At 39.5% G+C, this 485,576-nt stretch overlaps 15 protein-coding genes and 2 pseudogenes across 15 annotated transcripts; 9 read left to right on the plus strand and 8 right to left on the minus strand.

Annotated features, from left to right (window-relative positions):
• The first annotated feature begins 5,850 nt into the window (after window positions 1-5,850).
• Window positions 5,851-27,182, plus strand: LOC139711036 (fermitin family homolog 2-like). The gene is made up of 5 exons (XM_071622960.1): window positions 5,851-6,300; window positions 9,478-9,584; window positions 10,552-10,776; window positions 12,772-12,918; window positions 24,653-27,182. The coding sequence occupies exons 3-5, from the start codon at window positions 10,573-10,575 to the stop codon at window positions 24,956-24,958; spliced, it is 657 nt and encodes a 218-aa protein (XP_071479061.1). The 5' UTR covers window positions 5,851-6,300; window positions 9,478-9,584; window positions 10,552-10,572; the 3' UTR covers window positions 24,959-27,182.
• Window positions 27,183-38,476: 11,294 nt separating this feature from the next.
• Window positions 38,477-82,216, minus strand: LOC139711045 (ral GTPase-activating protein subunit beta-like). The gene is made up of 27 exons (XM_071622966.1): window positions 81,872-82,216; window positions 74,800-74,995; window positions 73,624-73,788; window positions 71,624-71,857; window positions 70,340-70,594; window positions 68,748-69,236; window positions 65,389-65,678; window positions 64,898-65,040; window positions 64,198-64,295; window positions 61,977-62,120; window positions 61,264-61,360; window positions 60,388-60,455; window positions 58,745-58,795; window positions 52,794-52,940; window positions 51,905-52,071; window positions 50,574-50,744; window positions 49,200-49,374; window positions 48,351-48,442; window positions 47,694-47,818; window positions 46,049-46,301; window positions 45,325-45,498; window positions 44,333-44,487; window positions 43,067-43,197; window positions 42,179-42,478; window positions 41,377-41,521; window positions 40,335-40,451; window positions 38,477-38,981 (listed from the first exon to the last, which is right to left on the minus strand). The coding sequence occupies exons 1-27, from the start codon at window positions 82,106-82,108 to the stop codon at window positions 38,873-38,875; spliced, it is 4,728 nt and encodes a 1,575-aa protein (XP_071479067.1). The 5' UTR covers window positions 82,109-82,216; the 3' UTR covers window positions 38,477-38,872.
• A 294-nt stretch (window positions 82,217-82,510) lies between these two features.
• Window positions 82,511-89,277, plus strand: LOC139711037 (arpin-like). Its single transcript, XM_071622961.1, has 6 exons — window positions 82,511-82,636; window positions 84,306-84,381; window positions 85,836-85,968; window positions 86,402-86,608; window positions 87,982-88,148; window positions 89,123-89,277. Exons 1-6 carry the CDS (start codon window positions 82,545-82,547, stop codon window positions 89,129-89,131), a joined length of 684 nt encoding a protein of 227 aa, XP_071479062.1. The 5' UTR covers window positions 82,511-82,544; the 3' UTR covers window positions 89,132-89,277.
• Window positions 89,278-93,233: 3,956 nt separating this feature from the next.
• LOC139711043 (V-type proton ATPase subunit D-like) lies at window positions 93,234-105,061 on the minus strand. The gene is made up of 6 exons (XM_071622965.1): window positions 104,758-105,061; window positions 99,639-99,756; window positions 97,622-97,701; window positions 96,903-97,015; window positions 95,206-95,376; window positions 93,234-94,665 (listed from the first exon to the last, which is right to left on the minus strand). The coding sequence occupies exons 1-6, from the start codon at window positions 104,796-104,798 to the stop codon at window positions 94,442-94,444; spliced, it is 747 nt and encodes a 248-aa protein (XP_071479066.1). The 5' UTR covers window positions 104,799-105,061; the 3' UTR covers window positions 93,234-94,441.
• A 384-nt stretch (window positions 105,062-105,445) lies between these two features.
• On the plus strand, window positions 105,446-114,105 carry LOC139711031 (TATA-box-binding protein-like). Its single transcript, XM_071622954.1, has 7 exons — window positions 105,446-105,738; window positions 106,458-106,717; window positions 108,344-108,431; window positions 108,783-108,938; window positions 110,135-110,238; window positions 111,145-111,239; window positions 113,256-114,105. Exons 1-7 carry the CDS (start codon window positions 105,688-105,690, stop codon window positions 113,330-113,332), a joined length of 831 nt encoding a protein of 276 aa, XP_071479055.1. The 5' UTR covers window positions 105,446-105,687; the 3' UTR covers window positions 113,333-114,105.
• A 5,644-nt stretch (window positions 114,106-119,749) lies between these two features.
• On the plus strand, window positions 119,750-132,190 carry LOC139711034 (beclin 1-associated autophagy-related key regulator-like). The gene is made up of 11 exons (XM_071622958.1): window positions 119,750-119,946; window positions 122,207-122,269; window positions 122,835-122,877; window positions 123,340-123,421; window positions 124,656-124,754; window positions 125,922-126,054; window positions 126,838-127,067; window positions 127,579-127,735; window positions 129,017-129,107; window positions 129,923-130,008; window positions 131,162-132,190. Exons 1-11 carry the CDS (start codon window positions 119,750-119,752, stop codon window positions 131,511-131,513), a joined length of 1,533 nt encoding a protein of 510 aa, XP_071479059.1. The 3' UTR covers window positions 131,514-132,190.
• A 7,301-nt stretch (window positions 132,191-139,491) lies between these two features.
• On the minus strand, window positions 139,492-139,871 carry LOC139711044 (late histone H2A.2.1-like; annotated as a pseudogene).
• Window positions 139,872-143,168: 3,297 nt separating this feature from the next.
• On the minus strand, window positions 143,169-143,537 carry LOC139711046 (late histone H2B.2.1). Its single transcript, XM_071622967.1, has one exon. The coding sequence runs from the start codon at window positions 143,535-143,537 to the stop codon at window positions 143,169-143,171; it is 369 nt and encodes a 122-aa protein (XP_071479068.1).
• A 2,170-nt stretch (window positions 143,538-145,707) lies between these two features.
• On the minus strand, window positions 145,708-154,740 carry LOC139711032 (aqualysin-1-like). Its single transcript, XM_071622955.1, has 7 exons — window positions 154,699-154,740; window positions 151,925-152,090; window positions 151,240-151,346; window positions 150,355-150,496; window positions 147,789-147,973; window positions 147,119-147,290; window positions 145,708-145,841 (listed from the first exon to the last, which is right to left on the minus strand). The coding sequence occupies exons 1-7, from the start codon at window positions 154,729-154,731 to the stop codon at window positions 145,708-145,710; spliced, it is 939 nt and encodes a 312-aa protein (XP_071479056.1). The 5' UTR covers window positions 154,732-154,740.
• Window positions 154,741-166,731: 11,991 nt separating this feature from the next.
• Window positions 166,732-302,465, plus strand: LOC139711038 (pecanex-like protein 1). Its single transcript, XM_071622962.1, has 38 exons — window positions 166,732-167,026; window positions 181,961-182,226; window positions 192,064-192,178; window positions 195,753-195,942; window positions 196,657-196,749; window positions 197,433-198,719; window positions 199,387-199,515; window positions 199,787-199,918; window positions 200,568-200,744; window positions 201,644-201,793; window positions 210,087-210,210; window positions 210,812-211,234; window positions 212,024-212,177; window positions 213,264-213,296; window positions 214,059-214,236; window positions 215,300-215,410; window positions 216,164-216,255; window positions 216,893-216,996; window positions 218,926-219,034; window positions 219,928-220,020; window positions 220,943-221,093; window positions 221,564-221,699; window positions 222,193-222,385; window positions 223,491-223,599; window positions 224,831-224,960; window positions 225,627-225,685; window positions 226,423-226,638; window positions 227,551-227,610; window positions 229,454-229,647; window positions 236,420-236,650; window positions 237,162-237,265; window positions 238,198-238,348; window positions 240,896-241,047; window positions 261,321-261,399; window positions 266,481-266,755; window positions 277,067-277,167; window positions 278,071-278,330; window positions 300,870-302,465. Exons 1-38 carry the CDS (start codon window positions 166,874-166,876, stop codon window positions 301,149-301,151), a joined length of 6,996 nt encoding a protein of 2,331 aa, XP_071479063.1. The 5' UTR covers window positions 166,732-166,873; the 3' UTR covers window positions 301,152-302,465.
• Window positions 302,466-322,344: 19,879 nt separating this feature from the next.
• LOC139711033 (transmembrane protein 26-like) lies at window positions 322,345-355,486 on the plus strand. Its single transcript, XM_071622956.1, has 3 exons — window positions 322,345-322,541; window positions 345,580-345,763; window positions 354,392-355,486. The coding sequence occupies exons 1-3, from the start codon at window positions 322,345-322,347 to the stop codon at window positions 355,484-355,486; spliced, it is 1,476 nt and encodes a 491-aa protein (XP_071479057.1).
• A 12,802-nt stretch (window positions 355,487-368,288) lies between these two features.
• LOC139711039 (uncharacterized) lies at window positions 368,289-384,523 on the minus strand (annotated as a pseudogene).
• Window positions 384,524-387,992: 3,469 nt separating this feature from the next.
• On the plus strand, window positions 387,993-395,053 carry LOC139711048 (serine/threonine-protein phosphatase CPPED1-like). Its single transcript, XM_071622969.1, has 6 exons — window positions 387,993-388,393; window positions 389,248-389,454; window positions 390,072-390,216; window positions 391,956-392,092; window positions 393,341-393,481; window positions 394,811-395,053. Exons 1-6 carry the CDS (start codon window positions 388,174-388,176, stop codon window positions 395,008-395,010), a joined length of 1,050 nt encoding a protein of 349 aa, XP_071479070.1. The 5' UTR covers window positions 387,993-388,173; the 3' UTR covers window positions 395,011-395,053.
• A 6,968-nt stretch (window positions 395,054-402,021) lies between these two features.
• On the plus strand, window positions 402,022-408,667 carry LOC139711035 (serine/threonine-protein phosphatase CPPED1-like). The gene is made up of 6 exons (XM_071622959.1): window positions 402,022-402,449; window positions 403,985-404,191; window positions 404,924-405,068; window positions 406,009-406,145; window positions 407,398-407,538; window positions 408,374-408,667. Exons 1-6 carry the CDS (start codon window positions 402,398-402,400, stop codon window positions 408,574-408,576), a joined length of 885 nt encoding a protein of 294 aa, XP_071479060.1. The 5' UTR covers window positions 402,022-402,397; the 3' UTR covers window positions 408,577-408,667.
• Window positions 408,668-420,226: 11,559 nt separating this feature from the next.
• Window positions 420,227-453,684, minus strand: LOC139711047 (voltage-gated delayed rectifier potassium channel KCNH1-like). The gene is given in 11 exon segments (XM_071622968.1): window positions 420,227-421,201; window positions 422,189-422,385; window positions 422,801-423,053; window positions 424,755-424,954; window positions 431,536-431,947; window positions 436,116-436,303; window positions 439,191-439,278; window positions 439,281-439,403; window positions 441,775-441,905; window positions 444,151-444,279; window positions 453,528-453,684. Coding segments are annotated over 11 exon segments (2,853 nt in total).
• A 28,096-nt stretch (window positions 453,685-481,780) lies between these two features.
• Window positions 481,781-483,166, minus strand: LOC139711040 (uncharacterized). Its single transcript, XM_071622963.1, has one exon. The coding sequence runs from the start codon at window positions 483,164-483,166 to the stop codon at window positions 481,781-481,783; it is 1,386 nt and encodes a 461-aa protein (XP_071479064.1).
• A 401-nt stretch (window positions 483,167-483,567) lies between these two features.
• LOC139711042 (uncharacterized) lies at window positions 483,568-484,953 on the plus strand. Its single transcript, XM_071622964.1, has one exon. The coding sequence runs from the start codon at window positions 483,568-483,570 to the stop codon at window positions 484,951-484,953; it is 1,386 nt and encodes a 461-aa protein (XP_071479065.1).
• Window positions 484,954-485,576: the final 623 nt, after the last annotated feature.

Below are 485,576 nucleotides of genomic sequence, written 5' to 3' on the forward strand. Positions count from 1 at the left end.
GGGGGAAGGGTGGAGGAAGTGGAGAATGATAGGGATGGAGTGGAAGAAAGATGTGTCATGGTGGTGGGGGTGGGATGACGAAGGAGGGGAGGTCCAGTGTCTCCGGCATCAGCTGGCGGCTTGTTTGCGTTTCGGAGTGGAGCCAAGGGATACCATGACGGGGGGGGGGGGGGGGGGGGGGGGGGGGGGGGGGGGGCATTGCCCTGATCTCAGGTGTCCTGAGCCCAAGGATGACACCGGAGGTTGTGGTGGAGTCAGGAATCACATCAGTATCCACTGGAGTGTGGCCCAAGTGATCTCTATTCTCTGCATTTGGCAGTCACCCACATCCTATCTATGAGACAATACAAGCGATAGGGTACTTTCATTATCTACATTATTTATGTAAGGTGAACGTTTCTTCCAATGATGTTATAGCATTTCTCCGTGGACTTTCTCCATCTTGATGTCAAGAAAATTGGTCTGATGCTTTTCACAAAAAATGGTAAAGCTTATGAGAAAAATAAGATGCCTCTTTGTGCTTCGACCTGCTCGAAATCGTGATTTGCACGAAAAAGAAAATGGTAAATTCAGGCTTGTATCATGCCCTCAATTTACTGGCTAATAGTCCAGTCCGTGCAACAGATCAATTTCAGACTCAAATTTGATTTCTTATCTATGGAACTCCATCATAGTAGTCTCAATAAGAGCTGCAGCACTTATTCCTTGAGAGTAATCCGAGGATAAGCAAGGTAAAAAATTACCTCAGACCTAGGTAGAAGTACATGTATGGTATGTCGAATAACTTTTTGTAAGTTTGATGTGTTGATTTGCATTTCAGGGGAAATAAAGGTCAGTCCTCTACACCATATGCTAAGTGGAAAATTAGACCATGTCTCCATTACTGTATGTTCAGTTTATTAAAGAAAGAACTATTTGGATGGCATTATTGATACCCTGGATATAATGGAAAAGTTGTGCATTTATATTTGAATGATGTTGTAGAAGGCATTTTCTTCTATGTAAAGAGCCCCCTGAGTGGCCTTTGTTTAAGATGTTATTTATTTGATTTGCTTCACCTGGGTCATCATTAATGCTTTGTACATCCTTGAAGAGTCCATTAGGGAGGCTGCAGTAATGCCATACGTGTGTAATTGTCTGTGAATGTTGTGATGGGTGTGTAAAGGTCAATGCTCACATCTGGGATCAAGACTATGTAGGGGGAGGGAAATATCTCATTTAGAGGGGCAGATGTCCCAGGGAATTTGTTTCACACCGTAGGTCGTTTTGAAGGTTACGGGCATTCCTGTTTAGCCGCAGCTCACGCACAGGTAGCCAGACTTCTTGGAGAATAGCAGGAGCACTCATTTGTGCAATGCATTATGGCAGTCGCAAATGGAAACATACAGGTCGTATTGTTACACTGTTTGTTGATATAAGCCAATTGCTTTCAATGGAGGTTATGATTGCATTGGCAATTGGTGATGATATAAGAATCTTCTCTTTAAGATGAACATTACCGACTGCATTCACAGATGATGAAAAGAAATGTCGAAAATTCTGTTATCACTGTTTAAGATATTATCTTTATAACAATTGACAACTTGAAAGCAAGGGAGTATCATTCAGAGGGGTGAAGGATGAGGTATTAATTTTGTTCATTGACAACTTGCTCATCAGTGTTGTCCTTGTGTGAAATTTAGCTGTGCTGTTAAAGCTTGGTGAAACCTTTTCCCTCGTTATGCTGTGATTCTCATTGGCAACATGGATGCATTCAATGCCAAAGGCACATTGAGATTGTGGAGCTGAGGGGGTTAAACCCTTCAGCCAGGATTGGAGTTTGGGGGGTGGGGAGTTGGGTTAGCTGTAAATTAAGAGGAATCTGTCCCTTTGAGTGAGCCATAAACTAAACATCAATTTCCTTCAGATCGCAAAAGGTGGACAAGTTCTAGGACGGAGCCAGAGAGCCGCGTTCCTTAGAGGATTTCGGTATCGCGCTCACCCGGCAATCCCAGCATCTGCGAGTATGGAATACCTTGCCTGGCATATATATGTGTGTCTCTACCACGAGAGTAACCCGAGCACGCCCGGCTTGTAATAGGATCAGTTCCACATAGTTCGAGATCCTAGAAGGTTGGGATCGGCACCCACTCTGAAATAGATCAGTGGATCACGGTGGGATGGGCTTTCATGTATAAAGTTTCTCATCAGCCTCCCCACCCCCCCCCCCCCCTCCAAAAAAAAAAAAGGGATTTGTAGTGTACACAGAAATTTAGGGCATAAGCAAGAAAAAAAGATCAGTAGAGGAAGTAAAAAGTAACTTCAATTTGATAGTAAGTCTTATTCAATTTTTGAAGAGCCATGGATAAAAAACAAAACTGTGATTTGACTACTAGGTCTGGTGGCTTTAGCATAAGGTTTAAAGGAGTGCTGTTGTGTGTATACATGTAAGCTTGCCTTGTGAGTGAGTGTGTATGTGTGTGTGGAAAGTTATCGCACTTAAAAGTAGGATTGATAATGTGCTCATATTTCTTTAGCCTAAATTATGTAAAGAGTGATCATATTCTACCAGCATGTTATACCTTTTGATGGGCATTCAAATTTTAGGCCTGGTGATAAAGATTGAGAAGGCCTATATATTTTTATTCTTGAAACGATTGGGATCTTTTGAGTGTGTCTTTGCGGTGGGTGTTGTGCTTTTGATATGGGACTTGAAAAAAAAAAAGTGCAGTCAGAGAAGAATTTATTCCCAAAGAAAAATAAATTTGGATGAAAGCATGACAAAAATTTGACAAATGTAAAGAAATGTCAAGTATCACTTGTATGATAGTAAGACCACTAGCCTTATTGTATATAACTGGTCCTATTACATTATTATAATGGAGCTTGCATATATGGTCACTCTTGATGTTATATATGTATGTTTGTATGTGTGTGTATGTGTATGGGACAGTCTGTGTATGTGTATGGGACAGTGATTCTATGTATTTCTCATTTCTTGCTTGTACTCAAGATAGCTCCATCAAGTACTTTTAATGTCAATATATCTTACAAGGTGTGAAGTTCTTAGCAGAGGAAATGAAAAAAAGAGAAAGAAAGCGATGATACATTAACAGCCATCAAAAGAGAAAGGGGATGCCCCGACTTCACAAGGTGAAGCATCTAATTCTTGCCAAGGTGTGACAGCAGATATCCCACTTCAAATCTATACAGACACTCATGGAGATACAGTTTGCTGGATGCAGCATGTTACTCTCGAAAGGTGTGCCTCGACAGAGCTGTCGGCACCAGATAACGAACCGGAAATGGTTTCTAACATTCCATCACCTGCTATGAGTGCTTTGGATTATTTTCTTTGCGATTTCCTGTAGAAGGGCTCCATCCATGCTCAGTTCTTCCTGTTTGTGTAAACTATCACTCTCATTCCAAGTTCGTATTTTTTGCAGGTCGTACATGACATATGAAATATATTGCAGAATAATCTCATGGACTTAAGTCATTTTTAAACTTTCAAAGGTTGCAAAATATGTGCCATGATGAACATTGTTTGGTAATCATAAAGTGCATTGTTCTGGGCACTGTTTCATGAAAAATTGTCGGCCCTGACTAGTTGTCAGTCTCTGACAATCACCATAGTAACAGTCGGTAGCCAGAGCTTCTCAGCCAATCAAAACCAAGGATTTTACTGACATTGTCAGAGACTGACAACTTGTCAGGGCTGACATCTTCCATAAAATGGTGCCCTGGAAATCAGTTGTCTAGATTCAGCATATTTTTATGATGTCCTTAAACTTTGAAAGCTTGGAAAGTTTAGATATTCTTTGATACCGTGATATTTTGTGTAATCTGAGTGTTTCCTTCACGCCTGTATGTGTCTGATGTAGTTTAGATTTATGTGCATTTAATGATGTAAAATGCACATCTGTGAAATTTGTAGTAGAATTGGAGCTGCAAGGAAGGAAGCTTTTAGCTGAAGTTAGAGATGGAAAGTTTCTTATTTGGAGGAAGTTTGAAATTGACGGATGAGGCAGGCAGGTGTTGGTGTTGTTGATGAGGAGATGTTTGGAAAGCTTGAACCCAGCACACACTGGGGACCTCCCAGTTTTGTTAGGAGTTACTGCTAAGTAAAGGGCAAATCCAAAGCCAGGATTGGATGGAAAAAGTCCTCCGGACTCCTAGCTTCAAAGGGTGAGATCAGCGTCAGTTGCAAACTTGAACTCTCGATGCTCTGGTATGCGGGAAATGCGTTCGCATGTGGATGTTTGGGATCCTGGCATAGGAAACTGACAAGCCCAACCGCAAGATTGCTTACTTGTCCTTGACATGTAGCAAGAAAACATATCAAGAACGCATTGTAGTTAGCTTTCTTTTTCCCCTCTTGGCGGTGACTTGTGCGTAGATACAGGTAGCTAGGGTAGAGGGCAGCAGCACATTTCCAACATTTCTGGTACCAGACAGAGATGATCGTCATGCACACTGTACTTTTATAAGTTGCTGATTGGCGGGAGATGACTCAAATGTCAACCCTGCAAAGATGCCGCAAGTGAAATGAGAACGAGGGTTTAACTCCCACTCTCTGATGTCATTTCTTGAGACCAAGCTCATCCAAATTTTTTTCCCCCTTATTGTTGACTGCATATTGTCTAATTGATAAAGATTGGAAAGTTCTTTCTTTTTTATCTTTCTTTTGCAGTCACTGGTTTAACAAGGAAACCCATAGCATCGCTATCTCTAACTCATTCCCAGGAAGAAAATGAAAAGTTTCAGATTATGCTTGCCATTGGCTTATTGCATAGACCTTCTGTACGTGAGGACTAGATTATAAATTTATGTCGCAGCGAGGAGATTATGACTGTAGTGCTGTTCATGTCCTCACTTAGCATGGCATCGCAAGACTGGTGATTCAGAAGTGTCAAAGGAATGTGCGTTATCTTTCCTGTCCTTTACTTCTCTGGAATGTCGATTCACCAGACATGCCGGTTGTTAGTTTTGTTCAATTCTATTTTCTTGAATTGCATGGATTCAAGCGTTGGTGGAGAAGCCTGATGAATATTCCAGACTAAGTAATTTGCCAGACTCGCGAGAGAGCGGGGCTGGAACGTGTGGACGAAATTCCACTCTGATTCAGCGTAAAACTATGGCCGTCGTCGTTATTACAGAATTCCGAATTGGTTCCGTTGACGCGAGACCTCGATAAAGCCCTTGCTCGTTGCCATTTGAGAATATACTGTTTTGGTAGGAATGTATCCAGCAATGATATTTTCACCTTGACATCTCCCTCAAAACACTTGAGGAGTAAAATACTGTGAGCTTTAAATGCTCGTCTGAAGTATTTCTGGACACATTTGTGGGTCTAGCTGTGACTGTGCAGCCATAATTGTGCTCAAAGTCAGACACAAATGTGAGTGTTGTGTTTCATGTTCAGGAATCTTGGACTTCCAAATAGTGTTGTACAATGTAGAAATACATTTGATTCTCATGAACAGTAATTATTATTTATGAAACAATTTATTCATTTTGATGATTGGTATTGGTTTAATTCAGGAGATTGATGAACCTTGAACCGCAAGTTCATGGGTGTACATGTATCATGGCTTAGTAGTATCTTCTGAAGGTAATCTTTATGTGGATTTTTTTGTGTGTGTAAAACTTGAGAGTGAAGACAATAAACAGGAGAAATTAGAGGTTCTTATGCTTTTTAAAGCAGCTTGAAATAGTCTCTGAAAAGCATGTCTTCTTTTCTAGGTAATCAAACTATTAAACCACTTCTACTGTAGGTTTCTCAAGAAGTGATGGTTACATTATCAACAAATTGTCGTCACAAGTCTGAAAATGAGCAATTCTTTACAGTGTTAAAAAGACAGCTCTCTTGGTTATAAGAATGTATCATTTTTCAGCTCTATGCCATAACATGAAGGTGCAGTCACTGCAAGGAAGTAATGTAGTCTGCACTTTATGAATGTGGAGAGCCAAGGGCAACATATATGAAGACATTATTAAGATGCAATGAAAGTGAAGTTATTAATCTCTTGTCTCCAAACTCTTGAAAATAGTGTGAGCATTGAGTGAACACACATCAAACTGATACCGTGTGTGACATTTCAGCGAACTTGTATGAAAATAGGAGAGCTTTGTTGCTCTTTGTAATTTCCAGGATATGATAGCCAATGTACTCTTTTCTTTGATTTTTTCACAGGCCGAAAAAATTCACGCTGAAGGGCTACAAGAAGGCATGGTTCGTCTTCCGTGACCTGCACCTGGCCTACTACAAGAGTGAAGATGAGAGCACCGGTCAACCAATCCAGAGGGTCAACCTCAGAGGTCAGTGCAGAATTACTTTTCATCTCTTGACCCCTTGCAGTTCACCTCCCTGTTTGTTGCTGAAGCACACGTCAAGACATGGAAACAGCCTGTCATTTTGAATTTGCATCAGTTACTACATGTAGGCTACTTATTCCCTAGTTTTATAGTCTTTGGTCACTTTAAAAGACCGACCAGATCTTCACTGAAATTCACACTGGGTGGTCCTATCTGTGGGCCATTGAGTTTCAGATGAGTCCAATTAAATAGAAAAGAAATCAGCTTTAAGTCGTGTGAGAACATGTGTATTTAAACGAAGTTAATTGTGGGCTGCCAGCATAATTGGAAGTGATTAGCAGTAACAATGGGCATGTTCAGGTGATACAGTGCTCTCATAGGTATGTACATGTCAGCAATGATAGAATTTCTCTTGCGTGAGTCCAACGATCTGGAACATTAAAATATGATAAAGATTAACATTTCCATTTATAAATTGCTTTTGCTTCTTAAAAAGAAAAACATGTATGCATTTAAAATACGAAAAATTTGAAGAGCCGGTGGCAAGAATAAAAGAGCAAAGTGTTATTCACGTTGTCTCTAGCAGAGAATATTGACGGCGTACGATAAGAATGTTTACTCCAAAAGGCATTTGATGGTGTACCTAGCATGACCCCCCTGTAATCCCCCCACGAAGGCTGCCGTGGCATACTTCTATTAATAGCCAGTCAGCACCGTCCCACTGATGGGCATGGTGGCGATGCTACCCCATCACTGTCAATTTGCGGAACATATGGCGTCCTGGTAGACTGTTGTATTTTTATTTATTTTTTTTTTTTTTCGAACCGTCCTCCTGTGGACCGAGGCATGGCCTCACTACGGGGAGCCAATCGTGTCGGCATTCCTGGACTCCCGACAACACCTCGGGGTCCGACAACTCTGACTGCTGCTACTCTGCTAACAAGGATGACATATTCTGTTTTCTATTTTTTTTTTGGGGGGGGGGGAGGGGTGAGTGATGTCAGAGAGGTGCTTTGGGGTCAAAGGTGAACGTAAAATATCTGACTGTAGCGCACTCTTAAAGTTGGCAGTCCTCTTTTGCTGCATGTTTGTAAATTTGTATTCTCAGAAATGTCACGGGTAGATGATATAATGTGATTTCCCTCGAATTTTGCGTGGTGTCAACGTAACATTACAGTGGCATGCACCATATTTGGACTCACACCAACCTCCATGTGTAGTACTGAGAGGACTGTCCTACGCGTTTCCTTGTCAAGAGTTCACCACTGCACAGTATAGAGTAACCCAAAAAACTACATTGTATGATTTGATGTGGTGATTGCTGAAAGAGAGGATCGTAAACAACTAACTAGTAGTAGTAGTAGTATTGTAGTAGTAGCAGTAGTAATAGTAGTAGTAGTCGTCATCATAGTAGTAGTAGTGGTAGTAGTAGTAGTGGTAGTAATAATAGTAGTAGTAGTAGTAATAATAGTAGTAGTAGTAGTAATAATAGTAGTAGTAGTAGTAGTAGTAGTAGTAGTAGTAGTAGTAGTAGTAGTAGTAGTAGTAGAGTAGTAGTAGTAGTAGTAGTCGTCGTCATAGTAGTAGTAGTGGTAGTAGTAGTAGTGGTAGTAATAATAGTAGTAGTAGTAGTAGTAGTAGTAGTAGTAGTAGTCGTCATAGTAGTAGTAGTGGTAGTAGTAGTAGTAGTAGTAATAATAGTAGTAGTAGTAGTAGTAGTGGTGGTGGTGGTGGTAGTAGTAGTGGTAGTAGTGGTATGTGTAGTAGCAGTAGTAGTGATAAAAATAATTGTAAATAAGTGATTATAATTGAAAATTGTAGTAGTTTTCATTTGTGGAATGTTAGAAGATGTATGGTATTTCCCTCAAGAGAGGAGAGTGTAAATTACCATGTGAGTGCTACTTTGAAATGAGCATTAGGGAAATATTGACTTTGGCTGGTTGTCTTATTAAAGGTCCCACAGAGTTTCCTCTCTGTAAGACCTGTGTAATCAGTTGTTGTGAGTAATGCCTTTAAAGTGAGTGTATCAGATAGCAAAGTGTCGCAAGATAGCACAGGATACTATTTCCCTTCATGCCACTTAAAGACCCGGTGTCATGGTGAGTGATCGGTGGCCAGATTGTATCAATCTCCATTCACTGCCCATTAGGGCACATTCAAAAACCACAACTAGCACCGTCCTGCTAGAATAGATTTGCCTGTCAGCGAATATGTGCACCTTCAGAGTGTGCGCCGATCATTAACGTTCGACTCCAGTCGAGACTCTTCGGTTGTGTGTGTTCTTTGACATGGCGATCGGTGATGAAGCTGCACACAGTCCGTTACAGGGATACTCAAATGTATTCGAGTTGGGGCTACCTTCTCTCTGCAGGGTATACCCATGCTACTGGTCTTTGAATGTTGTCATGTCTGTAGACTAGATTATGGGGTCTTGACATTCTATATATCTATTCTATTCAGTAGTAGAATTTTTTATCTGTATATTAAGAAATTTGAATTTGGATCCTTGGATGTTAAGTTATGCAAATTATTTATTGTGTTTTATGGGCATGTTTCCTTTCTTTTCCCACAAGTCAGTTGATCTTGCTTTGAAATATTCTGAACATGGACTCCCATCAGTTATGTGCTTCAAAAGTTTTATATTGTCATGAGCTAATATCAAAACCCTTGGGATTTTTTTTTTTAAATTTGTGATGCATAGTTGTATAATATTTGTTGCTTGAGGATTCCATCAAGAATATTATTCTGGTTCAGAAAAAAATTATAGTTGGTATTAGAGGTATTAGATATCGGCAATCCTTGTGCCTCTAGCTTTTTCTGAAGTGATGCTTTGTATATCTTACCCATTAAGTTGATGCAATTGAATTCTTTCCAAGTGATGCTTTAAACTCTACGATTGATCGCCACATCGATATAGCAGTCTACCTACCCACTACTGAACGGGGGAGGACTATTCAGGAATAAATGTCAGATATACAGACTTTCATCATTTTACACTTTTTATCTCAAAATACTCCACAACAACTCGTTATCCTAGCAAACTGCATCAGCCATACAAGTTTCTTAGTAGACCATTCCAGTGTATCGCAAGCAAAGTCCAAATGATGGAAGATGAATTTTGAGCCCATCTGAGATCTATGCTTTACCTTTTACTCTTCTCCCCAACCTGTCTCCTCCCAGGGTGTGAGGCCTCCCCTGACGTCAGCATCGCCGGGGAGAAGTTCTGCATCAAGCTCCTCGCCGTCTCGGCCGAGGGAACGCAGGAGCTCATCTTGAGATGTGATACGGTAAGGACTTCCTCCGCCTCCAGTCTGACTCAGATTGTAACATCTTCCAATACAGCTTATAGATGGAGCAGTCTCTAGAAGAACAAAATTTTCCCATACGATTGCGATTGGATTTAGTAGAAGCACTTACCAGCTGAAGTATCATCCCCCGGGAGAATGGTGCACTTTGCAAAGTGCAGAGTGTTTGCAACTACATCTTCATTGGATGCTTTGATTTAAAGATTCACAACCCCAATTCCATCCCCACTCCTGAAATGAGAGAAGCGTTTCCTAATTCTATTTGATAAAGCCCTAGTATGATGTTGATGAAGCATCAATGGAGCAAGTGTGATCTGAATGGAGTGAAGTGTGTATCTCAATTTGTTAATTGTGTACAGCAAAATGTGATTGCTTAAGACCTGCTCTTTGTTTGATGATCAATGTTATTTGGCTAAAGGTTCCATCCAGTGGAATCAACTCAACTGTGACTTAAGAACACAAACAAACGAGATCAAGATTAGTTCTGTATAAGATTCGAATGTGGGGTTATCAATGAGGATTACTTTTTGTCATCTCAAAAATGCCAGTTACAATATTCTGCATCTTCATTTTCACCCATTAATAAAGTTCTCCAAGCAATAGGTAGTGGGAGGGGCTTGTTGAAATGGTTGGAAAGGTTTCTGTGAACAGTAGAAAGTTGGAGTGTCAGATAGGAATAGTCAGAGATGTTGTGGTTGACAGTGGGAAAAGTATTTTTTTTGTGTGTGTGTGTGTAATTAGAGAGGTTTTGCAGTGGACAAAAAAGTTTTTGTTTTTTGTTTTGTTAGGGCAGTAGGAAGGGTTTCTGTGGTCAGTTTGCTGGCTTGTTTGGGCAGCAGTTACGGTTTGTAAGAAGAGTAGGAAACTTGTGTAAGGGTGGTACTAACTGTGTCCTGAAGTATCCCCTCTAATTCTGTCCACTGTCCCCCAATTCCCGCCCCCACTGTAGGAGGACCAGTATGCCAAGTGGATGGCCGCCTGTCGGCTGGCGTCCAAGGGTAAGACGATGGCCGACAGCTCCTACACGTCTGAGGTGCAGGAGATCCAAGCCTTCCTCAGCATGCAGCACAGCAAGAAGGACGGCAGCGCGGTGGTCATCACCACCGACATGCCCGACCTCCAGCCGGAGAACTTTGTTACGCCGCGGGTGCTCAAGAAGTACAAAGCCAAAGAGGTCAGTCTGTGCCTGTGCAGCATTTGATCACCTGACGGTTTTGAATCACCTGACAGTTTTGAATCACCTGACTGTTTTGACTTGCACTAGTACACTATTCTCATTTTATCAATTGTATATTTGGGAAAATCAAATATTTGTAAGATATTCAAGACAGGGAAATGATTGTAATTGTCCCACACTTGAAGAAATAACCATTTACAAGGGTATGGAGTATGTAGCAATTTGTTTGGTGTAATTTTGCCACTTTCGATTGGCTGTTAAATAAAATGTACTGATAGGTAAGTGAACACTTGCTCCATGGACCCATTATAGAGCTGTTTGAGCAGCAGGTTGCAGTTGAATTCATATCACTCTTTAATATCCAGTTTGCAAGCATTACCATTGCTATGTCAGGTAAGACTGAGGAAAACCCGATGAAGATCAGAGCAACCAATTTTTATAGAGTTATGCAGATAAGTGTATTACTAAACTACTGTCTGTCATGAAAATTTGATTTTAAAAAAATGATTACCGTAAAACAAAACATCATAATTTCATAAATGTCATGCAATAGTTCACAAAGATTCAGAGGGTGATGGTAGTGTTTGTTGTTTTTTTTCATCACACAAGTGGCATTCTTATCAATAGTTGTGGACAAAAAATTTAGCCTGGTGACCTAAGTTGTTAGGCATTTAATGCTGAAAGTTTGGCACAACTTGTTTATATCATGACAGAAAAGGAATTGATCATTTGACAAGGCTGTATATCTCTGTCATGCATATGATACATTCATTGAATCTATGTTTTATGTTGATTTATACTGGTCTTTCTTTCCTCTCCTTATATGCTGGTTGGCTAGTTTCAGTTCATTCTAAGTTCTTTCAAGGTCACTCCATGCATGACATGCGGATAAAATCATCATGCACGGCTGGTTTTTCAGTAACGAGTGATTACAAACTTTGTGCAAGACAAATGCGAGATCATGAGACCACAGAGCCGTAAATAAAAATCCAGAGCAGGGGTCGTAAAATGAAATTATATTGGCATCGTGCTTCCATGCTTCCTGTATTGGCATGAATTCGGCTGGTAGAAAGAAGCTGCAAGTTGGATGAAACATCTAGGATTAGCATCACTCGGTAGTCAAGCAGGGATGGGGCCCCTCAAACAAAACAGATGCTCAAATTAGTCATAAATTGTGTGCCGTCTGCCGAGAAAGTTTGTCAAAACATATCAGTTCATCACAACGCTGAGATAAGATATGAGATGTGTTAATCTCAGAGTGACTGTTTAACTGTGAAGAAAAGTTCATTGAAAACTTCCCCTCTTTCATCCTTTGAACATAGATCAAGTTATGAAATGTACATTAGTCTCCCATCAGTTGTTGTGTCTTTGTACTTTCTGTCAACTTTTGATGTCTTCCAAAAGAGGATGATTTTACTTTCTTCTCCCAGCTGGGGTCAAACAAATATTTTGAAGAAAATGACGTCATTAATCCATCAGTTCATATTTTGTCCCCTGATGATTCAGCATTCTGCTCTAAGTTAGCCACTCCTCTTTGCATTGGACATCAATTTTCATAGGTGGGACTGAGTTGTGCTTGACATCAATTTGACCGTGTGGGACTGAGTAGTTTGTAGGATGATGTCTTTTTACATTTGAGCATCCCAGCTAGAGTGTACTGTAACATGCAAAACATTCTTTACATGGCATTAATACTGATCATGATCAAGGTATTCTAGCATGGAAGTATATTCAAATAAATCTAACATTCTGTGGGTCTACCATTTTTTTTATTTATGTATTTTTATTTTTTTTTGCCATTGCAATCTGGAAGAAATGAACAATATTTGGCTGTTTAATCATTCAATGAATGAAAGAGTCATGCTGTATCTTCAGAGACATTTGCGTACAGGTACCATGGGGTGTACCATCATGCCTTCTCACACTTTGTTCTTGGTCTTTGCACCCCTCTTTGCACCCCTCTTTGCACCCCTCTTCCTATCTCGTGAACAGATTGCCAAGAGAATCCTGGAAGCCCACTCCAGATCATCAGCGCTCTCACTCGTGGATGCCAAGCTGAACTACATCAAGGCGTGGCAGGCACTGCCGGAATACGGCATCACATTCTTCGTGGTGCGCATCCGGGGAAGCAAGAAGGACGTAAGTTCCACTTGAACCATTAACTCCCAGTGTTCCTTCTTACCCGCCTTTTCAGATGATGAAATGAGTGGTAAGAGGAATGGAGAGAGCTACTGGATAGGAAGTCGATGATTGAAAAAACTATGTGAATGAAAATTTTGAAGATGTGTGATGAATTACATCTGTATATGAATGAAACCCAGGGAATATGGAGCAAAAATGAGAACATTTAGAGTGTCATATCCTGTGATGTCAAGTTAAGTGCCTTCGAGTATAGTGGCACTCTAGTCAGATGTAAGTTGTGGGACGTACAGTGTAATACTAAAATTAGATAGTGTAACGATTGTAGATTTGGGCGGGAGTTTCATTAGCAGAATGTCTTAGCATCATGTTACAGTGCCAATGAAAACTACAAATGAAGTTTCAGTCGTGTGCCGCTGATTTTCTCTCATCATGCTTGAGTTTCCCGCCAGTATATGATGAAATACGCCATCTCTCTATTCCCCTAATGCTTTTTATCTCATATCAAGACATTAGGATATGGAGATGGAAGAGAAGGAGGAGGTGGTGTTTTGCTAGGTTCTTGAAGTAACAGGATGCAGGGTATTCATGTCTGTGTACACTTGATCTTGTATCTTGTAACCATGTAGCATAATGGCATTAAAGGACAAGTTCACCTTCATAGACATGTGGGTCTAGTGAATGCAGCAATATTAGTAGAACACATTAGTGAGAGTTTGAGGAAAATCGGACAATCCGTTCAAAAGTTATGAATTTTTGAAATTTCTGCTCAGTCATGACTGGACGAGAAGACTACTATAGCTTGTGATGTCACATGTGTACAACGATATAAAGAAAGAATAAAGAAAATTTAACATATTTCCATTTTTCTCGCACAACGAAAAAACACTTGACTTCTCTCATTCAGAAGGCAGGGGGAATAGTATTACCCTTAAAATACATCAGTGACAAGTCGAAGATAAGCGCACTTTATTCAAAAAGTAAAGTTTTGTGAAATTCTCTTTTTATTTTCCTTATATCATTGTACACATGTGACATCATACACTGTAGTAGTCTTCTCATCCAGCAGTGACTGCACAGATACTTAAAGGACAAGTCCACCTTCATATACATAAGGATTGAGAGAATGCAACAATATTAGAAGAACACATCAGTGAAAGTTTGAGGAAAATCGGACAATGCGTTCAAAAGTTATGAATTTTTAAAGTATCTGTGCAATCACTGCTGGAGGAGAAGACTACTACAGTACATGATGTCACATGCGTACAACAATATAAGGAAAATAAAAAGAGAATTTCACAAAACTTTACTTTTTGAATAAAGTGCACATTTCTTCGACATGTTACTGACTTATGTTAGGGGTAATATTATTTCCCCTGACTTCTGTAAGAGAGAAGTCGAGTGTTCTTCTATTATGTGAGAAAAGTGAGAATATCTTGAATTTTCTTTATACTTTCTTTATATAGTTGTACTCATATGACATCACAAGCTATAGTAGTCTTCTCATCCAGCCGTGACTGAGCAGAAACTTCAAAAATTCATAACTTTTGAACGGATTGTCCGATTTCCCTCAAACTCTCATTGATGTGTTCTACTAATATTGCTGCATTCACTCAACCCACATGTCTATGAAGGTGAACTTGTCCTTTAAAAAATTAATAACTTTTGAACAGATTGTCCGATTTTCCTCAAACTTTCACTGATGTGTTCTACTAATATTGCTGCATTCTCTCAGTCCTTGTGTATATGAAGGTGGACTTGTCCTTTAAAGAGAGCATCTTAGGGGATTTTTGACAGAACTCTCAATCATCCTAGCCGAGGTGGTTATGGTTGTCATTTGAGAAGGGAGAAAGAGGTTGGTTGCTCGTGTTGGCAGCCCTTGTGGGGCTGCTAAAATTAGACTTCTCCGCCTCTTTGAGAACTGAAAGTTGTGTTGGATCCTTCAATGGTAACCTATCAATGTGCTTTGAGACACTCATGCATGCTCATTAGGAGATCTCTGGAGTTCTGCGGTAACCAAAAGCAATTCATATCGCATCTTGTCCTTATTGTGATGTGTGTGTTGGAAGACTTAAAGGGATAGATCTGGTTGTGTCAGCCAGAAAAGAGCATCATTAGCGGATCTCTGGAGATTTTTTGGCAACCAAAAGATATAAGAATCACCTAAGTAGATACATCTTTTTGCAGTGTACAACATATGTGAAGGAGGAATTAAAGGGATAGATCTAGATGTGTTATCCAGAAAAAGGGCATCAGGTATCGTTATTATAGCCTTAGTATATGTGTGATGTATATAGCTAGGTTATATGCACGCAAAAGAAAGTAGACGTTGACTCAGTGGCTGCAATTACCGGACTGACTTTATTTCAGTCTATGTACATCTTTTATACAGTGAGTTCCATGGGAACGGAAAGGGTTGTGGTCAGCAGTGGTCAGTAAGGAATGCATCCAGTCTAACCACTGGCGTCTTACAGCAGATAAGAGAAAGATGATAGATAGTGTGGCATCGGAAGAACAGAGAGTTACTGTTATCAGAGAGGAGAGAAAACAGGGCTGAAAGTAGAGAGGGTGAGAGCAAGAGCGGAAATAATAATACAGTAGTCTCAACCTCAGACTTGCATAAGATCAGTTTATCACACTCCTCCCCCTTAGAATTGTTTTTGGTTTTTCCAAAAATGGTTCTCATCAATTAACACAACATTATTCAACCAAAAAGTGAAATCTTAACTTCTTTTGAATAACACTATCTTATTTGAACATTATCCCAAAACTGTCAAATGTCCAAAATCTCCATCTAATACATTATCTTATTAAATCGGTCTGTTCAACTTATTTTGCAATTTGTTATATTTCTCAAATCACCTTTCTTATATTCTGGGAGGTATAAATGTATGTGTGTACCATGTCAAATGTATCAACACACGAAAACCAAAATTATAATGTCCAACTGAACTGTCCATTGAGTTCAGCTTTGAACCAACAAAGATTTATCCTTAACTTTGAACTTAATTTCGACCTTGAATTGTCCAAAGTGTCCGGCATTTTTACAAGTGTTATTTACAACTGCCTCCTCAATGTGGTATTGGCTCCCCATAGCGTTCAGGGTATTTTCGCTGGCGGTTGGACCTGCGAAGTGCTGGTGCTTCGTCATCATGGTCTTGCTGTGCATTGTTGTTCCCCTCCCCACGTGGATGAGGAAGGAACACATCCGCGGCCACATCGTCGTTGTCATAGCGACGTCGTATGTGCTCGATGTGTCGCCTGCAGATGCGATCATCTGCCAGCCTCAGCGTATATTGGACGCCGTCGATGGAAATAACTTCGCCTGGCATCCACTGTGGACCGCTGGCGAAGTTTTTCACGTACACGTGATCTCCAATACAAAAATCGCGAGCTTTAGCACGCTGATCGTGCTTCTGCTTCTGATCATACTGCTTTCGCTGAACGCGCTCCTCCATGTTTGGTTTCACACAATCAAATCGCGAACGGGGAATGCGATTGAAGAGAAGTTGCGCAGGAGGTGTACCAGTTGTTGGATGAGGTGTGATGCGGTATGCCATCAGAAATCGCGACAACTTCGTTTCGATTGTGCCGTTGGTCATGCGCTTCATTGCAGCTTTGAAGGACTGCACTGCCCTCTCTGCCAGTCCATTTGATGATGGATGAAAAGGTGCAGTGCGAACATGACGGATTCCATTCAGCTGTAGGAATTGCTGAAATTCGTCGCTTGTGAACACGCTTCCATTGTCGGTGACAATAAGCTCTGGCAGGCCATGTATCGCGAAGGTTTCGCGTAGCTTCTCAATTGTGATTGAGCTGGTTGCCTTGTAGACTGGAAAGATATCCATCCATTTCGAATGCGAATCTACCAACACAAGAAACATACGGCCCATGAATGGCCCTGCATAATCCAAGTGGATTCGCGACCATGGCTTTCGTGGCCACTCCCATGGATGAAGTGGTGCTGCTGGCGGCAACTTTCGAGATTGCTGACACTCCTTGCAATTTTTCACTTTGCTCTCCAGGTCACCATCCATCCCAGGCCACCAGAAATAACTGCGAGCGAGCGATTTCATTCGCGAGATCCCCGGGTGAGCTTCATGCAGCTCCTCAGTGAGCTGATTTCTCCCTTGTGGAGGTATCACAACACGTGCTCCCCACATTATGCAGCCATCATACACACACAACTCATCCCGCCTCCTGAAATAAGGCGAAATTTCCTCATCACACTTTGACGGCCATCCACGAAGAACATATTCGCGCACTCGCGACAAAATTGGATCCTTCGCGGTCCACTGCCTGATCGATGTCGGTGTGACGGGTGTCGACTCCAGGTGTTGCATAACTAGCACGTAGTCTGCTGGTTTGGGGATGCGCATGCTCGGTATCGTCACAGGTAGTCGGCTGAGTGCATCTGCGTTGCCATTGCTCTGTCCTGGTTTATAGACAAGCTCGTAGTCGTACGCGCTCAGCGTGAGTGCCCACCGTTGAATACGCGATGACGCCATCGTCGGTATCGCTCGTGTGGCACCAAATAGCCCCAGTAAAGGCTTATGATCCGTCGCAATCACAAATTTCCGTCCATACAGGTACTGGTGAAATTTACGCACCCCAAAAACGATTGCGAGACCCTCTCGGTCGATTTGTGCATAGTTCTTTTCTGCTTGTGTCAGCGAGCGTGATGCATAAGCGATCGGTCTCTCACTGCCATCTGCCAGTTTGTGAGCAAGGACCACGCCCACTCCATATGGGCTCGCATCACAATTTAGGACGAGTGGTTTCTTTGCATCATAGTGGATTAACACCTTGTCAGACGTTAGCAGCGTTTTAGACGACTCGAATGCACGCTGCTGCTCGGCTCCCCAGACCCATTTGGTATTCTTTTGCAGCAATACATGCAGGGGTGCCAGGACGGTCGACAAATTTGGCATGAATTTCCCGTAATAGTTGAGAATGCCAAGATATGACTTCAACTCTGACACGTTCGTAGGTGTAGGCGCCTCTTTGACTGCTGTCACCTTCTCCTCCGTCGGATGGATGCCGGTCTGCGAGATGCGATGGCCCAAGTACGTCACTTCCGGTGCGAAGAACACACATTTCTCGCGTTTCAATCTCAGGCCAGCATCGTTGAGGCGATTGAGAACCTTGTCGAGGTTCTCCAGGTGCTCCTTCTCGGTAGCTCCGGTCACAAGCACGTCATCCAAGAAGGCCACAGTGTGAGGGATGTCGGCCAGCAATCCCTCGATCGTGCGCTGGAATATGGCTGGAGCAGCTGAAACACCAAAGGGCAGGCGTGTATACTGGAACAAGCCCTTGTGCGTGTTGATGGTCACCAGCTCACGTGATCGCCCATCCAGCTCCAGCTGCAGATAAGCATGGCTCAAATCTAGCTTACTGAATGACGTACCACCAGATAGCGATGTGAATAACTCCTCCACTCTTGGCAATGGGTAAATGTCAGTCTTGGAGACGCGATTGACTGTTGTTTTATAGTCCCCACATATGCGCAATGCGCCTGACTCTTTCAAAACCGGCACAATGGGGGCTGCCCATCTCGAGAATCTCACCGGTTGAATCACTCCCTCCTCTTGTAGACGGTCTAGCTCATCTTCAACACGCTTTTTCAACGAAAACGGAACAGGCCGCGCCTTACAAAACTTGGGCTGGGCATCCTCCTGAATGGCAATCTGAATTGTTTGCCCCTTCAGTTTGCCCAGTCCATCATGAAAAAGGTTGTTGTAATTTGCGAGCACACTGTCGAGGGAGTTGGTCTGCTTTACCACTGCGATGGTGTTCCAATCGAGCTTCAGCCGCGCTAACCAGTTCCTCCCCAGCAAATTTGGCCCATCACCTGCAACAACTAGCAAGGGGAGTTCCAGGTCCTGGGCATTATGCCTCACATTCACGTTACATGCGCCCACTACTGGTATCTTATCCCCCGTGTAAGTTCTTAACACCACATCAGACTGTGACAGCTGGGGTTGATGGTTCCATGCACGATAAGTTGCCTCGCTCACTATCGATAGTGTAGCTCCTGTATCGATCTCCATCACAGTGTTATTTTGGGAAATCCCCAACTCGAGCAACATTGGAGCCTCCTTTTTTGGTGATGCCTTGTGCATGAAGTACTCCTCATTGTTGTCCTTGGGAGGGGTCGACTCTTCCGCGCTAGTCTCTGCCATAAACTTTGTGTGGACCTCCTTCCTCTGCCCGGAATTTGTCTTACTCCGGCAGACTTTCGCGAAGTGTCCACGCTTTCCACAATTATGACAAGTGGCGTCGACTGCCTTGCACTTGCCCTTCTCGTGCCCCTGTCCACAGCGGTAGCACGAGTTGCGATGTTGAGCTCCGGTTTTTCTGTGTCCTGCCTGCTGCTTGAACACCTTGTTTGTTGCACCATTTCCATGTGGAGCCTGTGTTGATTGCAGATCACACACATTTCTTTCTGCCATCTCCACACTTGTCGCAATGTCAACGGCCTTGGCGAGATCAAGCTTCTTCTCAGCTAGAAGAATACGTTGGATCCGATCATGTCTGATGCCGCAGACTAATCGATCGCGAATCATCTCCCCTAGAGTAGAACCATAATTGCAGTGCTCTGCCATTGACTTTAGTGCAGCTATGAATTCACTGATTGTTTCTGAGTCTTTTCGGAAACGGCTGTTGAACTTGCACCGTTCAACAATCTCACTTGGTGCTGGGGTGTAATGCTCCGTCATTACCTGGACAAGTTCAGCATACTTCTTGTCCGCTGGCTTGGCTGGAGAAACAAGACTGCGAAGAAGACTGTAAGCTGCTGGCCCGATGACAGTCAGCAATGTAGCTTGCCTCTTCTCCTCTGCTTCCATTCCATTGGCTTTGAAGTACAGGTCCAATCTTTCTATGTATTGGCACCAGTCGATTCCCTCTCGGAATTCTTCTATATTTCCTACCAGACCAGCCATTTTACAGAAGTTTAATCCTCGTCGCCAGTATTATAGCCTTAGTATATGTGTGATGTATATAGCTAGGTTATATGCACGCAAAAGAAAGTAGACGTTGACTCAGTGGCTGCAATTACCGGACTGACTTTATTTCAGTCTATGTACATCTTTTATACAGTGAGTTCCATGGGAACGGAAAGGGTTGTGGTCAGCAGTGGTCAGTAAGGAATGCATCCAGTCTAACCACTGGCGTCTTACAGCAGATAAGAGAAAGATGATAGATAGTGTGGCATCGGAAGAACAGAGAGTTACTGTTATCAGAGAGGAGAGAAAACAGGGCTGAAAGTAGAGAGGGTGAGAGCAAGAGCGGAAATAATAATACAGTAGTCTCAACCTCAGACTTGCATAAGATCAGTTTATCACAATCGTCTTCTGGATTGCCTCTTAACCACCAAGCGCAAAATTGTATTAGATCACTAGTGACAGCATGCTGCACTGCTGATTTGAAAGAATTTCGCTCCATCTAGACAGCGCATCGCAAATTTGTTCGGCACATTATGGCTGTCAACAGATGTTTCACAGTGTCGATGGCGTAACAGCATGAAGACACCTTTCATGCATCAGGCAGTTGTTCAAGACAAATTTGATGCTTTCTGTGATAACAAGGAAGTCAGCTTATGACAGTATCATGGTCGTGTGGGATCTATTTCGAGCAGTCCATAGCAGGGCAGGGTACTTCTAGCTAAGTCTATTTTTACCCGGCTCAGGCCTCCTCTGAGAGGTTTCAGACTGAAAAAAAAAAAATCTTGCGCGTAATTATGTTCCTGAAAGAGATTCCTTATTGTGTCTTAAGTTAACCGACATGTTCAGGCTCTGAACTTAGCCTCCTAGCCAAATGCCGACTGTCAACCGATGTGTAACATATTCCACGACCTGTCCCTCTTAACCGACAACTCTTTATGCTGAGCTGTACAACTTATTACTTCCTCAAAAGTGTTTTAGCGATCTGACTGGTTAAAACATAGATGCAAATCGAAACTATAGCCAAATTTGGTTGGAAAAGAATTGTGGATGGCAAATTGGCCAAATGCATTTTTGTTCTTGGGTCTTACTTGTTGTTGTTGTTGTTGTTGTTGTTGTTGTTGTTGTTGTTGTTGTTGTTGTTGTTGTTGTTGTTGTTGTTGTTGTTGTTGTTGTTGTTGTTGTTGTTGTTGTTGTTGTTGTTGTTGTTGTTGTTGTTGTTGTTGTTGTTGTTGTTGTTGTTGTTGTTGTTGTGAGGACCATGTTAGGGAGAAGATAGGTTTGAGCTTGCTGTCAGACTGGCAATGTTAATGAGCTTGTATAGATGTTAGCAACGAGTTCTTTAGTAAGTCTGAAGCCCCTTATATGTCATCCTTTGCTTGCCTGGATGTGATGAACTATAAGTTGCTGGTGCCCCACTTTTCTGTGAGAGGTTTGGGGCATGACGATTAAAGGGGATCAATTTTCATAATTGCCAACAGGATATCGTAGTCTTACAGGAGTGGGAAGAGAGAATGCAGGTCAGAAAGGATGCTTTGTTTTTATGATACCTTCACAAAATGTCCCCAGAGGCAGTTTTGTTTTTCAAATGCATCGCAAGCTCATCACCCTGTTTGTTCAATCACTTATTTGCTGTTATTTTTCCCCCACCATGATTACTGTAGAATGAGGTCAGAGGTCATGGTACTCAAATCTTGACAATTCACAAAGTTTGCCTGTGTCAATAATGTTTTGGTGAAGCTGAACTAAGTCAAGCGCAATTATTGAATCAATTTCTCTCTTTATGTCAACAAGTGGTAAATGCACAATTCTAATGCTATGCATCATAATTTAAGAGACGGCTTTATGACTGGGACATCAACAAATCATTTTCAACCGTGTTCATAATCGAGGGAGGAGGGGGAATCGATTACTCTTCATACTAGGAGGCATGTCTCCAGAGTTTAACAAAGGAGTTTAAATCATGATCAACTGTGCTTACACCATCATGCTGAAACTGCGTTTTGAATTTTTAATTGGACACTGTAATTTGATGTGACAAAGTTTAAAATGATCCTGTAGAGGTCCCTAGATAAAAATCTGTTAAGTTGTTGTTGTTTTTTGTTGTTGTTTTTTTTGTGTGTGTGTGTGTTTAGAGTTTGATGTTGATGTTGTTTTGTTCATTTTGTTTTTGTTCATAAAGCTTGAGGAGATATGAACAGTGTTGTATTGTGAACCTGTGCCAGGGTTCTTAGTCACCGAGTTTGAAAGCGTATCAGTAAACTGCACCTGCTTCGCATGTGCTGTCAGTAACATTTGAGGGGTTCACCCCCCCCCCCCCCCCCCCCTTCAGAATGCTCTGTAAAGAATGTATTAAAAAAAAAAAAAAGATGATAAGATTATTACAAAAACAAGAGAACCGTTTTTATAAAGTGAGCAGTTCTTTTCTAGTTAAATTGAAAATGTGAAAATTGCTCCCTTTTTGGGGGGGGGGAGGGGGAGGGGGGAATGTGAATGTGCTTAACAAAAATGAGACAAATTGTTGCTTTTCTAGAAAGTAGTCATTCATTGTGAGATAAAAATATCAGTTAAACCTATACTAGCATTGGCCAATCAATGAGTGTGATAATAAATGGACAATTTTAGCCAGTAGCAATTCCAATAAAAAGGGCGACATGAATTGAATATCTCTTGAAACAAAAGTGCCAAATGTCTCAGAAAAAAATAATCGATAAGATATTCAAATTGTTACAGCCGCAATTGGCATGTTGTTTCAGCTGGTAGGCGTAGAGTGAGGCACGTGCCATTTTACAGCAGTGTGTTGCACTCATTGCATACCAGCAAATCTCCCCATGTGAAGACATAGTCAAGTTGTCATGTAGTATTAATATAATATATAAATATATATAAACATATAATCTTTTTTTTTTATGGGGAGGGGATGATGTAAAAATCTGACACGTCAACACGCCAACTGGATAGATATGGTGTTCTCAGCCCCAGATATCATCGGCCTCAAGGATATTTAGAAAATCCCGATAATTGGAACTTCCTCTCGTATGAGTCAGTATTTGGAGTGATTGAATAACCAACATTTGGCTTTATGTGCCTGTTGCCGCTTAAAAGGGCTATCTCTCTCTCTCTCTCTCTATAAATGCAAAGTGGCATGATGTAACAAATATACCTCCAGAAGGTCTGTTCTTTTTTGTTTTGTTTTGCTCTTTGCCTTTTCTTAGAATGGGGAGGTAAATATGCACGTTAATAATCTTTTACAGATGGTGAACAAGAAGGAAGAATTCACACTGATATCTCAAATGGAACTCTCATCTAATCTTTGAAAAAAATATCCTTGTTTTATGTTTTAAAAATGCTATTCATTTTTGCCTTTAATAAATCTGCAGCAAATATATATACCTGAAACATCCAAGTACCCAATATCTTCAAATCTGAAATGTATGTGTCTTAACTTCATTCAGTAATGCTTTCATAATGCAGCATTGTGGAATTTAAACAGATACTGGATGGAAATTTGAAATTGTAAAATCTTATCCATTTAGGCGCGACTATTGGAAAATGTTTTGTTAGTAGCAAGAGCAGAGTGCAGTGAACTAAAGGGCACAGACAAAAACAGACACCCAGCAAAATGGAATGACTAGTGCCATGTGCTACGGTGGTGTGCGCAGATCTTCTTCTCCTCCAAGATAACTTAATGTGTAGTAAAAATCTGATGAACAAAATGTTGGCAGTTTCACCAGGACCAGACATCAAATAAGAAAATTTTGCATCCTCTTACATGATGACACAAGACAGAAATTTGATGTGCAGGATGGATCATGGTGTTGATTTCTTGTCAAAAGAAGGAATTAGTGAAGACTTGCGGGTATGCAATCGCATCAGAGACTCTCTACTTTGGGGCTGGTATCGATCAAAGTTCCACCATTATGTTCATCTGATTTTAGTCTTTTCATTAAAGCCACCTGAAACATAGTGAGGAATCACACTTTGAGCCAAGTTGAGTAAAAATAGATTGGAGCAGTTGCCTTTCTTTTCTTCCTTTTTTTACTTTAAATAAATGTTCACCAGCTGTCACCTTGTGTAGAATATTGGCAGGAACACGTGTAAAATTCTACACAAATAACTTCTTACTTCAGGAGGTTTTTTTTTTTTTTTTTCAGTGAGAATGTAAAGCACAATTTAGCCCAAGGTTGAGGTATTTTTGATGAAAGCAAACAAAACTATAAAAAACTTCCCTAGAACCTGTGCTGCAAACACCAGTCTTTCAAGAAAGCCTTTCAATAAATTATTTGGTGATATAAAAATAAAAGTGTCCGGGTGCTTGAGTGCTGAAATAGTGGTGCGTATGTGATTTTATTCAAAACCAAATGTTTCACACACTTATGTTGTGATTGTCTCATATGGGAACATCTGTAAGACCATGATTTGACTGTGTGGGAAGTACAAAAAAGAATTAAAAAATGAATTCATTGTACAATTTACATATTGTATACTCAATAACTTGTTTTGTTTTCTTTCTGTGTTTTTAGAAATGACCGAATACATAATAATGTTTGTGTTGTTGTATAGTACCCAACTGTGATGTCAACATCAGTGACCTGTTGATACACTGACAAGTCAGTGCCATTGTCAGGTGGTGGTTATAAAGGTGTTAGACCACATTATGTCACAATGTTAAAAGAAAGTTACAGCGTACACATTTTTTGGAATTCCTTAAGTGTGCCATTCATTTATGTCACCTCATTTTGACCGTGATCTTGACCGATATCTTGACCATTGTTTTGACCAATGTCCAGGAGCTGCTGGGCCTGGCCTACAACCGCATGATCAAGATGGACATCAACTCAGGGGACTTGCAGAAGACGTGGCGCTACAACACCATGACGCACTGGAACGTGAACTGGGAGACACGGGAGCTCGTCATCGGAATGGAGGACGAGATGGTGCAGCTCTCCTGCCTGACGTGCGACTGCAAGGTCGTACACGAGTTCATCGGCGGCTCCATCTTCCTCTCGCTGCGCAAGCAGGACAAGAACCAGGTGCTCGACATGGACATGTTCACGAAGCTGACCGGCGGCTCGGAGACGGGCGTGCTCGAGTAGCCGTCCGCTGCCGCCTTTGTCACCGCCATGGGTTGTCACAGCGACGCCGCTTCCGCTAAGGACTGCTGTCACTGCTGATGGAGTGGGGATGGGGCTGGATAAGGAAGGAGGACCTTGTGGAGGGGGAGTGAGGACATCCTTGCCACTTTAAGGTGCCTTGCTCGGTGATCAGCATTTGCCAGTTGGACCTTCAACAAATACAGTCTTCAAGGTGCAATGAGTAGAATTTTTTTCTAAAGAATGCTACTCTAATGTCCGAAATTCTGGTGTTTGCAACCCAAAACTTAAAAAAAAAAAAAGAAGAAAGAAAATAAGGTGTTTCATATGCCACTGCATTGTGTAGCTAGTAACTGAAGGAATTGTGTAAGCAAAGCACAGATGAAAATGATTGAACTCTCTCGACTTGAGGTGATGTCACAGTGGATGCTGGAGCGCAATGAAAATGCCTACGAGAGTGGCAAATGTCACACTCTTTTTCCCCTGTATCCTCTTCTGCTGCCCCCTAATGTGATGAGACCACTCCTCAGAGCTGGGTGCGTTGTTCACCGCCCCACTATGGTACAGCCCCCCTTCTGCATCACCAGTGACGCATCATCGCCTGCCATTTCGCTAGTCGAGGAGTAAGCCATGGGGATGGTCATTCCACCCTGTTTGGCAAAAAAAAAACAAAAAAAGGTTGACCAGCGGTCAAGCGGAGTAGTCAGGTGGTCCCTCGGAGCAGCTGTGGTCAACCAAAAAAATAGCGTGAGGGGAGGACGGACTCTCATGATGACATGGACAACTAAATTTTGGCAGAGTATTGTAGCTTTTATGAAATGACTTGCATTTTATATTTTTTGAGCCAATGTGGGAATGATCAGGACGGCTTGAGCCAAGACTAGGGACACCATGTTCTCAGCCTCTTTGCAATAATGGGAAACGTGCCAAGGAGGACGAAATTTTATCGTGGTGCATCTTGTATTGGATTCGGAATCAAGGAAACTACATTTTGTTTTGTTTTTAAGATAGATATGCACTTTCTGGAAATCAACATTTTGTCTGAAGCATTATGTAGTCTGATATTAGCATTCTTTAGGTTCACTGTGTATTTCAGGAAATGTTGCTCAACTCTTTATTCTTTTTATCCATGCAGCCGAGCGAAGTCAATTGCATTCATATTTTCAAAGCTCAATTTACTCTATTAATAGAATTTGCTGACTTCTCTTGTTGTTAACATCATGCTATTTTAGGGGTCAATTTTCATGTAAATAGACATATATTTGTATATATACTGATCTTTATATCTTTAGACTAGTGTCATCCCCCTATACTTTTTCTTCTTAAGAATATGTGATATGTATTGATTTTTATTTATTCTGCAAAGTCTATCCCAACTCTGTCAAATGCCATGTATGTAGGTTACAAAAATTATTGTATATGTGCATGTTGACTTTCATAGATTTTCAAACAATTCTGTCATTTTTTAAAAAAGATTGATACAATTTTAGTGTCAACCTGTAGACCTGACCCACACCACATGTGAGATCTTCTAGATGGATTGAGATGCGTGTCCCCGAAATAGACCTAGCCAATCATGTGCCCAGTAATATAAATCATACTGTAGTGGATTTGACTGTATATATCTATGTGTACATAATCCAGGTCTTAACATGTATATGTATTATTGTGTACAATCAAATTGTTGGTATAGTCTTATCCACCCGTGTAATTTTTATGCCAGACGAATTTATCGTCACGATGTGGCGGGATGACCACATCCCAGCTACTTCGCCGGGCAGGTATCACGTGTACGAGGAGAAAAACGAGAAAATTCACGGGCATGCCTGCATTGTTCTGCGACATCTATACAGACATATGATATAGACCATGGAGAGATTGACATATATATACTGCATTTTATATGTATCCTTGCGAATATTTATGCCACTCTAGTTATGAGATTTTTTGAAAGAGAAAGGACAGAGAATTGCAGGCATCTATTTTGGAGTCCTACGTGAGAGGGGGAAATGGTATTGGAATAAAGCGACGTATGGAGTCCATGAAGGTGGCAACCCAATGGCGGATCAGTATTGCTCTATGATGCCTGACGCCTTGTTAAGAGACCGTTTGGAAAGACTTCAACCGCCTCTCGCATTCAAACTCGCAGCTTCACTGCCTCTTTTTTTGTACACCATTCCCTGACGTTGCTCTGTGGATTCTCTGTGGATGTTGGAATGTTGCAAAGACGGGAACATCTGCACGCACAGGGTGTGGAAATATGCAAATCAGCCCACAGATGATTTTTCATTGGCCCGTGGACGTGTAGATGCCGGTCATTTGGTCAGTTTGTATCGTATGCTGTGTGGAGTCATCGTTGAAAATGTTGCCCAAAATTGTAAGGTAGTTTGCGGTCCTCATCCAATATTCACCATAGTCCCTCACTTATCAGTGTGCTTTTTTTTCCTCTTGAAAATATTTGTGGTTGATTCCCGTCTACGAGCAAAAATCCAATGTGATATGCATTTATGACTCCAAAATACCCACCACACACTTTTCAGACTCCTTTGCAGTGTTGGCAGAATAGGTTGTTTCTTCCTTATGTTTTCTGTGGAAAAGACAAAACTTGAACCAGATAAAAGACGTTGAGGTGTTAGGCAAGCTGTCAAAAAGCTATGAAGAAAAAAAAGCATGACAAATCAAACTAAAGGTTGAAGTGTGCAACTGCCTAAGTTTGTGGATATGATGATATGAACAGTAATTCAATCCATAATGCACCCTTCCCTCCCTCCAATCCCCTGAATCAGATATTTTTCGAGGATAGATAATCCATGTGTATTGTACCATATGTGCACTGGGCAGCTGTTAGATTTTTACACATTTTGCTTAGTTTCGTCAGTCTTGATCCCGACTTTGTACTGTGTGAATTTGAACTGTGTGTTTACTTCTAAAGCTGTAGTCTAACCATCATTTTTTTTTACTACTATTTTTAGGAAAAAACTGATCCTGCAACATTTGTTGTTAGTACTTCGTATAGTTAGACAGAAATAGTTACCGTATTTTACATGCATGTCATACAAATCATTTGTTCTCTGTAACTGTTATTGATAGTTACTGGTCATTACTGACAAATGCATTATAAGAAAAACTAAATGAAACACACGCAATGATATTTTTTTATTAAGTATTTTGCATAATCATATTAATCCAGGGGTTTTCCTGTTCCTGTACTTGATAATAACCCAACATAGTGTCTTGAAGGTATTAGCAACAAACTCTGTGGACATCTGTATATTGCTTTCAGTTTTTCTTTTATTTTATGTAATACTTCCATTTGCCATAGCTCCTGCTTTGAGGGACTGCTGGATGGCACGTATTTCAACTGTATTGATTATTAATGAGACGAGTGTGTAAGGAAGTATTAAAATACATGTGGAATTGTATGAATTCAAATGACAGTATGCAGGGCATAATATGCAAATCACAAAACACAGTGCTGTGTGAAAATGAAAATCATTAAAGTAAAATAAAAGCAGTTGTCATCACACACCCTTTCGGAAAAGGCTTCATGGAGTTGATTTTATTGTCTGGGTGTTATTTTTTTCTTCATGTTTTTGGTTTCCTTGTTGGCAACGCATATACATGTACCTGAGCATGATATCTAAAATGTTCATCACGAATCCCAAAAAACGTGTACAAATAAATTGGTTTTGTGACAGACAATTTTACTTTATCACTGCTATATCATTACTTGCATTTTTTTCTTTTTTTTTTTCCTGCCTGCATGCTACCTCTGCACATGAAATGACCAACAATGCCAGCCTTTTTCTGATTCCAACATTGACTATTGAATCTTAATGTAGTCCCACAGCTTCTAAATCATGTCCGCTACTGGGAGAAACAACATTCACAACCTAGTGCTAAGCATTTTGTTCCCTGGAGATGTTAGGAGAAAACTAGAGCTTGTCAAATTTTCCTTTCTTTTAAAGTTGTGAGAGGTTGTTTTTTGTTTACAAGTTTCTATGTGAATGAATGGGTCTAAAGTCAATATTTTTGACAATCAAAGTTCTTCACTTACATGTATCCTTAGAAAATGGAAATTGTTCTGTCTGCCATAGGAATACTCGTTTCCATATCGGTGCTTTTTTGCCATTGCTCAATTTACAACAAATTTCCTCGGTTCTGTTTGGCTAGTCCCACATACTTTAAAATATGTCACACTTTGGATAGTGAACCATTCAGATCCATTTTCAGCAAGTTTCACACTGATCTCACATTTACAAAAACTAAACTTTGGAAGGTGTAAAGAATGAATTGGCAAATCCTTAACACAAGTCACCTTGACGGATAACATGAAAATTGTCAGTTTTTATCATGTCAAGAGAAGTGATTTTATGTATCTAATGTAAATTATAGATAATTTTAGTTTTTTATCATGTGTAGGATCACCTTTTTTTCCCCCACGGAAATTTGATTTACATTTTTATGGTAGGTTGATGGCTGTCTTAAACATTTCCTGGCGAAATTGCATAAAGTATTAAAACATAATTGCATAAACCATTAAAGCATGTTTTGTCACCGAAGAATGTAAACACCCATAGGAATTCTGTGATCTCGCTCAGTTTTGGGTAGTCCTTTGTGCTTAGTGCTTTTTGCAAGATTAAAATCATCACTTTCCTGCTTTCATGTGAGAAAAACGCCCTCGCTCATCTTGCAGTAATTGTTATGAAAAAGGAAGGAAGTCTTGTGTAAATTTTTGCAGTTTCAGCCTGCCACGTTTAACAGGTGATTTTCAGACCAGGGAGACTACTCCTGGGTCTTTTTCAAAGACGGTTTTCTCTTGGTTCCGTTGGCCTACTACTGCCTTGCTTTGGCCACGATGTCTGCTTTCAAGAAGGACTGTGTCTTACAGATCTGATATCTATGGCTGCAAATCAAAAGGGAGAAGGAAGAATATGATACATAACGCAAAGAAATGTGGACTGCATCACAGTGTGGAAATTTTCACACAATTCGGCACGTCACTGTCAGTGTGAACCCAGAAGCTAATCTGGCTTCCTCTTTCTCTCGTAGAAATGTGTGGAGAGTGAAAAAAACAAAAACAAACGTGGTCTTGTCACCCAAATTGTGCCAAACCGAACCCTCGCTGGAGATCGTTTCTGCAAAACTTTATAATGATAAATGAGAAAAAATATATATTTGTACAGGATAATCTGCATAATGTAATTTTCACACTATAATGTCATTGATGTTATTGATGGTGATTATGGTATGTCAGTAATGTCATTAATGGCGATGATGGTATCATACAAATGTGTGAAACGCCTTTTATGAGGGAAGCTTTTTGACTGGAGGTAAAGGTGTTTTTTTTTTTGTTTTTTTTGCATGAGAATTACTGAAGGCTGTGCAGTTATGATTTTTAAAATCTTTTTTTTTTTATTCTTTTTATTTGTCTAGCTTTTCATGTGACAACATGTGACGGACACATTTTTACAATTGATGGCCTGTAAAGGGGCACAATAAATGACTCGGCTGTAGCATCTTATTGTCAAAAGACTCGCGTGCATGTCGGGTCTTTTCGTCTGCGGTTCTTCACAGCACTCGGTCTGTGTGCTTGTGCTCGTTGGCGTGTGTGTGTGTGTGTGTGTGTGTGTGAGTGATACAGATGTGTGTATATATATATATATATAATATGTGCATGTGTATGTGGTTTTAATGTGTATATATTACATGTTGCTGGTATGGTTCATCTTGGTGTGTGTGTGTGTGTGTGTGTGTGTGTGTGTGTAGTTGTGTTGAAGGTGTGTGAGTGTAGTTGTTATTGAAGGTGTATGACAGGTCAATTCCAGGGATTAGGTGTCAGGTAGGGTGCGACACTAACTTTCTTGTGTGTCCGGTGGCCCATACTGGCCACTGAAATCTTTAATTCTGAAATTGTGGTGGCCCAAAATAAATTTAAAGCAAAAGCAACAGCTCAGTTTGAATGTCTAAGTTGCCCGATCGGGCTACCAAAAGATAGATTCAGTGGTCCTGCACCATTTGTTAGTGGTCCTGGGCCACTGGGCCACTGCTAATGTGAAGCCCTGTATTAGGTGTATGGCTATGGCTGCAGGGGGGCAGTACATGTACATGTATAACAATTCTACTGTGACTACCAACCACAGGCTCTTGGCCTGGTCTCCCAATACATTACACACCTCTCTCTGGCATTAAATGGAAGAATAAGCAAGGGACCAGCCACTTTGTGAAAATATAAATTAAGAACCAGAAATAAAGACAAATGAAACAGAAAAAAAAAGTAATGGGAGAAGGTTATTGTTGACTAACATTGTAAACTTGACAATTGCCACTCTAGCAAGAGTTGCATATCATATCAACTTTTAATGAAATGGGGCCCTGAACTGACTCAGGAATCGAGTTCTGATTTGCTTTTTGAAGCCACTGAGGAAGCACGAAATGCTTGTATGCAAGCAAGCCATCATTGGGCGGATGCCTTCACATCCCTTCTGAATGAGAAGGAACCTAGTATTCTAAACCTCAGGCGTAGCTATCTGAAGGACTGTACGTTTCTTTCTTCCTTTTAATAGTGCAGCGCGGTTATTTTCCCTTTCACACGTTTGACAGTGAAGTACGTTTGAACAGGGCCACGGCAGTCAACTGGAAAATAAATCACGAGCAACACGACAGTCGGATGAGGAGGGCGTATTGGTCTGGAGGAGTTTGTCGAGGATAGAAACCAAAACTGCAAGTCGATATCGGCCAATTGAATGGAGTAATGACAGCACTCAATGAATGGCCGGCGTAGTTTTGAGGTGTCAATCATTCGAGAGAAGAACAGAATACGGTGATGCTTTGCGTACAAAGGGGGGGGGGGAAATAGACATCATGTAACAGTGGAACCTCGTTGTAAAGAGGTTGGAGATAACTATAATTCTATCGTAAGTATGCGATTTTTTAGTCCCAATTCTTGATATTTGATAATTTCTTTGTTTCTGTACCCTGATATAGTGAGACCTGGACCCTCTTTTTATAAAAATCATAGTCCCAGAAGTCCCGGAAGTCCCGGAAGTCCCGGAAATATGTTGAAGTCCATAAATCAATGATAACTTCTTAATCAATTGTAAGTCCGTTTTATTGAGAGACCCACGATTGAAATCAGTAATAACTTCTTAATCAATTGTAAGTCCGTTTTATTGAGAGACCCACGATTGAAATCAGTAATAACTTCCTCCTGACCCAATTACAACTTCAGATCAATTCTAAATCTTTGTAAAATGGAAACTTATAGTTGATCGAAAGTTATAGTCAATTATAATTGGATCAGAGTTATCATTGATTTCTTGATTAATAACTCTCGCTTGATAAAAAAGGGCCCCGATTTAAGGTAACTGTCATGGATTTAGGTCCTCATTATAGCTGGGTTGCCATGTATCTCAAATGCAAGTATGCATGGTTTAGACAATTATTATTCTCTATACATCGACTTTAATAGTGTCTATCAATTACTGACTTGAACCCTTTCTTCATTACTTTTGGGTGTACTGGTGTCCAATTAAAACTCTCTATGACCTACAACTCAAAATATTGTTGGGCACTTAGGTTACCAATGGCATAAACAGAGTTATAGAAATGAAAAAAAAGATATCCATAGTTCTCTATATTGCTATCAGTTTTCTTTCCTTTGCAAATAGAGTCATTTGCAGTACACAATAATAGACAAGTTGTGCAATTTTGCTTTGAAATATAATTGAATTTTTCAGCATGGTCAGGAATTACGGAATATGTATGTCATCAAATGCAATCATCCATCACAACCATGCTCTATAATTCAGCACTGCAAACAACAGATTTTGTAATACCAAAACTTAACCTGTGCTTCTACCTGTCCATAACTTTCTGTATTGCACAAGTTTTTGTGTTTCTCTTAATGCCTCTGACCCCATTCCCCCATTCCCCCCCCCCCCCCCCAACCCGGATGTTGGAAGCAGTTTGTTTTGGGTTGTGTGCACCACCAAGATCTTATCATTTCAGATTTTGTGCAAAAGGTCAGTCATGACTTCAGCTAGGAATGTCCAGTGGTGATGTAAGTCGATGGATAGCCTATCGAGTAGAAATAGAAGATAGTGGTAGTAGGTCAAAGGTCACTCACAGGCCATAGCACTTTAATGGAAAATGTAATTTTCCATCTGTAACTTTAGTTAAGATAGGAAGGATAGAACTGCATACACGAATAGTTGCCTGAAATATGACAATGGTCAAAGGTCAAAGGTCAAGGTTACAGGTCACCAAAATTTTCTTATACTGTCATTTTCTGGCCATAAATAATGCATGCTGAAAAATGTAGATTAGTTTTAAATTAATGTATTTGCTAATGGCCATATTCAACAGAGGTTGGCAACACTAGAAGCACCCGGCAATATGTTGAATCTGTAATACTAACTCTCCTTGAAAGCCGTCAAAGAAAGTTATGAAAAGTACGTAATGAAAGGCGAGTGCTTTGTATTACATGACACCACCGAAAGTTATTCTTGCCTATTTTAGAATACTCCATGACACACCTATATATTCACTGGTAATTCCAGATTTTGAATGTATTCATTGTACTAGATGAAATCTGATCCCAATTTTAAGTATCCATAAATCTGGAACTTGATACAATGTAGTGGTATGTAATGACCTACATTTTCAGTGAGGCAGTACGACGTAAGTATATGCTCGGAAGATTGAATTACAACCGCTTGACTGCAGTGAGAAAAAAAAATTGGGTACGGAAAGGTATGACTACTTTACTGGTCAATCATGATGTTAAATGACATGTTGAGCACTTGTGTAGGTCAGTTGACCGATTGCCTTGAGCTTGAAGGTGCAATAACCTTAGACCTGCGCATGAAATGCCACCAATTTTTCATTTTCCTGTTTCAATAAAAGACATCTTTCTTCACAACCTTACAGGATGAATCAAAGAAAAAAGTGTGTTAAGTAAGCGGTGTAACCTATGAGAGAGAAAGTTGATTCCTTGATATAAATTTGAGAAAAAATCAAATAAGTGGTCTTTTTGAATTGTAAAACGAACAAGAATTTCTTCACAAGATACATGATGATGATGGTGATGATGGTGATGATGGTGACGATGATGACGTTGATGACGATGATGACGATGATGACGATGATGACGATGATGACGATGATGATGATATTGATGATGATAAGGATGATGATGATAAGGATGATGATGATGATGTTGATGATGATGATGATGGTGATGATGATGATGATGATGACGGTGATGACGATGATGTTGAACAGCATTTATATAGCCCCATTTATCTGTGGAACATTCAAAGGTGCCCCACTCCCACAATACGTCACTTATTATTCACAAAGTTGCTTGAAAAAAATTGGTCTTTAGTTCCAATTTGAAGGTATCTAGGCGGTAACATTTCCAAAGTTGAATTGGTAAGAGAGTTCCACAGAAGAGGAGTAACCAAAGGCTTTATCCCTGTAATTTTTCACAGTAATACCATTACAATGACTCAATTACAATGAATCTGAAGAGTTTCTGCATGTTAAAAGGCCCACAGTCGCTGGGGAGGGGGAAAAAGACTTCCATAACACTGAATGACAACTTGTGTTGAGATGCACTTTTCCAATGCTTCTGGGCTTTTATTGTTTGCAATACAGAGTTGACTTTTTTTCAAGTATAAACGTATGGTATACTCTACAGAAAAAACATGATATGGTTGGTCAGTCAGTCATTCAAATGATACAAACGCAAACAAGTCGGCAAATGAGCACACAGCGCTCACGAACAAAACACGCTTCACAATGCTGCAGCACATTGACAAGTTTCACACATACAAAAGGATTTGTTGTCCAATCACATTTCAAGAGAGAAAAAAAAAATGTGTTCCTAGATATGTCTGTGGTGGCAGAGCATTAACACAAAGGAGCAAGTCTCCTCGATGACTTCTAACTGTATGTAGGCATTCCATACAACAGCCACGTGAAACACACCACAGCCTGGCGACCAAACATATACGTAATGAGTATCTGTCGATACGCTTACACACAAGTGTACACAATAGTTTATCTTTATGGAACTTGAAGTGATTTTAAGGTGAAGTTAAGCCCCATCTCCTTATTTGTATTTCAGAATACAAACCATTAATTACTGTAAAAGTGGAAATTTTCGCGGTTTTGAAATTTTCGCGCATTTCGCGCAACCAGAAGCTAGCGCGAAAATAAAAGCACGCGAATATTTTTGCACGTCATGTGTTCCCGTAGTCAATGTCTTGATTCCGCGGAATTAAAAACACGCGAAACTCTTCTTATCGGGCCAAGCGCGAATAATTAGTCGCGCGAAAATATCCACTTTTACAGTACTGCATCACATCTGATGAACATGAAAAAGGTAACATATTCGGGATAAATGTGACTCAAATTTGCTGCCAAACTTGCAATTAAAAAAAAGTGGGAAAAATTACTCAAAAATTACTCAGTTAGCACAATGGCATACCTCTGAACAGATACAAAATGAGTTCTCTGCGAATCTGACAGGGCTCGTGGATTAACAACCTCAAAGTGGACACAGCTAACAGAAAAGCACACAGAACTTGTCCCTGATATCAAATGCAGGTATGATGGCCGGAATAATCTAATCTGATGAATTCTAATCTGCCTGTAGGTGGGCTTACTAGAAGCAGAATGGCAAGCTGGCAGAGGGGAATGGCTCAAATGTAAGCTTATTGCCAAAAAAAAAGAAAGAGATTTTCTATAATAGATATGGGAAAGCTTTCCTTTAACCTTCTTGGGAGTAGGTCATCTCAAATATTATTACCATTGCATATGAACAATTTGGGAATGGTACTACATGTTGTACAAGAATTAGTATCACAATCTTTGAAGACGAAATCATCACTTGCCAGGTATCGTGATTGCAGGTGAGGTTCATGCAAAAAAATGTAATTAAGACAAAACTCTTCACTCTTTAATAATAATGGACATATATATTCTTGGTAACAGCATAGGATATTGTACATACCACACAAAAAGGTGTCCATCATAATCATAACCATGTTTGTAGGTTTTAGCTCATACTGTCTTTAGGGATTTGTGATATAGCTAAATTTGCATTTATAACCCCAACATGTGGATACTCTCTTTAAATCTGTGTAATTAACTATCAAAAGAATTTCTGTCTGTGGTCATGATGTCATATTAGTCAGTGAAAATGTGTTTGTTGTTATTTTTTTAAATCTTTTTTCTCACAAGAAAAGATGGGAGGGAGGTGCTTGTAAAGCAATCACAAAGTATCATAACACTCTCTTAAGGCTGTGTCACTTTACACTGAACATTTTTTTTTTTTGGGGGGGGGGGGGCAGGGGGCGAATGAAGGGAACACTTCCAGTTTTCTCATGTTAGCTGCACACTTTCCTGATAAAAACTTTTTAAAAATGTGATTTTGACACAAACTAAGATGAAAATCAGGGTCTGCAGAAATAAATGCAACTATTATGTAATGAGGAAGGTACAGTATGTGTTGTACGTAAACACACACTCAATGTTTCCACAAATAAATAAAAGTTACAGAACACAATGAGCAATCCTCATGATGCACAAAGAGCTGGTGAAATTATTATACAATTTAAGTACATATATATCACACTATACCTCTAATGTATACTTTGTATATTATTCACTACAAATTATAACAGAATAAGATTGCACAAATACCACTTGGATACATAAATTCTTGGGGGTGTACAAACCTACCAAGTTTCTAATTCCTCCTGGGTGAAACTAAATGGCATAGAGTCAAGACCTATTGTTGAGATAAAGGCACAAACAATAGCTGTGAAGGGTGATTCCAAGCACACATCGAGTCCAGTGAGAGGTATATTGATGAATACTTCATGTCAACGTGACATACGCCAGCCTGCACAAAAGACCAGCACGTGACATACAAAAGTCTTGGTTTCATGTGTATTAAAGGCTCAAGTGCTACCTCTTGAGTTCCTATACTTCAACAACCGTCTCCTAGCGATAAAAAACAAAGGGAGCTGCTGAACAGCCCTTATCCAGGCACTCGTAGCACAAGCTAGGTATCAATTCGCTCCAATCTGTCGCCACGCCGTTTGCATGAAACTGATCCCCTCTCCACAGTAGAGGGCGACATAGTACAAGCACTGGATACTCACATCTTACAAATCATTTTTCTCCAAACTTCAAAACATATGTTTTGGTCACCGTTCTGGTTGAGCCTAATGATCAAGTGTTTACTTTGGTTTGCATTCAGATGTGTGGACAAGATTTCATTCCTCAATTCCTTCTGTATGAATAAAGAAAAAAAAAAAACATGCCCCATACCATATAAACATAAGATTCTCAGACATAACACACTGCCATTACCTTTGGTCACAAGAGCATGTGCTACCAAATTACATGTTAAAGGGATGGTACAGTATCGGTAGAGATGAGAATTGGGCTTTTAACTTTTTGCGAGATACCAAGAAAACACTTATGATATAGTACAGTGCATACCATTTTAAGAGGAATTCAAAGTTTATTTGATGAAAATCGGGTTTGGAATGACTGAAACATCCAAAAACAAAGTAAAACAAAGCGATCGTAATAAAATGTGGGTCCCACACTTTATTAGAATCGCTCTTTTTTGGATATCTCAGCCATTTCAAAACCAATTTTCATCAAATAAACATTGAATTCCTCATAGAATTACATGCTCTTTCATATTTCATAAGAGGTTTCTCATTATCTCACCAAATAACGTTAGAAACCTGAAATTAGGTCTCAACCAAAACTATACGATCCCTTTAAGAACGAGGAGAATCATTTTAAACACCTGCTGAGTATTTTGAACCTGAATTCACAAACACTGATTGGACATTCAGAGCTAAGTATCATGCCGTGCACGGCTTGAAAAAGGGATCACCATACAATATTAGGAAGTTCAGCTGTTCAGACCGAAGGAATGTGAGAGTACATTGTATGGAGAGAAATTTATACTTGTGAGTCACATGTCATTCCAATGATTAATCCTCCAATATTTCTCCTTTTCCTCAATTATTTCCTTGTTTTGTGATTGTGAAGTGTATTTTGGACTGCATCGGTGTGTAAAATGTAAAGAATTCTCCCAAAGCAAATGCCAAAACTTCTTCATTTAATGAATTCAACACCCCTCATTTCGTCCTGGCATAATTTAAAGACTTCAGCATGTTGGCACTAGAAGGAAAATCCTACCTGCATCCTTGATTATTTTTTAGATATTTATAAGCGGGTCAAATATTGCAAGACTGTGGCCATCCTCTTCTTGCCTTCCACATGGCTCTGTCCAATCACGGTTAAAGTAGGTATATACATCAATTTGATAGAATTAGGAGTTTGGCAGCTACAGGTCAAAGTCTTTCAGAGATCATCAAATTACTGGATTCTCACAAAATTGTGTCCTTATGTATACCTTGTGATGCAATTCACAATCATCAAAAGATTACAAGATGATGGGATTTTCTCAAATTTGAGCCCTTACTTACAGATTGTAGCACAGTTCAACATCTTTTACAGGATTATCAAATTATGGGATTCTTTGAAAATGTAGTCCTTATTTAAAATCTGTAGCACAGTTCACCACCTCTACGAAATTGTAAAATCACTGGCTTGTATGAAAATTGTGTTCTACTGGAGTGGCAATGATTATGCTAAAATCAAGACTAGCCTACATAATGGAAGATTCCACCTTGTAGTTACCATGTCGACTCTTTGTGTTAACACAACTTGAAGGTCTGTGAATACAATTACAAGTGTATGACTGAAGTCCCCCCACCCCAACCCCGAGCCATGTTCTCGCGTGTTCATATCCTACATACGTGTGTGAATACAAATGAATGAGTTTGGCCCCTGCTGGACCCTTTGAATCAGGGACGGTCAAGACATGAAGAGACTGGTGTAGAACTCTGAGACAGTCTGCTTCGTGTGGTACTTCTGGACTAGTTCCTGGATCTTCTGCCGTCTTCTCACGTGAGGAGGTGAATATCTGTGGACCAAACAAATGTGAGCAAGTTTGTTAGAGGAACAATCACACACACTGAAAAACCGTAAATATTTGCGCTCATGAAACTTTTGCAAATTTCACAAGACACGATTCACAAAAGCAAAATGCAAGTGTCAGGTTCTGTTTACACTATCCAGTCCATGTAGTATACGTGTAATTTTTTTCATGGTCCACATTTTGCGAAATTTCATGCCACGAACTTCTCCGGTTGTAAAGTAGTGTGACCGGATGACCACCAACATTTGCTCTACCATCAGCATATGACTTTAGAAAAAAAATACTGGCGACACATTATCCAGTTTTTACTTTCCACCACACTTATTGGCAAAACATCACATGGTAATTCTATTTTTTTCCCTCTCACGTGCCTGAATGAAGGCAAATGGCATGAATTAATCGTCAGTTTACACCCAAGAGAGAGAGAGAGAGAGACCATCTTGACAAATCTAGGGCTGAGGTGTGCCAGAGATTCAGGCAAATTCATCATGAAATGAAAAAGAAACCATGTCACACACATACGCCAAACATCCAAACAAAACATGACAGAGTGTGTTTGTTTGTTGTTGCTTTTTTGTTTCTTTTTTCATCTCTCTCTCTTTCTGTTTGCGCTTGTTTTTTTTCCCTTCTTCAGTTACGTACATTTTCTTTTCCCTCAGGAATTATCTATGTCAACACTTCCTGATACTAAATAAGAAACAGGAAGTCAAAGATGTAATTTCGATAAGAAACTTCAGCCAAATACTAAAAAGAGACAATGACTCCTAATATGGCTCAAACTCGGGACCACTCGGTCATATGACAATTGCTGAAGTTTAAAAAACCTCATGACCTGGAATCAGGAAAACAAAAAACAAAAACAATTCAAGACTGAAATCCCAGATTTTAGCCATTTTGAAGGCCAACATGCTCTATATCCTGACAGTTTTAAGCTTAAGTTCTAAAGCTTTAATAAAGTCCTTTGTTGCCTCAAATCTGCAACGGCAGAAGGCCAAAATAGAGTCGAAGGAGCAATATTGTTTATGATGTCATACACACATCAGCACCTGGGAAAGTTGCAATTCCACTGAGCTGACGCATCGCACATATGCGAACAAGCTTATGAGGCACACTGGACAGAAGGACATGGTCCTATCAGGTTGGTTACTTCCTGTGACACACAGCTCACTGCATCGTCAACCGAAAACTCCCTAAATTAATAGCGAGGGGTATTTTGACAATTGGTTCCCACACTTTAGCACAGGTGCAAATATTCACAAATGAATGACATGCACCTTAGATACTAACTTTAAAAGAACAAAACAGTGAGTGAATAGACAAGACATTAGCCGGACTCACTTTTCGCTCTCCAGCCTCTTCCGGTTGCAAGTGTTGATGACCGTCTGTCTGACCATCGTCCCCAGCGTCCGCCGACTGACCACCATCCCGTCCACCAGGGGTATTGCCATGGTGCAGCTACAGCAGGGCATAATGATTACAATGTTTTATTCAAATTCACGATTCTTGCGTCAAGATGTTTTTATTGTATCTTATTGACAAATTGCCCTTTATTGACATAAATAAACACTGATCATTCAGTGCTTGAGTAATAGCTACATGTATGATAAAAATCATGGGCATACACACTCAGGTGGGAATTTGATTCCAAGACTTCCTGATTACTAGACAGACATCATCATATCTCAGTAGTCACATGGATATGACGTCTGTCTAGCAATTGGGAGGTTGTGGGTTCAAATCCTACCCAAGTGTGATTACAATGTTGTTGAAGTATATACACAAATAAAGGCAATTCAAAAGCCAATCAAAATATCAGTATCAATCCCTTACAAAAAAAAAGTCAGATTTAAAAAAAGAACAAAGTAAGTCTCCTTCATTATGACTCAATGACCCGAATTCATGAAAACCACAGTTTATGCAAATTTCTTCTGCATGAATACGATTGACAGACTGCATACGCCAACAGACGTCCAGTAACAAACGTGCATTGATACGCTCATGTCAAAGGTATGCCTATTTCAGGCTTATTTCAGACCATGGTCTAAATTAAAAACCATCTTCCTGAATTCGGACCTACACTGAAGTGCAAGAGGAGAGGTAATTTCCAATGAGACAGCACAAGGTTGTGAGAGGCAGAAAACATACAAGAAAAGTGCAGGAACATATGATTTTGATCTTAAAGAAAAAATCATGAAAAATGACTGGGAATGGTGTTATTTCAAAATATCCAAACACCTCATTTGATGGCGGCATACTGTCAGTGAAACCCATTATTACACATAATTCTACCAGACTTGATGAAATGTCAGGTTTCAGCTCAAATACTGCACTGGGTGCTCAATGAAAGAGACAAAAAAAAAAATTACTCTCCACTCCTCACCTGCTCTGGATGTGGATGCGGAAGAGTCCACTCTTGAGCAGGTGAATGTAGATGATCATGATGGAGGGGTCGGGCACCTTGCTGAGAGAGTTGCAACTGATGGCGAGGTTCTCTGAACCTGTGCTCGTCTTGGCAAGGAGATCGGCTGCAGAGTTTTACACACACACACACACATACAACAATAAAACCCTGCAATGAAACACTGCATATTCCACCTCATCAATATACCATCAAACCTACTGTAGAAGCCACTTGTTGTATGCAGCCATTGAAAAATCCCCCCATCAGAAAAGTCATGTTAAAGAACCTGTGTATAGCAGCCACAGACCCATACAAAGCTGCAGCCGAGCCGATAATTTGGTGTGTTTTTCTGCTTTGCAGTCATGCTAGTTATTCATTCATTTATGGTCGCCAGTTCAGTGATCGGCACTACTGCATTCATATGCCATTCAGGCATAATGATGAACTTATAAAAAGCTTGCCCGCTGTATGCACGCTATTACTGTGCAATAACTTGATCAATAACAGCAACATCTTCAGTGCAAGAAAAACAATACACATACAAGTACAAGTGAGTACATAGATGTATGCAATGGTAAGACATGTATATAATATGCTGTACAAACAAAATGTGGATAACCTGTCTACAGCAGCCACCTGCCTTTAACAGTCACTCTCTTTGTTCCCCTTGAGTGACCACTAAGGACAGGTTTGACCATAACAGATTTTATGCATACACACTGCACTAATAATCATTGATAGAGTTTGATTAAAAAAAAAAAAAGACATCACTTTTTCTCACCAACTGGGAATGCCTGGTGGTCCTCAAAGTTCTCCAGCCATACTACCATGACCTTGAGCTCAGGGGGCGGGGACGAGCCCCCCTTGGTGGACACCTTACGGGAGGGGCGCTCCAGGGACCCGGCCAGGGAGCCCGCCAGGCTGCTGTTGCTACTGGAACCGCTGGCCTCCAGGTCCACTCCGGGCCGCTGCGCCCCTGGGGCTCCCTGGACCACCGGGGCTCCTGGGGCCACCACAGCGGGCCCCGGAGGGCCAGGTTGGTTTCTGGAGTCCTCCCGAACAGGTGCCAGTGGAGCAGAGTCTATACATAAGATGGCAAAAACAGGAGAAAATCTTTCAATATGAAGACCAGAATACTATTCTTTTTCAGTTGCCATTTTTTTTTTCGTTATGATATCACATCAATATGGAAGAGGAAATATATGCTCTAAACACATGAAAAATACATGAAATAAAATGCTAAGATGACAAACGAAGAAATCAGAAATGACACAGAGAAACTAAGTACAAAATGACAGGATATGGATAAAGATTCTCTCACGGAAACATTTGATTCTTCCATCGTCTGAATACATTATCAAGATTTTAAGTGAGCCCCACTATAACATAACACCATGGATTTTCAGAATGACTTACAAATAATTGCATGTCATTTCCTGATTTAGATACAAAATAAACACTCTCCCTCGTTTGCGTACATTTTTCCCATCTCTAACCATCTAAAGCCAACTGAATCCTCAAAAGAGGAACACATTAAGGAAATTTGAGGGATGTACAGATTAAAGAAAACAGACACAAGAAGCAACAGTGGAAATACTGGCTACAATGAGGGTCTGAACGTGCCACCACAAGAATGAAGTTTAAAATCTGATGCTGAAAATACATGTACCTTCCGTGGAACCGGGCTTGGCCTCCTCCTCTGTGGGTACGACGAAGGCAATCTCCGACGAGAAGTCGGCAAAGTAGAGGACCTGCTTTCTGCCGCTGTACAGACTGCCACCATGGGTCTCTTCTGCCACACTGGCATCTAGAGGATAGCATCATTTTTATTCCAGTTCCATCATTTTGCAAACCTTCTAAGCATAACTTTCTTATACAGAATGTACCATCACAAAATTTCTATTCATTTAACTCACAAATCTTATAGATACCTCCAATCAAACATAAGTGGGGGATTATGCTTTTTCATACATGGGCCCAAAACTTTGGAATAACCTTCCCATATGTTTACAATAAGCATCTTCCATAGATGTTTTCAAATTGAACCTTACAACCTACCTCACTGATTTGCATTGATAGTGTTAGAACTTTGATGTTAGAATCCAAATCTAGAACTCCCTTGATAAATGACTCTACTTGCAATTTAGACAGGAACTAAATTTGGACCTAGCACTAAAAATACTCATCAATGTTGTGTCCACTTCAATGCCAAGTGCTGAAAGTTTAAACAGGAATTACACTTGGACTTAGCACTAATAATACTCATCTATGTTGTGTCCACTTCAACGCAAAGTGTTGAAAGTTTAAACAGGAACTACATTTGGACCTAGCACTAATAATACTCATCGATGTTGTATCCATTTCAGTGGAAAGTGCTGAAAGTTTTCTAACCATATTAAAAAGGCTTCATCCTTTTCACATCCATCAAAATAATTTCTAATGGTCATATGTAGGAACAAGAGAACCCTGTCTTTTTCTGCAAGGCTTAATTTCTTAGGATGAATGTTGAAAGGTGAGTGAAGACTAGTATTTATGAAATGTGTATTAGTTCTGTATTCAGACGGACTCATCATGACAGCTACTGAATTTTTGCCAAATGATTTACATGCAAACAGATATACGTTTCTGCATGACTGTATGTGATAGTGATTATTTCAAGTGATTAATGATGTGCATTGCCTTCCCTGAATTGCCACTCCCTCTTCAGTCGTTACCCAACCGTCTTTAGGTAGTTTTAAAACAGAATTAGAAAGGACCACAAAATTAGCACTGTAAATTGGTGATTGACCGCATACGACACACCTCCAGTTTAAGCACCTATTACGGAGCCTTTTGGAGGACATCTACCAAGTACCAAGTACCAAGTACCAAGTATGTGCATAAGTTTGTTGGAAGTTTTGTCTATTTGTTTGCTTGTTTTCTTGAAGAAAGTCACTCACCAGAGTTTTCAGTTTCCTTGGAGGCAGATGTTGGTATCTTCCAGGAGGTGGACGTGTGACCCGTCCAGCCTGCATGCTGACCAATCACAACAGGCCAGCCCAGGGCCTGTAGGAACTCTAGGAACTGGTATTGCACATTCTCCTGTGATTTCTGTCACATGGAAATCATAGAGAGGACATGAGCATAGAAATAAGGGGCATATACAGAGGTGTGTGATGTTTTGGGGGTGTGTATTCAGTCACGGTGAGTCAGTCACTGAGCTGATGAGAGAACTAGCAACACTTAAGTCTAGCTGATATGCACAAACACACACAGACAAATAGTTGTACCAGGATTGGGACTACCAAAGATAACACTACAAAAAACCAACAACACAATTAAATTCACATGGATCTACACTTGCATTTTTCACTAAAATTTTAGTGGCCAAAATGATTTGGTGGTCAAATAAGAATATGGTGGCCTGAAATATATGGATATATAAAATTCCTTTAGAATTTTAGCTGCCAGATGGGGCCACCAAAAGGCAAGCCTTTTGAAATTTGGTGGCCCAACACATATTTTTACAGTCATGGCTAATGTCAAGCCCTGAAACACATTCTTATTAGTATATACATGAAAGACAGACTGAGATGACTAATTCACTGCAATAACCCTCACTGCGCTTCGTTGATGAGTGGGCATGCCTGGTGCTTTCTTTGCTAACTGGTGCAGATGTCTGGAAAGTAACTGTCACTGAAAGGGGATTACCTAATCCGCCTAATCCCTATTGGCTATTGTGACACCATGGCCTTCCTGTTGGCCTGAGGCATGTTGCTACGCTTGAGTGGGCATGCTACATTTACGACTGGGTCACGCTTGGATGGCTTACAGAATGCTGATGAAAAAGATTAGCAACTAAAAATGCAAAGTAAGTGGGCACGGAAGAGGATTAAGACTGGGATTTTCGCCCGAGTTTAGATCCCGTCGATCACATGGTTCACCTACCACATTCTTGAGGATCTCCTCTGCCTTCTTCTGGCCCGTCTTGACGTAGAAGATGAAGGCGGTGTCGAAGGTCCGGCTGGGGATCTGGTCCAGCTGTAGGAGGTCCCCGGTGAAACCAGCCTGGCTCTCATCCAGCGCCACCAAGGCCGGCGGGAGGTGAGTGTTCTCTGGACCCTGTTCACACGAGAAGAACAATGAATCCACACCAAATGATCACGTCATGAAGCTTTGACTGGACATTAGCAGGTGCATTATGACGATTAAAAGACAGTATTAACTGCGACAGAAATCAGGATGTTGGCTCTGCAAACATGGAGTAGATGTTCTGTACCCAAAGAGACATCGATTAACTCTGGGTTACAGTGCACTCCCATTATAATGAACACAATTATAACAAACTTTCCCTTACAATGAAGTAGAGAGTCAGGTTCCCAAATTATTATCAGGTTCCAAATTATTTAAATGCTGCATGAAAAAACTACCGCTGCTTGCTGCTTCTCTATCTCTATACATAAATGACATTTTGAAGGTGTTATGGTTTTTAGTAAGCTCTTCTGATTTCCTAACCCAAGAAAACATATGGATCACCATCAGTTTTAAAAAGCCTGTACAACTATTCGATCACTGAAAATACACTGACTTGACTGAATGAGAAATAAATCACAGCAGCCAGTCAACCGTCAACCTAATTCTATTGTGGGCTTATGATGAAATGAGTTTTCACCTGCAAACTCTCAATGGAGAGGTATCCGAGGTGGGAGAGGAGAAGCCTGGCCGGGCTGAACTCCCCTGATGGCCTGGGGGGCTTGGTCTCCGTCTGGGGGTTGGGGTAGTCCGCCCGGCCCTTCTCCCGTCTGGCCGTCTCGCTGACTAGGGCCTCGTACTCCATCTGGTCCTGCAGGAGTCGTCCAAGCTTGACGTGGTCCTCCCCGGACTCCTCCGTCTCGATCTCGGACAGGCTCGGGATGCTCTGGTCCCTGGTGGCATACAATGGTGGTAACCGGACAAAGGATGAACAGAGAGGAAAGACTGATTCCAATCAAGCTACACGCAGTTCAGTCTTCTGATTGGAGAAAGCTACTTGCATGGGAAATCAAGGGTATCATCAAAGGGCTATGTACCAATACATGATATTATTTGCCATGAAAAGGCTCAAACTGAAGTAATAGATGAAGTTTATGGACATTTTAACATCAGGAATTTAGCTTACCACTTGTTTTACATTGCTCTAAGGCCGCGTTCATGCGAATTTCGTAGCCAGAATCACAAACATGAATCATGATTCAAAACGGCGTTTCAAATCACGGTCTCAGCGGAAGAGCGTTCATGCGGGCTTTCGCAACGCTGATTGTTCTGGCTCTGCTCATCCTTTGCCACTGCGCAGCGCACTGCGCAGTTTGACCTTGTCTCTGCAACTCGAGCCAGACCTCCTTATGCCAACTGATCAGTTAGTATAGGCCTTTACGTTTTTATTTCGGTGAATACTTTCCAGTAAGCTGTGGCATTCAAGCTCTGCCCACAGATCGAGGAATAATCTTAATTCTTCGTCTCTCCAATTGTTTCCCTTGGTAGACACAGCGCTGCAGCTATTACTATTGTCAACTCAATCGGAGAGTAATTACATGTATTATTATATTAAACAGCTAGATACTAGCATAGAATCGGTGTATGGCGTTGATGTAAACAAACAAGTGCAAGTATGGTACCGAAACACACGATTTATAAGACGTACACAAGCGCGCGAACAGAACAAGAAGCTGTGGGATACCCAATAAGAAACACGCATGCGCACAGCGCACAATGACGTCATAGAATCATGATTGAAATCACGGTTGCGTTCATGCGGTTTCTGCGATCGTGATTCTGGCAGAATCATGATTCAAAACGCCCTTTTTTCCGCGTTTCAGATCGGCGTTTTGAAACGCGTTTAAATGGAAAAATCGCATGAACGCAACGCAACTAAACACGTTTAGCGACTAAACGTGTTTAGAAACGCAATTCTAGTTCCGCATGAACGCAGCCTAATTCACCAAGCTTTTTCAGAGTTCATTTCCTTGTTAGACCATAATTGCTGTCCACAGTGTTACAATGAAGAAAAAAAAGAATTTCCCTACAAGATGGTTGGCCGCTGTGAGAACAGATATAAAGACACCGTGGCTGCCACTGTCGAGATTTGATGGGGCATGCTGATTGGTTGCTTGATTCTTATCACTACCACATCACGACGAGTCTTTGGCAACCTCATCACCAGATCACCATTCTCCAACTCACGTAGCACTGCCATTAATCATCATTAAAAACCTAGTCATGTCATCAGCTGAAATCACATGGCTGCTTGACACATGAGGATGAACATGATAGCTACTTACGCCTTGGTGATGGGAATCTTGTTGATGGAGTCTGGGAAGTATTTGGAGGTGATCTCATGATGGGTTCCCATGCTGTCGTTGGGCTCCGGCCTCCCCGGGTAGATCAGCCGCCTCTGAGCCGCCTCCTTTTGGAAAGGATTTCGAGAAAGGGTTGCCACGACATTCACTTATTAAAATGGCTTCTTATGATACAATACATTCTCATCTAATCATGGCAGTTTCTTCAGTATATTAAACACCTCCCCCCCCCCCCCCCCCAACTGGGCTATGCTGTGTATTACCTAAGCACTGCTAGGTACTCATAATACACCTTGTCCGAGGATGTAGGTGTGAGAGGGACTTGAACCAATAGGGTCCCTTGTGAGAGCCTTTTCCACTTACACGAGTATGTATATACCGTAACGTAGCGCTCCATCCTAACAAACGGCATCAAAATTGCATTTGTACATAGTAGCTGGCTCTGTCAGTGAATGATAGGTTTCGAACCACATTCAATATGAGGAGGTTGGGCATGACAAATTTGAAGAGAGATACATACAGGATATCAATAATCATCTGGCATAGGAGTTATTGCATTGACCTTACACATATACCTATGCTCTCTTTCATAACTCAACTCTCTCAGTCAATCACACACGTAAGTTTGTGGCAATCTACCTGGTCTTTGCGAGACGAGTGCCTGAGCTGGAATGTCCAGACGTGGCGACCAGTCGGGCCCCGGATAATGGTGGTCACTGTTGGCAAGGGTTCTGAAGATCAAACAATTCAAGAACAAGCACTAATGTCTATATTTCCCTTTAATCTCAGGTTTGCAGTTTCATATATTTGACAGCTCTCTAAAACAGTGAAAAAATACAGAAGAAATTCTGCCAGCATCTTTGGGTACAAATAATACTCAAGTCTCCTTGGTTCAACATTTCATGTTTATATTTGATTTATTTCAAACTACATACAAAATAAAGGCAATGATACTCACTTCAAGGTCAAGGAAACTTCAGATCAAACACACAAGTGACAACTGAAATTATAACCACTTGACTCTTAATAAAAGCATTTCACCTAATGTTCTGTGGGCACCTGACAGGAGCCAGGTAGGTCATATGACCTCCATGTCTCTCATATTGTTCTTCTCACTTTGTTTTTGCACAGACAGATCTCCATACCCCCCAAAAAAACAGTTCCATGACACTTGCTCCTGCAACAATTGCTCCCACGAAATATCTGCTGGCCATTAAGCCAAACATAAATTCTACCCGCACACATGACCCTAACCCCTAATCCTAATCCTCACATCAAACTTAACCTAAAAACCCTATCACAACCCTAACCTTACATCCTTGGAGAAAATAAGACTAGAGCAACTGTCACAGGAGGAAATGTCGCATCACCAAACAAATGCCCAGACACAGCAGACAAGGAGGAAATAATCAATCAAGAATAGGTATTTCAGCTGTTTGGATGAATGAAAGGAATGAATGAGATCAAGGCGGATGGTCATCAACTGACCCTTGGCATATTTGAGAGGTTCCTCCAGCATGGCCAGCAGGATGGTGTTGTCCATGACGAAGTACTTGAAGGTCGGCTTGACCTCGGTGTTGGGATGGTCCACGTACTGCAGGAGGGAGGCTTCATCCAGGAGGGACACCACGGTGGCGGGTCCACACGGGGCTGGGAAGGACCCCTGAGTTTGGGGGAGGGAGAGGAGGGAGAGGAGGGTGGCAGGAGAGCAAGAAATCAGATTACAGCAGAAACTTACAGCTGTATAATCACCAATGCACAAGGAAGAAAACAGATACAGAAGCTTCTCACTGAATACCTGAACATGTGTCTCTGGATTAAAGTTTTTCACTGAACAGTGTTTGCGCTTAATACCCAAAACCATGATTGATAAGGGCTGAAAACTAATGGTATCTGCTTTGGTAGTAAATTGCATGTGTCAGTGAAGGAAAGTGCAAACTGAATTGGCATGAGCAGCATCATGGACACAACCTTTGACATTCACGTGTAGCTGCAAGTAAAGAGTTTGAATGGCAGTCTTTGGATAACAGATTGTTGTACATGTGAGGAATTCCCTTTCTTGGAATTCTGACAAATATACTTTTTTTTTTCCATGCAGGGGTTGCACAGAAATTATTGACAATGAATGTAATAGGGATGCATGTTGGATTGGACATTTACTTGATGGGAAAATAAACATCTTTTACCATATAGCACAGAACGAGCGAATTGGGGCTGAGCTCACATGTGACATCACAAAATTGCGGATTTGTGCTTGACTGATCGTAACTTTAAAAAATCATCAATCCCTTGCTTTTGATCAGAATTTGCTCAAACTTTCACTACTGTAAAAGTGGTTTCTTTCGCCGTGGTTTTATTTTCGCGCATGATGTAACATCATGTGAAAATGTTTTGAAAAGTCGCGCGAAATTAACCACGCAAGGAAATGTTTTGAACTCGCCGCTTGTTACAACGCTATTGCGCACATACACACACGAAGATTCCGCGCATTGAGTGTATTGATGGTCAACGCACACACAGCGATACCGCGCAATGTACTCGAGAGATGGGATTTCAGGTAAGCCTGCATCTAATTTCAATTTCTATTTAATAAATAAAAGAATAATTGGATTATAGTTTGGGTTTTCATGTGTAAAATAAAACAGTTTTTGCCGACTGTGAATTCACAGATTCTGCGGACCGCGAATTTAAACACACGCGAAAAAGTCAACGCCAATGGAAACTGCGAAAGTATCTGTACGCGAAAGAAACCACTTTTACAGTATCCTGTTCCTCAAATTTTCTTCTGCATCTATTCTAACAAAATGATTTTCAGGAGTGGACTTCCCCTTTAAGGATGCCAGCAGACTAGTCAGTCCTTACCAGCTGGTTGAGAATACAGGAGAGCACTCCCTGGGCGGCATTCTTGACTCGAGTGGAGGTTGGCTTCAGCTCCTTCTCCTGCTTGAGGACGGCCGGGATGCTGGCCTTGGGCTGTGACTTGGTGCCCGAGATGCCCAGCTCTACCACCTCCAGCACTATCTGCAGTGTCTCCTGGATTTGGGTCAATGAAATGCGACATTTTACAGGGCATTGTTGGTAGTATTGCTCTACTGTAACAATGACTGGTTCCTGAGGAACCATTATACTGCCACCTCTTTACTACTGTTGCGGACCATGCAAGTGAGTGAGTACCACACAAAGTTTGCTTCCATTCCAGTGCACACTATTCAATCCTAAATTACATCTACCACTTTTACTTTCTCTTTAAATTTCTATTCTTTTATTTTTTTTTTTTTTTGGGGGGGGGGGGTTAAGAGAGTGAGAGTGAGAAAATAAAAAAGATATAGTCTGAAGCAAGAAGCCTCTTAGCTGGCAATATTCAGAGCATAACTTCCCAACACAACTCAAGAATGAGCAAGACAACAAATCATGGCTGAATATGAATTGAAAGAAAAAGAGAGAGAGAGAGACAAAAACATATAGAGATGGTAGAAACAAATACAATGTGAAAAGAAAGAGGGAAGCACAGAAAAGGAGGATGAAAACTAGGAAGAATGAAGCCCCATTTTAACAGACCTTACCGCAACAACATTGCAACATGAAGAGAACAAACTTCCAAGCCTCGCGCAGTAAAACCGAAGGAGAGAGAGAGAGAGGACCCATTCTAACAGACACACACCCAAAACCTTCTCCAGGTAGGTTTCTACGAAGGGGGTGTGTCCACTGATGTGACTAGCATGCCTACTGGCCAGCGCTGCCTGTCAGTAAACAAAACGCGGTTACAATAATCGATCTCAACTGTCTAGAGATCAGTGGTTACAATCCATGCATGTGATCAGCGCGAGGTGCGTCAATCATTCTGTCTGCAATGTTGCACATGCGTGTTGAGTGTATCAAAGGAATGTTACCGGAGCTGCGTTCTAACAGAAGGGTTACCCAGGTAATGTCAAGGTAATGTCACAGTAATTTTTTTTACCCGAGCTGGCTAGGGTAGAATTTGGCAAAAGTTATCACGACAATGTCCAAGCAACATTTTGCCGGGACCGTTTCAACAGGCAGGGTAGAAAAATTTACCAGCAAGCTACCCAGACGTTGCGGTAACAAGGCTCTGTTATAACGGGGCTTAAGAAGGTAGGAAAGAGATGAAGAAAGGAAAAGATGAACAAGTCATCTTCACTATCTTCTGGTCATCTTAATCATCTTCAACTCACCCTGTCCTTGAGGAGGTAGCTGTGCTCCACCACCCAGACGGTGAGGCAGTGGAAGGCAGCCACGATGATTGAGTGGAGGTCTCGCGAGTGAAAGACGGACGGCTGGCTGCACTGCTTGGCGATGTGGTCGCAGATCCACTTGACATTTCGCTTGCACTCCAGCGGATCTGCATCATTGCAAGTATATTAAAACAAACATGGCATTCTTTGTGGTGAAGCGACGTAAACACAACACAGCTGTTATGAAAAGATATGCCTGTTGTTACCAAAAAAAAAAAGAAAGAAAAGAAACCAAAGCCATATAAAGGACACCACACACCAAGAGAATCATTTGTTGGCTGTTACCGTGTCAAGAGTCCATCTCACCCACTTAACCTTCCACAACTCATAATGTCAAATGAAAATGTTCACAGCAAGATGTTATAGGTTGATTTGATGTCACGTTTATCAAATCATGATCTTATTGACATTATAGATCACCAAACATTGACCAAATTCATCAAAATTCAACACTCACATAACACATCACTATTTGTATTGGGAAAAAAATACAGACAAACTCAAAGAAGTGCAAAGTACCAAAACTCATCTTGGAAAGCTTTAAATACCAGGGCGTCACAAGTTTTGATTTCTTTTTAAAATCTATTATTACTATTTTTTTTTTCGTTTTTGCTGAGTGTGTTCATTTTAGCTTGTTTGGTTTTCATGTAATCATAATATTCATCAATATGATTACTGTACATACCAATGCACATGGAATTTCGATTAATCAATCTTTACAATATATTGTGGCTGGCTGCCAACAAAATAATCGTTGCTATGGAAACAATGCTGGGGCTTTCAGGTCTACGTTGCATGACAATGGGACATGGTCCACAACTCAACTCACCCTGGACTTTCATTGGTATCCTGGCCACACCCGACAACAGCTCCAGCGCTGCCATGGCAACCCCGCAGTCCTTGATCCAGGTGGACATGAGCTGCTGGAACACCAGGTGGCAGCATCTCACAAAGATGACCCACGCAGAATCAGTGACTAGTATTTGACAAACACAAAAAACATGGTCAAAAGTTGGTCCCAAGACAATATAGGCTAACAGAACAAGACAGTTAGAGAAAACATGACCTCCATGAATAACATATTGTAAAACTGGAAACTTTCAAGGGACTGATTTGTGTGTGTGTGTGTGTGTGTGTGTGTGTGTGTGTGCTCAGCTGGGTAAAATGAATTTCATGTTTTGATTTCACAGACAGTCACAATTGAGCGAGTACTTCTAACAGCTCACCGCTGCCACAGCTGATGTGGGCTTTAGCAGTATATACCGCAATAAAAGGTAGCTGGTCTGCATTATGATGGTAAATTCACTCAAGCTACAGGATTGGCAAATCTTAAGAAAAATACAAATAATGTGGGAATGAAATTGGACTACCCATATACAGTACTTGATACATACGTGCTTCCTTTTGATTTTAATTTTATGTGGTATTCAAACACAATAGATGCTACTAATGTATTGTGTCTCTTGTGAAATTTTGTGAATCTAACATTTCTAACTCTTTATTCATCAAGACGGCTTCAGTTACCTTCAGCCCCTATGAATCTCTCAAAATTTAATTCAGTTTGAAATTCTACTATGACACACACACATACACAATACTATATAGAACTGTGTATATCTCATATCTTCTATTCTTGAAATCACACAGCACAGGAGAATGAATAAAAGAACTATATTTTGCCTTGCATCAACTATATCTTATTGAGTGCAGTATAAATCATATATAACCATACCCTACAAGAAAACCATGCTAACTACTGGTGAATGCTGAAAAATTAAATGCTTTTCATTTATCAGGTGCTTGTCTGCTGAAGTTGGCTGCATCAGAATACTTTTGTGAAAGATGTGATACATAAATTGAAATTGTGGGTGACAAGAATATCTAACACATCATCTGTCAAATGAACTATGGCAACATGAAGATATGTTTTGTTTTGTTTTGTTTTTCTGAAATATGGTCTAGACACAATGCATATGTCAAGTTCACTCAGACAAAACACATTACTACGAAAAGGTACATCATGACACATTCCATTGACAGCAAAAAGAAGAACATGAGATTTCTTTTTTTTTTTGGTGAGAGTCGAGCAAATGCATCTTACATTTTTAAAACATTACATCTTCAAGGAACAGAAAATATCCTGTGAGTGTACAAAAAAAAAAAAAGGTGAAAACTGAGAGTAAGGCCATCAAGATAAGTAAACAGCATGCATGCAATGTTACTAAACAGGTCAAACTTGCATAACATTTGTCAATGTTCATCCACGCTCATTGAGGAATGAAAGAAACTATTCCAAGTCCAATCAAAGGATCCAACAATTTACAATATCTTTTCACAACTTGGCAGGTGTTATTTGTTTTTAAATAAGGAGACTAATCACCCCAAGCAGGCTTAAGACAAAGACATATTGTCACTGGGGCGACAAGACCTCGTATCCTCAAAATGTCAAATGTTCAGGAGAACAAAAAAACATGGCAGCCAAAGCACTGCATCAAATGGGAGAGCCTATCCTTTGACATGCCATGGTGGCTTTATTTTTGGGGTAAGACAGCCAGGATTTGGACAGGACATCACTTAACAGATTATCTGACCATTAATCCAAAAAGTCATTTTCATTAAAATTTCATGTACGAAGTCTTGTTGCCCCAGCAATGATATGTGATTAGGAAAGCTATTGTCAGATCTAGAGACTCATCTCTCATAGAGACAGCAATAGAAGTGATATTATGCTGCGTTCACACCATGTTCCCGGTGGTCACGGCAGTCACGTTTCAGACCACCATGGACAAAACAGGATGGACGTGAGACTACGCGGTGGGATGGAATGGGCAAACGTGACAGGCCGAGATTGCCATGAATGCCGAGTCAGATTTTTAAACTGTCAAAAACTTTGCCATGGCAGTTCAGGTGCTCATGAGAAAGTTTGTATACCACAATAAAACAAGATGAACGTAACAAAACATGACAGAATGTAAGAGGCCGTAACAAAACTTGGAGGTACTCAGTAGTCGGTAATGCGACACAACAGAAAATATTAGTAGTCTAGCCTGACCACGCTCTGTAAAAATGTTGTCGTATGGAGTAAAAAAACATGAGAATATCCCATCTACCAACGGCGCACTATGCTTCAGGCAAACGGGGCTGCCATGGCTGCCAGGAACACGGAGTAAGCGTAGCATAAATTGGGTTAACATAGAGAAACCTTACACCAGGAATAAGATACTGTTTTGATAGATACCTTTTTTTTGCACATCCTGAGCTAAAGCTACAATTAAAAGCAATAAAATAGAGTCAGCTTTATAACAGGTGTATTGATTAGAATAGATATGTCCTCAACAGGCTATATTAGTAATATACATGAATATTCATTTAGGATTTACATATACAACGTATATGATTTACTATGATACATATTTTTATATTTCAGAAGACAAAATGTAAAGAGCACGTTAGTTTGCTGCTTGATATGTAAATTTAGCTAAACTGTATTAATGCACCATAATACCAGTCAGATAGCTAATTGATACTAATACAGTATAATCCAGTTATGACTAATTTCTTTAAGTAACTACTTGGCGGATACATGTACATATTCCAAATAAACACACATTTTTCTCTGTATAATGCTAATTTCAAAACAAATGCATACAATCACAGGGCACTGTAAAGGTGTTAAGAAATAATATCCCCTTCTTCAGTATTACACATCATAGCCTCTGATGGTGAGAAGCATGAGGGTGAATTATACGCTGCTTTGTGACCATGAATTAACTGAATTGCAAGTTATCAACCGTTATCTGGCACCCTATTGTGTGGATGCAAAAATATGATTCCTACTAGTATTTACTGCCTGAATTTTTTTTTTTTAATAATTATTATCATTTCCATTTTTGCTACATCGATTGCAGTGGATGGCAAGGTACAAATGGGCTCTATTATATTAAGACAATGGTAAGTTGTAAGTTGCAATATTTGTAGCCACAACAGATCACATGCTGAAAGCTAATTGGTTGTTGTCAGGATGCTGTCGTGGTAACAACAATTACTGCAAGACACACAGTGCTTCAGGGAATACATCACTGGCGTCTGCAAATTGGCAGTCTACAAAGCTACAAAGTTAGTAGTGGTATCATACGCAACACTGAACACAGATCAATAACCTTACACCGGAAAAAAGGGCTAGGCTCCTGGTAAACAGGGCAAGTGGAGAAAAAAAAATCACAAATGAAAATGGCTGCTGGGTTTATCACATCATGATTGATTAAAAAATACACAAACATAAACACACACACACACACACACACACACACACACACACGCGCGCACACACAATAATCACAAATTTGCAGGTAATAAGTGGGTAACTTTGATATATGAAACTCTGTAGGAGCAATGGTATACTCTCCCCCAGCATTTAGCCACATTCTTGATAGGCATAAATGCACTTCATATTAAATCCTCATAGAATTCATGGCATGAAAGAAATGGTATCAAATGAATGAAATTGAGAAATCTTGCGCTCAAAACATACTGATGGTTAATGCCAAAAGCACAAGTGGAAAGATGAAACTAGAATAGATAGGAAATGAATTGAGTCTCGAGTTTGTCCAATTGCCACGATTTCTCCTTCTCTGATGACATTGTGATAAAATGCAGCGCACAAATGTGACAAATATAAATGTATATGAAAGTGGACAGAGGCAAGTTTTGACACTGAATATCAGGTGTTAAATGGAAACCAGTGAAAAACATCTCTTACAGTTACCAATAACCAGTAATCACTTCTGTCACCTAACACAATAGCTATCCATGCCACAGAATATGAACACATTCACTGTGATAGAAACGACATGCAGAGAACCAGCTCTACTGTTAACCAATTGAACTGCAAACGGTGGTCAGTCTCCAACGACGAGCACTGCATTCCATTCAAAGACTACCGTAGCAAAAATACAGTCAAACCTGTTACCATGGCAACCTCCTCCAGTATGAACCATCTATCTCATGCACTATCTAATTCCCCTCCCATGGGAAACATCAAACTTTGTCCAGTAGTCACAGACTACAGGTATATCCCTTTAGACGCACTGATCAATGAGTTACTCTTCCTTTCTGCCGACATTTCTGACTTTCATGAACAGCTTCCCCCCCCCCCCCCTAACCTGGCAAAGAAGACTTTATAAAAAATAAAGAATGAAACATATATTGGAGGACTCTATCGCATGTATTCCTTACACTAGAAAATTGGTAAGGTTTTCTGACTTTTCACATTAACCCGTTGAGGACGAGTCCTGAGTATACACGGGCAAGTGTCTATGGGAAATATGTCTTGTAGCAAAATCAAACCGTCCTCAACAGGTTAACACATGTATGGCAGACATTGGTGTTAGGCACATTAATTACTTATGATGTGTGTTGCAATCAAAGTGTTTGCAAACCTGTCTTTAGTGGCCACCTATCTATAAGGACCATCCCTTCTTGTTTTCCTAAAAAGCAGATGCTATACATACTAAGGGCAATATTACCTCTGCCAAGGAGGTTATGTTTTTGCCTGTATTGGTTTGTCTGTCTGTTTGTCAGTCTGTTTGCAAAATAACTCAGAATGTTTTTGAGGTGTGCATATGCACACAAAACGTGCTCATGAGGCGCAGCAGGAAGGTTGAGACACTAGAAAGGATTCGTTTTCGTTGGAAAATACAAAAATTTTTTGCAGCATATGTGTATATTATGGGTGGAATTGATCTGTTTGGAGGAGGTTTGCACTCTCTGGGTGCTTTCCTAGTTCCATAGGTTATTTTGAACCAATACCATCAGAAATCTCAACAAAACTCTACTCATTCCTGGTAGTTTTGCAAAGCCATTAAAGTACATTATCCTGGAATCACAGAGAAAAACTGAGTTATTCAGGGTGAGATCACGGAGAGAAAGGTGCTGCAGTTATTCATACCGAGAGATAACATGGAAAAACAAGTAATATAGCAAAGCATATACATATAGAGCATGTGCTGAAATATATACTCATCCTGATTAATAAATCTTGCTCGCCAGAAAAGCAATATCGAAAGGATTTATCTTGCTCGTGTGTGCAATGTAATGTGGATCATGGGGAATTTTAACGTCTATGAAATAGTAATACTAGAGGAAAATAATCCTACTGACCAAGCATTGTTTAAGATATATTATGGATGAGAAAAAAATGACAACAAACAGTCAGCTGTCCATCACCTCATGGTAGGTATTTCATTACAACTTAAATTAAAAAAAAAATCAGTGGACAGAAGTGGGCTTCTAGTCACTTCCATGACAATCTGTGATAATCTATTCTAAGATTAATCTGTGAGAATAAAAGAAATGTCTTTTATTTTGCACAACAAAATGGAAGCTGACACAAATTAATCATAATTGGAGGTGTTTAGGTGTATGTGTGTGTGTGTGTGTGTGGTTTCTTTTTCTTTCTTTTTTTTGAGTGTGTGTATGAGAGCACATGATGAAAAATGTATGGCAATGTGCGTCAAACTTCACGCTGTGAAACCAAGTCATGTGACTCTATCTACATTGTACGAGCAAGACAACTAGGTGTTAGAACAATAGAATACCGAGATGTGAGAGACAGAGCAAGGGGATAGGGGTGGGGTGGAGTCTGTGGTTATGATTCAAGCATCGAAAAAACACGAAAGAGAAAAGCAGACGGTTACACAATGACTGCGTGAATAAATGAATGTTGTTTGTTTGTCGACAAGCTTGTTTCTTTATTTCTGGTGCACTCCCTGTTTCGGTTACCTGGGGCGGCGGGGGACTCTGCACTTTCCTTGAAAGCAGCATCGAATAAAGCTGAAGAGTTGGATGGCAGGAAGGAGGGGAATTAAATCTCAAACAAAAATAACACACAGGCAGAGGTACTAGCCAGCTAAAAGCAATGTTGGGGAACATTTTTAACTCTCCTATCCATGCAATTTTGTAATCACCTTTCAGAAAGATAAGAACTCATCATAAAATGATAACATCACTTCGTCTAATCAGTAAATTATAACTGAATGTTCTCCATGATCTGTTAGTGATGATGATACCATTAAATGTTTTGGGGAAAAGGAAACTTATGCAAAAATGAAAAGCATTTGATCAAATAAACTTGAACAAAACTGGACAAGGAAACAATCAAATAAACTTGGAAAATAAATAAATGGAAAGGTACTGAACCAAAGTCAGGGCTATAGGTAGAAGGAAAATGTCGACTTGGGAACTATGAGATGCTCATTTGATGTGAATGCCTCTCCTCAGCCTCCTCCATTTTACAATTTTACTAGTTTTTTGCTTTTTTTTTTTGTTCATACAATGAATTTGTAAACATAATGCATGTACACACTGCATCCTCTCTCTACATCCACTGGTGAACGAATGCATCACATTTACACTTCTTATCCAATTTGTCAATCTTTTGCATAATCTAAATCTATGCATGGCAAAATGAAGGTCATCACGTAAATTGTTATTTGTGCTTTGTGCTCTGATAGTGACTAAAATGTCCTACTGCTAACAGTATGCATACAGCCATTTGCTCACACAAGAAGTTATAAGGAATGGATTGAGATGCTCTGGTAGACAAAGTTGCATCTTTTCTTTTTTCACTTCCTGTTAATTTGTGAGAAATCAAAGCTCAAAATTAAAAAGTTATCAAGGCCAATCAATGGTCAAAATTTCATAAGATTCCAACTAGAACACATGAATCCCGAGTCATTTTCTGAAAAAAATGCATCTTTAATAAACAGTCTAAAGTAGAGACACCACACTTTCAACATATGCAGTGTCCAGTAAAGAGGTTTAGGTGTAGGCCCTATCATTTATGCACCCTTGAGCGTCCACACGAAATAGTGACTCCATGTTGACACTTTTAGTTGGTTTCATTTCTTTTTAGATTGTGAAATTATTACTTCAGTTCGACTTTAATATCCAACACTCAAACTTGATTTCAGTGTTTACAATCTTTCGCACATCCAATGCAACTCAAATTTGTGTTCATTTTGGGTTTTTTTCAACAATCACTGGATGACTGTGGCAAATTTAAACACAATTGTCCCTTTAAACCCAGCATGGACATGAAAACAGACCTGTTGATCTACCACTATTATTCAATTTCTAGCTGCCTCCCTGCTAAGATGAACAATGATGGAAAACACACATCAAAACATCTATCTCTGAAGAAAGAGAGTAATACTTCAAACATTTGTAGCTACAAAAGAAAAACTACCGGTAATAACATTTTATAAGACAAAGTTCCCAATCATCAATATTCTGCACTTCGCTTGTTACTTAAAGCTGCACAACACCGCATGACATCAATTAAGAAAGGAACGGAACAAAAATCTATGCCGATTGGAAGGTAAGTATGAGCAGAAATGGAGAATGCGCACCAGAGTGTTACCTACCATAGAGACTGCCCGTCAGCGTATTGCTGCTTGACCCACCGTCACCCCCTTCCTCCATACTGATTGAGCTGAGAACAAAAGAATAAAGTCTTTGGATGAGTTTCCTCCACAATAGTCTGTCGTCAGTGTCTCATTACGTTAAAAAGATGTAATGATAGCAATTCTTGCTAGAATGGCAACTTCTTGTACTAGCAGCCAATCAGAAAGCACGATTCTTGTTACCAAGACACTTGCCACTGTAGTGAGAGTTGCTATCATAGCAACTTTTATAAAATGGAGCCCTAGAGTCTAGCCTACAGAGTTTGAAAATATATACTGATATCTGCCATGTTTTCAAAAATGCATAATACTGAAAAGTTCTAATCTCCCTGAAAAATCCTTCTTTCACAACATTTACATGAAATCAGCAGTAAAGTAAAGGCTAAAGCTGCATAATGAGAGAAAAAAGTGTTAATGCCGTATCATTGGCAATATATTTGTACACACGTGCTTGTGGATTTCATTAGAAATGTTCGGGGGGGGGGGGGGGGGGGGAGTTTATTCCACAAGTTTACTTTGAAGCTAATGCATCAGAAGTTACATTCATTTATTTTGCAAGTTCTTGCGAATAAGCTCACCTATAATTCAAGAATGATAAAGGTTAATGGCATGGTCCTGCTAAAAAGTTGCCACTGATCCATGGCAAATATCCCCTCAAACTTAAGCCTAATCCTGCATGGTTTTGACAGACTCACACCAAGGTCGAGTTGATGTTTGACTTGTGGCTAACAACGGCCTTTTACGCATATGTGCATGGATGAAATAATATGATCATTTCTTGTGTTTCCCCATATACGTTGACGGTCTCAGTTTGAAGAATTTTATCCCTCATCTCACCTGGTCGATCCCTTGCTCTTCTTCTTTTCTGTTCGGTTGATTTTCGCCTCCATGGACTCGCACACGGCGGAATCCAGGATACACAAGTACATGGCACCTGACGGAAATAATTGACGCATGCAATATTCAGTGACAACGATTTTCCATTTTAATCCATTTTATGTCCATACATATAGCAGCAACTTCCGAACTTATCTAATTAAACTATAAACCTGTAAACTCATCCGAACATTTGCAAATAATCTCACATAGTTACCAGAAGTGAAAGCATGACTCACATACAACTCTTCGGTAATGCCCAGGGTACAAAATTCATTTTCACATTACCCAATGATATGTGAAGAATACCACACTTGTATCTTATACCTATCTTTTAGTGCCTGAGTGGTATGTAAAAAATTGCACTTTGTGGATATGTCCACGAGTTGTGAACAAGGGATATTCATCGAGGGTTTGCTACCAACAGCTACCAGTGTGTAACCCATGCGTTGCAACAACTGTATAAGCTGTTATTTTCGCACAGGTTTAATTTTCACAAATTTTGCAAATCGCAGTTGGACTGCAAATTTAACAACAAGCAAAAATGTCACCATACGTTACGGTAGTAGTGCACTTATGAAGGCCTCTGTGTCAATTCACGAAAATGTTTGTGACCTCCTCATTTGCAAAAATATCTGTACGCGATAATAATAAACGACGTATACAGTACTCACCGAGAAGCATCTGGGCGTTCTGCGGGTTGCTTTCACACCGGAAGCCGTTGATCATGAGGTGGACCAGCTGCGGCTTGAGACTCAGGAAGCTGATCTCTGGCTCGGACTTTGCCTCCTCCCCTGGACTCTCCTTCTGAATGATACCTGGAGGAATGCAAAGAGAAGTGTGATGTCAAAGCCATTTAATTGCCAGGGAAACTGGTTCTAAACAACCTTACCTGGGCCCTGTTTCATGAAGCTGTTCGTAAATTTACGCATGACTTCACAAACGACTGAAATATGAAGTGCCAATATGTGTGCCCATTTTTTCCCCCTTCATGTTTTAACTACGTACGACTGTACAATGTATGTCAATATTTCATCTACATTTGTTAATATGTAAGAATAATCATTATCTTTTGCAAATTTCAACCCTAGCTATTGAAATGAACAATCATTAGGAAACCCACTTTGCTTGCCATATTCAAGTCCTTTGTAAAGTTGTGCGTAACTTTACGAAGAGCTTTATGAAACAGGGCACTGGCCAGAAATATGAACACTATTGCGGGTAACTGTGCTTGCATCTGGTTCCAACCCAAGCTATAACGAAAAGACTGCAAGATCATCACTGTGTTACTCTTACAAAGTTTGCTTCTGAGGGATTCAAAAAAACTACTGGTAATTCAGGGGTTTGCCACTAGCCGCGTGGCAAATGCTAAGGGGGGAGGGGGACTGTGATGACTTTGTTGCGATGGTAACTTCTAGCTGTCGCTTTTCTCCTTGCAAAACAATTCCATCTCTATACAAAAATTCTGAGCCTGTGAAACAGTCATATCATGAATACCATCGACCTCCTTTGATCTTCAGCACTTTAACAAGTGACAGCTAGGAATTTTTTTTTTCACATCTTCGCATGGTAACATGTGTACAGTCATTTATATGTGCTCCTTGAACTGTTTGCACGTCTGAATCATGAATGCATATACACTGCACTGCATAATCATTATTACTGAATTATTATTCAGTGCTTTGGAGGATGGAGTCACTCATTACACACTCGGCTGTAAGAACAAGACAATCATATGTGTTACCATACTAGTAATACTTTGGGGACCACAGGCTACTACAGAAGTCAAGAGACTTGCACTGCTTGAGACATCAGGTTTCGGTACAAGCCGAGTTCTTTCCCTGCTTATTTAGCTAACATCCTTTTTTTTGGTCAACATCTGCATATTGCTAAATCGGATGACTGATAAATAATTTAATCTACATCCATTACCTTAAAGGTATTGTACAGTATTGGTTGAGACCTAATTTCAGGTTTCTAACATTTCTTGTTGAGATAATGAGAAACCTCTTATGAAATATGAAAGAGCATGTAATTCTATGAGGAATTCAACGTTTATTTGATAAAAATTGGTTTTGAAATGGCTGAAATATCCAAAAAAGAGTGATTCCAATAAAGTGTGGGACCCACACTTTATTACGATTGCTTTGTTTTACTTTGTTTTTGGATGTTTCAGTCATTCCAAACCCGATTTTGATCAAATAAACTTTGAATTCCTTTCAAAATGGTATGCTCTGTACTATTTCATAAGTGTTTTCTTGGTATCTCGCAAAAAGTTAAAAGCCCAATTCTCATCTCCACCAATACTGTACCATCCCTTTAAATACAGTTGTACGGCAAAAACGTCGGCTAATTCTACATCTCACATATCCTAGACACACAAGGAGAGACAAAAATACACAAACATGCACCCACATACAGACACACACATGCAAACACAAACGATAAAGTTATTACTATTACAGTGTTTTTACCATCATGGTATTTAGTACTATTCTTTATAGCATATCCGTTTACGCCAAATATTTCGTGAGGTTTTTATTTTCGCGAATTTCGCGAGTCAGGTGCTATTCGCGAAATTAAAGACACACGAAAATATTGACTCTGATCCCAATGTGAATGTAACATATGCGTATACACTTCTCCGTTCCAGTACAGGACTCCACGATCACAAATTTAATCACTTGCGAAATTGTCGGGAATTCCCGATTCGCAAAATTTTAGACTCGCGAAATATATGGCGTATACAGTACTTCTTTACCTTTTGCTTTTATACTTTGTACCATGTATTGCCTTCTGTTTCATGAAAATAAAGGAAAACGAATTGATTTTAATTGAATTGAATGTTTGAGAGATGTGGTTACCATGGCGACAAGAAGAGGAGAAAAAACTAACTTTGAATGGTGAGGTCCTTGAAGTGGTGAGGCAGACAGAGCATTGACATCAGCAGATGGATGCAGGCTCGCCGGAGCTCGTTCTTGGGCACCAGAGATCTGGCACAATAATGCAACAAATTTGATCAGCATCATCTATACATCATATACCTGTATCTTGCATGGTTCAATGACGTTTGCTCCTGAGACAATTGCTCCCATGAAATATCTACAGGTACATGCTAAGTCAAACATAAATTCTGCCCACAAACTTAACCCTAATCCTAATCCTCACAATAGACTAAGCCTAAAACACTATCACAAACCTAATCCTAACCCTAAGTCCTATGAGAAAATTAGACCAGACTTAGATAACTGTTGCAGGAGCAAATGTTGTGTCACCATCGTGCATACATCTACATCCGGACACATTTCGCAATAACAGCTACAATTCAATAAACTAAGCCCAAGTCACTTTGGGCTGTATTGTCGAAAGTGTAAACAGTCCGACCTCTTATCCAGCCTCCCTTTATCCAGATCTCTCTATTACACCACTATACACCCTATCTACACTTAAGTGTAAACTTCTCATAGATGCTAATACATGTGCACCATAACATTGAAACCTTTATCTACAACAAAAGTGTAAAATTTAATACATGCCACCATATGGACACCATTTTATTGACACCCTAATCTATACCTTAGCTTGAATGACTCACCTGAAGCGAAGCTCAGTGTCTGGAATGACGATTTCCATGGCGGTCAGGAGGTACGGGATGAGCACCTTGACCCCTGCCAGGTCAACCCGTAGAAGGTTGTCGGCATTGTAGAGGACATTGGACAACACAAGACCACTGACTGGCTAATGGGTTAAAAGAAAAAGAAGAAAAACATTATATTCTTTAAAATGTTTACGTACAGTATTAAATCACTGATTGCTTTGTGTACAAAATTTTACTCTGAAATAGTACAGGGATTCTTTGTTTTATATGAGAAGTGGAAAAATTAAACAACTTAAAACTTACAAATTACCAACAACAATTCTGATGATGATGAAGATGATGATGATAACTATAACAATGATGATAAATACAACAGTACAAATAATAACACAAATGTCAATTGTGGAAGTGATAATGATAGTGACAACAACAACAGTGAGAACCAGGTGCATCCAGCCACCAATGAGACCATGAGACATGATACTGACCTGTTTCCCGTTGGTGCAGAGTGCTTGGGTCAGGGTCAGGTAGAAGCGGGACAGGTAGAGAGGGAGGATGCTCTCCTCCGCCTTGCGGCTGGTGAAGATCCTGCACAGCGCCCCACAGGCCTCCGCCCGCCCTCCCTCATAGCTCTCGGGGGCGCCCAGGCGGTCGTTGCCTGGCGGGGACAGGGAGGCGGAGACGCCCGGAGACGAGATGGCCTCCCTCTCGTGGGGCTCACGGGTGTGAGGGACATCCGAGGAGGATGGGGTGGACTGGGCACGCCTCATCATACGGCCTGGACAGACACAGATAGAACTACGAGTTTTGAATGGTGTCGGACATGGTGACAATTTAGGAATATGAACCCATTTCACAAATACCAACTCATACAGATCCGACGGTGACACATCTTAATCAATTTTTCCCATGGGGCACTGGTCATTTTTACCTTCAAAGAAAACCAAAATTTGGTTTTTTTTTGCGAGGGGGGGGGGGGGGGGCTGGGGGTCTTTAAAGGATACCATCATCCACAGAAAACATATCGATATCTAAAAGCTCTGCACAATCATTTAAATCGATCTACACACTATAATAAAGGCACAAAATGTTAGTTTACTGAACCATACAGGAAAAAAGTCTGAGACATATTCCAAAGGGAATGCATTTAGTAAATTGGACAGTAGTATTGCTTTGAAGTTTACAGGTAGCAGACCCTCATCCATAGAGTCCCCACATCGTATATCATTATCAATCCTTGCATTTACATTGGTGTGTTTTGATGTAAAATATAGACAATTATTGCAAGCCGAGGGTCAGCAGTACGTATGATACATTATGTGCCTAGATAAACCGCTATGATAGAGTACCAATTCCAAGAATGTAATAAGAATGTGTTTAAAATGATTTTTGTCAATTAATCTTAGTCTTTTTAAAATACTAAATTTGGTTGACTACCCATTAATGTACATAAAATTACAGAAAAAAAAGGAAAAAAAATATGTAAAGATTCAATGAAATGACATTTGCATATTGAACTACCAATAGTGCATAAAACATGCATATGCACAAAGTAATTTAAAGTTCGAGTACACATTTAGGTAAATCTTTAAAAGTATGCAATTAGACAGAGATTGTTTGGCATGAAAATATACTCGATTGCACACTGTGATCTCTGGCAGCAACACTGTCAATTGTTGAACTTTGTTAAGGAAGTTGTTGATCTACAATTCTGTTAATCTTTTTTTTTTTCAAATCACACTATAACTTTACTTATATATGTATTTTACACAAATACAAAGATTATAAAAAAACAGACAGACAGATCCATGTATAGAGACCCACTCTTTAGTATAGGACATACATGTGAATGGATAAATGAATGGGTGAATGATTATATACAGTCATGAATAAATCAAGGAATGAATAAGTCAAAATGAGTGACTTCCAAGATGTACTGCTGGCATGAAATAGGTTATAGCAATGAGTTTAACATGACCCAATTAGTACATTCTGTAACTCACAGCAATGGTTATTGTGTTTTATCACAAGAACATGAGATGTTACGGTGAATACTTCTGGTTTACTATGTGTAGATAGATGTATACGGAATGCATGCTTCTACTACTTCTTTGCGAAAATCTAGGGATGTTAACACTTATATTTCTACATTTGATAATTATATTTTGTGTAGGTGTGGTTTATTTGAATGGATCTTAGTAACCATTCAAACACCCTGTTGATGTGCGGTGGAAAAAAAGCAAGGCTGAAAAGACAAATTCCTATTTGCTGCAAACTATAGGCGTTGAACAAATCTAATCAAGCGATATTAGTGACACTACAAACATCTCTAGAAGAGGTGCATATTTTTTTTGTGCGAGGTTTGCTTAGACTTACCTCACAGATGACCTAAAGTAACATCTCTATACTCAGGCCTCTCAAAATTTTGTCATATTAGACTTTCATTTGTTTACAGTAAAAAAAGGTGTGTGAAAACAAAACTGGAAAGATATGAACCATTTACCAAAAAACATATACATTAATAGAAAGAGTACACAAAAGAGGCATAGAAATATAAGATAAGATTCATCACCATGACCACAGGAATATGTTTATTCATGCACATTGTTCACTGAGAAGAAATCAAATGGCTGCATTAAAATATAGAGAAAATTTTCCTAATACCAGTGAAGGGCTTGAGTAAGGGTAGTTGATATTGGCTTGCTTGTGTTTCTGATGAAATTACAAAAGCTGTCGGATGGAGCCTTTTGACAAAGCTTTTTACCTTGTGAAAAGTTAACTACGTCTCCAGTTACAAGGAATGGTTCCAGAATGATCACACTTTGTGTACCAGAGAATGTCGTCATCCACTCTTTGTTTCGAACGTGGAGTGGAGATGCAGTTTACAAATTCATGCTGTTATGTAACCATGGAACTAGAGCAGAGGAATGCTATAGTTTGTGTTAGCTACTGGGATACAAAGAAACCTAAAGCTGGGAAGTTAGAGACATCAATGCACGATAGGAAATGGGAGAAATTCTCATAGCGACAGTTCAGCTCATTGATTAGTGAAAGAGGACAGATACCAACTTGAAATTCCTTTTCTGTATTACTAACATGAGGTCATTTCAAGTACATCAATTCATGTGAGATGATTTTCAAAGTATATGATTGCTTTGAAAATTACTTCTTTTTTTTTTTCAAATGTGCTCAGATACATCACATACACACAGACCCACACACATGTCCATACAAATCATGACTGAATAAAATCTATTGATTATGGGTAACATTGAATTCACATAGGACATATTTCCCCCTTTTCTCCATGAAAAATTTCCTCCTTCAGTTACTTATAATGTTCAAATGCCACTGGACTTACCATGGATCACAATTTACATTGCATTGATTACGTGTGCAACTTAAAGTTGATATTATTCCACTTTGACATTCTAGGAGAGCCTTCAAATGGTTTTCTTGGTTATTCCTTCAAGTACAAATTTATATCGCAGGATGAGAGAGATTGCATGCACAGGTTAGTCATAAAGCAAAGGTGATGTGCCCAAATGGCTTAAAATATGGCTGGACTCAGGTCAACTGGTAAATTTTCAGCCAGAGAGACAGAGTTTTTGTATCAATTAGAGAAGGATAAACGCTTTATACCTTATTGATTGCTTCAAGATAATTGTTACAAAAGATCTCAACACATCTTGATTATAAGCAGGCTATCAAATTCATCTTTTATGGTGGGGATGTTATTTAGATGTTCTAGCAACATAGGATGCTCTACCACATGAATGTGTGTTCATGCAACATCAAACGGCACACATACCCACACCATGGGTGCGATGGTAGTTAGTAGCGTTACTGTTAGTAGAAGCGTTTGTGGCGGTGGTGGTGGAAGCAGTGAAGGTGGTGCTGGTGTTGTTGGTAGTGGTGATGGTGGTGGCAGAACTAATCGAAGACGCAGCAGCCGCAGCCGCCACCGCCGCCGCCGCCGATGGGGCGACGAAGACGGAGCCACTCCGCCGCGGGAGGGAAGCGGCGGTCCCTCCGCCGCCGAACTTACATCCCATCAGAGCCGCCTGGAAGAGCCACGCCCCAAATAGATGCAGGATGCTGTTGCACTCCGAGTGGCTCGGCCCCGGGAGCATGCCGCTGTGCAGGATATTGCTCCTTCCCCCGACCCGGATGCCGGCAGCCGGAGGGCCGCTCGATGTCCCCCTGATGGACCCGGTCCCCGACCCGCTCTTGGCCTTCTGCCCCGGAGCCTGGCTGAAGTTGCTCACAGGGATTGTTGGGGAGCGAGAGGGCATGGTCTGAGATGGATCTGTGATGTACCGATCAGTGGGGTAACCTGGATGAAAGGCAAAGGCATCCCTTTGTTGATACATCTACAAGTCTGCTTTTAAAACAGAGTGACACAGGTGGCATAAGACATTGTTGCGGGCAGAGCACTATTTACAGTTTACTAGATCTAGAACTACATAAGATCATCTATGAACTACACACAACACACTTGCAGCATGGTAGTCAGAAGCAAAAAAAAAAGTATTTTTTCCGACAAAAAGTATTATTTTGCATGTTCAAAGACAACATCAATAGTTCAGGGACATCAGTGTGTGAACTTAAAGGTATTGTTTACCATTGGGAGCTATGATTTAAAATTTTTTTTGAGTTATCACATTTGATGCTTATGTGTAGGTCAGTTGTATCACAAAACATCTTACCATTTTGCAATAGAAATACTATTTTGCAATAAAGCCTAATGTATAAGGAGATATCACTATTTTTCTCAATATACCATAACTGTTGACAGTTTATTCTAGAAACATTTTTATTATAACTATTGTTCACTTTTGTATATCGAACAATACTTAACACTGATTAAACTGATTAACATTTTTACATTGGTTGTTTCTATCCCTAACTCACATTTAAGAACTATTTTGAAGCACTAAAGCTGGGTTTTTGTTTCATCTGCAAATGGTAAATAACGCCTTTAAATAATAACATCTACCAAACATCAAGTTCACTCATGCATGGAGTGTCAATGGTAGGATCTTTGTCTCAGTCAACACTTGCAATGATACCCCCCATCAAAACGACAGTTTACTCACGGACAGATTTGGATCATTTATAGAAAAAACAGCTACCTGAGTGAGATTAATGATATAAACATGTAAACAGGTTACATGATGAGAATGCCACATCTACAATGAATGGAACCGAGACTCTTACAGCCATTGGCTAAATGATCTCAAGGTGTAATATATTCCTGTCCTTTTTTTTCTACATCTCAGCACAAGTTTGTTTTTAGGATGTCATTTTCAGATGTAATCTCGCTCTGTTTGTGTTTTGGGTAATTAACTATTTCCTGTATGTATGTTTCCAGATCTTCCATCTTCTCCGCTAACCACTGCCTCTTCGAATGTGGGGACTTTGCTCGAGATGGCTTACCAAGGAATGCATCCACAAGGACCGAGAGTCCCTTCATGGCGCGGAGGAAGATTTCGGGCAGGGCCTGGAGACAGGCAAACTGGTCCGGGAACTTCTTGCCGTCCTTGAGCGAGGCCACAAACATGGGCGTCCTGCCGATGATCTCCGGGTGACACAGGTCCACCGGGTTGCCCAGGACGTGGAGGAAGCGGAACCACGCCTGGGCGAGGCCGTCGTTGTCTAGCTCCGGTGGAATGATCCGCCCTTCATCGTCTCCTGCTTGTGAGTGAATGGACATTTTGGGGGCTTTAAAGGACAAGTTCACCCAAATATATGGGTGGATTGAGTGAATGCAGCAATATTAGTAGAAACACATCAGTAAAAGTTAAAGGAAAATCAGACAATCTGTTTAAACAGATATGAATCTTTTAAGTTTCAGTGCCGCCATTGCTGGATGGGAAGAATACTACAATTTTTGATGTCACATGTGTAGAATGATATAACGAAAATATAAAGAGAATTTTTTAAAAGTTTTTTTTTTCCAATGAAAAGTACACATTCCTTGACTTCTTACTGACATATGATTATGCTATATAAAGGGTAATACTATTCACACTGCTTTCTTAAGGAGACAAGTCCAGTGCTCTTTTATTATGCTAGAAAATGAAAAATATGTGGAAGTTTTACATTTTCTATATACTGTTCTTCATATGTGACATCAAAAACTGAACTAGTATTCTTATCCAGTCATGGCTGTACACAAACTGTAAAAACTCATAACTTTTGAATGGATTGTCTGACTTTCCTCCAGCTTTCACTGATGTACTCTACTAATATTACTGCTTTCACTGAAATCCACACATATATTTGGGTGATTTTGTCCTTCAACAAATATGCATCATAGATACATAGTAAAAATCTAGGGCATGTCATGTTCTGTTTAACCCAAGCACTTAAGCATATAGACAACAAATTATAGTAAAACTCCTTTTCCAATCCAATACTTACCCAGCTATTCAGTAGTTAACCTTGTACTTTCCACTTCAAGCTATGACTTTCATCCTAACTGTTCAAACTCCTGTCCTCCTGATCACAAATTGTCCTTTCACTTCCTAATATTTAAGTTTGACACAGTTTAAAGGGAGAAAACTTGTAATCGTTCCTGCGTCAATATCGAACAGTTGTAGGCAATTTGATTGTGAGTAAAGCGTTTCAGAAGAAGGTATCAAACACAGAAACCCCTCTGCAGCTCATTTTTCCCCCAGCTCTACGGCGAAATATACTGACGAAGGTAGTGGTGCTGACCTATTCTCAGCGACGGGAAGGCCGGTCCGTAGAGCACCTGGATGAGCTGTGCAGTGAGGACCTTGTTGATCCGATTCCACTGGGCCACGGTGGAGGGGTAGTGCCTCCAAGTGCAGCACATCTCCCTGAAGGTCCTCCACAGGGTCGGGGATGGGAAGCAGCGGGCGCACGCCAGCAGCCACACCTCAAAGAGCACACTCAGCAAGCGCTCGCACAGCTGCTCAGCCAGGCTCCCTGTTGGAAGGAGATAGATAGATAGATAGATAGATAGATTTATAGATTTATAGATAGATAGAGAGAGAGATAGATAGATAGATAGATAGATAGATAGATAGATTTATAGATAGATAGATAGATAGATAGATAGATAGATAGATAGATATATAGATAGATAGATAGATAGATAGTTAGATAGATAGATTTATACATAGATAGATAGATAGATAGATAGATAGATAAATAAATTTAGATTGGAGTTAGATATATAAGTCATCTAATGAACCATTTGAGTGGGTACTTCAATTTTTTGCTGTTGTTGTTGTTGCAGAAAGTGTGTTTCCAAATGCCTCTTCTTGTATTGATTATAGACATGAACACACTGTAATTATTTGTTTCCTGTGTATTATTCAAATGCATGTTCAATCATAGTTTCAATCATTACTTTGTAAATTCTGTTGAAAAAAAACAAACATGAAAATAAAGTTTGAACTTTGAAAGTCAACTAATATGCTTTACCCTTTCAAACAACAATTCACGAAGTGCTGATGGTGTCAACAATAACACATTGATTCACACACTTTCACACTATGGACCTCCTGAGAGTGTTAGCTTGCAAATCTCAGTTATTTTTCATAATGGGGGCCAGTAGATGTCATACAAGCTGAGAGATCTGATGGATCCCCCCCCAAAAAAAAGACAACCCATGCATAGTCTTTCATGTTCCACATTGCTAATGAGGTAACCTACACTCAGGTTTGAGATCATGATTTACTTGGTGATGATTTGTGGTTATCATGTCAAATCAATCACCTCTTCTGTTTTCCTCTCCTTGTGAATTTGCATCACTATAAAAAAAAAAAAAAAAAAAAAGATCTGTAGATATGGATACTGAGCCAGAAACTTGTAAACAAATTTGGCTATAATGATGTATTTGATTTGACTCAATGTAAGACAAGAACCTATGAATATATATCATATCCAAAAATATTTGTTTATTTTGTTCATTGAATAAAAAGATCAAATGTGTCCAGCTCAAGCAATAGTTCAATGTAATCATATTCCTTAATACTTTGTGTGCTTTGAGTGACCCTTGGCACAGAGAACCCTACAGCACAGCACACACTGTCCAAAGTCCCTGGAACAGAAAGGATTAAATTGCTCCATTTAAACACTTAGGTTCTACAATAGGCGTTTTCACATCAGCCCGATGTTTCGAAATAGCGCGATATTTTCTGACTTGGGAAATTAACCCGATCACGAAATAGCGCGCTATTTGATAATATGAACACAAATTAGCGCGCTAATTGTATCGCTCTGATCGAGAAAAATTCGGGAAATTTCTGAAATAGCGGGATAACATAGCGAACTAGCGCGCTATTTGATAATGTGAAATCGTCTCAAGAAATTAGCGCAATGAATCCCATCATGCCTAGCGTGTGTGACCCGAAAGCGTGCGCTCTACTGGAATACCCGACACTGTTTGCGCATGCTCAGCTGTCGAATTAGCTCGAAAAAATTTCGGGCTAATTCTCTTCGGGCTGATGTGAATAGGAAATGAAATAGCGCGCTAATTTGCGATCGCGAAAAATATCTCGAGCTTGGATTTTTATCAGCCTGATGTGAAAACGCCTAGTGTGTCTCATAAACCTCCTGATATCTTGGGGCATGCCACATCCTCTATTAACCCACTGGAGACTTGTCCCAGAGTATACTTATGTACAGGTGTCAATGGGAAATGCATGCTATAGCAAAACCAGCTTGTCTTCAACAGGTTAAAGTACCTGTTTCCAGTGGTGGTGAAAGAAGTGTGTTGTTGATTGACAGCAGAAACCTGAGTAGGACCTCCCAAGTGTGTTTCGTCATGACGATGCTCTCCGTGGCAACGGACTGGACAGAGCGCAGCACACGGTGACAAAGCACTGCCTGCTTGTTGGTGTCACTCTTTCCTGATGGGAGGCGACCGAAACAAGAACGTATTTCAGCCCCCAAGATTCAGGGATCATAGAAAGGTCTCCCAGCCAAAATAAATGTAAACAGTTACTGCTTATCATGATGGAAAATATCATTTGTTGAAAAAAATAAAGAACATTCCATCACTCTTTATTGCATGTTTTATTATGCCAAGCATATTCTTCTATATCAGTGTGACTTGAAGCATTTCAACTTGAACAGACAAAATCCAGGACATGGTTCACACTGTATTATCCTTTCAAAAATCTTAAAGCGAAGTGTAATGATTAAATCAAAATAACAAAACAAAACAAAACTGATAGAAGTCCTTCAGGGCAACTACAATTATTCTAAATGCTAGGACACAATAGACAAACATAAAACTGCAGAACATATAAATTGTCATATCATTTTGTATTTTACTTTGCATGCAACAAGAAAGAAAAATCGCAAAATACTGGTGAAGAAATGGGAGTATGGCAAAGTGCAATATCAAATCCGTAAGTAGCAAAACAAGAAAACTGACCTTCATTATTGTTGTTTGCACAACCAATCTTTACAACAGAAACATATTATGTAAGTGCAACAATAACTTGTTCCTTCTCTTCCTGCCTGATATGAATGAACATCATGCTGTGTGAAACAATATTATTGATATCGACCGACTTTTATTTGCAAGGGACAATATCTTCTCCAAGACTCTTAATGCAGTTGTTTTGACTTGTGTCATAAGAATGTTTCTAGCTCAGGCAATATATGAAAAGTGCACAAGAGAAAATGCTTCACTGTGATATTCAATAAAGTATGTACTTTGGTATCTGATTACCTACTTTCCACTCAGCAGTTCTGCACCAGAATTAAAAACAATCAATGTCACCATGGGTCCAATCAAATCAATCAAAATTGCGCTAAAGAATACACCATATAATTTCCTACTCTCTCAAGGACAGCAGCTGCATGACTACAGAATCTTAATGTCATCTACATGGCCAGCAAAGTTCACTGACCTTGATGCCTGGGTTTGAAGAGGTTAACAAGGTGCTGGAAGATCTTCTGGATGTACGGATTGGGGTCCTTAATGAGCGGCATGGGTAATGTTGGTTGGGGGATGGTCAGCGCCTTGAGCCACTCGCAGTACACACTCACACAGTCACGGATGGCCTCATGTTCACTCAGTGGGAGGCCAAGCCCATAGCATATCACCTGAAAAGTAGAACAACATTTTATCATTTAATGAAACAAATGTGACTAACAAGGTTGGGAATTTGGGGCTGTCATCAATTACCTACTATCAGATACAGTAGTATTCCTGCTCCATCCACTGAGTGTGTGTGTGTCAAAATTTGTCTTTTAATATGACCTCGGTTGCCTTTTACTATCAGCTTTAGTTATAGTTTTGACTTATTGATTCATTGTAGACACTAATGCACTTTTGTATTTATGTGGATATCTTGACCTGAATTGAATTTATTTTCTACTTCAAAGATAAAAGAGCAAACATGTACATTAAACATGATACACACAAAAATATACAAATTACGGGAGTGGTTGAGAATAGCTCATAAACAAATGAATGACAGGATGCAAGAGTCTACTCTGACGAAACCACCCAGAAATCAGTGACTGTGTGTAATGCAAGCCGCCCATTAATAGACTACAATGCCGTCCCAAATTCTACCGCCAGCTACGTGTAGAAACCTATGAGCCTTTGCGCACAGTCGAACCTTGGTGCAGGTGCTGTACACAATCAACTGACGCATAAGTTCACTCTTCTTTGCTTACAAACATTATAAAGAAACCAAGTCCAGATCTGCAGTAGGTGACTGTAATTTTCTGGGAAGGATTCTACTCATCATTGACATTATATACAACTTACAAGCTGCGACCAGCCAAAACACAAAGCGTAAAACGGAGTGCCCTGGGGTTACCTAGACATGGGGTACAACCAGCATCTCATATTTATACACATTCATGGTCTAGAAACCTACCAATTTAACATGTTATTTAAACCTCAAGCAATCGCAATCATGTTTAAGTTTCTTTGCATCATACATTATGTAAATCGCCCAGCCCACCAGTTGCAAGTTGGAAAGTAGACAGAAAGATCCGTCTGTCCGGAGGACTCTTTTATATTTTGCCATTAACGCTGTCCTCCGTAGACAGACGGAAGGTTGCAATACCCATTGCTGTGTGGATGTTCTTAACCACTGTCTCTATGGAAAATTGGGTGAGGTACCTCACCCTTCTCGATTGCGTCTAATTCACGGCCCTACGTCGGCAAATTTAAGCTTGTATAGTGGAATCAACTATTCAAGAGTATATTGCACTCACCAGATGAATGAATAATCCAACATTTTGGTCGAATTTTCAACGTAAAACACACATCAACCAGCCCGTCGCGTCGTCACGTTCAAACTGCAGCAACATACAGTACGAATCTATTAGCCAATCACATGCGAGGTAGTTTCTACGTGTTTTTTTTACTGAAACATGTACCTCACATGTGATTGGCTTACAGATTCAAAATGGCGACTTACGGCTAGCGGACGGCGATGTTGCGATATGGATAAAATTTCTGCGTTATAACCGAGTTACTGTGAGTATTTCGATTGCAAAATGTGAGAAATTAACCCCAAATATTGCTGCATAATGTGTCAAACTGTCATGTCATGTCAAACTTATTTGAATGTAAAAAAGCTGCCTGAAATTTGGTTTATCGCAACGTTTGATCTGTGCGCTACTGCCACACAGGAGCTGGCATCATTGACTTCGGTCTGTATACGGAGGGGATCCGTGAAGCCAGACGCAGTCTCCGCGGAACATTCCCCGACGGACTATCAGTAGGGGTGCTGGTCCGAGAATGCGGATCGTCCGCACAAACGAGGGTATCTTCGTAAACGCGGACAAATCGCGTCTGCGAAAATCGGGATCGGTAGCTTTTTCACGGACGATCTTTTTCCTCGGGGCTTTGCGGGCTTAGGGGTACCGAACCGCACGTTCTAGATGCGATAGACGGATTCCTCGTGTACAAATACCCCTAGTTCACCGTCTACTTTTGTGGGTTGTCCGTCTTCCCGTGGATTTATCGCGCGAAATGTGAAAGTCGCTGTGCTGTCAATGGCAATACATGTACACGCATCATGGAGCAACTTAACACACCTACGAAGTCACCAATGCACTTTGCAGTGGAATTACGGCAAATTTGAACGGTATGAATATTTCTTATGAATAAAATATTAATTCTAATTATTGTTAATTAATATTCCGATTTCCGATTGTCTGGTTTGGCGACTGTATGCCGGTACCTACAAATCCCGTTGTGAACACATCGTGACGTTGTGTTGAAAACTACTTGCTGGTAATGTGTTGTATGTCCGACTGCACGTGCGCAGCTACCGACGCTAGTTTCCCATGTATAATGTATGCATGCACATGGGCATTTAAATGATCAAAAACAAAACGGCAAGTGCTTTAATATTCAAGGAACGGTTGAATAAAACTAACAACAAAACTCTATAAACAAAACAAAACAAAAACAAACGAAAAAAAAATAATTGTGAAACAGTGGAAACGAAATTATCAAAGATACTTCTTTCGATCGCATCTAAATGATATTCCCATTTTTAAAATCCTTATGATCAAATGATTTATAAAATAAACTTGAAAATGGCTCCCGTAAGCGAGTACTGCAGCAATTTTAAAGACTGGTCGCACTACAGTTATAGAGTATGCAGTGCTGATAGTTTAACCAAACTGTGTTTGATTTTATGAATCATTGTATCTATGAGGGTGAGCTCTCACCTGTAGGTCCGGCGGTAGCACGCCCGTCATCGTGGAGTCAAGTGAGGGGAGAGGCCAGTGCTATGGTAAGAAAAGTTACCAGAACTTCTCACATGATGGCCCACACGCATGCTTCATTAATTGGTCGGTGAATGATGATATCACATTTGTTTTATTGGTTATTGCATCATAAGCGCATCATAAGCAGAAACAAATTACATGCGTACTTCTTTAGAAGTGTTACACGTGTGCCACATCAATTCTGTTTGAATCTAGATGCAAGTATACTAACCAAACTACATCTGTTAATTTCATAAAGATGACCTCCAAGAACTGATGGATGCTCACATTCAGGAAATGAAGGAGTTGCGTAATGAAGGCCAAAACGAACAAGGTAAGCAACGTTACACATAAAAGTAACATTGATATATTGCCACCAATCTGATTCAGTATTAATATCACACTGCATATTTGTCTTTCTCTCTGTGAAACTGGAACATTTCTTAACAGTTTTTGATATATTTTCTTTCCTTGTCTTATGGCACAGATCCCAACAGCACAATCGAAGCTGAGCAAGGTAAGATCGTACGATGTGTAGGATAATGGCAGCCCTGAAATAGGCCCTCCAATCTTCCCTGAATCATTATTAATGCTCAACAATGATTCTGCATGTTGCGTTGGCAAGAGGAGCTGATATGGTGCACTTGCGTTACCACGAACGACATATTGTTACAACGTCGAAGCACATGCAAAAATTAAGATCTAAAAATAAACGTCATTGAGTCCCTCAAAAGTAAAACATTTATAGCTAAATTTTCGATTTAACGAAGTAATTTCCGGGCGACATTGAAAAAGAAAAATGAACGAAATTTATTCTATAAGGCCCTATAACGAAATGCGGGACGCTTACGATATACAGTATGACTTCAGCATAAGAAAAATTTAGCGAGCGTCTCTTTGTTGAAGAACGCATCACATTTTTGTGGGTTTAAATAGAAATCGCTCTGCGTTTCAGAGAACTTGCATTAGGCCATATTATAAGATAATCCGAAATGAAATAACGATCGTTTTTTCCGAAGGTTCGTAATTCCAAAACACACAAATTCTGTTTGCAGTGTACCTAGATGTTCGTTGCAAATCCGAAATAAACTACTGTCCGTCATTGCGACATAGTTTGTATGGCATATGACGTTACTGCGAAGATTCATTTTTCCTTGCATTCAGTAATCCGAAAATGAAATAAGGTTCGCTATTACGAATGTTCCTTAACCTAAAAATGTTTGGAATCTTTGTGTTTCAAGGTTCGTTAATCGGAAATGAAAATCGTTTGTTAATCCGAAAATGAAGATGTGATTATAGGACTGCTAACAAAAACATACATCATTGTTTTTAGACCAACAAGTCTTCAGATAATGAACCGTTTTCATTTAAGGATGAACGATCTTTTTTATGAACAATGAACCTTATTTCCATTTTATGATAAACGAAATGAAATAACATTTTCTCATTGACGGATGAACAAACCTTCGGAAAAAACGAATGATACCGGTACTTCATTTCGGATTAATGGACTTCCAGCATAGCAAACCTTAAATTTCCTTTTCATATAAAAAGAACCTTTCATTGAAGATGAACAAACCTTCGGAAAAATCGAATGATACTTCATTTCGGATTAATGGACTTTCAGAATAACAAACCATAAATTTCCTTTTCATTTAAAAAAGAACCTTTTGAACAACTGTTACGAACCTTGGGAATAGCGAGCCGTAAAACCGACGACCCGTCGAAACGGCAAACCTTTTATAGTACAACGGACATTAGGAACAACGAACCTTTAGAATAGTACTCGAATCCTCAACTACTTTGATGTGATTTCAAACTATAAGCATGAAGTACAAACAACTTTCTCTATTAAATGTACAATATCGATGAAATTAAAGTGATAGCATTGCATTTAATATTGCTTTTTAGCGTATTATGAGTAGTCGATAATCACATATTTGAGTGTTTGTTTTTTTTTGTGTTGTTGTACACAAAATTTTGATACAACGAAACAAAACTGCCGATCCCAAAGACTTTGTTCTAACGTCAGTACACTGTACTTCGGCAAGATACCTTTTAGTGTGCAGATGTGTTTATTTCATGTATAATTCTGCCCACTACACTCTAAACTGCCGAGTTACTTTTGTTGTACACATTAATTATACTATAGTATTAATTTGTTCTTCTCTTTGATTTAGGGAATGATCTTGGTGGACAGAACACGACAGCAGTTCTAGAAATTGATGTTGAAGGGCACATGTTCATGCAAGTTGGGCTACTCTCAATTCATGTTCGCATGTTCGGCTTGCTCCTCACGAATGTCGGCTTTCCCGGCGGCTCTCAGTACCAGTGTCACGGCGTCATGAAGCATAGCTTGCACTTGTTGTCATGCAATTAACATCCAGAATTACTGCTCAATGACTTTCCTTCAGCTTGTTCTTGATGGGAATGATGCTGTAACCTTTACTTCTCATGAATTAATTCTGTAGAAAAAGAAAATGACATTTTTATTTCGAAACGGGGAAAACTTGTGTGATATCAAAGTAAGATCATAAAGTGTACGCATAATGTTAAAATATTGTGTACTTGACCAACGGTGTTGTTTATAATGTTAAGGGACATTCCTTCCTGATATGTTGCTGTGTATGAACAGCTATGTGCTTAGCATCTGCCCATTCTGTTTGTAACTGAAAAAAAGTCACCAAACTATCTTTTTCCGAGGACAAAAGATAAAAAGTCTTGACATCAGCTCCTATAATAAAGTCATACTTTTGTTTGTGCCCTCCTCGGCAACTCCAAGGCCAAGCTCTGTCTGTGCCAAACCGTTTGGTAACTGTTTAATAACAATTAAAGTGCAATTTCACGTTCAATACTCTAAAATCTTTTACAATTTACTAAGTTTATTATTATGTCTGTTATACTTAAATTGTCACTGATCTATTTGTTTCTCTTTTTTTTTTGCTTTCCAGTACGTTATCTTACTGCTGAATGTTTCATTATTCTAGGCGTACAATGTAATTAGGCTTTTAGTCTTTTTTTTTTGTATTATAATTCTAGTCTATAGCATTATTGTCAGCACAGAAAGGATACATGCATGTATCGTGTACTGTGATACCTGTGCCTATTTTTGTTTAAAAGCTGATTTTTTTTTTTGTCTATAGAATTGGAAATAAAATGTGAAGATTTGTGTGTGTGTGCGTTTGTGATTAATTGGTACCGGTACCTGATTTCTTGGCGCTTGTTTTGTTTGTTTGTTTGTTCTTAATGTATGATAACAATTTCCTGGCATTTGGGTATCTCAAACACCCCCAGTTACACATGCATACCCACACAAGACTTCTAATACATGCAGGTTTCGTCAGCGCTATAACATTGAATGGAAAATACTAAATGTGTGTCGTTTTCAATTAAAAATTGTAGTAATTAAATGATAGACGTAAACTGACGTGAAACTCGTCTGCCTTTCACATACAAGTCAACATGCTACAATAGGCCGCTTGCAAGAATTATTCACAATTTACAGTATATCCTGAAACGTCCATGAATCCAAGCTCATCTAGATCTAGAGATCTTCTAAATTTTACATAGATCTACAATTGTAGGTACAATGTTATGCTTGTAGCTGTATAAACATCACAATGATAGTAGGACATCGATACTCACATTTAGGTTGAAGAGCATTTCACTAATACCATGATCCATATTGGTCCTAGAAACGCAAAATTTGCTCGACTTGATGTCGCAATGCGCAGCATGCAGCGGTACAACGAAGGTACATTTGTACAGTGTATTACATGTATAGAGATAGCCCGATATCATACATGTATTACATGTATGTCAGCTTCAACTTACAACAAAACATATGCATGGGCACACAGAAAACGGTGAAAGCAGTGATCTCTGTTTATTGCACATCGTCCTTATTTACGAGGGTCAAAGCAAGAAGCAGTCAACAGTCGCGCTTTTGCGTCCTTACTTTTGGGGACAATCATAGTTTTCTAAGCTTATATCGGTTTTTAAGGACGCGTCCTCATTTATCGGGACGCCGTTCGCCGAGAAGTCGGCAGCTTGTGACGTCGTCACCGTATACGAAGACGACCCTCATAAATATACAAATACGATCCTCATTCTCGGACCAGCACCCCTACTGACTATACAGACCGATCTTTCGGTCAAGTTGGAAAGGTGAAACAACTTCTTCATTTATTTACTGTACGAACAACAAAATACATTTATCGTTTACGAGTACAATTATACCTCCATCGTCCATTCTACTTGCTTCTCTGACTCCAGGGGGTTGCTTGCTGTTACACCATCTCCTCTCTGCAGTTGCTGCTGTTGATTTGCAGCAAGTGCTGCGGTGTTCGCTGCCAGTTGCTTCACCACAGATACGGCGACATCTTTCCCCACGGCTTCGGGGAATGTATGCAGGACGCTCTGGTTACTTTGGTCAGTCTCTATGGCCTCTTGAAGCGAGGCCCAGCCGGAATACATCTTCAGTCGTTAGACCAATGCAATAGTATTGTACTGTATACCATGACAAACGACAAACGACCGGAAAATATAATTATTTTATGTTTTTCAATCCGGGTGGTTCTCATTCTATGTCTTCCGTGAAGTTAGCTCTGACCTCTACTCTCTAGGCTTAGCTGCGCGATCCTTTATGATTAGACTGCTAATTAAGCGGTCTGCTCTTAAGCACAACAAAAATCGATGCAATAAAGAAAATAGTACAATAATTATATTTAAAATTCATTTAATATACTTTTTAAATTTATCAATAACAGTCAACTCACTGTTGCGGCAAACTAACTCTTTTGAAAATAAAATAATTTTTGAAAACGACTGGGATGTCTTGTTTAGCATTGTTTTTGCAATTTCTGCGGAAAAGTGAAGTCGTCTGAAGTCAGTGAAGACACAAGTAAGAAAAATGTCTCGCATCTACCATAATGAAGCGCTGCTTTCTGTTCCTGTAGAAAACCAGTCTTGGCCAAGCCAGTGGAAACCTGATGATTTTCAAAGGCAAGGAGTACAAAGCAAGAACCGACTTTGGTGGATCTTTTACCCTCTGTCGGATAGGATCTGCCCATTTCCTATACACGGTCCCATACGTTCAGGATGGAGTTGGGAGAGTGTGAAAGGCTGAAGTAAAGGACCGGAGTAACTGCACTGTCTACCACTCTCCTCTCTCTCTGTCTGTCTCTCTTTTGTAATTCAGTATTTTTAGATTCAAGAAAAAACTGCAAATATCGAAGAACCTTTTCTATAGGTACTTTTTAGAATGTTATGCATTCTCTAGATAATATGGTTTACCCAATGGCAATTGTCATCATTGCATTGGTCCAGTGGCAGTACTGCAGTAGTGAGGTTATTTTTTTTTCTAAGTTACAGTAAATTTAAATTTAGAATTAGTGTATCATACTCAATCTTATTTCTTTCTTGTTTTTATCTGTATGCGTTTTGTAGTATTAGTCATAGGTGTGTGTGTGTGTATGTATGTTTGTGTGTGCATCACACCTGATAATGCATGTAATGATTAGCATAGATGCCAAGTTCAAAAATTTTTTTATGAGTGAGATTTTCATGACTCAGCATCTCGGCACGTGCACATGTGCGTGAGTGAGGGAGCGAAGCGACTGAGCGAGGGGAGGGTGTGGGAGGGGGGTGTCCGCCCCGAATCCGGTCAAAACGTCCCCGGGTCAAAACGTCCCCACTGTGTTCCAACCAAAACGTCCCCGGGTCAAGTACTGGTACCAGAACGTCCCCGCTTTTGCATTACAGCTCGCAACTCTGTGAAGTCACCCAGATTTTGTTGTTTTTGCTTTCACTAAATCTTTTTTTTTTTCAAATGGGTATGAATCGTTCTGACCTTACATCACATTCTCCATGATCTAATTATTTATTTTGATATGAACAAAGTGACAATTATTACGCAAAGGGCACAAATTCTACTCACGTTTCGCCATGGTCGAGTTCGGTTTGTTGTTGACAATTCTATCTCGCGTACGTATTCTCATCACAAGACTCTAGAAATATGCTGGCTTGCTGCTCTAAATAACAAAATTCTATTTTCACAGTTACCATTATGAATTGATAAGTGATACTTGTATGAACATAGATTTCATAAAAATTTATGACATAGAACATTTTGACTCGAGGACATTTTGGTGCCAGCTGGGCCCAGGGACGTTTTGGTCGTACCCGAGGACGTTTTGGCTCGGGGACGTTTTGACGTGGGGACGTTATGACCAGTAAGCGTCCGCCCTCCCACGGTAGGGAGCTTTTTCAATTCTTGGCTCTTAATGGTGCAAGCTGGTGCATACTTAAGTGACTATTTTTTGCTTATTTTGAAAGACAAAAGGGAAATATGCCTTCAATTGCAACTCTCACTTTAATCCTTTAAGCTATGCTCCCAATGCGTGAGAAAAATGGGTGTCATGCGTGAGATCGTGAGACAGACTTTAAATGCTTGAGTCTTACTCACAATGCATGAGACTTGGTAGCTCTGGATTAGTCATTTTGATGGTTGCGTCATATCACTTCATTTTAGACTAGAACATGAAGAATGTATGCATGAATTAAATCTATTGTATTTTCTTCATTAACGTCTGTCTGGATGGAAGGACTTATGTTCTCAATTGCAAGTTGTTTTGTTAAGTTTCTGTAATTTTTGTCTTTGTTTTCACTACAGTGGGACTGGTGCACTAATTGAAGGAAAAATAGAAGCAAGATCGAAGCATGTCATTACAGATTCCAAGCAACAAAAGGTATGTCACAGAAAATCCCCTCTCACCTCATATCCATTTGTTGTCCCCGCCGAACGAGTTCGAGCAGGGGACTATGAAACGGGCTCCGTACGTGTGTGTGTCCGTGTGTCCGTCCGTCCATCCGTCCGTCTGTCTGTGCGTCCGTGTGTGATCAAAATGTTCAATTTGCTACTTCTCTGTCATTTATGAGCCAATTTTGATTCTGTTTGCTTTATATGATAGCACTACATGGGAGCTTTGAAATTGCTACACAGAATTTTAGTTGTGACCTTTGACCTTGACCTTTGACCTATATTGTACATTTTGCTTCAAAATGCTACTCCTTGGCCATTTCTAACCCGATTTCGATTCCGTCTGCTTTATATGATGGCACTAGGTGAGGGCTTCAAAGATCCTACACAGAATTTTGACCTTTGACTTCTTTGACCTTTGACCTTGATTTTTGACCTGCATTGTACATTTTGTTACAAAATGCTACTCCTTCGCCATTTCTAACCCAATTTCACTTCGGTTTGCTTTATGTGATGGCACTAGGTGAGGGCTTCAAAACTTCTACACAGAATTTTGACCCTTGACTTCTTTGACCTTTGACCTTGATTTTTGACCTATATTGTACATTGGCTACAAAATGCTACTCCTTCGCCATTTCTAACCCGATTTTGATTCCGTTTTCTTTATGTGATGGCACTAGGTGAGGGCTTCAAAACTTCTACACAGAATTTTGACCTTTGACTTCTTTGACCTTTGACCTTGATTTTTGACCTGCATTGTACATTTTGCTACAAAATGCTACTCCTTCGCCATTTCTAACCCAATTTCACTTCCGTTTGCTTTATGTGATGGCACTAGGTGAGGGCTTCAAAACTTCTTCACAGAATTTTGACCCTTGACTTCTTTGACCTTTGACCTTGATTTTTGACCTATATTGTACATTGGCTACAAAATGCTACTCCTTCGCCATTTCTAGCCCGATTTTGATTCCGTTTTCTTTATGTGATGGCACTAGGTGAGGGCTTCAAAATTTCGACACAGAATTTTGACCTTTGACTTCTTTGACCTTTGACCTTGATTTTTGACCTATATTGTACATTGGCTACAAAATGCTACTCCTTCGCCATTTCTAACCCGATTTCGATTCTGTTTGCTTTTTGTGATGGCACTAGGTGAGGGCTTCAAAACTTCTACACAGAATTTTGACCTTTGACTTCTTTGACCTTTGACCTTGATTTTTTACCGATATTGTACATTTTGCTACTAAATACTACTTCCGGTGGGGACATATTTTACGCACCGCGTAATTTCTACTTTTCCTTGTTTTCAATGTTTTCATATTTTTTTTCACAACTGATGCACACATTTATTAGACACAAACATTTACTCATGAGCAACATAAATATCTGCCAAGTACATGTCAGTACTTTAGAAGAATTCATTCTGCATTTTTACTTTTATAGATACGATACCTCGTCTTGCATGTCAGAGTGAAGGTCGCCCACAGACGAAAGTTCAACAGCAATGGAGAGGAAATCGAACCAAACATGGACAACACACAGAAAGTCAACACTGGTTATCTCATGTCATCCTACAGTAAGATTCCCCCCTCCCCCTTTTTTTTCTGTGATTGTGTGTGTGTGTGTGTGTGTGTTTGGTTTTGTTCCTTTTTTTTCTTGTTTTTCAATGATCAGCTACTTTTCATCATCAGCTCAAAAGTGACTTTATTGTCCCCGCCGAACGAGTGAATTTTTGGTGAATACAGCATGAACTTTGTTGCAGCTTTGTTACTTATCTTTTTATCTTGCCAACACGTGGACTACCTTATAAATATTATATATATATATATATATATATATATATATATATATATATATATATATATATATATATATATATATATATATATATATATATATATATATATATATATATCCTTTAATTCCCCATGACTATCAAGTTTTACCCTTTGTTAGCTTCAGTGGACAGCTGCTGTCACGGCGGATTCACATTTTCTTTTTCCTGACAGAGGTTGAAGCCAAGGGGCTAACTGACCACCTGACCCAAACCCAGCTTCAGTCCATGGTCAGCAAACCTGCCCTGGAGGCCCTCACAAGAAAACACATGCCAGCGGGATGTCTGGCCTTCTGGATGACCGAGCAAGAGCTGGTGGACTTGGAACTTGAGGATGGTGATACCGTCAAACTCAGAACCAAGGGGGATGGACCTTTCTTGGGTATGTCCAACATACACTATATTAATGCCCAGGGAAATGAAAGAGCAAAGCCTTAAGCCTTAAAGCCTTATTTTTTATAATTTAGTTTAAAGGGGCATAGTCCCGGTAGTGTAGAGGGCGCTGTTGATGATACTGCCGATCACCGTTAGCATTGATATGAAGATTACCGAAGTTGAGCTGTCATCAAGAGTATAGTGCGTAGGTGTTGCTAAGTAACGTTGCCTTTGTTGTCTTCTCTGCACATCGCGCAGTCTGTAGTAATGCCAGGGTGCATGCATATGTGCTTCTTATTGTGACATCACAAAAGAAGTTTACTAAAGCTGTCTTCCCCCTCAGCCGAATCATGAACTGAACTGTGATCGGACCACTGACTACAGTTAATCAGACTTCTTCAGACTTGGGGAAGTGGGCCAAAGCGTAAGCGCTAAAGAGGAGTCGAGAGCGTAGGTCTCTATAGGAAACTTGCGCTGTGTGCCCGTGTACGCATTTGACTAAAACACCGGGACCATGCACCTTTAAACACTGTGTCCCCATTTTACAGAGTAAGTGCAGGATCTGTCTCCCCAATTTCATTCAGTCTAAATCAAGCTCATGAGTTTTATATGATGCTGTGTATTTGTTATGTTAATGTAATTGGTATTTGTATTGTTAGAATGTTCATATAATGTATGTTGTTTGATGTAATTTACATGTTTTTTAATGTGATGCATTATAATTTAGCCTTCGGGCTACTACTTTGCATGTTTGTTCTAATAAACCATTATCAAATCAAATCGAAGTATATATTTGATATTGTAATTTGCATCAAAAAGTGTCAAGACAGTTTTCATATTTGGCCTCCCTAAATAATGAAGTAATTTCCCTTTATTACAGTTCACATAGCATTTAGTAGCTTTACTTAGTCAACTACTGAGCAAGTGATATCATCCCTGCTTCAGAAAAATGGAAACCATGAGGCGGCCAGGCTTTGGTTGCCCTATAATTCAAAATGTGCTTATGAAAAATCATCATGCTGCCAGTGCTGCTTGACAAGTTTGACATCAAATAGAGCATATTCCATTTTGTGTCATGCAGAAAGCCTGAAATGGAAATGTAAAAGAATGTGGGCAATGGACACTGCATTCTATTTTCAAGTGTTTTGTAAAAGATGATTAATCTCTAGCATGTCTCAATGCCTTAGCTTTTGCATGAAGCAAACACCCTAACATTCAAACACCAAAGATTACTCGGTGTCAAACGCAATTGAAGTAATAGTTACTGTTGTTCTTATATGCATAAAGACGGAATGTTTATTTTTGCTTTGTTACTAATATATTTGTTTTGTTAAATTGTATACCTACTTCCTCTCCTTGGTTTGCCTTCATTTTGTGCAGACTCAGTGGGCAAACTGGACACTGTCACAAAAGAAATGACCACTATGGCCGGTTCGGGACAAGTCGGTGTGTCCTGGACTGACAAGATCATGACAGTCAAGTCACAAAATCTGCCTGATCCAAAGCCTTTGGAGGAGGAGAATGAAGGAGCCGGGGATGATGAATGGGTGAGACAGTGTCTGCAATATCCACAAGGATTCAAATTTATGAATTCTTGCATCGAGTTGTTTTTATTGCAGTAGATTGACAAATCACCCTACATCAATGTAAATAAGTGGTGATTGAACAGTCTTTTTTAATAGTAGTAGCCAGGACGTAGGGCAGTTTACCAGTCAGTTCCAATAAAAACAACTCAATCCAAGAATTCATTAATTTGAATAATTGCACAGTACCTGCTGCATGCAGTTAGGATAACAACTAGTACTGACTGTCAGGCAGAAGCTTGGTGGTCAAGTAGACATGATACCTCTCTAGTAATCAGGAGATCATTGGTTCGAATCCAGCCCGAGTGTGTATGCCCATGATTTCTTTGTCATTTTTTACTACTAAAACACTGATTAATCTGTGTTTATCAACGTCGATGTACGGCAATATGTCAATCAATTACGATCTTCAAGGATGTTTCCATGATAAGATTGTTGATTATGAATTCAAATCAATTTACCCTTCTAAATATCTAATGAGCAGGCATCGCCACATTGTACAAAGTGCTGTATGGCATGATAACTGGAAAAAAAAAGAGATTTTTTTTTATTTTTTTATTTTTTTCCAATATTAAGTTTTAAAATTATTGCAGATTAACATGTGACCACTCTTGATAAACTCAAACATGGTATTACAAGTAATTGTAATAGGTTATGAGTTTATTAGTGAAATGCATAAGCTACATAATAATGTGCTCAAATATTGTTCTCTCTGTATGCTCAAATGGTTCTAAGCTATACAGGAATTTTAAGTGTCACAGCTTAAGTGTACTAGGAGAGCTTTATCAACTGAAGTGCCAGTAATTTTCTGAAAGCTATCACAAAAAAAAAAATGGATTTATAGGAATGTACCCATATCATGCAGCCATTACCGATTAATTTCTTCACATTTACAGTTGTATCATATACAGAAAATTTTCCTATCCTTGTCATTTCAGGACGACTGATGTCAGCTGTTCTTCTCCATATAATCCCCATGAAGCCCAAGTCAAGGATATAAAGAGAATCAGACAGAATGAGTAATATCAAATAACTGCACTATACTAATATAGTATGTACTATTCAAATTTTGAATATAAAAATCTCAGGTTCTAATTCTGCAGACAGAACTCCTTTTTTGTGACAAGATTTGAGTATTGATCTATTTTACACGTTTGTGCCAAGCTCTGATGTATATACATATAAAACACAGAAAGTACAAAGTAGTGTAATAACCAGTACAATTGACACTTGTCATAACAAGCTCCATATGACCAGTAAAATCGCTCTGTTATATCTTTTTTTTTTTCAGAGTTTGAAAAGCAATAGAATACAAAGAAATTTATTCTGTAACTTTGGGGCAAGATACATGTGTACTAGTATCAGCATTCTCTATAGCTTACAAGTGTACTTACAGCTTGATGACTAAGATCAGAGAACTCAAATGGAAGATATTTCTTGCCATGTGCTGATGTAGAGTATTAAATCTTATTTTGAGACTTGTACTTCACTACCAGTACACATCATTTGTATTGTTCATCCCAGTACTGACCAAATTGTATGAACTGTGCACATGCCTAGATATGATAGATAAGTCAATATTTTGTTAACCCAAAAAAGTACTGAACTTTTCAAGTACAATTCCTATGATTTCATGCATGTTTAAAACAATTTAGAAATGTTTGTGTTTATTGTGTAAGGAGTCCATTCTATTCATTAGTTGTCGTTGTTGGTCTGTCAAATGTGGCGTGTTTTTATCACCATGTTCATAATTTAAAAACTTAAGAACTGTTGCATAAAGTGATGCTGGATTTTAGACTTCTTTGAAAATTTGCTCTGAAAGCATGCATCCATGATTTGAACTGTTTGTATGTCTCTTTTACTGGTATTTACAGTATGTTTGTTTATATTTTGAATATGCCCTTTGCATAGTGAAAACAAAAAGTGATCTGATTGTTTTCGGCAACATTATCAAAAGTGTTCATTATGAATTAGAGTGTTGATTTCAATGGAATGAAAATAGTGCTATCATATGAAGTACAAGAAGGCATTACTGCTTGTAGGACCACTTGGAACTCCTTTGATCATATCATTCAGTAGGTGGTAAAACTCTGAAGTGATATTCTATACATTTTTAGGTGTAGATTTCATGTGATTTTTTTTTCCTGTTGACCTAGGCCCTACTCACTTGACCTATGGAATGCCTTAAATCATGGGGCAATGAAAAACGAAGGTACTGAACTTGTTAACTAATCATTTAAAAGCTATTTTCACAATGAATAGCTACCAAAGTAGTCACATTTGTATTTATAAAGAGTCGCCAGAGCACTTGCCTTCAGTCGCAAGTGTCTACATTCAGGTCTTCCAAAATATCACCTGGGCAGTATTGGCAGAAGTCTGCACAGGTCTCCAACAAAAATTTGTTATGTTCTGTACATAATACATGTACCACTTGTGGTGAAAATGTTGTACAGTGTAGCTTCATTAACTTGTCTAAGTATGACTACCAGCACATCAATTTCATTGCTACATTTAGTGCCTAATTTTGAAGAAATTCTTAGTGTATGAATCAAACAGAGGGTACCCATATTCTTCAACATGAGATGAAAGTAACTTTGTAGGGCATAGTTCTGTTGTTTCCATTTGAATTGTAATTTTCTGCATATTTAGACATTTTACTTGTGAAGGTCATCACTGAAATAGCCACTATATCAAATCTGCTGATTCAAAGAACTGTGTAAAATGTTATAGGGCAAGGGAGTAGTTGCAATATTATGTTTTTGTGTTAATATTTTTCTTTCTACAGAACCAGAGTGACAGTACATAGCTATATCAGACCTTCAAAAATATATTAGCTTGTTGAGAGGATGATTATCACAAGTGCAAAACTTGTCCTTAGCTACATTGTAGTTCACACGAAAGAATACTCGGTACCAACATTTTCTGCCAGTACATTTAAAACACATTTTTATTCAAAAACCAGAAACATGTATCGCTCATAAAGATGAGTGTAGTTTACCATAAAACAGTACACATCTACCATTTTTCTTAAAGCTACTTGTACAACGGTACTATCTAACACCATGAGTAAGACTTTGTCATTATACACATACCATTGCTCATATATATATGTACTACAGTTGGATATAATCTCATGTGTATATATACACAGATATATTGTCATATTCAGAATAAAGTATCTTTTATATCTTTGCAAAGATGAAACAAAAACTTGATCATGTGCAGTGTATGCTGAACGAAATGTTCTGAAAATTGGCCTGGAGGAATGAAAGATGGGTGTGTAAAATGCACTATTGCATAATGCTGAGAGAGTTGGTGTAGATACTCCTTACCAACTGACCGAGTGCATTTTATATTTGAAGGCAACTATCTTTGCTTTGTCTCCCAAGTCAGGGCTGCAGGGAAGGTACATGCATTAAGACAATAGCTATCACAACAGCGTCCGAGTGACCACATTTAAATTTAACGGTTCTACCCAATGTATATTCTCTGTGCTCATGCATGGTTTTGCTGTGTGGCCTCACAAACCGTACGCCTTGCTTGTGTGAATGTTGCTGCATCAGGACAAAGGCCCAATGCTCACAACTGGTCAGTCATGACTTTATATACATGTACCTTTAAAGTCGGTCAACACTTCTTCTTTTTTTTTCTAGGGGTAGGGAATTCCACTTGTAGCCAAGGGAAAAAAAAGAATCACTCGACAATGATAGCAGTTGGTTGGATCAGATCCACAGCAATAGCCTGCATGGCTCATTCCCGATAATAGTGGACGATGAGTTCAAACAACTATAGCTAGTAATGATCAAGAGGTTTCAGATGCTGTTTTTACTGAGATTAAAATTATTACACACATCCAGAAATGAATTTTGCATTGCATTTTAAACTCCAAATGTGCAACATGCACTTGGACATGGCATCTCCTCCAACACTGGTCAACATTTTTAATATGATGTACATGCGGCAGTGTGACAAGTGTGGGAAACTGGGATAAGGAAAAGTCCCAACTAGGCGTTTTGAATGGAATAACTGCCATTACTTTAAAAGCATGTGCTTTAAAAAAAAATAATTGCTGAGCAGTAGCATGTACCTTCATTTTTTTTTTTGAACGAAGACCAATAACAAATCTAAAATCTAATATTAGTCATTTCTGAGGGTGTGAACAAGCATCTGCTGACTAATATCAGGTTATTCTCAGTTAAAGAGAAAATAACAGCTACACCTGCATCTAATGAGATCTTAGTGTGAAATGGTAGCAAGCTTTACACCCAATAAATGCCAGTTTGACTCACATGACATTGTATTTTTAATTGGTTCTCAGAACTGCTCATCTTGGAAATGATAGCCTTAACACAATGACAAAATAACAAAGAAAAAAAAAGGAAAAAATGTAAGAGGAGTCCCAACTTTCTTTGTTTTGGAATAATTTATACATGTATTCACTATCAAAAAACACAAACTATGATGCTTGCACAAGTGATGTCTACAATGACTTTCCAACAGTCACACTGAGATTGAGCATCACAAGAAATAAACCCTTTCCCGTTTGGCTACTTTCTTCACCCTCCACCTTCTTTTTAAACACTTTTACATGCACTGCATAAGTACAAGTACTGACAATATGCACAGTGTGGAATGAGAAGCACTACATTCCATACTGCACTTACAAGCCTGGTTGATATTGAGGAAAAGTACATGCTACATAGTAAATACTGCTGAGAATGTAATCTCACATTCTTTTTTTTCATAATGTAGCTGACCTAACCTCTTCAGCAGCAATATATACTAACACAACTGTAAACAATTTTGGTGAAATCTGTGCTTAAGTATTAATACTATCACAACATAACAAAAAAAAAATTATAACAGGACTATTTGGAGATTGTTGACAGAAGTACTCTAATCTTGGAAATCACATACCCATGAACTTCCTGGGAAATAACCCAGTGCAAAAGTTTGCACATTCACAGCATTCCAGAGGACATTGGAATGCAAATCTTAATTCACACTAGTACAGGGCACATTTCAATAATTAACATTTCATTTCCCTATGCAGTAACGCTACAGCATAGTGAATATGCTGTTGATATGAGTTGCACTGGTTGTAACTTGTGAAATACTGATAAACTAAAACAATTTGATACATATGGGGGATTTATAGAGAACATGAAATAAGCTACTAAATATATCATCTTTTCTTGCATTCCATCAACCAAGAGTCTCTACAATGATAATGATATGCTGCATAACTGCAAAAAAAGACCCATTTTACAGTGAATATGGAGCAATGTTACACTTCTTGGGATACTGTAAAACCAGAAATTTGGGCATGAATGAAGCTTTTGCAAATTTTGCAAGAAGCCAACATTCACACGAGTTCTCACACACACAATGCATTGAATGCCAGTACAATACTGTATACTATCATGGTCGGCCACTTACTAATAATTCACGCTGTGAAAAAGACCATCGGCTCCAATTCAAAACAATTTTATGCCTTTAATGTTTCTGGTTATACAGTATACAGATGACCACACATGACCCATCTTAGTCACAAACATTATACAAATTTGTGTCATGATCTGTCTCTATCGGGCTTATTACAGGCACAACATATGTACCTGCACTATCTGCAGCTCCGCTGGCCACAAACCATCTATCCAAGAGGGTCATTAACAGAGTTGCGCACTGATTGAAAACATGTTGCGATGATTCTGGTCTGCTCCTGTGTGCTCTTTTTGACAACATGACTCTGTTCAGGAACAATGTGGCTTCTTAAAAAAATGGTTCAGCATCCACAGGAATTCACATACTAGTGTGCATGCTCAACATTCCCTGCAAAATCTGTTTGGTAAGAGTATCAACAGCGCAGAACCAGATTGTTTTGTTTGTCTGTTTGTTTGTTTTACATACACAAGGTATAATATGAGCACGGTGTTGTCCAATGTATCATGAAGGAACTTTTCTGACCAGAGCATGAATTTGCGATGTCCTACAACATTTCATGATCTCCCAATGAGAAGGCTATGATAGTCCTTCTGCTCAGATCTCTCTCAAAACATTTCTTATTCTCAATGCATTTCATTACCTACACACTTTTCCATTTCGAAAAACCCATTCACACTGCACCAACAAAATAGTTCAAACTTAATATATTTCAAATGGTACACCATTTCTTGACATCAAAATATACTGTAGCATGATATGTAAATATACATGTACATCTCTACTATTTTTCTCCTAAATCCTATGTCTCAGCACTATGAGTCGAAGAGTAAATCTTCGTCTGCGTCGTCGTCGATGAGGTTCCGGACATCGCCGTCTGCGCCGGCCGCCTGCCTCAGCTTCTTGCGTTCCTCCTCCTTGGCCTTCAAAATCTTCTTCTTCTCCTGGATCTTCTTCAGACGGTAGAACTCCTCCCTCTCCCGCTCGTCCAGTTCCGTGGTGATGTACGAGATAGTGTTCTCGATCTTGGGGATGATTACTGTGGAATACAGAAGGGAGACACGCAAACCCTGCCTGTCAGTATGAAGACACAGTGCGGCAGAACAGACACTGCTTTGATTGGATCTATTACAAATGTACCTTATAATCACTTCATACTTTTGAAGGAAATCTTTACATATAGTCTGTACATACATACATACATACATACATACATTCATATTGTTGCACTCAAACATACAGTGCATACATATAATCACAAGATTTGCAAATTATCTCAAATACATATCAATGAAAGTTAAAAGGGTTGTACAGGGCTGCACTCTCACCCATTTTTTTCTACCAGTGCAAACTTTCTGTTAGGCCAGTAGATACCCAATTTTTCCAGTTTTTACTGGTCCATTCCTGAAAAAGTTACTGGTCCGACAGTGATTTTTACTGGTCAGAGATCGTCGGACTAGTGCCAGGGTGCAGCGTTGGGTTGCCAATGGACAGCTAAAACCAGAAGGGTACACACACAACAATATAATGGTCAAGAGGAAACTTAAATACTGAATAAAACTTGAGAGTAAAAACGCACCATGTTCAATAGCATTGACACGCCTGTTTGTGATCTTAATGACCTCATCGAGGGTGACGAATGACGTCTGTAGCGAGGCCAGCTCGACCAGGAGCTCGATGGCCTTGGCGTAGTTCTTCTTCAGTCGATCCACCTGCTGCCCTCCCCGTGACAGACCAGTCAGCTCATAAGCTTTGAAGGGAAGATAAGGTGGCAAGATATTAATCTCGAGTTGGATCATATCTGTCGATTACCTGTAAGCTGCTCTTCGGCACATAACGTATGTTATAAAATACAATCATCTTACAACAAGAGGAAAAGATCTTCATTTCCATTAGTCAAGACTGTTCTTCAGACCAATCTGGTTTAAAATTTGTTGAAAGCTAGTAGAATTTTGCTTTCTTCCTTTCAAAAACCTTTAAGAAATCTATTCTATCATTTTCTTAAATATAAGACAATAATTACTTAGGAGTTGTTATGTAGTCTGCCTACAGCTTGGTTGTAAGTTGCATAGAGAATGAATTAATGATTATTATGCCCTAAATAAATCACAATTCTTGTTATTGTTATTCCTGAAATAGTCCTGGATAGTCCTATAGTGTCCCTCATCCCTTCATGGGTTTTGAGTGCTGATGGGCACAGAAAACCCCATAGCTTTGTACATACTGTGCAAAGTTCCTGGCACAGAATGGGTTAAACAGCTGCAGTAATCAGTACAGCACAAGGCACAAAATACCCCATGGCATATCTATGCCTCGGGTTGAGACAATATGATAATTGTACGGGAGGAAAGGGAAAATATACCTTCACGTTCCTAAATTGCTGCTGTGTTTCTCTGTACAAATGTCTACATTTGATTAGCCACGCTAATTCAAACAAATGATGCAATAAGGAGATGATGCAAAAATTTAAAGAGATGATACAACAGGGAATAACTTTCAAACTCAAATTTGATTAGCAATTTCAGCTGATGAAAAATATCTCCAATGATATCCTGTACACTTCTATGTAAGAAAACTGCTACACAAAAGTTAGTTTGTGTAGCAGTGGTGTAAAAAAGCATAGCAAATTGCGATGCGATACCAGGAAAATTATTCCCTGCACAATGAAATATAAACATACAATATAGCAAACTCTTCTCTCATGACCAAATCATGAAACAAACTCCATTTGTAATTGGTCTGTTAGGCAAGCCAAGGCTTGACATTGGCAGTTGGCCTGGTGGCCGATGGCCACTAAGAATTGATGTTGGGCCACCAAATTTCCAAAAAGGCTATCATTTGGGGTTTAATGTCATTTGCTCCTGCGACAATTGCCATGGTCTTATTTTCTTGAAGGACTTAGCGTTAGGGTTGTGATGGGGTTTTAAGTCTAGTTTGATTTGAGGATTAGGATTAGGGTAAGGGTTTATGTTTGTGGGTGGAATTTACGGTTGGCTTAGAGCGCAGATATTTCGCAGGAGCAACTGTCGCAGAAGCAAGCGTCATGGAACCATCGTTTGGTGGCCCAATTGGGCACCTACGATTTGAAATGGATTGCTATGTTTCCATTAATTTTGGGCCACCAAAACTTCATATTAAAGGTTTAGATGGTCGAATGGGCCATAAGAGGGGAAAAAATGGCATTGTTGAGTCCTGGTTGACTATATTTTTTTTTTGTTTGAGCTACTGATTAAGCCACATGGGAGAGAACCTGGGTGCCATTATCTTTCCACTCACTGTCTGCTCCATCGGTGTAATGTTCAAAGACTGGCAAGTTGACTCCGGCCACGTTTTCCCTCTTTGACCTGACCTTGGTCTGTGCCTTGGTGACATTCTGCAGGACATTGTGGCTACAAAGGAGTTAAATGACAGTGGAAGGATGAGTAATTGATGCAACAAGTCTTCCAGTGAATTGCTATATATAGCAAAGATATTGTCCATTACAAAGAGAGAGACATTAATCAGTTTATGCATTTCTAATCTCTTTTTCCTTACACAGCTTTCTCCCTTCAACACAGAAAGACTTTTAACGTAATGTACAGTTTCTCTTTTCTTTCTTTTTTCTCAATGTTTCTTTAATTTGCGCTTTTATTATCTACAAAAGTACAACTCTCGTGGATACTAGCATTATTACCACATAGAATAATTTCAGTTCATGAGACTCTGTATGAACAATATGGGTTCCATGCAGCAAAAATTAAACAAAAGTCTTAGCATGCAGATTCAAATAATTTTCTTCTGCTCTAATGAGTAATATCATGACAGAAACTTTTTTTTATACGCCTAGAACTACAGCTGTGTATTGCTACATACAAAATTCAAGACCTGAAAGAAATAATCACAGTAGTGAAAGCTTTACAACATATGATATGTATATACTCGATTAGGAGATTCACTAAAATGCTGAATTTACTATTTAGAAGGATAAAAATGTCATAAAAAATGGTCCAAATTACCTGATGTCCCCCATGGCAAACTTGGCTTCAGCAAGTGACAGTGATGCCAGCTTCATGGCTTCTCCCATTAATGTTTTGTTCTATGCAAAGAGGAAAAGTTAAACAGAAAGATTTCATCAATTCAATAAAGGTATTCTAGACAACAGCTGGATGCATGTCAGACATGTTTGATATAGTTTTTCCCACAAGGTAAGGGTTCTAATATAACAAATACCAATGTACAGGAAACAAGGAAAAGGTTCTTGTTAGACTATCAAATCTTGTTGACAGCTTAAAACACTGTGCTGACTCACAAACTGAGAATGTGGGATTGAAGTTTAGAAGTAAAAATCATTACCCAGCTTCTTTTTTTTCACATTTCAACTTAAAGGCATGTCATTGGATCATGCCATAAGAAGACACTGGGTGTCAAACAGCAAAACATGAGCAAATATAGTGATTACAAAGTTGTACTGTTTTTGTGTCGTTATGCATATTAAAATGTTTTGCTGCATTTTTCTTATATTTTTATTCAAAATGAAATGAAAATGAAAATGAAACTTGGGTACCTGTCATACCTGCTCAAGTTGCTCAGTTATAATATCAATTGTACTTTGGAAATCATACAAAATGTATCTTTGTTTTCCACACATCTTTGATGCAATGTGACCATGACACTACTTTTATCTACAAAATAATTTAAATGTTTTAGATGATACCCTACGTACATCTTTTAACTTCAATTCCAAATTTGCAGCTGGTCATTCACTAAAAGGTCTTCCATACATGCACAAACACAAGAACATATGCATGATTACACACTGCTGTCTACTCACACACACACACACACACACACACACACACACACACACACACACACACACACATACACACACGCTGAGTATTTCCTCTGAATGTTGAATCTCTATTTCCTCCAAAGTCTTGTTCTGATTCAAGTAAACTTCCTGTGTGGTTGTACTCCACACACTTTCGGTGTGTGCATGACAAGCATCTGGGCAGAGTTTCTCATTTCCAAACTACGGATAAGAATCTCTGCTAAGTCTGTTGAGCAGAATGATTTTGTTCTTTTAATCATTGCATGTTGGGGATATGGCAATGGCTTCAGCAAGAGAGCAATGTCGCATAATATGTTGTTTTCAAATATGTTCCTTCCAAAGTACGCCACAAAAAGGCTACCAAAAAAAAAATTGCAGAACTTATATTTTAATTCATAATATGTACATGAAAACACTGACATCTCTTGTTGAGGTGGCCAAATTTTGCAAACACACTCTGAATGTTTAATAAGTACTCTATCCAAAAGTCAAACATTTTATAAAGCTCACTGAAAAAGACCACAAAAAAAATGCAACCATAAAATTAATAATGAACCATCCCAAATATTAATACTAAACATGTGAACCTAGTTTCGATTGCAGTATGACTTGATTTGTGATCTGTGTGCTTAGGCATATGTTCCTGCAATGATCCGTAGTTGAAGGCATTCATTGTGTAGGCATATATGAACATACAGACAGACAAACATAAAAAGCCTAAAGAGCCTGGCAAACATCTTCCAAAATATCTAAGTTGGCATGTCACTTTCAGTTGGAAGTGGCTATCTTTCTTACCCTGTGTAGAAATGTGCACATTACAGCATGTGAACCTAAAATGACCATAATTTGGCAATACCATTGGTCATATCATTATGATAAAATGCATCATATCATTATCTGTGAATGCTGTATACTATGTATGTACAGTACTTCTAACTCTTGCTCCAATCTTAATTTAGACCAGACTTTATAATGCTGAAATTCTGAATGTAAGAGCAAAACTTTATGACACTGACATTTTCATTGTACAAGGTCTCTCCTCAATAAATAGAAACATGTAGAGTATAATGTATAAAGTAAACTTAATGAACTAAGAAGGATAGACAAGATCATGTATGAAGCCATGATACTCAGTACACACACAAAAAAAAGTGAGATATCTATAAATGATAGAAAATAATGCATAGAATTGTTAAACTAACCTCAATGATTTTCCCCAAGATCTGCCTGAACCTCAGGGTGAGAGCATCTGCCTTCTTCTTGAGGAGACTGTGACCCTTCTGGGCCCCCTTGAGACGAACCTTCATGGTCGTCAGAGCCCTAAATCAGAGGTAAACAGGGTAGATGTTGGCAATATGTTAATAGATAATGATAATAAACTGTAAAAGCATGTAGATTAATAGATCTACACTTTAAACAATACTTTTGGTGTCTTCATTGTCAGAGTTATCAATCTGTGCATCTTCTTATTTTTCTAACTTTAAAACGATAGTGTATCCACATGCATTAACAACTGTGTAGCATGGGGATTCATGGCTGGCCCAATACATTCACTGCCCATCGGGGACATTCGAAAACCACAATAACACTGGTCAGGGAATATGTGCATCAAAGCATACGATGCACACTCATTGGTAATAGTCAACTCCAGTTGCCATTCTTCAGCTGCGCGTGTCAAAAAAAAAAAATACAATCAGACGTTCTGCAATGATAAGTAGTGAATCAATCAAAATGCAATTTCAGGGTATGAAACTAGAACTTATCACCTACATCCCACAGAGAGCCCCATTTAATTTGCTTTGAACAGTGGACACAGAGAAATGGGGATTTTTTTTTTAATGCATGTCAGAAGTCCCTTTCTCAGAGTTTTGTGAGGAGATGTGATATCCATTTGCAAATTACAAATACCAACTTCTTCATTGTGTTCCCTGACAAAAATCTCTTTTAAAAGAGTGAGAGCTTAATTTGTTTTTATTGTCAAATAAAGAAATGAAAAGTGAATTGCATAAAAAAGGATTAAAAAGCATTAGCAAGGAGTGAAAATGAATGATTAAAGAAAGATATAAAAGTATTAACTCACTGAAAACTAGATTGTTGTCATCTTCCTTTTTGGCTTTCTGTTTCTGTTTTCTGTTTCTTTTTTCTCTCTTCATTATCAAGGCGACCATGACAGCAATATTTATATATTTACACATCTGTATACTCACAATGATGTAATGTTATGCATGAAATTTCAATTCATGTGTTGGCTGCCATTGTGAGTTGTGAGCAAAATATTTTTATTCATATGGATGCCACGACCATCCAAGTGCTAAACTTGAGAGAAATGGATGGATCCATAACATAAATTACAAAGATCCTCATTTCTCCATGCCCTTTGAAGTTTAAGCCAAACTGAATTGGGTTTTCTGCAAGATGGACATACAAGTTATTGTTTTGAATACCTGGTACCCTGAAATAGCATTTAGATTGTTAAGGTACAGCTGTATTTTGAAAGAACTTTATCCATGCAAGAAGTAAGATTGTATCTTCTTCTTTTTTTCTCTCTCTCTCTTTTTTTTTTTTTTTTTTTTTTTTGGGGGGGGGGGGGGGGGGGGGGAGGCATATAGAAATCAGTGATAAAGCTGTACACAATTCATAACAGGTACTCTCAAATGGATAACCAGCCCAACCTTCCAATCGTATGAATCTCTAATATGCTATTGGGTCTTTTAACTGTGACAAAGAACAAAGGCCATATATGCAAGACTGCACACCACAATGGACAAACACACAAACAAACAAACCCTTGAACAGAAGTTTCCCTGTATCAGTTATCAGTTCTCATCTCATGTTACATGAAAGATGATGTACAAATGACAACTTATACCACGTATACACTACACAGCTTGCTTCAATTTTGTCAACATATTTAACTACCATACCGGTACCTATCATATCACACAACTGTAGTTATGGGTACACTCCGCCTAGCTGGTAAACTTGGCCACTTATAATGCACGCGCTGAGCTTGGGGCTGAGTTTACCCATAACTACGTTACCTTAGGGAGAAAAAAAAGGAATATGTGACCCGCGACAACGGTTTCAGGCAAAAGTCGCAAGAGCAAATTTCCTCCTAGGCAGGGTACAAAGATCTTTACCATTATTTTTGTCGATTTGGGTTTTTTGCAGAAATCAAATCTTTGATAAGTTTTCTACATCTACACTTGATTTCATACCATAAGACTACGTTTTTCCTATCGAAAAAGGAATTTTAAGCACCCTATAGATGTTGGATCGCACTCGTCAGGTTCGAGCTTCTTTCGAACGCCGCGCCAATATCCCCAGCGTTGCTACGGCGCAAGGTCTCGCATGCGATTGGCTGGTGCGTCGCACACATTTACATAATTTGGCTTTCGGAGACACCAGTTGCAGCGTTTGGGGAATGCTTTGTCCACGCATGCATGATTACATGCTCCATTGTTCTTGCTATAGTGGTTTATACGGTGTAGTGTGTGCTCTTCGTTTGGCTTTCTATCCAAACTATTCTACCGTAATGTTCGACAACGGAAGTGAAACAAATATCATTTAGCCCGACATAATCGTGTGAAAAGAAAAAAAAACAATAGTCTACTTGTACGTGTAGTAAAAATTATGACAGCAGACTGACTCAAGGGAAGGTAGATGAGAGGAAAGGAGAGGTCACATGAAACCAGTTATATTCAAATACTACACTTCAAGATCGCACGAAACTAACGAGACGTGTTTGTTTGTTTGTTTTAATATAATTAACACCACCGAACAAGGCAACATATGCACGGCTTGTAAAAGCAAAACAAACAGGAAGCGTGACCTTTGACAGCACTGGCATTTTTCTGCCTACAAAAGGGTCGCCAAAGTCAAATCAACAACAATGAAAACGCGATTTGTAAATGTGTGGATTCGCCACCCGCTCCTGTTACATGCACATGGTCATGGCGTGTGGATGCGTGCGCCCATACACATGTACACTATACGTGCAATTATCGTATCCGCCATCTTGAAAGACGTAATGGTAAAACAAACCCGAGCGAACCGCATTGTTTTTCGGCTCCATACGCTGAGCTCCTAGGAAGGGTGCCCGGGAAATTTGACTCTCTCAGTGAGCCAATTAGAAGGCGATGTGGTTGCTAGAGGCGGAGCTTAACATCGATTGGCACCATCGTACGGATGGGTGATTCTCACCTCGCATCGCCGCTCGGACATTGTCTTTGAGAAAGAGGTGAATCTTCAAAGCCTGTTTTCTCGCAATTTTGTCAGGCTAACAACTTCAAAAGTGCATTTTATTTCGCTTTCCATGCCCACTTATGGTGCCAAAGAATGCAAGTGTTTTATATCAAGCAAAGCTTAGGAAATGGGTAATGTGATTCAGTGAAAAAATGAATTTTCAAAAGGCCCGACTTTTGCCTGAAACAATTGTCGCCGGTCACATATGGTCTACTTTGATATACCATACCATACCACTGATAAGTCAGCAGGTGGCAAATTACACTCTACCAAACTCTGCGCAAGTAGAAATATTGTCAAAAGGATGAGAATTTTAAATCTCAAGTGGTAAATGCGTAATACTTTTTAAACTCCAACCATAAATCCTCTCAGACAAATATACACCCGACATCTGTATCAAGAACCCGTAGCATGGGCAGACATGGATGGATTGTCCGAATGAATTAATCTTCATTTGCTGCCTGTCAGCCACTTGAAAGCAGATAGGAGGTATCGCACACAATGCATCGACGACATTCACACCCAATAGCAACAGTCATCTTTCTCCAGTCAAATTTCTTTGGCTATGCATGTACATGTTTATTACTTACATCTGACATAAAGATCGATAAAGCTGTAAAAGTAGATTCTCGAGCTATATTAAACTAAATTAAATAGACTTTGAGTTGACTCCTATACGGGGATTCTCGAAGAGTCAAATAAATTACATACTATCATCGGTCACTACTGTAAAACATGATATATTCGCGGCATGAAATTCTCGCGATTTGGAGCTGACAGCCTTTTTCATGGCAGGAAATTTTCGCGAAGTGCCACTGGCGTTTAATGCATATAGTGTAAACAAGAACTTTCGCGTGCATTTTAATTTTGCGAATCTTGGCGCTCGCGAAATTCGCGAAATTAAAGTGCACGCGAAAATTCCTCGTTTTACAGTATCTGCTCTACCGGAACCGATTGTTGGTATGGTAGCCCTACTACATATCGACCACCTTCTTTTATACCGACCGCGTATAATTCGCGCACTGAACACTTAGTACGCACTTCTCTGCGCGCAAAGCACATAAAAATGGATTGGCTTTGAATGTAGATGAGGATGGAGTGGGAAAACGCGATAATTCACTGTTCATTAATGGTTTTAATCAAGGACGAAATTTCAAATGAATATTTTCGCCGAATCGTAATGACAGCACAATGTAATGTCTATGGAAGTTTCTAAAACTTTAAAAAGGCTCCTAAAAACCTTCGTACAACACGGTGTTCAATACAACTCGGTTTGCGTGCATTGTCAATGCAAAAACAGCGGTCGATCCTAATATCAATAACGCGATTTACCGCGGGGAGCTGAAACAAGGCCACACAAGTTCGTCGGCGATATTTTTGCACTGAAACTTCGAATCGAAAAGGGAACAACGGCATTTGATAGAGCTGGATTAACTCAATCACATAGGTCAAGTTTTTAACGTGAATTTCAGTGTTAAATATTCTTATCAAGCAAATAAACATTAGGCGGTCGATGAGTAGTAGGTCCAACCCTACTGCGTCTTTAAAGATTGAAGGCTCTACTATCTACCTAGTTAGCTCTTCTCACCTCAGACAGAAAAATCTATGATTTTCAAACTTTTACGGCTCTTCTCAGTATGAGAAGTGGCTTCCGAGGTGAAGCCAGACATACTCGTCGGTTGAGAATGATAAGGGCGTTAAGTGACCACAAAACCCATAGTGTTCGAGAAGACTTAATGCCCTTCTCATTCTCAACAGACGAATTATAGGCTAGGTCTTGTCTCCGCAGAACATACAAATTGTATCCCCAACGACAAGATACAGCATTGACATTGTAAAGACTGATCTTTCTGACCAAGATGCTGACAGGATCTGCTGTTTCTCAACCCTAATTTTTGGACTGTTGAAGTAATTCTCAATCAATTATTAATTTTTTTTTGCATGGCTACAAATAAGGTTTCCCTAGGGTTATCATCATAAGAAAGTCAAAACATCTAAGTAATCTAGGAAGTAGGATCATCATTCATGGACATGGTCAAACAAAAACAAATCTCTTTAGCTCATGACATGACTCACATTCGTGATGGGAAAACAGCAATCCTCTCTTTTCCGGACATAATGCAGCTGCTCTTTCCTCGATGTCTGATCAACCAAAATACGGTAGACCAATGAGAATGAAGATGATGATGGCTACCCTTTCAATTTTTGATGAAAAGCACCTAGAAGTGTTGTATATTTCAGGCAGAGAGATCCCTATTTGGTTTGTGTTGATCAAACTTGTTTGATCCCCCTCTACTACACACACACTATACAGCACACCACAGAAGCTGTAGTTGATGTGCGTATCATCTCACACACCCGGTATACCGTGTACCCTCGCCTCCGAGATCCCGAGCGAGTCACGAGCTGTGTAGATGGCGCTGTTTGCTCTAGCGCGAGAACACCACAGAACTCAGAGTCAGAGTTCTGTGGAGAACACTGCACTCGATTGATGATGAGGCGCTAGGCATCGGTGTGCGCGTGCATGCAGATTGATGTGCAATTCATACAGTGCCCGACCGTACCGCCGCGCGCCGTGCAATTACAATCTTTTCGTGTAATAATATTGTGCATGCGATATATAACGCTATCGCTAGCGTCGCAAGTGACATGGACAGTTGTCATCCAGAACAGAGGCACTGGTACTCCACCTAGAATACTATAGAAAGTAGGTTGTACATTATTCCAAGAAGTGAATGAAATGAGTCCGAGTACCATCCACTACTGTGATTCACTTGGCCAGGAAGATCTGCTCCTCCTCTTTCACTTTTAGAGGGGTTTTTCATCGCATGCATCTGTGCATTGGACCATCCTACCTGTACTGAAACGTGTCGGACTAAGGAAAGGACACACAGAGCGTCACCAGAGGCCAGGCCAGGCCTTTCCGACTGGAGTTCAGTTAGTGTACAGTGCTACTCCTGCTAGGTAGACGCTTCACACATCCGTGCGTGGTTGCAGAACATCATCATGTATAGCCAGCAGAACATCACCCCTGTATCAATTCATAAAGCTGCTGGGGTAGGTCACCCACTGTCATGATGTCATCACACCAGCAGCCTTCGCCCTTGCGGCAAGATTTTTTTTTTTTTTTTTTTTTTTTTGTCGCGTAGTCAGTAGATCTACAACATGACATAAAATCGACTAAATTCATTTAAAGTTAGCAGTTCAACTCGATGTTTAATTGTCTAATTAGCAGAAGCCTGGAGCAGAGATCTCCATTAAATTTACAGCAAATACAGCCCCAGGATTTATGAAATTATGAATATGATTTATGTCAATGTGTAACATTGTCATTGACAACCAAGGTTAATTTAATAGAGTCTAGACCTTTCACAGCATATTTTCATTTGCTGGATTTGAAGTTGATAGACCTGTGGGCCTCATCTACTTGTACAGTGGAGGTGTAAATTACTCTGCACGACCTGTGCTGCAGTCTCCATCTGTTTACTGCTATGTGCACACTCCTGATGTTGGCCAAGGTTGAGTTGTATAAAGTATCTGTTGCTGTAATGTTATAACTTGTTTTTCAATCAATTAAATCCTAAGATATTAAAAGTTCTTACCGTTTTAAATGAGAAATTATCTAAATGGTCTTATATTGCTCTATAAATTGCATGTTCAGGGTTGACAAAAGTTACATTCCTTACATTGATTTGAAAGGACAACGAGCAATACATTAGTTTATATCAAAACAGTCTTTGTACAAAGGCAAGTTTTCCTATTTCTCTTGCTCTTAGGGTTTGCATCAAGGTCATGGATCGCAAGAGAATCAAGATGAAGGTCCGCGAAGTCAGTACCTCCCCGTGGGTTCCAATCAGTCTCAGTCCTACCTGTCGGTTCCTTCCATCGGCACCTCAGCATTTGGTTCCTCCCCCCACACGGTGGGCAGTGCTTCGCCGATGCAGCCTGGTAGCAACTTCCCCGCCTCTCCCATGGCCCCAATGACTCCAGTGGCATCAACCAGCAGTGAATCCTCGGGAATAATCCCCCAGCTCCAGTAAGTTTAGAAGCCTAACAGAGAAATCTCGCCATTGGAAGACCGCTCTCCCATCTGGATAAACACTTCTTCTTCTTCTTCTTCTTCTCCTTCTCCTTCTCTTTGACAAGAATGTCGGTGACACATTCTGTGCAGTAATGTTGAAACCAACAATGGGAACAGTAAAGAAATTGTAATCACTTCAATTATTTTTATGAGAAGATTAATTTGACAATCATCCATAGTGTTTTGACTAGCATCCTCTATAACAAGAAAAAGACAAAACATAGTTTTTGCCGTGCAAAACGAGAATGGATTAAACAAACAGACATGTACCATTGTATGGCAGCAAAAAGTCATAGATATTTCATGCATGGTTTGTAGTCTCACAGCTGTTGGAGATGAATGGAAATGGAAGGTGCCTTTATTTCTTTCTTTTTTTTTGTATTTGAAAATGTTAGCTTTGGATTTATTGCCAGTTAAAGATAATAAAAAGTTTTGGTACCTCAAAAGTTTCCCTGAATTTCCTTGTCTTAGTTTGTGTTTCAGGTTAAAGTACCTTTCATATAACTAACACTGTGAGACTTACTCGCCCCAAAGTGCTCTCATGTCTTAGCAATCATGCAATTAACTGCGACCAGCAGCCCCATACGCATAGCGTAATGGAGCTTCGCATTGTAGCATTCAGGATCATGACAGATTTAGTATTGCGGGTAAATATCAATTTAAAATCCACAAATTTCATCAATTTGAAGACTTACCAATTAAGTTGTAGCATTGAAAACAGGCTTTGGGCAACGTTTGGTTCTGCCAATAGTCCCTTTCTGTTCGCATTGATGACTGAATGTGACTCGGTCGAGAGGACCTTGGGAGAGCTACATACACTGAATACTACAGCCAGTGCATGCGAACACATCACATGCGCACAAATTTCAAATCCATGAACGGATAAGATGTTTGTGTGCGCATGCGCTAGCCGTAGTATTCAGTGTATGTAGCTCTCCCAAGGTCCTCTCGACCGAGTCACATTCAGTCATCAATTCAAACAGAAAGGGACTATTGGCAGAACCAAACGTTGTCCGAAGCCTGTTTTCAATACTTTAACTTAATTGGTAAGTCTTCAAATTGAAGAAATTTTTGGATTTTAAGTTGACATTTACCCGCGATACTAAATCTGTCATGATCCTGTATGCTACAATGCGAAGCCCCATTACGCTATGCGTATGGGGCTGCTGGTCGCAGTTAGCTATGCGTATGGGGCTGCACACTGCTGGTCGCAGTCAGTGGTTTCGTACAATACTACCTCGCCGCCGTGTCGCCGCCGTACGGTGGCGGCTCTGGTACGAAACCATTATTGCATGATTACTAAGACATGAGAGCACTTTGGGGCGAGTAAGTCCCACAGACAACGTTCTTTAACCTGAAACACAAACTAAGACAAGGAAATTCAGGGAAACTTTTGAGGTACCAAACTTTTTATTATCTTTAAGAAGCACACTTGTAACTGGAAAATACCAATTGTTTACATTCAATTTGAATAGGTTATCACTTGCTTTGATTCATGTCATTCTATTCATTTTCATAAAGCATCCACAGTGTCTCCTACTAATTGGTTAGTGTAATGTTATTGCATACTTCTTCTCACAGGAATATTGTGTCCACAGTAAATCTTGGCTGCAAGCTTGATTTGAAGAAAATTGCCCTCCATGCCAGAAACGCAGAGTACAATCCAAAGGTGAGATCTAATTGTTGCTTTCCAACTAACATAGGAAATCATACATTATCATTTTAACATGCTGTTTTTCCTGGTGAATGTATCTTTGTTTTTATCAGTGCTTCTCAGCTCCATATCAAAATGATTAACACATAAATGTTACTTCATTCCCACTCAGTGTCTAGTAGGACGTCTACAATCCAGTCTTACCCACTGAAACTACACATTATGGCAAAGGAAATGAGACCTCTTTACTAAATAAGATAGAAGTACAACTCAAATCCCTTGAATTGTTTTGCATCCATTTTCAGAAAATATAAATGGCAGAAGACTGATGCTCTGGCGCATTTACATAAATGTTTTTTCTTACAGCGGTTTGCGGCTGTCATCATGAGGATACGGGAACCGCGGACAACAGCTCTCATTTTCAGCTCGGGCAAGATGGTGTGCACTGGTGCCAAGAGTGAAGATAATTCAAAATTGGCAGCCAGGAAGTATGCCAGGGTAGTGCAGAAACTGGGCTTTCCGGTGAGTGTTTGTTTTTATTTCCGTACAGTAGTTGTTAATTCTCAGTGCAATTAGATATGGAGTAGAGATGTACACATATGAATATTTCTCTGATGGTCAAGGCAACTTGTCTGTTATCTCTTTTTAATACCTTTGCCGTAAAGTGTTGCTGGAGGCAGTATGTTTTTTGGGGTTTGACCGTAAGGTCAAAGGTCAAATTAGAATATTAAAATTTCACTTTTTTGTCAATTTGTTGGAAATAGCTCAAGGTATCTTCATAAAATGCAGTACATATACATGTATTACCTAACATTGATTCCTTTTAGAAGTTCTGGATCATGAAGTCAAAGGTCAGCTAAAAATGCTAGAATTACCCATACATTACTCGTGTTGAAACTACACTATTTTCTTCATACCTTGGAAGTGACTAAATGTATACACATACAGCATAATTACTGTGCCAGGTTAATTTGGTATAAACATGCATTACCGAACAGTGATTAGGTAAGTATTGAGCTATGAGGTCAATGGTCAAATGAAAATGGTAAAATTTCACCTGTTTTCCATAGTTAAATGCAGCTTGAATTGTAATGGAAATTTATGTGTAATGACAAGATAGTGATTATTTGCTAATCATGTGAAGCTGTTGTCTCGTACTGGCAATATGCACTGTAGACCTATTGGGAGAATAATGTGATATGACGGAGGCATACCAGTTGCTAAAGCGACTTTTCCTGTGAGCAAGTATTGTTTTGTTTAGACAAGTAATCCGCATATAAATCAGAAACAGTTGTTCTGTTTCAATAATAGCGCAAAATTATGTAATACATGTAGATGCCAAGTATTCCTTAACTTCTATATCAGATCACATAGCATTTTCTCAGCGTGAAAGGAATGGCATTTGGACTGTGATAAATCTAGCTTTGAAAGAATATTTTTAGAATTACCAAGTGGCAAGTAGAATAAAAGTGTGTAGGTGTAATTAGAAAATAGTGATGATAATGATGATACGTTTATTTGCAATACTCTATTACACAAATTTTTTTCCAAAGCATTATATATCGATAAATAGCAGGAAAATCAATTAAATTATAAGTATGTTGTAAGGTCAGGAGTCTTTCATAAGTTACAATTTGCGGATGCAGTACTGATGCAATAGGCTGTGTTGTACTTGGTACTTATTAGTCTGCTTCATCTGCATTACTTTCTACACACAGGCCAAGTTTCTCGACTTCAAAATCCAAAATATGGTGGGCAGCTGTGACGTCAAGTTCCCAATCCGTTTGGAGGGTCTTGTGCTTACCCACGTACAGTTCTCCAGGTAATTCATGCTCTTTGCACACTCTCTGCTTTTTACAGTACTTCTGTGGTATTTATGTTGTTTTTTTTAGCATGCGCACTTTGAGTTTCTCAATTTTACTCTTGTATACATTTTGACTCATGCACACTTTCTCATGGTAGCTTACACTCCACACTTGATACTGAATTACTGCGGTATTAGTAAAGGTAATTCTCTAGGTAGTTCATGCTCAGCGTATAGATGTCCATTGAACATAGTATCCCTTATCTAGAACTTAAGGTATAAAAATATACTTTTTGTTTGTTTTGTTTTTATGTTTTTGTGGGGTTTTTTTTTTTTTTTGGGGGGGGTTATTGTATGTGTGTGTGGATGAGTGCATCAGGATCATCATCGTCATCCAGTTTTGCTCCGGGTTTGTCCCCGATAACAGGGGTGACCATATTTAACTTACTCTAACACTGACAGAAACCATAGTCACACCTTTTTGTCAACCTCCTTCCTCAAGCGAACTTTCCCAAGCTCCCCCTCCTCCACCTGTGTCTCTTCCATGTCTTCTTTCAATTGGTTGTCCTCTCTTCTGGAGTTTATTCACTTTAAACATTTTTTGGGTGTATTTTAGCTGTCCAGGTTGCTTCAGAGAGCCCTATTTTCACTTGCTTGTAGCCGGACAGATACATTGTTGGCAGGGGGAGGGGAATGATGCCTTTCAAATTTGTGGAGTCATGTACCTCCAACTCCCTTCCCGTCAATCCTTTGTTTAAAGACTAGTTTGTGGCTCTGTGGAGGGTCAAACAACAAAAATTAGATACATGTATGTACCGAACAAGGCATCAAAATATGCCACTAGTATTTCATTTGTATTGCACAAAGAACATTTCACTTTAAAATATTTTACACTTGCATCTCTGACATTGCTTTTGTCTGTAGTTATGAACCGGAGCTGTTTCCTGGTCTGATTTACCGAATGGTGAAGCCACGCATCGTTCTCCTTATTTTCGTCTCAGGGAAAGTTGTCTTGACAGGTAAGCTATCAGACATTCGCAACACAAGGATGGCAGATCTTTTCTATGACCAAAAGAAAACAGTAATTTATAATGCACTTCAAACTCTCCATCAGTAGAACTCTAGCTCAGTTTCAGAAGTGAGTAGAATAGAAATGGTGTCATTGAATTAGAAATTTTTTTAACCTATATTCAGTATGGTTAGTAATATTAGGACAGTAATATAGTGTATTGATGTGTATGAGAATTGTGCTATGGCACTTACTCAAAATATAGACTTTACCATTTTAGGATAAGTTGAAGTTGCTGAAACAATGATTAGCCATAACAGATCCTCTGTTATTTGTAAGTGTATATCAGGATTATGGATAAAGAGTGTGAATGAGTAACTGCATTTATGTTTGGTTCAAACCCGCCTACTCTTTGTATTAACCCTAAAAGGGCCAGGCTTTTTTGGCTATGCTAAGACCAGAGGGGGGCGGATTCCACCCCTCCAAGATCTTGGCCATCGATGGTGCGATCGTGATGAAATTTTGCATGCGTGAGACCCACGTCATAATCTACAAGATTTTTTGAAACAATCAATTTCTAATTTTGAGTAATAAATTATGCAAATTAACCCTAATCAGGCTGGGCTTTTTTTGGCTATGCTACATCTGGGGGGGGGGGGGGGGGGGGGGGGGGGGGGGGGGGGGGGGATTCCGCCCCCCCCCCCTTTCAGATCTCGCCTATGGAACGCGTGATTGCGCCGAAAATGGGCACACGCGACGCCCGCGACGTATACTATCAAAATGTATGGTTGCTTTCTCCGAAAAATTTTTCTTATATTTTGTATTAATTAATTGTTGTAATTTATGCATAAAATCAGTTTTGGGCTCTAAATCACTTATTAATGCTCTAATTAAGCTAATTTCTTTTTAAAAATGTTTCTTGTATCATTCTCCTGAGACATAGGATAAAAAAAATCTGTATCGAAATTAATTTCTTATGTATTTGATTGTTTTTTGAATTTCTTATGTATTTCCTTGTTTTTCGACATTTTGTTTTTGTTTGTTTTTTGGCCGAGATTTATCACAGACATTTTTCGAAGCTTTATTATGCTAAAATAAATTAATTTCGTCCATTCTAAGTCAAGATATGAATTTTTATGTGAATTAATTGAAAAAAACACAATTTGCATTGGATTTGTACACAAAATCACGTTTTGGAGCAATTTTGGGGTTGACAAATTTTTTTCAAGCGGGTGTCGCGTCAAAACGTTACGCGCGGGCGCAACAATTTTGGTCTCAAAAGTTGCGCGATACTTGAAAGAAAAAAGTCATGAAACATCGCGGTGGGAGCTTATCGCGCTGCAAAGATATTGCGCGAAACATCGAGGGGGGGCGCATTCCGCCCCCCCCCCCCAGCCTGATTAGGGTTAAGCTCAACATCATATTTTAGCTGAATTAAAAGCATTGAGAGTCTATTTTTGGTTTGTAAATCTGTTTTAGCATATTCAACCAATTGTACATCACAAAAACTTCCAAAACTCGTTTCAATTCTTATGTATTTTATTGTTTTCAGAATTTCTTATGTATTTCTTTGTTTTTCAACTTTTGTTTTTTCTTTGTTTTTTATTGGAAATTGTCACTGACCACTTTGCTACCATAATTAGCATAATATTAATCAATGAAAGTGATTGATTGTAAAAATAATCAGGTTTTTATGACTTTCATGACAGAGCACTGTTTTCCATAGGAAATGTACACAAAATCACAAAATTGTGCCCGTTTAGGGGCGACATTCTGTTACAAAAATGGGCGTGGCTTCACAAAAGTATGCGCGTACGTTGCAAATTTGGTCGCAAAAGTTGCGTGAGACTTGAGAACAAAGAAAGTCAAGAAGCCTCGTGACGAGGCCGCCTCGCGTTACAGAATTATAGCGCAAAACGTAGAGGGGGCGGATTCTGCCCCCCTCAGCCCTTTTAGGGTTAAGGTATTTCACAAAGGTTTTATCAATGTTTGTCCATTACTGAAAATGACATTTTTTCCTCTGCAGGTGCAAAGGTAAGACAGGAGATCTACGATGCTTTCAACAACATCTACCCAATTTTGAAGTCTTTCAAGAAGACATAGTAGTAGTGCTAAATGCATGAATCAGACATTTTTGGCTCAGGCCGGCTGTGTGAAGTCAGGAAGGTGGAACAGCAACCAAACGAAAGACTGTAGACATGTTTACTTTGGAACATAGAATGGAAAATTGGTGCTGCTGACAGTGTATCTCACCAGCGGACGATACTAAGTTTTTGCACATGGAGTCCATTGCTGTTTTCTGCGGCCGACCCATCTCACCATGATGATGGTACAGGTGCCAGGAGAAAGCTGTTGGACGAAGGAGAGTTCTTGCACGACTGTGATTGAGCTGGCAGAGACATTGTATGGATGAATGCCATAACGTCAAAGAGGAATGTACCATAATAGTTATTAATGTGTAGATTCAGTGAATGCAGAAATATTAGTAGAATATATCAATGAAATTAGAAGGAAATCGGACAAGCCTCCAATAGTTTACCTTGATTTGATAATTTATATACTGTCATTTGCTGGATAAGAAGGCTATAACAATTTGAAATGTGTATGTAGTTTCACTTATCATTTAAAAGTATACATTCCCCTGGTTTGTTGCGGATAATATTGTTCCCCCTTCTTTTAAATGAGGTAAAGTCAGGTACTGTAAAAGTGGAAATTTTTGCAGTGTTCACATTTTCACATATTTTGTGCAACCAGAAACTAGTGCGAAAATAAGAGCATGTAAATATTTTTTCTTGCCATATGTTCCTGTACTTGGTGTCTATATTCGCGGAATTAAAAACATGCGAAACTCTTCTTACCTGGCCAAGCACAAAGAATTGGTTGCGTGAAAATATCCACTTTTACAGTACTCTACATTCACATTTCTCCACCTTTTTTAACCAGAGGTCCACTTTGGCTTCTATAATTGGAATATGTCATATTCTCTTTTTGCTACAGTGTACTGTGACTTCCCAAATCATGTAGCCTTCTTATGCCACAATGGATTTGACCAAAATTTGAAACATTCATTAGTTTTGAATGTATTGTCTGATTTTTTTTCAAACTTAACTGATATGTTCTACTGATACTCTTACATTGCATTTCTATGTAGATTCATTGAATCCACATGCTCTGAAAGTGGAAATTTGTAAAAGTGGAAATTCTCATGCATTTCGTGTGACCAGAAACAAGTGCAAAAAAAAGAAAGTATCCATACTTTTGGTGTTGTATGTACCACCATGTATGGAATCTTGATTCTGTGGAATCTTGCACTCAAAATTCATCTTAACTCGGCAGAGAAAAAAAATGCAAAAACATCCACTTTTACAGTAGATGTCTAGGGGTAATGTGTCCCTTTAACAGATGACTGTACTGTGAATTATTTAGCTGTCCTGACGTGGACATGTTGCATTCAGGGTTATCTGTTTTTTTTATGTAGCAGTTATTCTGAGTTTCATGTTAGTCAATATTTTGATAGAAAGGTCCATCAGATTTATTGTCTTGATCATGCCAAAAAAAAAAGTTGAAACATGTACAAATCTACGATATCTTCCAATATTGAAAACAAAAAAGATAGCTGTGTTCAAGATTTGTTTTATGTGTTTAACTTCTTAAAAGAATTAAAAATCCAAGATTTTAGATGATTGATGTGAATAAATAAGGTGGTAATAAATCTATATGAAACCACCACCAAATCTTGATGCTAATGACAAGCCAACATCGTTAAAAGAAAGCGATTACATTTGTTTGTATGAATACCTTGTGTAAAAGAAAAAAGAAATCAGATTTTATTTCTGTCTTTTATCATCTGTCAAAGAGGGAATTTAAGCTGAAAAAAAAAACTACCCAGTGACTGAGGTGAAATTGATAGAGTAAAATGATGCAATCTAAGCAGTAGAAGTTTTCATTCTTGCAGTATATTTGTATTTTGTAAAATTTTGTAGCATCTTTCAGCTGCGTGAAATGGAAGGGATTTCCATCTCATGTATTTATAGTATATGATGTATGATTATGAGTCTTCTCTTGTGAATATGATTCTAAGTACTGTAAAAGTGGTTTCTTTTGCGGTGGTTTTATTTTCGCGCTTTGAGGTTGAACTGCGAATTTAACATCACACGAAAACGTTTTGAACTCGTCGCTGTTACAACGCTATCATTACCGACCGCGAATTTAAACACATGCGAAAAAGTCGGCACCGATGGAAACCGCGAAAGTTTCTGTATGCGAAAGAAACTACTTTTACAGTAGTCTTCTGGCAGCTGTGATGAGATCTTGTATGTTGTTAGCCATGTGTATGTACATCGTAAGCTGCCACTCATATTCAAAGGGATCTTTTCACTCATTGAAATGAGGTGTCCGAAGGCAAACTCCCTTTGAGGAGCAGAGATGTAGTATCTGTGTAAGAATTGCAATGAGAATGGATCCACAGGTGGTGATCAACGAGAAAGATAAACTACAAATTGTGTAGAAAGATGTACTAATGTTAACAATGGGTGTGACGTCTAGCAATCAAAGCAGTTTCAGATATGTGTCTTTTTCTGCAAAGATTTGTTTTAGCATCACTCACAAATATTCTCAGCATAATCAGACAGTTTATCTGAGTAACATATGACAACTTTTGTTTGTCTCGCTCTGTAGGCCATGAGCAACACCAATGCAATACTCGGATAGAAGAGTTTCCTAAGTGCTCTCAAAACAGTTACACCATACATCAAAAGCATATGAGTTTAATGTCCTACCCCGTATCGCATTCAGTAATGTATGTATATTAAACGCTGTGTTTTTTATTAGTTAACTGGGCATCCATCAAACATACCAAGAATGGTAATGTGGCACATGCAGCATTACTGTAAGATTAAACAGATTAGATATGAAATGTGTCGCAAGAAATAAGAATTATTGTTTCATTTTTGTTACAGTACCAGTGGGATGCCATCTTCGTGCAGATTGCAGTTAGAACCTATATTTTTTAACCAAAAAGGTGACAAAATACAGATATATTATTTTTCATCATGATTGACTGAAAAAAAAAGAATGACAGCATTAGCATATTTCACCTTGAAATAAAAGTATATGTTTAAAAACACCAAAATCTTTGCTGTTCAGCTATGCATGTTGTAGTATCATTCCATGTGTAGTATTACGATGTCCAATGACCTTAGAAAGGTAGTATGCTTGTCTTCAAACTTTTGTTGCAACTGTAGTTTTTCTTCCCATCTTTAGAGTAAAGAAAAAGTATATAGATATACAATACAGTATGTATCAATGTGTAAAGAAGTGGTTTATGTATACAAAAATTCAACAGAACATATCCTAACCATTCATTCAGCTGAAACAAGCTGCAACTACTGTTTTTGAATGCAGTGCTGGATGAAATATTCTTCTTTTTTTTTCCTAGGAGAATAATCAAGTCATATCTTATTGAGACTGTCAATGATCATATGATGCATAACGCATTACCCCGGGGTACTGTAGTACCCCGGAGTACCACGTTGTATAGTGCCATCTCATGTCCACTCAAGGACAGCCGCAAAGAAATGCATGCACTGTGTGTGTGTACATAGTTATTCCCATGCCACTGCATGTAATACTATGCATGCATGGCATGCTGTGCTAGCAATAGCGTGTGCTTCAGTGCAGTGCAGTGCAGTGGCTAGCATGCGCTAGCTCCAGCACCAACATAATTTCCACTTTTTGGCAACCCAGGGTATAACCTTTTTAAAAAAATAAATAATTCAACAAAATGGCTGATTTTCATTTGGTACCCCGGGATACCATTTATGTCTTCATATTTGTAAGGCTGCATTGTCAGAAAGGGTTGAATACTATTTCTTATGATCATCTTTTCTTTTGTAGTCCTTACCTTTGTAATTTAAAGTTGAATTGGTTTCAAACATTTGTAATTGTGCAGTAGTTGTTTTGAATAAGGATGCCAGGATCACACATGGATGTACTGTATACACCATGTATTTCACGAGACTTGACTTTTTGCAAACTGAGACTTCCTGATAATGTTATTGTGCAGATGTTTAAAATTGCGATCATGGAGCGCAGCAATGAAAGGAGACATGCACACATGCAAGTTGAATTCATGTGAAGGTCTGAGTTAAAGGGATCGTACAGTTTTGGTTGAGACCTAATTTCAGGTTTCTAACATTTTTTGGTGAGATAATGAGAAACCTCTTATGAAAGAGCATGTAATTCCATGAGGAATTCAATGTTTATTTGATGAAAATCGGTTTTGAAATGGCTGAGATATCCAAAACAGAGTGATTCTAATAAAATGTGGGACCCACATTTTATTACGACTGCTTTGTTTTACTTTGTTTTTGGATGTTTCAGTCATTCCAAACCCGATTTTCATCAAATAAACTTTAAATTCCTCGTAAAATGGCATGCTCTGTACTGTTTCATAGATGTTTTCTTGGTATCTCGCAAAAAGTTAAAAGCCCAATTCTCATCTCCACCAATACTGTACCATCCCTTTAATCATTTTGCTTGTTTTTAATTTTCCTGAATAGTGCCCGACTAGCAAAATTTACAAAAATAAAAATGCTCGAGAAATACACAACGTATAAGATACTGTACCATATTTCACCCTTGCTCACAGAGAAAAGCAAATATATCAATGGGTACAGAGTGATAACAAAACATTGCATCCACTTGTTGACAACAGAATTATCATTGAGGCAAGTGGGAATGTACTCTGAGCGTGTTAAAGTGACAATACCTCTCTGTGTTCAAATGTTTTTAATGGGGTATAGTAAATTCAAACAAGTAGAACTACTGAAGTTTCCTTGAGGTAAGGTCAAAAGATTATAAAAATCTTACATCTATCGCATGTTTTGTATGAAAGAGTGTCATCAGTCATAGCCAAATATGCTAATTAGACTAGATAATGATGATGTCCTAACTTCACACAGTTTTGTTAGGCTTTTTAATCAAAAGTTGATGTCAAAATATCTACATATGGGTTGATAAAGCAGCAAATGCAATCCTTCCCCATCAAGCACTATTTCTAAGGCATAACAACTCTATTATGATTCGATGCAGTGAACATGATTTTCATTAGGTGAGTTTTTTTTTAAATAAAATTTAGTGAAGATTTGTGTACAAGGTCATTGGGTGACTTGTTTGCAAAGTCATCATCTCATTCAATGTTGCATTAATGACTGTGACAGATGTGTACTGTTTCCTGGAAACATGAAGCTTCCATAATTCTGTATCTGATTTTAATTGAACAACTTCTACCGTTCTGTTTATTTCATTTTACTTCGCTCGTTGTAGTCAATATGAACATGGAATGGTTTTTAAGTTCTTTCATGACTAGACCTGTTTAAAGTACTGTATACATGTAATTTGTACAAACTGTAGAATATGTTTATATCTTGTGCGATATTTGTGTCATTTTTCTGTACAAAGGCATGTTAATAAATACATGGCAGTTGCCAACATCTGAACATGAAAAATGATTTATTTTTGTTCAGTCTTAACTATGATTACATATATTTAGGTGGAACATGGACATGAGAAATAGATACATGATCGTGAGACTAAATCAGACATACACTGTACTTTACACAGACATATGCATCTTATGTAAACTTTTTTTTCTTTTTAGTCTGCTGTTTTGATGTTGTTTTGGGGGTCCTGATACCTTGGATGATCTTTTGAGAAAAAAAAAAGAGAGAAATATAACAAATAATGTAAACATACAAACCAAAAACTTGAGTCGTTATAATCTTTTCAATTGCTAGGATTGAAATGCAAGTTCTAGTTGATTCATACTTGCCAACATTTTCATTTGAGAAAGCGGGTAGAATCCAGGACGCCTATGCGAGCAGCGCTAGCTTGAATGCTAATGAAATCTTTCAAAAGCGGTAGTCTACCGCCAAATGCGGTAGAGTTGGCAAGTATGGTTGATTCATTAACAATCAAGTGGAGGAAGACAGAGGGAGAGAGCATTGTAGGCACCTAAATACTGAAACCGGCATTTATTTACTACCTCCGAAAATTTGATCTGAACTAAATCCTTTTCATTGTAATTTTATTTTAGAGATCTATTTCATTCTTTTCTTTGTTTTTGTTTTTTGTGAACCATATGAGTCGTACTGCAAATGCTGGACTTTGGAGAGGATACGTTTTGTAATGAAATCCCAGCTGACATTTACAAACAACTATGACGTCATACACCGAGTTCGGGTTATTTTGTCACCCTGTTGTCGACTGCATGAAATGCCACTGCTGCTACGTTTTTGTGGTTACAAAGATACTATTGCCGGTTTGACTACTCCATATTATGCGAACATGATTTGATACCAGATGGAATAGTTTGTTAAATATAAATCTTCTTAAATCATCTGAATAATACATTTCACATTTTGAAATAACATAATAAATGGATTAATTAAGTTTAATATTGAAAAAATATATGTATATCCACATCTTAATCGGTTCATAGAGACAGGGTGGATATCCAAGATGGCAGCTTACAGGGACAGTGAAGAAATTTCTGCAGACGACGACGTAGGACGCTTTGTACCTCCTCTGGCCGGGATGTGCATAGCTTTTGAGAAATGTCCATTGTGTTTTACGACAAGGAGACCGTTTACATGTGCATCTTGCGTAGAAAAGGGCGATTTCTGTCACTCTTCGAGCAAATCTGCAGAGGCTGAAAGGTAAACAAAAGATCGAATACATTCGCATTGCAGTCAATGACAATGGTTCATAGCAGGCAGCGCGCGCCGCTGCTCGCAGCTGCAGCTCCACGGGCCACAGTCGCTGTGTCGCGCAGTGTCCAAAACATTGCAATGCACTTAGCTGAGCCTGAGAGCTCTTTCAATTCAATGCAGTTGCGTTGCTGTTTCCGGAGTTTTGAAGGCAAGCCCAAGGTACGGATTGGCAGGTCTTCAAATAAATGAAGCTCTGGCTCCGAACAGTTTCGCTGATTGCCATCATGTGGTGCAACACGACATTATGCAAAAAACAAAACAAAACAAAACAAAAAAACCAAGAGGGTCAGTAGGTCGGGTTTTTGTTTGTTTGTTGTTGTTTTTTATACCGGGTCTGCATTTTTTCTTTGGGGCAGTGTCCGCTGTTTGGCGGACTACATTGTTAGCACCTCCAGTGCATTTGCGGCATGATTCGTTTCTGGCAATTCTTCAAGTTCGAGTTCAACTTTGAACAAAATATGGCGCAAATTTAATAGTTAATACACTCAACACTGAAGCGATTCATTCAAACTAACAATAACATCTTGCCAGGGCCCAGTACCAGTGGGCGAGGCAGAAACACTAACTGACAAACGGTCTTCTTTGATGAATTTAGCAAACAGCTCAAAAAAAGTACCTTCCAGTGAGATGCTGGCAACCGAACTCCATCCACACAGTTTTGCTGCCATGACAGCTGGTTACGGATACTGCAAAAGTGGCCATCTTGGCAGTCGCGCTGCGCTGCCGTGGTAGCTAGCTATGCGCATGCATGCATCGATTGGATTTCGTACATGTGCATGCATGTGAGCCAAAAAGCTAGCTAGCAGTGTATGCTAAACGTATAGCCTGCGGCCCCACGCGCCATGCGGCTTTAATACGCTTACGTGTACTGTACAACATGATTTACGATGGGTTGATGTGATGAAAAAATATTTTTAGACTTTTCTCATTCTTTTTTCAGTTCAAAATGGAAAATTTTTGGTTTAAAACTGTTTACAATTTTAGACGCTGTAGAAAGATGAAATTCATGGGAAATTTTAAACTCAAAAGAGTAAAAAAAAATAAATAAATAAAAAACCCGACCCGAGATTTCTGTGATTTTCGGTCGGTCGCAAAGAGCAAACAAACCTTTTTTTTTTTTTTTTGCCTTATGTTGCCTACCAATACACAATATTTCTAGAGCCTTTTGTTACTGTATAGAAGAATCCAGTAGATGGTCTATATAGGCCCTACTAAAAAAGCTGATCTGCATACAGCTACAGGTTGTACAAGCTAGCATGGTGCATAGCCATTGCATGGGATCTCAATCATGATGATGTACATCTCTGCACCCAAATTTAATGAATTTCCTACGTGTATATGATAGATGAATACATAACAATAACAAACACGTACAGTGCAGTACAATCCCATCTTACATCAAACACGGGTGTAAATGAGTAAAAAGTCAGTTCCCCAAATTATAAGTATTAAACTAGACCTACTTTGTGGCACAACATTTCCTTACAACAAATGAGGATATATAGTGAAATTCCCATTATAATGAAGTCATTTCTGATTACCATTGATAAAGGAGAACAAAAGAAGTGTGCTCCTTTTTCACAAAATAAAAAAACAGTAGCTGATAGACTCTAATAATTATTCCCACACTTTCTTGAAAAAAAAAAAATGAAGCTATTTTGAATACAGAATTGTATTTGAGCTAGAGCTGTATAAGTATTTGATACCTTATCTGGAAAAAGAAGCAAACGCGAACATAAAGAAAAAGTTACTGCACACCGCATGCTGTGACAGTTGTTTGGTTCTATATGCATTAAAAAAAAATAATGTAGTGACAGTTTATATATGCATAAACAGACAAAGAAAACTATGTAGTGAACATGTCATCATGATCTTGTGACTGTTGTGTCTATGTTGAGGTGGTTGTATGACATTCACATCATTTTTTTTTTTTGTTTCAAGATGTTGAATATGTGTATGTAATGTGTGATTTACTTGAATTTTCATAAAAACATTGTTTTTCAGTCTGAAATATTTTTCTTGATGGGCATTATTCTCCATTATGAAATTCTTGCTTTTGTTAATCTTACAGTTTCCCATTTTTCTCCTCTTTATCCTTCTGTTTTGAGGTTTTGTTTGTTTTTTTAAAACAACAGAATAATTCAAATTGAGCCTTTTGCCTCGTTTGCTTGTTTAAATCATAATACGTGTATGTGTGTTGAAACAGGTATTGTGAAAGGAGAGACAGGCTGATGCGACTCAGGAAAGAAAAAGAACGCCTGTCTGCAAAGTGAGTGATATCACATTTAATTTTTTATTTTTTTGTCTAAGATAAAAAATAAAAAGTGAAAGCTATTCTACAGCACTGATGTACAGTGTATGTAAAGTGTTTGCTACCAGTCATGAATTCTGGAGAACAGGATCAATGCACAGATTCCTTATTCATGGGACCTGAAAAAATAAGTGACATTACTTTGAATATGAATTTAAAGATGTACAGTATATCAGAGTTCACAACTTTTCTGAAAAGTCAGTATATCAGAGTACACAACTTTTCTGAAAAGAGCCTTCAAAAATTATTGTGCAAGCTGTATCTGACACTTGTGAACACAATAACAGGGATAGATTTCTGCCTGATTTCTGCCAATGCAAGAGTTGTTGGTTACACAGTCTAGGCTGGCATTATTGCCCTTCCAATAGGCATCGGACATTCATTATGCAGAGTATTAGTAAATATACCATTTTCTGCCTTTTATGCAGACCTATTTATTTATTTTTTTTTATTCATTCATTATCCATGTAGATGATATCCATATTTATAATGGTTTTTACATTTTCTTTCATTACTCACCAAGGCTTTGTGAAAGACTGAGAAGGAAAAATGCAATAGCAGAAAAGGTATGGACATCACATTGTGTCAAAGTCATCATTACACTATAATGCTACACAATGTTTTCATACATTTCACATGATGTAAAGTTTGAGTTATGGTTTGCATGGAGTGCAAATTTTTTGCTTCTTTTTATATTTTCTTTATAGGTACATGGTACCTATATATATATAGGTACATGTACTGTGTTTTGAAATCAGTTTGTGAAGACAAGAATAAGTGACAGTTTGTTACAAACCAAGAAGGAAAGTACAGGGACATATATCTATAACATGGATTAAGTTTTCATTTTAAAGAGCCCCTGGCACAATTTTTTTTTTAAATGACAATGCCACTTCTTTGTAGAAAATACACAGTTAAGTTACTTTGTCTTTTGCTTGTGACAGTTATACAGTGTACTATGTGTGTAACATACTTGAAAGGATTGATTTCTTCTAGCATTGAGTGTTTGTTACCTTATTCTTATGCAGCACTGGGAAGTTTCATTGATGAAAGGAAGGTTACAGATGACACAGAAGGCCATCGCTGACGAGAAAAGCAACCTAGATAGAGGTGCGAATGAGTTCAGTGGAATATCTGGTATCCCTTGAACAATTGATATACTGTAAAAGTGGATATTTTCGCGCCTGGCCGGGTCAGAAGAGTTTTGCGTGTTTTTAATTCCGCGGAATCAAGTTGTCGAGCACAGGAACATATGGCAAGCAAAAATCTTCGCGGGCTTTTATTTTTGTGCTAGTTTCTTGTTGCGCAAAATGCGCGAAAATTTCAACACCGCGAAAATTTCCACTTTTACAGTATTTCTTTGTTCTTTTTCTTTTCATCCTATTTACGGTGTATATTTGTTTGTGGAACCTTGTTTTTTGCACTAAGTTCAGGAGGAGGAGAAAATGGAAAGGGGCACTCCAGACAATTTATATAATTTGATATCAAGTAGTGCATAAATCGATAGTGTCATGTACAGATTTGTGGAACTTTTGTGGTCTTGAGCAAATAAACCAATACTCTGAAAAACCCCAAACAAATTACACTAAACAAGGATGATGACGTAGGAGACTAACACGTTCCAGTATTATGATAATAATAATAATAATAATTGCATTTATATGGCGCTTCATACTGGCGTTTCTAAGCACACATAGCATTGTAATTCCATTAGAATACCTCTTGCTGAGCAGGTTCACGTGTGTAGAAGTTATGCATGCTTTGTTCCTTTTTCTGCTTCCTTGAACACCCAATCATGCATTCTTATGTAAACCTGATAGGTCATCATCCGTGTTCATTGTTATTTGTTATGAATTTTGAAAACATTCTTATTCTTCATCCCAATCACTCTGAATTTTGAAACTCTCTACCCAGTGTCTCCAATTTATAGATGTTCAGATTCAAAAATCTGATAATCATCAGGAGGTCTCTTTTAAGACAAAAAGGAAAAGCCTTCATGGACATCAGCATGTGGGCATCTTCTGCTGTTGTATAGAAGAGAGTATAAGTATACCAAGTATATGTGACGTTGTTTGTTGACATCTGACAGATCTATTTGTGTGTTTGTTTTTGACTTACGTTTTCATGTTTTTATGAACCACTATCAAGATCAACATGATTTCCTAATACTGTGTCCATATTGGTACTTTTTATTGCTAAAACGTGATCCCTCCTTTTATGTAAAAGTTACATTTGGTATCATTAATGCCACCTTTACTTCTGTACAGTGAATGAAGAGATGATAAGTAAAGATATTGCCACTGTAATTTGACGTGACAATTGTTTATGTTTTTATTTTGTACAGATAAACAGTCACTCCAAAGTGTTGTTGAGAAAAAGAAATTGGAGAAAATTAGAAGGGATGAACACAACAAGAAATTGCAAAAGATTCAAAAGTATATGGGTAAGTGCACCTCTTGTAACGTAAGAAAGTGACGTTAGAGGCCTTGCAGAGAGTTGCTTAAAGGGATCATATAGTTTTGGTTGAGACCTAATTTCAGGTTTCTGACATTTTTTGGTGAGATAATGAGAAACCTCTTATGAAATACGAAAGAGCATGTAATTCCATTTCTTAAAATGGTATGTTCTGTACTATTTCATAAGTGTTTTCTTGGTATTCTCATCTCCACCAATACTGTACCATCCCTTTAAAGTGATGAGTAGATAGTCGTCAAACAACAATTACAGTGATAGAATGCCTGGTACGTAATGACTTTCGATATTAAATGTGGAATTACACATATTTAATAGACATACATGCTTGACAATCATAATCACTTTTATTTTTCCTTATCATATCAGCTCAATATCGTCTGTTGAGAATGAGAAGGATGTTAAGTTGTCTCGAACACTATGGGTTTAGTGGCAACTTAACGCCCTTATCATTCTCAACCGACGATATGATGAGGTTATGTTGTTTTCTCATGTTTGAACCAATTGACGTTTGCATTCATTCCTAACTGTTAACAAATTTCCAATAACTATGGTTACAATGTACATGAGGTTCTTCCACCAATTCAAACTCTTGAAAATATCTGTTGAATACAAATATGTAGTATTCTGAGTATCGAGAGGGAGTTGTAACTCTACACTGTCTCAAGGAGCAAACATGGAGGCATAGCCTCTACATAGTACGATGTGTTAAAGGGAGGTTATATTTTGGTTTAGATGGGGCTTCAGGTTTCCAACTTTTTTGTGACATAATGACAAACCACTCATGAAATATGAAAGGGCATACAATTCCAAGAGGGATTCAAAGTTTATTTGATGAAAATTGGTTTTGAAATGGCTGAGATATCCTTTAAAAAAAAGAAAAAAGAAAGAGGTCCTAATAAAAGGTGGGACCCATCTTTTAGGACCACTCTGTTTTATTTTGTTTTTGGATATCTCGGCCATTTCAAAACCAATTTTCATCAAATAAACTTTGATATCCTCTTAGAATTGTATGCTCTTTCATATTTCATAAGTGATTTCTACTTATCTGGCAAAAAGTTAAAATCTGAATCCCCACCTCAACCCAAACTATGCCATCCCTTTAAGTTTGTGTGGTTGGCACATTAACTTTCCGCAGAGCACATAGGAACAAATATTGAGAGTCGGAAGGAGTCGCTGGAGGAGAAGAGTGAATTGTTGCAAGTCAAGAGGAGAGAGAAAATAACCCAGCTGCTTCATCATATATTCCCCATCACTGAAATAAACCAGAGGTAAGTGACGTCACAAGTACCAATGGCATTTTACCATGATTTCACCATTTGATGACATATATGGTATCCCGGGGTACCAAATAAAAATCAGCCATTTTGTTGAATTTGTATTTCTTTTTTTAAAGGTTGTACCCTGGGTGCCAAAAAGTGGGAAATTATTTTGGTGCAGGAGCTAGAGCGCGCTAGCCACTGCACTGCACTGAAGCACACGCTATTAATATTGCTAGCACAGCATACCATGCATGCATAGTATCACATACTGTGGCATGGGAATGACTGTAGACGCACACACCGTGCATGCATTTCTCTGCGGCTGTCCTCGAGTGGACGTGAGGTGGCGCTACACAATGTGGTACCCCGGGGTAATGCGTGATGCATCATTTTCAGGTGGAGCATCTTCAGTCAAAATTTGTGGTTATGAGCATGTACAAGGGACTTATGATAATGTGCCAGTATCGCTGAATAATTCAAATATTAGTAGTTTATTGATGAGACAAATTTTCTTCACCTGATGACAGTATCGTAAGAGTGCAAATTTACTTTATGAGTGTGTTGCTTGCCAAACGCTCTACCCAAAGTTTCTCTGCCAACAGAGTATCATTCCTTGTGAGAATGTATTGATTTTGTATAAGATTTTATCATGTTGTCATGAAATGATTTGCGTGAAGCAGAAGTACGTGTATCTGCTTGTAGGGCATCAAACTTGCCTTGTCATCTGATCATAGCACCTTGCTCAGCTGCAAACAGGAGTATTGACGAATGTTTTGATCGTACTTGTTTCAGCGTGTCACACGAGGAAGGGTGGCGAGACGAGGTCAGCCTGACAGACAGTAAGGTCGACGAGCAATCAGCAGAAGATGAGTTGGTTGCTGCCCTCGCTGAGGCCAGGATGACTTCCTATGTCAGGGGTCGTTGGGTTGAGACCATCAACAATGGGGAGGCACATTACAGCATAGTTCACCCCCACGTCCAAATACCAGCCAACGGCGACTACTCGGCCTATGTAGCATGTGGTGAGTGAATTTTTTCCCCCTAGTTTGTACTTATCATTTTAAGTAAAGCATCTCATTACACATACCCTGAATTAAATCCACTTATGTCTTTATTCTCAAACTAAATTTCTGTGTAGATACTGGGTCATCCTTCATCATGAATATGCAGAAAGCATCTGATTTCAAGAGGGAGATACCTTCTTCTTTTTTTTTTCTCCTGTGAATTTTGTTGATTAAGATTGTGCATGTATTTATTTGTCCTTTCTAATGTGTCAGTGTGTAATGTACTGCTTGATGAAGTTTCATCCCATGCATTTATGTTAATTTTGTTGTTGTTGATGTTGATGTTGACGTTGTTGTTGAAAAAAGGTTAATTTCTCTTGATGTTGTTGAAAATAGGTTGATTTTTGTTGATGTTTGTGTTTTTGTTACTGTTGTTGTTGCTGCTGCTGCTGCTACTGCTGCTGCTGCTGCTGTTGTTGTTGTTGTTGTTGTTCAAAAAAAAAAAAAATTTCTGTTGTTGTTTTTGCAGTTGTGCCCCAGGAAACAGACATCCCTGACCCGGATGCAGAACTTGACCTGCACAATCCTGGCCACCAGGTGGCAGCAGCTCTAACCTACACTGCGCAGCTCGTAGCTCACATAGCCAACACACTGGACGTGCCACTGGTCCGGAGGGTACATTTCAGGTAACCACCAATAACAATTGTCTTGTCTACATCTCATGATGAATTTACTATATATTTACTTTATTTCATTTTATTAATTTATTCATTTTAGTGCTATGTTTGATTTCATCTATATATGACGAGAAACGTTGTTTCGGCATGTATGGAATGATCTGAAATCTTATGCTAGAGTGTATTGATGTCTTTGTTGAGTAACCCTTTATTTGCCCAGGCACTTAGCTTATTAAACTTGCCAAGCATTTTTCGTCAGCATTCAGTAATCCATCCAAAGTTAAAGGGTGTGTGCACTTCTGGTCGAGGTGAGGATTTAGCTTTTAACGTTTTGCGAGATATTCAAAAACCACTCTATGAGATGTCAAAGAGCATGCAGTTCTAAGGGGTATCAAAAGTTTATTCGATGAAAATCGGTTTTGAAATGGCTGAGATATCCAAAGACAAGGTGAAACAAAGAGATCCTAATAAAGTTGTGGCATGTCGCCTTTTATTATTAACACTTTTTTGGATATCTCAGCCATTTGAAAACCAATTTTCATCAAATAGACGTTGAATCCTTCTTAAAATTACATGCTCTTTCATATTTCATAAGAGGTTTTTCATTATCTCACTTAGGAATGTTCAAAACATGAATGCCTACCTCAACCAGTACTGTACAGTCCCTTTAACCTAGTTGAAGATTAGCAAGGCCATTCAGGTGTAACAATGAGCCTCAGTCCAGCTGGAAGGCCATGGGGACACAATAGAGATTAGGGCAATTGGGTAATCTCTATTCATTGACATCTGTGTCAATTAGGCAAAGAAAGCACTAAAACATGCGTGTTACTGTACGAGCTGAAATTTTCACGGTTTTATTTTCGCGAATTTCGCGAATCGCCTTTGAACCGCGAAAATAACGACGCGTGAATAACTAAGTTCAGTTTGACCCTCGCAGCCGCGAAATTAACAACACGCGAAAATATCCTCCAAGTAGCAATTCGCGAAAATATCTGTAGCGAAGATTTCAGCTCGTACAGTAATTAGCGCCCAAAGCACAGCAAGGGTTAAGCAGAATTTTGTCTCCTCATCAACTCTCTAGCTGTAATATGTGTAGTATACTTGAAAGTTAGCCTTTACATTCATATTTATGTAGCACTAAATCCCAAAATATGCATTAACAATATCATTTGTGAACCTGTAAATGTTGGAATTCTTCATTACAAGTTGAAAACACAATGTAAGAATGTATGTCATAAATGTTTAGAAATCTATTCACGTGCCAAAAACTCATTTGCTCAATCTTTGCAGTCGCTTTTGTAAATCGGAGCTGAGCCGCCGTGAATTCTCATCTGCCGTTGACAAACTGAACAGCAGTGTGCTCTTTCTCTGTTTTAGTCAGGTAAGTGCTAATACACTACACGGTTTGAACTATATATGGAATGTGTAAAAAGTTGTAGTACATTGAGCTGTGAGTTTCACCCATAAAGCAATGCTGGATGGTCAGAAATTCCTGTTTTTATTTGTGAATATTAGAAACACAAAATTTTCCCTTTTCGTTTCACACTAGTGCCATGTATTCGATTAATACAGTACTTCGGTGGTTTGTCGTCTTTTTTTTTTGGGGGGGGGTGATATAGTACATGTGTATGTGTGTGTGTTTCTTTATTTTGGGGGGGTGGCAAAGGGTCTGAGGTGAGTTGAAGTTGTTGTTTGTTGTTAATGAAAAATTCTGAACAAGGACAAAGATGTGATCATGTTCGAGAAATAGAGTGAATTTCCCACCAAATATCTAGTGAATTTCCCACTAAATATCTGTGGGCATTAATCATATATTGGTAATGTTTAAGAGATATGAACCATTTTTCTCTTTTTTTACTTTATTCATTGTTACTGTTGTTAGTTTTATTTTAAATGTATTACCTATTTTGAAGCATGATAGTCCTAATGATCAAGCCATTTCTAAATTATTTGCTGAGTGGCCTTATATGCAGGAGGATCCATATTTTTGTAAACTGACAAATCCCATTCAAAACAGAACAGAACATCTTTCCAACAATGTACCACTTGACATAATTTTTCTGTTCTCCTTTTTCAAGTGCATAAGAACCTTTGCAGAATGTATGATGCACTATATTAGAATGGCCACTTTATGTTAGTTTTACAAATTGTTGATTATCATTCCTTATTTGTTTCTCTTTCTTTCTATTTTGTCAGAGTATATCACCAGAGAAACTGCATCCTCATTACACACTAAGAAACCTCATCACTTTAGTAGCCAGCGACACTCCAAGTTATGGCAGGTACGGATTGCTACAAATTGCAATTTGTTTTGTTTGTTTGTTTGTTTGTTTGTTTTTTGCCGTCTGTATGTTTGTGTGTGTGTGTGTGTTTTGTTTTTGTTATATTTTTTTTGGGGGGGAGGGGGCTTGATGCTGGCAATATGATCATCAGAGTATATGAAACCCCCCCCCCCCCCCCCCAAAAAAAAAAGCATTTTTTTTATACTTTGAGAAATTACATCACATAGGTGGCCAGTGACACTCCCTGCTGTGGTAGGTATTTACTGCTGCGAAACTTCTCTTGTAAACAAAACACCTGTAATCAAATTGCTTTTAAGAGTCATACTCTGAATCCTCTACCCAAGTTGATTCCAACAGATTTTTCTGAGACTCAAGACTGGCAATGCAAGTTAAAGGCGCATAGTCCCGGTAGTGTAGAGGGCGCTGTTAATGATACTGCCGATCACCGTTAGCATTGATACGAAGATTGCCAAAGTTGAGTTGTCATCAAGAGTAAAGCTCGTAGGTGTTGCTAGGTAACGTTGCCTTCGTTGTTTTCTCTGCGCATCACGCAGTCTGTAGTAATGCCAGGGTGCATTCATATGTGCTTCTTAGTATGACATCACAAAAGAAGTTTGCTAAAGCTGTCATCCCCCTCAGCCAGATCATGAGCCAAACTGTGATCAGACCACTGACTACAGTGGATCAGACTTCTTCAGACTCGGGGAAATGGGTCACAGCGTAAGCGCTAAAGAGGAGTAGATAGCGTAGGTCTCTATAGGAAACTTGCGCCGTGCGCCTGCGTACACATTTGACTAAACCACTGGGACCATGTGCCTTTAAAGGTAGAATCAATGTACATGTAGGTCAAGGATTTACACTGAGACCCAAGTGATAAAGCAGTCAATATTTGTTTTATATTGTGAGAGAAGTACAGTATGTGATACAGGAAATATTGAATGATTGAAAGTCAGAGCAAGATGTAAACGTGTTGTTTCAGAGATTCCCAGTTTAAGATGTGTGTCAACTTTTTCAATATGTAAAGAAAAAAAGGTGTTTATTTTATGGTTTTCTTTATCATAATTCTTGTGCTTGCACCTACACTTGTACCAGTATCACCTCGAGGTTTTAAATGCCAGATTTTCATGCCATTTTTTCCTCTTACTCCACACAGGACAGCTGACTTTGAGGTGCACAGTGACCTGCTGCTTGCTGCCCAGACCTCGCCCAACCTAACGAGTATGCTGAGCATGTCGGGCAGTGGAAGTCTGCCGGAATCTCTGGATGAGGAGGAGGACAGCATCGCCTCCGACCAGGAGGAGTGGGAGACCGTGCCCACGAGCCTGCCTCTTCCGGCGGAAGGCATTGGAGAGGACGTCGCAGGTCACAGCCCCTCCCCGCCAGAGGCGAGTCCGTCTGTGATGAGCGTGTCCACTTTGCCGCAGGCAGCGGGGCTCATGTCGTCGGCCGCCGCCTCGGTGGCGTCCCTGTGGAGGGCTGCCACGAGCCAGCGGGAGAAGAGGTGATGATATGAGTCAAGGAGCTTCACAATGTGGCTCCTCGCTGATTTTCACGTATCCAGCAAATACGCTGGGTAGGTTTAAGCAACGATCCCACCGTTTCACACATGAAAGCTGATGGTAAGCCGGCCTTCATGTACAGCTGGTATTTCGGCTTTGTAAAGGGGACTGTTTTTTGGCATCAGATTTCTGGCATCTCAGTCACATACCACTTTGGTCCTAGGTGACAGGCACATTATGGTCTGACCTCATTCAGATTGATTCTTGTTGCTCTTCTCTGTGACAATTCTGTGGTGTTTTCCATTATAGCATAATCATGTGCACCCTTTAGATTGCAGTAACAGGAGGACCCAATTCACACAGGAAGTTTAAATCAAATCCATGATTGAAAGTAATAGTCCAATGATTCCACAAATTAAAATGAATGCACAATAGGCATACCTTGCAAATGGATGTGTCAGCATGTGCAATGTGTAACACGCATAAATGCAGGTGAAAAGTCTGTAATCCATGGACTTGCTGTAAACTACCTTTGTAAATTACGGCCATGATGTGTTAGTGTGTCACAGAATGCTGGCCTGGGTCTGTTCTGGTTCACCTGTGGGTGAGAAGAAAAATTGCTGAATACTAGACTGCCCATCTTAAGAGGTGTAGAGAAAGAATGGTATCACGCAGCCTGTTACACTGTAGTTTGTGTGTGCATGTGTGTGCATTTCTTGTTTTGTGTCTTTGTTTTTAAACAGGGATCAATGTCTATTTTAAAGTGTACCAATAACGCTGTGTATACTGTTTGCTGTATTTGTTAAATATACTTGAGATATGCCCTCTGCAAAATACTATAATTTTTTTTTTGTCCCTCAAATTTTGGTTATTAGAGTTTAAATGTAAATTTTAAAGAGTATACAGAAACAAAAGTGATTTAAAAGAGACTTGTCGATCACGTGATTCTTTCAATTGAACGATCGTGCTGTTGATATTTTTATTTTCCAAATACGACATGAATGATAGTGATATGCAATGTGTGCACGTGATCGGCTAACTGATCGACATGGAATCTCGATACTATTCATAAAGCATACCGTATAGCTAGAACACGCACTCATCAGTACCGGCGCTTACGGAGCACAAGTGCCAAATTGCTATTGAGATATTATCTGATTAATGGAAATATGTATACTTTGAGGGGCTATAACAGGAGAATTATTGCTGTTTTTTGTGTATTTTAGCTGTACACAAATTTGATCTCCAGGGTATTGGTACACTTTAAACCAGCTGTATTTGTGTCAGATTCCATCAATGTGAACACACCAAGGTGTGGATCTTACTGTAATAATTGTTGCGTCAGTAGATGATCATAGACGGTAACTGCGTCATCAATGGGTCTGTACAAGGAAATGACACAGGTTTCCATGGTGCTAGTTAAAGACACAATATTTCTACTTCTCAGCTCGTCATGACTCTTGCAGTCAATTGAATTGTAGGCATTTAATACCAAATTCTCTGTCCCAAGTCAGGGAGTACACTGCATGTGTGATTGGGGGAGACAAAATGAGCTGATTCAGTTCAATGGCCCAGTATGTTTATGCAGAGGGTCGGAAAGTATGCCGTCATAGAATCAGTTCTACCTTAACAGTTGCCTTCTATATCACCTGCACATCATTAAGTGACAAAGAGGTTTCCGTATGTCATTCTGTACTTGTTTGAGCTCTGAGCAATCAATCTAGGGAGAGATACGTGTTGGCTGTGATTATATATCTCTATGTGCCAGTGGAACTTTGTATGAAATTTTCATTTGAGAGGTACTGTATGTGGACATTTTATTAAGAGAGGAAAGATATCCCTACATAGTCCATGTAGTGAAAAAAAAGCAACAATGAATAAATTGTTACAGTTTGGGAGCCACAAGATAACATGTATCAATCATGGCTATTTCTGCAAAGAATTGTTTGTATGTAAAGTGCATAGCAAATGGTCCACTGATGTGAAGGCCTAAAAGGTTTAAGGCATGGCATGGCAGAGTTTGTTAGCTCCATCAGAGAAAATTTCCCCACATGCATTGATTGCGAAAGTATGAAACACAGCAAGGTAATATTCCTTTCATATTTTTTTTTTCGGAATGCAGTGTCACTTGCTTGTTTGCTTTACTTTTTTTTTTTTTCTAATTCTGGAGTTGGGTGTCGAACTAAACTCATAGTTGTGAAATCACACATGATTATCTAATGGGCTAAACTATTTGATCTATGGTTAGTGTTAAACTTGATACATATTTCCTGGCAGTTTGAAAGGTGATTGCCCAAAAGAGAGTGGACATACAATGTAGTGTGTGTGTGTGTGTGTGTGTGTGTGTGTGTGTGGTTGTATACTTTACGTAAATTTGTTGTTTTTGTTTTTGCTTGTTTTATTTGGAATGGTGTGTGTGTGTGTGTGTGGTTCTATACTTTACGTAAATTTGTTGTTTTTGTTTTTGCTTGTTTTATTTGGAATGGTGTGTGTGTGTGTGTGTGTGTGTAAGGTGTCAAAGCAGTTGTTGCCATCAACCTCTGCCTTGTAGGCTCCTAGGGGTTTATATAAAATGTTTTGTCTATTCAATCAGTGATGATGATTTCGGTTTCTGCCATTAGCATTCAATTTATGTGCACTGCCCCCTAGTGACCATATTCAGCAGTCATTGATATGCAAATGTGCCGTGCATCATGTGTTTTGAAGTAGATGGCCTCTCAATACGTGAGCAGCTACCATACTGTATCAGATACCATTGTAAGAGCTGTAAAATTTGACTAATGATCACTGATGCAGATTGACTGATTAATTTCTGCAATGTGTAATAATAGAATGGGATCTAGGTGATTGGAACAAAAACAAAAACAAAATGAAAATGCATCGATGGAATGCGCTCTCATAAAATGATATGTCTTTGAATGAAATTAAGTTGAGAAGTATTATTTCTGATTGTCATGGAAACTGTATGCTCAAACATGTCCTCGGCAACACGAACGTTTATTGGTGCTATATGAGCTTTAGGCATTTGGATGGTAGTGTGTATATGTGAGCAGTTGTCCGGAATTTGCAATTGCAAGTCGGAAGGAGACAGTATACAGGTCGAGACTTTGTGTTGTGTATGATGAGAGAGGAAAAAACAACAAAAAGGCTGTTGTTATCTTGCCAGTTGGATAATAATTGTGCTTGCCAAATAAAAGTGACGGTATAAGAGCTAGCTAGCTGGGACTGTGAAGATAGTACTGTAGTGCACTATGTTGCATTGTGTGTGATTCAGGGATGAATTTTTTACCTTGGCAATGTGTTGAAGGAATGTTATTGGAGACCAGACGAGACCAAGAGATAAAAAGGAGTAGAAGAAAGTATATGTGGTGAATGTAATGTTTTGTGTGTAGCGAACATCTCGCGTAGCTATCAGGTATACAAGCAAGTCAGGAAGTATAGTGCAGAGTGTAACAGTAAGTGACGTTGATGTACCGGTTTATTTCCGCTTGGTCTAATATCAGATGGTCTACTTCCCAATCCATCCAACACCACTACGGCTAAACTCATTTGGTCTACTATCAAGTTTGTCTAATGCCCGTTTGGTCTAATCTTCACTTGGTCTAATGCCCAGTTTGGCTAATCATCATTTTGTCCAATGACCAGATGGTCTAATTGCAATTTTGTCTCCTTGGATTTTTTCCCAGTTTGTCTAATAAACTGTAGGTAGTAGGCAAAATGGGCATAGATTAGCCCACCTTGAAGATTAGCCCACCTGGAAGTAGACCAGCTGGTATGAGGCTAAGTGGCAATTGGACTAAATGGTCATTAGACGAACTGGCTGTAGACGAACGGGATTAGACCATGTGGGTTGAGACTAAATGGCTCTAAGATGTAATGGAAGTAGACCAAGTGATAGATCACCGATGTATCAAAGGACATATCTCACCGGTTATACCTGAACAAGAATTGGTAAATGCCTGGATGAGAGGAGGTTTTTCAGTCTTTGTGAATATACCAATCATCGGTCAGACTTAACTGTGTTGAAATTGATGGGATCATGTAAATGTCAAGTAGATTTCTTTTGTTCGAACCCCACAAAATTGTGCATTTATTGTACTGCTGTTGAATGTTATCTTACTGCAGTTGGGAAGAAAAATATTTGGAGGCTGTCGAGGAGTCTAAAATATTGTATATTTCTCCGACTTATCAGTGAGTACATATGTTAGCAGCACAATCATGATAACATGTTATTTTTTTCTTATGGCATTTGTGTCTAGTAAATACACTAATGTTACACTCACAAAAGAGTGTAGAACAATGTTTTTGTATCATTACATGGCAACAACAACAACAAAATCTCCCATATGAATGGCAACATAATGTCAGGAATATAAAAGTGGCATACATCAATTCAGATGGTGATTCCTTATTAAAGATAAAAAGAAAGTCATTTGTCAGTTTTCATCATGTGTCACTTTCAGTGCTGTTCTGGCAACATTCTTAGATGTGATTCAAGAATCAGTCACCGAAGTCAAGTCACCATGGAAGGAAACAGGTCGAAGTATGTCCAAAGTTCTGCAGTGTTTGGCATATTGATCAACTGCATGACGTGTTTGTCAATGCAATGCATGTTGTGTTTGCTAAATTTTAATGGCAGCATGAATTTTGCCCTTGTGCCAGATGGAGCACTGTCTTTTTTAATTTCTTTTCCCATTTGTTTTGTCATGTCCAGCATAATCTTCAAGCCAAACAGATCAGCTACTGATGTTGTAGCGTATTAAGTCTCATTAAAACAAAACAAAAACAAAAACAAAAACAGTAAAAACAAATAGCAATGTTCAGTCCGAGTAGTTCATGTCTTAATGCATTCGAGAGCATATCATGGTATTACTTTTATTCTTTGTTTGCAGCATCTGTAGCACAGGTCAAACTTATTAAATGAAAATTACTCCTCCTGGTGCATGTACTTTGGTATTTAACAAATAGATCTGAGCCCCAGTGTTACATCTTACTCCCTTTGACTTTCTAAAACGGGTAATTGCTTTCTTTTTATTGCGATTCAGACTTCTTGATCATTCTTGTTATACCTAACACATCTTCCATGTTACTAGCACACTGTTTTTGAGTTAATTACTTTGTGAGTGTGCTATGCGATTGGGCTTATTAAATTCCTGGTCCATTTTCTGAAGGTATGAATGCACTTAGCTTCTCCTGATAACTATCGTACATTCTTTATGTTTGTGTTCACAACTTCCTGTTATTTCAAAACCAAGTCAGTAAGTTGCATTTCTAGAATACATTGCTGCAGATGCTTATGATAGTCTTCAAGAATTTTTTAAAAAGTGACCTTGACAAGAATCATGACCAAATTTGTAAATTTCAGATTTGTTGTGGGGTTTTGTTATTATTATTATTTTGTTGGTCAGCATTAGAATTCAAACCGTGGCATTTATGGGTGAGGGCTGGTTCTTTCTTCATGAACATGCTCAGTCAGTGATGAACAAATATTACTCATCAGTCAAATACTTTATGATAGATTGCAATGTGATCAAAATCATCCATAGGGAATAGTGGATAGAGACATGGGTGCTAATAATGAAATTGTGCACAAGGTCTAACAAGGTACAGTACATTGTTTAAACTGTTGTCATGTGGGTTTTGCATTAAGACACTGGCATTTCCGGCTAACTTCATTTGTTGTATTTTTTAGGGGTATACCTGCTACACTTCTGGCCCTACAGGAAGATAAGATATTTTGAATTATGTACTTTTCAGAGCTAACTTATAGAGAGTGTGTGATGTTTTTAAGTAAAAAATTATTTTCATTATATGTATACTCATTTCATTATGTTACATTGTTTTGTATTCCTTTGGGACTTGCTTGTGCATTGTTTCTAAAAAAAAATAATCTTTTGAATGCAAAAGGGAATCAAGTAGTGTCTCTTAGTGTAGTTGAGTGGTGGAGTTATTGCGTTGTAACAGAACCAATGAAAAGATCAGACTCCTAATCCACTGTCTATAGCTGAAGTGATGTGTACAAGATGAGAGGAAAGGAAACCTGTGCAATAAAGGGAACCATTCCACTAGAAGGACGTATGTGTGTGTGTTTCTTTATTTGCATAAATACCCTTCTGCCATTGGGTTCAGTGGTGTGTGTCCGTGGGATTCTTACTTCCTGGCAAACCACTGTGTCAAAGTATGGCACTTGTGAATGTGTCAATATACTGGTATGCTTATTTTTTTTTTTGGGGGGGGGGGCATTGGTTCCTTCTCTTTTTTATGTTTTATTAGAAATTATACAAAATCACACTATTCACAATAATTTACTTGATTAGAATAACACAATCACTGAACATTGTAGAGTAATTGTTGGAAAAATGTTTCTTCCATTTTTGAGCCAACTCTTTAAAGGACAAGTTCACCTTCATATATGACGTCATGTGGATTGAGTGAATGCATCAATATTAATAGAACACATCGGTGAACATTTGGGAGAAATCTGAAGATCTGTTCAAAAGTTATGAATTTTTAAAGTATCTGCGCATTTACTGCTGGATGAGAAGACTACTACAGTGTATGATGTCACATGCGTACAACGATATAAGGAAAATATAAAGAGAATTTCACAAAATTTTCCTTTTTGAATAAAGTGTACAAATTCTCGACTTGTCACTGACATATGTTGAGGGTAACATTATTCCCCTTGCCTTCTGAAAGAGGGAAGTCAAGTGACCTTTTATGAAGCGAGAAAAGTGAAAATATGTTGAATTTTCCTATATATCTTCTTTATATTGTGGTACACATGTGACATCACAAGCTGTAGTAGTCTTCTCATCCAGCAGTGATTAAGCAGAAACTTCAAAAATTCATAACTTTTGAACAGATTGTCCGATTTTCCTCAAACTCTCAATATGTGTTCTACTACTATTGCTGCATTCTCTCAACCCACATGTCTATGAAGGTGGACTTGTCCTTTAACTATAATAAGTGTCACTTTTCATTGGAATATCATCTATTAGTAGTAAGTAAAATAATGTAGTTTGTTGCCCCTTTGACATAGCACTGGATTGTCAATATCACACTTGATTAGATATAAACAGGCAAAATAATTTGAAAATAGGTATCATTGGCATTTGGTTACTGGTTTGTATATTACAAAATGCTAAATCCACATCAAGTGGTTACATACAATTGTAATATGAAAGACATGCCATAAATTTGTGTTTACTTTATGAAGGCATGGCAGTAAGGGATTGTTTTGCAAAAATAGTAATGTTTGCGTTGTTTGTAGGGCCAATATGTGTTACAAGCAATTTGATGTAGTAACTCTTGATTGGTGCACAAATTCCTTGAACATTCATGGTAATTTGGCATTTCTTCTCACAAAATCGTGTGGCTAAACATTGCTGAGATCACTTTCTAACATACCCAGAACACAGATCTCAAGGTGTGACTTTTCTTCAATTTGTCTCCTTCTTCAAATGAAAATTTTCAGATCGCAACTGCTGATTTATCTTTTTAACAAACATGTCGGAAAAAAGGAACCACGGGACCCGAACCTGTCACTACCATCAGGCTGTCCATGGTTGCCGGTAGTTACACCATGTAAGTGTAAGTTGTACTAAGTTGTACTAAGTTGTAAAGGGAGACAAATTGAAGAAAACTCACCCCTCTACTTAATTTTCTCTTGTTTTAAAGGCAAATCCCGTTTCCTTCTAGAAAGAAAAATCTGTCAGTTCGAAGGAGTTTTGTAAGTAACATATGTTTTACTTTGGCTTTGCAGCCTCTACGGAACATATCCCCGATGAAAAATACAGACTGGTCTTTATAAGTCTCATTTACTTCTACCTTGTTGGCTTTTTTAAACCACCTACTTTGTGGATAAGTAAGCTGTAAAGGAGCAAACTTTATATTTCTTTCTTGATAAATTGGTGGCTCTAAAAAGAGCCGTTTTGTGCTGGTCACAAGTTGGGCGTGACGCAGTCGTGACTGGCGTCACATCTTATGCGGACTTGCCGGTCTTCTTGGGCAGAAGCACAGCCTGGATGTTGGGGAGAACACCACCCTGAGCGATGGTGACTCCGCCGAGCAGCTTGTTCAGCTCAGCTCCTCGTCGTTGCGGACGGCCAGCTGCAGGTGACGGGGGATGATTCTGCTCTTCTTGTTGTCGCGGGCGGCGTTTCCTGCGAGCTCGAGGATCTCAGCGGTCAGGTACTCGAGCACGGCGGCGAGGTACACGGGGGCACCAGCGCCAACACGGCTGCCGTAGTTGCCCTTCTTCAAGAAGCGGTGCACACGGCCGACGGGGAACTGAAGTCCCGCACGGGATGAACGGCTCTTAGCCTTGGCCTTAGCCTTGCCTCCTTTGCCACGTCCAGACATGATGATTTTGTTGTTTGTAGTATTGTCGACACAAATACGAACATAACCCAAAACCGCCCGCGACGAGCCTTTTATACCTTACCGGCAGATCCAAGTGTTCCCTTGGTCAATCAATAGTCTCAGCGAACCAATGGGCGTATAGGTAGCCTGCCGTCCTTATTCTTTCTGCTGGCCGTTCAACACGGCATTTGCATATGCCGCCAATTCTCATTTACTTCGGGTTGGAACGTTGGATTTGCGGTGGCACAGGAATATTACGTAATCCTTATTGTCGCCTGGTACAACTAAAGGTGACGATAAGCGTTAGCTGTCAACTCCGCCCGCCTTTTTCTCACTTGATTCTATCTCTCTCTCCCTCTCTCACTCTATCTGTCTATTCAAGGAGCTTCAATGAGCTCCTTGGTCTATTTATCTATCTATCTATCTTCCCCTCTTCCACTCTTTTTTTTTTCTAGCTGTCTGTCTACTTTTCAAAGAATTGTAACCCGTAATATACTAGTATGTAGGCCTACATGGATATTTCCACTCAACTGTTGTGAGCACTCAAAATAGTTTCATTCATTATTGCAATAAACATATGTTTTCCATTGCTCAGGAAACAGCTTACTTTTATTATCGAAATATTTATTTCCGGATATTTATTTGACCACTTGTTACGTGAGTAATAGCGTATCCAGTGGTATATGTGTCATTTTGTGTGTGTGTGTGTGTGTGTGTGTGTGTGTGTGTGTGTGTGTGTGTGTTAATGTTATATTTGTCACGCTCTTCTAGTAAAAAATGTGTTTTATAGTATGATTAGGCTCTATAATCCCGACAGTTAAGTACTTATTACAGTGTTGCAGATGGTGTACCAATGTTGTCCCAAGTAACTGACACCTAGAATGTGATTTTCCTTGTCAATTATGACACAATAAAATATCGTCTTGAATATGGCCACAATAGTGGCAGCAATTAGAAAAGTGATATTATGCATAAGGCACCAATTACACCTGCAGCGATGAATTATATATTACCTTCTATATAGATTTTCATTTTCTTATTCTCTATCTCTTCTGGCGTAGTCTGATCGCCCCCCCCCCCCCCCCATCTCATACTCCCCATTCACCAACTGCTGATCGCCTCGTACCTCCCTGATGACTCACTTTTCAATGTAGATTGGCATGGCGCCTTTATAGGGGTTCCCGGCAGAAATAGAGTACACTGGAATGTTCAAATTAGCCTATAGGTTTATCTCATTCAGTTTTAAGCCGGCCTTCACTGCTGTCAAGATATATTTGTAGTGCAAGTGTCATTTATTGTGGCTTATAATGTGATGTAAAATAGTCCCCCGATACCAGATTAGCTGCATGAGTCGGACAGATTAGGACTAGTCAAAATTACTCGCGAAAAGTCGCTCATCATTCTCTGACACACCGTGACCCTTTTGCACAGCAACCGATGAGAGTACGCAAACAGCAACTACTTTTAAAGATTCTGTTTGTGATGCAATGAATTTTCATTTCATGACAGTTGATCATTACATTCTCCTGATCATCCAGTGTTATACTGTACAGGGGCGGATCCAAGAATTCCGTAAAGGGAGGGCGTAAGCAATATTTCTGGTGCTACTTCTGGGTTTCATTTCATTTTTTTTTTCTTTTTATTTCTTTTGCTTTAACAACAAAGAAAGGGGGGAGCGCACGCCCGGTGCGCCCCCTCTGGATCCGCCACTGTTGTAGTATACATCAGTTTGTTGATAAAGACAATCAAATCTTGCGAAATTAGTAATAGTCATGACAGAGTTGAACGAGATGTTCTTTTTTTTTTTCTTTCTAATTTATGAATAGATGTAAGTGCGCGTTATAGCATAGAAAAAGTGATTGTCAACTGTTTTGAAAATACACACGGTCAAGAATGAATACGGGATTTTTTTAAACTTATATTTTGATATGTTAGAGCACTATTTCCAGTCACAGGGGAAATAACCTAATAAATGTCATTTGGGGGGATTTAGATTAAAAAAAAACAGTATTTTCTGTTACAGTACAAATACAGTGTATAACTCATTTTACAACATATATATGTATATATATATGATTGGATTGAGTAAATGCAGAAATATGAGTAGAACACATGCATGGAACAGTAAAGTTTGAAGTAAATCGCACAATCCGTTCAGAAATTATGAATCGCTAAGATAAGAAAACTAAATATAGTAGTTCCTGAGATTACAGTCGGATGATATAAAGAGAATTTCAAAAAAGATTTAAAAAATCATTTTTTTTGAAAAGTACTAATTCCTTTCACTTGCTACTCACAAGTGTATTGAGGGTAAAATGTAATTTCCCCATCACCCTTCGGAATGAGATAATCTTTATACTTTTTCATAAGAAAAACAAATGAAAATATCCGATATGTTGAATTCTCTTTCTTACACTGATATTTTGAATTGTTATACTGTAGTCTTCCAGTATACCGAAACTTAAAAGATGTATTACCTTTGAAGGGATTTCCGATTTTCCTCAATCTTCATCGACGGGCTCTTTGCTAGCATTCCTGCATTTACTTAATTCACATGTTTTGGTGTCATTCCCCTTGATTCGAGAAATCAGGTTTATTTCCCCTTTAGAGAGAGAAATATATATATATATATATATATATATATATATATATATGTATATATATATATATATATATATATACATATATATATGTGTGTGTGTGTGTGTGTGTGTGTGTGTGTATGTGTGTGTTTGTGTGTGTGTATATATATATATATATATATATACTTCGTCATCAGGCGTATATTTATGTGTTATGCAGTTGAAAGTGCATTCTTTGGTCTCTCTCTCTCTCTCTCTGTGTGTGGAGTTTTCACCACAAAAATGCCCCCCCCCCAAAAAAAAAAAAATAAATAAATAAATAAATAAATAGATAAAAAAGCGACAGACGCATATAAGGCGAACGCAACAAGTCTATATTCGTCTTGTCATCGCAGGCTGAAATGCAGAAAGATGTACCATTATATACCACACTCTGCAACAGGTGTATCATTCATTTCGTGTTGTTCATTAATGTAAATGGAATCAAAATATTTCGTGTGGTTTAAAAAAGCCGAACTCAGATTACGATGTATGTGTCTTTTTAGATTAGGCCTATTAATAGGGTCCTGCGGTATGACGGGAGTGTTGGATAATGTATTACAATGTCCTTATTTTCATTTCCTGCAGATTATGAGAGAAGAGTATCTTCGTTTCTTTCTTGAATATATGGTGGCTCTGAAAAGAGCCGTTGTAAAGTAAATTCGGATGAACAAATTTACTTGGAGGTGGTGTACTTGGTGACGGCCTTGGTGCCCTCAGACACGGCGTGCTTGGCCAGCTCACCGGGGAGGAGGAGACGGACGGCGGTCTGGACCTCACGGCTGCTGATGGTCGACTTCTTGTTGTAGTGGGCAAGACGGGAAGCCTCACCGGCGATGCGCTCGAAGACATCGTTGACGAAGCTGTTCATGATGGACATGGCCTTGGAGGAGATGCCAGTGTCGGGGTGGACCTGCTTCAGCACCTTGTAGATGTAGATGCCGTAGCTCTCCTTTCGCCTCCTGCGCCTCTTGCTGGCCCCAGATGGGCGAGCCTTGGCCTTACCGGCCTTCTTTGCTCCCTTTCCGCTAGTCTTGGCAGGCATGATGATAGATTTAGTCTGTCGATTGAATCAACTGATAGTTCCAACGGGATGTGAGCGCTATTTATAAGAACTCGACGGGCGCAGCGGCACCCAGTATGCAAATGAAGGATAATCCGCCACGGATATTGGATCGATATACGCAAATGAGGGATCCGAAGAACAAGAAGCTTGTTGACTGTCTTGTGAGCTGACCAATTGGGGCTTTACTGCTCGTTCAAGGGGAACACTGCATTTCTTTTCTGTGGCGGGCGACCTTGCAATGAAACGTCGTCTGTGAAAATTTCAAACAGCTTGGCGGCAAAGGGTAGATAGCAAAACTGTTGACTGCAATGGCGTCAGGCAAACACAGAATAATCTCATATCTTCAAGAGTAAGTGTTGGATATCGGCTGGTAAGATAAATCAAACGTACTCAAAATTCCAATTCGTCGCTTTAAAAGTCATCAGACTTGACAGTGCAGATTCTAATAGCAGGAATGTAAAATCAAAAGGACAGTTATGTACAAAACGCTGTTAGGAAGTGCTCTGTACGAAATAATGACGTATGTCGCGTCAGGAAGGTGTACCTCCCTGTTTTTCTCACACCTCCCTGGTCGCGTTCAGGGTAAAATTGGACGATATACGTGTATATCACGATGTTCGTTTACTCTCTGTGACAAGTCATACCTACCATACCTAATACGTTTGTAGGGAATTCAGTGGAAACCTATCACGAATGTCACGCAAGAAGAAACAAATCTCTCAAAGCGTTCGTGGAATTCATAAGTTCGATGACCGACGCGTACGACGGTGACACGACAATTGCTTCTGTGATAAATGAAGGACTTACAAATAAGGTTAGGGTTGTCATAGGGTTTTAGGTTTACTCAGTAGTTTGATGTGAGGATTTGGATTAGAGTTAGGTTTATGTTTGTTGGTAGAATCTATGTTTGGCTTAGCGTGCAGATATTTCATGGGAGCAATCGTCACAGGAACGAAAGTCATGGAAATGCATATGACATTATAGTGTTAAAGACGACATATTCTCACTTAATATATTACATTTTTTTCTGCTGGAAATATATATATGTATAAGGGTTTCACTATGTTTTGTATTGATACAGTCAACCCAATTTAGAAACTACTTACCTAAAAAGGTCACCGGTCTTTATACCTTGAAAAAAGGCTGGCCACTATGAATCTGTTTCCCTCAGAGCATGTTAATGAACCTGTCTGCAATGATGGTCCGCATAATTTTAGTAAGCCCTTTATCTGTCTCCATTATTTTTATGGTCTAAATTGTAAACTGGTTTCATTGTATCAATCGTCTGTTGTCTTTACTGCAACTCCTGGGATAAGATACTATACAGCAGAACGTATTACAGACATTAACATGAACTCCGCAAGCTCACGTCCAGGAGGAAAAACTCGTAAGACGACGCACTGATTCGTTATGACATTCGCTTTATTTGGTGGATTTCAATTTCGTAATGTATAACAACTGAAGGAAAAGGAGGAGTCTGGGAATGGACAGATGAGTAGAAAGAAGAGTGAGGGAAGACTTGAGGAAAGAGTGTATAGGAAAGAGAGAAAAAGAGAAAAGAGGGGTGCAAGAAAAGAGATGGTAGAATTAAGCTTTACTGAGCTCAGAGCACTAATCTATGTACATAGGAAATATGTCCTATAGAGATCGGTGGCTTTGAATCATAGTCTTAGCGCCTCATCGGCACCAGCAATCTTTTGCAAGTTAGTGAGGGGGTGGTTATTTTCTTATCTGAAGGAATTAATCTGACGATGTCGTTTGCTCTATTATGTGATTATAGTCATTATCAAAGCTAATTTTTGATCATCTTACTTTACTATTATATAATAGATATAATAATAATAATAATAATAATAATAATAATAATAATAATTATATATATATATATATATATATATATATATATATATATATATATATAAATGGGCATATATTTATGCTTTCAAATGAATGTCAAGGGTTGAGAAATGCCTTCCAGACATTTTGGGATGAACGTGTTTTTAATGTGAAAATACTTTTCTGAAATTGAATAGAAATTTGAGGTATGTTAATTCCTCGCAAATGGTAAAAAAGAGGAGCACTCTGTTTTCTATATTCCCTTCCAACAATGACTCGCGAAATCACACCATGGAGTTAGAGGTAAGGATGGCTAGTCGAGGTAAAGTAGTCTATTTGGGGTGTGGTATCCCTTGTGTTGTATGACTCCTTTGGTCGAGAGTTCGCGCAGACGGCGAGCAACCTCATTGTAGGGATAGCCTTTCTCCAACAATATGGCCGCTGCACCTGTACACAGGGAACGTGAAGAGTACAATTTATCCGTTATTGAAAGAGATCTATGACCGGCGTGTAAACCAATAAAGAAGTGTGACAGACAGACAGACGGACAAACAAATACGAAGGGACAACGTTAATGGTAGTCGCAGAAAAAAAAAAGAAAAACTTTTAGATACAAGATAATAAGATTGTCATAATTGTCATAATAAGATAATTGTCAAGATTGTCATAATAAAGATACGATTACAACGGTTTGCTTTGGAAGTGAAAGTGAGCCGCCAAAACACATGTTCACGACAGACTTTTCCCGTATTCTTAATTCGAATTTCGTCCAATGACACACTGCTGAAATCATATTCACATAGAAACAACTGCAACCAAAAAGTTACTCACATCAGCAACACTATAGCAGCTACACACACAAAAAGAAATAAAAATTAAACAAAAGATCATAACACAAACATACAGTCACACAATCACGCATTGAGACTGGACATTGGCGTAATAGTTTTCGATTTTCATCAACACTTAGCAACGGTGAACATTCCCAATGTACTATACGGGCCTGTAAAGAAATAAAAATGAATAAAACGAAATTAATATGTCAAAGACCCTGTCCTTAGCGGCCACCGGTCTATAACGGCCACTTTCATCGTCTCATATATATATATATATATATATATATATATATATACCTATAATCTAGGTACGCGTATCTTTACTTTTGATTACATGTATGTGTGAAAATGCTGCTTCTCATGTTTAAAGAGGAAAAAAATCATTGTGAACTGCTAGTAGTGATAAGAATGACATCGGTGTGCAGTCAAACTTTTCTATAGCGGCCACCTGCCTTTACGCCCACAAAAAAAAAAATCCAGAGAAAAGCTATGTCAAAGACCCTGTCCTTAGCGGCCACCGGTCTATAACGGCCACTTTCATCGTCTCCCTTGTGTGGCCGCTTTAGACAGGTTTGACTGTGTTCAAATATAGGTATGCCCGTAATGTAGCGTATAGAAGCATGACAAAACACTGATTGTCATAACAAACGCCGAAAAGGGGTTGGTTTGGGTTGGCTTACGTTACGTCTGCATTCAAACACATATACAAATTCAAACTCAAATTCCAAAATAAACAAGCAAATGACAGATGCAATGATTATAATGATAACAAAATACTACACAAATAGTAAAATATATAGGCAATTATCATTACACAACAAACTTATACCAAAAAAAATGTAAATAAGATAAGAAATATATAGGGTGGGAAGAGGATGGAGGTTTTACCTGATACGAACGGAGTTGCCATGGATGTACCGCTTAGTGGAATAGTGGCGTCATCACTCTTGTAGTCCAGGCTGAGTATGTGAGAGCCCGGTGCAAAGAGGTCGACGCAGTCGCCGTAATCCGAGAAAGAAGTCCGGAAGTCGTTCCGGTCCGAGGCAGCTACCGTAATAACCTTTGAACGTGATTATAAAGGATTGGTTTGAAATTTTGTACGGGCCCTGGCAATGCTATAGAAGGTAATTTAAAATTATTTTCCATAACATACTCGGAGTTCGTCAAATTTCGTGTGATATTGCCACAACTTGTCTCTTCCTTGGTCGCTATTTGTATTGTTCAACTATTCTTAGTGATATTTCTTTTTCAGGTAAATAGGGTGTTTAGATCTTCGCAAGATTTTACCTTGACCCAAAACTACGTGAGGCCCATAACTCTCATTATTATTATACTGTTATTGATAGCGCGGAAAAGTAACAGCCTGCTGAAATGCTTGAAATTATATTTTCTTTCTTAGTAAAACAACAACAACAAACCAAGCAATTAAATCTTCGTATTATATTGTACCACGTTTTAACCAAAGTACGTGTGTCTTAGAACACATTTATCACTTTGTTAACAATATATAAACAGGAGCGAAATGAACTGAATGTTTGTGCATGCACGATAGGTTTACCTCTGGCATTTGAGCCGGTGAACGGGTGCAAGAGTCCGTGTTGCTGTTGCTAGCCGCGGCGACCAAGACGCAACCGCTGTTGAAAAGCTCCCTAGCGGATCGGTTCAGAGTCTTCGACGCTGTGCCGCTTATCGACATCGACACCACGCACGGTCGCTTCCGGTTCAGTTTCACCCAGTTTAGTCCTTGGAATCAAAATCGGAGCAAAAGATATTTATGATGATCATCAGTGCATGGCCTTCTTTACAAAGTATAACGTCTTCAAGTGAAATGGATTTCCGTATTCAGGTTAACTTTGAAACACTCGTATACAATAAACTGCCGGGTAATTCTTGTCATGTCTCCATGCTTTTTCATCAAAATATCATTATTTTCTTTTAAAAAATAGTTGTTACCATGACAACCGTCATTGCTAGGAGGTAACCATGACATTGGAAACCTGGGATTTTAAATCTATTGAAAGAGATATACTTATGTTGACATATTTTGGCGTTTATAGCATGTTTTTATATGTTTAATGAAGAATATACATATTCAAATTCATGAAATTCTTCCGTCGAGTTCTGTTTATTGCAACTGAATAACAAGTTCCCCTGCATTGACATAAATAAGAATGAATTTGAATAATTACACAGTACCCGCTGCAAATCACAAGGATTAGAACCAGCACTGGCTGTCGGGCGGAAGCTCGGTGGTCTAGTGGATAAGATGCCTGTCCGGAGATCAGGAGGTCGTAGGTTCGAATCCTGCCTGTGTATGTATGCCCATGACTTCTTTTGTCATGGCTGCCGCTAAAATACTTATCAATTCAGTGCTTATTTACGTCGATACAGGACAATTTAAAGAACTCGACAGAAGAATTTCATGAATTTGAATAATTACGCAGTACCCGCTGCAAATTACAAGGATTAGAACCAGCACTAGCAGTCGGGCAGAAGCTCGGTGGTCTCGCGGATAAGATGCCTGTCCGGAGATCAGGAGGTCGTAGGCTCGAATCCTGCCGGAGTAATTCTATGTATGCCCATGATTTCTTTTGTCGTGGCTTATATTACTAAAACACTGATCAATTCAGTGCTTATTTACGTCGATGCAGAGCAACTTGTTAATCAGTTGCAAGAAGCATGCTCTTTTAAAGAAAACAATTCGTTGCCATGGCAGCGGCTCAAGACGTCATTTAGAAAAATGGCAACAGGTGGATTCGTGTTCAGCTGCTATACCTCCAAAATATGGGAAATAGCACCCCCTCCCCCCCCAAAAAAAAAAAAAATCAAACTCTACAGGAAGTTTTAAGAACTTCCCAATATTATGACAACTCGCCGTCTACTGTAAACAAAGTGATTGAAGTTTCTTTGAACTCCGACATGACAATAGACGTGCAATGCATGAAATGTCGCAGTTTTGCATGTTTACATTAAAAAAAAGTGATATCGGTCTCAAACACAATGTTGAATAGATGAGTCACTGATGTCATCTTGGCACAACATCAAAGTATCACTAAATCATCTTTTCCCTATGAACAACAACCCTTTCCTTCTAGTGATTGGAGCTCAAGACAGAAAATAACAATGTATCTCGATTCTCTTTGGGTAGGCAATTATTTCATCGGAGATCTAGGCCTATTTATCATGAGACATAAGAATTGGGTTTAGACATTAATCGATTCAGAATCGCTTCAGAATCGAAACATTTTACAACGGAATGTCTGAAATACAGTATTTAATGACTAAGGAAAACACTCCCGTACTCAGTAACATATTGGTGTTTAGTTGAGGTTGTTTGGGCAGTTCTTGGTGGGTGGACGGCAACAGACAGAACGGTTAAAGTATCATCAAAATTGGACAAATTACAAGAAGTTGTACTGTCATTATCGCAGTCATCATCACAATCATTATCACAAGAATCATGTATAGTTTACCGGTATGTGTTGTACGTGTTTGATGGATCCCATCACGGAAAGACATATTTTATGTCTATTTACCGAATAAAATATCGACACCTCATACCCCTGATCACATGCGAGACCGAGCTTCTTCGGACATATGAATGAAAAAAAAAATTGAGCCACGTGACATTAATAGATCAGTTCGTAATTCCACTTTGCGCATGAGCAGAAAAAGGTCATTTGTATACCAGCAGGCATTTTGGTTTATCCTATCATTCACTATGATAAGCATCTGTGATGTGATGATTATTCATATTATCCTATCTTAATGGTATACTTGCAGAAGACATCCACCAGACAGCAAGCCTGGTATTTGGCAATATCAAAAGGAAGAGGTTGTTATTGCATTCAATGCAAAACAATGAAATGAATGCCTGCTAAAATGTCAACTGACATACTATTCTGGTCACCTGGTCTAAACGCAAGTCCATTCTTTGTTTGATCACGAATTCCACATATTGTTATATCGGACATAACTAATGATTACGCCGCTTGAAAACGAGTGAAGTGCCTAACCAAATGAGAAAAAAGAAAGGTCATTTGTACCAATGCCAATGTGTATACGAGCTAATTACGAACTGCCTTATTGATACCATCTATGCTTGTTAAGTCCAAGTTACGCACCTCTAATCACACCCGACACAGACCCCTTGTGGTGACCCCTTATGATCCGGATGCCATAGACGTTAGCCTTCTTAGCGACACCGTACTCTGTTCCAGCCACGATTCCAGCACAGTGTGTCCCGTGACCGTCGATGTCGAATCCCTGTCGAGTTATAAACATACAATCTTTGTGTTTATCTCCGAAACAGCATTAAAACAATGCAAAGAAGATGTGTATTATAATATCTCGAGTTTCATGACGAACGGGGGGAAAAAATCCTATCAAATTTACATGTATAACCAAAATGGTATAAACGTTTCGGTGCCTGGATAACCTATTTCTTAAAAGAAAAAATAGACAGATGAAGTGGCACTCATGTTTTTCCTCACTCTCGTCATTGCACGGCTGTTCTTTAGCTAATATAAGCTAAATTTATACACGTGAAAATACATTTCGACAAGATTCAGTAATCAAAAACTTCCGCGAGACAATGGCAGTGTCAATCGACGTGTAAAGTAATGAAGAAAATTCCTTGTCATCCAAAGCAACGGAGGATATTATTAACTTTTTATGCCAAAACGCTGTTTGGTTGTTTGTGTTTTTTTATGATAATTCAAAACATACTGACGTAACTGCGCGCTTTTGTGAACTTTCTATCGTGCTGATGCTGTATAATCAAGGTTTATCTTTAATGTGGACATTTGAGGCACAAGTTGAGCTCATCAAGATAACAATAATGATTATTACAAAGCGAAATACAACCATGCCTGTTTGTTAAATTGTTTATGTCTGAATTTCAGTCTGTTTACAGGATTTAAACTAATAATTCAATACCAAGGGAGAGGCACATCCGTTTGATCACTTGCGATCAAACTTGTAGATTGAAGCTAAAATGTTGCACTTACTGAACCACCGTAGGCATCATAGGCGACATGCGCCCGTCCCGCTATGTCTTTGTGAGTTGGTCTCAAACCAGAATCCAGAATGTAAACGTGGACTCCATTCCCACTGCCTGTTGAAATGCGGAAGACAAACGCAAATTAATTAAGAGCTTACCTTACCTTATTATCTCACATCCAAGAAAGAATACTGTACACGGTGTACTGTGAAGCCATTCAACACTGAACGTGTGTGTCTGCCACAATGCAGGAAATCTTCAAAGAATAGACAGAATTTATATCAAACAACATAGACATGCATTATGAGGCATTGAATTAAACACGCCCAGGAGTTCCTTTGTTTGTTGCTCTCTAAGTTGTTGCTTTTTACGTGCAAATTAATCATCTGCCTTGTGCATATTTTCACTTTCAATATTTTCATTTGCATGTGTAAATTATACTTCAATTTCTGCTTCTCATTTTTTTAAAAAAAATTTCCAATAATTTCCTTGCATTGCGTTACTTCTCTATCTTAATTCCTCTGATGTGCATTGTGTATCTCTCTGTTTGTATTATCTTTTTCCTTGTTTATTTTTTTAAAGAAACTTGCGTTTTATCTTTTCTCAAGTCCGCACGGAAACCTCTGGCGGATGATTCTTGTCCAAAGTTTTAGTACTGTGTTTCCCAAGGTCACATTCAGCACCCATCTCACCGTTGATGAAGAATTTGCCATCGAGCCGGTTGCTGCGCTGGTCGATGCGATCCAGTCCCCAGTTGGCGACATCGTTCTCGAAGGTTCGATCCTCAGTGACGAGGACAGCTTCCTGCAATACCACACCATCTTCCTCGACGTACTCCACGCCCTCCATGTTTCTTACCTAGTGTACATATCGTGTTCACATCAATGCACAGTTCAAACGAGCTCACGATAATTACATCCAAAGTTGATTTTACAAAACACTCCTCTACCAAGTAAGTTCAACAAACCGCATAATCATCCGGATTAATGCTGTATGCATTATTTCCATTTTATTTTTTCTACTAATAATTGCCTGTGTTTCATTTTTTTTAAGTGAACTACAAATCGATAACACAAGTAATTGAACCCTTTGGTTTTAGGAAAGGATTTTCTACCGATTATGCTATAATCAAATCTGTTGATAATATTATTGATGCGCGTACTAAAAAGGAGCACATAATTGGAGTTTTTATGGATCTTAGCAAAGCGTTTGACACTATTGATCATGATATTTTACTTGAAAAATTACATAATTATGGTGTGAGAGGCATTACTCTGTCGTGGTTCAGAAGTTATCTAAGTCATCGAAAACAACATGTTGCATTTAAATCCACTCACTCAACATATTCTAACGTGTCATGCGGTGTCCCTCACGGATCTATCCTCGGGCGCCTACTCTTTTTGATTTATATTAATGATATTATCAACTCCTCTCCTCGTTTAAATTTCATCTTATTTGCAGACGACACCAATGTTTTTTATCATCTTACTTGCAGACGACACCAATGTTTTTTATTCCCACAAGGACATTATAACACTGGTTGATACATTAAATACGGAATTAAGCAACATCTCGAAATGGTTTAGAAGTATTAAGCTTTCATTGAATATTGATAAGACATGTTTTATACACTTTCATACGTTGCAATCCCAACCCACCCTTCCTCAAAGTATTTTTATTGATGATATAAACATTGCTGAGAAACATTCAACCAAGTTCCTAGGAGTGATCCTAGATAGCAATCTAACTTGGAATACTCATGTTCAGAATATTACAACAGCAATATCTAAAGTAACTGGTGTTTTAAGAAGAATAAAATATTTGATTAATGATCAAACTTTAATTATGTTATACAACACTTTATTTTTATCATTTTACTGTGATATTGTATGGGGCAACAGTAGCAAAACAAAATTGAACACAATTTTTCTTCTCCAGAAAAAGGCTCTTCGTATATGCACACATTCAAATTTTTTGGCTCACACTGATCCCATATTTTATCGCCTAAAAACCTTGAAGGCCCATGATATACATCTATACCTAACTGCCATATCCATGTATAAACACACTCGAAATCTATTACCATTTTTTCATAATACCTTAGAAGCCAATGACCATATTCACTCATACCCTACCCGTCGTTCCCATGATTTTCATTTAAGTAATCCGAAGCTTTTACTTGCTCAAAAGTCGATTAGACATCAAGGTCCGGATACATGGAACTCTCTTCCTGAGGAGTTGAAACAGTGTGCCTCCTCGTTTTCATTTAAAGCAAATTTAAAGAAGTACATTTTATTACAGTATACTCCAAATACGAACTAAAAACAAATAAATTATACAACTAATGTTGGCCTCCCGATAGCAACAGCGCATATCGTCCCCTCTTTCAGTAAACCAATTTCATTATTCTAAATTCCAGCCTATCTGCCATTGTGCACCCTCAAGCACCTGCACACACATTCACCACCACCACCATCACACACCAGAGTTTATTTTCCCCTGCTACCTTCGCAGCCGAATTTCTATTGTTACGAATCTAGTATACGTCCTTATCTTTTCCTCGGGCCGGCCATCTTTTCAAGCAATGCTTATAATGGCGGCCCTCTGCATAATCGTTTCTTAACTATAAATGTTATTCTTATCACTGCTGCATAGACATGCATACTGTATATTGAATCTCTTTCATATCGTTGTTTATGCATGTCAAAAGACTGTGTTAAATTTATTTTATATATTTCCTACATGTTCATGATTATGTACTTATATGTATCGTGGTTTATGCAAGTCAAACGACTCTGCGTTGAACTTACTTTGTATATTTCCTGCATCTTCATGATTATGTAACTTATGTATATTGATTTGCAGAAAATAAAGTATCTATCAAACAATGAATAAACAAACTTTGTTGCTCATTAACGATTTTGTATAAGTTTTGAGGATTTTCGGAAGCCCCATCAAATTCCTAAATTCATAATATGAACCGATTCATAAAATGGCACGAAATAACTTTGTAAAAATATTAAAGTTCCATTCTCTCCCTCGAAATGACATTCACATTTCTTTCTGATTTAGTGCAGGTTTTATGAATTTAAGCAGTTCCATTTGAAATCAACTACTCAGATGAAATAATATATGCAGATGATTTCAAAGATGCTAATGTAAATAAGATGTGACGGTAATATCTGCAGCAAAATCCAACAGGACTTGACAATGTAAAGTGATGTGAAAGAGAGGCAAGTGAGACGTTATGTGATCGAGAACGCCGTAATCCTGCACCTGAATCCTTATACGAATTCTCTATTTTTCTCATAAATTGAAATATCAATAATTAATCTATGCGGACTCATCATATTGCTTAAAATAAGGGATACATTAAAGAACAAAATGTTGTGGGATGAAATTAGTTTATATCAATTATGACGTATAGGCTTAATTTAAATAAAAGACTTCCAGTCACATTTCTCACTTCAGAAAGAGCTTTGTTGTCAAGTTCCGTCATCAGGACAGTGTTGTCGCCATGGATTCGGTCAATCACTTTCGCTTTTTGCAGATTCAGCTCCTGAACCTTGGACTCGAAGACAGTCATCCATACATCCACATCGTGACCCTTCTGCAAAAGGATTTAAAGAGTATAATAAAGAAAATTATACATACACATTCACACACATTCACGCACACATGTGTGTGCGTGCGTGCGTGCGTATATAGACATCCTTTTATATATATATATATTATATTTATATATTATATATTATATATATATATAATATAATATATTGAATATATATGCATTATATATATAATATGAATATGATATATATATACATATATATATATATATATATATGTATATATATATAATTATACACACATTATGATTATACTCAAATTACATGTGCATAGATATACGAGATTTTAAGAATTGAAATAATCACCTATCGTGCATGATATCCAAGCGAGTAAATTATCGACTTGATTATCAGTGTTGAAATATATAATTTCTCTTTAGGACACACATTATTGTTTCTTTGATCGTTCTTTTCTAATTTCACCTTGATTTTATTTCAAATTTAGTCCCATTGCCAGTTTAATTTACTGTACCTATACGAATGTTGCTTTTTGCTGTTACAATTGATCATTACAACAATTATAAGAAGAGCAAAAGTGGTATATTATATTAAAATAATGTCATAATGATTGAACCATTTGAAAATCAAGCATCAGAAACATAAGCCAATATGATATCATTCCTATCAAATCATCAATCAAAAAACAGAAGGGAGCTGACAATAGACCACAGACTTGAAGTGCTTCCTTTTTCTCTTTCTCTAATAGTATGTGTATCCAATTTCTTTTTGTAATGTTATAAACAGTACTATATACTATATGAATTGCACAGATGATGATAAGAAAATCACTGTATAAACGCACAAACACAACACAGCGCAATCCACACACTTTTTGTTTTATGATATTCTTTATTTGAGTTTCATTCAATATCAAATCCATATTGACAATGAAATTAATATTACCAACAACAACAAAAAAGCAGCTGTATTTTTCTTTCTTGTGCTGCTGAATCATACACACACACACATACGCACACACGCACACACGCACACACGCACACACACACACACATTATGATTATACATGTACTGCAGTTTTCCCCATTTATACGTACAAGCAAAGTAACGAGGTAATGTCCACCAGCATCTCTTTCTTCGGCCAGATGTAGAGGCGCCATTTTGCCTGATGCGGCGTGAAGAACGACCACGCCCAGCAACAGAGAGCCGACGATCTCCAAGATAAATCCCATCTCGAGATGACAGTCCGCTCTGAAGTAAAACAAATATATTCATATGAAAGAATATGATAGGGTCCTATGTGCTTACTGAGTATTTGCCTCGCATCTTAAACATTTTCGAGGTGTAGAAAGTATAAGTGACGATTTCACAGGTCACCATATGGTTTTCGTTGGCATACGTATACTCAGACACACAATATGATATAATACACATAAATACTTTTATGCATATAATATACAACCCCCCACAAATATATAAATATATAATATTTTATATATATATATATATATATATATATATATATATATATATAGGCATTCAAGTCCTTCTTGAGGGAGACGTAACTGCAGCTCATATATGAAATTATGGATTTTACTTGCACTCCATGTATATATTTTGTAAATACACTACTTGTGGAATTTGACTGGTGGAGCACACATACGGCTGCACACTCTCACACACTACAGTGCGTTATGTTCAAGCATGAAGCTGCACTTAACGGAAGAAGAAGAAGAAGAATATATTATATTATTATACATACAGTATATTATTTGACTTGATTGTCTCTGCTCTCCTGTGTTTTGTTTTGTTTTAACAATTTTGACAAAATGTCGTAAGAATGTATTATAAGGACATCAGTTATTACATGATATTTCCCCTACTTTTATTTCCAAATTAGCATCATACCCTTATTGATAATGCCTACACAGATAACGCACAGTGAACAACTTCAAGTCTTTCTTCATTTTCAGTTATAAGCAGAAAATAACATGGTATTATCTTTGGGTTCAGTGTCGAGTCTTCATTTTTTTTCAGTGGGATTGCTTTGAAATTAATTCAATGCATGCACACATCCTCCATGGGTTGTTGTTTTTTGTCTATCTGTTACTAAACTAATAACGTAGGCCTAAAATGATACTATTTCTAAAAAGTATGTAATTTTCCTAGACTTTACCATACCAATTGATTAGATAAAACAAAATAATGAGACGACACCAAGGAAGGATGAAGGATTAAAGCCTAAAATTCAAGTTTGTCTTTTGTTTTCACCACAAGTTAGTAATGAACTTTCAATAATGTTTCAAACATATGGCGACATGAAATCATGGAAAACATACCTTTATTGAATCAAACTACCCGGCACAAACGTCAGCTGGTGAAATGCATCGGTCTCGCAGGTTTTTTCTTCTCCAACCTCTCTATAATGTTCCACAACTTTTCGATGGATGCCAAAGGAATAGCAGGATGACGATAGCGGCTGCGGCCGATGTCCCAGGGGAACAAAATCTCTCTCGTCCAGTTGAGAATGAGTGCATCAAAGCCTGCTCAATGTATGATGTGTTACCGCGGAAAGATTGTGGTCTAATATAGCAAACATCGGCACACAGCCTGGTGCAGAGCAATAGTAAGCCAACTTCGAATGAAAATTTCCAAAATTGCTGGTACGTTTATGTCAAACTTTGATAGATCACGCCGATTCTTATAGTCAATTATTCACTGAAAGTTTGAGGTTGACACTAATGTATCGACAGAGTATAGCCATACGGTCACTGACGGTGTAGAAAATGACCTTACCATCACACTGGAGCATCTGTTAGCGTCAGATAGTGTGTTTTTCTTTGGCTGAATCTTTGAATTGACATTTTTTCAAATATTTCACATAATTCGCAAGGGGGAAAACACACGAAAGCGCCATTTTATACAGACGCGTGAGCATGTCTTAAGTGAATTGCTGGAAGATGGAAAAAATAGTTCTCTTTTAAAAGACTTAAATCAGCCCAACAGAACTGTAGATGTTTCGTTAAAATCAGCCGTAAAACATAATAACCGTAGAATTTAAAACTTCACGTGTTGGCACGAATCGATGATATTGGTCACAACCCAAACCCCAGAGAAAGTGCTGACATAACTGCCTTATAGTTGTTGTTTTTTTTTTTCAAAGTCTTCATTCATTTCATTTTTTCATGCTAAGTCTAAAGAATGTGACTTAAGATTGGGAGCGGATAAGCACAAACACTTAGTTTTCAAACCGTCAAAATCAAAAATGTAAATGGTACTTCCTTCTTCATGGTCACAGTGGTAGATATAAACACAAAAATGTAACCACTTTATCTGGATAACTCAATGATATTATCATAACACCATGTATTGCTCATTTAACAAGCGTAGCTTGTTGACGATGATTTTATACAGCTGTATGTTATTTGTAATGATTTACACAGACAAGACAAAACAGTGGTTATGTGTTGTTTCTTCGTCAAACCGACAGACAAACAACAATATATATTTCAGGCTTAGTGTCATATCTGTATATTTTTATGAAGTAGTTGTGGAATTCATCGTCTAAACTTACGTTTAAGAAAAAATGGGCGCCGTGGATTTTCTTAGTGTTCTACATTTCAATAATAATAATAATAATAATAATAATAATAATAACAATAATAATAATAATAATAATAATAATAATAATAATAATAATAATAATAATAATAATAAAAATATTGGAAAACCTATTACACCTTAAACAAAGTAATTTTCGTTGTGACAGGCTTTTCAGATCTTGGATAATTCGTCGGCGTTTTCACGAACCGACGCTATTTCGATTTTGGTCAAAATTTTCAAAATCGAGATATTGGTACCAAATGAAAGTGCTTTCAAAACTCTACCAAATCCCCAAATTTTAGATCACAAAATTAATTATTCTTAATTTTATCAAAGAAAGAAAAAAACGACGGTACTCGAAATATCGAGAAATTGAGAAAAAGGGGTTTCACGAACCGACGCAGTAAAGATACGCCGGTTCGTGAAACCCGAATTGCTAGGGTGAAGAGCAATGCGGGTTTTACGAACCGTCGCAGTTGCATTATTTTGAGCTTTGTTCAACTTACTGGCCTAGAATTAGGTTTTGGCCCTAATCCAGATCTCAGAGTGAGAACCAAACCATCTGAAAGATGAATGACGACCTAAGCCAGCCCACTGTCCACGAGTGAAGTGAATGGTAAGCTATAATCCTATTAAAATCATGCTCAAACCCAAGTTTCAGTTGGACTACCATAACCATTAATTGCGGTAGAGTGTAGTCCCATGTATTCAATCGCGTGATGCTTATGAAGCCTAGTCTGTAAACGCCATCCAATTTCAAATTAGATCCCAAATCATATTATTTATAGTTTCTTTTCAACTTATGTCGTTACTTCTGAGACTACTGAGTACTGTAGTCGTAACGTCTGTGTGCAAGACATGCAAGATGTCAAAGTCTCGAAGACACTCATGGCTATGCCTTGACTTGAGTTGAAAATGAAATCATGAGATTGACAAAGTAGGCCTACTAAACTAAAAAAAAGTAAAAAGTCTAAAAGTAAAACTCAAAGGAAGAGTAAAGAATAAAGTTAGACATGTTAGACTTTAACTTTCAAGTTTAACTATTAAGTCTAAGTTAAGACTTTACTTGTAATGTCAGTTACTAAAACTAAGATCAGCTGAAGTCTAAGACCAAGTCAAATTAACACAGAGTCTATAGTCTAGCTCTAGATCTACATCTAGACTAGTGGTAATAGTAGGTAGAGTCCACCCATTTTTCCCCCAATTTTTACTTGTCCATTCCTGAAAAAGTTACTGGTCAGTGTCCAACAGTGATTTTTCCTGGTCAGGGACCGTCGGACCAGTGCCAGTGTGCAGCGTTGGTGTAGATGTCATCTATGACAGTATGTGGTCTAGTGATACTACCTAAACACTACGAGTAGTACTCTACAGGTTAGGTGGCTTTCCTGTACAGTGCAGTGTTATAGTATACTTGTGAATTCAGCCCTAGTACCGTACTGTGTGTAGATATGTGACATTATGTCTAACGTTAGTTCGAGTGGAGTACCTTTGAAGCACAGCGGTGGGGCTTTTTTCCCTAAAACTTGTGAATGCGGCCCAACCAAATGGCGTTTACATATTCACGCGTGATTGATAGTGATACAGTAGCGCTGTCGATTTCCACAGCATCCATACATAATCTTTTGTCCTTTCTTCTTTCCTTTTTTCCCTTTGTTCTTTCACCCTTTTTATTCTTGGAATCGAAGGACTTCTAAGAAATGTCCCTCGACTGATTTAACCAGGACTCTTGAGTCCTGGTAAACCTAACCTAACCGAGTAACTGTTAACATTTGTTAGGCCTAACATAACAGTAACACTGACTTAGCCCTGTATTGACTTTGTCTTTGGCCGACTTACTGAGATGGCGAGTCTAACTCTTTAACGTTAGTCTAAATGTAGTCGTTAGATCTGTCAGTGTCAGTGTCACCGGTTATTGTATATGGTGCCATCTCTAACGTACGTTAACAAGTTGATGTTAGTTATCTATGTCAACTTACTGAGTCAGTAATAGTGGTACTGTCATCCTGTTGGATATCGCCGCAATATCATCCGTGACGTGTTAATTTCGTGTCACAAAGACAAAAGTTGCCAAGATCTAATAGTATTAGATGTCTAGATCTAGATGTAGTCTAGATCTATAATATAAATTTTGTGAACCACTGGTAACTTAAAAGTGAAAGGTCTAGACTTCACTTAGTCTATAATTTAGACCAGACATTCATGAGGCAAAGGCTTATTTAGTAGATCTATTCTTATTCTATTTTAACGTCAATTCCTACTAACTCGCCACGTGTTATTCCTAAGGCCAAGGACTTACGGGTTAGTGATTTTTTTTCTCATAAATACCAAACAGCAGACGTGTTTCATTTGCATTCTTGTGCAGACTTCATGAAAATATGTGCAGTATCAAAGAAATATGCACATGACAATGCCAGTGTTTTATAGGTGAATGGTTAATACCTTTAAAAGCTGAATGATGTCTAGGTCTAATTAAGATGTTACAGTCTCTGATAAGAAACAGGTTTGATTGTCATAGACTGTTTCCCAAATGCAGGTACATGTAGTAATATTCAGCTATTTCAATGCAATGCCTTGTTTACAAATACATGTAGATTTATATTCATGTGAATGATAATTCAATTTCTACATGAGACATACCAAGTGCTAAACATAATATCTTGCATCAGTAAAATGTGTAAATGAAGAGACAATTTGAATATGCATCAAATACGAACAGCAGCATTTTTTGACATTCTTTGATCCTGCATAGGCCTACCATTTTGTTTTATGTTTAATATAAATAGAGCAAAATAATTTCAACTTCAGTTTTGTTGGCTGATTTTTTTTTTCTTCTCAAAATTAAAGTTGTATCTTGTGCCATGATGTTTGATTTTAATCAAAAGTTCTTAATTTCTTTCTTTTCTTTCAGATGACTGGTGCCATGTAGTAGCGAAGAACTGGACTGTCTCAGAAAAGAAAAGGAAAAGTACAGGGTCGTGTACATCACCAACGGATGTGAATACAATGGTAATGTAGAGTCTAGGTCTAATTAAGATGTTAAAGTCTCTGATAATAAACAAGTTTGATTGTCGTAGACTCTTTCCCAAATGCAATTAGTAATATTCAGCTTTTTCAAAGCAATGCCTTGTTTACAAGGACATGCAGATTTATTCATGTGAATAATAATTTAAATTCTACATGAGACTTACTAAGTGCTAGACATAAGATCTTGCATCATTAAAATATGTAAAAGGCGAGACAATTTGAATATGCATCAAAAACAGCAGTATTTTTTTGACATTCTTTGATCCTGTATACCGTTTTGTTTCATGTTTAATATAAATAGAGCAAAATAATTTCAACTACAGTTTAGTTGGCTGATTTCTTTTTCTCAAAATGAAAGTTGTATCTTGTATCATGATGTTTGATTTTAATTGAAAGTTCTTAATTTCTGTCTTTTCTTTCAGATGACTGATGCCATGCAGTAGCGAAGAGCTGGACTGTTTCAGAGAAGAAGAAAAAAGTACAGCATCGTGCTGATCATCAAGGAATGTGAATACAATGGCTTAGGAAAGAAGACAATCTACAGATAGGATAGAAGGGAGAAATTGGGATGAAGGGCGACAACATAAGGACGGTATATCTACAGTGAAATGTGATTGTATCACTAGACAGTTCTGTTATAAGATGTTCTTTATCTAACTAAAATTGTAAATTATGATACGTGTATGTTCCCATGCAAACTCACAACAAAATACAGAAATTTGATTTCTTTTAATAATAATTCATTATGTCTCTAAATTTACAATTAAAGAAAGTGATTGCAATAAGGATGTCAAACATCGTATATTAAAATAATAGATTATTCATTTGTCTCCATCCGTAGTAACGCACGCAACTGCAGTGTGCAGTTTGTAGGCTGCTGTGAAAAAAAAAAATCACAGGCAGCCCAAGCAGGATTCGAACCACGACCTCTGGATTACTAGACCAGCGTCATAACCACTAGACCACCGGAGTGCCCTGGCGCTACCTTTACACATGAATAATTAAGTATAGAAGGGCTTGGGGGCGCTTCGAAGTTTACTGCTCTTATTAAATATGTACATGTCATTTGCAACTCAACTAAAGATGATTAAACACACTGAAATTCTTACTTTAAATGATATTCATAATCTGTTTTTTTTTTCTTTAATAGCTTGGGATGTACACTTTATACACTGTATCGGTCTACATTTCGCCTACAATATGGAATTCTTTACTTCGAGACGTTTTTTTTAACAAACAAAAAATTAAGAGTCCTTTAAAGGTGCTGTAAAACAGTGGTGTTTGTTTGTTTGTTTGTTTTTTGGTGGGGGGGGGGGGGGAGGGGAGTCAAATTAGCCTTGGCCCCTCTCCGCCGTCTTTTTTTTTTCCTTTAGCTGCATATTTTTTAGTCATCACATGAAAATTCGTCTGCATCCACCCCGTAGTTTTGCTGATGACCTTTCTTTTTAATTATTTTAGCCACACACAATTTTGGCTGAATTTCCCCAACCCTCTTGTGAATTTGCTAGTACATGTACTAAAACACATTGTCAGAATGTGTTTATAGTACTGGTGGATTAAGGATTCACAGGGAGGGGGGGGGGGGGTCGGCCAAAATTTCTCTTTTCTCATATGTAAGGCGAAAGGCTGATATTATGGGCTTTCTACACACATTTTTAGATGCTAATTATTGGTTAACATGAGCATGATCATTTATGTTGTGATTAATTTGTTTCCTTATATATGTATGACTTCTATTAGAGACTTAATTGGCTTGGCACTCCTTACATCGACCTATTTTAGACACCCATTTCCCTCTCTCTCGTGCTTTTTCTCTACTGTCCTGTGAATAGTGTAACTACATGTACATGCAGTACCTCTTCTCTTTTGTATGATATACATCAAGTTTTTATCTGAGCATATGGGTGTTGCAGCACTCTCAAGCTTCATGCATATGCAGCAACATCTTTGTGTGGTCATATACATACATGTAGTTATGCTTGATATATTAATTTGAGAATGTTATTCTTTCTCTTGTATATGTTCCGTCCGCACTCTATAGATGTAAATGTACGATGTAAGATTTGGTGTGCATGTTCGAACTGTGTTCCTCTTTTTGTGAACACACAAGAACTGATATAATAATGAACTTGAATTACACATATTCTTGAATCTTGATTCCATCTCCATTTGCCATTAGATATGTATTGATTTATGGAGCTCTTCCACAATTGTTATCCTTCCCATTGTCATTACTCATCTCTGAATAATTCAAATTTGATATTCTATTGAGGACCTATGTTTCTTCGATTACATAATGTACCTCTTCAATATATTGCTGCAAAAGGCATAATAAAACATGACCATTATTATATATTTAAAATGAAGCTTGAAATTCTGATAGTGTCGATATTCATGTATTTTTAGGAGTTTATCAGTTTCGAAGAGTGCATGCAGGATGAGTTTATGTTTTTATATGATCAGGTGCGGCTGTCATAGAATCTGTTGAGCAGGAAAGAGAAAGATGGAAAATGAGGAATTATGAGTGAATTCGCATGCGAGCCAAATGACAATAATGACACTGATAAAAATTGTGACAAAGTAAATGTCACAAATATGTGGAATAATAAGAAATAAAGAAATTAATATATTATTTCAGAGAAAGAAATAACAGAGTGCATGCATGAGTATGAAAGATGAGTAAATACAAGTAATTATTATTGACTGGCACATCTTTTTCCCAAGATTTAGCGGTATCCTTCATCTTAGAACAAACATTCATAATTATTATGAAAGAAGTGAACTGAATTTGAATTAAAAATAATGTGAAAAAATGAAAAAGTAAGTTAATTAAGTAAAAAAAAAAAACACAGTAAAAAGTAAAAAATATAAAACACAGTATACCGAATACATGTATTACCAAATGATAGATGTCCAAATGCAAAAGTGTTAAATAATAATATATCCACCAAAAAAAAAGGGGGGGCAAAGAAATCTTTGGAACGATCAACCACAGCTATAATAACAATACATGCGTGTACTAAATGAAGATGAAAACAATGACAACACTCTTTTTAGAACAATTAAGAGAAACTGGCTTGTATTATCATCTTAATTATCACTAAATGTATTGTAATCATCACAACAATCATTACATGACAATTAATTTCAATTAATAAGGTTATTGTTGATAAGCAGGTATAGCCCTAATAGTATTTGTATGTAAACACATACGAAAATGAAATAGCGACGGTTCGTAAATACACGCGTATTGCACGTTACCTATTGTACAGGCCCTACAGCGCGGGTCTCACGAACCGGCGTAATACAACTTACGTCGGTTCGTGAGACCCGCGCTTAAGTACATAACCTATGGTGCGCGCAAGAAACGATGGATTTACGAACCGACGCAGTGAGTTTGAAGACAGAAATATCGTAAATTTTTTGAATTCACACTAAAATTACACTATGGATAGGAAGAACAACTTCCACTCTCATCACCCTGTCAAAATTTTCACACACAAGACAGGAAAAGTCATTGAAAACGTTGTCTAAAACTTGTGAGATCTTTAAACGCGATTTTCTCAGAACTGCATTTTCGCTCAAAAACGAAATAGCGTCGGTTCGTGAAAACGCCGACGAATTTGTCAACACCAGACAATATAATGTTAAGAGTTTGAATACAATTTGATAACAATGCGTAGCATAAAATAGAATGCATAATAAGTCAGTGATGTTGAAATGATGTGATCATCTTATTTCATTCCATTTCATTCCATTCCATTCCATTCCATTCCATGAGAATGTCTTTCACCCTTTACGAACGCCTGAAACATCTCTTCCGTGATACACCAATAAAGTTTCGGCATTTTGTTCTCAACTATATACCTCCCCGTTTTTATGCAGAATGTCTTTCACATTTTGTCTATTTCGTGAGATGTAGTCAGTCTTTTGCTTATCAAGAAAAGGATTATGTCTTCCATGTCGAATTTGTGGAGGAGTCCACATAGCTAGCTACGAATATTGTTAGTGATGTATTACATTTTTTCTCTTTTGTTTTCCAATAGTTTTTGTTGCTTTGTTTAAAGTGTGTGTGGGGGGTGGGGGGTGGGGGTATAGGGATAGGGGTATGCACTTGGTGGTGTGTTTAGAAAAGCGAAAGCTCCAACCCATGCTCCAACATTCCAACAGTGTCCAAACTGCAAAAAAAGGAACGTCAAACGTCGCGAGCACACACTATAGCTCACTCATCAATAGAGGGAGACATTACGAATCTGCTGCAAAGGATCAGTTGATGTCAATGACTGAACGAAAATATGAAGTGCAGTGTCGCGTGTTTTGGGTGTGTAGGTCTTGGGGCCCGTAAAATCCTAAGTTCACCTGGGGGTGTTTCATCAACGTTTGTCAGCGCTGACAATTTCAGAAAAATCCTTGGTTTTGATTTGCTGAGATGCTCTGGTCACTGACTGTTACTATGGTGATTCAAGTTGTCAGCGCTGACAAACGTTGATGAATGATCTTAGAGACAATATTTTGTGCGATCATCAGTCATCAGATGTTAGAGAATATTTCACTAAGCCATTCGGGAACAACATCTTGCGCCCATACCTTGCGACGTTCAACATTTAACAATACCATTGTTCAACAATTATCTTTCATAACTAGATCTGAATCTGCTCCCAAAATATCAGAAGGAGCGTTTGTTTGTTTGTTAGTGTTTTTTTTTTCAGTGTGATTTGTGTGTGCATGTGTGTGTCATGTCACTGCTCTCTATGAGGTGTGTGTTGGTGTGGGGGGGGGGGGGGGTAGGGGTAGGGGTCAAGGGTAAAAGGGTCAATGGTCAATTGTAATAGGACCATTTGTTCTCCTATTAGTATTATCACTTCCCTTTTCGGCAGGGTCCCCTTTTCCCGCAATATGATATGGTTATCTTATTTGGAGTAGGCTAGGTGCCTCCCAAATCTCATGAAACGATGTGTTGATTTGATCTTTGACATTTTGGTAAAATGCGAGGGAGCAGAGTAACTTTGAAGGCCATTTACTATAATAGATAACCTAAAAATATGGTGCAACTTGCTCAAGAACCATGCATGCTATGTAGAACACGCTGACGCGTCGTCAGAAACTGTGCTTAGTAGCACAGAATTATTTTAGCATTTACTTCTAGCACCTTTTTGACACTGGCATGAATGGCGCTCCGTGACCCCATCTAGCATGACGTAGTCTGTGCACGTACGTAGAGTACGTACATGATATCCGGATATTGGCCGTGTGTAAAATTGCTGTGGATATTATAATACAGACACATTAGTCACGATTTCTGAATGAACTGGCCGTGCGGAAGAACGAATTTGCATGCAAGAAATAACTGCTCTGTACGGATAAAGATTCAGGTTTCGAGTTCAAATCCCCGTTGCAACGAGTCAGCATGCGGGGTTATGTGAAAATATGGGTTCACATACTCTAGAAGTGATTCGGCAGGGACTGTGGGGCTCAATAACAGGAGGCTGGTATTTTGATCCTCACCAAGGCATATTCTGCAACACATTGCATCTGTATTTGTGGATAATATTGCTGTGCCTGCCACTCACTTTGTATCTGGTAAGATCATTTATAGCCTAATGATTTTTTTAAATCTTTGTTTCATTTGTTTTCTTTATCATGTATCGTCTGTCCTGTAAATATCTTTGGTCATTCTATTGAGTTAAGAGCATAAGACTGCACAAAACCTCAAAGGTTGCAACGTCCTTGTTAAACACTTGAACATTTTCCTGCTGCTTACCTTAGACACACAGTTGGCAGATGTCCAAAAAAGGCATCTGAGACTGAGTAATATGGTACGAGAAGTAGAATCTGAACAAGGATTTATCTACAATGTCTAATGCTGGTCAGCGATAGTCACATGTGAGATGTAGTTTACAGAGCAGTTCTGAAGAGCTGTCACTTCTACTGATAATGTCGTCATACAAATGGAATATTTTGTTAATACCAGATAGTCCATGATATTTGTGCTCTCCTGACATGAACTCGCCCGACAATAACATTAACAACGACAAATGTTTAAAAGTACATTCAGTGTAAATTTTACGTACCTGCATGCTGCACCTCGCACCATACCAGTGCGCTACTACACCACATGTTGCTTGGTGGCCTGTAATCCATTATTATTGAAAGAAGAAGAAATATTTTGTCGATACGTTTTTGTTAAATCATGAAATATGCAGGATAGAGGACTCTACCCCTCCACAATGTTACTTTTTAGACAAGTAGGTTAGTTGTAGAACCTCTATCTAAGTTATGTCACTCGAAAGTAAAATTGTTCTTGCCCACACAAAAATAGATGATAATTCTGTTTCGATATCCATCATTTAATACTGACCTGTTCATATTTTTCTTTAAAGTTAGATGTAAACACAAACTTGATCAGATTAATCCTAACTAGGAAGTATGATGATACAGTTTACAGATGCTGCTTTTTCAGTAATAGAAAAAAAATCCCTTTGACTTCCTCATTTCTCATCTATAGTTTATTATTAATGCCAAATTATCTGTGAAGTCTAAAAAAGTTGTGATTAGTTGCATAATGAAAATTTCACTCAAGTGAGAGAATTTTTTGCTCATGCAATGTAGATAGAAGCCACAGAGAAATGAATGATTTTGCTTTGCATGCTACTTATTGTATTTCTCTATTTTGGGTTGGACCGGCATGCATCATGGATGACAGAGCATCAGACTAGCAGTTAGAATATGATATGATTTTTAACTGATATTAATTATACATCTATTGAATAGTTTTTCAACATGTGACATTAATGCAGAAGCCACAGAGAAATGAATTATTTTGCTTTGCATGCCACTTATTGTATTTCTCTATTTTGGGTTGGATCAGCGTGCATCATGGATGACAGAGCATCAGACTAGCAGTTAGAATATGATATGATTTTAACTGATATTAATTATACATCTATTGAATAGTTTTTCAACATGTGACATTAATGCAGTTTTGTATTGGAGGGGTAAATCTCAAAAGGGGAATTCTAGGCCAGTAAAAAATTAGTCTGGGAAGATAGAGTAAAATATGACAAACACAGCAGTGAAAAAATTGGTCAAAATTGGATCAAAATTAAGAAAGGAATGAAATTGTAAAGTTTCACTAAATTTTGCTGCGATACAATTCTAGAACAGTCATATGTTCAAATGAGTGAGCTGATGATGCCACCCCCTCACATTTTATCACACAGCTTGTTCAGAAAATGATGAAAATTCATGAATCTTTCTGCTCCAAAAGTGTAAAACAAATTGTTATTCCTGATTGAATAACTTCAATGATTACATGTAAGTCAGATATGTCAGGATTTGAGACTGGGGCATAATTGCATTTGAACAAAAAACTGGAAATATCAAAATTGTATTTTATGTACAAACTACATGGCAAGATGTGAGGGAATGACATTACACTGTACATCAGCTCAGTCATTCAATGTCATTCAAATTCATAATTTAATACAAGTTGGAATAATATTTTGTGCAATGTTGACACAGTTTGGTGTAGCTAAAGTGTAGGTACACAGTAATGCTTGTAGTGCCCAACTTAGTATGTATACACAAAAAGCAAACTTTGTTCCATCTTTACTTGCAGTTAATCTACACATTTTATTTCATTTTAAGCATGATACATATTAAAGTAAAGAATGTTTTGCATTGTACATGCTGACACCTGATACTCCAGTGATGAGTGTCAATAATGTGCATGATTAGTTTCGCATCTCATGTAAGATTAAAACAACAAAACTGATGACTGTTTTAGTTTGTTTTTATCTGAGAATCTGATCAAAGACTGAACTCTGACATATTATTGTGACATTTGACCAATAGAGAACCAGCTGAATATTCTTGGAGAAACATTGTAGTTGTTGCAACTGGATCAGAATCCAGTCTAACCATTCAAAGAGTGAAATAAGGATCAAAACACTTAGTTTCATTTAAACACACACACACACACACACACAAATGGAAAATGAGAAATATAGGCACCAATTGGAATAGTTCCAGATGATAGTACATGTGTGGCTTTCTGATGGTCGTTTAGACAAGAGAGAGACAAACAAGAAAAAAAAAAGTTTGGTAATTGAAAAATACAGTTTATTTCAGGCTGACTGAATGAGTACCAAAAATAAAACAAGCAACTCCCTCAAACAGTACATGTTTCTTGCTTCCCTATGTATGTAAATATTGGTAAGTGAGGACAACGTACAAGTGGTATCAGGAATACGACATCTAGATCTATTTGTTTTATGCTCATGGTACAATTTTCATAAACTGCATACGGTATCTCTCAAAAAATATGGATTTTGCAAATAATTTGTCCATTGCACCTGCCAAATAGTGCTATGTCTTTACAGCTTGTTGAAACTTATCAGCACTGTAAAAGAAAACAAAATATATGTCATGTTTTTTTACCTTGGTGCTTCAGTATACTGTAGTAGTACAAACCTTTGCTACATAAGGTTTGTTTGTGTACATGTGCATTGTATGTCTGCCATGCTGTTGGGCATTTCAACCAAGGCCAGAGGCGCTGTTGTTCCTTTACAATAGGCAAAAATAGGAAAGGGCTCCTTTTTTAGAGCCGGATATCAGTATGACCACTGTAGAGCTCTAGTGAGAAGCCTACCCATTGTCTAGGATTTGGGCCCAACCAAAAAACTACAATATGGAACTAGAGGAGACCCAGAAAATATGATTCGTGTTAGTGTAGGTTGGTGCAATTTAGTAAAAGCACAAAGAGGAGGGGTTTGGCAGGTTTGGCAAGTGAGCAATATCTAGAGTAACCATGAAACATGCAAAACAGTGCATTTCCCCCGAAAACATCACATCTGTAATATCACACACACCTCTCGATACAGTGGCAGCATGGCTGTTGAACTGCAGTGCTGTAGTCACTTGTAGTTCACATTATGATGTTACTGTAACTGTAGCTGTAGTTCAAATACAAATCATACAAATTGCTGTACAAACTCTGTTACATAGTTGCTCTGACATGGCAAACATTGAAGAGTTGTACTTTGCTCTGCTCATAAACCAAAGAGAAATTATAAAGGTTATATACAGAATACTATTAAATGTACTAAACAACAAAAGAAATGAATGAATCAAGCTTATCAATCCATGAAATAACACTGTTAAACCTTTTTCTTATAGAACATCCCTAGAGAAGTGGGGTTACTGTATGTACATTGGGCCTGATATGTAAAATACTTGCATTGCCAGGAAAATAATTCTAAAAAGAAGGCTGCTAACATTTGACCTGAACGTTGACTAATATACTTTAATAGTTGATATGCTGAGAATTACTGTCTATTGTCTAATGTACCCATTTGATTGTTTTAAAAGAAGGTCAATCAAACATCACATGTCTGGATATGTTTCTATACTTATCCAGATTTTCAGTTATGAATGATTTTGTCACTCTTCTGAAATATTTTCTGGTATTGTGTGCCTTTCAGTATACTGGCAGTTTTGTTTTGTTTTTCTCTTTACTTATGATTTTAATTTACAATGATAATACTGATGATTACACTATTACCACTACTACCAATGATAGGATTGTGATGATTATAAACTTACAGTTGCAGCTACAGAATATCACATCAGTACTGCTTTCATTATTGTACTCTCTTCTTTTTACTAGTATTATCTTTTGTTATCATAGTCCATTGATAGCAAAATCAACAATCAGATAATCAGATGAAACAATATCACCTGTGAAGGTTGGATTGGTTTTATATTACATTATGCATTCTTTTTATTCTGCCCTGGGTGATATTTGTTTGTGTCCCCTTTCTGTCTTTTTTTTTTTCTATATGGGAGTTTTTGACAGGTTTGTTCAAAGTAGTCATCATCAGACATGATCACCTTAAAAAGGAGATCTTCAGTTAAAAATGCTTTGCTTCAATGACGGTAGTAAGCGATTGTCCTGTTGTTATTTTTATTTTCAGCTTTGGAGCAAATGAGACACTATACCTTTTGAAGCAAGAGAAACTAAAAACATGTTGTAGATGATTAAGATACATAATGCTGAAACCAAACTTGACAAAAGAAAGGAAGGGCACCTGACATTGAAAATGATATCACATCAACAGAGCCAGTACTGTTTATGCCATATATAAATATCTAAATTTTCGCGAATCAGGACTTCCGGACGATTTCGCAAGTGGTTAAATTGGCAAGCGTGGAGTATTGTATACTGAACGGAGAAGTATCTATGTCTGCATCACATCCATATTTGGATCAGAGTCATTATTTTTGCATGTGTAATTGTTTTTAATTTCATGAATACTGTAGCAACTGACTCGCGAAAGTGTTTCATGAAAATAAAATCTCACAAAATATTCGGCGTATACAGTATTTGGGAGCTTGCTGGCAGTGCATGTTCATATGAAGTCTACACTGTAAATGATTTCAGGATGAGATTTATAATTAATACACTGTAGAACTGTGTCGCGGCAAATGTATTGTGAGGATTGTTCATGCATATAAATTAGAGACCATATTGAATTTTATGTTTGAAGGTATTTTATGTTTTTTTGTGCAGAGAGCAAGCTGACCTTTTCATGAAACTTCAGATCTCAATCACTTTTGAATGACTGAGATTGAAATATCTTTCTTAATGCAATGTTGTTCAAAATAAGAAGGGAGATATTCTGCATGAGACATACAATGTATGCAGCTGATTATCATACTCATAAGAAACAATTCATGATTGTTTTACTGAAGAAGGAATGCTTTCATGTCAGTGCAGATTCAATCATATTTCACTGAATGTGAATAAAATAGCCATTGTAGTGCTACGTGAATAGACTGATTATTGATACGTCATGATTGCCACAATCAGAGCATTGCAACAACAAAGCGAGAAATAAATCTGCCTTTTTGGATTAGTCGAAATGTCAAGGGGGAGGGGGAGTGAGAGATAGTCGAAGCTTAACTCATTCATTGCCGGGCCAAATAGAGATCACTGAGGCAGCCCTTCTGGTTCCTTGACTCATCTGAGAAATGCCAGCAACCACAGTGGCAGCAGCTGAATCTGGGCTAATCACAGGCTTACACCCTCTGCAATACGCCTCACGCTGTACATCCTGTGGAATCCGCTTAGCCCCCACGCCGCTGGCGCTGCGTTAAATCCAGCATGGGGCTTGAATGTGAACCCATGCCGCTGAGTAAGTCTCGGCGCGTTGTAACGTGAGCGCTGCATTGCCGCTGGACCAGTGGGGAATTCCTTCTTGTTCTTTGTTCTGGGGCTTGCTTAAATGGTGTAGTTTTTTGTTGTTGTTGTTGTTGTTATTGTTGTTTTTTTTTTGCTGTGTTTTTCATTCAACATTAGAAATAAATGAATCTATCATTCACACAGGGAAAGAACCTGTTAGAAGAAATATGTACAAAAATCACTTTAATTTTAGATTTGTAAAATCAGAGACATTAGTGAAAAGAATTGTTTCTACACACAGCCTGACACTCCATTGGTTTTGATAGATCTGCAATGCGATCATGAGCCTAGTGCATTTTTCAGAAGGAATATCAGTCCTTTTGATATTGAAGATTTTCTACAGTGTGCATGTTATTTCTGGCAAAACTACTAACCCTACATTATGAGCCACTCAACCCCACCCAACCTCCCCCCCCCCCCAAAAAAAAAAAAATGCTCACACACATGCTCACACACACACACACACACACACACACAACTTCATGGAGCCTGAAAATGGATTATTTCCATATCATACATATCCTTTGATCAGCTTACAGGATTTTTGTCTGCACATGTTCAGCAGTAATTGTAACAATAAGATCTCATTTGCAAGGGTAATGAGGATTACAGGACACTTGTACTAGGTACAGATTAGTGAAAATACCATCAGTTCATGTCTGTAATTTGACATTTTCTGTGAAAATTAAGCTTTCCTGTCTTGGCATAGGGAAGAGTATGGTAGACCCCCAGACAAATATTTAATGAGAGGAAATTTCATATTCATACAAACAGATTGTATGTGTACATGATAAAGGTACAATCATGAGCAAAGAGATCAGCATGTACTACAGTCAATGTTCTTTTCCCAAATGGGATGAAATTCTGAGGCAAAAGGTTGGGTTTATTAGCAACCCAAGTGTGTTCTTAATTTACATTGCAGCATACAATTTAGAGGGTCTCAATCTATTTGTTTGTTTGTTTTGCTGCTCAAGGAATAACATTTTCAGTCTTGTTTGTTGCTACCATCATCTTAAGATTATGGAACTCTAATGCAAATGCAATGCGTCCCTTTTGCAACCCTCAAAATTAGAATTAATTTTACAAGCTGGTATACTCTAGAGGTAGGTAATTCAATTTTTTTTTCTCAGAATAATAAAACTGGAAACTCATTTATGATGAAGGGAGAAAGTTGGTGTACGTATTGATTTCCACTGTTCCATTGAATTTATTTATACCCTGAAATAAATTTGAACTGTTCGGTACTAAAGGGTAGTAAGCTTTTGAGTGATATGAGGTATTGTTAAAAATCTCCGTTGTGTATTACCATAAGATTTTATGTATGATGTTGAGATACATGTACATTATTCTTCAACCATGCAAAATTTTGTGATGTTTGCAAAAAGGATACAACTCTTCAGATTAACCTGATTAGTAATTTGTGTGTTCAGATAAACATAATCAAGGTCTAGTCAGGGTCTACAATGTATACTTGGGTGACCCGCACCTTGTCATAGTTAATGTTTGCACATATTTGAATCACATTTCGCCACTGAAATTCTTTGAAATCCAACTCACATACAGGAAAAATGCTGAAAATTCCAATGGAATCACAAGTTTACAGATCAATATCGAAAATTTGCAGCTATCGTCGTCAAACGCTAACGATGCGGAATAGTTGTGCGCTAAGGAAGGGGCCCGCAACTCGTCACCAGCGCTCCCATAGACTTAGCACATAAAAGACATGTGCGGGTGACCGTGATGTTCCCATAGACAAACTGTACACGTAAAAGATGCATGCGGGTGACTTATGACCCATATTCCTATTAAAATTTCAGATTTTCGCGAAAAACTGTTCTGTTTTCACCACAATTTGCTTGGTTGTGGTAGCCCTGCCAAGTTTCAAGGGTACCAAACACAGTCCTGGGCATAATCTTTTGTTTAGTGCGCTCAAAACAATTTTAAGCGGGGTGACAGTATTCAGGCCCCTGACGAGATGCGGGCACCTCACTATACATTGAGTGTTTGTATTGTTTGTTTTTTTTTAGCCTGTTTAAGATTGATGGCACATATAATCCAAGAATTTCTCACTTTATGTCAACATACTGCACATGTTCTTACAGCAACATTGTGTCTATATGTTTAACAGTAGTGCTTTTTTCTCAAGAATGTCATGAACATGGCACAACTTTTGTAAAATCACTCATCATCATATTCCCTGTGTGTATACATGTACATTATCACAGTAGATCAATGTCAAAGCACTGGTACAGTATGTTTACTGTATGACAATCACTATTGTGCAATATTTGTATTGCTCTGTGGAATGACTGAGCATTTTGGTCCACAACAACAATATTATATGTATTGTCATGTTCAGGTCAATAGTAAAGTGCAGTTTCCAAAAAGAGAAGAAGAGAAAAAATGATGTTCATATCAAAGTCTGGCATGTCAAATTTAGCATGAGAAGTATCATTGTCATACAAGAGAGGCATCCATTCAAGATAATATAAAGTTTTGGTACCTCAAAAGTTTCCCTGAGTTTCCTTGTCTTAGTTTGTGTTTCAGGTTAAAGTACCTTTCATATAACTAACACTGTGAGACTTACTCGCCCCAAAGTGCTCTCATGTCTTAGTAATCATGCAATAATGGTTTTGTACCAGAGCAGAGTGGGCTCTGAAAAATCCGAATGAGCCGTTAGTTTGACTCGACGCAGTACCGCAATAACCAATCATTTACACGTATTGTACGAAACCATTATTGCATGATTACTAAGACATGAGAGCACTTTGGGGAGAGTAAGTCTCACAGTGTTAGTTATATGAAAGGTACTTTAACCTGAAACACAAACTAAGACAAGGAAACTCAGGGAAACTTTTGAGGTACCAAAACTTTATATTATCTTTAAAGTCAGCAGTTCAGAAGGTATTTTCAAAGTGGTAGGCCATAAGAATTTCATGGGTTGCTGCATACAATACACACTGTTGATTTCACAATCAAAACAGTGCAGTGGAAGTAAGTACAATAGAATAGAAACACATCACAACAATCAGAATCACTATCTAAATTGTTAAATGCCATCAAAACAATTTACTTCCTGAAATATTCAGATTTTAGGTGTGAAGTGTACAATGTGCATTACTATTTGATGTCGACAAATTTCTGCCTCTTATAAAGAAATGTTACTTCATAATGATAAGTATTCATTCAAATTCAGAAATTCAAATAAAAAAATCCATTTAAATCAGAAATGAATGAAAACAAACCCAAAACAAGTTCTTCCCCAAACTCCAAAGTATGGAATTCTGTTCTTAGAATTGTTAGCTGTATAAGTCTACCAAATTAAAGTCAAGAGTGGTAGTGTGCCAAAAAGTAATGGGAACATGTGTACAGATTGTACGAGTTAATGATTTGTATACCACGATACTGTAAAAGTCAAAATTTTCATGGTGTGAAAATTTTCATGCGACATGAAACCAACACAAAAATGAAAGTGTGTGAATATTCTAGCTTAGAGTAATGTGTAATGATATTTCATCTATTCAGATCCCACGGAATTAAAAACACGCAAAATCAATACACCCAAATGAGTGTGAAAAATTAATGCAAAGTTTTCTGCTTTTACACTACTGTATTAAAAGTGCCATTTCTTTTGTGAATTAGGACTTAAATCTAAAAGACGAGTTTGTGAATGTAAACCACAGTGATGGAATTAGAAATGATCATTTCTCTTTTCTAGAGAAGTTAGTGATTCCCCATCTTGGAGACAATATGGACAATGCATTTTGCATTACAGGAGTCATCTCAAGCTGCTAATTATGCAAATATCGTCGACTCGCCAAATTTGCATTGTAAAACATGTGACCAAAATATGTACCACTTACATACAATAATTTCAGCACAAAAGCTTTGAATCTGCACTGCCCGGTCATCAATATTCACCTGTTGTACATAGTCTGCAAATTATTCAGTATAAAGGACTACATAAGAAGAGGATGGAAGAAGATGAAAAAGGAGAAGAAAAGGAGGAGGAAGAAGGAAAAAAAAAAAGAAAGAAAGAAGAGGAGAAATATATATTTTTTTTACCATACATGTAACTGTATATTTGCAGATATAGTCTTAATGGAAATAATTTGATGGATGGATGCAGATAATAGAAATACAGTGTAGATCTACTGCATGATAACTCAGCTGTGTGGGTGGTTTACATTTCTGGAGCAAAATCTGAGATGATTGTTGAATGCATCGCTTGATAACCTAGCCACTTTTCTTGCATGGAATGCCAGTTTGAGTGCATAATGCTCATCATAACTAGAGGCTACTCGCAAGGTGCTCCGTGTGGGGAAAGTCACTGCCCTGTGTAAACATTTGAAGTGGTGTGATGGGCAAGCTAATTCGGCATGCGATACACCAAAGTCCGCCCAAAGGCCGTTGTCTGTCTGATCGCACATTCGCTGCAGGGTTATGGCTCTGATGGGACTGTCTGTTCTATAAATAGAAGTCACAATTAACACGTTGGGAAACACCATGGGCCTGCAGCAAGAAAAGCTGGGCAGCTTTGCGCCATGTGCAGAGCCAGTTCTTGGGACATCTCTCGCTGCCCCCACCCCTCTCTGTCCAAGCCTATTGTACATTGTACCCCTCCCCCAGGCCCATTCCAAGTCTATATTGTAGCAGCGTGAATATGGAGAGATTTCTAGAAAATCAAAGGGAAATGTATATATGGCAATGTGCAATTATTAACCTAAATAGCAGAGTTCTGGGCATTTTACCTGCCACCTAGCTTGCTTTCCTTGAGGTACATGTATATGTGACCCGCTACAACAGAAGGATCCGAAAGTCGGGGGAGGTTGATTTTCTGAAAGTGACATGACTTATTTCCTAACTCTTCAGCTTTAATTTCATTTATAGTATGACTCATAAAAGTAGTCGGTTGAGGAAATATTGATGATTTTATAGAGCATGTCGAGTAGTCTAAGAAATCAGCGTTTTGAGAAAACTGCCTTCAAAGTTTTCCTTCCAACGCAATCGTGATCAAGGCGAGGTAAGACAATTTTCACCTTGTGACAGTAGAAGGTATGTTCCTAGCAACCTTTGCGATGTTCATTCAAGCTTGCGCCAGCGGTCTATGCACGACCAATCAGTAAACAGGATGCCACGCATTGACCAATAAGGTCACTCCCTTGTTGTTAGGGGCAGAGTCTATCTGCGGTGCTCAATCCAAATCTTCCGACACATTTTCTGTTCTGTTGAAATTTGGAAAATCATGGCCCTGAAAAGCACTAATTTCTTGCCTTTCCTTTGATCATTTGGCTTCGAAATTTCGGCAGATGATAGACGAAACATTACACTACAAAATCATGCCAAAATCAGAAATTTGATGGTTTTGACCAGTTTTGATGATCTGACTTCAAACTCGATTTTCTTGCCTCAGCCGTCAGCGACTTTCAGATCCTTTTGCCATGGCAGGTCACATGTATCTATATGATTGTATCAAAAGAGAATGAAATCTGTATACTGTAAAACATGATATATTCGCAGCATGAAATTTTCGCGAATTGGAGCCGACAGCCTTTTTCGTGGCATGAAATTTTCGCGAATTGCTACTGGCATTCAATGCATGTAGTGTAGACAAAAGCTTTCGCGTGCATTTTAATTTCGCGAATTTTGGTGCTCGCGAAATTCGCGAAATTAAAATGCACGCGAAAATTTCTCGTTTTACAGTATTAAAAGCCCATCGCGAACTACATGATCAGACCAGTCGCATGATACCGCACACTATACGATCAGATTACACAGCTAGGCTTACAACCGTTCTGGCTTCAGTGCAGCCATACCAAAGAGTATAGAAGCGCACGCATTGTGCACTTCGTGTGCTTGCATTTTACTGTATCTTGATTGGCGGAAAGCCCACGACTGATTGTGAAAATTCGACATGTCAAATCTCTACAACTGACATTAAGACCCAGCCACATGACTAGTATTAAAACTGGCAAGGCTGATGACATGACACTTCTGGGGCCCATTGCATAAAAGTTACAATTATGGTAACTTTGCCATCCAATGGTAACTTCCATGGAATTCTTGATTTTGATTGACTGTTGAGTATTGTTACCATGGTAGTTACCATTGGATGGCAAAGTTACCATACGTGTAGCTTTTATGCAACAGGCCCCTGGTCTTAAGACGTACAACTGGTGAATCATGGCAAAGTTGTGTGGTGTGTGTTGGCCTGAGTTTTAAATGTACTCTCTGCTTAATTGCATTGGGTTGGGGAGAAGAGATTTCACCCAGTTAATCAGAGTACTTGATAAAGAGGTGAAATTTTTTTGTTACATTATCACATGAAAAAGTAGTTATTCAAATCCTATCCCATTTAGCTGGAATACCCCCATTACCTGGTACCTCATTACAGTACATACAGTGGAGACTACTCTCATTTGTTTGTTTGTTTATTTGTTTTTCTTTTTGTTGTACCCCAGCCCACACAAACTGTGTAAGAGGGTATGTAGAAATAACTGGTCGGTCAATCAGGCTGTCGGTTGGTTGCTTTGTTACTTAATCCCAAAATGTTGTCTTTCAAAGTCATAGAAATTGCAATTTTGGAGTGATTGGCTTGAAATATGGCATACATAGAAGTGTTTTATGTGCATCAATGTCAGGCAATGCTTTGCCATGGTAATTACTTTTTTTTTCAGATGAAATTACAAAGAAATGAAACATTTTTTTTTTCTTTTGCAAAACGATCTAACTCTTTCTTGTCAAGTTGAGATACATATAATGTGCATGTATTTTCGATTAAGCTGCAGAAATGAATGAAAATAAATATGGGATAATATCTTTAGTCGTTACCTCAAGAATATTCCTTGTAATGTTACAAGTGAGGTACAGTGTAATACTGGAAAGGAAATTACTCAGTTTTCTATGATACTGCCATTTCATATACAATGATTTACAATGATCAAGTTTTCCCCTGCAATATGGTACTTCTGGTGAAGTTGGGCCTAACAAAAATTCTTACCCATTGACATCAATTTTCAGAGGGAATTTAAACTTGATTATTCCTTTCCACAGTGAGTGCTGTTTGGCTAGGGTACCAATCACATCCAGTAACAGTTCAAGTTGTGAGTGAATTGTCCCAATCAGAGAAAACAGATATATTTTAATTATAATTATTCCGTCTGCCATAATCTGAAACCTGAGCAAATGATAGACTTGGCGCCCTGCTCGAGTAACATGAAGCCAAAATGATCTTAACAATTATGTTGATCTTTTATGAATGGCACTGTCTGTGAAAATTATTAGAGATCTCTCAAAAAAACAGAAAAAAAGAAGAAAGAAATGAAATACCAAGCTTGCGCACATCTAAAAGTTGAATTATTTATCCTGTGACAGAAAGCCACATGGTCGTGACATCATGAAGACTGAAAGAGAATGTCCCAACCAACACTGCTATTTTCCCTAGAACGCACCGATTCACCATACTTCTGTAGAAATGTTGGGGAGGGGAAGGGGTAAAGATGGGTGCCCCTCAATTATTAATTGCTTCCCAGATGCCTCCCCGTGAAATTTCAGGCCCCATATGCCACTCTGCACAAAACAACAAAAACTAAAGGCATTTTGCTTTCAGTTGTATGTCCCTCCCCTCCCCCCCCCCCCCCAGAAAAAAAAAAAGAAAAAAAAAAAGAGAGAAAAAAATCACAACTGCTTGTGTGCATACATCAGAATATACTGTCTCGACATGGTGCAGAGATTGAATATGCACACTGGGTATTAGACGTTTGTAGACACCACTAAATAGCTTGATGCATAAATGCTATAGCAGCCTGCCACATCAAGAGAACACATTAGGTTTATATTCTCACTGCCAGTTACAATTACCAATGAATTATGAGCTGACAGTCGTATTGTGTACACCACATTCCTATCACATATTGTACAATCGTAGATTTGACTAAATTTGTATGTCATCAGAATGCAGACGCATACAGCCATTGACTTCTTTCGGTTTTCCAGCCATTCACAAATATTATCTGAGGGGGTTATGGATCCGTATTGATTGAGCAGGGGCGGGGGCCCACTGGAAATGAGGAAGTGCCTGTTATTAGAAAGTATGGATTTAGCGCTGGGTTCATCTCATTTGCGCTTGACCTTGTGGAGTACGGTTTCATGAAGACTGATTCGTTTATATTTGTGTATGTGTAATGAGAAAAATTAAGAAATTAAATGTATAATGCAGCGTTGCCAGAGTAGCAATTATCATGATGATGATGATAATCATTTTGTTGTCATTGATATTGATCGTGATATTGATAACAGTGATAACTCTGTATTATAGTAATAATGAAAGCAATGATGACAAGACTATTAATGAAATTTATCGCTTAGGCCAAAAAAAAAAAAATTGTTGTATTGGCGTAACCCGCCCGACCCTAAAAATTCCGCCGACCCTATGTTTTTTTATTATTTTTTTGCTATCGATATCAAGTATCTTGTTGACTGCGATCGTGATCGCAAAAAAACCGGAAGTGGAAACGGCTCTGGGGATATCGGATGTACGAAGGAGAGATCTCGCTAGCGCCTCGCATAGCCTCGCTTGATCAGTACGTCATCTGTTTCCAACACGGACGCATACTCTATCAAGATTTATATAGTGTATACTTAGCATTTAGACTGCAATGTATTGTGCACAGTTTTGCCATAGGTTTCTTGTGTGGAGAACTTACACGAATCTGTATATGTGGGACTGTAATAGAGATCGCCGTGTGCGATGAAAAGATCGTACATATGGGTCAATTTGCATCTGATCTTATCTAAGTCAAAATACTAAAATATGAAGTGAAAACATTCAGAATGGGGATTTCAACATCTTTAAATTCTGTGAAGGGGTATAATTTGAGTAATATCGGCCTCATAAATGATTTGTAGAATAGATGAACACCGCACATACGGTGCAGCAGTTGTAACTGTTTACTGAGCACGAGTTTTACACGTAAAATGCAGGTAGCCAAAAAAAAAAAAAAAATCCGCCCGACCGACCCTATTTGAAAATCTCATGTTACGCCAATACAATCTTTTTTTTTTTTTGGCCTTATGTTAGTTGTAGTGTAAATATTAGACACGAATTTGAATTTATGGACTTGAAAGCAGCAATGATATGCAGCTGTGAAAGGAGTATAATTCTAAACTTAACTTGTTTTACTTTAAGGTACAGTTTCTTTATGTTATGAAGTTGGATAAATTTTCTGTTCTGTACCTTAAAATGACTTGTTCATCCCCCCCCCTTTCCCCAGGCTTTCGCCCCAACTCTAGCAGTATGGATTGTCTACGGCATCCTCGTCGCCATCCTCTTCAGCGCGGTCAAGGTCGTCAGCTACCGCATGCACCTCATGTTCGACGTCGGCGAGCCGGAGGGCAGCGGCCAGGACGAGAACGGGAACCAGAAGGGGGCCAAGAAGGGGGAGGGCGAGGAGGCAGAGTCTAGCTCCCAGAGCCGAGACTTGGAGAAGGGGACAAGCAGCACCCTCAGTGCTCAGGGTCACAGCTCCTCCAGAATAGGGTGAGTTCAAAAGTTTTCGGAGGTTGTTTTCTTCTTCTTCTTTATTATGTTGCGAATTTTTACTCCTCGCGAAATTCGCGAAAATTTCTGGTTTCACAGTATGCTATATTTGATTCTGTCCAAGAAGTTAAAAATATCCTGTTTAAAATTCCATTTCTTCAAGAGGAGAATAGTAAAAAGGGGGGATATAACTTCAGAAAATACGTACAGGAAATGATCAGAGATTCTTGTACAGAGATTACATGTATTGTAACTATTACCAGCATGCTTGCCTACAATTGTAGTTCAAGGATCGTTTCAAAGAAACTATTCGAGCTCGCAGTCTGTTTGATCTGTTGGCTAAATCGTTTCCATACATCAACTGGAAGGAAACGATCCACTTTTGTTTTTTTAATGTTGTTCAAATGGCCAGACATTTAAATTGCCACACAGCCAAACCTCTGCCAAAGTATCCTTACAATGTTGTCTGATTACTGGCTGTGACGTAATTTTTCTGACACGTCCAGCATTTGGTTCGATGCCAAGTCTGGACTCCTTCCTTGCCAACTCTGTGATTGACTGATGTCATGTTTTAAGTTGAAGTTGTCCAAAAAATATTCTCAATTTAGAAAAAGAAGCAACAGAGAATTTGGCTTTACTCTTTAATACTCAAGGCAAATCAAGTTATTAGCAGCCTTTTTTCTAAATTGAGCATATCAAATAGTCTGGCATATGGATTGGTAATTAATTTTTACTGGATATGGGAGGATTCTGCGTAAATAGAGTATACATGAGTTCTGGGCCACAGACCAAACCAAGAAACATGTGGAGTTTTCAATAAAGGAATTCATTACATGAAACTGGAATTTTAATTTTGTCACGTGTGTCTAAATCTCATGGAATTACTTGAAGTAGAAAAAATGTTCTGAAAGATGTCATTGTCAGCTTTTCTTTGTATGCCAAATCTGTTTCCTATCTAGATTCTGTAACGGAACAAGCAATTTTTCATAAAACAATTGCAACATTGTGATCAATCCATGCTGAATTGTTATAGAAAGCTACTGTATGAATATTTGTTGTTGAAGCTCCCTAATCCCTATAGTGACTGCCTAGTGTGAGCAATTACTTCACAAAGGGGGACTTTTGTTTTACATGCAGTATACGCACCCAGGTGGTCAACAATTTGAAATTTGTAATTGGATTTTGTATCATCAATTCAAATTTATATATTGATGTGATTAGATTGAGAGTCATAATCATACGGTTACATTAGGTTCGTATCATTCATGATAGGAGATATGGAGGTTGTAAGATTCTCTTTACTTTCTTTCTTCAAAGAGGAAATGAAATTTTATGGAAAATATTACTTCAGAAGGCAAAAATACTGTTAGAGAGTTCCAGCACTGATGGCCCAGAATGGATATGTAGCAGTTGGACTAAGAGAATGCAGCAATATTAGTAGTTCTAACACATCAGTAAAAGTTTGAGGAAAATCAGACAATCTGTTGAAAAGTAAATACATTTTTGAAGTTTCAATGCCGCCATTGCTGGATGAGAAGACTACAACTTGTACTACAGCTTGTGATGTCACATGCATAGGATGGAATAGAATATAAAGAAAATTTAAAATATTTTCACTCTGCTCCCATAATAAAATAGCACTTGACTTGCCTCTTTCAGAAGACGGGGAAGGATATTACCCGTAGCATATATGTCAGTAATGTGTACTTTTTGAAAAAAAACAAGGAATTTTGTGAAATTCATATTTTCCTTATATCGTTTTATGCATGTGACATCATACACTGTAGTAGTCTTCTCATCCAGAAGTGACTTCAAAGAAACTTTAGAAATCCATAACTTTTGAACAGTTTGTCTGATTTTCCTCCAACATTCAGTAATGTGCTCTACTAATATTACTGCATCCTCTCAATCCTCATGTACATGAAAGTGAATCTGTCCTTTATATTTTTGGAGCAGGAGGTATTTTTATTACCCTCTTGATTTTCTGGTTTGCCCTACTAAAAAAAAAATGTTATAGATTTTGATTTGTCCATGGCCCTAGAGAAACTGCGTGCAGTCTGTTGAGTATGCCTGCAAATTGTGATGATATTTTGGAGTCTCTTTGTCGATCACGGGAGGTCAGAAGGAACATGAGGAATGTACCCTCATGTTTTACGCCTTTACATGACTCTTTATGTCTTATATGATTCTTACTTCCTTTTGCAGGGTTGAGTGGGAAAAGGAGATCATGTATTAAAGGGTGTGTACAGTTCTGGTCGAGGTGAGGCTGTACACGTAGCTTTTAACGTATTGCGAGATATTCAGAAACCACTCTACGAGATGTCAAAGAACATGCAATTCTAAGGGGTATCGAAAGTTTATTTGATGAAAATCAGTTTTGAAATGGTTGAGATATCCAAAAACAAGGTGAAACAAAGAGATTCTAATAAAAGGCGTGGCCTGTCGCCTTTTATTATTATCACTTTTTGGGATATCTCAGCCATTTGAAAACCAATTTTCATCAAATAAACATTGAATCCTTCTTAAAATTACATGCTCTTTCATATTTCATATAAGAGGTTTCTCATTATCTCACTTAGGAATGTCCAACACATGAATCCCCACTTCAACCAGTACTGTACAGTCCCTTTAAAGAACTTAAATACATAATACCCTATATGTGTATATTGCACTGATCTGTAGTATCAAGGGTGTATTTTTGAGAAAGGGCACTTTGGAGATTAAAAGTGGATGGGGGAGGGAGGGTAAAAAAGGATTTTGACTGTATGATGTGATATTGAATAATGCTGTAGAAATAGCCCCAATTAGCTTAAACATTTTAATTCAGTTTTTCTTCATGGCTCCAAAGCTGCCAAGGAGATACAGTAATAAACAAAAGGGCATTTTTTATAACAGTTCTGGTTACTGTATTACGTCATTGAAACTGGGAAGAGGCTTGCTTAGCAGTGCCAGCGAGTCTGAGGGTTACTGATATTATCTAACCAATAGTTTGCAAAATGAAAAGCGGTGGAATCATTTGGCAAGTGCAGTTTTCCAAGAATCGCAGTGGGATTCACTTTGTGCTTGACTTTCTGGTCACTAATGATCTGTAGTGTTGGAGCCAGTTGGCTCTTCTAAATTATGTAGGAAGTTATTTCCACTGTGTGGACTGACTGGATCTCATTGCATACGACATGTGTGTAGCAAGCTGCAGACACATGTCTCCATGAAATTCTTGATACTGTGTTCTTGGAATGTGTACATTTACTGGGTACCAGAATTTTGCCCTAGTGTATAGATGTGTGGTCTATGTAACTTGTGTGAAGCATTATACACCGTTGCACTTTTATAGCCGTGTGTTTCTTCATGAATGTCTCTGCCTGTGTGTACACATTGTGTCTTCGTATGTTTGGATGAGTTTTGGATATAAAACTGCTCAAATTGTTTGCTCCACTTGAAACTGCATAGTGTAATAGTTTTACCTCTTCCACAAAAACAATAGCCTGAACATTTTTGTTCTTTGCATGAAAACTAATTAAATGTGAGCTACAAGGTAGCCTTGAATTGATCTTCAAGATTCTTATGTTACTCATGGGTCTGCATAGTATGTTTGTCTCGACATTGTTCTCGTGAAATAAACATTGCATGACACATGTGAGCAGTATTTCACATACAGTATAAATAGCACAATGTCCTTAAACTGTGCCAGTATATATTGCGCAGACATGTCTTTTCAGATCCCAAGTGTGCTCAGTCACTCTAAGAAAATGTAGGCCCCAGTGTAAAACATTGTACATACCTCCGTATATTTTCGTCTGTTATGGAAGTCATTCAATGTTTATTGGGGATTGCCTTTACTGGGCTTGTAGTGTAGGGATCCTAAATGATACTGGGGACCCATAGTCTTGAGTGAGCCAGGTGGATAAATTGGAAAGTGCATCTGTGCTGGGTCCCGCCAATTGAGAGGACAGATGTCTCGAAGAGGTTAATGGATTAAATCTTCTGTCCATCCCCTTTGGAGGAAAGAGACGGGATAGGAAAGAGTGTATCCATACTAACAAATGCCAAACAGTATAGAGAGAATGACAGGATACACACGGTGTACATGCATGTTGTTGTACAAATGTTACAATATATGCCATGCTTGTTTAATACTTGTTGTTTATCAACTTACTTTATTTGCTTCTTATTGCATCTAAATTATTAAATATGTCCACATTTCTGATATAATAAACTGATTATTAAATACTAGCATATTTTTTTTTTTTTCAGTTGTTGGTTGCCAAATATTTGCATAATCAATTAATTTTGTAGGGAAGATACTATTCGAAACAAGATCTGTATAAAATGCAAGGAAGGTGGGAAATTATGGAATTATACTGTCTTTTGCTTGAAATTCATTGTGAGAAGATTATACGATACAATGACTTTATTGCAAGGAAGGAAAATAGCAGCTCACATAATGAAAGAATTCTACACGTCATTGTGTTTGTGATAACATGGATGACTGCATGAACCCATCAATGCCTTCTGCACGTACAATGTGTGTAGTTTGTAATTGGTGAGAAAGTAAGGATGTTTTGTTGAAAAAGAGAATGATGTTGACTTTCAGAGCAATCCGTCATCACTCACGTACACCTGTTACCACCCCGTGCAACGACATCCACGTGTACGACTGCTAAACTTGTAGCCTAATTACGCGCTCGTTAAAAACTGTAAATGGAAGGTCCATGTCGTCGCCAGGCGAGAACAGCCGGCAGGGGTTGCATTGAGTCACTGCGGCTATCAGGCAGTCCAATGATTCATCGGCTGCGATGTACATGTCTCATGGTTGATTGACAGCGAACGGTGATAAAATGCACTTTCATAAACACATATTTCCCAACTGTGTCATGACCAGGCCATGGCTTGTGTACTGTGCATTGTGTCCATAAATGTGCATTTTGGTGGTGGTTAGGGGGTTAAAGAAGAAATGACTGTAGTAGACAATGACAGATGATGTGAAATTCCTGCCGATGGAAACTTATCCATTCCAGAATTGCTGTGCTGTCTTTGGTATACAGTGAAACCATCAATAAAGCTGGAAACAACTGACAGCTAATATATATTCACTTTTGTGTGTGTATGATCAACTTAGATGTGTATATAATGCAATTCATATTCCATTTATTTTGCTAGGACTAGATAAAGTACATCAAGCTGTTAATGTTAGGAGTGGCCAATCTGCATGGCACAGTGTCGTACAGTGGTTGAAGGCTACAACTCTATATGGGTTTTCAAACAAGAAGTCCTTAGTTCAAGTCCTGCGTGATGCTTTACCCCATGTATAGATCCTTGTTCAAGGTTTTTACCCATGATGCCCCTTTTCACACCAGTGTATGACTGGGTACCAGGCAGTGAGCACTGGGGTAATGATAATGGCGGGCCCACTGGAAGAACAGTGTTAACAATGAATAAGCTACTGTATACGCCATATATTTAGCAAGTCTAAATTTTCGCGAATCGGTACTTCCTGATGATTTCGCGAGTGGTTATATTCGCGAGCGTGGAGTACTGTACTGAATGGAGAAATGTGGATACATGTGCGTCACATTCATGTTGGGATCAGAGTCATTATTTTTGTGTCTTTAATTTTGCGAAGAGCACTTGACTTGCGAAATTCACGAAAATAAGAACCTTGTGAAATATTTGGCGTATACAGTACTCATGATTGGAAAATAACATCCAGTATGTCTGCTCATTTATTCAGTACACCCAATCATAAGCAAACTTTCAACAGTTTTCTGTCATCTTGCTCATTTTCCTCATCAGCATTCTGTTTGATTCAGAGGTTTGAATTCTTAGTCTTTTGATGAGAAATTTACGCAGGCCTTTAATCCTAAGTCGTCATTTCATTGTAGTGTAACAATATTTCAAGTTCTATGAATAATCTGAACTGCCAAGGTCTCTGGTACTTTTAAAAAATGAAACTATGAAAAAAAAGCAATTGATCAAAATCAATGAGGGAAAAAATGAAAAAGTGACAAAAGAAATTGGGCATGACCAAATTTACCATATATTCTGCTTTTTTTTTTTCGTGAAGAGTAGTGTTAGAATTAACCATTTTGAAATTATTTTAAATGGAAGAGTGATATTTGTTTGTTGAAATTTTCGCTAATACAAAGTTGTATCTTGTTGATGACAGCACAATTTTCAAGGGTATATTTGTTTTGTTGGTTTTTTTTTGTTCAACGGAATACAAAGTGCATGTCTTCATTTGAATGCTAGTCAAGTATAACATGTAGTTCTGTTTAAGGAAGCTTCATAAATTTTGGAATATTATAGCCAACACAATGTTAAACAATGCCTTTAAATGTGGTTCCATTTTTGTGATTGCAATCTAGTCGGTTTTGAAACAACAGCGTGTTTGTTGGAATCCAGTGGACTTCGGACTTCCCTCTCTCCTTTTCCCTTAGTCCCATCATGGACCTACGTAGGTCCATGGTCCCATGTACTTACAAAATGTATGGTGCCATTTGAAAAGTTCATATCCAGATCAATAGGGCTTGATCGTGCACGGGTATAATTGTAATGTTTAGTACTGTATATTTTATGATACATTTTACTGTGTTTTTATTTTCACAAATTTTGTGAGTCAACTGATTGGGAAATTGACAGATGTGCTGTATATACCAAATTGTTAACCTGAAAATGGAAAACAGACCTTATTTCTTATTCTTTTATCTAGGTTGTTAATCACAAATTAAGTCACTCGCAGAATTGTCATACAAGTTCCATATGCACAAAATATTATACACACATAACATATATGGTCCTTTACAAAATGATTTGTGTGTGTGTGTGTGTGGGGGGGGGGGTATTCAATTCAATTCAGTTCAGTTGTCTATTTATTTCCATCAAGTTAAGAATGCATGATATAAAGTGGTACATGTCAATTTGACTTTCATCCAGTTGGGGAGAGCAGATCATTGAACACAATACAAAATATATGCACGAATGGTAAAGATGGTAAAGATTGGATAAAATTTCTCATAACCTTCCAGCTATCATGTTGTATGCGCGTAAGTGCATAGAAATCTTGATTGAAACATTAGAAGTTTTACAGATTTACACCATGTTTATTGTCCCCCCCCCCCCCATAGTTTTGTGAAAAGCTTCTGGCTTCTGTACAGTAAAGACTGTTTGAGGGTGTGGCCTGCAAGTACCATACAATTGTAGAGTGTACCGCATTTGGCTGCCACAGACTTCTGTGCATTTTAGCATTAAAGGAAGAAACAAAATTAGACTTGTAATAAATAATGTTTACTATAGCGTTTTGTCGTTTCATATTTTATTCGTGAAATGTTGATACATTGTACCACATGTACAATTGTACATCACAGGCCTGCATGTACCGGTACACAGTGGCAACTGCATACCATGTGCAAGTCAGATACATGTATATGTATGTCGTTGCCTCACATGTGTTTCAATCTTCACTCAAATTTCCATTTTCGACAAGACATCAAACAAAAATATCTCTTTTGAATTAAATGTTTGTTGTGTTGCAATAGAGTAGCGACTGCGACTTTGAGAGGGATACAGTAGGTATGTTTAAATACTTGTTTTATCGCTGACTGAAAACATAATTTTTAATGATATTCTTATAGGTGCACAAAGCAATGGGAGAGTTATGAGTTGATGATATCATCACCACAGCTCATTTGCATATGGTTGTGACCAATAGCATCATTTGGTTAAATCTGTGAAACTTTTATTTGCACTCCATACACATACATAGTATACCTTGTACATGTACACTGTAGCAGCTAACTATTTGTAAAAATACAACAATGTACTAACTGTAGTATTCATTAGTCATTCCAACCTGTGAAAACTGTTTTTGATGCATAAAATTCTGCATATTGTAATTCTTGAAATAGTTTGTGCTCCTATGCAAAACAATCCACTATTTCTTTATAGTAATTTTCATCAGAATGATTAGTAAAGTATACACAAAAGACGTGTTGGCAGCTAATGTGTACACAACTGTCTTGATTTAAGTCTGATTTTGCTGAAACTTCTATCATTTTGGTGAACTTTAATAACCTCAATCTAACTTCCTGATGTCTACAATGTGAATGTTGTGTATTTCTAAAGCTGCTCTGTAGCACGCCACTGTGGCAAGAAAGAACTTGTTTCAGCTATTACAAACTCTGCATGTCGTGCACGAATGGGTGATGGTATTCAACCATGAATGGAACCCTCGCTTGCAAATTATAGTGGTTGGGGGGGGGGGGGGAGGACATGACATGAAATCTAACATGGTGACCCAAAAGGTCAACTAATTCTGCTGACGTGCCTTGTATGGAATTTGGTCTGTTGACATTTTGTTTGACTTAAAGTGTGTAATACAAGAAGTACCATTCCGCTATAAAGATACATTACTGCACTTTGCAGTCTGCCTGTGAAGCCATGAAGAACAGACCCAAGCAATGAAATTTTGTCTTTTAGCCATGATGATTATATCAGAACTTATTGAGGATAATGGTGATGGTAGTGATAACAAAAATATTGACAATGGTAAAATTATGATACTGACAGTCAGTGATATTTGAATAAATTATGTATTAAAATATTAGTGCCATTGCTCCTACTTGTACATTGTATGCTTCTACTACTACTACTACTACTGCTACTACTACTACTACTGTTGCTACTACTACAACTACTACTACTACTACTACTACTTCTGCTACTACTACTATTACCACTACTACTTCTACTACTGCTGCTGTTACTACAGTGTAGTACTACTAATGATATCATTACAGGTACCAGTGCTACTAGCAGTCATGATCTCAGTGAAGTAGACACAATCAGTGAGAGTGAGAGGAATTGAGTTTTCAGTTGAAACTGGCTGAATATGATCACCAAATCAAGAGCAGTTTCCTTGAAAACTGTGGATTTTGATGGAAAGGTGCATCCATCTTCTGTTGATAGCTCGATACATTCTACTACTTCAGGAGTGTGAATAGCTATAAATAGCCATGATTGCAGCCACTGTTGTGGATGCATGAATTGTGACTAATGCACATGTATGTACGATACGTCAAAAGCTGCCACCATTTGTGTTTCCTGGTCTTCACATTTACAGTACTGCATAATTTGTATTGTAGGTCTGTACTGAAAATACAGTGTTTAGAGATCTGTTAGCATTATTGTAAGTGGTAATAAATAATGGCTGGATATCATAATGAACAACTGCCATTGCCAGTGCAAAGCCTGTGCAAAGCCTGTGCAATTCCTAGGTAGCCATGTGATTTATATAGCTGGGTATGTGATATGATATCAAATACTGTTTTAATGTGCCCTCTTGAAATGTCACGATCTACTCTGTTGCTGTTAATAGCGTTTAGAGCAACGGTTACATGTCATTATTTGTATCTTGGTTAAACCATGACAAATATTGCAATATATTGGCATGATAAAGTTAACAATAAACCAAGATATGCTTATGGTTGAGGGCATATTACTGGAACTAAGGAAAATGTGCAGTTGAAAGTCAACATGATATACATTATTAGATAAAAATGAATGTTTAAGGGTAATGCTTTTGATTTTTTTTAAAGATTTGTCCACATTATAGAGGAATTTTATTCATTTTCCCCTTTAAATGAAAGCATTGGATCAAAGTGAAGAGTTGTTGTAATGTACAGTTTGTCTTAAACCAGCCAAATATCAAGAATGCTATCAATGTCCATTTCAATTTGGGGAAGTTGGTTGATGGAAACCATGGAAAATAATTCAGCTGCAGTTGCAAGTTTTCAGTTGTTTAGGATTATGATTTTGTTGCAATTTGTTTCCTTTTCTACCCAGGGAGGACAGTGATGCTATTGAGATGGTGGAGCTGAACTCCAATCGCCCAAACTACCAATCCGGCACCGCCTCCTCTAGGAGCAGGACCGCATCATCCAACAAGAGCACCAGAGTGGTAAGGAGGAAAAATGTCCATTCCATTTTTGTCTAGCCCACCGGAGGTGTGGGGAGACTAAGGGATCGCCTGCGGCGTCTGTTCATCCGTCGTCCGTCCGTCCATCGTCTGTCCGTAACGCTACAAAAACTTGAATGACTCTCTACTGAGGATATCAATTTCAATCAAACTTGGAGGGAAGAGTGGTTATACAAAGTTATACATTTTGCCAAATATGAAGGTTACCACAAGGTCAAAGGTCACAGACAGGGGTCAACGAACTTTTAGGGCCCAATGTTAAGTTTTTATGGCGCGTTTTGATTATGGCTCATAACTTTTGATCCCTTTGTCCGTTTGTGACCAAACTTGGACGGTAGATGTCCCTTGGGGAATTAAAGGTCATCACAAGGTCAAAGATCACAGAAAGGGGTCAACAAATTTTTAGGGCCCATTGTTAAGTTTTCATGGCGTGTTTCGATTATGGCTCATAACTTTTGGTCCCTTTGTCCGTTTGTGAATGGGCGAGACACAATTTGGCTTTTGCCTTGTTGTTATTGTAGTGGGTTTTTTTTTTGTGGTTTTTTTTCAAACATCCCACATGTGGTGCAGTGCTGTAGCAGAGATGCCATCTGCTACATTATGCACTATTTTGTACTGTCTTTTATTGAAAATACTACAGATTTTATGGAAAATATTGCTTTCCTAAATTGTGTTACTACGTATGTCTGTTGCAGGGTGGGTAAGATATTTTGTATTCCACCAATGGGGCCTACATTTATATAATCAAGTTTACATAAAAATGTATTTAAGGAAGCCTGATTTGATTGCAGCTTCCATGAATAATCATTGGTATCAATTAGTCATGACCAAATGAAGAAAATAACAGAATAATTAGGAAAGTTGAGGAATAGAATATAAAAGTGCAATAACCATAGTTGATTCACACTGTTTGAGTGGTCACACTTCCAATTTAAGTACACAATCATATTTGTCAATGTACATGCAAGACATGAAAAAAATAAAGAATTGGTCATGATCACAAGGGAAAAAAATAACACAAAATACAAAATCGCAACTGTTTGATGTGCTATAAAATTTTGTTTCATTTTCACTGCTGTGAAACCAGATCCATAGACCAATAGACACTTGAACCATACATACAGTATAAGCATATTACGCCCTACTTTACCAGCAGGTAATATGTGTACACTATTCTTTTGGGGTTAGTGCTAATCTTAGCTCGAAGCTGCTTAGCACCCCCTCCCCCGTAGTCTTATGTGGCTTTATTGCATCAAATACCTTGAAAAAGACAGACATTTGTCTAGGCTGTGTGTAGGGAGACATCCCTTTCCACAGTAACTGGATGAGTCATTCATGAAGGTTATATCAATTGCATTTTGTCTTCTTCTTCTTCCTCATCATTAGTATCACAGGCTTCTGTCCCATGCAATAAGTGTGTTTTTACAGTATAGGTACTGTAGATATAAAGCAGTCTGAATTAATCTGCCTCTGAATTTCCAAAAGAAGCCATGCTTGTTGAAATATAACAAGCATGGCTTCTTTGTAGAGAAGACATTTCATACAAGAGACATGTTTTGTAATTAAGGTTTGCAGACAGTTGTTGTGAAAGGACCAAATTTTGACATCAGCTAACCTGTAGGATGATTCACAAATTTCAGAAAAATACATTCAGAACTACAATGCATGCATCCATAAACATGTTTGTGTATTTGTTGGTAGCTATTGAAGTACTACACATGGTCTTCCATCCAGTTTCAAGGACATTCATGTTACTGCATGATTAAGCAGTCATTCCATAGTTTTGAAAGCTCTCTCTGAATGCACTGACTGGCGCCAATCAAAACTGAAAGAGTTGTGTTTTTTATACAATTTGTGGCATGTGAGGTGATACCAATAAGCTTTGTTCTAATAAAACTGACAGCAGCACACTTGTTACTTGTATCAGTCATACCAAAACAGCATGTTTATGGTGATAAGTACGTCATACATTCACTTTAGCGACAGATGTTTCAATGATGCTCATGGAATTACGATATTCATATTATATCTAAATTAACCTCTCTGACGTGTTTGGAAAGGAGGAAAATAGTGCTCTTCTACTAGAATGTCCACTTAAGGGAAGTAGAAATGACAGCCACTTCAGACAGATGCTACAAATGAGAATAGATGGCTTTTCTTATCACATTGTAGTAGTTGTGAAAGCCACTGCCACATTTAGCCAGTGGCTCCACTAGGTTTTGAGAATAATTATAGAATGGGTTCAAGGGAATCCTGCAATCTCATTGGTGGAGAGCTGTGCATCAATGTTCACTGGCAGCATGTTTGATATTAAGTAATCATTGAGATCACTGGCAATAGCCACTATAGATATGCTATCATGTACTTGTAGCCAAATAGTTTGTGCACTTGGCAAGCGTTTGCGCACTTAGCGAGAGATGACTGGCTATACGTACCATGATAACAAGTAACAAGAGTTCGCGCGCTTACAAATGTAGCAAGCATTTGCGCACTTAGCAAGAGATGGCTAGCAGTAATTACTGGAACATGGTTTGTATCTATGGCAAGCCAAAAGGATTTGCATCCAGTAAATTTGCCAGGCATTGTAATAGTAGGAAAAACAATTCAAACAATCAGGTTTTCTGGCAAAAATTAGTCCACCGTCCTATAATACAAATGATGTAAATGTCTTTTTGTGCATCAATAGGAATAATGTGTATGCGGTAACTCTGGAATCTGGTCTAAACCCACTCGGCTACGCCTTGTGAGTTAAACAATTCCATAGTTACCTTATACACACAATTCCTACTGATGCACTTGGACCTTTGCATCATTTGTATACTGAGGGACTGTGTTTGTGAGGAGGTGTCTTGTAAACTTTACAAAGATATGTCAAACAAGCCTGACTTTTGCCTCGCATGCATAGATCTCCGCAGCAACACAAAGCGAAAGCATGCCGAAAGGAAGTGCAGTTGATTTCCTGAGAAAAGCTCAGTCAAAATCTATAGACGTCAGAATGCGTGTTAAGCAACTTCCACGTTTTCTGCCGAAATGGTATTCCCCAGTGCAATTAATGCTGTCATCAATGCAATTGTGTAATGCACATTTCAAGCCGCACTTTAGCTTGGTTGGCGTTGATTAGTTTTCACTGCAGCCCAAACATGATTCAGGAGATTGAGTGACACAAACAGCATGTTATGTCATGTCCCAATTTCCTGGTGACATCTAAGGAACCACAAATGAGGAACTGGTAGCAATTCATTGTTTTAATGTATATTAAAGGGATAGTATAGTATTGGTTGAGATGAGGATATTCATCTTTTAACTTTTTGAGAGATACTTAAAAGCAAAAACCACTGTATGAAATGTAAGTTAGCATACAATTCTAAGAGGAATTCAAAGTTTATTTGATTAAAATTGTTTTTTTTTAAATAAATGACTGAGATATCCAAAAACAAAGTAAAACAAAGCAATCCTAACAATAGTTTTGGGAGGATTTTTTAGTGGTCATAAGTGACAGGTGGCCATTATAAGGCAGGTTTGACTGTACTTTCCCTCCTTGTCATCATCCACACAGAGCGACGACACCCTTGGCAATGGCAACATCGAAGTCGAGGTCCACCAGAGGAAAGACCTGGCGGCATTGGAGGAGACCCTGCTTCAGGCCCTGAGTGCCATTGACAAGAGTCACCTGGAAAGCAGTCCTACCCAGGAAGACGGTCCCGAGAGTGCAGAGCCTTCCTCCTGCGACGAGACCAAAGTGCAGGGTGAGACACAAAAATCTCCCAAGACCATCTTTGAGGGTAGAAAGTGTCATCTCGTCGAGAGTCCTAACCACAAGGGATTTTCAAGTTGTGATCTTGTTGGGTGATGATCTGTGTCATGGCAGTTGATCAACAACATGTGTAGAGTTTACTTTGTTTTTATAGCTCTTCACTTCCGCATCAAGAAAGCATCTCAAATGTCTCTCCCTTGAGGTCAATGCAAGATGGAAACTTGACAAAAGCTCCCCGCATTTTTTTTTTCCCATGTGTGGGTGGCATAACATTTTGTAAATCTAAACATGTTAAAAAGGAAAGTATTTGTATGCATGAATTGAAACCACAACTTTTGATGAACTCGTATCAAATCTGTTTAAGTATTCAATCCGTGCTTCATACACTTTGTATTTGAACCAGACTGGAAGACGGATGTAAAATGAGCTCTTAGCGGACTGCATCGATTATGAAAATGTTGAGAGCAACAACCTCTAAGAAAGTACAAATAACCACAAATGAGTGTTGATGACTTTAAAAAGTAATGCATAGATTAAATAGTTTACAGCCATTGAAACATGTGAATGAAATCCGCAAAGTTTGTGATTGGAGATAGCAGGCAGATTAGGCAGTGGCTTATGCAAAACTTTTTATTGATGAAGTTTAAGGAATTCCCTTCAACTCATGACAAATATCAGCAACATGCCTTTTCTTCAATCCTTGTAGGTGCAGCTGGAGGTACCAGCGGGTCCCACTCCCCCAAGCCCACCATTAGAATACAAGATGATGAACGAGGACCGTCAGTTGTGTGGTTATGTGGTAAGTGTCACAAGATGACACTCATTAGCTGTTTGATGAGGATCCTAATCTCATTGTGAAGTGATTTTGTTTTCTTTGATTTTGCATGAATTATGATGAATTGAAATATTATGAATTAGTTTTGACGACTGTGCGTGTGTGGTATATCTCACAGTTTGTTTTTCAGGTATATTTTTGCAAATTTCATGAGTTGATGGATACAAGACTTTGTATTTCTGAAATTTACATCTGGCAAAATACTGTATGCGCCAAATATTTTGTGAGATTTATATTTTCACAAATTTCACGAGTCAGATGCTATTTGTGAATTCAAAAACATGCAAAAATATGAACTCTGATCCCTACATGAATGTGACATTCACACATACAATTCTCCATGCAGTACTGTACTGCGTACACCACAATTGTGGATTTAGCCACTCGCAAATTTGTCGGGAAGTCCTGATTCGCAAAGTATTGCCTGTAGTAACACTTAAGTGTTGTTTATCATATATAACTTGAGAACAAGTGCATACAAGTTCCTGACAAAAAAAAAAAGAATGCACGCTTACTCAGCATGTTACCAGAGTTGGTGTTAGAATTCCACTGTTTTGCTCCAACAGGTGCCTGCTATTGACCCTGATGGGAAATATTTTGTTGGAATCAGTCAGATGCGTTTGTCATATTTCTCTCTGCTTATACAGAAGAAGCAGCTCAAGGGACAGATGAGCATCGGGAGGGGAAGAAGCAGAAATCGTCAAAGGGAAAAGCATCGGCCAAAAGTGGGAAACACAGGACTAAAAGCTCAGGCCCGCCAAAGAGCGTGAGTAGTCAGGGTGTGTCCACCTGTGCCCAAGATGAGGACGCTGGAGACGCAGAATCCGCGAAGGCGATCGATCGCAAGCGCGGCGCATCCAGTCGATCGCTGGAGAGCGACCCCTGGGTGTTGAGGGCCGAGGAGTTGGCGTGGGAGGACGAGTTGGCGATTATGGAGCCAGAGCTGTTTGGACCCTTAAAGAATGGCGTTAGCAAAGCCCCTGCCCCGTCGGGAAACGACCTCACAATAAGGATTTTTGGTGACGGGGACAAGGAGAGCGAGCCCAGAGAGACGCCCGTGGCCGCTAAGAAAAGTGATCTGGAGAAGTCTCCCACCGTCGGCACAAAGCGCATTAGGAGGTCACATTCTGAGTCAGACTCTGGAAAGGATGTTCATAGAGTGATTGATTTTAGGACTAGTGGTAAGGGTTGTACGACCTGCAGTGAAATGCAAGGAGTCAAAGATGCTAGTCATAATGCCAAGGAGGTTAGTAAATCCCTAAAGACATCGGATGAGCCGAGATCAAGTACGAGGTCTAGTTCAAAATCGAAACATAGTGACAAGACAGGGAAGAAAGATTACCCAATATCCACCATTCCTGCATCACCGCTAGAAGACACATGGGGGCGCTCTTCGAGAAAAACTCGGCACTCCAGCGGTCCAAGCACATCGGGTGGTAGTGGCGCAAAGCGCGAGAGTAGCAAGGATGGTAAGAGGAAATCCAAAGAGAGCAGCAAGAAGCGTAAGCACCACTCGGGGTCCATATCCACAGCAGACAGACTCAACAACAACACCGAAGTCAGTACGGAGGGGGCGTGTGCAGTAGATGACAGGGAGAAGAAGGCTTCTCGCCACCTGCCGCGCGAGGATTCCGCGGAGCGCTTGGAGTCCATTGCTCTGGAGGACGTCAGCCCAGACTCCAGGAGGCACAGCGGGTCTAGCAACACCCTGACTCCAGAGCACCGCCGGCGGAGCCACTCCTCTTCGTCCAGCGCCAGCTCGGGGTCGGACGACAGCACGGTCATCTCGGAGCGCTCTGCATTCCTTGCCTCCTCGGCCACGCCCAGCACCCGCAGTACCTCCAGCTCCACCGGTCTTCAGTGGTTGTTTGGCCTGGAGGGGGAGACGCCCATCCAACACCTTAGCAGTGGGAGCAGCCCATCCTCATTCAGGCGTAAGTTACTCACTGGTTTTGAAGAACTACTGTTCACAGCTGTAGTTATGAGGTCATTATGGTCATTGAAAAAATTCCTATGACTCTGTTAATGAATATACTGCAGCATGGTAACTTCATGCTACTTCCCTTTGATCACTGGGTTTTAGCTCACCTGAGCTATGCTTTAGAAACCCTTAAAGGAAAAGACTGATGATTGTAAATATAGCATGTGAGAAGGTAGTTACAATTCAGTCAATGACAAGGTGCACCAGAGGGAGGCTGCATCATGGTGACATATCTCTTTAAATTCTATGTCAAGCCCATGAGGCTCTGAACCCTACCTCAGGATTTTCTTTCCCTTTCCTCACTTTAGTCCAGTAATCCCTGAAAATGAATACTCATAGGACAGTTTAATCTTTCATCTCATAGCCATGAGCTCTTGTTTTATGTCCTCACTTGTATCCTTACCCTCATATTTTTTGGCCCACCCCAACCAATTTAGGGTGCAAACCTCCCCAAACTGCTGTGTTACATACTGTGTATGCAGTATATTTTGCTGTTTCATTATTTTTTACCAATTTGGCGAGTCAACTGATATGCGCATAATCAGCAGTTGGCAAAAATTTGCCTCCCATGGTTCAAATTTTGATTTTCATGGCACTTATTTCAAAACTTTGATTTTCAGGGCAACCAGGCCCCAGCGAAGAAGCAGCCAGTACAAGCACCTTCGATGCGCGGAGTAGTGACCGCTCACATGACAGGACGAGAGAGGGCGCCATACCCAAGCGCAGAGCTGTTGTGGAGCGAAGCACAAGTAAGTAGATTTCAGGAAATTACTCTTCCCTGTGAACCGATATTGATATTTTTGTCTGTGGTGCGAATCCTGTTGTTATATGTCTTTTTTTCTGCTGTCCAACAATTTCTTTATCTCCGCATTTTTTTTCTTCATATTAAATTCAAGTTTACAATTTCCTCGTGGAACAAGAGTCTCGGAGAAAAAGCTGTGTTGCTTGTGGCAAAGCCTATGAATGTGACTGTAGAGCTTGGATATCAAGATTACTTTACGTATGGGTTTTCTTTTGCAGGTGAAGATTCGGCCGCTTATGACGAGCGCTACATCGCCCCCGATGGCACGGTGGTTAGCAACCACATCCTGAGCAAGATGATGCGGAAGATGCTGAGGGAGGACTCCTTCCGGTCCCAGCTTGAAGGAGCTGGTAAGACAGTGTGCCATGCTCTCATCTCCTCTCAAATTCTCCCTATCGCATATAACTGTAAAAAAACTCTTAATAGCAGCGGTGCTATTTAATTTACGTAGCAATGTGGCAGCGATGTGCCGACGCACAGTGGAAGCTCTATTTGGTCTAGCTCAAAATACACGGAGTGCTATCTCTTTCCCCAAACTACCATGATTTGGTAGATTTTTTCAGTAGTTGATAGATGTTGGGAAATGAAATGGGAAATTATAAGCTCTGGAGATGCATTTCTATTGTAACGTGACAATGTTTTTGTCATGAAGAAAAGGGAAAAATTAGATGCGATTACCGCCCTACCCTTTTCTTGCTGCGCGGTAAGTCTTCATTACCAGAAGTGCACAAGTCAACACTGAATATTTGACCCTGCATGACCTCTGCATGTTGCCTATGGGTGCGTAGGATCACCTTATTCATTTGCACGTACCTTATAGCCAGCTCGCGGACTCGCCTGCTAGCGACAAAATGTTTACATTTATATGTGATAGGGAGAGTCATGACCAGCCATTGCCTCTGTAGTAATAATGGTACCACATGGTGCCATACGGTGCTACAGTAGTGATTTTGGGCCTTGACTAATCTTTTATTTATCGGTTCTCCTTCTACTTTGCAGTGAACCCAAACTTCCGGAGGCGGCGGCGGTGGCAGGCCCGCTACGTGAGCGCCACCAGTGAGTCCAGACAACGGATGAGGAACAGGACCTACCACGGGTCCCCGTCTGCAGAGGAGAGGAGACAGAGGAGGCCATCTGGGGAGTCCTCTGCCAGGAGGCATCACTCCGATTCAACGAGTACTTCCATCACATTCATTACCATTTCCTTTAGTTAAAATCCAAGGGGGCAATATGTAATCATCGGTGACACGACATTTGCTCCTGCAACAATTGCTCCGGTGTTATTTTCTAAGACTTAAGGTTAGGGTTGTGATTGGGTTTTAGGTTTAGTTTAATGTGAGGATTACAATTAGGGTTAGGATTATGTTTGTGGGTAGAATTTATGTTTGACTTAGCGTGCAGAATAATCATGGGAGCAGTTTTCACAGGAGCAAATGTAATGGAACCGTAATCATCATTGGCATTTTGAATTGGAGTTTCTGAGAGGGTTAACACTGTACATGGTCCATGGAGGTAATGCCCTTTGTGGTGGCAATTGAATATGTATTAACTCTTTGCTTATGGAAATGGTATGAGACATGCATTAAGTTTATTGGGAGTTCCCATGTCTTTGAAACAAGTGGTTTATTGTTGATAACTCCAATAAGTAAGATATCATTGGTGAGAATGGTGAAATTGTTACAGTGGCTATGAAGCATTTTTATTTGGGAAAAACAGGAAAAAACTAGAAGCATTTGGAGGGTGCAAACCTCCAGCAAAGCCATGGGGTCACTGATACCAGAGAACTGGGCACGCTTTCTTTAAAAAACACAACAACAACAAACAGACGTGGATCCAGATTCAGATCACCAATATAAACTGATCACGTGATCCTCATGCCACAGTGGAGCTTAAGTTTCATCAATCTTTGTTCATACATTTTTATACGATATCACTATAGACAAACAAACACTGGCACAAACATAATCTCCTAGGCAGAGGTGATTAGAATAAGATTTACTTACATGATGGAATATTTACGGTATTCATGAAAGAGTGTTCACATCAGTAAAACCTACACACCATCCTCCCTGCAGCTGACACCCCTGGTAGGAGGGGCATCCTGCCGAATACATCCCCCCATGCCGCTGCCCTCACCATGCTGTCCAGAGGGGAGGGGCGCTATATGGCCACCAATCACAACGACACCTCCCCGGGCTCCGTCCACTGCTTCCAGGATGAGTATGGTGAGTGTTGGTGTATCAAACAAAACAAAATATAGTAGACAAATAGTGAACGGTCATGGGTGCAATGGTACAAGAATATGCACAAGATGAAGGATGGGTCGCTCTATTCAGGGAGGGAAAGCCGAGTTGAATATAGCGTGTCAGCTTTCATCTTGATCCATCTTGATCCATTGTACGAATAAAGATCGTACACTATTTGTTTAATACAACACCTCAGATGTCTATGAATGGGGTCCACACTGATTCTACGGAAATGCTACCATTTTTCGCCATGAAAGGCAAATGGTTATATTGTTGCATAGTTGTACGCATAAGTAATCAGTTGAAATTGTTAACAGTGAATGAGCGTGTGCCTGTAACTAATTTGGTGCTCACAGCAGAAGAAGTATGTATATTTGGACATCAGAGCAGTGCAACAGTGCAAAACTATACATTGATTATGAGCCTATTATGGTAGTGAATATAAATGGGAGACATCAGAGTGCATTATCCAAAGTTTGTCGACAAAAATTGCATTCTCAACAGCGAGGGCGTGCAATAGTGCTTTTAACTGGATATCACTTGAAAAGAAGTCGACCAATCAGATAGCTAGAATCTTTTTAGGCGTTGCATAAACACACTCAATGTCTCAAAGGGAGATGCTATTTTGTTTTAATCCCCCTCAATGCTTAATCAGCCTGAGGTAAATATGGTCACTTCATCAGATTGTGGCACTGCTTAATGTTTTCACAAACTGACTTTCTTGGAATGACTTCAGTTGAGAGTTTTGGATTCTAATCAGGAAATTCAATGTGTATCTCTATATCTACATCAGTACATCCGACCACCTATCTGTTATAGTATGTTATACAACACCTCAGAATGATGTCGAATTGTGATTGGCCAAGAACATGTCACATGACATTCAATAGAAAATACCTATCAAACTCATTGAGAGTGACAGCCATACAATAGGCCCCTGGCATGGGCCTATTGCACGGCTCGAAGGTACTATAGCACGGCTTCGTGGGGGGCTACTAATGCATGGCTGCTCACAGAGTTCTGTGGCTCACACCCGTAGCAAAGCGCCAGCAAACTACATTGTACAGTGTACGTGCTGGCCGGCTGCGCTGCGCTGCCGGTAAGTCTCACAGACCAGGCGCGGCGGAGTACTGCAAACGTGTACGCGCAGTTACTTTACCTAGCTAGTTGCATGTATCGCGGCCTGTATACACCTAGTGGTACTGCTGTGTTTTTACTTTTGACTCTGATCTGCTACGTGGACCACAGTGATCCCAACATCAAGACTTCATTTCAAGTTGAGAAACCGTAATTTGATTATTTTTCTGTGTTTTTATACAAAATAATTTTCGGAAATAGACAAAGTCTAGACCTACTACTAGATCTACCGACATCTCAGATCGACCTAACAGTCAGGCCGAACTCGATCTAACGTTAGCGTAGAATGGGTATAGACCCTGGGGAGTTCATGATTCCCGTGACTGTGTGGTCGAATCATGACGAGTGTTTGAAAGCAGTACACAGGGTGGTTTACAATTCTCTGCCTAATTGTTACATTTATTTTTGGGCCTTCCTGAGTTGGCGGTCACTAATTTTGTATTGTGATTGTGGACAAGGTGTTGTATAAAACGAATAAGTTATGATTTTGTTCATGCATTGGGGCACGTAATACCGCACTCGGCGCGAGATTCGCCACTGGTCTATTCAACGCGGCGCTACGCGCCTTGTTGAATAGACCAGTGGCTCATCTCGCGCCTCGTGCGATATTCGTGCCCTATGCACTCACAACTCATAAATTATTCGTATACTATTATATCCCTATAATTGCCCTAACATCGAACAAAAACTTTTACACAGTAAGCCTACCTTACACCGCCCGTGTCCCCCAGGCCGTACGCACGTACGCATGCACGCACGTAACCGGTCACCCGCCATGACTCTTCCTCTTTCCTGTTCGCCCTCCAACACGTTCAGACGTATTTCTCGATCGCTTGTGATAATCCGACCACATCGGCGGAATCCCTCAACAATCAGGCAAAATCTTTCCTTATTTTTACTCCTTGATTGTTGTTTCACATTAGCAGATCATTTTGTCATCATTTGTTACCGAGAAAGGGGTGAAATCGCGATTTTTATTTCGCTCCAAACCTCGGTGGTTTTTGCTTCGCGCTGCCCCATACGTTTGTATGGTGTGTGCACCGCGCCTCGGATCTCGCCACGCACTGGCGGGTTTTTTCCCCCTTTCTCGTCTTAGCCTACCTACAGTTCGGCTTCTTGTCGTTTCTTTTATGTTTTTCCTCCTCCCGTTCAGCATTTTTCGATCCTCACGGAAGTCTTTTGGTGTTTTTCGACCTTTTTGATGTGGTTAGAAACACCGAGGATTCTTCGTAGGCTCTACGCCGCGAGTTAGTATCTCTTTCCCGTAGTTAGCCTATGACTGGCCGTGTGGGGCCGTCGTTAGCCATTTTTAGACTATGGCACGCCATTGGCGTCATTATTACCGATCGTTGACCTATGGCAAGCCCTTTGGCTATATATAGTCAACTTGTAGTCGTATGGCACGCCATTGGGGTCCTTATCATCGTTTGTAGACCTTATGGCATGCCCTTTGGGACTATAATGCTCCTTGTCTTTGGGTTTTCGTCCCCAGACTCGGTTCTTTGCATGTTTCATGTGTGCCGTGCCCCCCTTAGGCCTTTATTGAGGTGATCCTCGCCTATGGCGCGCCTCTGGGGCTTTATTTAATCTTACCCGTTAGGGGTTTTTGGGTGTTTTTCCCCCTTTTCGCACATGTCTCATGTCTCTTTGTTGTCCCACGGGTCTTTTTATGCTGAGCCTTCAACGATAATTTCTGTCGGCCCAGCTCGGCCCTAATTCCCGCCCCTTGTCTTGTACGCTTTTAAGCCTACTTTGACTTGGTTTTTGCGTTTCTTTACGCTCTCTTGTTTTACATACACTCTCTTGTAAAGATACTTGTATGTTTATTCATGTCTAAAAATGTTTATGTTGTTGCTAACTGAGTCCTCTTCTCTTTTATACAGGATGACTCTAAGATGCACATCTTGTCGCCGGGCCATTCCAGATTGGGACGCACATCCGGTTTGCGCTTTGCACCGCACGTGCTCCCGGTCTAGTCCTTGTCCTACGTGCTCCACTTGGTCAGACCCCTTGTGGGCCACGTTGGAGGCTTGGCTGTCCTCCCACCCCCCCCCCCCATACTTAGGGCTCCGGCCCTGGTTCCGTCCGTGGCCGCACGGCCGATGGACTCAGAGCTTTCTGCTCGGAACCCCCTCGTGGAGGGAGACTCTTTACCGGTCACTGAACCGGAGGGGCTTGGATCCGGCTCCGCTGATCCGCCCCTTGAGATTCTCGCTTCTGAGGGAAGTGATTCGGGGGAGGAGGGTGGTCGCCCTTGGCGACCTGACCGGAGCTTGGCTGGCCTCTCTTCCCCCGGCCCTAGCCGGCCTATGGGGTTCGAGAGCGGTGGGGAGCCGCCACGAGCGTCTTCGCTCATGAGAGCCGCCCCCACCCTGCCCGCTCGCAGCCCTGCGGCTAGAGCGGCGTCCAGCCTCGGCCCTGCCCGTTCCCCACCACCCGGCCCTCCCAGGCCGGCGGCGGCGGGGTTCGGGGGTGGTGGTGCGTCAGCTGCGGGTCCGCCCCGGCTGCCCACCACGCGGGCCCCCTCCTCCCTCCGACCCGGCCAGCATACCACGGTGCATGGCCCTAGGTTGGTAACTGCCCGCGCTCTTAGCAAGCCGGCACCTACCACCACCGGGACCCTCCCCGGCCCGCCCACTCGGGCGGCGCTGGTCGAGCCTCCCGCTCGGGACTGGCAACTTTCAGCGGCGTCCTCGACCGGCACCCCACCGGCCGGACAGCCCTTAAGCTCGTCCCTTGGGACTCTGAAGAGGAAGAAGAAGGCTAAGAAAAGGCCTTCCACGTCTCCTTCTGCCTCTCCCTCTTCCAAAAAGTCCAAAACCTCGGGCAAAAAGAAGAAGAAGGCTCCTAAGGCTCAGCCCAGCGAAGCTGAACTCTTTGAGGTGTTCAGCCGCTTTGCAGAGAGCCGAGGCTGGTCGCTCCCCGGCCTTCCGGCCGAATCGACCGCTGCTTCTTCAGTGCCCACGGCCCCGCCACCGCCACGCAGGGAGCTCATAGCCGGTACGAGCCGTGCTCCCGCGGCGTTAGGGGCTCCACCTGGGGAGGAAACCTTCCCGACCCAGGCGGAGAGCCTTCGACTGCACCGCCCGGTCCCGGCCGCTGCCAGTCAGGCTCCGGTGGCTACTACCCCTACCGGTGGTCTACTCTTGCCGCCCCCTCTGCCCCCCCGCCCTGCCTCGGGCCTGGCGGCCCGTACCTTGTTGGGTGATAGCGCACTGCCAGCGGAGACTCTCGCCCCAGCACTGGCGCCTCCCCCTTTCCCGCCCCTCTCTGATCAGCTCGGGGTCCCTGCCTCAGAGTCTGACCCCTCTTCAGAGTGGGAGTCTATGTCCACCTCCTCGGCGGCGCCCTCCCTGATCGGGACTGAGGCCCCGCCTGGTTTGAAACACCTCAGTGAGGAGGCGGAAGCCTTGCTCCTCCGCTACTTGGAGGAGTTTTATACGGTCCGCCCGGACCCTGCGGAGCAACAGCCCCAGGCGTCCCGGCTCTTCCGGGGGGGATCGGGTACTCATCCCGGCATTCCCCTCACAGCTGACTTCAAGGATGAGTACGGGCGCATCGCTCGTGAACCGTCCCCCAGGGGTGGCCCTCCTGGTTTGAGAAGAGCGTTCACTTTTCAACCGGGCGACATGGCCCGTTTTCTGTCCCCGGAGACGCTATCCCCCGAGCTGCTTGCTCTAGGCGATTACGTCGGGAAGGTCAACCCCCTACGCAGGCGCTCCTTCCTTGAAGAAGATAAGAGGTGGACGCATATGTCCATCTTGGCTAGGTCCACTATGCGTCTGGCAGCGTATGCGGGTGCTCTGACCAATTTGGCTGTACAAGCGGACGACCTGCGGGTCTCTCCGGAAGACAGGCAGTTGCTTGATGCACTGCTTATGTCCATCTCGGAGCAACTGTGGAAACAGTCTACCCGTGCAGCCTTGTACACGACTCGTCGTCGCAGGAACCTGGCTCTAGAAGCACTGGGTTTTTCAGCTAGACAGCGGGTTCAGCTGACCGCTGACATGCCCTGCGAGGGCCCTTTGCTGTTCTCAGGTCAGTTTGCCCCTCGGATCAGGGATGAGTTAAGCAAGGTGCCAACAGGCCCGTGAATTGGCCACGCAGCTCAGATCCGTCCAACCACGAGCCCCCCGACCCCGCGGAGCTGCTCGCCCGGCGGCGGCACCCCCCCGCGTAATGGTCACCTTGCTTCCCCCTAAGCCGTCCCGCTGCTCCGGCCGCGGTCGCCGCAGTCACAGGGGTAGAGACAGACAGCGAGGATCAACCCGCCCGGCCGCTAAGGGCCGCGGCGGCTTTTGACTCCTTGCCCCGAGCGCTTCAGGCCCCCCCAGCTGGGGTAGGCGGCCGCCTGCAGGCCTTCCAGCCGGCCTGGGCGGCCATTACGGACGACGCCTTCGTGCTCTCCGTTGTAGGCGGTGGCTTCTCCATCGAGCTCGCCACTCCCTTACCCGGAGGCGTCATCCGTCTCTCCCCCCCTCGCTTGCCTCCCCTCGGACGCCGAGGCATGGCGGCCGAGATCGCCGCCCTGTTAGCGAAGGGGGCAGTGGAACGGATCCGCGACCACCCGCGGCTCTCCCTTTCTCCTACCTTTCTGGTCCCCAAGCGCTCGGGGAGCTTTCGCCTCATTCTCAACCTCAAGAGAATAAACAGGCACATCTGTACAGAGCATTTTCGAATGGAGACATTGGCGTCCATACTTCCTTGTCTCAGACCAGGAGACTGGACAGTGTCCATAGATCTCAAGGATGCTTACCTCCACGTCCCGATAGCACCAGCATCCAGGGACCTGCTGGGCTTCTCCTTCGGGGGGAACGTGATCCGCTTCCGCGCCCTGCCTTTCGGCCTGAAACCCGCATCACGCCTGTTCACCAGGCTCGTCGCGTGTGTAGCAGCCTTTCTCAGGCAACAAGGCCTGAGGGTATTTTGCTACCTCGACGATTGGCTGTTAGCAGCCAGCTCCCAGACCCTGCTCTCTCACCAGTTGTCGTTCCTGCTGAGAACAGTGCAGTCGCTCGGGTTTCTTATAAATTGGGAGAAGTCGGAGCTCGTGCCCACACAACGTCCAACGGAGCTGAATGCTCAGCTACCCAGGTACTGCATGAGAGTGCAGGACCTCGCAGCCTGGCGGCTGGACGCCTTCTCCTTCCGGTGGAAGGGATTCAGAGGCTATGCGTTCCCACCCTTTCCCCTCATTCCCCGCATCCTGCGGAAGATAAGACGGGACCAGGCGACCATCCTCCTCATAGCCCCCTGGTGGCCAAGGAGGTCATGGTTTCTAGAGCTCACGAACCTGCTGGTGGGGAGCCCGAGGCTCCTTCCCGCTCGCCCAGATCTAATAGCGCAGCCGGTGTTGGGAGCTCTGCATCCCCGACCGAGCTCACTCCACCTGATTGCCTGGCCCTTATCAGGGAATCCGGTACTCAGGCGGGCTTGTCAGAACGAGCTGCTTCACTCGTTGCCCGCAGCCGGAGGGAATCCACCCGGGAGGCTTACAATTCCCGTTTGGCTGGATACTATTCCTGGTGCCAATCTCACGGGGTGGATCCCCGTTCAGCCCCTTTGAGAGATGTGGCGGACTTTTTGGTTTCCCTCTTTGACAAAGGTTTAACCATCTCTACCATTCGGGGGTATCGCTCTGCCATCGCGGCAGTGCATACTGGTTTCGAGGATGGGTCCACTATATCTACTGCCCCTTCCCTCTCTGGCTTACTCCGCGCCTTCTTCTTGGAACGCCCCCCGTCGAGGAGATTGCTCCCATCCTGGAGCCTTCCTCGTGTGCTAGAGGCGCTTGCCAGGTCGCCTTTCGAGCCCTTAGCCGAAGCCTCCCTTAGGGATTTAACCATCAAGACGGTTTTTCTCTTGGCTATCGCTTCTGGGCAGCGCCGTAGTGCGCTTCACACCTTGTCTACCCTGCAGGGCCACATACGCTGGGAACGGGCTGGCGTGCGGCTAATCCCTAACCCTTCGTATGTGGCCAAAAATCAGACAGCAACCTCCAGTCCGGTTGAGATCTTCATCCAACCTCTGGCCGCTCATTCCTCTATTGCAGAGGACAAAGTCTGGTGTCCGGTGCGGGCCCTGAAATATTACTGGGCCCGTACCAAGGACCGACGCTCCGGGGATCAACTCTTTGTAGTTACGAAGGAGCCCTTCTCTGCTGCCTCTAAAGACACCATATCGAAGTGGATTGTGGCTGCTATCAAAGCGGCTGGCCCAGAGGCTCTCTCCCCGGGCGTAGCGCCCCGCGCTCATGACACTCGAGGGATCAGTGCTTCCTGGGCCCTATTCGCAGGAGTGTCGGTCGAGGAGATCCAAAAAGCAGCCTATTGGCGTTCTCCCAATTCGTTCATTTCTTTTTATCTTCGGGACGTTCCCGCTGCAGTGCCCTCCTTCTCTAGGGCAGCCCTTTTGTCAGCGGCGAAGTCCCGTTGATTACACCGCCTTACAGCCAAGCCTCCCTTGTTAGTCCGTGTCGGTCTAGCATACTATAACAGATAGGTGGTCGGATGTACTGATGTAGATCATGAGGATCAAGCGTGATCCTCTTGTCTACGAGGTACATCGACCACCTATCTGTGTCCCCCCCTCCTTCCCCTCGCCTCACGGCGCGACTTGACTGTGTGTCCTGGTTGCGGGTGACCTGGTTATGTGGAAATGGAGGAAGAGTCATGGCGGGTGACCGGTTATGTGCGTGCGTGCGTGCGTACGTGCGTACGGCCTGGGGGACACGGGCGGTGTAAGGTAGGCTTACTGTGTAAAAGTTTTTGTTCGATGTTAGGGCAATTTTAGGGATATAATAGCATACTATAACAGATAGGTGGTCGATGTACCTCGTAGATAAGAGGATCACGCTTGATCCTCATGCTCCCATCTCTCCCACCTTCGATATCATTTGGGCAAAGAGTATGAAAAAAAAAAATGAACACTGTACCAATGAAAGGTGTAAAAGAACCCACAGTTAATGACAGGTTTCTGCTAGTTACCTCTGGGATAAAGCTGTGATGTAGTGTAGTTTTATGGAAATATGTCAATGAACCAGCTTTAATGTTTGAATATCAAGTTATCATGCCCTCCAATGTTGGAAGATGCTCATGTGTTTGTGGGTGTGTGTGTTTGCCTTTGTCACAAACAGGTAACTGGATGACATATACATTTGGAGAGAACAGTTCTGGAGTGGCTCAGAGAATCGAACCTGAGCTGAATCAGTCACCTGAGGTGTCGCCGTCCCCTCCTAAAGAGTCCACAAGCAATGAGTGGTGAGTCATTCTTTGCAAGCCCTGAATCTCTGTTCTTTATCTCATAGTCTGTGGTGTTTTTGTCCACCACTTTGTACTGATGGGAGCTGTGGCTCACAGATGTGTAAATGTTTCACCCTTCTTTGGAAAGTACATCCACTGCCAACAGAGTGCTTAACATTGAAATTAGTGTGTGTGTGTGTGTGTGTGTGTGTGTGTGTGTGTGTATTTCAGTGCACTGAAATAAAGGCAGATTTCACTGTCACCCTCGATCCACTTTATAGTTACCCCTTTTCAGACTGGGCAACTTTTCATGGGTGTATGTACGATGTACGTGGGGTGAGCCCATTGACTTTTACTTGTATCAATTCTCTCTGATGAATTAATTGAGATTGAAATTGACTGAAATTGAAATTTGTAGTCAAATTTACTGACTTTGCAGAACCAAAAAGTGAAGTCTTGGCATGCTTTTAAAGTTTTGACAAGAAGCAAGTGCTTGTGCACTTTTTGCAAAGGCTTCCACCCCAGTTACATAGGAGTAAGATATGTTTTGTTTTATTGGACTTTTATTTTGTTTTGTCTGTTTCAAATATCTATCATGTGTTCCCCTTGTGTTTCCCAGGGAGGAGACTTCCAGTTCCCACTCAGACTCCACCGTCATCTCTGTCCCCAAGCCCCGCCCCCCTCCTCGGGCTCTGCGGGCCATCAGCAGCACCTCCGGAGGGGGCAGCACGGGGGCACCCAGTGGCATCGACATGGACCTCCCGACCAACATTCTCGACCGGCTGACCGACCCGCAGCAGTGGGAGACGTACACGGGCTTCTTCGACCACTACCCCAACATCGACTCCAGCAGCACCTACGAGGAGATGCATAGCCTGGGCAGCCGGTCAGCGGCGGCGGCCGGAGGGGGCGGGGCCTCCGATCGCTGGATCCGCCGCGACAACAAGGTCAAGGTGCTGCACAACTACCGCTTCTGGGTCCTGCCCTGGCGGTCAATACGGGTCAGCTTTGACCGACTAGCATTCCTGGCTCTCTTTGACAGGTATGTGCAAATTGCTCTCCCGTTGGTCAAAATTGTTTACCACACAATCAACTTAATTTGTAATGAAGTACATACTTGTTGGAAACTGCAATTAAGACTCCATACTTACTGTAACAGGACTTATTAAATGACTTTAAATGGTATTTGCTATGTTGTTGCTTGCAACTATTCCTGCATACCTTTCCAACATCACCCATGCTTCACTTGGAGTATCCCTTGCCAACTGCAGGTACATAGATTTTCTGATAAATATATATATTTTCTATGGTCCAAAGACTTTTCATGGGCTGTTATGACTGAAATGGCTGTGACTATTTTGACGTCACACAGAAGAAGGTGCCTCAAAGAAGAAAATATTCATGGAATAAACCATGGTCATGTACAGGAGCACAGTCAGTGTATGAATTTACAGTTTACATAATCATCATTGGGTTGCACCTTGTGTAACTGATTGAATGATAATTCATTGTAAAAGTTAGCAAGGGAGGAAAAAGTGTTGTGAGATTTTGTGGTATATTCAGGTTTAACAACCCCAGTGCTGCAAGAGAGGTAATATTATTGTGAAAGATATCTTGAAACCCATGGAACTTTAGAATGTTTTGAGTCCACAATCAGATGTTCTCTTCTTGCCACAATTCACTTGCAGGTACTCTAGAATGGAGATACGATTTTTTGAGATCTTGTGTATTTGATTCAATGTGCTGCAGGTGCAAATGCATTGTGACTTCCAGTGTTGAGTCCCAAAATGATAGCGTGATCTTCTCTTGTTCCCCCACTCCTTCATTCCAGGAATCGGACGAAAGCCGAGAGTCTCTTTGCTGTGTTTCTAGCAGTACTAGTCTCCCTCCTAGGCTTTGCCGTGATGAACCAAGGCTTTCTCTACGACTTCTGGGTCTTCTGGTTCTGCCTCATCATCGCAAGTTGTCAGTACTCCCTCCTCAAGGTGAGTGAGTGTGGCTGAAGAAGATGTTATCATCCAGCGCTCGAATCAACTGATGGAGGAGAGCTTTGACCGAAACAACCGATTCAAGACTGAGACACTCTCATAAAGAAGATGAATGACTTCTCAAGCAATAGATTAAACAATACCAGATCACGTTTGTTTAGCTTATTCGTGCCAACCAACACTTGGCTCTCATTGAAATGATCAAAACAAAGGAGCATACAAAAACTAACAAATAAACACAGCAATGTCACCTGCCGCTGGCTATGCACAAAGAACCACTCTGTTTACCATACAAAGATAAAAATACAAGGTGAATGATAATCATCAGCCGTCAACACACACACACATAGAAAGGAAGTTGAACACCTTTTACCGATCATTATGATCTTATTTCATTCCTAATTGAATCCCATGTTGAGTTTGACAGTATATACATGTCTCCTTTACGACCTTTCATACAATACGTATAATTCTCATGAGACATGTCAGTACTGTAAATTCACACATAAACTCCAGCCTAACCCTTGGCACGAGTTATCTGGAAGTACATAGTAGCTGTGGTCTCGTGGGGATACAAGTAAGTGCCCAGTCTGTGCAGAGCTCAGTCTTCTTTTGCCATGTTTCTTCCCATGTGTTTCCTATTTTCTTTTCTCAGTTTCCAGTACCTTTTCAACATACAGTTGTAGCAGTCATTGCTCTATTGTTTTGTAATCATAATCCCTTCCAAGTGAAGTTTGACAGTGGTAGGAAGTAGGAATCAGCGTGTACTCTGGTGGATGGTGGGCAGTTGGTTGGTGCAAGCTACTTTTCCAGTTTCTAATTTATCACGCATGTTGAGCTCAATGTAAAGTTGTGCTAGACATATTTTTCAAGAGTAGCGGAAAGTAGGCCTGTGTTGCCATGGTATCAACACATTAGTTACTGTTTGTTATTCTAGGCAGTGTACCAGTTCAGTATTATTAGGCAGGGGCATTGATATCACCTTCAGTGATATTTTTATTTTTATTTCAAACTGTTTTTTTAATAGATTTTTTAATGGTTTAATTGGGTAATATATTTCATTATTTTTTTCTCTATCTTCAGAGTGTTCAACCAGATGCTGCCTCTCCAATGCATGTAAGTACAGTTTCTATGATACTAGCAATATCAGACACATATCGGCACATAAACATATTTTTACAAATAAAAATGTATGTTTACACCTCCAAGACATATTGAATTGGGCTGACAGGAGTGCTCAATGAACATATTTTGCCATTAACTTACATGCAGTGGCAGCCACAGATAGAAAGGCTGTCATATTTGAAGTGGATGCAGTGTAATATTCACCATTGCTTGACACCTCAAAATAGAAAAGAAAAGCACATATTTTCCATCACTGGATGAGAAGACTACAATATTTTGTGACTGGACATCACGCATGCACAATGGTATAAACAAAATGTGAAGAGAACTCATCAGCTCTTAATTGACTTACCTCTTTCAGAAAAAAGGGACAATTAACCCTTATGTCAGTATCAAGAGGAAGGAATGTGTACTTTTCATTTAAAAAAAATTGTGAAATTTTTTAAATATTTTGTTTATGTTGTTGTCCATGCCTGACTTCAGAAACTGCTGTAGTCTTCTCATTCATCGATGGCAGCACTTAAACGAAAAATTTACAACTTTTGAAAGGGTTGTCTAATTTTCCTTTAACTCCACTGATGTGTTCTGCTAATATTGCTACATTTACTCAAATTCATATTTTTGGGTTTCATTTTGATTTAACCAAATTGGTAATCGCAATATCTGAGAGACAACAGGTTGGCTGATTTTCTTTTTCCTTCATTTCATCGTCATCTTCTTCGTTGACGTCCATCACCCTCCCTCTCTCTGCAGGGGCACAATCCCGTGATAGCGTACAGCAGACCCCTCTACTTCTGCCTCTGCTGCAGCCTCATCCTCCTCCTAGACTACTGCAGTACCCAGCCCAATCTTTACGACCAGATGTTTGACATCTACGGCTTCCCCTTCACGAGTCAGGCACTCCTCCTCTTTGCAAGGGACCTCCTCATAGGTGGGTCAAAAGTCACAGTTGCAGAGCTGCCAATTTAGTGTGTGAATGCTTTTACAATATTAAGCCTTTTTTCTTCTTCTTCAAAATTAAGAAAGTATGTTTTTTAAATTAAAAAAAAAAAAATGTTTTCTAGAATTTAGTGTGCATGATGCATTCTGTGTTCGTGAATCATTCTGTAGTGTATATGCTGAAGAAAAAGCCTTTTAGTATTCCAGTAATAAAAGTGATGGACAGCCAAGTCTCTTGCTATTAGCGTTCATTAAATCTGTATTCTGTGTGAATGCAAAAAAAAAAAAATATATATGACATCTACAATGACAGGGATTTTGCCTGCTCTGATTTTGATGTAAAAAAACATGTTTTGATGTGTCTTGTAGAAAGAATAAAGTCTCTGTCTTTGGTATCCACTTAATACTTAAAGGGATGGTATAGTTTTGGTTGAGATGGGAATTCAGGGGGGCATTTCATGAAGGAACTTGTTGGATAAAATATCTGACCAGTCAATTATATCCGACAAGTTTTGAGAAATTCTTTAGTCTGATTGGCTGATTTCTCTGAACTTGTCGGATATAATTGACTTGTCGGACATTCTATCCGACAAGTTCCTTCATGAAATGCTCCCCTGGTTTCAACTTTTTACAAGGTAATTACAAACCACTTATATGAAATATTAAAGAGCATACAATTCTAAGAGGAATTCAAAGTTTCTTTGATGAAGATCAGTTTTGAAATGGCCGAGATATCCAAGAACAAAGCAAAGCAAAGTGGTCCTAATAAAAGGTGGGTGCCATCTTTTATTAGCTTTGCTTTGTTTTGGATATCTCGGCCATTTCAAAACAGGCTGTCATCAAATAAACTTTGTATTAGTGTCTATGCTCTTTGATATTTCATACAATGGTTTCTAATTATCTTACAAAAATTTGAAACCTGAATTTAAGTATCATTTCATTTGGAAAAGATGAAGTTTGCCTTAATTCTCCCTCTCTCTCTCTCTCTCTCTCTCTCTCTCTCTCTGTCATCAACTTAATGCTTAACTGTTATTTCCGTTTGTTTGTCTCGGCAGTGTTCGTCCTGTTCTTTCCACTGGTCTTCCTGGTAGGGTTGCTTCCTCAGTGCAATACGTTCGTCATGTATCTGCTGGAGACGATAGACATTCACATATTTGGCGGCAGCGGTAAGTGGCCACGACAGATTACAATCGTCCCTGCCAGGATACTCGTAGATGTTTTTGTACTGTGGATCCAGGATCAGCTATGTGCACATAATATATCAGCACTTCCTGTACAGGTGTCACAATCGTGGAATAGTGTAACACATTTGTATGCAACTGTCTAGAATCATACAACATGATTTGGCATTTGATGTACAATCACATGAAATTTTAATATATGTTATGGCATAAATGCCATTGAAGATTACCAACATTTTAAGTGGTAATGTTATGACATTGATGTACTGTCACATGAAATTTTAGTGATATGCTATGGCATTAATGCGTAAGTGTATGAAATGGCGTGATATATTATGACATTGAGGTGTGTTTTGTGTGCAAACATGTAATACATCAATGCATTCGTTAGCAGTTGTATATAATTTTGTGATAATATGCCCTTGTATTATCAGTCTGGGATGCAGAGTTGTATAGTTGTAGGGACCAAAAGAACATGTACCTCTATAATAACCATCATTAAGCAAATTTTTCATGGAATTTTTTGTGTATGATTTCATTATCTAAGGTGATAACAGTCACAAACTTCGTTGATCAGCAATATTCCCCCTTCAGCGCATCCATAGTGGCAATACACAGTGTATATCTATTTTATGAGCCAAATTTGAGGTCAATATTTTCCTTGTGATGGTTATTTCTTCATATTTCCAGATTCATATGCTCATATTTTTTATTTTGATTTTCTCGTCTCCTTTTCAGGTACCACTGGTCTAGGTGCTGCTGCCTATACAGTGTTGCGTAGTGTAATAGCTGTACTGATTCTATGCGGGTTTGCCTATGGTGGCCTTCAGGTAAAAATATTTCTGAGATTACCAACTATTCTTTTATGCTGTGGGCGATGAACTACATTTCGATTGTATAGAGTGGAGACTGTCAAATTTTGTAATCTCTATGTCCAAAATCTCTGGTGATTGGAATTCATTGGAGTAAGATTGTGAATGAGCAAGGAGGCATGAGAAGAATAGAGGACACTGCACATTGGTCGACAACTTGAAATTTTAGCATGTTAGTTATGTAGAAAGAGAAAAATCTTTATATATATGAATATTCATTTGCTTGAACACATTTATCATGAGCATGTCCCTTGTGGCAAGGGTCCAGTGCCTGCTAAAGGGCCATGAGAAACTACAGAGTTCTCTACATGCTCTCTGATACCATCTCAGCCTAAATTTTGATGATCTGACCACAATGAATATGCTGCAATCCAAGGATTAAAATCTTTACATAGACAATTTTGTAGCGTTAGCCATTTTTTTTTTTAAAACTCATTTGCAAGTTTCATGATAGTGTCTGTGCTGTAATGTTAAGCGATTCTTAGGATTTAGGGCAAAAATCATGCTGCGACTTGTTAAATCCCTCATGGACTACACTGCAGTGTATGAAATGTCACAAGCTGTTCACATACTCATCATTCTCTGACCCCGGCAGGATGCGGCATCGTCCCAGCACGTCTTGTTCTCCGTGTTCTGCGGTCTGGCGGTGGCCCTCAGCTACCATCTCAGCCGAAGTGCCTCCAATCCCGGTGTGGTCTGGTGAGTCAAGCTTTTCCTGTCTTCCCCTGTACTGGTGATCAGTAGAATGCTGTCACAATCCCCTCTTCAGCCAACCTCTTGAACTAAACGACTGCCAGTCTGTGGAGATCACCACATCTGGGCCCCATTTCATAAAAAGTTGATATGATAGCAACTCTTGCTAGAGTGGCAATTGTCATAGTAACGACAAGAATCCAGCTTCCTGATTGGCTGTTGCTATTGGAAGTTGACATTCCAGCAAAGGTTGTTATCCTAACATCTTTTATGAAATGGGGCCCTGATTTCCCTTCAAACAGTTTAATAGCACATAATTGGACCCGTGTGGCAAGCACCTCCTTCCGTGATAGATACTTTCCAGGGGTGGTATTCTGAGGTCGTAATTAAGTCTGTAATTAACTTCGTGATTAAGTCGTGAAGTTAATAGGCCCTTAATCATGGGCAAAATCGGTATTCTGAGGACGTAATTAAGGTATGATTAAGTCCCCTGTAATTATCTTAGGTCCCTCCCATCTAATTGTTATTCCATCCAATCAGACGCGTTGTTAGAAGCCAAAATGATGATTACACGCGCAAATATGCCCTCAATACGCGCTCCTCCACGCCCCCTGTAACTACAACCCAAGAGCTCCGTGCGCACACTCCGGTTACAACCACTCACCTACGCACGCGAAGATCTCAACCTCTTTGCTCACATAAAATGACAAAATTCCTTGAAGATCGGCTATATTTCTTTTTTTCTCTGAATTCTACGGATACCAAGATAACAACATTCAACCGCTCCTCTGTTACCGAAGACGGTAAGCATCGTTGTGGCAGAGAAAACACGATGTATTGCGTGATATCGGAGTAGTTAATGACACTCTTTGGTATCATTAAGTTTTCCATTAACTTTCATACTTAATTACACCCTCAGAATACCGATTCGTAATTAACTCTGTGATTAAGTCCTCTCAGAGGTGCACGCGCATTGATACGCGCAAACGCGTAGGTCCTTCCCGCCAAAACGCTTGTTGCTATGGTAGTTAATATACCCCCTACTTAATCATGCTCTCAGAATACCAATTCGGTAATTAAGTGCTAATCAGACACTTAATAAGCTCTCAGAATACGGCCCCAGTTCTTCTGAGATGCTCTCTGTAGAAAAGACATATTCTGTAAAACCAGAAATTTTTGCATGCTTGAGACTTGCGCAAATTTCACAAGGAGCCAAAATTTGCGAAAGTAAAATGCATGCGGAAGGTTTTGTCTACACAATTCATTGAATACCAGTGGCAATTCAAGAAAGTTTCATGCCATAAAAAAGGCCATCAACTCCAATTTGTGAAAGTGCAATGTCCCTTGTGGCCAGAGTCCAGGATGCTCTTGGTTATAACACCTATCTGGTGCTATCTTAGCCTTATTTGTGAACATATATACATTGTATGATAAAACTAAATTTGGGCATGTGAAAGCTTAATTTTAGCAAGAGGATTGGAAGTTCACCATAAGCAGGAGAAATTCAACTTGGAGCTGGAGAGCAGGAGATGAATAGCCTGAAAGTGGGAGAGTGGGAGTTGGAATCTCTGTTGCTGTTGTTGCAGATGTTATGAATATGCATGTTAAAAAAATATGCAAATATATGATTATATATGGGTTCCCAGAAATTAATGTGGTGAGAAGCTTCTTGAGAAATACACTGTAGACACACACATGGTGCTCGAGGAAAAAGTAAGGTTTTGTTGATTCTTCCTAATTGTTTGATGGCAATATAACTTCATTATTGTTCAGTGTCACAAAAATGATTCACGTGCAGTTGATCATCGCCATCTCCTCCTGAGGTAGTACCACAGGGTAGACTTCAGCATCGACAAAAGGAATATATATGCCTTGAGGTGTGGACGGAGTGTGCAGTCATCCTAAGCTGTAATCGTGTTATATGTCCACCTCCAGGTCCATCATCAAGGAGCATGTGATGCCGGAGGACCAGGGAGGGAGCACCGAGGACGTGGAGGAGGAGTCCATCAGGGACCCTCTTCCGGAGAAGCTCAAGAAGTCTGTGGTGAGTGGTGGCTCCTCCCGCATCCATCTGAAATTCTCCCCCTTTTTCTCTTCCATCTCATTCCACCTTTCGTTGGCTCTTAGATGAAAGAGGGTAGGAGGAGGGATGGATATGAGATGTAACATCGGAAGAGGAGAGCCATGCATACCCTCATCCTCATAACGTCACCAATTCTGCTCCTCTACATGTTTAGGAACCATCTGATACGTTGTACAGTGTTTCCCGCCTCAAGAATTTATACTGTTGCATTCTTCACACATGGCAAAGACATTTTCTGTGTCAGATTGCAGTCAACAGAGTTGTCAATGAGGTTACTATGCAATATATCGTTCTTATGTGAACATACCAGACTTGTAGAGTCACTGTCTTCTCTTTGCTCCTATTGTGCAAAAATGAAGGATAAGGCAGTACGTACACTTTAACATGTTAAAGTCTCAGAAAGCCAGTTCAACAGAAAAGATTTGAAGTCTTGATGAAAATATAGTCTTTCATATTGGGAAATATGTTAGATATCAGTTGGTAAGATGTAATTTCAATTCAAGTTAACTTAGGGTATCAGTGGACTAGCTGCTAAAATTCTTGAATGTAGTTGACTTTGTATATGCGTACAGTTATAACAAGCTGTCACAGTATATCTTGCATTGTTCTATGAGCTTCAGCTACATCAATGTGCATTATTTTGATGCTCCTAGTGACAGGGCTTTAGGAAAGCTCTTTGATCCTTTACCGTCATAAGCATTGTCAATGTCTTCTTACCATGCTACCATTGTGCTCAATTGTGCAACAATTGTGCATCGTACCCATTATGCAATCGTAAATGGATATCGAAAACACAGAAGTATTGTGACTACGCAGTCCCTGGATAACCTTTGGCCTTTGTTCACATTCTGCAGAGCGAGCGTCTGCAGTCAGACCTGATCGTGTGCCTTGTGATGGTAGCGTTTGTCACCGCCCTCCATGTCAGTACTGTCTTCACCGAGCTGCAGGTAATAATAATAGTATTAATAATGATAACGATGATGATGATGATGATGATGACGATGATGATGATGATGATGGTGATGATGATGATGATGATAATGATAATAATGATGATAATGATCATGATCATGATCATAATCATAATCATAATCACAATAACAACAACAACAATAATTCACTAAAACTATTTTTTTACACGTTTCAGACCATTTCCAATCTTTATCACTCCTAGTGATTGCATCTCTATGTGCTTTAAAAGGCAAAAGATGAAAGAGACGGCTAGATGCTATTAAGTGCAAACACACAAAGTAAGAAAAGCTAGGGCTCTTATCCTGTGATGATAGGGTGAGATTATGGTCATGCATTCAATGTCATATATAAGAAGGCGATGTGATGTTGTCATCATCTTCAGGAACTGCGTTGTTCCAACATGTGATTTTTGCAAGAAGCGATAATTAGTTGCTTCATAAATCTACTGTCTTCACGGTTACATATTTTCTCTTCCAAGCAATCTAAGAGAGCTGTTTTGATAGTCATGCCATTTCCCTTTGGGGAAGTCATGAATTCCTCAAACACAGATAATAAACGGTGTATACTCCTGTTGATGAAGGGCAAATTATCAATCAGTTGCTATGTCTGGGGATTCTATGTACTGTTGGAATGCCTACTGTAAACTTTTTTTTCTTTTTTTGGGGGGGGGGGGGAGGGTCAGTGAGAGACAATGGTAGTTTCTTGCGAGCATTCTTACCCAACAGGTGCCATTAACATAAAGACTATTAACTTCTTTACAGTATATTGACATATAATTTTAAAATGTATATGGACATCATTATCATCTTCAGAGATCCTAGATTAATCAAAGCGGTAATGGAACTCATCTAACACCATCTCCCCCCTCCCTACTCCCTACTCCCTGCTCCCCTCCAGCCGGACCTCAGCCACGTGCTGTTCATCATTGCCATCGTAGTAGGCTTCCTCCTCCACTACATCCTGCCCCAGCTCAGGAAGGAGCTCCCCTTTGCCGCGTTCTCCCAGCCACTGCTCAAGAGCCGCGAGTACCACCAGTTTGAAGTCAGGGGTAAGTCAGTATGCAAGTTATGCACAGGTCTGAGTGCGTAAGTAGGAATTGTGTGCATGATGTAACTCTGGGATTGTTTGACCCACAAGGTGCAGCCGAGTGGGTTTAGACTTTACATTGTAATTCTATTATAGTTAGCGCATGCACACTAGTCCTATTGATGCACAAAAAGATATGCATCATCTGTTTTATAAAATGGCAAACAAGTTTTGGCCAAAACTATTTTTTTTAATCATATAGTTAAGTTATAGCTTAATTGTATGTTTGTTGCCAGGTGTTGCTGAAATTGTTTAAAAGCTACTTGTCCATTTATACTAAATAAGGACCTGTCCGACATGTGCCTATAGGATGATAGCAAATAAAACAAGAAAAACTTGATGTCAAACGTGGCCAACCTGACACCTGGCTACAGCTAGACATGGCTGTTTGAGAAACAATTTCCATCATATGCTGGTCTCTCCTCGCCGTAGATGCAGCCAAGATCATGCTCTTTGAGAAGCTGTACGTGTGGCTGTGCTTCGCCGAGCGTCACATTCTCTATCCGCTGGTCTTCATCAGTGGTCTCACGACGTCGGGACCACGCATTGCAGAGGAGTTCACTCCATTGTAAGCTCTTAAGCTATTCTATTACACTACTGTAACATCAACTTTTGCCTGTTATTCTTCTATATACTTGCTCTCATTTTACAAACACGCCACACACAACACCAAAACAAAACAAAAAAGCTTATGTCTGTGTCACTGTGTACAGTATCAAAACAAATGCAAAATATTTGGAAATTTCAAAGCTATCGACATGGAATGTGACATAGTAATGCATTAAAGCAAAAGAATTGGAAGATTGTGAAGAAGTTGTTTATGTATATGGACGCATTTATATATTTATACATTTATTATTTATGTTGATTGCTATATGTTAATCCTGTCATTTGCAAATCAGACTGATCATCATGCTTTGGGGAATAAAGTCACATTACAAAGAACTAATATCACCGCCATGAATTTTGCATTGCTTTATGTGACAGAATCAACCCAGTATTATATCTTGCAATACAGCACCATCATATCAATGCATCTTTTCATTCCATGAACCAAAAAGCGGTGGCGCCGTCCTGATTAGCGTGTGCGGCCTGAAGCTGCTGCGTGGAGCCTTCGCCGACACGGCGCGCCAGTACCCCATCCTTGCCTTCACTGCTCTCTTCTTCAAGTACGACTTCAATTTTGGGTCCACCACCTACCTGACGGATTACTTTGTCATCCATTACTTCATCATGTCCATCCTACTGTCAAAGGTAAATATATTGTTGCTGGGGTGACAAGACCTTGTATCTCAAATTTTGGTGAAACGACTTTTTGGGATTAATTGTCAGATAATCAGTCAAGTGATGTCCTGTCCAAATCCTGACTGTCTTACCCCAAAAATGACGCCACCAAGGCATGTTAAAGGAAAGGCTATCGCATCTGCTATTGTGCTTTGGCTGCCATGTTTTTTGCTCTCCTGAACATTTGACATTTTGTAGATATGAGGTCTTGTCGCCCCAGCAACAATATTGACATACAGGTGTATGTACTGTAAAAGTTGTTATTTTCGCAAATGAAGAGATCACAGACATTTTCGCAAGATGATGTTGTCGCGATTTGACACTGAGGCTACTGTTTACTCCATTATTTTAATGTACAAGGAGATATTTTTGCGTGTTGTTAAATTTGCGACCCAACGGTGATTCGCGAAATTCAAGAAAATTTAACACACGAAAAATAACAGCATTTACAGTACCATCTACATATGATGGCCACGTATGTCTTCTTATTGTTTGATATGGAAATATGACGCTATCTTATGCAAAGAAATGTTATGAAGGGCAACAGTGTCATAAATCAACATCAAAGGGTTGATGTCTATCCCGAGGTAGAATGAGAATGTTCCATCAGTGGAACATGTGGTAATGATTGTTTGGTTTTTCACAGTTTGTTCTGATTTTATCAAGACAAATGAGTGAAATGTTTCCACTTGAAAAGGTAAATTTACCCCGTATCATCTCTGTCATCTTGCCTGAAGAAAACATGCTGTAAACATGATCAAATATGACGTAAATAGTGAAAATAAGATTTCTAGTTATGACAAAATGGCATAGTATGAAGAACCAAAATATCGTCTGTTGAGAATGAGAAGGGCGTTAAGTTGTCTTGAACACTATGGGTTTTGTGGCAACTTAACGCCCTTTTCATTCTCAACCAACGATATGTAAAATAATCTGTATGTACATGGAAGGCATTGTCAGTGAATCACAGCTTCTTGTACATATGTGACTATATGGGATGCATGCCCTCTTTCTAAACCGTAGACAGTGTAGACTTGGTGAATTTAACACAATTTTTTTGTTTCCTTTTCCCCAGATTTACGAGTGGCTGCTGAAGCTGAAGTTTGTGTTCACCTACATCGCCCCCTGGCAGATCACATGGGGATCAGCGTTCCATGCCTTCGCCCAGCCCCTCAGTGCCCCACGTATCCTTTTTACTCTTCTTCTTTCTTTTTATCGTTGTCATCATCTTTGTTAGTGTTGTCATGCAAGAATTTATGTCACATATAGAAAGCAGTTTTAGTGGGGGTTCATATAGATTTTTTTTTTTTTTTCATTTCCAGTAAGAATTGTGAAATTTTGGATCTGCAGTCAGGATGGGTAGATGAGGTTGAAAGTTTGCCTCCTTGGGCTTGATTCAATAGATAGTTTGCAAATTATAGAAGGCACAATGATTGTATGCTGCCATGGCCATGGACTCTTAGCTGATTGGTTGTTTGTCAACAGCTGCCATAGTAAGTGCAGTTATTATGAATTTGCGATTTTTGCATCAAAAGTGCTGTCTGAAATGTGGCCCAGTGCTCTGCAGTATCTGTGTAATCAGTGTCAAACGCTACCAGAAGTGTTGCTTTCATACCAGCGAAGATGAGCAGTGGATTGTTTTTTTCTAGTTGATTTTAGAGCTGAGAGTCCATGGGAAGTCCATTAATTCTCATTCTATGTTTTTGACAGGCCGGAAAAAAAATTAGTAGATATAGTCATGGCTGGCAGAACCGTGGGGGCCGTAGAGGCTTGGGCCCCCACACTTTTTGTGCACCATACAAAGGAATACATAATGTGACATCAATTTGGGCCCCACACTTTTTTTTAACCCGGAAGTACATAAGTGGCACTAAATAGAAATAGATAGAGATCTTGAAATATAGAGCGTGGTATGGTTATGTTTTTTGCACTGAAGACTTTTTTTTTTTTTTTTTTTTCGCTTGTCAGCTGAAAAAACCCGGAAATGGAAGGGGAGAGATGAGCTGAGGACTTTTTTTTTTTGCCTGTTAGCTCATGAAACCTGGAAGTGGGTCCCCACACTTTTGAAAATGCTCCACCGGCTCTGTAGTTTCCCTTCGACTGGTTGATTCATTCTTTGAAGGGAGTTATACTACACAAGTCATAATTTATGGTGACTTTGGCGAGCCTGCTGATTTTTGCAAAAGTAACAATATGCCAAGATATTGCCTCCTGCAACATGAGTGCATTATGTGTTGGCTCCAAGGTCAAGTTGCAATTTGCAAAATATTGTGCTTGCAAAGTGTGTGGTTGTATGCAGTAGTTTCTGTGTGATAATTTCTCAGCTCACATACCTTTCCAAATAGATGCATCACCTCTTGAAGCCAAAATCTGATATGAAGCATGATGATCCTTAATAAGAACATGATCGCCCAGACTCCGCCATGCTGTTTGTGCAGACTGCCATCTCTGCATTCTTCTCCACCCCTCTCAACCCCATCCTAGGCAGTGCAATATTCATCACCTCCTATATCAGACCAATGAAGTTCTGGGAAAGAGACTACAAGTGAGTGACAGCACATTGTTTGTTTGTTTGTATGTTTGTTTGTTTGTTTGTTTGTTTGTTTGTTTGTTTTTATTGTTCCATATTCTACGTTTTAACAAATCAACCATAAACAATACAAGAAATGGAACGAATGAATTGTCAAATACAGCAAAGACAGCACATACAGCAGTGTGCGTGCATTTGCATGTGTGCAGGTTCCAAAAGAATCTAATGTGAGTAAGTCTAAGATATGTTCTTATCCGGAACAAAAAGGAGTAAATTCCTATAACATATATATTTCCCACCCCATCCTTCTTTAAGATCCTTTTGTATGCTCTGCCTTTAAGATCCTTTTGTATGCTCTGCAGTTCTCCGATACTTTTTGCCAACTTTTTTTTTGGGGGGGGGATTGGATGACTGTGGAGAGATTTACTGAATGCTTAATATTATGATTTGTCATATTTTAACAGTTCATTACTGGCATGATAGATCCGTTGTACATTATGAGTCCATTTTTTCCCCAGGTTGAGAACTATGAGTGTATGAATTATGATGGGAGGCTTCTGTGAAGAAGAAAAACACATTACATACTGTGGGTGAAGAACGTAAAAATGTTTGATTCCAATCTGTGCAATCATTAGTTACATGTTTTCGTCCTACATATTTTTTATGCTTCCCTTTGTGCAGTACCAAAAGAGTGGACCATTCCAACACCAAACTCTCCACTCAACTGGAGAAAAACCCAGGTAAGAAACTTTTCCCCTCAGGTTGTAGGTGCTCTTACCACTTTGGTTGAGGTATCTTGGTGGCAAGCCTGTTTTGTTTGTTTCTTCTGTTCCATGTTAAAGTATTGACTTCTTAGATTAGTTGTGAGCCATAGTTTTTATTAGGTGTATGTGTAAATACAGCAAAATCAAACAAAAATTTAGGCAAGTAAAATTATAATGACTTCCTCAGCAGAGCAGATCAATTGGAGAGCAGTGCTTAACTCGACTGAGCAGATGACCATGATGAATTAATTATCATAATAATAATGATAATAAATGGTCTTCTTTATCGAGGGTAGCCTCTTCAGTGTTGACACTGTTGTACCAGGTCAGCCCTGCAATTGTTACAACCCAAGCGTCACTAGGTACCCATTGTAAACATCTGGGCCAAATTAAACCTTGTAATGATTATAAAATTAATATGAATTCTTAGGAACACTAAAATATTGGATAGTTTTATTTGTAATTGGCAAACCTCACACACATGCACATTTCTGATTTTTTTTTTTTTTTTTAAAGAAGTTCAGCCAATTACAAGGTAGTAATCTCTATCATTAGTGAATGTGTTAATTCACAATCAGAGTTTGATTTTACCTTCATGAACTTTTTAAGACCTGTAGAAAACAGGAGGCAAAAGCTCAGGAGGGTAAAATCAAACTTTGATTATGAATTAATCAAATTTACTTCAAATTTGTATCTGATGGTGTGCGACACAGGTGCGGACGACAACAATTTGAACTCCATCTTCTACGAGCACCTGACGCGCTCGCTGCAGGAGAGCCTATGTGGGGACCTGGTGCTGGGCCGCTGGGGGAACGTGATGGCGGGCGACTGCTTCATCCTGGCCTCAGACTACCTCAACGCCCTGGTGCACATCGTAGAGATGGGCCATGGCTTCCTCACATTCCAGCTGCGGGGTCTGGAGTTCAGGGGTCAGGACATGCCATCTCCATTGCGTTTTCTTGTATTTTGTTTTTGTTTTTGTTTTTCGGGGGGTTGTTTGTTTGTTTTTTATCAATTTTTTTTCATCTTATTCTGAAGATATTCAGAATTATGATTTCATACCTCGTGGCTGTTTTGTACATTTTACTGATTTCATGTTGTCTTTTATGAGAGTGAAATTGATCGGAATTGTAAGTGGGAAACTTCAGATATTTAACAGTAAAGCTCAAACAGAATGGGATTGTGCTTTTTTTTTCTGTAAAATTTCATACGTACGATATATCTTTTTTGATCACTTCAATACAGTACTTTTTTGAGTCTGGGTATTTAAATGTTTGTTCAAAGCACTTTCCCCACAGATTTTGCATACCATTACCAAAGTGGAATTAATTGTCTTTCATATTCCTGGGTTGTTTCACAATTCAAGTGAAAGACTGCAAAGAGCTGAGAATGAACAAATTGCTCTTTATAGCTAAAGAGAATGCTTAAAAGAATTTTCATTTGCCTGAGCACAAAAATTGATGTTTCCCTGGGCATTATCTTCAATGGGGGGCACTTTCTGCAATGGCACATGTCAGCCACCCACAATGTAATGTAAATGTAAAGTTAGAATTGTGCGAAAGTCCATTTCTTATGTCTTGTTATCGTCATGTAGTGATAATGATGTATGATTATAGTTTTATTTCCTTCCAACCAGTAATACTATTAAAAAAAAATAGATAAATAAATGAATAAAAGGAAACAATGTGCATAGAGTGCATAGAGTTGCTTGCATTCTGTGAGAAGTGGAATTCATTTCAGAAGTTGACATGACTTTGGAGAAAAAAAATAATCAACCGAGAAATTTCTTGTGGAATACGTTATTATCTAAACATTTCAATCATTTCTCTTGCTTTCTCTAGGAACCTACTGCCAGCAGCGAGAAGTGGAAGCCATCACTGAGGGTGTGGATGAGGATGATGGTGAGTTTTTCCCCCGACATATCACTGTAAAGATTTGAAGAGTTTGTTCGCAAAAACCGATAAGTCCATATTTGCCAAATGGAGATATTTGCGATTAAAGGTCAGGAAAAATAAAGAGAATAATAAGAAAATTTTTGCCTCTTTTGACCATAACTTCAAAAATGTACCTTTATATGTAGTGACCAATGTATCATTTAAAAGGTATTATTTTGTACTATATGACAGAGACCGTACTTCAAAAATGGACTTATCGTTTTTTGCGAACAAACTCTTCATTTAATGATCTCGATTGTAACATTCACTATTTGAGGGCTTCATGCACAGTTTAAATCATTTCATTTCATTTCATTTCATTTCTGTATTTGACCAATTGCTGTTTAAAATCATTACATTGAAAATCTGGCTTTATCACACAGTAAATATCAAAACATTTAGACAACATACAAAACAAAAATACAAATTGCATTACATTTGTGTCATATATCATTAACATTTGTTCAAAAAAAGAAAAGAAAAAGAAAAAATTCAAGTTAAAAAAAAAAAGGGATACACAGACAACCCCCAAAACACAATGCCTCTGTCACCCTTGTGGGTGTAGGCATGAAAATTTGATTAAGTTTAACTTCTCCGGAGCCAGTCAGTGCTTGTGTTTGTAGTTGCATGCACTTGACAATAAAAAGCATCTCGTTGTCATATGAAATTTTGCTGATGATGTGTTCTAGCTTCGGAGAGCCAGAGATTATAAATTGCACCAGACCCCAAGCAAGTCGTACATACTCATAAGTGACCAGAGGTTAGTTTAATCAAGATGTTTTTTAAGTTGTTGAAAGATGTGATAATAACTACATGTACCTCCACAGCAACATCATCAATGCTTACATGTGATTGGCTGTTTCAAACTATCGCCAAGGTAATTGCAGTGATTCCAATCCTGTTGATGTAATGGTCACCAGGACCCTGTTGCATAAAACCCTTACTGCTGGACTTACCGCTCCTTTCTAGCGCTAAGTCTTCAAATTAGCGGTAAATTTTAGAATCCTTGATGCTGATTGGCTGTGATGCCTAATTTTGACGGTAGTTACCATTGAAATTCAACGGTAAGTTTTATGCAACGGGCCCCAGGACTCTTATTGCTGCATCATGACTGCAAAGTGACTTCTGTCTTTAGGTATGATAAAGTTATAATGCAGAGGCTGGTACAGGTGGTGATGGTACCATTTTGCTAGTGTTGTTATTATTTCAATGTTTGACTGTATTAATGACTGACAGCAAAAAGAGTAACACTTGAATGCATAAAAACAGTTTCACATGAACTGTATGCATATTAAACATATCAGATATTCATATTTTGTATCTGTTCAGGTATTTTGTGCCCTGTAAGGTGTATGTGTGTGATGCGTAAATAAATAACTTATGTGAATAAATAAACAAAGACAAATTCAAATTCAAATTTTCAAAAATTCAAATTCAAATTCAAATTCATGAAATTCGAATTCGACATACTGTAAAAGTGGAAATTTTCGCGGTGTTGAAATTTTCGCGCATTTCGCACAACCAGAAACTAGTGCGAAAATAAAAGCACGCAAATATTTTTGCTTGCCATATGATGCTGTTTGGGATGTCTTGATTCCGCGGAATTAAAAACATGCGAAACTCTTCTCACTCAGCCAAGCGCGAAAAATTAGTCGCGCGAAAATATCCACTTTTACAATTGATACATACAAACATATTCGTATGTGTGTACATACAGACATATATGTACATTTATACCAGCGCTCACAAGGCCCATGTAAACAGAGTGATTTAAAAGATCTATTTTAATCGCTGTGTTGTGCGCTTTCAGGGTGTTGCTGCTGTGAGCCCGGCCACCTGCCCCGCATGCTGTCCGCCAACGCAGCCTTCGGTCAGCGCTGGCTGTCCTGGCAAGTGACCGCCAGCAAGTACGTCCTCCTGGGCTACAGCATCTCAGACAACTGTGCATCGTCCATGCTGCAAGTCTTTGACCTACGCAACATCCTCATCTCCTATTATGTAAAGGTGAGCAAGTCGAATCTCTCTCCATTATTGCATGATGTGTTTGTTGTGTGAATACGTGCCTTCAAACATATACTACACCTACCTACGTATAAACCCTCAAGGCCAACCAGAGCATTTACCAACCGAGGGTTCCCTTGGTTTCTGCCTAAGTCAGTGGATTTTTTTTGTTGTTGTCTTAATTGTAGGTCTTCCAAACTGTATGAAATGTGTGAAATAGATATGTTAGGAGAGGTCCATGTCTTTAGTATACTGATTCTGGTAATATTTTGGGGGGATAAGAAAGATTTGGAATGTACAAGATATGGATGTAAGTGTTAGTGTGTTCGAAGAGTAACGGCAAAAAATATTTTGCATGGTTTATGCATCATTGTGGAAGGCATTCTAGTTTGTGTTTTAATTGCATGTGTATATTTGTGTATGAGTGTTTGTGTGTCAGGATATGCGTGTATGTTTGTGCGTATGAGTCCGTGTTTGTGGTTGTGTCTCTGGCTGTCTGCATGTAAGTGTGTGTGTGTCTGTGTGTGTGTGTGTGTGTGTGTGTGTGTGTGTCTTTGTCTGTATGTTTCTCTGTTATTGTGTTGTATGTGTATGTGTGGTTATCCTCCAGAAAGTTGCCTACAGCACTCCACCAGAAGGCAGAGCTCCGAAGAGCTGACACAAAAGTGCCAGGATGTATGCACACTTCAGACTTCACAAAAAGTCTGCGATTTCCTTTGCTGATGACAGCAAAAAAAAACCAAACTGATATTTCTTATTTATTCGCCTACAGTTGTGTCGTAAAATTTAAACAAATATGGATGCTTATTATACAACCCATTATGTCACATACCTCAAATACACTCTCATTTTACACTCCTGTCACATTTACTCTGAAAATGAAACTAACGGAAACACTGTAAACACAAATTGCTTCTCTTCCACGATTACTACTCAGTATCTAAATGATGAAATGTTTTCCCAAATTGGCATATATGCACAAACAAGCAAATCTATGGTTATATGCATTCATTTCTATACTGCATGCAAATGGGGAAGTGGCTAATTATCGTCCACTGAACTTGCCTGTTATGCAATTTTAAGTTCTTTGTAAATTCGTAATCTCACAATCAATAATGAACATCACACTACATCTTTACTCAAGCTGAATTATCATATCAAAAAATCAACAGTGATTATAGGCCTTAAATTCACATCCTTTGCTTAGTCCAACAGGAAGAGTGAAAATAAAGTCAGTGCCTTGTAGAAAAAAAAAAAAAAGATTAAATATGTAATGTGATATTCTCTTTTTTTGTTTGTTTGTTAACCAGTGTGGCATTGTTTCATCTCATAACAACTTATAATGTTCATAATCAATGAGGGGTGTTGAAATAGTGTAGAGTTTCCTAGAAGTCAGGTTGTGTTATTGTAAGCAGTAGACATCTCACTTAAAATGAGAGTATACTCTATTCGAAAGAAAAACAGAAGCAACAGTGAGAGAAAAAAAAAGAATTTAAAGCAAAATCAGAGGAATATTAGAGATCATAGGTCATGTAAGTTTTTGTGTGTCATTTAACAAAGCATTCCTGTGGAAACCAGTTAGGATTTGTCCTTGTCATGTGTGAGTGATGCTGCCTGTGTGGGAGTGTGTGCTATTCCCAAATTTAACAACATGGAAAAATACAATGTATGATCTCTGATCACGACACGAATGTGACATGCATGCATACATTTCTCCGTTCATCACTGGAATCCATGATTGCAAATTTTGCCACTTGTAAAATTGATGCGAAGTCCAGATTCGTAGAAAATTAGTATCACATACATATACACGTACATTTACATTGTCCATTAGCAGAGTTGTTAATGTGATTCATCGTCATACCTTGCTACAAACATAAATGGTATGCAATCCTACTGGACCCCACAAAATTGCTTGTAAATTCGCAGTTTGCCATAACACGTGTGTTGCTATAATTGTAGATGTGAGACTTGATTATCACCAACATAATTATGATGTCATATCAAGTTCCGGCAAATCTGCTTCTGTCCACACAAAGTACAGAGCAGTGTCACGACAATTTGTACACTTCCTATCAACAAACATGGACATCATACATGATGTTTAATTGCTAGATTTTTGGCATGTGAGAGCACAATATGCCCTTTCAAATTTTGCCATCGTTCATCAGAAGGGGGAACACTTTTATATTTACCATTTGATGATGTCACAAAAGTTTCCCGAGCACCTCTTTCCCCACTTTACAGTGCACAGTCATAATACGGCATGGCATCTCCTAGCTACAAACACAGACTGTATACATGTTTAAATGTGACTCTGCACCTCAAAACAAACAAAAAGTCGCCAGACATGAATTTTTAGTTAAGACCATATTCTGAAAGAGCAGACTTTAAGCTTTAAAATGATGTTTAACTCAAATCAAATGGACTCTCCTAACCTATCTAAATATTGGAAAGAAAGCACAAACTCAGGAAAAGTGTGAACTGAGAAAAGAGGCTCTGAAGTACAGTGTCTATTCAAGTGCTTAATCTACAAAACCGTGCTGGCTGTGCGATGAATGGGACAAAAAACAGGAAGTAAACCACCAGAGTAAGAACAATGAAGGGATTATTAGATTAAACTGAAATTTAGCATGTTTCATTAACACACTTTGTCCACAATTAATGCCAACTTTAAAAGCAGTAGCACTATCCTTTCAAAAGTTATTAGAGTTGAAAGTGAAGAGTGTGGACGAGGTTTTTCAGAAATGAAAAAGGGATTCTAAAGACACACCTAATCACACTATTCTACAAAAAATGTACAGATAAACTGCTAAAAAAACACACTTTCCTGCCCGTTTTATGATACAAAATTTTAGCATAATGTAAAAGAAGACCCGCTCTTTCAGAAAATATGAAAAAGTCAAGTTCGGCTAGGTTGACCCATTTCACTTATTTTCAGTCCTCACGCAAAATCAGTGTGTGCGACTTTATGTTCGTTTTGAGGTGCACGGTCACAAATGTAGATCTACATCTCTTGTCTTCTTTCCAAGGTCGTGACCTGTCCTTTCAAATGTGTCATCATATTATGTAGGAAGGCTGGAACTCTGATATATGCCTTTCTATGATGTCACTTCTATGATGTCATATGCGCTTCATTCATAGCTCAGTTTTCCTCCAACATGCCATAGAGCATCAAAATGTGTGCCCCTATCTTTCCTGACAACAACAACAACAATAACAAAAAATATGTCCACGCATGATGTAATGTGTAGCCATTGTGTGCGTCGAAATGACAGCACATCCTTTCAAGATATGCGATCATTCACTCATTGGAAGGAAAGATGATCTTATTCTGTCGTGCTATGATGTCATTCAAGGTCCTAACCCTTTAACACACTCCCCCATATTCCAGCCCTCTATTCCTCGTGTTATCTGTTGTTATGTGTTGGCTCGGATACAGATATTTTTCCACATCAGATATTCTGCGAAATGTCTTTCATCTACAATGTAGTTGGTATATTTAGTGTGTGACATCAAATCTCGTAAACCGACGCGTACCGGGCTAAACTTGCTTAGTCGTGTGACGTTATTCGACAAACGAAACAAAGATGTAAAATTCATGGCTTATACATGTGATACTTATCAATTTATATTCATTTCCTACTTCTGTTGGAGGAGAATGAAGCCCAAATGTCTCGACTGTAAAAAGCAGAAACATTCTTGGCATGAAGCCTGAAAATTAGAGTGAACGCCTTGTTTATGGAATGAAACTTTTGCAGATTGCCACTGGCATTCAATGCATTGTGTAGACAAACACTTTCATGTGCATTCTACTTTCGCAAATCTTGACTCCTCGTGAAATCTGTGAAAGTTTCGCGCACGTGGACATTTCTGGTTTTACAGGATGTGGTCTAAAGGAATGCAACAATACTAGAACATATCAGTGAAGTTTGAGGAAAATCAAGCAATTTGATAAATAGTTCTTTGATACAGCCATTGCTCGCTGAGAAGACTACAACATTTTGTAAGGTCATGCGTGTTTGTAACAATATAAAGAAAATATATAGAAAATTTAACATGTTTTCACTTTTCTAGCATAATGAAAGAGCACTTGACTTTAAAACCTCTTTTAGCTCTTTCAGAAAGCAGGGGGAATGATATTACTGTAAAACCAGAAATTTTCACATGCATTTTAATTTTGCGAATTTCGGAAGAGCCAAGATTTGCAAAATTAGAATGCACATGAAAGTTCTTGCTTACACTGTCTTGATGCATTGAATGCCAGTGGTGATTCACAAATATGTCACGCCGCGGAAAAGGCAGTCAGCTCCAATTCATGAAAATTTCATGCTACTGATATTTCTTGCATTTATACAGTGTCTTAAATATGTCAGTAACAAGTTAAGGGAACATGTACTTTTCACCCCCCAAATTGGGAAATTTTGTGAATACCTGGTGATGCTATCTTTATGGATGAGTGATAGTCATGTGACTTCAGCAATTGTTCATTTTCTCTCAGGATTATCAGATCTTCCTAACCTATCAATGTGCATGGATCATGTGCTTGTGATACTAAGATCAGGATTTTTACTAAAATGCCAAACACACCGATTTGGAGAATGATTGGCGACCTTGTCTCGTAATGTGAAATGTCACGACGATTGTAAGACATCAGATATGCAACATTCCTTTCTTTCTTTGTCTCTTTATTGTAAATGTGTGATTTGAGGAATCACTGACGCATACTACTATGACATCATGTCGGTTACACTTAAAATGTCCCCCGTGTGACCCCTTTGCTCGTCATACCTTGGATGTTTCCATGACGCACCTGAGGAGAGCATGTGATTGGTCAGAAGCTATCTAGTTTTATTTGTGATGTGTGCATCGGATTACCTTTGTTAGTAGTCACATGCAATGTTATGCAACTCTATTTTGAAGAGACAGGAACCTGTTCACTCAAAAGGGCAAACTTACACCGTCTTTTCGTCTGAAAGTTTTTTTCAAGAAGAAAAATATCATGGGATGCAAACCTCTCTAGCAAGCCCATCCAATCTCTGTTCAAGGTGATGTGATGATGGTCAAAAAGATTGTCAAATGAAGATATAAATTTAATCATTTCTCAGTTTTAGTACACTAGACTTTATCATTTTCTTTAGTGCTCTGTACATTTTGAGTTTAGGTCTTAACTTTGCATTTCTGATTACCTATGTGAACATTTAGAGTGAGGTAGCACTTGATATATTTCATTTTATGATACGTGAGGCATCATGTTCTGCTCTGATGAGCATGTTTTAGCTTCAGACCGACAATTCATTGCACATATTTCATGAATGCAACTATGCAGGCACTTCTTCCTAGTAGCAACGCTGTTTATACTCTTCTGTATGGCATATTGTAACGTGATATACATCACAACTTATTCTGGAGGCAAGGTTGTTGACTTTCATCAGTCAGCGAGAATTGCTGTCAAAAGTCAGTTTGATGTGCGCCCACCGAAAGAGGCACTAATTTCCTTGCTCTCTTGTAGGATGTCTTATACTTCCATAGTAATGATTGTTTAAACTGTCGATCAAGATTCGGCAGACCGTATCACCGACCAAGCAGAAGTTTTGTGGCTTTTGTTCCTCTTCTGCAACCCATCTCCAGGGATGGGACTGTAAAATGGTCAATTAAGAAAATATGACTTGTACTTCCTCTTTTGTGGACCAATGCAACCACATGTTGTTTTTTGTGGATACTAACCACACTCTCGTAAATATATTTTTCATTCCTTCCCTGTTTCACCTTGTCAATATGGATGCTTTTGGTACAGGTTTAATCCATATATTCTTGAAAGAATATTTGTTGTTTGTGTGCTTTTTCTTTTATTCCTAAAATGATTTATGTGCTGGGCAAATGTTTTATGATTACTAGCGGTTACACAAATTAGTGATTCATGAATTCCAGAGGAAGAGCCCACTCTTCATTCTTTACATTTAGTGAATGTGGTTCATGCTGAGTTCAACTTTAATATTACATATTATTATGTGAAAATGCATTTACGTCTCTACATTTCATTGAGTTCTGTTTCATTGTAAATATGCTTTTGTACTTAAACTGTTACATTGAATGGTATGCTTAGAACTAACCTCAAGGCAATACACAGTCACATGTCATTTTGTATGCAAGGGGGTGTCAACCATTCTTTTTGTTCAGCTTAATGGATGATACCAAGGAGCGGTCAAACAATGACCTCTCAAAATGTTTTCTAAGCTAGAAGAAGTGTTCTTGCTCTCTGCATTTTCAAGAATGATTCAGACTGTGCTCTTTCTATTGCAGTACAAACTTTGCTGTGTAAATCAATCTGATAAATGGAGTAAAGCATTCAGAGAATTCATGTAAGATGCAATGTTACTGATGCAGTCTTTGGTCTTCTGCTAGAATTACAAAAAAACAATAACAACCTTTTAAGAGTAATTAGAGTGCACTCCTGTTATAATGAACAGGGTAATAGCGAAATTTTTGTTACAACAAAGTAAAAATTCAGGTCTTAACATGATCATCTGTATATCTTTCTCTACTATACTGTTCGGTAATAGCGAAGTTTCAATGTAACAAGAGAAAACTACTGGTCTCAACGACTTAGTTGTAATGGGAATGCACTGTATTTAATTGACACAAACTGAGACAAATATTCAATCTCTTTGACATACATTTATTTCAAAATGAGATGAAAACATGTCCACTCACAAAGATTTTATTCTATTTTACATTTTTCCAACATTTCCAACGTTTTTATCATATGATCCAGAGCATCATTTACTATGTCGTGCGCTGCCCGAAGCTGAGCCAGTGGCTGGAAAACGAATCCCTGTCTGCCGCCCTCGAGCCCTGCACGGGGGCCAACTACGTGGACTGCGACCCGACCTTCAACCCCAAGATAGACGACGACTACGACCAGGTCAAGAAGGGGGTGACGCGGGACAGCTTCTGTGATTGCTACCTGGAGTGGATCCAGCACTGTGCCAGTAGGAGGCAGGAGGTACTCTCTCAACCAATCGGACCATTTAGGACATTAATGTCTTCTTCTTTTTCTGCCTGCACCTTTCGTGCCTTGCCTGCAGAGCAAAGGGACATGTTTGTAGAATTTGACTTGAAATTGCTCTGAGAAGTAGAGAAGAAAAAAAAAATCCTAGCCAATATTTTGAATATTATCTGGAGTGAAGACTAACATCACTTGCAATGAAAATGTAGAAATCATCAGTGTTGTTACTGTTATGTCTTAATACTTCTCTTTGCTAATAGACCGATTTACAATTGAAGTCAAATTTATGAGTGTTACTTTCATAGTTACATGCTTTTCCATTTACCTGTTCGTATAAACTGTAATACTTGGAATCCACCCTGTGTTGTTGCTATGTTGGGAAAGCCTTGGGCAAGCTTTTTTGTTGCCAGGAACAACCTTTGTGCTAAAAAATATGTGGGTAAAATCTGAAAGTGTTAGAAGACCGATTCATTGTTGATATTCTATCATCTCCCTTGTGTACCACCAGCCCGTTGAGAGTTCCAAGGATTCCCAGCTTGTCACCCTGTGCTTTGGTCTCTGTGTGCTGGGGAGGAGGGCTCTCGGCACCGCATCCCACCATCTCTCCACCAGGTGAGTGCCCCCCCCCCCCCCCCCCACATCCCCCTTTGGAACTCTGGCTCCAACTCATACTTCATACTTGGTATATTTTGTTTGTTTGTATTTATGTGTCTGTGTTTGTGTGTGAGTGTGTGTGGGTGAGTGTATGTATATTTTTAATGCTTCTGCAACAGAGTGCTGCCAGAGGCACCTTTGTTGTTTTGGAGTAGGTAGTTAGAGAGACAGATAGATAAATGAATAGATAGATGGATAGATAGATAGATAGATAGATAGATAGATAGATAGATAGATAGGTACAAGTAGGTAGACAGATAGCTTTAAAGGTAAATAAGAAATAGATATATAGATTGAGAGAAAGGAGCAGACACAGGGAGAGAGAGAGAGAGAAAGAGAAGGGAGAGAGGGAGTATGCCCAGTTCTGATGCATTGGTAGTGGGGTGCACTTTTGTTCACTTAGGTCATTGTTAGAAGCCTCTGAATCCATTTTGTGCTCTTGCCTGTCTGATTATGAAGATAAATGCAGGTAATCCCATCGTTAGGTGTCATTTTTTACCATTTTAGCATTTATGCTGTACTTGTTATCATGTTATTTTGCTTGCTGTAAAAAATTAACAATTTTCTCGCGAGTAATTTTTCGCACTCACGCAGCTAAGTTGAATTTCACATGTTATACATGTTTTTGATTCCGCGGAATCTAAGTATTGAATATTATTACATACAACAAGCAAAAAAATGTGTGTTTTTATTTTATGCCTTATTTAAATAATTTGTCCATCCTTGTTGTTGTCCTTGAGACCATCAGAATGTGTCGTCATCTTTGTATGGCCATGTTCACCTGTTACTGCCCTTTGTGCCATGTTATTCCACCGTTATCCTTGGTACCAAAGAATCCCTGTCCTAGTCCTCACAAAACCACGTCATTAACCTGTTGGCTCACTTCGCAGCATCCTGGAGTCATTCCTCTACGGCCTGCACGCTCTCTTCAAGGGGGACTTTCGCATCACCTCGCCCCGCGACGAGTGGGTGTTCCAGGACGTGGAGATGCTACGCAGGTGCGTGGCGCCCGGCGTCAGGATGTCGCTCAAGCTGCATCAGGTAAGGCCCCTGACTCATCTTCCCCCAGTATTAAAAAAACAATTAAAAATCCTTCTCCCCTGCTCCGTCGTCAGATCAGGGACGATGAGGTGTTGATTGGAAGGCAGGTTTGGCGGTTTCTTCCCCAGACTTCTCGTAACTTTTAAGTGCAAAGGTCATAGGTTCAAACCCAGCCGGCAATTGACTGGTTTTAGATAATGTGTTCAAACGTATGGATATTTTTTTTTTCTCCCGAGTACCTTGTAATGGTCTATTCTGTTTGCCTGTGTCTGCTAAGTAAATGTCAGTGTATGGAATCCAGATAATGTCCATTACTCCATGGTCTATCAGGCAGTCTTCTTCCAAGCTCTCTGGTTCTAGGAAATGTCTACTATTGAAAGGTTGACCCTGTTACACCCTTTCATTTTGCAGAACATTTTCTCTATGCCTTTTACTCCCAGCTCTTTTGTATAACATTTCAAATTAGAGTACCGTTTTGTAGATCCTTTCAAATTGTAGAACCCAATTTAACCCTTTCATTCTCAGTACCTCTTTACACCCTTTCATTTTGTAAAGCAGTTTCTAAAATCTTTTCATTCCCAGCTCTTTTGTAGACCCTTTCAAATTGTAGAACCCATTTGATAACCCTTTCATTCTCAGTACCTCTATACACCCTTTCATTTTGTAAAGCAGTTTGTATAACCCTTTCATTCCCAGCTCTTTTGTACACCCATTCAAATGGCAGAACCCATTTTAACCCTTTCATTCTCAGTACCTCTTTACACCCTTTCATTTTATAAAGCAGTTTCTATAACCCTTTCATTCCCAGCTCTTTTGTAGATCCTTTCAAATTGTAGAACCCATCTTAATCCTTCATTCTCAGTACCTCTATACACCCTTTCATTTTGTAAAGCAGTTTCTAAAATCCTTTCACTCCCAGCTCTTTTGATAACCCTTTCAAATTGTAGAACCCATTTTAACCCTTTCATTCTTAGTACCTCTATACACCCTTTCATTTTGTAAAGCAGTTTCTAAAATCCTTTCACTCCCAGCTCTTTTGATAACCCTTTCAAATTGTAGAACCCATTTTAACCCTTTAATTCTTAGTACCTCTATACACCCTTTCATTTTGTAAAGCAGTTTCTATAATCCTTTCATTCCCATCTCTTTTGATAACCCTTTCAAATTGCAGAACCTTTTGATAAACCTTTCATTCTCAGTACCTCTGTACACCCTTTTATTTCATAGAACCCTTTTGATAACCCTTTCATTCTCAATAACATTTTGTATAGCAGTTTCTATAACCCTTTCATTCTCAGTACCTCTTTACACCCTTTCATTTTGTAAAGCAGTTGCTATCACCCTTTCATTCACAGCTCTTTTGTAGACCCTTTCAAATGGTAAAACCCAATTTAACCCTTTCATTCTCAATAACTCTTTACACCCTTTCATTTTATAAAGCAGTTTCTCTAACCCTTTCATTCCCAGCTCTTTTGTAGACCCTTTCAAATTGTAGAACCCATTTGATAACCCTTTCATTCTTAGTACCTCTATACACCCTTTCATTTTATAAAGCAGTTTCTACAACCATTTATTCCCAGCCTTTTTGCAGACCCTTTCAAACTGTAGAAGCCTTTTGATAAGTCTTTCATTCTCAGCACCTTTACACACACCCTTTCATTTTGTAAAGCAGTTTCTATCACCCTTTCATTCCCAGCTCTTTTGTAGACCCTTTCAAATTGTTAAACCCATTTCAACCCTTTCTTTCTCAGTACCTCTTTACACCCTTTCATTTTGTAAAGCAGTTTCTATCACCCTTTCATTCCCAGCTCTTTTGTAGACCCTTTCAAATTGTTAAACCCATTTCAACCCTTTCTTTCTCAGTACCTCTTTACACCCTTTCATTTTATAAAGCAGTTTCTCTAACCCTTTCATTCCCAGCTCTTTTGTAGACCCTTTCAAATTGTTAAACCCATTTCAACCCTTTCATTCTCAGTACCTCTTTACACCATTTCATTTTGTAAAGCAGTTTCTATCACCCTTTCATTCCCAGCTCTTTTGTAGACCCTTTCAAATTGTTAAACCCATTTCAACCCTTTCATTCTCAGTACCTCTTTACACCATTTCATTTTGTAAAGCAGTTTCTATCACCCTTTCATTCCCAGCTCTTTTGTAGACCCTTTCAAATTGTTAAACCCATTTCAACCCTTTCTTTCTCAGTACCTCTTTACACCCTTTCATTTTGTAAAGCAGTTTCTATCACCCTTTCATTCCCAGCTCTTTTGTAGACCCTTTCAAATTGTTAAACCCATTTTCAACCCTTTCATTCTCAGTACCTCTTTACACCATTTCATTCTGCAGAATTAGTAATCCTTTCATTCTTAGCGTTTCAAATTACATAATGAGAAGAAAAAATTTTTCGGGGGTGGGATGAAATAGAGTGGGAAAATTGATGGGAAAATGAGAAAAAAATGAAATGAAATGGCAGGAAAAAACCCCCCCAACCAAACAAGAAACTATGAAATATTAGTTCTTCCGCTATGCATTTTGTTGAACTAACTTTTGCAGGATCACTTCACATCTCCCGAGGAGTACGATGACCACCAGGCTCTCTATGATGCCATCTCCAGTCACGAACAGAATCTAGTGATCGCACACGAGGGAGATCCAGCGTGGAGGAACGCCGTCCTGTCCAACACACCGTCCCTGCTGGCACTCAGGTCAGTCTTAGCCACACTGTCTGCTTGTTCAGTGTGTGTGTGTGTGGTCTACCAACACAAGACTTTACATATCGGACTGAAAGACTGCAATTTTAATACGCCATGTGTACTTGATACCGACAGTGATCTACGTACAAGGGACTTTACCTGGTGGACTGACAGATATTTGGTATTTTGCGCACCCGACCCCCTTTCAGACTAGAGTGTTCTTGCATGGATGTACAACATGGATGTACAGTAGGACATTTTTGTGTGCCCGAATGGTCATGCATTGATGTGCCATGTGATATGCTGTATGAATGTACGTTGTACATTGAAAAGCAATGGTTTGACTATCATTTCGATGTATGATGTACATTCACATCTGAATGCTCTCATATCAATATGCCATAAAGTAGGCAGGGCTTTTTCGCAAACTATGTACCAATGAATCTAGCACAATGTAAAAACACAATTCGCAAAGCCCATGCAAAGTTTGTACTGCACAAGGGAGAAACTCATGCACATTTATGAGCTTCTCATAAAACACAACAGTGCATGAGGTCTGATGCTGCCATACGATTACCGCATATTGGGACGTTGTGTCTGAATGGTCTTATATTAATATGTGGTATATATCCATATGTCATTTGAATATACAAATGTATGTGATAACTTGGTGTGTCTGATAGTGCTCAGAGATACCAGTCATTGGGAATGGGGTGATCTGGACTCACTCGAGAATTTTTACATATTTCTCTTAGACTGCTGTAATTTAATCAACATATTGCACGAGATTCCAGTAGCAGAGACAAAAAAACAAGAATAGCAACATACTGCTATGTGTTTGGGTTTGCATGTGCATGTGTGTGTGAGAATAAAACAAAAGTGTTTGTGTGTGTGTGTGTGTGTGTGTGTGCAATTAACCACAGAATATTGCCAGTGCGACAGGCTAATAAGGAATCATAAGAGCAGACAGAAAATTAACATGCTGCTATGTGAAAAGTGTGTTGCATTAAAGTGAGCAGATTGTGGCCCTTAAACATACATGCCTCCTTTCATCAAATATGATGGAAGAGAAGGTCACATTGTAATAGCATGAAAGTCACAGCGCGATAGCTCTGAGTACTGTAAGAATCGAATAGCCACTGACGCCTGTATGACTTTAGCTACTCATTACTTGGTAGTTCATTGGTGCTTCAGTTGAAATTCCAGCGCAAGAAGAAGTCATGAGGAAGTTCTTTTCCTTAAGAGTGCCTCCCTCTTCCTGTCCTGAATCCAGTCGGGACTTCACCAGAATGTAGCAAAATATCGGCAAGCTCATAAGCCAGGCAGTCCATCATGGGGACTCTCCTCACATTTTAAGAAATGTAGAATATGTGCTGAATTTCTTTTTTTTTTTTCTTTTGATATTTTTTTCTTTAACCTATCTCGCTGTGAATCTAGTGCGGATATCCATTTTCTGTCTCTTCAGAGGAGCATCAGGCTTTCTGGGAATGACAAGAAGGAAACATTTAATTTTCCTGTGAGGCCTTGTGAAGAAGTTGTGCTAGAATATGGCAGTGGAGTTGGTCCCATCCACCCCCCCCCCCCCCCCCACCCTCGCCCTCTTCTCCTCCAAGTTGAGAAAAGATTTTTTGATGATTGCAGAGCGGCTACGTTTCCGGTAGTCAGTGCTGAACGTGGCTGGACGCTAATCATTCATGAACCAGGCGAGCCCAAAATCAAAACATTTATTTATGTCACGTTCTGAGATGCCCTCCAAGTTTGCCCCTGTTTAACCCACTCTCCCCCCCCCCCTCCTTTTTGCCACAAATTGATGACATCACCAGATGTTCCAGAGAAACAAGAATATCGTGTGAAACAAGGTTTGTTGCCGATTAGGAAAGTCGCTTTGTGGTTTCAGTCAAAGTGCTAAAGAAACAGTGAGTAATTTGTCACTCCTACGCGTTTCGGGTCAAGTGCAATGTTTGGCTGGCAACCAAAGGAAGATTTCTATTCTGCACGAAAACGCGTCCCATTTCGTACAGGCAGACATTGGGGAAGCCTAATGCTTTAAGAGTGGTGATTACATACTGGCGATGTCAAGGTTTGTGTTGGGCATTTAAAGGCCCTCTTTCTTGCAGGTCCTGACTCTTTTCAAGTTACAAGTATAGACTTGCAATTAGCCCTAGAAGTCGGGTTGTCTCAAATTTTGGATCAAATCAAATCAGAATGTATTCCAGTGGTTGATAATTTGTACTGACATGAGGGTAATACAGCACCCCAGGGTCATCAAAGCATATTCAGGGTTTATTAATTGACATACATGTACCAGTGTTAGCTATTGAAGAAATTGGATCTCAAGTTTTGTGTACACATGTATTCTGTTGATACCAAAATACATTTCTGTGTTGTGTTCCAAATTAACGATAAAAGGGTGGTCATCAGTTCAAGTGCAATCTTTGTGCAGTAGAGTTCATACAAAGTAACCTGATTTGTTCCTGTTTGTGTGGCAGACATTTAAAAGAAAAATAAAACCAAACTTCTGAATGTTATTCATATTTGACTAACTTCTTGTTAGCATTGACGTCATATTCATAAGTTTTATATAATTTGTTTGTTTTTACATAAGACAAAGCAAAGCAAAACATAAGCTGTGATGAAACATTAATAGATACAGCTTTGAGTACTGTATTTATAAACTCCCTTCAGAGTTGCCATGCAAGTAAACAAACTTTCTTTAAACAGAGATTAACTCTAAACGTGTGGAGTGTGTGTCTAGATGAAAGATGTTGACATAGGTAGACTCGTCTAGTGGTGCCCATGCTGAGACAGACGTCATATTGCCCATTACCCAATTTTCTGGAGGAAGTCCTCATTCCATTACCCCTTGAATGAGCGCACCTAAATTGAATTAGCTATGGTTCACAGACACCGTTGGCCATAGTATCTGCTTGGGCAGCATATTTCAGGCTACTACGAATTATATTTAGATTTGATATTTCGAGAGTGAATCAGTTTGAAAAAAACACCAAACAACTCCGAATGTAGGCAACCGTCGTCATTGCTGGTTGGCAGTCTATTTCCATTCAATATATACACTAGTCAAGATTGTAAAATGCATGTGTGTATATACATGTATATCTATACACACATATATATAAGAAGTAGATAGTACTGAGCTCAAATTCATGTGCAATAAAGACTTCTGGTTTTATGCTGCGTTAACAAAAAAAGATTCATTATTCTTTTGATGAGAAAATTGAAGGGCTTTCTATTGTTTGTTACTGCTTGTTTCAATGCCCAAATGGTCTGTGAATTGACTGATTAGCTGAACTTGAACCACGAAACCATGTAACTATGACAACCATATTAGCTGTCGATAACTCTTCATATAATTATTGTGGTTCCCCCCCCCCCCCCCATCCATGTAGATGTTATTCTCAATTAAGATCTGTTTTCCTTTCGTTAAAGTGGTCTCAGCTGTCTACATCGCGCTGTGTGCTACGGGCCCACAAGACTCTTTTAATCATCTTATCTTCTAAACAACTCACGCTATTTATATCTCATCATTGCATCTCTCATTGTACCCATCGCAATTAAACAGCGAGGATGGAATCGGGGCATACCAGACCGATACATCCTCGCTTCCATCACCGAGGGACCAGTGTTCTTAATGGACCCTGACAGGTGATTCCCCCCACCACACCCATTCCCAACTCCCCCATTCCCAGAACATACCTGTTGATTAATGTATCTGTGCATTGGAGCAGATGTCACATCCCTGCTCATTCAGGAAGGGTGGTTCCAGGAGGAAACTCTACTCATTTTCATCCCACTATTGGTAATTATCTTTTTTTTAATATCTTTCCCACCCCCCCCCCCCCCCCGCCATCTGATGTGATCTTTCACCCCCAATCTATCATCGAGGCAATTTTTGTAATGATCCCATTAAATACTGCTCGCTCACTCTTCTCGTCAAGAGCAGAAGTAGCCATGGAGGTATTTGTGCAAGAGACTAGGATTGTATTTTGGGCCTACTGTTTATCATGCACTTCTCTGATGACTTGGCACTGGAGAGATGTGGAAAATTTGTTGGTCACACAGTGACTGGGCATATAGTGTCCGAGCTGCTCATGTTCTATGCATTCTGCAAACCATCTCAAAGTGCAGAATAGGCACAGTATATGACCATGATCTTTAGCATGGCTATATATACTCAAACACTGAATAATCTGTTTCATTTGTGTTGATGAAGGGCAATTTGTCAATCAGTTGTAATAGAAACAACTCAACTGAAGAATCATTCATTTGGATAAATGAACAGAACATGCTGCTATAGGGGATCTGAACCATCACCGGCTATCAGGTGGAAGCTCTGTAGTCTAGTGGACAGACACCTGTTTAGCAATCAGGAGGTTGTTGGTTTATGGCCATGATTGTTATCATGGCCATTTCTCAAACACTGAATAATTGGTGTATATTTACATTGTGAAGGGCAGTTTTTGTCAATCAGTTGCAATAAAAACAACATGATACCAGAATCATTAATTTGAAGAAAGTGTCTTGAACTTTGAAGAGTGCAAAATGTGACAGGGCAAACTAGCTGGTATAATGCCAGTGGCCTTTGTGCAGGCATGGAAGAAAACAGAAAAACATGGATATGTAGGTAAAGGCTATAACACAGCAATGACAAGTAGGTTATCTTGGGCCTATTTGTTGTGACTGATGGCTTCCCATTGTAGAAAAGCAATGTTGTTTCATCAAATTCAAGCTGTGAGAGGTGATGTTTACCAGATCCACTAAAATTTGTGAGATGTAAGGTGAAACTGTTCAGCCACACAAACTTCTCAACGATCTCAACTTCACCAACTTCTGATCTAATGCTAGTCATTGCCTGTGTGACGGGAATTTGATCATACTTCTACTGTGAAGGTCTTGTTCCAGATTTTGTGCATCCTTGAAAGTTTGTGACCCTAGCAATATAGATGTCAAATGAAACTAAAGATGTTGAATATCGATGAAATAGAAACTAGCGGGGATGATGAATGCTGAAGTGCAGTTACTGCTTCAGCTGAACCAGCCTTGACTCGAGTTGAAACGGCACAGCAACAATTGCTGGAAAAATGCAATTTCCTCCCTAATTAGGTGTTTGAGCAGCTGTGGAATGACCGCTTCATTCATCAGCAGCGAACTCTACACCAGTCCACCAGCCCTGGGGGCTGAGTTATAAATGATCACACCTTTGTCACATTCCACCCTTGACATACAAAAGCTGCTAATTTAATTAGATTGTGGAATGTCGGGTAAACCTGTAGTTCCACTTCATCTGTTATATAAGCTTGTGTCATTGTGTTTTTCTTACTCAGCTCTCTTGGTTATTAAAGTGAAAACTTCACCTCCAGTGGTGACTTTGCTGTAGTGTTCAAGAGAAGCTTGTTGAATGGTAGTATTAGTAGTTGTAGTAGGAGTAGCAGGAACAATGGTAATGATGATATAAATAGTTAGAATAATAATCATTGAAATTGATGGTAATAATAGATTTGATAGTGATGATAAGGATTGAAATGACGGTGATAATGATGATAATGATTATGATAAATCATAATTCTTGTTTTATAACTATTTTGTCTTATCATCTTATTTGTAATATATGTTCTATGGTACTCAAATAGTTTTTTTCTTTTCAGACAGAAATAGAAATTTTTTAATAATAGACCGCGAATTGGCCCTTCTCATCTCCCTCATTCTGAAAATTTGCTTGTAGATAATGCATCTCGAACTTGATTCTCAAGTCTCCTTGCTTGCTTTTACCAAACTGAATGTAAACCCAAACATACATTATGGAATCTGTTTACTCACCAAAATCATCTAACTTTTAAGATATATGGAATGTTTATCAAAAAATATATCATCTAATTTGTGAGATATATCAAATGTGTCCATATGGATAAAAAAATATAATTCAGCGCTTGTGGATCCAGGAGCCTAATGCTGTGTTCATGATTCATGTCAAATATCACTTGAATATTTCTCTGTCGGATTGTCGTTTTTCTTAGCGTAATTGCGTGATTATCAGAATATTGCATGCAGCCCCAAGGCTACATGTAGCAGAATAGATTACTTGCAAGATTTTAGAGTTATGATATGTTTGCCATGGGGGAAAATACAGACGGACTGTATGCTCGGGCATCCGCAAACAACCTGAAGCAGTTTTTAACATACATGTGACTGGCTTTGTTCCATAAAGATTTTGGAACAGGCTTCACTTGTCATTGCAATATCAGCATTGAGTGGGTGAGTATTTCAGGTAGGGGAGGAAGGACGTTTTAAAGACACTGAGGACCTGACAGGGGATGGGATCGTTGCGTATGATCGGACCGGACCCCTGGAAGCTGAATCTAGGTTAAGGAGACGTCCGTGGGCGGGTGAGGGAGAAGGCGGCAGCAGCGTTACGTTGATACTCCGTCACAAACCCCTGTAACAGAGACTGGAGACCAACCCCAAGAGAAAGAAACCTACTTAGCTGTAGAATTACAAGTTGCTTTCATTGCACAGATGTACCTCGAATGCTCTAGAATTATATAAAAGAGTACAAACTTTTTCTTCAGTATTCCTAAATATGAATGATGATGCCATTACTTGACTTGATCTTGATATTGGTATTCTGCTACAGATATCCCAGTTTCTGGGGATGCAGCAGGCAGCTAGAATGTCTGACACCCGCCCTCAATCCTCTGTGTCGATTAAAAATTACCAGTAATATATAAAGAGGTTTTATGCCTGTGTTTCTGAAGCAAATTTCGGTTATACCTTTAATGTTTAATGAGTTTTTCATTTAAGTTCTTCCCATCTTACCTCACGCTCTTTTGCATGATTAGAATGTCCGTCCTGTCTGCTGCTTTCAAACACAGACCCAACTCTGCCGTGACAGGCACCAAAACCACATTGGCAGCACCTGCTGCATGTATCGGTTGGCTGTATGGTGGAAGCAAAGAATGAATCGTTGATTGAACTGTTGCCCAACCGAAGGATGTGGTGGCATTCCTTGTGAGAGCATGTAGGAGGCGCAGAGGAACAATAAAAACCGTCTAGCCCAGGTGAATGCACTGGCGGCTCACGCTGGTGTCAGGAAATGGTTGAATGTATAGCTTATGGGGACTGCACTTTATTGCCAGCTGGCTAATGGGCAGCCTCCTCGGCAGACTCCTAGGGCCCCATTCACACTGCAACTGGGGGTAGATTTTGACGGAAGATAAGGCGTGTTGTTTGATTGGGGGTGAGTTCACCGTACTAGTACCATAGATTGGAAGAGAACATTTGCATCGCTTCTTAATGCTTGATTCTGTCCTTCATGATTGTGTGGTTTTAAGCAATCATACATTGCATCTTTTTTTTTTGAGGGGGGGGGGGGTAATGAGAAGATATTCCTGTTCACATTGGCCTTATTCACCAGAAAATTGTGGGGACATTGCTGCAAACTCTCTGGCAGTTGCAGTGACTTCTCCAAGACATCTTGTCTGTTGTGGAGATGCCTCATTACCGTTAGGTGGTTAATGGGTTTCTGCAAGGTTGCGGAGACATTACAGAGACATTTGCCCTGTCATGGACAAAATCATTGTCTGAGATGTGGTCACAATTGATGGAGACATCGCAAAGTAAGGAGACGTCTCCAAGACCAGCTGGAAACTGGAAAAAGTCTCCTAAAATAACATGTTTAATGTTCCCACAACTTTTCAGAAACCCGACTAGTCTAGTCTCCAGGAGACGTCGCAGAGATATCACAGACACGTTGCTGCAACCAGTGGAGACTCCATTTGCCACCAGGTCGCCACATAGCCACCTTTTTAAGCTGCCTCTTTTCCAAGACCTGGACTAAACTTGACCCAAATCTTGCCCTGAACCAATGGAGCCTGTTCACACTTGTCAAGAGCGAGACTGTAGGGCCCCCAAGCCCCAATCAAGCTCAGGCTTGCTCCGCTCCACCTGAGTCCAGGAAGAGACATAATGTGTGGAGGAGGCAGTGTGTATGTCTGTCTGTCTGTCTGTCTGTTTGTCTGTCTGTGTCTGAGCTCTCCCTCTCTCGTCCCCTATTTCTCTCTCTCTTATTTTCCTTTCTCCCTCCAAAACAGTGGCTCCCAGCTCAAGGTCACGTAACATTCATGCTCGCGCTGGTTTCCCTTCTGTGAGAGATGGATTAGTCATGGCGATGACCTCCGTGGGAAGGTTAAGACGTTGCAGCTTCGAAAGCCGGGGAAGATGAGGCCTGCTTTTTTCCCTTTCCTCAGAGTTTCTGTCAATCATGCTGAGTGGGTAATGACAGACATCTTCGACTTGTTGACAGACACTCGTTAGGAGGACTGAAATTACTTTGCAAATTTGTTTGCCCTTCCATCTTCATAGATAACACTGTTGCAGAGGAGCTTGGATGAGAATCTTGAAGGCATCCTTGCACATTCCATGACAATTTAAAGGGATCGAGGAGTTGTGTAATGTACAAAAGTGTAGTGGTTCCTCACCAGATGGACATGGACAGCTAGAAAAAGAGAGGGTACTCAGGGAGCCAATCATATTGCTATTGGCTAATAATTATTGTTGGAGGCTAAGGACATCAATTAAAGAAGAGCTGATGGCCCAAACATTGTGCTGATACATGTGAACATTGAATATTTTTTATCCTGCCTCTGAAATGTTACTCATGTCTCAAATTATAGCAGTGTGTTATTTACAACTTAAAAGGACAACCTATGCAGAGAGCCTAAAGGGTGTTAACCCGTATCAAAGTATCAATTCAACAACACCTATTTGCTTCTCATCTTACAATATGCACTTGCTCTGTTAGTGAAAAGTGAATATACAGAGAAGAATCTTGCAACTCAAAGCCTGATATACACCTGTATGATATACTTTTGGAGGTTACGTTTCAGCATTTGTGTCAGTAGTCCTCCTACGTGGGAGAAGAACTACTGTAAAACCAGAAACTTTCGCTTTCATGAAACTTTTGCGAAGAGCCAAGATACGAGAGTTAGATACATGCAAAAGTGTTTGTCTACACAATGCAATGAATGTCAACTCCTGGCAATTCGTGAAACTTTTACGTCGCAAAAATGGCCAAAGCTCCAATTCATGAAAGTTTCATGGCGTGAATGTTTCTGATTTTACAATAGTTTTGGGTGAGACATCACACCTTGGACAGAAAAGTGAGTTTGACAGAAAAGGAGAGGGATAAAAAAACTTTGCTAAACACATGTAAGATTTGATCTAGACAAAGACCTCAGAGAGTTGTTGTCTTCATCACAACATGCCTAAATGGAGGTCGTGTACAAGAGAGATATCTCCTGTTTAACCTTTATCTGCTCAGAAATCCATCTCTAACCCAGAGTATTTCAAAGAAGTCTTACGCTGCGAGGTTCACCTGGCCTGTCTAGGGCACTGGCTTCAGTCATCGTTGTGCTATAATTGATTCGCGGCAAAACAATATCTTCTCATTAAAGTCTCGGAGATACGATCTGAGCTGTGGTTTAGAAGCTCTCTTGTGCCAGGGTTTACGCAAAGGTGCCTTCATGCAGGTGCCATGGGTTGCCATGGTAATGTTAGATTTCCCTATCAACCAGATGACATGCCACTTTTGATCGCGGTATGAGGTCCTCAGAGTTCAGTCTGGCTTTAGCTGTTTGATGTTATTACACTCAAATTGTCCTTTCTTCTGTCAAAGCTGGTAGAAATACACAAGATTTTGTCATAGTTTCTTCATCTCAAATTGTCTATAGGTTTAAACAAAGGAGAATCTTGCATGATCGATTTTGAATGGGAGTAAAGAAATGTTTCGTTTTTATTCATTTTTGTTCATTCATCATTTTTCAAAATTAAATATGTCTCCCTTGAAGTTGCCTAGTTACTTTTTCTGTGTTTAATGATGTGAAAGCTATGTTTGATTGTACGGTAGTTTAATCTTTCGGTTGCTAGCAGTCTCATTTCTGTAGGTTCTTCACACAATAATCACAGATTCTATTGCAAGCAAAGGGTTAAGTGAAAAATGTGAGACACTCGGCTTCCAGGGGTTGCCTTAGTAGAGGTGACTTCCAATTGGACAAATCCTTTCCTCATTCGCATGCCGGAGACGTCGACCCTCGCCGCAAGTCACTTGGGAGAAGCTACTTTGTAATGCTCCCGTGACCGTGGCCATGGCAACGTGTATTTGCACATCACATTAGTGCGAGCAATCGGCGGCGGGAGAGCCGTGGCGAGGAATGTGACTAAGTCGCCAGCTCATCGTGTTCGCCGTCGGTTGGAACGAGAGATCTCGGCAGGGAGATCTCTTTTGCTTCCGTGTTTGGTTGCGTTCATGTTAGGTTGTTCTTGTTGATGGCAGCTCTGCTCTCCCATTGGGTATAATGTGGCTGCTGATAATGCAGGGCTCGCTGCATGAGCAAATTGGTGTGCTAAGAAACCTGCAGAGATCTTTAACCCCACAGTGCCAGTTCTCCTTGATAACTTCAAATTTGTACACCTGCCAAGATCAAGCAAGTTCCTGGATCCGATAGAATCTTAAAAAAATAAACCAAAATCTGTGCAATAAACATTTTCAACATTGCAGCAAGATCGCGTTCAACCCAAACGGGGTGCGCTGTGTGTGTCAATGCATGCCAGCCAAACTACTTCTGATGGCAAGATATGCTCTGACTTTGCAATTCCATACCTGCCCAAAATTCGCAGGAGTGTTCCTCTGTTGCATACCCCAAGGAATGCACCCACTCATTTACATAGTTTGGAAGTATCCCTTTAAATGCTCCCCAACTCTCCCATGCAGGTAGGAGTACAAAAAGGAAAAAGAATCTATTCCCCCCAAAACAGACATCTTATAAACAAGCATTATAAAAGAACAAGAGAGAACAATAGATGGAAAGACAAAGGTGTCCTGAGGATGAAGTCCCTGAAGAGGTTTGATATCAATTCAAGCCATTTATTTTTCAAGAAGGAAGTTTTGAACTAATTTCGGAAAAATTATGTGTCTTAGGGAATATCACCTCTTCTCTCAAGTGTATGGAGAGGGTGTCTCCTTCTTGTTATTATGTGAAGGAGAAAGTACGAGACCTCTTTCTGAGAACTCTGAACTGAACAAAAGCAGTTTTGAAAAGTGTGTGGTTTTTTTTTTTTTCCAAGAAGAAAATTCTGTTTAGAATATCTCTTTTCTAAAACAAGTTTGGATGCATTATTAATCCCATGTTCCTTGATCCAGTTTTTTTTTTTTTTTTAAATCAATTATCATAAATCTCTAGCATATCAACAATCTCTTTTTACTAATCATGGGTGCAGCATGACTCATATCATTATTTTATTTGACATTTTCCCCCGCCCCATGAAGTCAAAGAGGGGGAGGGTTTGGGGTTAATTGCACCATTCCTTCAAAAAGGAACACAGTGTAGTCAGATGAGTTGGATTATACATCTCTCCTTCCAAACCAGTCATAGTAACTAGACATTGAGATCCCTTGTCATGGATGACCGCGGGGTGGGTGGTTGAATTAGTGGGTTGGTCTAAAGTACTTGCTTGTAGTAGTAGTAGTAGTAGTAGTAGTGGTAGTAGTAGTAGTAGTAGTAGTAGTAGTAGTAGTAGTAGTAGTAGTAGTAGTAGTAGTGGTAGTAGTAGTAGTAGTAGTAGTAGTGGTAGTAGTAGTAGTAGTAGTAGTTGTAGTAGTAGTAGCAGTAGAAGTAGTAGTAGTAGTAGTAGTAGTGGTAGCAGTAGTAGTAAAAGTAGTAGTAGTAGTAGTAGTAGTGGTGGTAGTAGTAGTAGTAGTAGTCGTAGTGGTAGTACTTGTAGTAATGGTAGTAGAAATAGTAGTTGTAGTAGTGGTAGTAATAGTAGTAGTAGTTAGTTAATTTCTTTCGTTTTTCACAATTACACAAAAATTAAACAAATACAGTACAGGCTAAGAAAAAGGGGGGAAGAAGAAAAGAAAAAACCTCGATGATGGCTGCTAACTCAGCACAGCCGTCCTACCCCCCCCCCCCCCCCCCAATCCAATTCTGTTAAGCTGATTATTAGAGGATATGGAAAGATGCAAGTTTGTGAAGATGCATAACTATCTGTTGTTCCTTTATTGAATACAACAATAATTCAAATTTCTTAAATGGACAGGGAGAGTTCCTTGAGGGCTTTGTGTCAGAGAAGTCACTTTGTCTTTTAAGGGAGGACACATTGTCATGCAAGGTGATATTTTTGTGAATATGCAAGTAAAAGAATGGTAGTGAAGTGTAGTGTGATTCACTAATGTAAGAATGTTATGAGGATCTAACTGAGCTAGCCACTGTAGTGGAGGTTGACCCCCCACCTGGTTTGGATTCACCCATCACCCTGGGATGATGCAGCATGAGACAGAGGTTCAAAACTTCATGACTCAACCCTTTACCCCCATCGCAGTAAAAATGCAAGAGATTTTTATGGTCCAGTATTTTGTCTACCTCTGTCAGGTAGTGACACCTTCTCGATCCCCTGAGAAATGACGACACAAGGCAGTTGTCCAAACAGACGTGGAGCTACCTTTATCATTTGTTAGTATTTATTTGATGACAGCATTTTGAATGAGTAGGCCTACATCATCTCTTGTCATTTTTTCTTTTTTTTTTCATTTTGTTTCTCTTTAGTTTTCGTTTATTTGTTGGGGGCAGCATATTGAGTCTTTTGACTTCAAGTCGCAACTGGACACCTGTCGACATGCTTGCAGCAGTTGTTTGTGGTGGATGTCGACCTTCTCACCAGTTCTGTCTGTGGAGCCCTACTTTCACTTCTTGGATGAGTAGGTCACTTTCATGCACAATGTAAATCAACCAATCCTAAGAAATTACACTTGTTCAGAGATGGATATTGTTTGGGAGAAATCATGTTTTCTTCTGTACATCTTTTACTTTTGTCTTACCACATGTCCTAGACATCTCTGGACTGGATTTTCACATTAACCCGTTGAGGATGAGCTGATTTTGCTATAACACGTATTTCCCATAGACACCTGCTCGAGCATACTTGGGACTAGTCTTCCGTGGGTTTAAAAAATGTCTGAGCCCATTTGTGGTTGTCAAGAGCTGGGTATTTGAATTTGCAATGAGAAATGATACTGGTATGATCGTGAAATAATGTAATCATTTTAGATACCCAATCAGGTATTATTGTTTAATGCTGAGGCATACTATGTTGAATTCTGATGGGATTCTAAGGTCAAATGCATGACACATGTGAACAGGTTTGTCCTATCTGAGAGGATATCGAGGTAAGATTGTCTTTAAAGGGATGCTACAGTTTTGGTGTAGATGGGGCTGCTGGTTTCAAACTTTGTGTGTGTGTGTGTGCATGTGTTTGTGAGATAATGATAAACCTCTTTTAAGAGTAGCATTTATTGTCAAGGTATACATATTTTCAAGTAATTCCCAAGTTTAGCTGAGGAGAATGAGGCTGATCTAATCCCCAGTTATAAAATGATGTGTCAGAACAGGGTTAGTAATCAGGGCTTTAGTGTCCTCTTGTAAAAACTGACCGAGTGTAAATGCTCCTTTGACAGTTGTCAAGTTGCATTCACACCGTAGAGAACAAATCTGTTCACATCTCTGGAGTGAATGCTGCCGGCAGGAGTAATACTCACTTCTACGGTGCTCTGACTCATAGCACCGTATCTGATCGATCTCGAAGAGAGACGGCAGCGCTGCCTCGTGCAGACTTTGTGATGCTCTTCCTACACAAGGTGACATGAGTTCTTGTGAAATGTGATGGAGTTCTCTTGTCATGTCATGTGACAAAAGTACTGTCAGGTGGCAGAATCCTGCTGTCATGTGACAACGTTCTTCTCCTGTTAGGTGATGGGAATTGTGCTGATATTGCTTAGCATCTTTTTATGTTGGTAAAAGTGATACTCCTCAAGGGACCATAAAATATGTTAACATCTATAGGCATGTTCCCTCAGAACATAGTTTCAAGCTAGTTTCAAGTTATACAGTTCATCTGTTTCCTGTAAATTCATGACAATGCTTGACTCCAGTTTATACCCTTAGTCGTTGTAATATCAGGCAAGCCCCAGACAACCTACTCTTTTGTCAGGAACAACCTGCGTTATATGGGTATGCATAGAGAGAATATTTCACATTAATTACTGATATCAACCAAGTTGATACTGTTGATCGAAAAGTATTTTAGGTTGTTCCATCGTGAAAATGTCTGTTCAACATATAAAATATGATAAGAAACTTCCAACATTCTTGAAAGTTGTGTTTATAATATTCAAAGGAGTGTGATGTATAGATTCAGATATCTTTGAAAGGATAGATGGGGCAAATTATAGAAAAGAGCCATTCTGACCCAACAGAGTGGCAATGCTTTTGCTGTGCATCTTCTATAGATGCACTACCTTCAGTCTTTGGGGGGGGGGGGGCATGGGGGGATGGGGCATTGGGGGGTCCTGTTGTAATTGCATCATTTTGTTCAGTGTGTGATGATGTTGCAAATTTCAAGAATAAGAAATCTCTTGTGGTCTGAGGTTTATGAATTTCTTGTTTTGCCGGTAACTCCGTCAAGGCTCTAGACAATGCACAAAGAACCCATAGCAGGAATTTAAGGCACCTGTGCCACAGAAATAAGGAAGTGGCCAAAAACAAGTCTCGGAGTTATTATTATTAGTTCTTTTTCCCCTCTCTGAATGTGGGATTCCGTTTCTCATTTCCGGCGACCTCCAAAGGGTTGCATACCTGGGAGTAGATCCCTGTCTTGTACCTGGACTGTGATTATGAAATACAGGTTTCTGATGTTAATGATAAAGTGACTGAATTTATTCTGATTTGCCGACAGCATGTTTTATCTGTGTTGGTTTTTTTTTTTTTCCAATTCGCCCAATGTAGTATTCCTGCGATCTATCGACCGAATGGGATTTGCTTGTGTTTTTGAGCTAGGAGAGAGCTCAGTCATCTTTGTGAATGAACATGGTTGCACAATCCTTCTTTTCGCAGTTACTTTCTGTCAGACTGAATCACCATTGTTGAATACTGTTTTGCACAGATGATGGGAAATTCAAGAAGGGTAACACTAGATGATACAGGTGTATAAGAGTCTATCATCCAATTATTCTGAAGGTAGTCCCACCCATGCATATTCATGTGTTGATCTTCTTTGTTGTGTGGAGAATTCAGAGGTACTGCAAACATTCATCCAGAGTAGATGTCAAGTAATCAGGCCTGCCAACAGACATGAAAGAATGGATTAGCTCAAAGATTACAAGCAATAGTCCTTGTGACATGTGCCAATCAACTCTTTCCCATATTACATTGCACAGCATATTATGTCTTATCTTCCAGCATTGTGGGGTGATATGGTTCCACTTAAAAAAAATATATGTTGCAAAGAGATGGACTATTTTAGACCTGGAATAGCATGATTAATCTGTGGTTGAGATTTGCATTCAATCTGATGAAGTGCGATTATATCATAGTTACGGAGCAATTTATTATCATATTTTTTTTTGTTCTCTATTTTTTTTCTTTTTCTTTTTTGGCAGGGAGGAGGATACTATTCAATATACTTAATTTAACCAGAGAAAAAACACAAAACAACCACACCATTAACAAAAATTCCATTAAAGTTATCTCAAAACCTGTACAGGCTAAAATATGTCGTTTTCCATGCCAGCAAGTAAGGTATGCCTGATTTTGCACCTGTTGTTACAAAAGAACTGGGATTACACAAGTTTCTGTTCTGTTTATAGCACGAACACATGCCGGTTGTTTGGCAAGATGCCCTTTATAGATTGATACGAGAACTTGAGTGGTTTGACTAGAAACCCGCGTTGCCTCACATGTGTGTCAAACTGGTATCACAGGCGCGCACCCACAATTGCTGCGATGACGACTTTGAGATAGGCATCTCCAACAGAGAGGCTTGTTGCCTAGCAACTGCAGCCGAGTGATGCGGTGATAATATTTGCCGTACCGAAGAATCCCATGTCGATTAGCAGCAGGTCTGCGAGACCTTAACACTGGCAGGATGCAGAGCTTTCTGATTTCCAGCCCGCAGCCGTTCCACAATAATGCAAAGCATTCACCATGCAGATCGGGTTACACTCTCAAGACTTTAAAGGCACATGCCCCTGATCTGAAGGAGGGCTGATACATGTAAAGTTGTGTTACTTTGTCATCTAAACACCTAGTGAGAAAGAGAAATAGATCTGTAATATATTTCCTCTGTAATATAATATACAAATAATATAATTCACTCCCCCCCCCCCCCCCCCCCCCCCCATCCAGTATTAGAATCACCCTCTCCAAAAATATATATTGTCCTTCTTTTGTTTCATTCTCCTGTCTGTGTTGTGTATATTTAGTTGTATCAGTGACTTATATCGAATGGTCTGGTGTTTCAATATACTTCCCCCTTTGTTTCCTCTTAAACTCTCCCCCAGTTCTCATTTTAATCTATCTGTCCCATGGAACACAAGGGATAATAAAGACCAAGGTTGTACAGATTTTGAAATTCATCAAATGGAGTGGAAACACAAGTGGATTTATCAACATCCCCTTTAAATGCCATGTTCAATTTGGGGTCCCTACCAAGTCTTGGCTACCAAGGGATATGACAAATAGAGTCAGATTTGATTCGGTAAGCCATCTCGTTGACAGAAATTAGAATGTAATGTGCCTAAATGTCAACAGTTTCAGAGAAATTGACACTGCAGTGTCCATGATGATACTGAGTATGTGCTTAGTAGGTGTACAGCAATGAGGTTGGAGATAATTCCACACTTAAGTTAAATAAAAAAGAAGAATATGTAATAACTCATTTTCCAAACAGAAACTTAACTGGTATTTTAAAGGCATACAATCGTGGCGAGTGGTTTGTGCGGCGCGGAGACGAACGCAACACGCTGCCTCCCCCATTCTGTATCAAATGTAGTGACCCCGAATGAGAATAGCGCTGGCTCAATGGGACAGCAAACAACACTCTAGACTACAAGAGTTTTGTGGTACAAATCTCCTGACCCAAAATGGCTGTCCGAGCGAGCTGCGAGAGCTTCTGAATGGATGCACATTCTCCGTGCGCGTGCGCATGAAGAGAGGCCAAAAGAGCCACGCGTCTTCTGGCCCTCTCCTCCAATCACCGCAGCTCGCGGTCACAATGTTTGTGTATGATGCGTACACACACACGCACATACACACACGTGTCTCAGTGGCAGCATTGTCCCACACGTTTGTGGATGTAGCACCGAGTCTGGCATTGCGCAATTGCATGCACAAACTTCAGTCGTACGGAGTTTACGTACCATTAGGGATGACGATCGGCTGCCTTTAACTGCATGTTAGCACTTCTTGAAATTGAACAGTGTCAGTTTGTCCTTTTTCATATCATGCCATAGCAACTGATTTTTATTTCATTTTTTTCCCCATGGCCTGCAGTGATGAAAAGCATGTGATGAATTTGTTTGTTATCAAAGCCATACCCAGGAGCGATTATCTCAATCTGTTGTGGTTATTCACCACGTAGCATGAGAAAATAAAATCAAACTGCCAAAAAACTTGGTTTGCTCTTTTTTTCCCCCTGTTAATGGTTATCAGCATGTTTTATATCTTGTGGAGATAGTTTCCTCCTCCAGGTTTTGAGGCATATCACCGTCACTCTTCTCTAATATTTTATGTTTTGTTGAATTGATTCAGAAAGATGAGAGGGGTCTTCTTCAGTGCCTCTTACAGAAAGAAACAATTTTGATGAATCTGATCATATTTCAGATCATCACAAGAAATATGTTTTAGATTACCGGTACCATCAATTACACACTTATACCTATACTGTAAGTTCATCAGCTCTTTCCATGCACTATAATCGTGTAAAAAAAAATTATCAAATCATGTTAGCAAGAAAGGTCCAAACAAATTATATGAGAAAAAAAAAAGGAAGTTTCATTTATCCCTTTTTGAGTTGATATATTCAAGAGATTTGGTTATGACTCTGGTTACCCACAAGATCACAGCTATAAACTGTTGTTTCTTTATCAAGAATTACAACATGAGGAGAAAGTATTTCTTTCCCTACAAACCAGTGCCAAGACTTTACATTGTGTGTGTCATACATCTTTTTCATATCATTCTCAAAAGGTGAGAATCTTTTGAGTGCATGAAGGATTAGGGATTAGTGATGAGCAGTTACTTATGTGACACTTGGTGGGGGGGGGGGGGGGGGGGGAGAGATCCTACCCTAGCCGTGCACTGCAAAAGGACTTCTCTGTGGTATCAGGTGGAAGTGTTAATATGTATGGACAAATGCTATTACTCAGCACTGATTAATCACTCCCCAAAGACGTACGGGTACATGGCGATACAGATGGCATCGATGGTTGAGTTTGCTCAGTCCGTGATGTGGTGAATGTTAATCTTGAGGCGATGATCAAATTAGGCCCCACTGTCAAGATCTTACTCCATACAGGGTGTACAGGGTCTCTAAGATGCCCTGGGCCTACCCCCACTCCCCTAGTCCCACACACACACCCACACACAAACACTAGCATCCTGTCAAGATGAATTCATGTGTGTACTCTGTCTGCATGAGTCACCACAAAAGTTTTACATCTGAGGTATCCCTATCACAAATAGTTCGATCAATATCAGTCACCAGTCGCACTTACAAAGTATTGGTAAATTTGACCATTTGACTTGGTGTCTGGCATTTGTCTAGCATACAAAAGGTGAAGGTGATATACATTCAGAGATGTCTGTTTATCTTTTTTTTGGCCCAAGTACTGCAGGTTTCATGGAAATACTGTTTTTCCCATTAATATTGTAATACTGTACTACCATGTCTACTGCAAAAAAAAGAAAAAAACAATCAAACAAACAAGAACAAAACATAAAAATTCTGTTCTTTCAGATTGTATTACTATAGGTGCCTACATGTCTATTGCAAGAAAGGTAAAAATGTGTAGTTTTTTACCACCAAAAATACAACTATTCAGCCCTGAGAATACTGCAATGCTGTGTACAGGGTTGAGATCCCTGTAAATGTGTGCAGCTTTTCTCTGCTGAACAATTGAATGTCAGAATTGTAGTTTTGACTACTTTATGAAAAGGTCCACCAACTCAAAATAAAAGAGAGAAAGAGAAAGACAGAGACTGAGACACAGGGGAAAGTGCCAAGTAGCGCGAGGAAACAAAGACAAGGTGCCGTTCGCCGTACTCTGGCCAGTCACCTCAACCTTAAATCAACTTACCAGGTGGAAATGAAACAGGATCAGGATCTAAGCTGGCTGCAGGAAGGTCCCTAATCCTCGCGGCAAGCAGAAATGGGTTAATTTCTGGCCCCCTTCTCCGCTTTGGGGTCAGGAGAAAGATGACAGAGAGAGAAAGAAAGAGAGAAAGAGAGGGAAAGAGAGAGCAATAAAAAATATTATAACTGACAAGACCTTTACCCTGACACTGACATAAGGATACTTTTTTGTTGTTGTTGTTGTCAGTGACTGCTGTGGGAAATTTTGACTTATATGCATGATTGGCAATGGATAAAAGCTGACAAAGTGATACAGAATGTAATGTGATGTTTTAAAGAAGAGAGTTCTTTCAAAGAAATTGTACATTACCTATTTTATAACTTTTTAAGGACTTGAATAATTTGCAACTTTAGAACATGAATCAAACTTAATAATGTGCATGGAAATACAAATTATGAATCAATGTGAAAGTCAGCTTGTGTGTAAAGATGATCTATACATTATTTATATAATTTTTAGCATCTACCAGAATGGGCTGTCAAGGGTGGTTGAAAATGTTGAAGATGTAAATATCTGCAAGATTGTATGCAATGCTCATGCATTGCTAAAATAAAGTAATGGCATTTTTTGTAACTGTTATCAGGTAATTGTAATAAATTACTTATAGAAAGAAGGTGAAAAAGGAAATCATTTTAAATGCAATCTTTTCATCATAAAAGCATTTCTTACTTCTACATTTATGTCCTCATATTTTTATTGAAAAATCGCACATACACCCTTCAATATTATGCTATCAAGGTGTGATGTTATATTCTTGTTATTGTTGTCACTATTATGACTTGTCACTACTACATCTACTCCTATTACTCCTACTGCTACAACAACTACTACTGCTAGTACTACTTCTACTAACTGGTTCTACCACAACCACTTCCACTCCTACTGTAATGTTCAAAAATTAGTTGAAAATTTTTCCTCATTGCATTTCCATGTTGTTGGCAGGGAAGTTGTGTAATTTGGTGTTTTCTGAAAGAATGGTGTATTACAGCAACTTTAAATGCAACTTTTATTTTCTTTCTCCCCTCAGGCATGTCTTGGACGAAGGAACAGATGACTACAAGATCATCATGCTTAACAGGAAATATTTGAGCTTTAGAGTCATTAAGGTGAGTCAAATGCATGGTTTATGGTGTCCTTGTCAGGCAAGGCATGCGTTTAGGTACCATTAGACAAGAAATGTGCACTCATTACAAATGTGAAAAGGGGGAGCATATTAACCATTCCATTCCTAAAGTGTTTGAAACTTTTCATTTTTGGAACCTTTTCCTTTAACCCTTTGATTCTGGCAACGTTTTGTGTTAACCTCCCTAGTATACAGAGCTTATTTTGTTTTCAATTAATTGTACAATTCTCAGAGCCTTTTTAAATCAACCCTTCATTCTCAGATATCAAAATCCTTTATTCTTGGGATTTTCCTCTTCCTTTTTTTTTTTTTGGCCCTTCCATTCACAAGCTTTTTAACATTTGCACCCCAATGGCCTCTGTCTACCATTTGCAGTTCTCAAGGCTTGTTCATTTTCCTGTCAATTTGTGGGTGTGTATGTGGGTGTCTGTCTGTTTGTCAATCCTTTCTTTCACAAAACCTCTTTTTTATTAACCCTTCCTTGCTTTGTCCCTGCTTGTAAACCCTTAGATTTTCAGGGCCTTTAAATTCTTTAATTCTTAAAACTTTCCTTTAAAAAAAAAAAAAAAAAAAAAACTTCCATTCTCAAACTTTGAATCCAGTCATCCTTAAAGGACTCCCTAATGAATTAACCCTTGAATTCTTCAGCGTCCTTCATCTGAGAGGCTTTATAGAACCCTTACCTTGAACTTTTGAGCTCTCTGCCCACCCTCCAATTTTCAGAACTCCTTTTTTTTTTTTTCAGCCTGTCGTTCTCAGAACCTTTAAGAATCTCCAATGATAATTTCTCTCGTTCTCTAACAGTGTAGTACAGGTATCATTGTTTTCACAAAGACCCTTATGAATAAATGCTGGTAATTATTCATATAAGATGGCCCTGTGTAAAGGTAGTTAAAATTTAGTTAATGACATAGGGCACCAACATGCAGTTGTATCAAGGTGAAATATATCTGGAAGCTCAGATGAGCATCAATCCCCTTGGGGCTCTTGTTTGATATGTTTATATAACCATATTGATGGTCACCCAGGTGTAAGACCACCTGGTAATCCCCAAAACAGGGTTCATTCAAAACCTTCAGTGAAGTGATACAAAGTGGCCCCCAGAGTATTTGTGTAAGCAGTGAATCAAAGCTATATTCTAATAAAGATGAGATGGTACCGAGTACATTGGCTCATTTCCATTTCTTAAAACAACTGGATAGTAGTCATATGAAGTACCCTGGATGTATACCATAAAAAAGGGCAAAAATGACTCAAGGATCTTTCCTCTATGCCTATCCAGAGAAATATGGTAGCTTTTCCACCCATTTGAAAGTCTTTCACAATGAAAGATTGTTCGAGACAGGTATGCAAGACATCACACTTTCACATCTTCTTCCGTTACTTGATGAGCGTGGCAAATGTGAATAAACTCCGTCCCCTTGATGAAATGATTTCCTCAAATTTGACGTTCGTTGCAGCAGTGTGAGGATCCTTGGAAATGATTTATGATTCATAATGAATGATTTCTCTCTCCAGAGGAAAAGGGTGAAAGAGAGAAAGAAAACAGACTTAGTCATACACCACACAACACAAACATATGATGAGGATGACTTATTTGTCATAGCAATCCTGGAGGAGTTTGGGTCTAATTTGTCCCTTCTCCAGTTCGATCTCTAATGAGTTGAGAGAGATGAAAAAAAGAGAGAGAGAAAGCAGTTGCAAGATTCAGGAAGGAAGGCATTTTACGGTATTGTTTTTTAATTCGGTTTAAAGTGAAACGCTACTCCCTCTCATGTTCACATTGGCTTAGATTGTGGTCTTTTTTAAGGTTAGCCTCTTCAATGTACTGTAAAGCAAGATTTTTTTTTTTGGCATGAAATTTTCGCGAATTGCCGCTGGCATTCAATGCATGTAGGGTAGAATAACTTTTGCCTGCATTTTAATTTCATGAATCTATGCTCTCACAAAATTCGCAAAATTAAAATGTACGCAAACGTAACTGCTTTTACAGTAGCTGTTTTTCCACGAGAGGATCCTGCCATTATTAGTTACCCTGCCCTTCTCATCACCATAAAAGAAAGAACAAAGTCGAACAAAGAGAACGGTGAATGTTTCATGAATTATATCTTTTGTGAAGATGCAAAAAAGCCTGAAAAATTTACCCTTCAATAAAAGACTTGGAGAAAGACAAATCGTTTAATAAGGATTATTTGTGCAGGAAAGAGGATATGTTATGATATGGGATGACACAAACAAAGTTCAGCCCACAGCTGACAGACTATTAAGACATGTCAATTAAGGAAATATTCTTCATAAACATTATCGGAGTTCACTTCAAGGGGATTGTAATCTTAAAGGAATGGTTCTTAAAGGCTCAAATCGAGTTGACATCAGTGCCAAACTGGGGGAACTTGCACGTATTAGGATATAAAGTGTAGTTTGCATCTAGACTCTTTTGATGAAGATTTTTGCACCCGCGAGAGTGGTGCCATGGGTATATAAATGCTAATTCCTGAAACCTTGTATGAGGTTCAACTACAGCAGGTGCCCCCTTCCAGGAACGGGAAGGAATACGTGAAGTAGACTCGCTCGCGAGCATTTTCCAACTAGAACGTTAGCGAGGTAAAGCCGACCAGAAAGCTGCCTGGTTGTGATTGTCGCCGATTCTCCACCGCCTGGGAGTGAGTCAGAGATGTATATTGTTTGGTGGCACGCGCACTTGCCACGCCGCAAATAAACCGCCTGAAGGATATTTCGTATGTCTGCCCCCCCTCTCGATGCGTCTTACGTCGTAGTTTGAGAAGATTCCCTCAAATCCGCCGTACAACTTATCAGCTTCCATCCCCAATCCTTACATCCTTCCAGACACGCTTTCAACCCTTGACTTTCTGTGTGTGTGACTGGAGAACCCAGTTTGGCTGCAGATGTTGTTTGATGGTCTTTATCGACTAGGTATTTTTGATTAAAACATAGTTGACTTTTTCTTGCATTGTTTCAGTGCAATTTTATGATTTGCTAAACATGTAATATACGTGTACTGAGTGTAGTATGGTAGCTCAGCCAAACAATTGATTTTTTCCACTGATGTCATTAAAGTTTGATGTTTACAATAGGAAGAACTTGAGTCAAATCAAACTCTTGATCATATGTCCTCATAATGTTTTTATGCTGCATAACACAAATTCTAAGATCACTGAGATGGTTGACATAAAGCTTGGTTAAGGGCCTCTGCACTGACCAGTGGGGGATTCCTCTATTTCCCCAATTTCAAACTTCACACAAACTTTATCAGCAATGGGTTGTTGTGTAGACAACCTTATTATAGCTGCATGTAAGACTGGGAAGGCTAATGCGTGCAGGATGCAAGTACATTGCTATATAATGGAGGATAGACAAAGAGCATATATCTCAAAGATGATGGTGGGGGTGGGGGGGGGGGGGGACTCACTGCATTTACTGACACTTCCCAAGGGACTGGATCATTGATGACATGTATGCCCTCTATATTATCATATTTTGTGGGTAAAATCAAGTTAATCGAGTGCATAACATCAATTTTTATTAAGTGATGATCGAGCTATTAACACAGGATGTGCATGGTTGTTCCATGTGGGGATCCGTCAATTTATCAGTCATGATCAAAAACAACGTCAAGTACTGAATACGGCATAATAATTGTGAGTCTAATATTTTATGAATCAGGACTTCTTGACCATTTTGCGAGTGGTTAAATTCGCTGTTATGGAGTACAGCACTAAACAGAGAAATGTATGCGTGTGCGTTACATTCACATCTGGATCAGAGTTGATTTTTTTCTTGTTTTTAAATTTGGGAGTAGCATCCGACTTGCAAAATTCACGAAAATAAGCACCTCGTGAAATATTGGGTATATACAGTATCCATTGTAGACATCTATTGCCATTTTGCATTAACTGTTGACCAGAAATGTTGAGCTTTTGTCACGGTTTTCGTGTGTTCGACCGTGCTTATGGTAATTTTGTTTGTTTGTTTCTTATATCATGCCTGGCTGTCTCACTGTGTATGACACGTTATGTTTTGTGCACATCCATGCCTGTTTGACTGAAGTATAGATATGTCTGAAAGAGTGTGTGTATGTGTGTGTGTGTGTGTGTGTGTGTGTGTGTGTGATGCAGTGTTCCATATTAGAAGGGGTAAGGGGTGGAGAGGGGGTAAGAATTGTCCACAGGGAGCGATAGGAAAGGTGGTGATAACGGTTGGTAAGAAAGGTGAGATTGTGTTTGTTGACATCCATCCTAGGAGGGTGGCATGTGACCAAGAGGAGAAGGGGGGTGGGGTTAAGATGAGTCAGAATTACCCCATTTCTGTCATTACGGGGGCAGTTTTATCTCCGCTGCACAAAGAGGAATCACTTAGCAGGTGATTAATCTGATGGCATATCGATGGTCCCAGAGCATCAACGTATTGTTGATTGTGACCCTGACTTTACTACTGGAGATACTCATAGTTGCTTTTTGTTTTGTTTTTGTTTTGTTGTATTTTATCTTTGTTTTGTTTTTGTTTTTGTTTTTTTATTTCTTTTTGCTATGTGTTCTCTTAGCTGTTTTTTTTTTTCACCAATGCCAGGACTGGAATGACCAAAAAAGACTTAGTGTTCATCACCCAAATAACTTTTTCTGTTGCTGCCCCCCCCCCCCTTCTCAAAATGAGGGAAAAGACTAACACAAGGCACATTTTAATTGAATTGGTTTTTATTTTCTGAAATGTGCTAATCCCCTTTTTCTCTCTTTCTCCTTGCAGAAAACTACATAGAATTGAAATACATGCACACATTCTTTAAAAATTATGCTCCTTAGAAATTGAAAAGGAATAGTAGATCAATGTATCACACTTTCGTATTAAAGTGGAAACATTCATCAGGTATGTCACGAACACCTAGCTATATGCCACAGTAATGAGCTAAATTGTACGAGTTTGATTTTAGGTTCATAGCCTGTAATAGACAAATTGATTACTGGTAATCAGTTGATTCCACAAAGTGACCTGCTTTTGCAAAAGTTTAATGTATTTGATTTCTTCTTTTGTTTTGTCCACCTCCTGAAGGTCAACCGTGAGTGCGTCCGCGGCCTCTGGGCCGGACAGCAGCAGGAGCTGGTCTTTCTACGCAACCGCAACCCGGAGCGCGGCAGCATCCAGAACGCCAAGCAGGCCCTGCGCAACATGATCAACTCATCATGCGACCAGCCCATTGGCTACCCGATCTACGTCTCACCACTGACCACCTCCTACGCGGACAGCAACAAGCAGCTGTGCAGCGTCATTGGCCGGCCGCTCAGCTTCGCCTGCATCCGCGAGAACGTCGTAAAGTGCTGGACGAGGTACGTTCAAGTCACACGTGTCATAGGAGGCGTTGACGTTTAAAAGATTAGAAAGGTTATTGTAAAACCAGACATGTTTCCATGCATAAAGCTTTCACAAATTTTGCGAGCTGCCAAGATTAGCAAAAATGAAATGAACACAATATTTTTAGTCTATAACGCAATGCATTGAATGCCAGTCTCCAATTCACAAAAGTTTCATGCTGTGAAAAAAAACAAAACAAAAATAAATACGTTGACTCGAGTGTGCAAAAGTTTCGTGACGTGAATGTTTCTGGCTTTACAGTAGGTAATTTTCATCACCGAACAATCAGCAATAGTGGATGTTGGTGAAGAAGTGAGATAAGAAGGTGTATGATTGTGTTTAAACTGCCTTTGATAATAGAATGATGTTATTACCTTCGCACCTCCCCTGCAGTTTGCAAACAGAATGCTTATGCTGCCTTTCAGCCTGGGTTATTTTTCCATTTGAAAGTGAAAGCAAGGAGTTGTGATGACTTAGTAGAGTTTAGGGCTTGATTTTACATGAATGTTGTGGACTTTTTTGCATTAACTCTCCGAGCTGTGAATCATCTGAATCAGTCTTCTAAGAGGAGTAAATACCTCGTGAAATCAGTGATGGAGCTTGGGTTTTGAAATTTTGATGGAAAATTCACGACCATGTTGACAGACGAGATAACTTTCATAGATCATCTCAGATCCATGTAAAGCTGATTTTAATTTGCTTCGATTTCCCCCATCGATCTGCCTAAGCAGAGATGCAGCCCTCTCAACATACTGAAATTTAATCTCTGGGATAAATCATTATACCTTTTAAAGTAGCATGTAATTCCCATCATCATGTAAAGGATTCAAATGTTTGATAGCACTGTGGAGATTGTAGGTAATCACAGCTGATTTAAGACTAGACAGGCATCACGTTCATGCAGGTCGTAGGTTCTACCTGTGTATCTGCAGCGCTCATGTACTGTAAAAGCAGAAATTTTAGTGTGATCAAATCTTCATGCTAGGAAAGGAAACATGACATTGCATGTTTTTCATTTTGCAGACTTTCACAACAATTTACCATGAGTTTAAAACAATACAAGCCTGGTGCCAGAGTGCAATCGATGCTCTGGTCTGAAATGACTTGTGAACAATCCATTTTCCTCCTAAAACCGTAATGGAAACCATAAGTCGTATTCTTTAGTCATAAGTGTTTAAGAGCAAGGTTTATACAGCAGTCTTGAGAGCAAAGTATATGAAGGAATGGTCCAACCTTCATAAGAAGGGGAAAAAAGTGGAAATTTTTGCAGGAAGTGGAATTTTAAAATTCCCTGACATACGTTAACATTACTCATCATTTGTCGGTGATGTTTTGCATGGTTAATTGTTCGATACAGATCAGCAGACAAAGGCCAAAAAAAGTTCTTGTTGAGGAGTCTAAGATAACATCTCTGTTTATGAAGTTGACCTCACAAACAAGATACAAAATTGCCTGACTTGACAGATTCCACACCACTCCTTTTATTGGGCCCCAGTGTCTTGTGGTCACTGGTCACTCAGACAAAAGTTCCACGATGCACCTATGGGGATTTCCCCCTCTAATAAATTCCAATCCCTTGTTCATTATAAACTTTAAAAAACAATGTATATCAAGAGCGCAACTTCCCTTGATTGGAAGATTTTTCCCTTTTTTTTTTTTAAATGACCATCATAAAAAACTTTTTAGAATGACTCGCACACTGTCAACAATGGTTATTGTCAGATTGAGCATTTCTGCTCCATCTCATCAAATTTAATTATCATTTAAACTTATTTGTCCTGCTGTCCTGCTGAACACTTGCTGTTATTATTTACTCCCAAGTATAAAACCATCTTACAAAGGCCAAAGCAGATTGCTCTACTTCAAGATTAATTTTTAATCCTGCCTAAGTCGTATATATTTTGTGGCAGTTTCATTAAGCGGGTTAACTGATGTTTGCAAAAATTAGTAACACTCCCACATATTGCCTCTCATTACAAGAAGAGAATGTATCATCTATAATGTGGAAATTACTGACTGTGTTTCTCGAGAGGAACAATACTTGCATCTTATTCTACCTCAGTGGCTTATAGTATTAATTGAAGCACTCGTGAAATTATTTCAAAATTGTAAAGTCCCAATATACACACACACAAAAGCAAACATATTGTGTATCAACCCGTTGAGGACGAGTCCCGAGTATACTCGGGCAAGTGTCTATGGGAAATGCGTGTTGTAGCAAAATCAATCCGTCCTCAACGAGTTAAAGTGAAATATGTATGCTGTGTAGAGTATAAGAACCATTTAAACCATGTGTGTGGACAGGTGTGTTTAATCGCTGACAGTCAATACATGTTTTACAGGGACATCCTGTACCAATTTTAAAGTGATGACAGTGAATATATCAACTTTATTTCAAGTTCAGTTAATTCCTCAGTAAAGTTTTGTATAACAAATGGAGTGCAAAATCTTTGCGCAATGACTTATCTTGAATTGTGCCAGAGATTATGCGTGCTATCAAGAAATTTATGTTCACCTTTCCAACAACTTCATCGTTTATTAGGGATGGGGATTTCATCGTTTGGTAGTGGCTGAGACGGAATGGTCTCATGTTGCTGTTTGTGCACAAACAACAAAATTTCACCGCAATCGCTCATGATCCTTGAATTTACCAGCATCACCTTGAGGAACAGAGTCGTGAATGTGTCAGGCCGATAGAAAGACGACGGGGAATGGGGCTTCCCTCCCCGCATAAAATTGAGTCACCAACCTGGATTAACCCAGATATGAATAGGGCTCTCCGGCTTGATAGATGATGGGAGTAGCATAAAGATTGAGAGACAATAAGTCAAGGTGGGCTGACAGGATGGTGCAGATTGCTCAAAAAAACTCCCGCATGTGTCTCTCGCTGGGCGAAGAGATTGGAAGACGGGCTGTGGTGGGGTACGTCTTCTCCGGCGCAATTAAGTACGCATCTGTAAATGAAATCCAGTTGCAGCTGCAGACAGGTGAATGGGCTGTGTGGCGACGGAGGCCCGATCACAGCGACCCCATCTCAGACAGAGTTGGGATTTAAGGGGATTGCTTGGTGCTCTAAGGCCCGAATGTAGTTGCGGGATTTAGTGTGGCTTAGCTCTGCTCCCGAGCACTCAATAGCATTGGATGAGTGCGATGTGAGTAAGCCATCTTTGACTCTTCATTTGGATCTTTGGTTACCACGACAATGGTGGGCTGACTTTGTGGTGTTAATTAGCAGTGGATTTGAGAAGAAAAGTGAAGTCATGTGGAAAGGGGGTGAAAAGTGTGGAAACCAAAGAAATTAATCCCATTTTTTTGAGAGGATGCCTTTCAATTACAGCCAAGCCTGTGACTTTTATGCGATGATTAACGTAAGCTAGGGGCTCAGGTTCATTTTGTGTGTTTCCTTCAAAAAATTATGATAAAAGTGGGCTAATGAATAATGGCATGTATGTCATTATTACTTGGTTTAAATCATTTCACATCCAGTAGAGTCTTTATTTCAGTCACAGTATAAAGTTTTCTAGTAACTACCAAATCAAGAACTCATGATGAGAAGGAGGATCAAACTCATCTTCATACTTGCTCCTAGGTCCCCCCCCCCTGTCCTTTTTGCATATTACTGCTTTTATGTCTTGTCGATAGAATGCTACCATATTCTCTTGTGTCTTAATCATTTCAGTGTATGCTAAATATGTTTGTTGTGTTCAAATCACACTAGGATACACCCAAAGAAGAGGATGACATTGAGTAATGTGAAAGGACAACAGAACGTTGAAAGAAAATTTAGGGCAAGTGTCGAGAAAGTTTTGACCAAATGAAATCATAAAGCCATCTGTGACTGACGTACCGTCCACACCTTACCCTCCTATACTCAAGTCAACATGACAGAGGTCACTTGCGTAATACTCTTCGCTGTTTTGCATAGTGAAATGTCAGCAGTTTATGATACTACCTTGATGCATTCATATTCTTTGTGGCTGTAGTCAAGATGTATCAAAAGTGCTTCGTTATGACTCATTCTTGAAGCTAAAGGAAATTGATTTCCATCACACTAATTCTAGAAATGGAAGAAAGTCATAACTCAGTGTTTAAGTGTAGCAAACCTGGGTGAATTTCACTACTTAAACATTATTGTGATCACAAGAACAAGATGTTTATTAATTATTGATTGGAAGCCACATCCAATGACATGACTGACCACTAAAAGTAGTGTTAGTAACATTCTTAGAATGGGACTGATGTGTCTCAAACTTTTGCTCATCTTCTGCTCTGATTTGACTGATGCAAGCAACTTGTCGTGTCGTCAAAAACAAGGCCATGTGCTCATCATATTCAGGTCATATGCAATGTCTTTTTTCATACAACATGTGACTTGTGTTCAACATCACAACAGGTGCATGAGATTTTGTGATAAACTGTTTTCGAGGGGTTACTATTGAAACATGATCCTGACATGCCGACATGGTTCTTATTACCCCACAAAGTGCCTCAGATGAGTTGATGTGGTAGATCTGCACTGAGATGACATCACTGCTCACCCAGTGGGATCGAGTGGGTTAAATCCAGATGAAGTGAAACCGGGCTGATAGGATGATGAGATGCTGTCCCCCCTGTGGCGATAATGTCTTGCCCTTGTATTGAACAAAGATGTTGTTCAGCTTTATACATGTCATCCTTAGAGTGACAGCCAGCGCGGCGTTTTTCACTTGAGACCCGTTCTATGTGGGACAGAGATGGCAGTTGTCGTGGCAACGAGTAAAAATGCGTGCAGCTGATTGGTTGATGGCTAGCTCTTGGCTAGCTACATGTAATTGTATATTGCCCAGATGAATGCTATCATATGGTTTTTATTTGTGGTTACTTTTTTCTTGTTGTTGCATGTGTGCATGAGTGTGTTTTCTTGACTTTTAATATTCCCATCGAAAATGTTGAGAAAAAGCATCATTAATAGAAAAAAAGAAATAAATTGGGGTAATGGAATCCATAAGAAAGTCAAAATACCGCCGGAATTTGTTATTACACAAATCAAATGCACAAGTGGAACTAGTTATGGCCTAATGAAAGAAGTGGTCTGTAATTAAATACCACGAGTATCGGTGTCTGTAGATGGAATGGAAAAGGAAAGTAAATGAAAGCAACTTTTACAGTGTAACTCAAGTTTTCATCGCCCTATTTTTAGAGAGAAACTCTTTTTCCCCCCAACAAAACAGAAAACTCCTAAAACCCTGCAGCTCTCCCCGCCTTGCACGTGGACTTGATTTTGTCGGCAAGGTTGTTGCCTGAAACTCACCCCGGCTCGAGGCCCTGATATGGTAGCTCCTCGACAGGAATCGCGGAGGGTTGAGAAGATGAATCACAAATTACGGCCGTGATTAGCTTTCGGTCTGTCCGTTCCTGCCGGGACTCACTTTTGATTGTGTGCACGCGGCGGTTTTCCCCGAAAGGGTGTTTCGAGTTTCAAGTTAGCCCGGCCCGCTCCCCCCCAAAAGATGTTTTGCAGACTTTAAGAAACTTTGGGGCAGGATCTCGAGTTTGGAGCGCACAGTGGTGACACAGTCTGACAGAAACGACTTCCAGATGGAAATATGGTGTGAGGGACAAAAACAAGTCCGAAATTATGGAATGTGAGACGGCAGTGTTCTTAGATTTCTTGTTTTCCTTTTGAATGATTAGAGGTAAAAAACCTCCCCACCTTTCCTATAACGGCACATGACCAAGGGACACAGAAAGATAAATATTTGCCCTTTGGTAACTTGATCAGGTAGAAAAGTAGTAAAACTGATATGTCAAGATACATTTGATTTCAATTTGAGTGCATATAAGGAACTAAAGGAATTCATGACAGGGACTTCTTAGACATATATGACGTGCTTCAAGAATATGAAGAAACTTATAAAGTCCTTTTTTATCTCACTTTGTGTGATAATGCAAATCTTTTGTTCTAGAGGATGCTGTATGCGCCATATATTTCATTTTTTAATTGGTACTTGCTAGGCGATTTTGTGAGTGGTTGAAGTTAGAAGTCAAGGACCGCAGTGACAGAATGAGCATTTAAATCTTGTCACTTTTTATTAGAGAGGAATATTTAAGCGTTTACCCACCTTAGAGATAATGTGGACCTGAGAGACAATTTGGTTTACGAAATTGGCGGATAAAACCAAAACCATTGTGAAGTGCATCATGTGTAGAGTAGGTGAAAGGCCAAGCTCTTGACTGAAACCTCGGTCCAATTTTCTAGTCTCATGAAGCTAGGTTCTTGTCATCTTTCCTGCCTGCTGTTGATACGGTAAATCATGCTGCCGTCTCCTTATACAAGCTGTACTTGAAACTTTAGCGTCATAAAGATTGATGCATATTTGCAAGCAAAGTGCTGAGTTTACCTTCGGTTTCTATAAGAAGAAATACAGAAGAGATATTAATCATTGGGTGCGACTGCTCCTGTATATGATCCAAAACTGACTTACTCATAATTGATAGACAAAGAGCTCGGAAGGGTTGTATGTGGTATTTGGGAAATGTGGTGATCTCGGGGTGAAAGGAATATTTTCCTATTCCTGCACCCAAAACAGCAGCAGAAACTCTTCTGAATTATTCTACAGTGCCACAAGGATCAACATCCTGTTTTATGAAAGAAATAAGGCTCATCATATGTTTAGTCAGTAGTGAGCACAATTTGTGACATGTCACTTTAACACACAGTCACATGCATATAGCCTTTGCAGCACTGTTCATTGAGGTTGTGGTAAATGAGCCAAGTTAATGGTTATTCAAAAATCAAACTATCAGAATGTCAAACAAGCCTTTCTGTAGTGCTGAATTAATGTTGATTGCCTATATATTTTTTTTAAGATATTGTGTCTAATGATGGGCATTATATCATGATTGTGAATGCATTATCATTAATACTTCGTCTTTACATATTCTCATGGTCGGACATCCGGGTATTTTGCGTGTCACGGGGTCATGGATAGCGTTGGAGTGAGAACAAACCACTCGCGTGAGCCTGGAGTGAACGCTGTACGTGTTTTCTGCCGGGGCGCCCCGCGAGCATAGCGCTAGCGCAAGCTGGTACTGTAGCTGTGCGGGCGGCAGGATTAGGCCCTAGGCCTACTCTAAATTAGGCCCTACCCTAAGTACTACAGTACTAACGTTAGACCTACCTGAAGTTTCTATGAGGTACTAAGTAAGCGTAGATATCGGGGTAGGGCCTACTCAAAGAGGTTCTACTGCACATCTGGCCATTCTGTCGGGTCGTTGATCCAGAGTCCTGCCGCGATTTCATACGGGCACAGGTCCAGTCCGGCTGCCTTCAAGTTGGCAAAATACCGGGACCGATCGATCGACAGGATCCAGATTTTTAGAATATTGCTGACAAGACATGATGCATGTATCCCATGAATGATGGCACAAATGACAAAATGAATAATGAAAAACAGTCCCCATGTCTGCGCAGAGTTGCACATAAAGTGTACGCGTCGCACATGCACAGCATGCAGTATGCGCATTCATATATGCAGGCTTAGCGCTTGCAAGCTGTTTGTTTTCACTCCAGTCAACCGGAAGTGACGTGTAGCCGACCGCAAGAATACTTGATCTTTGTGTAATCGACCTGTAGTAAATCAAAAATCTTAAAGCTTTCCTTAACAGGGATATCATTTTTTTCTTTATGACACAACCTTATTTTGAATAGATATCAGCTTGACCAAAAGTTAAAATTTCAAAAAGTTCCTTGTGTATGGTAGGCCAACCCACAAGAAAAATCAATAAAAATATATATGTATATATATATATATCGTCGCTGGGGCGACAAGACCTCGTATCTACAAAATGTCAAATGTTCAGGAGAGCCAAAAAACATGGCGGCCAAAGCACTATACCGAATGGGACATCCGTTCCTTTGACGTGCCATGGCTCCTTCATTTTTGGGGTAAGACAACTAGAATTTGGACAGGACATCACTTAACCCATTATTTGACCATAAATGCAAAAAAGTCCTTTTCACCAAAATTGCAGATACTAGGTCTTGTCACCCCAGCGACGATATATATTTCTTTTTATATATGAATGAACAATTTTATGAGCACTTTCCTTCTAGAATCCTGATTAGATGCAGATGGGTGGTCAGTGGTCAATAACAGACATGTCCCATGAGTGTGAGGGCACCACACTTCCCCTGGCAGGACAAACACTGAATGGGTCCCTGTTGTTCTGTACTCCCAAATATTAAAGACAGGAGGTTGTTTTGACCAGCCTTCTCATAGACTGCTTTTCCCCAGAAAACGGCCTCTCTCTTTATGTTCTGTATTGCATTTAGGTGCTTATTGTTACCAAGACTGCATTTGCCAAACTTCTTGATTTTTCAGGAATGCTGATCTGGATTTTCTTTTATCCACATAAATCTATAACAGCATGTAAATGTTATATTTGTAAATTGTTTGATAAGCACTTCCTGTCATTTAAAGATCATTTATGGCACAAATGTATGCTGTGGTACTTGAAATGATAACACTTTAAGTTAGCATATAAAAAAAACAAGTGATGTTTACAGGTATGTGAAATTCAATTGTTCTACTCATGTGACCAAATGTTGCCCTCAAACTGGGATCTGGATGACAGAAAAAAGTTCTTTTCTTTTAAAATTGACAATAAAGAGCTTAGCGTAAAAAAAAAATATTGGTACTGATTGTATGCATTTTACAAGAGGCTTCTATAGAAAAGTTGTGTAGAAACGAAAGAGCGTGTAAGGAACAATCGTGTGCAACCTTTAACTTCTTAGAATGACCGTCTTCTGATTGGATATTCAGTGACTGGAGAGAAAGAGAGGAAAAAACAGCGGTATCAATTTGGCGATTGACCGTGAGACCACCCCTGCCAGTCACTGTGTCTGTGATTTGTTTATTCAAAATTTAATACTTCCACCTCACCTGCAAGATGATTCAAAATAGAAACGAAGCACATCTTTGAAAGTCGGTGTCGCCTTATCGGGAGGAAGAGACATTTGCCATATTTGGAGCAAGGAGCAGCAAATAGAGTGAAGAGTGTATGGCCCCACGGAGAGTCTAGCTAGAATTGACAGAGTTCAAGGCTTAGAAAGTGATAAAAGTATTTTCTTTTTTGTTTCTTAATCGTGTTGTTTTGTTCAGAAAATGTGACACTTTCGGAGGATGATGACTTTGCCATATTTCAAGGAACTGAGCCGCTTTGGAAGGATATTGGCTTTGGGGCACGCTCTTTATGCCCTGCCTATAAGACGCAGAAATCCTCTCACTGTGTATCTGCTGACAATACAGAGATCTTAAAGTGCTGAAGTAGCAGCTGAGTTCAGTATTTTTAGGCCCGATTAGGTTGCCCCGAGTGAGTGACATCCCTCAAACAAGGCATAGACATATATGAGGGTCTCAATGTTCCTGTTTTGACTGCAGCTGGACAGGAATGTCTGAGCTATGTAGCCACAAATAGCTGTAAGCTGAACATTGATAATTTATGCTGATATTGCTGGTATACCTAACTTTATATAGACATAGTTCAGGTTGGCTATTTGGTGCTTCAATGCTGTATGATTTGTTCTTGATATGATGTTTCCTTCTGATTCGAGTAAAATCCACACAAGACCAGCAACCTACCTGTATATGATAATGAACAAGTGACATCAGATGATTAATAGCATTTAAACCAAACTGCATCATGGGAAATCAAGACCAAAAAAAAAAAAAAGAATCCTTTAAAAAAACTCCCTTCTCAAAGTGATATGATTGCATCTGTTTGATATAAAGGAGAGTTCAAGATTTTACAGTACTGTGTATATCACTCCATTGAATTAAAGTATCCTCATATGTAAGGAGGCTACAGTTCATGATGTGTGTGCTGTACTTCAGTTATTGTCGTAAGTTCATATCTCAAATTGAGGATCATTTGCCAAGAGAGTATTTAATTGTCTTTTCTAAAAAGTCAGAAAGTTTTGAGGTAATATTGTATCCTGTTTGTCTTTCTGTTTTGCTCTGACATAATGTGTTCCTACAAGAGATATCTAAACAGTAACTCTCAAAATGATGTGAAATGACATTGAAATTAAAAAAATAGCTATGAATTTGTGATTAATCTGTCTTTCTTGGTAAATGTATGATGTCATTCTTGTTAGTTACTTTGAGTTAATACACTGTACATGTTTGTGCTTCCAAGGAGGAATGATATTATTAGACTGCATATGCTGAGAGGGCATGTGACCTAAAGGGTTTTAATCCACTAGAATCTCCTCTACGTGTGTGTGTCTGTTTCTCTGTTGACAGGTTGGTGCAACGCTGTGTGGCAGGCTGTAGCAGCGGGGGAACGGCTCCTGGAAGCGGGGACAAGGAAGAGGGCGACGCAACCCAGGCTGGCACTGGAGGGGGTAAGATGATTTGCCCACAGGGAAACCCCCTGGTGCTGCCTTAACCCATTTGCCATTTTGCATCCTGAAACCTAGTTTCTGAAGCCCCCCCCCCTCTTTCTTTCAATTAGCAGTTCTCACAGCTTTTGTGTTTGTTAACCATTTTTATTTGTGGCTCTTTTGTAAACCTACAAATTCTTTGTTTTATTCTTTCCATTGTCAGATCATTTTTGTTATTGTTCTCCCTTCAAAATCTTTGTGCTTCAGCCTCAAGTTTAAAAACGAAAACAAAGCTCTGAAACCCTCGAATTTTTGTTGTCTTTTGTGAATCTCTACATTCTCAGACTTCTAAATCCATAGACACTTAAGTTTGCCTTCCATGCTTTTACAGGGACTTTTTCTTCACTCTGTCATTCTCATATTCTTCAAGACCATTCACTCAATTCTTCTCTCCATATTAGAGTAGTACAAATTTTGTACTGGTATTTTTGTGTTTTAAAGACCCTTACTGTAAAAGTGGATATATTCGCACGACTAATTTTTCATTGCTTGGCCGGGCAACAAGAGTTTCGTGTGTTTTTAATTCCGTGGAATCAAGACAATCAACTTCTGGAACATACGGCAGGCAAAAATATTTGTGAGCTTTTATTTTTAATAGCGCTAGGTTCTGGTTGCGCGAAATGCGTGAAAATTTCAACACCGTGAAAATTTCCGCTTTTACAGTATAGGCAAAGAAAGATAAATGTTCTGTGACCTTGAGAAAAGTAGCTAGAATTTAGTTCATGGCTAGGGACACCATAGGGGGATGGTTCAAACTACGTGTTTGAAAGCTAAGATGAACATTAAGTCACATGTGGTTCCTTCCATCCAATAGACCCTTATCTGGGTGAAACTAAGGTGGTGATGTCCTCCTACTCCTTATAGGTAGTGGATCTACGGACCCCAGTCGCCAGAATCAGCAACAGCAGCAGCAGCAGCAGGGCTCGCAGCAGGGCGGGTCAGAGAGCGGCTCAGTGCGGCAGACCCCGGCCCACAGCCGTGGGGGCAGCGGCCAGGGTTCCAACCTGGGCTCGGCCAGGCGCCTGAACATGGGGCGGGTCCCCATCGCCAACCTGGCCACGCTCATGATGGAGGACTACGGGGGATCGGGAGGGAAGGAGTCGCTGCTCAACCACCGCGTCAAGGTGAGCTTGGGTGTGCGGGAATGCAGCATGGCATGTTGGAATGCATGCAGTGTATTATCTATGTAGTTCTCCTTGTTAAATTTACAGGAAGATATCATTTGAGTGCTAATATAGGCTTTATTGAGAAAATATTGACTGCTTCACACGGCATGCTGATGTAATAATGATGTTTTCTTTGTAGTTGATGAAGTAAGAAAACATGTTGCAACATTTATATTCAAGATGAACCACTATGTGAGGATCATATAAGTTCAAATCTATATATCTATTATAAAGTATGATTCTGTGCTTTATGAAAACAAAGAAAAACATTATTTTCTTGATTTTCATTTTAATTGGCATAAATGCAGTTGGGCCAAACTTTAAATGACTTTAACAGTGTGTTCGCTGACAATGTAAAGGCAGCAGTTTAAGTCTCATACATGTATATCTGCTTGTTGTAAGGAGCAAGAAAAAGAAAGCAGATATTTGTTTGATGCAAATAACAAGAGAAAAGAAGCAGAGGCAGACACCGATGGCTGGAGAAAAAGAGAAGTCAGAGGATGTGATGTGTGTCATTATTTTGTGAGTTGACACAAGTCAGGATAATTGTACCTCATGGTACTCATTACACCGAGTCCATTCCTCATTGGCAGATGATTACAAGTTGACAAGCCAGAAGATGAAAGTGGGAATTGAGGAATAGAAAAGAGTGTGACGTAAAGAAATGGGAGGATTAGCTCTGCTTCGTGAGGTGTATGGCATACCGCAGACCGCTCCGAAGTTTGCGCTTTATTTCCAGACACTGGCGTAATCGAGAGGGTTGTTTACAATGTACGTACTCCTGAAGGTACGGTTGCCCCGGCCAATAGGCACTCTGGGACATATTCCCCGGTCCTCCCTTTTGCCTCCTATCCCCTTTAGCTGCGACTCATGATATAAAGTTGGGCCTCATTTCTCTCCGAGCCCATAGCTTCACGGTTAGCCAACGATCAGTAGCCCGGGGCAGCACGGTCTTCCTGCGACTCGCCAAGTGATGCTTCCTCGATAAATTAGTGCGCCACTAGACCTTTGCCCTAAAATTGATCCATCATTTTGGCTCTAAGGTCAGCAGTATCAAATTTCTCCACAGAGATGCATTAATTCTAATCCTCAAGCGTCACTACCTTGTGTTTGTGCTGTTTATCATCATTGCCCACTGTTCGCCCCTTTTACTTCTTCTTCGTCAGTGTTTTATCCCGAGAAATGTTAAGTAAGACACTTTTTTAAGCCAACCAAAATGACGCAAGCTACTTTTGAGCAGTGCTCACAAAGAACTATCCAGGAAAAACTTATGAGATGCGAGCATCCATTTCCTGAGCTGGTTGACAAGTAAAAGTGATGAAAACAGAGATCTATTGTTCTGTTGCAAAAGAATTTCAGGGAAGTTTTGTTTTTTCACCTATCCTAAATGTGATTTGTAGCAACCATCATCATTATGGAATGGATGCTGCTTCATTTCAATTTCAGCAACAAAATTATTAGGCAAAGAAAGAACACCATCAGTATATTGTTGATCATTATGTCATTAACCTATTACAGCTAATTAGATTTAAAAAAGAAGAAATGATGTCAAAGGCAGCTGGCTTGGAAGCCCGTGCCATGCATCATGCTATGGATATGGCATAGTAACTCATTCCCTTCAATAGAAGTAGAAAATATTCTGAGACTGACAGCCTTATAAGCAACACTGTAACACTGTTACAAATACATCCCTACATGAAAGCAGAAAAAAAAAAAACAATTTGATGAAAGCGGAACGCCAGAGAAAAATATCGGAACGACCTTCCGTGGAAGGACGCGGGAGAGTTACCTTCGTCACGGGGGATTCACTTCGGGCGGCACCGTCGACATGTTGCGATAGACCCGTCAGGTGTCGTGATAACACGCATCCCCGACGTCTCTCCTGACATCACAGATGGACTGGGATAGCCTTGTGCCCCCAGGCTGGTAGTGGTATCACTTCACTGACACAGATTCTTGTTTTCTCTTGGTGAGAGAAGAACAGAAATGTTATGAATGGACAAGGGGGGGGGGGATAGATAGAGGATGATAATAGAGGAAAAATAGAGGGGGAAGAGGATGAGGGAGAGAGAGAGTGCGAAGAAGTAAGGTTGAAGAGTGGTATGTGAGATGAGTGTCATAGCAAAGGATGAGATGGAAAGATTGAGAAGGGGTAAAAATGCTGAGATACAGAATATGACATTATTCATCAATGATGTAAGGATGAAATAAAGATGGAGAAAGAGGAAGCATCAGAGAAAACATGGGTAAGTGAAGAGATATGTGAACTACAAATGGGCAAAGGACATGATTACTGGGAAAGGTATGTATTGCAATATTTGGACAGCTCGAGAAAGAGAAAAGGGTCAAAATTGAATGTAAGTGAGTGTGTGTGTGTGTATGGGTAATGTATTAAGGGATGAAGAAAGTCATGGTTGAAACATGCTGCAACCAGGTAGATATATTATCCTTTCATCTTTTTGGTGAGTTACAACCGAAGGATGTGATGAGGATGAATGAAAGAAGAAACCGCAAGGACCGACCTCACTCACCGCGTGACGTAACCTAGGGGATTCTGTTTCAGATACCACTTTTATCTCAACAGCCAGATCGTTGATCAAGGCTTTTAAGGGCAATAGTTTGGGGGTGGGGGATGGGGTGATAGCTATCATTTTGCCTTGAGGATGAAAACAATAGATGGAACAATTCAGGTAGAGAGAAGCAAACTCTTTGCTGTGTTGACCGTTTATCGAAGCAGAGAAGAGCTAGAGGGGTTATGATGCAGGAGGGGAAAGAGATATAGGGCAGGAACACGTAAGAACGGCTCAGAAATAGTCCCCGGAAGAGTGAATGGGGTACGCAGGAGGATGCGGGCGGGCAATTAATCTAGATGAGGGGGGAGAAAATGGAGCAAACAAGCAAAACAAATATGTAGGAGGGGCGAGTGGAGGTGGGTTAGATGGTGAAATGTGGTCATGTATGGACCTTTGACGCCTCTAGATCTGTTCTCTTAAAACAGCCGAGTGCTACGTCATTTTTCCGCTGCGTCCGGATGACATTATCGGTTGCCACATCCTCTCATGTTGTGGCTGGAAAAAAGTCCATTGTCTGCAGAAGGGAGGAGGTTGCTAATGGCAACTGTTGCTAACATCCAGAGCTGATAGATCTGACTTCTCTATGCATAGTGCATATACTTGTATGTATGTGCATTGTTTGTGTGTACCACATACAACATGTCACCTCTCCTGGTCTTACATATGCACCATGGTTTTAATAGCAGGGAGCATGATACTGAAGTTACACTTTTTCTGTTGTGTTTTCTCAAGTTATCTTTAAAGTCACGATCATTTGAAGAGCCGGTCCTCTACATGTTTAAAGGGATAGTACAGTTTTGGTTGACATGAGAAATAGGCTTTCGAATTTTTGCAAGATACCAAGAAAACACTTATGATATAGCACAGAGCATACCATTTTAAGAGGAATTCAAAGTTTATTTGATGAAAATCGGGTTTGGAATAACTGAAACATCCAAAAACAAAGTAAAACAAAGCGATCGTAGCAAAGTGTGGGTCCCACACTTTATTAGAATCGTTCTTTTTTGGATATCTCAGCCATTTCAAAACCAATTTTTATCAAATAAACGTTGAATTCCTCATAAAATTGCATGCTCTTTCATATTTCATATGAGATTTCTCATTATCTCACCTAAAAATGTTAGAAACCTGAAATTAGGTCTCAACCACAACTGTACGATCCCTTTAAGTTGACTTTCAAGCGAGACAAATCAGGGAATGTGGTAGAGGTTTCGTCAAGATCAGACCTACCAGGAGAATGGATTGGAATTTGTCAAGTCTCTCATTTCCAAGAAACTGTGATATAAAATACGAATTGGGGGATGTGGTGATGTCTGCCGAGTTGTTTATCTCAGTTTGCACGACTTTATCGTGAAAGTCAATTTAAACAGATTATGGAATGACTCTTTAAGCTGTTGAAGCTGTTGAATAGCTTAGCATTTAAATGATAAATTCAAAACGTGATGTGACATCTTCATGAGTAATCATTCATTGTCTATCCAAGTTTTGTGTACCACCATTTGCTGGAGACACCAAAGTTCTGTAAATGAAGGCCCAGTACAATTAAGAAACCACTTCCCCAAATTAGCTGCTTTACTCTGCATTAGGATACTGATATTGCTATCTAAAAAAAAAAAAAAAAAAAAAAAAAAAGGAGAATCGTATACATGTATTTAGAGAGAGAAGATAGTTAGGGAGAAAAAGACAGAGCTTTCAACTTGTGTGTTTTACAATAGTTAGTATGTTACCCCCATATGTTTTTTTTTATCACTAAAAAACCTGAAATTTTATATGGCATATATAGTACCTACACATTTTCAACCAAAGTATGATTTTGTTTTGTTTTGTTTTTTTGCTTTTAAAATACATTGTTTTCCTACTGTATATAAGTATGATATTAGACTTGCAAAGGTTGGCAGCCCTGGAGAGAAAGAAAGAGAGAGAGAAAGAGAGAGAGAGAGAAAGCGAGGGAGGGGGGAGGAGAAGAAGGCTGGGGGTGAAAGAATGTTGCAGGTGTGCAAAATATGTCCACCTGTTTGAAGATGACGTAAATCTGTGAGTCATCCCTCCTCTCCTTCCAGGGGGCTGTTATCTCACCATCCAGCGCTCTTCTCCGATCCAGATTTGATTGACACGGGCTCCTCTTGCTGGACCGGTCAAGATCTCTCTTCCTAATCCGAGATTAATTTCGTATCGCCAGAGCAATTTGTCTTCATGTGTGGCGAGGTAGAGCAGATCCACGAATTGCCGCAAGTGGGGTCATTCCTGTCAGCGCCCATTCTTCGTGACTTTTGTGGCCTGGACTCAGCAAATAATGTTTATTTCGAAGGAAGTAGCCCTCATCTATTAGCCCATGTAACATGCCCCCTTCCCGCCCCCTTCCACCCTTCTCTCACCATCTTCCCAAAGTCTTCTTGAAGATTATAACATCAGAGCCGATGAGTTGACAATATTTAGGTCAAGTAGCCTGTTGGTTTTCCACAGATTTTACATTAACTTCTGTGAGACCCCCCCCCCTCCCCCATGTCCTCTATTCCACAAGGAAACCTACAATTACTCTGTGGTACAGAAATTTGCAGCTACCATAGCAATGACTGAAGGAGACACTGCCAATTCGCTGCTTCCAAGTTGTTGCATGGTAACAATAATGCTTATGAATTCTGAGTATTGGATGTGCGTTATGAATCAGAGCTTTGTTCAGGTGAAGAGAACTACAAACGCTCTGTAACTTTATCAGCTTTGCTGCACAAATGGCTTTTTAGGGCCTTGACAGTGTGTCTAGTTTTATTCGTACATGCTGTCATACATATCAACCCCATTGTTACATAAAAAGAGAAAATAATTTCAGCCTCACACTTTTTTTTTTCTTTTGCATTTCAAGTCCCCCCCCCCCAAGTCAAAATATGTGTGCCAGTATTTTCAGAGGTTTTTATCATTCTTGATGGATCAGTATCTAATTTGATTTGATTAATGATGAACAATGGAATTTGCTGTATATCTGTCAAGGTTTTATATTTCATTTAATTGCCAATAGTGCTCGAGGGGGGGGGGGGGGGGGGGGGGGTGGTTACACATAAAAGTGGTTGACCTGGCCACAGGAGAGCACATTTCAGATAAACACGATTGTCTGTCCTTTGTACTTTCCTCAAATTATTGCATATTTGGCCGGCCTCCTATGTTGCGTTCTGACGAAATTTCATACGGGAAAAGTGCCAACTTCATATCAAAGTGTGCCATCTTGGTTGATAGTGCACATTCTCTTATTTTGAATGTCAGGAGAAATTTTAGACGTTCCATTACGCTTTCTCGCCCCTCTCTGTCTCTGTTCGTCTTCCTCCCGGAGAATTTATCGAGAATTGCCAAACCCATTACCAGTTTGGTGTTGATGTATCCCCTGTCTGAAAGCAACGGACCGGGCCCCTCCAGCTCAGGCTGCTCCTTCTCGTATCGCACCCCCTAATTTGGGAAATTCTCAAATCTGCACTTCATTGATAGCTCTCGCTTTTCAGAGACCACATTTGTCTCGTCGTTCAACATCATCTTTTCCCCTTCTGCTGATTTTAGAGCTTTTGTGTAATATAACACACAGACAAGACATACACACACTCACACACACACACACAAAGAAGAAAAAAAAGTATTTGATTTGGAATATTTCCAGAATGGGAAAAGCGATAAAGACCAAGCCCTCAGGAAATGTTTTGCCCTCATTGCACTGGAAGAGAGCAACAACTGGCTTATGTCAGTCGTAGCAGCACTGCATTCAATTGAATTTTGCAAGTACATTGAGGCCCTCAAAAACTCTAAAATTTGAGCCTCCGTAGAGTTTTCTCAGTCGGGAATAGGTGTGATGATGACTCCTGGTGTTGGGATTTGTGACAACGCTCCATCAGACATCGGTCTGGTCTCATGTTCTGCGATGTCATGAGAGGTCTCCCCTAGCTGGGCTGTAATGCCAAGCAAACTTTACAGACTTTCACTCTCAAAGTCCAAGGCTTGCCAAACTTGTGCCTCACCGTGGCACTCAAGTGAATTAAATCCAATAAAATAATAAGAAGAAAGAAAATATTGGTATTTGTTTTATTGGGCTCTCTTTTAACTCTTGGTCATGTGACCAATGTTCATATTTTGCTGAGGCATGTTGGGAATTTGCGAACAAAAGAAATCCCCAAGAGATGCTTGGTTAATAAACCAGCCAGACTGGAATGGGGGGTGGAGAGAGGGGTGGAATATTGGTAACCAGCCTGTTCAAGGGTGCCTGGCAATGACATTCGTGTGTCCCATCACTCACCTGTTGATATGCTCACCCTATCTCACTTGCACACTTAGATGTTCTCCTTGGGGGCTCCATCAGGACTCTGGTGCAGTGTATTACAGGAGGCTGTAATCACTATTTAGATCCTCTCATCACCTTGACCTCTGACCCCCCACTTTCTTTATTATTATTATTATCATTATTATTATTGTTATTATTATTATTATTTTCGAGTAGAGGAAGGGAGCAGGGGTAGTCTTGACAACAATGGGAAGAGTTGAAGCTGGGAGCGAGATGGAGATAAGAAGCTGTCAATCACGACGGCAGACACGAGGATGGCTCACATGGGGCTGAGTTGATGGGGACCGGTGGGCGGTGAAGATGACGGGAGGGCTGCAAGATGGGAGGAGATATCGGTGATGGGATGTGACAGAATGTCTCACACGTTAAAAAAAAAAAACCTGCCTTGAGGGATGTGGCATTAAGGGCTGCTCTCACAACACTTACGAACAGGAGCAGTGTTTGTTCATTGTGAATCACTCCTCAAAAATCTCAATTGTGTTTGGCTCTCTGTAATCATGAGATGACAACAAACTTTTAAAACCCTGTGGAGAACCACTTCATCCTTTTTGAAGAGTAAATGTGATCCATTACATACTATGTTGTCCAGTTTGACCAAATTGGACATTAAACTTTCTGTGTTCAAGATAACGCAGTTTTCTTAACAAAATGCAACCTACAAAAGCTCTATTCCTGTCCGTAAGATGTTACTTGATTTTATTATCTTATTCAACATCAAGACTATGGCAGTTTTGGTAGAGATGTTAATGTCTACTTTTGAAGAGTTTGTTTGTTTGTTTGTTTGTTTGTTTTTAGTATGGCACATGGCAGTATATCATTGCTTTCTCTTTCGTGAGTTCAAGATATTTGCCTCTGTCTTTCTACCTATGTGGTACCTTGTATTTATGCTGCTTGTGAAGCTATACAAAAAAAAAAGTTCTCTGCAATAAATGACTGCATACAGAAATGGAGATTTTTCTCAGAGCACAATATCATCCCTGGGATGGCAAGACCTTGTATCTCAAAATCATGAATTTTCAGGACAGGTGAAATATCTTTACAATTTTTGCAACATTTTCACAAAATGACATCAAAGCTGACACCAAATGTTGCAGAAACATTGTTTTGGATCTTCAAGCTCAAATCATCTTTTTTGATATTCAGTATTGAGCTAGAATGTTTGATAATGCATACCAATTCAATACAAGGTCTTGTCACCCCAAGAAAGAAATACAGCTCAGGCATTTGGAAAGTATGTAATCATCGTGAAGTTACATCTTTGATCCATTTTGCAATCTGGAAGATTATGCAATCATGTGATTATTACAAAAGTATGTGATCAATATAATGATAGATAACATTTTAACCTCCCCAGCACAGCTCGCTGTACACCATGTTTACAAATATTTGATGATACACTTGGTGAGAAGAGAAGTTCATGGCACTCCAACGAGCCGAGAATTGAGTTTGCACCGACATGAACTCGTGCGTGAACTTGCCGTCGGGGACGTGAACTTGTGGGCGAACGTGCCGTCAGGGTTTTCAGTCCGCCTTGGTCATGTCTGTGTCATGGCGAGGCCAGCCGTGCGCCATTGTTTGCAATTGTCTACCAGCGAGGCATGGCCAGTGGACCCTAGATTCGGCTCCGGGGTGCTTTGCCTGGTAGACGTGTCGCTATGTCAGGCTGTCTGTGATTGCATTTGTTAAAGGGACTTTCCTTCTATCTTTTTGTCATAGCCAAATTATGAGTCGATAATGTTTGTTCAGATTGATTCATTACAACACCTTCGAGTTATTCATTGTTTGTCATTTCTGAGAAGAAGTCATAATTATGTTCTGTGGCAGACATTCCCCTCAGGTGGGAAGACTTTGTTTGGTTTCAATAACAAGATTGGATAATGAGATGAAGTTGGAGCAAACCTGATGACATCAATGCTTCAAAAATCTTTAGAAGTCTTTGTTTTAACTTGATACATTTGTACAATATTTTGTACTTATTGCCTTTGATGGCAGTTTGCAATGTAAACTTTTGTTGTTTTTTTTTCACGGCTGATCAGTAGTAGTACAAAAGAAATGTTGAGATATCATTACATGTACTTTAACTGTGTGTTAACCATCTAGTAGGAGGGGTTCATTGCACTGTGCCACAGGTACAAACCTGCCCTTCTTGACAGAGAGATTTGCCCAGAATGGAACACCTGGTCAGTGTAGGTAATAACAGCACACAAACATGACAAGACATGTGAGTCACAGGGAAAACATCTCTGTTTTAGAACAAGTTTTGTGTTCCTTTAAGTGAGTACTTTTGTGTCGACTACTGTCCTTGTATACACAGTCATGTATTTTCAATGCATTTGCGATATCTGAGCAGGTGGGTTTTTAAGATTTTATGGAAAAACAATATTAATGACAATTAAGTGTTTCAAGGAGCTTGCCCTGGGGTCAGCATGAATGAACATTAATCGACAGCAAGAGATGTTTAGCAATGCCCAGTTTAAAGCTATCAGTCATGTAATCTAAAATTTACCCACACATCCTCATTTTCAGATATCATTAATGGAAGATGATATTTGGGAGAAGTTTGGAGGGCTTAGCCAAAAAGAGGTAGAGCTTGTAGAAGTTTTGCTGCATTCTGGTAGACATGGCTCCTGACGGAATTCTATTGACTGCCTCCTGGTTTGGTAGGAGACGTGGACGAACGCCAACAGCACGGGTTGTTCAACCCAGCTCTGATTTCATATTTCCCTCTACCGTGTCAACAGAATTACCTGGACCGTGATTTATGGGGTTCTGCGCCGACTTTACAAGCCCTTAAAGAGACAGCTAGCTGTTGGGTTATCTTTTGTTGTTATGAGTTGAAGCATATACGTAACAATGCATTACTCAAATTCATCTATCTGTTGGTATGATGTATAACTTTCACTTTTCTCCGCCATTGATGCTGAGAGTGTCCTCTGTCTTCCAGACATTGTGAGATTGATTGATGCGATCTACCAGGCTTACATTTGGTTAATTATCATGCTTGGTACATATTCCCCGAGGGTCCTTGTTATAAACTGCCATAAGCCGTTCTTTCTCCTTGCGACTCTCCATGGTGGTTTACATGTGATGGTAGACTCCCAAGTTCAGGAAGGACATTTTAATCATCAAACCAAGCGCAAGTTTTGATATTGAAAATGCTCATATACTTTGTGATACCGTTCAATAGACAAAGACTTGCTGTTTGTTTTGTGTTATTTCTTTTGTATATTTTTGTGATATCTTGACAAAGGTCTTCCAAAAGAGTGTTTCTGCCTTTAAAGTCAGAGGCGACATTATTCTACCTCTACATGTTTCTGTGTACTTTGAGTTTACCCCTCTACGGGGCATCCTACTGCCTTTTTGTTATCTCTAGGGTGCTATCTTTCCTGTCCTCCAATTTGGGACTTCCACACAACGGGCCCTTATATGGTCAGGCCAGTAATCACTGTTTTCCATTTGCGTGACCACAAAAATTGAGGGTTACCTGTCGGCTTGGCTACTTGGGGTGTAGAATCCCTCCTCCCCCTCCCCCCCCCCCCCCAAATCCCAGTTTGACACATCTAAAAGTGCTTCGAGCATAATGAGCAGATCGTAGAAGAATACCGAAATTTGTTACAATCATGAATTTTGGAGACCTGCATTCAAACCAGTGAGCCAGCAGCTTCAAATTGATGATTGTCTGGGCAGATTCTGGCAAACCAAAACTTAGCTGAACTTTCCCGACTTGTTGCGCAGAATGTTAAAAGCAGTGTCTCAGTCAGAGAGAGAGAGAGAGATAAATTACAGAAGCAACTTTAATGAATTTTTTGTGAGATCACAGCCTGAAAACGTACCTGGGGTAGTTGAAATGAAGATCTGAATATAAAAAGTCACAGGAAAACAATTTTATTGACCTTGCTTCTGATGTGACAATTTGTTTATACCAAAAGTGAGCAAATGTAGATCAGTACCTAAGACCTCAGATAGAGACAATGGCGTACAAAGGTCAAAGTTTTGACTCAGCTCGCTGCAGAAATGTGGTTCGCAAACAATCGAGAGGCATGAGTCATGTGAGTTCACTGTTCAGTGGATGATGGGTTTGTCATTGATGGTGGAGGGGGTTAAAAACAGCTGGTGATGGTTTTACCAGCAATGTCGGACACGACCGAGAGGGTGCGTTGCCAGCGTCATCAAGCAGGATACTTTGGCTCTGTGTTTTGCAAAATATGGTGTTAGCCAAGCTGCCAAGTCCCCATGATTCTTCAGAAGACTTCCTGGAAACTTCAATGCTATATCTCTTTATGTCTGGCTAAGACGATAATACATGTATAAGATATCTCCCTGATTTCGACATTCTTTTCTTCTTCTTTTTTCTTAGCCTATTGAGATGCATGTGAGACTGAAGTATCTCCCTGATTGCTCTGTGGAGTCTTACTGATGTTGATGGGTGAAATGCTGGCAGCCATGGGGTAGGGGGATGGGATGGACAGTAAAGAAAATGCATTCCAAATACTCACCTTCACTAAAAATGATAATTGTAAGCAAGAGATTATTAAACAGAGGGGTGAAGTTTGAGGTTTGAGTTTTCTTCAATTTCATCTCCCTCTACACCTGATGATAATTGCAGAGACTCCAACTCTCCCGCTGAATGCCCATTTTTGCAAAATCTCCCGTTCTCCCGCTTGAGATTTGATTTCTCACACCCTGGCTCTGTGTCTCCTGCTTGAAATGAATTCTTTCTTTGTGCCATCGTATATTGAAAAATAAGCCTTAGATAGCACGAGAGAGCATCTAGAACCCAAGAGCTTCCAGGGCCCTTGAGCGGACCCTGGACCCCGGCCTCGAGGAACTTCGTGGTCTTGTGTGTGCTTCGCGCACATCAAGTTGGAGTCTCCCGTTTGCTAGGAGTTTCTGGCGGGAGAATCTCCAGATCAGAAGGTGCTTGGGGTTGGAGTCTCTGTAATTGTACATTTGTCAGCTGGTTTTCTTAGAATCACAAACATTTGGTTTTTTTTTCCCCAGAAGTGACCAGAAGATTGAAGATTAATGCACTCAAACAATTAAAAAGAGCATTTCTACTGTTCTTCCCTTTTTTTTTTTGGTTGGGGGGGGGGGGGGTTGCAAAGAAAGGAAATCATCAAAGCTCAGAGTTTTGTAACACATGATGCCACATGCTGTCTTTAGATAAGATATGGATATTTGTAGTGTATGAAAGGGAAGGCCCCCTCCCACACAAAGATAAAAAATCCCCTTTAAAGAATGACATTTCTGTACTGTTAATGTTGTTGTAGGAAGATAACATCTCTCACTCGCTCTCACTCATTTAGATTGCTATCTCGTATAAAGTCATTTGATCTGAGCATTTTTTGGATAAAATCCCTGTTGAGGGAGGAAGCAGCTTTCTACCCCAAGAATTAAGGCGTTGGAGCACCAGGAAGAGTAATTTGTGCGAGGGGTGTTAGATGAGGAATCTCCGAGGCATCGGCGCGTGGCCACGAATTAAACTGCAGCACCATCTCGATGTCTCTAGCGATCGTAGATATTGATTGTTCTCATCCGTTCTCGATGCTATCAAATTGAACTCCGGCAGCGTGTGAGCTGTGTCCTGCCTGTCCAGTGCATATCGCTAATTATTATTTTTTCAAGTCAAATACTGGGGAATTGGGTACGGATGAGGAAGAAATATTTGTGTCAGTTGACGTTCGTCCAAATAACCCACTTCCTCTTTGGGAAGATTTCCCCAGATCACATTAGCAACATTTTTCATTTCCTTAGCGGTGCAGTTGTGGTGCGTGTTTCCAGCAGTGATCGCAAGATGCACAGTTGTAGGACAATTTATCCACACGTAGCACAAAGCTGCAGAGCAGTTACAGTTTGTAACAGTATGTATGTGTGTTACAGCTTAACCTTTTCTCTACAAGGGTCATTGGACAGTTGGTAAAATGCTATGGGGTTGTGTGTCCCAATCCATACTCAAGCACACAAAGGATTACTGAATACTGTATACGCCATATATTTCACGAGTCTTGAGTTTTTCGCGAATCGGGAATTCCCAACGATTTCGCGAGTGGTTAAATTCGCGATCGTGGAGTCCTGTACTGAACAGAGAAGTGTACGCGCGTGTCACATTCACATCAGGATCAGAGTCAATACTTTCGCGTGTCTTTAATTTCGCGAATAGCACCTGACTCGCGAAATTCGCGAAAATGAAAACCTCACGAAATATTCGGCGCATACAGTATGCTGTTAAAAGTGCAATTCCACTGTATGTATAAGTTAACCATGTAACAGACAAACTAAAGAAATTGAGAAAATTGCTAACAAACAAATTGATAAAAGTTCCATTAAGATTTTACATAAAATGAGACAGTTCTGGAATTTCAAAGTTTCCCATGTTTTTATGAAAGAGCAATTAATCATCACAATCATATGCAAATAAGAGCAGGTGATGTTTTCTATCCACCACACTCCCATTGGTTTGCACTCACATACACACTAAATCCAGACACTGATCATACAAATAATGTTTTGGGGAATTAATAGAGAAACCAGAATCTTTTCCATTTAATATCCTTCTTTGGTAGGTTATTGAACACCAGCAAAAAACAAAAACAAAAGTAAAATTATGCAAGAAAAAGCAGGAGAACAGATAGATAAACATTCCTATAAAATTTTGCATTGAATGAAAAAGTTATAGAATTTGAGAAGTTTTCCATATTTTCATTAAAATGTCATATTCATTCCACCCACAAAATACAATTTAGAAGAGGGTAGTGGTGTCATGGACTGACGATATCCTCATTAGTTTGTGCATAATAATATCAACCAATGTTTGGTTGATTATTAAGTGACTCCAACTCCCCTGCCTTTAAATCATCAGTACCAGGTTATCACAACACATTAAAAAGATTGATTGAAAGGATACAAGCATTACCTTTTTATCTCGTGTCAAAAAAGGGAACTTAGTGAAGATAGGTGTTTAGGGCAATGCATGTGGTATTATAGGCACTGGATGCTGCTGCAACTATTATAAAGTTACAGCTGTCATACATGTCTGAGCCAGAGGAAGCGTGAGAATTAAATGGGAGAAAAATATTTGTCTTAATGTTTGTTGACATAGAGTAGGTACTTCAGTCATCAGTCACCGTTCGTTAGCCAGCCAAAATGCTTAGGCTGCCCCCCTCAGGGGGGAAACATACTATGTTGCTTCCGTCGATGGGAAATGCGGATCAGTGAAAGCTGTGATAAACGGAACATCGGCTCACGGACATGCTCTGAATGCAGCGGCACAGGCTTGCGCAAGAAGTCGGGTCTTTGGCAAGTCCTGCAGTAAACCCTGTTTGTGCCTTAGTACTTGTTGGGTTCACCAGAAATGTTGCACATCAGGGGACCGTTTCATGAAACTTTTTGTCAGTGATTTACACTGACAACTGTTAAAAGCTACTGAAATCCTTGCGTCTGATCGGCTGATAGCAAATTTGTCGGTGAAAACCTCCGACGAACTCGTTGATGAAACGCCCCCCTGTTTCACTAAGCATCTGTCGAGAGCAATGCATTTTGATCTCATAGAGTCATAGGCTACTCTTTTTTGCTTGGGAGAAAGAGTTCTCTGTAATGGACCAAATTATGTCATTTGGGTTGACCGACTCAGACTTACGAAGTTTGTGTTGCTTGAGAGAGTAGTCTTTTCTCTACCTACTGTGAAAATATGAAATATAAGCATTTTTTTTCTGGATAATATATATCGTCGCTGGGGCGATAAAACCTCGTATCTACAAAATGTCAAATGTTCAGGAGAGCCAAAAAAACATGGCGGCCAAAGCACTATACTGAATTGGTCAGCCGTTCCTTTGACGTGCCATGGTGGCTTCATTTTTGTGGTAAGACAACTAGGATTTGGACGGGACATCACTTAACGATTATTTGACCATAAATGCAAAAAAGTCATTTTCACCAAAATTTCAGATACAATGTCTTATCACCCCAGCGACGATATATATATATATATATTTTTTTTTTTTTTTTTTTCATTGATACTTCTGCACGGCACGCTTGGGTAACTCTAATCTTTAAATCCTCTTTTTTTCCCTGTTTTTATAAAAGTGCACTTCCTGCCTCTCTGTTATTTCAATCACTTTTTGAATGGGTTAGGATTGGCCAATTGCAAGAAGTTAGATACAAATTTAAAGCTCAGAGCTTATCCTTTTAAACTACGTAGAAAAGTAGAAATTCATTTTGGCCTACTTTTTGTGGGTTTTGAGCTGGATGGTCATATAAATGAATACAGGCACTTATTTATTTTTCATGTTTTGCTCTTTGATACTTTAATCTAGTCTCAGTGTAATTGTCTTGTCTAAGCTTTATCTTACCTTTTCTTTTCTGAATAAAGTTGGATTTTGTTTTTTTGTGAAAAGTTACCCAGTGATTTCCAAAACCCGTACCATGACTTTAAGCAGTCTTTACACACCTTGTTAGTGTCTACATGAGCGTATGTTAAAGTCTTCTAGAGGCTGAATGACAGTAGGACAGACAAGAGCATTTGGTTTCACGCTGTGGCAGCAATTAGGAGAATTTGGAGCCAAGGTGCGCACCAACAAGAGCAGAGAAGGTGTCATAGGTGCTACCGAGGACGTCAAGTTCTCGTCCAAATTGACTATAAGTGATAGCATCCAGCGCTGTGCAGCTCCCCCGCTATTTTTGCCCAGTTTGATATGACTCCTCAATTGACGAGACTCTCACATCGACACTTTGATAGCTGCGGAGTGGCGGTGCTCCATAGAATGTTTTCATTTTTAGAAGATTTGATTTTTGTCGTTAAAAGTGAGCGGAATACAACAGGCGTTATACAGTATTAGGGTCCCAAAGCTGCCACTTTTGTACAAATCCTCCTTATTGCATTCATGATTTTGATGATTGATGACTGATAGACAGGTTTGTTTGTTTGTTTGTTTGTTTGTTTGCCTACATGTACTTGCATTTATGTACTTCTGTACGAGAAATTATTGGATGATGAATGACATGATGTTGAATCTGTCATGTATTTTCCATTTTCCAGTCAGCCAGCTACATATTCAGAATGCTATGACATTGTAAATCAGGATTTTAATTCTGCTGTGTTTTATCCAAGAGGGCCAATTGAGGTGTTCTAGGACATGAAAAAAAATTGATAAACTCAGTTGATGTGACAATTCATTCAATCTGATTCAATTGAAAACATTTGAGCATGATCTAAATTTTTTGACAGATGTTGATTATTCTTTGTGTACTGGAGCTTTGTCTCTGTTGTGAAAAGTTCAAATTCTTTCCATCAATGAAATGAGCCAAATCGTGTCAAAATTTTAAGATTTTTGTTACTGCATTTGATAAAGTATTTGAAGGACACAATTCGTTATCAGAAGTTTTGATGTGTTGTTCCATTTTAATAGCTGTGAGCATTCTTATAGATTAATTCTAATTGGAGCAAATGCTTCTTTATCTTCACTGGAACCTGAGTTGCATCGCTTGTTCTGGTTTTGTCGTAATGCTGAAGGATATACCTGGTGTCATTCACATTCACTTCTGATTTCCAGTTTATCAGAGATGCACACACACACACACACACACACACACACACACACACACACACACACACACACACACACACACACACACACACACACACACACACACACACACAAACAAACAAATAAAGAAACAAAAACAACAGTAACCTATACTAACTTTTCCACAATTCATTTGTAGTCTTTAAGCTATATTTTTTTTGTATGATTACAGGGGGAAAAATTTGTAATTTACATTGTATACTCCTAGTTGAAATTATAAATGTGATATACTTGCGAAACTGAAAAGAATACCTTCCAACCAACATGGCATGTTTCAAGTATAATACCTTAGTGGTAATTTGCTGGTTAGGTGATGATTTTTTTAAAAGAGTGTGTGCTGTTCCTGTAAAAGGAAGAGAGAGCATCCTATAGGGAAAAAAAAATGTCATTGTTATCATGCTCTACGCACAGGTAAAGACGGACATGTACTGTAGAGCGGAAGGCATTTTATCTGAAAGTGGGTTAAGTAACAAGCAAGTTGTAGTATTTGTCTGTTAGAGAGCCAAATGACACCAGTACGTGTCAGACATGGACAAGCATGCACAGTGGCTATTCAATTATCACAATGCATTGTTGTGCATTTCGACTAAATTCTTTGTTAGATGATGATTACCAAATACTTAGAGCAAATGTCTGGTACCTTTGATTGCATGTCCTTTTCCACATTGAAATAATTTGAGGTTTTAAGGTGTCATAGCTCAGGGAAATTTCACCCTGAAGCGAAGAAAACTGTTTTGAAAGAGAGCCATCATAGTTATAATATTAGCAAAGAGTGGAAATCTAATTAAAATGTTTGGATGTCAAAACATCTAAACATGGCATCCTTCTTTGGTGATCAGGGTAGCCATCTTGATCACATGACCATGACATCATTTGTACGCTGTATACGCACTGTATTTCATGGTGGTCTATTTTCGCAAGTTGACTGACATTCATGAAAGTATCTACTTGCCAAAATATTGCCTCCTTTATGGTTGATATTGCGTCAAGGGTTGAAACCACTTAACTTTTGTTTCTTGAAATGATGATACTTGCGTATTGTTCTGTCGCTGACTGCATTTCAACTGCAAAATTTGACTGCTTGTGCCAATATATAGACCAGGTTTCCAAAATCTCATGCTCACAAAATATATGGCATGTACAGTATTATCATCTCATTTGTTTTGTATTCAAATAGACTAATAGCTTTAAAACGTATATTAACATACTGTATATACTTCTGTTGTCTTTGTAGACATCTGGATATAAAGTCCTCCATATTCCTTCGTGTTTCTTTCAAGAAAGAAAGAAATTATATTATGTGCCTTACAAACAAACACAGAGTAGCTATAATCATAGCTGGTTGATTGAGTCAAGTGTTTTCTCAAACTCGTAGTAGACATCTTGTTGGTTGATCTGTTGCGAGTTTCAAAACATTGTAAAGTTAGGAATATAATATACGATTGCTATTTTTGTACACATTAAACAAGCTGCAAGCTGCAAGCTGCAGCTGTTTCCCCAAACCATTTTCATTTAAGACATGTATGTATATATTTTCTATTTTCATGTGAGGAATTCCTGTGATGTTGTACTTTTTATTACAAAAGATTTGTATTTGCTCATGTGTTAAGCTATTCCAAACATGTTGTACAATAATGCTGAACCTCATTTAGGAAATTTATAGGCAGATCAGAGTCTTGGTATCCGAGAATAACATTTTGACACGGATCCCAGCCTCCAACATCCCCCCACTTCCAGTGTTTACCCGTGAGGAGTGGTCTGTTTCCTTGGCAACCATTCTCTGTGCCCTGTGTACGTGTGTGTGTTGCACTACTGCCTGCTCTCCAGAGAGCCCCGCATCAATCTCTCCCCTGTTGAGTGCTCTGTGATAATGTTTGCTGATAACAAGAGGTATGCTGTCATGTTGGGCGATCGAACATGAAAACAGTCCCTATCCAGCTTGTTATCTAGAGCGGCTCTTCTGCTGATGGTGCTTGGGCCGTAGCACACGGCCCGCTGTGCCAAGCTAATGGGAAGTCCTAATTTGAATTTCCAATACAACATGCGTATCAAAATATCAACTTCCTTTTCTGGATTTTTTTTTCTCTTTTTTTTTTTGTGAGCAAGAGAAGTAGGGAGTGTGAGAAAGACATAGGGAAAACCAGAGAGAGGAATGGAAGGAGAGAGAGAAGGGAGAGATAGAGAGAGAAAGATTGAAGGGGGAAAGGGGGGCTGGGTGGAGATGGTTATCGCTACCGAGTCTTCGAGCTCGATGACGACCTTTGAGACACATCCTGTCGGAAGATGAGGATGGTAGGGATTTAGGTGAGGAGGATGTGAGCAGCATGAATTACAGCAATCATACATATGACCCATAACTTCTATTTTTCTCCCCCTTTAAAAGAAAAATGGAGAAAGAATGAAATTGTGAGTACATCAATATCTGTGCTCCTGAGTAGAGTGATAAGAGTTGAACTCAAATCTTACAAGTGCTTCTCTTAAGATGGGTTTTCATAGTAACCAAAGATAATAGGCTTGACCTAGCAATGGCTGATCCTTGCAAGAAACGAGTGAAGACAACCATAGAATATAATGGGAAAAAGAAGGTGCGATAATCAGTTCATCCACAGGTCAACATGCATAAATTGGAATGTTTGAATTTACAAACATGGTCATTGTTAATAATTCTGTATGGAAAAGGCTTCTACTGTTGCCTCATATATCTGTCATGTACAATTTTGCATTATACACAAGACTGACCCACCCCTACTTATGGTATACTTATTGTTATGCAGCTTCCAAGTCCTCGTTTATTCTGCAGGAAGTGCCACGAAAAATATGAATTGTACCTTTTCGTGCCCTGACAAAGGGAATACAAAGGCCACCCTGATTTGATGGTCATTTGCTGGCTTTTGAGAGGCATACAACACGTGAAACAAGTATCTCCCTGATCACTCTGTGCAACCTCTCTGAGTATTGATAGATGGAAGTTATGGCAGTCCTGTCGTTGCTGTTTGCTTGCCTGGACACTACTTTCTGGCCTCTTCCTTCCCTGTTGTTGTTGTTATTGTTCAAGTTGTTGTTGCTGTTGCTGTTGTTGTTGGTGTTGGTGTTGTTGTTGTTGTTGGTGTTGTTGTTGTTGTTGTTGTTGTTGTTGTTGTTGTTACACACAAACACATACATACACACAGTTGCTTGTTATTGTGTAGCCCTGCGGAAGCGGTAAACAGTAATGATAACAGTAAGGGGAATCAGGATACCAAGTTAAATGCCAAGTATCCCCTCTGAATAATACGGAGCCCTATCTCAGGTACATGTAGCATGACGACAACCAACCACCCGCGGGGCTTTAAAAGGGTGTAAGGTTATACCCTCTTTATCGACACGCATCCCGTGCAATGCTGTGGGGGAAACGCATTGTTGACACACCAAAGAGCCGCATTCATGTTCCGTTCCATCAGCTGGCCCCACCCTTGATCTACCAGTATCCATGCACGCACTCTTCCTGGCCCGTGGGGCTGTTTGTTGCCCAGAAGTTGTAAACAGCAAAGGGGAAAGCCGGTTTGTGCATCCAAGGACATCGCTGCTTGTTGTCATGTTGATACTTTGACTCTGAACACACTCATGCCTCTAATTACAGTCCTAGTTCGTTTGAATATCACTAAAAGTCTATTGCCAAAAAGTCTGCCAGATTTACTGGAGCTGCAAAGATTATGAATGTAAGCACTATTTCTGTGTCTATGAGATTTTGCTCGTATTTACAAATGATGGTTTGATGTCATCATACCTAAAATATCTATTGTTGGCCAGCAATTGTTGTAGTTCTGGTAAATTTTGCAGATTCATTGTAGAGACGAACTCTTAAAAATGGCCATACAACCTTGAAGTATGTTTATATTATACATTTTGATGGCAAGTTAATGATAGACAAAGTTGACACTTTCCTAATATGCCAAATGACATAATGAGTATGAGCAAAATAAAGCAAAAACGAAAAAAATGATTCTGGTCTTCTGAAATGGATAAACAGGTCCTACTTCCTTAGATGACTGGCGTGAAAATGAGAGAATGAGAAGAAAATGTAGTTTTATTGTAAAATGAAGCCGAGAGCAACATTATCTCATGTTCAAAGACTGAGTGAGTGTACTTCCCAGCTTTTTCTATGTTTTCACGAGGATCAGATATTTTTGCGATGTGCACACATTCCACCTGTTGAGATTTGTGTTGGCGATGATATGGCTAGGGGTAGTTGCTTTTAAATACTTCATCCTATTTCAGGGAGCATCTTGAGATTTCTGTATGAGTTTCGGTGTGATGCGGTATGTTGGTTTATGATGGATTTGCGTTTTCGCTATTTCTGGTTATCTTATTCATGCAGTGCTGCACCGCATTTACCTGTGATACAGAGTTCTGGTTAAGCGGCTCGCGTATTTTCGTTCAGCAAAGCCTTTCTCTCTAAACAGGGAGGCTTTGTATTGTGCGTAGTGAGCTGCTTTCCAGCGGTATTTGGTTGATGATGCCTATTTCTGGATGTGTTATTCAATACTTGTTACCTCAAATAGGGAGGTGTGGGTTGAGTGGCTTAAACCGTTGTTACTTCATCCACGCCTTTGGAAGGAATGTGCAGGGTTGTTGTTATGAATGTATTAGTCTGTCATGGGTAAAGCGGTTTTAAAGGGTTTGGTTGCTGCTTCTAATTCTGGCTGCATTATTCATATTTGCTGGTGCTGTTCTGGGGACCGGAATTGGTGTCTCAGCCATTTTTACTTTACTCATACCTCTGGAATTAATGGTAGCCACCCCCCCCCCCCCCCCCCCCCCCCAAAAAAAAAAAAAAAGAGGAAAAAATGCTGAAATTCTGATGTTAACGTCACAAGACATTTAACCCGTTGAGGATGGACTGATTTTGCTCTAACAGGCATTTCCCATAGACACTTGCCCGAGTATTCTTGGGACTCGTCTTCAATGGGTTAGAAGCATCCATGTGATTTCAAAAAAGAAAAAGGAGAATATTATCCATATGTTTATTTATAATCTAGATAGTGGCATATGCTATCAAGTTCAAAAAACACAAATCAAAAGAGCTTTGGAGTTTGTAATTTAATTGGTGGAGTCGTGGTTCTACATCCATACACTTCATTAATGCAGTTGTATATGACAGGATATGAAGTAGATGAAACTGCATTCAATCAAACAGAGGATAACATAGCTACGTGAAAAGTGGACTGTACTGAACCTCTGGGGGTCTTTAAAACTTAGCATGTTCGGTCGCAAAATCTGTGGAGTCTTTGAGAAACCTGGATGTGCAAGGACATTAGCACGCCTCGCCGCCGCCGCCGCACACGCATGTGGCGTGGCGGCAAGGCTCACCAGGACGAACGGGGCGTTGACAGGGACACTCTGCCTCTGACTGATGGCCTACGATGACAGACTCCTGCCATCAGCGCAGACCTCTTAACCAATCTCCCCCTCTTACCGGGGACGTGATCTCGCCATCATGTTTGGAAGAGGGGGAAAGGTTTGGGGGGAGGGGGTACCATTGCTTGTGTCTTCTTGTACATCATTTCAGAAACACAACAAACAAGTGTCGGATTCGAATGCCTGCGCGCACCTCTTTAGAGCTTCCTGCAGTAATAACCATCAGAGAATTAAGTGTTTTAACAAGGTACCTTGGTAGAAAGAGGAGATTAGATTGCAGAGCGAATGGGAGAAATGGGCCAAAGACATTGTACCTCCAGAGGTTTATTTAAATGAAAATACTTCAAAGTGTTCAAACCTGTGTGTTGCATGTCTGTAGTTGGTGATAAGACATATTAAAGCAGATTGTAAATGCCACTGTAGGTTGGGAATGGTTCTAGTGTCACACTACTCTACTAACAAGATCAAATCAGTTTGATTCAGTTTGTGTATATTTGATATTGATAGGTGTGTGAATAGACTTACCCTTTTTCCGTGGCTACAATTTGTTTTTTATGATCAGATGACTGACTGATGATTATGTAACCTTACCCTCATGTATGGTTTATATCTGTCCTTTTATTCATTCCAGATCATCGATGAATCCAAAGTGTATGACCGGCTGAACATCAACAAGTTCGTCATGTGGCCGGACGAGTCGATGCGGCAGAGCGGTGGCTCGAGTGGTTGGAAGGGGTGGTCCCCCACGCCAGGGGCGGAGGGCCAGGTGGTCCATGTCTGGGTCCCGTTCCACATGGACCAGGCCCGACGGTCACACTTGGACAAGACCATCCTTCTGGTCAAGATAGACAATCGGTTCGTCCCCATTGCCGACAACGGGGTGCTGGACGTTGGACCAGAGATACATTTATAGCGTGCACTGCAGAGGGCACCCTAGGGGGGCATCATAGGAGGAACACGATTTCATGACAAAATGAATTTGGGGTCATTCAGCGAAATGGCATGGCGAGTGTAAATTGAGGAGTACTTCCTCTGGTTGTAGGCTGAAGAATTCTTCATGGCGTCCCTATCATTTTGGATCTTCTCCTGTTGAGGGGGGAATTGGTTTGGCCAATAGCCAGCGATGACGCGCCAAATTGATGCTGGATCGGCGATTCATTCACAGCAAGTAGCTCAGAAGACGCATCAGTGGTCCCGTACAGTCCCGCATGCAAGTCATCCTTCAGGAGAGGTAAACCGCTTCGTGCCGAAAATGCAGACAATTTTTTTTCTCTCTCTCATTTGTTTCGCATGCGCATCACGTCGGCGTAGCTCGAAAAATTGCCGTAGTTTACAGAATTCTTACGAACTGAAATACAGAAGCATTGCCATTCAGCCAGAATAGATCGTCAAGAGGCCCATTCACCGATTTTCTGCTCCAATTACTCAGTGATGCTGCTGTCGGTTTGCTGGTCCGAGAAGATTCTCGACAGCACCTCATCAAAATCCGACCACCTCAAGCACGACCACACCCTGCTGTTGCCACAATTTCAGAGTCGGACTCTCAGACCAAAAAAAAAAAAACAGAAGAAATAAATATTTTATGATTTTTGCATGTTAGATGTATGTTATTAACTCACAGTGCAACTCCTTATTGGCTAAAATTGTTACACAGTTTATCAAGATGAAAAGAAATTGTCTTTATCTTAGCAAGTCTGCAGGTTCAGACCTTGTGTATGATACAATTCATAGTGAGAATCTCATAAGAATGTATGGGTTAAAGAAAAAAAAGCAGAAAGTTTTAGGGAAGCTAATGTCAGAAGTTTACAGTAGCTTAAAGTAAATACTTTTCGCCAAATGTTTTGTTTGTACTTAGTGTTACGATTATAACTTCTTTTAGTTGGTATTGGCAGTCAAACATGGAATTGTCTATCAAAGCATTGTGTCTCCTATTGGTTGTTAGTGTTGATAATGTTGCTCAATACACAGACTTATAACTAGAAATACTCTCCCTTTAAGCCATTGACGTTCTTAACATCTTGTTGGATGTAGTAAAACGCTCTGTGTTCTCTTATGTCACTAAATACAGCAGCAAGTATAATGTAGACTTTAATTAGTGTTTTGAGGGGGAAAAACAAGACGAAAAACAAAACAAAACGCAGAGAATGTGTTCTAATGTGCATCAGAATTTCAATCCCTCCAAATGAGTGAAAATACCTATAATTTGATATTTTCATCTGGACCATTCTTTTTTTCACTGCAATAGGACTAACGTAATATTTCTGTGAAAGTCAAGGCTTGTTCTTAGCCATGTAAATATATTTTCATTTTCTTTTTCTTTTTGCTGTTGATAGAACACAGTTTATCATTAGCTTGTTTCAAGTACCCTGAAATATATTTCTTTGTTGCAAAGTAAACTGTAAGATAAAGAATTTTAACTCTAACCTGTAACGTATTAGATTTGATATGCTAACAGGCTGGTAGAACAGGTCATCAAACCATCTGTTTTAAAGAATACCGTACAATCTAGTAGAGAAGTTAATCATTTTTCTCTTTTTTTTCAAATAAAGTGGAAATTAGAAATAAAATGTGATATATCATATGCTTTTGTGAAAGCTTTCGCTCATAGATGAGTTTACATTCTGTCCCAATGGGATGTGTTCTAATTGAAATCTTACGTGGGATACTGTAAAAACCAGAAACATTCATGGCATGAAACTTTTGCGAATTGGAGCTGACAACCTTTTTTCGCGGCATGAAACTTTTGTGAATTGATGACTAGCATTCGATGCGTTGTGCAAACAGAAACTTTTGCGCGCATTTTACTTTTGCGAATCTTAGCACGTCTCGAAATTTACGAAAGTTTTATGCACACAAAAATTTCTCATTTACAGTAGGCATTAGGCAGTTTTGAATCTGTTGTAATGGGAATACAGCTAAAGATACAAAAAGTCACTCTACAAAATCAAGTGATAATATAAACTACTGCTGTGAAATTACTGGAACTTATTCTACAAGTGTACCATTCTATCTATATACCATTATCAGTGATAAAGGCACTATTTTGAAGCTGTAAGGTGACAAAATATCCTATGCTATGTGAAGCTCACATTCGTTCTGCATATATGGGTGCTGCATACAAAATGTTACATGTGACTGTAGCTCAAGTTTCCATTTGTTGAAAGCAGTGTAGTGTTTACTAGGCATAGATCAGTATGAAGTGTTTTTACATGTCAAAGCCTCTCAAAAAGTGAATGGAGACCAACTATAGAGCTGTGATGTTAGAAAACCCACCATCACCTGTACATTTCATGCCACAAGACAATGCTAACTTGATAATGGAGAAAGCAAACGATGCAAGACTCATTTTTTCCCCCAGATGCTATGATTATGACATTATTGCTTGCATGCAGACAAAAAAATAGATAGTATTAAGAGGGAGAAAAGTTGAAAAAAACTCACACCTCAGCCTTCACCCCTCTGCTTGATAATCTGTTGCTTTCAAGGGAATTCCTTTTGGGGATATATTAAAGAAAAACCTATTCAAGAGCAGATAAACCTTCATTTTTATGATACCTACCGTCAGAATTGGCAAGAAGAAAGTGAACATGCATGCCAAGTATGCTGTGCCCCCTTGCTGACCCCAGTGATTTCATTTACAGACTACCAGGTATTCACAAGTTTAAAACATTATGCTTGGGGGTGGGGTTGGTATGCTCTTTCAGAGGAATATCCAACTGCATTTTGTCAAGTGGCTGAGAATGGCACGTGTGAACCTTGTGCAGCTCTCGTAAATGAATTATCAGTAATGCGCTTCTTGGCACTACTTAGAGAGAATTGTTATTGTTGTTTTCTCTAGGAACTCTTTCACAACAGACATTGCTGTCAGTATTGGCAATCACGTTGCACACAGTGTCGGTGGTGTCTCGAGAGAATGTCGTTGTGGAGTCGGTGTTCACAGTGACTTATTTTGAAGTCATTTTGGTGTCGTTCTAGAGTCATTTTGAAGTCGTTTTTTACATGATGAAGGAAGAAAAAATAATAATGATCATGACAGGGCTCTGACCAGACAGTACTTTGCACCATATGTGGAAACTTGTCGTAGCTCCGACCTCACGTGGAATATTACTTGTGGCGAGGACTGAGGAAGCAAAGTCTGATTTTACTGCCTCTGCACACCCGCTTGATGTACTCCTTTAAAACAGTGCAGTTTGGATTTGCCTTAGTCATTCCAGATGTGAATGATACAATACAATTTGGGGTTTGTCTGTCTGTTTGTTTATTTTCATAGGGAAGAAATTGAGAGCATCTACTGATATTTCCTTTGTAGGTCAAACAATTACTGATTCATGAGGTTTCAAGAAGAGTCTTCAATATTTTCAGCATTTAGAAATTACTTGCGTAATGATGTCGTAACAGTCTTATGTTGAAAGGTTAGGTTTATTTGTATGTCATATTAGTGTCCAATGGATTGGTGTACGTTATAGTTTATATGTATTTCCATAGATAAGAAAGCAATTTTGTTTAATCTGCTGCGAACAATATATGAAGCCACTACATCGTCAAGTTAGTTTATGAGGGCAGCATGGAGCCAGGCAGTTGAGTCACAGAGGTTGTACTGTCATTGACAGTAATGTGTAGCTGCTTTGCCATCTGTGAGAATAACTCTCGAACAGTTTCATAGCATGTCTTGCTCAGTTTCTTTTATCATGATACTAACACCTATGGCTGCTTATCAACTAAGTTTCAACAACGATGATATAAAACTCCATAGATATTATTCCAGCTCATTAGAAAACAAAAAGGATCAAAGTGATTGAACAACAAGAATGAAAATATTGATGCATAAACAAAAACACAAAAGCAAAAGTAAGCATGAAGCATAGAAGTGTGTCTGATAATACAATGGTTGTTTGTTTGTTTTTTTCTATGAGACAACAAAAAAATAAACCAAGAGGAAAAAGCAGCTCATTGCAGTGAGAATGTAAAAGGTGCATGCATGCAGACTTGAGGGGAATTAGCATTACACATGTTGTCAGGGGGTCACATATGTTACAATTTTGCAGTTCCCCACCAGTACTTTTGTATTTATTGTAATGGAGAGAAAAAGAAAAAAATCAACCTCCTTGAATGTCTGTGTGTATGATAATGTAAGTAATGAAGGCATCGTAAAAAATATTTATCATCTCATTGATCAGTAATAAGCAAAGTCTATATGACACGCCAATGCCTAATATACACTATGCATTGACAAAGTATGTTTGATTGTCATTGTTGAGGTTTTGTTTTTCTATTCATGAAAAGTACTAAAGATTTATTTGATTCTACTCCTGTTGGGGAAAAAGACAACTGAGTTATTCTTGTAGCTGTATATTATATAGGTCACCTCTCTGTCGCTGTGGCGTTTGTACATAGAAGATTTATAGCGGGATATTTCACAGTTTTATGCGATGTATCTATATCTATAGCCGAATGATTTATGAAGAGATGCTTTAGACGATCGTGTCGTTGCTGTCGAGACTTTGTGGCGTGTAGTCATGGGCAAGTGAAGTGTGTGTACTACTGGTTCTCTGCGTGATGAGTCATGCTGGCACGCAATGCAATTGTTAGCTTACACTTGTGCAAATACTGAAATGTGTTTTATCACATGAATCATGTTCACGTATCTGTCAGACTTTTATAAGGGCGTGTCAGTCGCTCGTGACTGATGCCCATTTTTACACGTATTTCTTTTGTAAGACTTGACATGTTTATTCTCTTCATTTAGGTTACGATTGTACACAGATACAAAAAACGAAATCTGTAAACAAAGACAATGCTATCTCGGTATTCTTTTATATTAAAGTTTATACCACTTGTTTCACTTTACAATTACTGACAGAAATAGGCACTTTTTTAGGTCCACTTTTCTATGTGTTTTTTTGTTTTTGTACTTTGATTAGATGTACCTATGTAATAAAGATGTGAATTTTGTTCTCTCTGAAAGACATAGAGTATGATGAGTGTGATGAGATTTCGTCAGTGCAAAATTGAATATCGGTTACTGGCGTGTCTATTTGGACTTCTAGGGATACTTAACCTTTGACCTCTGAATCTAGTCATTGGGTCGCTCATGACCTCTGCTACCGTCCTTTCTCTAGGTCATTTTATTTGAGTTGCGTTTGTTCACATGCATGGCTGATATCAGAAATTGTGAAATTAAAACTTGGTAGTTGTTTTATGTCATTGATTTTCTCTTCTTTTTCTTTTTCTTTTTTTGAGGGGGGGGGGGGGCAAAACTTGCAAGGACAAAATTTGGAAACGTTCTGTGTAGAACTTTGATCAAGTATATGATTACCCTTGGGTGCCACTTTGTCTTTTACTTTCAGTAGCTGTGATCTTCACATCCATGAAAATTATAATGTGATTCCATATATATATGTGTCAGAATTTAATGGTATAAAGATGCAAGTACACCTGTACAACAAAAAGGAGGTATCTACCCATCTCCACTCAAATTCGTATCACAGCCAAAAGAGTGACACTGTAGCCATGACAACCATGGTGCATGTGTTGTCAATTTTTGTTTTTCTTAAATGATTGTATAGAATATCAAAGTGTGTACTGAAGATGATTTAGTATGTGATCATTGATCATAATATAGCATTTATGCTACAAAATGAATGGCACAACCATTTCCCGATGCAGGAATGTTGTCTTCGTACTCTACAGTTTTTGTAAAGATTCTGGATGATATCTTTTCTGAATACTATAGGCCTATGTAATGACGTGACAGTGTAAAGTGGCCACATGAAATGGATATAGTATTTTCATGTTATGGCCCTATTCCTACACCATAGAAGGTAAGCCAAAAAAACTATATTGCATATGTACTTATCCCCAGATAATGGACAACTATCTTGAGTGAAGATATTTACTTTACAATTCTATCAACCTCCTGTAACAAGTTTTACATAATCTATATTTTTGTTTTTGTATTCTATACAAACCATTCTTTCCCTGCCAGCTCATTTTGTGTTTTTGTAAACCTGAAGAAGAAGAAGTTTAGAGGATATGTGATGTATAACTCAAATCCTTGATGATTGATGATTGATTGCATTGTAAACATGACTCGTCTGTACATTGTTTTGTTACTAAAAAAGAAGAAGAATCAGTGAGTTGATGATAAAGCTGTGACCATGACACATTTTGAGATTAAACTGCAAGCCTTTTATGAGCTTAGTCAAAGATGATAACGACAATATGACCCTGATCAATAATTTATCTGCTTGAATTCGTACCCCAGCGAGGCAAGATGGTGATGATAGTAAGACTGATAGAAAGAGAGAGAGAGAGAGAGAGAGAGAGAGAGGGGAGAGAGATAGATAGGGAAGTAATGGGATTTTTATGTGAAGATAAAGAAGAAAGAAGTCGAGAAAGGAAGGGAGAGTAGGAGGAGGAGGAAATGAAAGTTTAGAGATTGTTCAGATTAAAGTAAATGACTTAAGACAAGACTTTAAGTGATAGTGTGTGTATGTGTGTGTGTGCGCTTTTCACACGTGGTTTCATGCTAGGTGTGTTTAGAATAAGAGTAATTTATATACATGTACGTTCAAAACAGAATGTGGGGTAAAAAATGTCGCTCAAAAATATTTTACCTGTTATTGGTGTTCGTGTTGCTGTTTGTATGTTTTTTGTTGTGCTTGTATGTTTGTGTTTGTGTTGATTGTGTGCTTTATTTTGTGGTGTTTTTGTTTGTGTGGTTTTTTGCGTGTTTGTTTTTGTGTTTGTCAGCTAATAGTTGCAGCTATGGTTGGTTGGATGTGTGTGTTCACGTATGATATCTGCCCCGAGTTATCCGTGAAAGTGGAGTTTTCCCCGTCTTAATATGTCTTTTTCCCCCCTGTTCGTCTTCTTCTTCTATGGTTTATATGTTGTCACTTTTCCTTCCCAACAGTGCGCAGTTAATATGACGTGCTAACTTGATTGGTGAAGAGAGCATTCTAATTTTCCCTGCTTCCACGCATTCTAAACGAGGAATCTTTGCTGCCACGCCCACTACCATTAAAGGAGAAGAAGAAAAAAAAAAGTGAGAAAAGATAGTAGTGGGATTCTGAGTGCAACCAAACTAGGCCACTACACGTCACATGCTTTTTCCTCATCTTCCGAGCTGATTGTCACCTGATATACCAGCTAACTTCACACCTCCCCCTGAAAGAAACGGGTACTACTAGTAGTGTGCGACGCGCGAGTCACGTGTTGGGGAGTTGGATTCCGTGCCCAGCCGTTACAGTAACACGCACTCAGTTGTGTGTAATTGACGTGAATCCTTTAACCTTTACTGGATATTTATGATCTCTTCGGGCAGAGGCGTTTTCTTCATCGATTTCGTGCTCTTACCACTATTATATACCTCAAGTGAATTTCTGGAGCAACACCTACGCAACTGTTGAACATGCTAGTAAATAAATATTTGATTTCAAAAAAATGTCCTTTCAATAAATTGACCTAAATTAAACTAACTTTGTTTCTTAGTTCTTTGCGGTTGGTCCCCACACTATCAGAACAGTACCATTCTCTTACGATCCAGAATTTCTAAAGTTCTTTTTCACCTGAGGAAAAAAAAAAAAAAAAAAAAGGTTAGCACATGTCCCAAAATAGTAATCCACATCCCCAGGTATTGCTTACCATTTCTTACAACGAAATACTCCTCAGTCATTCGTCTGTTTTAAGTGGCCTCCAAAATAATGAACGGCCGATAATTAAGCATTTAGCTTATCAAGTGACTATCAAATGGGTGAATACGGGGAAAAATAGTATTATAGTAATCGTATGCGTACTATTGGCACTATTAGGACTTTCTACATTTTTAACTTCAACAACGACCGCTTTCACCTCAACTTCGGCGTAGGCAACAAAAGTTGTTTTGAATTGTTTTGGCGGCAAAACAATTCTCATGTTCAAGTGGTCCGACCGGTAACGCATTGGAGATACGAATTTGGTGACGGCAGCAACTACGCGAGTTACGTCACCACATAACGGCGTTGACATTTACCAAGTTCCTGTATGGTCAATCGATGGCTATCATTCGTACTGCGTGCCGCACTGCTTCGCAACGCGCACGCTCTCGCCGCGCGCTATTAGGGTTTTAATAAGGGACCACTTCTTGTTGTTGCTTTGATTACACAGTCGTGTCAGGATGAAGACAGGTATGATGTGTGTTTGTGTGTGTGTGCGTGTGTATGTGTGTGTGTGTGGAAGAGGGTCTGTCTATGTAACAGCATTGCGGGTCTTTTATTATCATGATTATTCAAATTATTCTGACCCTGTCATCACTCCATCGATTAATGGATTGTGTATTGATATAAACTCGAGGAATTGACCATTTGAGTGTCACCTAAACAGTTTTGATGGGGGTTTAAGACAATAATTACCTATGGACGATGACATTTTCGATGGAGTGTTCATTGTGGAGCCAGCGTGAAAGTATTTAACATTTTGATCATTTCGGAGGCCCCATGGAAGTTGCTCTATGCAAACTGAGTTGGGGCAATAACTTATCGTTTCGATTAGCAGCTTCCGTAGACCGGGGTGCTCAGTTTAGGGCATCGCAATTATATACGATAAAAATAAGCGAAAATAGAATTAAAGCAGCTAATGGTGTCGGTTCATTTTCAGTTCAAGTATCGTTCATTTCCAAGTCAACAACTTCAAAATATTTACAGGATAATGAAGTGTAAATGACAATGATGATAACAATCGTGCAATTAAGTACGCTTGGGGGCACATTGTTTTAAGCCAACCGAAGAAAACAAAGAGAAAGTGTTGGAGTGCTCGAAAAAAAAATAAGAAGGAAAAAATATAAAAGAACAAGAATATTCTTGTGCTACTGTGGTAATTACGGGACGAGAAGAAGTGAGACGTACAAAAGACGGAAAAATACACGTGGAATAAACGAAAACAGCACCACAGCAGGCGTATCTGCTAAATCTTTTCGTATCTTTTCATTTCAAGCAGAAGTAAAATACATCAATACGTTTAATCCCTTACATGCATTGTTTTCATATTGCACAAAGAATTATATCACAAGTGTCTTGTGATCACACGAAAATGTGTACTCTTAGCTATCTATGGTGACGACACAGAAACCGATCAACCAAATCAAATTAAATCAGATCAAATCACAATCACGGGCAAATGACATGACAGTCAAGGGCATCTGAAACATGTCGTTATCGACTGACATTAAGTTGGTATGGTGATACACATATCCACAGCAATATATACAAATTTATTGGCTCTTCCTATCATAAACGGGCAGTTTGAATTTCCGGCTCTTCTTCAATGAAAAGACGCAATATTGTAAAATATGATAAGTTTTTATTTTTATCTTTTCAAATCTATCATGAAGGCAAATTCATTCCACATGAAATAGATATAAGATAAATATGATATTCGAAACAAAACACAGCTTTGGCATTCGAATATGCTTGATTTACTGCTTCTTTGTCAGAAGTATAACGATAAAACAATCGTGTTGTGAACGGAGATCAACTTAAGATGTTATGTTGCGTTGTGATCGGATCCTGTTTAACGATTAAAACAACGACTCATCCGACCAAATCATTGCCGAAATAGATTGAATTTCTGGATCTTCTTTACAAAATCTGCAAAGAAAGAAAGAAAGAACCTGACAGGATTTTGTGTATGTCACCCAGAAAATAAAATGTTATCTAGTAGATGAATATGTCCTTGTTTGACGATTTCTTGTCATTTCCAAATGTCCTGGAATACAATGAAGAAGGGGAAAAAGGACGGATACGTTTCTTTTTTTTTCTTCTTCTTTGCATTGGTGTTAGACACGAAAATGACCAGCAGCAAAGACACTTGCAATTAGTGTATGGTTTACTTATTCTTAACGTCAGGCATTGGTCATGGATTTCACCAAAAAAAAAAAAAAAAAAGAAGGTAATGTTAATATAAAGGATCATAGCAGTGGAGTGTTTGAAAGTTTCTGAGAGAAAACACCGCCAGAGGCATCAACACGTTGGGTCTGGCCGCACATAACACGCCCTTAACAATACTTGATCCCATGATCCCATGTGCCTCTAAGGAAGATAAACAAGCAGAGAAACAAACGAATAAAAGCAACGCTAGATGCTCAAAAATATAAAGAATGGCCATTCAGTTACCATCACTTCTCAGCCTCCATCACCCCCCCCCCCCCCATCCGTTGGTCAGTGTAACAACGAATACTGTGATGTTTGGGTCTCAGTGTTATAGCTGATCACTCAAAAATTGTCTCTGACATTTACATAACAATCATACGCTGTGCCACGAGATTTTGACGGAAGTGCGTCTGCGCTCGTTTTTATAGCGTCGATACGTGACCGATACTTATCGATCGTCTGACTTGATGACTGAGCACTGAAGCAGTGGGTCAGTGATATTCCCGCCATTCTTAGGTCATATTTCTTTTTGTTTTCTGAAATACTTTCAGATAGTTTCCATAGCAGAGTGCATACTGTGTTAAGAATATTTGTTTGTTTGTTTGTTTGTTTGTTTGATGTCGTCGAGATGAAGCTGCGGATGAATAGTTTTAAATTCCCCGAGTTATAATTCAACGGCATCCTGTTCCTTTGTCCTCTTCATTTCTATGGAGTTCTCGCTTGATTTCAGTCCCTGAACCTCCCCACATGTATCAATGAGTGCCCCGATTGATTACAGCCAGTCTCTTATCTTTTTCTTAATCAAAATTAATCTCTCTAACGTTGTTGTTTTTTTCAGTCCTTGCGTTTAATGGAGATCATCTTCTGTCAATCGTCACGATTGTAAAGAGGCCTCTGTTATGATGCTAAGCTTCTTATCAATCCGTCGTAAACACCAGCGATGTATATAGCTGCGGGCGTATTGCGTTATCTTCAACGAAGGGAGCTCAGACGTATGGATATCAAAATAATCTGTAACGCTGTCCATGACGTCAGGTTGAATGATGACTGTATTCTTGTCGGTATTTTGCCGAAGTTATTGTCACGCGAGGGGTTGTGTCCAATGCCAGCCGTAGTGAGATGTCCCAGAGATACAGCAAAGATCAAGGTTTGTGTGATGAGCATCAGAAACATCACGAGAACGGGACCTACGACAAAAACAAGGATCAACATCCAATTCAAAGTTGACTTTAATAGGTATGGTTGCATCATACACACGGAATGGGGGAAGTTTCATTTAATGGAATATAACGAGAGGACGTCATGGATTTTTGCAGTTTCAAGTTTTGTTTGTCTGTTTGTTTGTTGTTTGTTTGTTTATTCTCCATTTCAAATAGGAAAATACAGAGAACAATACACAAATTATACATGCACAAAAAAAAATGGATGGATGTGGATAGCCCATTTCATAGTCATTATTACGTCCTATAATGACTCTGTTCTTCTATTGGGTCCAGTAGCCTACACATAAACAATGAAAACCATAATATCGATTATGTACATAATTATTCAAACATACACACAAGATACATATTTCATACCCACTCGTTACTAAAAACTGAAAACAATTTAAAAAAGTGTTTTCACAAAGCGGTGTATGATGTCGGTAGCAACCGCACGTGCAAATTAGAGAAATCGATGTCGTTGTCGCCTCACAACACTGTCTTATTAGTTGATTTTGTCTGTACTTACGATATCTTATCTTAAGAATTTTGTTTTAGTCCATAATCTAGCAACTTCAGGCCGCTCTTCCTATAAAGTAAACATAGTTAGTTATTAGCAACCTTACAATTATCTAACGTCAGGGATACTTTTTTTCATACACTTAAAAACGATGGGGATTTGTGTGCAGGTCATTAGCAGACTAGTGAGGCCATGGCAAAGTTATCTAATGCAATTTACATAGAATTCAACGTTTCAAAATAATAATTCCATGAAATGTTTTCATTTATCCTGAACTTTCTGACATGATGTCCGGTTTTCACGAAATTTCCTCCAGTTTCAGGTTCGGTTGTGTGGTTTTATTCTGTTAATTCAAGTCAACTTCAGCGTGGAGTAGAGTCTCACCTGAACTTCATGCATGATTTTGCACATCTCTGTTTGTAGAGTGCGTTTTGTATCAACATTTCTGGGCTTCTAAGCGGATGTTTGAGTGGCTTCGGAAACGTCCAGGTCTGCGTAATAATAGGCCTGCAGTTTTCTGCAACTGTAATTACATGGAAGAGACGTCCTGTTAAATAGATAACGAACATGCAAAGTCACTGTAGGAGGAATTTCGATTGCACATTGTTTACACGCCAAGGCAATGACATCGATTGTCTGTATAAAATTGCAAAGTTTAGACTTCAGGTAACAATTATCATCAATTACGCGGATTTTTGTGTTTTCCGGCTTTTTATTGAAACAAAATAATATAATCATTGGGGAGAAAGAGAAAAGGAAGTGAGTCAAATAGAAAATTAGATGATCAAAAATGGTCCTTTATATTTATTTTGCTGCTTTTGATTGTATAAAGAAAAGAAGACGAGGAAGAAGTGAACAGCATTAGTCGATAGAATGTTGAATGATAAATGAAATTTAAAAAAAATGATATAAAAGTAGAGACGAATCGCAGCAAGAATAAAAATATAACGAGAAATAGTCGTGCTCTCAAATTTAACATCGAGAAAGCATGCGTACCTCTTACTTTATTCAACTTAAGTTTCTTTTGTTTGGACTGAAACTTGTCGCTCATTATGAATTCGAACAATTGGTATTTATGATGCTGATGACGAAACACCAAGTGAACCATGCCATGACTTCTTGTCGCGAAATCATACCAAAATCATCTTCATTTCTGGTGATGACGAACATATACCTACCGTCTGTTGATAATTGGAAGAGAGGTAATAAAGTTAAAAGGGATGTTAGGATCTCATTGTCCTGAATAAGTGATTCATCACTGTAACTGGCCATAAAAGATATACTGCCAGGCGGGCCTTCCAAATATTATTTAATATGATTGACCATTGTGCAGTGATTACTACGACATCCCAGCGGTTATGAGTGTTTATAACTCAGTTACCCGAGCTTCCCCAAATGAACGCGCCCGAGCCATCCCGGTGAGTAGTTCATCAGGAATAGGGGTATTCCCTTTCACCACAGGTGTCGGCGTTGGTGAAGACAATTACACTGAGTCACATATTAACTCATCATTGGCCGTTGCTGTCCCTTTCGTGAACAGACGGTCCTCGACAACTTTCACGTCCAGTCACTACGAACTAGTCACTAACTTTGTTTGTTTGTTTGTTTGTTTAGATGTCTTCTCCTTTTTTCCCCTCCAAGCAGAAAGGACAACATCCAGTGATGACTAAACGGTGCGTAACACTATGTGATACATGCACTAAGCCGATGTTGCTACACTGGAACAGCGTTAATCTCACCGGACAGGTCCCGTGGCTGTGACACTGTGCTGCTACGGAAGATACTCCGTCTTTCCAGGGAGGTGAGACGACCTCCCTGGTCGTTCTCTTCTTGTTCTTTTTCTTTTTCATCTTCACCTTCTTCTTCTTCTTCTCCTTAATTTACGGGGTTTTCCTCTTCCCCTTCTCCTCCTTCTATTTCTTGTCTTCCTGCTTTATTTCTCTTATTTTCCTTTACTGACTCTCCTCTTTCCTTTATTCCACTATTTCCCCACATGCGCGGCACTGGAAATGCAAGAGCGATAGATATCTATTATCCCAAAGAATTCAAGAAATATTAATATCGAATTTTACTTTATCTTCTAATATATCTCCCAGAAGGTCTCTACTCCATAAGTATAATCCTGTATCAGTTTTAATTTGTTCTTCTTTTTTTTCCTTTTGGTTATCATTATTTTTGTCATTTTATATATCTTTATATTATTGATAAAAAATCATTATCATTAGAATCTTCCTCACCATTAGACGTACACTTCATTCACATCTGTCTTATCAAGCCTTCACGAAATGCGCGCAGAATTTTATAACTTTTGCAACCCATTTTACGCTCAAGGCATATTCACTGTAATTTCGAATCGTTGACTTTAATCACTTACAATTCATATTCGGTTTAAAATGAACGCTAAGTTTGACGAAAGTAGTTACCATATTTTACTTTATGTACCTCAAACAAATTGAGTGCCCCACATTTCTAAAAACTTGTCGTCTATATACATGAGCCTTTCTTTTCCATTATTCCAATGATTTTGTTCAAACAGTTTGATATATCAATGTTATGCACCTGTTTTTTCTTTGCTGCTTTTAAATGCATGTTTTTTATATTTTGTACTACGTTGACTTCTTGTAATATTAATTGTATTTGAAAGAATGTATTTGATATTGGAAATAAGACTTCAATTGAATCAAATACAATTACGTTATTGAAAGATTTCAATTCTTTTAAAACTGCGCACGGGAAGGTAAGTGCATTTACAAAGTCCGTATAAGAAGTGGCTATTTACGCTTTTGATAATGCCTTACACGTGTGGCACGTGTAGAAGTTGGATTATGACAAGCAAGTGTGACAAGAGTTGGGATTATGAATAATAACACGTGGTGAAATCTACACACAGTCTAATCCATCATTGGAGCTGTTATTCCGCATTGAATGTTTTTCAGTGCTAATCCACCTCCGAGAAGTCGTATGGATCAACTAGAGACGACTTGTATCCAGGCGTGAGTAATTGTTCAAACTCATTTTTTTCAGTCATTTATAAGGTCATAGATAACACAATCTCACTCTTTTTTTTTTGTCAACTCCCCCTTCAAGCATGTCAAGAGGAAGTCTGACAAAGCTACGACTAAAGATGGTTTCCCTTGCCATAACTGAGGCGAGATTCCGCTCCATTTCTACCGTCTTACTGGCTCAACCAATTTGACACTATTGCACTACTTTGACATGTAGACAGATAAGAGTATGCGGCTTGTCACTGCGGTACTTCTCCCGGGTTGCTGATGGTGATCAGACTTCAAACTTTCGACTAGCATGCGAGGCTTGCCATCTGTTAAGTTCATAGTAACGACTGGGTGAAGGATAACACCGAAACTACAACATTAACAACAAAACAAAAATAAAAAACCCCGCTGTTTTACAATAAGCGTGTCATGCAATTTTAGGTGTATTGGCTGACTACTTGATTTGGTTGCTAAAGACGAGAATCCCGAAAATACATGATAGGATATAATATAGCCCTGTTGCATATAGTAAGCTGACATTGATCACAACTGTATAGGATTAGATATATTCCAGAATATGAGATTCTGACTGGCTTATGTTAATATAGGCACGTTGAATTCTGCTTGTTTTCCTTCTTTTTTTTTGGGGGGGGGGGGGTTCGGGTCGGTGTAATTGGTAGTACGACAAATCCTATCGCAATTTGACCGTGATGAAAATACAGATTGAAAATACTTCTCGGATATTGCCAACGAAAACTAATCCTTTTTCTAATTTGTTGAAAGCTGAGAACATGGTCGGTCACATCCTTACCGTTTATAATTTTTGATCCCCCTTCCCCACCGCCACTAATCCTTGCTATATGTGATAGCGAATCTGATTTCACAGAAGAGTGGACGATTATAACATTTCCACAGCTATTGCGGCTATCTCACGGAAGATTTCACCGTTTTATGATTTACTACGCAAATAGAGATCTGAGCAAATTCTATCTTCTTACCTTTATACACGTCACTTTGCGGTCAAGCGATTAATCGCTCTGGTTCTTGAAATGGCATTAAGGACCGTTAGACTCATCACGTCTAATACTCTCCAAGCTAAAGTTGTCATAACGTATATGGCAATGCGACCCCTCTAATAAGAAGCAATCACGCAAACAAAAACAATCATTACAACAGCAACACCAACAACGAATTGACAAGGACACATAAACAATATGCTAGTGGGTGGAGTGTCCTTTGAAGTTTTTTAGACATTACTACTGACTCGAAGACCAGAAAATAGGTCAATGTCATCGACGTGTTAGTCACCAAAAAGCGAAAAAAAAAATTAAGTCGTCGTTTTTAGTTTTTTGTTTTTCAGAAAAACGCCAGTCCGAATCTATCAAACCTCCACTCCCCCAAAATGTGGTTCCATGACATTTGCTCCTGCGACAATTTCTCCCATGAAATATCTGCACGCTAAGTCAACCATAAAAATTACTCACAAACATAACCCTAACCCTAAACCTAAAACCTTATCACAACCCTAACCTTAACCCTAAGTTCTTGGACAAAACGAGACCGGAGCAATAGTTTGTCGCAATAGCAAATGTCGTGTCACCAAAAAACGAGGCAATTGCACACCAGCCCAACGAATTTTGCTATAGCGGGACCAAATAACAGTCTTCGTGTTTTGTTGATTTTGTTTTGTTGATCAGAATGAAAACTAATTGAAATTCAGCGATGTTTCTTTCTTACTGACTTTCAGACTGCCGGAACTTCCTCAGTATTTAGCTAAGCATATTCGTAATCACATGTTTATATTCAATTGAGCATTACAATTCGACCTGTCACATAACTGCAGACGTAGCCTATACATAGAAAGTAGGCCTAGATGCATTTGCGACGGAAGCAGTAGCCGTGCAGAGATGCAGGGGCGAATCGCACAACAGACGGAGAAGCAAAGGTAGGGCATATAATAATCCTATTCATCACAATAGGGCGTTCAACAGGTCTAGCCATAAAGGAAATGCATCACCTATTAACCCAAGTTGGACATGTTATCACCGCCCATTGCCCACCACCGAGGGGGGGGGGGGGGGGGGGGGGGGACGCTATTATAGGTTTGGTCATCCAGGTGAGTAATGCAGGGAGGGGCTATTCGACGGCGATTATTTCAGACAGAGCATCTCAATCAAACAGAAACCAAACAAAAGCAAAGCGATAAATGAAAATAAACCCCAAATGTGCAAAGAACAGCTAGCAGTTACTGCTGTTATGAGGTTTAAAAATAATTTTGTATCAATCCGTGTCTATGCAAAGCGTAATTGAATGTGATGAGACACTCCACACCGACGAATCCAAATTGACGAGTCGATCTAAGAAAGTTCATCTGTCTGATGCACACTGACAAGGTGTATGAGAGTTACTGACTTTATACGACCCATCCTTGATTAGCTTTACCTTCTTCGTTATGACTTTCCTTTCCTCTTTGAATTCCTTAAATTCTATTCTTTGTTTTTCGTTATCTTTTACTCTAAACTTCATGATCTTCAGATGTCTTGGATTTCCATCTGGACAGAACAAGACGGCTGGATAACCAATATTCTGTACTACTATATATAGTGCTGTTTCTAATTATTATGGTCTTCCATATGCACGGGACCAGTTGTTGGGGCGGACCACTTCACCGGGTTGTGCACCTTTTCTTCTCTTTGTCTCTGTTGACTATTAAACATCACCAACTTCTTTTGTTACTCTTCTTCAACTTTGTCATCCTTTTCTTCTTCTGTCAGATTCTTATTCACTTTTCAAGACCTCCAATGAAACAAACAGAAAAACAATACGACATGGAAGGAATATACATTATAGGTATAAATGCAGGTACTTTTCACTTCTTCACATTCGGGTCTTTCATATATAAGAAGTATGTCACGTGACTGCACGTAAAGTCTTATCGATGAAGGTCTGAAATGTATCTACCGGTACTCCTTAATGCTCCTGCATTGATAAACACTTGATTGTTCTTGCGTTGATAGACTCTATATTACTTTCTTGACATGGGAAAAGCAGCGGGCCTGAGAAAAACAACTGCAAATCGCTAAACAACAGACTTTGGGAAAGAGCATAAGTAGATAAGGATGGAATAAGCACCGTTTTAAAGCGCGGTGATTCATACAAGGCCATGAATCGCTCGACACATCTTATCATTCTTTGACGCAATAGGAGAGAAAACAAGTCCATTCTGCAGTGGATGTTTAAATGCAAAGTTCACTCCTTCTTCAAGTTCAATTAAGGAGAAGAAAGTGAACAGGCAGAACGATGAGAGTACATGTATCATTGAAATAAATCAAAGAACAAGAACGTAATGGGATTTTTCACACTGAACTTGCTTTCAGTAAGAAGTGATACCGTATCATTTTCTTTCTTCCTTTATTCAACTCGTATTTTCTTTACCCATTCTAAATACGATATACGAGAAATATTCGTCGTATCGCCCCCCCCCTCATTTTACCCCATTTCTCCCGTAAACTCCCGAGGCACAGGTGTGCACCCAGTCAGTGAGAAGTGGATAATACGGTGTTTACCGAAAGTCTTTAAGATGTTATGGCTCATAATTTTTTTTTCAGCCGTCCCGCCCCCCACATATAGTAATCATTTCAATCCATCTACATTCAATCTTTCAATGTATGCCCCGTAAAATGACGTAACTTTGTGTTTACAGGTTCGTTGCTGGTATCAGGATACTGAAGTCACGCGCCGCACACTATTTGTCTTGATGTCGTGTCTCGCAGACTTACAATTCCAAGAGCTGTATCTTCGATTTTATGGTGAAATGTAATCGTCTAAAGATGCAGGTTGTTGTATTCTGACGAAAGGAATAAACAACAGCCGCATCAGAAGACACGAGACATCAAAGTTTGGCTTGGCTTGGTTTCTTTGTGTGTATGTGTGTGTGTGTGTGTGTGTGTTTCTGCGTTTTTTAAGCACAAATGTAAAATTAAACATAACATGATACATGTAGTTAAAATTTATGATATACATTCGATACAAAACTGAATACAAGGCAAAAAACATAATACAGTATAATTTAACGATATAATAAGAAATATAAGAACATCAGACATAAGAAATTAATATAATTATACGTCTTACAAATGACATTAATAAAATTTCATTTAAAGGTACTGTTTACCATTGGGAGCAGTGATTTTAAAAATGGTCAAGTTATCACATTTGATGCATATGTGTAGGTCAGTTGTGTCACAAAACATCCCACCATATACTTAAATATCTTGCAGTAAAGCCACAAATATGAGGAGATATAACTAATTTTCTCACTAAACCATAACTATAGACGCTTAGTCTATGGGATAGAAACAATTTTATTATAACTATTGTTCATATTTTGTATATTTAACAACACTTAACATTGATCATACTGATTAAGATTTTTACATTGGTTGTTTCTACCCCTAACTCATATTGCAGAACTATTTTGAAGCACTAAAGCTGCACGTCCTAGTTTCATCCGCAAAATTGTAAATAATGCCTTTGATTATAGGCCTATTATCAATCTCTTGTAAATCAAGTAAATGACTGAAAAATACATGAGATTGCATGAGATTGGGAATGGTTAAGGTACATAATAATATGTGTGAATTTATAGAAACAAGTGTGTTTGTCAGTTGTTGGTTGTGTGGACCTATGTCATCATGCGCTTTGGTGTATGTAATAGGGATGGTTTCCTTTTGGTTGCGGTGAGAACTCAGCTTTTAACTTTTCGCGAGATACTTAGAAACCACTTTATGAAAAGCATACACTTCTAAGAGGAATTCAAACTTTATTTGATGAAAATCGGTTTTGAAGTGGCTAAGATATCCAAAAACAAGGCGATTCTAATAAAATGTGGGCCCCATCCACCTTTTATTAGGATTGCTTTGTATTGGATATCTCAACCATTTCAAAACCAATTTTCATCAAATAAAGTTTGAATTCCTCTTAGAATTATATTCATGCCCTTTCATATTTCATAAGAAATTTCTGACTATCGCAAAAAATCATCAAAAAACGTTGGAAACTTCAAGTTTCATCTCAACCAAAACTGTACCACCCCTTTATGTGAATTAATTAATGCTGTGTGTGATCAGAGTCTGTGGTTTCATGGCAAAGAATATGAAACAGAATTAGTGGTAGGAAAAGTAATAACAACAAGAACGATTGACATAACACCTATGATAATCATGAAAGTATAATGATGGCAATACAATAGTACATTTAACAATACAAATAATAAGTTATATCAATAATGATAATGATGATAATAATGACAAGGATTATTACTACTGCAGTTATGATAATCATAACTGTGGTGACTACAATGATATCCTTTTAAGTAAAAGAATATAAAACATTTTTATAATGAAATATGATAGCATCAAAAGTAGCAGAAGCACTTAGATGGGATGAGTAGCAGCGTTTGTATAGAAATAGCACATAGAGTAACAATGGGTCTGACATATTGTGACTTTATCAATATTTTATTGTACGATATTTCCCTCTGGTGTATGTGATTGTAGTTATGAAATACCATGGAGGTGATCCTTGGAAACAGAAAAATAAAATAGATTGATATCATCGCAGTTTAAATGAATGCCATTGTTCAGTGTCCTACTAAGTATATGGGGATAACCAACAGATTTCAGTATTTTTCAATATTGTACAGTTAGCATTTTACTTCGATGATAAATTGCATTCCCCATTTCTGAAGCGTACTTTGAGTTTGAGAAATCGTTTTTAATCTTGATCAGTCGCTGGATAGTACTATATTGTTCTAATGAGCTACATTCCTGCTCTTTTAGTGAAGTTCGCACGTTGAGAGCCGTCGTACATCTTGTTATGAATCGATGGATGACTGGTCGTGAGTAAGCCGTGTAGGTCTTCACTTCTTGACACGGATCTCTGGCCAACTCGAGGGAGAATGGAAATCAAGTTAGACATACGACAGCTAGCGAGCTTGGGCGCGCACTTCACTTTCACTATGATGTAGGGGAAGCGTTCACACAACTGTGTGGGCGGGGTGACAGCGGTTACTAGGACAATCTCGTGCGCTGATTGGTAGACTGTTTGCGAGGCTCACGTACTTTCGAGCAATCGCGAACTCTGATTGTTTTCCACAGTAGTGTAGTCGTACGTAGAACGACAAGCACGTCGGGGTTATGAAGCCCGTTATATTTACGGTGATTCCTAACATTGACGTTTGCACAGAACACGATCACGCCAATTACTGAGGATTACTGCTGGTGTTATACAGTAAGACGAGTCTTTGATTGTGGGGATTAGTCAGTACGTATTCATTTGCCGGGATCATACACGATGCAGTGGTACACCATTGGCAACAGGTAGCAACATTCTGAGAGTTCTTGTGATTACACTCTCTCCACATAACGGCATTTTGGCCACTCTCCGCATTGATCCTTCTCATGGTTGTGAGCTATACCAGATTATGAAGATGCGTGCAGGACACATTATCAAGGGCGTGTTGGTCCGCCTGTTGCTTAGTGCCCACGCCGCGTTGTGCGTGTGGCGGGTTGTTGCGGCAACCGGCGATTGGCGATACTGGGGTTTGTTGCTGGCTCAACTGCTCGTGCTGCTGGAAGCATTTATTACACTGAGCATGAAACAAGGAACGGAGTGGAAATGGTGAGTAATACTCCATATCACAAAACCTTGTTTTACGAATCGAGGTTTTCCCTTTTTAAGCAAAATGTACCTCATGTAACTACTCAGTACACACAAGTGTATCTTTTAGCGTTTGTTTATTGGGAGGACATATTTAACTCATTAAAAAAAATACGCTGTCTATTAATGATTGCTTTTCTTTCACTATTAATATGCCTCATGTCATAATTTTATTTAATTTCTAACCACAGAGCCCAAGTTTACACATGTGTTTTTCTGCAAGACCGTATGTTGGCATAATCAATGTTCATATTTCAAGTATTGTCGAAACTCTTATCGATAGCTTTCTTCAGGTAGGGTTGAAAAGTGAATTAGAAAGTTAGACATTTTTGTCTATGACACCATTTCTTTGAAATTTCTTGAAACGTTGACATTCTGAAATAAACCGACCGACATGGATGGTGTTGATTGCCTGAAACACAGTTAAAAGATAAAGACACTTTCCCCTGCATGCCTTGTGTGTACCGAATGAGTCCGGCGTAACGGATGTAAAGGAAATTGCTCACACAGTACAGCGGAACCAAGAAGCAACCTGCGAAATCGTTTCTCTGTGATCGCTGCAGGTGGGTCTTCAGCTGTCTACAAAGATGTGTTGAGCCAAGACATGCGATAATCACACAGTGTAAATGATACACTCCTGCATCCTGTCCAAACACCTGTTGAATGCATGGCCGCACCAACTCATGTACACCAAGGAGCGGTTGTGGTTCTGTGGCTAAGTCCGCAAACTCTCAATCTTCAAGTCCCGGGTTCAAGTCCCTTGCCAGCTCTTGTAGTGTTTTCAAGAAATCACATTACCTACCTTAACTAGTCCTTCGGAGGGAACCTGAAATCACCTTTTGATTACCCTATCAGCATTGACCGTACACGAGTTATCATTATAACCATGATTACGATAATACAGAAAACTGCTTCTTAAATCCGTCTTGCTTTCGATGTGTATCAAAATAATGGTATAATCATATAAGAAAAGTACAGCAAATGGCTGCATTTGTACTCATCAGGCTAAGTACAAATCAAAAACTCCTACTGCTGAGATAAGAAATGAATGGAATGCCGGGATAGAAAGGAAGAGTGACCCGACTATATCACAGGAAACAGTGATACATGTTAACCGCTCTCGCGAGAAACAACGTGTCCACCAATGCGAGCTGATACCGTTCGATAAGAACAGGTCATTTGCTATCACCTAATAACACGCCAACATGAATGTGGTGACATAATGTAGCTGTCCGTAATAGACCTGCAAAATGCATCGAAATAACAGACTGCTTGATTGGTGAAAAGTTGTCATACTTGCCTTTCAGTATATATTACAATGAGTTGGCGCTTCAAATTCCGTACCTGATACTTGAAAAAAAAATCCCAAAAACCTAAACAAAAACAGGATCTCAACAACTGAGTCACGCGCATAAACGACTGAACCAATGTTTTACAGCTATCGCATATTTATTAGAATACAAATCATATGATATATAGAATTTGATGTTTTCATCAAATTCACAAATTTAGATGACAGGGGAGTGACTTAAGGCGAAACACATCGCGTACTTCCTACAAGAGATGTATACATCTGATTGATGTGACTCAAAAAGTGCAATCGGTCAAAACAAAGGTGGAGAAGAACCTTAAAATAGACCTGTTACAAGGGGACAGACTTTAAGCCACGAGTGACACTTCGGGGTCTCAGGTTTCACCGAATTACCCCCTCTCAAGAATCCGCAAACACCAAGTCGTGTGATAATGTATGGTGGCGCCTTGGATCTATTCATGTTTCATCGCCGATGAATCACAGAAACACATCCCCGCAAAGAGACGCCATGCAGGTGCTCGTTTGCTGTATGAAGGTGAACGAAGAGTGGACTCTCACGCACCTTCCATGAAAACACAGCTCTATGGTTAACGGATTACCTGTCTGAGGACCACTATGTTAAAATGCCGTTAACATACTGTAGAAACAGGTTGCCGCTCATACCGACAGGGTTAAGTGAAGAGCTCCTCTGTTGGATAACCGCTCAATTTTCCACAATTACACCTGTAAATTGCAAATAGCACAGTGAGTATTGTGTTCAAATTCACACTGAAACTGTCCGCAGTCGATTACAGATGAAACGGTTTCTTAAATCTCGGCGGCTTCCTATCTGTCTAATCGTCTCCTACTTCTCTTCGAAAGAAAAAAAAAAACTAGTTCTTTGTCCATTTTGCTTGCAAGAAATAAAAAGTACTATATTGATCACCTTCTATTGATGAAAACAGGATTTTTTTTTCCCCTGTGGGTATCACCCAACATATAGTGGCTCTAAATAGAAAATACCGGATAACCGCTATCTACACTACTAACGATCTTGCCCTAGCCTGGTTTGCCCTCGATAACAACAAGAATGACTCTTAACGATAGATTCCATCAGGTACTGTATGTATTACGTATAATAGGAACACATGAACTGGTTAGCCTAGTTCTTGATCCTCAAGGAATAAAAAAAGTCAATAAGTTTGAGCAAATTAAAGAAGCATAGGAGACCTAACTTTGTCTCCACACGATCTAAGCTCGCAAAAGTTGTACCATACCGCACGGAGAGGCGGCAACCAAAAGACCCCTTGTTATTCCGTTGTCATCGGTCATCGCCTGGTGAGTCATAAGGTGACAAAATGACAGCGATAAACGTCCATCATTGTCGAGATCAAATGAAGACTATGACAGCGATAGGAAAAAGAGAAAAATAAAAGTGACCTGGTAAGCTGCAATCCCAGTGCGATTGATAAGTGTTGCGTGTTGACAATCCTTTGTATTTGTTCAGAGAGAGTTTTGCACAAAGAGAGAATGACCAAAAGAGAATTATTGAACTAAAAGTTTTGATGCTTAATAAAATAAGATGAGATTTTGCTGGCACACAAAGATTCACTCATTTGTGAAATATGTATTGCATTCTGCGAAAGCAGTTGTATTAAAGAAAAAATTAGCTATAAGGGTTCTTCTTTTTGGGGTTGGGGTAGGGGTGTGTTGGCTGGAGGTTTGAATATATCCTGTGATATTTCTTACTATAGTTCGTAAAATTATCCTGGTACTTTCTATCGTCAGATCGTAACGAATGCTATATCAAATCGGTATTATATGAATTTAAAATGGATTACATACATTTGTAACAAAATGAATGCGCAGGGCTGCAATGTGCAGACTTTCCGCGATGAAATGAACACTTGAGTTAATGAGTACATGACGCTCATGTATCGGGCGAATAGCTAATCCTGGCTTGTCATACACCCGAAGTCTAATCAGCTCACATAGCCGCAAAAGTCAATGGCACTTAATTCTTGCAAAGTAGCTTCATTACGTGATATTGTTATTTAGAGCCTGGTGTAATGTGCCAAATGCTTTCTTGATATCCACCAATAATGCTTTGAACTATAAAACGTCTTCTTCTAACAATTTGATAGGACTTCAATTCAGTTGAGGTGCAGATATGAAATATAATTATCATCCTAGTTGTGCAATTTTTTCCATGATGTCGGAATCCTTGCTAAAAAAACAACAACCCAGAAATGCATGCAAGGATTAGAAGATTGCATGTCTGACATTTCATTAGATGCGTACATTGAAATGAAGTACTTTGAGTCTAGCGCGAACCTTAAACAATCATTGTACGGTCGCATAAGATTTAAATTGATGGAAGATTTTAAAAGTAGGCAGACAATCTACACCGAAACTGATCTACTTTCGAACTCATATTGGGGTGCTCTACTGCAGAGTTGTTTTGTTTGTTTGTTTGTTTGGTTTTTTTTTTTGCGTGTGTGAATGTGTGTGTCTGGGGTCGTCAGGCATGTAATAATAATAATGATAAAAAAGACGGCTACGTTTGGAGGTATTAACATTTCTAACCGGTTCTGAGGCAGTTATCCCCTGCAAATCACGGGCTTTAAGTTTTCTCTCGACGGGCTCAGTAATTTTTCTAAGAATCGTCTGTATTATGAGAGCTCAGCCGGGGATGGCATGTTAGTCTGAGATATGGCTTGTCCGGATTAAGGCCCATTGGTCTAGCGGGATTTCCCGACCCCTGTGCGACCCGCTGATCAGCAACACGACGGCATCGACCGGTGTGTATCGCTCCACTTTCTCTGTCGGGTTGCTAAGGGGAACGCAAAGAAGACGGATGGTGAGGTAGCTTGAGCTAAAAGACCTATAATGTTTAGGACAAGCGAGAGAAAATGTTACAAGACGAGACATTGGGGAGCTGTTGCCTTTGACTGCAAAGGGGAGATAACTTGGCTTTGCAGGTAGCATGTTCTCGGATTTGTTAATCTGTAGATTTGCGAATGTCTAGAAAACGAAAAATGACTGATATTGTGATTCTTGGGAGCCCCAACTGTTTAAGTGTGGAGAAATTGGTGAAAATATAATTCTATTTGATTTTTTTTTTGCCAATTCACACATATACATATGGAAAATAAGCACGCGGCATTAAAATACAGATCTAGTCAAAAAATTATATTCATTTGAATCGGATTTGAATAAAATGAAAGCATTTTATTAAACCAAAGTTAATCTTTCATGAGGGTAACATGATAGATAGAAACGATATTGTTCCTGAATCACAATTCTTGCCTTACATTATTTTTTTTTATTCATTCATTCCTTTCACTGATTATGCAAACGAGTTCATGTATCTAAAAAATCACTGTATATGAATATCTTATTGTTTTCTGTTTTAAAATTATTTCTTTTAAGATTTAGCCCATGTTTAAACAAAAGAGCTGCAAGGAATTGAAAAATCAACAAATGTTTGAACGAAACGCGGAATGTTGTAGCTCTAGAATTGGAATATCGTATGTACCAGGTCTATTTCAGACGAAGCTTCTTCTGCAGGTCGTTGATACCTTCATTTGCTTGATTCGACCTTACCTGATTTTTCTCTGTCAGGCTATTTTTAGGGGGAAGGTTAATTGACGAACTGTGTAAGGAATGGAATGAGACGAGCGCTAACGAAATTACCTCGAACTTCAACTGTGACACTTGAGCTAGTCTGTAAAATCTAGTCCCTTGTTTTTCCTATTTACAGAATTTTTACACTGAGGGATTTTCGTTATATTTTTCTTTTGTGATTCATGGTTTTGATTTATAATTCTTTCACGTACCTGGTTTGTAGTTATGGCTCTTATGTCATAGCGCGCGAGTTTGAACCAATTTGCATTATATGTTGCTATGTAGGACAAGGCCAACATACTTTCTTGCTTTTAAGATTTTTTTGTTTTGTTTTCTGGTTACTTAAACATTTTGAAACTCCCTTATTAAAGATTTCATGTTCGCAGGTGATATGATAATACACAAAATTTTAGTAAAATTTTGTACAAAACAAAATTATGGGGAAAATGCAACAAATGTGATGTATACTTAAAAACAAATCATGTCTTGTAACAAAGTGCTATCCCAGGATCATTCATTCATTTTACCGATGATAGGCCCTAACAAAATCGTTTTGAGTGAGATTTTTTTAAAATACTTTAAACTGATGATTAAGTGATGTTTGGTACTGTATTCACTAATATTCATAAGGTAATGATTCAATCTTTTTTTTTTGGCTCCTATAAGAGTAAACTTGGTGACATATGGTTGGCCTTCATTTGATGTTAACTTTTTATTACACACCTGGCGTGATCAACTATAATTGATAAGCGTGTATGAATTCGACAACTGTTTCGGCAACTGAATAACACGTTACATCGGATGCAGGTGATGATACTGCCATAGATAATGCCGATGTTCACGCACTACACGCACATTGAGCTCAACACATAATATATAGCAGTGTGTGTCACACGTGTTGCACGGCTGTAACCGTAGCTCCTGTCGCCCTTGTAGCCGTGTTAATGAGTAAATTGACGAAGTCATTACGGAAGAGGGTTCGTGTGAGGCGGGAAAAAAGAGGGATGGGTTGCGCTGATAGGTGTGGTGGAATCGTGACCTGGGATTGACGAGATTTTTTGATTCACTGTCCTATTTATCATCCCGAGTTGATGACATTCATTGCATTCCTCTCAAAATGTTTTTACCCCTCATTTTTTTAAAATATATATAGTTTACCTGACAGGGAGGGAAAGTCCCTCGAGACCTACGGGTCATCGCATATTGATATTTCCTATTGAGTTAGAGGAGAGGTGAGACGCGTGAAGGCTGATGTTTCTTTTGGTGAGATGTGTGAGAGCGTTTCTGTGTTGGCCATATGAAATGCTTTTGTACCCATGTCTACGTTAGTGCAAATACATGTATTATTTCCTCGTGTGCCTGAAAAGTAGTTATTGTAACCAGTTTCGATAGACGAGACCAAAGTACTGCGTCGAGACTTCAGGGAGTTTCGAATGTTTCAACTTTAATGTTTCAGTCAGTTGATGCGAGTAAAGTTAAGTTCCTTCAAGTAGTTTAAACCTTTTTTTGCGAACTTTTTGTTAAAATTTGCATCCTATTCAATTTGCATTCAGCAGTTGTTGCTAGCCACGGAATTGTAAATAATAGTACAGCTTTCCTCAGGACAATTACAAAAAAGCAGAGTCTTACTCTCAAGTTGTGTACGTGAACACATTCAGAAACTCTTTTTAACAGTTAACTGAAAATGTATGTCCTCTTTACATCTATCAGAATCCTCGAAATTAAGTTCTTGCTTGTTTGACGTCACAAAGGAGAACACGTGTTAACCCACATCAATTTCTGAAGACCAAGATCCTGTGGCTTGGTGTTGTACCTGTTTGTTTGTTTGGTGTTCGTTTTACTTTTCTGCATGTGGCTTTTTTTTACGGGATACGACTCCTGACTCCCAATCGGAGTACCCGAGTTCGATTCCCGCCCAGTGCTTACGTCCTTGGACAAAATGTTTTACCCACCATGTCCCTCTCGACCCAGGTGTAGGCCTAACGATGGGTACCTGGCAACGCTATAGGGTAATAATAATGGCAGGGCCCTCTGGTAGAGCAGTGGGATGAATAAGACATTATTATCATACTAATTCATCGATCAACAGCATTCGTTTACAACATCATTGTGCACAGAGAAATGACCTAGCTGCCAACCGATGCCATCATTACCTCAGCTAATTTACATAAGTCTGATTGAGACCAATATCAAAATTAAGTTTAAACATATAAAACTTAAAAATTTTGTGGCGATCTTATCCTAGGTCCGATTTTTATGAACTTCTAACGTTCCGATAATTATTATTCCATTCATCAAGGTCAACCGGAATATGGCATGACAATGTACTTCGATGTTATTTTACCCCCAATAGAAGTGGGTTGTGTTTTAGCAATAACTGGCAGAACCACAATCATCAATGAAGCCGACAGGAAAATGTTATCATTATCTATTCGAATGCAAGTGAAGATAACTTCAATTATGCTACGCATACCTGATGAGCATATCGTCACTTCAAGCATGTAACCAGACCTCATCAAACTATCGCTTCTTGTACCATATCTCCCAGATTGCTTGTGACATAGAAATGAAAACATTCAGGATTTTACATTGTAATGATGAAAGACAGCACGCCCTTAACTTCTCTGTATGAAGCATGAGTCGATTGCCAAAGATTTAAAACAATCTATAGACCGACACTCGCGCACATTGTCAAACGTTGTGACACATCTATTTTTTTTTCAGCTGGAATAAACCCTTACAGCTCAGACTGTAAAAAGTTGTATATATGCTCTCTCTTGTCTTCTTATATGGTGGATTAAAAAAACAAACACACACAACATTAACAACAGATATTCGGGTAAACCAACTTTACTTGAGCCGCCTTCTTCCTTGCATCGAACTCTGGTGGTAACGCGTGACTACCAAAGGCATATTATGCACTGATGCCTCCACCCTGCTTGACGAGCCGTAGCGTCAGAGGTTTCCAGTTCGTAAAGGAGGCACAAATTAAAGCTGGGGAAAAAAAAATCAAAATAACTTAAAGAGATATCTATCAGGGAAAATAATATGCACTTCCGTGACGCCCTCTTCGGCGGAAAATGACACCTTCCTCCCGGCGCTTCCTGTAAAGAAAGTCTCCTGTTTCCATGCATCCCAACATCGATGAGTGGTGCGGAAATAACGGACTTTGATTCATCGGGGACAGAAAATGTCGCAGGTGAAAACGAGAAGCGAGTCCCGCCATTTTGGGACAGAAGAAATCACTGCGTGGGAAGTTCAACGTGGCACCATCACCCCTGCATGTTATAAGACACAAAGGATGGGGGAGGGGGAAGGATGGGGGAGGGGAAGGATGGGGGAGGGGGAAGGGATGGAAAGGGAGGAGGGAAAACAGACATGAAGAGATGAGGAAGAGTGTGAACGAATGTTGTGGTCACATGAAGGGGTATGAAGGAAAGCAGAAGTCGGCCTATTGCATACAAAGATCAATACCTGGCGAACGAATGCTTGAACAACACTATCAAGTTATATTTTGTCCTTGCCATAAAACGGTGTTTAAGAAGCGAATCAACTCTAGCTGAATATCGACGGAGCAAGAAGACCACCAAACGTCACTCAGAATGCAAATAAAAGATGATTTTATCATTGCAGTAGACTTTGATTTCATTATTTTAAAAAGTGTCCGGTTGTGTCACGGACGATTTTCCCCTAGTTAAAATGTCATCTGCACTTATTTTGGCCAATCAAAAAAAAAAAAAAATGTATTGTGACATTATGCAATGGACCCTAACTGATGCACAACGCCCGTTCTTTTATGGAACTATATTGGTTTACACAGACTTATATTTACGTTTTGGGGAATAAACTGCCAAGGTTTGAGGAATGGTAATACGGGAAAGGTTCAACTTTACCAAACAGATGTGGAAGGCATTTATCCTACCAACCTTGGCAGCCGGATTCATATTACGATGCAGACTCGTATAATCTCACCAAACCACTTCCTTAGATAACAAGAATGCAGGGGAAACTCATAGGCAAAATGTGGATATGCTTGATACCAGATGGAACCGGTAACCATCTCATCCCGGAACACGCCTATCCGAATGTTCCTCCCACTGCGGCCACACTTTCCTCCCCTAGTAGATTCGTGACCTCCACACTGTATATTTCTGTGTGCTCGTTCCAGCAATCTATATTGTTCAGATTGCTGCTTTCGTGACAGCGTTGGAGGCGCCCTATATTCTACTCGTCAAAAAACAAACAAACAAACCAGCATTTGACATTCGCGCGAGACGGGTTCATGGAATACCACAGGATGTTAGAAAAACCTGTTTTACGAAACAGAATGTGAAACCGAATTCACGTTCACGAAACAAAGCTGAAAGCAACATTATTCATATTTCAAATTCCTTTAATTTAGTTGCTTTGCGATTCAAAGTACTTTTATAACTTCAATTATCAGTTGCTACTAGCATTTTCATTCTGTCGAGTGAATATGTCATTTCTGTCATTGTTGCTTCTACAACTTGTCATGTAGTGTGGCGCTTTCTGTTATTCATTTAGATCTTAATTTTTACTCTGTATGATAAATATCACAGAAGTGCCAAGATTCGGTCTACGAATGGTGTCAAGGATCACGTTCAACAGAACCGAACACCTTTCTGGTCCGTATCACTAAGTTGAATCGTGTTACCCAAGATCTCTCCCTCCGCTGAGAATTGGGCGCCACCACTGGTGACGTCAGATGACGTTCCAGTCAGGTAGCAGGTGATACGTGTAACTAACAGGAAAGGAGTCTTCCCGCTTGACTCCGCCTCTACGAGGCATCAGAACGCTATATACCATGGCAACGCTGTGTTAAACTCCGCCCATACAGCACAACGTACATTGAGGTTATTATTATATACAGAGAGACTGAGCTGAGTGAAACATTGTATGATCATATATCTATCCATAAGAAAGATCATTTCTCGAAATTAAACATCATGGACAAAAGTTTGAGGAAATTCATACAAAACTCGACAATACAACTGATTGACAAATTGCCCTACATCGACGTAAAGAAGCACTGAATTTATCAAATCCATTGATAAATTTGAAAAAAAAGACAAGTTTTACTAACTATAATTTGAATTCAAAGGTAAACAATTAGAGAAAAGGGATTTCCTCTGATCATCTCAATTGAAAGGAAAAAAAAGCAGCTGAAGTAATGTGATTGTGACTTGATTATGCGTTGTACTTCCCCTTTTTATTTCGCAGCTTTTTACAGTATTGTTTTATAAAATCACCAACATAATCTTAGTATCATAACAGTAAAAAAAAAAACAAACTATTCCGTCTGTTTCCAGGATGGAAACTAATCTTCCCAAATTCACGGATGGCACGACCTCGCAAAAGAAGACGACTTCAAGGCAGTTACTTGAGGCAATATGGTTTATTAATCAAATGAAAAGCAACAAGTGCATTCCTCAGTGAACAACCGACATTGACTCTGGGTAAGATATCGAAATCTCAGATCGCCGTGTCCGCTGGGGGTAAGAAAACACCGCAAAAAGAACTCAACAGCGAAGGTCGCAAATTTGATATCGTTTATCGTATTTCGGGATTACAGTGCGCCTGATATATCTGCGATTCTGATCTCGGGAATTGACTTCGTTTCCGATCATCTTACGAAGATTAACGAAAAGTTAATGTTTCTGTGATTGGAGTACGAATGAGTGAATAACTGGTGTGGTGTTTTTTTCTTCAATGTTGCGATGGAAGCGGGGTAATGACAGTTTGTGCTATTTTGCTCAGTTTCGTCTCCTTTTACATAGAAATCGTGCAGCTTGAGAACTCTTCATTTACATCCCGGATATATTCAACCCCCTCCCCCTGTCATTTATAGTAGTTTTCCCCTAGAGGCTGCAGTGCATCAACTGACTTAATACTGAAAATGTGGCGATGTTGACATTTTCGAAAATTTTATCTTAATCTCACTGGTTTGGATGTTCCCGCGTGAAGTAAGCAGGAAGCAAGCTGTATCTAGTTTGGTGAGAAGGCGTGTGTCACTATCGATAGGAGGACATCACATGTTATACGAACACTCATTCACGCGTCTCTTTGCTTGCGTCTTCAATATTTTGATACCAGATTAAAACAAACAAACAAACAAACAAACATTCACACACACACACACACACACACACACACACATACACTAAGAGTGTCATGTGAAAATCTCTCGGGCAGTTACTTGTCTCTAAAAGTTAGTGTAAAAGGTTAGCCAGATCAGCTCTCATTTCTAAGGCAAGAATAGAGCTCGTGACAGAATGTACTGAAGGGAATCAGGGGTGTGTGCCAACACTGTAGGGAAAAGGTCCACATAGACAAATTATCTGCTCTCCATACGACATCAAGTATCTGAAAGCGAAAGCAATGATTCTTGACAACTTATACACAGGCTATTCGAAGGCAGAAGCCACTTTTTCAGTTTTCTTCTTCCCTCTACCAGATTTTATCAACTTTGCCGAGAGGTGGAATTTACTTTATCTCTATCTCAAACCTCAGCTGAGATCATAATCATTATTGTCCATTGATTTTAGACATGGGAAAATTGAATGTGTCTATTGACTTTCATTGCTGATTGATATAGTGGTCATTATCATAGTAGCATGAATGATCTTTGCTCATTTTCAGCGATCTTGTTCCTCGAAGTTTTGCGGATTAAGGCTACCTTAGGCTGCCAAGAGGAAGACTGTTATCTCGCTATGTTCGTTATCTCTCGTCCCAAATGTATATAAGTATTATAATCCGATAATCTGGCCAGACATGTCGAAAATATCGTACCGAGTTTCTCAGAGGAAAGCCTGTCTTTTCTGTAGTTTGCTCCAAATTGGTTTGTATAGAAACCGAATGGCCGCATGCATTGGAGATGTGGTGGTTGACATCTTCGGCTTCTTAATCTTCCTCTGATCTATTTAATGGTAAGATTTTAAATGAAAACATTCTCATCCCTAGCAAAAACAAACAAAACACAAACAGATAAAGTATCATCGTCCCATCTGCTGTCATCTTACCTTGAAGAAACTGCTTCTTTGTTATTTATCTATTGATTTATTTATCTATCTACGTATTCATTTTAATTATTCAATTTAGTTTATTTGTTATCGTTTCCATTAAACAAATGATTCCAAGTTGCTTCAAAGATAAGTTTTGGCAATACGTGTGCTATGTCTTTCATCATTTTACTCAAAAGTCCTTCCTTTATCACTCTTTTACTCATTATAAGCCGAGATTGTAGAATTAACAAAAATCTGAGCGTTGTATGAAATATTGACTTAAAAAGATCAAAAGGAATATAATATTATGTTCAATTTTTGAGGAGGAAATCAAGATAGAATTCTTGCTTAAAGCCATACATCGGGAAGTCACATTCCCAGCGGAAATTATGATTTCAAACAGGGGGATGCAGATTTAAAATCCCGTATCAAGATTCTTCATCGGGAACTCTTTTTACATCATAAACAACAAGAACAACGACAACAACAAGAAGTTACATTCCCTGCGGGAATGTGGGCTTCAATAGGTTCCACTGGAAGGTATAGGAACAATGTGGTGACGGACGCGTGTTTGACAACCACTTGGCAGAAATCTCACCGGGAAGGGAGTGGGTCCTGTTTATGGTGTGAATCATCGGTCGAATTCAAGTCAACGTCGCGCTCTGGTGGTGATGGTCGTCTGCGCGGGGAACGTTTCCCTTGATCTTCTCCGGACTTTGGCGGGAAATGCAAGCACGCGCAAGGAGATGAGTGAGGGACGTATAGAGAGCAGAATTTTCATATTCCGGCTGCTTTGCGGGTGGAGCTCGATTCTCCCCTAACCCAAGATGCATCACTCTCATGAGGCGAAGAAATCCCGGAGACTTGGGGATGATGTGCGTATGTGGGTCAAAGAGTTAGGGCACTATAATTTTCCCCTCAGCTAGTTTGAATTCTGTCAGTATCTCACATTCGTCAGCTTTTTTTAATCACCATTCTGCAGCATGTAAGATTGGAAACTGGGCTTTGCCTCGCATCAAACGTAATCAAAGAATTTAAGTGAACAGAAATTGAGTCCAAGAAAGAGTCTCCATGAGGGAACCCGTAATTCTGTTACAATATTACAAGGTTCAGTTCTACATGAAAGTCAGTTGAAAGTAAAATTAACTTGTCAGTAACATCAACTACAACAAAAACAGATCCCATTTAGGTATGCCTATACTTTCTACATTACAAAATACATGCAATCGTTAACTATTATCCTTGTTGGTTATATAAACATACGTATATAGAGCACATATGACAATAAATTGGAAAGTCGTGCAGAAATTTTCTCCAGGTCTCCGTGTTTTGAGCACAAATATTTTAACGATGATGATGAAACCGATGAGATAGCAGCTGCACAAATATCCCGCACGATTTTAGGAAATTGACTTCTATCATGGATGTTTTGTTTGATCATTTTGATATGATCCCGTTGGTAATTGAATTAACTATTTCGTTAGTCTTCAAAAAAAAAAGCAGAAGGGATACGCCCACTTCTGTTTCAGCGAAGCAAATCATGGAAGGAAGCCCATTAAGGCCAATTAACTAATTTGAAGACACCACTTATCAATAGTCGGTCATCGTTTTTATTTGGTAAGCGGTTGCATTCCGGAAAATATGATAATAGGCAGATGACGTGTAAGGCAACAAACATTGAGCGTTTTTGCCATTCTATGAAAAAGTCTTGTTCGTAATTGGCAATCATACCTCATGAACCGGCAAAATATGATACATTCTAATTAATTATTTCTAGTGAGTCATTTTTTTTTAGTTTAATTTCTACAACCGAATCAAAACAATCCGATATGAATAACAACTGGCCTAAAGATAAAAGATACTTTATTTTTACACTACCTTATCAAACACTATAAATGAATGATAAAATTGTAGTAAGAGGATATAATCATCACCCACAAATGGTTTATGGGAGTTGACGGGTTAACGACGTGAGCCAATGCAGGGATCTGTCAACGAAGCCGACGCGATCTCCATCCAGCGATGGGCTATCACCTTCAAACAGTCTTGTTTGCATCTCTCCCGCCTTCAAGAAAACCACACAAACAAAACGATCGCACCCAGTCAGCAACGTTTTGAGGAGTCGAAGTTAGGAAAAGAACAGAAAAAAGAGATCCGAAGAGAAAAATAAAACCTAATTACAGGAAAAGGATTTCGTTCCTTTGAAGGTTTGCGTTGGCAACGTGTTTTACAAGGCTGGAGAGAAGTGTGCATGTATGACCAGGAGCGCCATGACTTGTGTTTAGAAGAGCTTTTAGGAGAATTTAGTCACTACCTCAGTTTTCTGATACCCTCCCGGTATATCTTAAAACCTTTCGAGCTACTTGGAAACAAAATTGCTCATAACGCTTTGCCTGAGCTAAGGGGAGCCTGATTTTGATAGCACAAATTTTGAGGACTTTTCAGCCTCCCTTGACATTATGCACTCGATTTGTTTTGATTTTTGTTTTCCAAACTGACAACCCTCTTTAGTCAGTTCTGCCATTCGAGCTCGACGATTTTTGTAGAATTCGAATAACGTGTGTCCTTTTGTTAAGATGACAATACGGGTGATTTTTAACCTTGCCGCTCAGTTGGGTGCACGGAGTAGAGAACTGGCGATTCCCAGTCAAGCTCCCAGTTGGCGAAGTCGTGATCCGCCGCGAGACATTACGCGGCTCTTTCGTCTTGGAAAGGAGAAGAATTAATGATGCCACGAGGATGTGGCAACATTTTTAGAGATTGAGAGTGAGTTTGCAATTATCAAGGGATGCCCTTTTTGTGCGTGTGTGTATGTTTGTTTCTGATTGTGTGCGTACCTTTGGTGTCTGTAAGAATCTTTGCGACTTTGGACATGTTCGGCATTTAGGGCATGGTTTAAAATACTTACATGGAAAAGAACATTGCTTCTGAAAGATACGACAAAGTTGTTGGTTGTCGAACATTCTCGTCACGTCGTCACAAACCCATCCTGGCACAGGGAACGGTAGTTGTCCATGTTAGTGGTTGTTTAGCGGGTTAGCATGTTTGTGTGTGTGTGTGTGTGTGTGTGTGTGTGTGTGCGTGCGTTTGTGTGTGTGTGTTTTTATGCTTCGCATCGTTTTGTGATGCCTACCTATACAATTTGTGTTTAAATACAATTATGCGATATGACCGCACTCTCGCTGTCAGTACATAAGAGAGAATGTATCATCAGTGGTTGATTTCACTGTTCATCCATCTGAGAATAGTTCCTTTTTGTGGTACTTCCTTAAAGACATGGACTTACATTGTCAAGAGGAAGCCCATGTTCGTTATCTCTCGTCCCAAATAAAAGCTAGTATATAATCCGATAATCTGGCCAGAAATGTCGAAAATATCGTGCCGAGTTTATTCGAGGAAAGCCCATCTCTTCTGTAGTTTGTTCCAAATTGGTTTGTGTAGAAACTGAATGACCGCGTGTATACTGGAGGGGTGGTGGATACATCTTCGGCTTCTCCATCTTCCTCTGCGTTTCGATCTATTCAATGCAATTATCAAGGGATGCCCTTTTTGTGCGTGTGTGTATGTTTGTTTCTGATTGTGTGCGTACCTTTGGTGTCTGTAAGAATCTTTGCGACTTTGGACATGTTCGGCATTTAGGGCATGGTTTAAAATACTTACATGGAAAAGAACATTGCTTTTGAAAGATACGACAAAGTTGTTGGTTGTCGAACATTCTCGTCACGTCGTCACAAACCCATCCTGGCACAGGGAACGGTAGTTGTCCATGTTAGTGGTTGTTTAGCGGGTTAGCATGTTTGTGTGTGTGTGTGTGTGTGTGTGTGTGTGTGTGTGTGCGTGCGTTTGTGTGTGTGTGTTTTTATGCTTCGCATCGTTTTGTGATGCCTACCTATACAATTTGTGTTTAAATACAATTATGCGATATGACCGCACTCTCGCTGTCAGTACATAAGAGAGAATGTATCATCAGTGGTTGATTTCACTGTTCATCCATCTGAGAATAGTTCCTTTTTGTGGTACTTCCTTAAAGACATGGACTTTTTGATTTCTGAGCTGGCCGTTTGGTGGGTATCTTATTTTCGGGACATGACATTGCAAGTCTTTGAGATTCGATAAAATCGTTCATTCACCTCTGCAATGATTTTTTTTTTTTGCCTCACGACGTAGAATGTAACCATAATGGCAATGCACTCCTGTGCCGCTGTAAAAGAGTTCTATAAACATTTACGTTCCACGACTACTTCTATATTTAGTCCATACCCGAGCTTGACTTCGATTATTTTAAATTTCCACGCTTTCTGCCCAGAGAAAGGGAAGCCGTATGGTGGAGGAAACTTGATTGGACAAGGTTAGGTCCTATTTTACACTAAAGCTGACACGTAGATATGCTTTACATAATTCTTAAGGTTAAATGCTTCACCCTTTCTCTCGCTCTTTCAAGAAAAAGTCAAGATTTTCGCCACCCTGAACTTGTGAACTTTATGGCAGCTGTGGTTCTCCAAAGCTTATCGCTTTGTAAGATTTATTTTCACCAGCGTTTGATACAGCGTCACGTAGGTCTCATCGTGTTACGGGAAGTACTTAAACTCACATGACACATGCACAAACACTAACCACGCGAAGTAATCAAAATTCAATCTACTCTCACAATACGTTTGTGAATTCTTCTAACAGTTTCAGAAGTTATCGTGAGCAATGCTAAAAATAATTAGAACAGGTTGATCGAGCGTATAACTATCACAAAACCTATAACGCATCATAAAGATAAAGAAAAGAGAAAATGTAAGCGTGAAGCGATTCAATTCTTCTAACGCAATCATACACACGATAAAAACACCCCGAATACATACGATGACCTTGGGGGTAATGATTTCTCCTCTTCAGAAAATTAGAGTGGAAAAACAAAAAGATTACTATACTGTGAGACGCAATACACATTAACCGCACATGAGAACCTGGGATTTCTGCACCAAAGTCATTCTTTCCCGATGAACTTCTCTCAAAAGATCTCGAAGAATTACCTTGACACGTTTTTAGTTAAGCACCCCTCTCGCCAAACAATGAGATTACCTTTATAATACCGTTCTCTGAGATCTACAAACTGTATTTTATGGTAGAAGTTGAAGGCTACTGCCCTAAAAGTTGACTGAACTCGGCATTGGTCTTGAGTCTACTTTTATTTTATCTGATTTTCGTTGCCATTTGATAATTCTCCCATCCTCTCTGAGGTTATTTCTTGGGAAAGTGACGATTGCTTCCAAGCTTTGAGAAAAAAATCTTCATATTTCCCCTTCAATATTCTTCTCGCTTTGTCCAGTCGCTAGTCGTTATGACGTCATTATTTGTTCGCGGTTTTTGCGTCGTGGATAGAACGTTTGGACGACCACTGCGTGTGTGTTTTGTAAAGAAGGATGACGTCAGAACGGTTCCCCAATTTCTGAATAATCTCCAAGCATGTGAACTTTAACGAATTAGGCGTCAACATGTACTCGCCTGATACACTTTCAAAGTGTGGTGTTTTCCTCCTTGTCATTATGAGCAGGAGTTACCTACAAACCGACATATTTACGTATTCACCAATCATAGGCCTATCTGTGCATTTCTTGGTAGTAAGTACAAAGAAAAAAAAAAGAGAAAAAGGAGGTATTTCTAACTCATTAATGAACCTAATTGGGAATTTCATTTATAAACACGTGATGCCCTATAATCAAGTCTGGGGTTTTTCTTCTTGTCATTTTTGAGTAGGCGTGTCTTACCAACCGACGCAATTACGTATGCAACAAACTTACCAATGCATTTCTAGGAAGTAGGGAAGCAAATAAAACAAATATTTCGTAGGACATAAAAACATCAGTCATAAGCACGTGGTACACTCCAAAGTCTGGGGTCTTCCCTTTTTGTTGTTTGTGCCATGTTGATGTTGGACCTTTTCACCAACCGACACATTTACGTATGCAAGAAACTTAGCAACGTCTTGCTAGGAAGAAAGCAAGCACAAACATCTTTGAGGATAGTTAAGTAATGACCATGCTAAGGAGCATCATTTATATACACGAGATACGCTACCAAGTCTGGGAGTTTTCTTTCCACCAGACGTTATAACACCAATCGACCTACGTACATGCAATACCAACAGAGCGGTGTGTATTCTCTATATTAGGAAGCAAGGGACGCATTTCTCGACACTTAAAGAACAGTTTCACATTCGTTTGACCCTTCCTTTTCTTAACCGATGTTTCAATCAATTTTACTTCATTGCATTAAACATAGATCAGCCTTTTCATCCGCGTTCATTTACAGACATAAAAACGCAAAAATAGCTCGAGCATACATACTTTATCTGGCACAAGGACAACATGACTTAACATTGCTATGTTGACTGCTCGTATATTGCTAGACAACTTTTGGTTCTTCGCTTCTTGTTTTCTTTGATGAGGACTGACGTTTATTGGCTATTTCTATGCCAAGTCACCTGATTGATTGAACAATGTTGAACTTGAAAACAAAGAAAAGAAATATTTTTCAGGCCGTCATTTCCTACACTCGAGGAGCACTTCAGCAGTGGCAGCCTGCCAGAGAGCCACTCCGAAAACCGAGCCGCGACTCTCACATATGACACTAATTTCGTCGACATGTTTTGACAGTCATAACCCACAGACAATATCTATGGTCTTGTATTGTTGCATCGATCATAATTTTATTTTCTGTATCACTACTTGATTGAAGCAAGTCCGATGGTGTCGAACCCAGGACCTACACACCCTCACACAAAAGAGTCACGCACGACTTTTCCAGATGAAACGACTGAGCAGTTCCACAACATGCTTTGATGATAACAAGAGTGTTCGAAAAACTCAAGTGTAATGAGGGTTTATGGGAGGGGCCTGCATGAAATGGGATCATGTTCTTTTAATCCTTTCTGTGTCAATGCGTCAAATGTGCACAAATTTCACACACAAGCATATGGGCAGGTATGATGTGGCAAGCACAGGGTTAACCTTTCACTGTTTAAGCCACCTTCTACCTGACCCTAATCCTATGGTTTTCTCGGGTCCCGATCATAGAGCATGACATCATTGGACGCCACGAAAAATGTATTATTCGCATGACGAGAATACGGTGTGCCAGAACAAACTGCGTGGTTGTCACTATCACATGGTGGTAAGATCGCATTCTGTGGTTTATATTATACATCATGAGTGGGCGTTCGCCAATCAGAATCTAAGAGATCTTTCTGATCAAGTGTAAAGCTAAAAGGAGAACCCCCAATTAATAGTTTCTGATAATTTTGATAACTTCGTTTAGCGTTTGATTTGATAAGACTCAGAAGAAGATAAATTGGTAAAAAGAATGGTATAGAAAAAAAAATCAACATCAAAACATTAATCCATCCTCTTTAAATTTCTCGTATAGATTGCATGCTGACAATACTCCTATCGAGACACACGGTGTGACCATACAATTGCATCAATGAGAAAAACTAAGCCATGCTTAGATCAAATACAAACATTATGACATTCCGAAATCGAAATGAAATGGACGGAGTTTTCTCCAACCCTTTTCATGACACTTAGTGGATAGATAGGGATGCAACGGGAGCGGAACCGGTCTATCAGTTCGGCGAGTTATTTTGGGGAGGGGCACGTGAGTGGGTTTCCCCATAGCAACGGGGGAAAGCATTGAGTATGTTTCTCTGTTGTCGTTTTGCTCAGGAAATGTGTCTTTGATCAAACACAGACATGCCAATCAGCACGCCGTTTCCACCCTTCTAGAATTCGTCAGGACATCACCTGGATGAGCTGTAACTCTAGTAAACTGCTTCTTTTCAACTGTCAGGAAAGAGCAGGGAAGATCCAGCCAGCGTCACCTGTTTCTTTAACCCTCAATGATCCCCAATAACGAGTTATGCTTCCAACAATTCGTATGTATGATACAGTATGAGATAAAATGTTCTTAGAACCCAACTCCTCGAACTTCCGAAGGACAATATTTGCGCGGTAATTTTCTCAGCCATTTAATTCCCCGGTTGCTGATCTAAAGGTAACACAAGTAGCGTTACTGGTAACAGACCCAAACGGGCGATTCCGCACTTGGGGAGGTCAAAGTCGTTTTCTAACACCCCCGGTTCCGAGTTCATGCACCTTCGCAGATATCATCTATCTTTCACGGGTGATAATGATCCAATTTTCGTGGGGAAAGGGAAGGCCCCATGATACGGCTTCGCTTAGGGGATCGGTGAGCCGCGGGGAACAGGATTTGTTGCCAGCCTCTGAAATTGTCAATGAGGGTTTAATAGGCGTCACCGAGGAACGCGGTAGCAGTTCAACTTTTGATATGGAAACACAGATTTAGAAGGGTCTCCAATGATCGGATCAGAATAAGAAATGGAAACTTCGAAAGTTCTTTCGGGGCCGACGCGACAGTCATCACTCACCGTCGAGCGGGTTTGAAGTGAAAGCGGATAAGATCCAAAGTGTTTCTATTTGTTTTGTTTTCTATTGCTTCTTCTCGGGTTTTTTTTCCATGCCTGATGGAAAAAGGAAGCATCATCATGTCAAACTGTCACCTGTGTTCGGCTATAGAGTGGCGATGGGTTGGTGATATTTACACTGCTCAATTATTTTGTTGAACGTTCTCACAAAAATGTCTCCATTGTAAAACCTTATTTACTGTGGTATAGGTGGCTCTGCACACGCATCAACTTAAAGTTATATACTTTATGTTTTTTTTCAATTGCTATTGCAATAAAACCCTGGTGTTTAGAGTCCATTATATCAAGAGTTAATGGTCTAAAAAAAACCAATGTGTTATAGCGCACCTGATTCAGCGTTAACAAGACAGGAGCCCCCGACGGCTGAAACTTAAATTGTTGAATTGAAGTACTCGCGATTTGGATGTCAAGAGACTCTTTCCCAGGTCTGCTGTATACCGCGTTAATTTTGCCGTTGAAGACGTTGGCATGGAGCTGAACTGGCTGCCGATGATGTTTGCATGCGTTAGGGCAACGTAGCACAGACGTACAGCACCTCAATTGATGTCGCACCATCACGCATCGAAAGGAGCGATAAGGTATCTGGATAGACCACTTTGAGTCCGAGGAGTCCCCAGGCACCCGCTGTTCCACGCACATCTGCCGGCCAAGTGCCCTTAGAGTATTCAGCCATGTTATCCTTCGGATGCGAGCGTGATGATGTATTTACACAACGGCAGATGCGCGATTATGTGAAATGTCTTGTGCTCGTAGAGACAAACAGAATGAAATATCATGTGGTGTTCCATACGTCACGGCAAGTCGCAAAACACGCAACAACAATGTAATGGTACACCGGACCTTTCACAATAACAACAGAGAACACGCCGAGACGGGAAGAAACGAACAGATGCTATAAAAAGAGTACCCTACAGAAATAGAAGCTAGCAATGAAAAAGTTTAGAGATGAATAATCTACGGTGTCTTCAATAATTGAAAGAATAATAGGAGTCGTTTTCAGAGGCAGTAATATCTAGGACGGTAGATACCATCACTCTTAGGACATACTAATTTGAAAGAAAAACTGTACTTGAACAACATCGATACTACGCACTGATAGGATGCTGTTAGAAGGGGTTCCGATGCATATAATACGACGCTAAGCCATGACACTACTACACGGACAAAGTTTACTTGTGATCGCGCTTCGCATGTTGCCAGTTGACTATTAAAAGCTTTTGGCTCTAACTCAGTGATATTTTGTAGAGCCCAAATATTCTTTTGATCACAATTCTTTTTTAAATCTCGCAGTAGCGATCAGTGATCACCCACTGCATTGCTAAGATAACAATACTCACATTTGTGATAAATATTACATTAGAATGATAACGATAATATTAATCACAATTATGTATTCGAATATTGGTTATTGATATCATCGTTTAACGTTATCAAACTGATCTCATTTAACGGAAAGTAGCGTCAGTACGACAAAAGGGTAAACTCATTAATGACATAAAATGTCATGTATCTGACTCCAAGCTAATGAATAGACGAAAGACAAGGCGCTCCTGGCATACTTCCAACAAAGATCCGTAGTAGATACAAGGTTTCTTACAGACTGATTATAGGTTTCACACCGTCTTAGACTGAGGGCAGGTTCAGTTTCCTTCTTCCAAAGTTGGCGCCAACTCACTGGCCAGACAGTCTTTTGGTCGTAAAAAAAGCAACCAAACAAACGAGGTCGAGTTCAGGCTAAATATAAGTCCTAACCAAACAAATAAGGAAGTTATGAGATTAAGACGCGGACGTACTACCATTAAGGATTAATTTTGGCGCGTAACCTATTCCCCTCCTCTTCCAAGGTGCGCATTTTCTTGATGAAAGAATAGGAGAATGAGAACGAGAACATCACAACTTCGGTTCTGTTAGTTTTAGCGAATAAAGTTCTATCGTATTAATTTCGAGGGGGAAACGAAATGTGCACTTGAGGCATCGTAGAATAGCTCCTTCTGACATCGTAACTATTTCCAAATGTTTAGTACTTGTGTATTTACTAGTTATTGGTTAGCTGAGGCGGAAGAGCATAATATTCGTTTTTAGGCAAATATATTCGTTCACTGGACGGTCTGTATACAAACTCATCATAACTGAATTAATAGAATCTTGATAAAATAACTAAATATGATAAAAGGAGGTTCGCACACATACAAATCATAACAAACAAAAATACATATACAAAAAAGACAAAATACATTGCATATAAGCAAACGTTCGTTAGTGTGGCTCTATACACTTATAAAGATATGTGACAGATATAATATATACAGACCTATAAATATATTTCTTTCTCTCACATTTTTCTATTTCTTTGTCTTGCGACCCAAAAAAAAATATCTCAATGAATTCCGCTCCAACACCTATAACACTCGTCAGAAGTGGAGCCTCCACTCGATGACATACCCGCGGATCTAGCTATCACTGATTTTTCACATCATCGTTGTTGTTGATCTATTAAGTTTTTATTTGCTCAAGTGGGACAAATAAAAGAATCTGACATTGAAATGATACTTCGCTCTTTCGTTCCAGGTTCTGCCCGAGCGTCTTGATCTATCTCATCTCCGTCATACCGTGCCTCTGGTTCCTGGAACTGGACCGTCTCCAGATAGAACTGGACTTCTGGGCTTTGCTCCGACCGTCGGCGCACTGTAGCAACTTTCCGAATTACATGGTGGACAACAACAGCACACTGACCAACGACTCGTCGTCTGTGGCGGACACGATGCCGGTGAGTAAAGATCAAGAAAAGTTCAGCTTCTGAGTACACACACAGACAGACACACACACTTGCAAACACACTTTTTTAAAATGATTTTTTCTTAAATCTCATTCCCTATATCAGGCTCATTTTCACGATGAAAGTAATATATCGTAATCCACAGAAGATAAAAAACAATCTCGGGACCCATCATCCAAAATTCAACTGCATACTGCACCTGGCTCAGACTTTGAATATAAAAATAAGTAGGGATGGTCAAATTGATAGAATGATAGCGCACTTAACTATAACAGTACTTTTGAATGAGAAATGCGAAAGGTGACTCGAGTGAAAGGTAAATCTAATTTCACAATTTTAAAATTTGACTTCTCCCAAGAAATACATTGTATCTCATTTAGCTATTGGCATTCCAAGATTCCGATTGCACAGAGAATGGTGGTGATTATCCACTTTATGAACAATGTCTTGAATGAAAACACGAACGACCATTCAAATGCCGGGTAGCGCGCATGCGTGATTGATACTACAGGAGAAATAGCCTCACATGCTTCACTCTGCCAATGTCACGGTATTTCGCGCCTTCAATCACCTAGCCGCCAGTGATGATTATTTTTGACGACATATCTGTCAATTAGTGACTGCACCTGTATGCATGTCAATCCTCTCACGCGTTCACGCTATGACTGCGACTTACGTGAACTTTGATGGCATTTTTGTTGAGACCCGCGTATGTGAGGCAGGTCTTCTTGAGTTGGTAATTCAGACATAAAGGCTTCGAGAAGGAGAAGATCCATGTCGACACCGTAACCGGGACATCATGGACATCCCCCAGGTCTCACAGTAGCTCACCTTTCAATTCTTTCATCAGTGGTGCTCCGGAAGAGAGGATGAAAAAGGAGGGGCGTAGACGAGAAAACGTCGTCTTATAGACACTGTCTTGTCGAGTTCACACTCTTGCAGCAGTCCGGCGAGCCATCCGCGCGGAAATCTGGCGCCTTCCGGGCCGGCGGGTCAGGCGAGTTCGCTTGATGCGCTCCCGTGGAAGTGAAAACAGGAGGCGAGACATTTTTTTTTTCTTGAAGGATTCTTCAGCTAAAAAACAAGTGCCTAGATATTCTTCCAGGGAGGGAACCAATGAGGTGAATGAAAGCTAATAAGCAGATACGGGAGTGATTGTGCGACAAGGAAGACATTAATGAGAAGCAAAATTAGGCAGTCTTCCTAAGACGAGTGATTTTTTCAATGGCACAAGGCTGATGCAGTCTACGGTCGATAACAATAATTACTATCGACATCAACCTATGATATGATTGTATCGCTTTGTGTGTATCGATATCAAATTAATCCCATTGACCTACAATGGGATAAGGAAAGATCAGTGTTTGATTAGAAACTGAACTATAAGGAGAATTTATGTCTTTCCCGAAGTTGTTGCGTTTCTTATTTTCCAATAGCTTTGCCACTCCACGTTTTAGTATAAAAAAACAATGTTCATGAAATGAAGTTTGTCAGTTCAAAATTACGAAGATGATGTGGATAAGGCTCTTAAGTCTGAAAAAAAAAATTAGATGATCAATGTGTTCGACTGCTGCCCGGTGCAGTTATGCTTGGACAATATAATTATGTTTCTTAACCCAGGAGTATGATATGGGTAGCAGGTGACGCGGAGGGGGGGGGGGGGGAGGGGGGAGGGTAATAATGACAGGGCCCTGTGGTACGATTGTGCTGAACTGAATTAGGCTTACCTGGGTACTGAAGAAATCATTTTAAATAATTATGATCATAATTGTTATATTTTCATCGTTGTTATTTCTATCATTTTTCAGTTTTCTTGACATTGTTATTCTCATCACGATGATTGTTGTTATCAGTATACTTTTTAATTATATATGTACATTACAGTTGTCATTACTTTTATTGTCACTATTAGAATTTTTACTCTGTTGTTGATTAAATCACCAAGAACATTTCTGATTATGTAGAACTATATTAAATCGAAAAACACAACGAATGCTGGGATTGTCAATTCCTGCTCTTGGTTTGGGTAAAGCCGAGTTCACTTTGTCCTTGCTGTTAATCGCAAACCATTTCCGATTTCCCAGTAACAGCTGGTCCCCTGACCACTGCTCAGGGGGGTTCACAAACTATCCAAACTGCAGAAAACTGACATTTGGTTGTAATAAAATCGGTAAAACAAGTACGGCAAGCTCGCTTGTGATCACTGGAAACAAGGAAGTTTCGTCACCACAAAGCGACCTCAACCATCGTTTCTCTCGACGTGTAATATTCACGGACGCGCTGCGCCTCCAGTGTTTCCTCGAATGGCCCCAGAGTTGTACTGAAATGTTCAGCCAGTAATATCGGTGTATGGTGTTCAGTTAGATCTTGAGTTGGTTGTTTCTTTTTCTGTTATTAAATAAACGCGGAGAGTTTCAGGATATTGGATTGGTGTTGGGCGCCAAAGTTCCGTGTCAGTGACACACTGACTTCTCAATGACACGGTCATGGTCTTTCCGTGGCTGGGAAAACTTTGCCAGGTTCATTCCTACCGACCTATCTAAAAAAACTACTTATTCTTCTTCACCTTCTTTACTTCTGGGGGCACTGTGGCGTAGTGGTTAAGATTCTTGACTTTCGATGAGAGGTCCCGAGTTCGAATCCCGCCAAGAGCCTACCTCCTTATCTACCATGCCCCCGATCCAGGTGCATGAATTGGTATATACCCGGCAACGCTAGGGTAATAGTAATTGCAGGGCCCCCTGTTAGAGCATCTCACACATCTTATACATCTCATACCGCAGAATGCTGAGAATCAGCTGGGCAAAGAGGAAGACCAACAACTATGTGAGACAAACAGATTGTTGACAACTGGAATCTGATGCACTTCGGGATGGTTTTGGGGACGCAGCAGAGAGGCCGGCAAAGAATGAGAATGATGGGTGGTGTGCCAGCTTCGACTGGAATGAGGCTATCTACTGCTGTCCAGGCCAAAACAGACAGGGAGCTATGGAAAGACATTGTTCGTCGAGCCACGGTCGCTCAGCTCCAATGAGCCATCCTGCATCGCGGCGACAGGTAGAGCAGTGGCAGCACTGAAGAGGCTACCCTGGGTTTATTCATGTCGTGGTTCTGAAAGCGCTGTATGACATAGCAATAGCTTGGTCACTGGAACCAAAGTAGTGTACAGAATACTTCTCTCACTCTTCTACATGGGGATTTTTTTAAAAGACAGGCTGCAACACTCATGACGTCCTGTATCTAGCCACTTTGAATGTCATCTTCCTTGCAGGCTACCCATTTATACACCAGGGTATTGTTACATACATCAATTACCTTGCTGAAGACCAAGAGTGCAACATTGGACTCGAATTCAGGACCTTATTATTGATATTGCAGTACAAGAATCTGCTATATAGACCATAACATTATACACACCATTGCTTCGATATCATCAACCTCGTCTGGGGCCCACAGAAACCACCAAAATCGAAAAGAAGTAGCAGTCAAAGAAATATTCACGAAGATGGCACTATCTCAGTTACCACCTGACCTTATAGTGTCGTAATTCACCAAGGATTCGTCAAAAGAAACCGCCACATGAGCGTCAAACACAGACATTTCTTGATAGGGAATATCAATCGCTCTTATCGTGTCTTCATCATCAAACTTTCGGAGTACGACTCTTTGATTTACTTAAAGGCAACCTCCTTCAAGTATCAATCCATGGTTTGGTGGAGGGGGCGTCTTGAACGGACTGCACCTGGTGGGGTGCGTCTGGACGGTTCTGCTCTAGACTCGTGCCCCAGACCACAGACATTTATTTCCTCTTCCCAGGCAACCGAAAGCAGGATGGATATCGCTAAAGGGTGATCATGATTGGGGGCCATATAAAATGTCTGGGCGGAGGCGGCGCTTGCACCTGCTATTTCGCCATTTCGGGTTTAAATAGGCCAGAGTTCAGCCTATCAAACGATTTTATTACCGAAAGACTTTATCTTAAAGTGAAAAAGTAGCAGCGTTCATTTAGGAAGTACGGAGAGACTCAAATAGAAGGTAACTATCACCAAAACTTGACAACACGTATGAGAAAATATTCCTGTAATTCAGTTTAATAGTCGTAAAATATAACTTAGGTGAAACTTTATGATATGTTACAATATAAAGAGGTGACTAAAATATTCCTTAACAAAGCAGTAAAGTAATAAAGATAGTGTTCCCAAGCCTTGAGACGTTTCGTTCTTAACTGTACGTTTTACTCCTTGTGCCACCTGCAATCAGCTGATTAAATAGCAAGGTCTATTCTGGCATAGGTAATAGTGGGACATGACATAGATTCAGATCATCAGCCCAGTTGAATAAAATTTAAGGGTTAAGGGATGAAACGGTCTTTTTGCGAGGTCTTCCATACTTCCATGCAATTCCTGCTGTCTCACCCATTGATAGCTAGTAGCACATTGGAGTATGATGAACAAATAGCAAATTTTTCTGACAAGCATCTCGCAGAAATCAATGAAAAAAGACCCCCCCCCCAAAAAAAGGGCAAAATAAAACACCCCCTCCCCCCCCCCAAAAAAAAAAAAAAAATCCCAGATTTTGATTTGAGAATCTTCCAGGGCCAAATGAACATGAATAGGAACACAACAGACACCATCAGAGTATCCATTTCCACCACTCTGTTAAACCTTAACGAAATTATAACTTCTGCCATGACCGACAACTTTGTACACACAACAACGAGACGAGGTGTGGCTTCGTAAAAAAAAAGAACACTAGACAAAAAACAAAAACAAAAACAGACAAATAAGCAAACAAACAAACAAACAAAAAACAAGGGATAAAACAGAACCTTTGTAAAGTTGAGCAGTGTGAGATTCTTATCAAAGCACTTAAAGTGCAGCACGCTATGGAACCATAAAATCTCGTCAAAAAGAAATAACCTATATCTACATCTATGGAGAACGATTGTTGGACAGGATTCCTTTGCCACATTTTCGTGTCAAGTTTATAAACTTCACTCTGGTGTCTGGCATGCCCACGTTGGTGAGAAATTCCTGTGAAAGGCTTCTCGGACATATACATTTTCTTACTGGGTTTTTGACATTACCCCTCTGCCACATTGTCATGACAAGGACTTCGTAAACCCTCCATATTGGTGTTCGTCACGTCCTTATGTGAAAAAAAATGTCACTGACATTTCTTACAGATGCTCGACACTCCAGCTTCGTCACGTTCTTGTGTCAGTGATTTCATGAACACTGTGTATGGGTGTACGACGTACACACTTGTCTTATTTCGTGTCAAGAAGTGCATGAACATTTATTGACGGTGTATGACATGCACTCTTCGCTTCGTTTCTGTGTCAATGATTTCATGGACACCCATTAACCAGCTCAGAGCTCCTCTCGCTACGCCTCTGCGTTGTTACAATTGCGTGCTCGGCGCACAGCTCGGAGTTTGTTTTGTGCCCCACTTCCGATTGGAGATGATATCTGGAAATTGAACTCCCTCTTAAGAGAGGGATTACTAATCGCATCACATCAAGCCACAAACAATCGGGAAGAAGAAAAGTTAACGGGTGGAACTAGGCCACGAGTGGACGGGTTGGAACCAGGGAAAATAGACCGTGGGCTTGATTCTCTTTTAAAGGGTAGACCTAAATGTTAAGGCAAGAAAGACCGATACTGGAGCACGATGCTACATGCTGTAGCTATAGACAACACCTACTTCTTCTTCTTTTTTTCACTCCCGTTTTTCTGCTTTATTATCCTGCTGTTGTCTTTTCGTTTCTCCCACGGAGGATTCAGTGAGTCATAGGTTGATTTCTTGCGTCGTTTTACTTTGTTTTACTTACACTGAGCGTAAGGCAGCAAGCCTCCAAGCTTGTAGATGCTCCTCCGCCCAACAGAGTACTTGAGCGGGACATGGCTAACTTTGGAGTGAATCAAGGAGCATGAATATTATATGCTCGCAGGGGGTGGAGTGACTTCTGTAAGCGAATGGAGATCCCTTTTGATATATCCGCTCATAAATAAAATACTTATCCATAACATTTCATTACCAATGGTGACTTGCTAATATAGGTGGTGTTTTGAAATCATAGGTCTTGAAGGATTAATATTAACTCATTCGGCCTAAGACACTGTTTGAGACATAACATCCAAAACTTCACTTCATCACTTCCTGTATTTCTATCTAGTTACAACAGACGAAGGAAGGGCTTGCAAAGGCATAAAATTGACCGCAGGATTTGGGAGAATATGTTGTATCCAAATGGGATTGCACACACATGTTTTGTTAATTTCAGCACTGTTTATCGAAACAGTCAATACAACAACAACAACAACAACAACAACAACAAGATAAATCAGTGTCTGTGAACTCACTATCGCTCTGTCTAAATTTGGATGTCCACGTCTACGATTCCTCCAAATTATGCTTGCCTCGAATCCACCAGCAGACATCCAATCAATCCCGCGCCCTGTGCCACTAGGCCTCTTCCCATAGAGGAACTCTCCTCTCAGCTTACCATTGTCAGAGGAAGGGCTCTGAACGGGTGCAGACGACACTCATGCAGGTACAGGAAAATTTGGCGCCATCGACTGACCGTAGGAAAGGCTCCAGTCGCCTGTTTCACTTCTGAACTAGTAAAGTATAAAGGCGATGAAAAGACAATAATGCCTTTATCCGTCCCACCCGCCCCACCAGGTCTATTTATCTTGATGCAGAGACAGGTTTTAGGTTACAAGGGTTAATTAATATAAAGAAACATCGTGTCAATGCTTACAGGAATAGAGAAGGGTAGCTGTGTCCTTGTTCCCTGAAATCTACAGGATGTTATCGACTGTATTGAAAAGTGTTGGGATGAAGTCTTTAAAAAAAACCACATACACGCACACACACACACACACAAAAAAAAAACATTTCGGTGAAATCTTGCAGACTCAGTAATGAAATAGAGGTCCGAGAGTCGTAGCTCAGATTTCTTCGTAGACCAAGGAACGTTGGGGGGGGGGGGGGGGGGGGAGGAGGGGACGGGGGAGGGTGGCAAGAAATTTATTCTTAATAGACCTCCTGACTTAAAGGATAACATTATATCTCGCTGAGGAGGAGCTGAGGAGTAAGATACGGAAGTAAGCGGGTCGTTGGGATTGTATTCCTGTATACAGATCATGCGATCCTGTCGATTCCCCGACAATGATTATGTAGACAGCCACGTCTTCGGTTCTTTTCTCTGCGGAGAAATTAAATTTGCAGCGATCCATGACCAGCGACTCCCAATTTCGTAATTACTCAAAGAAAGTACAATGACTCTCTGAAAACACAGCTGGACAGGTGATCAGAGATGAGGCATGAAAGTGGACGTATAAGTGTATACCTTCATTTGTTCGTTCCTCTTTATTTGCAGCGTGAAATGATCTCTGACATAAGCGGTTGAGCCTATTGCTATCTTCCTCCTTGCATGTGGCATTTCTCCATAAATTCCTCTCGCGGTCAAATCATAATTACTCGTCATCTCAATATCAGCCCAAAGAACTGTTATGTGCAATTGACAAACGGTCCTGATGAAGGGAATGACAACGCCGTAAATGTCTGCACGAAGTCGTTATGAATCCTGGATGACTTCATCGATCAAAATTCTCGCTCCGGATAGTCGAAGCAAAAAATAGCTCCGTAAGCAGCTTCGGCTGTAGCTCGAACACACTTCCCTCCAAATCTCTGCGTATATAACATTTAGCACAACACGCAATAGGATGTCAGTCTACAGCCGGTAACGAGACTCAAGAGAAATTGGGTTGACAGGGAGAATAATGACGTGAATCATGGTGTGTAACTTAAACTGACAGACGATGCGATCATTATCATATTGCAACTTTACCGATCTTTTTTAATTTTATTTACAAGCGAGTTATGTACAGATGTAATAACTACAAGCGTGAACATGTTTTACCCCAGGAAACAATGAAAACTAACAAACTGGCTCATAGATGTGACTTACGTTGTTTTATACATAGGAACAGTATTTCTGTATCTTAGGAGATAAGAGTATCTCTTTACGTCTGTGGATTTTACTGGCACTCTAACGTGATGGCACAATTTAACACAACAATATCGTTTATTGAATAATCAGACTGCATCATCAACCTGTTTTAACGTATGCATTATACGGTGTGAAATAGTATTCTCGAAAATAACATAACCTCATACCTACATCAGTTACCGCGATTACGCTGTAATTCTTCACCTTGCATTTTTGCCTTTTGCTGCTTGATATGCTTGATACGCAATCAGATCCTAAAAGGGTATAAGTGAAACATTGTTTCACTTATACCCTTTTAGGATCTCATCACGTATCAAGCGTGTACAGTGATTACAGATGTTTCCTTGGCTGTTGCTATTTAATGAAATCGCACGCTCGCGTAAGATTACAACGCCGCAGAACATTATCATCATTTATGTGCATGGAATCAAAATGACGACTATGTGTCTATCAAAAAGCAAATGTAATGTAAAAGCCATGAACACTATGTGACGTCAAACAACATGGATTACTGTCCATGTAAGTGAGCTTGTTTTGTTTCGTCATCTAACAGTGATTTCCCATTTCATTCTAACCTATTACAGGTGTTTGATGAGGGACACGCCCCATCTCTGGTTGCCATGACGAACGAAGCTTGGCTGATGGTTGTGCACCAGTCCCTCCTGCTACTCTTGGTTCTCGAGCGGTTCCTCCTCCCTAAGCTTGGTTCCAGCGAGGTATCCCGAGAGCACCTCACCCTGGCCATGTTGGTTTACGTGGCGTCGGCTGCAGACATCTTGGAATTCATCTCGGAAGGTATGAAAGTCGAGATGTTGTCATGTGACCGGGTACTACTCCTCATCATCATGATCATCTGGTCCTGGAGTCTCCTGCAGTACACCCTAGGGCCATGCAGCTCTAATGTGTGGGGTTCCGCCGAGGACCTCAGCTGGGACGGCACGACGAGTTCCGGCCTCTTGTCGGCGTGCTCCTGGGAGGTAAAAGACGTCGCGGTCGCCATGTTCATGCAAGACGGTCCGTTCCTGGTCATGCGGCTCTACTTCATGATTCGCTTTCACATCTTCGACGAAACGACTTTCTTCTTTGCTGGGAAGAATTTTTTCGTGCTTATGCTGCAGGTGTATCACTTGTGCTCCATCTTCGCTGAGCATCGTCGTCAGAATCTTCCCGGTTCGCGACGTGTCGTCTGCACGTGGCCTAAGAGTGCCAGCGGATACTTTGGCGGGAAAACGCAGGACCTCGCTCTGTCCCGCGCTTCACTGACGTGGTGGCCACAAAATTCACTTCCGTCACCGTCAAGGCTGAGCGCGTATCATCGAAACGAAGCTTTCCCGGATGTTGACCGCGTCTTGGGTACAGGCACACTCGAACGTCAGATGGCGAGCACCGCTGAGCGGCGGTCACCTGCACCGCCTAACCAGACGCCTACCGCGCCGTTACCGCGAAGTCCCAAACGGAAAGGTCAGGTAACCGCGTCAACGTCGCTAACTACCGGCTCCCGACAAACGACAACGGGGTCGGCAGAACAGCACATGCTACCTCTAAACAGTGGTGTTATCTCGAGACCGCAGAGCAATGTTTTTCGGTACAGCTTCAACGGCGGTCATAGTCGAGCGGACTCATCGTCAGGCGCGTCGTTGCCGAGATTTCAGTTCGATAACGGAGCGTTCCTTTTTTGAGACTGCCGTTTAGTTTGCACAACACCAAAACCTCGTTATACCACGGGGATGTTCATGCGTTAAAGTGGCACTCGTGGCCGCGAAGCTGCGATATACAGAGCAAAATAAATTATGTTAATATCAAATCGAATATTGATTATTTCATATTTTTATACTCTGTCACCTCAACGTTCTGAGGTGCCATACTGGTATCTAAATGAGGACAAGTTAGTTTATGCTCAGTCTGAGTTATCTGCTCACTTTAAAGAAGAACTGTTGCTAAATTCCATGGTGCTTGTATATAATGACGCAAACTATTAAGCGCACCTGATTTAAAAGTGCCGGATCACTTGAAGAAAAGCCAACTGAGACTCAGCATGAATACCGAATCGCTCGCTGATTGGACATAAAAACAATCAGACGCATCAGGAAAATGAAACAATCAGCATTCCTACTTCTGTTGTACCACCATTGAGTATGTTTTGTCGCCTGCGCTAGTGATTTAGTACTGTATGAATATTCAATTGTCGTGTGCAAAAGATAATGTCCTCTTGGCCTTAAATTTTTGAGAAAAAATGTGACTATGGCCAAAAAATGCTGTAAGAGATCGTTCATCATACTCTGCAATATATAAGTTTTGTTAATGAGTTGACTTATAAATGTACATCGAGAGATAGTTTGCATTGACTATGTGACGAAGGCATGTATTATGCTTGAATTTTCAGTGAGTCAAAAGAGAATGACCATTAAGAGAGAGAGAGAGAAAAAAAAAAGAGAGGAAGAAAGGGAGAGAGAGAGAGAGAGAGAGAGTGGGAGAGAAGGGATGGGGCACAAAGAAAGATAATTTTTATCAAAGTTTCCTATTTTGACCCGTGTTTATCGGTAATGAAATTATTGCAGCTGTATACAAGGCTTCCTGTACGCCCGCATTTAGTAACTATTGTGTGATTGTGTGGCCCATATGCATGCTGCCGCAACGTGATAATAGGTAATACAGTGAGTTGATTTTTAACCCCTTCTGTGCCAATCAGTTGAATGTGTACAAATTTCACACACATACTGTACCTATGGACACGTAATTAATGTGGCAAGCAGAAGGTTAATGAAGGAAGTAATAAACCGGTTCATGCAGGAACGTCGAAAACTACAAGCATGCCTGATCAGACTACAGTTTCTTTCCGAAAAGCAGAAAGCTTGCACGAGGCTTGGCAAATACAAATTACTCAAGCATGTTTCTCGATTGCAACGAAAACGTGTGGAAATGTGTTCAGTGTCCTGTATGGAGTACCTTTGGATTTACCAGGCTTGTGTAACATAGGACATTTTACTCATTAAATAAAAATGCTCCAATCTTTGTACCCTGAAGACAGATTACCGAGCTATTCCATTCACATTTCCCTATAACATACATATCAATTCCTTGTGCAAGGGATTCAAGCTTTCTGGTTGTTACGAAGTACATGGTACAAATGTACTTGGACACTGGTAAACCATAGTATTGAATTGCGTGTTGCTTGGTTCTCAGGAAAAAAAAAATGGAGGTGCAATTGGGAAGGGAAGCCCAAAGAAGATCTCAGCCAAGATTAAGTTGTATAAAGTCTGTGTCCTCTCGCTAACGTGAAAGGTGAAACACAGTTCACTTCACCTGCTTTGTAGTTAAAATTCTCGTGATTATGAATTCAGATGCTTACTAGGATGTCACGTCTACTTCAATCAATCCAATCAGTCTGATCTTCCACTCACGGCGTACCGTGGAACACCCTCGTCAGTTAAAGGTTGTTTGTTTGTTTGTTTTTTTTTTTCAGAATGTCTTTTGGTAAAAAGACACAAGAGTTACCTTTGATAATGTTACATGACAACGAAAATGAACAATGAAAACAATGTAAGATAAAATAACAAGTTATGTTACGCCAAAGGGTCTCAACTCATCGTGACAACAAATTGCAACATGAAACGGGTCGCATGTTTTCCTGGATATTGCCTGTGATGGAAATACACACGGATCAATTAATTAGGACATTTATGTTATTTGAAGGGCGTTCAGTGATACATGTACTATAAAGAAAAATGAAAGGCTCGACTTGCACGGGGTAGCAACCTGTAAGAATTATTCGCTCTACTTTAGCCACATGGCGATCTGTCTGTACATTATCGCTTTGTGCATCGCAAGAATTGAACACATCACAAAGACATGACTGTGTGTGACGTCCACTGAAAACCTGCCATTCTTAGACCTATTTTGTTTATCACTACGTCTACATGTATGTCCGAAATATGCCAAATGTAAAATACTTGTGCCTTGTATGTCTCTTGTTCTGTGTTGTTAAAGTGACATGTGTATAATGAAAAAAGCAAGAGTGATAGTGCTTATGTGTTGTAAATGTTTGTATAATTTAGTGTACATTTGTGTAAATAAAAACTTACATTACCATACTGAAGAAAAAAAAAATGTATGCCATACTTTCTTGGCTATGCCTGTACATGTGCTGCTACCATGAATGTGTGTGCAAAATGTGCATGCTAGATGACATAGAATGTAAGCTTTTCACTCTATACACTGTATACACATGTACATCTATATGCTGTAAACTTGTATATATTCACATATACATTGTAACTATATAAGTACATGTATATATATATACACTTAGCAAAGAAAGAAAGTAAACACTTTTTTCAAGTTTATATTTCTATGTATGATATACCTATTATAAATGGTAATTCATTTGGCTATCAACCTGCTAGGTCAATAAAAAGGGAAGCTCTACACATGAGTGAACACCTTTATATTTCTCTTTCAAGGCAGAAAAGTAAAAATTGCAAATATGAACAAATTGTCATTCATGCGTAGGTAAGTGCTCTTCCATATAACAATAGGAACAGAAGAAAAATAGAACACAATAAGAAAATGAATTTATTTGCAAAACTAAACCTATGATCTGTATAACATTACATGAAGCCCAAAAGATCAATCAAGGCTAAAACTAATGGAGGAAAATTGATTTTCATCAAACTCTTCTATAACAAATTTCAAATCGAAAAAGTGTTTACTTTCTTTTTTTGCTGAGTATATATGAAATCAATGACAACACTTTTAATTAACAAAAACTGGACATAACAGCTGACACAAAATCATTACAAGTGATAAGAAATGAATTTAATGTTTGCAATGTCTTACAACATTCACACATAGTTTTGGTTAACATAAAATTCACCGAGCTGATGTTTGGCACATACGGTACATTACGAACAATCCTCAAAAGTGAATACTGTGGCGAGAAAGGTGATCATGATTAAAAATACACAGGAGGTCCAACTTTGCTCAATAAAACACACACACATGCCAGTGATTAGGTACTAGAGACTTTTGCTACATATACTTGCGACTACATTACACGAACATAAAATCATAGAACCTCTAGTTGGTTCTACACACTACCTACCGAATCGATGGGTATCAAAAAAATTGCAAATATCTCAGTTATCAGCCTGCAATAGTCTTCATAGGGAGGGTGAGTGAAATGAATAGACAAATTACAAACAAATTGATAATAAAACGGGTCTATATATAGGGCAATTACCCCCTGGGCAATTACCCCGGACCCTTCCCCCTCCCCTAACCCTAATCGCAATCCTGGGGACCGTTTCATGAAACTTTTTGTCAGTGATTTACACTGACAACTGTTAAAAGCTACTGAAATCTTTGTGTCTGATTGGCTGATAGCAAATTTGTCCGACGAACTCGTTGATGAAACGCCCCCCTGAACCTAATGCTAACCAAAACCCTGAACCCTAACCCTCACCCTAATCTTTACTCTAACCCTATCACTAACCAGTAATTAGCAGGGGGGTAATTGCCCTTGGGGGGTAATTGCCCTGATACGAATAAAACAGCTGACGGACTACAGAACTGTATTCACTGAAAATATAAACATTAGTTCTACAAGGAGGATCCCATAACACGATGAGAGAAAAGACAAATAAAGTAAAGCATGCACAAGTCAAAATTCAGAGACCAGAGAACAATCTAATGATATATGAAAAAGTTGGAAAACAGAATTAAAAAAAAACCACACAGACAAGAACAAATTCAGGACTTTCTCACTGCATCGACTTGCGTGATTTGTCGACTTACAGGATGCTGGCTTACGCCTAGATTTACTGTACATATAATCACACACTGACATACGAATTAATAGACAGGACGGCAACCTCCTGGATGAGTTTAAAGTCACACTTGGCATGTTGGTAGAGGACGTCACTCTCTTCATAGCATCAATTTCATTTCTTAATATCCAATGGTGTACTTTTTATCAGATTATTTTGCTCACCTTTTTGTGCCTGTCACAAATACCGTCAACCACATGCTTTGTTTGGGTGAGAAAAACTTTGTGCTTGTGTCATTACTGTTCCTTGTGCAACCCGAAAAAAACTAACTAACTGAAGTGACTTACTGCAACATGAATACTTTTGCAAACAAAACCATCTATATCACATCTGAAAGGTGGTTAATCAAATCAAATTGCACCTCAGGCTGTTTAAAGGAAAACTACAGGTTACCTTTGGAATGCTAATCTTGAAAACAGCACTGCAGTATCACACATTCTGAGGGCTGAAAGGGCTTTAATACTTTCGGCGGAAAATGGTATATTTACCTTTCCTGCAATACACATGCATATTAATACAATTTGGGAAACATACTGTAAAACGAGGAATTTTCGCGTGCATTTTAATTTCGCGAATTTCGCGAGCGCCAAGATTCGCGAAATTAAAATGCACGCGAAAGTTCTTGTCTACACTATATGCATTGAATGCCAGTGGCAGTTCGCGAAAATTTCATGCCGCAAAAAAGGCCGTCGGCTCCAATTCGCGAAAAATTCATGCCGCGAATATATCATGTTTTACAGTAGTACAAGTATTTTCCATGAAACCTGCAGCATATTTTTGATAAAAAATAGTACTAAATACTGAATGAAATAAACAGTTGACATCATAGCTATTCATACTTTTACAGGAAATCCCACTGCAGGCAACAAGATTCAAATTAGACAAGCAAATACATCCTACAACAGTTTTCAGACATTCATACATGAGCTACATGAAATGTACTTTTATTGGCTAACATCTTACTACTAAGAAAGAAAAGAACCCATAATAGGTTGCAAATTCCATAAAGATACTACCGGTCGAATAGAATTGATATTTGGGAAGGCATGTCAATTAGTACTTTTATCTTCAGCACATCTTGTGTCAATGATTTGGTTTGTCATGGCAAATACAATGTGGCATGGTAATGATGGCATAGAGTAATGATGAGAAGGAAAAAGTTTTTTTCTTGTGCTTGCACGGGTTGTCAGCCCTTTCTCATTCACAGTACAGTCACACAACTCTGAGAACAAGACCGTCAAGTTCTCAGATCTTCACATCAGTTACACATTGACAAAATGATGACCAAAATAGTACTGGAAAACAAGCATAGAATGATAAAAGGTTCTCAGTTTGAACTCCTGTTTCATAAAACAGTGTTGACAACAAAAATCAAAGGTTGCAGTGATAAGAACAAATCCATAACCAGCACACTTACCATGCTCAAATACTTTTAAAGGAATAGAGTTTAAAGAAATTCATGTCTAATCTGCCGACAGTGGATACGGCATCAGGTGAATATATTTCTCTTGGTCGTAATAGCAGCCTGCCTTGACAGAAGACTACCCTCCAGTTCTGGGGTAAGGCCACAGAGGCCAGCTGTCTCCTCCGGGGAAGTGGGGGATTTCCCCATTTCCAGTGACATCTCGGCTCTGTGGGAGGGGCACAGATATGAACGATGCATTCATGTCACTATCGTAAGGAAAGGCAGTGCAGTGAAATGCTCTTTAACAGATAATCTAAATCATTCGTATACACTAAAAATTTGGTGCACGATTGAAGACACCTATGAGTGCTATAGAAACTACTGATAAAAAAAGCATAATAAAACAATGAAAAGTAATAACATTTTTTAGCAAGAGCATGAATAAGGTCTGAAATGCATAACACTACCTAAAAAATAATGCAGGGAATAGAAATTTCCAGTTAAAGAAAAACTGTAGTGCTTATGGGCCTATAAAACTGAAGTACACCGAAGGAATGGACGCTAAGAGAAGTACAGATGTATAATAATCTGGCGAGTGATCTTTTTATTTAATATGCAAGTTTGTTTGTTTTTTTCCAGTCATACAAGTGAAATAATGAAAATATGGTGGTTAGGAAAAGAATGGTAAAGATTTTTTAGGTGATTTGGAGTAAAATGAAGAATATGCAGATATTTCTCTCTTCCTTCTTGAAAAACAAAAGAGAAAGAAAGTGAAAAGAGATAAAAAGAAAATATACCATTTCTTATCCAGGTGACTAAACTACCAGCATGGGATAATAACACAGAATATTAGTACCGGTAACCATTAAACTTATAAGAATTAAAAATCTCCTTTAAATTTCAAAGATCACGTAGTGGAAGCCCTTACTTTGGTTTGGATCTGGTCATGAAGGCGAGAAGGGAAGTCTGCCCCTTGGGTGTACCGCTGGCAGATTTGTCGCTCGGGCGTCGCCTCTTCGAGAGTCCAGCTACTTTACACTGCCCCAGGAGAGCCGACGATTCTAGAAGGAAGCAAGCAGGCTCACAGATTAGCTTTGAAGCATTTCCCACCATCATTATCAGAACACACTGCAGCCTGTTTAGACTAAACTCTACCTCATTCTGTTTGACAAATTTTTCTTCGCTGCTTGCAAAGCCCTCTCTTTCAGAGACAACAACTGCTATGATACATGCATGTAACTTGCATTACTCATTGCACAATCTCCATGAAACTTAAAGGGGAAGTCCGGACGATTATCAGCCGTTTCCTGTGTAAAGAACAATATTTCATGAACCTATTACCCTTTTCCCGACGAGAAAAGACCATCAGATACATTTACTATGATTTTTTTTTAAAATAAGGTAATTCTTCATGTTCGAATCCGTCGCGAGCAGCCCTTCGCACTATCTGTCCCAGCATGCATTACGCGTGACGTCACAGACTCACTTTCCTCAGCAGAGCACCGCGAGCGCAGCCCAGCTACGCATCGATCTCCCATTGCACTGCTGACTGCGGCGCGGTATCTGCATGCCTGCCGAGGTCTGCCTAGTTGGCGCTACCGCAGGAGTCCGTACACTGTTTTAGGAGTGCTGTTGCCAAATGCTGTATTCCTTTATTCAAATGATCTTCGGTATATATCTATATAAAATCTGTCAAAGATTAATGTAAAATAGTTGCAATGCTATAACATTTTCATTTTATTGAAATATTATATGTATTGTAATACTGCCGTACTTATTAGTGTCCACCTCATCACTTACAATTCATTGGCTATTGTTGTCATCAGAGTGATCAGGCACACATTTACGTCTGCTGCTGCCAAATGCTATCACAATCCACGATAGTTTTTTTCGACTTCTGGGTGTGAACAATCTGAAATCAGACTGTCAATTTCAGAATTATTGCCCCTCTAGCTGTCCAAGACTGTTGAGTATGTCTGACGATGGTAAATTACGACAGTATAACTTTAAACCGTGGAAGAAACGCCAGCGCCAGCTTCATCATAGTACCGCCGCCGGTAACTGCGACCAGCAGCCCCATACACATAGCGTAATGGGACTGCGTACTGTAGCATTCAGGATCATGATAAGGTAGCATCGTGGATAAATATCAACTTAAAATCAAAATATTTCTTCAATTTGAAGACTTACCAGTAAAGTTAAAGTACATTGTATATTGACAACAGGCTTTGGGCAACGTTTGGTTCTGCCAATAGTCCCTTTCTGTTCAAATTGATGACTTAATGTGACTTGGTCGAGAGGAACCTTGGAGAGCCACACTGAATTATTGACGGCCAGGACAGGCGCACACACAAAGAGACATTCAATTTTAAATTGATATTTATCCGCGATACTACCTTATCATGATCCTGAATGCTACAGTGCGCAGCCCCATTACGCTATGCGTATGGGGCTGCTGGTTGCAGTTACGCCGCCGATGGGGAGTATGACGAGGCTGCATCGAGTAGTATTTGTAAGTTTTGACGACAAACTTGTCGATTAAAATATTGGAGAGCCATCTTGCGCACCTTTCCCGCTCATTTTATGGGTTCGGAATGGCAAAAAAACTCTTCTTCTTGCCATCGCCCGGTATATTAGAACACCCAAACACTTCACACATCGGCATTTTCGATCGTGGATCCGCTGCGTGGCCGGAACCATGCGGAACGCTACCGCTTGCTCGGCCCGTATCGCCGTTGCTCAAGCAGGGCTCCCCGAGCCAGCTGATGCTCCAAACAAAAAGCAATGTGATGGTAATACGTCACGCTGTCACGTGATCTTTCTCGCCGGCGTACAGAAATTGAACAGTTACGATTCAAAATTAGTGATGCTAAAAAATCGATTGTGACGAGTTGGGAGGGTATTTTTCAATGAAACTTAGTCATTATGGTCCTTGATTTATGTAGATTATGGTGAAATTTATTCAAAATCGTCCGGATTTCTCCTTTAAAAGTAGTAAAAAAGTTCATTTTGGGGAAAATTTTTGCTCATTTGTAAGCATGGCATCAGAACAGCAAAAATGAACAATGCACAAGAGAATTTTCACAAGAAAAGAAAAGACAGCATGCACATCATTCCTCTCTCTACTTGAGGAGTGAAGTACAGCCTCATGTTTTGTGTATTTACAACATGTCTGCACTTTCATGAGCAACTTTGGGTGGTTACATAAATAAAGTCTGTCACTATTATGCTTTAATAATCAGACTGTACAACTGTGAAAATATTGTAAAGCTACAGATTCTTGCTATCAACAGGGAATCTCAACTGAAGTATCAAGCTCCTTGAAAGATGTAAGGACATCAAATGCCCAGGATAGGTCAGCGGAGCAGGGTGCATACACTGATCAACTTGTATTGTGGAAGCTTTTGCAACATTCATTACGACATATAAAATGCAAGCTTCTACAGCTGAACATGTCATCATAGTGTCATATTATATATATGCCACTTGACTGACATTACACAAACCAGGAGTGGGTTTTGTTTTGTTTCTTTTTTCTTTTTTTTTGGTGTTTTTTCCCCCAAATGCAGCACAGCAGTACTGTATTGTGTCAGCAAAAGATAGATCTTGATGCAAGCAGTTCTAAAATCTTCAGCGAGATACATTATGCACTAGAGATAAAGAGTTAAGTGATGCTACGCTAGCAGATTTGCCAGCACAATGGACAAACCTGCTAGTACTCACTTTCCTAACTTACTTTTTGATGCAGGGATGCTTGATTTGGGAATGCTTCTGGTTTTCTCTGCATGGTCCTATAGAGAAGAGAGAGAGAGAGAGAGGGAGAGAGAGAGAGAGAGAGAAACAAAAGTATCATGATGAGCCGATTTCATTCATAAACCTATGGCCAGCGCAGTTCTAGGTCACCTCAACATCAGTAATAGCTCATAATCAATCATCAAGGTATTCCTTGAAAAGGAAACTCAATAGATTTTCTGTTTAGATTCAGGCAGGAAGCATACTGAGCTGACCCTCACAAACACGACTGGACTGTCCGAGCACCTTGAGATGCCCATGATTAAACAGGAGTTTCATTTCCGTACACTAGACACAGTGTTGAACAAAGTGCCGTCTGTAAGAAGCAGACCTGGTTTAAGCAGGAATTCCCCTCTACCAAGAAACCACCTTCCTGACAGTTATTTTGGAATATTCATCTGCTACGATGCACACTTTCAGGTTCTTTCATAAGGCTTTCTTTAAGAAAATGGGTGTAACACCACATCACATCAACTCAAAATGGTTGTATGCTTATCCTAACTGGCATAGGTTTGTCAATAGATGGGGTACTTTCAGTCCAACATTAACCCGTTGAGGACGAGTCCCGAGTATACTCGGGCAAGCGTCTATGGGAAATGCTTGTTGTAGCAATATCAAACCGTCCTCAACGGGTTAAGAAATGTTAACTGACAAAAATATAAGGCCGCCTTTTCTAATGCTACAGTTTGCTAGACAGCGCAGACATGACAAATATATCTGTAACGTGATATAACGGGCAAACCCTAACTACATCCCAAATAAATTTGCAGTCTCTTTCACTGTTGAACTCCTATCCCTTCTATCTTCTACAAATTTGGACCAGTCTAAAGATCTTGCAACACTTGACTTGAAAATTGTAAAAAGCAATTATTGTAAATGAATGCAATGAACCCGGCGAAAATTATCTACATGTGTATAAAATGGGCTCTCATTAAAACAATAAATACATACCGGGTATAAAAATAAATTAATTTGATCATGGTTAGTTTAATTTCAATCTTCAATCTTCAATCCCATCAGATAAACACGCAATCCAAAAAGTACTTCTCCAGGCTGGGTTAAGCATTAAAAACACTTGCTTTTACAACATTCTTTTCCTTCGGTTTTTGTAAAAACCGTCTAACATATATGTGACATGCCATCAACAACAGCAATCAAAAGGGGGAAAAAAAAAAATCTGCAAGTATAACAGATACAAGAATGTGAAGACAAACACACTAACCAGGGCCCTGTTTTATGAAGAATTATAATTGATTATATAGTTGATTTCTATTGTAAGTCTCTGGCAGCCTGTATGGTAAGGAAATTTATAATCAATTATATCTTCTGATAAAATGGGGCCTAGATATTTCTGTTCCACACATCACATAACCTTGTGTGACAATCTTACGTTTGAATTTCTGGGAGCCAGTAACGTCATGTTTCTCTGTCGCTCTGATGTGGGGGAAGCCGAGACTTGCATCCTGCCTGGGGGGGTGTTCTCGCTCCCTTCACTCTCTTCCGGCTGCTTCCTCCGTCTCTTTGCTCCAAAGTACTTGGAGGAATTACCCTGACTCACGGGAGAGTCCTTCGTGTCGCTCTCTTCGTGGTGGTTCATGATGATGCTTTGACTGTTGGATGACAGCGGTAAGGAGGATAGTCCCGTCTCCGAAATCCCGCAGCGTTGTGGGTCATCCTTCAACGATGCGGGAGGCGACGGCAGCGGTGGTGATGGGGAGGATGACTGGCTGAGACTGATGGCGTCAGTGTCTGGGCTGGAGGTCTCGCTGCTTTGGGATCCCTCCCGAGACAAGTTTGATAAGGACTGAAGAGGGGACAGACATCGAAAATGAATGAATATATATTGAAGTTGCAAAGACACGTTCGGGTAAATTCATTCCATGTGCTCAAAAGAGCTGTATAAATTATGGTGAGTGTGTAAAGTGAGAATACACCATTGTGATAGTAACAAGACATAGTGTCAGGAAGTTAAATTTTAAATACATTATACTGAAAAATGACTTTGTTGTGGGGGAGGACAGAATGTCAGAAAAGAAGTTGCACTGATATGTAATTCTGGGTCCATTTGTGACTTTTGCTTGAATCTGATTGATACTGTAGATGATGAAAAGGGTAACTTCTCCTTTCCCAACAGCATGTGTACCGATAACCCTGCAGGCCTACCCACTTTTGCCAGAGGTGGATGAACCTCTGCCTGCATACATTGATTTCTTAGGGTATGGTATTTTCCACAAAAAGCTTTAAAATTAAAAGTATTCTCTTCATCTTTGCCTTTGAGTCTCGGTAATTATCCTCCCATGACCACCCAGTACGGCTCACCGTATGCCAGCATTTCTTCCTTGTCTTATTAAGCTATCATACATGAAATCAATAACAAATGAACACATGTCTCTTTCGACTGTCTTTATGATTTTTGTAATCTTCACACGAACAAAATAAATGTTGAAGATGACTTTATCGTTTCACTGAATAGAGTGCATACAAAACCCCCAGTGTTTTAACTTTAGCATTTCTTCTCTTCAAATGCTGATGAAATAAATTAGAATAAATGATCTTTAATGAAAAATGTTCCTTCCCCCAATCTGTTTAAATCACATATGCATATACACACACACACACACACACACACACACCAGAAAAGTATAAGCACTCATAGCCAATTTCTGAGAAACAAGCATGAAACAGTAAACACTGTCCTGACATTGCAACTGATTGACATACCATTGGTACAGTTACTTACTGTATACGCCATATATTTCGCGAGTCTAAATTTTCGCGAATCGGGAATTCCCAACGATTTCGCGAGTGGTTAAATTCGCGATCGTGGAGTCCTGTACTGAACGGAGAAATGTACACGCGTACGTCACATTCACATCAGGATCAGAGTCAATATTTTTGCGTGTCTTTAATTTCGCGAATAGCACCCGACTCGCGAAATTCGCGAAAATAAAAACCTCATGAAATATTCCGCGTATACAGTATTAGAATGGTCAGAATATTATGGATATCAAAGCACAAGGGGAATGGCTTACTCTCTTCTTCCTTGAAAGGCCTGTTCTTCTAATGCCATTGCTGCAGTCATTCTTACGCTTACTAGTGATGTCTGCCTTAACCTTTGATTCATCCCCGCCAGGTGATGATGGCAAGTCCAGGCAGGGGAGCGGAGGGTCACAAATGGTCGGCAACTGGACAGCTGACTGGACAGAGGGACCTTGACTCCCACCGGTGCTGCTCTGAAGTTCCTTGTGGATAACAAATGAGGCAAACGAGTGCGACTACTTCTGGCATTGACGAAATGCATGCTTTTTGCATGATCGATAAAGAGACACTTGCAGTTTTGAATCTAACGTTTATTCAAGGTTTATCATTTTATGACGATAGGGAAACAATTATTCATTTGTCTCGCGAAGAAGATCGTAGAAAGGTGTACGACGTTTCGCTCGCTACTGCTGAGCTTCGTCAGGTACAATAAGACACGTTGGTGCGTGCACGCAAGTTATAGCGTGTATGCGGACGTGGTAGTGGGCCCGCGGCCGCCGGAGCCGGGTCGGGCAGTGCGCCACACTGTGTCCGCTGTATGCTGCGTTCATGCGGACCTAGTTGGCAGCACGTTTCCTCCCCCAGCGGGGCGGGCAGTGCGCCATCCTGTGGCCGCTGATTACAGCGTCCATGCGGACCTAGTTGGCAGCACGTCGCCCCCCGGGGCGGGCCGGGTAGTGAGTCCTCCTGCGTCCGTTGACTGCCGTCACGATTCGGTGGCTTTGGTTTGTGCATAGTGTGGTGGTGTATGCGAATGCAGCGCATCCATGACTCGGGTAACTCTATGCCGACGTCCCTGTTGAGGTTGTCCTTACTGAGTCGTATATGGATGGCTTCCTTCACTCTACGAGTGTACCAGTGTCGTGCTGTGTCCATGCACTTCACGCCTTTCCAGTCTGGTTGGTGTTGGGCATTCCATGCATGCTCTGCTACTGCAGATGCCTCTGTTTTGCAGTTAGTGACGTCTCGGCGGTGTTCGGATAACCTTTCCCCTACCGGTCTGCCGGTTTCTCCGATGTAGCTCATCCCACAGTCTCTGCAGGGTATACGGTAGATCACTCCGTCTTTCCTGAGGGGAGGAACCGGGTCTTTGGCTCGAACCAGGTGATTTCTGATAGTGGCGTCGGCTTTGTAGACGACTCGGATATTGTGTTTCGCCAGCCGGCGTCTCAGAACGGGAGCAATTGACTCCACATAGGGGAGGACAACCGTGGACTTGTATTCCTCCTTGTCCTGTTCAGGTTGAACTCTTGCCGTTCGTGCCTTGTTGATGAAACACCTGGGATAGCCATTGGCCGACAATGCTGATCGCAAATGACGTTTCTCGCTTGCTGTGCCAGAGGGCTTGGTTATGATCTTGTTTGCTCGATCGTAGAGGCATCTGATCACTCCTCGTTTGGCGGAGGTAGGGTGGTGTGAGTTGAAGGCCAGATATTGGTCTGTGTGTGTGGGCTTTCTGTATATGGTTGTGCTCAGTTTCCCCCCTGTGTCCCTGTGGACTAGGGTGTCCAGGAAGGCGATGCTTCCTTGTGTTTCTTGCTCTGAGGTGAACTTGATAGTAGGTTCTCTCGTGTTCATAAATTCGAGTAGCTTGTCAGCGTGCCTCCTGTCGGCAACGACGAAGGTATCATCGACGTACCGCTTCCAAATCCTGGGTGCGGTTCCGGGGGGACACTCTTCCAGGGCTTGTTCTTCGAAGGCCTCCATATACATGTTGGCAACTACAGCAGACACAGGGCTGCCCATGGCGGCGCCCTCTAACTGTTCGTAGTATGTGTCGTTGTAGAGAAAGTAGGTGGATCTCAGAACAAGGCTGAGGAGGTCTGTGACCTCATCCGGACTGAGGGTGGTTCTGGTTGACAAATCTTTGTCCGCCAAGAGCCGTGAGTGTGCAACACTGCAGGCACCATCAATCGGGACGTTTGTGAACAGTGACGTCACGTCAAAGGAAAGCATCAACTCGTTGGAGCTTATAGTCTGAGTGCTGACGAATTCGGCGAAGTCGGTGGAATTGCGAACGGAGTGGCAAGTTCGTCCCGTGAGCGGGGAAAGAATTTGAGCTAGAAACTTCGACAGATCATAAGCAAACGATCCTATGCACGACACAATAGGGCGCAGTGGGACAGACTGCTTGTGGATCTTGGGGAGGCCGTAGATTCTTGGTGGTTGTTTGCGTTTGGGACGCAACCTGTGATAGGTGTTGTCGTCTAGGCTCCCTTTCTTACGTAGCCCCATCAATGTGCTGCCAACTAGGTCCGCATGGACGCTGTAATCAGCGGCCACAGGATGGCGCACTGCCCGCCCCGCTGGGGGAGGAAACGTGCTGCCAACTAGGTCCGCATGAACGCAGCATACAGCGGACACAGTGTGGCGCACTGCCCGACCCGGCTCCGGCGGCCGCGGGCCCACTACCACGTCCGCATACACGCTATAACTTGCGTGCACGCACCAACGTGTCTTATTGTACCTGACGAAGCTCAGCAGTAGCGAGCGAAACGTCGTACACCTTTCTACGATCTTCTTCGCGAGACAAATGAATAATTGTTTCCCTATCGTCATAGTATTCACCGCGATGGTCAACATCTTCACAAGGATTTTTATCATTTTACTATTTTTTTCTATTAGAAAGATTTTTGCACAAGAGAGAGAGAGGAAACAAAAATTGTGCTGTAAGACGACATCTCAGCATAAATTGTAGGTGCTATCTCAGGCAATATCAAAAGCGTGTGTAATATCCCCATCCACTGTGGATGATAAGACTCCACATTTTTACCTATTGTAGTGAAATGAAAATGTCTAAAAGGTACATTGGCAGAGTCAAGGCTCATGACTGAGCATTTACAAATCTCTCTTTCCCTTCCTTTCCCTTCTAGCCTCTTCCAGACAGGGTCCTATCAGTTTCCTCATGCTAGGAGTGCCTGTCTCGTGGACCACGTCTCAGCAGCATCAGGTGTGTATTATTGTCTTAGGATATCAATGTCTGCATCACACATAACATTCAAATAATCTGAAGTAAACTGAAAAGTCACACTTACCACTGATACCACAGAGCAGTTATCTTCTAGATCCATCATATCCATACTGCCCATTGGCAAAGACTGTGGCAAGAATGCTGCATCGGCTGAATCCTGAGAACTGGGCATCTCAAAGGAGTCTCCTTTCCTCAGAGACTCCACACCCGAAGACTGACTCACACTCGAGGAGCTCCTCGGCATCCTCCTGGCCTGGTTGCTCGGTCTGAAGAGGAAGCTGCTGAGGGAGCTCTGTTTCGTCGCCTCACCACCTCCCAGCTTCCCCTGTAGCTCCTTCTTGCGGCTCCAGGAGAAGGCGCCCCTGGGTCGAGGGGTACCCTGCCTCTGGCTGCTGGCAGAGGAGTCCAGTGAGGACTGGCTCCAGGATCTGCCCAAGTCCTCCTGAGAGCAGTCCATGTCAGTGACACTTGCTCGACTCTCTTGTGAGTCCCGTCTCAGGACTGGGTCAGAGGGAACCTTGGACAAGGTTGCATCTATGCCATGAGGACGATGGCGTGGCACATCGGAGCTGGCTTTGAGGATGGGATTAGATGCTGATCTCTGGAATCGCTGCAGTGCATCCAAGCTCTTGGACACATGTGTCTGCTTATGCACTCCTCTAAGAGATATATTCTCATCTCCGACAACAGATTCTGCATCATCACCATCATCCTCCTTCGTGGTGAGCCTCTCCTGCTCCATCTCAATGTCTACAATCCCTTCCAGGAGACTGGAGTTGTTCAGTTGATCATCTTGATTTTCTTTGTCATCTTCACTCGCATATCCTTCCATCTTGACCCTTGGTGCTTTCTTTGGCTCAGAAGGAACAGGCTTTTGTGAGTTAAAAAACCTGGGTGAGGAATATCAAAAATAGGATAAAGAGTATATAAATTGGATGCCATTCAGGATTCCTCCTACATAATTTATCACAAGAATGATGGTGAAACAGAGGACTGAAAAACACCAAGAGGAAAAATCAGACATTTGATGGTCCTTGACATCATTGACCCCTTTGTCTTCTGTATTGGCAAGATATCGTACAACTGTGAAACATGACACTTGGATATATTCCTCATTATGTGATATATGCTTTTGACACATTTTGGCCAAGCATCTTGTATGCTGAGATAATAGTTACTTTCATATTACACAGAAAATATTGGTCTACAAATACTTTGGTGAAAACGAGAGGACAACTTTATAGTGTCTGCAGAATTGAAAGTTGATTTCCGGTTTTGTAAACTTCCATGACAGGTTCTGTCTAAATGGACTAAATGAAAAGATTTCAGCAAAGGAAATGAAGATGTAGCATATGAGTAACATATTTTACCTATCTGTTTGTGTGTCTTGCCCACAGAGTTCATTTCATGTGTTTACTGGATATCATTTCTTTACCTGAGGAATTTCTTTGGGACACACTAGTTTTGCTCCATCAGGCAATATGATAAATACTTTTCACTACCCAATGTGTTGCTTTGGATTTCATTGGTGAAAGATATGCACAACATTGAATATATGTGACCCTGCACAACAAAACAAACAAAAAGTCGGCAGACATAAATTCTTAGTTAAGACCATATTCTGAAAGAGCAGACTTTAAGCTTTAAAATGATGTATAACTCAAAACAAATAGACTCTCCTAACCTATATAGATATTGGACAGAAAGCACAAACTCAGGTAAAGTGTGAACTGAGAAAAGGGGCTCTGAAGTACAGTGTCTATCCAAGTGCTTAATCTTTACCAAACCGTGCTGGCTGTGGGATGAATGGGACAAAAAACATGAAGTAAACCACCGGAGTAACAACAATGAAGGGATTATCAGATTAGAGTGAAATCGAGCATGCCTCATTAACACATTCTCTCCATAATTAATGCCAACTTTCAAAGCAGTAGCACTATCCTTTCAAAAGTTCTTAGAGCTGAAAGTGAAGAGTGTGTACAAGGTTTTTCAGAAATGAAAAAGGGACTCTAAAGACACACCTTATCACACTATTCTACCAAAAATGTTCGAGGTAAACTGCTAAAAAACATACTTTCCCGCCCGTTTTATGACCCCAAATTTCAGCATAATGTAAAAGAAGACTTGCTCTTTCAGAAAATATGAAAAAGTCAAGATCAGCTGGGTTGACCCAGTTCACTTATTTTCATTCCTCACGCAAAATCAGTGTGTGCGACTTTTTGTTCGTTTTGTGATGCACGGTCACATATAGTGAAATAATCCACTGCTAGACATTATGCCACAATTCACAAAGAGAGCTTGAAATTCATTCAAGGATTATGCAAATTTCAATTGCAATAACATGTCTGACACATTAGTTATACCAACAGACATTCATTCAAATGACTGCATAGCGACAAGGAAATGTGCAAGGTATGCCTATTTTTGCCTTGGACTAAATTTAATCTTTAAATTGGACTAAAACTTATCAAACTCAAGTACTACTTAAACAAAATGAACTATCAGAGATGGAAAAAACATGTTTGGGTACCTGCTTGTGACCACTTCGCCACTCTTTAAGATGTTTGCTCTCTTCTTGGACAGGATCTTGGATGCAAATCTGTTCCTCTTGGCTGGCTTGGCTGCATCCTTGTCGGGGGTTTCCGGGACAACCACACTGGATTCCATCTGCTGGATGTGGTTGGACTGCTGGTGGTTGGCATACATGTTGGACAGCTGTGCATCGGAGGGCGGGGCTGACTCTTCAACATCTATGATGAAAGACAGAGACTCTTATTTGCTTTATTTTTGAAAGACCTTGCTATAACAGACTTTCCAATTTTCTCCCTCAAAACAGAAATATGTCCTCAACCAAAACAAAATTTGTTTTTCATTTATTTTGTTCTCTTTGCACATCTTCAGTATTGTGGTTGCTGTTTACATGTTCCTATATACATGTACTTTTCTTAATGTGCCTTATATCCATGATATCCATGCACTATGCATAAGGTGTGGTAAACCTGCGTACCTGCTGGGCCATAGCAACTACTTGCAAGACATTAGGACACTTGTACAATTTCCTTTTCAGGCAATAGGAAGAAATACAATTTGCCATGCCCCAGGTCATACCTAAAGAGCTGTCTATCTCTAAATGGAATCAACTGCAACAGCTCATCCATGACATATCAATCTTCTTTCTTTCTTTTAATTCAGTTAGATTTTGTAAAAGTATTGCTATGAGTCAGTTTGAAGAATAGCAGTTTGCCATTCATTTCCCCCAAACTAGATCAAAACAAGAGCAATGGCTTGAATATGCAACAACTTTACCTCACAATATGATGTATGTCAGCAAGTTTGAAAGACCCCTTTGCTATTCTTTATGTAGAAACATGTATACTGTAAGAATTTTGCATTCTTGTTGTGAGACACAAACCTTCTATCTGCCTCTTCCTGTGGACGACCTTCTGTCTGCTGGTATCAACAGTGACTTCCTTCCCTCTGGTACTCTCGCGGTCTACCGCCTGGACTTGGTCCTCGCTCGCTAGACCAGGACCTGGCTTGAAGTCCTGGTGCCATATACTCAGCATGTGTCTGGGTGTTTTCTTCTTGTCATAGGGCTATCAGTGAAGTTAGACGAAATATCTTACTCAGTATGCATACAAAAGTAATTGATGAATTTGAAGACTGTCACTTAAGTATGTTAATATGGCCAGCTGAAAAGTTGAAATCAATAATGTACATTCATAAAGTGCTTGCTACAATATTTCTAAGTGTTTTCAAACACGACATGTATGTGATTTCAAAGGTGCAGACTTCATATAATTCAATGAATCATAACAATGCATTTCCTTTTCTTACTCATACAGGAAATCATACACACTATCTAAAACATATTTGGATTATTGTATAATCCAAACATGTTGTTGACATGTACCTGAGTGGAGTGATTTGGAGAATTTTCTGTATTTCACCATTTACAAGTGATGATGCATTTTATCATCTTTGTCTGTGCAAACATACAGGAGTGAAACATCACTGTGAAGTATGATGTAACCTCTCAAATGATACAAAAATTCTTAGACACTTCTACATAGATAGACATCATAGTCGAATGAATGCCATTCTAGTGATGACAATCATGTCACAACATCAGAATTTTCTTCTAAAAAAATAATGAATTCCGATTAGCATCTGAAAAAACACATTACAAAAGTAACCGGTTTAGACACACAAGCTTCAAAATGAATGAGGTCCATCCATTATACCAAAGGTCAACCTTATACCACCACTGCATCAAACTGAAAAAAAAAAAAAGGAAGTGACACTACGTCACATGGACATGTGCATACCTTGTCAATCTGTGGTTTGAAGTCCCACATTGTCTCCAATGTGTTGAAGTTGAGGTTTCCCAGAGCCATTTGGTACGCTTCACAGTCTGCATTATATCTTTCAGAAGATAGAGCAGATGGTCATGGTATCTTGAAGTTGAGAAGTGTCCACAAAATGTGTATACCAGGTATGTCACATAGAGTTGGTTGGTCAAAGAAACTGCCTAAATAGTCAACATTTCGTCGGCTGAGGATTAGAAGGGCGTTAAGTTGCCACTAAAGCCATAGTGTTCAAAGCACCTTAACACCCTTCTCATTCTCAGCCGACAATTTCATTTCAACCACTTAGAGTGAAGAAAGAGTGGACAAGTAACAAGTTACCGTATGCGAAGAAAAAACAAGGTTAACATTATGTTCCCCGTGGCCACAGCAGCCCTCTTTGCTTGAAACATAGTGTGCCATGGGATTTTGACCATTTTTTCCCCCCTCCACATTCTGAGTTTTGGCCTTCTTTCGTCATATCTCAGTCTCCTCTCTTTGTATTGTAGATGCATTGATGTGTCATTCACCATGTTTTACTACGTCCTAATGTGTTTCTCATCCACACCATGACTGCTATGACAAATTTTTTGACAGTTTCATAATCTGGCCTGACATCCAGAGCAATCGTGGTTTGTCATGTTTGAGTTGACCATCCCATTCCCCCGCATTGTTTCACATCCATCTCGTTTTGTCCATGATGGTCCAAAAATGACCGCTACTGCTGCCGTGAATGTAATGTAAACCTAGCATCAGGGTGCAAAGATATTCCTTCAGACCAGTACTCACTTTCCAGCGTACGTCAATGTAGAGGGGCCCACTTCAGGAGTGTACGGGGTCAGGGGTTGTTGCCTTTTCAGCTTTGGGTCAAATGCCAGCTGGTAGAGGAATGTGTTGTTGGCTTCCAAGAACCCCTTGAGATACTCTGGTGGCACAGTGAACTTCATCTTCAGCGTTGTGGCCATTCGCCTGATGATCTGTATGCATCAAATAGCAATTGCAAAGAGATTATGCCAATGGTAAAAATACTGAAGTCTCAGGTCTGTTAACAAGATCATGCACCACTTTCTCTACTTAATTCACTCATGTTTATCTGACTGATTCTATTAGAAAACATTTATAAGTTGGCATGCACTCACTTGAATAATTCTTTGCTCTTCATGGCATTTAGCAAGTCTTTTAATGTGTCGTTGAGGCTGCATGTTCAGTGGTCTTTGTAATACATTTTGCTCTGTACAGCCTCTTACCACTTTGAAACTTACAATAAATTTCCTGTATCTTATGTATAGATACTATACTGCTGAACACTAATGGCATCTGAATGAACATTTTGCATCTTTTTAAGCTGGGAAAATTTATGAAACGACAGGCCAACTCTGATATAATGAAGAAATTCAAGATATGTTGCAAAGAAATGGCACTATTAAAAGTTCGCTTCCATGCTCTGGTGGTAGACACTGGATCATACCCATGTGCAAAATTTGATTATTCAAACTCATGCTGTATATGCATCTTGCACAAAAAGAGAGTTCCCTACTACTACAGATCTCATGTACACATTAGTCTGGCTAAATAGCCATGATAATCTGTTCAGGGTGTCTATGTTGCGACATGGAAGGCAGTGGATATTTTTGCACGACTAATTTTTCTTGTTTGGCAGGGTAAGCAGAGTTTCACATGCTTTTATTTCCGTGGAATCAAGCAACAACTACTGGAACATAAGGCCAGCAAAAATATTCATGTGCTCTTATTTTCGCGCTAGTTTCTGGTCGTGCGAAATGTGCAAAAAATTTCAACACTGCAAAAATTTCCACTTTTACGTTAAGTTGTATCTGGAGCTCTTTAACACATTCCATCCAGAGAAGTGCAGTATCATTAAATATGGTAACATCTAATCATGCAACAGTATCACAATAAATCATTATCAATATCTCAATATCATATCATTCAGCATCACAATCCCTACCATTACAACTGAAAACAACAATATGCCAGATTGTAGTTACACTTTGTGCATAAGCAAAAAATGGTCATTTGTGATAAAATGCATGTTGGTTTTTAAATTCACTGAGATAAGCATCTGCGATGAAATGATTACTCATGTCATCCTTATAAATTGTGCTTGCCAGCACATCCCTGTGACAGCAACTAAATGTTCATTACTGCCGCCTAGTAGTTGGCAATGATGATACAAAAGAAAACTAGAAATGTCGCTATGGCGACTGATGCCTCCGCCATAATGCATGATTCTCCCTATAGGCGTATAGTACAATGTCTTCACAATGTGTGATCCATGACAGTTTCACGTAACTGGCAAAATATTGAAATGACAGGTTTGTCAGAAATGTCTTGAACTGGGTTTGCTTTAATTTTCTAAGAGTGCAGGTACACATATTTGGGGAATTGAGAATTTTTACCTGCATTCTGACAGACCTTTTTATAAGTTTATGCATTGAGTAATTTCCAAGGTATGAAGAAAGAGTGTAATGACGGTTCAAAATTGATTTTTTTTTTTTTTTTTTTGGGGGGGGGGGGGGGCATCGAAACCTGGCCTTTGCCCTTAACCTTTGACCTTTGACCTTCTGGCTGGAAATTTCCAAGAGAATCTCCATTAGGTAATTCATGTAATAAGTTTTGAAACTAATAAAGCAAGCATTGCATATACTAGTATGAGGGAAATAGTAAAATTTTGAGGAGTTGACCTTGACCTTTGACCCCTGACTATTGACCCATGACCCCTTAATTCCCTAGATAATCCCTGCCAGTCAGTACATGCGTATGTACCAAGTTCCACGAAGATACATTGAACCATTTGCAAGAAAAGTGATATTGCAACATTTTCACCTAATCTTTGACCTTTTGACCTTTGACCTTATGACACGAAACTCTCTCTGGAGAATCTTTACGCAGTAGTACATGTCCACACCAAGTTTCAAGAAAATATCTTTGGGCATTGCATAGATATGGGGGGAATTGCAACATTTGTAGCATTTGACCTTGACCTTTTGACCTCTTGCCAATGTCACTAAAATCATATCAACTAATTGGCCCATCATACATCATCCTTAGACCAAGTTTGGTGAAAGCTGATTCATCCAGTTTTGAGTTATCACGTAAACAGATAAATTTTAGGATTTGACCTTGATCTTTGACCTTTGACCTCTGTCCGATTCACTGAAAAACTAATCAAGTAATTGTCCCATCATACATCATCCTCCAACAAAGTTTGGTGAAATTTACTCCATCCAGTCTCGAGTTATCGCGTAAACGGTTACAATTTCATGATTTGACCTTGACCTTTGACCTTTCGCCGATTTCACCCAAAATCTAATCAAATAATTGCCCCATCATACTTCATACTTGGACCAAGTTTGGTAAAATTCCAGTGAATATTACTCAAGTTATCGCGTAAACGAAAGCGGACGGACGGACGTACGGTCGTACGTACGGACGTACAGACGGACGGACAACCCGAAAACATAATGCCTCCGGCACCACTTCGTGGCGGAGGCATAAAAAAGATGTTATTGCATTCAATGCAAAACAATGAAATGGATGCCTACCCAAGTATTAATTGAAGGACCATTCTGGTCGTCTGGTCTATGCATGTTCATTCTTTGTTTGAACATGAATTCCATGAATTGTTACATCGAGCGAGCTTATGCATCATGTCACTTTGAAAAAGGGAGAAGTGTCCAACCAACTGAGAAAAGAGAAGGAGATGTGCACATGAGCTCATTACAAACAGGCTAATTGCAATGACTTTCCCCAAGAGCTATCTGCTTGCCTGCGAGATATCTGGATTGTCGGTCAGCTGGAAGAGCTTGCGCGCCTTGCCGATGCCAATGCCCGGCAGAGAGGAGAGGTAGTCGCATCCGGCCAGGATACACATGTAGCGGAACTTGTCCGGCGTGAACTTGCTGCCGGGCCTTCATGGCACGGTTGAGGCGAGAGGAGTCCACCTCAAGGCAGTTGCCGGCCAGGTCCAGCTTGACAATGACCTTTTTGAGGTAAGCACAGAAAGAATGTGTTTGCTCAGAAACGGGATGTAAATGACCTTGAAACACAATATATTAGGGACACAGACCTGAAGGTAATTGAACTTTAAACAATGTTCAAAACTCTCAGTTTACCATATGCTCTGAATTTTTGCCATATGGCTCTCATTTGCCTTCACTTCCAGGAAAAAGCCTAATTGTTAACTGAAGTATGTGTGAATTACCTTCCGGAATTTACACCACATCAGCAAATTTTTCAGAGCTATTCAAATTTGCCATTCTTATCAAGCTACAGGAATTAAAAAAAAATATATATTTTCTTCGTATCTCCTTTCGCTGAGTACTGACAATAAATGGAGAGTTATGGGTACAAAGTGTAGGTCTTCTCAAATCCAAACAAAACAAAAAAGAAATATTCAAACTGCTCTATGATATCCCATCTTTGTTAGGAATGGTATGCGGGCACAATAAGGCCTACCTTCTTGCAGCCAAATGCAATGAGGTCAGAATCTTCCGTGATGACGGCTTGGACGAATCCATTCTTCTCCAGATAAGCCAGCTGGGCGTCTGCCTCATATGGTGCCACTATACAATCCACGTCTAGAGATTGCACAGCCTGTGAGTGGAGACGGTTTTGGTTACAAGTGTAGTCATGTCAACTGTTCACTTCCACAATGTAGTTTAATCACATTAAATGGGATGCCAACCTTAAAACAGCACTGCCATATTCTAAGGGCTGAAAAGGTACAACTTTGTGCAAAGACAGTATTTTTATCTTTTCTGCAATGGACATCTAGTGTAGTAATACAATGTCAGAAAGACAGTATTTTCCATGAAATCTGCTGTATTTGAGGCAAAAAAAAAATACTATGAAATACTGCAAAAAGTATAGAGTGTGCATTTCTGCATTAGACAAGGAATTAATTTAAGACCCCACTGTGCTGAAGGAATGTGACACAAAAATGTTAAAGCATTTGACACATTGCTCTCATAAATCATTTTTGGGATTGACTTTTAATATAGTCTAAAACTACAGATAATGAGGCATCCAACTTATCTTACATAATATGATTTCAAATTCAAACATAATCACGGTGTACTATACAACTTCCAATTGTGAAAAAATATCCACAATCTAAAAAAAAAGAAAAAAAATCAAACATACACCAAAAACATACCAATAAAACTTTCAACAAAACAAAACAAATATGATGAACAAAAGCATGTCAATTTAAATTTGAATATACATAATGACAAGATCATTATCCAGAAAAGACCAAGCAACTTGAATATAACACTGCATTCCAATTTCTTACTTTCATGACATCCAGGGCCATCTCAGGAGTGACATTGATACACTTCACAAAGCAGTCTCGGGCCTCACTGGCCTTCCCTTCACGCAAGAACTGACGGCCTTTCTTGCTGTAGTTTTCCCTCCGCCTGCAAAACATTGACGAAAGGACATGATCTAATCCGATCACAATATTTCAGAAATAAAAAGTTTAGATCTTATAAAGTCGTAATCATTGTTATAAAAAGATATTCATTGTAACTGAAGAATATGTAAAAAAGAAGTCCGGTAAATTTAAACAGATATGGGTACAAATATGAATGGATGGAAAATAATGACATTTCTTTTTTCTGTTGTCTAACACTACAGCAATAATTTCATAATATGCCTTTCTTCCAGTCATTAAAAGTTCTTTGCTTTTTCCTGGCTATATCCAAAAGCTAGATTCAATCAATAGATCTGAAAATTGCTGTATGTTTACAAATATAAAGAGAGATGTGTGGAAAAATATGAATGGATGGAAAACAATGCAATTATTATTTTTTTCTCTGCAGTCTAACACTGCAGCAATAATCTTGCAAAATACCCCATTTATAGTCATTAAAAGTTTGTTATTGTTTTTGTTCTTGGTAATGTCCCACAGCAAGATTCAGTCAAAAACAATACTTCTTTCCAATTCAATCAGGAACAACACAGTTTTAGTTAGTATGTTTGCATGTGTTGAGATTTCATTGATGCCAGTCATTGATCCCTATACAGGCAACTCCCATTATAATGAAGTCCTCTGGACCGGCAGTTTTCTTTCGTTACATGGAAATTAAGTTATAAGCCAAATAGTTAAGTAAAGTATACAGGCAATACTTTTGGGACCTGAATTTTTACTGCGTTATAACAAGAATTTCATTATAACCGTGTTCGTTATCATGGGAGTGCACTGTACAGCATATATCCAAGAGGATTTTCTAGTTTTCTCTTGATTTTCAATGCTACTGCTTGCAGACTCACTCTCGTCTACTCTCTTCCACTGCAGCCTTGGCGGGCAGATTCTTTCCGTCAAACACCATCACTGGCCTGATGTTCAGGGACTTGAGCATGTTGACATACTTCAGACAGTACCGCACATAGCTGGTTGAAACAGGAAAAAGAGAAATGCATGTCAAACAATCATAACGATAGCAATAGAAGGATATAAGCATATTGATTAACTTCAGACTGGTCACTGCACTACCCTTTGCTGCTCAAAATCTGACAATAAGAGATGCATGTGAAAAAGATGTATCATTTAACACTACAACTTGGTGAATACAACCACGTATGATATTCAATAAATACAGTCAATTTACACATGTGTACTTTCAACATGAAAATCAAGATACAGGCTGTACCTTCACAATTACACTTCACTTTATTAGGATAGACAATTAGAAAATCAATATGACTTTGGGTATCATAATGTTTAAATTGTGATAGAGAATAGTTTCTGTCCTGTCTATGGGATTACTATATAATGTATAGGTATGGTATCAGTAATGCAGTGACAGGTTTCATTTGCAATGACAACTTAATGATCTTTTACACACGCACTGCACAAATTTGGAATGGATGCGGTTTAAACTTTGTAATGGTGTAATTATGGTAATCAAGGGCAGAAGTAAAGGAGCTAATTGAATGCCAGTAAAAGAAATATTCCTTTTGCTTCTCAATAGACAATGACATTACATCCAAAGATCTTGCTGTTGCTTACTGATCAGCAGGCTCTCCTTTTGCCAGCTGGGAAGCGCAGGCCACAGCCCACGGTGGATCCAGCAGTACGTATCCACAGCGACAGTGTAGCCGCTGTACTTTCTGATATGGATAGGTTCCGAAGTCTCTTTGAGAAATGGGAGGAGTCCCTGAATTCCCATCTCTGTTTCCTTAGATGTTGCTGGCTTGTGAAGAGTCTTTTGGCTGCAATTTTGAAGCAAATAATAAAATTACCTGGTAGTCCTACAGAAATTCAGTATCAAGGATACTGTTAGACTTGAAGTTTCACACATTAGCTGTTTGAATTTCATAGCCATTGTTGATTCATGATAATCTCTATACTATTCATTACTGCTCACTATCCTCTCGATACTGGCTACTACTGTACTAGTCATGGAAATGCACACCTTGCCTTGGCAAGATTTTCTTTTTGGACAGCCACCCAAACTGAAAATAAAAAATATATTCTGACAGTTTTAACAACATACATTTTTTAGTGAATACATAACAGTTTTGGGGTCTAAAAGTTTTAAACTAAGGTGAATGCTCTTACAGGTACAGTGGTACACAGAGTCCCGAGTGATAAGACCAAGGGTCAGGATGTGGATTGATATACTGCAGGGTTGGGGGTTTGGGTTGGAGTTAAAGGTTTGGTGTGTTAAACTGTTTAACAGGAATACTGTTAGCTTGTGAAGTTGTAGTGAATGAGAACTCTAGATCTAGAGGGTCTACTGGATTCAGATTAATGATACATCTACTACTAGATCTACTACATCTCCTGACATATAAGCCCAGCACATTTTATTTTTATTTATTTATTCTTTTTGGTTAAACTACTAGTATAGTGAGATGCCCGCAGCTCATCAGGGGCCCTAATTAGTAATACCGTCACCCTGCTTAAAACACAGCAAAAAATTATGCCTGGGTAGGCTGGGCCGGGGCTGTGTTCTGTACCGGTATGCTGAAACTTGGCAGGGTTTCCACAACCAAGCAAACCGTGGCAAACACCCAAGAGTTTTTCGCGAAAATCTTAATTAGGAATATATATATATGTTATACATAGTCCCCACCGCTGCGTGTCCATACTAAATAAAACCCTACCTAACCCTATAAGTACCCTAACCCTAGACGCACGAGTGCACGCGCACTATGGTGGGGATCTAGGTGGGGGACTAACTGCGGAGCCCCAACGTGCAGCGTTGGGGGTGTGACGTTTTCGCATTCAGATCGAGGAATTGTACAAAACGGTGCCGTTTCGGCGCTATATTTCCTTAATTTTTCAACAAAAACTACTAGGAATACTAAGTTACATGGGTCGATTAAACCTAAATGATTAATTTCGGCGACTGTTTGATGCATTTCATCGCTTATGATGCAGAAAATGTTGTCTTCTAACTCGTATATCTTCAGCTCACCGATGCTCACTGAAACTCACAATCACTCGCACAGCTCCCAGGCGCGCGCACAGCATGCATGCAGTGCAGTGCAGTGCATTGACAGCATGCGTAATGCGTACTAATGGATATAGCAGCAAGTCTCTCCAATACTGTTGCACTAGGGCAGGCCGCTTATATTACTCCTAAAAAATGTAGAAAATTTTGCAGTTTCTCGATAAATGGGTGAGAAAAACCAAGTCGAAAAGGTAATGTATATTTCATTTTTTATTGTCACTGTGTTTATGATGGAAATTTAGCCGTGCTTTTTTTGTGAAGTCGCTGTGAATGTGGCAATGGAGTTATTCGTGATTTTTGCTCCCGCTCAGCTGCGAGGTAGCCGCCAGGACCGCGCCTTGCGGCGCGGTCTCCGGGGCTAGGTGGGGACGGTCTAGATCACGATAATGTTTAAAATGCTTTTGTGCCACTTCTAAGTTTTGACAGAAACAGGTGCATGAATTAACGAGCGATGAAAGCCCATGTGTAGTAAGTCCATGATTACATCATATGATGTAGGATTTTATTTGTAGTTTTCTTTCATGTTGGTTACAGTTTAGGATGGCGGCGCGCGGCGATGACTTACATGACCATTACCATGATTACATGAGCCCGACCAGACGCCATTTTACAGCGACTGGGCTGTGTGCTATAGACCTCTAACCTTAGACACTCTAGATACATGATCATGACTTGACATGAGAACCAAAATGTGTATCCAACTCAGAATACAGTAAAAGAAATGGCTCGAGCACTTACCACCAATTGATCTGGTCACCTAACACGGATCCTGTACAGTTACTGCAACATATTTACTGCACCATCCCTGGCCTCGATGTATCGTTCTGCTAGCAATCCTAATTTGAACGACTTACAACGTCAACTGTATGGGCCGGGCGTAGAAGTAGAACACAAGTAAGCGGTGCATGCTACTAGTGCTCTGCTAGCTGTGTGTATCATCAGCAGCGAGAACCACATATACAGCGGGCAGCTGGCAGCCGGCTGTGCATGCACGGTCGTTCCGGTACGGTGACACAGTGTAGATGGGTTCCGCGCGCGTTCATATAGAGGTGCCTTCAAATTTCGCGCGGGATTGCACTCGGGGTTGGGGGTTGGGGGGGGGGGGGGGGGGGGGGGGGGTAATGAGCGCAACCTTGCTGTTAAAGGGGGGGGGGGGGTAATGAGCGCAACCTTGCTGTTAAGGACAATCAAAGTACAGAAATAGTGATTAGATATCTCTAAAAACTCTCCAAGTTTATGGATACATAATTCCCTGACGCAATTCTGCCATGAAAACGCAGTGAGGCTTGTTAAATTGGCAATATGCGAATAATGACGATAAACTTTTGGCTAGCTTTTCGTGTCTTCTTACCTGTACTTCGCCCTTCTTCTTCTCCCGTTCTTCCTTTTTGTTTGTGTGTTTGTTTGCTTGTTTTTACCTAAAGTCTTGCCCCGTCCTGTTAGGGTTAGGGTCCTGTTAGCCACCCCCCCCCCTCCTTAGGTTTGATGGAGGAATTAGGCCCAGTAAAGAAACATCTCCATCCAGTTAGAACTCTCGGTGAGTCACTACAGGGGTTTTGTGATTTTTGTTATTACAATTATATGTCTAAGTGTTATTTCCGTTAGTTTTTGTTTTACTGATTGAGGGGGGGGGGGGGGACAAAAAAATGTGTGTAGGTGGGGGAGGGCCCCCAGTTCCCCGGTCCCTACATTCAGTGAGTTGTTTGGATGTCTGTTCTCTAATTGAAGAAGACTTCTTCTGTGTCATATCCAAAATCTATTTCAAGCACTAAGTTAAATTATGTTCTGAATGGCCAATAAATACTTGGACAATAAAATGAACTGACTTATCGAATAGTCTCAGAGTTTACCCTCTCAAATTTTATCTAAACTTCATGTGAATTCATCATCCCCGCCGTATCTACAATATGGAAAAAGACCCCGGCATTTGCACATTCATTCTTTCATTTATTTTCATTTTTCCCCAGCAAATCATGACACAGAATAAATCAGGAATCAGTATATGATAGGCATCAACCTTACAGGATAGATAATGGTTAAAAAAAAGAATTATACATGCATACCGGAAAAATACAAAGTTATGTGTAGAGAAAAAAAAAAGAACTGAGACTTTAAAGAAACTGAACTTGCTATTTAAAATGATGATGATGATGATGATGATGATAATAATAATAATGATAATAATAATAATAATAATAATAATAATAAACAAGCAGTAGCCCAGTATAATATCATGACACTGCCTGACAGTTGCACTGATACGAATAAAGAAAATAATCATTGTTATTCATAGATATCTGTACCTATCTTCATGTATAATTGGGTATTTATACGCAGCAATGAAGGGGTACTTGTATCCAGGACATTTCCACATTAGGCCTGTAATTCTTTATGGGACAAATATAATTGCGTACACGTGTAAAGAAAAACAAAGAAAAAAAGACAAAGAAACACGACAAAATAACAAAATCATTATACATCTAGGCCAAAAAATAAATATCTTAAACAAATATGAAACTGCGAATTTTTTGGCCATTGGACCAGTAATGGCGAGCCTTCATAGTAACCCCGAGTCCCCCAAGTTCTCTGCGTTTGTGAATGGCATTTATCTGCTGCACATCACAGTCACTGCATGAGAAAACAACACGAAACGGCAGTCAGTGACCGTCGCATGAGCATAAAGAGAGAAAGTCATCAGATAAAACAAGTGAGGCAGATTATAGTTTCTGAAAGAAACAACTTCAGCTGGCGCTTCATTCGAAGATGCTATCTGCAGACCTTTTCAATTTGTGATAAGCATAAATGTGTTAATATTCAGAGTTTTCTCTTCACTGTAATGACGTATTCTACATACGGGGTAATATTCCGCTCTTGAACATTAATCATGACGCACTTTCCATCGAAACACACCAAAATGATGATAGTACCACTCCAAGCTTTTAATAGAATAATGATAGCTAGATGATATTTGTAGGAAACAAAATTTGAATAGAATTTTATTAGGGACTATCATTTTGAGAACGATTTCTATGAAAATACTTATGGACGATTTTGCTTGATGCAATTTCATAATAAGATACAAATAAACTTATGTACAATCATCATTTCTATAGGCCCCCTATATGATCTATTTTGGGTTCCGATTAGACTCTATTTGACGTAAAAGTGTTAACAGATAGGCATGTATACATGTCATGGTCCTATAAAATTAGTTGTGTATAGGCCTATACGACCCACTCTTCGTTGATGTTTGAAAGTTGTTTCTGACATCAACTTTGCACAACCGTTTTATAAAACAGGTTGTCAATGTTCCATGGCCAATGTTTTGCGTGCTATATCAGAATCAAGTTATACTAGCGGTCTAGATTCTGTTGTTATAAGAATGTTAACAAACGGAAAGATATTGCCCTCTTCATGCTATGTTTGAAAGGCTTTTTGGTTATTGAAAAAAAAGCCACCTCGTGAAGCAGTTAGGCCAATTATACTTGTACTATTTTTTAAACTAGTGTCCACGATTTTACATATAAATGCAAATCTCAAGAATGTAAAACCTTCCTTTCATCGCCTCGTTTCTTTCATTCGTTTGGAATGTTGAACAGCCTTGCCTTGAGAACCTCTATAGGAATCATGGATTAAAAAACACAACAACAACAACAACAACAACAACATCATCAACAACAACAACAACAACGTTAACGTTTTCCAATGCTCTGCGTGGTGGCTGACCAGATAGGTCTAGATGTTGTTGTGGCGTTCGGGCTGGTCGCAGTTCAGTTAGGTCAAGTTCAGCATTTATCCATAGGTAAGGAATTAATTTGCGCATTGTGTATTATATTTGCATAACAAATTATCTATTATAAAGTAGGCCTATGCTGTCAGGCGCTATATAAAATGACGTTCAAAAAGTTACTAGTATACTCTGGGCGAAGCGGGCCGGAAGCAATACCTCCCACCTCCCTCTACCGGCCAAATTATGTGGAACGTTTTGGATCAGTCCGTCACATAAGCAAAATGATTTGTAGGAACCACAGCACAGGTGGTGATCGAAGTGAGCCCTTGAACTGTTCCCGAGCCGATTTGGACGAATCTGTCGATTCATTTATCAAGCATTGGTATGATGTCATCACCGGTACAGATTTCTCTTGTATGTAGCACTTAGAACACGTTGAGACTATCGACTGAGCATCCGTAAACCCGCTCCGGTTTTTAGTTGGAAACCTACGTTCCCCAAGCGCACCACACGTTGTACACTTTGTCGGCCCACCGATACCCCGCTCTCGCCCTCTCGCCGCCCTCCGGCGTCCTCGGAGCCGGTACACCCTCCTGTCTGCTGCTGGAGCTCGGGCGCGAGTGCGTCCCCTGAGTAACTTCTTCCTGGACCTGGGGGTTGATGACCCTTGTCGACTCCCTGTTTATACTAGTATTCACTTTTAACTAAACTTTTTTTCCCCGAACTTTCTCCTATTAAAGTCCTACGCCTACAGTACTGTAACTGACAATTACCGATGCTTAGAACTGTAGTGGGGGCGGATACGTCTGGGACAGATTGTGATATACGTGAATGTGAAAAACTATATCCACGACCACGTACTGACGTGTACGTAGCTGTTTCTCTTGCAAGTTTGCCAGCAAGAGCCAACCTAGCCCAACACCAGGCCTGTTTACTGTCTTCCATGGCTGAGTTCAAGATTAAAGCAAGAAACCGGCAGTATGAGGGATTAGGAGGTAAGGAACTGGATTTTCCCTTCCAGAAGAGAGACGAACGTATCTAAAAATGTGACAGAATCATGTTTCAAAATGATATTGATGTGGCTGAGATGCGCAAGAAAGACGATCTGTATTTACTACAAAATACCTGTATACTCTGACAATTATAAGTGTCACCATCAGTTTGCATGTCTACCACAGATTCACTAAACTCTGCTCTGTGTAATGACTTTTAAGTACTATTTAGATCTAGTTTTTTAACTTTTGGAAGTATGCATACCCCAGCCCAGGCCCAGCTCAGGGCTCCTGTTATGTATTTTTTTTTTTTTTTTTTTTGGAAAATGAATATAATATGAGCTATGTTACAATTAACATTTCAAAACCAAAATGCCACAGCCAGCTACATACTTGTGATTATTTATATATATATATTTATACATGATATATATATATATATATATATATATATATATATACATGTATATATATATGTATATATATATATATATATATATATATATATATATATAATTCACCTTTTTCCAGAGTTTGATGACCAACACTCTTCCATTTCCTTTTCTTATAAATGTATCAAATCAATGAATCACATGTCATCTTATCTTGCATATCTTATCATGAAATCATGCTGTCCCCACCACTTTCCAAATACTTTAAAATGCATGTGATTGTGTGCTGCATCCGAATCCATGAGAGGTGAGCTTAACAAGGGTAGGGTAGTGTAGAGTGGTATCTTAGTAGCAAAATTTAATAGTGTGTGTGTGTGTGGGGAGGGGGTGGACATAACTGGAAGTCCTTCCTACCTGTATTATATATGTGTGTGAGTGCTGTTCGGATTCTCTTTCATACTACAGATAATGAGAAGGAATGGACAGGACCATTCTGCTTCATCCAGGGGGCGGACCCTCAGTACGGTATGATAGACGACATGGCCGAGAAGAGCCCCATAGGCTGGGCGACAGAGATCGAGCTCACCAGAAAAGCTGTGGCAGCCATCAACACCATGAAGCCAAAGCCCAAATTCTTTGTCTTGTGTGGAGACTTGGTACATGCCATGCCTGGTAACTAAAATAACACTACAATTTTCTGCTGATCAGAAGTACTGTAACATACACAGTTATCTAAAATTTCAACCAAAACACACAAGAGACATTATTACTGTCTATACATGGACTGATATCTAAATCATATTTTTGCAGTAAAGCATTGATTTTCATTTGTTGTGTGAACAAGGCAATAGTAAATGCATTATGCATGAAAGACATCTTGAACAGTGCCCAAAATACTATTCATGTGGCATGATAGCTTTTGATTGTATGAACTAACTTTTGCAAGTTGTAATAATTGATGTTATGAAATGATATTGCTTTGAGTGACTGTATACTTTTAAATGGATGAAATTCTGTCTGTGTCATCAAATGTTGCAACAGATGTTTTAATCATGTTTTTTGAAGAGGTTGTACATAGTGAATGTTACTAAAATTGTTATTGGAAAGTACCCAATAAGCATATAAACACATTCCGAGTGGACTTTATGCATTTACCAGTGCAATTCCTATTTCGATGCTATCCTGGGATTATATCACATTGTTGTATGTAATGCAGGAGTGAGATATATGGGCGAGTATGATTAAAAATCCGTATGAATTAATATTGTGCTTGTTTCCTTCTACTCTAGAGGAGACAGGCCGAGAAAAGCAGGAGGTGGATTTCAGGGAGGAATTTTCCAAAGTGGACCCCAGTATTCCCCTAGTCTGTGTGTGTGGCAACCATGATATAGGGAACACTCCAACCCGTGCATCTATTCAACACTTCAATGAAAGGTGAGGGGTAAAGGTTTGGGGCTGCTGGCTAGGAGGGGGTTAAAGTAAGTGGTTGCCCACCCCCATAAGTTGCATTTATGTTTCAGCACCCCTTTCCATGTGTCCAGAAGAAAACCAAGTAAAAAGTTTGGGTAAGGAAAAATCCAAAGGTATTAGGATTACTGTGCTGCTCTTGCGTTGTCAGAGATATGCCCAAATTGCAGAAAACCTGCTGAAAGAATAATGAATATAACTTTTTTTCCTTATGAAAAGGGGAAAAGGAACAAGTTTCCCCTAATCAGATTAGCGGAAGAAGATGGTGTCACTCAGTGAACAACATGTCTTACTCACAACAGCAATATTCTGGGTTTTATTTCCAGACCTGCTGTTATGTTACACATGTAAGCCACTTGGTATGTTTGTGCATCCCTTCCCGTGTGTCAATGAAGAAAAGAAAGCAACAGTCAACCAGAACAACAACAATGACAAAAACAAACAAACAGCAACTCCGTGTCATGACAGGGGTATCAAATGGGTGAAAAAAGTTCCTTTTACTTATTACCTCCACCAATGAAATTATGTTTTTGTCACCATTGGTTTGCTTGTCTGTCATTTTGCAAAATAACTCAAAAATTTGTGAATGAATTTGGATGAAACGTACAGGAAAAGTTGATAATGACTCAAGGAACAGATGATTCAATTTTGGTAGTGATCTAGAAGTTTTTGTGAATTTCTGAAGAATTATTTATCTTTTGCAAATAGGGTCTATGAACTTGGGAGTTCAAGCTGCGCGCATTTGAGGTTTGCATGATATGCGTACCAAAGCGCGTGCTCTGCTCGAGGCACCACACAACAGGAAGCTGATGAAGTGAACACAAGGCGAAATTGGGCGATTTTCAGCATGCGTGTATGAGTGGGAATGAGCTGCTTGGTGAAGGTGTGCACTCTCCAAGTGCTTTTCTGGTCTGTTATGGAAATCAACCATAATTTTGCAGAAGACTAGGGTAAGGTAAACTGAGAATGAAGTGATCAGTTAGGCATCTGTGCATCCAACAAACACTCCGAAATGAAATGGGCCTGTGGTACCAACTCCTCAGACTGTATCATTTTGAGAGCTATTTTACATGGATATGTGGATATGGGACTGGCTCTAATGAATGAAATTATTTGATGGCTAAGACAGTGTCAGTATAGAATCATCATTATTTGATGTGTTCCGACTTACCCAAACTTTACTTGTTTTTATGCTTTGTCCAAAACCATATTTAGGTTTATTAAGCAGTAAATTAAAGATTAAACTGTAAATTTTTATGTTACTCCTTTATGAATACTTGGATTCATTTCGTTATTCCTTTAGTACTTCTTTCCTTCTCTTGGGTCATTTATTACTGTTACTCAGTTCTTCACTTTCAGTAATGTTACTCACAACACCATGGGAAATTTTCCTGGGAACATCTTTGTAAGATTTGATAGTCATAGTTTTAGACATTGGAAATGCTCGTATTACATGTTTCCATGACATTTTCTGTGACAGTTGCTCCCATGAAATATCTGCATGCTAAGTGGAACATTGACTCTGCCAACAAGCATAACCCTAAACCTAATCCTAATCCTCACATCAAACTAAACCTAAACCCCTATCACAACCCTAACCCTAACCCTAAGTTGTTGGAGAAAATAAGACCGGTGCAATTGTCGCAGGAGCAAATGTCATGTCACCATATAACACACTCTCCCTCCTCTTATCTGTACCCATTCAGGTTTGGGGATGACTATTTTGGATTCTGGGCTGGTGGTATCCGATTTCTGGTGCTGAATTCCCAGCTGTATGAAGATGCGAGTAAGGTGGAGGATCTCAAGAAAGAGCAAGATGCATGGCTGGAGGCAGAATTGGAAGGTAACAACGTCAGTTTGCATCAGTGATAAATTTCCTGAACTCTGCAAGCACAATTTAGTTTACCAAGATAGATAATTAATTTATTCTACTCAATACAGACCCACTCAACATCTTCATCTTTTTAAAAACAGATGGTCCAGGGTCCCGTTGCATAAAACTTTTTTAGCAACCTTCAAAAATTCAGGTTGGGATTTGCCCAACCTGAATTTTTTAAGGTTGCTAACATAAGAATGTAAAATCTGTTGCATAAAAACTCTGGTTGGGCGCTTCCAACCGGAATTTTGTGATTTCAATCGGGAAAAAATCCGGTTGGAGTTTTATGCAACAGCCCTACAAGGGCTGTTTCCCTACATACTGGTAAAATATTTTACAAAACATAGCCAAGATTATTCAGATGTAAGAGAACACAGCAATTGAAGATGTTTGGCAGGTACCTAGTTAGGTTGTATTATCAATATGAATTATGTTGTAGTGTTGTAAATTATTGAACAAGATTTTCATAATGCATTCGTGACTTAAGCACCATTAGCTTAATTATTCAGGGCTGCCAACTCTCACGCATTGAGCGTGAGACTCACGCATTTTGGTCCTTTCTCACTCTAAAACTTTATTTCATTTGCATGCATTTCTATTGATCTCACTCATTTTGACTCCTAAATCATAGCATTGGCCTATGGGAGTCTCACTCTCAACTAGTTTCCAGTGTTGGCAGCCCTGATAATTACCACATGCTAATTATGCATACCCATTGTCAATGGTACTGGTATTTTGAGTTTGTGGTCCTGAGAAGATTATAACTGTTGTTGTTGTTGTTTTGTATTTTGTGGCTTTTTCACATGGTTTTAATTCACTGTCTAGTCTTGCTTCAAGACTCACATGTAATTTCCAGTCAGCATTGCCAGTGTTGTCAGTAGTGATTGCTATCATGTTTGATGTTTGAGAAGTGTTCTCCTCACAGTTTCATGGTACATCAGACAGTGCCGAAGTTGATATATATCCAGTTGTAAGAATTCACCTTATAAAAGTATTGAAACAATGCAGAAAAGCGTGAATATAAAATTGGTCACAAGATGCAAATTAAACTTAAAATTCATGCCATATTTCTCCTGACCTGTTTCCGTCTGTTGCAGTCTTATTGTATCACCCATATTATGTTTGATTTTTATTTGTTGCCTCTTTCGTCCTGCTTTTATAAAATAAGAAGTATTTGACAATGATATGTTTTCATATCTGCACCAATGTCCTTAGATGCGAAATCTTCAGGCTGCAAGCAACTAGTCTTGTTTCAGCACATACCCTGGTTTTTAAAGACTGCCGATGAGGAGAATGATTACTTCAACATTGATAAAGACATCAGGATACCCATGCTGGATAAGTTTATTGCTGCGGGTGAGTTGAAATAACCCCAGGTCATGTTTGATGTGCTCTGAAACAACTTGGCAGCAAATTGGGTAGATATCTTCAGAAAGAAGAAGCCCCCAATTATCGGATGAAATTGAAGAAAAATGAGCTACTGTCACTTGTGAAAACTAATGAATGCTTTAGAACAGAATGTAGAATGGTTATATGGTCATGAATATTCCAGTATTTATGGCTCTGTGGTGATCCATCCTTGGATATTAATAATTTGTAAACTAAGACACATTGCAATGGACATTTTCATGCAATCATTGTTTACTTTCTCCTAGTTTTGCCTTCTTAAAGGTAGGGAATCCCATTTGCATGCCTTAAATGAAGAGTTGTATAAATACAGTGGTATGTTGAAGAGAGTATCATTTTAGAAACTCCCATAAAGTATTGAAAGTGGAAGGTAACATTTAGTACACTTTTATTGACCGTTAGATTTTGAATTGAATTTTTTTCGGGGCTCACCGTAAATTCCAGTACATTACTAGGCTACCTTTGCAGACCCGTGCACTGCATGTGTGTCCATCATGTATATTTTGTGAAGAAAGTTCATCAAAACTTACAAACATTTCTATATACATTCTTGCCACATACTCTATATGTTATTACATCAGCTCTTATACTTTTAGATTTGTGTTTATAGATAAAAAATACAGAAGACTGCAACAAAAAGGCTTAAGCGTGGCTGACACACAGAACTACTGAGTAGTTGAGTTTTGTGCATTATTTAAATTGTAGAGAACTGTTGACTTTCAAATTTCTCAGCAGTGGCCTAAACAAGTCCCCTGAGGTTCATATTTAATGTTTTGCTGCATTTTGGGAGGTCTGTAAAAGGTATCCCCTACCTTTAAAGCCATAAATGATAAAAAGCCACTTGCTTTTGTCTTCCATACTGAAGTCAGTCATTTGAGAGATGAAATAGCTGAATGAAAGTATAACATAAGTGTTTACAGTCTTGATTCGGTTCATTTCAGTACCCAAATTGTCAGTTTGAAGGGCTTTCAAAGCTTCGTAAAATACTGTGCGCTAACACTGCGTATTATATTGGGGAAAAGAGCTGTGATGTGTAGTGGTGCATTTTATGCCTCCGCCCCGTAGTGGCATTACTAGTATCAGGGTGTGATAAAACATAGGAAATAAATGTGCTTCTGAAGTGCTTCATTGAAAAAAGCAAATTATTGTTTCTTGTCTTTGTGGATGGTACTCAGAATGTTCCATAATACTGAAACAAAAATATGAAGATGCACCACAACTGACACTTGGCTTTCTTCGTCCACTTCCCTCTCTCTGCTCCATTGCAACACTTTCTAGGTGTGAATGCAATTTTCTGTGGTCACTATCACCGGAATGCGGGCGGGGTCTACAAAGGCATGGAGGAGGTCGTGACCTCAGCAATGGGCTGTCCACTCGGTGAGGCGCCGTCGGGTCTACGAGTGGTCAAGGTTCACGAGTCGAGCATCTCGCACCAGTACTACGCCATGGACGACATTCCTGCCAAAGTTGACCTTTAACCTCACTGAAATACCTATATTTTACTGAATATACAGAAGCAGTACAATGGTCTTTTTCTGCATTATTTTTTAAACAATACATGTATTTTATTAATTTGCTTTTGTGCTGCCCATAGTCCATTTGTTATTATGATGCCAAACATGAAGCGATTAAGCAGTATATAAATGCAGAGAAACTTGCTGTAAAAGTCACAGTGGAGATTTTTGCGCGACTAATTTTTGCGCTCAGCCGGGTAAGAGGAGTTTCGCATGTTTTTAATTCCGCGGAATCAAGACATCAAGTACAGGAACATATGGCAAGCAAAAATGTTTACATGCGTTTATTTTTGCGCTAGTTTCTGGTTGCGCGAAACGCGCAGAAATTTCAACACCGCAAAAATTTCCACTTTTACAGTATGCTGAAGCAATGTGTAGATGTGTATATACAAATGTGATTTTTCTATCAGCTGTAACAGAACCAGAACTAGGTCTCCAAGATACAACTTTTATCAAGGAAAGTGGTCATGATTAGCACAGTGAATCCAGTAAATTTTTAGATATTCTGGAAATGAGAATTTTATTAACTCTTGTAATATCACATCTGTTTCTTTAAGAATATGTTTATGACTGGAAAAATGCACAGATTCATTTTTTTTTTCAGCTGACTTGCAGCAACTTTGCCCAAGTTCAGGAGATGACACTTGTAGAAATTAGCACAATCATATTCATCAACTAGTACAAGGGAACCTCCTTATAATAAGTGGCTAGGGATTTCTAAAATTACTTTGGTATATCAAAAATCTTTTTAAATCAGGGATAAAAGCAAAAATATAAAAGGAATGGGACCTGTAAAATTCTCTTAAAATATCAGGTATCTCATTATATCCAACCTCATTATAATGAGGTTCCGCTATACTCTTCCTACACTGAGGAGGACTATGTCCGAGGCAGTTACAATTAATATACGTGCGGGACTATGGCATGGATTTACTCGCCAGTGGTGCATGTGGTGATGCACAAATTTTGGATGAAAACCATGTGAAATTTGCAACGCATATTTGCATTGAAACGTGGGTAGTTTGTCAATCGATCAAATGAATAGATAAAGAAAGGGACAAAGAAGGAATGGAAGCAGTCAAATGAAATTTTACTTAAAGGTAAACGTGTGTATGATATCATGAATATGAGAAATCTGAAATAATTTGTAATCTGGCTGTCTGTCTCCATCCTCACTTTGTAGACGTACTTTACAGCTGTGAGAAAATGCTCTCCATTGTTCAGAGGTGCCTTTTGTGTAGATCTAAACATTGCTTTTTTTTTTCTTGTTCAAAAGATATTTCATATGATTTCATGCAATGTCCAGTTGCTTCTAAAAAAAAATCTTGATATTCATTGTATCTCACCCATTCTCACACAGTGTAGTCATTACTGAAATGTTCTGTGATGTTTCAGAAGCAAATGTTCTTACCAGTTTTATTTTTTGAACATGACATTTTTTTTATACTGTACTCTGCAATAATTGAATCAATGTACATGTCTTTCTGCTCGTAATTTGTCAGAGAAGGAGTCATTCCAAATGGCCGCACAATCTAAGAGCAAGGGAGGTTTTGAGCTTCTGTAGAGTGCACTTAGTACCTCCAACAAAGTGTACTGTATGAGCATGTTGATATGGACGATATGATTGAATATCAACTGTGCCATAAGTGAATCTGCCAAAAAGTGTTATAGAAAGATATGGTGTTGGTGTACTCTTGTGCTGATGAGGATCATACTGTGTCACAAGTTTGGAACCTGAGGCATATTAGCTGTGCTCAAAAAATGTTGATGCCTTGGAATAATGAGTACTGAGCAATAACCTGTAGTGCATAAGAATTAAAACATATTTTGCAAATAGTATATGGCGTGCAAAATTACATTTTTATCTCCCTAAACAAGTGTGTAAGTGATTGTGCAAGACAGTAGCACCATGGTATATTCTATATTTGTATGAGTTGTAAGCAAGAAAATATTCTCTCCTCCTCCATTTTTGTGCAGTGTTACAGAGGTTAAGTTGATCTAGAACCAAGACCCTCATAATCACACAAACTACAAATGACCAAGCTCCTTAAAGCAGGTATATGACCATTTCCTTCATCATGTGGATTTCTTTATTAGCAATGTGCATACACTTTAACAATGAAGTGCCAACATGTATCCATAGAATAGTCATTCAAAATAGGGTGAAAAAAATGACCAGGTCCTTAAGAAGATGCAGCATATATATGTTGCAGGGGCGGATCCAGGGAGGAACGCAACCGGCGCACGCCCCCCCCCCCCTTTATTTTTCATTGAAACAAAAGAAATAAAAAGAAAAAAATGGGGGGGGGGAGGGGTGCGTGCGCCCCCCTTTAATTTTGTAAACACGTCCCCTCTTTACTGAATTCCTTGATCCGCCCCTGATGTTGTAAGTTTTCACAATCCCAAGAAAGTGATTGTTTTGTATTTTGTTTCATATATCCATGTGTTCTACAATTTTTCTCTCTTGTGAGTTTCACTAATTTGATGAATGTTCATCAAAATGCATTATTATTTGTACATTTTGATATGGCATGTGCTGTATTTAAGAGTTAAGGATGAGCCAAAATACCACTGCAGCGACAATGCAATTCTATTTGCATGTGAATGACGGGTTGTAGAGATTGAAATAAGGGACGCCCTGTCCAAGTGTGATGTGTATCCTTTGTCAAACTTATATTATTTTCACTCTGGTAATGATTTTGCTGACTTTTTTTAAATTTACATTGTGCCTATGTCAGCCAAAGTGAAAGTATGCAAATCAGAATACACAAAATATGACAATACAAGTGTATTTTCATACCATAAGATGTTGCTGTAATACTGTCATTTGCAACATATGCCTCACAAAACATCTAGATAGACTAGGTTGTCTTTCTTTGGGGGCATAATACAGTGCTGAGCTAGACGATTATGAGGATTACGGGTATTAGTAGCACCACTGTGGATAAAATGACACTCTTGTTAGTCTGGTCTTATGAGACATAAGTAATCTACTATTGTGTTCTGAACTGAACTCAAACCTTCAGATTACCCTGTCCCCACTATTCACTCACGCAATTTGTGCTTAGTTGCACTTGTCATGGGCGGATCCAGGAATTCCGTAAAGGGGGCGCAGTCAATATTTCTGGTGCTACTTCTGGGTTTTACCTCATTTTTTCTTTTTATTTCTTTTGTTTTAACAAGAAATAGGGGGAGCACGCCCAGTGCGCCCCCTCTGGATCCCCCACTGCTTGTTGTTAAAGTAGAAAGTGCTCAAATCCGGCATCAAACTGTAGGGAGTGTAGGAAGTTATTTCCCTCCCCTCCCTCAATGCCCCCCTCCTTCCCCCTCACCTCTCTTCCTACACTCTTTCACCCTCCTTCCCCTCCCCTTTGCCCGTACCCTACACCCTTCCTTACCCCTCCATCTCTCCCAATCCCCTCTGCCATTCGAGTATGCAGATATTGGTCCCCCCCCTAAAAAAAAAAAAAAAAAAAAAATAAATAAATAAATAAATAAATGAATAAATGAAAAAAAAGAATAATAATAATAAAAGATAATAAATAAATAAATGGATGAACAGTTGTTCATCATGAAAGAAGAGTGGTGTCCGTTAACTCTTGTTTGACATTATTGTGATTTGAGACTTGATTTGGAACATAACTTTTTGAGCAGCTCCAATCCCCTCTGCCATTCGAGTATGCAGATATTGGTCCCCCCCCCCAAAAAAAAAATAAATAAAATAAATAAATGAATAAATAAAAAAAAGAATAATAATAATAAAAGATAATAAATAAATAAATGGATGAACAGTTGTTCATCATGAAAGAAGAGTGGTGTCCGTTAACTCTTGTTTGACATTATTGTGATTTGAGACTTGATTTGGAACATAACTTTTTGAGCAGCTCCTGCATAGGACAACCTAGAAATATTCTTTTGAAAAATGTTTTCATACCAGGCACAGTGTGAGTCATAGTTCCTAGATCACTGTCAAACTATTTTTGTTCAAATTGAGTGGATTCCATGCTCTTGTGCTTGTCCATAAAAAAAGAATGATTTTTTAGCCAGAAAAATATGATTTTATTTCATATATGGCAAAGTGTGCAGTCGACATGTTGTCATTTGAATTATGAGAATTTTATGTTTTAGTATCAAAGCTTTATATGGTAAAGATTGCTATTATTTTAGTCATCTGAATATTATACTTACTGTAGAAATGTTGGAGTAGATTCATTTTGTTGATATCAGAATCTTAAATCAATTTATGTTGATGTATTATTGTGAAGTGATTGATGGAATCTGCTCGATGGAATTGACAAAGTTGATACATCGGCATCTCACAGGTGACTTTGGATATACACAGTATAAAGATGTTTATGCTAGTACAAAATTAAATTCATTCGTTTTTAGCCCAAGTATAAGTTTTAGAAGTCACAATTGAAGTGATTCAACATTTTGTTCTTCCATCAGAAAGTATATCATATAAGCAGGCATCATGATGCAAAACATTGGACAAATATAATTTCAAACATATACATTTATTCATATTTTATACTTCCATTTACCCATATTCAGGTCTTTACATTTTGACGTATGCACTTTACAGCATTGTTATTCAGAATTTTACATTTTGATCTAATATGTAGCTTGCAGCAGTGTTTTGTTTTAGTTTTGGTTTTTGCCTGCTATTCCAATTGACAAAATATGCGTATACAATGTATACCTTTGCATTAGAATAATGACAGTTGGCTACGCGAACACAAAGTAGCTTGCTTGCTATCCTCAAGAACAAAATTCAAACCAAAACTATACTGGGAAGTAAAGTTTGTGTGTTTGAAAACATGCCCTATCCTCCAAGGCGATGAGCTCAATAAACTCTGGGATATTGTAACACACTCAGTGGTCCTTGTTTTTTCCTGTAGATGACATGGTGTGTTGCTATGGCAACACATGAATGCATACTGTGCATGTAAAACATGTTGTGCCGTATTGGTGTCTGTATGGTTGAAACTGCATGGCTGCTCCTGTGTGTATGTGTGTGTTGCAGTACACATTGTACAGAAGTTCATTTTGTCTGAGAGGTATAGGAACAGGGTGTGGGATTGGGGAATCGGGGGGGGGGGGGGTTCCAATGAATGACTGATAAAGGACAGTTTGAACCTGTTTGAGTTCACTAAAAGTTCAGAGTGAATGAGGAAGTGATATAATGACATCATTTCCTCATTCCTCTACAACTGTCGGTACAGTCAACTTCTCTGCTCCCCTCCCCACCCTCCAATACCTCCACATCAGTATGATTTATGCCTACAACTGTTGTATTTTTGTGACTTTATACATTGTAAAGGAATAACCCTCATCGATTCTAACAAAACAAAGAAAATCCAGTTATGTGATATCAATCATCTTTCTGTGATTCCTCTTGTGCAGAAGTTTACATATGATAGGGTTCCATAACATTACTTGCTCCAGCAGCAATTGCTCTCATGAAATATCTGCTCGCTAAGCCAGACGTAAACCTATCCACAAACATAAACCCAGGGCTGCCGACACTGGAAACTAGTTGAGAGTGAGACTCCCTTAGGCCAATGCTATAATTTAAGAGTCAAAATGAGTGAGATCAATAGAAATGCTTGCAAATGAAATAAAGTTTTAGATTGAGAAAGAACCAAAATGAGTGAGTCTCACGCTCAATGCGTGAGAGTTGGCAGCCCTGCCAATCCAGATTCTCACATCAAATATAACTAAACATAAAATCCTTTCACAACCCGAACCAAGTCCTTGGAGAAAATAAGACAGGAGCACTTGTCGGAATGGAGCAAATGTCGTGTTACCACATGATAGGTATGTTCATTGACACGTACAAGTGTACAAGCTGAACTTGTATTATTGTCAAGCCCCATGAGCCACTCGATCATCCCCCCCCCCCCACCCCCACCACAACAAACAATGCTCATAAACATTTTAATAATTATACGTCTAGGCCGATAGTTATGGTTGGACGGTAAGTAATAATTTTCTTTACCATGTTAGCATGAATTGAATGTTTTTTTTGTTTTTTTTTTTAATTACAATGTAAACATATGAAGAGTTTGTTGGCAAAAACCGATAAGTCCATATTTGTCAAATGGAGATATTTGCGATTAAAGGTCAAGAAAAATAATGAGAATAATAAGAAAATTTATGCTTCTTTTGACCATAACTTCAAAAATGTACCTTTATATGTAGTGACCAATATATCATTTAAAAGGTATTATTTTGTACTTCATGACAGAGACCGTATTTCAAAATCTTCAAAAATGGACTTCGGTTTTTGCAAACAAACTCTTCATATGGTGTTGAAGATTTTGTGGTTAGGATTGGGATCTTCAGTGCGTGGTGCTTGAGTAATTATAATCAGTGGCTTGGCAGGGACTGGTACTTATATTTTCAGATTTACTTGATGTGTCTGTTGTGTCTTTTGTATGAGTATGTTTTGTGTGACCTTGATCATCCTGTAAAAACCCAAACGTCAGAGTGATTACGCAATTGGGTAAGGCTATGATCATGGCTATCCACGGCCACACAGCACTATGTGCGCTTCTGCACTCTTTGATCCAAACGTTAGTCTCAGTTGGACAGCTGTCTGTATGAGTTTCTTTTTTCCTAGTTTTTTTCTTTTTTTTTTTAGATTCGATACAATGCACTTCAAAGTAATATCTATATCCTTTAATAGATTGTATCGGATGATAAGCGACAAATTGTAAGTGGTTTTATGCATGAACTATGGCGATTTTTTTTTTCTCTCTCTCTGTCGAACGAATTCGTACACTACGTACACTAATCACGCTGTGTATAGCAGTAAGGTTTGGTAAAGACGGTGTGAACGTTTAGACTACGAATATTACGCAGCTTGGACGGGGGGAAATCCCTTTGGCGGTATATATATATATATACACACTGCGTACTATTATATGAATGTAACCATGTGTGATCGCTTCTTGCAAAGCCAAAGAAGTTCTTGCGCCATGGGGGTCTCATAATTCGTGTTTTCAATGGGCATTAGTAGGGTGACGCGTTGTGCTTGACGTGGAACTTGATGACAAGTTTACCAATATCACGGTAAAAGGGGATTTTTGATATAAATACTTGCCCGTGGAAAGCAATATGCCATTTAAGAAGGAAGCAGGAGAAAAAGAAGTTAGTTAGAAGGGAAGACTTACTAGGGACTGGTCGATCCTGATCAAACACCACTTCAATATATACTAGACCAGTAGTATAAACTACTAGAGCTGAGTGTGTTGGACAACTGTCTTCTCTGGGCAAACGAGAGGTCTTTTCTTGACAGAGGACAATCCTACAGTGACCAGCGGGCCAGGTCTTCAATACCGTCACCATGACTGAATTTAAAATTGAAGCAAGAGATCGTCAATTCCATGGGTTTCCAGGTGATTATCTTCTGTTTGTTAATTATATTACATTACCAGAATAAAGGCAGTAATACTGTATGTTGCATTGTCATAATTGCTGTTGATTACTATTGTGGTATACGGTAACTGTTAGCCTTTCAGTAATGGGCTATTTTCATAGTAATAGTATTCCGGGGTATTATGTGTGCAACGATGTCAAATAAATTATGACTGTATATATTCCATGCAAGGATAGCAATTATGGACAATGAAAGTATAGCTGAGCTGAGATGATAAATTGTGTTAACAAGCTTTACATCCAACTGTTTCCGTTCAGCGGTATTACAGATTATGTTCTTTATAGACTTTTCATTGGTGCTCGATCGTCTGATAATGCTAGATATTTGCTCAAGTCGACATTTTCCAGTAATGTTTGCCTAGTCAGTCTCAATTCAGAGTAGATGACATATGTGTCTGTACAGTGTGTAGCCAAAGGGGAAGTTGTGGACAAGGACATTGGAAGCTTCCTGATGGCGATTTGACAGATAGTCTCAAAGCTCCGAGAGTGAATGTAGAGGGTCAGAGATATGTCGTCATCAGGGGTAGTTCAGATACTGGATTTTAATCGTCCGCAATCCCCACACTAACACACGCGTACACATGCATGCACCCACACAATGCACCCAATCCATCAATTGGTACTTGTGTATTACATGCAGACACCATCAATGTACATGTTGTATGTCCGTACGGAGGCACACTGCATGTCAGTGTATACATAATGCTACGAATACAGTCCAGGAAGTGGACTACATCAGGGGCAGATCCAGGAATGCCATAAAGGGAGGGGGGTGGGGGTTGGGCGAAAAAACATTTCTGGTGCCACTTCCAGGTTTAATCAGCTGACACGCAAAAAAAAAAAAAAAAATGCCTTCCATTTAATTTTTTCATTTCTTGTGCCTGTTTTGCAGGTTTCATCAGCTGACAAGCAAAAGAAATTTTAGAAAAAAAAAAAGGCTTCAGCGCAATTTTCTCCTGCCACTCCACTACAATTGGCTGACAAAGATGGTTTCTTTAAAAGATTAAAAGGGGGCACACATGCCACCTTTCATTCTTTTGTTTTTATTTCTTTCATTATTTTATGGTCATGGTATTCCACGAAGAGACACTACTTTGCTTGTTATGAAGAATAAATGGAGCCTTACTGTTCTCTGCACTGTTCCAAAGTTTTTCTGAATGGTAGAAAATTGCTAAAACGTACAATGTACATCTTTAGAAAAATGACATAAATTGATGGTTCAAAATATGAAAGACCTCAGTATACACTGAATAGCAAAGAGAAGTGTAGACTCAATTTCTGCTTTCCAGCACTTCAGTTATGTATGATATTTAAAAAAATTAATACCAACTACATAGTGAAGGAGGATTATGATGACATGAACACACTATCCTGGCACCCTTTCGCCTTGGAAATTCATACTTGTCATCATAGAGAATCTGTGATGTGCACCTTAAATTTCTGTTTCATTTCATTATTTTTTTTTGTTTTTTGTATTTGTAAATTTGATTTGCAGGTGATGAGGAGAAATGGAAAGGTCCATTCTTCTTCATCGTAGGAGCTGACCCACAGATGGGTATGCTGGACACCATGGATAAGAAGAAACCGGTAGGCTGGGAGAGGGAGATCCAGTTGGTCCGAAAGGCCATAGAGGCCATCAATGCCATGAGACCGCGACCAAAGTTCTTCTTGATGTGCGGAGACCTCGTTCAAAACACACCAGGTTTGCATTGGCTCCTGATGATTGTTGTTGTGAAAATAATGCTAGCCGTTGAGCTCTACCTGCACACACTGAAGTGTCGCAAGTAAAATCTTAGCAATACACTCAACTGTGTATCGATCAACAGAAAATTTAGCACAGGAAATATACGAGTATATAGGACCTATATATATTCATAAATAGAACCTGTACTTGACTGCTAGTCAGCAGTACACAATGTACATGTAATGTGGAAATGCTCTCTTTTTCTGTCATTACACATTGTACTACAACATAATGAATCCTTTCTACTTTTTAGGCCACACACAGGCACAGAAGCTTATATAGGGCCCAAAGTAATTGTATGCAGAATTGCTCTGGATATGTAGTGATGCAGACAAGATATGCCTCAGACCATGCATAGTCCAATGAATTGCTGTCTGTGTGTGACAATGCTTGTATGATATGTATTAGAGCAGGCTCGATTTCATCAGTGGGTTTAATACAGAAGTCATCAAAAAAAGAATCAAGACTTCTTGTTGACTGTTTGTGATGTAGTCAGTGAAGAGACTGATTGTTTGTATTACATACCAGTTTAATCCTTTTCTCCCTTTTTTTTTTTTCAGGCCACATTGCTCATAGTTATGACACCCATTTTTTATTTGAAAAGATGTTTGCTTTAGATCATAGCAGTTTGTGTAAATGCTCAATTAGATATCTCATATCTCATTTCTTTCACCTCGTTTTGTGTCAAAGGTGAAGAAGGGCGAGAGGGACAGGAGAAGGACTTTATCGCTGAATTCTCCAAGCTGGATCCAGAGATCCCCCTCGTGCTCCTCAGCGGTAACCATGACATCGGGAGGATACCTGATAGAGAGTCCATCAAGGTCTACACCGATAAGTGAGTCCACACCATTCCCTATTACCTGTGAGATCTATTGTCATGTCATAACATTAATCTCTCCCTGCTCCATTTTGCCTCGGGAGAAAAATTTCAATTGCGTGTTGCTCCTTTTTCAGTATATGACATTTTCTGTGTGACTATAAACTGACAGTGATGGACACTTTATGTGTATGTTAAAGGGGCTGGACAGCTCTAGTTGAGGTGGGGATTCGTGGTTTTTACATTCCTAAGTGAAATAATGAGAAACATCTTATAAAATATGAAAGAGCTTGTCATTTTAAGAAGGATTCAATGTTTATTTGATGAAAATTGGTTTTCAAATGGCTGAGATATCCAAAAAAGTGATAATAATAAAAGACTACATGCCCCAACTTTATTAGGATCTCTTTGTTTCACCTTGTTTTGGCATATCTCGGCCACTTCAAAACCGATTTTCATCAAATAAACTTTTGATACCCCTTAGAATTGCATGCTCTTTGACATCTCATACAGTGGTTTCTGAATATCTAGCAAAATGTTAAAAGCTAAATCCTCACCTTGACCAGAACTGTACACACCCTTTAACATTAGATGAGTCAACCTAAACCTTTGTCCCATGTTGATGTATGAGTGAATTACTCATGGTAGCTTAGCCATATCCAGACCCAGTCACAAGACATTGAAAGTTAGTTGCTTTTAAGGTTTTTGAAAGACTAGATCTTTTCATGCTTCACATATCTATACCAATTTCATGAATAGGTAAACTAGAATAATTTTGAAATATATATTCATCAATGAGAGATCACTTTAATCTGTTCTTGGTTATCGAACTTATTCAGTACTCGTAAATGTTACCACTTGATGGTAAGACCAATCTATGAAGCTATTGACACAATCTTGCAGCTGAAGACTTCTGAATTCTAACCTGCCCGAATCATTTTGACCCCTGTTTCCCTAGATTTGGTGATGACTACTTTGGGTTCTGGGCTGGAGGCGTGAGATTCCTGGTCCTCAACTCTCAGCTCTATTACAACGACTCCAAGGCCAAAGATGTGAGGGAAGAACATGATGCCTGGCTGGAGAACCAACTTAAAGGTATATATTACTCATTACAGATGACTTAACTAGTCTAAGCCTTGCATAAAGAGGCAAGAGAAAGGCTGGCACAGTGTAAACAACACAAAAGACCAAAAGCAGGTGTTTAGATAGCTCTTGATTGCATTTTAAGTAATGGTAGCAAGTGACAAATCAATCGTGTTGCCGACAAAAATAGTCTGAGGTACATGTCTTTGTCACATTGTAATTTCACCAGACTTTAAATCAGCATTGCTAGTTCTTACTGCAGGGAAGCAAATAAATAATGTGTTCCAAGCCTACAGGGCAATTGCCTCCAAGGACAATTACCCCCCCCCCCCCCCCTTGCTAAATACTGGTGAGTGATAAGGTTATGAAGTAAAGATTAAAGGACAAGTTCACCTTCATAAACATAAGGATTGAGAGAATGTAGCAATATTAGTAGAACACATCATTGAAATTTTGAGGAAAATCAGACAATCCGTTCAAAAGTTATGAATTTTTGAAGTTTTTGTGCAGTACCCGCTGGATGAGAAGACTACTGCAGTGTATGAATAACTTAGATGTCACATGCGTACAACAATATAAGGAAAATATAAAGAGAATTTCACAAAATTCCATCTTTTGAAAAAAGTACACATTCCCCTGCCTCGTTACCGACAAATGTTATGGGTAATATTATTCCCCCTGCCTTTAGAAAGAGGCAAGTCAAGTGCTCTTTTATTATGCGAAAAAAGTGAAAATATGTTGAATTTTCTTTTACATTTTCTTTATACTGTTGTACGCATATTACTCACAAGCTGTAGTAGTCTCCTCATCCAGCGGTTCCAACACAAAAATTTAAAAAATTCATAACTTTTGCATCGATTGTCCAATTTTCCTCAAACTTTCACTGATGTACTCTACTTATATTGTTGCATTTTCTCAATCCTTATGTTTATGAAGGTGAACTTGTCCTTTAAGGTTGGGGTTAGGGTTAAATTTAGGGTTAGAGTTTGGGTTAGGGTTAGGATTAGGTTCAGGATCAGTATGAGTGTTAGGTTCAGGATCAGGATTAGGGTTAGGGTCAGGGGTAATTGCCCTAGACCCGTTCCAACTCGTGGAAACGACCTGTTCCTACACACAACTACAACACACTGAAGGGTATCATTCATGGACATATCTTCGTGTTCCTCATGTACCATATGTACTACATGAGAGAATTGTGTTCTTGTTTTCTCCTCTCCTCTCCATCTAATGATAAAATGCTACCCCCCCCCCCCTTACATTGCAGCTATGAAAGAATCTGGCTGCATGCATGGCGTCGTGTGCCAACACATCCCCTGGTTCTTGGAGACGGCCCACGAGGACAAGCTGTACTTCAACATCGAGCGAGACTTCCGATTGTCCATGCTGGACAAATTCAACGATGCAGGTGTGTTTGGTCTTGTTGTCGTCTTTACTCTTGTTATATTCTCTGGGATTATATTGACTGAGTGCATTGAAACTCACTGTAACGTCATAATTTATGATGTTTAAAGGTGGGTTTACTATGAGTGACAAGTTTTCATTATCATGACATGCCAGTTTACAAGAATATTGTTTCAATCTCAAATTTGGATATCGAAACCACTCTTGTGAGTCTGCATGCCTGTTAGACACAGAAACAAATATTTGTGTGACTGATAGTAAGCCACATCCTGTAAAGTGGTGACCTTTGACCTAACCTGGAACATGATATTTGTCCAACGAAGGTTGTGTGTTTACAGACTACTTTGCCGTGTTGATTAGGCAACCAGTTGTTTTTGTGCAGATGGAACTTCGGACTGAAACGTGCCATATAGCATTGCATGTTGAAACAGATTGTGTGTGCATTTGGTATGGGTATGTGAGTTGGGGGGGGGGGGAGGGGGCAAAAAAGTTACGGGCTAGAGATATCAATCACTAAGACTATCACAACTTTGCCAAGTTAAGTATTGACAATGTGCAAATGTATGCATTTAGATTTAAATTGCATATTGTTTTGTGACCAGAAATTTTGGACAAGAAGGCTAGTCTCGCTGTGGTGTAAATCTGAATCAAATGAACACCAAACAATACGGGCAAACAAAGATGTACCCCACAGGTCAATATTCATAAGGGTTTGTATATTCCAAGTGTTTGTGTGTATGTGAGTGTGCATTTGAGTGCACATGTATGAGTGTAAAAATAGAAGAAGACACTAATTTGTGACCGAGATTTTGACCTTGTTTGTATTTTTTTTCCCACAGGAGTGAAAGCAGTCTTTTCGGGCCACTACCACCAGAATGCTGGCGGGGTGTACAAGGGATTGGAACAGATCGTCACTTCCTCCATGGGCTGGCAGCAGAGGGAGGATGACAAACCTGGCATCCGGGTCGTCAAGGTGACGGAGGAAGGCATCTTCCATCAGTATTACGAGATGGATCACATTCCCAGCACTGTGGAAGTGTGAAATAGAGGAGGTTTCACAAGAAAGGGAAGATTCGCAATCAACAAAAACGCACAAAATGTAGAGAGTGATGAGAGAGAGAGAGAGAAATATAGTGAGGGAAATATTTATACACGTGTATATAGAGAGAGAGAAGAGAGAGGGAAGGGGGGGGAGAGAAATTAGTGAAACAAAGGAAATAATAATGAGAGAGAAGGAAGACAGAGAGATTAAGAGAGAAAGCTGAGGAGCGGAGGGAGATGGAGAGAAAAGATAGACAAACATAATGACAACAAACCGAGAGCTCTCTTTAAGTGTATCCGTTTAGTATGTAGCAGTTTATGGTCCCTGGAACGCATTAAAGGCAGCATGACTTTTCACGGTCAGTGCTTGAGCCTGTCCTGTTTTTACTGGTTATACAAATACCTCATGACTTGCCTCATATTCTTTTATTGTCTATTTCTACTGTAAAAGCTGATATTTTCATGAGGGTTTAATTTTCATGAATTGTGTGAATCAATATTGGGCTGCGAATTTCACAACAGACGAAAATGTTGCCACCTGATGCACTGTGGAGTAAGGGGACAGGTGTTAGTGCACTTACAATAGCCTTGGTGTAAAATTACAAAAGCATTATCTTGTGAAAATGTCTGCAACCCGCTCATGAGAATTTGTATGTGACAATAACAGCTTTCACAGTACTTTCGGGGCAGAATCAGGTTTAATACCTCCTATGGTAGTCTTTCTTAGCTACTATGTGTAGCAGAGGTTTTTAACCAACTGGCTATTGTGGGCTCAGTGTGATCCTAATATTCTCAAACTTTTGGTGGATAAATAATATAAAGTGTGAGTGGTGTGAAGTTATACAATACATTGAGACACCAACCATATTAGTAAGACTGAAATAATGTTTTCCATTCTTTTTTTTTTCTCCTAGCATATTCTATTTGCCAATAGTGAATCACTTTCCACTTTATGTAGAGCTACTGCAGGGTAATTTGTTAGGTGATGGGTTTTTGTGATACATTATTTCTGTGATATGATGAATATGTTAACGCTTCATGTTTTTATGATGCTTTTAAAGGGATGTACAGTATTGGTGGAGATGAAAATTTGGCTTTTAACTTTTTGCAAGATACCAAGAAAACACTTATGATATAGTACAGAGCATACCATTTTAAGAGGAATTCAAAGTTTATTTGAAGAGAGTCGGGTTTCAAATGACTGAAACAACCAAAAACAAAGTAAAACAAAGCGATCATAATAAAGTGTTGTGCTGACCAACACTTTATTAGAATCGCTCTTTTTTTTACATCTCTGCCATTTCAAAACCAATTTTCATCAAATAAACGTTGAATTCCTCATAGAATTACATGTTCTTTTATATTTCAATAGAGGTTTCTCATTATTTCACCAAAAAATTTTGGAAACCTGAAATTAGGTCTCAACCCAAACAGTACGATCCCTTTAACTAGTCTGAAGCATGCTTAAAGACAGATTGTGGAAATCTCTGATTTTGTCACTTTTATAATCAAATTGTATTACATTTACACATTTGCTCTTTTACATATTTGTACCAGTGGACAAATGAAATAAACTGACAAAATGGAGAAAGTATACAAATCTGGCCAAAACCTGCACACTTTTGGACACTGTTACTCTGACTGTAATATGATATGATGTCAAAGTTTATTTTTCTTGAGATATCTATCCTCAATGTGGCAGTTAGTTTAGAGCTTTATCTTTATCTTAAGTGAATGCAGCAAAGTGTTTGGGGGAAATGATAGATTTAGGGGGCACCATAGTATAGTAGTGTATGAGGCTCTGCATGATGATAATATATGAGCAGAAAAATTGAGTTCAAATCCTGCTGTGTTCATTCTTGAACGAGACATTTTACCAACAATGTTCCACTTGACCCAGGTGTATAGACAGCCTGGCCCCCACTTCTAATTATTTAGGATATGCATATTATGCTCATTCCCTCTCTTTGAAAGCAACCCCATCTCAGGTGAGCTCTCATTCCAATCCCCTGTCTTAAAACAGACACCCCACGTCATCTCGGGTAAATCATCGTCACAATACCTTAGGAAAGCGCTTTTTTGTTGTTGATGTGCTCAAAATGGAATTTCAAAACTTGCAAGAAAGAAAGCAAAAATGAAAATCTCATAACATAAATGTTTGATTAGTTTTCTATGATTTTCAAGATATTTTATATCCCCCTTTTTAAATTCTTCAGGAGTCTAAAAGAAAGAGAGAGAGAGAGAGAGAGAAAAAAAAGAAGACCACCTTTATAGAAAGAAATCTGCCGGTGAAAAGTCAAATATAGACCCTTGTTTTACCATTCTTGGACCAGATTTTCTAGTACTCCTTTACTGGAGATTTATGGAAAACGCATGCAGTTCCTCTGTGACCCCGGAGTGGAGGGGTCGGGATAAACAGGTACCTGGCAATGATAGGGGTAATGATCACTGTAGGACCCTCAGGGAGAGCAGTGGTATTGCTGAAAAGGATACCCTTGGTAGAGAATTATATTAATGCATGATATTGATATTGAATGAAACTAGTAATGAATCAATATATTTCTAGCACAACTGCTGCAGTGACAATTATTATCATCTATGCGTGTGCTTTCCTTCTGCTACCCCTTCTTTTTCAACTTCCACTATGAGTATCTTTTCTCCTTCTATACTATCACTTCAACTATATACCTCTACCACCATTACCTCAACCAAATGAGTATCATATTTTAATACTTCTGTATTGGTAGTAATGATTATTCTAATTGAGATGATGATGATGATGAAAATGATTATAATCTAATTTTTGTCATCACCATAATTATTATATCGATGTCCCATTTGATATCTTAACATCGGTGTTTCCTTTCATTTGGAATCAGCTAAAATGAACATGCAAGTCTTTCAACATAGAGTGTGTTATTTCATAGAAATCATGCAGATGGCATAAAAACGGTGATATATAGGCTTCTTTTTTATATAAAGAGGTGCCCTAGTTATACCAATGTCTCTGTTATCTCACTGTCCAAGTCCTCTCCCCCTTCCAACTTGTCTATTTGCTTTTCTCTTTTCCTGTTTGTGACTTATATTTTCAGTTACTTCACAAGAGATATCTACGTCCATTCACTAAGCTTTATGTGTTTTAGAAAAGTAGTATATTTAATAGAATTAAAAGATATTATAAATGAGCTTGCTTTCATCTATACACTGTATATTTTGTCATATTACGAGATGATTTATGATTATGCAATAAAGTTACATTTGATAAAACTGACCAATTGTAAATAATCATGTATTATTATTGAATCAAGGATCAAATAAGAAAACAAGAAGGACCACGTGCAGGCAATGCACCCACGCACCCACACACACACACACATATATATATAATGAATGATTTTGATAAGAATAAAAGTATGTATATGTGTGTATATAGGCCTATATATATATATATATATATATATATATATATATATATATATATATATATCATATGAATATACATTTAATGCTCGAGAAAGAAATACATAAGCAGCATAACACTTGTTGTTATTGATACATTTACTTGGTACATGTGCCCAAGAGTACAATTCAATGCAAACAATAGATATCTCTTTAAACCGGAAACTTTCAAAATCTGATTTTTCTACCGTAAAATCGACACCTCAAATATAATTCTATGATATACTTATTTGTTCTTGGCTGAAAGAAGAAAAAACAGCAACAATAAACAAAATGCATACATGCAAGAGAGAAAAAAGGCAACATCATTCATTTACCATATAGGTGGCTTACACTGATAACTCACAGAAGCGATAGCGGTATATGGGTCCAAGATTAAATTTGAATTAATTTCTCCTGGTGTTCGCCAATAAGTACTTGTAACACAAGATTTTGTGAGCCATTATACCAGTTTCATCGCATTTGGTTCGAAGATTTCCATTTCATCGAGACAGATCACCCGCGGAAATGCTTCATACACATCTCGATTATGCCAGGTTCCTCCTCTTTCCGCATCATTCCTAGATTATTGTTGGAACATCTTCACAAAGACGAGTGCTAAAAGCACAACTCTGCGGAAGAGATGTACGGTTAACTTCTAAGACAAGAGTACATGATTGAATTCAATCACGAGCGTATGAAAGGTCCAGACAGTGCTGTAAATTAATAAGTGGAAAATAAAACTTGAAACTTGAATGAAATACCAAAATGTCTTCCACGAGTGGCAATGGAACGCATGTTGTAAGCGAATGTCAGTTCATCGTCAAAATTTTTGTGTTGACATGCATGCAGCAGGATTTTGATGCCAAAATTAAAGCCCCCTTTCCCTAGCTTTTCACAGATTTGCAGTGTGTAGTACTGTCGGCTATCGACCGTCTTTATACTCTCTGCTCTAGTGGTGGAGTTGGTCGAATGGGACTACAGTACACCAGATGTCAGGAGTAGCCCATTGACAAACGTGGGGTCAAAGTTCATCCGTCATCATCACCTTTCGTGACCACAACATTCTTTGACATAGCAACACATTATCATGTCACACGAAGGCTGTCTATCTATCAGTGTGCGATCACAGTAATTTTATGAGTTGTACCTGGTTATTCAATCGACAAAGTTAGTAGGCCTAATTATTATGTGTCTACTGATATACCCTTTATACACGTGAGGGTTTCTTGAACAAGCTACTAAACAAAATCTGCGAAATATGGCTGATCAAATTAAAATATGGTAAATCAAAACAGCTAAAAATGCAGTTGATATCTTCGTTTGTATTTTCATCTGTTTCAAATTGGCAAATTTATATATATATCTTATATCATCTTTGCAATACATGTCTGATGAATAAACCATATAATGTAACGATCGCAGTTTGATCAATTCAGGATCCGAAAGCAGAAATAAATGTAACAGTTTATTTTTACCGTTAACGCTCAAGAACACCAAATGTTTTGCCGAAACGGTAAAATGCTAAATATAAGTATTCTGTCACTCTAAACGCTACTATGAGCTAGATTAATGTTTTAAGACGAAAATAAAACCCTTTGCTGCATAAACGTACTTTAATTTCGGATTTACTTTGCCACTCGGGTCTAGTCATGATATATACCGAGAAAACTGAGCTGGAATGCAAACCAGCATATTATATTCGGTGAAAAGAACTCTTCACTGGCAATAAAAAATGCAAATATGTTTTACCCATTTCGAAAACATGCTATACGACTTAGAATGTACCTGGAGTTTGAAAGACATAAGAAGAAAACGAAACAGAAAGTGTGTCCAGCATCAATACAAAACAAAATATTGTACATAAGTAATGTATAATTGGAATGTAGGTATTCCGACCTTTGAGGTGTTTTCATCGACCATAATGTTGTACTCTTCACATTATGATAAACGCTCTTGTAGTTTACAGACTCACATTTCTAGGGTATTTCTTTCATTTTTTTGTGTGTTCTAAATCAACTTAATCCCAGCAAAATTCAATGAATCTTAAAGTGAACTATACACGTGTAGAATATCGATTTCACATTAAATTTTGTTGTCACATTTTCATCGGAACAATACTGTCTCTTTCATAACCATATGTATTTCCTCATAAATTTAACACAATTTAATATCAGTAGCTTGTAAAAAAGGAAACTAACGCTCTGGCATTTCTTTTTGTTTGTTTTGTTTCTTTTTTTTGGCAAGATTACAAGATTCCATGATATTTCTTGCTATATATTAACACCTACATGTTTCCATGAATGATTACCTTAAAGTCTATGTACCATGCTCAAGAGAGCATCTTGAATATTCCATAATTTCAGTTTATAATGATTACGCCATCGCCACTTAGATTCAGTCATAAATTACTTCGAATAATCATTGGTTTAGTATTGACAAGAAAGCTCTCTTTTCCTTTGATGCGATGCTTGTCTTACAAAAGTTCTTCTTTGATAAACAAAAACAAAAACTACGGAATAATCAAGCAATAATGTAAACTTTCAAATTTAGTAAAAGTGCTTTCATTGTTCAGTTTGAACCACTCTTCACACTCAAAAAGTGCGCCTGCGCACACTTTCTCCTCGAAGTAGCCAAATGATACACCATTGATTGTTGTGAGTAGTCATAGAAGAAAGAAAAAAAAATCACGAGGAAAGTCTCATTAGAACAAACGTACAAAATACTACACCTCCCTTTTTAACCGCTCGCAACGTTGCAGAGAGAGTATCTTTAAAATCAAAACCAATATTCAAGAATAGTTAGTTGTTTAAACGCGTTCTTTGTATAAACAGCAGTTTACACACAATCAGAGTAAAAACAAAATGAAAATTGCACTGAGCGTCCTTCAAACAGCTACACATCACCTTCTCAGCCAAAATACTAAACCGTGTCTACGTAATGTAACCTAGGAACCATGGCAATCCGAACAATCTTACTACTTAAGAAATGGAGTACAGTGCATGTAAGACACAGATATTGGCGTTAGCGATGACATGTAAATAATTCAACAAAATAAATGACCGTAATAAAAAAAAAACCGAATCGTTTAAATGAATTATGTAATGTAGATATTTTGTAAATATGTCGCTGTCGCTGTAAAACTTCCCACGCCTTTTTGATATACTCTTAGCGCACGAAAAGTGTATCCGGTGCAATGCCACAAGAGTGATAAGCAAGTTCTCCACCACTAGCACGATGTGATTATTGGCGTAACTTCACCGAATACAAATTTAAAGAGGAAAAGAATAATGCAAACGCGTATTGGGGTGTACGCTGTTGATATTGAGAGATAATATTTCAATCAAAGTTAAAAGTTCTTGAAATAAAGATAGAGATTTGATATAATGTCCCACAACAACTGATAGTATACTGCGTTAAGGCACACCGTTCTGAAATCCACATTTTCGACGATAGAGCTACATCTATTAGAACTATCAATCTCTGTACACGTGGATTCAGGATATTTTTTAGCTAAAATTGTCTACAAAGGCATGTTTGTGATTTAAGAAACAAGAGAATCACACAGATGTTATATTTGAAATATTGTTCAACACAGGTAGAGAAAGATATATACACAATGTCCTCTACTACAGTTCAGAATACAACATCGGCACACTGAGTTTTATTAAACTGCTATACCAAACTATGACGTCAGGACCTTGTAAGGTGCTACGCAGCCATCAAATGCGATTCCAAACTTATCGTCAGAGTGTGGAATCGCTTCCGACTATTATGATTAGCAGTGAATCGCAAAGTTATAGTTTGCAGGGTTCATGTTTGCGAATTTATGCACCGCGAAATTTTAACGCGTCACAGTTGAGGTCTAGTACAAGGATTCCGGCCCAATCTTCCACTTGCCGCATGGAAACACGGTTTAAAGAACAACAATGATCATGAATTTTGTTTATAGGCTCCAAGAATTGCAATTCTGCTCGTAACGTCCGCTTGCATTGAGACAGTGAATCAGAGAAGGAATGAGACTACTAAAACGTGTACCCACAGCTTGACAATGTCGATGCCAAAATGTTGATGCCGTTTCGTTCGTGATATGCTTTTACGAGTACACAAAATCGTATTCTAAATATCACTGAGAAAGTGTTTTCGCGGATGATTGTGATGACACACCAGTGGGTAAAATAATTTTCTTCGTGATTTAATCTGAAACAGCTTGGTAATTTGATCTGAATTCAGCTAAAGTTAGCAGCTATATACCATTGGATCAATGATTATGCTGTTGCATTTAAGGCAATTGACACACCCCTCTGACCATGCTGATTATTAAACTTTTTCGTTGAAACAATGAAATTATGGACATATCAATTTGATCTCTTTAATTTGAGGTTTATTGTTCGATTGGTGAACTCTTAATCAAAGAATTCTCTATAGCATCCTAGAAATGATGATGACTTTGATGCTTGGGAATCTTTTCCGAGTAAATGAACTCTATCACCATTCAGTGACAGGGAACAGCATTCCATGATCGCAGACATGAAGTTTGAAAACCTCAGACTCTCTTGTCATAATGGTTTGGACGAAAATTTCGAGACTTAACTCTCAAGTATTAAAAATAGAGAAGAGTACTTCAAGCCCAGTGTAGAATATGTAATTTGTGCTAATTGTTACGTATATTGAAAAGTAAACTGATGTCATGGATGTATTAGTCATGGAAGGGAACAATTTCAAATCGCTTTCCCCACGGTCTGACTTAAAGAAAACACACACATACAAACAATATCAATACAGAGAATTAGATCCATGAAAAAGTGGTATAGATTGACGCAGTTTTGAGAAAAAAAAATAATGAAACCTTTTACATCAACATTTTACCCTTGGTACCCAAAAGTTGGCCAATTTGAATCTTAATTAACGGGACAGGATACTTGTTGCTCAGCAGATGTTAACCGCATGTTGCACAAAAGTGTGCGCGTATGATCTGGTTCGTTGCCATCTCCTTGCAGCAAATTGACAAGAATTAAACCCTGGGGTGAGATCTGCTGTAGCAGACACAGTTATATGAAAATCAGCAGTCGTTGTTTTAAAAGGCGTTCTCTTTCACCCGCGCATCAGGGAAGTTGGCGGGACAGGGTCGGAGTACGGTGCTCAAGCGACCTCCCCCGCTGCCTGAATTCAGTTGCTTCCGACATCCACACACCTCACATCACCAATGAGACCAAAGTATAAAAAAATGTAAACTCCTGAAGGCTCTTATAGATCTATTTACACTCACACAGCTCCGATATTGCACAAAGTCCAGACAAGCCCAGAGAAAATCGACAGAGATAGGTACAGGGTATAGTAGGCAGTGAAAAAATGGGGGTTAAATATCATCTTTTGTCTTATAAGATATTTACAACCTCTTGGGCTATTTACAAAATAATAATCAATTTTATAAGTCAGATAAATACTCATCATTACAGTTTGCTGTAGTAACGTTTTAGACTTGAAGGAAAATATAACCAAGCTCAATCCATGATTAGCAGTACAACACGCCAACTCTTGCCTTATTTACATCTCCGACTGTGCAGATTGTTCTGACGTATCTGATCGTAGAAAATAGTCCTTATCTACGTGCAGACCAATCTTTGTACACTATATACACGATATAAAATATAATGCGATTACGTCAATGCGTTGACACTATTTTGAAGATTTATCACTCACTTCTAGGTGCATAAATTACGAGATGAAAGATCGATAGTATTATTTTTCGCTACAAAAATTATCTAAAGATAAGACAGAGCAGTTAAATCTAGACACAGCCATTACCGAAGTGTCTTCTCCGGTTGGATTTTATCACACGAGCGGTATCCGTAACTGCTCATTGGCTGTTTTCATATGTAACTCACCGTTACCATGACACTTGAATACTACCAGTGCCAGTTTTCAACACTTCGATGTCTAACCATTATCTAACTGTGATGTGCAAGTCATCAGAACTGTGCGTTTGATTAGATTCATCATAATTACTCGTTACTTTGTACATAACAATAATCACACACCTCCAGTTTCAATTCACTTTAAAGTCCAGTTCTCAAATTTCCATTTTCGACGACCATCATAATTTGGCGCAAAAGACAGCAATAAGTGCTGTTTAAAACGTTGCTTATACTGTAATATGTATATTATTCTGTTGCGAGTATCAAGATTCACCCACGAGGTCCGAAACGCAAGCCATTGGCGAGAAATGGCGAATATAATATGTCTTTGTCAAAGGCTGTATATTGTGTATTCAGATGTGTCGTTCTTTTCTTCTTTGTGTGTGTGTGTGTGTGTGTGTGTTTGTTTGTGTGTGTGTGTGTGTGTGTGTGTGTGTGTGTGTGTGTGTGTGTGTGTGTGTGTGTGTATGTGTGTGTGTGTGTATTCAGGTGTCTCGTTCATTGTCATTATTTTGATTGTTGCAAGCGCGACCTTTACCAAATCCTCACAACAGTTGCATTGGTGTGCAGCATAGTATTACACTTAGCTTCAAAATGACAAGTACACTCGGAGAGTGCATAACTATGGTCGCAAATCAGTCCAACTTTTTGACGGACTATGTCATCCGATTTTGTTCCCCAAAGCACAACAATCCAGAAAGAATGGAAACCCACGAGACCAAAGCTACAAAATTAATTTCCTGAATCTCTTTGGGTTCAAGTTTGGCGATAATTTCTGTGTGAAGACAGACTGTAATACATTTCTTGCCTATGGCGATCCTTCTCCTCTAATCCAACATAATTCACATTATGTCGTTAAGCAAGAGTGGATTTTTCTTTCAGGTCATCATACCACTTTCAGTAGTCTTAAAAAAAAATAACCCCAAGAACAAAGCTTGTTGACACTTATGCCCATTTTATACAAGCTCAAGGAGTAATTATCGTCACGTGACCCGACAGTAAATTATTCTTATGATAAGTTCAACAAGCCTGTCGTCAAAATCTATTCAAAAATTGCTCATTGATCATTACTCCATCTCCCGATGAACCTGCGGAACCGGGTGCACGTCATGAGACCGACACCCACGAGTCATACAGCCCAACAGTCATAGCGCTCACGAGTCATACAGTCCATGACTTATACAGCTCACGAGTCATACAGCCAATGAGTTCGACACTAAGCTAACAAGGCCCACGAGACAGACACATTAAGCCCCGTGTTGTATCTGTCGAACTCGTGGGCCGTTTTTACCTAGTATCGAACTCATGGGCTTGATTTACCTAGTGTCGAACTCGTGGGCTGTATGACTCGTGAGTTGTATGACTCATGGACCTCTTTTCAATGTCAAACTCGTGGGCTGTATGACTCGTGGGTGTCGGTCTTGTGGGATGACCCCGCAGAACCCCGCAGAACCTCCCGCGGGGGAAAAAATGCATGCTTGTATACGATTACAATTTTATCTTTGGTTCGCTCTGTTGTATTGCTATATCTGATAAGAACCACTATATTGTCATGGCCTGACTCGCATTCTTAGGAAAATTTGACTGAAAACTTTTTAAAAAATGATGAAAAAAGAATATGCTTATGAAATATCTCTCAAACAATAGACAATAATTTTGCAACTTCTCCTTTTAGCTTTGCAGTAAATCAATTTCATTCTTATTTGGCATGGCGTACAGTTGTAGCGTATCCGGTAATTCGTTCTGTACGGCTATTGCAGAGTGTTAAAAAAGGGGAAAGAAAGAGCACAAAAAACACACACAATTTCTTATCACATAAGATTTGAAAATGACATAATTGTGTCATCTGCGGGGGTCTTCTACACGTGTTTTCATAGATTTAAACAACTTGCCAATTATTCTGCAATCAAAAGGTGTGCTATGATATAATGTTTAAAAAAGGATAAGAAAAGAATCAATTGTCTATAGCGAAGTTTATTTGTTCCCTTTTGTTGATACATTGTTCTTTTGCCAAAACTGTAGAAAACTATAATTTGTTTCTTTGAGTTTTGAGTGGGCAAGAAAAGTGTTTTTAAAGTCATCGAAGTAATATCTTATCTTCTTCAGAAAATACCCACACACTATAATTCCACTCCTGACATAATCTATGATAAAGAAATACTAAATTGATCAAGTCTATACAAAAGATAAATAAAACAAAGATTGGGGGAACATCATCTGTAATGGCTGACTGCACAAGTCGCCCGTAATAAATTTTTGATGCGATGACGCCGAAGGCGATGGAATGAATGTTTCTTAAAATTCCGGGTTGGCTCTTGGCCCCGGACTAGGGGGAGACTCGATCTCCGACAGAGATCCCCCTTCGGCCTGGGCGTCGTGATCGAGGAGATTCAGCGTGCTCTCCACGGGAGGTGGGCCCCTGTGGGAGCCAATCGACGACGGACTCCGACCGCCACTGCTCGACGTCGTCTGCCTCGATCCCGTCGAGGCCGTCGACGTCACACTCGAGCTCCTCTGCTCGCCCAGGCCGCTGCTCTCCGACGACGACGACGTCTCGCCCTGCTCCCTGACCTGCACGACCATGGGAGACTTCTGGGGTGAGCTGAGCGGCACCTCATTGCAGGAGCCCATCTGGGAGCTGCTCGAGCTGGCCATGCTAGAGGAGTACTGCGACACGTCCGGCGAGAAGATTTTTATGATGTCGGCGATTTGATCGTCCAGTCTCGTCATCTTGACGCCGAGGCTCTCGATCTCTTCCTTGAGCTCGAGCTTGATCTCCATCAGGCTGGCCAGAAGGTGGTGGTCCGTGCTGCTGGTGCTTGCGGAGCTGTTGCCGTCCTTGCTGTCGGCCCGGCCGATCTCATCAAGGCGCTGCTCGCTGCGAAGGATCCCACTGTCCGTGCTCTCAGCCTTTCGTAAAGGAATTTTCTTCAACGGACCCCACTTGGACTCAGTGGCATCTTTAGTACTGTCCTGCCGCCTCACCTGTGCATCAGGCATCTTAACGGACCTCACCCTGCCCACCGCTGACAGCGGCGGAGGCGTCTGGTGCTCTGGTACTCGAGTCAATGCATGCGAGTCACCTTTCTCGACATCGCGCGATTCTCTTGCTTTCCTAGGCGGAGGTTTCTTATCAGGCACGTCGCTAAGCTTTCGAAATTTGTTCAGCATTTTCCTGACCGGGTGGTCCGCCGGAATCGGCGGCTCGTTTTTCCTCTTCTTTGCCTCTTCCATTTCTCTCTTGACGTCAGCCACTTTCCGAAATATGAGCTGCAGTAGGATATGAAAACAAAGACACAGTAAATTGAAAGGTAGGTGATAGATGATGCATTAGAGTAGAAACACTGAATATAATAACTATTCTTTAGAAAAACTTTGAATTTTGAACTCTAAATACGAACTGATGAGTGAACCATTGCCTATCGACAGCTGAAGTATGAAAGTTTTATGTTGTTTGTTTCGTCTGCTTTGAATCAATTCACTTCTGTCACTGCTTTCTGCTCAACAGGCTATCTTTAGGGCTCTTCTGCTCCACTCCAGGTAGTTGTAATTGTGTTCTGTCTAAATTTTGACCCACGGTAGCCACCACTCGTCCTCATGAAATAGGTTGATGACGTGTTCTTGGGTGGCCCGTATTCACGGTAACTGTCCCAGGGCTTCGGCAAGCTGTGGTGCCCTTATGTCTGGGGACAAATGTGATTTTTTTTTTAATAGCTAAGATTACGTCGACATCTTTTCTCTGAGCACAGGTGCTCCCGACAAGAATAACTTACATAAATACGTCACAGAGTCAAGTTATGATAGTTCACAATAAATGAATGATTGGTGTTTAAATGCTACGCGTTCCTGTGAAAAGGCGGGACTTTTGGGACTTTTGGAGCACAGAACGACCTCAGTAATGATGCATATTGGCGTCTGTATCTTTAGTCACTTTATCTCATTTGTATTTTCTTCGTATTCAAAGGACGTTCAATTTTATTTCAGTGTTGTTCAACTGAGTTCAATGACAATTATGCCTGACTGCCATCAAAAATGCACATGTCAGTAAATGCCTATCATTTAGATAAGCACCTTCAATTACTATTCAACCATGCCGAGATTTCGACATAGGGCTGATTGAGGGCACATGCAACATATTATAATATATCAAATGCAGTCTAAAACAATTGATTGAAATAAATTGTTATTATACAGTTATAACATGTATCTGATGGTTTTCCAACATGTGCATTTCCCCTTCGAGCAGCGCCAACTCACTCTATGCCGCAGATTATACGTGAGCACCATATTCCTGGCGAACGACGTCGCGAACGACGTGTAGAAGTCGAGCACGTCGAGGAGATCATCCCGCTTTATGCTGTGGAGATCGCAGTAAGTCAGAGATTTCACGTTTGCTGCTGACTGGCCCAGGTGCGCCTCTTTCCAGAAGGCGTCTCCATACACGTCCCCTTTGCCTGACCAATCAGATCACGTCAAAAATTGAGAGGATGAGAAGTCATTTATCAGCATCGTCATACATGGCGTTATACAATCAAGGATCAAAGAATTTCGCATAAGTACGAATATAATTTTATAGGCCTTCAATTTACTCCGATTTGATTTCCTTTAAGATGAAGCCAATGGCAAGAATATTAAATTAAACACATTACTGCTCAATTAACATTAAGAAATTAAGTTTAAGAAAAAAAAAAGAACCCTGACGTCCATAAAAAGAATCCTTCTGAGTCGAATTCATTTTTGAGATATCGCAGAAATGTTAATTTCCTCGAAGAAAACTCCGATTCTAAATTTCATTATACTACAACAGATATCATAAACTCGATGAAAAAATTAATAATGGTTAAAGCCACAGGTTTCTTGTTTACGTACCAAGTATCGCGACGACCTCGTCATCTTGTATGACCTCGAGTGACCCCGAGACGACAAAGCACAAAGAATCGATGCTCTCTCCACTGTGAACGAGCAGGTCGCCGGGGGCGCTGTGACTCATGTTGAAATTGATGGCTAGCGCCCTCAGACAGCCTTCGCTGGCCAACCGGAAGGACGGGTGCTCGTTGAACACCCGCCGATTTAGATGCACGCAAACATCCGCCTTCATGTCCTTGGGACAGTAACTTAGAACCTGTGAAATTCACAACACAGAAATCAGAGATGTCTCGCAGAGGTCTTCAATATGCGGCCTACAAGCAAAAATTACAAATGGCAACAACAAGATAAACGAGGTTGTGTAGATCAAAGAGTGGGTTCTCATCATCAACACCAAGGACCGACATCGAGACACTACCATGGATTTACAAATTGAATTGGTTGAGTTTGCATAATCTATGATGTCACCCACTTGTGCGAACTTACGCCATAATGTTCCTATATCAAAAAAAAAAAAAAAAAGAAGGGGGAGGGAGCAGTCAAAGAAGATATAAATAAAATCGATCACGCACAAGCATTTATTACTTTGCAGGTGTTGTTACCTCGGCCCCCAGAGCCTATCACACCACCTTCACGTTAAGCCGCATCCCCTCGCGACTTTTCTACACTTTCCGAGCAATACAATCCTTCAGTCAACCAGTTAAGATGAACTTTGCCACGTGCAGTTCTTGGATTGTCGTATCGTCACGTACAGACAACGCCCACTCGCCTTCAAAAGCCACATTCAACCGTGCTAAGATTTCAAAACACCCTCTTCTTTGGTTTACATTGGAAAGATAACCTAACTTGTTGGAAATCCTCAACATGTGGTTGAAAAGAACATTCTGCTCTCTTGATAATGGAATCGGCTGACGTCATATGCATAATCGGCCTGTCACGAAGCGGAAAAATTCCGCGAATATGACGCTTCGAGCAAGACAGAATACGCAGCGACTTCACAAACTGAGGCTGTAAGTTTTCACTTGCTATCGATTTATTGGCAAAAATCAAATCACACAGCAAAATGCGGTTTCAATCTTTCTCCGTTTAAATCTGTTTACAAAAACAATCATGGTCTTTGGTTTCTATCTTTATCAAAACTTAAAGGTGTGCACGCGTTATTGTTTGTTGTTGATCTTTTACCAAATGACGTTTCGCTCGATGACAGAACGTGATGAAACTTCCAATAAATGTTATATCAAACCTTTATCGGCTTTTGAGGCCTTTGCACGTGTCATTCCCTTTTTATTTTGTAGTGTAGGGCTGTGAGCACGTGGCTAGACAATCACGTGAGATGTAAGTCTAGCTGAAGATTGGACGTTGGTTACTGAAATAAAGTTTTGAATAGGCCCACTTCATGACGTAGAAAGTGTTACACCTTGATGTATACTTTCTACGATATGTGCGATTAAAGCGAATGGAGTTTCATTTCCCCTAGGCCTGTATCTAAGAAGTGGAATTCAAGAGCATGTGGGGTAATAGTATATTTTGAGATTGTAAACTCTAGAATGGTGCATTACTAAAGGTGAATGCACCATTGTTGCATATAGGGCCTACAACGTATCCATATCAATTCCCAATTCACGATTATGATGGCGTTGTGCATTATAACAAAAATCATGAATGTCGTATTTTAATGCCAAATCAGTCATTAAAAACAATAACTTTTAATGAATGTACTTTTTTTTTGCAATGAGCCAATCTTTAATGACTTTAATTCCAGTCTGCGCGCTGTGGAATATGATTCATCTAAAAATGGAGTACAATTGTTTTTCACTGACTTCACTGAATAATCCTTACACGGATGATTCCAATCGCTGGTTGCATGATGCAGCATCCTTAGATAAAAAAAAACTCTTACATGACTATCATGACATAGTTATTTTCACTTTTGATCAAAATCCGCCGTCTTTCATACTTTTTCCGTGTCAATGCCCTTTGACATCGACCACGTGGATATGACGTAATCGAGGACGCGCTCTGTGAGTGGCTTGTTGACGCCGTGCAGCTTCATGAACTCCTTCACGTTGTGTAACATGTCGTGATAGCGGGCCGTGTTGGAGGTGAACTGCTGGTAGATGGTGGTCACGTTACCGAAGATGCAGGCATACAGAAGGGCTGTACGTGGGAGAGTGATGAACGGAAAGAAGAAAAAGAAAACAAAAATGTAAAAAAATGTAAAAATAAAGGTTTAAGAATAAGTTTAAAGAGACTATATATAAGCTCAAACAAAATATTCCATGTTCATGTTCATGAACTGACAACTTTGTATGTCAGCTATAATATATTATATATTCAAACATACCCATAAATAATACATATTTTATCCCCCTCATAACTAGAAAAAAAAGTCGATGGAGTCGCTGAATTAAAGGCGCCTGGATTTGGCAGTTACTCGAAAGGGAAGAAAGATGAAGAGCTCCATCACAACACTCATTGGGGCTTTTATCATCCTCTCGTACCCCCCCCCCATTCCCCCCCCCCCCACAGATAACAATTAATACATTCTTCCAAATTGCCTCCTCCTTGGGGGAAGGGGGAAGGGGTGAGTAATCTCCTATAGAGTATGCTTGCAACTGAGTGGTCAAAGCACTCTGTACAATGCCTTCTTGTTTTCATAATACTGGTAGGTTATGATGCTCTGTCATAATGAATATATTAATGCATGCGTTTTCACCTTCATTGTTCTAAATGCCTTCTGAAATGTTTCACTGTTTTGAAACACATTAGTTCTTCGTCTTCAAGATGGTGTTACTGTTGGTTGTTCTTTAAAAATTTCTCTTCTAATATATGTTTAATGAAGTCAAGGCATGTAAATCTCAAGTGAACATGGTCACAGTAAAGGCGTGATCGAACTCAAAATGAGTTTTAAATTCGCGTGTTTGCATCTTTTCCTTATTTTTCTTTGTCTTTGCGATAACCGCCAGTTGTTATGAACGAAGGACTACCTATTCTCCGTATATTACCCTCCCCCTTCTTCCCTTTCCCCTTAAAAACAACAACCCAACTACAACAAATACCCAACGGTTCAAAAAAGTGAACAAGCAACCAAACAGACAACAAAATAACCAATCAGGATCCACGAAACAAGGATACAACTATATGCCTAGCACAATAGTTTAAAAAAATAATAAAGAGAAAGAGGAAAAAATATGGCTGCATGCGTTGCCAATGCAAGTTTACCCCACTTTCATAATACCCAAAACATATTGAAAACTTCCGCTCCTTCAGGTGGTGGTTAAATAATCAATACGTGCTTTGGTTGTATTTCCGTGTTTTGAATAATTCTTCGAACAAACAGCGACCCTGAAGTGACACCAGAATATATGAAAAACAACTAAACCACCTTTTTGTTATTCCAAAAAGTTTGGTGCAGTATAGAACGTCCTTCCGCACGAAATCCAAGAATTCGGCCGGTAACAGATACACTTTTTGCTCAGAACAACTACAACTACAACTTCCTTCCTTTTTTTTTCTAACTGCCCCTTCCCATTGTCTCTTGTTGTTTGTCCTGTCTACGTTTTTGTTTCTTCTTTGCGTTTCTGTGCTTGTGCGTGTGTGTGCTTCCGTTTCTTCATTTTTTTTTGTAAGTTTAATTTATTCAGTGGCTCATAACTCTACAAGCTTGTCCCTTACGTGGGCCTCTCTTTTCCAATAATACTATCATTTTGAACAAATAGTTTTATCCATTTGTGTTTATATATTGCTGTAGAATACATTGCTCGTTTGTTTTCCTTCAAATTCAAATTCAAATTTATTTCCGTTTTTCGACAACAAGAATAACGTAATATACATCTCACTTTCTTCAGTGATAGAAATTGTATAAACAAAACAATGTGAACTTAACAGAGTAAACAATGCTTGTGAACTTACAGTAAAGATACATTATAATGCCTGAAGTATAATGAAATGAAGTCAATATAAAATAAAATCATTCTGAATTGAATTGAATTGAATTGAAGTTGAATTGAATTGAATTGAATTGAATTGAATTGAATTGAATTGAATTGAATTGAATTGAATTGAAGTTGAATTGAATTGAAGTTGAATTGAATTGAATTGAATTAAATTGAAGTTGAATATCAATGTGCGTTTTGCGAAAGACCGTGTGGGCCGCTCGTGAAAGAAGAAAAAAAACCAATGAAAATATTGGTAAAAATCAGAATCATCCTTGAAATTGTATCGAATATGAAAATTTGACTTGAATTGAAAATTGAAAAAACAAGAAGTAACGAATAGTGATGAACATGACTCAAGCAACTCAAAATACCATGATTCTTTCTTGTGGTAGAAAGAGTGTTTGCTACTACGTCTAACCCGGCGTCGCTGTTAGATGCTTAGAGGGGATTGTATTAATTGAGAGGAGGATTCAGCTTTTAACTTTTTGCGAGATACATGTACTTAGAAACCACTTAATGAAATGTTAACGACATACAATTCTAAGAGGAATTCAAAGTTTATTCGATGAAAATCGGTCTTGAAATGGCTAAGATAATCAAAAACCAAGTAAAACAAAGCGGTCTCAATAAAAATGGATCCCACCTTTTATTGGGATTGCTTTGTTTTTCAATAGATATTTTAGCCATTTCAAAACCAATTTTCATCAAATAAACTTTTAAGAAGAATGCTCTTTCATATTTCGTAAAATGTTGCTCATTTTCTTTAAAAAAAACATCGTAAAAAATACCGTTGGAAACCTGAAGTCCCATCTCAACCGCAACTATCTACCATCCCTTTAATCCACAGTATTTTGCAATCATTAACACACTGTGAAAGCAGTCTCTGAAGTGTGGATGTGATCTATAGCCACACGCCCCTGCAACACAGGAGGCAACACTGTGAGGAGTGTGTACTGTTACTATCAGAGCCCACACTGTGTTCAAGCGAATCGTGCTTGTGTGGTCTTTTACACAGTTGTATTTTCAGTGTGTTGGTGTTTACACTGTCATGGATATTCAATACATTTCCGGAGGATGATAGTGTGCTGCTGGGTCAAGCACAAATCTTTTTTTCACACTGTCACAACCAAGATGTCATCTTCTCATTTCTCGCTGATGTCACACTGTGGTGTATTTATGTGCAATTCGGCAAAAGTGCTCCTAAACATAACCACCTCGTATTGCTATGTACCACCGACAACAAACTTAGAAATTGATGATACTCATAAAGTCACCACAAACACACCCAAGACAATAAATAAACAGTTTTTCATCAGAGGCATGGTTTCGCAGTTCTACTGGTCGGCTGAAATAATGATATCAAGGCAACAGTTTGCCCTTAACATTTCTATTCTTATCAAAATTTGATTACACATTATCATACACAGCGTTGTGATTGGCCTTCCTGTAAGATTGCTTGCGGATGGCTGGAATTCAATTTGAACTGACGAACTCAATTAATGTTATATCAGTGACAATGTTAATGAACCCCAAAAATTAACAGACAAAAATAAACAATAAACAATCTTTCTGCCAGTTTGATTGTATTATATCATGGTGGATGTCAGATTTACGAACATATTACAGTGAAGAACGTAAGCCATTATTCATAAACGCTTAGAGAAAATTCTAACAAGTTAAATTTAAGATTGAAAAACAACAACACAAAAACAGGGAATCTGAAACAAATTGTTCTGAATATTTGATACTGGTGTTGTTACAAAATCCTGACAACATTCAGTAATATTTTCAGTGCTTTGTATATGCAATCGCATAAAAGCTTTGTACGAGTTTTTCCCTAATAATTTAAGACTGATAAAATATTACAATGGGCTAAATCAAATCCGATAAAGTGACTGCAAGGAAAAATATCACAACAGTAAGAAAGGTTAGATTATGTACTGCCTTATTATCCAGCTGCTTTTGGATATTATGCGCACAATTGGATTTTCGATGCAGTTAAACCAAAAGGCGTGCAAAACGTTCCATACAGCAGTATATTGACAGACCTCTTCAGTGCTTATCATAAATAAGCATTTGAAATAATCTTATTATCTTTTACCTTCCATTTCTATTAATCTAGTCCATGAAGTGAGTGTGCGTATATGATTCGATATTTTTATCGCGGTACAGTCTAAATTATTGATTACCCCCAATGTCATATAGACAGGCATATCTTGTGCACAAAGGAAAGGAGAATAAAACGAGCGGTATAGAGTGAAGGGGGAGGGGAGAACAATGAAAATATGCAGGTTGAAAAGAAATATATTGAAATTGATATTTAGGAATACGGAAAGAGATAGACAAAGAGACCGAGAGAGAAGGAGGGAAAAAAGAAAGAAAGAAAGAAAGAAAGAAAGAAAGAAAGAAAGAAAGAAAGAATGAATGAATGAAAGCGAAAGAATGCAGTACATAATGAGGGGAGAAACGAAGACTGGATTAAGCAAATATCTCAAAGAGCTATACATGGGAAAAAAAGGAGAGAACATGAAAACTGAGACATAAAGAGTAAGAGAGGAGGGAGGAGAAGAGAGAAACAGACAGAGAGGGAGAAAGTGAGAGAGATATGGAGAGAGAGAGAGAGAAAGAGAGAGAGAAAGATAGGAGAGGGATATATATATATATATATATATATATATATATATATATATACATATATATATATAGGGAAAGGGAGGCAGGAGAGCTAGTATGGGGAGAGAAAAAGAAATGTTGATTAAACAAACAGCAGAGAGAGCGATATGGAAAATGAGAATAAAAATCATTTCAATACTTGTGTATAGACGAAAGAGAGAAATAGACAAAGATGGATATAGGGAAAAAGGAATGAGATAAAGAGATAGATAGAGGGACAGAGAGAGAGAGAGAACAAAGGATAAAAGAAGAAAAGATAACAGGCTAGGGTTACTTCAATACAGAGCGCCTGTCTCATATAATACCGACTCACGGTGTAGGGTGACACCAACAACACACCGAGGCATCTTATAAATACAGAATGAACACGCAATGGAGAAGGGTGATGAAAATGAACTCCTTAAGTTGTGTTGGTGTTATTTCGCCCACAGGTGCATCTGACGTATTCCCATCTCCGTCGGAATCGGTAATTTAATCACCGTCACGGGAGACGGACTCGCCGAGTTCTCTTCAAGTCTGTCGGCTGATCTACCCCGCCCCTCGATCGATGCTCCCGAGTTTGAAATGTGATTTGCTGATTTCCTAACATGATACTTATAGCTCAAATTTTGTGTGTATATAGAACATGATTTATGGGATATGTGTAACAAAAGCGCGGGCAAACATCCATACTTTGCATCTACACATTTAAATGACTTCTAACATGTTTCTTCCTACGCTCTCAAGCCCTTTACTTTAACTTAGCTCCTAAAGCACTCCTTCCCCCTCCCCTTTATCTTGTGAATACTCTTTCGATTAATCACGAACATGATATACTTCAAGCATCACTTGCGCTAGAACACACAAAAGAATGTAAGTCACTGTTCAAGCATATCCTTGTCATTCGCATGCAATCTTGAGTAGAAACGACAGGATGCCAGTATGACAAACAGACTGCCACTGAAGGTATATTTTTCATCAAACTCTTTTTTTTTAATAGTTAAGATTCGGCTAAGTCAGGCTGACGCAGAATCAGAATGCACGTCACGAGCAGAGTTATTTTTTCCTTAAAAAGAAAAAATCATAAGCGCGTGATGTGAACGAGGCGTAGAAAAGGAACAGGCTCCTCGTCTTAGACATTATCAATCAACAGTAACAGAAAATGAGTTCAGAAGCGCTGAAAACGCGAATCCAATCCATCACCATGTCGAATTTGACACAAAGAGCAATATCAAGCACAGAGTTGGAGGGGTTTTGTAAAAAAAAAAATCCGACATGAAATAAGATGGCTATGGGAGTTTAATGTATCTCATAATACGAACATAGCGGTGATTTTAGTGGCAAAACACACCATGCAATTTGATGAGATTGTGGTGGCTTGGCTCCGCAAGTTCCCCACTTTTTTCTTAAAAGAAGGAAATCAAAAAGGGATAGAATAGTCTCCCTCGCAAATATTATAGTGTAATAAAAACGTAGCGCTGACGACGTTTAAGCGGTTGTAGCTGTTGCATTGTCAACCAAGAATGTTATCTTTAACATAACGTATTGTGTGTATCTCGCAAACAAGTAATCTTGACGACATGGAATATCTCATTTAATTTGCATAATGTGATTGCGTCCGACACCACAAAACAGTAAAAACAATATGAATCTTCAAAATTCCAGAACTTTCTTATTCGTGTCTTACTTTGATGGAACTTCTAGGATTCTGCCAGATAATTTTACTCCTGCTTGTCAAAGTCAAGTTGAAAGCAGGGAGGCAATACACTTCAAAAGTATACCAACTTTATGATGTGAAAGTACGACAGATCCCTGCTAAAAGAACACAGTGTCCCACAGTGTGTTCACAGTGTGTTCACATCGTGCGCTGTGTGAAAACGCTCGAATTTAAGAGTGCGGAGATGATTTCACACTGTGATGTGGTTTTCCACAGTGTGTATGTTCTGTTTCACAATGTGAATTGATGATTCGCATTATGTTCGCACTGTTAAAAAGCTGGAATTTAACAATGTGAAGATATTTCACACTGTGTTCACAATGTGTTCACATTGTGCTTCACATTATGTTTCGCACTGTGGGACACTGTGCTCTTTTCAGCAGCGGGATAACTTTATGCTAGACAACGAGATGACATCGAAGCAAACTCACATCCAATGACCATCATGCCAATGGTGAAGAGCCTCTCATAGAGCGTGTTCGACGAGATGTTGCCGAAACCGACGCTCGTCAGGCTGCTCATGGTGTAGTATAGAGCTGACACGTACTCGTTGCCGATGTCGGGACCGCGCCGCACTGTCCCGTTCTCGTAGCTGTGGTACGGCTGGTCCATGTCGTTGCCGAACTTGAGCAACCACGAGTTCGTGTCGTTCTTCCGGAGGCCGTCGTAGCCGATGGCGTACCAGGCGCAGGCCAGCCAGTGTGCGAAGAGCAAGAAGCTCAGCATGAGGAGGATGAGGAAGGCGAGCCCGTACTCGATGTAGTGGTCGAGTTTGCGAACGACTCGGCCGAGGCGGAGCAGTCGAGCTACTTTCAGCGCACTAAATATGCCGCTAATCTTCTTCTATGCAACAAGACAAGAGAGTGGTGGGGAAAGAGACGGACGACTTGAGCATGCTGCACATATAAAATGATATTGAAAGAACTTTAAACTTCAAAATTCCATAACCTTCAATATTCAGGTCCTCATGAAAGCAATTTATCACGCAAAAATCATTAAGCAACAAAACAATTACAAAAATACTATACTTCTGCTACTACTACTACTACTACTACTACTTCTAATGATGATGATAACGATAATACTGATACTAACACTATACTACAAGGAGGATATTGAGTGCTTGTAACCCGGGGGAAGAGATATATATTTTTAGATTATTAAAAGGCTTTAGCATGTCTGCACATACCCACATATTTAAACTACGAACTAAACAATCATCGTCTGTTGTAAGCAGTCGTTCTAATGGAAAGATGTCATTAATTCCTCTAAATCTTCTAGAATAGCGAGTGCAGTGGTCCTTTTTAAGAGGCATTTTGTTTTGCTGCAGCCACAGGACTCGAACCCGTGACCCCAAGATTAGGAGATTCGCCCACGGAACCACAGCAGCTCCTCAATTCAACAATGATTTAGATGCATCAGAAACAATTGTTTCGAAACAAAATGGTTGTTACGGGTAATGGAACTCAACAGACATGTGTTTAGTAGGTACGCGGGTAACATGCAGTTTCAAGCCTTCAAAAGAATGCATGATATCTCTTCCTACATTATTTTCTGCCGGACTGTATAGCTATTGGAAAAAGTCAAAGTCAACGGTCCATACACTTCTACCAAGTTTTGCTCACTGTACCCCCTCACCTTAATTAAGATGATAAGAAACACATATTTGAAAATGTAAGTACTGACCCGGCTTTATAATGTATTCGTTGCTTTACAGCAAAGACTACAATATACTATGAATGTTTGAGAAATTTCTGGAGTCCTAAAATGTACTGTCTGTTCTTTCCTAAATTTCCTTAAAACACAAAGACATGCTTCTTATACCACGTATAGAGTTTTCATATGCAATATGTGTTACCTTAGATGAGAGTAAAACAGTATAGGGCGCACACAATCGAAATAACTTCTGCATAAGAACTATGATTTTCTTCACATGGGATCATTGCGGTATAGAGCATTGATGACATGCATTATCTTTCAAAAGGATGGAGTGATCTAATCAATGTGTTAATGGTGTTTTGCTGCCGTTAACAATACCATCTTCAGTAGATATCAACCTATCACGACGGGTGTCTAACAAGTAAGTGCCGGGTCTGAGAACACGACATAAACCTAAGACTGAGTGCTAATCATTTTTCATCAGCGCGTCAAAAATATTTTTAACTCCGATCACATTGTCACAAGACAGAGGCTTCTTCCAAGGAACCTCTATGTAACGTTTGATTTGAGGGTCAATATCCAAGCAAATACTGTTGTCTTTGATAGAAAGTTCCTGTCAATTTACCACGAACAGGGCACTCGCTTTTTTGTGTTTGATTCTTTTGAAATTCTATTACAGGCGCTTTTGCAGGGGAACACAAATGAATGTTCATCCGGCTACACAATGATAGTCACGGACTAGCAGCGAAATGTCAACCGGTTCGCCCTATAGGAGTAGCTCGCATTCACTGAAATTTGCACCAGCCCACTCCCACTCTCGTTATAGACTGTGGCGTATATAATGCAATAAGTCATGAATGGCAGAAATGCTTGGAGTTTGCATGCTCGTGTAAAGGATGTTTTCTTTTTCCCATAATGTATTAAGATGTGCCGGTGTTTGCCGAAACGGATGAACACAGAGAAGTGAGACAGCTTTTTTTGTTGAGTTATGATTTTGAAAATAAGTCCTTTTGGAGCACTGGCGTCGAGTGATAGCGACGAGAAAGGAACCGACCTTCGTATTTTGTTTTCGTCAATATCAACCGATGTCATGAGCAGACGTTGGGTTTTTGTCGCTGCGATGGTGTTACTATGGCAACCGGTCACCGACGGGGGAGATGTGGCAGACCTTGATTGCTGCTAAGAATTCTTTAAGAATGGAATGCTATCTTGGGCTAACATTGGCGCTTTCGGGGAGAGAAAATCTCTAAGCAAAACGTATTTTCAGCAGTCTTTGTTTTGTTTCAATTTTCTTTTTGTGTGAGTGTGTGTGTGATTATTTTACTGGCAGCTTCACGGAAAAAAAAACATACAGTCGTCAGCGTTCTTATATGTCTACGTGCGAGCAAGTTTATTATTCAAGGTAGGAGAGCATTCATTCTGCCATACGCGGCATTTTAACCGCATGGTTTCACACAACTTTCAGAAGTCACCTGTACGGATCAATATTCAGACGCAAACCAAAACGTCAAACATTGCAATGTTTACCGCCTCCTGTGCACAGAAGTCGCGAACTGACATTGTGTGTAATTGGGTTAGAGACAGTGTACTGACTAGCTATACATGACAAGAGAACCAAACGATGTATTCAAAAGCAGAAATGATATAGTGCTCTAAGAACGAATATCTGTAGTCAGTTCTTCAGTGTGGTCGTTAATATTCTTGTAACAGGACAATGTGCAGTGAAACTAAGCCTATACACCGCGAAAGGTTGGTATGCGAATATCTATGATATATAAATACACACGCAAATGTGTGTGTACATTTTCGTGGAGTGTGCTTTTGTGTTGTAAGCTAGTGTTGGTGTTTATACAAAGAATAAACAAAAACAAAGTAGGTAGAACATGAGGTATAATAGTACATCATGTGTATACAGCTTGTTTATCAGGAGAGCGGTATACTGAAGCTCCTCTTACCCACTGCTATGATTGAAAGAAGAGGGAAATTCTCCGAGCGATTCCCGCTTGCACACCAGGAATCGTGATGGTACAGAAGGGATTTGAAATGTATAATCAATGTTTGCTCGTAGAAAGGGAGGTGGTAAAAATGGTCCCATTAATCCTCTCTGACTGATTGGCTCCGGTGGTGGCGCCTTATTTTGGAAAATGGAAGAGGTGCAAAGCGCGACGCCAACGGCGGTTTGTGGATAGACGCGTCGCTGTTCACTCGGTAGAATTATTCATCGCGATTCCCAAGAACATTTTGTACCCTTCGTTTTTGTATTGTTTTGTTTGGTGTTTTTTTTTCACCGACGGAAGTAAAGACATCCGTCAGCAATGCAATTAGGGAGTCGCAGTGAGGCGCTCTATACTTGGAGGTCGTGTTGGAATTCCAGCAGGCATTGATTCTCTTTGTAGGTTTCAACCAATTAAAATGTCTTAAGACAGCACTGCTTTGACAATCTCAAACTAAGGCATTTTCGTTTACCAACAAAGGAAATAACGTTTGGCACCTCATCAGTTTTACTTTTAAGAAAGTATGGGGAACATGTTTTCTATACGTCATCACTGAATATCGTACTAGAGTGGCTCGTATTATTATGTATTTACTAAGGGGACCGAAGAAGCCTGTAAGAATACTGCCTTTCTACATTTCTCCACCTGCACGAATAAGGGTGCGTGCTTTAAGGCCAATTAAAAGCAGGCGAAAGTGGATGTCGAGAGTTTCTAGACAAATAAAACAGTGTCGAGTATTGGTTGGATAATCATGATGAAATAACAAATTACACAGCCTTGTCTCAATTTCCAAGCGTGGCACACGTATAATACCAAATTTGCATATTACAACTTTACTACAGTTAAACAAAGTTTATGTTTGATGCGTGGCTCTAACTTGGAGAAACGTTACAATACGCCAAAAACGAAAATCAGCATCTTTACATGCATATTTGGCATATGTCTAGATTATATATTTCATTCACTAGAGCACTGAAAGGTAATTTTCCCTCCCTTTTTTGCTTGTTTGTTTCTTTTTGTTGATTGACCAAAGACATGTACAGAGATTGCCAATCCATACAGCCGCATTGTTCCATAGCGCATGGTGCACAGCGAGAGAATAGCATGAAAATACAGCAAAATGGCTGTCCTGAGTAATGCACCTATTGGGATGTACCATTTTGACGGATAGGGAAGTACGGCAATGTGAGAAGGATTGCAGATAGATAACAGAAAGGAATGCGACCTGCGCGGGAGTTTTAGAATACTAAACTGTGGTGTGTATGCGCAGTTTTTGTTTGTTAATTTTTTATGGAAAACTTTTTTTTTTTTTCATTCGCAGTCCAGAACAAAAGAGGATGACGAAAACAATGCCTTACATTGTTGGAGCTCTGAAATGCATTGATGACGTCATAAGGGAGGCACGAGAGGAGGTCGATGATGAACCATGACTTCAGGTAGTTCATGCGGATGATTTTGGGCTCCGACACCACCTCGCCCGACGGGCCGACGAAAGTCGTGTGGAAGTTGAGAATGACATCGATAAAGAAGACGATATCCACGATACCTGATGTAGAAAACGAAAGAGAGAAAAAAAAGAGGTCAAGTACGAATGCACTTTAAACATAAACTAAACAAACTTTAATAAAACTTGCGTTCATGATGGTGCTTGAATTTTACGCTCACTTCCGGAGCAAAGGTTGCCTGTGACATCGCCGAAGAGTACGTCGTATTAAGTCAAGAACTCATGCGTTATATTTTGTATTTCGTGTGAATAAAAGGTTAAGGTGATAAAGTTGAATAATGACGTCAGAGTTATAATATGCTTACATAGTGCAGGTCTTTGGATGATTTCATCTTTGCATGAATCGGTAGAAATTACTTCTTCGCACGTAGAAATCTTTATGATGATTAAGCAGCATTATTTGAGTGAAATACTAGCTGTTAAAGCATTTCTTGTTTGTGAGTGTATATGTTTCTTTGCGGATAAAAGAATAAAGACAAATCCATCAGATTAGAATAGACAAAGCCATAGTATCATGCAAGAATTGATAAACAGAATATGATGTCGTGTTCAAGTAAGTTTTGTCTATGTAATGTCTATAGAAAAACTAGGGGAAAAAAATCATGCTCTTTCTGCCCCACTGGCTATAGACTGCAATCATTGTATCAAAGTGTTTTTGCTATATAAGTTATATAAGATTGTAGAATCTCATCTTCATGACGTATTTTCGTATTTGCAAACAAATCGACCTTGGACGGATCCACGCACAAGTGAAGAGAGAGAGAGAAAGATCAGAGGTAAAGGAGTGAAAAAGGTTTAAAATTAGGAAACATTGTGATCCAGTATAGATTCGTAAGTTTGTTATGTCGTGCGTGTCTATATAATACGGTATATATAAGTATATGAATATATGAATATATAAATATATATTTATATATTTACATATACTGTATATATAGACAAGCATATATAGATATATTATATATATATATATATATATATATATATATATTTTATATATATATATATATATATATAGAAAAAGAAGGAAATATCCATGGCTAGTGACGAGGATTCTTCAAGGTGACAGCGCGAAGCCAAACAGATCTCGCTTCCCTTTAAAATGCATTCTTTATCTCCTTTATCTATGGGCATAACATTATGACGTCATGTTTGTGAGGTGCGCTAGTTTGTGAGGTTAACGAACTCGAACTCTCCCCTTTATTTAGTTTTAAATTCTGCTGTATTTAGGATTGACGTCATATAGGTTTGTGGGGTTTTTTTGGGGACCGCCAATGTGCAAGTGACATAATATTGTGATTCTGGTCACATGCGGTTACACTAAAAAAGCTATTTTTGATAACGTCTGAGAGAAGTGCTAAAAATGCAATTGAACAGGTGTAATTAAGTGATGAAACCTGATGCGATTAAAGCTTGCCATATGCTCTTTCCAAATAAAGGGAAATCATGAAAATACAAGTAAACTGATTAAGCGTTATTGGGATAGCCCGAAAGCGAAACCCAGATATCAAGGACACAATCTATATTCGATAAGCTGCAATATATCATGGAAATCATAATATGAATTTTAGCAGAGAAAAACTCCTGAATGTTTAATTGAAAGTGACGAAAAGCCTGTCGTATTTTGATCACACACGCTGACGTATTTGTGGTCGTTTCCAAAAACGATTTCATACACCTTAGTTTATTAGTTTTCTCATGAAATGTATACGTGCCACCAAGCCACATATCATCATCAAGGATGCAAAGGGCGGTTTATGCAAGCTCTGTGCGTAGACGGACACGATCCCCATCAGTTTACACAAACGACACACACACACGCGCGTGCACACACACACATAATAGCCAGAGAGCCTATTGCAAAAAGGCTGTCGGCATTGATATCAATTCATTATTATATATTTACGCCTAATTAAAAAAGCTCGTTACTCAGTCCTCATGAAAAAAAAAAACAATTCGAGGAATTTAAATTCATCAGCAAACCGTTTCATTTAGAATGAATGAGATAATTGGGACGTGAACACAAACGAGAATTGGCTATTCAATTTCTCTTTGTTGAAATTGTTAATGATTCTTTCGGTGACACGACATTTGCTCCAGCCACAATATTGCTCGGGTCTTATTTTCTCCAAGGATTTAGGGTTAGGGTTAGGATTGTGATAGAGTTTTGTGTTTGGTTTGATGCGAGGATTAAGATTAGGGTTAGGGTTATGTTTGTGGAGAGAAATAATGTTTGGCATAGGGTGCAAATATTTCATGGGAGCAATTGTCACAGGAGCATGATTATGTCTTGGGACCAATTTTTCCTATTTTTTCTCTGTGACTTTTTTTAAGCCCCAGTCTGCTTGAATATGTGGTCATTTATCGCTGCCAGGGAGGGGTAGAAGGCTTGGCAAGCTTTTTCGAGTATAGTGCAGACAATGCGAATGCACTATATAAAACTCCCATATTGACGTCACCACCCAAATTTTGACCTTTCGATGGAAGAAATGGTGAGGTTATTATTGTAATATATTTCATTTATATTCTCCATCACATCTCGTAACATTTCGTCAGGAGTGTCAAATTGGCGGACATGGCGTGGTATATCACTGTAGAGGAAGCGGGGTGGTTTTGATGTAGGCTTATGTGCGTGAGTGAGGAAGAAAGGGGGGGGGGGGAGGGAGGGAGGCTTCCAGGGCCGGGTCTTACTTTTTTTGGTATAGGGTTAGGGGCAGAATCTGCAATGTAACTAAGAAAGAAGTCATGGCTTTTAGTTGGGTTGTCATTTTGTTGTTCAGATTTTGAATATTGTACAAATAATATTTGTTTAAAAGTCAAATGTATACTTTCATTTTGTCGCTATGAGAGCGTATATGTGCTCATTCCTGTTCTGCGAAGCATGTTCGATAGCATCATATTATTTGAACAACTGCTATAGCTTTCTTACCGTCGATAACAACTAGCGTCATGAAATCCGGGGTTGAATCGGTGCTGAAGGTCACATTGAAAGGCACTGCAACAGCGGTATAGAATGTGTAAGTACAAGAATCACCCAGTCCCATATAGTCTTAAATGTGCAGTAGTGAAGGATAATGTGGGGAGGAGTCTTGGGCGCTTCACGCTTGTACTGTGGTAAGACTTCGGCATCCAGGCTCATCATCTGAACGGAAATGGAAAGGGGAAAAAAATGAAGACGAAATTTCCATAAATGGATTCAGAACATTACACTGCAAATACTGCGTTCACTGTCGGTTCTGCGTCAATCATGCGTAAGGACTGCAGTGGCTAATTTATGGACAAAAGGCTCAAAAATGTTTAGGCAATATGTTTGTCAGTTCGAACGAGCAGTAACACGGGATATTATTGATTCCAAAATCAACTCATGAAATGTGCACTTAAAATGCGGCGACATTACAATGTGTTCAATTCATACTCGTAACCACCTGTCCACTTGTAGAAACAACAGGTGTTCCTGTCGATAAATGGATTCGACAATCTCAACATCGAACAATTAAACAATTAAATGAATAGGCATGAACGAGCCTGCTATCCAGCATTCGTTTTTCCGGTTTGGGGGGGGGGGGGGGAGGAGGGGGTGGCCGTAGGTAATAACGAAAGTCTGCTTATTTCTCATTATGATGATTGCAGTGATCACGAAGTCTCTTTAATTGCACTTTCTTCTTTATCTATCTTTCTCTTTGAAACACAATCTCATCGAGCATAGAAGTCGTTAAAGGAAAATTCAGGACCACTTCAAACTCTTAGTCTGAAAAGCTGAATGGAAGAGTTACCTGCATGTATGAACACAAAAGTGACAGTTTGATCAAAATTCGACAAAAGAATAAAGTTATGAAATTGCCAAGTTTCGCTAGTTTTTAAGAAATAATTGTCAAACATTCAAAATGAATATGTAAATGAGTGCGCTGATGATGTCATCACCTCACAATTTTCTATTCATTTTGTACACACAACACACACACTCAAAGAAAAACTGACTGAAATTCAGACTGACTGAATTTTTTTTTCAGCTATAAAAGTGTAAGTCATAATGTAACTCCTGGACGAATGATTTCAGAATAATGATTTGTTAAATATTATATCCCATAGGGATTTGACACTGGGACATAATTGCATTTAAACAAAGAACCTGGAAATTTCAGGAACTTGTTTACAAACTAAATGGCAAATTGTGAGGCGATGACATCATCTACTCACTCATTTGCATATTTATACTGACTATTCAGGAAGTGGTTTGTGACATTTCCACCCAAACTTCACAATTTCATAACTTCCTTAATATCTATTTTTATTTTTTTTTTTGTCCGACGTTGATCGAATTTGCGGTGTTGTGCTTTGTGCTGTTACTCTTTTTTATCAGACTAACTTTTGACTGGTCCGAACTTCCCCTTCCTCTTGACCGGCTCATTGTATAGACGTTCATTTCGGAAATGATGACGTCATCCAGAACCAGCTTCCTGCCGCAGAGTTAACCCGATCCATACTGAATTCCGAAATCCCCATAGACTTAATACACATGCCACCAGGTTACGGTAGGGAGTGAGTTTATATTCGAGCGACACTTTGTGAAAATAACTATCAAGATGAGGGAGGGAATGCAGTTTTTTTTTTTTTTTTTTTTTGCGAAGTGACATAAACAGACATGATGAGCGTTCAGAGACAACGGGGAATGGATGGGGTGGGGGAGGGGAGAATGACATGATTGGTTACGAGCAGTATTAAAATAAACATATACTTTAATGTCTGTTACGTAGATGCCTTGTCACTGGAAATACTCTTTTGGAAGCTAATTTACATAATGATTATAATCTGGAAAAAAAGAAGAAAGGTGCGATTGATCGCAACCGCAAAGGAAAAGAGAGCCGTCGTAATGACAGGAAAGAAAACAGAATGCCTGCGGGAACGAATAAGATTTCTGCTTAAGCATTCCAGTTGGCGTTCTATTGATGAATGGATAGAAATCGTGCATGTGGAGCTTCCCGTCCATTAAAAAATTCCATTCAATGTAATAACCTAAACCAACATCTCGTGAACAGAATACTAAGTACTCCTGCCGGAGCATTCCTCTGAAAGGCTATGGACTTTAACACACATACACACTTCATACACAATCTGATCACACGCCGTGTGTGCTAATCAAAGAACCCGTTCACGTCGTGTGCCAACTGCCATAATGGTATGCGGATGACGTACCCCGTAATTATGCAGATTACCGAGCCACACTTTCTCCTTGCATGCATAAGTTCTCCCGGAAATCGTGCACACACTACTTTTTTATAGATAGGACAGGAAAAGGAATATAATGGTGGCAGTGTATCATGGGATATCATGGCCGGTTTTTTTCCACAAACATAACTCTCAAACCAATATCACTGTTCAATTCGAATTGCATCATGGCAATCAGATGCGCAAGTAGTTATGTTTGACGACATTGGCCCTTACAGATCAGTCACTCAGTTTTTAAAATCATTTGTATATTTCAATGTTTCTCGAAAAGAAATTCTTGAGCTTACGTGTGAAATTTGAGATATCTGCGTTTGCTTCGTCTGCTCCGCCTTCATGTTGGGTAGATGCTGGGCCACCTGCACGAGCACCGACCGGCTCCGGGTAACCGTTCGGGCCAGTTTGGCAAATCGGCCCACGCCTAAGAGTACAGGAAATCATAAGAAGTAATTCAGTACAATGGTTATGCATGATTATGATGTTCATTACATGACAAAGTTACTGTGCATGATATAAGGCCTGCTTTAATAAGTTGCGAGCTAGTAGAACATCGTTGTAGGGAAGACTGATTCCTAGCGTGGAAGAAAGTAACTTGTGTGATGGATTCCCAAGGTTTACCATGATGGCCTCGTTCATGTCGAGCGCCCTCATCCGACAGTTTGACAGATAGCCCTGCCAGGAATAAGACTGAGAGCTTTTTGTCGCTCTCATGTTCTTGAATTTCAGAGGTGAATTCTCCTTATCGGTCTCCAGAAACCTTGGTTGCATTTCGGTAACCAGATTCGCGATTCGATCTCACACGTTTGTAATAACTCTTAGTACTCTTCCTCACGGATAATAAATATGCCTAATTACCAAGGTGACGTTGAATTATTTCCGTAAATATTGCTAAGACTACACCTTGCTCGAAATTCAGTTCAATTCAACTTTATGTTGAATGTAACTGTTGAAGGGAAATATTGACAAGACATTGAGAATAAGCAAATATTTATGTAGATACATTTTGTGGGTGATACATTACAAGATTCGATGTACTTGTTAGTTTTTTCTCTCTCTCTGTCGGGTTGTTTAAATCTTATTGTCAAAACTTACTTTCCTGCATTATCTTGAAATCGTTTTCTTACTGGAGCAACAAACAGGGTAATATCTTTATTCTGACTTTAAACGTGATCTTTTGGGGTTCTTGTGCAAAGTGAACCTTTTGGAAAATGTACGGTCGTAGAAAAAAACCCAAACAAAAACAATATCAGCAGCCACAGTCAGAGATCAGAACTTATTTTCAAAAATCCTTTGGAGCCAAGTTCCAATTTACAACATCCTGATTTCGCTACGATCTTTCCGGTTGACACTTAGCAACGAGATAGGAGTGTCAGTCTGCGTTTACAAGAGTGCCTCCTCTTTTCAGCCATGTGCTTGTACCGACAGCAAGTGCGCTGTCCGGTACAGGAAATGCTTCTTTGATTCCATCCCTTGTATCTATCATCGGACTAATCAGACAAACAGTAACCATAGCAACAACAGATGACCGGGAATGTGTTTACTATACCGCGCAGTGCGAAGACGGTATACTCTTTCTCGCTCTTTCGCCGTCGCGTCGGCGCTTAACTTACTGTTTCTTCGAAAAAGCGATTTCGAGCAAGTGTTAAATGGCCACGATTTCCGGCTACAGCTTTGAATATAAGATGAAAATGGGAGAAACATTGGGCACGGAGCATATGAAGCGTGTCTGAAAGGATATAAAGGTCGTTATTATACCGAAAACCTAACTGTCATCAGGTGATTGTTTTTTTGTTTTTTTGTTTTTTTTTGGGGGGGGGAGGCATAGCATATTCTGTTTATTGTAAGATATTAGCTGAAATAAGCAGGGGTCGTCGTACTGTCGAAGAATATTGGCGCTCGTCTTTCAAAAACTCTCACCCGAACGTGATAATACAGTCGAGTTGATATACCGCCGAATACAGAAATATAATACATTTCTGTATTATCATTAGTCCGATATTATCATTAGTCCGAAGCTTTGCTGAGTAATAACAATATTCTAAGTTCCAATGGGTTCTAGGAGTTTGCTTTGATTCTTAAAGCGAGGACGACTCAATTAGGCCAATCAGTATCATTGCTGTACATGAATCTAGGTGAATGATGCAGCATTACACTTTTTGTTTCTCATCGCAAACGTGAGTATCGTTCGCATGTATCTTGGATGTTCCGCAAATGAGCGTTCTAAGCTTCCTCAAAGGTTTAACACTCACTAATCTTAATGAAATTAGTTTTAGACTGCAGCTTAGCCCAGTGGTTTCGATGGTAAACACACGGTATGTTTTTCAGTTGATAAAATGTGACTCGTATAAACATGATATACCACATGAAATAACTTAAGCACTTACAGAGAACATCACAAATACTTCTTACAATTATACCCAAAGCTAAAATTAGAAACAAGGGTGCGCTCACACTTGACCTAAATCTAAAAGAATAGTGCAATATAAAACAAAATGGAAATGGAGGAAGGGTGAGAGAAAGAGAGGGAGAGAGAGAGAGACAGAAAGAGAGAGAGAGAGAAGGTGAAAGGGTTTGGTGACACTTGGAAATTATGTCTAATATATAATGTAATAAAATGTGATACATAATAGATATAAAATATCAGAATAAAAATACTAATTTGTTACCTTTTGCCGACTCATCCTCAATGGGCTGCTTGAGGGACGTAATGTCCTTGAAGACGCAGAGAAATAAGACCACTTGATCCTTTTCATTTTTAACAGGTGCAATCTGTACAAGGGTCCACATGGGTGTTCCTGGAAGGGGAGAAATGAATTAGAAAAAAACAACAATGAATGTGTCCATTCTAAGTATTATTTCTGCTAAAACTTTCGTTTCCATATCGATGTCACTACCATCGGCGTTGCTCCAGAAATTAGTTAATATGTTATGTATATCCGGTAGTAACGATTCATGATATCAAACACTATATTATCTAGAAGTTTATGTGCACTGTGTGAAATGCTGAGTCGAGTCTTAAAAATACTGATCTGCCTGCCATTATACCCAAGCAGAGTGAACGATGATAAAACCTATACATGTTATCCTCGGTCAAAATGAGGTTGCTCCGGGGGCCCCTTGTATATTAGGTGCCCGGGGAATCTATGTTTGGAAACACACATACCCCAAGCTCAGGTTGTCGGCTACAATCTTAAAACATATTATCCCACACGGAATAGCTTGTGGCACGGCGCCTCCGAACTGACATGTGGATGGAGTGTACGAGTCGCCACATTACGACTGTCCTCGCATTGATCTGCTGTTGTTATGGGGTGGCGCTTGGGCAGTTAAAGGGATGGTATAGATTTTGTTGAGATGGGGGAATTAAGAATTTAACTTTTTGCGAGATAATTAGGGAACTTCTTACAAACTATTAAAGAGGATACAATTCTAAGAAGATATCAAAGTTTATTCGATGAACATCGGTTTTGAAAAGGCTAAGATAATTATCTAAAAACAAAGTTAAACAAAGTGCTCCAAACAAATGGTGGGTCCCAGCTTTTATTAGGACATCTTTGTTTTTGGATATCGCAGTCATTTCATAACAAATTTTCATCAAATAAACTTTGAATTCCTCCTAGAATTGTATACGCCTAGAGGTTTCTCATTATCTCACAAAAAGAAAGTTGGAAACCTGAAGCCCCATCTCAACCAAAACTATACCATCCCTTTAAGGTTGAATCTCATCCTGGAAGAGAAGTGGCTTGAACGTAGCCATTACGTTTGTCAATGAATCAACTTTGCTCATAATTCACAATCAAGAGACCAAAGAATTCAATTACCACTTAAGTCACTAATCGTACCTTATTTTATGACTGATACGCGGAGCACTGCACGTATATACAACCCACCAGGAATTCTCAGTTTATTTATATCTACTGTAGATAACTATCAAACAACGACTATACACTCTAAGAAAAATAGGTTCAACTTGCACCCTTATGGGCTGATAGGTGCAAAGTTGAACCTATTTTTCTTAGTTTGTACAGCTAAAATTCAAAGTTTCGTGAGGATGAGTGCAATGGCGATGATGCAGTCTTTTTTCAGGAGAAATTGAGCCTATATATACAAAATAAGTAAATCAAACAAGATGCCTATATGCACATAATGTGAAACTGGTTGTCTTCAAAATGAAACGCGGAGTGGCAGAAATTCTCGATTACTTACTTTCATTATCATATACGTGACAGAAGTTATTGGTTTGTTTGTTGATAAATTTATTAGTTCATTTGTTTGTTTGTTTGTATGTTTGTTTGTTTTTTGGGTGTTGCTCTCTTTGAATACAGTGGTATGCTCGATTTGTATTACAGTGAATGCCAAGTGAAAAAAAAAGAATTATAGCCTGGGATTTGAACCTGCCTCACCTACTGCTTACCAGGCAGCAGCACTTCCAATGAGCTGAAGCCATCCACGGCAGTGAAATGGTGATGTTTTGATCAAATACCCAAAGCCTGGGTCTTTTAGTCTTCCGTAAGGTGAGCTATGAGAATTAAGTTCATTTGTTTTGAGGATAGAATTACAAAGGTTGTCGTGTTTACTGTTTTTCTCCGTGAATAAAGATCGCATGCTCAATCTGCGTTGTAATCTTCTAAGTACTTCTGATTCTAATTACGTGTATATCCTTCAATATTGTAATATTCCTCAATTTGCTTGAACACATTTTAGACCAATTTGTTCTCGCTAATACTAAAACACTATCCGAAGCCATATCTGTTTGTCATTTTCGCGAACAACACGAATCTATCAGGTGTTATTCAATAAAGACGAAAACTGCACTTGAACAAATTTGAGTATTTCATTCTCCCTTTGTCGCTCGTTTTGTTTAAGACGCTGTTTTGGTAACACCGACGAGACAAGCCAAGTGAATGGAGCGAAGCGTGAATATAATATGGACATCCGCGTTATGAGGCAAAGTAGAGATAATGCGACAAGCCGGCTTTAGAAAGCAAGGTCCTTCGCTTATGCACGCTCTTTTTTGGGGGGTCCTTTACTCATTCTCTCTGTAATTGTGCGTTCATTACCATGATTAGGAATCGCCGGCGCTGATGACCCTACAAGTCATATCTCTTTAGTAACTGGATTCTTTGACGTGTCACTTCCCTCGCTCGTCCACGCTCGTCTGTTTAAGTTTTGGGAGGAAGGTTAATTTATTTTCTTTTCAAGAAACCTCAACGCATGCTTAGGTGATAGATAAAACAAGCGCAAAACAAGAAGCACAAAATTATCTTCCATTGATAAGTGAATGTAAGGAAGGATGTGGGATAGAAATCTAGATGATTAGTGGTAGATGACATGTGTGTAGTTTTGGGATAGTGAGTTCATGTAGAGAAAGTTTATCTGCTTTTTTATATTAAAATTTTATGTTTGAAACGGATATTTAGTGATGACACGACTTCCATCATTCTGATTTGGGGTAAAAAGGTGAATGGAAAGTCTACTCGAAGTCTTGGTTGATATACATTAAAGTAGTTGAGTCAAAAAAACAGAATACAGAGGACATTTCTTAAAACTTGAACAGGACATGAGAACCACTGGGAATTTTACAATTTCTTCACACGGTCACAGCCACATTATGCAGATAGTTTTTTTTTTTTTAATGTATATGCTCCTTACAAGTTCCCATTGGAATGTGAAAAAAACCCCACAATATGCTCTTTTATTGCGCAATGGCCATGTAGCTGGGACAGACCTTCATCTTCTTTTTGCTTCAATAAAAAGCGGTATGAATAAAGAATGATATACATTGGAATGATATTACACCTTTACTGTTCTGTTTGTATTGTTCTGTATTGTTTACAAACTTGACAAGTCAACGCGGAGTAGCGTTTCAGTGAACACTGTGAAAGCCTCGAACATAACCAACGATTACTCGAAGATTATACGAACGCAAAGACAGATCCGTTTTTATCAATCGGAAGACACAATCAAAATAAAATCTCATTCGATTTCCTCGAACTTATATGAAACACCCACTTTGGTGGCTACCAACATCATTTTAATTAACAGTACATTCCAACAGGACACGATAGAACACTAAAAGCATTTATGGGATTCAACGTGAATGCAGAGAGACGGGACGCGTATTCTAGATACCTATACCTTGCGAGGCTGGCAACCAGACGAAACATGTAGGATCATTAAGATGATTATGATATTCGATCATGTTGCCAATAATGGCTTTTTGTAGGCCAACATAAAAGCGCACTTTAGAACAGCCTCATAATCTTTTATAATCACGCGACGTAACAGTGGGAAGATAAAAGTGATGCATGAGTTGCCGACAGCGCTGTATTATTTCATGAAGTGATCGTTTGATCGCGCGATAATGGCATAGGGAAATGGCTCGCTCACGAACAGGCAGACTGACAGGGAAACGCGTGCATGGTATACGAGCGTAACACGACTAGGAAAGGGGGTAAAGTGAGTTAAATATCACGGCATTGGAATTCCTTACACGTCGGGGAACGAAGTTTGGTGTCTGACTTTCGCTTGTTTTTGTTTTGGCTTGGCTATTATTATTTTGTTGCGACCCGGATCACTGCGGGGAGTAAATAGGCGCGCAGTTTTCAAATGTTAGCACAGTCAAGCGCGAACTGTCTGAACTACTGGTGATCATGATCGCAAGGTTAATGGACAGTGACCGATGACTGTCGGGCCTAAAAGCCTTGAATTTATGTTCATTAGCTTAAATGGATTAGGAAAAGTACGTCAGCCCCCGGGACTCTTCTCCAAGCAACATTCAGAGTAGGTACTTTTTAGAACACTCATCTCCATCAACTAAACTTGTCTGGAGGGAGGAGCACACGTAGTCATTCTATACAGATTTTTCTTCCTATTTTTTCCCCCCGCCAGTTGCCCAGTCCTCTGTTACAGGTATAGAACAATCATTACCGGAGCGTCTAAACTAATCTAAGCCATTAAACGGGAAGACATTCCCCTTAACCCTGAAAAATCATTCACTCTAGAATGAGGTGAAATATATCAAAGTTTGAGGATGAGACAATGAAGACGGGTAATCTGGTCGTTTCCTCCCCCCTCCCCCTCCCCCTCCCCCACTTCTCTTTCACAGGAACTAGTTCAAAGAATCCAAAATCTGTGATGCAAAGTACGAATATCAGAGAATACGACTTTTGAACGAAATAAAATGAAATGAAATTAAATGAAATTTATTTACCAAACAATAACGTCGATAACTATAACTCACAAAATAATCAAAAGCAAAAAAAAAAAAACAAACATTATAGTTTGTAACAAAAATAGTAATAATACAGGTTTTACAGGTTTTTATGGGGGCTCATTAAACGTTATTCGCTTTGACATATTTTTGTAATGATTTGTGAAAATGTTACGGGTGTTTATATTTTTTACATCATTTGGGAAACCTCTCCAATTTATGTACTACCATCAAACAACAGAGATCATTTAAAAATTTCAGATCTGATTTTAATTGGCTTATGATTCAAATTTCGTTCTAGTTGTTTGTCATAACCATGCTAAATTTCAAAACAATAATCAGACACATCGTGAGGCAAAATTGTGATGAATTAGTTCAAACATTACAGATCCAATTACAAATTTGTATAAATCTATATTAAACATAGCATTTGTAAATTATAGATTAGAGGTTTAACATTCAAAACTTTCTTTCAAAATTTATTCATAAATTCTCAATTGAGAAATTATTCAAAAATTATAAAAATTTTCTTTGAGAAAAAGTTCAAAAATTTCAAAAATATCTCATTGAGAAACGCGAAAATAAATGGAAATTGAAATTGAAATCTAGACGTATGAAGTTTTGTTCATCTGAATTCTAAATTTGTGGGAGGATTTTTCCTTTCGTATAGATTACGGCATCATCGTCTGAAGATGCCGAATTTTTGTTTTCGTCTAGCTATTTTGTTACATGAATTCGTCTGATGCTTATTATAATCTTCAGCTTGACATAAAGATTTCAAACCAATTTACATGTGACAGAAAGTATTCAGTTACACAATACGCTTAGAAAAAAAAACCCACACAAACCCCACTTTTAAAATAGAAGAACGAGGTATCGCAACGTGCTCGCGACTTACATCACAGGTGAATAAGTTTTATTACAATGTTTAGAAAGTATTGTGCATCTCTCTATTTATCTATTTCAGTTCAGTTTATTTTGTTTAATCACGGCAATTTGCTATCATTATATATATATATATATATATATATATATATATATATATGAATGTATATTGTATGTGTGCGTTTGTGCGTGCGTCGAGATAAAATTAGGTCGTAGCCCAAGAAATGGCAACTGCTGATTTCCTTTAATACTGGCGTACGTTCATTACATTTTATTGCTAACGTGAGAATAACATAGCCTAGCGGGTGTGCTGGCCCAACGTAAAAAGTCAAAAGGGCATCGGTTTAAGATGGACCATCAATTTTATGGCACGCAATGAAGATCAATATATTTTGGACAGACATTTATGTCGGACATGATACGTGGGCAGGCGATAGCTAGGAGCGGCCAACAGCAAGCCAGTGACCTCAAGGCGAGTGTGGTTCGATACAGTGTAAACACACACCCGCGCGCGCGCACCCACACACACATAATATACATACAAACGCACACTAAAAAGGACAACCTTAGTGATGCAAACACTTTCTCTGAATGCTAAAATGGTAATTATGATTTACCTTTCATTGTCTTTTCTTACACCAATACAGATATATCGCGCGTGTGCGTGTGGGTGTACATGTTTCAAATGAAATTACAAAGCTCATGATACTTTATTTTGCCGACAACACACAAACAAACAACAACCCCGAAATAAACTTCATGACGATTTACTTATTTGGCTCATGTCAGCCTACGCTCTCATTTTACATTTCTGTTGCATAATGGAATCTGCTCATGGTAAATTATTTTAGATGTTCAAAGTTCTTCATGAGCAAGTACATGAGAGTTATAATGCACTGCGTAATAATATGTTCAGTCAGAATGTTGAGATATGGTTAGAATACTGCTGATACAACAATTATAATATTATGAAATATATATTCTAATGACCCTATGACTTGAAATAAAAATCGCTGTATCGTTACATTTTTCAACAATACCCAAAGGTATGAGATCTCGAGCGTTATTCTGCTGAGCAATGCAAAATTGAACGTACAAAAAAGAAAAATGTCCATCCCAGCATATACTGTATTTTGTATTCCTGCAGATGTTTTTCCTTCTTTTCGTTGAACAAACACGTCAATAAAATACAGTCTTTTAAGGAACGATATATCATTACTTACAAGTCCTGTTTACATTTTGGATCAGTGATTTAAATTTTTTTCAAGATATCACATTTGATGCATATGTGTAGGTCTGTTTTATCACAAAACATCCTACCATTTAAATTTTTGGCAAAAAGGCCCAAATATATATGGAAAAAATCAGTGTTTTTATCAATAAACCATAACTAGACGGTTTAGTCTGGAATTTTTTTTATCATAACTATTGTTCACATTTTGTGTATTTAACAATACTTATCATCGATTATACAGATTCAAATTTTTACAGTGGTTGTTTCTATCCTTAACTCACACTTTTTTAACTATTTTAAAACTTCAATGCTGGGTTTTTACTTATCTGCAAATGGTAAATTATGCCTTTAAAAGACTGCATTCACATGGCAATGGGGACCCTCTCTCTTTCTCTTTTTCTATCGCTCTCTTGCACGCACGCACACACACACACACACACATGGACACGTACACGGACATAAAAGTCAACGTAGATACTGGTATATTATCCAAACACTGCCCCACTATAATTATGCTGATTAGTGGACTCTAAAGGTAAAACTATTGATAGATTATGAGCATTTATCCAGTGGAAGCGACAGACCATGGTCTTAAATTGATTTAAATGCCCACTTATTTTCGCTGCTGGCGCCACTGGATCCTTGCAACACGCATGAACTCTATCAAACATGGAACAATCTCCATCAAAACTTTGGGGTTTAATAACCCTGGTACAGTCACTTGCGTATGCATGGGGAAAATTTAACGTTGTGATTAGGTAGTTTACAGAATATTGATTAACAGCGTCCTTAGAGTATGCAATTTCACACCCCCTTTTTACTGTGCGTGACTCCAGTCCGCTTCTGAAGAGAGATAAATTTAGCCACCCTAGCCTATCGGAGGTTCAATCAACATAAAAAAACATTCGAAAGCAAACATTAGTGAACATTGTTGAAGGCTTGGATCAATGGCTTGGACGCTTGCAGTGGCCTGAAACGGACTCGAACTCCAACGTAGATTTGGCTAACTTCAGCATGGGCTAAATATTTTTCGAGCTTTTATATTGGAAGTTATCTCGCTTGAAGTGGGTTAACTCTCAGTATAAATGTGTTATAACTTATCAGTCAGGGCATTTCTTCTCGTAATAACCAAAAACTGCTCCCTATGTCAAACTAAATGCATCATGGTGTCGCGGTTAAAGCTTGAAATAATTGGCACGAATCTTCCTGACGACATGATAATCTATATTGTAGGTCATCTACTCAGCACCTTTCATGTATCCATTGGCGCTTCCCAAAATGTCATGAAATCTTCTTTCAAGAGAAATTTTTGGTAGCAACCAACTCTCTCTGTCTCTTAAATTCAAAAGGGCGCCCTCACTCCTTCCGTTTCCAGTAGACGCATTCATCTAATTGTTCCTTTCTGTATTCGTTCGAATACCCTGTACGCTGTACGGCTAATGATGACTTACCTTTGATTATCATTCATTATATTAGTACTCAACAGCTTCTTTTTATGAACATAGTACATACAAAGATGTTTAGGTCCCTATACACTACAACAGATCTCAGAAAAAGGACGTGATTTCTACAGCCTTGTAGTGCAGCCAGTTTGTTTGAACTCTAAACAAAGGGCAGTAGTATGATCCCTTGTGGGCGAGCTACATCAATCTTCGCTGTCCAACTCTCGTTAAATATTTAAGAAGATGCACGCGGTAATCGTGTGAAACCAATTTGTTTCTCCTTTTTTATGTAGGGAAGGCACTGCAGACTCTGAATACGAATAAGGTCATAAGCCACGTTGTTTAACCCGCTGTTGGGGTATGTGTGTTATAATTGCCAAACTTGGTTTCATATACGAAGGTGTGAAGCAATCCTTATTGGAGTATCTGGTGATTTCCAAATTCTTTCGAAGGTGCGCAACACAGAATCACATCGGAAGAAGAAATCGATCCTAAATATTCTACGAGAATTAGTCTTCTTCCCACTCTCCACTCATCTATCAATCCGAGAGGTTAAAGGAAATGTCCAACTGTCTGTATATAGTATCTCAATTTATTATTATTTTTTTTAAGTGAAACTTTTTTCAAACTCATGGAGGATCACATCGAGCACACAAATATTTGACACTTTGACGGTGTCACAATGATGATAGGTCTAATTAATGAACAAATATCAGTGTAATTAAACAGTAAATCGTGTCCCAGTTGGTTAATGCAACTCTACTGGTGAAATGTCACTATGGTATATCCTGACACTCACCTGCTCATAGGCTACATTTTAACTTTTCTAAAACATTTATCGACTTTTCTTTTTCATATCTTCGTATATTGACACAAAGCAGAGATACTGTAAAACCATCAGTGCAAGTCAGATTTACCTGGTTTTTTTCCCCCTGGAAACGCTGCAAATAAAAAAAAAAAAAAACTCATCGTCTCTCGGATTAAGACGTAAGGAGCCTACAAGGGGCTCTTGTACTATCAAGGCTGAATTGCATACATCCTGAAAATATTCCTCTATTTCTAACACTCCTCAAATATGGATGAAAGTATCATCAAGTAGAATGGCTCAAACTTCGTGTATGAAAGACAGCGACCTCTCACGACTGACAACAGATGCAAAACAGTAGCCTGAACAAGGCTCTTTGTTCCAAAATAAGGCATCGAAACGGAAAAAAAAAACCAAAACAAACAAAACACTGGGAGGGAAATAAAAAAAAAATCTCCACTTACTGCTCTTCTTGTAGATAAGCAGCTCCACCTGTACTGCATCAAGCTTTTCAAAGGCCTCCTGAATCGACTTTACTGCATCCTGATTGGTCAGTTCGCCGTACATGAAGTTACACGTGCTACTCCTTTGCATACAATCTGCGCGGTTGTATCCGGTCATCTTACAGAACCCATCGTTGCTGTAAACGATCGGATAGTCCACGACACGGGCGTTGGCCAGAATGAAATTGCTATCTGTAATGCGGGATGATAAAAAAAACCACACATTTATTTTATAAGTCATAGGCAAAGTTCAATGTGACTTTGAATCAAACATGAAAAATATCAAAATCATGGTAATAGAGGTATGTATTGCACTATGAAATGTATATTTTGTTTTATCATTATACATTTGTTTATTGAGAGTCTTTATACAGAGGGGCCTGATCAGCAATTAAAAAACAAACAACCCCCTAAAAAAAATCCCAAAGTGTATAACACAAAATACGCAATCATCACATAAACATTCCGAATAGATTAGAAAGAAATGTAATTGTAATCTAGGTAAACCGAAATTAAAAATCTTGTCTTGTGTTGCCTTCTAGTTGTTTTCATTCTTTTATTCTTTATCATATCTTTGTATCTTTACACAACCCAGAGATAGTGTCTTCGCACCACTTTTCAAAGCACATATACCTCCAAGAAATGATGCATCATATCAACCAGTTTTGAAAATGGAAATAGGACAAATTGAAAACCTTGCTGTATACGTGAGTTACAATTCTGCTGGTTGCCAGAGAGAAGATTAAGTGGCGATCAACGGAAATTGTCAATTTGATATTTTATCTAGTGTGCAAAGCAAAGTAACTCAACTTGTTTACAGACCGTTTAGGACCTGAATTTATTTCGATGAATAGTTCTCTTGTTTTGAACGGCGCCGTGTAACGGTGTTCATGTTTTATTCAAGCAAAAGTGAGTTTTGCCAGAAGCTTCGTGAATCCGTGACAGTGAAATACAGATAGGGTCATCTCATTTAGGGCGTCTGAATTAAACTGCTTTGCATCAGCTTTAGCTTTTCATTACACAAAGTCAGTTTCAATCAACTTCAATGCCACTCGTAGTAAAAGAAGGAACAATTTGCACACTAATCAGATGACTGTATTACAGTTCATATCGGTTTTGTTCATTCATTTTCATTTCTTAACAAAATACTACGCTACAGCAAGTAACAGTACAGCAGTTAATGAAAACGTAAAAACAGTAATGTAACAATGAATGCAGCATTACGGAAGGATCATCATATTAGAAGTTGGCAAAGCAATGCAAAGGAGGCCGGGCATCCTACAAACTTATGACATTTCTTTTTCTTGAAGTGTCCAATTCAAACGGGAATGAACCCAACGATTATAGGTAGATCGAGGAATGCAGCAATATTGAAAAGAACACATGAGCGAAGTTTGAGGAAAATCGGACAACCCAATCAATAGTTATGAATTTTTTAAAGTTTCGGTGCTTCCGTGCATTGCTGGATGATAAGACTGCAACATTTGGTGACGTCATGTATGGACAAGCATATCAAGAAAGTATAACATCATACTTTTCCAGTATAATGACTAGAACTTGACTTTCCTCTTTCAGAAAGCGGGGGTAATAATACCCTCAACACATGTCAGTAACAAGTCGAGGAAATGTGCACTTTTTATAAAAATGAAAAAATGTGGAATATTCTAATTCTTTGTTTTGTTTCCCACACCTGACGTAACGGACTGGAGTAAGTCTTCTCATCCAGCAATGGCTGCACCGAAACTTTAAAAAGTCGTTGCCCATTTTTTTTCTTGTCAAACTTCGCTCATATACTTTCTACTAATATTGCCGCATTCACCCAATGCACCGTGTACTTTGACATTTGAGGTTCCATTTCCCTTTAAAGAGCGGAGGAAAAGGAAATAAAGTATTTAGAAAAAACAGGTGATTCCAGGGAAGCGGAGTAATCGTAGTTTTAAGTCCTATGTAATAACACAGCCTCACAGAAGAAATAAGATACATCAGTTTCTTCTTTCCCGCCAAGCTGACATTTTATGACTTTGACTCGAATTTCCCGTTGTCTGTCTGTTTGTTTGTTTGTTTGTTTTTTAATGTGACAGCTAAAGAAGCAACAGTGATCATAAACAAGAATCATTGGGAGTATGGCTGGAGACCCATCCTAATGACAATGAGGATGAAGTATTTTACAGTGTCACTACCTCTCTTGCTCACGGGTTCGAACCGCGGACCTGAACATTGAGAGGCCGTCGTCCGCTCTGCTGGGTCACAAAGCTCCAAATCATAAGTCCGGATCTGTCTTGTAAAGCTGTCAGACACTTTACAGACCGGATTTGTACAATTTGGAGGGCTTTTGAAATCATTTATTGCATTGATGATCACTCAGACTGAATTGATATCTTTCAAGACTGCGTTGAAACGAAGAGATTCCGTTGGAACTACAAAATGTAACTATAAGTGATTCGTTTCTTCTCAAGTCATGACGCTTGTTTTCTTGATTAAGTACATGAAGGTTGGAGCTGTCATGTGCCTGTCATAATATTTTCAAATTAATCATAAAGGAAATTCAAAGAAAAGATGTTCTTTGAAAAAAAATATGTCTAATGACTTACCCGTTGATAGGAAACGAGTATGACAACAAAAATAAATCGAATCTCTGATCACGAATGCTAAAGCCTTTGCGCCTCACGATCCTGCTGGGATCATCGCAAAATTACCGTATCGTGTCGCACATTATAGGTTACATCACATCCTAGTTTTGCGCTTCCCCACTAATCACCCCCCCCCCCCCCATATTGCTCCTCACAAACAACTCATCGTTATAATCATTTATAGCCTGACTGCGAACACATGACTTAGCCAAACCTGTAGCACATCTCGATAATCACGTTGCAACATCGATGGTCGTGCCTTCTGGAATATAAGCACCCATCAATCGAGGAGGGAGGGGGTGGTGTCGATATTATGACAAAATGGATTTGACAAAGCGATACCATGTTAGGTACAGCAAAATGCAAGTCCGTGGCCACTGTCACTCATAATCTTTATACGTTGCCTTTCTCATTGTTGCTCGCTACAACAATGATACGCCGTACCTGTCCACCTGTTGATACCTCGCAGACTGACATGTTTCGTGCTTTGGATAATCAATAACAGCTGCCTGCCTATCAGTCGAATATGAAAACTTTTAATGCCGAGCTGGCCAAGAAAAAAAACCCAAACAAACAATGAGAAAACAACTTTGCAATGAATCGAACCGAATGAGAGACTCGCAAAATCATGCGCCACATTTTACATCTTGAATAGTTGCTATTGTCTGTATGTTTGATTTCTCTCTGTCGCTATACTAAAATGTACAGGTACGTGTGTGCGCGTGCGTGGTGTGTGTGTGTGTGTGTGTGTGTACGTGTGTGTGTGTGTGTGTGTGTATATGTGTGTGCGTGTGTGTGAGTGTGTGTGTGTGTGTGTGTGTGTGTGTGTGTGTGTGTGTGTGTGTGTGTGTGTGTGTGTGTGTGTACACATAAACAGAGGGGGATACTTAGTGCAACCGCAGACACAGAGACCGTTTTAAGGCTTTAGGCTAGTCCATCGCATCGTGGCTTCGTGGTTGACTTCTCGTTAGAAGAGTGGGCTAATCCAATCATTCGGTCATTCTTCTTTTTATCGATTGAAAAGGTGCTGAAATCGCCCCCCCCCCCCCCCTCCCGCATTCACTTGGATGAATTATGCTGTATTGTATTGGAATCACATTACACAACAGAGTACATTGAACCTGGGTAGTGTCAAAGCGATATGTTCACACAATGTTGACAGTAATGAAAAGTATCGCTTAGATTTGAAAAGGAACGTGTGAACGTATAATTTGCTACTCATCTTAACGCTTATGAAAAAAAAAGAATCAGACAATACGGCTGAAAAGATAAACAAAAACAGAAACGAAACTGAGAAACAGCCTTTGTTCGTGTTAACGTCTACATAAAGAAAACAATATGTAACTTATTCTTTTTGCTGTAAGAAGAGATGCTCCCCTTATCTTAGCATCAGTACAAGTCATCTTGATGAAAAATGGCACACAACATGACATCCAAGGTCCCGTTAAATTTATGCACATAATCATATCGCAGACCTCACCCCCTGTAGATTGGGGATATGATAAGGCGGAATAATTCATTACGGATGACAGTAATCTACAAATCTGCAATTCACGGGAGACGCTTTTTTACCTGGAGTCGCATAGCCGTGCCAAGCATGTGTAACTCGGTGAAGTGACTACTGAAAGTTGAGCTAAAGACCTATCTTTTCCAGGAACTTAGTGAATAATGTGTGGCAAATTGTGGGAGCCGGGGGCCTTTGAATGTTCTTTACAGACAATTAATGGCGCTATATAAATGCTGTTTATCATCATCATCATCATCATCATCATCATCATCATCACCATCCTCCTCCTCATCATCATCATCACCATCATCATCGTCATCATCATCATCACCATCATCATCACCATCATCACCATTCTTCTCCTCCTCCTCCTCCTCATCATCATCACCATCATCACAATCACCACCATCATCATTATCATCATCATCATCATCATCATCATCATCACCATCAGCACCATCATCATCATCATATTCATATTCATCATCATATTCATCAACTCGTCCGTTTCTGACAAAACATGGTGTAATTTCTCGAACCATTACACCATGCACGGTGTTTCTCAATATTACTTTTAGTTTCGATACTTCCAACAGGTATCACTATTTACCACTGTCTGTTCTTTTACTCTTTTACGTCACATACGTTAACATAACCTGTAAAACCACCTGATTTAATCATACCATGACAACTCAAGACGGCAACATGTTAGTATCAGATTTCTTTCATATTTTATTGATTGAAAAAGAATGATACATCCATGCAATTTGTTTGTATGTGTCTGTGTGTGTGTCAAGGTGTGTGTGTATATATAATGATAATTTATGTACATTCTAAAGCTCTCACACCCACTTTACTTTCTAGCTGCCTGAGCCTTCTATTGCTGGATGTGCACGCTACCTCGAGAAATAAATTAATTTTCATCTCGTATGTAATCACATTGTTTGACTCCTGTCATCGTCTCGCTAGTGTATCTTTGACGAACAGTCATGAACATGTATAAATCTGGGAAGCGATGACCACCAGTTTGTACAATCTTGGTTAGTTCCTCAAACAATACACAGGCTATCTATCTATCTATCCGCATCGCTGCGAATATACGGCTCTCTGGAAACATCGCGTCCTTCGTTTCCGAATCGATGCTATCATGCCAAGTTGCAATTTTGCTGCAATACGAGGTGGTACGGTTGCCATAGCAACGCGCACGCAGTTATCAGCTTTTACGAGGTATAAGAGAGCGGTTGGGGCTGGAGGAAGAAAGGGACATGTCAAATTTAAGAAAACAAACATATATTCTTCCTTTTTTTGAGGGGGGGGGGTGATGGATAAGCAAACGGCTTGAGGAGATGAACATCATTTGTTTTGTAATGCAGATCTAGTCAGACACACTCAATTAAAGGGAAAGTCCATCTGGTTTAATGTTGCTTTGTTATGAACACAGAAAAATCATCATAAATAGATTGGTGAAAATTTGGGATAACAATCGGATGCATAAAAGAGTGACAACTCTGTGTGATCTTTGTATTGAGCAGTTTTCAGTCGGTTTGTACACAAAATGTCACCAATATTCATTTTCTCCCCTCTCCCGACGAAAAAAAAAGCCCAAGCATTAGGCCTATTCTTTGTATGAAGTTAGAGTAATAATATCATCCTTAGCAAGTAATATCTGTTCGTGCCGAATATTCAAGAAAGATTAAAATTAGTGATTTTTATACTAAGCAAATGGAGAGCTACTCAACAGCGGTATAATACAGAGTTACCAATTTACCTTAATCTGATTAGCTTGTACAATTTCTAAAAATATAACATTTTGTATTAGTGTCTGATTTTCTCTTCAATCTCTACCTGATCTACTCCTATGATTTTTTCTGCTTTCATACCGAACACCACAATATTGGGTTGGACTTATATCCTTTCAAGATACAACATGGTGAACATGCATACCTTATCCGCAAATACCTCAAAATCAAGGTTACAGTTCGTTATTCCGAAGCATATGGAATTCATCAACTAGCTGTGCCATGTCAATCTGAATATTGAACGAACACATACTGAAGAATCTTTTGCTAGAGCACATCTTAGAAAATCTTTTTAATTTCCAATGGCTACAAAGCTAGGACACAAGTTTACAATATCATGCATATTTAGCCTCGACAACCGCTGAAGATGATTGTCTCGCCTCTGATATGGAGCGCCAACTATTGAAGGTAAGACTATTTGAAGGCCTGGTGATGAAGTTGGTTATAGTATAAGGAGGGCAGTCAATAAGTAGCAACACTGTGTTTCAGTAGATGAGGTAACTATCCAATAAGAGATCGAGACTTCGAATTTGTCCGCCTCGTCCGTTGTTCAATGTCAAAGTTCCATTTTCGGAAAACTGACTCTATTATCTTTTTTTTTCTTTCTGAGTCGTAAAGATTAAAACCCTTTGCCTGTTAGTCTGAGGCAGACAATTATTATAATCAATGTCATGGTAGTCGGTTGTACGTATATGCAAGCCTTTCCAGCTTCAGCACTTTAATGCAAAAAAAAAACAAAAACAACAACAACAACAACAACAACAACAACAACAACAACAACAACAACAACAACAAACAAACAAACAACGCAAAACCGGTGGATTTTTCCGTCCAGGTAAAGTAGACGCTCATGGCGTTGAGGAACCAGTGGAGACGGATTCCATGTCAGGTTATGACCCGGAAAGAGTCGGTGCTGATATGGAGATTTGTGAGATTGCTATCAAGGTGTATGTTAACAATGCCCCTCCCTAATACAGGTGTTAAAAGCTGGCTACATGGCACTGCTGAGGGAAACGGAAATGACTATATATATAGGGACAATCTTGTAGAGCTACCAGTGAAAATGGACAGACTGGGTTACTCCAACAAAATATCTAATCATAATTGCGACAATAATGAAGACGATGATCATTTTAATGATACAAATGAAGATAATGATATTAATTATCACGATCATGATTTTAATCTTTATCACTTTGTGTTGATATCATTATAGTCATTTTTATTGTTACCTCTGTTATCATTTAAATAGTTATCATCATCATGATTATGATTAAAAACCAACCCTCTGTATTTAAATCATGAGTGTCATACTTTGTCATCATTACTAATGTTATCATAATCATTACCATTATAGATTTCTTAAGTCTATGAGCACTGCAAGACGCAAGTCAGATATACTGTCTTGAGAGAAAAGTAACAAGCAGCAACATCCTCTCGCGAACTGACTCATAATGGAACCTCGGCAAGTTTGGCGCGGGAGTTTTCAAAGTCATTATGAACTGAACTGCAATATGGTGCCTTTGAGGCCATATTTTGGACATTTTGCTATGGAAGTCATGGGAATATGGTGAGAAAAATGGTTGACACTGGATTACTACGTGTAGATATAGAAGTTTCTTGAAAATCGCCTTCGCCAAACATTCACCATCAATTGCATGATTATAAAGTGATAAACTTTTTGTCTTCCCCTATACCCTTTCTCTCTCTTAACCAATGCACCGTTCATTGCGCCAAAGCATAGAATTGTTGTTTGTACAGACGGCATGGGGTAGAAAATGTCAATCTTTTCACGTCTGTATTGAGAGTCGCTCATGTCCAGCCAATATAACTGCCAAAACGTTTCTAATCCAGGAGACGGTATAATGTGGGAGAAAAAGGGAAATTCATTAGAGGAGAGCGTTTTGCCCTGAAGCAGGAAACACGTCCAAATATCTGGAAGCAACAACGTGTTTCAAGTCAAGGTAGACAGAAAGAAAGAAAGAAAAATAATGATATTTATCTATCTATCGTTGACTGGTGATTGTCCTTTTTTGAGTGGCAATATTATTTCTTGGAGCCTCTCAACGTATCAGGAGTTCTAAAATGAAGTCTTTATAAAGAAAGATTCTTTACGTTTATTAACTTCAAAAGCGATATTCTGCCACGACTTTTAGAAACAGCTCCACATGGTTATTTCATTTCATCCCACATCCATTGAGAAGGATTTCATTGCTACCTATTTGACCACTACAGTGTGTGCATATTCAATTCATTTTTTATATCAAATTGTGATTTATTACCATCCAATGAAATAAATGACATGTCATACAAATAGCATACACATTTGAACCATTTTGTTAACAACTGTACGAAAGAAAATCACAAAGTTTTGATGCAATTAGATAGAAACAATGCATAATTTGCTTTAATGACAAAATTGAAGTGATGGAAAAAGCGGTCTACTGAGAAGCGGAGCTTGTAAAATGTGGGTCACTCGAAAAACAATAAGTCAATATCCTTATATATCCAAATTTCATCTATTTACAGTTTATCGAGCATTCATTGAGCATTTTATAACAGATGTGATGCAGGTATTAAACACATCAAGCCCTGGGATAACTTAACTGCAGAAATTATTATCTTGCCCTCTTACATTTAGATGAAACTGGTCAAAATCTTGAAATCTGCACAAAATCAGGACTAAGAAATAAGAAATATGCGGATTTGAGAACAATGAAATTGAGATGATTTTGAAACTGTCACGATCAAACCAAACAACTTTGGGTGAACAAAGGGCTGAAATTACAGACTATTCTTACTCTAACTTCTGAATCAAGAGCAAGGAATATCATTGTAAAACTCTTATTGGAAGTATACAGCGTTAAACCTCAGAAATTCTTCTTCTGTTGCATGATGGGTTGATCTAGATATACTTTATGCTGCCATTAGATATTAAAAAGTGATCGACATCACCGACCACTGACGAATGCAAGATTCCTGTCAAGATAAAACTCGGGTTGAGAGGAGAAAACATACTCGCAAAAATGGACTGTCGTTGGTTGACGGAGATAAGAGGGTGTGTGATTAAGGTCGAGCTCTCGCTGGGATGATGGAGTCAAGAAAACTCGGTCATTGCTGTCCTAAGTCAGGTGGCAGATTTCTCATTCTGTTCTAGTTCTAATTATGTCATTCCCCCCATGAATTACTTGCAACAAGATTTATAATGTCAATATTCATACTTAATATCTCTTTCTTGTTACAAAATCCGTATATATATATATATATATATATATATATATATATACGTGTGTCTGCGTAAGTGTGTATGCATGTGTGCGTATGTATGTCTTATAATTAATTCTCATATTCTCAGCTGTAGGAGATTTGCTATCAACCATTTATCTTCCGTCAGTGGATGAAATGATAATGATAAACCGTATCAGGGGCGGATCCAGGAATTCCGTAAAGGGGAGGTGCCTTTACAAAATTAAAGGGGGCGCACTCGACCCCTCCCCCCCCCCCCGATTTTTTTTTTTTTTTTTTACAAAAAATAAAGAGGGGGAGCGCGCCCGGAGCGCCGCCGCCTGGATCCACCACTGCCATATAAAATACGACCACAATCTTCTACGAACCAATTTGCTCGGTACAGCGCAAATTCAGGGAATGACCTCAATGGACATGAAAGTCAAACACCTGTCCATATAGCGGGGGAAGCATAGAGATACCCAAATGAGTCGCTATCTCATCATGCAGTATATACATGTATTATATATGTTAACCATCATGTGAATGAATTTTAATATAAAAACTGCCCTTTCAATTTTCGCCTAGATATACATTACAACTATACGTATTACCAAATCTTTTTCAGCGCCAAGTGCTCAGTCTGTCTTTATACTTATCTCAAACTCTTCCTCTCCCTCGCTCTTTCTGTCTTTCTCTCTATTTCTTTCCCTCTCTGTATATTTCTCTCTCGTACTACCGAGCAATACACTCAATCGGATAGCAAGGCGTTGCTCTCCACAAGATCAGCGTTCTCTGATGTGTATGTTTTGTGGTAAACTCTGCAAAGTTCTATTTTCAGTGAACTCCTTTGAGCTCGTTGTCTGCGGACGCTGTTTATGACAAAAATAGCCATCATGAACGAAGATGGGGGATTAAACATACGTAATAGACCAGGGGTGGAGGGACTCGCCCTTCCGCCATCCTGGATAAGCCGTCGGGAAGAGAATCTCATCGTCTGTTCCGAGAGAGAGAGAGGGAGAGAGAGAGAGAGAGAGAGATCTTCGTGATTCCCGTAAACATATTCGACGCGGGCCGTCAGGCGAGAGTAGATGTCTGTGATCTTTTAAATCGCTTACCTCGCATTAAATTGGGTCATTTTCAAAACACTGAAGGTTTCGCTTGTTGTGTATGTATGGGGATTATTTAGATCATTATAAAACAGAAACAATCCTCGTCGTCACCCATCAAAGACAGCACATCAAAACATTATTCATTGTGTCAAAGAGTAAAAAGAAAGGAATTAGGGTTAGTCAGCAACACACGTGCATCTGTAAAAAAAAAAATGCCCGACTTCCATCTACTGTCTTTCATTACAGCTAGCCCATTCTACCAATGCTAATATGACATTTGCACGACAGAATGATAAAAATGATTATGATGACAAAGTTAATGGTCAATGGTGATGATAATGAAATCAATATGATATTAAAAAGATATTATGATAATAATCGATTTGATTATGATCATAACAATAACAATTGTAATAACATAAATCGTCGATGATAATCGTAATATTTTATCATTACTACTTAAAGTTACGTTTATTACTGCAACTAATGTGACCATCAACACTTCTACCTTTTTCGCTCTATTCCTGTTTTTATTGTTTGTTGTTTGTTGTTTGTATTTCAGATGCATTAAACATTATTACATATTTTCTTTTCTTCCTGTAGTGTTATCATCTATATCTACAATCATAGGAAACTAACAATTTGACTTTGACATTCCGTCAGGTTGTGCCGTGTTGGTGCTCGCGCGAGTTTCGCCTTGCGCGCGCGGGCGGTTCGTATAGTCGCCAATATGGCGCCGAGATATAGCGAAGTTGACCAAAACCCTATGTATAAAAGGGCTTAGAGGCAACCGATACTCTGCTGCACTCATCACCCACTCATGGTTGTCTCACTAAGTAAAGTGATGATACGGTTATCGATGGGTCCCCCATCAAAATGGGCGCAGTAAATACGCGGGGAAATGCTATTTATAGCGTGAACTCATCATCACCGGTCTGCAAATATTCTTCCATCACTCCCCCTCCCTCACTCGGCGCTGAAATCCCGCCTCGCGTCCCTTGCTTCTGGTAGTGCGATCGGTCAGACGCATCAGTGCGTGGAGATAAGGAATGACAGTGGACAGTGTTCAAGTAATGCAGAAACGAAGACTTAATGCACAGCGGCCGCCTTCGCAGAAGAAACCCTTAACGTCTTCAGTATGCTGTCCAGATTCTTTGGTTGAGCTACCGCTTTCACTGGGCCTAAAACTCAATCTTTTTTTTTCTTCTTTATTTCGTTTTATATATTCAATGCCAACTGAATACATAAACTACTCTTTGCGTGCATTCCATTGCTCCTGATACCGCTTTGAAAATTCGTCAACTATGACGAAGTAGGCCTATCTATGGCAAAAGTGACCTATGCCTCCAACAACCTTTGAATATGGTTGAATTATGCTTAATTAAACGAGAAGCGATATTACCAAGAGTAAATAAACTTGAAAGAAAAAAAAAGATATTACATAAATTTGGAATGACTCAATCAGATCGATCGATAATCAAGGGAGCGATGGATGAAACCGGCAACACACAATGTTTGATGTGCAGTATTTCGTGCAATCGAAGCTATCGGTAAGAAAAGCAGAATTATCCGGCGAATGTTTATTCAGTCTCCTAGGTGATCAAGGATTAATCGATACCCTGGTATCGATCCTGCTTCATGAATGTTGAGAAAACTCCGTGTATGCGTTCCTCTTTAGAGAGGAAACGCAACATCATATAGCTTTGTGCGGCGACGAATGAAGATGAGGGCTCTTCTCAAGCGGCTGCTTTCCGATACTATTCTTGTTTCATTTTTTCTTTGTGTGTGTGTGTGTGTGTGTGATTGCAATTCGATGTATCAACGTTACAAATGCACTCTTGCAAAAGGGAGACGGATAGCTGTCAAAGGAAATTGTTAGCAAAAGACAATTTCCTTTTTACTACTTTATCTATATTTTACCAAATGAAATGAGGAAATAGAACAAAGCAAAACGTGGAAAAAGAACCAAACACACAAATCATTTTCGTAACTCCAGCCGTCAGCACCCCCCCCCCCGCTTTGCTAGATAGCGATACAAACAATTTCTATCTCCCCTGTGATGGAATGTATATGCAGTTCAAGCCTCTTCAGCAATATGGAAAATATAAACAAAGGCAAAGGCGTCTCACGCTATTTTTCGTTCGTATTTTGTCAGTCGTTGATAACAGCATGGCATTTGGGGTTATTTGCAAAATGTACGTCCATCACTCGAATTTTTCATACAACCCCCAAAATTTGATTCACTTGTAATTTGCACGCGCATTGATAACGGCAAAATCAAATCATTTTGTGTGTGTGTGTGGGGAGGGGTATAGTACATAATATAGCGGTGCTTATAGATAGTAAAGAAACATTGGAAAATAATGCACGGTTCTGATGTTATTTGCTGTCACAAATTGTTATTGGTTTAGAGAAATGTTATGTATATCTATCTATCTATCTATCTATCTATCTATCTATCTATCTATATATATATATATATATATATATATATATATTCATGTTGTGTCTATGATTGTATAATTTCTTTGAAAATGAAAAACAGAAATGAAATTAAATCATATTGATATGAAGGTTCTTTATAAATGACATATCATATAAGTTAAATCTGCTTAAGCGTCCAGCGCTTAAAGCACTCATTAATTGAGACCACTTAATTTGCTTCCCTTCAGTGTATAAGATGGGTATGAATGAACCTGTCTTAAAATATAGCCTGCGCATGAAGACCACTTTTACTCCCCACCCCCCCCCCCCCGGGTCTGTGTAAGCAGGTTTTCACAATGTGCGCACAGTTAAAATAATATTCATAAAATTGCTTTTCATTTGCATTTTCTTCAGACTTCAGTTCATGCGCCGGCTTTTCGTCAATTCACATTGCTGCATACTATCAATTCAGATAGTTGAGCCTACGGTGAGAATAGTGTCCTTACCAGGGGGGGGGGCTAAATTGGAAATACATTGTATACTAAAAACTAGCGATGAATTTACGTATTCCTATAACTCAATGACCGTATTAAGACTGAATCGACTCTCTGCCTCTTTAGGTACTTTGCCTTGAACATGACGATAGGCGTTAATTCGTCGCCCCACTTTAAAGCAGTGATTCGCATATCTTTTTGTACTAACAACGCAATAGAAAGAGAGGTGGGGGTTGTAGCTATTTGATGGGCAGTATCTATCTTTCAGATGAATGAAGTAGGTTGGGTAGTGCGTTTATTGAATCCCATTCAATATATTTTGAATTACCTGAGACATGAGGAGGTATAAACAGTGGTTGATGAGGCAGTGTAAAAGATATCGGAGTATCAATGAATATCATTTTATCTAAGTCTCTTATCAATGTAGATTTGGAAAAGGTAAACTTATGGCAAATCCTTTTCCTGATCATTTTGTTCCAAGACATCATACTTCAGTGTATAAAGTTACCAACGACTATCCACCATCGTTTTTTTTTTTTTTTTGCATCATTTATTCGTCTTGCGCCAATCTATTATTTTAAGGTCAAAAAATTCGAAATGAAGCTATCGATAGCAAAAAAAAAAAAAAACACACAAAAAAAAAACAACACACACAAAAAAAAGACAGGCGCAGTTCGAATCCGCAGTCAATACGGCTTTCCGATCTTAAAAACCACCATTGTCATTTTTGTAATAGGTTCTGCTCTCTTTCTCTTAGGAAGCTTACTGAACCGAAGGTCATTTATTCCTAATTTTTCTTTTTTTTTTGAATGGCGATAACAGAGACCCATTATCATAGCTGTGTTTGTCCAAGTGCTGGAGGCAAACACGAAGAGAAGACTCCATGGGCGTATACCTCAGAGAGCCCAAAGTAAACACGATACCAACAAAAAAACTCGCTGAATGCTGGCAGAAAAAATTACGCACTCAGTCGAGATCTAATTAGGTAGGCAATGGTTCGAGTGTTTCAGGACTCTCTTCCCGCAACATAAGCAAAGACTACATTATAATGTTATCCGCAGATGACATGGGGGGCTGTGGAAAAGTACGGCACATCATACGATTGTGCATCATGCTATCTGTATAATACTGGCCTGGTGTTTTCTGCACGCACCTTTTGAAGAAATATGGGAGATGAGGAGGGGGATAACGATATTTTCTGATCGCAATCTTCTTTTCTTTCTATAATGTTACCCTATAAGTGTACTGAAAGTGTCTATTGAAATGAGGCACTTATTTTCAAGTGTCATTGAAAATAAATTGGACATGCCCGCAAAGCAGAACCATGTGAGATGAATGGACATAATTAGAAAGCTATAGATGATAAACGGATGATTATCCAGACTAGCAAACCTTGAGAAATCTTACCCTGGCGAAATCACGTTCTTTATAGTAATCCTGCTCTAATTTACACAATTATTCTCCTTTGGCGAAGAACAGATCTATTATATTGTACTGTAGTTTGAAAGCCGTAATTACGCTCCGCAACAAGCGTTCTTTCTACTCACGTGATCGTTTATGCGCGTGATCTTGCGTATGTACGTTTATGTTTGTGTGTGTGCAAGCACGTCACGATTGGACGTGTCTATGTATAGATATTTGTATGCAGACAGATGTTTTCATGTATTTAATGTTGATATTGATATTTGTTCTCATTATGATGGTAACAATAATTGCAACAAAGAAAATGCTAATTAATGAAAACAAAACAAACACACTACAATCTACTACTACTACTACTACTACTACTACTACTACTATACTACTATTATACTACTACAGTGTACTACTACTACTAATAATAATGATAATGATTACAATGATCTATCAATATGAATAATTTCAATTTCAATAATATTTTTTTTCGCATTTCTCGAAAATAACAGAGAAAAACTACAATTATAGAATATTACCAAGATCACAAGTTATAAAATAGGTGATACTTCACTGGAATGTATAACAGTCTGTCTCAATATAAACACAAAGGTCTGTTTACAGTAGTGTTGGGCTATGCTCATATCACGAAAAATATGCTTGGTCCTACGTCATATTGAATCACAGAAAATTACGTCACAATGAATCACACCAAAAAATACAGAATTTGTCACTGAACTAAAATCTTGCCTATCATTTCATATCCAGAAAATAATTGAGTGAACCATAAGTTCTACCTTTTGAAGGTAAATGTATTACACTACCTTTAATCAGTCACAATGTTGGTTACAATGAGAGCATTGCGGTATATTTTTGTATAGATTCCCATAGTGTTTGCTTTGATGGGTACATGTCATAAATTATCAATGTCAAGAAGTGGAAAGGATGGATTTGAAATCTTCCCCCCCCCACCCGCATTGATAAAGTTTGATAATTCATTTCCATCACATTTACCTCTCAAACAAATGAATATTACGCTTTTTAATAAAAAAAAATCGAGTAGGGGGGGGGGAGGGGACACATTCTCCGTCCAATCCCCCTCCCCCACCCCGGATCGCCGCCTATGTATACATGACAGTAAATGGAAGTACATCGCGATCATTCCCAAGTGTGTGCCTAGTTTGTGTCAAGACTGGGCTTCGAAATTCAAAATTGTTTACAGAAGTTGTTTCATCAGCTTTACAGTTTTTCTTTCCTCGCATAACAACTGTAAAGGAGTCAGTCAGTGTTGCCATTGATATCAAAGCTGACTTACTCCTGAAGTGGTGCACAAACTGTGTAATCAAAACGTCTTGAAGGAGAAAAGACAAGACTTGCTTGGCTATCAATCGAACGAGAAGCATGTCGTATAAATTCGTCGTCAAGCCTGCCTCCTCGGCGCTGCGAGCGGCATAAATTCACTCCTTCACAGTCGAGTGTCGGGACATGAATCAAGTGGTATACCCCCCTCAGCCAGCCCGAGGGTGCTTCGGTTGCGTCGTTATGCCCTTACCGCGACATCGGTAACTTCAAGAATCGCTCTCCAGTGTAGAAAATGAACGGATGCTCAGTGCGTCCTACAGCAGATCTGAGACACTTGCTCCGAGATCAAGGAGAGAGTATAGCATGGTTGAGGAGTGAACGTACGTCTATCATTTCAACGCGTGTAGAAGGGAGTTGAGCGCAATTCATTTTGTTGATGATTAGAAATTGTGATTAGTAAAATTTATGATAATATACTTACATGTTGCGAATTATGGTTATGTTTGCTTTGAACATTAGGTCATTGGCAAGCGTAGCTAAAAATCCACAATTCTTATTGTTTACTTTAATGTGAAAGTAAGCGACCGGAAAGAATTGTTGCATGATAATCAGATTGCATACAATTACTATTGTATCTGCAAAAATATTGCCCATCGGTGGATATATCTTTATTCATCTTCAAATAATCAGATACTGCTGTAGTAGCAAATTAAAGGCCAGGGGTTCAATGATTATGGATGGCTTATAATTTCTAAACCTGTAAATAGTAATTCCACACATATCTTGTTCGTTGTGACACGAACTGTACCTTTTCTTATCATTTACCTCTATTTGTGACAACTTAGTATGACATAGTTGACCATGACTTTTAATTCTTATGAGAAAAGGAAGGAGGGAGGGAGGGGAAAGATAGGAAATATGATAAATCAAGGATAGGAAACAATTTATTTAACTTACAGTGCGCAAGATATATAAAAAAACGCCAACAAAACTTTATATTATTCTGGCGAGAACGAAAGACACATGTAGAAGAGGAACCTCATAGAGACTATGCCACGGTGTGTTTATTCTATTCCGTATTCTTCAATGGTAAATCACGAACATTCTCTCATATTGTAAGCATATACCAATATAATAATATTAATATCTATTTCATTTACTCAAAATACATAACACACGCGCGCGCGCGCACGCATACGCACACACATAACATAAGATAGATGGGCAGGGACGGGGGGCGGGGCTGGTACCATGGAGATATATCAACATTTGATGAATGTCGTTCATCAGTAACTGGATGGAAATAAATCAGATCTACCTACAAGATTCGCGAGTGGACGATACCACTGAAATCTTGAAAAAAAAAAGAAGGAAAGGCAAAAGAACAAGAAAAAAGGAAGAAGTATTGATTGATTAACTTCCAGGAATACCTCTTAATTGATATAAATTTTGATTGATTGCAGGACCGTGGTGTACCGAGCAGAATAAGAATGAACAAATAGCGGCATGAAAGTCATATTGGATTTGGAATTCGATGGGTATCAATTAAATAGTGCAGGCACTGGTTTAGGAGGACATAATTTGTCAACCCACAAAAGCCGGAATATTTACAGCTTGCTGTTTTTCTTGTCTTTTCAAGTCCCATGATGTTGGTAAACAAATGCGATCTTCCCTTGTGAGTAGGATGGGGCAGTGGAATTTTTTTTTAAAGGTCGACTATTGTGTTTTGCAAATTTAATACCAGCTGCTTTTTTGTATTCAGTATCACAAAAGGTCTCTTGAAATGTTGCTCAGAATAATGATGTTTTTCATTTTGTTTATTGTTCATCTATACGGCGCCCTCTGTCTTGCTATCCCGTCTATGTTCTAAGAAAATGATCGATTTCGTCCTGTCTCGATCGATTTCATAATCATGATTAACACAATAGGTAGTCTTGTTCCCCAGTGGATCATCGCTTTATTTGATAATAGTGCAGTCTCTTTAATAGGTTCCAATTCCCTGGCGTCTGAAAACAATGTCATATACCTCTGGTTTGAGGAATGCGTAACAATAATGTGCTAGAACTACTCGGTATGCATTAGAAATACACATTGACTTGTATTGATTCATAATAACCTCATCATCGCTCATAATAGCCAAAAGAAGATCTAAATGATTTATGTGCCATATATTCTAAAATAATATTCCTCTTCAGATATTTTTCTTCAGATTAGTTGGATATGCAAAAAAACAACAACAAACAAACAAACAAACCAAGATTCTGTATGCCAGCGACGTTATCTCCCAATTGTTGATATATTAGAGTATTGATATGAGTAACAAAAGTAAGACTACAAAGAGTAACACTGAAGTGCACCTTCCCCTTAGACAGGGCATAACTTGTATGTTTCCCTGCAATCTTTTTCCTTTTATCATGGTGGTATTTTAGCAATGATTGGCAGATTGTGTAACTGGCAGAATTTTGGTTTGGAAGTGTTTTTTTTTTTCTTGGCGTATCCGAGTGATGTGAAGAAAAAAAAAATCATAAAATAAAATATACAGGGCACGTATATTAGGATATTCATTTTGCAACATATGAGTGATGTTGAGGATGTCATGGACCAACGCAAGTTAACATGCATTTACAATCTTCTGAGTCGGGTGTTATCAATAATAATGCTTTGGGAGTTAATCAAACGTCTTTTAAGAAACAAAATCTCATGAAGTCGATATCACTCTCAGCGCAGATTGATTGTATCTCATGAAACTGGCATACTTCGATCCTTCCAAATTCATGTGGTTTGCTGACATGGTTTCCTATACATACTCCAAGAGTACCCTTTTCACAGGACGATCATTCAAGGGGGTTTTAAAGACTGGAAGCACCGTATCAGCTTTTGAAGTAGAGCGAGAATGGCATATCAGATATAATAGTTGTGGTTTGTAACTGCACGTCCGACGTGTCATTCTAGGTATGTATATCTTTGGTAATCAGAGAATGGCACGACTCGCGAGGGAAGTTTGCGCTTTTGGAAGTAGTTTGATTGATCCGGTGGGGTATATGATAAATAGTAGCGCGCGCAATTTGCTACATCATTGGCATCATCATTTGATCATCTTCCGCGCGGCCTCAATGTGCGGAGATTGGTGGAGCGAAAATGTCACGTGATTCGCAGCCATTAACGGTTCAGATTGAAGGGTGGGCAAACAATGGGAGGGTAGGAGAAGAAAAAAAAAACTATTCAGAAAGGTTATATATATATATATATATGGTGTTCTTGAGGTATTTTGATAAGTTACTGGCCTTAATTATAATCAATAGCTATGTCATTAAACTGCACCAATATTCATATTTCACCCTTTCTTGTCAACAAGTTACAGCTAGAAATAGTTGACTGACATACTGAAACTATGGAACAAACATTAGCATCATTAACAACAACAACAACTACTACTACTATCCTACTACTACTACCACTATTACTATTGCTATTACTATTACTATTGCTATTGCTATTACTATTACTATTACTATTACTGCTACTACTACTGCTACTACTACTGCTACTATCACTATAGCAATAATTAAAAAGAACAACGAGCAGTAATGCAGAGAGGTATTAATGGCCAACAGAAAAAAAAAAATGTTTTTGCAGATATAAAGTTATGTTGTGGATGATGTCTTGAAAAATCCCTGTATGTTGGTGTGTAATGTGTATGTGTGTGTGTGTGTGTGTATGTGAACGTGCATTCGTGTAAATCTAGTGGGTATGTTGATAAGATCAGAGATATCTACCAAATCTAAGAAACGTGACTGCGACGCAACCTTTTCGATAATCGGACATGGTTCATGACGTAAATCCGCCCTATCTGCCTCCCTGTCAATCGGCAACGCGAGGCCACGCACACGTTGATCGTGAATGTCTGGCTGTCCATAAAGTTGGCTACTACCTTCAACTCGGCGTGGGATGCAAGTTGCATTTTTTTTTCTTTTTTAGCAACGTTTAAAGTCATTTCATCTCAAGACGAAAATGAGTTTGGCTCCGTTGAAGAGGAAGGGGGTTTTAAAATTCATCACGATGTTTTGGATATAATGTCATATTTTGTCAGTGACATCGTTGGGCATAAAAACCTATAAATGCACGCAATATTTAAAGTGTGGGGGGTCGGAGCGACAATGCAAAGCGTTAATGTAATGACGTGGTTGTTTGTTGACATACTTTTTCCTCAAATTGCACCGTACGCCTACACATAAACCGTTAGTGCCAAGAACATAGGTAAAAGTGCACTCAAAACAGTTGTTATCCGCAGTAGATATTAACACATTATTAGATTACATTATAAAAGATTATTACAGATTACATTATTGAAACCGTCTATGCTTCTTTTTAACGTCACTACCATTGATATAAAAATTCTTGCCATTGTAAGCAGATAATGAATTTTACCACAATAATCTTCATCACTTCCATTATGACCGGCATCACTGATAACCACTTAGTAAGCTTTTCCGTTCACCAAGATTGAACATCTTATAAAGCTTATATCGAAATATCATCTCCAACACATGAAATTCCGCACATTCATGGCGAACGTGGGTTCGAAGTAAGCTCCTTCTTCACAAGACTGGAATTACACAAAAGTTTTCGCCAATTAGGAATACACAGGCAGTTTGTCCCTAATGTCTTTGACCTCACGTGAAATCTTCGTTGACTGTTTGGACTCAAACACCTGTCGTAACATCGTGGAAGGCATTAAATTGATGTTTGCCTACAAGCGCGCAATACTGTGAATGTTTTCTTCACTATTTCAAAAGATGATTATGATCGAGAAATACGTGGTCTGAGCAAGACTTCCATCCGTCGCCTCTGCCTACAGCAAATATGAGAAACAACAACAACGACAACACAAACTGCCCGCGCTGGCAGCTGTTTCATGCAGTATTCAGGCGCGCCGGTAGGGCCGATTTAAGGATACGCGCGCAGCGAGATCATTACGTCATATTACTTTCATGAGATATACCCTTACTTATTAATGGGCTCGTCTCCCCCAAAGGAATAGATCAGATCGAGTTTCAAATCCCCGATACGGTGCGGCTAACGTCAATGCGAGAATGCTCAGGACCACACCACAATGAACAAACATTTCCAGGTGATCTGCAACAGCGAGGACTCGAAGATCACTTCTATGTCTCCGTCTACCCAAAACAACGGTCTCGAACACTTTCCAATGCCCTTTGCCATGCACGAGTACGAGACAGTTACAGAATTGTATTTATCTAACCAAGATAGAAAGGGGGTCGTGCCGTGACCGCCCACATTCTGGCTGTGAAAGCGTCAGTGATCACAGTGGACGAAGAAGTAGGACGATGGATCCCAAGGCAGCTTTACATCAATATCTTCTGAATACTAATGAATTCTCCCAATTATTTTTGGGAACATTGTGGAAACATTTCGTTGTATACTCCCACTGTCTGGTTCCTGCTGCAATAAAAGGAGATTTTGTTCTCCACCCCTCCCCCTCCCCCCCCCCCCCCACACACACAGGGCTGGTGAATTGACCCGATTCTTTCTCATAAAAGTTCTTGTTTTTTGTGCTTGTTTGTCTTGCGACAATTGAGATTAAAGGCTTCAAATTCTTCTCTTTGTTTCATATTTGTTGGCGATCAGTACTTTTCAATTTGCAATGTCTCGAAATCCCAACAAATCCACATCCTTATAGTGTATCCGTGAATATATTAGCGGCCATGAATGATTTCCTCTTTTTTTTTAACGATGTCACTTTGGCATTATTCTAATGTTGCTGTTAGGGCCTAATAATGTTCTCATGTTCATTACGTTTCCAACATGGCGGCATCCCTGAGTGTGTGGTCACGTCTTCGTGGAACACACAATAATGGCAGCTCTAAACGAGAAACATTAGCAGTTAAGCGATTGCCTAAATGCGTCAACTTTATCACGTCATTTTTCAAGAGAGCGAGACAGAAAGAAGGAGAAATGTGGTACAAACTTTGGCTCTGGTCCCACGATCTTAGGACCACCACCACCTGCAGTTAATGACATCAACATTATATGCAAATTCATGGGATAAGTTGACTAAACTCATATTAGAGTTCATTCAACCTATACAAAGCAAAATATAGAGATTCGGACTTGATAGACACGTCATGCAAAATGTCCAGAATTTTCATTCGAGGAATCAACTTATCAAAACTTTTTCTGTGTGTGTGTGTGTGTGTGTGTGTGTGTGTCCATGTGTGTGTGATATTTTTGAAGAAGACGAAGTTGACGAACAAAATCTCACGTTCTTCTTGGTTTGGTTCATTAAGCATTTCGCCACGCTCGCCATGCAAGCAACTTGACGTTGTCGACGAACTACCAGACGAGTTGCTTGGTCTACGGTCCCCTCAACGCGTGCAAAATAAGATATACACCCAAATTTGCCACGTAAATTTATGGGCGTTACGAAGGTAAACGGAACTGTTTTGACAGGATGAGAAAAGTTGTTGACTTCTGCGGATACCTTAGTCTATTATTTACTTGAAGAAACTCAGCAAGATATAGGGCAGATATATATACATATACATATACACACATATATATAATATATATATACACATATATAGCTATACGGAAATATTTTTTAAAAGGATTCTTCAACTGACTGGAAATCCTTAGACAAGGTAATGTTTAATCACACAGCCATCTTATTTTGCACATCGCCAGTTAAGAACGGCAAGTTGGCAAATGGCAAGTTTTTTCCCCCTCAAAATTTCGTCTCCAAGCAACTTTTTTTTCCTATATGAGAACATGAGAATATTTTTTCCTCCGCCAGACTATACAAACGATCTATAATAAATACGGCAAGTATAGTGGCCCACGATGCAGTCAATATCCCATAAACTTTGAAGACGCGATCGTTGGCGCGTGTCATAAACCCGCAAGACCTGACTACACAAGAACTCGTGAAGTCGTTGCTTTCATCACTTTTGAGCAGAAGGGAAGCACACACGTACATATTCCATTAAGGTTAGCTGTCTGACGCGTATTATCCAGGGTTAGACCTACGAGTATTGCACATGTACGTGCGCAAACTTGAAGGTGCACTTTATAAAACCACTCGTGTACAGGTTGCGTTGTCACGTGACAGCAAAGCGACCCCTGATTTCGTTGAATAGAATTTTGCCTGTTCAAGTTGAAATCGCGTTATAAACACTCTGGCAGAGAGTTTCATCTTTTGCCTAAAAATTTAGGGATACAGAGAAAAACAAAAACAAGAAATGATGCCCGCAAAATACCTGATACGATATCAAAATAAGCCAAAAATTTGGGGAAACTCCCGCCAGGCAGATTTCGACTGAGTTTCTACATGACTACTTAGGCAGGTAGCTTAGATAGGCCATGTTTTATGCGTTCCATTATCACTGTTGCTTTCAAGTGAACAACTATGCGTTTGGATTTCCTTTCGTAACATCACAGATGACAGTTATGATAAAAGTGGACAGAAATACCGTTAGAACAAGCGTGAAACTCTGAACTATGCACTGGCAATTACCCAAACATTTTCAGTGTTCAAACCCAGCATATCACCTTTTTTATATACGTTCTGGCACAAGGATAACATAACATTTTCTTGGAAGAAAAAAAAATATATAGACCCGCATGATATCATTTCTGCTAAAAATCAACTCAAAGCCATCGAATCGAATCAATTCATAACTACAATCAGCCTGGCACGGAGACTAGGTCAAGAAGGCCATCATTATAATTGCTTACTAAATCATTCATCAGCTCTCCAGACTCGAGGAAAAGACAGTCTTTACAATTCCATAAGCAACCCTTTGTAAAATTTACGATCGCACGTGATGCCGTCACGCCAATCGTCCATTTTTTCCTTGTTTTTCCCCCTTTTTTTTTCTTGCTTCTTTTTCATTTTGTGTCGTATCGAGACATACAGAATGTCCCCTTGGGACAAGGATTTATGTATATCTGGCGGGATGCTAACACATTCGAAGAGTCATTAGATTAATTCGATGTTCCGAGTTTCATCGGTTTATCAAATAATTAATTGCTCTTAATGTCGCATCAAAACGACGGCGTCTCATTTCATGTTCAAAGTACCGTAATAAAGCACCGTAATAAAACACCCTGAGCGAAGGGGGGGGGGGGACTACTCCTATACACTCTTAATCAGGAAACGGATTTTCCACATCCACGATTTAATAATACATCCAAATTTGCGCATTAATGTTGCTGATGCGCCGACCTGTTTGGCTGTGTCCTAATAGCCTAATGAGTCAATGTCATTTAATTGCTCTATGAGTTTAGAAAAAGAAATAAAGAAAACAAAAGCAAACAAGCACTGACGCACTTTCCGTACCCTGAAGGATCGAAAGTTCCCGAAACTCAGACCTCCAAAGAAAAACAAACAGGACAGATATTGTTCATTTGTACCTGATAAATCTCATGGTTTTGCATGAATATATATATATATATATATATATATATATATATATTATATTACCGTATATATATATATATATATATATGTATATATATAAATATATATATATATATATATATAACAGCAAATAATAGTTTCTGCTCGGAGTCATAAGAAAGTATAGATTCACAACAGTAGGTCAATATAAACTCCGTTGAAGACGTAAATTTGACGAATTTTCGCCCATAGGGCTTTGTCAAGTCAATACATTTGACACTTTATTTTGAAGCAGATCAAAATAAAAGATGCGTCGTCACTGTGATGGTAGCGCGTCCATAACAAGATGCGCACAAACACAAAAAGCGCACAAGGGCGCACATAGACAAATAGCGCACAAGGTAGGACGTCACAAAGAAAACTAGGAAGGTAAGGAAAATACAAGAAGCGTACAAAATAGGACGTCACAAAGAACAAAGAGAAAGCACGTCACAAAGCAAGGAGGTAGAAAATTGCAGATGAGAGAGAGAGAAAGAGAGAGAGGGAGAAGGAAACGAAGATAAAAAAGAAGGATTATTCCCTAACGGAGAAAGAACGGAAAGAAACATTCAGTCCATTGGGGTGAAGGCAGCCGAGGCGATAGATTAGTTGCTCTTCTCGTAGTTTGCGGATTTCGTCTGGGCCATTATGACAGGTCGTCATTACACCGATCTTCAGGTGGTTGATGGTGTGCCCGGGCCGGTTGAAGTGCTGGGCCACTGGAAGTCCCGGTGTATTGAGCCTTACTGATCGGAGGTGTTCGGTTGCGCGGTCTGCTAGTCTCCGTTTCGTCTCACCTATGTACATCTTGTGGCAGGCTGTACAAGTGATCGCGTAGACCACATTCTCAACGGTACAGGTGAACCGATCGCGAACAACCCAGGTGTATTTAGGACCTTTGATGTGTGCTGCCCTATCCACATGGCTACATGTGTTGCACCTTCTCCTTCCACAGGGATGGGTACCGCATTCCAAATCTGCTTCTGACTGTGCCTGGACCTTCAACCCCGTGTGGACCAACAGATCCCGTAGACTCCGGTCCTTCTTGTATGCTACGAGAGGAGGCTCTTTGAAGATTTCCTTGGTGGATGCATCTTCCTGTAAGATGTGTGTGTTGTCCATAATGGTAGAAACGAGCTTTTGCGTTGATGGGTGATATGTCAACACTAGTGGTACTCTGTCGCTGTTACGTTGTCTCCTCGGTTCCAGGGCTTCTTGCCGGCTCAAGCTAGACACTTTTCTTGTCGCCTTCTTGACAACCTGTTCAGGGTAGCCACGCCGTTCAAAGAAACCGGCCATTTCACGCGATTTCTGTTGGAAGTCTTCATCATCACTGCAGAGACGGCGGAGTCTAGTGAGTTGGGAGAACGGTATTGAGCGTTTGCAGCTGGGTGGGTGAGATGATGAGTAGTTCAGATAGCAATGCGCATCAGTAGGCTTGTAGTGTACGCTTGTCTTTATTCGATCTCCTTCTAGGCTGAGTTCAATGTCCAGGAATGCGATCGAGTCAGCGGAAATTTCATGTGTGAATTTCAGTGAGTTATGGAAGTTGTTGAAGTGGTTGATCAGCTCATTCAGGTGTTCGAGGGAGCAGGATGCAACTCCGACGTAGTCGTCGATGTACCTCTTTAGAAGCAGCGGTTTGGGGCCTTGGAAACTCCTTATAATTTGCTCCTCGATGAAACCTATGAAAAGGCAGGCGTACGAAGGGCCCATTTTAGTTCCCATGGCAACTCCCTTCTTCTGATGGTAGAAATTTCCATTGAACTGGAAGGTGGAAAGTCCCAGCACTAGCTCCGCAAGACGCAGGATGGTGGTGTCATCTGGCCGGTCAGGAGACGGGAACTTCCGCAAGAAATGCTGTATTGCCTGTAGGCCCTCCTTCTGAGGGATATTAGTGTAGAGAGAAGAAACATCCATGGTAAACAGATATTGGGGGCCTTGTGCTGAGAGCTTCAGAGTTTCAAAGATACGGAGGGCGTCCGAAGAGTCCTTCACGTATGTATCCAGCTGTGCAACAAGAGGGGAGAGTATGCCATCTAGGTATTGGCTTATCAGCTCCGTCGGGCATCCTATGGTAGAAACTATTGGTCTGCCGGGGTTTCCCTCTTTGTGGATTTTAGGAAGAAGGTAGAAGGTTGGAACGCGAGGGGACTTTTGACAAAGGTTCGATGCCGATGATGGGAGAGCGTTACTCCTGATAAGATCCGTAACTGTGTCTTTAACGATCTGGTTATGATCGCTTGTTGGATCCCTGTCTACCTTTTCATAGAAAGTTGGATTGTTTAGTTGACGCTCAGCCTCGGCGATGTATAAGTCACGTCGCCATACGACGACGGCTCCTCCTTTGTCGGCCGGTTTTATGATGTAGTTGGTGTTCTTCCTCAGGGACTTGAGCGCTTTTTCTTCCTTCTCAGTGATGTTAGTTCGAGACTGAGTACAGGATGAGTGTACGTTGTTGACATCCATCCTACATTTACTGATAAAGCGATCGAGATTGGGGTTCTCACCTTCAGATGGAGTCCAAGTAGAACGCTTCGGTTGTAGAGATTCAAACGATGGACATGATGGTTGTTGGGTAAGATCTGCTGAGTCATTTGTTCCACGGTCAGCTTGATCAGTTTCACTATTCTTATGAGCAAAGTGTGCTTTTAGCCGCAGACGACGTGCGAAGCTCTCGAAGTCACGTCGCACCTCGAAATCATTCACAGATTTCCGTTTAGGAACGAATGTCAAGCCTCTCGAAAGAAGAGCGCGTTCACCTTCATCAAGCTGTAGATCCTCAGGAATCGTTACAACTAGACGATGAGACGAAGGTTTGCTTTCATCAGAAATAACGTGCTCTTGTGTCCCATTCGCACTCTCTTTGATACTGTGATGTTCGGCATTAGTGTCAGAAAGTCGATTAGCCCCGGGGTAGAACAAGGAAGAGAGTTTCTTATTTTTGTGGAACTGAAGGCAAGTGTAGTACTCACGATTGCAGTCATGTATGAAAGTCCGGATGTATGAAAGCTGGTCTAGACAGCATAGTTGTCGGAGTAGATTGTTCTCCCTGTTCATCTCGAGGCTGTGATGTTGTATCTCACGTTGGAATGATTGAATTGCAAGTCTCATCAGACGGCGAGAGCATTGCTGCAGGTTGAAGTTGATCGTAGCGTCGCTTATCCTGCCAAGACATGGACGGGTGGGGATGCGAAAACCAGTGGGTATGACATGTTGACGAAGACACGTAGTAACAAAATTGCGATGACTGCAAAACCTGGACTTAGCAAGGGTTGACTTCGCAAGAGAGAAGGCACAGGTGTGGATATGATCATCGAAGACATCGAGATAGTTGTTCAAGCTTCTTCGAATTCTTTGTAGCAAAACAGTTGGATGACGCATAGTGATGGAAAGGTGCAGAGATTCTCATAAATGAATAACAGCAAATAATAGTTTCTGCTCGGAGTCATAAGAAAGTATAGATTCACAACAGTAGGTCAATATAAACTCCGTTGAAGACGTAAATTTGACGAATTTTCGCCCATAGGGCTTTGTCAAGTCAATACATTTGACACTTTATTTTGAAGCAGATCAAAATAAAAGATGCGTCGTCACTGTGATGGTAGCGCGTCCATAACAAGATGCGCACAAACACAAAAAGCGCACAAGGGCGCACATAGACAAATAGCGCACAAGGTAGGACGTCACAAAGAAAACTAGGAAGGTAAGGAAAATACAAGAAGCGTACAAAATAGGACGTCACAAAGAACAAAGAGAAAGCACGTCACAAAGCAAGGAGGTAGAAAATTGCAGATGAGAGAGAGAGAAAGAGAGAGAGGGAGAAGGAAACGAAGATAAAAAAGAAGGATTATTCCCTAACGGAGAAAGAACGGAAAGAAACATTCAGTCCATTGGGGTGAAGGCAGCCGAGGCGATAGATTAGTTGCTCTTCTCGTAGTTTGCGGATTTCGTCTGGGCCATTATGACAGGTCGTCATTACACCGATCTTCAGGTGGTTGATGGTGTGCCCGGGCCGGTTGAAGTGCTGGGCCACTGGAAGTCCCGGTGTATTGAGCCTTACTGATCGGAGGTGTTCGGTTGCGCGGTCTGCTAGTCTCCGTTTCGTCTCACCTATGTACATCTTGTGGCAGGCTGTACAAGTGATCGCGTAGACCACATTCTCAACGGTACAGGTGAACCGATCGCGAACAACCCAGGTGTATTTAGGACCTTTGATGTGTGCTGCCCTATCCACATGGCTACATGTGTTGCACCTTCTCCTTCCACAGGGATGGGTACCGCATTCCAAATCTGCTTCTGACTGTGCCTGGACCTTCAACCCCGTGTGGACCAACAGATCCCGTAGACTCCGGTCCTTCTTGTATGCTACGAGAGGAGGCTCTTTGAAGATTTCCTTGGTGGATGCATCTTCCTGTAAGATGTGTGTGTTGTCCATAATGGTAGAAACGAGCTTTTGCGTTGATGGGTGATATGTCAACACTAGTGGTACTCTGTCGCTGTTACGTTGTCTCCTCGGTTCCAGGGCTTCTTGCCGGCTCAAGCTAGACACTTTTCTTGTCGCCTTCTTGACAACCTGTTCAGGGTAGCCACGCCGTTCAAAGAAACCGGCCATTTCACGCGATTTCTGTTGGAAGTCTTCATCATCACTGCAGAGACGGCGGAGTCTAGTGAGTTGGGAGAACGGTATTGAGCGTTTGCAGCTGGGTGGGTGAGATGATGAGTAGTTCAGATAGCAATGCGCATCAGTAGGCTTGTAGTGTACGCTTGTCTTTATTCGATCTCCTTCTAGGCTGAGTTCAATGTCCAGGAATGCGATCGAGTCAGCGGAAATTTCATGTGTGAATTTCAGTGAGTTATGGAAGTTGTTGAAGTGGTTGATCAGCTCATTCAGGTGTTCGAGGGAGCAGGATGCAACTCCGACGTAGTCGTCGATGTACCTCTTTAGAAGCAGCGGTTTGGGGCCTTGGAAACTCCTTATAATTTGCTCCTCGATGAAACCTATGAAAAGGCAGGCGTACGAAGGGCCCATTTTAGTTCCCATGGCAACTCCCTTCTTCTGATGGTAGAAATTTCCATTGAACTGGAAGGTGGAAAGTCCCAGCACTAGCTCCGCAAGACGCAGGATGGTGGTGTCATCTGGCCGGTCAGGAGACGGGAACTTCCGCAAGAAATGCTGTATTGCCTGTAGGCCCTCCTTCTGAGGGATATTAGTGTAGAGAGAAGAAACATCCATGGTAAACAGATATTGGGGGCCTTGTGCTGAGAGCTTCAGAGTTTCAAAGATACGGAGGGCGTCCGAAGAGTCCAACAAGCGATCATAACCAGATCGTTAAAGACACAGTTACGGATCTTATCAGGAGTAACGCTCTCCCATCATCGGCATCGAACCTTTGTCAAAAGTCCCCTCGCGTTCCAACCTTCTACCTTCTTCCTAAAATCCACAAAGAGGGAAACCCCGGCAGACCAATAGTTTCTACCATAGGATGCCCGACGGAGCTGATAAGCCAATACCTAGATGGCATACTCTCCCCTCTTGTTGCACAGCTGGATACATACGTGAAGGACTCTTCGGACGCCCTCCGTATCTTTGAAACTCTGAAGCTCTCAGCACAAGGCCCCCAATATCTGTTTACCATGGATGTTTCTTCTCTCTACACTAATATCCCTCAGAAGGAGGGCCTACAGGCAATACAGCATTTCTTGCGGAAGTTCCCGTCTCCTGACCGGCCAGATGACACCACCATCCTGCGTCTTGCGGAGCTAGTGCTGGGACTTTCCACCTTCCAGTTCAATGGAAATTTCTACCATCAGAAGAAGGGAGTTGCCATGGGAACTAAAATGGGCCCTTCGTACGCCTGCCTTTTCATAGGTTTCATCGAGGAGCAAATTATAAGGAGTTTCCAAGGCCCCAAACCGCTGCTTCTAAAGAGGTACATCGACGACTACGTCGGAGTTGCATCCTGCTCCCTCGAACACCTGAATGAGCTGATCAACCACTTCAACAACTTCCATAACTCACTGAAATTCACACATGAAATTTCCGCTGACTCGATCGCATTCCTGGACATTGAACTCAGCCTAGAAGGAGATCGAATAAAGACAAGCGTACACTACAAGCCTACTGATGCGCATTGCTATCTGAACTACTCATCATCTCACCCACCCAGCTGCAAACGCTCAATACCGTTCTCCCAACTCACTAGACTCCGCCGTCTCTGCAGTGATGATGAAGACTTCCAACAGAAATCGCGTGAAATGGCCGGTTTCTTTGAACGGCGTGGCTACCCTGAACAGGTTGTCAAGAAGGCGACAAGAAAAGTGTCTAGCTTGAGCCGGCAAGAAGCCCTGGAACCGAGGAGACAACGTAACAGCGACAGAGTACCACTAGTGTTGACATATCACCCATCAACGCAAAAGCTCGTTTCTACCATTATGGACAACACACACATCTTACAGGAAGATGCATCCACCAAGGAAATCTTCAAAGAGCCTCCTCTCGTAGCATACAAGAAGGACCGGAGTCTACGGGATCTGTTGGTCCACACGGGGTTGAAGGTCCAGGCACAGTCAGAAGCAGATTTGGAATGCGGTACCCATCCCTGTGGAAGGAGAAGGTGCAACACATGTAGCCATGTGGATAGGGCAGCACACATCAAAGGTCCTAAATACACCTGGGTTGTTCGCGATCGGTTCACCTGTACCGTTGAGAATGTGGTCTACGCGATCACTTGTACAGCCTGCCACAAGATGTACATAGGTGAGACGAAACGGAGACTAGCAGACCGCGCAACCGAACACCTCCGATCAGTAAGGCTCAATACACCGGGACTTCCAGTGGCCCAGCACTTCAACCGGCCCGGGCACACCATCAACCACCTGAAGATCGGTGTAATGACGACCTGTCATAATGGCCCAGACGAAATCCGCAAACTACGAGAAGAGCAACTAATCTATCGCCTCGGCTGCCTTCACCCCAATGGACTGAATGTTTCTTTCCGTTCTTTCTCCGTTAGGGAATAATCCTTCTTTTTTATCTTCGTTTCCTTCTCCCTCTCTCTCTTTCTCTCTCTCTCATCTGCAATTTTCTACCTCCTTGCTTTGTGACGTGCTTTCTCTTTGTTCTTTGTGACGTCCTATTTTGTACGCTTCTTGTATTTTCCTTACCTTCCTAGTTTTCTTTGTGACGTCCTACCTTGTGCGCTATTTGTCTATGTGCGCCCTTGTGCGCTTTTTGTGTTTGTGCGCATCTTGTTATGGACGCGCTACCATCACAGTGACGACGCATCTTTTATTTTGATCTGCTTCAAAATAAAGTGTCAAATGTATTGACTTGACAAAGCCCTATGGGCGAAAATTCGTCAAATTTACGTCTTCAACGGAGTTTATATTGACCTACTGTTGTGAATCTATACTTTCTTATGACTCCGAGCAGAAACTATTATTTGCTGTTATTCATTTATGAGAATCTCTGCACCTTTCCATCACTATGCGTCATCCAACTGTTTTGCTACAAAGAATTCGAAGAAGCTTGAACAACTATCTCGATGTCTTCGATGATCATATCCACACCTGTGCCTTCTCTCTTGCGAAGTCAACCCTTGCTAAGTCCAGGTTTTGCAGTCATCGCAATTTTGTTACTACGT

This window comes from Diadema antillarum, unplaced genomic scaffold (assembly GCF_040938485.1).
Source record: "Diadema antillarum isolate AM-2024a unplaced genomic scaffold, OU_Dant_1.0 seq00001605_RagTag, whole genome shotgun sequence".
Lineage (NCBI taxonomy): Eukaryota > Metazoa > Echinodermata > Echinoidea > Diadematoida > Diadematidae > Diadema > Diadema antillarum.

What these genes read in the sequence shown, in the direction of transcription:
- LOC139711036 (XM_071622960.1), top strand. Translation starts at nt 10,573, where the DNA reads ATGGCCGCCTGTCGGCTGGCGTCCAAGGGTAAGACGATGGCCGACAGC. An exon ending in AGAAGTACAAAGCCAAAGAG is followed by an intron (nt 10,777 to 12,771) that starts GTCAGTCTGTGC and finishes TCTCGTGAACAG; the next exon opens with ATTGCCAAGAGAATCCTGGA. An exon ending in TCCGGGGAAGCAAGAAGGAC is followed by an intron (nt 12,919 to 24,652) that starts GTAAGTTCCACT and finishes ACCAATGTCCAG; the next exon opens with GAGCTGCTGGGCCTGGCCTA.
- LOC139711045 (XM_071622966.1), bottom strand. Translation starts at nt 82,108, where the DNA reads ATGTATTCCGGCTGGGCCTCGCTTCAAGAGGCCATAGAGACTGACCAA. An exon ending in GCTACCTCCTCAAGGACAGG is followed by an intron (nt 50,745 to 51,904) that starts GTGAGTTGAAGA and finishes ACCCAAATCCAG; the next exon opens with GAGACACTGCAGATAGTGCT. An exon ending in GAAACTGAAAACTCTGGTGA is followed by an intron (nt 43,198 to 44,332) that starts GTGACTTTCTTC and finishes TCTAGATGCCAG; the next exon opens with TGTGGCAGAAGAGACCCATG.
- LOC139711037 (XM_071622961.1), top strand. Translation starts at nt 82,545, where the DNA reads ATGTCTCGCATCTACCATAATGAAGCGCTGCTTTCTGTTCCTGTAGAA. An exon ending in AAACCTGATGATTTTCAAAG is followed by an intron (nt 82,637 to 84,305) that starts GCAAGGAGTACA and finishes TTTTCACTACAG; the next exon opens with TGGGACTGGTGCACTAATTG. An exon ending in CAGATTCCAAGCAACAAAAG is followed by an intron (nt 84,382 to 85,835) that starts GTATGTCACAGA and finishes TTACTTTTATAG; the next exon opens with ATACGATACCTCGTCTTGCA.
- LOC139711043 (XM_071622965.1), bottom strand. Translation starts at nt 104,798, where the DNA reads ATGTCCGGAAAAGAGAGGATTGCTGTTTTCCCATCACGAAT. An exon ending in GCTGTTTTCCCATCACGAAT is followed by an intron (nt 99,757 to 104,757) that starts GTGAGTCATGTC and finishes CCTCTGATTTAG; the next exon opens with GGCTCTGACGACCATGAAGG. An exon ending in TTTGCCATGGGGGACATCAG is followed by an intron (nt 97,016 to 97,621) that starts GTAATTTGGACC and finishes ACTCCTTTGTAG; the next exon opens with CCACAATGTCCTGCAGAATG.
- LOC139711031 (XM_071622954.1), top strand. Translation starts at nt 105,688, where the DNA reads ATGTATAGCCAGCAGAACATCACCCCTGTATCAATTCATAAAGCTGCT. An exon ending in CAATTCATAAAGCTGCTGGG is followed by an intron (nt 105,739 to 106,457) that starts GTAGGTCACCCA and finishes TCTTGCTCTTAG; the next exon opens with GGTTTGCATCAAGGTCATGG. An exon ending in GGAATAATCCCCCAGCTCCA is followed by an intron (nt 106,718 to 108,343) that starts GTAAGTTTAGAA and finishes TTCTTCTCACAG; the next exon opens with GAATATTGTGTCCACAGTAA.
- LOC139711034 (XM_071622958.1), top strand. Translation starts at nt 119,750, where the DNA reads ATGGCAGCTTACAGGGACAGTGAAGAAATTTCTGCAGACGACGACGTA. An exon ending in AAATCTGCAGAGGCTGAAAG is followed by an intron (nt 119,947 to 122,206) that starts GTAAACAAAAGA and finishes GTGTTGAAACAG; the next exon opens with GTATTGTGAAAGGAGAGACA. An exon ending in GACACTCCAAGTTATGGCAG is followed by an intron (nt 130,009 to 131,161) that starts GTACGGATTGCT and finishes TACTCCACACAG; the next exon opens with GACAGCTGACTTTGAGGTGC.
- LOC139711046 (XM_071622967.1), bottom strand. Translation starts at nt 143,537, where the DNA reads ATGCCTGCCAAGACTAGCGGAAAGGGAGCAAAGAAGGCCGGTAAGGCC.
- LOC139711032 (XM_071622955.1), bottom strand. Translation starts at nt 154,731, where the DNA reads ATGACGGAACTTGACAACAAAGCTCTTTCTGAA. An exon ending in ACAACAAAGCTCTTTCTGAA is followed by an intron (nt 152,091 to 154,698) that starts GTGAGAAATGTG and finishes TATGTACACTAG; the next exon opens with GTAAGAAACATGGAGGGCGT. An exon ending in ATGATGCCTACGGTGGTTCA is followed by an intron (nt 150,497 to 151,239) that starts GTAAGTGCAACA and finishes ATAACTCGACAG; the next exon opens with GGATTCGACATCGACGGTCA.
- LOC139711038 (XM_071622962.1), top strand. Translation starts at nt 166,874, where the DNA reads ATGGGTTCACATACTCTAGAAGTGATTCGGCAGGGACTGTGGGGCTCA. An exon ending in CCGTCCCTGCTGGCACTCAG is followed by an intron (nt 241,048 to 261,320) that starts GTCAGTCTTAGC and finishes TTCTCCCCTCAG; the next exon opens with GCATGTCTTGGACGAAGGAA. An exon ending in TGCTCAACCACCGCGTCAAG is followed by an intron (nt 278,331 to 300,869) that starts GTGAGCTTGGGT and finishes TATTCATTCCAG; the next exon opens with ATCATCGATGAATCCAAAGT.
- LOC139711033 (XM_071622956.1), top strand. Translation starts at nt 322,345, where the DNA reads ATGAAGATGCGTGCAGGACACATTATCAAGGGCGTGTTGGTCCGCCTG. An exon ending in CAAGGAACGGAGTGGAAATG is followed by an intron (nt 322,542 to 345,579) that starts GTGAGTAATACT and finishes CTTTCGTTCCAG; the next exon opens with GTTCTGCCCGAGCGTCTTGA. An exon ending in CCAACGACTCGTCGTCTGTG is followed by an intron (nt 345,764 to 354,391) that starts GCGGACACGATG and finishes AACCTATTACAG; the next exon opens with GTGTTTGATGAGGGACACGC.
- LOC139711048 (XM_071622969.1), top strand. Translation starts at nt 388,174, where the DNA reads ATGCTTAGAACTGTAGTGGGGGCGGATACGTCTGGGACAGATTGTGAT. An exon ending in CTTGGTACATGCCATGCCTG is followed by an intron (nt 389,455 to 390,071) that starts GTAACTAAAATA and finishes CTTCTACTCTAG; the next exon opens with AGGAGACAGGCCGAGAAAAG. An exon ending in ATTCAACACTTCAATGAAAG is followed by an intron (nt 390,217 to 391,955) that starts GTGAGGGGTAAA and finishes GTACCCATTCAG; the next exon opens with GTTTGGGGATGACTATTTTG.
- LOC139711035 (XM_071622959.1), top strand. Translation starts at nt 402,398, where the DNA reads ATGACTGAATTTAAAATTGAAGCAAGAGATCGTCAATTCCATGGGTTT. An exon ending in CCTCGTTCAAAACACACCAG is followed by an intron (nt 404,192 to 404,923) that starts GTTTGCATTGGC and finishes TTTGTGTCAAAG; the next exon opens with GTGAAGAAGGGCGAGAGGGA. An exon ending in GCTGGAGAACCAACTTAAAG is followed by an intron (nt 406,146 to 407,397) that starts GTATATATTACT and finishes CTTACATTGCAG; the next exon opens with CTATGAAAGAATCTGGCTGC.
- LOC139711040 (XM_071622963.1), bottom strand. Translation starts at nt 483,166, where the DNA reads ATGGATGTTTCTTCTCTCTACACTAATATCCCTCAGAAGGAGGGCCTA.
- LOC139711042 (XM_071622964.1), top strand. Translation starts at nt 483,568, where the DNA reads ATGGATGTTTCTTCTCTCTACACTAATATCCCTCAGAAGGAGGGCCTA.